This window comes from Haliotis rubra, unplaced genomic scaffold (genome assembly GCF_003918875.1).
Source record: "Haliotis rubra isolate DU_JTF1 unplaced genomic scaffold, ASM391887v1 Scf392, whole genome shotgun sequence".
Classification (NCBI taxonomy): Eukaryota; Metazoa; Mollusca; class Gastropoda; order Lepetellida; family Haliotidae; genus Haliotis; species Haliotis rubra.
In genome coordinates, this window is record NW_025767071.1 from 469,185 (window position 1) to 1,031,829 (window position 562,645).

Genomic DNA, 562,645 nt, shown 5'->3' on the forward strand with positions numbered 1-562,645 from the left:
GTGCTGAAACACCATTACTTCAATGTTTCAATTTGCTCATACAGGGGATGTTCCTCCACGGTTCTGCAAAGGTTGCACAATACTCCTACCCAAGAGAAGAGACATCATTGATCCTAAAACCTTCCGTGCTGTTTGACAAACCTCGTGTCAACGTACTGCTATCACAACGATATAATTATAGAGACAAGATAGGGGCGAGGAAAGGATATTGGGGATGCAAGGATCAACGTTTTGTACCAAAAAATGAAATTGGATGATGCCAAAACCTACCATCATAAGGTCTCTATGTGCTGGAAAAAATGACTACAAACAATCATGTCCTTCATAAATGGATTCTGAAATCCCTTTATTGTATTGCTGGTCGACTCAACTTGAGATCTACTCGCGGGGGATGATGTAGACTTCAAAGCCTATTCCAGTCAGAAGGGGAATATTCCAGGATGACTCATTTCGTCATCGTTTTTTGTTTGTCTCTAAATCTGAGTTTTCTGATCTACCCATCTCCTTTGCAGTTATGATATTGAGCTCCTTGCCAAAGGAGATACCAGTCGGAAAGAACAGGTGCTCCTTGTCGAGTCCTTTTATAATTATATAGGTATATGTGGACTCAATAAATGCAATACTCTTCATTTGTAACGTGGCAAGGTAATGAATAATAATTCGGTTAAAGGAGAATACGAACGAAAACAAAACTTTTGATATATTGTAAAGGATATTCTAAAAGTCACATTCCGTGATTAAAATTGAACAAAAAGTTTATAAAATAGCAATAAAAACACAAAAACGTACTCGTATTTCCGCCTATTACGGAAACACCCGACAGTTAATGAGCAGAGGGGGTATCACATGACATGACATCATAAATGCCTGTTGCTGATGGCTTCCTCTTTGATTTTACCTCACAACTTAACAGTGTCCGTGGATTCTGAAGCAGTAAAAGATGTTCCTGATGTCATTTCTGAAATGGATGTTAGACCGTATCAATACGATCCGATTTTACATCTTGCAAGACAATCTTCCCCTGAAGATGAAGAAGAAGAAGAATCAAGCGAAACGGAGGCACCGCTTGAGGTCAAAATAAATTTTAAAATAGACCATATCATTTAACAGGATTACTATTTGTCAGCAAAAAGTCATACAGTTCCAGCCAGCAAAGTCACCCCTATAAATATATGACCAGTCACTAAGAATTATTTTTAAAAAATGTGATTACAGTTCCTTTTGTGTCAAATGGGTGACTGTAGGGTGTCTGGAATTATTTTGTTGAAAAAAAATTAGGATCCTAGTTCTCATTAATAACGTATCAAGTCTCGATACAAGATCCCAGCCAGGTCGAGCAGAGATAATAATCGCGACGCAGATAAGTTATTCCCCGGAAACTGGTGAATTATAAAATACTAGTCAGGACAACGTATGTTTCCCCATTGTTTGGTTATGGAAATAGTTATGGTACTCGGTCATAGCCTTAGAATGACATCCTGTCAGCCAATGAGAATACAGAACAACTTTCACGGCACACACTACTGACAAATAGCGAGTCTGATGCCGACGTGCGTAATTGGACAAAATGGAAAACAATGAAAGCAACAAGTACTTCATGATTTGCCGTTGTATTCGGCAATGTTTCGAGTTGACTGCATAATTTAGGGCTCCAAACCAAAAAGAACGTTATAGCGAAACATTTTCAAGCTCATGTGAAATCTCTTACTGATTTTGATAATATATATCTCATGTGTACCAGTCGAACTGCCCCAGCTACAAAATGCCCCAGCAAATTTGGTCATTCATTCTAATTTGTTCAAATTTATTTATAATGGTTGAATATATGCCGTAAATGCATAGTTTTTGTCAACGTATTATGATATTATGTTCTTCATATAAAAGTTATTAGGAAGTAATATTTCTGATAAATGTTTCATCAGTAAACTCATAACTATGTATATACTTATATATGAAGAACATAATATCAAAGTTGACAAAACTATGCATTTATGGCCTATATTTATTCATTTTAAATAAACTGGGGCATTTTGACTACCCCACTGGGGCAATTTGACCAAATTTGCTGGGGCATTTTGTAGCGGGGGCAATTCGACTGGCAATCGGACTTGATTTAATTTATGTTAAAAATACCACTGACAGTAAGTTGTTACAAGGAATGATGGAGTATAATTAATGAATCTCGTGGGTACTTTTTCCTTCTTCAGCCTAGCTTGGGGATTTCCATACCCCATGTGTGCATGTCTCTTTCATATGCGTCCGACTCGGAATGATCGGCGCATTTCTCCTGCCGAAATCTGTCATTTCACTTGGAAAACGGAAGAAATGGTGGTTCTTTCCCATGTTCGATGATGCCGTGCATCCCCAGGCAACGCAATACACCAACATACCATTTAAAAAACGACAGAAACAACAAGATTTGTACTACTGTAGCGCTTGGTCTTTGGCAATATGGCGGACTCCAGGCACATTTGACGTCACGAGCGGAAAGGTCACGTGGGTTCCAGCGAAATATGCATAATGGCCGAAGCTGAGATTTACAGAAACTGTTTTCGCGATTAAAACATAATTATACATAATTTTAATTGAAAATTTGGGAATATGTTTCTGATGACTTTATCTTTCACCCATCAAATTATTGCAATTCACTCGTATTCTCCTTTAAGTTTTGGTTCGATTTCTTTTATTCAGGGTACTGAAGAGGCCACAGGCCAATAGTACAATACAAGACAGTGTGTACAGTCACATAATATTTAAAACAGATTTTCTAGTGTTAAATCCATGATATATGTACGTTGATTGTACATTGTAAATTTGTTGCTTTCAACAATAACTTTAATTCAAATTTAAATGACGATGGATAATGAATGCTCCCTTGAAGTAAGGTGTGTGTGTGTGTCACGTACTGTCAATAAATTATGAATAATCCGAATTAAATCTGCGAAAAAGATTTTGCGACAATCCCATGCACAGCGGGACATTTATCCAACGAAAACTGGACGATTCATCTGCCGTCAAGGCAAACTTTCCAATATCTCTTTTGCATCTAGCTGGTGACATTGAATTAAACCCACGCCCAACAAATACAGAGTGTGATGATTTAAAAGGTGCTATAATAAAACAAATAAAAAGGTCGGAAGATAAACTGTCTAAAAGCATCAACTCGCTGAAAGAGTATATTCACTCTATGAAATAAGAGATTTCTGGACTGAGGAAAGAAGTAGATAACACTAGCTATGAATAGCGGGGAATATCATAATAGAGCAAGCTATTATACGAGCAGATATATCAACGCTGGTAGATAGAATGTTAGACACTGAGGGTACCCGACAGTATGTAGAGGAGTTAGAGATGAAGATAGAAAACCAGGAGAGACAAAGTTGAAGAAAAACAATATTTTGAACGGGTATTCCTGAAAGTGCACAGGATTCATATAGAGTGCGTGAGGAGAAAGTGCTTGATGTCATTTATACAGCCAGAGAAGACTCGACACCTCACTTTCTGTTCTATCCCCTGTGGATGTTGAACGGGTACACCGTATAGGAGCAAAACACCACGACAAACCCAGGCTTATGATTGTGAAGCTCCTGCAGTGTGAGGATAAGATGCAAATTATAGGTCCGAGAGACAGTTTGAGACAAGTGGGTAATTGTGCAGCAAATGATCTTACAACTTCCCAACGTAATGAACTGATTAAACTGAGAGGAAATCCCTGATTAACACTTTAATTACAAGGGAAATATAATAATGGAAAGTGTGAGAACGGTAGAAGTGAGACTTCGAAACAGGATATGAATAGACAAAGTGGTGTGAGATCTAATAACGTGAGCCAGGAGGCGAGACCACACGAACCTAGTCCAAACAACAGGAGGGACGGGGAGGTCAGTTCCCCGCTATTCAGTTCAGTGACGAGTGGCAGGGACACTGAAAAGCTACAAGTACTTCCGCTTCTGTCAGTTCTTTCATATTCCTTTAGGGTAGTTGATTGGCAAAAGCAAGACATCCAGAGATATCTGACCAGAAGAATCTTGCCTGACAACCCTCCACCCTCGTTTCTCTCACAATCGTTTATATTTGTCAGTGAATTCGGGAGGTTTGTGTTTGATGGATGTGGAGGCTCTTCATGATAGAATTTCATTGTGTACCTTTGCACATGTCAAGACTCATGGCGAAAGCAAGGAATTCCAAAAGCTATTTTAACTGTTTTTATGGATGTCAACTTCTTTTTTACGAGGAACACAACGTTTCGGAGTATATCCTTTGCATGAGGTCCCGAGTATAGCTTTTGATAGTGGGTTTGAAATCACTGTACGGGATCAGCAGTGGAGATAAGGGCTTGTCAAAAGCTGCTTTTGCTGCAGCATCGGCTTTTGTGTTACCTGCTATGCCGACGTGACCCGCAACCAGCAGAGGATGATGTCACATTGGCCAGTAGAGAGGTCGTTGTAAAGTTCCAAAATGTCCAGAATGATTGGGTGACTTGAAGTAACATTTTGAAGTGCTTGAAGGCAAGATAATGAATCTGTGAAAACGATGAAGTTTTTGGAATGATTCTGCTGTTTAATATAGGTCAAAGCTGAAAAGATAGCTTTGGCCTCGGCAGTGAAAATGGAACTGTTGTCGGGAATCCTAGAGGAGACAGTCTTAGATCCAATGACTGTAGCACTGGCAACTTGGCCCTCATCCTTGGATCCGTCTGTGAAAATGGATCTATGGGTGTCATACTTGGAACGTAACTGGATGTATTCCTGCTGGAACACCAAGGGATTTGTTTCAGACTTTTTGAATTAAGTGAGGGTAATTCGACCTGTGGTTTCACCATCTGCCAGGGTGGTGAAGACAGGAGTCGGTAAGGTGCTATGCTATTGAGATCAATTTTAGCTGCAGATATGTGTGGTTTATTCTGATTCCAAGTGGTGGAACCAGGCTTGGCAGTTTAGGAAACAAGTTTTCATAGAGAGGGTTGAAAACACAATTGTATGCTGGATTGGACTGATTTGAACGTAGTTTAGTGATATACTGCAGTGAATGTTCAAGGGAAGGTTCGTTAGCCTCTGCATATAGACTGTTTACCGGAGAGGTCCTAAAAGCTCCCAGGCAGACCCTCAGGCCTTGGTGGTGGATAGAATCTAATTTTTCTGAATTGCTTTTGCAGGCTCCACCATAAACAATGGAGCCGTAGTCTAGTTTACAGCGAACCAAAGATCTGTACAAGTAAAGGAGGGTAATCTGATCCCCTCCCCACTCTGTATTTGAAACGACTTTTAGTAAGTCCAGAGCCTTCAAGCACTTGGTTTTCAAATATTTTATGGGTGGCAAGAATGTCAGGTGGCGGTCGAATATGAGTCCCAGGAATTTGGCCTCTTCTACTACCTTGATAGGAGTACCATCTAAAGATAGGTCTGGATCCTTGTGTTATCTGTATTTACAACAAAAGTGAATACAATTTGTTTTGGATTTTGAAAACTTAAAGCCATTTTCATTGTCCCATTTTTGGATTTTGTCAAGGCAGAGTTGTAGCTGCCTTTCTATTGCGTGCACGTTCTTACCACGACATGAAATATTGAAATCGTCCACGAACAGGGACCCATCAACACAACTGTTCAGGACGTTAGTGAGGCTGTTAATTTTGATGCTAAAAAGGGTGACAGACAGGATGCTGCCTTGAGGGACGCCCTGATCTTGGTGGAAATAATCAGACCATGTGGAACCTACCCGTACTTGAAATTGTCTGTTGTTTAAAAACTGAGATATGAATTGAGGTAATCTGCCCCTCAATCCAAATTCAAGTAAATCTTTTAAGATACCATGTTTCCACGTTGTATCGTATGCTTTTTCTAAATCGAAGAAGATAGATACAGTATGTTGTTTGTTGACGATGGAATTTTTTATGAAAGATTCCAGACGCACCAGATGGTCAATGGTACTTCGGTTTTTTCGGAAACCACATTGGAGGTCACTAAGGAGGTTATTGGTCTCCAGGTACCAGATTAATCGATTGTTGGCCATGCGCTCCATGGTTTTACAAACACAGCTAGTTAGTGATATAGGACGGTAGTATGAGGGATCGGCATGATCCCAGCCAGGTTTTGGTATAGGGATGATAATGGCGTTGTGCCACGAAGGAGGAAAGTTGCCGGGTGTCAAAATGTCATCAAATATATTGAGTAGAGTTTCCAAACTTGAATCAGGAAGGTGTTTCAGAAGCTGATAATGAATATCATCAGCTCCTGCTGTAGTGTCGTGAGCCTACCCCAGGGCAGTACGTAGTTCATGGAGAGAAAACGTTTCATTGTAATCCTCACCATTATCAGAGTTAAAATTGACAGATTTCTTTTCTTGTTGGATTTGGTATTTCTGGAACTTGGGGTTATAGTTTGACGAGGAGGAGTGGTTTGCCAAAGTTTCGCCAAGTTTGTTTGCTATTTCAACTTTATTGGTTAAAAGGGAGTCGCCATCTTTGAGATGGCGAACATCAGATTTGGATCCTTTGCCCTTAATCTTTTGAATCATGTTCCACACCTTGGACATGGGTGTGCGTGGGTTGATATTGGACACATATTTCCTCCATGACCGGCGTTTAGTTTGTTTAAATGTAGTTCTTGCCCTGGCATTTGTCATTTTAACGGCATTCAGGTTATGCACAGTAGGATGTTGATGGAAGTATTTTTCCGCCTTCTTCCTATTTTTCCTAGCTTGTTTGCAGTTTGTATCAAACCATGGTTTGCGTATGTGCGGGTTTGCAGAGGACTTAGGAATGGTTTCGTCTCCAATAGTATTTAAGATATCAGAAAATAGTTCCATGGGATCAGGAACATTCCTGAAGTTGTCCGGTATAAGCTTTTCAGAGCAGAGAGTTTGGAATAATGGCCAATTCCATCTTGTTAAAGGTGGTTCATCCGCGGGAGTGATAGGAGTAAGAATGGTTGGGAAGTGGTCGCTTCCACAAAGGTCATCGTGGACCGACCATTCAAACTCGTTTAAGAGATTAGAATCCGTAAGTGATAGATCAAGTGCAGAGTATGTTCCAGTGGCAGGATGGAGATAGGTTTTTGATCCATCGTTGAAGATGCATAGATCATTATTGGAGAGAAAATCTTCAAGGACCTTTCCCTTATTATTTGTATCAGTACTCCCCCATAGGGGGTTATCATATGGTGAAAAGCAGGTGAAATCAGGTATAGTGATTACTTCAGGAAGTAACCACTATACCTGATTTCACCTGCTTTTCACCGTATGTAAGGATATACATATACATGACATGCATGCAGTGAAAGAGAATAGCAATCACACTGCCTAGTTGAGGTCGACTGGTCTGAAAAGTGCAACAGAAAGTTTTCATTTCGCTGTCCAGAACCAGTCATTTCCCAGTCCCAGTCGCCAACATGCGATTCTTATGGAGAATGTTAATATGAAATGTTGACTGTGTAATGAATTCGCTAAGATTGTTCAACGCCTTGTCAGTGGATGTCCTTCCATTTCACAAATAGTATTTCTTAAACGACAAGATGACATTGCTGGCTGCAACTGATAACGTCTTCGCCATGCCTGTGGCTTACCATGGCCGGGCGCACTTTGTGGACTTTTAAGACTTACATCTAGGTTAAACGATGCTTCTATGTGACTCCGAATTATCTCACTGGCGATGTCAATTACTTTTTGATAGGATTTGATGTGTAATTTTAACAAAACCCAAACGGTCGAGAAAAAACATTTGAGGTTGGTCAAAGAGTTCAATTGGCCCTCTCGATCCATGTTACATGTCGGCACCATCTTTCACGAAACCTACGTCTGCTCGAAGATTACAATATGCACGAATTTCCGCACTTTTGCACATATTCATATTTATAACCAATAGATGACAACAAACAAGAAGTTAAGATTATGCAAGTTTTATACACACGGACAATGCTTGCTGCTACTGTAGCAGTGCTTTTATTAATATTGCCCTATCTATCGATGGTATTGACTTACTCGCTTCTACGTGTAATGTTCCATTTTCTAATACGAGAGCTTGTCTCGTTAACACTGGCTTGGTCCAGACAGGTAACAATAGAATGCAATGAAAATGACAACGTAATAGCTGAGTGAACATAGACAGAAAGACAGACAGACAGAAATATTTTATTAAAGTGTCACATGATATGTTACAGGTAAAACAATATTTCATATGTCTAGATAACACATATCACCCAGCCATAACATTGGCTTACGAGACACTACTAAAATAAATTAACTAAACAAATGTACAATATACAGTAAACATAGCATGGGGTCAAAGTCATGCACAACAAAGTCGGTAATAGAGGTGATTACATCAGAGCTTGCTATTGCATAATCTACTAGGCTTACACCTTTACAAGTGACTTTACAAACAGTTTTATCTTTACCAATTCTACCATTTACAGTATAGCACTTGTTATTTTTACATATATCAATAAGCTTGTAACCATTAAAATTAATTCCATTTCCACCTTGTATCTATCAACATTTACTGAATGTAATTCTAACTTATGTACATCATCCATGTACTCACATAACTCAGTTATGTTAACACGTCATCGTTCATAACATTGTCATCAATTATGACATCATCCTGTAGCAGTCCAGTGCGTGCATTCATATCACCAATTAATAATACACATGATTTTGTCAGTATTTCCGTGTTAACTTGTGGAAAAGTGTCATCAGAGAAATATCTTGATCCCTCGGGAGGAATATAGGCTACACCAATGTGTACATTGTCAGCTTCTGTTTTCTCAATTGGTATATTGATAGAGTCACGTGTAGTTTGGAACCACATGATGTAATCAGACTGTTATTTCAATAATAAAAACGATGAGCGATGTCGTTTTTAAATGCTATAGATTCCGCCAGATTTCAAATTGTTATTGCTTTGTCTATCACATCTGCAGATACAGAATTCCAGGATATCCACATTATCACATTGGTCCAGTTTCCACAAAACATAGCATATCATAGTCCTTGATAGTATCACAGTATTCAGGTGTTTGCAGTCTAGATATTAGTCCGCACACATTGACGTAAAATATCCTGAACTTGTCTGACATGTGCCCATCAGATCTGGTGTCCGTTGTATCACAACACTGTTGTCTGCCGTTGTTATCCTAAGCAATCTCAGGCAATCGTTGTCCTCGTGTAATCTGGCCATTTTCTTGGACTGTGCATCATCCATCCGTACAGCTCCCGCGTTGGATATCCTCGTGTTGTTGGTTTGTACTACCCTGGTACCCTTCTTCAAACGGGTCGTCACCTGGGTAGCAGCGCTTGCCGTTGATATACAGTTTATCAACTGTCAAATTAGCCTTCAGTCCTCTCCTCTCCTCCTTACGCCTTTACGATTTCTACCGGGTACTGTTTGCTGACACCGTATTTAGTGTAGTTAGTGTTCTTCAGTTTGTTAGTGCTAGATAGTAATTGCCATCTTTCACGCTGCTGGATATTTATATCCACCAGAGATCTAAACTGACTCAGTGAATGGTGTAAACCAAGAGTAGTATTTCAGTAATGAATTGATATGTCAAGAGTATGTGACCAAAGTACGTAAGTAATGTTGGTATATGATGAAATGTTTTATATATTTATACTTGTTATAAGAATAAATAGACTCTGCTATTGAAATGATCTGTCAAAGAGGATGTGGCTAAAGAATTGAAGAAATATTTTATACATGTGACTGAAGTACTGAAGAAATGCTTTATATATTTATACTTGTTATAAGAATTAGTAAACTCTTGCTAAATTATTTTCGTTTCCTGTGGGTCATTCTATTTACCTACAGAGGTACTGAGGGTTCACATGTAAGAGCAATCAACCATGACATGTGTTTATTTAAGACGTATGGCTAATGGAGCGTGTGACTAACGCAACACACAATCCCACCTGTGGTCATGTTGTGCCGAGCTGACCATTTGGACATGTATAATTTGGACATGTCTTTTTTGTGTACCCCACATGGACATTACCAGCCATATTTATTTCATTGTTCATTGTATTGTTATGACTGTTAGCACAAGGCTTTAGCACATATTGATGTTTACAATACCGTTTATAATAGTCATTTATGTTTGTTGTTTTTTCGCCATCGAGCTTCAAATCGGCTGCTAAGTTTCTTTTGGACGTTAGTATAATAACTGTTACTGAAATTGCATGCTTTAAAACTTGTGTCGAATTTATTTTAATATCCCCTGGATTATCATGCTCTAAATGATCAATATATGGCAAATATATACATGTACTCTGACGCTGTACTCTTTAGCGCATAAAATCAACACTACCCAGACGAGGTTTCATTGTTAAAAAATCACCTTTAATTCAACACTTCACTAACAGAAAGTGGAATGTACACCTGTCTAAAGCTTTCATTTAGGAGATAAACATCATGTGTTGGCTAATTTCCGGGTGTTATTGAGTATTTGAAGCACGGGAATTCATTTGGAACCGACGGCGTCAGCCGGAGGTTTCAAATGGAATATTCCCGCCCTTCAAATACTCAATAACACCCGGAAATTGGCCAACACATGATGTTTATCGACATTGTGGCCTACCTTTAGAATACAGCACCACAAACTTTAAAAATACTTCATAATACCCTTTAACGTAATGTAATGTGATTTTGTTCGAAAGCACGTTCTCGAAACAATGCCCTATGACGCCTGCATGGCAACACGGTTGTCTGGCTCAGCGAGTGCGTATAAGCTCCGCTCACTGGTGTTTCATTTCTACGAGCTATGTCATTGCATAAGCCCAACGATGTTGAGAGTTTCCAGTAGTTGCATACCGGCGGATGCGCAATATTTTGCAAACACCAGTTTGAAATATTTTTCTTTTTTCACTAATACGCTCATATTTATTTGTATTACGGGCTGCTGAGGTGTTACGTTTTGTGTATTTTGTATTTTGTATTTTTTTTACTTTACATATATATTTTTGTCATTCAGTAATTTGCACCATTACATAGAAAAGTGTTTTATTAGTATTTTATTTTTCGAAGCGGTAATAATGCATTACACTAGACACGACAGTCGTGTTTGTGCCGGTTCGGTCAATGCATTCTATTTATTAGGATTAATTCAAGGGATTAGGGTTAGGGTTAGGGTTAGGATTAGGGCTAGGGCTAGGGCTAGGGTTAGGCTTAGGGCTTAGGGTTAGGGTTAGGGTTGGGGTCCTAATGCAATATAGTAGGTACATGTCCGGTGGTTCGGTCAATGCATTCTATTTATTAGGATTATTTCAAGGGGTTAGGGTTAGGGTTAGGGCTGAGGGTTTAGGGGTTAGGGTTAGGGTTAGGGACATGTTCGGTGTAATACGTGAGTACCATTTGTTGTTTTTCCTTTTTGCATTTTAATCCTTTTTTTTCACACAAAAACGGGAAACCAAAAACGTCGAAAGTACATTATGAAATGGGTTAATGTAGAAATTTTGGGCTAATGGAAATTGGCCTGGAATTTGCACTCAAGCCTCTTTCACACGCAACAGAAATTTTGTAAAGTAATGATTCGAGGGCTAACTCACCCTCGTGCCGTCACTACACATGCTCATGTCTCCCTCGTTCCTTAGTGCGATCCACATTATCCTTACAGTGTTCCCTACATCACTTTTCTGTCACAAAATCACCGATGTATACGCCTGACGTCAACAACCCTTTTCAGTTTGAGGCATATCGGCTCATTCCACGCCACACGTTAATTTGTAGATTACGGAATGGGACGAGTGTGCCAAATGACATCGGATCCATTCGGCAATTGTCCGTAGAATAAAATCACGAGACACCAAGTCTACCCGTAGCATTCGTAATTGTCCGTGACCTTTTCGACTCTTTCCGTTCATTTCCGTGACGTCACAGGAATGACTCGATAAATTTGCACATTGTGCAACAGTGTGGACGTAGCTCAGTCGGTTAGCTGTCGAGCTAACAAACCGAAGGTCGCTGGTTCGCGTCCGACGGGTTCTCACAAACTGGTTGCTTGTCTTAATGACACGTGACCTACGGCAGAGATCGTCCTCACGAGAAGTTGTGGTGCTGTATTCTAAAGGTGCTCCGACATTGTAAACACAAAAGTAAACCAAAAGGTCCACACACGTTTTTGTGTCTGCACTCTTTGACATAGAGTATGGGTACAGCAGTGCAATGTCATCAGCCGGCCGTTTCGGCTGTCTCCCATGGTAGCATCTGGAACTGCTCATTTGTGACGTCATTCGGACTTTACGTCACAATATGATTAGAATGACGTCATCTCAGCTGACGACGTAACAATACAATGGTGTGAGCGATGTCTGTATGTATTAATACGCAGCGAATTTCCGGGAATCGAATACCATTTGATCACGTTTTTCAACCAATCAGATTAAAGAACACAGTGACTTTTGGTTTACAATCTCAAATACAATATGTTTGTGCATTTTTATGGTGATGTTTTAACATAATGATTATACTGTGTATTTTTATATGTTCTCTTTAATCTAATAATTTGTCTAAATCATTGTATTGATCAGTGTATATTTTTGTATACGGAAAATTTCATCTGACAGTTAAGTGAGAATTAAACCTTCACGTCGCATTTAACATGTTTATTATAATCATGCACATTTTTCAAAAATAACCATTGGAACCCTTGTTCATGTTGATTCCAACACCTAAAGGCAAGTGTATAATCCTGTGGAAAAAGTGTATGCATAGATTTGTATTCAAAATATTTACAAATGATATGTGCAAATATATATAAATTTATTTTTTCTGTATTATTATCCCACTAAGACCCGACATTTTTACAAGCATACCCTCTAAAAACCCTCTATTCGAATGAATCAAATATGTCTTCAATTTGTATTAGAAAACAAATGCATAATAAATGGCTTTTCACATGAAGAAGAATCCAGAGGCCAAATATTAGAAGCAATGACAAACCCTCCCATTAGGATCTAAATGTTTTGCCCATGCTAATTTACTGGGCGTTCCAACAATATTTCCGCTAAACACACCAGATAACGATGTAAAGATACAGGACATAATCGGCAACATTTGCGTCATCAAATTTGCTAAAATAGATTTTCTAACGAAATTTAATTCGTGTCTCGAAACTTCTTAAACAACGTTTTCCTTCTCTGAAAGTAACGAAGGGTGTTATTCTGGTGAAGTATACTAAAGCTGATGTATCGATGCTTAAAAAAATATAAAAAATTCCCCCGTTCTTGGATTTTTCTATAGTAAATATATGGCGTATCGCTCAGTAGTGTCCGAGGTCGTATTTGTGCAGCTCATGCCAGGTTGAGTGAATAGCCAGTGCCGCCAAGCAAAGGAACTTTTAGGTTCCACGAATGTACAACGGTGTCAAAGCGTAGCAGCAGACCCCGGGGACCTAGACTAATGCTTAGTCTCTGAATATATATAATTTTGATAGTAACAAACAGACAAATTTACAAAATAGCAAATTTGAAAAGGAGCCCCAGGGAGACCAGAGATTCAGATGAGGAAATCTAGACTTGCTTTATTTAAGGCTTTAGCACTGCAGAGAGGCCTTGGCAGTAGGGAAAATAATGTGGTTGAGGGACTGTGAGACAGACTACTGGGAGCCAGGCTGGCACTGGGAAGGAGCCATTCGTCACCACTCGCCCCTTTCAGTAACCTGCAAGAAGACTCGTCCCCTTCTCGATGCTTGTTATGTGCGAAAATACGACAAACCAATCAGAACGCGCGTAAATGACTGCGGTGGTTTGGTAAAAATAATCCCGAGTACTTAAATCGTTTATGGCATTATATCATTGTTTAAAAAATCATGAAAAATATATATCGTCATATTGAAAGTACAAAGAACTTAGCTAACAAAATTTTGCTGCCTATTATGGTGTTTTTGATAAGAATCATGCGATTGACGGCAAGAGATTCAAATACACGCACGTGCGTTTGTTGACATAACGGCTCTCATGGGTCCAACTGAGGGTGTTTCTGACGATCTTGCGGGCTTGCTATGGAGATTGTACGTGCGCTTCCAACAATTTTAGGAAATGTAATTATACTGACTGACTGAGTTTGGTTTTACGCCGCTTTTAGCAATATTCCAGCAATATCACGGCGGGGGACACCAGAAATGGGCTTCACTCATTGTACCCATGTGGGGATTCGAACCCGGGTCTTCGGCGTGACGAGCCAACGCTTTGACCACTAGTAATATAAATCGCTACGAGTTTCAAAACAATAATATTATATCTGTATGTAACTAATCAACTGTAATCTTTAACATTGGGCATATATTTCAATTCTCTGAGAAAATTTTAGTCTGACCTTCTTGTGGTCATTAATATACTTTTCAGCGAATTCAGTTACAAGTCCACTTGTGGTATGACAGCAAGGTTACACGTATGTTCAGTTTGAGAAATATTATAAAAGTCATTTTTTGAGTTTCTGCTTTGGGATTTAATGTAGCGGGGTTTTTTTTAGAATTTTTTTGTGCATATTCGATAAAACAAATCCCATTTGTGATTATTAAACCCTTTTTCAGAAATATAATTGGAAATACATGTATAAGGGGAATATCTGGTAATAATTACGTCAGAATATGGGTTTTTTCTTTTAGTTGTACCAAGGAGGTTTAATTCCTTTAAAATAAATAGCAAAAACCAAAAGAGCAATACAATGTATGAGTACTTCGGTGATATTAAGTACCATTGGAATCAAACAGGAATAGAGTTATCGTTCCTGTTTGAAGTAGTTCTGATGTTCCTACGCCAATATGAAATCTCTCCAGAGGGGCACGAGTCGCTATTCGGCTTGTCCCGGAATAACACGAGTTGGTCACGCTATTCGGCTTGTCCCGGAATAACACGAGTTGGTCACGAATGGGAAGGAGCGTGTGACTTCCGGTATTGACTGGGCTCCTGTACAGCGTTAGGCTGGGACCCTTCTCTTATATCACACTTATACGAGCCGGTACAGGCCAAAGATACGATGGCTGTGAAAGCCTTCGAAATATTTGATATACACTATGTTAATATATTGTTTCGCGAGAAGAGCCATAAAATATATGACGGAGATACGTATGCAGGAAAATGATCTGTTAATACATTGGTACAGTTCATGACTGCAACATCTATCTCGCATTGAAAATGTCCCAAACGGCGTCTTTCCTCTCTGACGTCAAAAGGGTATATGTATTATAGTTGGTGGATCCAGGTGTCCCACTTAACATTGGCACAAAATCAGCAATAACTCGTAAAATGATGTTATGTTCTTTTATGGCGATATATAAATACTGAATATTATTAACATAGATGATGATGAAACTTATCCTGTAGAAACTTTGTCCCCAACAAATAATTGCTAATTCAATCCTTTCTCAGAAAAGTCACTGAAAACGATATATTCAGACCTTTTTATGTGGTTTTAAGTGGACTGAATGTATTTGATTTTCAACATTTTTAGCTTTGACCATCTATGTAACAGAATCAACGTTTTCATTGTTCAGAGCGAATATTGTGATGACGGCATAATATTTGCGGCATGGTTTATGTTGCAAACATCAAAGCTGTGGACTGTTTCGCGGACATAACTAGTTTGTGCCGCGTGTATGGCTAACTAAAAACTCAAATGAATGATAGTTCTTCATCGTCAAGCTTATTTATCATAAATGAATTCAGATATTATACACTTGATAATCGAGTTTGATATATCGACAACGCCCGATGTATGTTCAGTGTACTAAATAAATTATAGTTAGTGAAATTATCACAGGTTCTGAAATACAAATTTGAAAATCATTTGTGGCTGCATTTAGGACTCAGTTTGGGGCTTTTTATTTTGGCCCATTTGACTTTTGGCCTCGGCCCATTTGACTTTTTTTCGGCCCTCAAATGGGCCGAGGCCACAAGTCATCTAGGCCAAAATAAAAAGTAAAAGAAAAGCCGAAAAATATCAATTTCATAAATTACATAATAATATAATGTAAATAGTGTTCAGTTGGTTGTTGTTGTTATTTTAAATGGAATTTGAACATGTGACTCATTGTTTAGTGTCTTGACACAGTGTCATGACTAATCTGTACAGGATGTTTGTTGTTGTTGTTGTTGTAAGTTGGAGCGGGAGGTGGAAGATCCTCCATACACGTTGATATCGGACGGATCACAGAAATCATAACCCAAGCCGGTAGAGAGGAACGGATTCATCTACGTAATAAAGATATTGTTACATCTTAATCGTATTATATCAACCATACTATACCTGAATATTTCTATATTTGATTTTATTGTTTTTGACTTTATATTAAAGTTATTCAATTAAGTCTTTCGGGAGGTCACTCAGAATAAGATATACGACAGATGCAGCAAATGTCCCGTTAAGGCAACTGTTGCCGAGACCAAGTCCAAAAACATACCCACAGCCACACAACAGAGGAAGGCAAACTGTCATTAAATGCAAAGACATGTTGTTTTAATGCTATGTATGTCAATAAAAACTTTAAAACTTTTGTAAACTTTTTCTTGTTCGGCCCATAATATATGACTAAGAATAAGGCCATTTTGACATTTTTTCACGGCCTATTTGACTTTCACCACGGCCCATTTGACTTTGCATTTCTCGGTACTGTTGTCCTTCGGCCCATTTGATTAGATTCCCTGTAAAGTAATAACTTTTTCGTTTCGGTGTTCATGTTCTTTTAATCGCACGCGAAAATGACAGTGAAATATTACACTACACCTAGTATCCAGGGCCTAATGGCACAAAGCGACCTCAGCTCTGCGATGATCGTAACTCCCATACTCTTTCAGCACGACACCAGTCCAACTTGACCAATCCTGGCGATGTCAAATACACGTGCACATACAGTGTCCGAGCATCGGCGCAAGTTGATGCGCGTAAAGGCAGCCGGGAACCAGTTTAGAACAGCGCTGACCACAATGCTCTTCGACACACAGAGTTAAACAAGATGGCGGGAATACGTCGTCAGCTGTTTTCTAAAAATTGTAAATATGTTGATCATATCAAACCAAATTTTCTTCTCATTGTCAATCATTTATTAATCTAAATATATTTTTTGAAGTTACCCCTTAATCATCGAGGAAACCCCCACTCTGCGCGCCGATGCCATTCGGCAAACGAGAAAAGCGAAAAGAATTCAACTCGAGGATAGCTCAGCACAGAGAATTTCGTGTAATTCTCAAGGTAAATAACACGGTACATTAACTTCCACGGCATGTCAAACCCGCCAGGTGGGATGGAGTCAACTAGCCTAATGCACAGAGCGATCGGTGCTTGCATGTACCTTGCCTACTGCTCGGTCTGGTGGACAATTCTCTACGTCAATATTGTTAACATACTGTATTAGGGACCGTTCATAATTCATGGGTGCGTGTGTGTGTGTGATGATGATGAATTTTATCGAGAAGCATGTACATTGTGAATGACCCCCTCCTCAAATTTATGTACAAATTAAGTGTTCCCCCTGCATGTCATGTACAAAATCAATGATCCCCCTTCCCATAATTTCTAAGCATGATTTTCAAAGGTAAGAGTTTTTAAGTACCCCCACCTATCTTTTTCAAAAAATACAATGATATGCAAGTAATGAAAAGCACCTTATGAAATAGGCGAGGGGTGTGTAAGGAACTCTTTCATTTTTATATATTTCATGTACAAATTGCTGACCCCCTAGTACATGTGTACAAACTTGATGACACCCCCCTCCTACCTCCCCAGAACAAAATGGGTTCCCCCCATCCCCCTTAAAATCATCATCACCCCAGGGTCCCCTCCTAGCCATAAATTATGAACGGCCCCTTAGGTGCCCAGTGTCAGTTGAGGGATAGTAATTTGTGGTACAGGTTAAGACGTGTACTGCAGACGACATGTACTGCTCTCTCCTATCATACCACATTTTCTTACATGTTATGTAGAAGGTTCATGGTTGGGTTTAACTTCTAACCATATTAACATATGTGTGTACCTTTTGTGAGAAATCTAATTTTGCTGTGACTTCCGTTTTGTCAGTTCTGCTTCACATAATTAATAACCCAGCACTTATTCAGCTCTCGTTTGATTGCATGATTCAGCTCTAATTGCCTTATTGAGCGAGATGGTTGAAGGCTCATCACAGGAATTGACATTTCCCTTGTTTGTCTGAAAGGAAAACACACGTGTACAGGCCCAGTACAAGCCTTTCAGTGTACTTTGCAATGGAAAATGTTTTTGAAAATGCTATAGATTAACTTCTACCACTGTCAGCGTATTTTCTCAATTATACTCCGACCTCGTATCGTGGCATTCATCGTATCGCAGAAAATGGTATTTCCGGTTTTCCGCGTGAGACAAGCCTCCTAGCGGTGATTTGCATATGTAAATCGGCAGCCAGATGTCAGTTGCTTGTTTACATTTTGGAAACCAGCAGGATGTATCGAATCTTCGTAAGTATTATCCAGCAGTAATATTAACATTAAACTCTGGAATCTTTTGGAATCTGTACAACCCCATCCATCAGGTACCTGCTATAATATTTATGTGTCATATATGAACCTTCCACTCCATCTAAACTAGGTCACCTGCATATAATTGTTGCCATATACGATAGCAGAAGTAATGTCATGAGCTATGTTTATCTCCCGGATAATAATGTTTTTGTTATCCGTGATATGATGGAGTTCTCTCCCTTGGTAAGGATTAACTGGCTTCGTTTGACTAATGGCTATCGGTGAAAAACTATCAAAAGATAAAATGATAATTTTTTCACAAATATGTTCATTAAATGTCATGTTCATCAGATGTCCTAATAAAATAGGCCTTATAAGTTCCCAATTGCATTTCAGATTACGGATATACCAAGTACCGCGATAGAGCAAAGTTGCAGGCTAAACATTTCTTGGCATTCAGTTATCTTAATGTGTGGACTCGTCCAAAATGAAACACATGAATGAGCTGAAAGATTTGAGGAGGGTACAGGCAAGTGTGTTTGTTCAAAATTGCCTCTGTTCACCCAGCAGAAATGGGTACTCCGTGGGATAAAGTCATGTGACTATAACCCTCTAATTCCTAACAGGCAGCTTGGGCTATCCGGGGTAATAATAATCAGATTGTTTGGGCACAATGTGCATGATAAGTGGACTATTATTATGTTTTACAGATTAATATGAAAATGCAGCAGAGAGAGAGTTTAGGTGATACTGGCGACCCGTGAAGGTACTGGTTGGAATGAACCTTCAGTAACCCATGCTTGTCGTAAGAGGCGACTAATGGGATTGGGTGGTCAGGCTCGCTGGCTTGGTTGACACATGTCATCTGTTCCCAATTGCGCAGATCAATGCTCATGCTGTTGATCACTGGATTGTCTGGTCCAGACTCATATATTTACAGACTGCCGCCATATAGCTGGAATATGGCTGAGTGCAGCGAACTAAAACTAAACTCTCTCACTAGGTATTCCTGGCACAGTGAGGCTTCAGGGTTTTACATGAGGCATGATTCCTGGGTATTTGACGCAACACTTTTGTAAAGGACTCTCAAATTATTATAATATGAGTCAAGCTTGATGCATGTTTTATCAGTGACCCTGAGAATTCAGTTCAATAAAATTGATTTGATAAGCAAACAATGATAGTTTTCGATGATAGTTTGATTTTGAAAGAGCTGTCAGATTGTTCCAGAGAACTCAGAGGAGACAGTAATCCTGGCTGTTTCAATTGAACTACACTGTAGTTGCATTTAGTGGTGTGACATACACAGTCACATACTGAGAATGATTAAAACAAATATCATGCCAATTAAGTGATTCGTGGGGACTCACCTTTGCAAGTGATAACTTGTCACAAAGTTCACAAATGTTGTCAGTTGTCAGTAAATAGACTTGCTAAAGGTCTTCATCAGATGTTTCTTTCAGTTCATGTTAATAACTGACAATTACAGTGAATAAATCACAAGTGTGATTATTTGTTCAGTATACTGGTGTTTGTTCTGATTTAACTAAACAGTAAAAAAATGTACTATTTATTAACAAACCATATAAATGACAATACAACACAAAACAACAAAATCTTGGCAAAACTCTTACTTTTTGATTTACACAAAGAAATATTACACTAAAATTTTCATGACTCCCAAATATTTAAAATGACTCCCCAAAATGAATACTATGAATCACCATGACTCCCATTTTTCAAAGTCGGTGTAAAACCCTGAGGTATGTAAGGCTCATCATCAACTCAGGGCCCTTGTCATCTGTAGATGCAGCCCAGACAGTGAGTGGGGACTTCTCCCAGGAAACGCTGCCCAGTCAAACCCACCTAGAACTTTCTGGAGAATATGTAGGTACCAACTATGGGAGAGTCTGACTACAGTGTACTTGGGATGCAAGCGAGTCATTTCAAAGGTGATGTCTGCATATTCAGCATGCTTTTCTTGAATCTTACCAATCACACTTCTGTCAAAAGGGACAGAAAATTAAGTGATATAAATAAATTCATTAGCTTTATCAAAAAGGACAAAATCAGGTTTGTTGGCTGGAATTCTTCTGAGGCTGTTTATGGGCCTTATCCAAAGAAGTTTAAAAGCATCATTTTCCCTGATGCCCTGGACATGTTCAGGGTCGTACCATGGATGGACCAAAGAGTCAAAGCCACAGGCATGGCAATAGTAGATAGTAGAGGCAACGAGTCATGCCATCATGTCATTTAAGGTATGCTGTTTGTGCCAAGGAAGGGCATCCACTGACAAGGTGTTGGACAGTCTCTGTAAATGCATTGCGAAGTCAACATTTCATATTGATATGTTCTTTAAAAATCACATTTAGGCGATAGCGAGTAGGGAGTGACTGGTCCTGAGCAGCAAAAAGAAAGCCCTCAGTTTCACATTTAAGACCAGATGACTTCATCCAGGCAAAGGAGTCGGTTGGATTGCTATTCTGTTCCACACACTGCATCTACACACAATGCAATGGTTTCTCAGAAAACGTCTCCACAAATGACCTACTCTGGGCAGACTTGGTGAAGGACTTCACCTGGTTTACTCCCATCGCTGTACCATCCAGCAGTACATTGCCATCAACAAAATTAACCTCAAATTTCAGATTCTGTCCAACAATCTTAGCACGTTTACAATAGCTGTGGAATTCCTTGCTTTCATCATGAGTCTTAACATGCATATGTAAACAATTGAGAGAGGAACAAGGGTGGTGGGCTCTGTTATCAGACATGATCCTTCTGGTCAGGCGGTCAAGGCTCTGGATGCCCTGTTTTGCCCAATCAACTACTCCAAAGGAATAGGAAAGAACTGGCACACCAAAAGTATTGGTGGCTTAGACCTAGTTTCGAGCATTGTGCTCTGAGCTCCAGATTTTCTTTAAGCGGGTTTTATACTCAGCCCGAAGTTTGTCTTGAATTTGGAAATTCTGGAGCTTGTCTCGAACTTCCAAGATTGGTGTAGGCCTGATCTTCCACAAGGCGCTCAATAACTCTCCCCCTTGTGACTTGACCGATCCATCATTTATGAACTTGCCACGTTTCAAATGAAGAGTATTACATTTGTTGGGGCCAAATGTCATGCCTTTTCATTAGAAAAGGACTCGACAAGGAGAACCTGTTCTTTCAAATTGGTATCTCCTTTTATTATTATTATAACAGTGGTACTCAACTGGCTGCAGGGACCTCAAGGGAGAGCAGAGAGATTGGCTTCATTTGACCAGTGAAAGACGTAATAAAGCTGTCAATAAATAGTTTTTAACTCCTCAGTAGTGAAAACACTAGCTTTCTCTCCAGTTTGCATCCCCGGAATAACAGGAATTTTTCGTCCTGAATGAATACCAGTTGTATTGCTTACAGTTGTGTTGTTATGTACATGTTCTGCACAAAATACCTGGACATGCAACAAGGAATATGTTAACAAGAGTACATAATTTTAAGATTTCTTTAATTAGCTTAATTGTAATCAGTGAATATTTATGTATATGTTCAGAAACTATAATTACACAAAAGTATTCAGTAAAGTTTTATTAAATAAAAAATGCTTCAATGCAGGTAACACAACCAACCTAAAGTATTACTCAAGTCAGGAACACAGACATGATGATACTCAGATACTGGTCACTGGAAGTGCTAATACAGAGGAAGGGAACCAGTCAATACAGATGAAAACTAATGTTATGGAAATAAATAGGACTATTTTGTTGTATACTTGTTGCAATATTGTTGCCTATTTGTGGAATGTAATTAAAACAGGAGTCAGAAGTAGGCAGTCGTCTGTTGAAACCTGCATAATGCCACAAATACCGCTAGAACCTGTGTTACGAGAAGATTTGTATATTTGAAGTAGACTACACCAATAACTTTTTATAGGTTTACTCAATGTACGTTTTAAAACTTAATTTGGTCAAGCATTGTTATTTAAGTATGAATTGCTTGTGTTGTTTTAAGATTATTGCTCTTAACAGATCAACTGTAGTAAATGTACTTTCTACTTGGTGTCCTGACACCATGGAAAATCCCCTATATTATGCCATTTTCAGGTGAAAAGAAAACATAGTTTGACAAGTATAGCGTGTTTTTTAAGGAAAAAACAATGCCAAAATCACAAATACATTCGTATATGAAGATTCTTAGAGTACAGAAACATTCATGTCTGTATGCCATTGACTCAAAGCATTGCAAAGACATGTAAATGGCCAATAATATAAGTGATGGTATCTCTTATAGTCTGTCAACTTTCTGGGACTGCATGTTTTGCAAATATCGTTTCGGTTATTTGTTTCAAAGTAAAGTGTTGACATGTATCTTCATGTTTCTCCGTGACTTAACAGGAACCTATTTTTAATGTCACGGCGATTGCCTATTAAGAAAGTTACCTTTGTAATTATTTTTTCATGATTGTTTTGATCAACTCAATCCGGATGTGGGTTCAATTGATGTACTGTCTGACAGGTGACCTAACCATGTGTTTCACATGCATGACCTTGGGTCAGATTTACTCTTGTGCCACCAAACGACCAAGCAATCGATCACATTTCCTCATAATTAACCACAAATTATTATGGAACAACTAGTTTAGTGTTTGAAACACTTGACAATGGAACATATCTTAGAAGTTGTGAGGGCCTAAAAACTCACTTCACTTGCTGAAATGTCATGACTGAATATTTCTTGAATCTGGGAAGTTTATGTTCTTGATATATTAGTCAACTCTTTAAAGTAGAAAGTTTCATCATTTTACATTGGGAGTTTCTAAATAAAACAAAAAAACAGAATCACATGGTTTTTTTATATATTTATCTGCAATAACAACCTGAACAGAAAAATCTGAAAAATGCCGCCAATCAACTTTTTTCGATGATTGCTCATTGGTAATGAAGCAATCATCAGTTGTGAGACTTCAACCAATTCCCAACACTAGAGATGAGTGGTGTGTGTTGTCTTGTGTCAGTGTTGAGAGTTCTGTTTCACAGCATTGATTGGTAACTGTAACTTTTCATGACAGTGATTAGGGGTTTGTGTCACTATGGTAATGTGTTTCCTTGTTCGTCCATCAGTATGAATACATCCGATGCTGCCCATGCAAGATTTCTGGCCTCCTTGCCACCACCTGACCCCATTCTGGCCCAACTTCAAACCCTGTCACAGCAATACACGCCACCTGTCACCATGGCATCACCAGTGGTGCCTGTCGCAGACGATGAGGTTGGGCAGATGACAGAGGATGGACTCCATGAAACTGTCAGGTGAGATAATTAAATTCATAGTGAGAAGACTCTCTGCATTCATCTTGGTATTGTAGCAGTGCAGTACTCAAGAGGTATTTATAAGAATTGATGTAAAGCATAGAATTAATCTGTACTGAGTTTTGCATAAATCACAATCAGTATTAAATTTTTCAGCATATACTGAAGAATGACCTGCATACTAGTACTTACTGCTGGTGATATGCATGTAAAAATAGTGTCTACATCAGAGATGATAGTTGATACCAATGCGGTCTGTTTCATAGTTGTCATAGCTTTAATGTATGAATTAAGTTTGAAAGTAATGAAATATGGATCAACCTTTTTTTGCTGAATCAATATTTTGCAATAATTTTAACTGGTTTGACAGCATGCTCACTGTGCAAAGCCTACTGGGGGATCAAGGAACGAGAAGCTGAATATCATAGCAATAGATACACAGTTAGGAGCTACTGCTTTGGCACACTCCGGCGCAGTGATGACTTAGCATAACATCACTGCCACAGGCTAATTTGCATATCACATGACCGGACTTTTCTCTTGTTTGTAAACAAACGCACATATTCATAGTAAGAAGAGACTGGCCTTACGCAAGCTTTTTGGCGCACTCTTCACAATGTGTTACATTGTTCCATATATATTCTTCCACAACTGCAACAGTAACATTTATGACAGTACATATATAGATATCAAACTGGTTGCATCGTTTGCTCTCCGTCGGCTTTGAAGACAGCACGTGGAGCTGTATAACCTATGTAAACAAAAGATCGCTACGCAAATCGAAATAGTGTTACATGTTTTAGAATATTTTCTCAGTGAAACTAAACCATTCTATCAAAGATGTTTAATTAGATGTGTAGCCTCATAAAAAATAAAAGAGTTAGGAAATATGTAGATTATATTGAATGGACGGTGCAAGATGTGACGAATCGTCACATCATTCTGGCCTGTGGCAGAGGTTCTATGCTGGCTTGCCGCATGGAAATCTGGGTAGGAGAGTGCTGCTTTGGCACACACAGAAAAGTGACATACCCCTCCCTTGCACATTTATGGCTTATGTTTTGGCAGGAATATTCTATCTTCATTTGGATTGGTTGATAGCTGAAAGTATTGAAAATAGGGCTGGATATTGCCCTGATTCTCATATTGCGATATATTGCAATAATTTAAGAGATCACATGTGACCTCCAATAACTATGATCCTTGGCTAGAACGTCATTATACAGTCCTACCAAATTTATAAGACTTAGGCCTTTGTGATAAATTGAGAAAATATCTCCCATTATGAAAAGAAAAAAAAAACCAGGCAGTATATAAATTTATTATATTTTTCCTTATCATGACTCATGCTCTTTTGCTTGTCTTCTTCTTCTTGCGAACACAGTGGAACACTTGTATCTCCCAATTGAAGCTCCCTTCAATGTAAAATCACTAATTAGTACTCACCAAGAGTTATCTCTATCCCACTCCTTTGCGCGGGAACGAGGGTGCCACTTCTGCCTTTATCCAATTCTGCCGTTGATAAATATTTATTATGCGTCTTGAGACGCGCAGCAGATAGGTCACGTAAACAGATTTTAGCCATGGCTAATACACCAGAGTCCTTACCCTGTCAACTGTTGTCGGACGACCCCCTCCCGTCTGGTGTTCCGCTAGAGTTACCCTCGGAGGAGAGGTGTGGGACGCAGTCCGCTACCTCAAGAAGTGACCTGCATCCCCGGACATTCCGTCGTCGCAGCCAAAGACTAGGAGGGCTTCCACGTCGTCACAACGCAGACTCCGCTCCCCCAGGGCTACATCCACGTCGCAGGGGAAATCATCGAAATCCAGCAGTACTTTCTCAGCCGAGATTGTTCCCGTTGCAGAGATGGGCCTGTTTGATGATGATGATCCGATCATCATTCCAGATGTACGGCGGAAGAAGCGGCCAGTGTCGGCAACTATAACATCAGCGCAGATTAGCACGCAGGCTGAGGCACCTACGCTGATGTCAGAGAATCGTCCTGAGGGTCCCGTCGCTACCATCGTAGAGAAGGCAGCAACTACTTCAGCGCAGACCGTCCCAGACGACCTGATGAACAACATCATGAAGATGATGGAAGATCGCTACGGTCTTCGGAGGCCTTTAGAGCCACGGGCGACCCAGCCCACCCCCATACCTCCGTGTAGGGCGACCCAGCCCGTTTGCACGTCTCCGCGTAGGGAGACCCAGCCCGCTAGCGTGTAGGGCGACCCAGCCCGTTTGCACGTCTCCACGAAGGGCGGCCCAGCCCGTCGCTAAGCCTCCGCGAAGGGCGACCCAGCCCGCCTGCACGAAGGACCCCGATCCTAAGCAGTCACGGAAGGCTTCACGGAGGATGTCTGTATCACCTACGTCGGACCTTGATGAGAGAGAACGTTCGCGAAGCAAGATCCTCTCATCCCATGATTCCGACTCAGACTCTCAACCTTCACGAAGGTTAAGTGGCTCCAAGTCATCCTCATCTAGAAGATCATTAAGAGAGTCACCGAGAGCTTCGCCAAGCTACCAGCGTTTGCCAAGGAAGTCTCCGCGAAGGTCACCTTATAGACGCCACTCGTCAGTCCGTTCACCACATCATTCCACTCGCCGATCTCCTTATCGATCGCCTCATCGATCACCTTGTCGATCCACGTACAGATCATCAAGGACTCCACCTCAGTCACTATCGGAGGAGCGTCAACACATTATCTGTGACCCGATGTCTGAAGATGAAGATGGTATCGTATTTTCCGGCCTTAGAAATAAGATATTGGATGGTGAATAGTCTGGAACTTTCCTCCCTGTCTAAGAACGAGAACTCAGCCCACACATATCTTATGAAGGAAGACGATGCTGACACAATCACCTTACCCCCGATTGACCCGATAGCAGCGGTGCCAGCTAATCTGGATACAGCCTTTAGTAAAACCACGAAATCACAGACACCTCATGTGCCGCATTTCAACGCTAACAAGTTTGCAGGTCACAACATGGACTCTTTTTACAAGGCACAAGATATCAATGATAACTATAAGATGATCAGGGATGCCAAGTCCAAGACTTACAGAATAGATGACCGCAAGCTAGCCCAGATGGAAACCATATCAAGGAGGATGTTTTTTGGTCTGAACAGATCAAGAACAGTCGACGAAACTCTCCTCACGAAGTTCAGAGACTCTACATCTGAGGATGATAGAATGATTTACTCGGCCCTCCTCATGCAGAAGAAGGACCAGCAGTTCCTTACGGATCACTTAACAGCACTATCCGCAGCTACTACTATGGCTCGTCGTCAAGGTCTCCTCGCCACCTGTAATTGGGGTGATCACTTCACCGCACCACTCTACACAGCCCCCGTGGTCTTCACCGTCCATCTTCGATGGTAACATAGACAAAGTCTCTAAAGAAGTCTCTAAAGACTCAAGAGAGGTACTCATGATAAAGTCTATGGATACGCTAGCAAGCGTCATCAGACAAACTTCGCAGAGGCCCATACGGCAATTACAGAGGAGCATCGGGAAGAGGCAGGTCATCCAGAGGCTCCCGCAATTATAAACGATGAAGGACAGGTTCGGAACGACTGGAGTCTTCCACCCCCAGCCGTTCCAGTACTACCATCTCAAGTGGGTGGACGCCTTCAACTTCACTGGGAAAACTGGGGATTCCTAGAGGATCCATATGTCTCCAACATCCTACAGCACGGACATCGCATACAACTACAGGCCACGCCGCCCGCTGACAGTCATCCCTCCGAGGTTCGACTTCCAGGCTCTACAACTACCAAAGTTAAGAGAAGCGGTATCAACGCTCCTAACCAAGCAGGCCATAGAAGTACTGGACCAAGTAAACATCGAACCAGGCTTCTACTCCCCAGTTTTCCTAGTGCCCAAGAAAAATTCCAAAGAAAAGTTTCGTCTCATCTACAGTATGAGCACGTTCAACAGAGACTATCTACGCAAACCGCCAGCGTTTCGCATGATACACTTACCACAACTACGGCACTTAATTCGTCCCAGAGACTACATGGCCAGCATAGATCTGCAAGACGCATATCTACACATCCCAATACATCCCGACTCCAGGAAATACCTTCGGTTTACACTAGATGGGCTGCATTACCAATGGAAAGTACTACCTTTCGGAATCTCATCGGCCCCCTGGTTATTCACAAGAGTGACGAAACCTATCGTCTCTTACCTACATCGTCAAGGTCTACGCAGTGCATTCTACCTCGACGGCCGGGATACAAGTGGATCCAGATCCACAGCGTCTCAGACTACAGTTAAACTTCATCATCAAGCTACTAACACAGCTAGGATGGTTAGTAAATCTACTCAAGTCGGACCTAGAACCTACGCAAGATCTGCAATTTCTAGGCATTCGATTTCTCACAGCGCAGAATCGTATCGTCGTAGCGGAGGACCGATGGATCAAGATCCAACAGATAACCCCTCAAGCCTTACTCTCTCCGCTACCACTCGACAATGGCAGAGCCTGTTGGGTCTACTCACGTCAGCTCAAGACATGACAGTCAGAGGCAGACTACAGTTCGTCCGTTACAGGTCCTCATTAACTCTCATCTCGGCGACCCTCAACCATTCAGTCTACGAATCACGTCAAACCTCACCTACTGTGGTGGACCAAGAGATCGAATGTTTGCGATGGAATCTGTTTAATAGAGCGGAATTGAAAACACATCTCTATGTAGACGCGTCGCTCCAAGGTTGGGGAGCACACCTCGCCAACAGGACGGCATCAGGGTTATGGAGCCAACAAGAGAGCAAACTACACATAAACTTGCTAGAAATGCAAGCAGTAGTAAACGCCATACATCATTGGAGCAACTTACTAAAGAATGCCAAATTGATGATTCACACAGACAATTCAACAGTGGCGTTTTATGTGAACAAACAAGGCTCAACCAGGTCCCCGAACCTATTGACTCTATGTTTTCAATTGTTCGATCTAATAGACAATCTCAACATACATGTCAGAGCATGTCACATTCCAGGAGCAAAGAATGTAATAGCAGACGCTCTCTCTCGGCCACACCTACAGAATGGATGCTCCATACAGAGATATTCGCACAAATTATCAAGAAAATAGGAGCTCCACTAATAGACCTATTTGCCACTCGCTTCAACAATCAGCTGACAACATTCGTATCACCAGTCCCAGACCCACTAGCATGGGCAACGGACGCACTAAGCATATCGTGGGAAGGACTCAGCAGCGTGCAGCGTTCCCCCGCCAGCGTTAATCCCACAGGTGTTACAGAGAATCAAGCAAACTTCGGAGCCTCCAAATGATTTTTGGTCAGCCCTACTGGCCAGCGAGCGTGGTTTCCAACTCTTATTCAAGAAATCGGACAACCAATACTACAACTTCCAAAGCGCTTGAATCTACTAATACATCCTCAAACCAAACAAGCACACGGAAAGCCAGAAGCATTCCAACTTCAACGTATGGACTGTATTAAGGCGTGTCTAAACAAGAGAGGTTATTCAGCCAGAGCGGTGAAAGCAGTCACGCTTGCCTTACGTAACTCCACTCGCAGCAATGCGATGACAAGTGGCACAGTTTTGAAAATTATGCTGCGAAGAAAGGATTTACAGCTAGAAATGCTACACATCCACAAGTGGCTGACTACTTATGTTACCTACGTCAGACTAAACGTCTAAAAGGCTCAACAGTATCAACATATCTCGCAGCTTTAAGCTCTGTCATAACTATGAGAACGGGTGTCAAGCTGACGAAGACCCCAGAGTTACTCGCCTTACTACGTGCATTCCGATTGGAGGATCAGAAACAGAGGTTTCGCGCTCCAGCATGGGATCTAAATATAGTGCTCCAACACCTCACAAGTGAGGCATATGAACCACTGGAATCAACATCATTCGAATTTCTGACACAGAAAACTTTGTTCCTGTTATCCCTAGCAACAGCAGCCAGGATGTCAGAGATTCACGCACTAGATTACGAGAGAACACGCTTTGATGACAATCATAACATCATACATATGGGACTACTGTGGGATTTCATCGCCAAGAACCAGTTGCCAGGTCAACCAGACAGATTATTCCACGTCCCAGCTCTCTCATCAATTCTCGGACCTCATGATACACTGGATCTATCATTATGCCCAGTCAGAGCACTGAAAATATATCTACGACGTTCCAATCCGAGGCGACATAAACTCAAACGATTATTCATCCCTCTATCGACAGCTTCACAGACTGAAGTCTCACGTACAACTATCTCGATATGGATCAGGACTGTCATACTACGTGCCTACAAGGCTGCAGGACTCGACCCTCCAAAAGCATCTAATCCACATGAAATTAGAGCGCTAGCTTCAACACTTGCTCTACACGGCAATTGCTCTTTGAATACCATCATGGAGGGCTGCTTCTGGAGATCTGATATGGTGTTTGCCAACCACTATCTGAGAGATATCACCACCGAGGACGTCTCAGGCATTCACCATTTCGGTCCCATGGTCCTCGCTCAGCAGTTGACAGTCCCTCGGAGAAGATAAGTCAATCTTACGAGATTTTTACTGCTTATTTCACAACAGTACTATATAGCTAATAACTCCATGAAGTTTATACTATTATATATTTTAGCTTAAAGGTCACATGCAACGTAAAACACAACTTTGCAGATTCTGATACCTTTCGGTATGGTCTTACCAAAACAAATCGTCAAAAATGCAAATTCAACTCATAAAGTTGAAAAATAACGTGATGAAAAAAAACGCGCAAAATCGGAGTTCAAACGTTTCACTAATTTTCCCTCGACTTTTCTGGGGAAAATGGGTTTCAACAGCTGGGCTGCGCTCATAGCACGTGCGCGGTGAAGTAGGTTCGCGCAGCTTGGAAGCGGGTTGTCCGGTGAATACTTGGTGAAGGCTTTGGTGTGAGCTATTTTTCTAATGTTTTGTTGATATCTCACAGGCACGAGCTTTTAATATGTTATGACAGTAAATAAACTGTTTATATAATTTCATTTGTCTATTTCACCACCACGCGTTCTTCTTACCCGAGTCACTTTCTCAGTTCGATACTTAAAAGCAATGTCATTATTTAGCGTTGACAGAATTTCTAACTGTGATATAGATTTGTCGTTGTCACAGACAAAACTCAATGTCTTGTTTTATTGACACCTGTGTGTCTGCCTGCCTGTCTGCTAATGACAATATTCAATACACAGCTGCGATCACTGACCACATGCAATTTGAACATAACACCAATCAGGCTATACACCATAAACAAAATGCATTGATTTATGGCCCGAGTTCGGTCTCTGTCACATTATGTAATTACACAGACAGGCAGGTGTGATACTTGAACACATGACATGTTATGATGTCTGTTGATTGCAAAATGTTATACACAAAAAATGAGCATGTATTTACAAAACCCAACATCTCTATATATACACACACAATATCCGTGAGGGCATCTGCAAATGTACCAGCCGTTACACTTGAGTGCACACCCACCCGCTCTGACTGGGTTCGGTATCCCGGCTGCTTCGTTTCTTGGGAAGTAAACCGAAGTACACAATTTTGCACTTTTGATTTGCGATTGTACGCTTATAATTTTGTTTATATGTTTTTTCATAACCAACAATGTATATTATATGTCATGAATAAGTGATAATTGTGTTTTAATTATGTTTGATTTTTTGGTTGCATGTGACCTTTAAGTTCAATCACAATCTTAAGCTCAGTACTATGGGGTTTTTTATATCATACTATCATTAGCTAACAACTCTATGAAGTTTATGGTATTTTATTATCAAGCTTAAGTCTATCTTAGTCTTAAGCATAGTATTCATGTTGTAAATACTTTATTTATGTTCATCATAATATATATATATTGTAGTAACCCATATATGGCAGCTGGTAAGTTGAACAGCAGGAATTTATCAATTCAGTGCCTTTATGAAGTTCCCATAGGGGTTATTACAGTTATTACAGTTATCAAATCACTAATTATCTGAATCCAAAGTATTCTGTATTCCCACCTCTGTATCCGTAGGATTCTACAAGCAAAAGAGCATGAGTCAGGATAAGGAAAAATATGTAATTTTCTGAATAAAATTGATATTTTATACTTATCCTGACTCATGAGGTAAGCCCTCCCATCCTCCCCACATAACACTTTGGATTTCCCTGAAAATTCAAGTGTTGGGCTCGATATATAAGGAGAGAGTGAGGCATGTGGCGGGAAGTGTCGCCCTCGTTCCCGCGCGAAGGAGTGGGATAGAGATAACTCTTGGTGAGTACTAATTAGTGATTTTACATTGAAGGGAGCTTCAATTGGGAGATACAAGTGTTCCACTGTGTTCGCAAGAAGAAGAAGACAAGCAAAAGAGCATGAGTCAGGATAAGTATAAAATATCAATTTTATTCAGAAAATTACATTATTATGTTTAACAGATTAAAGATAGTATGACGCAGAGAGGGTTCGGGTGATACAGGCTGGTTAGGCTTATCATCAGTTCAGGGCCCTTGCCTTCTCAACACGCAGCCCAGACAGTGAATGGGACTTCTCCCAGGAAATGCTGCCTAGTCGAACCCACCAAGAACTTTTTTTTTTTTTTCTTCTTCTTATAAAGATACTTCCACTTGTAAAATGTTACATGAAACCAACAGAAATAAAAGTCTCATTTTTAAACTTATCCTATCTCACGGCTTGCACCTCTTTCTCTCACTTTGACTTGTAGTGGAACGACTATAAACCTTTTTCCATAGGCCTCCTTGTACAATCGCCCGTGCACTCCATGCTGCTCTCCTTAATTAGCTTTATAGTCCCTAATGCAGTTTGCAGCATGCTCCACTAATAGCCCACATGACTACCTCTGAATGATCATTCTCTTTCTTGTCGCATGGCAGTGTGGACGTGCTGTAATGTCCCGTGCTGTTTAAGGGACACTATGTCACCCTAACATCATAGGGAAAAGAGATCATCAGTCAAGGAAAAGGAAGTTTTGTGCGCAATGCAAGACAAATTTCTCATCCCTCGATCCTCACTCGTCTTCCAGTGACTGTATCAAGAGTCTGCACTTCATCACCTAATCGCCAATCTAGATCACCATCCCGATCAATATTACCAACTTGATACAGATTACCTGAGCGTTCCAGCTCACTGTCTCCATTCAGATCACCTGATCTCTCCAATTACATTCACTGAACCATTCCAGATCACAATTCCTATCCAGGTCACTGTGCTGATCCAGATCACCAGATGGATCCAGATTACACGGCCTCCACCTACATCACTAGTACGATCCAGTTCACCGAAACGGACAGGATTAATGAACAGATCCAGTTCACAGTCACAATCCAGATCACAACTACAATCCAGATCACCTAAGTGATCCAGATCATCGAAAGGATCCAGATCACAACTTTGAATCAGATCACCGGACCGATCCAGATCACCAAACCAATCCAGATCACGACTTGGAGCTAGTTCATCAGACCGATCCAGATCACTGAACCAATCCAGATCACAACTGCGAACCAGATCACCGGAACGATCCAGATCACCTAACGCTTCTAAATCACAACTGCAAACCAGATCACCAGATCACCTTACCGATCCAGATCACAGTTTCCCGTTAGTGCATTGAACCGATCCAGATCACCTTACAGATCCAGATCAACTTATGACCCAGATCAGCAAACCCATCTTAATCACCTTACAGAGCCATTGACTGACCTGGATCACAGTGCAGATCCACATCTCATGTCTGATCCCATTCAGATGGTCGAACTAGAGTACCAGTCCGAACCAGATCATCAACTAGAACTATATTGACCCGGACTAGTTCTTAATATCATACCGAATCACCTAGCCATGACAGATCGTCTTGGAGATCCAGATCACCGGCTAACCAATCAGCTTTGGTATGTGCTATGTCAAGGTCTCACTACAGTTCTTCTGACCATTCGGGTGATCATTGTTCCGATACTGCTCACAGGCCTTCAGTCTCATATGATGTTCCGCCTACAAGCTCTTCGAATCCTTCAATCCACTCTATTATCATTGCTGAGTCATGGGAACCTGATCACGATCCCACTCCTACACCGACTCCAGATCTAGATATGATAATCAGGGCCATTACCTCAGCCTGGAACCAAATGCAGCCTTCTTCTTCAGCCCATCCGGCTTCCATAGCAGCTGCTTCTTCATCTGGTCCACCTCCCGAGATTGATCCAGTCCAACAAGTCATGCCCGCATCTCCTGTTCACTCTGAGATATCTACCTCTGGGGGTAGTTTTGCAGCAGTAGAACAGCTCAGGTGCTCGTTTGGATTGTTGAGAAGCTCCAACTTCCCTTGAGTACTTCAGCAGATGACCTGGATTACTCATATACACTGGGACTTGCCTACCATCACCTTAGCACTTCGGCTTTGTATTCTAAATTTATCCAGTACACTAAATGATGGTTTCAAGAGCTTGAAATAAATTAACCCATTCAACACCGTAGACCGGAAAACCGGCCAAGACATTACGAGTCCCCAGACACGGTAGGCCGGTAAGCCAGCCAGGCAGTAGTCGCATCAAAAGGATATATAATTTTCGGACCTAACTTACATATGACTATTTTATCAAATCTATCACTTTTCACAATGTCTGAAAACGCTTATCAAATTTCAAATGACCATATATTATCGACAGGATTAGAATTATAAACTATTTTTCGCAATGTTATTATTAACAATTCTCGGACACATGCTTTGGCAACGGGTCCATATCAAAGTTGTCAAAGAGCAAAGTAACAATGTTTCGAGAAAATAATTAAACAAATTGAATAAACTGAAGAATAAAGTCAACAGCAATACTCATTAAGATTGTCAAACGTACATTATAACTTATTCTAAGATGCCTAGCGGTTAGAACAATCGAAAAAAACTACATTATCAGACAATAAAGGTATAGTTTTTTGATGACGTAACAATAGAATGACGTTATCCCTTCACTGCGCCATTCTAGTGTGCCCCCTCGTAATGGAACCATTTTACATTACGTCACAATGTAAGCGAGGTCATGATGCATGTCAGTTGTCATCGCCTCGTACAGCCTCCTTCAGTAAACTACTCCTTGCATCCCGTTTCTTGGTTTGCAGTTGCTTCACGCAGCTAACATCACTGGTGGAAACATTACGTTTATGTTTTACGACGGTTAAAATGTGTCAATTCGACTCACAAGTTTTCAGCGTCACGGTAACGTTCGCAATGTTTACATTCCCACAATGCAATGGTGGAATGTCGCTTGACTACTCAGCTTCATCTGGATGTACTGATCTAAACTTACGTTGGTAGTAGAAATGCGACGTTCATATTGCCCCATATGGTATACGTTCAGAGAAGATATTTAATCCGAACGTAAACCGTCATCAAACTGTTATCATTTGTTTTTTTCTGGTAACGTTCATCTTAATGTAGGCGGGCAGACACATCAATAGAACAGCGCGCCAGTTAGCCCTGTGCGAGGATTCTTAATTTAGGTCACCGACACCGTCGTTTGTTTTCTGCCTTAAATTAATCGTAATTATCCTTAGAAAGTATTAAATTTGGCATCTTAGAAAAGAAATACAGTTCGCTCTACCACCATGTATAATGTAATAAAGCACACTTCCGCCCTGAACTATTATAACATTAAAGCACTTGGACGCAAGCATCCTCGTACTTTAACTATAATAGTTCAGGGCGAAAGTGTGTTTTATTACACTATACATGGTGGTAGAGCAACAGTATTTCTTAACTATTTCCATCTTTTTTGAGCGATCGTGTATTGTAATTCAAGTGACATCTCGGCTTTCGTCACCTCGAACTTCACGCTTGGACACCATGTTTAATGAAAATATATGCATGAAGCATTTTTGGCACAGGCCATAACCTAGCATGATACGTCCACTAAGTTCCATAATATACGTATAGGTGGTGATTTTTTGCGTAACACGTTCAGAACAGCATGATTTTACCCAAAACTTTGACCTAAATCTAAAAGTTTTCGTTTACGAGGGTGGTATCCATTGCTGTAATATGATTGGCTGCCTTGGGTGACGTGCCCGATTTTGACCAATCACTATCCTTATAGCAGACTGTGGCGAAAAAGCATCATTAGAAACCAAACTTTATCCACTAAAATCGCTTCTTACAACTCTGTAAATACTCTCGGCAAGGGTACAGTGGTATAGTTGATGTTCCGAGCTTTCAAATAATGATCCACCATCACACGATTCGCCTCGCATGTTATTCATACGAAGCTTCGAAAACGGAGGTATTTTCCGCTGTTGTGTCATGTTGCCGAACGGAAAACCTCTAGTTTCGGGAAATAGGTGACCATACATATTATTTAAGAAATCTTTTTAGAATAATTTTCTGATTACGTAAAAAATGAAAAAGGCACGGGATATTATGGCATGTCACAAATGGAAAAATATCGCCGTATTTTTTGCTTCTTTCGTGGCTTATCTGGACATTATAAATGTAAGCTTGCTTTTTCATTAAAAATAAATTTATTTATTTATTTCGCGCATCACACAGTCGCTCAGTTATATCTCACGCATCTTCAAATACAAATACATGGTTGGAAATAGTGATCGATGAATCGTCCAGACAAACCACATCACCATCTCACTCAACCAAAAACATGTCAGTACTCCTTCAAAATTCTCAGTACACCTCCACTTGCAATATGATGTGTAAGTACACTCACACCCCCAAGAGTTATCTGGAGCCCTGATGACCCACAGATATGCCATGTGCTAAAAAACAACAATCTTCATCTACATCTGCTCACTTCTACATTTGTTTGAATAACATGATAAAAATAGATTTCATATTTATCAACAGAAGGATTAGACCTTTCAAATGGTGTATGAGATGTAGTAGCAATAATATTTTACAAGCTATGATAAACATAGGCTTCATCTATGACCTCAGAGTCTCTGGGAACTTGGTGTCATGGCAGTAAAAGCCTCTGGTTGACTGGTGTTGAAAGAATTAACGATGGATTCTCTGCTCCCAGATACAATCCTTTTACCAGGGATTTACAGGATGCGAATTCCTGCGTCCTATACGCATAAAAATTGACAATGGACGCAATGAAATTTATTAGAGCATCCACAGGGACGCAGACAAAGTCCAAATACTTTCATAAAAATTCCAATCAAGAAACAATAAGTTGTCACTGAGTTTGCTACTAGCTGAGTTATGGTATCATTTGCAATTTCATTACTCTAACAGTCTGATGATCATGATACACAACACAATAACAGTATTAGTAATAATATTTAAGTGTATGGGATCCCCATTTTGTTGTCCAGGACCCCTGAAAATCATAAGCATGAGTCTCAGGGACCCTCAAATACAGGATTCAAGGTAAATCCCTGCTTTTACCACTCACGTCCACGGCCTAACTAAAATCTCAACAGCCCCAATAGTTGAGGAGAACATTGGAACCCTGTATGGCAAACGAACCCCTTCGCTCTTCCTTATTGAAGATTAAGAACTGGCTCACATGGATTCAGCAGTAAGAAGGACATTGCCATCTATCAGTTGTCAAGTCTGCTCTGGAGCATACCTACACTGATCAAGATGCCTACATTCGGGGATGCATGGCTTTAGTTTATTTTTGGGGGCTACACCCTTGCTGTTTTCCAACATGGACCCCTTAACATCTCATCTTGGGAGGAGCGATATAAGACCAAACTGTTTCTCCAGCCATGGTACACTGACTCCCTGTTCAACAGCAGCATCCAAGAAGTGTCAACTAAGGTTGACAAAGAAACTCATTTCCAAGTCTCAATTGAATTGTTGTATATACAGAGATCACAGCTCCAGGACTCCTTAAAGCAGTTCACCCTACCAACCCGGACTAACACAATCTCTTTCGTGGCTCCTCCACTCAAGGCCGTGCCAGAGGAAAGAAATCTGGTCGTGGTGGTTCCTTGTGTGACGCACAAACACACACACACACACACACACACACCCCACCCCCACCCCACACACACAGAGGACCAACTTAGGCCCAGGGACCAGCGCCTGAAAGCAGTGACGGCTCGAGACCATTGCACGACTGGGACCTTGCGCCCCCAGTCGTTCGATTTAATACACTTCGGTAGGTTGGAGATTACAGATGTTCATCCCGAATTTTACCATCCTCAACGATCCGTATGTCACCAACATGATACTACACGGCTACCAGCTACCTGTTATCGGCAGTCCACCTCTGACTTCGCATCCGGCTCATGGCTCGTACCCTGTGGAACAGTTCCAAACTCCGAAATCTACGATAGGTACGCTATTAGACAAACTTGCAATAGAGCTCCTAGGTAAATCGCCTGTCAATTCAAGCTTCTACTCTCCCATATTTTTGGTTGCAAAGAATTTTTTTTAAAAACTTCGGCTCATCTTCAACATAAAGTTGTTCAATGCCCAATTTCTACTTCCACCGCCTCTCTTCAGGATGGTGTCGATCAACCTACTACTCACCATCCTAAAGAAGGGAGTCTTCCTCATCAGCCTCGATCTTCAAGACACTTACCTTCACGTTCCGATACATCCAGAGCACTGGAAGTACCTTCGCTTCATGTTCAACGGGAACCATTACCAATGGGAGGTCTTACCATTCGGAATTTTCACAACCCCGTGGCTTTTTACCCGAATTACCAAGCCGATCATGAGCGTCCTCCGCTTTCAAGGGATTACTTTAGAAAGCTACATAGACAGTTGCATCCAGGCTCAACAGGATCCGATCGTTCTGCTTCGCCAACTACAGTTCACAACCGACTAATACTGACTCAGAGACTTCATCAGAGCACTGTTCGATACTTGTCGGGATGATGTTCGCCCCTCGCGACATGGCAAATGTACTGCAAGTCCCCATGGTCCCTAGTCTGGTGATCTACCTTCAGTTGTTGGCAATCTATAGCCTGTTTTTACATTGTCTTGTCATTTCTAGCTAACATGTTTTAGATTTCATCACTAGTTTTAACTGGATTTCTGTGATATACTAATAGTTTTACTGTTCTTCGTCAACAGGTGTTAATTTCTAATTTTATTGATATATGATATAATCATTAATTGTTCTTGTCATGATATGGCTGAAATACTGCCGATGTGACGATAAATATTAACTCACTCACTCACTCCTCACGACAGGTGGATAAAGATTCAGCGAAGCATTCCTCCAGCGCTGTCTCAGGGGAGTTATGTCAGTGGCAGTAGCTATTGGGCCTTCTGACGTCAGCTCAAGCCCTAACATACAGAGACCAGTTCCAACTTCGGCTGATACGCCCGTATCTTCAGGCCGACAACCCCAAGGAACTGATTTGCCTTCCAGAACCGCTTCTTCCAGTCCTTCAATGGTGGCTCGACGCACAGAATGTCTCCGTCAGAGTCTCTGTGCTGCCCTTTGCACCAACTCATCACTTATTCGTATATGCATTTCTCACGGGCTGGGAAGCTCACTTCCTCGACCACCATGTGGCCGGGCTGTGGTCATCCAGCGAATGGGTACTCCGCTTAAAGGTCACATGCAACGTAAAACACAACTTTGCAGATTCTGATACCTTTCGGTATGGACTTACCGAAACAAAGCGTCAAAAATGCAAATTCAACTTATAAAGTTGAAAAATAACGCGATGAAAAAACGCGAAATCGGAGTTCAAACGTTTCACTAATTTTCCCCCGACTTTTCTGGGGAAAACGGGTTTCAACAGCTGGGCTGCGCTTATAGCACGTGCGCGGTGAAGTAGGTTCGCGCAGCTTGGAAGCGGTTGTCCGGTGAATACTCGGTGAAGGCTTTGGTGTGAGCTATTTTTCTAATGTTTTGTTGATATCTCACAGGCGCGAGCTTTTTATATGTTATGACAGTAAATTAACTGTTTATATATGTAATAATCTCCATATAAAACAGATAGAGCGTGGTCCATACTTTTAATCCGTCAGCTTGTTCATATTGACAATATGGCGATACCACTAGAGCGAGAACGAAACATTCCCAAAATCATAATTCACTATAAAACGAAACATAACCACTGATAACTTTAAAACGAAATGAGATCATATTACATCCCCCTTCTTTTGAAGAAAAGGAATTTACTAAATAACACATCTTGTACATTCTGGTGTTCAATTATCAAACTATAATGTGACTGAATGGTCTTGAATCAGTTCATATCCACTACAACAATATGACTTTCTAATTTCACCACTGTTTCACAATACTAGTTATTCTGACATAAAAATCACAATAAATAAAGCTTCTGGAATTAAACTGCAAATTCTTGCATTACTCACACACTAACTCTTTCACACTAGCAATACTCCACAACTGAGCTTAACCTTAAACACAATGATTATCACTTCTGCTGAATATCCTGAACTGTTAAAAGATTTAAATCAGTTATCATATTTCAATATTGCTCAATAAATCTATCTGGTTTCTTGACCATTCTACCACCCCTAGTGCAATATTGTCCACTATCAATGTTCCTAGTGGTCAGTACACTGTCTCCAGTGCATCCATCAGCATGTTGATTGTCCTCATCAGACCTGACTGACTGAGAAGTCTCACTGGAGTGTTCATCTAGTGCAAACCTCACTTTTCTGGGTGTTCCCAGCATCTCTCGCAAATGGTGCCTGTTTCTTCTTAAGACATTGCCATTTGGAGTTTCTACCATATACGACCTGGGCTCACTACACTTGGCAGATATCCTACCAGGTACCCAACTCCCAGTATCTTGATCTTGAGTCAAGACTTTCTGACCAACACTCAACGCAGGCAAATCTTTCACCCTTTTCTGTCGTGGTAGTATTTCTGCAACTGCTGTCTATCCTGCAATCTATTCATGATTGCATCCTTCTCATGGGTGATTATTTGCAATCAATACAGGTAAGATACCTTGCAGCTTCCGACCATTTAGAATTTCACCTGGTGATGGAATAGTACTGTCAACAGGGGTTGTTCTGAGGCTGAGCAAAGCTAGATCAGGATCAGTTCTAGACTGCTTTGCTTTGATAAGACACTGTTTTACAGTTTGCACCATTCTCTCCACAAATCCATTACTTTGTGGATACCGCGGACTAGATGTCACATGATCGAAACACCACTGGTCAGCGAAGCGCCTAAATTCCTCACAGTCAAACTGTCTCCCGTTATCGCTGATAACCTTGCTGGGTATCCCCTGTTCACCAAACAGTTGTTTACATTGATCTATGACAGCCCTACTTGTACACTGACCATGTATGCTGCGTACAAAAAATGACTTGGAGTAGTAGTCAGTAATCAACAGATTCTCACATTCATCAAAATGAAACAAATCCATTCCCACTGTATGCCACGGTCTCTGGGGAATATTATGAGGGTGTAATGTTTCATGTGACTGAGACTTTTTATTCTCTTGACAAATCATACAGCTTTCCAACAGTTCCTCAATCTCCTTGTTGATACCTGGCCAGTATATGCATGACTTGGCACGGAGTTGACACTTGGAAACACCTTGATGACCAATGTGCAGTTGTTGTAGCGCTTCACGCCTCATCGCAGGTGGTATCATAATCCTCTCACCTTTCAGCAAGAAGCCATCCTCTATAGACAGCTCATGTCGACAGGACCAAAATGGACGAATAATTTTCCGAACTTGCTTTGCATCTTCTGGCCATCCAGATATAATAATGGTCTTTAATGCACTAAATGTCTCATCATTTTCAGTTTCCTTGCGGATCATCTCAAGCTTATCAGTTGAGAACTGGACCTGGTGAATTGTTTTGTCAATGCTGATAGTTGGACCTGGAGCCGGATTCTGCCTAGACAACATGTCTGAGAGAATCATCTCTTTTCCTGGTTTGTATTTAATCTCATAGTCATATTGTTGAAGTTGGAGCATCATCCTCTGGAGTCGAGGAGGAGTAGTGGCTAGATTCTTGTGCTGAATATTCTCCAGAGGTTTATGATCTGATTCCACAATGAAATGGCTGCCAAACACATATGTGTGAAATCTCTTGCATCCAAAGACCACAGCAAGAAGTTCACACTCGATATTTGCATATCGCTTTTCAGTGTCAGTAAGTGCCTTGCTTGCATAAGCAATTGGATAGCCATCCTGCATTATCACAGCACCAAGACCTTTCATCGATGCGTCCACTTGAACAACCGTTGACTTCTCTGGATCGAAGTACTTTAATGTACCATCAAGACACACCATAGTCTTCAGCTTGTCAAATGTAGCTTGATGCGATTCTGTCCATTGCCATACATTGTCTTTGTGAGTCAACATCCTCAACGATTCTGTGAAGTCAGCCAAGTTGGGTATGAATGACGACATATACTGTATCATACCAAGAAACCGCCGTAGCTCAACAATGTTTGCAGGTGGAGGTAAGTTCTTGAATCTCCTGTACCTTCATTGGATCAGGATGTACACCCTGGGCATCATAGTAGTTTCCGAAAAACTTGATTTTCTCTTTTCTGATCTCACATTTCTCAATGTTGAAAATCAGGCCATATTTTGCTGCAACTTTCATAAGCTGATGAAGATTTTGGTCATGTTCCTCAACAGTCTTTCCATACACTGCTGTATCATCACTGATGCCAATTGTTCCTGGACACTGTTCAAGAATCATATCCATCTTCTCTTGGAAGATGTCCTGAGAAATCCGTAATCCGAAAGGAAGTCGACGAAACCGGTACCTCCCAAACGGTGTATTGAAAGTTGTAAGTACACTAGAGTTGTCATCAAGAGTGACACTCCAATAGCCATGCCTAGCATCTAACTTGCTAAACACAGTTGCTCCACAAAACTTGTGTGTTATTTCTTCCAGGGTCGGTGTCTTGTGATATGTTCTCTTAATAGAGCGGTTTAAGTCACTAGGGTCAAGACACACTCTGAGTTTTCCATCGTCCTTCCTACTGAATGCAAGTGATGAAACCCAGTCTGTAGGCTCAGTTACCTTGGCAATCACACCCAAAGACTCCATTCTGTCCAACTCAGCCTTCAACTCATCTTTCAGTTGAATTGGATACTTTCTTGCTGGATGTATCACTGGTTCAGCATCTTCTTTGAGGGTTATATGACACTTACCAGGGAACTGACCAATGCCTTCAAATCTGTCAGGGTATAAATTCTGCAGGGTTTCCTTGTTAGGGATAGGTACTGATTTATCCACACTGTGCACTGAAGTGGTGGAGCAATTTGGTGTAATTATATTCAGAGCAAGGGTAGAAGGGAGACCAAGTAGAATAGGACCTGGCGCGTCAGCAACAAAGAATTCAGTGTCCAACCAGTTACCGTTAAATCCACATTCTAAAATGACACTACCATACTGCGGTATGTCGGTACCATTATACGCACTCAGTTTGACATGTTGAGCCTTTGTGGTACCATATTTGGGAAAACCTGATGCATCAAGGTACTCTGGAAACATCCTTCTGTATACACGAAGTGGGAGTAGATTTCCTTGTGCGCCTGTGTCTACTTTGACCTTCATGGTGTGATTACCTTGACAGTTATCCAGCTTCACATCCAAGTTTACTTTCAGCTCATCTACATCTTGCTTGGCGACCCCATCAATAAAAGTTACTGTTTCAAAATGGAAGTGTTCGAAATCCTCTCTCACACAGTCTATATCATGCTGTTTTTGTGTCTGTTGATGTGTCTGTTTCCTGTAGCTATATTGTGATATGTCTTCATCACCCCTTTGTGACTGTCGTCCACAATACCTGCAAATACGTTGAATCTCGTCTGTTTGCAAAATCTTGCCATCTAGATTCTTGAACTGTGACATGTGATTAACGCTTGCCTCATGCCGCCTTCCAATATCAATGGCCTCTTGGAGGGTTAACTTTTCATCACGTCCTAATAGTGTTTTCTGCACCTCTGGGTACGGTACACCAGCAATGAGAACCTCAATCATTCTCTCCTCCATTGCATCATTGTCTTTAAACAGACACTTCATAGCTTTCGCCTTACACCTTGTGATAAAGTCATCAATAGTCTCACTTACTTTTTGTTTGTAACGAAGAAATTCCAGTCTGTGAATTCTGAAATTTTCAGATGGCTCAATTTGGAAAGAGAATTTATCCCACAAATTCTTAGGATTTTTTAAGTTTTCTTCAGAGAGATTCCAAGTGTTAAACATCCTAAGACCTTCCTTGCCAGACCATAAGATGATGTAGCTATGCTGATCTTCTGGCTTGGTACCTTTAATTTTGAACCAAAGTTCACTCGTTTGTTTAAAGTCTTTAAATGCCTGACCCCTGTCTGGGTGTGACCAGTCCATGCAAGGTGATGGCACTGACTCCGCCATAGTGATTTTATGTGCGCTTCAATATTACACTGCACAAAGTACGTTGTCAGTCCTCATGGCGCGTAGTCGAAACAGCACGCCGACTGGTACATTGACTCCGTCCGAGACATGTCACACAATCATGAGCGAAATTTAGTGGGTGATGCGTAGGCCTGATCTCACCTCTGCCACCATGTAATAATCTCCATATAAAACAGATAGAGCGTGGTCCATACTTTTAATCCGTCAGCTTGTTCATATTGACAATATGGCGATACCACTAGAGCGAGAACGAAACATTCCCAAAATCATAATTCACTATAAAACGAAACATAACCACTGATAACTTTAAAACTAAATGAGATCATATTACAATATAATTTCATTTGTCTATTTCACCACACGTTCTTCTTACTGAGTCACTTTCTCAGTTCGATACTTAAAAGCAATGCCATTATTTAGCGTTGACAGAATTTCTAACTGTGATATAGATATGTCGTTGTCACAGACTAAACTCTATGTCTTGTTTTATTGACACCTGTGTGTCTGCCTGCCTGTCTGCTAATGACAATATTCAATACACAGCTGCGATCACTGACCACATGCAATTTGAACTTAACACCAATCAGGCTATACACCATAAACAAAATGCATTGATTTATGGCCCGAGTTCGGTCTCTGTCACATTATGTAATTACACAAACAGGCAGGTGTGATACTTGTACACATGACATGTTATGATGTCTGTTGATAGCAAAATGTTATACACAAAAAATGAGCATGTATTTACAAAACCCAACATCTCTATATATACACACACAATGAGCCGTGAGGGCATCTGCAAATGAACCAGCCGTTACACTTGAGTGCACACCCACCCGCTCTGACTGGGTTCGGTATCCCGGCTGCTTCGTTTCTTGGGAAGTAAACCGAAGTACACAATATTGCACTTTTGATTTGCGATTGTACCCTTATAATTTTGTTTATATGTTTTTTCATAACCAGCAATGTATATTATATGTCATGAATAAGTGATAATTGTGTTTTAATTATGTTTGATTTTTTGGTTGCATGTGACCTTTAAACGAGCTGGAATTCAAGGCGGTAATTCAAGCCATCACACATTGGGCAACAGAGCTTCGATCAACCAGTTTGCTGATCCAATCAGACAACTCAACCATGGTTTGGTACATAAACCATCTAGGCTCGCCAGGCTTGGCAAATATGATACAGTGGGCAATCAGGTTCTTCTATCTCATCGACTCACTCAACATCGTAGCCAGAGCCAGACACTTTCCCAGGGTATAAATATGATCGCCGATGCCTTGTCCAATCGACCGTCCTCGACAGAATGGAAGCTACTGCCCAAGATCTTCCAGTCGATGATCTACCCATCATCACAGCCACAAGGTTCAGCAACCAACTTCTAGAGTTCGTATCACCAATCCTAGACCCCTTGGCTTGGCAATAACATAGCTCAATGCTTACACGTTTCCCCCTCCAGCTCTGCTACCAAGAGTAATACATAGACTATTGGTCACCAGCAAGATACTACTGCTTTTGGTCGCGCCCTTCTGGCCAGCGAGAAGTTGGTTCGTCAACCTAAGAAGCCCGCTAGAGACAAACCCAGTACCGCTTCCTGACGGGGATGACCTGCTTCTTCACCCTCACTCAGAACGACGCCACGGGTCCCCTCAGACCCTCAATCAACATGTAGGGCTACTTTCGCCAAGTGGCCACAGCTATCACTTCAGCTCATCATACTTCGACACATTTCTTGTACGACGATAAGTGGAAGAAGTTTGAAGACAATTGCAAGGTTAGGGGAATTGCATCTCCCACATCCGCCTCTGCTCAGGTCATTGCTGAGTTACTACTAAAAAACTCAAGGGTACTATGTTAGCTACCTACTTAGCTGCTATCAACTCGGTTTTGGCTACTGCCACGGGCACAAAGATCTCCACTGTTTCCGAGTTGCAGAGTCTCCTATGCTCCTATGGACTCACTGACCAGTCCAGGAAGTTCAGAGCTCCGGCCTGGGATCTGTCCGTTGTCCTTCGTCATATGATTTCTACAGATTATGAACCTTTAGAAAACAAGGACTTCAAACAAGTGACATTCAAGCTTTCCTCCTGGTAGTTCTGGCTACCGCTGCTTGTATATTTGGACTTCATGTGCTTGATGTCTATCGTGTGCGGTTTGAGCGGAAGAAGCATGTCAAGGTTTTCTTGGGTCTCCGCTGAGACTTCATTGCGAAAAACCAACTGCCAAGGCAACGGGACTGGATGTTTACTATTCCCCTGTTGTCCACCATCCTTGGGCCTGATGATACTGAAGACTTGACACTCTGCCCTGTTAGGGCTCTACACATTTACCTAGCTGCCTCCAAGGATCGTCGACGGCTACAGAAGTGCCTCTTCATACCCTTGTTGACCGTTTCAAGAACTGAGGTTTCCTGGACCACATTGGCCTTCTGGATGTGTGCCACGATCCTGCGACCCTACACCTGTGCAGGGTTGCCACCTCCAGCCGCCTCCAATCCTCATGAGACTTGTGCACTAAAGTAAGGCCAGAAATGCTTGGAAAATGCTTTTTGGCAATTATTTCATAATGGTTGATATTTCAGATTCAAAACTCATATATACTAGGCACATAAAGAAACTGTGCATACAAAAATTTAAAATATAAATTTATCAAACCTGTGTAGACACATAAGGATTTAAACTCAGAGATTAGTGACATGTATCCAACATGCATGCACGTGCCACGTGCTGTGACGTCGGTGGGTTCGTCCTTGAGACGTGCAATACGTTGTTGCACGTGCATTCCGGGAAAGAGAAACAGCAAATGAATGCCACACAATACTGTCACTTTGGAAAGCTCAACCCCTGCCCTTGCAATCGTTCAAAAAATTAAACGGCTATTGAAACGCATAGCATGCCAAGGCTCACGTCTGCACAACGTCATGAGGCCATTGGGATGGTCCGTGGGGGAATGTCTCAACGACAAGTGGCTGCACATTTTCACTGCCACCGGAACACCATTTCTGCACTGGTGAGACGCTACCAGAACACAAATGACGTCATCGATCGGCCACGTTCTGGATGTCCATGTGTAACAACTCCAAGACAGGACATATGGATAAGGGTGACCCATCTTCGCCACAGGTTTCAGACTGCAGTGATGACTGCCAGAACCATCCCAGGACTTCGCCGTATCCACCCCAACACAGTTCGACAACGTTTACGTCATCACGGGATCAGACCACGGTGTCCCGCCATACAGCCTATCCTGACACAACGTCATCGACAAGCTCGCCGAATGTGGTGCCAAAATCATGTCCGCAGACCCTTGTTTTAGTGGAGAAATGTTGTTTTTACAGATGAGTTCAGGTTTAACATTTCCCATAGTGATGACGTCAACGTGGCTATAGACGCGTGGGAGAACGTTATGCACAGGCCTGTGTCTTGGAGAGGAATCGCTTTGGTGGTGGTTCCGTGATGATTTGGGGTGGAATAACAGCACGCCAAAGAAGTCCTTTGGTGATTGTTCAGGGCAACTTAACTGGTGTGGGCTACAGGGATCAGATTCTTCGACCTGTGGCAATTCCTTTTCTGCAACGTCATGGCCCTGGGTTAACATTCCAACAGGACAATGCCCGCCCTCATACGGCAAGGGTTGCTATGGATTCTTGCAACACCACAACGTTGACTTACTGCCTTGGCCTGCAAATTCACCGGATCTCTCCCCGATAGAGCATGTTTGGGACGAGATGGATCGACGTCTACGCCGTCTTCCTCATCTGCCAGATAACGTCCTTGACCTTGCAACAGAACTTGAGAGAATCTGGCGTGACATCCCACAAGCCTTCCTTGCACGTTTGATAGGCTCTATGCGTCGTCGATGCACTGCTGTTCTCAATGCCGATGGTGGACATATCCGTTATTGAGCTTGTGACATGGTCGTTTGACCCCTGTCCCGCTTGTGGACTCGTGACGTCATTGTGATTGACTTTTCAATTGAAATTCTCCCGACTTGTTATGGTCTCATGATCCCTCCATTAAAGTTTATATGTACCTTTGACATTGTTATCGTACTTATCAACTGGGATAATATTTTGGCAATGCACAGTTTCTTTATGTGGCTAGTATATACCGGGCTCCAGATAAGGGCCGTATCGGCGTATGTACGGATATAAAATGTGCACGATACGGTAGGACATAATTTAGAAAACGTAGCAGATACGCACTACAGCAATAGTGTATGGTCTTAGAATCATATTTATCTGAAAAAAGTATTGTTTTATAGTTTATTGACCTGTTTACACAAGAGTACCAATGTTGTGGTGCATATATGAAACAAAACACAAGATTAGTGATATTCCATTAAGTACTCTAAATGTACTCTTAAGGTTTTCCAGTACTCCTGCATTGAAACAGTAAGGAGTACGTACTCCTGATGTTGAAAATTTATCTGGAGCCCTGATATATAATCATTCATACCACCTCGACCTGTAAGGCACGTTACAAGAAGTGAGAAAATCTGCCACTGAGCCTTGTGATTGCTCATGGTAGGTGTGATGGTACCAGGGACACGCAGGTTATGGTAACTGGCGTTATCCAGTCCAAAAATACCTGCCCATTCATTCGCCATGGTAATCACCATCAGATTTCTTGGCCTCAAAAACAGTCACAACCCACAATCAGTCCATTGCTACGGGTACCAGCATGCAAGATGATCAGGCGTCTACCTTTGCCTGATGGTAACACTGGTGCCTTAGAACAATATGAAGGAAGCTACATCTGATCGGTTGAATGATTTATATTACACCAGGTTTCATCAAGGTATATAATTTGAAACCCAAAATTGCGGTATTCTTCAACTGGTCTGAGATAAGCTGATAGCATGGACAGGACTGAGTACTTTTCTCTAAACACAGCTCTGTCATTTCCGCTTTTGGTGTACCTGAACCCCATTTCTGCCAGAGCTACAATAAGTGTTGTTTTCGAGACATTTATTGTATCTTTGATCTCATCTTGTATTTTAGCACACGGTGGGATTTTGCGATCATACAGTTTATAAACTGCACAGCGTATGACACCCTTATCAACGCTATCCAGTTTGTGTTTCCTACCTGGTTTTGATTTTGACACGACCCCTGAGGTAACTGATTTGTTTACAACTTTGTAAACCTGACTATATGTCAAATTAAGGGCTTTATACATTCTACAGTAAACCCTGTCATAGCTGACAAGAGGTTTCCCCCTTTGTTTCTCCAGTATGAAATACTGGTATAAATTTGAAATGAATTGTTCTGCAGAGATATCAAGTCGCATGTTGCCAGTTCAATGCTCATACACGAAGTGAAACTTCTATGGGTGAACAAGATTATCTAAGCGATTTGAATGAAGACTTTTTTTTACGTAATTATTTTAAATATAACTACTACAAGAGTTCCATCTTTTTCACATATAGATGTTAAAAAAAACAAGACATTTTATAATCATTTGTGTAATTTAATTAGTTGAGGCTATATGAATAATTATAGTCTGTATTTCAAAACTACAGTTTGTACTTAGAATATTTACGAATGTTGTTAAAACGTCAAAATTTCCTGTGAAGTCAGCCCTCAAGTGCATTTTTTCATCTGAGCTTTAATATCCAACTAGGTAGAGTCGTACATGTATCATATATGTGCTTTTATCTTGTGTCAAATTCATCATATTGATATTGAAGCCAAAAAGCATTTTCCAAGCATTTCTGGCCTTACTTTAGCCTCGACGATGGCCCTCCATAGCAACTGCTCCTTGACTGCTATCATGGAAGGATGCTTCTGGCATTCTGAAAGTTTTCTATTCACATTACCTGCAAGATCCGTTTGTCACGGATGTCCAGGGACTACACTCTTGTACTGGCTCAGCAGCTTACATCGGCCCAACAACGCAGATGAGGGACGGTTCTGCGTTCGTGTTACTGCTTCGATGTATATACTGAATAAAAGTTGAACTGGATCTCAACCTTTTGTTCTCATTTTATGGGTTTAAGAACTACTTCACTTGGCCTCCATACCAAGGCATCGGGAATACGGCCACCTAGCGTGGCCCTACGGACCTGAGGCACAATCAGTATGACGATGCAGAGGTGTTCGACATTCACGCTTACTGACCTCTACTCCACGGAGCAATTACGTCAGTGAAGTGTGTCACTCCCGAATACCAGTGGATTTCGTTACGTACTGGCCCCTAACGTTGCCGGGCACATCCTTTGATAGACTAAGGCTTAGTCTCTGAATATATATAATTTGGATAGTAACAAACAAGCCCATTTATATTGAAAAGGAGCCCTAGGGAGACCAGAGATTCAGAACCTGAGGAAATCTAGACTTGCTTTATTTAGGGCTTTAGCACTGCAGAGAGGGCTAGGCAGTAGGGAAAATAATGTTGTTCAGGGACTGTGAGACAGACTAATCCTTTGACTAAGCTGATGCGAAGGAGGAAGGGTCAATTTGATGCAGTCCCGGAACTGAAGTTAAAACTTGGATTTGCTGAGTTGTGCTTTGCTTTCACCCACCTCGGTTGGTGTCTGGGGGCCTTCTCGAAGCAGGGGTTGGCCCGATTCTAGTCGCTAGACTTATATTACAGGGGTACCTTGTAAATCGTGGCGAGGCGAGGCCTACTTGCCGAGTGGTGTCCTTTGTCTTGTACAACTTACAAGGTTGTGCCTGAACACCACATCTCCCTGGGAGTCGTTGTGCTTAGTAAGCCAAGGAGTTCTTGAGAACCCATTACAAGCACTGGAGTTGCGTGCATGCATGACAGGCCTCACTTGTACATCTTTATCTATGGCTGTCGTCAGTCCACACAGCTTCTATACCAGCTGTTCGCACTGTTCAGACAGAAGGGTAATCTGCGGCCTGCAGTCCAACCGTGGGATAAGTGCAAGTCATGAGATAGGATAAGTTTTGAAATTTGAAAATTTTAGTATAAATTGTATTTTCATATACTATTGGGATAGTCGTGAAATACTGTACCGGAATATACCGGGAACATTGCACAGCCCTAATTGAAAATCTGAAGAATTTACATTGTGAGAATAACCATTACACAGAAATAATGGCTATGATGTATTATTAGAAATATTTCCAGTGATAACCACTGTTTGATATGGAACGGACACACATAAGGTAATTTCAGGGTCAAGGACATGATTGGCAGCAACGACCCAAATTCTTACAAGGAAGTTAGGCAATCAAGTGTTAGAGGTAGTATTCTAAGAATTATGATTGTTGATAATGTTCAATTCCCATCACTAATCATAGGCAAACTTGTATGACTGCTGTTGAACAAACTTGAACACATCACAGTCATCTCAGTACTACTTTTCCATGTAAAGTTAATGAGCAAGCAGTGCACAGAACTACCAAATCACACTTTTAAAATGTATACAATAATATAAAGGTGAAACATACCCATTCATAAAGAGATAAATGTTTTGTCTTTATATTAGTAGGTGCCAGTTTCAGACTTTGATGTTTATATCCTGCTGGGGGAAAATGTTTTGTCATAATCAGTTAATTTTTAGCTAACAATGCTGACAATGCACAAGTTACTGAAAAATGAGGTTTTTTTTAGTCAATGTTTATGCATGATAATAATGTTCTATAAAGTATGGAGAATATTATGTGGAAACCACACTGTCTTCTTACACCAATTATACAACATTTGTCATTACTTGACAAATATTATGCTCACACTGAATGCACCTGGGAAGTCTTGTGCCTCTTCATTGGGCACCCCATGTACATGATGTAAATGGTTACTGCTTGATGTGAACTTCTTAACACACAACTTTTTACTGAATAAAGTTGATAAGAGGCGTGATCAGATGAGTTCAAAACACAACAGATTCCTAAATTTTGTGTGTGACTGTATCTATTCCAGAAATGATGTAAACACTGTCAATGACTGCTTTTTCTTTTCTGGGATATTAATTTCTTAGCATGAATAAATAAGATAGTTTTTATGCTTACTGTTATTTTGAAATGCATTGAAAATTTGAAAACATGTCATTGTTTATGTGTGCATGTCTGTGACGCCTTACTTGCTTCACCTCAGTGTATAGCCTAGTGGATAAAGTAGTTTCTGGTCACTTATGGGTACATTGTATAGACTCTTGATAATGCAAAATAGTTTTGTTTACACATTTCTTGAAAACTCTCCAGATGTGCACAGATGTTCATAACATCAATTTTTTTTTCAGTGAAGAAGTATTCTCCAACTACCGTCATCGGAAGATAGTTGCAGCTAGCTTACCCCACCCTGGTGATATAGTAGAGGCTGGGCCACTAGCTGTGAGTTACAGTGAGGGAGTGAGTTTGGTTTTACGCCGCTTTTAACATTATTCCAGCAGTATCACGGCGGGAAACAACAGAAATGGGATTCACACATTGTTCCCATGTAGGGAATCGAACCCGGGTCTTCCGCGTGACGAGCGAACGCTTTAACCCCTAGGCTACCCCACCGCCCTCAGTAAGTTACAGAATATCTAACTTCCAAGTCAGATCATTTTATTCATTTGTGACAAATTTTCAGTGTTAGTTCGGCTGTTCATGACAGTTATAGGGTCCATTGTGCCAAAGCATGATACTTTGCATGATGATAGATGTGGGTGTTTGCCTACCCATTACGTCCAGTTGAATATCGCTCATTTGTTTCTGCAAGTTTTTGTTGCATTTCGTGTTCTTTGTTTGTCAAGATGGAGCGAGTGGCATGCTACGTTCTTCTACATGTTTACATGTTCAGTTGATGTTGCTGTGTTTGCTGTATGTTTTGCCTCGCATTACATTTTTACAATTATCGACCTTGTGTTCAGTTCTTCTTGTTTACGTTATGTTGTATTATGTTTATACATACATGCATTATATGCACATACTTTTTGCACACTGCTTACCAGGTTTGGTTGACTTTTTGCAGTTGTTCCAACAGTCGTTCTTGACTTGTCAAATCAATCTAGCCCCACAAATCACACAACTCTTGTCTCGGAGCCTTGATGAAGCAGCACATGATGACGAGGGATGTGATATCTGTCTGGGATTCACACCAAAAGCTTGTAGATCTAGACATGCGGACTTGCTATTCTAATCCAATTTATTGAAGGCAGGTAAGGGTACATCTTCTTCAACAACTACTTCCTAAGCGGGCGAAGGTTTCTGAGGAAGCCCCTACTGTTCCCAGACCTCCACCTCCCCCACAAACAACTACACAAAATGCTGCTGCACCTTGCACTTGATGCCATTTCATCTCTCTCTTGCAGCAGCAGATCAGTGATCTCCAACATGGTGTCTGGGCTCCAAGAGGAGGGAGGGGGGGGGAGGATCCAACCTGAGCTACGGCTCTGGAAAGGGTTCGACCTCCGGGGACGTTTGGAACCAGGGGACACGTTCTGGGTCGGGCTTTGGCCTTGGTATGGTTCTGACTCCAGGAAATGGTAGCTCAGCCTTGGCCAAGGGGCTGTTGAGAGTATCAGGGCTACTGTTACCTTGACATCCTGAGGATCAGCCAAGTGGCAGGTTAACCCAGATTTATCAGGCAATTCCCATGTGTCTTGGGATCGGGGTAAGGTTTTGACTCGTGGACAGACAAGTCTCAGCGTCTTGGCTTTTTGGACCCTCTGAACTTTTCATCAAATTCCTCCATAGTGGACGCGGAGATCGCTCTCGTCAAGGAGAGCTTGTGCGTGAGGAGGAGGCGAAGGAGGAGTCCGATGATGTTGCTTTTATGTTCAGATCGTCCCTGAGGCAAGGATTGCAGCAGTTCTGCCTCAGGTTGCTGTCCATGAGGAGGTCCCCGATCCATCTGAGTTCCAGCAAGGCTTCCGAGACACGTCTCCGCATATTGCCATCTCTGGGTAACGAGGTTGTCGATCCTCTTTTGTCAGGTACCAGGACACGTTTCGATTTGCCAGATGTTTACTATAGGCACCTGATGGGGGAGGACGCTGAAGTCTGCATACCGCTCCTTCGAGGAACAATACCGGAATGCAGCAGAACAGCTAAAGGTCGTGGTCAACTTGGCATATCTCTCTGCTCTACAGAGCTGGTGGACCAAGGCAGGAGCATTGGTAACCCTTCATCGGTGACTCTAGTGTGGCAGTTGATGGAGGTCCACTCTCATCTGGCTGTGGACAGCTTTGCAAGCCAGATGATGTGCACAGTTATGGGCCTGCGATCAGGTGCTCTCAGTACCCCCAGCACAGCAAAAGACACGTTGCCAGCCGCAGGGGTTCACTGCCTTCTGCCACAAATCCCTGTTGGTGGCCGGCTCTCCCTCTTCCTCTCAGAATGGGAGAAAGCTACGTCGAATCCCTGGGTCATGTCCACACTCACGTATGGCCATTTGCCACTATGGAAGCGAGATTCACCCGCGTTTTCCGGTCGTCACACACCAGTGCCTGCTTCCCAGGCAAAGGTGGAAGTACTCCGTGCTGAGGTCCAGTCTCTGCTGGACAAGGCAACCATAGAGGTGGTTCCAAAAGGCCAGGAATATATGGGGTTCTACTCCACTTATTTCCTTGTTACCAAAAAGGACGGAGGGTTCAGACCCATTCTCAATCTCAGAGGGCTGAACAAGTCAATAGAGGTGCTGTCCTTCAAGATGGAGACACTCCGTTCAGTGATCTGATCTATCAAGGCAGGGGATTGGCTGTCGTTAATCAACCTCAACGCTGCATACCTCCATGTCCCAATGCACCCGTATTTCAGGAAGTATCTTCAGTTCTCCTTTGACGGGAAGTGCTACCAGTTTCGTGAGCTCCCCTCCAGTTGATAGGAAACATGGCGGCGACAGTGGACGTAGTGTGGCCTGCATGTTTGAGGTTGAGTCCTGTATTGCAAGCATTGGCACAGCTGTGGTTCCACTCAGAGAGCTACGAGAAATTTCTTGAGATGCCAGAGTGGTTGATTCTTCATCTTCAGTGGTGGACCGATGTCGGGTATCTCCTTGGAGGCCCGATGCTCTCAGTTTAAACAGATGCATCCGTCATGGGTTGGGTGGTCGGGTGAACGGTTGGGTAGAAATTACTGAGCATCTCTGCTAAAGCCACAGCGTCCAATATTTCGAAATTCACATGTTGTTCCTATTCTGCCAGATATTCTTTAAAAAGTTTTGCTGACACATTATTCGCCTTCTTGGTGTTTTCTGGGATCAAATTAGAACGTTTGGCTGATATATCTTCTTCTGAATGCGAGGCGAAGCATTTGGTGGCCAGTTTTTCTATTGGTAACTACAGCAGACGCTTTTTTGTTTACTTCTAAACTCCTAATTCTGTAAACCTATGTTTCCATTAACCGATGCGAACCCTTTAACCCTGTGAGAAGTAATGATACCAGAGTTAGGCAAATACGCTGTTGTCAGGGCAGCAGGGTATATTTTTTCCAGTTATACCTCTCGATACCGGGGTACACAGATTTATGTAAAAACTGCATTGTCCAAACTGCTGTGTTTTACATGTAAGGTAAGATAAATATTGTATGGGTCATGTCCATGCAAGACATACAGGAATTTCACCCCTCAGTGTCTCAACTCACCAATTCCCTCACTGTCTATGCTTATAATTGATTATCTTCTTCTTGTTTCAGGCAATTCATTTACCAACAGAATACTACCCTATCACTGACTCTTACCCTAAAGAGGTTATTGAAGAGGGTAGACTCAGTAGTCTGCAGCTGGAAGGAATAGTACATGCTGTGAGGATTTTATATATTTTTAGCTTATCCTGCATTGCATATGGTATTATCATAAAACTTGTTTCTGGAAATTTCTCCCCAAAGCAGTCTTCCCGTAAACAGCCGGTACCCACATGACTCTTCTGTTTTGAGACAGCAGCATCCACTGAACATATAAGCAGGGAGGCAGCACTTGCCAGGTTACTGCAGGATAAGTATCTAATATATACTGAACCACAAGAGAAACGTCACTTTTCAAAACCAAATGCAAGATTTTTTTCTTAGAAAGTTGTGTTTTTATAATGATTGTATCGTGTTGTTAACATGTTTTAATCCAAATTGAGAGTTATAACCAACATCAGTGTCTTTTCTGATAAAAAAGCATATTGATCAAACGAACCTAAAAAGGCAGACGTAAAAGGTTCCGTATGACATACGTGAACATTAAAATGCACATTCATATCGTGACAATCCTACCAATGAAAGCGAGTCTCAAACTCACCTGAAATCATTTCTGTTTTGACACAATCATCATGGCACGACTTTCAAGAGATCAGAGCAACCAAGTCTTGGGACGATTGCAAGTTGGCCAGACTGCACGGAGCGTAGCCATTCATTTTAATGTTCATGTTAGGACAATCTGCAGACTGCAGGAGTGGTATCAGGTCACTAACAACATCCAAGACCATCCACACAGTGGGCGACCTTCAGTAACATAACATAGTCAATACCGACAGATTGTGCGCAACCATCTGCAGCATCGCGATGGAAACAGCACACCAGTCCATTGGGACTCACAGCAGACCCATCAGTGTCGATACAGTGCGTGGATGTTTGCGCAGAAGAAACCTTTGCTGGCACAGACCACTGCAATGGGCAACTCAACATCGAAATTGGTGTTATCGACAATGAAGAACTGTGCTTTTTTCTCATGAAAGCCGATATTGTGTTTCAACAGTCGATGGCAGAGTAAGAGTATGGTGAAGGCGTGGGGAACTGTTTTTCAATGAATGTATTGTTGAAAGGGACTCATGAGGTGGTCCAAGCATCATGGTGTGGGGTGCAATTGGTCTGAACCAGATAGTCGGCACCCTGGTGTTCCAGAATCTCGGTCCAGAATGAGGAAATGATGTGGCAGCTGATCGCTATATTGACAAAGTCATAAGACCTCACGTTATAACACATTTTGGACATTTCAGAAATCACTTCTTCCAGCAAGACAACGCTCATGCCCACACTGCCAGAGCAACATTGGACTTCCTCAGACAACATGGCATCCAAACCCTACAAAGGCCTGCGCTCAGTCCAGATCTGAGTCCAATAGAACACCTTTAGGACAAGATTCAAAGAAGACTGAATGACCTCCAACAAAGGCCGACAACTGCGTCTGGACTCGATCAGTCATTTCACAGAGTTTAGACCCAAGTGCCTATGGCCTTCATCAAACGGCTAATTCATTCCATGTACAGGCGATGCAATGCTTTCATCAATGTCCATGGAGGCCACACACAATACTGACTTTGGGGTGTTTTAATGGTACCATTTATGGTGATTTTGTTTGTGTGAACTATAAATGTGATTCCCCGAAAATGTGTTAACCATAATTGTCACGTTTGAACTCACTCCTCTGTTTTGATTGTTAATTAGAGTGAATTATAGTGTGTGCTTTACAAAACGGCTATCGCTGCGACATTTCTTTTGTGGTTCAGTATATATATACAGTCATCCCTCGACATAATGCGGGTCTTGGGGTCCATGGATGACCCCCCACGTTATTAGACACCCGCGTTATAGTAATGATAACATAACGGGAACAAAGGCCAAGTGAAATCGTATTTTCCATGGACATAACAAAACTGCTATTTCGTGTATTGTGCCCAGTCAAAACTATATTGTATTGTTGGAGGTGAAAAAACCCAAAATTTTGTAAATGAAAATAGATGTATGTACATGAAACTTGCAATCAAACATCACAATACATGATAATTCAATTGTTGTTCCTGTCATGCTACCTGTTATTCAACTAAGCCGGAAATAGCAATCAGCTGTGCACAGATCGATGTTTTGGTCCAATGTACCGGTGATTCAGTTAAAAACGATCCGAAAATATAACATAAAAGAATTTCTATTCCATTATCAGAATAATTTATATGTCAAGCAGTTATTCTAACAGAGATCTTATATATTGCTATCGTATAAGTATAATGCATGTTTTCTACGAACATATTTAACATAATAATTAGCATTGCTAAGCACTTTGGGTTACCTGGCTGGATACATTTTACGTAGGAGACAGTTTGACAAGCCACTGCTGACTTCCTGCGGTACGTGCCACTTTGATTGTAAAAACAAAATTTTGGCAATTAATTGTCAAATATGACTTCAATCACTCAATAACGCGGGTCTTGGGGTCAGTGGATGATAAGGCTGTAATCTGTTCGTGATTACTGAGAAAAATGTGAAATTGGTGCTATCGTGGTAGGCGCGAAAAACGGACCCTCACGAATGTGGTAAGCGGACGTTGTATGGAATGAGGTAATGCCATTTCACTCACGGTTTCTCCGTTGTTATTGTAAACAGTTTTAATGAATGAAAATGGGATTGAATTTAATCATACATTCTTGGGTGGTGGTGTTTACCCGCGCAATTACGCCGTGTGTTGCATCACAGCAAACGTTGTAAGTACTCGGCTGATTGCATGTCTTTATGATAAAGTTATTACGATGTTTCGCTGTTCATCTATTATTGTGCACATGTGTGTTGTACTTTTAAAAATCACACTGTACCTATTATTTAAACCAATTTAGTAGTACTGAGCAAATATTAGCTTTTCTTACGAGAGATGCTACCTTTAGTGTCAATCAGAGGAAGTATTTAAAGTGTTTTGATAGCAATTGCTAATCATTATCATAGGCTTGTACAGCATTTGGCAAATGAACACATGTTGGCGAGAAAGGGGATTATGATGTTTTTACAGAGGTAAGTGTCTGGTCATCTTCATTGGGAATGGATACTAAAATACTTCGTATGCACATTGATTGAATTAGATGTAATGGTTTAGAGGTTACTGACTTCCTAATAAATAGGAAACAATATACGAAATTTCAAGGACATACAAAGAATTCAAACACAATAGAATGGAGTGAATTTACTTTTTAGGTTGTCATGTTTCATATAATGAAACATAATGTATAAACACAAATAATTTTTATATAATGAAACATAATGTATAAACACAAATAATTATACATCCAAGCTCGAATAGATTAGACATAATTTAACTTACTAATTTGAAGCTTACTGGATTGTACCTAGTTACTTTCCATAATCTAAAGTTGATAATGTTACCTAATCGAATGTAAAGTGATAAGTCGCGCCTTTGCATCAAATATATAAACATGTCAGTGTTATTACGACAATGAAATCTTTTACTACGTTTGTTACAAAACACAGTAAGTTGGTAATTCAAAAACTTCTTAGACAGACAGAAGTAATATCATAAGTTATTACATGTAAACCATACAACGGTATTTCAAGCATTTTTGTTCAAGCTGTTGAAAGTTTCATGTTGATTTGAATTGTCAGTTTTCTATGCAATTTACATGAGCATTGTGTAAAACATTTGTATTTGATCTCTGTAATTATCAAATCCGGTGTAATTATCACGTGTATCAATGAACTCAGTCTCTATTGATCCATTGTTAATAAAAGCTGGATACTATATCAGCTACGGTATCGATAGACATGGGTATAATCATTCAATCAGATTACAGTAATGAGATAATTGAACACCTCTTTCGACCTTGAAATAACAGCCTCCGGTAGAATGCATATGTAGTTACGTCCTTGTTGAAAGGTTTGTCCCGTGACAAGTGTAAAATAAACAGATGCACTGTAATATCATTGGACAACTTGCTTTATGGACTCACGCCCCCTCTCTGTAATGTTTATGCATGCACATCTGTAATCATGTGAACCTCGTTTGCATTCAGTATAAATATAGGCACGCCCACCTTCATAAATATTGGGGGGGGGTCAACTGCAAATTTATACACTACAATAATTCAGTATAGTGTCACTTCGTGAATTCTGCAATACGTGTACTTTATGTTTGGATATTCATTCGTATCAAGGTGAAAATTATGTTTATATGTACAGCAGACCATTATGTTTTATGTACTAGTTGTGTGCGTTAAATGGATTTGAAAATAAATACTATCGCTACTCAGTGGTTGGATTTCAGTCGCTTTGTTTTACTTATCGAAAAACACTAAAATGAGGACAAATAAACTCGCCAAAGTATCTATCTACTCCTATTTGTCTTATGTGTATATTTCATACATCGTTACCAGTGTGTATGTTTACAATACACAAACTGTTACATGATAGCTTGAGATGATAAAGCCGAAACCCAGCATATCGACAGGTCAACGATATAGCCAATAATCAATCTCTATCCAAGCTGTTGAGTGACCAAACGTGCTCTTCAGAAATTTCGCTCACGCCCCATCCCCTGTCCTTTCCTCTGTGACAGGTATCTCATGATACGATTGGTCACAGATAACATATGACCAGCCACTATTTTGAACAGTTGAGATACCGAACGTTCTCTTCGGGAAATTTGATGACACCCTATCACGTGACTCTTTGTTTTATGTCTATGCAAGGAATATGTAGTATACATTATTTATATGTATGTATGTTTGTATGGTCACGTATGTTTTCTGCATTAAATCTAGATGAAACAAAGTGCCAAGCTATGAATGTACTCTATGTTAGTCACAGACTAGCGTAATAGTACTTTCATTAAAATAAGGTGGTGGCTCTCGGGCTTAATGAGTTAACCAAATCTTAGACTTAGATTCTAGATTCTTAGACATCAACAGCAACTGCAAACTACACACATGTGAGACTGGAGTCACACCCACAAGCAAGTCAGATATGCCATTTCATGGCCAGTGGAAATGAAGAGAGGTTAGAATGAACATACTTCCATGTTTGATAGACACACATGAATATGCCTGTGTTCCTCAACACTACTGCAAGAGGGGGAATATTCAGGTCAGATCAATGTCTGACACTAATGGCTTCATCTGGGGTTGGTGATCTGCTTAGTTCCCACCAATAGCCAAAAACTATAGATGCCCTCAATGTCCTCAACTGCTATATCACATATATGTCTTGACTGTCTTTAGCTGTCAAAGAGCCATTGCTAGTACCTCTGGCCCAGTGTGCGAATAGGTTTCCAAATTCAGCTGGGCCAGTGACTGGAGATTTACTGGCGTGACTGGAATTTTGCTAGCCATGGGCTAGCGGGCCAGTGGCTATTTCGCACACTACTCTGGCCTGAGGATGCTCTGAACATGCTTGTAGGATAGCAGAATGAAGCAGGTGTTTCTGTTGACCCGGGCCATGCTGCTCTGCATTGTGGGAACAAAAGGTCACTTGCACACCTTTTGTGTTGATTGTTGGAATTGAACTTTCTGTTTAACAGTTGTTTTGCATTATGACGATATGCATTGATATTGGTGAGGTCAGCTGTTTTGAAAATGTTTCAAAATGAAAATTTGGGGTGGGAATGTTTGGGGGCATCCATAAAAATATGAGAACCTGTCTAGTTAAAGATATGATAGTTATCAATTTAATATTCACTGACAGAAGTTCGTTTTTCAATCTGTAAAGTTTAAATTAGGATGGCCAAAGGTTACATTACAAAAACTAAACCATCCTCAGACAAATTTCAGACAAGCAGAAGTATATTTTTCTAATTGATAATAAGACAACAAATTTTTGGCATAATATGTAGCCCCCAAATCGTCACAGTCTTTATAAATTACAGTGTATTTTCAGTGTCAGAGGCATGCTGTGATATTGCCCAACAAACAGCGAGCAGGATTCTTTATTGGAGATGGAGCAGGTGTGGGGAAAGGCCGCCAGGTAACCAGACATTTCCCCTCTCTCTCTCTCCTTTCCTCTCAGATGGACCCGTGAAGATCCGGGGTAGAATAGGTCTTCAGCAACCCATGCTTGCCACAAAAGGCAACTATGCTTGTCGTAAGAGGCAACTACCGGGATCGGGTGGTCAGGCTCGCTGACTTGGTTGTCTGGTTCAGACTCGATTATTTACAGACCGCCACCATATAGCTGGAATGTTGCTGAGTGCGGAGGAAAACTTAACTCTCTCACTTACTTAATCCTCTCAGATGGGTAATGTTCAATGTTGACGATATTTCTGACTGACATTCGTCAGGAGTACCTGTGCCATTATGCACTTTCTTGCCGGTGCCAACATTAACAATTGTACCATAAATTATAACACGCAGCAATGAAAACATCGGCTGGAACTCTAACGTTGTTGAGCATTGAAAAAAATGGCGGCTGCTAGTATGGACAAAGGTCAAGGTCGAATGTCGTCACTCTCAATAGTGACGTCATCTGTTTGTTCTATGGCGTTTCCATATTGGTAAAAAGTGTGTCAGTGACCTCCGTCGTTTGTTGTTAGCAGTAAATGCTTAAAAAACTGATACCGTTGTTTGTTTTTATTTTTCTAAAAATTCTATCCATTTTAGCTATAATAACGGTAACGATATTTTTCAGGGCCTTATCATTTGCAGAAGCCCTACAAATATGGAAACGTCATAGAACAAACAGATGATGTCACTATTGAGAGTGACGACATTCAACCTTGACCTTTGCCCATACTAGCAGCCGCCATGTTTTTCAATGCTCAACAATGTTAGAGTTCCAGTCGATGTTTTCATTGTAATTTATGGTACAATTGTTAATGTTGGCACCGGCAAGAAAGTGCATAATGGCACAGGTACTAGTGACGAATGTCAGTCAGAAAAATCGTCAATATTGAACCAAAGTTCAAACGTGCCGTAGGTGATTAAACATCAAGAGCTGAGCTCCTTGTGACGTCACCTAACAACAGGCATGATAATGGCCCATCGTCAAGCAATTTGCGGGCATTATCAAGTTACAGTGGCCCGCTCATTTCTGATAACATGCAGGCGTTTTAATGATAATTTTATCCATTTTAGCTATAAAAGAAGTTACAAAATGGATGAGATGTTACCCTGATAGTGTTAGGCATGTGTCGATATCAAGCACTATATGGTTCAGGCTGCCATATTATAGTATGGATAACATAAAGACACCTGGCTGTTATTAAACAACAAACACACCACTTTTAATCAATCAAAATTTTCCAAGGATATTTAGACTCAAAGTATGAAAAACAATCATTGGTAATATTGAATTATATGCTGAGGAATATATATTTACAGTTTCTGTATTTTAGACATTAAACTGACACCATACATTAAAGTGAACTCAAGTTGAATTGAATTCCCTTTCCATGTGAAATGCATGAAAAGGAGGTCCATTTTGTATACTGGACATACACATAGCTGTTATAAGTTCACATTTTATGTTTCACTCTTGTTGCACAGCATAGTATGTCAAAGTAGTCGGGTAATTTTTAAAACTTATCCCATCTCTTGTCATGCACTGTCTCTTGTTCTTATTACCATAGAGTGGAAATGACTTGGAATAAATTTTCAGGGTTTTTAAATACCTTGCCTGAACACACCCCAGCTCCATCAGCTAACACGTCACTCATGCAATACATGCAGACATGCTTTGGTTGATAATGGGACCCCAGCTATCTTGCCCTTTCTTTTCACCTGGGAGTGTAGACGTCCAGTCTTTGAAGAATACTTCTTGACTGAAGTCAAGTGTTCTCCGTATTTTGTGTATTATATAAAATTTACTTTTAGTATGGGAAAGTATAACGCCTCTAACCACAAGATAAAAGTATGCAGTAGATGTAACTTCACCTATTCTTCATTTCACCCCACCTCTTTGTGCATGGATTGTTTTTGACATTTGATCTTGGTATAACTTTGCTCAGCTGTTACTCACTTATATAATGAAGATTTTACTATCTAAAAGAAGGCCAGTTCCAGGCATAGAGAGACAGAGATTGTAAACAACACTTCAAAGAATTTGGACCATCTTCATTTAAGAAGTATAAAAGAAGGCACACCACTGCTCAAGATCACCAACACACGCCCACAATGAATATCTGGAAGCCTCTTCTGATTTGTACCTTTGTGAGAATTTACATCTTTGTATCCCTCAGATCATGATTTCTGATCCTCCGTCAGTCGCATCCCTTCTGGCCAGAGTATTGGTCCTTCATAGATCTAGAGCCATGGTCAAGCAAGTAGGTATTCAGTGAGGTAGTCTGCGTAGTCTCTTATAAGGTGTCCAATAACATTCAGTTTTAGGTTTCCATCAAACTTTTGAAACTCCAAAAGACATGCACGAGACTCTTTGCCATGATCATCCTGCGCAAGATGTACTTCAGGAACCTGACCTCCATGCTCGCTTAGGAGCTCCTCGGGACTTCCTTTTCCAAGAGTGTCCAATTTGACAAGTCCCATCATCTCAGAGAGCCTTGTCCTATAAACTGACTCATCCAAGCAATGGTTCCTCGAACTTTGTGCACAACTAGGACTTTCTGACCCTATTTGACCCGATCTACCCAACACCTGTAGGCCAAAGAATTGGGATCTTTGCTCAGAATTAGACTTTGCTGTAAGACCCTTACATCGTCTGCCAATTGTGGGATCGCTGTCCCTGACCTGTGATCTGGTCCATTGTATGTATCTTCAATCCTTGTTGACATCATCACAGACAACCTTGGGTATGTTATAGCAGATATTAGCAATAGTCTTCAGGTCCCCGCCTAACATTCCCACCTTTTATTCTCCGTTTTTTCTCGTTCCAAAGAAAGACTCTGACTAGTTGTGAATGATCTTCAACATGAAGATTTTCAACATCCATTTCCTACAGCCTCCTCCAAACTTCCACATGGTCTCCATTTGCTCCTCACAATCAAGCCAGGAGGTTGTATGATCAGCGCAGATCTCCCAAGACGCATAGCTTCTTGTGCCGATCTTCCCAAACCATTGCAAGTTATATTCCAGTTTGTACACTACCAGGAGGTCCTACTATTTGGTATTTCTTCAGTTTCATGGCCAATTTCTCTGTTTCTTCATTGGAGGGGGAGTGTCTTTGAAGCTTACATCAATGACTGCTTTCAATCTCATGCAGTTCCTCAGATGCTTCAGAATGGGCTTTTTTCCTCCAACTGATTGCACCATCAGCTGGGATGGTTCGTCAGTCTTCAGAGGTCAGATTTGGTGCCTACCTAGCAACTTCAATTTATTGGGGCCTTAATTGTTCCCCCCAACAAGTTAAAGAAGATATACATCAGGTCTCATGCGAGATCTCTACATCAGTGGCAAGGCGTGCTCAAGCCTTCACGCTTTGGGGATAGCTACAACTATGCCTGATTCAGGTCTGCTTACATCTGTCCTTCAAGGATCGGGTCTACAAGCCTAGCTTTGTTTACCTTCACCCCTCCTTTAACATCTGCTTACTACTGATTTAGGTGAGTACAATGTTAATAACAAGTTCTTAGACTATATTTTTACATTTTTATTTAATATGAAAATTCTTTGGAAAAGTTTATACTAATTTTGGCATCAGTTTTTGGCCAAAATACTAATATACTAATTGGGCTAAATTGGACTTGGCATCTTGGAGTTGTACCAAGGTTCCTTTGATCTTAGTACTTCAGTCCCACCTATGATCATACAGACTGGCTGACAAACTAAAAAGTCTTGTACACCAGTGTGCTCCTTAGTGGTCATCTTGAAACACCTAGCATCAGCTTGATACTGAAGACTTTGTGGTGACTACTGTATCTCTGAGGTCCATGTCCTAGATGTGAACCAGGTGTGCTACAAAGGCAAAAATGATATCATGGTTTTACTTGGTCTCTAACCAGTTTTGTCGGGAAGAACCAGTTGCCATCATTGTCTTCTATCCTCGGACCTGACAATACTGAAGATCTTTCCCTCTGTCCACTCCTTCTGAATGCGCTTGGTTATCCTCAAGGCCCACATGTATGCTGATCTACACCCTCTAGTTGCTTCCAGCCCTAATGAAACAAGGGCAGCTGCCTACACAATGACCCGTCATAGCAACTGTTCCCTCACGTCCTTAATGGATAGATACATATAAAGAAGGTTTGGAATGGATTCATTGATTGCATCTTTGTTTTATTTGATAAATCTATATATGGAACATCTCATCACATTCTGTTCGGATGTGTTTATGTCAGCCCGGTTAACTCCTCAATCAAAAGTGACCCAAGAGCGCTAAAAGGAATTGACTATTTGGAGCAATATTTGTTGTCATGTATATCAGATATAGATGTTTCAGATATTCGTTTCAATTTGATGGGGGATTTTGATTCAAGGACGGGAGACCAAAGAGATTTCATCATTCACGATGACAACCAACATATACCTAGTTTGGAAGATATGGAATCTAATTCTGACAACTTTCACCATCCCAGGAATAATGTCGACAATATCGTAAATTCGCCGTATGGACGAGATCTGATAGATTTGTGCTGCGCTCACAACATACACATGATGAATGGGCAAAGTAGATCTGACCCTTGGGGTGACATGACTTGTTTGTCTCACAATGGCTCCAGTATGGTGGACTATTGTTATCCCCCGCAACGCGTTTTGCGGGGGTTATTAAAATGGACTCCCTCCGTCCGTCCGTGCACATTTGTCTTTTCCGGAGCAGAACTCTAAAACCGTTCAATATTTTTTCACCAAACTTGGCACATACATGGATCTGGTGGTGTACTGGTGCCTTTTGGTAGTTTTGGAATTCTGAATAAAATATTTTTGGCGTTTCCATGGCAACAAGTTCGACTTTGACTGAAATTGGTGGTAGTGGTCTTTTCCGGAGCAGAACTCTAAAACCGTTCACTATTTCATCACCAAACTTGGCACACAGATAGATCTGGTGGTGTACTGGTGCCTTTTGGTAGTTTTGGAATTCTGAATAAAATATTTTTGGCGTTTCCATGGCAACAAGTTCGACTTTGACTGAAATTGGTGGTAGTGGTCTTTTCCGGAGCAGAACTCTAAAACCGTTCACTATTTCATCCCCAAACTTGGCACACAGATAGATCTGGTGGTGTACTGGTGTCTTTTGGTAGTTTTTGAATTCTGAATAAAATATTTTTGGCATTTCCATGGCAACAAGTTTGACTTAGCCTGAAATTGTGGTAGTGCTCTTTTCCAGGGCTGAACTCTAAAACCGTTCACTATTTCTTCACCAAACTTGGCACATAGATAAATCTGGTGGTGTACTTGTGCCTTTTGGTAGTTTTGGAATTCTGAATAAAATATTTTTGGCGTTTCCATGGCAACAAGTTTGACTTAGACTGAAATTGGTGATAGTGCTCCTTTCTGGAGCAGAACTTTCAAAACTTTTCAATACTCTCCTTCCACTTTTCTATATACACACCTAAATATTTGACATAATCATAACTTGTAGACATAATCATGAAGAGTATTTTGCCATTTCGGGGGATATTGATGACTTTGTCTTCTTGTTTGTGTTCAACTGATATATTTGACATGGAGCACGACTTCATTGTAGAAACTTGTTGTGAATCTGACCATATACCCATCGTACTTACCTTGTGCATACCACCTACTGCCCACAGACATGATGGGGACAGTGACAGTGTGCAACCTGTGTTAAGATATAGGTGGAAAGAAGAACAGAAACCTGTCTTTGTTGAACACTTAAATACTGCCCTGGCATCATATGGACTTGAAAACTTTACAAATGATGTCATTGAGGATATATATGATGCGGTACATAGGTTAACAACATGTTTAACATCGTGCACAGATAGATGTAACATGCGATATTTTGGAAACCTTTCACCAAACAAGCCCCACAATGCCATCTGGTATGACGAAGAATGTAGAAAGCAGCTGAAATATACTAACTTAGATCATTTTCGATCAACTGGGGAGCTGCATTTTTGGACAGAATTTCATAGTCTACGAAACTTATATCGACAGCTATGTCGCACCAAAAAGGAAAATTATGAGGAAAATATGATGATTCTGTTATCGTCTAATTCCAAGAACTCAAAGTCGTTTTGGAGCCAAATTAAATGCCTAACAACGGATAAAGCAACTGATATCAACTCTATATCGGCAACACAGTGGGTCAATTACTTCTAAAAAGTCTTGAGAATACGGACCAAGACCATGTGACAGAAGCAGTAGTATATACAATAGCGGTACGGGACCATGTCCTCCCAAAGGGCTCAAATTAAAAAATTGAGCCCTTGGGGAGGACCTGATCTCATACCGCTATTGTATATACTACTGTTGATGTGCATGTCAGATAGGAGATACATGACAATTATTCAGCAGTGGATGATCTGTAAGGGACTGTGTCGTGAGGTACGATCATCAACTCCTCTCTGACGAATGCTAGCGGCGGCCCATCTTTCAAGTAGTACAAGTTCGGTTCGCCGTCTTTGATGTCGACCAGGTCTACGTTGTACATTTTCATGGACCATATCAGATCGGTGGCGCGTTTTCTGCTGTCTCCCTCGTATTCACCCGGCTGGTATAAGTATCTAACGCTGACACAGTCCGGTAATGTTTTCTCCCCTTTATCGCGACGTGCCGCTGACGACGATGATTCGACTGATTTCATTTTGATGGCTTCGACGGGTCTCTTGCCCACGATTCTGGTGACTTCGTTGTTGATGGCATCCACCAGTCGTGGCAAGTGGACGACCCATTCCGTGTTTCTGTTTTCGGGATCCATCAAATCCTGCGAGTACTGATGCCAGAACAGGCGTTCGGCTAGTGTGCGATTGAATCTCTTGACGATGGCTTGGCTGCGATGAGCTCCCACTATACTTCGTCTCACCCGTACTTTGTGTTTGGCCAGCAGCTGCGACACGGCTCCCATGAACTCGCGTCCGGGAATCGACTTGCAATACGGTAAGCCAGGTCAAGCGACTGCGTTTGTAGATGCGTTCCAAGGCTTTGGCGACTTCGTTCAAATCTTTGGTCGTCAATGGTTCGGCTTCCTTGTAGCGACTGGCGACGTCGAGGATTGTTAGGGCGTACTTGTAGGTTTTGCGACAATTTGCTAGCTTTGCTACGATTTGCTGTACATTTTGCTACGATTTGCTGTACATTTTGCTACAATTTGCTAGGATTTGCTGTACATTTTGCTAGATTTGCTAAGATTTGCTGTACAATTTGTTAGCAAAAACAAGCACATTCCTGGCGCGTTGATGTCGATGGGCATGGGTTGGGAGAGGATCCGGGCGTAGGCGGACGAGTTCTGGACGTAGACGAATAGTTTTCCGGCTCGTCGCGTCTGAAGGTCGGGAGCGTGGGATCGTTGACCCTGGCGTGGTTTTTGACCATCCTGGGGACCGGATCCCTCGGGGCTTTGGCCGCAGATTTCCTCATCTCCGGATCGTCCATGGGTTCGGGAAGCATTTCTTCCGGGCAGATGCCGAAGGTGAAATCCAACGCGACCCGTTCGTGTGAGTCGTACCACAGCGGATCGCACTTTCCAAAGTCGTCCGCGCACGTTTCCCTGAACTCTCGAAAGACCTCGACGAGATCTTAGACCCGTCTGATGTGGACGTGCAGGAATTTTTTTGGCGTCTACGTACCTGACTCCCGGGATGCGCGGCAACAATTCCAGATCCTTGCCGTGCACGACGACTGGCACGGTTTTGTCGAGCAGCCTGGCCAAGCACTGAGCGTTGCTTGATGACCCCGCTGAGTGTCTGCAGTCCTCTCTCCTCGCCGTCGAACCACTGTCCGCACAGGCAGCATTTTTTGTCGTCGCCCGTTGTCATCGGCTCCGCCGGCGGTTGTTCGGAAACGAACTCCACGAGTGTTCCCCTGGCCGTGTCCCTCTCCTTCTCCCAGAGCCGAACGAATTCGTGCTCGTTCCTGCACACCTGTCCTATCCTCCTGTCGCACCTCTCAACGATGAAATCGCACACCACCGTGTCTTCCTCCGCGGTTCTCGCGGGATGATCTCCGAACTTGGTCGGGACTTCTCCCGCAATCTTGTCTCGGAGAACGCCCACATCGACGTTCTTCTCGACGTCGATCCTCCACTGTTTGAGAGCCGCCATTTCGGTCTCCTCGACCGTTCGAAAGCAATCGTCTCGTGAAAGTGCTCGCTGTCAAGAGCCAACAGACGCCCGAGCGGATCTATTCATCAACATATCAGGTTGTTTTCGTCGCCCAAACATGAGCAAAAAATAACAAATATGGGACAAAAACAAAACAAAAGCAATCTATTCTGTTGCCGATGTTTGCTATTCGACGACGACGTTGAAAGCTCGAGTGTGTGAATACTTTATCGCAAAGCGTCCCCTTTATCGGTAAAACTCCCGCTCCCACCGTCGGTCGAACTCTCGCTTCTTCCTTCGGTAAAACTCCCGCTCCCTCCTTCGGTCGAACTCCCGCTCCCTCTTTCGGTCGAACTCCCACTCCTTCGTCGGTTGAACTCCCGCTCCTTCGGTAAACACACACACACACACACACACACACACACGTCGGGCCGTTATCCCGGATGCCTATCCCACCATACGCCGCAATCGAGTCGTTCTCTCTCCATCGACGTCGCCTTATTCGTCTTCTAACGCGGGCAAAATCAATACGAAAACAAACAAAAAATATTTTCTGTTGCCCGACGCTCACCGTTCGACAGTGACATCAAAAGCTCGAGAGTGGATACTTTATCGCAAAGAAAGACGGAAAAATCATCATTTCGTGAGCAAGTGCTCGCTGTCAAGAGCCAACAGACGCCCGAGCAGATCTATTCATCAACATATCAGTTTGTTTTCGTCATCCAGACGTGAGCAAAAACCCACAAATATCAGGACAAAAACAATCTGTTCTGTTGCCCGACGCTCACAGTTCGACGACGACATCAAACCTCGAGAGTGGTTTCGCTAGGGCTACCCATTTTTTCAGCAACCACAAACCCCATATTCGACCCGATACCAAGACAGGTATGCAAAAAAACTGGCACCACACAGACTGTTTCCATAGCCGTCTAGTCTTGCCCCAATTGTATAGTTTTCTAGACGGACCTTCCGACAGCTCGCCTAGTATTTTTGCAGATGCACAGTCGCAGGCTTGGGGTTGCAAAGGACGAATGGAGTCGTAGACTTGTCTAGGCCCGTTTTCGTATTCCAACTGCTTTTCGTGGAATCCCCGGGTTTGGCCGTGGAAACTGGTATGGGCGTTTCTGTCTTCTCGTCAACCGGTATGTGGGCCTGCGTGCTAGCCGGTGTGCTGTGTTTCCAGGTCTTGTAGACAACCTTCCAGAGAAACACAGCGGCTAGTGAAAGGTAGGTCCACCTTTGGGCCGATTCTACCATCTGCCGCACCTTCTCGATATCGAGACGGGTCTCTTCTTGTTCTTGCTTTCTATTTCCTCCCGTAGTTCTTCGTCGTCGTCCTTGTCTAGCCTCGACAAGATGTCGGCCAACAAATTCGTGGTTTGCTCCACACGAGCTGACAACATCGTCGAGGTTTGCTCCACACCAGCCGACACCATCGTCGTGTTTTGTTCCACACGAGCCTCGAGCCTCCCCAAGCGGTCGTAGAAGTCCTGGACGGTTGGCGTAGTCGACGGTTCTGCAGCAGGCATTACGGTTGTGCTGGAGGTTGGAGCTATCACGTCGGTGGGCAAGAGGGTCGATGGTTCTGCAGTAGGCAATAAGGTTGTGCTGGAGAGCGAGGTCGCGTTTGCAGCAGGGGAGGAGGAAATGATATTTTATTCCGTACCAAGGGGTCAAATTAAAAATTTGAGCCCTTGGGAGGACCTGGCCCAGTACCGCTATTGTATATACTACTGAAGCCAGTAAATTTCTTGAACATCACGATGAACATAATTGCTCTGCACGCAATAATGATACCATTAATAATACTCTGAACTGTGAAATCAAGCATAATGAAATTGTTGATGCCATTGACAATCTGAAGAACGGTAAAGCTTCTGGTCCTGATGCAGTAACTCCAGAAATGATAAAATGTTGTAAAACTGAACTATTACAATTTCTTCATGTATTGTTTGATAATATTTTGAACAGTGGCAATTTCCCTATAGAATGGGCTAAAGGACTCGTTTTACTGCTTCACAAGAAAGGCGAGAAGACAGAGGTTAATAATTATAGAGGCGTGATGTCATGGGGAAATTATTTACGTTTATATTAAACAAGAGGTGGACAAGTTTTTATCATCAATATGACAAGATTCCTGAGTCTCCGGCTGGATTCCGTGCTGGATATAGCACTTTTGATTATATTTTCAGTTTACAGTGTCTGGTCCAAAAGTATCTCTCGAAAACTAATGGTCGTATTTATTGTTTATTTGTTGATTTCAGAAAAGCATTTGATTCCATTAATCGTAAGTTGTTGTGGTTCTCAGTTTTAAATAAAGGTATTCATGGTAAAATATTTACAGTATTATTGGACATGTACTCTAAAGTTAAATCTGCTGTTAAACTGTCAAATAGTTCCATATCTCATTATTTTGATACTTTAAGTGGCGTAAAACAGGGGTGTACTTTGAGCCCTTTGCTATTCTCTCTTTTTGTTGTTGAGTTGGAAACTATGTTACAGGAATTGAATGTCCGAGGTACATTTGTTGGTCAAGAGTTTCGAGGGGCGGTGGGGTAGCCTAGTGGTTAAAGCGTTGGCTCGTCACGCCGAAGACCCGGGTTCTATTCCCCACATGGGCACAATGTGTTAAGCCCATTTCTGGTGTCCCCCGCCGTGATATTGCTGGAATATTGCTAAAAGCGGCGTAAAACTAAACTCAGTCAGTCAGTCAAGAGTTTCGTGATATTTTATCTTTATTTTATGCTGATGATCTGTGTGTTTTTTTTATGATAGTGTGATTGGTCTAAAGAGAAATATAGATGTATTGGAGCAGTTTAATATCTAATGTGGTGTTTGGATGTCAATTTAGATAAGACTGAAATTTTAGTTTTTAGAAATGGTGGCAAGTTAAGGTTTTCTGAAAAATGGATGTTTGGCAATAAAATTATTAAGACATCGACCTATTATAATTATCTTGGGATAACGTTTTCTAACAGGTTATGTTGGTCAAAGGGTATTTTGATATATCTTGTTATAAAAGCATCAAAAGCCCTAGTTTCCGTTAAACAATTACAATGTAAGTTTCAGAATATTTCTTCTTTAGTTTTATTCAAGATATTTGATGCTCAAATTAACCTAATCTTACTCTATTCTAGTGAAGTGTGGGGTCATTCAAAAATTGAATGCATCGAGCGTTTTCATGTTAAGCTTTGTAAATATGTTATTGGTGTAGTTAGTTATGTCTCTAATTTGGCTGCGCTTGGTGAATTTGTTGATTGTCATAAAAAGTATTCAGTATTGGTTAAAGTTGCTAACAATGCCTAATCATAAATATCCTAAGCAAAGCTATCTTCTTTGTAAATCTTTAGATTACTGTAATCGCTTAACATGGGCTTCAAAGGTTAAAATGTTACTTTTCTCTTATGGTTTTGGATTTGTTTGGATGCCATTTTCTGTTAATATGTAAAGTTTATTCCATTTTAAGACAAACGGGTATTCCTGAAAATGTCTGGAAACATCCTTCTATTTATAAATTTAATAAGTTGTGATAAAGTGAATATCCTAATTAACTTAGCAAAATTTGTAAAAGAAGCTTTAAGGTTAAGAAGTGCTTAAAAGGTGTAGCTAACCATTTTGTCACTATCATTATTATTTTGTGAGTTTTTGTTCTTGGGCCTATGGCCTTTATGCAGAATAAAAGTTTGATACTTTGGGATTTCAAAGGCTTCACTTCTCTTTACCTCAACATCTTTGTACTGTCCATCCTAGAGCAGCAATTGTCCATGGTATGTCAATATAGATAGGAAGCTCGACCTGAAGAGTTGTGGGATCCATGCTTCTTTTACATCCAAGAATAAACCATGTTAATTTTGAATGTACATGTTATGCGTCATACTCATCACAAGGATCATCTTCATTCAGTTTTCTACTGGGGTGTTGAAGTTGGTCACATGCTGGATATCATGGACGTCTCAAGAGGCAAGCTTAGTACAATGATGTAGAGGAGATTCACACATACTTACAAACATCTACTCTCACAAGCAATCTTGTTAGAGGACTATGATTTCAAACCGCCTCCGTGGTTAGAGCGTCCGCCCGGGAGAGCGGAAGGTCGCGGGTTTGATCCCCGACCGTGTCATACCAAAAGATGTTAAAATATGGTACTTGTTGGTTGCTGCCTGGCGCTCGGCATTAATGGGTGCGACAAGGACGAGTCGGCACAGAGTCAGTATAATGTGTCTGAGTGGGGTATTCATGCTTCACTGCGGCATGGTATCTCAGTGGGCTAGCACTATAAAACCAGCTTAGATTGGGCTAGTACAAGCAGCTGCACATGCACATACACATGCATGCACGTCGTCATATGAGCGAAATATTCTTAAGTTCGACGTTAAACCCAAGTTCACCTCGCAGACTATGATTTCAGAATCATACTGCTTAAGATCATGATTCAAAGCTTTCCTCTTCTGTGTTCCTTGCCTTCAATGACCAAGTGCCATCCTTTCTCACATTCTTTGAGTGTTTGGTTGAGTGAACTAACTAACAATGGTCAAGGTCTGTGATGTCAAGGCCTGCTTCTTTGTGAACTATGATAAACCTGGTTGTTGTCTCCCTACAGACTAAGGTAATTTACAGCCCACCATCCGATCAATTGTAAGTGTATAATGTGAGATAGGATAAGTTTTTTAAATTTTCACTATGAGTTATATATAAATACTTACACTTTCTCACAATGGATTCCTGCTGACCAACCCCGCTATGCAAATTACTGAGATGGTTCCACGACCAAGACAGAGAACTGTTTTGGCTTTGGTACTTCACTAAGAAGATGGATAAAAACCTTTTACAACGAAATTCAATCATGTGCAATTGTTGATGGCTTTGGATCCCCCATTTCAAAATATTTAAGGGTTGTAGACAAGGTGATCCCCTATCTCCCTACATCTTTATACTATGTGCTGAAATACTTGCAATAATGGTAACAAACAATAATAGCATAATAGGTATTAAGATTGGTAGTATTGAATATTTACTTTCACACTTTGCAGATGACACAACTTGTTCTCTAGACCCTTCAGAACAATGCCTCTGCCTTTACTACAAGTTCTTAGTTTCTATGCTAGATTTTCTGAGTTAAAAGTACACATAGATAAAACAAGGATACTCTGGATAGGATCGAAAAAACGTTCTAGAATCAAACTATGCCAAGAATGGAACCTGGATTGGAGACAAGATCCATTCGATCTACTTGGAATACAATTCAGTACTTATCTCGACGAAATGATTGACTTGAACTACGACAATACATTTAGAAAATGTGAAACTATTATGTGTACTTGGGTTTCAAGAAAAATGACACTTCTTGGGAGAAACACCATACTTAAATCACTTATTCTTCCCAAATGCAACCATGAATATACCTCGCTCTGGTCCTTACAATGCTTCTGAAATTACTTGTAAAAAACTAAGACTACAAATGATTACTAGGTTGCGAAATACATACTAAAAAAGACCTTATCAAGGCCTGATGGAACTTTATAGATAACATCCATGTTGAGAGCATAAATGATAAGGGCATTTTAGCACAATATATATGGTGTAACGAGAACATAAAGATAGGAAATACCAGCATATTTTATAATGATTGGTTTGTAAATGGGGTACGATTCATCAACGATCTTGTAGATAATAAAGGACAATTCATGTCATTCAAAACCTTCCTATCTGTTTTCAACATGAAAATAACTTTCTAATCTACACAGGTGTTGTTCAAGCTATTAAACAATTCTGTAGAAGCCAACAATTACCAAAGCTAAAGCTTTCCTACAATCTCCCATTTTACCATTTCATATATCCCATCTGAACAATCAAAAAAAAGGTTCACAGTATTACTACAAAATACTTATTAAAAAAATATGCGAGAGAAATAATCACTTCGCTAAATGAGTGTACATCCTTGGACATGATATTAACGAACAAGATAGGAAGAGTATCAATTCTATCCCGTTTAGTTACACTAACGTGACTGAACTACAGTGGTTCCAATATCAAATCTTACATCATATCTTGCCAACCAACTGTCTTCTCACTAAGATGGGTTACGTGGTCAGTACAAAATGCTGTTACTGCTCTAAAGAAATGGAAGATGTCATACATATGTTCTGGGAATGCAACAAAGTGAGTTCCAACTGGAGAGAACTTGAAAGTTGGATATCGCACAAAATGCAAAGCCCGGTAACAATATCCAAAGAAAATGTTCTTTTTTGGCTATCTATCAAAAAAATAACAATCCCTTAAACCTTGTAATTATCCTGTCAAAGCAAATCATTTTCAACTTTAGAAAGAACAACTACCCACCAACATTCCAGTTCATACAGAAGGAGCTCACTGAATTTTATAAGTTAACAAAGTATTCCTCTGTCATTAACTGTAATAGAGACTACTTCAATAAGATTTGGTCAAATTGCCATGCTTTATTCTCCTAAATACCCTGTCATTCAAAACCGTGTAAATGCGTAGAATAAATAAACAAAGACAGAGAATGAAAATAGCTTGAAGTCACATGATCAACCAGAACATGCCTGTATGCGTTGCATGTGTGAGGTGTTTAAAGAGGCTGAAAACTTTATTCCTGGTTGTTTCCACTAGCATAATGTGAGATAGGATAACTATTATAAATATACAATTTATAGTTAAAAATTATCAATTTTCTACTAATATTCATCATGGATATTGAACATATAAATCAAACTGTAAATTGCCGTTGGTGTCAAGTATTGTCAGATTCCCGTAAATTTCATCATTTGTGTTTAAGTGAGAAATATGCTTGATACTTAATATTTTCTGTTTTGCTTTCCACAGATAGCTGGTGTCATCATGGACAACTTTGTGCGCGGCAGAAAAAAACATGTTTGGTTCACAATATCTTCAGATTTGATTGTAGACTCCAGAAGGTGAGGCATTCTGTAAGCTGTATCCAAGACATTAACATCACACCAGTTGTAATTAGATCGCCGATGTAACTTGGAATGCTTTAAGGTTTTGTTAGAATCTAAATACCACAGTTACACACAGTATCTGAAAACTGTGATCCTTTGATATCTGAGGCATATCGCAGCATGCATGAGTCCTGTAAATACCTACCCTCTCCTGCATCACTGCCAATAATCATATAATGTGGCTGTAATCACTCTATAACACATCTTTGGAGGACTTTAATGAAGTCCTCGACACTGTCAGATGTCCATTATCAGTCTTTTGGGTAATACTCTCCTCTTGCCCTGTGCTCTTACTCTTGCACAGACAGAATGTAAGAATAAACATTTGAAAAACACATTGTATTTCTTCCACACTTTCATGATTTGTATTGTTGATTTAGTATTTCCTAATAACACATGGGTTATTACTTTTGATTGAGTAAGGTAGTGAAATGTTGTTGGAAGAATGGCATCATCTTGTTTAGTGTTCACAAGATTGCAGGGGTACAAAGTTGTCCTCTGTGTGACCCATTCTCTGTGATCTTAATTAACAGCATATCTCACACATATCCAAGATATATTTGCTTTGAAAATGGCTCAGAACAGACATCAAATAAAGTAGTTTATTCAGAACAAAAGCCCTTAGAGTTCCAACAAAGTTACAGAAGCCGTCATTTTTCATGTTCATCACATCAAAGGCCTGTGTTACATTTCTGACATGTGTACAATAACTAGTGATAAAACCGCCCCCAAAATTCCTTCAGTGATTTTGTGCAGATAATCCATTCTCATCAGGCAGCCAAGAGGCCTGAATGGGGACAGTCAGAGATGGTTTACTTGTGTTGTCTTACTGTAGAGTGAGACCAGAGATCATCAGTTCCTGGGGAAATGAACACCAGTGGTCAATTGGTATTGCATGGTGGTGTCATAAGATCTCTCACCATCAGTTACCAGTTTTATTGACATCTTGGGTTAGCTGCCTTGCTCAGCGGGCTTCACAGACTCTACCAATTGTATATTTTTACTTATCCTGACTCCTACTATTACTACTCACCCTTTACCCGAGATTCTGTTCCTTGTGGCCATATTCATATGTCGGGCGTAAATTCTAGTCCTGAAGTAAGTAAAATGTGCGCCTGGGTGTAACGTTAAACTGGTTTGCATACCTTAGACGTAGCTAAAGTTATGCCAGGTAGAGCGCTCCATATTAATGCCACCTACCCAGCAGGCGTAAGCCAGGCCGTAGCCCTGTAATGGCGGCAGTCATACACCGATATCGCAAACGATAGTTCTTCAGAAACCGTATATTTAGAGAAAGGTCAAAACCTTTAGAAATATCGACGACCTTGGTCTGTAAGATTCAGGAGAATTGAAAATTTCAAGATAGTTGATACAATCATAAGTGATAATGATTATGTCTCGTACCGCAATTCCACCCTTTCCCCGAAAATGCAAGTACTTGTAGCCTTACGGTTTTATGCTACAGGTTCATTTAAAAAAAATGTAGTTGGGGATACTATCAATGTTCATCAATCTACGGTCAGGCGCATAGCAAGCCATTTTTTTCATGTAACACTGATAGGTTGCAAAGCTTTACATTTAGGTAGTATTGAGGTCTTGCTCAACCTTTTTAGCAACAATCATGTGTAAGCCCGGGCTTTTTTCTATAATAGTAGCCACGCCCCTGATGGTTAGTCGAACAATTCGCAGAGTTTCATTGTCTCTTCAGGGGTGAATGAATAAGTGGACCTACTTTCCCGACCAAAACGAACTGGTAGGACTGAAAGACAGTTTTTACAACATGGCAGGGTTTCCTGTTGTAGTAAGATGTGTTCACGCCTTTTCCCGGTGGTTAAAACGTTCAAAATATAAATATAGAACACTGCGCCTGGACGTCAATCCGTCAAGTTGGGCATAGTAACGCCTTGGCTTAACTGACGTTGTGCATGACGTGTAAGAACAAGGCGCTGCTAAGCCCGACAGAGTGTGTGACGTTAGCTACACCCGACATCTGCATACGGCCACTGGTGTTTATCCTCAGCAGAAGGAATGAGGTATGGGGGCAGGGATGCACCTGGCAACCCGCGCATGCGTGGAACCATATAACAAATAAAAAACATGTTCTATTTATTTTGTACAATATTTTATTAAAACATTGTTACAACTGTCATAGGACATTTTCAGTCACAGAAAATACATATATGTACCCCAAGGAAGACTTTCTTTAAAGATTTGGAAACCCCTACGGGTTTGGCGAAATTGGTCCTTTGGTTGTAGCTCAACAGTTGAAGAATATAATCTTCACCAAGAATCACGAAGACTCATGGAAGTCAGCTTACTGTTCCGTAACTGAGAGTCCATGCCCCCCGTTTTACTACGTAATTCAGAGCATGAAGGTACAATTCAGTTAAAGTTTTATGGCCTATTCTTAACATACGGATCGTCTTAAGACAAGCAAGAATTATGTTCTATGAAAGTCTTTATGATTTCTTTCTTCTGCCCACAATCTATCGATGGATTCAAGCAATTAGTGTGAGTCAGGATAAAGAACCATATGTATTTTCTAAAGTAGGGCTCCAGATAATTTTTCAACATCAGGAGTACATACTCCTTATGTTTTCAATATAGGAGTACTGGAAAAACTTAAGAGTACATTTAGAGTACTGAATGGAATTTAATGTCGTATCAGTAATCTTGTTTTTCGTTTCATATATGCACCACAACATTGCTACTCTTGTGTAAACAGGTCAAGAAACAATTAAAAAATACTGTTTCAGATAAATACGTCTGTAAATGATTCTAAGACCATACGCCATTGCTGTGGTGCGTATCTGCTACATTTTCTGTACTGTATCCTGAATAATGTTTCCTTATCCTGACTCATGATTATTGCTTATCTCCCTTCTCCTTCGACAGTTGAATCCTATTCAAATTCACTGAAGCGCTCATACAATCACTCATCCTGAGTTACCTCCCTTGTTCCCGCCAAAACCGGTCCAGCTCTTATCACTGTCTCCTTCTTTGCCTCGCGATCCTTACGGGTCCTATTTGCGGCAGATATCCTTTCATTTCGGCCTTATATTATAAATTTGTGGCCGCAGATTGTATTTAGATTCATATTAGATGCTTCTATATGTATAATATGTAAATGTAATTGTTTTCACTCCGTTGCAGGTGTGTGTTGTTCAATGGTGGCATGTCAACAATGCGGATTGAGACTATCTGCGTTTGATCCATGTCTTGTTTGCTCCTCTTGTGCATGTTCTTTTGTATTACGACGTCAATATTGTATTAATTTATCACCACAATTGTTTGCTAAATATTTATCAGCCTGCTTACACAGGACAATAGATAAACAGCATCATGTCAACAAGTCAGCGGTAAGGGGTTGCTCTCATATAATGTATAGTAATATGTCACAACACAATATGAAAAATTTCCCAGGAATTTCTCCCGTTTGTGTCACGCTTTCAGAAACAGCTACACAGTCTACCTCCAAGAGAAAGTCACCTCAGATATAGGAGACTGAACTACAACATCTAGTGAGAAAGAAACGATCGTCTAGATTGTCTGCAAAATCTACATCAACAAGATCTATGTCGTCTATATCTACTAGATCATCAGATACGCCTATGACATTTGAGAATGCCATATCTAGACTTGATAGATCACCACCGGTTTTAGAACCGCAGATCATCTTGACTACATCTCAGACTACATCTACTAGTACACCTAGAGAGTTAGCGAGCTCAGGTTCGCAACAACATTCATCAAAATCGTCATCGTCGAGAAAGAAACATTCGTCCCAGCATAGATCAACTACTACCACATCAGGGCTCGTGAACCCTTCCACTACTACATCAGGGTTCGCGAACCCTTCTACAGACAATCAACATAGATTGTCACATACGTCTCATACTTCGACAACATCTACTGATCATTCAACCTCTATAAAGTTTGTGAAAGGCTCTTCAAACTAAGCAACTGTTGCGCTACAGACAGAAAGAGATTTTTCATCTGACGGTGGGTTCGCGAACCCTCAACAACAGAGAGTTTCATTTCATCAACAGAGAGATACAAATCAACCTTTCGCGAACCCGTCAGGCTGAACAAATCTACCAGTAGATCAAGATTTTGTAGCCAGTATTACACGCCAAGTAGTCTTGGCTATGCAACAACGATCATCATCAGATAATCAACAGACAATTATGCATGGTACATCAATGAATGATAACATTCACGAGGAGACACCCACCTCGGAAACGAGTTTTCCAGAACCCAAGGAATCTACAATTTATCCAGATGCGGAGGTATTATCTTGGATAACAGATGGGTTACCAATTGCTTCACCAACGCACAACGAGAATTCAGCAGAGACTTATCTTTTTGTAGATGAGGATCTTGAGACTTTAACTGTACCACCTATTAAACCTGTATCACAGGTTTCATCGAACCTCAAGTTAGCATTCACGAATGCTATGAGACATCAAGGTCAACGCACACCATCATTTAATGCGAGGAAATTTCCACTGCATAGTATGGAACCATTTTTCAGAGGACCAGAGATTGATGATGATTATTATCTCATCAATGAATCCAAATCACACACTTACAAAGTAGAAGACAGGAAGTTGGCCAACTCAGATACGACAACAAGACGTATTTTCTTCGGATTAGCCAGATCTAGAGCCATAAATGAAACTCTAATCAACAACTTCAAGAATCCGAAAACAGAAAGGATGATATTATCAGCCTTGGTTACACAAAAGAAGGATCAGGAATTTATGTCTGATCATTTAGTATCAACATCAGCGGGATTAACCCTACTTCATCGTCAAGGTCTCCTCGCATCTTGCAATTGGCCAGATTTTCATTTTAAGGCACTTCTACGACAACCATGGGCTGCATCCATATTGTTTGATGGAAGTATAAGATCAACATCAAGAGAAGTATGCCAAGACAACAGAGATCAGATGCTTATCAGATCTATGCAGACGATGAATAACATGTACCAACAATTGTCACGTAGAGGACAATTTCGTTCGAAATTCCCAGGCATACAAAAAGCCAAGGATAAGAGAGCAACTGGACCTCGAGGAGGCAAAACAGCTAATTTTCGTCGCCATATGACACCTCAAGAGGAGTTAATGAAGATTAGCTCCGGACCAACTGGGTCGTCCCTCCCCCAGTCGTTCCAGTGAAGCCCACATCAGTAGGGGGACGTCTAGGTTTGTACTGGAAAAATTGGGAAATATTACAAAACGACTATGTGGTACAAGTATTACGAGAAGGCTACAGGATTCAACTCAAGGCGAGACCACCTCTCACTATCACGCCATAAATACATCATTATTAAGACCGACAACGCATCAATCTATCAGAAGCCATCAATTCACTACTGACAAAGAATGCAGTAGAGATTATAGAACAGCACAACCTCACGCCAGGATTTTATTCCCCAATATTTCTAGTACACAAAAAGAACTCCACAGAGAAGTTCAACCTAGACTTTCTACTTAAACCACAGAAGTTCAAGATGCTTCACCTACCTCAACTGAGACATCTAATAAGACCCAACGATTATCTAGCCAGCATAGATTTACAGGATCAAGGAAATATCTACGATTCCTGTATCAAGGGAAACACTATCAGTGGAAAGTACTCCCCTTTGGAATTTCCTCGACCCCGTGGCTATTTGCACGTGTCACAAAACCAATTGTAGCGTTTCTACATCAGAGAGAGGTTCGCAGTGCCTTTTACCTAGACGACGGCATTCAGGCACATCAATCAGCAAATCAACTCAGACATCAGCTAGATTTGACAATTCAATTACTAACTCAACTAGGATGGTTAGTCAACAGGATAAAATCGGAACTATGTCTGTCACAGGAATTACAATTCCTCGGAATCAAGTTTCTCACCAAAGAAAATCGCATTGTAGTTCCACAGGAACTATGGGAGAACATACAGAAATGTCTACACACCGCCTTGAACAAACCTCTACTGATAAGAGACTGGCAGAAAGTGTTGGGCCTCCTAACGTCAGCTCAATCCCTAACTCGCAGAGGAAGGTTACAGCTATGTCCAATTCAGCGTTTCTTGACACAACATCTAGACAGTCTACTCATTCCTCAACATTTGAAGGAATACCTAATGTGGCGGACAAACATGTCGAACGTTTGCAACAGGACTTATTTGCAAAAGCCGGCATACAGACTGCATCTTTACGTAGATGCATCCCTACAAGGATGGGGAGCACACTTCAACAACAAAGTCGCCTCAGGAGTTTGGTCACCAAATGAAAAGAAATTACACATAAGTCAACTAGAACTCAAGGCAGTTATAGAGGCGATTCAGCATTGGGCACATATACTCAAGAATCAAGTTCTCATGATACACACAGACAACTTAACAGTAGCTTTTTATATCAACCTACAAAGATCAACAAAGTCAGCTGCTCCACTAATACTAACATTTCAACTATTCAATGTAGTAGACAACCGCAATGTGGATAAGAGCTTGTCACATCCCGGGAGTGAGAAACGTCTTAGCAGACGCCTTATCCAGACCGATGAGACCATCTCCTACGGAATGGAAACTACATCCGGAAGTGTTTCTACAGATAATAAGAAAACAAGGTTGTCCTCTCATAGACCTATTTGCAACAAGATTCAATCATCAGATTGTAACGTTTGTCTCACCAGTACCAGATCCGCTAGCATGGGTGACAGACGCCCTCGCCATATCATGGGAAGGTCTACATGCGTAAGCATTTCCGCCACCGATACTACTACCACAGGTCCTACACAAGATCGCTCAGACCAAAATCCTACAACTGACTTTGGTCGCGCCTTACTGGCCAGCGAGAACATGGTTTCCAGACCTAATAGGCTTATTTAGAGAACCAATGCTAAAACTTCCAGATTGGCCGAATCTACTGATTCATCCTCACACAAAACAACTTCACAGCAATCCAACAAACCTCAGGCTACACGTATGGAACGTATCACGCACTGCTTGAGGAAAAGAGGTTATTCTACAAGAGCTGCTAAGGCAGTTACACTGGCCTTAAGACGTTCAACTCGTAATCTTTATGATGATAAATGGAGAAGTTTTGATCAATTTGCTACACACAAAGGATTTTCGGCTACGGAAGCAACACATCCTCAAGTAGCAGAATATCTCTGCCATCTGAGATTAACTAAACATCTGAAAGGATCAACACTTTCAAAGTACTCACCAGCAATCAGCTCGGTGATCACCATGAACTCGGGAGTTAAACTCACTAAAGTTCCTGAACTAGTGGTATTATTGAGATCGTTTAAACTAGAGGATCAACAACAGAAGTTTAGAGCTCCAGCATGGGACCTCAATGTTCTACAACATCTCACAAGGGATGATTATGAACCTTTACGAGATGCAACTTTTGAGCTACTCACTCAAAAAACGATGTTTCTCCTTTAGCCACATCAGCTAGAATGTCAGAAATACATGCTCTTGACTTTGCACGAACTAGGTTCGACACAGGAGAGCATGCAGCAGTCCATCTAGGACTGAGATGGGATTTTATAGCAAAAAATCAACTCCCTGGTCAACCAGATCGTCAATTTCATGTACCAGCACTATCATCAATCCTTGGACATCAAGACACAGAGGATTTATCCTTATGTCCAGTAAGAGCATTAAATATTTACTTACAATGGACTACTACGAGAAGGAGAAAGTTTAAACGTCTCTTCATTCCTTTATCACCGCCACATCGATTGAGGTCTCATGAACCACAATATCCTTTTGGATTAGAGCAGTCATATTGAGAGCCTACAGAGCAGCAGGATTACCTCCACCTACAGCATGTAATCCACATGAAATAAAAGCATTTGCATCGACACTCGCATTACATGGAAATTGCTCGTTATCATCTATCATGGAAGGCTGTTTTTTGGAGATCTGACACAGTGTTTGCTAATCACTATCTACGAGATATTGCTACAGAGGATGTATCAGGCATTCACCAGTTTGGACCACTGATAGTGGCTCAACAGCTCACAAATCCAACCAGACATTGAGAACTCACCCTCACTTGTAGATGCTAGGCAACTGTCCCGTTGCCACCAGCAGAGAGTCCATGCCCACCTGTCTTACTTGAGAAGTCAGAACATGAGTGATATAAACCTTGTTAAGTAATAGTCCTTACTGAACTTACGGGTTGCGATTCCAGTTTCGGTAATAGTCCTTACCTTAAAGGTCACATGCAATGTAAAACACAACTTTGCAGATTCTGATACCTTTCGGTATGGACTTACCAAAACAAATCATCAAAAATGCAAATTCAACTCATTAAGTTGAAAAATAACGCAATGAAAAAAAACGACTGAAATCGTAGTTCAAACGATTCACTAATTTTCCCCCAGAGCTTGGGGGAATTCAAGTGGTTTCAACAGCTGGGCTGCGCTCATAGCACGTGCGCAGTGAAATAGGTTCACGCAGCTTGGAAGCGGGTTGTCCGGTTAATACTCGGTGAAGGCTTTGGTGTGAGCTATTTTTCTAATGTTTTGTTGATATTTCACAGGCGCGAGCTTTTTATATGTTATGACAGTAGATTAACTGTTTATATAATTTCATTTGTCTATTTCACCACACGTTTTTCTTACCGAGTCACTTTCTCAGTTCGATACTTAAAAGCAATGTCATTTTTTAGCGTTGACAGAATTTCTAACTGTGATATAGATATGTCGTTGTCACAGACAATACTCAATGTCTGTTTTATTGACACCTATGTGTCTGCCTGCCTGTCTGCTAATGACCATATTCAATACACAGCTGCGATCACTGACCACATGCAATTTGAACTTAACACCAATCAGGCTATACACCATAAACAAAATGCATTGATTTATGGCCCGAGTTCGGTCTCTGTCACATTATGTAATTACACAGACAGGCAGGTGTGATACTTGAACTCATGACATGGTATGATGTCTGTTGATTGCAAAATGTTATACACAAAAAATGAGCATGTATTTACAAAACCCAACATCTCTATATATACACACACACAATGAGCCGTGAGGGCATCTGCAAATGAACCAGCCGTTACACTTGAGTGCACACCCACCCGCTCTGACTGGGTTCGGTATCCTGGCTGCTTCGTTTCTTGGGAAGTTAACCCAAGTACACAATATTGCACTTTTGATTTGCGATTGTACGCTTTTAATTTTGTTTATATGTTTTTTCATAACCAGGAATGTATATTATATGTCATGAATAAGTGATAATTGTGTTTTAATTATGTTTGATTTTTTGGTTGCATGTGACCTTTAACATATTGGTCGTTTTGAAATATCTAGCATACTAGATTATCTAAAACCACAAAATCTATAAGATTTACTTACCTTAATCAGTTAAGAGTAGGTGGTCCCCCTATATGACAAATTGACAATTGAATGCTGCAACAAGAGTGTAAGGTTATAGTCTCAACAAACGATTCTTGTTTCTTGTTACACCGCAGTTTATTTCCATCATAATGCGTTTCATTACTTGAACAGTATAAGTCATTCAGCGGGTTCAAGCTGAAACCATACAGAACCTGATTTACCAAATGTTGCATAAACGTACACCATGAATAATTGTTTAGGCTCAAATACACTGTCGACACATCTGTTTACATTTTAAAGTTACCACAATTCTACAACTAATACAGCAAATTCGACAACAATTCTCCCGAAATGATGACAATGCATGACTCATATGAAGGGTACTTACAAATTTAGTGGCAGAATCAGTTTGGTTTCATTCTAATTGCATCAGTTTTGCTCCAAAGACGATGCTCGTCACCGAAAAACAGGCCATGTGCGTTTTCGCCTTCCTGCCTGCCTCCTTGCTTAACCTCCCCGCAGTTATCTCCCCTAGAAGTCACCAATCCCACAGGAATTATCTCCCTTAATACTTCCAACTGCTCTACACTGTCACCAAGACCTTTAAACTAGGGGAATTGAAATTACAATTTCAGTCAAAGTTAAAACTGACTTATTCAGGCTACAAAGAGTTAACAGGGGGTAAGCGATCAGACTGTATATAGACAGCCACAGTGAATCCCGTGGGTGGCTGACCCACCACCTATTCCGTCGGATTCCATAAGCAATAATCATGAGTCAGGATAAGGGAAAATATGTAATTTTTATGATAAAATTATTATTTTTATACTTATCCTGACTCATGAGGTAAGCCCTCCCGACTGTCCCCAATCTCAGCATTATGGTCTTCACTGTAAGTCACAATGCGGGCATATTTCGGAGAGAGTGATAAGAACTAGTCACAGGTCACGTGGGACCGGTTTTGGAGGGAACAAGGGAGGTAACTTAGGGTGAGTGATTGTTCGAGTGCTTCAGTGAATTTGAATAGGATTCAAGGTTTCCACTCAACCGTTGAAGGAGAAGGGAGATAAGCAATAATCATGAGTCAGGATAAATATAAAAATAATAATTTTATCATAAAAATTACAGTTTTTGATCTGTACATACGCTGATACGGCCCTTATCTGGAGCCCTGTTAAAGTATAAATATCATTTATACTCATATACTAAAGTACCCCACTCAACCATCCCCGCTCTTTAGTATTCGTTGTTTTGTGTACGATTTTGAAATAATGGAAATGGATAGAATGATGAGTCTATGGCCAATGTGCATCTCAAGTGAGATATTTTTTACTCTAAAAATTGCATTTTTGTTTAATTGTTGATAATTTCGTGCTTTCAAGTTTACACAGATTCCCGAACGTTGGTTGGTTGAGAGAGCGGTCATGTGATCTAAATTTCAAGGTTCATTACTCTTGAACCCCTCTAATCGTTCATACTTGTGTAAACACCGTTCATACGTGTGTGAACGTTTTTCGCTTCGGTTTCAAGGACCCCCAATAATTGGTGATACCAATTTCGCGAACGAACCTGTTTCAAGTCACCCCAAGTTTGGCAATGTCACTACCAAACGGATTGCTGAACATTGTTCCTTTTCACAGGAGTTTAATGTCTCGCAGTTTTTGGGTTCATCCGGCGGTTTTCTGCCCCCGAGGTCTGTTTAACAACTGCTCAATAAATTTCACAATAAACAATCACAAATAAATAGAATACAACAAGATCTGTTTCCTATTAAGCCGCCGCACAACCGAAGTCGGTCAGTGTATTATTACGCGGTCAAACAAGGTATTTACAAGTGAAAAGGTACAATGCCAGTTTGTTAAAATGGTATTGTTATTGCTTCTGATATTTGTTTCTGTTTGATACTGTTATTGATTATACTTATTGAAGCAGTTTCAAACCTCATAATGAATTTGTTGTTATATTTTAAAGATCGAATACTTTGAGAACTATTTCTTCAAGGGTTGGGATACATGTGTATAAAGAAATCGCTGTGTATACAAACATCGCTGCAATACAATACGTTCTTGAACCGAATGGCATTACAACATTTTACAGGTATTAAAACACACTAAACAATGATCATCTACAAGTGGGTGGAAAGCGTATGTGTAAACTTCAAAGTCGCGAGAAATTATAAGAATTGAATGTCAGTTTGTGTGTTTGCACTGAAAAATCGAACGATGTCAAAGCGTTGTTCAAACTCTCGCGTGAACTTCATTTCCAGAACTCGTTCGTTCACACGAGTTTTAACACCGCTTTGACATCGTTCATTTTTCAGTGCAAACACACAAACTGACATTCAATTCTTAATTAACATTACTGATAAATAGTTCAAAACTTTTTACGGTATCAGGCAGCTACTGAATAGATGCTTATGTTACTCAGTAATAAAAATCTTTCAATTTTTACTCTTCCCTGGGAGACATTTTCTTAAGTGTAGGATTTGTGTCCAGTGCAAAAAAAGTGATTAGTTTTCTTTAATACCTTCACATTGTGAGAATCGGCTTATATTTGACTATGAGAAGGTTATCTTTCAAGGGTATTGCTTTCAAAACTGTCTATATTGCTTTGTCAAGCTATTGTGAGTATGTACACCAAACAAGTACTGTAAGTGTATTTCTATTCAGTTGACTTTCAGTTTTCACTACTTTAGACATCATGTTTAACCTTCTGAGGAATGAAGTGAAGTCCAATCTAGTATAGTTATGCTTATGCTTGTCTCTGAAAGCATGTCTGAGTCAACGATCCTAGAGTGTGGTGTACCCCAGGGCTCAGTCCTTGGGCCGCTTCTCTTTGTGTTATACACAAACCCTTTGGAGAAGGTCATTGATAAGTTTGATCTGAATCACCACGCATTTGCAGACGACCTCCAATTGATGGATTCCTTCAAACCAGAGGATGTACAAATAGCCAGATCAAGAGTGAGTCAGTGCACGAAGGCAATTAGTTCATGGATGATGACAAATGAGCTGAAGCTCAATGATGATAAGACTGAGGCAATGTTGATTGGCACATCGCAACGTCTGAAAAGGATAAACTCTACGGACATCACAGTAGCCAACTCAGATATCCCACTTTCATCCAGTGTAAAAAACCTAGGTGTTTATCTTGATCCTTGTCTCACCATGGAGCAACATGTCAACCATCTCTGTAGAGTAGGCTACTTCCATCTCCACTCTATTGGTAACATCCGCCATCTTGTAACCACAGATGCTGCTAAAGTTCTCACTCAGTCACTTGTTCTCTCCAGGATTGACTATTGCAATAGCCTACTGTTTGGAATCTCCAATGATCTTCTCTTCAGACTTCAAAAACTTCAGAATGCTGCCGCCAGAGTTGTCACTAAAACATCCAAATGGACTCACATAACCCCAATCCTCCACAGTCTGCATTGGCTGCCGGTTGAAGCAAGAATTCATTTCAAGATCTGCACTCTTGTTTTCCGCTGCAAACACGGCCTAGCTCCTCCATACCTCTCTGAGATGTTGTCAACATATATGCCTGCCCGTTCTCTCCGATCTCAGAATCAACATCTTCTCTCAGTTCCCCAAGTTCGTCTCAAACACTTTGGCCATAGGTCATTCATATTTGCAGCACCAACCCTATGGAACAGTCTTCCTACTCACATAAAAAATGCTTCATCCCTAGAAGCATTCAAATCGGGACTCAAAACCTTCCTCTTCAAAAAAGTCTACAACCTATAACTGCGAAATATTCTCACGGTTATTTTTGGCTAATTGTCATATCTTCCTCTTGAACTCTAGTGACTCTTTTTATATGTAGCGCTTTGAGCATGCTCTGGATGGACTATGGCGCATAAGAAATATCCGTTTATTATTATTATTATTACATCACCCTTAGTTTGTTTGGGGTGGTGAGGTAGCCTAATGGTTAAAGTGTCCATTTGTCATGATGAAGACCTGGGTTTGATTCCCGACATGGATACAATGTGTCAAGAAGCCCTCTTCTGGTGTTCTCCCCACTGATATTGTTGGAATATTGCTAAAGTGGCATAAAACCATACTCACTGACTTAGTTTGTTTTGTTTGCTTTGTGAAACAGTAGAGAATTGGTTTGAAATCAATTGGTTAGAGAGGCAATCTGTTATGTTGTTGTTATTCAGACTTCTTAGTGTACCCTATAACTGTAACAATGGACAGCTGTTTTGTGTGAATGATGTCAGTGAAAAGTAAGAAAGGTTTTAAATAAATTGAATTCAGTAAAGTTCAGTCAGTTTTGGAGTAGATCAATGGTTTATGTTGAAACACACAAAAGCAACTGATTTTTCTTTTGCATTTTGTGCAGCTGGCTATAAATTTCCTTTATGACTGCAAGATAACTGCAGGCTCAAACATTTAATATTGTGTTAACACATTGTATGTTCCAGAGATCTGTCTGACATTGGGTGCTACGTGAAGGTCATTGATGGTTGTCAGGAGCTGGACAGAGAAACCAGGTTAGATCCATGGGGACATTGTTAAAGCAAAAGTGTGTTTCTGTAGCAGTGTTTGAAACAAGCTGATAACTGCAGAGTGCTTTCAGCTCGCATGTCTTTTTCTGCGACAGTTCTGCTTCAGGGACCACATTGTGGGTTCACTTTTACCATGTGACTGGATGTTTTACTTGACTGTAAACAATCACAGTTGTCCTGAAATAAGCAGACAGTGCTTTACAGATTGTTTTGCCTAATTATGTAGACCAACCATTGCGCCATACATACAGCTTTTCTCATCAGATCATGTGACTATTGCCAGCTCTCTGTATGGATTCATCATCAGCTCAGATGATACATATATGCAAATAGAAAGAGATTTTCATGTTTTAGGATATATTATCTCAATGAAAGTTAAACAGTTTTACCATATCCTGACTCATATTTATTGCTTATCTCTTCTCTTACTGGTATTAGAAACTCAAGCCTCTGTGTTCGCAAGAACAAAAAAACATCTCACCCGAATGCAGCCTCAGCCTTGGTCTGTCCACCCGAATGCAGCCTCAGCCTTGGTCTGTCCACCCGAAAGCATGTTACCCGCCTGGACTTGTCACTCTCGCTTTTGTACCATGATAACAGCTGGGGAAATTTCACAGTGCCATCGTAATCCAAGGCATCTTTTAAAAATCAACATTTTTTAATAACATATTTTGCTTGTATTGCTTCATTATCTGCTGCAGATATTGATCAGAGTAAAGCAAAGAACATTATGCGGAAGGAAAGCAGCTCTTCAACATCTTCGAGATTGGCAGCAATGTCTATGGACAGTTGCATGAAGGGATCCATCTTCATGAAGCCCTCAGAAGTCCCATTAGTGAGGCAGCAAATGGTGCTTGCCAGAACGTCTCAGAAATCGACTTCTAAGTCGCAAAAGCCCAACACCTGCGTGAAGCACGAGAGCTTCGTGCACCCCATGACCTTCATGCTGCCTATATCATTCGTGCAGGATTGAAGAATCAACCCTCTTTCCAGCACCAGAACTTCCAGCAGGTGCGGAGCTTTGCGCAGCCCATGAGGTTCTAATGGAGGACGATCCATCAATGAAGAGGCTGTAGGTAACCTGTCTGCTATATGTGTAAGCAGCTCTTGATCATCATAAATAGACGTAGGCCCTTGATGCTTTGAGGTCACCTCAGCTGCAGAAGATTAGTAGATTAAAAGATGTAGTAGGAAAGTGCTGTAAGGGTTTGGAGCCCTTGATGAGTTCGGTGAGATATCTATTTATGATGATCAAGAGTTGCTTACGCAGATAGCAGACAGGTTACCTATAGGCTCTCCATCAATAAATCGTCCTCCGTAAGGTACTTACAGTATCTCAGGTTATAACCTTGAGCCTTTCTCCTTACCAATTCTGGAGCAATGTTACAGGTTGTGAAAAACCTTAACACTTCCTTAAAAAAAATGAAATCACCGTTTGTTCCTAGTTGCAGAGACTCCCACCACCACTCATCAATATACAGAAATTCCCGCTTTTTGGTATGACACTTTTTCTATGGGCACCTGAGCTTAATGATGACTGTATTCTGCAAGCCTTTTTCGATCTAACCATGTTGTGATCTATCAACAAGGCCATGGTCGTGCATCTCATGCAAGAGTAGATTCTCTGGCAAAGGATAAGAGATATTTCGACAAGAAGCAGCCCTTTAGGAAGCTGTACAAGAAAACAAGGGCCAGGGGAATAGGTCTTACCGGTGAAGGGGCACACTTGGGCAGATGGGAACTTCCATGCCCAGTTGTTCAAGTCATGGATTCACCAGTATGGGGAAGACTTCAGAACTAATAGCCAAAATGGGAGCTTCTGAACGACATATTCGTCACAACCACCCTAAGGGGTGGCTGCAACATTCCGATGTTCGTGGCACCACCACTCATACTTCATCCTCCACACTAGCGCTACATGGCAATTGCTCCATCCCACGATTATGGAAGGATTGTTCTGCCCAATCAATATCTCCGTGACTTCGCTACTGAGGATGTGAAGGGTATACATCAATTCGGACCCCTACTGGTCACTCAACAGCTGACAGTACCCAATCAGAGATGAGGGATAAAACCAGACTCACCAATGTCACACAGACTCATAAAAGTCAGGTTACCGATCATAACCACAGACTGAGAGTCCATGTGCCTGTTTTCATAAGAATTAAGAACATAAGTGATGATGGATTGTGTAAGATTACAGATCTGGCTAGCTATTCTCAAAATATTCGTAGCCATACAAACTTCTTAAGCCCATTCTTAACACATTGAATTGGCTACGATCAAAGTTAAGAATTCTTAGGGCTACGAACATTTTGAGAATAAGGGCCCAGTTTCTTAACATGCTAATCACTCGTAAGCAGCTGGAATCTAATTCTAAGCGTGCTTAAAATCCACTGAATCAATAAGATTCACTACTTCTCTCATGAGTTTTGAGACAGTGCCCCTATGGATGAAGGATGCAGATGTCCAAAAGTATGAAGAAGGGCTAATAGAACAGAGGATCCCGCAAATGGTGGATCTTACACCTACTGTGGGATTCACGCAGTTAGTATGAGTCAGGATAAAGTAAAATATGGATTATTTTTTTTATAAAAGTATCATTTATACTTATCCTGACTCATTCGCTTACAGTGCCCACCCATCCGTCCCAGTTATCCAGTTTTGGAATACAGTTGATAAGGATTAAAAACGAGAGTGACAAGTCCAGGCTGGTCAAGTGCTTAAGGGTGGATGGACCGAGGCTAGGGCTGTGTTCAGGTGGCATGTTTTTCTGTTCTTGGGAACAGAGGCACTGGAGTTCCCACTACCATTTGGAAAAGAGAAAAGATAAGCTATCAGTATGAGTCAGGATAAGTACAAAACATATTTTTATCCCCCCAAAATACATTTTCATGACATATGGTAATGAAAAAATGTAGAATCTCCCAAATTTAACAGATAAAAAGTACATGGATGGAGATGTTAAGAAACACAGAATTGTCTATTTACTGAGCTCTCAACTGGCAGTCTTGTTGACATTTTAAATTGTCCACTACATAAGCAGGTGAAACACATGGAGACGTATTAAGTTGTTATCTTTGACTGCAAATTTAAATGCACACTACTTCACCAGGTGAGCAACAGTGCTCTGACACATTTTTGTAGTTTCTAAGGCAACAAGTTTGACTTATATATATGCTGAAAGTGAAGTCTATTATCTTTGAACATAACTCACAGACACTTTTTTCATCTGCATGAAAATTGTTTTTGCAAAAGATGTCTTACGTCATATACAGGATTCCACATACTGTTGGAGCCTTTTACTCAATCTCCTTTTTCTCCTGAGCCCAGGGGGGCGGTGGGGTAGCCTAATGGTTAAAGCGTTGGCTCGTCACGCCGAAGACCCGGGTTCGAATCCCCACATGGGTACAATGTGTGAAGCCCATTTCTGGTGTCCCCCGCCGTGATGTTGCTGGAATATTGCTAAAAGCGGCATAAAACCAAACTCAGTCAGTCAGTCAGTCCTGAGCCCAGAATAAGGTATTTTTTCACCAATCTGTACTGTAGACACAGGGGTTGAAAAATACCATTGCCCGAAGCCAGAGTCGAGTGGAATTCTCCGGTTGGTCAAGTAAATATCCACGTTAAACTCTACTGTGGTACAGTCATGCCAAACTACTCAAATGTTTTGATATATGTATTTTGATGATGAAGTATAAATGCAATGGCTACCAATTGATAATGATTATTTGCAAAAGAAACCAAATTGTTTATTATGGTCAAGTGAAATTTATATTTGGTAGAGTGGATTTTGAAAGTTTACTGGACCTGTGTCCAGTGGAGTTCTGTAAATAAAATTCAACCCCTGAGACAGGGTTTTCTTATAAATAATATCACTTACAATTTCATTTATTCTCACATTATATTGTATACGTGGGGCCCCAAGGTAAGTAACCCGTCTTATGTCTGAATGACACTGAACAAGACAGTATGTCTTTTGTATCAAAGATTGATTGCAGCAGAGTTAATGTGCAGGTGATGCTACATTCAGTCACAGGATGGGACATTCTCATGTCCTGTCAAGTCAGTGGTTATCAACGAAATATACACATGTTATAATAGCTTTTTAAAAGTCTCATACAATGTACTACTATAGTGACATGAAATGTTTTGTCTGCACCAGGCTTAAAGGCACAGAAATTATTTAAAGACAGAAGGAACCGTTGGGTGTACTTGTGGGGCTGAATGATAGTGGTTTTCTTCTTAATAGCCTTGAAATTCACTTACAACTTGGAATAAAATGTCAGGCCTTACCAAACAAATCATGATTATGAAATCGGGTAAAAAATATCATTTTCAACTCCAAAAAAAAAAATATAAACGAAATTATTTTTCACTGGAAAAACCTGACTTGCTCCATTCTATGTTTGTATTTTACAGAGTGTTGGGTCTCCCTTCAGACTTCAAGGAAGGTGTGATATTCAGCACTTATGCTACTCTGGTTTCATCTGTGCAGAGGGGAGGTAGGTTTCAGATATGCAGACCGTGCACACAGGCTTCAAATGAAATTTAGAGACTATCAATATCGGTCTAACATTCATCTAATTTCCAAACAGAGTACGTTTATCTCCTAAATAAGCATGTGGAAGTGCAACAAAAGAGTAATTATCAGTTGAGTCAATCAAAGGATTAATACATAAATACATTAATTAATCACTGTTAGCTTGCACAGTGGATTTGTTGACACAAATTGACACAAAGTTACATGGATAGTTGAGAAACTTTCACAAGTTACACTATCCCAAAATGTTCTATATCTTACAATATCAGATTGTTGAAAGACACAGGACGTGGAAATGTAAGGGTTATTGTTCCTTTATGTGGATATGGATGGATACATTCCTCGAACAAGGTAACTGCCTGGATATTATTCATATCATCATTTTGTAGGTTGTTTTTTACCAGTATTTTCAATTTACATTCATTCATTAGTTGTAGCATTGAGTAGGGCTGTGTATCGTTAATTAAAATATATTGCAATATAGTGCGATTCAGGTACCCTTCTTGCGATATATTGGGAGCCAAAGTGTTTCACACTGATTTCATTTGATTGCACATGTAGATCCTATTTTCTACATGCAAAAACCCTAAAAATCAATGCTATGGTTTTAGTGACTGAAATCTCATAATTATGTTGGATAATCAGAATCTTTTATCTCTTTTGTATACAAATTTTGGGGGGCTATGTCAAGTATGACGTTTTGTCAATTAATTACGAAGGTAAAGATCAGTTGTAACTGAATGTCTGTGTAGATATTAATTGAAACATAGAGATAATCACAAAACCTCTAATAATTTTGTCTCTAATATTCCCGTTTTCTGAAAAAAATATTACAGTACATATAGTTTGAAAAGCTTATTGTGGTATACCAGTACACTGTTAATTTATCTGCTTCATTTGCATTGTTGGGAATTTCTTTTGGATGTGAGACAGACAGCACCAAGCCATTGTTTTCACAAGCCTTTTTGTTGTAAAGTATGATTCACTTAGGCAATTTATAAAGTGAAAAGATAGTACAGACATATCATAAATTCACTTTAAAAAAACCCAGGTAGACTGAAATGTTTTATGAAGTTCCAAAGTGGGTGAAAACAAAATATTAGATTAATTGTTCTAAAATTATAAGCCCAAACAATACATTGACTTACATTGACTTAACTTTTCTGTCAATCTTAACAGGTTTAGTCAGAGGGAGATGAAATTAAACTTCAAAACGCTTGTATTTGTTACCATAATAAAATAGCAGAACATATTTTGCATCCAGTTTCTAAAATAACTGAAATATTAAGGGGTCACAAATGTGACTACATTTCTCAATCAATTCCGAAAGAACAGTGTGTTTAATTGTTGTTGATCAGTGTGAGGATACTCCCTTAGAGTTTCAATTTGCTCTTTATGGATGGTGCAACAGAGGTCGTGAACCACTCAAGAATTCTTGAATATTATCAGGGTACCCATCTGGGAGTTCTCCTGTGGGAGAATATTATTCTGATAAGTGTTAATTGGAAACGTACTAGAATTTGTACTTTCCTAAGAAAGTGTAATCCCAAATATAACATATGTTACATTTGACCACTTTCTAAATGGCATTGTGTAATCATAGCTTTCGGCCATGGGAGCCATGCCAATTAACACTTATCAGAGGGGTACACAAAGCCCGCAGTCTAGACTACCAGTTGTCCGACTTCCATTTTTGTGGAAGTCGTGGTAGCTGAGCGGGTTAAGCGGCCCACTTTGTGTGCTGGTGATTAGGTGCCTGACTCTGAGGGTGTGAGTTCGAATCATGGATGGGGCTCAACTCAAAAAGTACTAGAATTTGTACTTTCCTAAGAAAGTGTAATCCCAAATATAACACATGTAAGCACATGTTAACTGCAGTCTTAAAACTAGATACCCAAATGAATTCACTACATCTCAGGAATCCAAAGAATGCAAGTGTACACATGGTTTCCATCATCAGGTCATTGTATGGTCCAAACACTCCTTTCCTCAATGTCACTACCATGTTCCAGAGAATGTCGTACTAGATGATTACAATTTCTTGTATCCTTTCAGTACAGTTTCCAGTCTACTGGTGGCACCAAGCATAGATCAATCAAACACACCATACACACCCTTGGACATGTACTCTGATACCTGCTTTATAGGTTTTCACTGTGGTGTACTTCAGTTTGAGAGTTTCAAAACAATAAGCCACAAACTGCATGAGCAATTCTTCATTGAGTTGGGGTGGTCCCTTTGCTGCCGGTAAGAATAAGTGAAACATGATGAGGAACTGGATATAAGGCTGAAGTCCTGTTGTATATGTGGCTCTTGTCTGTTGACTCACTGCTACGTTCCACAAAGTATTTGGACTTGCTGTTAGTCCCAGAGGACTTTGTTGATAGGTGGACAGAGCTGTTGTTCCTTGTCTGCATGAGGAGCCAGCTTCCGGAAACTGCCGACCCTGAGAGCCTCGAGCATGTTTGGCCTCCATGTCTTCCACTTTCATCTGTAATTCTCGGCATTCTGCTAGAACGTTGCTGAGGGTCGGTTCCAAGGTGCTTGCTTGTCTTCTCGGACTTTGGACAGGTGGCGGAAATTCTTCTATCTCCTCTTGTTGTCTCTCGTGTTCTGCCCAAGTAATGATTGGCAGGGGAGTGTCAGTTTGCTGATCTTTGGCACTTGTACATCTGAACCAAGGCTTTCTTTGGTAGATTGTCCGGCACGCGAACACCCATGCCCTACAGCTTTCTCTTTAAAATTGACCACTTCTTGGGTCAGTCACTAGCCCACCTATTGTTATCAGCAGCGGTTGAACAATTGGACCGTAAACTTCTCAGGCGAATGCAGGGCCAACTTCGTTCTATTGTGAAAGAACTCCCAAGATGTCAACAAAATATCAAGTTGAAGCCCTTTCTTAGAATGACGAATACACAGAAACACGGAAACCGAATAGCATTGTGGGTAGTCTGGCAAAGTACTTTGGGTAGGATTGTTGATATTACTTTAATACTTATAAATAGAGGGAAGTACTTTGTTATGCAAGTAATGATATATATATATATATATACTGGCCGCATAAAGAAACTGCACACAGAAAATATAAAGATAGGCAGACAGCGTCTTTATACATAAATAAAGGTGTGAACATAGCAAGTATTGGAGACAATCGAACGCTCATGCAGGTGCCAGGCGGCGTGACGTCATTGATGGTGGCCTACGGACTTGCAATGTGTTACTGCATGTGCAGCCTGTGCAGCTGCACACAACATGTGAAACTCAGAAATTGCTGTCACTGTCGAAAGCTTGATCTTTGGTCATTTAAACGTTCACAAATTTGCATGAGAAGTTACATGCACATCATGCCAAGATTAACATCTGCTCAACGTCATGAAGCCATTGGAATGGTTCAAGCAGGCATGAGCCAACAACAGGTGGCAGCACATTTCCAATGCCATCGTAACACGATATCTGCATTGGTCAGGCGTTATGGAAACAGTAAAGACGTCGCCGACCACCCACGTTCTGGGCGTCCCCGAGTAACGACACCAAGACAGGACAGATGGATTCGGGTGACTCATCTCAGACACAGGTTCCAGATGGCAGTGACCAAATGTGCATCCCAAACCATTCCCCAGGCCTTCAATGCTCATTTGGTAGCCTCTATGCTTTGTCGATGCACTGCTGTGCTTCACGCGCATGATGGTCATACCCGTTATTATCCCCTGCATCACGTTTTGGGGAAGGTATTAAAATGGACTCCGTCCGTCCGTCCGTGCACATTTGTCTTTTCCGGAGCAGAACTCTAAAACCGTTCACTATTTCATCACCAAACTTGGCACATAGATAGATCTGGTGGTGTACTGGTGCCTTTTGGTAGTTTTGGAATTCTGAATACAATATTTTTTGGCGTTTCCGTGGCAACAAGTTTGACTTAGCCTGAAATTGGTGGTAGTGCTCTTTTCCGGAGCAGAACTCTAAAACGGTTCAAAATTTCTTTACCAAACTTGGCACATAGATTGGTCTGGTGGTGTACTGGTTCCTTTTTGGTAGTTTTGGAATTCTGAATAAAATATTGTTCGCATTTCCATGGCAACATGTTTGACATAGACTGAAATTGGTGAAAGTGCTCCTTTCTGGAGCAGAACTTCAATAACCTTTCAATACTCTCCTTACACTTTTTATCCCCACGGCATGTAATGCGGGAGGATATAGTCGTCGCCTTGTCCATCTGTCCGTCCATCCGTCCGTAATCATTTTGTTTCCGGAGCATAACTCAAAGACCGTTCGATATTTTTCAACAAGACTTGGTAGATATATCAAACAGAACCTTAAGTGGTGCCTTTTGCTATTTGCAGATTTTTGGCCTTTTTATTTTTCCCGGTTTCCATGGAAACGATTCGGACTTAGTCTCAAAAGGGAGGGTTGGGTTTCGTTTCCGGAGCACAACTCAAGAACTGTTAAATATTTTTCAACAAAACTTGGTAGATATATCAAACAGAACCTTAGGTGGTGCCTTTTGCTATTTCCAGATTTTTGGCATTTTTATTTTTCCTGGTTTCCATGGAAACATCTAACTTAGTCCCAAAAGGGAGGGGTGGGCAGATCTTTAAGTACCTTTCAATACTCTCCCTACACTTTTTATTCCCACGGCATGTAATGCGGGGGGATATAGTCGTCGCCTCGTTCGTCTGTCCGTCCGTCCGTAATCATTTTGTTTCCGGAGCATAACTCAAAGACGGTTCGATATTTTTCAACAAAAATTGGTAGATATGTCAAACATAACCTAAGGTGGTGCCTTTTGCTATTTACAGATTATTGGCATTTTTATTATTCCCAGGTTTCCATGGAAACAAATCGAACTAAGTCCCAAAAGGGAGGTGTGGGCTTCGTTTCCGGAGCACAATTCGAAAACTTCTTAATATCTTTCAGCAAAACTTGGCAGGTATGTGAGGCAGATCCCAAAGTGGTGCCTTTTGCTATTTGCAGACTTTTCTGATTATTATTTTCTTGGTTTCCATGGAAACGATTCGGACTTAGTCTCAAAAGGGAGGGGTGGGCTTCGTTTCCGGAGCATAACTCAAGAACCGAAGCCCACCCCTCCCTTTCAGTAAAACTTGGCAGCTATGTGAAGCAGATCTTGAAGTGGTGCCTTTTGCTATTTGCAGATTTTTGTCATTTATGTTTTTCATCATTTCCATGGAAACGATTTGCACTTAGTGTAAAATCAAGCTTGACTTTAAGTAATTGTCAGATGATTTGTTCTTTCAAAGATGTGGGGGCCGGGGGGATATGTCATCTTCTGATGACTCTTGTCTATATACACACCTAAATATTTGACATAATCATAACTCGTAGACATAATCATGAAGAGTATTTTGCCATTGCGGGGGATATTGATGACTTTGTCTTCTTGTTGACTTTGTGACTTCGACGTGTGACCCCCTACTCAATTTTGAACTTCTTACGTCATGATTGCGGATATTGTTCATGTTCTTTTGACATGTTGTTGTGTCTACATCATTTCATCTTTTCTGCGTTGTATTCCAATTCAGTCAGGAATTTTTTCTGTGCACAGTTTCTATATATATATATATAATAAGGGCAAATCCGACCTTTGGGCGACAGTACTATAAACTGCGACCTTTGGGCGTCATTTCCATATATTACAAACGTACATTGATTTTTTATTCTGCTTCGGTTATAAACATTTGAATTTGATAATTAAACATGCTGGAGGATAAAACCTTGTAAATATATACAAATAGAGAATATATTTTTGGTGTCTCCAATATCGTGTCGCCCAAAGGTAAAGTGTACGGCGTACATGTATATATGCGACCTTTATATATATGTCGCCCAATGGTCGCTTATGTAATATACATATATATATGTCGCCCAATGGTTGCTGTTTAATACTATATACGTGTATACATTTCCATGGCTGCTTATTTGATATATGTCGCCCTTTGGTTGTTTATGTGTTTCAATGTCTTGCGCGCCGAGGAAATTATATTTGACATGTGTGCATGAAACTGACTTTCTTGTTTCCGATGTTTAACATCGCACATACAATCAATCGATAGTTATGATGCAGTCAAACAAACCAGACTAGTTTGAATTAACACTGATATAAAGGTTACTTGTAATATTTCTAAAAATATTATGCTATAACATACATTTATCATTTGGCGTAACTTGTTTCTCACTCAAGCGCCGATGTGTCTTTGCTTAGATTAGTTTGCGTTGTTTACCACTCATGGTTTGCTAAGGATTAAGTTTTGAGGATATGTTAAGATTAACCAACAACTAAATATCAAATATTCCCATACTCAAACAGTGACATCCTCTATAGGAAATCAACACCCTGATGAAGACAGGCAGATATGTAGTCTTCCTTTCAGGGGTTAAGAAAACGACATCGTATCGCTTCCCGTGAACGAACAAGAGAAGACGATTTTGTCAGTAAAGACATCAAATTTTCAATTAAAAATCATTTGACAATTATATTTATCTTTTCAGTTCTAATTTGTTTTTGCTAGGCATTGTATTATATGCAGGGATTAGGATTAGCTTGTGCATTTGCCTCGTATACACCGTCAGAAATGGCAATCAGCTGTGCACACTTTTCCCCACGATCTACCGGTGATTTAGTTAATCGGAATGATCGGAAAAATATAGTATCTGAAATTATTATGTTACCATGAGAAATATATTGTTCCATTTTAATTGCAGGTTTTGCTCTATTGCTGTAAAATATCTATAATCATAACTAAGGTTATGCGACAGCACTTTGGTGTATAGCTGGAAAGTATTTATGCAAAGAACAATTTGACCTGTCACCGATGAGGTTTCGCGCGATCTCGCTCTTTCCAGTGCTAAAACACTTCGTTGACATGTGATTGTCCAGCTACAAGAAATATTACTTTTCGCGAAATGAAATATGTATACGTATCCATTTTCTGCCAAATACACTTCATTTCGGGGTGTGAGTAGATGCAATATGATAGTGATTTTTGTGACTAATGCGGACCGAAGTTATAATATCGGGGAGACACAGGATTTCACTGCAGTTGATATAAACATTCTTTTTTGACTTTTTGAATAAAATTAATCAACTGGATTGCAAAGTCCAGATATGAGAAACATGTTTTATTACGAGATAAAGTAACAACATGATTAACTTGCGTAATTAAATATGGATTTGTTGACACTATTTCTAATGACTGATCATGACGAAAAGATGAGCGAAGGTTGATGGAGTCTGGAGTCTCAATACCATTTAAACACAGCCCACTTTGAGCCAGTCGGAATTATTCCCGTTCTCTTATCATACATTGAGGCATACCAGACGACTCCTGAATAAACTGGGGCTCTGACACTGATAATTGTCTGATGTCAGGTCTGAATACCATCTAAACACAGCCCATTTTCAGCCAGTCTGGATTATTCCCGTTCTCTTATCATACATTGAGGCATACCAGACGACTCCTGAATAAACTGGGGCTCCGACACTGATATTTGTCTGATGTCTGGTCTGAATACCATCTAAACACAGCCCATTTTGAGCCAGTCGGGACTATTCCCGTTCTCTTATCATACACGTGCACTGAGGCACACCAGACGAATCCAGGACAAAATCCACCCGGACAAAATCCACCCCAAAATTGCAATCTAGGACATAATCCACCCCTAATAAATTCCACCCTAAGAAAAAAATTAATAATGACATGTTTAGTCACAGAAATGAATTTTATTCATATCAGTCATTCATAATTTTGCATATATAAATATGACAATTGCACATTTTCACATTTCACATTTAGGAAAACGTAAAAGCTATCAAAACAATGCTTGCAATGCTTGAGAAAAACAACTTGATCAAAGATCAGGACACATTAAAACTTTTAACAATAGCAGTTTGAGAAGGGTGGATTTTGTCCTTTTTTATGTTAAGAAGAGGTGGATTTTGTTCGGGGTGGCAACTTTTTTAGGGTGGATTTTGTCCGGGTGGATTTTGTCCGGTCACCACACCAGACGACTCCTAAATAGACTGGGACTCTGACACTGATATTTGCCTGATGTCTGGTCTGAATACCATCTAAACACAGCCCCATTTTGAGCCAGTTGTGACTATTCACGTTCTCCTATCATACACTGAGGCATACCAGACGACTCCTGAATATACTGGGGCTCTGACACTGATATTTGTCTGATGTCTGGTCTGAATACCATCTAAACACAGCCCATTTTGAGCCAGTCGGGACTCTTCCCATTCTCTTATCATACACTGAGACATACCAGACCACTCCTGAATAAATTTAAACTGGGGGCTCCGACATTGATATGTGCCATATATCTGGTCTGAATACCATCTAAACACAGCCCATTTTAAGCCAGTCGGGACTCTTCCCGTTCTCTTATCATACACTGAGGCATACCAGACGACTCCTGAATAAACTGGGGCTCCGACACTGATATTTGTCTGATGTCTGGTCTGAATACCATCTAAACACAGCCCATTTTGAGCCAGTCGGGACTCTTCCCGTTCTCTTATCATACACTGAGGCATACCAGACGACTCCTGAATAAACTGGGGCTCCGACACTGATATTTGTCTGATGTCTGGTCTGAATACCATCTAAACACAGCCCATTTTGAGCCAGTCGGGACTATTCCGGTTCTCTTATAATACACTGAGGCATACCAGACGACTCCTGAATAAATTTAAACTGGGGCTCCGACACTGATATTTGCCTGATGTCTGGTTGAATACCATCTAAACACAGCCCATTTTGAGCCAGTCGGGACTATTCCGGTTCTCTTATCATACACTGAGGCATACCAGACGACTCCTGAATAAACTGGGGCTCCGACACTGATATTTGCCTGATGTCTGGTCTGAATACCATCTAAACACAGCCCATTTTGAGCCAGTCGGGACTATTCCGGTTCTCCTATCATACACGGAGGCATACCAGACTTCTCCTGAATAAATTTAAACTGGGGCTCCGACACTGATATTTGCCTGATGTCTGGTCTGAATACCATCTAAACACAGCCCATTTTGAGCCAGTCGGGACTCTTCCCGTTCTCTTATCATACACTGAGGCATACCAGACGACTCCTGAATAAACTGGGGCTCCGAGACTGATATTTGTCTGATGTCTGGTCTGAATACCATCTAAACACAGCCCATTTTGAGCCAGTCGGGACTATTCCCGTTCTCTTATCATACACTGAGGCATACCAGACGACTCCTGAATAAACTGGGGCTCCGACACTGATATTTGTCTGATGTCTGGTCTGAATACCATCTAAACACAGCCCATTTTGAGCCAGTCGGGACTATTCCGGTTCTCCTATCCTACACTGAGGCATACCAGACCACTCCTGAATAAATTTAAACTGGGGCGCCGACATTGATATTTGCCTGATGTCTGGTCTGAGTACCAAATCAGCTTCGGAGACTCCACCATTGAAAATGGAGCAATATTCCATCCCAGTGCAAACCAATGATAGGAACAAGAAAAAATTGTAAGTTTAATAATTACTGTTTATTAAACCAAATAGTTTTGACAAGCTTATTTGCATAACTTTGCAAAACTTTGTAATTTTGGCATTTAACACTTCCTCTGAACGAGACCTAGACTAACATTTGTCAGGTTAAATTGCGGACTATGTTGTTCTGTGATAAGGTGTTTCACTCTGAGAGGGTGGGTTCAAATCACACATGGGATAGACTCCACCCCCACCAGCAAAGTACTAGCTATAAAGTATCTGTACTTTACTGGGACAGTGAATTCCCAAATGTAACATCCCTTAGAAATCATCTGAATATTTTTTAAGTTAATCTTATTCTTGAAATGTGTGCCATTTCTTCCTTGTCCTTTGCTGTTGTATTTTCTGCTTGTTCACCATTTTTGTTCTCAGCTGAACATGAGCATTCACGCTTGGAAATCCGTAGAAATGCCTGAATGGTCTCCTTTTCTGAAAAACATGTATAACAAAGTTTTCAAAATCATGTTAGAACATCAAGGTACAATTCTAGTGAGTATCATCACTCAGCTTCTAGTCCTATGTCTTTACCCAACTCCCCAACTTAAGGTTTTATTAGGACAAGTAAACATTTGCCATTTTAAAGATTTAGCTAATTTGTTATCATTATGAGGACTTGTGTCCTAAATATACTATTCACACTTTGCTAAGGATCAAATCATTGATTCAAAAGAAAACTATGATGTGGTATCTAATTTGGTTTAAATATCTAAGCTTATTGTAAGTATGGATCCTAGGTTTCAGTATGTCATTGCATCTTGTGGATCCCATACCTGCTATTGACAGGTGTTGTGTACTTGTAAATGACTTGTTCCATGATGGCGAAATGGTTGATTGTTACCATTAAAACCATTTTTATGGTTACTCATGTATTAAGTGCATAAGGTTAGATTAAACTAGCTGTTTGCCAAAAGAAGGGTTACTATATTATAATTTATCCAGTTTTAAATGGATACAATTTCAAATTATGAATATGTTTAAGTAAAGTTGGGAATTTTTGTGATCCTTAGCAAAGTGTGAGTAGTATATGTTAGTTTCTAATCACTGCAATATACAATATAAAAACATATAGTCCTTAAATTAAGTTTGCTATAAGGTAGAATAGAAATAGTTCTATAAAGATGGAGCCTTGAGTATTGAGGAAACTTTAAATCTCGTAACATGGCTGAAAATCGAATGGGAGTGACTGCCACTGCCTATGAGAGAAATGAGTGTCAACACTAGTAGTGAGTGAGTTTAGTTTTACGCCGTTTTTAGCTATATTCCAGCAATATCAGAGTAGGGGACACCAGAAACGGGCTTCACACATTGAACCCATGTGGGGAATCGAACTCAGGCCTTTGGCGAATGCTTTAACCACTAGGCTACCCACCGCCAGTCAACACTAGTAGTAGTAAGAGCTTCATTAAGCAGATACAGACTGAATACCACTGAGAAAGGGAAACGCAGGAGAAGGATGTCCAGAAAGATACTGGTTAACTTTATTGCGTAGTGTTTATCAAACAAGTGAACTGATGATGAAACAAAACATTGATGCAATTAATATGCAGCAACATGCACATGTTTTGGTATATACTCAGAGAAATTATTACAGCAATGATAAAATAATCAAAGCAACAAGAAAGTAATTGAACAAAAGAGAAATTTTGATTAAAACAAAGGTCTGAACTGAAAATATGTAAAAAAAAAAGAACACATCTGATTCGCTAACTTCTTAACCAAACTTCATAAAATTCTGAATACAATTGGCTCAGTCATTTTTTTCCAAATCTCTTACATGTAATGCACAATGCAATTGCAACCAGTTGATGTCATATGTCGGCAGTATGTCAGCCAAGTTCTAGCAGTGCTGAAGGCTAAGGGTTAGTTATCTAGTTAGAAAAAAAGACATGGTAATGTTTTCAGATTTGAGAGGTTTTTTTGAGTATTTGATAAACAGAAATTACATTTGGAACACACAAGTTTAGCTTGAGGTATAGTCCGTTTGGCTCAAAAGCGGACCAATGAATTGCAATCTAACTCAAAAACTAATAAACATATAATACTCAATGAAACGCTGATCATAATTAAAACGTCAGACCATATCTGTGAGGTTTTTGCAGAATTTATACCCTAAATATAAAAAAGTTGTTTAACAAACTATCATTAAAATTTTGACACAGTTCACTATTTCTTACGAGGGAGGAGTGCAGAGAAAGGGACAGCCAGGTGTGCAAGAAAGGATGGAGACGGCACAGCACAGGTTAATGAATCAATAACTTGGTGGGCACTTGTGCACGTGCTTCTGTAACACCTGGCTGTCCCTTTCTCTGCACTCCTCCCTCATAACAAATAGTTAACTGTGTCAAAATTTTAATGATAGTTTGTTAAACAACTTTTTTAGTTTTAGGACATACATTCTGCAAACAAACCACAGAGTTGGTCTGATGTTTTGATTATGATCAGTGTTTCATTGAGTATTATATGTTTATTAGTTTTCGAGTTAGATTGCAATTCATCGGTCCGCTTTTGAGCCAAACGGACTATATGTATGATTCAATACTACAGCTGAGTGCACAGTGTGACAACCAAACTCCACTTATCCATATGATATAACTAGATTACAAACTGATTAGTTAAATATCCTCTTTAGGGATACAAAGTTTGATTATATTTGACCGTAGACAGGTGAACTACTGAGAGCTTGGTATATACACTAGTAGTATATACAATGATTGTCCGAGACCAAGTCCAAAAAAAGCCTCTGTAAAGCTTTATTTCACAAATAAAGCTTTTGTCAGGCCCTTAGATCTCGCCCCCATTGTATATACTACTTTTGAACCCCCAGTTAACTTCCCGACCCCATGTGACACAATAGTGTCGCTATGACCGCGAACTAGCACTTTCCTGATCATGTGATAGCTCTATGTCGTGTTGGCAGGATACCATTGAGATTACCCGACAAGGTAAGTGTTAAATATTTTGCTTGGGGGGTAACATTGTGCCGTATGGTATGACTAATAATTCCTCTCTAACGAAACCTCTCCCTGGCCCATCTCTCAAGTAGTACAAGTTCGAATCGTCGGCTTTGATGTCCACTTTATGTATGTTGTAAGTTTTGACTGACCATATCGGATCGGTGGCTCGTTTCCGAGTGTCCCCTTCGTGTTGCCCCGGCTGGTAGAGGTACCTCATGGGGGCCCTATCGGGTATCTGTTTCTCCTTCCCACGCAATGGTGCAGCCGACTCAGCCACTATTGATTTTAGTTTGATAGCGTCAGCTGGTTTCTTGCCGGTGAGACGGGTGGTTTCATGGTTGATGGCCGACACCACCTGAGGTAGCCGCGCTACCCATTCAGTCGATCGTTGCCCCGGGTTGGCCATCTCTCTCGCATACTGATGCCCGAATCTCTCGACTATGGCTTGGCTGCGATGAGCCCCGGCCGTGCCACGCCTGACCTTGGCATCGTGTTTGTCTAGCAGGTGTGACACGGCACCCATGAACTCCCGCCCGGGGTCGACTTGCAGCTCTGTTGGCCACGTCAGCGGACTGCGTTTGTACATGCGTTCGAATCCGCGGGCTACCTGGGCCGAGTCTTTCGCGGTCAAGGGTTCGGCTTCCTTGTAGCGACTGGCCACGTCCACGACGGTTAGGGCATACTTGTACCTCTTGTCGTGGGGTAGGAACAGGAGGTCGGCCTGGTGAACGCTATTGGGTGCGGTAATAGCGAACCTTCTTCGAGGCACGTAGCGTGGTGCCGGTAAATAGATCTGCCACAGGGCTTGTTTATCAAGCCACGCTTTGGCCTCGTCCGGGGGTACTCGCGCCATTTTGGCAAGCTTATGTACGGCGCTAACTCCTTTCCAGTACCCACGCGGGCTGTAGTAAATAGCCTCAAACTTTCTCTGGTTCCGTGACATCGTTGTCGCCCCGACAGGGTATCGTATACATATATACACCTATGTTCTTGGTTCAATTTTCTCATGCCCGTACGCGTACGTGTTGATCCCGTCGATGGCTATCCAATGCTTCGTGTCCATCGGCAACAGGGACGTCTTGTTTATCGTCAGTCCTTATATCCTATGCCCATCACTTCTAAGCGTGTTCATTTTATGTCTGAAGGTACGGGTCTTGAACAGGGCTTCCTTGAATCTGGCGTGTTTGATGTGTTGTTTCACCACGTACTTCTTAACACCCTTCGCCTCACCGTTGTCGGCCTTCAGGATAGAGTACATCTTGGGTCTCAAGCCTATGTACTCGGCTATGGGCGTGCCAGCACACTCGTCCTTCATCTTACCGAGGACCTTTTTATTTACCGTGCTGTGTATGGCATGGTCCTTGGTGTAGTCGCTGGTGTCGTACAAATCGAGGCGTTTCTTCATGTCCTTGTACACGTCCTCGGTTCGAATCTCCATCAGCAGGGAATCCGTGTCAGTGTACAGCACTTCACACCTGTCGCCGTACTGTTTCTTCAGTTCGTTGTAGTAAAGTCGTACATCAGGTGTTTGGATAAATCGAGGATGCTCATCCCCACGTAAACAGGCCGGTTGAATTTGATTTGGCTTTTCTTCATGTGTAGGGCAACCAGGTCGTCGGTGAATATCTTGCTCCGGTTGAATGCCGGGCTGGCTATCAGTTTCCTGAGCTTGTCGTCCTCTCTTGACCGAACCAGCTTCACGGTCACGCGTTTCCTCAGGTTCTCCATAGTCTTACCAAACACCGAGTTGTTCATGAGCTTGTAGAGGTTTTTCTCAAAGTCACTGGTGGCCAGCTTTCGCAGGTCCGTGTTCATTCTGATGTATGGCTCCATCCAGGGGCTCTGGTTGAACACGAGCACCCTGTGTATTTTGGTCAGCCTCATACCCAACGAAAGGTACAGCTGGAGGTTGCGATAGTGAACGATGTACTTGGTCTTATTCATTAAGTTGGGCACTAGTTTTTCAACGTCTGCCACCCGCCCACCCAGCAAGTTATGTTGGTACTCGGACATCCAGTCTGGGCTAACCATCATACGTTCGGGGGCCAGGGGGTAGCTGTTGTGCGATGTGTGCAATGCCTTGGGGTATTCCAAGTCCACTTCGAGGATATAGCCTTTGTTCAAATCCGGCGCGATGCTCATAACATCGATCTCGGGTGACGCCCATTTGAATCCCCCTGTGGGTAGATACTGACTCATGGCCCAGCCGTACAAGTTGTTGGCATCGAGGTAGAGAATATGAGTGTTGGGTTGATTCGGGTTATAACCCTTCACGTATTGATTATTGGCTTTTGCGTATCGTTTAGAGGCCATGGAAATCCCACCTCGCAAGCCTTTCTCAATGAATAGGTGTATGTCGTAATCGGTGAGCAATTCCAACTTAACTCCGGTCTTTTTCAACAATGCATCCCACGACAGACCTGGGCTGGTGTAGTACCATGCGGGGTCGAGTTGATACTGCTTAAAACACGTCCTCCTAAACGTCTTGAACACGTCGGCTAGCAGGAGTAGATCTGTCCTCAAGTACAGGTCGTGGTAGTCACCCAGATTCTTACAGCCCAGTTTACTCCATACGTTAATCGCGTGCGAGTAATCGTCTTCGGATATTGTCGAGTCGGTCAGGTTGCTGTAAAATCGGTTGATAGGAGGCAGTCGGGTCTCGGCGAACTTGGCCCAGCCATCCATGTACTCGTAGGGGTACACGCCCTTCCTCATCAGCAGGGATCGAGTCTCGGCGTCGTTATATCGATCAGTGATGGGGAAGGTATCGTTGGCCTTGACCAGACTGTCGAGTGATGACAGGAGGAACTGAACCGAGTCGATGAACCTCGGGCCATTCAAGCTGAAGGAGATGTATCTCTCCATGTTGTTGGGGATGCACGTCAGGTTGCCGTCGACTTTCGCGATGGCCTGCATGATTAAGTGAGAGTTGTACCCTCTCAAGTTGTGGAAGACCACGGGGATGTTTCTTGTCTTGGGGTTGATTCTGAGCTTGAGGTTACACACGCTGTGAGCGGCGCCTCTATACTTACCGGTGACGAGGCAGTGATCTCTCACAGAATTGCCGTTCAGTGGTGAGTCACACACATGACAGTGAGTGCTGCAGCTGTGAGCTTGCCGGTCGGCTTGAGTCATACGCATGGGAGCGACTGTATACAGCGCATTCCTGATAGTTTTCTCTTCCTCCTTCAAACACTTAAGAAACTTTTCAGCCGCGTCGGGACCCCTGTACACTACGGGAGCTTTCATTTCCCCATCACATCGGACGACCACGTATCCAAACCCACAAGCCTCACGCTCCTGTGTTTTTTGTGTGGCCTGCCGGCGGCAGCCTCAACGGGTTTGACCAAGGCTTCGAAGTCGGCGTAGATGACATAAGGCACGGGCATCTGATTCTTGTGGTTGCCGAATTTTAGGATATTGTCGCCTTCCTTGGGCATGTCGACTCATATGGCCATCTGCCCCACACCTTGGCAATCCTCCCGGTGGGATTCCAGCAGGGTGGGTCGGCTGAAACCGTGCAGGCATCGTATGCAAAAGTGTTTTTTCCCAACATGTTTCAACTGGTCGTGCAACAGCCTGCTGAGCTGTTTTATCCACTTGTAGTGATACTTATCACCTCGCTGGATCATGAATATATTGATAACGCGGCGTGGGGGGTTGCCCCCCTCCCCCAACATTGGACTGACCCTGAGCACTATTGTTGTGTTACCTTTGTGCCCTAAGACGTTAATAGCTATATCGTTCTGTTTTTCTATTTTAGTGATATGGGGGTGGGTTCGGCTATACCATCCCAGTTGAGCCCATCGTCTTGGGGATAGCTAGAAAGCCTGTCCGAATGAGTGTCAGCTGGAAACAAGGCTGACCTGATAGCTATCCTCATGCAATCATCTCCTCTATTCTTGATGTTGACTATGGCCTGTTTTGCTTTGTAGTAGGGGGGCAAGTCTAGGTACGACCCCCCTCTGAATGGCACGTAGTTAGCTATGTCTAGATAGACCTTATCGATTTTATCCACGACCCACTCGGAACCAATGTGCGTGTAGTGTTCTAGGTATTCTCGTATCTTCTGAAAACTGATATCGATTGACTCGTCTATAGTCTCGGTATGAGTCACAACTTCTTGTTTACCTCGGAAGTAAGGCTGAACGTACTCAATGACCCCATCCCCCTGCTGTTTATCGAGTGACATTTTCACTGTGATTTGAAACTTTATACTTCCCAAATCGTTTAGTTCCTCATTGACTTTATCAGCGACTAGAGGCTTGATATCGGCGATGTCTATGTTCCTATCAACATGCATGCGCCAGCCTCTAAGATAGTTACCTACAGCGCGCTCAGTGCGCATGAACTCTAGGTCAAAAGCTCTATTCTGCCGTAATAGTTCTACAAGCTGGGACTTCCTCATACGAGAATAACCTACTAACCCCAGCTCGCGGGCTTCCTGTTTGAGTTGTTTCACAGTGGGGAGCTGAACGCGACCGTTCAGCCCTACGGGGTCGTGTAATAATGCGACTAACCCGTCAACCCAAGCTCTTTCGCTCGGAGTTTTAGTTGTTTTACTGTGGGAGGGGCTTGTAGGCCGAGTAATCTCAACAACTCTGGTTTCCTCATTCGAGAGTAACCAACTACACCTTGCTCTCTCGCAATCTGCTTGAGCTCCCGAGTAGTAGACATTGTTATACCAAAGCGTATACAATCTCTAATTGGGCCACCGGCAAGGGAGGTAACTCCTCCAACCCTAAAAAAATAATAAGGCGCCCATAAAATCCTTTAGTAAATATCTAGATAGACCTCATCGATTATACCCTCCCCGGAACATGCGAGGGTGTTTTGTATTATTTCCAACGAGGTGTCAACAAACTCCTTTATATCCCTGCGTTGATACACATCTCCTTTCCCACCATCAAAATAATTCCAAGTCCCTGCTTTCACCATGATTGAAACTGCGAAGCCCTCCTCCTCCAGTGCCTTATAGAGTTCACCAACAATAATAGGCCTGAGGACACTGATATCTATACTTCTACCTATATCCATCTGCCAGCTTCTCAGGCAACGACTTTCCCTGGGCTCAACTTCCACAAACATCATTATACCTAGGTGTACACAGTCTCTAATTGGGTCACAACACCTCCATGCTAAGGAGGCGTCTACATTCGTTTATGTAGTCTTTTTTCTTCTCGTAGATAAGCTGGTGCCTGACTACGTTTGCCCCATGGGCTTTACATAAACGGTAGTGACATTTCACTCCAATACCGCACACTGAACACGTGTAGTTCACAAAACATTTTCTATGAAAACAGCAATACCCCTCCATCCTACATTTCCTACCACAGGTTTCAGTCTTCCCCCTAAGTATGTACTGACATCGGTACGGGGCAGGTCTCATCTTTTGTATACTCATATGAGTACTTAGTCTAATTGTTTTACAACCAACGCAGTCGCTGCTAAACCCAGCGCGATAAAGATCAATTCCCGGTCCTTTTGCCCCCGGGATGGTGTGTAGTACTGAGGGAGTGTGGGCTTAGGAGGGAGTGGTTCGGGCTGTTTGCCGGTTACCAGGAAGTATTCTCTCGATGCGACTTCAACGCTATCGATTGTTTTAGCGGCATGGTTCTCACGCTGGAGTTGTTCGTTAATGTTATCGAGCCACTGTATACGTTTCTTCGCGTACACTCGGCGTGCGCGGTTTTGAATTTCTCACTGGCCAAATCGTGGCGCTTCCGTTCTGCTTCTATCTTGGCCGCGTTCGACACCCGTAGTTTCTAGAAGAGGAAATTACTCCCGGAAAATGCCAGGGCGTTTACTAACGCCCCGCCAACCATCATGGCGATCGTAGCCATCCTATATATACTTACATTTACTTCAAAATATTTTAAGGTAGGATCCCTTGTTTTACGAGGGTGGCCATCGCCATACCCAGGTTCATTATAAGCATACCCATATCCTGCAGGTTGAAATCTAGCTTAATAGTCGGTTGTTTAAGCACCATTTTGGTCAACCGAGCGTACCCTACGGCTAGACTGGCGACCACAGTGGCGTGGTATGCATCGTTGACGAACGTTTTACCCTCAGACATTATGTATATGATATAAAAATATATATTTATAACATGATATGTGGGTTGACCTCTAATTGTGGGGGAGGGAACCGGTTTTCTTCTTCCTGGTGACTGTAAGGGGAGGGAAACCCTCCTGGGGTGGATTCTCCGGTGGGGTTGTCTGAGCACCATCCATCTTGTATACTATTACTATTATTTTTCCCCTCCTTAAATTGACAATGCTTCGCCGTGATGATCGTCGCTGTCACCAGGGCTAAGAACATGCCGTATTTGTGGTACAGCAGGCAGCTGACGGCGCTCAAAGGTGTCCTTCTCGAGGTCCTCCCACAGGTAAAGCCGGTGTTCCAGGGGAATGGGGAGGGCATACGATGCCAAACCCGCGGTAGATTCAAGGCCATTGTCGAAATATTATAGTCTTAGTCATCTCAGCCCCGAGCGGGACTTCATTATCTCGGCATTACAGCTTATCTACCTCATCGGGTGTACAGTTTCTGGATTTTATCAGGGGTATAGTCCCCAAAGTATTGCTTGGCCTTGCCGCCGACAGCCAGCGCCATTAGTTTCTCTCGCTTGTCATCACTCTGATCCTGCGGGGCCAACAGTTCTTTGAGCAGGTCGTCGCACTCCATCCTATAATAAACCAAGCGATTCTTTACTCTAATGATATAATAACCGATGCAGGCGAAACACATCAAGATGAAGGTTAAATTACACACGATTAGCACTTCACAAACCATAATTACTTAGCATTTGCTTAGCATTGCTTAGCATTGCTTAGCATTTACTTAACGTCGCTAAGCTAAAACACCCTATAGGCCACGGGTTGGTCGGTCTTGAGCACAAGCTTAGCATGCTTAGTTTCAGCGAGCTGTTTCTTCACACGTTCCCGTTCTAGTTTGCTCATCACATCGTTCTCTCTCAAACACTCCTCGAACGAATCCCTGTCCTGTGGAATAAGGCCACCCATCGCGTCTGCTCCCTGAGGTCTTTCAACACCGAGTTGAACTTCTGCGTTAGCACCCAGACGCTGTGCCTTTGCGTGCCGTCCGGAGAAGGCCAGGTACGATAGCATGTCTCTCTTTTTTGTTATCTCTCGATTAGCGCTGCAGTCGTCCAGTATGAACTGCGTCGACTCCCCCTTGAATTTGTTGTGATAAGCCTTCAACAAGTCCTGCAGACGTGTCCCCAGGTCGACTTTGTATACATCCAGGTCCGTCATCACCCAAGGTCTTTCCGTGTACGTTCTATTCATGTGCAAAGTAGGGCACATGATAGCGATGTTAGCAAACACATCCCGGTAGTGCGCCTCCAGCATATCCAGCACGAAAATGGTCTTCCCACAACCAGTCTGCCCGCACACTATGGCGCAGTGCGGGTCGCGGGGGTAGATCAATAGATGGTTTACCGCCATCAGTAGATGGCTCGCTGCAATCAGTAGATGGCTTGCACGAATCTCCCATTCTCTATATTAAGTTGCGCGTCCATAATCACGTACAGATATAATTTCAACTTGCCTGCGGGTTGAGCCTTCTTGGTAATCTGGATCGTTATCCCCTCGCTGCCATTGTCGATGCGGCGACCGCTGCCGTGCAATTAATCGTCATCCATGGATCGCATGTCCAACCATAGCGCGTATTTGGTGGTCAGGTATTCACCGATCTGCACGGAGGATAGGTCCAGGTCCTTGATGAAGTGTTGGTGTCAGGTCGGTAGTTTCGTTATCTCGTCCCACTGCTGGTGTGCCCTCATACCGGCGCTGAACAGCTGGCTTGGCACGCCCTCGATGGTCACTTCCACCTTTTCAATCTCAGGTTTGAAAAACTTTTCGCTGTCCCTTCGTAAACGGCTCGTAATCCTCCACGGGGACGATCAGGATACCTTTCATCGATCACGCCGGGACGTTTAGGTTGATGTTCCACAGCGTGTCTCTCTTATCCCAATTGACCGCTCTATGCCTCAGTACCCTATCGTACAGGATGGCCACCTTCACCGAGTACTGGCTTCGAACCTGCCTTGCCAGCTCCGGGCTAGTGACCATGTCGAACTCCAGAGAGATGTTGTCGATGATGTAACTGGCCTCATCACCGTTCGGCGTACACACGACTTTGCTTTAGTCGTTAAACGTGAGCTCGTATTCAAGCCTATCCCCCAGCGCGGCCTGGTAAAACGGGCGCTGCGGTCCCGCGAAGCAACTTCGAAGTCGAGCGCACGCAGAACCTGTTCCCGTACGCTTGGGCGATGGCCTTTTCACCCTCTGAGATTTTGTCTAGCTGGTCTTGCGTGAAGCCGTACCCCACGCGCAACCGAGTCGATTTGCTGATACCTTGGTACACGTCTTCGACGCGTTCTCCCTCGCTTTTCCAGAGGTCCCCATAGCAGTGAAACACATCGCTGTCGTCGATGCTCAGCACCTCGTTACTGCTGATTTTGGTTTTCTTGATGATGGCTCGACTTACGTTCCGCACTAGCTCGCGTTTGTCGTTGGCGGAGGCCAACGTGAGGTTGAACGTCAGTCGAACCGTGCCTGGTACGATGAGGTCATTCTCACCCAGGTTGGGGAATCTAACCAGCAGCGTTTGGTTCTGGTCTATCTGGCTGGGATTGTTGGTGATGGTCACCGACTGGCGCACGGCTCTGACGCCTAGAGGCTCTCTTGATCTTCGGAAAGGATCTAGTTTCCTACCATACATTGTTATATAGATAAAGTATAAAAGTTTAATATAAATAATGACTGACGACATCGAAATGGATGATTTTGACGCTGGTGTGTCCGTTGAGGTGGATTCCGGTGAAGACACCTTGAGCGACGAACTTTTAAAAACAACCGTTAACGATTATTACAAGGGGTTAACACAGGATAAAAATTACGTCAAGCCGTGGGGAATAGAGTTTACCAGAATAGAGTTCCAAGAGTTCCAAGTTTACCATCGATGACAAGGGCACGCTGGGATTGAAAGCTCATCCGGAGATCGATCTCGTGAATAAGAGCACGAGAAAACCACTCGCTTTGTCGACTCTCACCGGTCGCCATGGTACTGACTTTATCCGTGATGAATTAAACATGCGAGATTACGGTGGCGCACGGCCTAAGCTTCCCCGAAGGTCGTCCAAGATCTACAAAACATCAGGGCCGAACTCAGCGGTGAAGGTGATATACCCCAACGTGCTAAAGAAACATCAGACAACATCAAAAAAATATTGACCACGTACCATGATAAACCCTTGCCGGGTTTCAAATTTCCCCTGAGGGAACTGTACGGTCTAGACGAAGCCTTGAAACGTGTATACGGAGAACTCGTGAAGAACATGGTGAAACTTAACGAAGTCGACAAGCACATCGCTCGCGAGAAAATAGAACTCACCGAAACGAAGGACGATGATATGAAACGTCGTATCGAGGAGAGAATAAAAAACTTGGAAGACGAGAGACGGACTTGGTTGGAATCCGCTTCCTCGAACCGGGAAGCCCTCCGATCCCAGATCAGTCGTGTACGGGAAACCATCGATCGAGTCCTAAATGAGGACACCACGCTAGCGGACAGGATCCGAATCCTCTTCCGAGAGCAAGGGATCACCATCGCCAGCATTCTGACGGCATTGGGCTTCATCATATCAACCCTGGTGGTGTCGCTGAGTGGGGGTACACCAACACCCACCCCACCAAGTGGGGGTACACCCACTGGTGACGTCAGAGACTGGATAAAAAAACACCTGAAATCACTCGGTGAAGCCCTAGCTAAACTCGCTGGTAAGGCCGCTGAAGCCCTGCCCGGCATCCTGGGTAGCATCGTCTCGTGGTTACTTAGCACGCCGGCTAAAACTGTCACGTGGCTCAGTCAAAACCTGTGGGCAGCCATCGTCGCCGTGGCGGATCTGGTCTACGTAGCGGCTAAGGAATTTTTAACCAAATAAGCCCCACCCCGACCGCGACCCCGCCAACCACCAGCACTGTTTTACGGTCGATGTGCTGCTGATTGGCCGCCTGCACGTGTGGGGGTTGGGGTTGTGGGGGTGTTGGTTGAACCCTGGGCTCCGGGGGTGGTATGACTATGCCCGTTTCACCAGTCGTGGTACGTGGGGGGCGTTGATGCCTACATTGACACCCAACTTCTGGTCGGCCGTTGCTATGACTATTTCGTTGTTGTAACCCACCACTTTTTTTACTCTCAATTGCATATCGCTCGGAGCCATGTACAATCCCACGTCGAAGACGTAGTCGACTTTCGACCGGGCGTATTCCAACACGTCTTGGTAGCGTCGGATAGCACTCGGGAGATCAACTGGAGCATTGATAGCATCCTCGACGTTGTACACGAACTGTTTCTGCGCGTTGTAAGCAGTCCCCTTACCGATAATACTGGAACGCGTTTGCGCCTCGCGCACCTAACAGCCAGCCACATGCGTTGAATCGAAGTCGTTCAAGCGTTCGGTGCCGCCACGAGTAAACCCTTTCGACGTGTCCAGCATGAACATTTTCCAATCGTCCGCGGGCCCCTGCTCGAACCTCCAGACTCGGTAATCCTTGCTGTTGTCGGAAGCCATGTAACGGTCATCCCACTCGTTTGTTGTTATATGATACGACTTGTAACCCCAATCTTTCACCACCTGTTTGCTGACTTCCGCGATGTGCTTATTGTGAGCGATGGGGATACCCAACCCATGGTTCGAGCCCGGCAAACGCCAATCCGTCTTCGGGTCTAGCTTAAATTCGTTGCAAACGCGTTCTTAGGCCCGTCTATCGTACTGATTGTTTACTGCGTCCCATGCTTTGTCCTGTGGGATCGGAGCGCTGATCTCTTTGAGGATACGCCTGACCTGGTAGTACACATGGTACGTGAACACAGACTGACTCAGCGGTCCCCGCCGAGTGTCGGTTAATGAAAAGCCAGACCCCGTTGTAGCACACCAGACGGAGAAGTTGAGTTGATTCTGCCAGAACTGCATCGGTTGTTGAACCAAGCATGGACTACCTTAACGTTAGTCACCGAAAACCTATACCTGGCAAATACATCAGTAAACTTGGCGTCGAAATACAGCCCATCAGCAACTACGATCTTCATGTGTGGGAAATCTATGTCCAGTTTAGGGTAAAACACTCCCGGCTTGTACATTTTTAAAGTATTATATAATGGGTATATATACTCTAACATGTACATAACACTTCCAGGAATAACGAGCGGTGAGTCCGTTCAGCTGATGCACGCGATCGATAACACGTCGGGCCAACTCGAAGTCGCACTCTGCGATATCACCCACGCGATGGACCAACATCAACGCCAGCAACAACAAGCTGTTCGTCAGTGGCGCCCGCAACCAGATAATCGCCGGCTACTACAGCGTGTGCTCACTAAGCGACGAGGTCTTCGAACCCTTGAGCCGAACTCTAGATAAACGACTCAAACGGCACAGTGGTGTTAACCAACAACAGAATAAACCCCTTGAGGCTCGGCCGACCATTGGCGAGGACACTCGGGATGTCACCTGATGAGACACTCGGGATGTCGCCACAGGCAACGGTTACCCGACCTAGTACCGTACCGAGAGCTGTGCATCCATCTCAGTCAGTTGAGCACAACGGACAACATTCAAGGTGGCCACCCTTCCACGATACTGAGAGCGGTACCGGTGAAAACGGAGAAATACAAAGACGGCCGAACCGAGACATTTTCACCCTGGCAGTACAAGAGGTTAACTCGGGGCACCATCCCTGAGTTGATAATATCAGTGTTAGATATAAAGCATAATCCTGTTAATATAGGATACCTCAGCATAACGCTGCACATAAGATGACTGCCGCACAAGGTCCCGGAAGAGTGAAGAGATGCGTCAATGTAGGGATCTCCGACCTCGGGGACACACGCGGGTTCGACGCCCCAGGAATAGACGGTAAACTGTACGCCTTGCAACTTAAAAATAACATTTACAAACGCGTTGAAGTCCCCGTCGGGGGATCTGACAGTAACTTAAGTGATATCATCAATACCGAAGGAACGAACATCAACACTCGGTTCGCCCTAGTCCGCAGTGATGATGATAGATGGATGTTATACCCAGCGTTCGTCGGCAGCAAACTGTTCGTCCTAGGCGACGTCGAGGCCACGCCCGTTGCTCGAAACAAGCAGTATGCCCTCGTCTTCACCGACGACGATAAGTGGGTGTTGTTACCCTCTCAAGTTGATTGGTTTCTCAACATTAGGCTTGGCTCCCCCTACATGTTCACAGAAAACAAAGACAACTACCTAAACAAAGTCGTTAACAACGGAACCTTGCTCGTGGCTTACGTCCCGACACAGAGGCGTAGCGTAGTCATCAGCCCAGTCTTGAGTGCTACAGCCCACATGCTGGCGAGGGGCGCAAAATGTGACATTGCAGGCGAACTCCACGCTGGTCCTTCACGCTGGTCCTCCAAGTCTACCTAGGTGAACCACAGCGCGAAGTTGAAGTCGAAAAGGGGATCAAACTCCGGTGGGAGAAACAAATGCAGTATCATACTTGCACTATTTACGTGCGGGTGGGTGTCGACGCCTACACCAATCAGGGGAGCTTCGTGACCGTGACCGTGGAAGACACGATATCACTCACCAAAATCTTCTTACCCGACAACATACACTTTATGGGGATGAAGTGCACCCCTGAGAAATTATCAGAAAAACAATTGGAAACTATCTCGTAATAGTATTATAGCAATGTCCAATCGTCATCGGCCCAACGCCACGCTTAACGATCTAGGAGACACGGAGGGGTTCGATCTGCCCGGCGAGGAAGACGCCTTGTACGTCCTGCTATTAAGAGACGGCGTGTACATACGGCAGCCTCTAGCAGACTTTAAGGAGCCGAATGGTTTATCAACATGACCCTCACCGTACCTTATATCTCTCACTTAAAGCGAACATAGACAGGTCACCAGAATTATGAACAACGGCATCTTACTCATGTCTTTCACTCCGAAGTTATGGTGAGGTGTATGTTTCCCAGAGCGCCAAGGGCGTGACAACAGGTTAGTTTCAGTCGTGGAGTCAGAGTTAAAGGCCGATTCCCGCCAATTTGTGGGCCCAGGCTCCACACTCATTATAGAAGTCATGCTTATGGGCGTTATTAAGAATTCAGGCCTGCACCTTTTAACCTGGGGTGATAATACATTGGGACACCGCACTAGCCCCCATACGTTGCCGTATCGTCGTACAATGTGGGGAAAACCCACCAAGATTACTTCCACCCTCAACAGACCAGTCGGGGATTAGTATAGACCAGAAGTTACCTATTGACCTTTCCCGTATCTTCCTATACGCGAATCTAAACCTTATAAGCTTCAAGTACATTGATCGACTACCGTATATGACCATCTATAAGACGACCCCATGGATAAGACGACCCCCAAACTTGACCCTTAAAATCAGTGTCAAAATGGTATGTTTCGTGCATAAGTCGATCCCCCGCGATGGGGTCCTCATCGCGGCAAACACAGATCACAGACAACTGGCAGTTACCAATAATTATAACTTTGGTCCACATTATTCAAAGAATTCACTGTCATATATATTGTGTCTACTCACGGATCGAAACGAAGTGTAGTTGACAGAAAATGCATAATATATTTTGCTTCTCTAAATATCATATTTATTGTAGCAACAAACTGGCTTGCTTATTTTACCCCATTCAACAATCATGAACTGATTACCGCCTCGTTTTCCATTGACTGCTAGTTTACAGTAACCTCGGTAAAGATGTGTGAATTTAAATGGCTTCCGTATTTTACCCCATTCCATGTGCTTACCACGTTCATGAGGGTCCGTATAACCTTAGTGTTGATTATATATATTTTACATAAAAACTGTAAATAAAATTACACAATGCTAGGATATATTTCTTTGGGTTAAGTAATAGTATTCTGTATTATATTTTACTGACGACTGCGTCAGAATTCATCCCGTTATATTATTGTGCATGTTTGAACTTTTTCGCCGGGAACGTGTGCACAGCTGATTGCTATTTCCGGTTCAAATACACACGGTAATCTTAATCTTAATTAATTTATAGAGCAAAAACTGTATCTAAAATTACACAATGCTAGGATATATTTCTTCGGGTTAAATAATGGTATTCTGTATTATATTTTACTGATGACTGCGTCAGAATTCATCCCGTTATATTATTGTGCATGTTTGAACTTGTTCGCCGGGAAACGTGTGCACAGCTGATTGCTATTTCCGGCTCAGATACACACGGTAATCTTAATCCCTGCAAATAATACAATGCACAGCAAAAACAACTTATAACTTAAATGGTAAATAATCTTGTCTAGTGATGTTTAATTGCAAATTTGACGTCTCTACTGACAAAGTCGTCTTCAGTTGTTTGTTCACGCGAAGTGGGTACGAGGTTGTTTTCTTACCCCTGGAAAAAAGTTTGACGAAAGCATAACTCGTGGATAAGACGACCCCCTTCTACAGACTGCTTTTTTTGGTCCTCAAAATTCGGCTTATAGACGGTCATATACGGTATTAAATGAAGTCCAATTAAAAAATATCTCATAAGATATATTGCACACAGGATGGGTCTATACCCAGTCGTAGAGGAAGTCACGAAGACCCTGGAAACCGTAGACGGGTTCCGCTTGAGACAGTTATGTGATGTAAAACGCCAACTAGAACAAGACCGCGACACGCAGAAAGCACTATATAAGAAGTACCATAGAGCTTTCAATATTGTGGACGGGACTGATACTGCCCTTATGGCAACCAGCATGGGACTAGGGGCGGCAGGTGTTGAGTTGTTGGCCACCATCGTGGCCGCACCTATAGTGCTAGGCATTGAAATAACAGCTGGGGTGGTAGGGGTGACAGGGTTGATGTTTAAGTTTGCATCCCGCAGACTGCACCGTAAAGCGTTGAAACACGACGAGATTAGGGTTCTGGCCGAAGCAAAGCTGAACACGGTAAGTGAGCGTATTTCCGCAGCACTCACTGACAGTAAGATCTCAGAGGAGGAATTTCGTTCAATCCTCTCTGAACTCGACAAGTACCGTAAGATGAAACAAGAAATCGATCCAAGTCTCGTAAGTCTGCTATCAGCGAAGATGAGAAAAAAAAGTACATAGAACAGGGGGTACGGAAAGCCCAGCAAGCCTTTATTACGAACACCAAAGAGATCATAGGCGATTCACATTAAACTGTTTCATTGAGGTCAACGCGACATAGTGTCAAATGCTAGTTCGCGGTCATAGCGACACTATTGTGTCACATGGGGTCGGGAAGTTAACTGGGGGTTCAAAAGTAGTATATACAATGGGGGCGATCTAAGGGCCTGACAAAAGCTTTATTTGTTGGACTGGTCTCGGACAATCATTGTATATACTACTTACACTATATATGATGTGTTGCTCACAGGTCTACTGATTGTATATGTGTTTCCCAAAGGTCTACTGGTAATATATGAGATGTGTTGCCCAAAGTTGTACTGATAACATATATGATGTGATGCCCAAAGGTCTACTGGTAATATATGAGATGTGTTGCCCAAAGTTGTACTGATAACATATATGATGTGTTGCCCTAAGGTCTACTGGTAATATATGAGATGTGTTGCCCAAAGTGGTACTGATAACATATATGATGTGTTGCCCAAAGGTCTACTGGTAATATATAAGATGTGTTGCCCAAAGGTCTACTGATTGTATATATGTGTTGCCCAAAGGTCTTCTGATTGTACATATGTGTTGCCCAAAGGTCTACTGATAATATGATGTGTTGCCCCAAGGTCTACTGGTAATGTATGAGATGTGTTACCCAAAGTTGTACTGATAACATATATGATGTGTTGCTCAAAAGTCTACTGGTAATATATAAGATGTGTTGCCCAAAGGTCTACTGATTGTATATATTTGTGGCCCAAAGGTCTACTGATTACTGTAAACGTAGTATATTTCGCGCAGGTTTTATTTTCGCGCTTTTCGCGCAAAACATTTTATCGCGAAAATTTATACACCGCGAATAAACCATAACACATCAAGTTTGAAGACAGAAATCTACGGGAATCTTAAAATGACGACTGATAGTAGCATAAACAATCATACTTAACTGTCGCTGTAATGGATTTCCCAAAACATAATTAAATAATGAGCCAAATCCCATCGCCGAATTAGCGAAAACAGCAATGTGTGTTGTGGCCGCCATGGAAATTGGTCACATGACAGATGGTTTGATACAAAACAGATTACCATGAAACGACTCGGAAAGAAATAATACAGCAGTATTTTATTTATTCATTTAGATACAAACGTATCATCATGAAGCGAATAGTCACTAACACTCAATCATCTCATTCACAACAACCCGACTTGTTTGAAATCACAAAAAGCTTCATATACAGTATAAGTTAATTCGTCAGATCGTCAGAATTCGGAACATAAGACTGATGTGTTATTCATCTCTTCCGGGAGTAAACGGGTTACTGTGTACTAGTATATCGCACAGATAGGGATTTCCTGTGAGTAAGCAATAAACGCCGCCTAACAGGTTAAGCCAGTCTGTTTGTTTTCACTGCTATTAGTGGCGGCCAAAGGGACAGCTGACAGTTCCGGCAATTACTGATTGCGCGAATAATTGACCGCGCGATGTAGTCTAAACTGTCAATTCCGCGAAAATTGCACCACGCAAAAATAAGTACGTTTACAGTATATATGTGTGTTGCCCAAAGGTCTACTGATTATATGATGTGCTGCCCTAAGGTCTACTGGTAATATATGAGATGTGTTGCCCAAAGTTGTACTGATAACATATATGATGTGTTGCTCAAAAGTCTACTGGTAATATATAAGATGTTTTGCCCAAAGGTCTACTGATTATATGATGTAAAGGTCTACTGGTAATATATATGATGTGTTGCCCAAAGGTCTACTGATCATATGATATGTTGCCCAAAGGTCTACTAATTATATGATGTGTTGCCCAAAGGTCTATTGGTTGTATATATGTGTTGTCCAAAGGTCTACTGGTAATATATAAGATATGTTGCCCAAAGGTCTACTGATTATATGATGTGATGCCCAAAGGTCTACTGGTAATATATAAGATATGTTGCCCAAAGGTCCACTGATTATATGATGTGTTGCCCAAAGGTCTACTGGTAATATATAAGATGTGTTTCCCAAAGGTCTACTGATTATATGATGTGTTGCCCAAAGGTCTACTGATTATATGATGTGTTGTCTAAAGGTCTACTGATTGTATGATGTTTTGCCCAAAGGTCGTCTGATTATATGATGTGTTGCCCAAAGGTCAACTGATTGTATATATTTGTGGCCCAAAGGTCTACTGATTACTGTAAACGTAGTATATTTCGCGCAGGTTTTATTTTCTCGCTTTTCGCGCAAAACATTTTAGCGCGAAAATTTATACACCGCGAATAAACCATAACACATCAAGTTTGAAGACAGAAATCTACGGGAATCTTAAAATGACGACTGATAGTAGCATAAACAATCATACTTAACTGTCGCTGTAATGGATTTCCCAAAACATAATTAAATAATGAGCCAAATCCCATCGCCGAATTAGCGAAAACAGCAATGTGTGTTGTGGCCGCCATGGAAATTGGTCACATGACAGATGGTTTGATACAAAACAGATTACCATGAAACGACTCGGAAAGAAATAATACAGCAGTATTTTATTTATTCATTTAGATACAAACGTATCATCATGAAGCGAATAGTCACTAACACTCAATCATCTCATTCACAACAACCCGGCTTGTTTGAAATCACAAAAAGCTTCATATACAGTATAAGTTAATTCGTCAGATCGTCAGAATTCGGAACATAAGACTGATGTGTTATTCATCTCTTCCGGGAGTAAACGGGTTACTGTGTACTAGTATATCGCACAGATAGGGATTTCCTGTGAGTAAGCAATAAACGCCGCCTAACAGGTTAAGCCAGTCTGTTTGTTTTCACTGCTATTAGTGGCGGCCAAAGAGACAGCTGGCAGTTCCAGCAATTACTGATTGCGCGAATAATTGACCGCGCGATGTAGTCTAAACTGTCAATTCCGCGAAAATTGCACCACGCAAAAATAAGTACGTTTACAGTATATATGTGTGTTGCCCAAAGGTCTACTGATTATATGATGTGCTGCCCTAAGGTCTACTGGTAATATATGAGATGTGTTGCCCAAAGTTGTACTGATAACATATATGATGTGTTGCTCAAAAGTCTACTGGTAATATATAAGATGTTTTGCCCAAAGGTCTACTGATTATATGATGTAAAGGTCTACTGGTAATATATATGATGTGTTGCCCAAAGGTCTACTGATCATATGATATGTTGCCCAAAGGTCTACTAATTATATGATGTGTTGCCCAAAGGTCTATTGGTTGTATATATGTGTTGCCCAAAGGTCTACTGGTAATATATAAGATATGTTGCCCAAAGGTCTACTGATTATATGATGTGATGCCCAAAGGTCTACTGGTAATATATAAGATATGTTGCCCAAAGATCCACTGATTATATGATGTGTTGCCCAAAGGTCTACTGGTAATATATAAGATGTGTTTCCCAAAGGTCTACTGATTATATGATGTGTTGCCCAAAGGTCTACTGATTATATGATGTGTTGCCCAAAGGTCTACTGATTATATGATGTGTTGTCTAAAGGTCTACTGATTGTATGATGTTTTGCCCAAAGGTCGTCTGATTATATGATGTGTTGCCCAAAGGTCTACTGATTAAATGATGTTTTGCCCAAAGGTCTACTGATCATATGATATGTTGCCCAAAGGTCTACTGATTGTATATATGTGTTGCCCAAAGGTCTACTGGTAATATATAAGATGTGTTGCCCCAAGGTCTACTGAGTATATGATGTGTTGCCCAAAGGTCTATCGGTGATATATAAGATATGTTGCCCCAAGGTCTACTGATTATATGATGTGTTGCCAAAAGGTCTTCTGGTAATATATAAGATATGTTGCCCAAAGGTCTACTGATTATATGATGTGTTGCCCGACGGTCTACTGGTTGTATATATGTGCTGCCCTAAGGTCTACTGATAATATACATGATGTGTTGCCCAATAGTCTACTGATAATATATATGATGTGTTGCCCAAAGGTCTACTGATAATACATATGATGTGTTGCCCAAAGGTCTACTGATAATACATATGATGTGTTGCCCAAAGTTGTACTGGTGATATATATGCACCAGCCAAATTCCAGTTGCACTGCTTTTATTGCAACATGTAATGAAAGAAATAAGCTATTGAATCATTTAGATGTTTTATTACGAAGTTTACCCACTTGTCATTACTCAGATTCATCACTGCTCCATGCCTGCTCTGTCTGTGTTCTCTTTCTAGCTGCAGCAATCCTCCTGTTCTTCTTCGTGAGCCATAGTGCAATGGCAGCATCTGGGTTGTAATCATGTGTGGCTGGACCATTCACTGATACAGAAAGCAGATCTGTCAGAGTCTCACTCCTCAATGAACCTCTCCAGTCAGATTTCACTCTCTTCATGAGGGAAAACCCTCTTTCACATATTACCGAGTCTACTGGCAGTGAAAGGATTATTCGAACCAGGGCTAAGATGTCCTTGTTTTCACCTTTCAGTTGTCAAAACCCTTTCCCATACCTGTACAAGATTTTCTTCAAATCTGAGCATCCTCACAATCTGTTTCTTCACAGTAAGCCATTCCACTACTGCTGCTTCGGGAACATACCCTTTAGCAGTCAAGGGCATGTCAAAGTGCTGAGCCAACAGCTGGATCTCTGTGTCCCCATAAGAGTTGAGTGCAGCTGGATGCTTGGGCCAGTTGTTGGGGTTGAGCACGTAGGATGCTCCACACACATCATCTGTCACATCATATCTTGATGCCAAATTTGACTTCATTTTCTGTATGATCATTTCTGCCAATTCAATCGCATTTTCTTTTTCAGATTTTTTCACAGGTTGCTTTCCTCTTTTCTTTGGTAGTCCCCTTTCAGGTACACTAAGTGTCATCCCATGAAACCTGTACTCTGGGTTGTCACCTTCAGCCACTTCAATTCCTTTCATCATGACTTCAGTAACTCTCTCTGTCTGTCAGCTTTTCAATATGTCCAACTGCCTTTTCTTACATTCTCATGTACAGAGTGCAAGCCAGATTTGTTGAAAAGATTTGCTCAGTTTTGACATCACTCCCAGAAGACTTGTGAGAAAATTAAGAATCATGACAAACTTCAGAGACTGGAGCAAAAGAAGTATGCATCTTGATTTTTCTTGATTGTCTTTATTGCCAGTTCTTGCTTCATTCTGAAGATGAACAGCCAGTGCTTCATACGACTGAGAGACAGCCTTCACAGCATGCTCGTGATGAGGGAGCCACCTCACACCAAGTATTCTAACTGGCCTGAGAAGGTTTACATTCAGTGCCTCAGCAGCTGCTTTTAGTCCTTGCCACCTCAGTGGCGAATACTTGTAGAACTTGTACAAGTTCATAAGAGTTTCATCAAAGTCTTCCAAATAGGATATTTGCTTTGTGACATCTTTAACTGCAAGTTCCAGTTGGTGGACACAGCAGTGGATTGCAACTACATGAGGGGCTAATGTTTGTATTCTCTTTGCCACACCTGACTTACACCCCATCATCACAGCTGCCCCATCAAAACACAAACCAACTAGACCACTTTTCCATTCATCCTCTGATAAATCAAGTTTCTCATCTAACATTTTCAAGATTGCCTCTTTGATGTGAAGAGCATCACCTCTTTCCACATTTGATGCATACACAAACACAGTTTTGGGTTGTCCAAATTTAATGTATCTCACATACATGATTTCTTGTTCCAAAACACTGCAGTCTGTTGACCCATCACATAATACTGAAAAAAATTCAGCTGTCCGAAGTTCTACAATTTCCTGACGAAAAGATTCACTGAGTAGGCCAATAAATTCTCTTGCTTTCTTATCATTTGGTATGTCTGGCCTGATTTAATTCCAAGTATTTCTAAAAGTTCAAGCATTTTGGAGAAATCTGTCAATGGTTTTTCATTTTTTGCTATCCAGTATGCTACTATGAATAAAATCTTCATGGTGTCAACTTGATTTTCCTGCATTTTAAGAACTGTCTTTTCCAATGGCAAAACTGATTTATTTTTGCACAGTTGTGCTAGTGGGCCTCCGATCGGAGGTGTACCTCACTAGTTTGGTGGATTTCTATCACACTTAGTCTTATTGACCCACTCCTAAAAGAATTACTTCTTCCCCTTTTATCATACTTTTGACATGTGGCACAAGACATGTTATTTTCAATCTCATCATAATGTAACCAGTCCCTGTTTTTTTTCCATTCCCCTTTAAATTTGTAAGTCTTAATTTTTTTTGCATTGCTTGTGGTTGGATTAACGTTTCAATTCATCATCTGTAGTTTTAACACCCGACCCCGAACTGCCACACGCATAGGCAATGTTAATGGAATCACTCATGTTAGTATCGGCACGTTTCTCAGTTTCCAAGTTTTGTTTACCACTTTTGTCAGCATCTTCACTTGATTTCTTCAGGAAAAATGCTTTAATGCTTGTCTGTTTACTTTTGCTATCCGTCATGGTTATATTCATTCACGGTTTGGATAAGTAAGGTTGACAGGAGGCTTAGTGTTTCACACAGCCATGTGCGATAAATCTGTTAACTATCACTTAAAATGATGACGTAGTGTGTTAATACGTCAGAGGCATCAGTGCACATAAACATATTTCTGTGACGAAGTACCCTTGAAACCATAGCAACAATGCCACACAGCTGATTCCTGTTTACAAGAGCTGTCACAGCCGAGCGGTGTCTATAAATAGCAATGTTTCGGTGCCAAAGCTATTCAAAGTTTAGATGAAAAATGAGCTGACATAATTGTGCTCACAATGTTTGATTTATTGTTGATTTATTTCTCTAAAACTGACCTGCACCTGGTGCAAGTTAGACTAATAACTAGGTTGCATTTTGTAATACTGGGATGCACCAGTGCAAGTTGCAAAGAACTAAATCAAGCCCTGATATATGATGTGTTGCCCAATGGTCTGTAAAAATGACAGATAGGATGTGTTGCCCATTGGTCTTTAAAAATAAAAGATTGGATGTGTTGCCCAAATATGTAAAAATAACAGATAGGATGTGTTGCCCAATTGGCTGTGATTTTAGCAGATAGGATGTGCCCGGTTGTCAACACAATACATCCTATTCCTACAGACCTTTAGACAACACATCCTAGTTGTATACAATGGAATTTAGTAGCGAAAGCTTGATTGTTTTACTAATGACCTGCCAGTAATATGATAAAGTGGTCAAGCTAAACACATTCTTGACTTTGTATCATGATATGATATGTTATGGGTGTTCACTTATTTTGATATCTAGAAAGAAACTACTAAAAACTGGTGGTACCTTTTGACCTCAAGTTACATTTTAGTACCTTCTCACAGATACTGCATCTGAATCCTGAAAAAGTAAAGGGAGAAAATGTATCTGCTGACATGGAATACAGGTGTCTTCAGTTCTCATTTGCTGAATTTACTGTGTATGAAGGACACCAAAACATTAATGCAAATGTATTAACAATTACATGAATCATTTGATAACAACCCATTTAAACACCTGATGCAATTATGTAAAACAAATTTAATTGAGAACCCACCCATCCCCTTCCCCAGCCACCCCTGTGATATGAACAGAATGGTGTCAGAGCTTTTATACACCTGATTATCCGATGGAAGATTGAATTATTGACTACAGAAAAACAACAAAATGTAGGCAATATGTTAATTTGTATACTCTGTATTGAGAAAAGCCAGTATTTTCTCTTCATGGGTCTGGTCTGAATTGTGAAACACGACACGCATCAGCTCTCTATGAAACTGTGGTAAGATATGAGTAGATAGTAACCTATAAGTGAAAATGATATCTCTATAAAAGACATGATTATTGCAGGGATAAATTTAGAATTGTAAATGTTTGGACATCATTCAAGTGCAAAGTCAACAGAAAAGCTTAAAAATGTTGAAAATTACCCTATTGATATATGAAAAGAGCAAATTCTGCCAGTTTTAAAAAATTCTACATTTCTGTAAAGTTTTCCATGATCAGAACCACAATACTTGTCTGGAACTGCTTGTGATGAGAGTAAATACAGTTTTTCTTTAAATTTTTCATATATGTCATCAAAGACAGACTATCTGTATATAACACTATTCCATGTCTATCAATTAATCTCTTATTGGCCATTTTGAATTTCTTGTTACATTTATCAATAGTAAAAGATCATGTATTGAGATACGGTAATACCTAAAACATGTATTCAGGCCTACCATACAAACGGTGAACAAATCATCAAAACTGAACTCATATACACCAAAACAGAACAAAAATCACCAAAACTGCAACAATATCCTCTAAAACCGAAACAATGCATCTGTAATGGAAGACTAATCGTTTAAAATGGAAACAAAACTCGCGTATCAGCTACAAGAGCGCACGAGAACGGTCGCCGAGCATACAAAATGGCATTCATAGCATCCCAACATGTCAATCATAGCATCCCGAAACGGCATACAAATCGTCAAAGATGGCGGCGAGGGGAGACGAATAGGCTTTGGTACATAATGTTTTTCGTCCTATGAGTCTTATCTTGAAAATTTGATATTGGGATGTAGTGCATAAACCCCCTATTGTAGTACCGTATATGACCGTCTATAAGCCGAATTTTGAGGACCAAAAAAAGCCGTCTGTAGAAGGGGGTCGTCTTATCCATGAGTTACACTTTTGTCAAACTTTTTTCCAGGGGTAAGAAAACAACATCGTATCACTTCGTGTGAACAAACAACAGAAGACGACTTTGTCAGTAGAGACGTCAAATTTGCAATTAAACATCACTAGACAAGATTAATTACCATTTAAGTTATAAGTTGTTTTTGCTGGGCATTGTTTTATTTGCAGGGATTAAGATTACCGTGCGTATTTGTCTCGTACACAAAGCCGGAAATAGCAATCAGCTGTGCACACGTTTCCCGGCGAACAAGTTCAAACATGCACAATAATATAACGGGATGAATTCTATTGATTGAATACTATTATTTAACCCAAAGAAATATATCCTAGCATTGTGTAATAGTTTTTATGTAAAAATATATAATCAACACTAAGGTTATCACGGACCATCATGAGCGTGGTAAGCCGCGTGACATGGAGCGAAGTGGTAATCAGTTTGTGATTGTTGAATGGGGTAAAATAAGCAAGCCAGTTTGTTGCTACAATAAATATGATATTTAGAGAAGCAAAATATATTATGCATTTTCTGTCAACTACACTTCGTTTCGATCCGTGAGTAGACACAATATATATGACAGTGAATTCTTTGAATAATGTGGATCGACTTACAGTATGAGGAGGACAGTGACACGAATTTGATGGGTTTACGACCCGATGACTTGTGAAAATCTCAGAACTCTCTTGCAGAAATGTCAGTGTTTATTGTTAGTGGACTATTTTTCTTATTGTCATATATATATAGATGAAATATGGACACTTAAATAATATATTTTGAAACAAAAGTTGACTTCAGTTTTTATTTACCGATGGTACTTTTTCTCTCCATACTCACCGATTTCACAAAATGGCGTCTCGTTGTTGATGCAAGCAGTGATCGTCGGGATATAAAAGGAACACAAACACATGTTGCCACAATACACGGTAATCTTTATTATGTAATATTCTCACCAACACTTACGCTGTATATCCACTTTCCAAATGGCGTCTCGTTGTTGATGCAAGCAGTGATCGTTAAAAAAAGGTAAACAAACACCGGTAATCTTTATTATGTAATATTCTCGTAATGGTGTCTCGTCGTTGATGGAACATACTTACCGGGTACTCTGGTCTCTGTTGGCCGCGACCCATCGCGGGGGGGCGGCCTATCCATGAGAGATATGATTTTGACACTGATTTTGAGGGTCAAGTTTGGGGGTCGGCTTATCCATGGGGTCGGCTTATAGACGGTCATATACGGTAAGCTTCAAACCTATGTCCATACTTCTCAGTGTCAGGCTTGCAATTCTACACAATGTGGTCCCTCGTTGGACAGAATAGGATTTCTTGTCAACATGCCGTGCTACAGTTTCTCTTCAGTTATGTAAATAAAGTATTCATTGCATCACATTCAACATTACTATATTTTAGTGATTTAAAAAGTTTACAAAAACTTTGTTCATTCTCCGTGAATTGCATATCTAAGTGATCATTTCTACTTTGACTTCCCAAATTGCCTTTTTTTTAAATTTCTCAAACTTGTAATCACAGATTCCTGAGAGAGACGTGTCAGTCCTCTCGTCATGTGACATATTCTTCTTAGTTTGTATGTTTGTATGCCACCGCTTCACACTGCATGTATGGTCATGTTCTCAGACGAAGATCTTCTAGTTTCATCTTACTTTTATGAAGTCATTCAGTGAATATATTTCTTTCAGATATCTCTGTGATACCGAACCTTCCGAAAATACCAACGTTTGAGTGTATGCCATATAAAGAGAAGTTTAAAAATCGGGTAACATTGCGTTCTCATCAGAGAAGGAAACATGAACTTGCTTATAATTTCAACTGTGAATTGTGTGTCAGGAAGATTTTATCATTCTGCAATTTTATCATTTCCATGTACTTCAAACTATTCCATGCAATCCCAAACATTTTACATCATTTAACAAAAAATATAACTTAACTTGAGGTACAAACATGCATCTGTCTTTGTTATTGTAAGTCTCAAGAAGTCGCCTCCTGTGGACTTCAAACAGAAATCCCTGCCCTAGTCAGTGGATTGAGTTTGCACTCGTACACTTTAAAATTATCACTTAGATATGCAATTCACGGAGAATGAACAAAGTTTTTGTAAACTTTTTAAATCACTAAAATATAGTAATGTTGAATGTGACGCTATGAACACTTTATTTACATAACTGAAGAGAAACTGTAGCACGGCATGTTGACAAGAAATCCTATTCTGTCCAACGAGGGACCACATTGTGTAGAATTGCAAGCCTGACACTGAGAAGTATGGACATAGGTTTGAAGCTTACTACAATAGGGGGGTTTATGCACTACATCCCGATATCAAATTTTCAAGATTAGACTCATAGGACGAAAAACATTATGTACCAAAGCCTATTCGTCTCCCCCTGCCGCCATCTTTGACGATTTGTATGCCATTTCGGGATGCTATGATTGACATGTTGGGATGCTATGAATGCCGTTTTGTACGCTCGTCAACCGTTCTCGTGCGCTCTTGTAGCTGATACGCAAGTTTTGTTTCCATTTTAAACGATTAGTCTTCCATTACAGATGTATTGTTTCGGTTTTAGAGGATATTGTTGCAGTTTTGGTGATTTTTGTTCTGTTTTGGTGTATATGAGTTCAGTTTTGATGATTTGTTCACCGTTTGTATGGTAGGCCTGGTATTGCTGCACACACTACTGATCGCCACACATTCAAGATAACCGTACTAATATTGAGAAGGCTAAAACAATTTGCAAAGATTCATGAGGCATTACTTCATGGGGTATTGCAAGTTTGTGATGCTGAATTCTAAAGTAAGCCAGAACATTGTTAAGGTTAGGGGTGCCATGATATATCAATACTTTTTTGACGGTAAGACGGTACAATTATCAATACATTCAAAACTGTATCAAAATTTAGTTTTGAAAGTATTGGTTAAAATATGTTTTGATATGTATCATTTACATTTTGCAATTGTACCATGTTTTTTGATGTTATGAGAGTTATAAATGATTACTTTTCATGCACAAAGATGGGAAATTAGAACACTTTAATCTCTGAGAATACAAAATGTTGATCTTTTCATGGACAATTATAAAATATGAAATATCAATGTTCAAATATCAATGTAAACTAAATTTACGCAATAATGCAGTGAAAATAGGTATGATACATATCGAATCATGTCATGAGTATCGTGATACGTATCGATTCATGAAACTTATGTATCGTGACATCCCTATTTAAGGTAGAAATATATTTAACAAAGTTGTAAAAATAGTATTTACAATTTAAACTACTAACGTGAAGGTATTGATCTCTTGATCACATAACCTACCCCTTCCTCCCTCCTCCGATTCTGCAATTTGAAGATCACATTTCTCCTTTGCCAAGCTAAACGTCTCTTGATCCCGTTCATAATTGTCTGCATTATGTAACATTAAAATGTTAACAATATTTTTTCGCAAAATGATTATGAACTTAACTTCAAAACTGAGCTTAAGAAATTATATTTTTTTCTTCTGAACTGATAAAGTATTTAAAATACTACTAGATTAGGTTATCATCCTAACAACATACATAAATTTGAAATAAAATTAACTTACCAGGCATAAACTGGATTGGATATGATTTCCACGTCTAACAGGACCATCTGAGACTAGCACTTAGTCTCTGAATATATATAATTGTGATAGAAACAAACAATTCTTTTTAAACTGAAAAGGAGCTTCAGTGAGATGGGAGATTCCTGAACCCAAGTAAATCTAGGTTTGCTTCATTTAGGGCTTTATCATTGCAGAAATGCAATGACGGAAGTAAAAATAATGCAGTTCAGGAACTATGAGACAGGCTAGACCTTTCCTGACTTTTTACAGCATTTGTCAACTTTGGACTTGATTTGAAGGGTGCCCAAAGGAAAAATCTCGTGCCATCAAGTCAATTTGAATGGAATTTAAGAATACCCATAATATCATAGTTTCAATTTACTCATACAATATACAAAGTTATGTCTTTATTCATGGGTTGCTTCTAAATTATGTTCAGGATTTTGTTAGTCATCCATGCAAAAATGTCAAAACTCACCAGTAATACAAAATATGTTGATTTCTTTCAGATTTCTTTTTAATTTTTGTTCAAATTTACTATTCCTAATAATGATCACTGTCTGCCCAGTGCTGTTCAGAGATGTTGATATTAGTCGACAGTGCAAACTATTAGCCGATGATGGGCCAATCATGCATAGCACACTACCTGAATAGATGCATCAAAGAGGCATTTCTGAAACTGTTGTTATGGCTTTGTAAAGGTAACTTACAACAGGAAGAGGCTTTCATTCTTACTGTTTGTATTGAAAGAAATGTTAAACTTCACCTCCATTTGCAAACAAAGAAAAAGTTTGTTTAAGAAACCCCAGCTTTGAACAAAATTACCCTTTTATGCAATTTGACCACTAAGGGAACTTAAAAATCCATAAAAGACTAATAACATATCCCTGCATAGAAACAGTTGGTCTATTGACCTACCAATAAGTTATAACATGTCTTAATGTCTTTAGTGAGATTCTTTATGATTTTCAGTTAATCTTATACTGTCCATTGGTGTTTACCCTCTTTCCTTATGATACACAATGTACAGGATTTAGACTTTGAAATGAGGAAATGTTCCTGCATTAAACATACAAAGATATATCTGCAATGGAATGATGAAAGCTCAAAAAGGGAATTCTGACTGCATTCATGCTGAATATTCAATAAACAGATTCAAGTGCATCAGTACATGTATTTTTTAGCAAATTGAAGTGGAAAATCTCTAGCATTTGAAACTAAGATAAGATAAGATAGATAAGATAATTCTTTATTGTCCCAAGGGAAATTTGTTTTGCATCATACGTTCTCCAGTTTTTCATTCATAAAGCAGCCATACATAACATTACAATTGGTAATCATGAAATAATCAGGATATAAATACATCAATTTAGTACACAAACATAGATATTGAATAGAATTTGGACAATTAAAAGACAATATCAAGTTTGGACCAAGTGCAGCCAAATACAACGTTTATTGTTGTCAGTTGAGTCACACTCTGAGTAGGAGGATGTATTGGTCATAATTATGCTGGCTGAGTGGCAGTGGCATGTAGACAGACAAGATTATAGTCCTGGGCCAAATGCAAGAAAAGTGTTTATCTTTTAGGATCTCTCAGCAGCAGTAAAAGTGTTATCCGGTTATTAGAAATTCTTGTCATAACCAGCAACAAAATGTATCAGGTTACTAAAAACAAACAAGGTTTGACCCAGACAGCCATTACTTGTAGGTAATAAGGTGGTAGCTAAATTGTACCCAGATTAAGGTAATTAGTATTATTAGCATGAAAATGGTGCAAAATATACATTTCATCACTACACACTGATATTTTTACTCTGATAGACCAGTGGAGGAGATATACTGCACATAAACACCCAAAGGGACAGGGTTCAAAGCATGAGTTCAAAAAAGTTATATTTGAAGCTTAGAAACTCTTGATATAAATAATGTCACTGTAACATAATTATTATGGTCAAGAGAGCAGATGCATATTTCCTTTGCGTGAACATTTAGGAAATGTGTAGCTGATATAAATATGTGTAGTTCAGCTATCAGAGGAAACAGCAATGAGCGACAGGCTAGATTTTCTACATCTTTCCTACACTGGTTATGGCATGGACATTGGAATTAAATGTTACAGTAGTGACACAATAACGGTAGTGACATTTTTAATAATAGCCAGTTTTATAAGTTTACTTTAAAAGATTATTTGATGAAATTTGTCAATCAGATATTTAAGAATGTTTGAAGAATATGTAAAAGGCAAAAGATTTACTTATGGATGTCACTGTCAGGTAAAAAACGGGTAAAGACTGCATGTTACGGCAGTGACATTGTGACGGTATATAATGTCACTACCGTAACAGCCCTATCACAGCCATTTTCTTCTTTGTCACAACCATTACACTTCCCTGTCTTTACCGTAACAAAATTTCATACTTATATGCTTATTGATCTTATTCATTTGATACAATTGTTTTATGTTAAATAAGATTCCAAAACATTTGAAATCTTTGAATTGAATATTTAGATACAAACACCATTAAACTTAAGGTTTAAACATCTCATACAGTTTTTTTTTACATTTTACTTAGAGTGCATTTTTAACTAAATGGGGACGAACATTCATTCATAGCACAGCAGTTTTGCAGCTTGTTTTTTACCCAAATCTGTGTTACTTTCAGGCGCATTCAGTACCTCCCGTCAGTCTCGGCTGCAGCAGTTGATAGACTGGTGTGGTGGCATAGACTTCCAGGGATGTCTCATTTTTGATGAATGTCACAAGGCAAAGAACTTCATACCAGTAAGTTCATTTGGTAATTAAAGTGGTTTCCCTTCATTTACAGGATGACTTAATTCAATTAATTAATCATTTAATTCAATGTAGTTTGTTTTTGATATTGTGTAACATTATATCACGTCAAATATGACTATGGTTAAGACATGGAGGGCTAGCCAGAAATATTGATAATCAGGAATTATTATCCATATGGTGAAACATAACCAGTGTCTTATATATATCATATGTGCACATGTGCACATATCACTTTTGCCTAGGAACCATTGTTTCTGTATTTCATCTGTGACGTCATTAAACAATTGAACATGACGTCAATGAATAGGGCAGTCACCCTTGCTTACCGTGTTTTACTGCACAAATGAACATGAATAAAATGGATAATAAAGTAATTATTACACTCGCTAGTGTGTCACTCGATTAATACGAAACTCATGCTGAATTGTGTGTTGCAAAATTTCACACTCGTTTTGTATAAGTCGTATGACACACTTGCTCGTGTAATAATCTCTATATATCATCCTGGGAAGATTCATTAACAATTATCAGTATAAGTAACTATTGTGATGATGTATAGTTAAACAATCACTACGCAAAGTTACATCATGGGCTGCTTTAAATAATGTTAAGAATGCTCTATTTTTAAAACTTATCCTATCTTATGGTTTGTACTCTCTCCCTCTTTCTCTCACTCTCGTGATCAATGAGTGGAAACAAACTGTATACAAATTTTTGGGCCTCTCTTGTACCATTCGCCCAAACACACCCTACTGCTCCAATTCCAGGACAGCCTGTAGCCCCTGTGGAGCGTGCAACATACCCTCAGGTTGATCATGTGACTCCTTAGTCTGATCATTCTCTTTCTTGTCACACTGCTGTGCAGACGTGCTGTGTTTGAAGTGATACAATTCATTGAATCCATCTAACAATTATAAGAAGATAATTCTTCATCTAGTCCAGGAGGAGACTCTCAAAAGAGGCCTAGAAATAGGATTTCGTAGCCTCCCCCAGTACTGATTTTGTTTGACACTATTTTCAGTTAGTATGATGTCTTGGGCTCATGAAAAGCCCTGTAATACTCTCAGATTGTGGTATCAGTTTTTTTTACAGGCCTTTATATGTGGTGGGGATCTGCAAGCCTTTTTCGCCACATTTGGTTTTCTGCCCGACAACACCTCAAACTTAATCATAGATATTTTTACTACTATCAATCTGATCACATTTGTTTTTACTTCTGAGTGTTGCTAAAGGATGTAAAAATTATTTGACATTGTTTTTAAAAAAATATCAAAATGGCTGCCATTTTGGCGGCCATTTTGTTTTGGCGTGTTTTGCCTTCTAAGAGCTTAGATTTACATAGAAATGAACACCGAATGTTTCCATTTATAACCGAAGTTGATACTTTTGATGTCTTTTTGCACTTTTCTCTCCTAGAGTGATGTCTTCGGCACAAAATAAGTCATTTTGTATGGTCATATCGTGGTAATAGTATGATTTACAGCTTATTCTTTGAGACAGGGGTATTTTAGTGTTTTTCCAACTTTTCATGGAAACGAGTGGTGGTGATGTATTTATTGAAAATTAACGTTATATTTATATTAAAACAAGTTGTTTTCGTTTCCCTGTTGCTTCTAGAGTGATGGCATGTTAATAGAAATTTTAATATATTACCCAAAATTCAAAATGGCCGCCAAAATAACCGCCATTGTAGTTTTACTACATATACACAGTGGAGGACTAAATTTGTACTGATATAAGAAACAAACAATTTATTGGGTGTCAAATGTTTAATACAGTATTGGACTAGAACTAAGTTTCCATGGTAAGGTCAATAAAAGCTTCACACTCCTAAAATATTTGATGAAATAACATTATCTAAGAGTGTTTGAAAACTATACTTCTTGGCCGATAGCTGCATCCAAGCACTGGTTGTAGCTATTCATATTGTTCTAGCAGATAACTGTTACTCACTTTTGATACATACAGAAGCTTACAATCAACCCTACTTTTCACTTTCTTTCATATCATAAGTTACTCCATGTCAGAATCGGAGTCATCTCCTGGCAGCAAGTCAAAGGTGTTCTGACAACAATCACCTGCCATACAAAGACATGCCTCTGTGCACACTAGATCATTCTGTTTGCACTGACATAGATCTCTTCGCTGGCATGCTGACTTTTTGCATTTACACGATGTCAGCTCAACCAATCCACTGGGAGCAGGATCTCTCGACATCAGAATAGGGATAAGCTGACCATCACAAATGCTCCAACCATGGTCAACTGGTGAAGGAATGTTCATGATTGGTTGCAGAGACTGTTTCCAAACATGCACCTGGTAGTTTACTCTCTCAATGTGATGTTTTAGACTGTTGGATGTAGATGGGAGGTTTTCATTTCTCTGTTGCTTCTGACAAAACAACCAATATCTTGTCTCATCTACAGACATCACTGGATTATTTGGTACATACATAGCACTCACAAACTGGCCACAAGATGTAATGAGAGATTCTTCAACATCAAGATTGTCACCCAATTTAGTCAATGTTTGTTGGTGATTTTCAGAGGACTTCAGTAAGTCAAATGCCCTTTTCTTACTGATGCCACAAAAGGCGCTAGTTGAGTCACAACCAGTAAAGGCATGAAGTCCCAAAAGAGCAGAGCTAACACTTTGTCCAAGTTTTTCTGCATCGGTATGAAGTGGTACGTGCCAGTAGCGGTCTTTTGTTCCAGTGCGAAAACCATAGTTCTGTACACTTTAAGGATTGAAAAAAGGAAATCCCAAGAACTGCAACATCTGTGTCAGGTGATTGGATGACTACTCTAGGATGATCATTGGAAGCGTGAGAAGCATGCAGCAGAATGCGAGTGTCTGCCTCTTCATGGTCAGTATGCAGAACTTCAAGAGGTTGGCATTTTTCTGATGTTATTGTTACAACACTTAAAGCATCAGTGAACCCACCAGCAAGAACAACAGATTTACCAACAGGTAGCCTGGCTGGACCAACAGAACACCATCGTTCATTCATAAATGCTACAAGATTAGACTTGTTGACAGGATTGCTAATGTATTTGTCACATTGTCTTGGTAGAGGTGTGTTTTCGCCAACAATCTTGACTTCTAGCGCAGTTGATGATCCCCTTTTGATTCGCGCCCGAGCTTTGATTGGCTTTTGTCTGTCATACCTGTCACAAACAACATCAACTCTATTGCAGTCTGTTCGATTCAGGATTGCAGTTAAGTTGTCCCAATGCATATCAGCCAATTCTCCAAATGTGGAAGCAGCTCCCTTTCTGCACATCTGTAATTTTGCCATTCCATCAACTATCTGAACTGTCAACATTCTATGTTGTGCTAATGGAAGCATTGAAGGACCAAAAACTCCTTTTTCAAGCTCACTTAACAAACTGCTTTTGATGTTTTTTCTTAATGTTCCATCTGAATGAGCCATTGCAAAAGGAACACTAGAAAGTTCATATGTCAAGACGTCTTTCAGATCAACTTCTCGTGATTTTGATGCAATGATGAGTCTTCCAGCTCTCTGTCTGCATTTGTTGTGTGAAGTTTCTCATCCCTGGGCTTTACAGCCTGTTTGGGAATCAATGTAGAAATGTTTTCAGGTTCAGTCGATGCAAGGGTGACCAGAAGTTTGTTCTGGAAGAGTTCAGCCGACTACTTATGAAGTTATCCATTTGCTCTGCCCAATCTGTTCAACATGCAAGAGGCTGTGAATCATATCCTTTGGGACAACAACTCCACTTGCAATGTTCACAAGCGGTAGACATGACTCGTCATCTTCATTTGGAAGATTGAATGGATTTGCCATCAATCCTGATGTGAACATGGACATTAGCTGCTGCACATCTGTTTCATCTCTTTTCAATCTGTCAACACCAGTCTCTTTGTGAGTCCCAACTCGCTCACCATCTACTATTCCACACATTTCTTTGGTTGCTATGGTAATAGCTGCTCTTTCATTGCATGTGACAAACCACCTGTCCATCGCTCCAGCTTGCTTTGTGATGCCAATTATGCCTCCACATTTTTTTGAGTCAAGGTTTACAGACTGCTCAAGGGCCATATCAGTCCAGACTTGACTAAAAGGTTTCCCTGAACGACTCACAGCATGATTACCTTTCATGAATTCTTCATACACTCTTGGATGAGTCGTTTTAAGTCGATCCATGTCAGATAGGTATATTGGCAGCCACCTTGAGTAGTTGGTTCTGTCCATGGCAAAGAAGTATGGCATCATCCCAGCAGTAGCAGATAGATGCATGGACCAATTCCCTTCCCTTTCAGCACGAATGAACTGGAGCAGCAATTCCACCATCTCGATGTATGAATCCCAGAAAGCAAACATATCTGACTTCTTACCTACTTCCTGCTATATCTTGCAAACAGCCTCCGTAGTTTTGTCAGATCTGAGCATAAGCCCTTGACGTTTTCAATAAGGTTATCATTTCCTTGAAAACCTTCTCGGCAAAGAGTGATTTTGTCATCAATGATTTTAACTTCTGTTGAATCAAGCATTTCACCTTGGTTTTGTGCCCACTTTGTGAAAGAATGCCACTGAAGACGCAGAAGGGCCTCCAGTACTAGCTTGTGCGCCCTGACTCCCCTGTTGTAAGATGTTCCTCGGAGCAAAGCCAAAGCTGTGCTGCGTCCATAGGTGTCCGACTCTATTAGGAGGTCCTGTAAACCAGAATCCATGAAACGTTTTCCAATTACTGCCAGATAGTTCAAGACAATGTGAAATCCTCCCAAACGTATCACAGTGTCTTCAAAATCATCTTTGAAGCGCCATTGTAACTCTTTTGCCTTAACGTAGATTGCCAAATCAAATGTTATGACTGATTCCTTCTGGCCAAGTGTTCTCATCATAGTCTGAACTTGCTTCAAGACAGTGTAGACAGTGCTGAACTCAGTTGGAGATGCTGGAAGCATTGGACAATATCCAATCTTTGTGATGGGAGCATTTGCTTCTGATACCATTGCAGAGAAACCACTCCACCCAAGAACACGCTGGTCTTGTGGGTTTTGCATGCGGTTAAGATCTACCTTGAACAGCTTTGTAGGGCACATCCGAGTGATGACCCAGGCAAGATCCAGTGTGAAAGATTCATCCCGATGAATATTGTTACACTTGTAGATGTCCTTCTTCACATTATTTCTCAAGTATGTAACTTCTGGTTTTTTTTCCAGATACGCAAAAGTTAATGATTTGCTGAGAAACAGACATCTTCAGGGCTCTTTTCTTGACTGAGTGATCTGCATGTACTGTTTTCCTTAGATTGGGGCCAAACTGACCATTCTGGTACATAACTAAAGTTGTTGAATGAGTAGTGTTCTTACCGTCCAAACTTTCTTCAATTATGTCATTATTATCTGCGGCCATTTGTACAAAGACATTTGGAACAATGTTTGTTGGTATTACAATACCATTGCTTTCCTGTTCAGCTAACAGTTCACATGCAAGTGCTGTATCAATTATTTCAATGTCATCATAAGATGTACAATGCCCCATGCGATTGAGTAAAGTAACGATTTGCTTTGTACCTGTAAGATGCCGTACTGTCATTGCCAAACCAACATGTTTGGGCATTTTCTTTTTAGCCTTTGAAGCACAGTGAACAACGTCCTGACTAAGCATGAGTACATGGCGTTCGTCAGATTTATTTTTGCAGGCTGACTTTGTATTACCAAAACTTTCCACATCACATTCGTTGCTCATGATCCGTCTCAACAGCCAGTAAAGACTCTGAGGAACTAACTCCTTGGCCTTTTTTCATGGTAACGTCTTCAACATCTAAAGGCCTTATATTAATTCCCTCACTCTCTTGTAAGTCTTTTTTCAGAATTTGTGCTGCATGAAAAAGTACACTTTGGGGGCTGTCTTTGACATCTTTACTTGATGGGTTAAAAGACTCTCATGCACACTTTGTGATATTTGGCTTCCATGGCGATGAGGTCAACTTCTTCGATGTGGAGTAAAAGGGTTTTGTCACACTTTTCTTTGGCAGCATCTTTTATTTTGTCACATGCCTGAAATGTTGACAGTGAAAACAATTGTTTTATTTTTTTGTGAGTTTTCTTTTTACAGAACATACAATTTGACCAATCCATTTCGTTAGATTGAGACCTTGACATTCTGGAGGATGAAAGCTGATCTGAAGAGGTAGCTTGTGATGATGGGATAGAAACATCACTAGATCTTCTTTTGGCATATTCCACATTCCTTGCAGCTGTGTATGCTGCATAACAGTTCCTATGCCAAATAATGGAAAGAGAATCAAGGTCTTCAAAGTCTGGTTTAAGTCTCTCATATATATATCATCTTTTCTCTGTTCTAGTATTTCTTTAAATCTTTGTAATCCTGAAGGGGTAGAAATCCTATAGTCTTTGTTGGCTATTTGACATATTACACATTTGTTGAAATCAGTTTTCTACGTACGTTTTGCTGGTATGATGCTAAATGAGTCTTCATTTGTGTTGTCAACGTCATCCATATTTCACATCAACTGAAATAAAAATTCATGCATGAGCTGAAATCAGGATTCAAATAAGAACAATTACTTCTCCCTCTTGAAGACTGTGCAGTTAAGAGTGATCTCCCTTGAAAACAAACAACCTTCCACTTTATCAAGTAAAGTATTAGATTATGTGGCAATATCAGCTTCAATGCTCATAAGATGTTGACACCATTACGAGGCATAAAGTTTAGCATGATTTTTTTCAACAACACAATGTAGAAACAGAGGAATACTTACAAAAGTGTCAATGTTTTCTGTGGCAACCTTGTGAGGTGAAGCAGCCATTTTGAAGGGCCCAGTCATTGAATCAATTTGCCCATTTTAATTATTTTTATTTTCTTTACTTTTATCAAAATTTAGAAAGATATAGTAAATATTTTATTCCTTTAGAACCATTATAGTCCATTTAAGGAACATAATGTACAAACAAGGAGGCTGGCGGTTATTTTGGCGGCCATTTTGAATTTTGGGTAATATATTAAAATTTCTAATAACATGCCATCACTCTAGAAGCAAAAGGGCTACAAAAACAACTTGTTTGAGATACAAAAATAATGATAACTTTCAATAAATACATCACCACAACTCAATTCCATGAAAAGTTGGAAAAACGCTAAAATACCCCTGTCTCAAAGAATAAGCTGTAAATCATACTATTACCACGATATGACCATACAAATGACTTATTTTGTGCCGAAGACATCACTCTAGGAGAGAAAAGTGTAAAAAGACATCAAAAGTATCAACTTCGGTTATAAATGGAAACATTCGGTGTTCATTTCTATGTAAATCTAAGCTCTTAGAAGGCAAAACACGCCAAAACAAAATGATTATGATTCTTTTTAAAAAAAAAAAAAAGTATGTCAAATAATTTTTACATCCTTTAGCAACACTCAGAAGTAAAAATAAATGTGATCAGATTGATAGTAGTAATAATATCTATGATTAACTTTGTGGCGAAAATGCTCACAGACCCCCACCACATATAAAGGCCTGTAAAAAAAACCTGATACCACAATCTGAGAGTATTACAGGCCTTTTCATGAGCCCAAGACATCATGCTAACTGAAAATAGTGTCAAACAAAATCAGTACTGGGGAGGCTACGATTTCAAATTTTTCAGCTGCCTCCTCCTGGACTAATCCAGGAAGAGAAAGATTTGTCAACAATGCAAGAAGGTTTTTTCTACGTTCGACCCCCATTCTTCATGTATTGACTGCATTGGCTTAGATGTATGGCAGTTTTTGTCAGGGACTGGATGACAGCAATTAAGTGATTTATAAGAAGGCGGAGTCCCGATGCCTCGCGGGGACACCCGATATAAACCTGACGAGATGGTCCGTATGCACCCAAAATAATGTTTAAAAGACAGACCTACGAAGAAGGCCTGGAGATCATACTCCTCCCTCACAGAGCACGTGGATTTTTTAGATATCCATCCGATTGCTACTTTAGTGAAAATCTCCACCGACTGTTTCATCCCTCAGAAGATGCTACTGCACCGAAAGTCAGACCTACCGTTGCATCACGGATGGTAGTGGTCCAATGTTTGCTGAGCCGTAGAGAACCTTCAACAAAGCCTCCAGATGCATCGATCCCCGCCTTGCCTTCGCCAGATATTTCCTAGCGTCTCTCAGCTATACGTTCGACGAACCTTCAGGATCAGTCTCCCACTACTTATGTATCCCAATGCTACGAACCTCCTTTCATCGATCATCATTTGGTGGACTTCAGTGTTTCAGCTGCTCCGATATCACTTCTTAACCGACTCTTAGGTTCGGCGAAACTTGCTGGTTCGACAAACCTCACACATTCAGCCAACCTTCCAAACTCGGCAAACTATATTCAGTTCGGAGAATCACCCTAGTTCGGCGAACCATGCCAGTTCAGAGATTTCTATCTATTTCGGCGCTCATCTCTACCCTTTTCGTCACAGGCTACTAGAGTGACGCAGCCGAACCTACCTGTTTCTTGAGATCATTCCAGAGATACAAAATTTCACCTTGACATGGACTTTGACTTGAACCATGATCGAGTCCTTACATAGTCAACGATTTCATCCGTGATTTTTCAACCAATATGGAGCAAAATACTCAGTTCTAAGTTTAGGTCGAACTTCTTAGAACTACAGAAGATGCAAGTACCAGAGTCTGTTCTACGCAGCCACAAGGGCATAGTATATTCCGACAAATCCCGACTTCAAGATTCCTTTCGGAACAGAAACTTTTTTCGACCTAGAACAAGAAAACAACTCCCATCCCACGACAGAGGTGCGCAGAACCTGGACGCAGCTTGTGGAGCTGGATCCGGTAAGCTATGACTGTCCACTCCACGACCTTCCACCCCTAGTCGTCCCAATCGAAGATTCATGGGTTGGTGGAATAATTGGTACATATGCTCGCAACCAGACCCTTTTGGGAGACCCATTCATCGTATCTACACTCTGCTCAGCTACCAACCACCAATCATAGGATCTCCACTGCTAACGAGCTACCCTATTCGGCGAACCTACCCCTCGGTGCAGATACCAGCTCTCCAGATCACTACTAATGGGGGTCCTCCCGTTCGGCATGTCACAAAACACATCTATCAGTCTCTGTATTGCCGAGGCCGAGACAATGTATTGGTGCATCCTCACTTACATTAATTACACTGGTCCCCGCAGATGTTACATCTTCACATCTGGCACATCTCCAGAAATCTTTAGTTGCCAATGGACAAGGTCAATATTAAGAAGTCTATAAATGTGCAAATGGAAATTCCACAACTGGGACAGGATTCTGAAGATGAACACAACCTGTTGCTGAAGATCAAGCTGCGAAAGAACCCTCTCTCTGTGATTCAGACTATGAGTCTGATTTCTCAGATCATGAGGTTGAAGGAAACAGTGATGAGTGTGTTGATGATAGCGCCGATGATTAAATTTTGACTGAAGTTTGTTTCACAGCACTGTGAATGTGATAAATATTTGTAATGTGAGTGTGACAGTTAACTTATGGATGATTTACAGTTACACGTTTAAGAAATACACTTTGCTCTACCACCATGTATAGTGTAATAAAACACACTTTTGCCCTGAACTATTAAAGTTAAAGCACGAGGACGCCTGCATCTGAGTGCTTTAACGTTATAATAGTTCAGGGCGAAAGTGTGTTTTATTACACTATACGAGGGGGCACACTAGAATGGCGCAGTGACGGGATAACGTCATTCAATTGTTACGTCATCAAAAAACTATACCTTTATTGTCTGATAATGTATTTTTTTTTCAATTGTTCTAACCGCTAGGCATCTTAGAAAACACATTCTTGCTACAATGGCATAATATTGATAACTCTAATTTTGAGACTATTGCTTGCCTGTTTCAAAGCACTGTGATGAAACTGTTTCTTTTGTAGGGCATTTCAATAAATATGAAAGCAAAGATACTTAATAGTTTTTTTGTTATTGCTGAGCTGAAATGTGAAATTAAAATTGGTATGGCAACTTTTGGGAATGGCTGGTAAGTTTTCAGAGTTACCAGTCCTGGTGTCTGATAGAGTTTTCTGTTAAGATTACTACACTGATATGGGTCACTTCTCACTTTGTACAGAAAAAACATGATTATAAAAGCTTCTTTAATGATTGACACTCACTTCACAGAACTAAAGACGTATATACGTCTTTGGCAGAACTAAACAGCAGAATGGGTGTATCCATAATGTATTTTAGCTAATTTTATGAGATCATTTGATCTGTTATGTTTATCCAAGAATCAATGTTTTCAGAACAAGGAGCAAGCTAGTACAAAGATAGCTGTAGCAGTCACATCTATACAAAGGTGAGATTTGGTGCTGGACTTGTCACTAACATCTAGCCTAAAATTTGGTTTACTCATAAAGCCTTGACTGATAAACATATGGATTTCCAAAAACTAGTCCTGGTGCATAATTGTAGTACTGGTTATTACAATGTTCTGTGTTTATTTCAGAATGTTACCAAAGGCAAGAGTTGTGTATTGCAGTGCCACGGGTGTGACAGACGTGAAGAACATGGTGAGATAAATCACAAAACATTGTTGTATAAAATTCAATATCATGTTTCATGTGTATACATACATTAACCTCACGCAGTGATTCCCAAGTTGGGTGAAATGTGCAGCTTACGCCAGCAATCAATATATACACAGCTAAATTGTGAAATCAGTAATTTACCTCTCAAGGTCAAGAGCACTTGCTCTGTTCTTTAATTTGGAATGATGATGAATAGATCTTAATAGAAGACTGTGTTTACAGTTTGGTGTCTTATCCTTCCTGGGCAAGTAGATAAAACCCATGTCAGGTTCTTAAAGACCCTCAAACCGCCCTCATCACACTCCATAGATAAATCAATTACAAGAGCTTCAGTAGTATAGGGAATGGGGGTTTTGGACCAGTTCCAACAAAAGCCTCTGCAAAGCCTTATTTCACAAGTAAGGCTTTGGTCGGACCCTTAGCTCTTGCTACCATTACCCCTACTATGAAAAAGTTTGGGACGATAGCGGGATACGAACGCCCAATGTTACACCTCACAGCCGCACCATTTAACCAACTGAGCTACCGGGGACATGGCTGAAGCATGTTGGTTTAACGGGTCTATCCTGGGATTGTATCATCCAATACTGGGCTGCGTCTAACGTGCCGCTATGACACTATTGTGCCGCTATGTCACGTTGACCTCGATGGAACAGTTTAATGTGAATCGCCTATGATCTCTTTGGTGTTCGTAATAAAGGCTTGCCGGGCTTTTTGTACCCCCTGTTCTATGTACTTTTTTTTCTCGTCCTCGCTGATAGCAGACTTACGAGACTTGGATCGAATCTCTTGTTTCATTTTGTTATATTTTGTGAGTTCAGAGAGGATTGAACGAAACTCCTCCTCGGAGATCTTACTGTCAGTGAGTGCCGTGGATATACGCTCACTTACCGTGTTCAGCTTTGCTTCGGCCAGAACCCTGATCTCGTCGTGTTTCAATGCCTTACGATGTAGTCTACGGGATACAAACTTAAGCACCAACCCTAACACCCCTGCCACCCCAGCTGTTATTTCAATGCCTAGCACTACGGGGGCAGCCACGATGGTAGCTAACAACCCAACACCTGTCGCTCCTAGCCCCATGCTGGTTGCCATAAGGGCAGTATCAGCCCCGTCCACGATATTGAAAGCTCTATGGTACTTCTTACACAGTGCTTTACGCGTGTCGCAGTCTTGTTCTAGTTGGCGTTTTACATCACATAACTGTCTCAAACGGAACCCGTCTACGGTTTCCAGGGTCTTCGCTACTTCCTCTACGACTGGGTACAGGCCCATCCTATAATATATATTACAAAAGATATTTTAATTGGGTTTCAGTTAATAGTTGATTAACGTATTTGAAGCTTATAAGTTGTAGGCCATCAGGCAGGGTAATAGGTGATAGGCTAATAGGTATCTCTGCTGTAACATAAACCCCACTGAGGTTTACTAAGGGGTTTATAGGACCTGTTGGGGTATCCCGTCGTATAACAATACGACAATGTTGGTATCTGTGTTCGGCACGCCAATATATTGCTACCCCCGGTAAAAGTGGTACTGGTGAAGCTTTCGGGGATATCCTTGAAAAGGTGACTTCTATGATGAGTGTGGAGCGTAGGGATATTCTATCAATATACTTCGATTGGCCAACAGCATTGCTGACAAACGTTAATTTATTTTTTGCTGGAGAATCTAACGTGTGTATGGGGTCAACACTACCTATCCGGACATATGCAGTAGACTCCAGAATGAAAACCCCAGTCAAGAAACCGTTGTTCCTAATCTCGGAGATAAACCCATCTTTGTTTAATGTGATATAAGGTGAGGTGAGGGTTAAGTTGATCAACCATTTAGGCTCTTTTAAATCTGATAACGACACCCGCCTATACACGTTGTTTTTGAAGTGTAAGACGTACAAGGTGTCTTCCTCACCAGGCTGGTCGAATCCCTCCGTGTCCCCTAAGTCGTTAAGTGTAGTGTTGGGGCGAAGCCAAGACATTGCTATAATACTATTACGATATAATTTCCAACTGGTTTTCTGATAATAGTTCAGGGGTGCACTTAACCCCCATGAAGTGTATGTTGCCGGGTAGGAATATCTTGGTTAATGATATCGTGTCTTCCACGATCACTGTGACACCCTGCAGACTGGTTTTGGAGTTGACACCCACCCGCACGTAAACGTTGCAAACGTGATACTGTTGTTGTTTCCCCCAACGGAGTTTGATCCCCTTCACGATTTCGACATCATCCTGCGAAGGTTCCCCTAGGTAGACTTGGATGACCAGTGTTGAGTTCGCTGGTAGACTCTCCAGGATATTGACCACGCCTTCGAATTCAGACACCAACTGCAATACCACGTTTTGCATGCCCGCTTTACTCGATAGCATGTGGGCTGCCATACTGGCGAGTGGGCTGATGACTACGCTACGTCTCTGAGTCGGGACGTAAGCCACGAGCAGGGTTCCGTTGTTCACGACTTTGTTTAGGTGGTTGTCTTTGTTATCCGTGAACACATAGGGGGAGCCGAGCCTAATATTGAGAAACCAGTCGGCTTTATCGGATAACAACACCCACTTGTCATCATCGGTGAAGACGAGTGTATATGGCTTATTTCGGGCGACGGTAGTGCTATCAACATCGGTTAAGTCGAACAGTTTGCCCCCGAACGATGGGTATATCATCCATTTATCATCACCGGTGCGGACTAGGGTGTACCGAGTGTTGACAACCGCTCTTGAGGTATCTACTATATCACTTAGGTTGCTAGTACCACCATTGGAGGGACTTCAACGCTGCGTTTGTAAATGCTGTTTTCAGTTGCAAAGCATACAATGTACCATCTACTCCGGGGTCGTCGAATGCGCGTGTGTCCCCGAGGTCGGAGATCCCCACATTGATGCAATTTTTCAACTTCATTCCAGGACCTTGTGTGCTGGTCATTTTATGTGCAGCGTTATGCTGAGGTATCCTATATTCACGAGATTATGATTTATATCTAACACCGATATTATCAGCTCAGGGATGTTGCCCTGGGTTAACCTCTTATACTGCCGAGGTGAAAACGACTCAGTTCTACCGTCGTTGTATTTCTCCGTTTTCACCGGTACGGCTCTCAGTATAGTGGAAGGGTGACCCCCTTGAATGTTGTCAGTTGTGCTAACCTGGCTGAGATGAATGCACAGCTCTCGATGCGGTACTAGGCCGGGTAACTTAGTGCCTGTGGTGGTAGTCGTTGGTTTTATCTCGTCAGGCTGCATACCGAGTGTCCTCGCCAATGGTCGGCTGAGTCTCAAGGGGTTTCTTCCGTTGTTGATTAACACCACTGTGCCGTTTGAGTGGTTCATCTTGAGTTCGGCTCCCAGGGGTTTGAAGACCTCATCGCTTAGAGAGCACACGCTGTAGTAGCCGTCAGTTATCTGGTTGCGAGCGCCACCTACGAACAGTTTATTGTTGCTAGCGTTGATGTTAGTCCATCGCGGTAGGTAGGTGATATCGCACAGTGCGACTTCGAGTTGACCCGACGTGTTATCGATCGCGTGCGTCAGCTGAACGGCCTCACCGCTCGTTATTCCTGGAAGTGTTATGTACATGTTAGAGTATATATGCTCATTATATAATAGTTTTAAAATGTATTCCCCTGGAGTGTTTTACTCTAAACTGGAGGTAGATTTCCCCCACATGAAGATCGTGGTCGCTGCCGGGTTGTAATTCGACGCCCAGTTCATAGATGTGTTTGATAAGTATAAGTTTTCGGTGACTAACGCTAAGGTAGTTCACGCTTGGTTCAACAAACCGATGCAGTTCTGGCAGAATCAACTCAACTTCGCCGTGTGGTGCGCTACAACGGGGTGTGGTGTGACATTGACTGACACTTGGCGTGGACCGCTGAGTCAGTCTGTGTTCACGTTTCACGTGTACTACCAGGTCAGGCGTATCCTCAAAGAGATCAGCGCCCCGCTCCCACAGGACAAAGGCGTGGAGCGCGAGTAAACAACCAGTGCGACGATAGGCGGGCCTCTGAGCGTATTTGCAGCGAATTTGAACTAAACCCGAAGACGGATTGGCGTTTGCGGGCCCGAACCGCGGGTTGGGTATCCCCATCGTTCACAACATGCACCTCGTGGATGCCAGCGAGAAGTTGAAAGAATGGGGATACAAAGTCGTATCATCACCTCACAGCGAGCGAGTGGGATGACCGTTACATGGCATTCGGCGACAGCAAGGATTACCGAGTCTGGAGGTTCGAGCAGGGGCAGCGGATGACTGGAAAAAGTTCATGCTGGACGCGTCGAAAGGGTTCACTTTCGTGCGGGGTAATCAGGTTAAGCGACTTCGATTCGAGCGTGCGTGGGCTGTTAGGTGCGCCAGACGCAAAAGCGTTCCAATATCCTAGGTAAAGGGGACTGCTTACGGCGGCTCAGAAACAGTTCGTTGTCAGCGTTGAGGATGCTATCAATGCTCCAGTTGATCTCCGAGTGCCATCAAACGCTACCAAGGCGTGTTGGAATATGCCAGGTCGAAAGTCGACTACGTGTTCGACGTGGGGTTGTACATGGCTCCGAGCGATATGCAACTGAGAATAAAAAAAGTGGTGGGCTACAACAACGAAATAGTCATAGCCACGGGGGACCAAAAGTTGGGTGTCAACCTCGATGTCAACGTCCCCCACGTCCAACCACCCACGACCGGTGAAACGGGTATAGTGGCGCCACCCCCGGAGCCTAGGGTACAACCCACACACCCTGTGGGGTCACCCCCTGTGGGTTCACCCCCACACATCGATCGTAAAACAGCTATGGTGGTTGGTGGGGTAGCTTTGGGACTCATTTGGTTAAAAATTCCTTAGCCGCTACGTACACCAAACCCGCCACGGCGACGATGGCTGCCCATAGGTTTTGACTGAGCCACGTGGCAGTTTTAGCCAGAGCGCCCAGCAGCCACGAGACGATGCTACCCAGGATGCCGGGCAGGGCTTCGGCGGCCTTACCAGCCAGTTTAGCCAGGGCTTCCCCTAGTTTTTTTATCCACTCTTTGACACCACCTGTGGGTGTTGGTGCAGGCGTGGGGGTACCCCCTGTCAATGACACCACCAGGGTTGATATGATGAAGCCCAATGCAGTCACAATGCTGGCGATGGTGATGCCTTGCTCCCGGAACAGGATCCGAATCCTGTCAGCTAGCGTGGTGTCTTCATTTAGGACTCGATCGATGGTTTCCCGTACTCTACTGATCTGTGATCGGAGCGCTTCCCGGTTAGAGGAAGCGGATTCCAACCGAGTCCGTCTCTCGTCTTCCAATTTTTTTATTCTCTCCTCGATACGGCGTTTCATATCACCATCCGCCCGGTGAGTTTTATTTTTCTCATGGCGATGTGCTCATCGATTTCATTAAGTTTCCCCATGTTGTTCACGAGTTCTCGCGTACATGTTTCAAGGCTTCGTCTAGGCCTCGCCAGTTCCCTCAGGGGAAATTCGAGACCCTGCAAGGGTTTGTCATGGTATGCGTGGTCAATATTTTCGATACTGTCCGGCGTTTCTTTAGTACGTTGGGGTATATCACCTTCATCGCCTTTGGGCCTGGCTGCTTGCAGATCTTGGACGGCCTTCGGGGGAAGCTTAGGTCGTGCGCCACCGTAATCTATGAAGCCTAGTTCATCACGGATCAGCTGGCCCCCACCAGGGCGACTGGTGAGTGTTGACAAAGCATACGGCTTCCCGTCTTTTTTTATGATATCGGCCCCGGGTGAGCCTTCAATCGCAGCGTGCCCTTCTTATCGACGGTAAACTTGGCATAGTCCCTTCCCAACGGTTTGATGTTGTCTCTATTTTCAACTGCGTCGTAATAATCGTCGACAGCAGGCTGTACAAGTTCAGTACTTAAGGGGGTAGTGAATGTGGTGTCATCCTTGAATGCCTGGGCACTATCATCCCACATATCATCCATAGGTATGTACTCTGCCATTATTTAGTATTAAAATATATTTCATTTATATAACAATGTACGGTAGAAAACTAGATCCTTTCAGAAGGTCGAGAGTGCCTCTAGGCGTCAGAGCCGTGCGCCAGTCGGTGACCATCACCAACAATCCCAGCAAGATAGACCAGAATCAAACGCTGCTGGTTAGATTCCCAAACCTTGGTGAGAATGACCTCATTGTGCCAGGCACGGTTCGACTGGCGTTCAACCTCACGTTGACCTCCACCAACGACAAACGTGAGCTAGTGCGGAACGTAGGTCGAGCCATCATCAAGAAAACCACCATCAAGATCAGCGGTAACGAGGTGCTGAGCATCGACGACAGCGACGTGTTTCACTGCTACGGGGATCTCTGGAAAAGCGAGGGAGAACGTGGCAATGACGTGTACCAGGGCATCAGCAAATCGACCAGGTCGCCATGGGTATGCCTTCACGGCAGACCAGTTAGACAAGCTATCGGACGGTGAAAAGGCCATCGCTCAAGCGTACGGGAACAGGTTCTGCGTACCGCTCGACTTCTAGTTGCTCACGGAACACGCGCCGTTTTACCAGGCTGCGCTGGGTGATAGGCTTGAATACGAGCTAACGTTTAACGACTACAGCAAAGTAGTGCGTACGCCGAACGGTGATGAGGCCAGTTACGCCATAGACAACATCTCTCTGGAGTTCGACATGGTCACTAGCCCGGAGCTGGCCAGGCAGGTTCGAAGCCAGTACTCGGGGAAGATGGCCATCCTGTACGACCGCATACTGAGGCATAGATCAGTCGTGCGAGATAAGAGCGACACTGTGTGGAATATCAACCTGAACGTGCCGGCACGATCGATGAAAGGTATCCTGGTCGTACCAGTGGAGGATTACGAGCCGTTCCGGAGGGACAGCGAGAAGTTTTTCAACCCCGAGATTGAAAAGGTGGAAGTGACCATAGAGGGCGTGCCCAACCAGCTGTTCAGTCATGGTATGAGGGCGTACCAGCAGTGGGATGAGATAAAAAAGCTACCGGCTATCAAACAACACCCATACATAACCAAAGACCTGGACCTATCCTCTGTGCAAATCGGTGAATACCTAACCACCAAGTACGCGCTATGGTTGGACATGCGATCCACGGATGACGATAAACTGCACGGTAGCGGTCGCCGCATAGACAATGGCAGTGAGGGGATTACTATCCAGATTACCAAGAAGGCTCAACCCGCTGGCAAGTTGAAATTATATCTGTACGTTATTATGGACGCGCAACTTAATATAGAGAATGGGAGATTCGTGCAAGCCATCTACTAGGCCACTGCCTACTGATTTACCCTGCGACCCACACTGCGCCATAGTGTGTGGGCAGACTGGCTGTGGGAAGACCGTTTTCGTGTTGGATATGTTGGAGGGGTACTACAGGGATGTGTTTGATAACATCGTTATCATGTGCCCTACTCTGAGCATGAATAAAACGTACACGGAAAGACCTTGGGTGATGACGGACCCGGACGTACACAGAGTCGATCCGGGACCACGTCTGCAGGACTGGTTGAAAGCTTACCATATGAAATTTAAAGGGGAGTCGACACTGTTCATACTGGATGACTGCAGCGCTAATCGCGAGATAACAAAAAAGAGAGATATGCTATCGTACCTGGCCTTCTCTGGCCGGCATGCAAATCACAGCGTCTGGGTGCTAACGCAGAAGTTCAACTCGGTGTTGAAAGACCTCAGGGAGCAGACGCGATGGGTGGCCTTATTTCACTGCAAGGACAGGGATTCGTTCGAAGAGTGTTTGAGAGAGAACGATGTGATGAGCAAATTAGAACGGGAACGGGTGAAGAAACAGCTCGCTGAAACTAAACACGCTAAGCTCGTTCTCAAGACCGACCAACCCGTGGCCTATAGGGTGTTTTAGCTCAGCAATGCTCAGCAATGCTTAGCAATGCTTAGTAAATGCTTAGCAAAGCTTAGTAAATGCTTAGCAAATGCTTAGCAATGCTTAGTATAAATACTTAGCATTTAGTTATAGCTATGGTATTTGAAGTGTTTGTCGTGTGCAACTTAACCTTCATTTCTCTGTGTTTCGCCTATATCGTATATTATATTGTTAAAACTAAAACTTACTTATCACATTATAAGATGGAGTGTGAGGAATTGCTAGAGCAACTGTTGGTACCCCAATCACCACAGGTGGATGATGATAAGCGAGAGAAACTGGTGGTGTTGGCTGTTGGCGGCAAAGCCAAACATTACTTTGGAGACTACACTCCCGATAAAATTCACCAAATGTCAGCTGAAGAAATCGATAAACTGTACGCTAGATACGAGACCCGGCTCGGAGCAGAGATGACAAGGACAATAGGATCGGCTATGACCCAGATATACACTGGTATTGCGTCATACTTCCTTCCCATTCCCCAGGAGCGCCGACTTTACCTGTGGGAAGACCTTCAGAAAGACCCATTTATCGAACACGCCTTGAGCTCTATTAGCTGCGAGCTGTACCACAAATATGGTATGTTGTTAGCCCCGGTTACGGCGGCGATTATTACGGCAAAGCATTGTCAATTTGAGAGGAAAAATAATAATAATAGTATAGATGGATGCTGCACAGGAGGAGATGGGGGAAACCCCCAAGGAGGAGACCCCACCCCAGACCCCTTCAGAGGGGATCCCACAACTGGGGGAGACCCCAAAGTTGGGGGAACCCCAACCCACAGTAACCAGGCAGAAGAACCCTAAGAGAGTAGCTGCCGGTAAAAAACGGTGGTGTAACCAACATAAAATTATCAGGGTGACTCACCCGACCCGACTGTAGGCGTAACTGCTGCCGTGGTTATCTCGTGGTTATATACACGACACAGGGATCCCGGGGAGGGAACCCCTCACAGGGATTCCGGGGAGCCCCCACAATTAGAGGTCAACCCACATATCATGTTATAATTTAATATTTTTATATCATATACATAATGTCTGAGGGGAAAACGTTCGTCAACGACGCATACCACGCCACAGTGGTCGCCAGTCTAGCCGTAGGATACGCTCGGTTGACTAACATGGTGCTTAAGCAAACCTACTATCAAGCTAGATTTCAACCTGCAGGATATGGGTATGCTTATAATGAACCTTGGTATGGCGATGGCTACAAAAGACATCCTAGTAAAACAAGGGATAATACCTGAAAATATTATGAAATAAATATAGGATGGCTACGATTGCCATGATGGTTGGTGGGGCGTTAGTAAATGCCCTAGCATTTTCCGGGAGTAATTTCCTCTTCTCGAAACTACGAGAGTCACACGCGGCTGAAATACAGGAAGAAAGGAAGCGACATAACCTCGCTATTGAGAAATTACAGGCCGCACAATCCGAGTACGCTAAAAAACGCCTCCAGAGGATCGATTACATTAACGAACAACTCAGGCGTGAAAACCATGCCGTTCAAACATTCCACGATGTCGACGAGGCAGCGAGAGAATACTTCTTATTAACAGGTAAAAGGCTGCAACCGCTCAATAAACCCACACTCGCTCAGCAAATGGACCGTGAACTGGTATTCATAGCGCTGGGTATAGCAGCGACTGCGTTGGTTGCGAAACAATTAGACTAAGTACTCATATAAGTATGCTAAACATGAGACCTGCTCCATACCGATGCGAATACATACTTATGGGGAAGAAAGAACCCTGTGATAAGAGATGTAGGACTAGGGGGTACTGTTGGTTCCACATGGGAAGCCCTAACTACGCGTGTTCTGTGTGTGGTATAGGGGTTAAAGGACACTACTGCTTATGTAAAGCTCACGGGGCTAACGTAGTCAGACATCATCTCATCTACGAGAATAAAAAGGCCTACATAAAAGAACGTAGGCGACTTCTCAAGATAGCAGTGTAAGGCTGGAGGAGTTACCTGCCTTTGACTGTGGTCCAATTAGAGATTATACACACCTACGCATAGCTATGTTTGTGGAAATTGAGCCCAGGGAAGGTTGCCTGAGAAGCTGGCAGATGGATGTGGGGAAAAGTATAGATATCAGTGTCCTCAAACCCATGATTGTTAGTGAACTATATAAGGGGTGCTCGTTTACAATCATGGTAAAAGTAGGGTTTGATGTGCCATGGGCTGGGCACACTTGGAATTACTTTGATGGGGGGCGAGTAGATGTGCATGGGGAGATAGATATACTTGTTGATGACTCGTTGCAAGTAATACAAAACACCCTACTATACTGCGCATGTTCCGGGTGGGCCGAGGGAATAATCGATAAAGTGTATCTACATTTTTACCTTTACGGCGGCCCAATTAGACATTGATCTTCATAGGTGTATGCGCAACTATGACTACTGTTGGTGAACTTAAGCTGGTCGCCAGGCAGAGGGTGTAATTGGGTATTCTCGAATGCCCAAACCAGCATTGTTGAAATTACTAGGTTTAGAAGCCCCTCTCACGGTAAAACAATTAAAAGCTCAAGCAAAACAGCTTGGATTCACGGGTTATTCAAACCTGGGGAGAGCCGGGTTAATCGCATTGTTATCACATGCCCCGTAGCAAAACCTCCCACTGTAAAACAACTGAAAGTTCAGGCACGGGATTTGGGGTTAGGGGATATTCCCGCATGAGAAAACCACAGCTTGTAGAACTATTACGGCAGAATAGAGCTATTGACCTACAGTTAAGATGCGCACTGAGCTGTAGGTAATTATTTAAGAGGCTGGCGCATGCATGTTGATAGGAACATAGATATTATAGATATGAAGCCTCTCATAGTTGATAAAATAAACCAGGAACTAAACAGTCTAGGAAGTATGAAATTTCAAATCACAGTGAAAATGTCGCTCGATAAGCAGGCAGGGAATGGGGTCACTGAGTACGTTCAGCCTTACTTCCGAGGTAAACAAGAGGTTGTCACACATACAGAGACCATTGACGCATCAATCGATACCAGTTTTCAGCAGATACGGGAATACCTAGAACGCTACACACACTTGGGGTCTGGGTGGACTGTAGATAAAATCGATAATGTCTATCTAGACATAGCTAACTACGTGCCATTCAGAGGCGGGTCATACCTAGACTTGCCTCCCTACTATAGGAAAAAACATGCCATGGTCAACGTCAAGAATAGAGGAGACGAATGCCTGAGGGTAGCTATCAGGTCAGCCTTGTTTCCAGCTGACACTCATTCAGACAGGCTTTCTAGCTATCCCCAAGACGATGGGCTCAACTGGGATGGTATAGATGAACCAACCCCCATATCCCAGATAACTAAAATAGAAAAACAGAATAATCTAGCTATAAATGTCTTTGGGCACGAAGGTAACACAACAATAGTGCACAGAGTCAGCCCGTTGGGGGAGCCCCAACTGGGGGACAGGGTGGGAAACAGCGTTATCAATATATTCATGATCCAGAGAGGTGACAAGTACCACTCACGGCTTGGATAAAACACTTTAGCAGGTTGTTGTATGACCAATCGGCACACAGAGAAAAGACCCACTTCTGCGAACGGTGTCTACATGGCTTCACATGAGCTGATTTATTAGAATCCCACCGGGAGGATTGCCAAGGTGTGGGGCAGACGGCTATACGAGTCGACATGCCTAAAGAAGGTGACAATATCCTAAAATTCGGTAACCACAAGAACCAAATGTCTGTGCCTTATATCATATACGCCGACTTTGAAGCCTTGGTTAAACCTGTTGATACTCCCAATGCTCTACCCACAGGTGAGAGCTTCACACTCAAAACACAGGAGCATGAGGCCTGTGGGTTTGGATACGTGGTCGTCCGTTGTGATGGGGAAACGAAAGCTCCGGTAGTGTATAGGGGTCCCAATGCGGCTGAAAGGTTTCTTAAGTGTTTGCGGGAGGAAGAAAAAATTATTAGGAACGCGTTGTATAGAGTCGCTCCCATGCGTATGACCCAAGCCGACAGGCTAGCTCACGCCTGTAGCACTAACTGCCACGTGTGTGACTCACCACTTAATGGTGATTCGGTGAGAGATCACTGCCACATAACCGGTAAGTACAGAGGCGCCGCTCACAGCGCGTGTAACCTCAAGCTTAGAATCATCCCTAAGACAATAAACATCCCCGTTGTCTTTCACAACTTGAGAGGGTACGACTCTCATTTGATCATGCAGGCCATCGCGAAAATCGATGGTAATATAGCGTGCATCCCCAACAACATGGAGAGATACATCTCCTTCAGCTTAAGCGGTCTTAGGTTTATAGATTCAGTACAATTTCTATTGTCTTCACTAGACAGTCTGGTCAAGGCCAATGATACCTTCCTATTACCGATCGATACACAGGCGCGAGACTAGACCCCTGCTTATGAGGAAGGGTGTGTACCCCTATGAGTACATGGATAGTTGGCCCAAGTTAGCGAGACCAGACTACCCCCATCAGAGAATTTTACAGCAATCTGACCGACTTCGGAAATATCCCAAGGCGATTACTCGCACGCGATTAAGCGTATGGAATAAACTGGGTTGTGAGAATCTGGGTGACTATCACGACCTGTACTTGAGGACAGATGTACTGCCGTTAGCCGGCGTGTTTGAGGCGTTTAGGCGGACATGTTTCAAGCAGTATAAACTCGACCCCGCATGGTATTACACCAGCCCAGGTCTGTCGTGGGATGCCTTGTTGAAAAGACTGGAGTTAAGTTGGAATTGCTTACAGATTATGACATGCACCTATTCATTGAGAAAGGCTTGCGGCGGGATCTCCATGGCAACCAAGCGTCGCGAAAGCAAATAATCAATACGTGAAGGGTTACGACCCTAGCAAGCCAACCAATCACATTCTCTACCTCGACGCCAACAACCTGTAATGCGGCTGGGCTATGAGCCAGTATCTACCCACAGGGGATTGAATGGGTGCCACAGGAGGTCGATGTTATGAGCATCGCACCAGATTCGAATAAAGGTTATATCCTCGAAGTTGACTTGGAATACCCCAAGGCATTACACACATCACACAACAGCTACCCCTGGCCCCGAGCGTCATGAGGGTTAACCCAGACTGGATGTCTGAGTACCAACATAACTTATTAGGTGGGCGGGTGGCAGGACGTTGAAAAACTTCGTGCCCTAACTTAATGAATAAGACCAAGTACATCGTTCACTATCGCAACCTACAGCTGTACCTGTCGTTGGGTATGAGGCTGACCAAAATACACAGGGTGCTCATGTTCGACCAGAGCCCATGGATGGAACCCTACATCAGAATGAACACAGACCTCCGAAAGCTTGCCACCAGTGACTTTGAGAAAAACCTCTACAAGCTCATGAACAACTCGGTGTTCGGTAAGACTATGGAGAACCTGAGGAAGCGGCGTGACCGTGAAGCTGGTTCGGTCGAATGAGGAAGACAAGCTCAGGAGACTGATAGCCAGTCCGGCATTCAACCGTAGCAAAATATTCACCCGATGACCTAGTTGCCCTACACATGAAGAAAAGCCACATAAAATTCAACCGGCTTGTTTACACGTGGGGATGAGCATCCTCGATTTATCAAACACCTGATGTCACGACTTTTACTACAACGAGCTTAAGAAACAGTAACGATGACAGGTGTGAAGTTCTGTACACTGACACACGGATTCCCTGCTGATGGAGATTCGAACCGAGGGCGGTAATGCGAGGACATGAAAAAACACCTCGATTTGTATGACACCAGCGACTACCCCAAGGACCATGCCATACACAGCACGGTAAATAAAAAGGTCCTAGGTAAGATGAAGGACGAGTGTGCTGGCACGCACGCCCATAGCCGAAAGTACATAGGTTTGAGACCTAAGATGTACTCCATCCTGAAAGCCGACAATGGTGAGATCCGGAAGGCTAAGGGTGTAAAGAAGTGCAGCGGTGAAACAACACATCAAACACGCCAGATTCAAGGAAGCTCTGTTCAAGACCCGTACTTTTAGACATAAAATGAACACACTTAGAAGTGATGGTCATAAGATATCTGGACTGACGATAAACAAAGGCGTCCCTGTCGGCGATGGACACTAAGCGTTGGATAGCTATTGATGGGATAAACACGCGATGCAGCGTGCGGGCATGAGAAAAATTGAACCAAGAACATAGGTGTATGTAGGCGACATGTCACGGAACCAGAGAAAGTTTGAGGCTATTTACTATAGCCAGCGTGGGTACTGGAAAGGAGCTAAGCTGCTGTAGATAAGCTGGCTAAAATGGCTGAAAGTACCCGAGGAGGAAGCCAAAGCGTGGCTTGAAAAACAAGCCCTGTGGCAGATCTATTTGCCTCCACCACGCTACGTGCCTAGAAGGAAGTTTGGAATTAACATACCTAATAAGCGTTCACCAGGCAGACCTACTGTTCCTACCCCACGATAAGAGGTACAAGTATGCCTTAACCGTGAGTGGGCGTAGCCAGTCGCTACAAAGGAAGCCGAGCCCTTGACCACGCGAAAGATTCTGCCCAGGTAGCCAGAGGATTCAAACGCATATACAAAGCGCCAGTCCGCTGGCGTGGCCAACAGAGCTGCAAGTGACCCGGGCGGGGAGTTCATGGGTGCCGTGTCACAACTGCTAGCCAAACACGATACAAAGGTCAGGAGTGGGCACGGCGGAGCCCATCGCAGCCAAGCCTTAGTTGAGAGATTCAATAGGACTTTGGCTGAGCACTTATTCGGACATCAGTATGCGAGGGAGATGACCACCCCGGGAAAACGATCGACTGAATGGGTATCACGGCTCCCTAAGGTGGTGTCGGCAATCAACCATGAAGTCACCCGGCTCACTGATAAGAAACCGGCAGACGCTATCAAACTAAAATCAATAGTTGCAGAGTCGGCTGCTCCATTGCGTGGAAAAGAGAAACAGATACCAGATAGGGCCCTAGTGAGGTATCTATACCAGCCGGGGGAACACGAGGGTGATAGCCGTAAGCGAGCCACCGATCCTATATGGTCAGTCAAAACTTACAACATAGATAAAGTTGACATGAAAGCCGACGAGCCTAACTTGTACTACTTGAGGGATGGGCCAGGTAGGGGGTTTGTAAGAGCGGAATTATTGATCGTACCGTACAGCACAGTGTTACCTCCAGTCAACACGGCATAGCGGTGCCCCAGGATACCAACACACTCCAGCCATACCCCCGGTGCGGCTAGGAGGTCCCGCTATCGTCCCAAACTTTTTCATAGTAGGGGTAATGGTAGCAAGAGCTAAGGGTCCGACCAAAGCCTTACTTGTGAAATAAGGCTTTGCAGAGGCTTTTGTTGGAACTGGTCCAAAACCCCCATTCCCTATACTACTGCTTCATTCATTTGTTGCCATTCTATATAATATAGGATATTAGACCCCAGGTACATAAAAATACTATTTTTCCTTATCCTGACTCATATGTTATTGCTTATCTTCCTTTTCTTCCAAGGTAGAGTGGAAACCTCTGTCCTATTGTTCCCTAATGAACAGTCTAAAAATAGCTCACCCCAAATGGGCCTCTCCCTTTCCCGTGCCAAGGTCCCACGTGGCCATAGCCTGCCTGTTACTCTCTCCATTTTCGCCCTACCTGACGGTTGGGTGGATGCCTCTTGTCCGTTTTTAAACTACAACTCTTATATTTAGGCCTATATAATTACTGTGTGCACACGTATCTTATATCCTTGGTCCTCATATCCATGGGTTATAATTATTGATCAGTGGCTAATTTTTAAAAAGAATTCTGATTGTTTTCAGACCGATGTTGACGTATGAGTTTGTGTTGAGTATGCAGGTTATCCAAATATCCAATCTCCTTTATAAGCTGGTGAAGATGGAGAAAACATCCCTTAAGAAGGCGGTGAAGACCTCTTTTAAGAAGTTTGTAGCTGTACGAGATGACCATGATGACCTGATAGCCTGTGTGCAGATTTCTCAGCAGTCGACAGACTACGAGGCTGAAGACCCAGCATTCATGCTACCTCCACCGGTCCTGGAGCCAGAAGTCATCGTGAGGCAGACGCCGTCAGTGCAGACGATCCAACAGATCCAACAGACGTTCGCTCAGTTCTGGTCTTCAGCACCCGCAGATGCAGCTACAAACGTTTGCACACATGCAGCCTCCTCTGCAGAATACTCCGTTCACACAGACTCAACCCTTTGCGCAGGCTCATTACTTTCCTCAGCAACCGATGATGCAGACACAGATGCAGGTGGCTTCCATTATGCATTAAGTTCTTATGGCCATGCAGCAGCAGAGGTTACCTGCATCTACTGAGATGGATAGACTGATCAGCCAGTTTATCCTTACACCTTTGCCTGACAGAGATTTGCAGCAGGACAATATCAGCGGATTGCAGCTTATGAAGTAGACGATTTCTCCTTCACGTAGCCGTCTTCGGCTTTCGAGTCTGAAGTACTATGATAGCAGTGGCCGTCAGCACCATGAACACATATGCGGATCTTTCTTCAACCACAGACAGTCGGGCAGACGTTGACCAAGACTCCAGCCTTCGCACAGGGGATCGCCAGTCAGATCTCTTCTGGTCATCTGCAGCGCTGGGTGCAGACGCCGCCATTTGCGCATGTGCAGCCTCCTCCTCAGAATCAATCCTTTTTGCAGCAGCCATGATGCGGACGTAGATAGAAGTTTTTACGGAAACCTTCGTGCAGCAGCCGGACCAAGTGGCATTTAGCACCAAGCAAGTCCTCCTTGCCATGAAGCAACACGACATCCCTGCACCTACGGAGATCGACAGTCCTCTTAGTCAGAGTACCCCTGGCGTCTTCAGTCGACAGGGAATCTCAACAAGAAAATTGCTGACAGAGATTACCGGCAGACTCCCAGTTCGTCACTGTTGAGGGACTCTTCACCCGCCAATACTTACTGTATCCAAGACGATGACATAGATACCCATATCATCCCACCACTATCTCAGGGACATTGCCACAGAAGATGTTCCTGTGTCCATCAGTTCGGCACTCAAGTTGTTGCAATGCAGTTGACAGTCTCAGCCAGGCGATAATTACTCACCCATAATCATGTAGAATCGTAGACATGGAGTCTTAATCCACAGAATCTTATGATTACCCAAAAGAAGGTGGTCCCCCATTGTATAGCGGCAGTGGCAGAAGATTGAAGAGTTCCCAGGGGTGGATCAAACAGTATCAGAATCCAAATAGATGGCTGACCCAGGAAAAATATATAATTTTTATGATAAAATTTATATTTTATGCTTATCCTGACTCATAGTCTAAGGCCCTCCCAACCGTCCCCACTCTCCAGTATTTGGCTTCGGTCATAAAATAGCTTGGGCACTATAATGGAGAAAGTGACAGGTAGCCTATGGTCATGTAGGAAAGGGAGAGGTTCATTTGGGGTGAGCTATTTTTTATTGTTCATTAGGGTAACAAAAGGACTGAAGTTTCCACTCTTCCACTGAAGAAAAGGGAGATAAGCAATAACGTATGAGCCAGGATAAGTATAAAATATCAATTTTATCATGACAGTTACATTTTGAAGTTGAAGTGAACACAAGTTTCTACTCTTTCTTCACTTTTCTTCACAATTGCTATTATTTTCATCTCAAAACACTATGCAACAGGAAAAGCCTTTTAAAAAGGCAACGTTGGATGCACATGAGTAAATTAAAGAACAAATAAACTTCTTCTTTTTTAACTGTTTTAACTATTACATATGAAAGACTTGTGGTTAGTCTTATGCGAAACACCAAATTCATTCTTAAAAAACTTGTGGTTAATTATTACCGAGCGATTACAAGTTGCCAAAAAGTCGCCTGCTTCACTCTCGACCGCCAACGAAACCACAGACAGGTTACGTAACTCTGTCGCCAGAGCACTGCAGTGACGTCATATGAGGAAGGATGTTCAGTTAGTTGTATATAAAGTGTGTAGCAAGCTTTTCATTTTGATGATTTCTCGACATCAACAAAGACATGCCTAATCGTTGCGTTGTCGTCAATTGCTCCTAGGGGTCAGGCAATGGTGTCATCATGCACAGATTTCCACAGGACCCCGCAGTTCGTGCTAAATGGGTTATGTTTGTGAGTGCGAAGTGAGCGTTGTGGAAGCCTGAAACAATATCTTACTTGTGTTCAGATCGCTTCACAGAAGTTAAAGAATCAAAACTACTTACTAGTTGTAGTAAAATATGTATATGATTGATGACCATAAAGACTTTCCATGACATAACTTGTAACATAACGATTTCTTCCTCGGAAGTGAGGTTGTGGTCGAAGTAACAATAATATTGTAAGTAGTATTATATTGACACCCATCTCGTTTCCACGAGAGAAATTGTTATGTTATAAGCTATGTCATGCAAAATCCTATGGGCCCTCAATCAAATACATATTTTACTACCAGTAGAAAGTAGTTTTGATTTTGTAACTCGGTGAAAACAAACCTAAATAGCATTTATCCTCAGACAGGCAGATGTTCGCGACAGGGCCCTGCCATTTTTGAAAATCGTAAAGACACAGGCTAAAGTCTGTTAGAATTAATGAGATTATGGTTTGTTTTCATCAAGTTAGAAAATCGAAACTACTTTTTACTCATAGTTAAATATGTATTTGAATCATGACCAAAAAGATTTTGCATGACACAACTTATAACATAACGATTTCTTCCACGGAAGCGAGGTGGGGGTCGAAGTCACAATACTGCGCGATAAATTTCTTGCTACATTCACATGGTTAACGTCCACTCACCAGTATGTAGATACTAGTCAATGTACGTTTTTATATTTGGTCTTATAATCCTAATTAGTTTATTATCATACTTGTATGCATTTTGAAACTAAATAAAAAGCAGACAATCTGCTGATACTTATAGTGAATTTATAACAGGACTGTAATATCTAGCCATTTTATAGTTTTCCAATGTGAATCATAATTCGCACACACGCCCTAGTGTATGTTATCTGTCTCATTACTCTTCACGGCGAAAACAATGATTCTGTTGAATGCTACGACAAATGAATAAAAACAAAATGCAAATATCAAAATAAAAATAGATTAAAGTTATAGGAACAATGTCAGGCTATTACCTTGTTCGAGGAATGTATCCATCAATATCCACAAAAACGAGTGATATGCCATTCATCTGCAGCTGTCTTTTAACAGTCTAATATACGAAAAAGTGATATATCGTTTTAGGTATTTAACATTGGTGTATAGTCTCATTGGTCACCCAAGATAGCACACCTGGCAACTAATTGCATAATGTCCGCCATTCTTTAAAAGACAGTAATTTAGTTAGCCAATAATGAGCAATCAATCAATGTATTGCCGGTTAATCCTTTGAAAGAAGGACATTGTTTTTACGCAGACACCGACACGACAGAGTGTATTCAGTATAGATTAGTAGATCTACATACATAAACACTACCTTTTGACAAATCCGCTGTGTAAGATAAAAGTAATTAATCAATCAACGTGTTATCGGTTAATCCTTTGATTGAAGTTTATAATGTTGAGTATTTACTCCAGACACAAGAAATGCCAAATGGGAACCTTTGTCGGGTAATCTAAGTGGTGTTACCACTAATTATACCTGTTATAAATTCATTAACTGACCATCAAGTGAATGATGACAAGTAACATGTGTAGGTATATACCACCTAACACGGGTTACAACAAAGGAGTATTAATTGCTGTATTGCATGCAATTTTAATTGCATGTGAAAACTTATGGGCCGACACTGTTTTGAGAATGCGAACAGAACTTCATTGTTGCATAAGAAATACATATAAGCATTTGCTGTGTGCTAAAACTGTATGTACCTATTTACCTAAGTATATTTTTCAGATTCTTCTAGCAATGGCAAAGTAGGGTTGTTTAATTTACAGATTTAAATAAATCAAATGTCAATTTTTAATATCATATGTAATAGACGACATATTTTTACATGACATGATTAAATATCGAGGTTAAAAAAACCCACAGAAATGGGATCAATTTGGATCAGTCATTATACGATCCAGCCATTAGAAAACCTGCAAAAGCCCACACTGCTTTGATACTTTATTACAATCCGACAAGAACTACCGGGGATATTTTCAAATAACTGCATCTGATGGGCATTCACCCTTCTTAATGTTGCACTGTTTAGGTTGAAGAAATTAACCATAACCATGATGAGCGAGGCTGATCATCGTTTTCACTATCACTAGCGTCTGGCTCGGACAAATAAGGCCTAGCGACACCAAGCGATTTTGACAGAATCGTCTATGAAAACAAGTTGTAACTCAGAAACTAGGCAAAGCAGGAGACAAAATTAATGACAGTAGATTGTGAGAACATATAGCTTTCATTTTTCACAACAGTTGTCACGATTTCAGGTTTATACAAACCTGAAATGTACATGAATTCTGCATTGGCCCTCATATATATTCTTCATATATATGACGTCACAGAGACGTGTCGCTCTGATTGGTTGAAATTTCGTTCGCGGGTGAGAATTGTGCACTGTTGTCCAAAAGGTTGATTTAAGTTAAAGATCGAAATGAGTAGTTTTTATGACGGGGTTTAATTTATAACGATGCCAATTAGTGATTTATGTATATGTACCCCCCTAGAGTATATGTGATCTTTAAGAAATTTGTGAGGCGGATGTGAGATGATTTGGGGGGTAAAGCAGATTTAAAGAGCATCACGATGACCATACCTCCGTCTATTAGAGAGTTGCTTCTATTAGAGATCGGTTTTCGCATCCCAAATACAGCACTCTCATCTCCAATATACAGGGGCAGATACAGCTTTTTGAGAAGGAGGATGCACAGTTCATTTTCACTCGGTTCCGCGAGAGTTTCAATGGTCATTTGGATCTGTCTATGCAGTAGATGACATTTCATATCAATGGTCTTTATCATGTCTACCCATGTCTTAGCTAAAATACTTAGCGCTCACACACACAAACGCTATGAAGCTCCTCTATAGGCCGCTATGGAGGAAATCTTTTGTCGCACCTTTGCTCACCCATTACAATTATTGCGCACGAAAACTTATATGAATGACTTCTTTGTACTTATACCTACAAGTGCGCCCTATTTTTGTTTTAAAAATATCCAGGGGTTGATATTTGCAAGCCATCAAAATTCTCAGTCGTAGGAAAACCTAATGTGCGCTCCTAAAATGGAATGGATTTTCCAATTCTGCAATTCAGAATTATGCACTGAACTAGTACAAGTGTGCTCTATTGTGTGTACTATTGTTTTGAATTGAAAGTGTATCAGTTTATTAATGTATTAATGTATCAGTAAAAACACAGAATGTGTTTAAATTGGAGATTTATAGAAATTTGATTTCCGCATTAAAGTGGGACAATTATTTCGGATTACCCACATAGTCACATGGCTCCTAATTTGCTACAGCTATGTTCATTTGTCATTTGAAATTGCCAAAATACAAATAGACTAAGGATCATTGGCTGAAAGTTATTTTGAATATTCCAAGTGTATATAATAGAGACAAATTTCACCTGAGAGAAACTTCAACCTGATTATGAGGTTGGAGGCGTTTGCGCCTCCTACCAATAAAGACACTAGATAGATATACGTTGTAATCAATGTAGACCAGCTCTGTTATGGAAATAGTTGTCAGGAGATACCACAAATGTGAAGTGACTCAGTTTTATGAATATCACGTTCCAATTTCAGGCATTTATGGAGAGGCTTGGATTGTGGGGAGACGGAGCACCGTTCAAGACATTTGAACATTTCATTGAATCTGTGCAGAAAAAGGGTTTAGGTAGGAGTATATATGTGCGTCACATGTTCAGGTGCTTTTTTTTCTCAAATTCTTCTTTTCAAATACCACAGACCAGATGTAAATTCCCCTGAGGCATATCAGGGAACCCAGATGGTCATCAAAGAATGACCCTTACAATCTCATCACACCATCTCAATGATAAAAAAACATCTGTTGATTTTCAATAATGCGTTTTGGCTCAAAGAAGCTGAATTAAACTGGACTTGGGAAAAAAACAATGAAGACTCATCTTTTCAAGGCTCTTCGAGGTAGTCATGACATTGAGAGGGATGTCAAAGTGTGTTATCAGATAACAGAAGGTTCAATGCTTGTCATAAGAAACGACTAAAGGGATTGGGTGGTCAGGCTCGCTGCCTTGGTTGACACCTGTCATTGGTTCCCAATTGCGCAGATCGATGCTCATGCTGTTGATCACTGGATTGTCTGGGCCAGATTCGATTATTTACAGACCGCTGCCATATAGCTGGAATATTGCTGAGTGCGGCATAAAACTAAACTCACTCACTCACAGAAGGTTCAAAGAAACATGTTGGTAGTATGAAGCACAACGCTGAGCCACGTTTATATGTCATTCCTCTAATTGTTTAATAGGCATTCTAGAAGTTGGTGAGTCAACAAATGAAACATACAACTTTATGGATGACAACTTATTTGCGTTGAGCGACGTTTCAGTGTAGATTCTTACACCGTTATCAAGCTAAAAGTGAGTACAACCAAATGGTGAGGAGCATATATACATGATATGTTGTGACAGGCAGCAGATTAAAGGTCACATGCAACGTAAAACACAACTTTGCAGATTCTGATACCTTTTGGTATGGACTTACCGAAACAAATGCAAATTCAACTCATAAAGTTGAAAAATAACGCGATGAAAAAAACCGCGCGAAACCGTAGTTCAAACGATTCACTAATTTTCCCCCAGAGCTTGGGGAAATAGGTTCACGCAGCTTGAAAGCGGGTTGTCCGGTGAATACTCGATGAAGGCTTTGGTGTGAGCTATTTTTCTAATGTTTTGTTGATATTTCACAGGAGCGATCTTTTTATATGTTATGACAGTAGATTACCGATTTAACTGTTTATATAATTTCACTTGTCTATTTTACCACACGTTCTTCTTACCGAGTCACTTTCTCAGTTCGATACTTAAAAGCAATGTCATTATTTAGCGTTGACAGAATTTCTAACTGTGATATAAATATGTCGTTGTCACAGACAAAACTCAATGTCTAATTTATTGACACCTATGTGTCTGTCTGCTAATGACAATATTCAATACACAACTTCGATCACTGACCACATGCAATTTGAACTTAACACCTATCAGGCTATACACCATAAACAAAATGCATTGTTTTATGGCCCGAGTTCGGTCTCTGTCACATTATGTAATTACACAGACAGGCAGGTGTGATACTTGTACACATGACATGTTCTGATGTCTGTTGATTGCAAATTGTTATACACAAAAAAATGAGCATGTATTTACAAAACCCAACATCTCTATATATACACACACAATGAGCCGTGAGGGCATCTGCAGATGAACCAGCCATTACACTTGAGTGCATACCCACCCGCTCTGACTGGGTTCGGTATCCCGGCTGCTTCGTTTCTTGGGAAGTAAACCCAAGTACACAATATTGCACTTTTGATTTGCGATTGTACGCTTATAATTTTTTTCATAATCAGCAATGTATATTATATGTCATGAATAAGTGATAATTGTGTTTTAATTATGTTTGATTTTTTGGTTGCATGTGACCTTTAACATTAACAACAGCATGGAATAGAAATAACAAGTGGTACATAATTGGAAGGGGGATAAACAATAAACAGGGGGATTAAGTAGTGACAACAAATAGACAAGGTGCTATTGATGGTCTATAGCTTGATTAGTTCTCTAGCCTATGAAGAACTACTGAATCCCCCTGTTTATTGGCTTCATCACTAGTGCTATTTGTTGTTTTTAGTTCCCTCCTGGCCTCTTCCAATTATGTACCACTTATTATTTCTGTTACATGCTGTTGTTAATTTTAATCTGCTGCTTGTCACAACATACCATGCATATATGCTCCTCACCATTTGGTTGTACTCACTTTTAGCATGATAAGGATGTTAAAATCTACATCGAAATGTCGCTCAATGCAAATAAACCAGAAGTTGTCATCCATAAAGTTGTATGTTTCATTTGTCATTCCTCTAGACCAAATAAATATCCCAGCATGACAACTGAGCATAATCGTTCAGGCATTGAAAGTAAGAAAATTATTGTAAAAATACTGAGTAACATTACTAACATGCGCCTTGTGTGACCAGGAGTTGCTGAAATGCTGGCTATGGAAATGAAGGCATCGGGGATGTATGTGTCACGCGGCCTGAGCTTCAAACAGGCAGAGGTGAGAGACCCATATATGGCTACACATAAGGATGCACTTCAACCTGTGACACATGTAGGCTGCATACGGAACAGTCTTGGGAAGCAGGTTTATCATATATTTTATTACACAAATATAAGTTACACATGGGACATCGGACAGTCGTGTGACACACATGTACACAGCACATAGGACAGTCGTGTGACACACATGTACACAGCACATTGGACAGTCGTGTGACACACATGTACACAGCACATAGGACAGTCTTGTGACACACATGTACACAGCACATAGGACAGTCGTGTGACACACATGTACACAGCACATAGGACAGTCGTGTGACACACATGTACACAGCACATAGGACAGTCGTGTGACACACGTGTACACAGCACATTGGACAGTCTTGTGACACATATGTACATAGCACGTAGGACAGTCTTGTAACACACATGTACAATGTACATAGGACAGTCTTGTGACACACATGTAGACAGTACATAGGACAGTCTTGAGACACACATGTACACAGTACATAGGACAGTCTTGTGACACACATGTACACAGTACATAGGAGTCTTGTGACACACATGTACACAGCACATAGGACAGTCATGTGACACACATGTACACAGCACATTGGACAGTCGTGTGACACACATGTACACAGCACATAGGACAGTCTTGTGACACACATGTACACAGCACATAGGACAGTCGTGTGACACACATGTACACAGCACATAGGACAGTCGGTGACACACATGTACACAGCACATAGGACAGTCGTGTGACACACGTGTACACAGCACATTGGACAGTCTTGTGACACATATGTACATAGCACGTAGGACAGTCTTGTAACACACATGTACAATGTACATAGGACAGTCTTGTGACACACATGTACACAGTACATAGGACAGTCTTGTGACACACATGTACACAGTACATAGGACAGTCTTGTGACACACATGTACACAGTACATAGGAGTCTTGTGACACACATGTACACAGTACATAGGACAGTCTTGTGACACACATGTACACAGTACATAGGACAGTCTTATGACACACATGTACACAGTACATAGGACAGTCTTGTGACACACATGTACACAGTACATAGGACAGTCTTGTGATACATGTACACTGCACATAGGACAGTCTTTTTTTTTGTCTTTTTTGTGTGTGTGTGTGTGTAAACATATTTTATTCAAAATAAATTGAACTAGGATTGGTAAAGAAGCCGTAATGGCTTATTTGAATACCTCTCCATTTCATTGATACATGAATAAAACAAATATTAAATAATATGCAGCATGATAGGAAAGCAAGCAACCTGCGTGTTAAACATTATTAATCATTTATCAAACCTATGCGATTTTATTATAAAAGTATGGACAGATTGTAGTATGAAAGAATTTACAAGTTCATTTTTGTTTGGATTACCATTTAGGACAGAATTTAAATTATATCCATGTTCGTAAAAATACATGCATGTCTGATGTTAGAATAATTAGGACAAGTAAAGAAGTAATGTTAAGTATCCTCATAGGGGTGACCACAGGAGCAGAATGGATCAACTGAAATGTGCCGTTCAAACGTGCGCTTTCAAATTACTGCACCCAAGTCTGAAGGGTGAGTGGATAATTTGGCAGAAACGTGTACCAAAGTTTTTATCAAATATATTAAAATTGAGTGGATTTGATGATTGGAATGCATTTTTGAATTGGCCTATGGTTTTCAATATCGCATATATTCTCAGGCAAATCATTCCATTGTCGTATTGTACCTGGTAAAACGAGTTGCTATACAAATCACTACTTACATCTTATAGTTTGAATGTTATTACTGTTTCTTAATCTATGGTCACTTAACTGTGATACTTTTTCGGCAGTAGATCAGTTAAATAAACTGGTGTCATATGATGAACCATTTTGTAAAATAATGATAACTTGCTAATTTGTTCACGGTCAACTAGGGCATAGAGTTAGTTTCCTTATATATTAAATCATGACTTGTTCCTCTAACTGCCCTGCAAATCGTCCGCAGTGCGTCTAAATGTAGATTTCGACAAGAATTTTTTCTTGTTCTTTAGTACAGTTATCCCAAAGGTGCGAACAGAAATCGAACGTTGGTAATATATATGACTTGTACATTTGCTCTAATGATTTTCTAGATAATCTATATTTAAAACTATGTAGACAATTTACCAATGGACGAACCTTTTTAACTACCGTAATTCACCAATGTGGGAGTTCCATTTACAGTCTGATTGCAAGGTTACTGCTAAAGTACTGTCGGAAATGCTAGAAAAATGCTTTTTAGCCTTAATATCTTTAGAAAGGTGATACATGTACTATGTTGTCAATATATCAACTCACCTATAGTGTACCTAATTTTTATTTCAATTGATTTAACATTCCCATGCATTTAAAGATCAGTTTACAGAAGAGAATTTGGTACCAAAACAACAACTTAGGATTTTTTCAGAGTTCAACAACAGAAATCTGAAATAGCCTTTACATTTATGCTAATAATACAGGTGGTGTAAAAATATGCATTAACGTTTTACTTAAACAAATAAATGTTGAATGTTTGTGTTACTTTACTTAATTATCGTTTCTTTATTGAAGAAATATTAATATAAATGTTAAGTCTTGATAAAGAAGTTTCCCGTCATGCATGCACATCTTTATCACAGCGTCCACTATGGCCAACTATTTGCAGTTGATTGCTGCAAAGGTTTATAAGTTTTTTGTGCTTGAAAAAGACAGAGGTAAACCTTTCATTAGTTTAGAAAAGGTTTATTACAGAACTTGTAGAGCTGTTGGTATGTCTTACCAACAAGTTTACAATATTGTAAACAAATCAGACAAGACAGAGACCGTCTCAAAGGCGTAACCGGGACATAAAACCATCCTTGACAACTTTGACAAGGGAGTACTTAGACGGGCGGTCTACAAACTATGAAAAGAAGAATATATATATATATTCTAAAGAAGCTACACCAGTGACTTCGTTAAATCTTTGGCCAATGTTCACAACTAGATTAAACTGACAGAATATTACATCCATACTTTTGCAATGAAATATACTGTTGACATGCAAAACATTTATTTAAACGTTGCACATTTCTACAATCAATCGATAAGATAACACAAGTGATAGGATTCTTTCCAATGTACAGTAATTCGTATGTTTATTTCAAAACAAACATACATACACAAATGATCCCTTACATAACCAATACGTATGCTATACGTACACATATTCAACATTTTGAAGAAAATATCTATTGAGATAACCCCTCGCCCGAGCGTGTGCTCAGGTGTCAATTTCACCTGTTGATACCGTGTATGCTGATGACGTAACACAGGCAGTTAATGTTTGTATCAAATAACGTCCCCTTACCCCTTATTTTTCTAAGTTTTTGGTATTTTCATCAGTAAAAACACATTTTAGGGCATGTCTCAAAATGTATTCCCTCGGTCTACATTAGGTAGATGTTTCTTAAAGTGATATTTGGTATTTAAGTAACTGTAATACCTCTGAATTTTAAATAAAAGTCAAAAAGCATTTTTCTAGCATTTCTGACAGTACTTTAGGTGTTATGGTAGCCGACTTCAGTAATGTCTACTCCATGCATTTTAAGCTTAGGAATTGGAAATTGATTACCGGTATTTCTGCGAGTGAATAAAACACCAGTCTTACCAGGATTAAAGCTAACCTGTCATATTTCAGCCCAGTGAGAGATCCTGTTTAGGTCATTATTTAAGGAAGCGGCAGTAACAACATGATTATCAACAATAACATATACCAAAGTATCATCGGCAAAAGACGAATGTTACAACTAATACACTCAATGATATCATTTATGTAAACTAAAAACAGTAATGGCCCAAGGACAGATCCTTGTGGCACCCCAGCAGTGACTTTCTTTAGATCTAAATTGTAATTGTCTATAGCTACTCTCTGTAATCTATTGTCAAGATAACTAAACCAATCAAGTAACTTACCCTTAATACCATAAGCTTCTAATTTCGCTATGATTCCCTATGCCAAACCTTGTCAAAAGCCTTGCTTATGTCACAGAAAACTGCCCTGACTTCTTTGCCATTGTCTAATGCATGTGGTATAAAATCATACAAGTATGTCAGTTGGTATACGGTACCATCCCCAGGCATGAAACCTGACTGCAAATTGGTCAATACGTTATTATCTAAAACAAAGTTAAACACATGTTTAAAAATACATTTCTCAAATACCTTTGATAAACAGCTGGTAAGAGCAACTGGTCTGTAGTTTTTACATTCATTAAAACTACCCTTTTTTATGAATAGGAGTGACAATAGCTTCCTTCCATATTGTTGGGAATTTACAATATTCTAGGGATAAATGGAATAGATTAGTAAGAGGAGTAACCTATTTTGTCTGGTCCACTGGCTTTGGAAATATCAACTGATAATAGGATGTCTCTTACTTCTTGTGTAGTCAATACATTAGACTCAAGTGAAATCACTACTTTACATTCAAGTGTAGGAGTTTCCTTATCAGGATAGTCAACTTGTGCATGGTTAGCAAAATATTCATTAAATATATTTTTATCTTTACTATCATTGATCAGATTATAGTTATGAATAGTCGAAGGAAATTTCTTATAATCTCCATTTTTTGTTGCTACAATAAATATATGATATTTAGAGAAGCAAAATATATTATGCATTTTCTGTCAGCTACACTTCGTTTCGATCCGTGAGTAGACACAATATATATGACAGTGAATTCTTTGAATAATGTGGACCAAAGTTATAATTATTGGTAACTGCCAGTTGTCTGTGGTCTGTGTTAGACCCCATCGCGGGGGATCGACTTATGCACGAAACATACCATTTTGACACTGATTTTAAGGGTCAAGTTTGGGGGTCGTCTTATCCATGGGGTCGTCTTATAGACGGTCATATACGGTACTTGTTCACTAAAGCCCACCAAAATTTAGAATTACTCCCCTGATTGATCTTATCATCTAAATGAGAAATATATTTCAATTTGGCTGCTCTCACGGCTGCTGTTACTTTGTTCCGTAAAAGCCTAAATTTTTTGCCAGTCTTTATCATAATTTCGAGTCTTTGCTTTCTTATGTTGTCTATTTCTTTTCCTGATAAGTATTCTTATAGCACTATTCATCCATGGATTGTCCCGAAGTCTTATAGTTACCACATTGTTTGGGACATAAATATCACATATATTTCTCAAAACATCAACAAATTCATGTGTTAGAATATCAATATCATTACATCATAAGACGGAATCCCAGTCAACGTTGTTAAGGCCTCGATTCATTCCCTCAGTATGAGCTAAATCATAGTAAAACACTTTCCTTTTAAATTTTAAAGCCGTTGAATCAGAGCCCCCAACAGAGACAAAAACTGGACAATGATCACTGCAAAAAGGATCAAGCACACCCGAAGTGCAAATACAATTAGGGTTTGAAACAAAGATTAAATCAATTAACGTACTAGTCGTTTGGGTGATCCTTGTTGGTTCTGTGATAAGTTGCTGTAAATCATATGTATCAAGACGATTGTCAATCATGTTATTAGTCTGGTTATGTATATTGATGTTAAAGTCACCAGCAATAATAGTATCTATGCCCATGTCAATGCCATTACCAATTGATTGGAGGACTAGTTCCCAATAAAGATCACTTTTATCTGCTCTGTAAAAATTTCCAATCAAATAGCTCTTGTTTTTACACATAACGTTAACCCAGATCGCTTCTAAACCTAAGGGAGACAACTGATCAGCATGTGTAACATGCAGGTTCTCTCTCACATAGATAGCAACACCTCCACCTTTTGATGGTCTATCCTTCCTAAAAGGGGTGTGGTAACCAGGGATAAGAATATTATTGTTATCAATTGTGACATTCAACCATGTTTCTGTTAAACATATAACATCATAGTCACTTAATTCTGCCTGGATTAAAGCAACTTTTTCTCCTAAGCTACGGACATTAAGATGAACTATGTTTAAGTCAGGATAAGCAAGTGGGCCTGGATTTGGGTCCACATCACCACAGCATAGAAGAATTAATAATATAATCAGCTGCACTTATGGATTGTATAAACATAACGTCATTATGGCATATGAAGTTTTTTTAAATTTTGCATAGGAATTTAACTGTAAAATCATTTTAAAATACCCAATTGTCTGTCGGTATGTCGAGATATCAACCGGCATCATCAAATATGAATATAAACAGATCAATTTGAGGACAGACGGGGTTATTTGTCAAAGGATGTGAAATACGCTCAGGTTGCTGTTTCCATTTCATCAAGATAACAAGTTTCACCTTTACAAGCTCAATGTGTGTATATTCAAAACACAGGAAACAAATATACAACACAAATTCAACATAAAATAATTTTCCATAAGTCATAATGGAAAATATCAAAATACTGTTTAGGGGCTTGAAATACTGGGGGTTGAAATAGTTAATTTTCATACAGTGGATAAGAAAAGAAAGGAGGGAAGAGAAGTAAAATGCAGTAAATAGGGAAGTGTATACTAGTAAGGCTGACGATGCAATGAACTGTCAAGTAGTAAAACCAGTCTGAGCTGGTTTAGCTTTTAAGTCAAGATTGCAAACTTAAATTCTCAAGGCTTGTACGAGCAAAAATAGAAAAGCATCGTAACTGTTGCCATTACATAATGATGCCTGGCTCATATAACAGAAAGCACGAGATAAGCGGACTTTCCGTGCAAACGCAAAATCCCAGACAGGTCAGTTTTGTGAACATGTAACGACAGGAGCAGGGATTTTTCGGATAATATGTTACATCAATGGTAAGTAAATTCATTATTTACAAAATCATTTTATAACAGGATATGCTGGTAGTTGCCTTACTATTTTTATATGTGTCTATCAGTGAAACATTGACTGTAAACACAGCTGCTCCATGAAACAATACTGGTCAGTCCAATAAAGAGTTGGGCCTACGTTGGCCAATGTTGGCGTAACGAACATTGCTATCAGGGATATATTGTCAGTCCGGCGCTACGTTACATGTTTTAAAGCATTACTACGTTGGTAATGCATGATGATATCTTGCTCAATTTACATGAAGCATGTGATGCCCGAACGAAAAGATACCTTGACGGATCATAGTTTTATACACATGTGTCGGCAAGAGTCGTCAGAATTCCCACTGGATGTGTCTTGAGCAGGGATTATATGTTGCATCAAAGATAAGTAATTTCAATTATTTGCAAAGTCATTTTCCTTTGTAACAGTTATAACACGTATGCTGATGGTTGACTTACCATGTTTATGTGTCCATCAATGAAAACATGAACGTAAAACACAGCTGCTCCATGAAACAATATTGATCTGTCCAATCAAGAATACAGATGTACAAATATCACAAACGGAGTCCGAAGGTTCGATTACAGGATGGAATGTCTTTCCAATGCTCATAATGTTTGTGTGAATTCTCTGATGGAGCTCTTGTCATTTATTAGTGATATATTAGCAGTCCGGCTCAACATTGCATGTTTCAGTTTAAAGTAAACAAAATAAAAATAATACAACACTCAAGAATTTATCTCTCAGTGTGTTTACGAGAAAAGCGATTGTTGAAAGTTTAGATAGATATCTAGTCACTATCACTGTCATCTGCGTCAGTATACTCCAAAGTATCCCTTGGACCCTGGGTGAGTTTGATACGAATCTTAAGCCTCAATGACTCGGTGAGCCTAGTGAATTGGGATCTCTTGGTGATCAGGGCCACAGAACCATCTAGTTTCTTAACGTAGATCACTCCGTCTCGAGCCCAAGTTCCTGCTAGTCTCTTGTGGGCGACTAGTTGGCGCGCTTCAGTGGCAAGACGGGCCCTCTCCTTTGTCAGATCGTCATTCACGAACACCTTCAGGGTTCGATTCTTCAGCTTGGCTAGGTTGCTCATCACCTGGCGTTTGACTCTATAGGACATGAATTTGACAAGAATTGGTCTGTTCTGTGAGATCTGTCGATGTCCTCCACTTTGAGCTTGAGACCCAACTCCGTCGCCAGCTCTAAGATTAGTTTGTCAGTATTTTCGTTTTTACTCTCAGATAGACCGTATACCCTGATGTTGTTCCTTCGACCATACTGGTAAAGCTCATCAATTTGAGAATCCTTAGATGCAAGCCTCTCGTTCATGCCCTCAATCTTTTCTTCTAACACTTTGATTTTAGTAGAGTTTTGTTGAAGAGTTTCCACTAGAGGGACTAATTTCAGATCCAGAGTGGCACTAATTTGAGGCATAAGAGCTGTGGCAAGAGTTTTACTCAGTGATTCCAATACAGATGGTGAGTTTATAGAGTCTCTATAAGCTGTTGAGTAAGTACGGTTGCCATGTTTGTGTCTTCGGTTTCACTGTCACAATGTAAGAACACCAAGCTATCAGAAAACGATCTAGTTCTTTTACTTAGTGTGTCTGTAACGCCCAGTATTGGTGAGTCCGGTGAGCTGCGATGTCGTTTTGAGGTTAAAGGGGAGAATGACATGAAACTTTGGTGCGGTTTGTCCAACTTTGTAATGTGGAGCCTAAACTGATTTATTGTCAAAACGTCAACATTAATGTTTATCAGAGTCTGTCATTGGACCGTTTGGTTGCTTATAGGAGTTGAAAATCACTTGGAAATGATGTTTACTCACTCAATAGCATGTCATCCAATATGTCTCCGATATGAAAAACCATGGTGTCCACACAATCCATTTCAATTAGCACAATATTTTTGTCATCCGTTGGTAGATTACACATACAAGGGTAGTTTTAATGTTTCTATAACAAATCCCCCATGTATTTCAATAATCCTCACAGTATTTTCATTGATTTAGGACATCAATGTGGGAGCTCAGTGAAACCATGTCTTGTCTCATCTCCCATCATGCAACTCAGTCTTGTGACACACATGTACACAGCACAAAGGACAGTTTTGTGACACACATGTACACAGCATGTAAGGACAGTTTTGTGACACACATGTACACTGTACATAGGACAGTCTTGTGACACACATGTACACAACACAAAGGACAGTCGTTTGACACACATGTACACTGTACATAGGACAGTCTTGTGACACACATGTACACAGCACAGGAGTTGCTGAAATGCTGGCTATGGAAATGAAGGCATCGGGGATGTATGTGTCACGCGGCCTGAGCTTCAAACAGGCAGAGGTGAGAGACCCATATATGGCTACACATAAGGATGCACTTCAACCTGTGACACATGTAGGCTGCATACGGAACAGTCTTGGGAAGCAGGTTTATCATATATTTTATTACACAAATATAAGTTACACATGGGACATCGGACAGCCGTGTGACACACATGTACACAGCACATAGGACAGTCGTGTGACACACATGTACACAGCACATTGGACAGTCGTGTGACACACATGTACACAGTACATAGGACAGTCTTGTGACACACATGTACACAGCACATAGGACAGTAGTTTGACACACATGTACACAGCACATAGGACAGTCGTGTGACACACATGTACACAGTACATAGGACAGTCTTGTGACACACATGTACACTGTACATAGGACAGTCTTGTGACACACATGTACACAGTACATAGGACAGTCTTGTGACACACATGTACACTGTATGTAGGACTGTCTTGTGACACATGTACACAACACAAAGGACAGTAGTTTGACACACATGTACACTGTAAATAGGACAGTCGTGTGACACACATGTACACAGTACATAGGACAGTCTTGTGACACACATGTACACTGTACGTAGGACAGTCTGGTGACACACGTACACTGTATGTAGGACAGTCTTGTGACACACATGTACACAGCACAAAGGACAGTCTTGTGACACACATGTACACTGTATGTAGGACAGTCTTGTGACACATGTACACAACACAAAGGACAGTAGTTTGACACACATGTACACTGTACATAGGACAGTCTTGTGACACACATGTACACTGTACATAGGACAGTCTTGTGACACACATGTACACTGTATGTAGGACTGTCTTGTGACACATGTACACAGCACATAGGACAGTAGTTTGACACACATGTACACTGTACATAGGACAGTCTTGTGACACACATGTACACTGTACGTAGGACAGTCTTGTGACACACATGTACACTGTACGTAGGACAGTCTGGTGACACGTACACTGTACGTAGGACAGTCTTGTGACACACATGTACACAGCACAAAGGACAGTCTTGTGACACACATGTACACAGCATGTAAGGACAGTTTTGTGACACACATGTACACTGTACATAGGACAGTCTTGTGACACACATGTACACAACACAAAGGACAGTAGTTTGACACACATGTACATAGGACAGTCTTGTGACACACATGTACACTGTACGTAGGACAGTCTTGTGACACACATACACTGTACGAAGGACAGTCTTGTGACACACATGTACACTGTACATAGGACAGTCTTGTGATACATGTACACTGTACGTAGGACAGTCTTGTGACACATGTACACTGTACATAGGACAGTCTTGTGACACACATGTACACAACACAAAGGACAGTAGTTTGACACACATGTACATAGGACAGTCTTGTGACACACATGTACACTGTCTTGTGACACACATGTACGTAGGACAGTCTTGTGACACACATACACTGTACATAGGACAGTCTTGTGACACACATGTACACTGTATGTAGGACTGTCTTGTGACACACATGTACACTGTACGTAGGACAGTCTTGTGACACACATGTACACTGTACGTAGGACAGTCTTGTGACACATGTACACAACACAAAGGACAGTAGTTTGACACACATGTACACTGTATGTAGGACAGTCTTGTGACACACATATACACTGTACGTAGGACAGTCTTGTGACACACATGTACACTGTACGTAGGACAGTCTTGTGACACATGTACACTGTACATAGGACAGTCTTGTGACACACATGTATGCAGTCTTTATTCACCATGTAATATACACACCAGACATTTTTAAGACACCATGCTAGCATTAAAGCAAACATATGATACATGTAGGCTACCAATCTGTTTAGATACACCATTTGGGCTTCACATCAGACAGTATAAGACACTTCATGTAGGCTGCACATCTCATAGTTTTATGACAACATATAGGCTGCACATCTCAGAGTTTTGTGACGCACATTTTCTTATGTTTCAGTTTGTGTCAGTCCAGTCAGATTTAAGCCAGGAGCAGAAGAAGATGTATGACACAGCCGCACATGTATGGTGGGAACATGTTTTTTGAAGTGGACATTTACAATATTGAGCACAGATAATTGACCCTTACACATGCAAACAGTATGCTCCTTACAGAGTCAACTATGCATAAAGACAAAATAACTCATGTTTGGATGCAAACATCTCTTTGTGATCGTATAAGAGTTCAAATAATAAAACTCCACTAAACTTGGGGCAATACAGATCATCATAGAATCATCACAAGATGACATGGTCAGTGACAACTTGCCCAAAGGTGACTTAAATATCACCTCTGAAGGAAGTAACATGAGAGATTTTCTTCAAGACACTACTACAGAGTCGTGCAAAAAGTATTCAGACACTTGACATAATTTCCATCGACTTACATGTTAATTTAGTGAAGCATAAATAATTTTCATGAATTTAATTTTTGTAGGATCCAAGTCAAATTTTGCACATTTGTGAGGAATCATTTTACCTATAATCACATAATATCTGTTTAATTTTCCGTTGCTTTTTTATCGAATGGCAACAATTTAATCAACATGTGTACAGTGCCGTGAACTCCTCTAACATGGCGGCCTATGGGATTGTGCATTGTTGGAACCATACAAAAGTTGATAAATGTGATGTCAATAGTTAAATAGTGGTCGGAAAATTGAACTGAATTTGTGTGCCCAGAGCAGAGATGATATCAAATTTGCCTGTCAAATTTTTACAAAGATCCATCCTGAACTCACTTAATGAAAATTATTTATGCTACACTGAAATAACATGTAAGTCTATGGAAATCATGTCAAGTGTCCGAATACTTTTTGCACTGGTCTGTACTGTATGTTGCATTGGCCTGACTGGATTGTTGTGGAATTAAATTTCTTTACTACAGCCAATAAGGATTACAGCTTAACTTACCTTCATGTAAAATATGGGGCGGTGGGGTAGCGTAGTGGTTAAAGCGTTCGTTCGTCACACCAAGGACCCGGGTTCGATTCCCCAGATGGGTACAATATGTGAAGCCCGTTTCTGGTGTTCCTGCCGTGATATACCGGTAGGTGGAATATTGCTAAAAGCGGCGTAAAACTAAACTCACTCACTCATGTAAAATACTTTAATTTCATTGATCAATGACAGTTTAACAAGTTTCCGTGTCACCCCTCCCAGGAGGGTGACAACTGGAAAAAATAGTACCCGTTGTCACGGTAACCGCCAAGTTCTCTACTGAGAAACTGAAGCGCTAACAATCGTTTGACGTCATAATATGACGCATGCCATGCCCGGGGTTCGAAAACCATTCGATCAGCAGTTTTTGTGTTCACTTCGTACAGATTTAGTTTACCGACTTTCACTGCTATATTTAAGCTATTTTATACATTGAGTGATTTGCACACTCAGTTTAACGTAGTTAAAAAAATTTGTAGCAGTTTTATTCTTGTCAGAATATGATTCACTGATGTTCAAAATCCAGTCGAGAGGCAGACGTCATTTGTTTGCATGTCATATAGTCGGTAGCGATCTTTAACATAAAATAACATGATATTTTGTACATTTAACATGGCAGTAAGATAAATACGTTGTATGCTTCTCCCTCGGGTAATATGGTCTGATGTACGCCTCTTTGTTACCCTACATTGTAAATCATTAAACTCTTATTGACCTAAATAACTGCAACAGCACAAAACTGTATTTATCTACATAGCATACAGACACAAAGCATTATTATTTATTATATTCAAACATTGTACACTTGGTCCTCTATAAAATGGTACCAATACAAACAAGTATTTCCCTGCATCACAAGCATGTTAAATGGGTAGTACTGGTATGTAAAGCAGGGTTTGTCTTGCGCTATACTAAATCAAAGGATCACTTTGTAATCCTTGTGATTCATGTCCTTTGACCTCAGACAACACAGTACATGTTCATTTAGGTGTATAATCCTGATGAAGTACGGTGTGGTCTGGTCAGAACTAGTGTCTGACTGATGTGTGCATGCGAACTGGTAATCCCTGTGAAGTACAGTGTGGCCTAGTCAGAACTAGTGTCTGACTGATGTGTGCATGCGAACTGGTAATCCCTGTGAAGTACAGTGTGGCCTAGTCAGAACTGATGTGTGCATGCGAACTGGTAATCCCCATGAAGTACATTGTGGCCTAGTCAGAACTAGTGTCTGACTGATGTGTGCATGCGAACTGGTAATCCCTGTGAAGTACAGTGTGGCCTAGTCAGAACTAGTGTCTGACTGATGTGTGCATGCGAACTGGTAATCCCCGTGAAGTACAGTGTGGCCTAGTCAGAACTAGTGTCTGACTGATGTGTGCATGCGGAACAGGTAATCCCCGTGAAGTACAGTGTGGCCTAGTCAGAACAGTGTCTGACTGATGTGTGCATGCGAACTGGTAATCCCCGTGAAGTACAGTGTGGCCTAGTCAGAACTAGTGTCTGACTAATGTGTGCATGGGAACAGGTAATCCCCATGAAGTACAGTGTGGCCTGGTCAGTACTGGGGACTGACTGATGTGTGCATGCTAACAGGTACACACCGTGAAGTACAGTGTGGCCTGGTCAGTACTGGGGACTGACTGATGTGTGCATGCTAACAGGTAATCCCCATGAAGTACAGTGTGGCCTGGTCAGTACTGTGGACGGACTGAGGTGTGCATGCTAACAGGTACTCCCCATGAAGTACAGTGTGGCCTGGTCAGTACTGGGGACTGACTGATGTGTGCATGCTAACAGGTTATCCCCATGAAGTACAGTGTGGCCTGGTCAGTACTGGGGACTGACTGATGTGTGCATGCTAACAGGTACACACCGTGAAGTACAGTGAGGCCTGGTCAGTACTGGGGACTGACTGATGTGTGCATGCTAACAGGTACACACCGTGAAGTACAGTGAGGCCTGGTCAGTACTGGGGACTGACTGATGTGTGCATGCTAACAGGTTATCCCCATGAAGTACAGTGTGGCCTGGTCAGTACTGGGGACTGACTGATGTGTGCATGCTAACAGGTACACACCGTGAAGTACAGTGAGGCCTGGTCAGTACTGGGGACTGACTAATGTGTGCATGCTAACAGGTAATACCCATGAAGTACAGTGAGGCCTGGTCAGAACTAGTGTCTGACTAATGTGTGCATGCTAACAGGTAATCCCCATGAAGTACAGTGTGGCCTGGTCAGAACTGGGGACTGACTAATGTGTGCATGCTAACAGGTAATACCCATGAAGTACAGTGAGGCCTGGTCAGTACTGGGGACTGACTGATGTGTGCATGCTAACAGGTACACACCGTGAAGTACAGTGAGGCCTGGTCAGTACTGGGGACTGACTGATGTGTGCATGCTAACAGGTACACACCGTGAAGTACATTGAGGCCTGGTCAGTACTTGGGACTGACTGATGTGTGCATACTAACAGGTACACACCGTGAAGTACAGTGAGGCCTGGTCAGTACTGGGGACTGACTAATGTGTGCATGCTAACAGGTACACACCGTGAAGTACAGTGAGGCCTGGTCAGAACTGGGGACTGACTGATGTGTGCATGCTAACAGGTACACATCGTGAAGTACAGTGAGGCCTGGTCAGTACTGGGGACTGACTGATGTGTGCATGCTAACAGGTACACACCGTGAAGTACAGTGAGGCCTAGTCAGTACTGGGGACTGACTAATGTGTGCATGCTAACAGGTAATCCCCATGAAGTACAGTGTGGCCTGGTCAGAACTAGTGTCTGACTAATGTGTGCATGCTAACAGGTTATCCCCATGAAGTACAGTGTGGCCTGGTCAGTACTGGGGACTGACTGATGTGTGCATGCTAACAGGTAATCCCCATGAAGTACAGTGTGGCCTGGTCAGAACTAGTGTCTGACTAATGTGTGCATGCTAACAGGTTATCCCCATGAAGTACAGTGTGGCCTGGTCAGTACTGGGGACTGACTGATGTGTGCATGCTAACAGGTACACACCGTGAAGTACAGTGTGGCCTGGTCAGTACTGGGGACTGACTAATGTGTGCATGCTAACAGGTACACACCGTGAAGTACAGTGTGGCCTGGTCAGAACTGGGGACTGACTAATGTGTGCATGCTAACAGGTACACACCGTGAAGTACAGTGTGGCCTGGTCAGTACTGGGGACTGACTGATGTGTGCATGCTAACAGGTACACACCGTGAAGTACAGTGAGGCCTGGTCAGTACTGGGGACTGACTGATGTGTGCATGCTAACAGGTACACACCGCTGAAGTACAGTGAGGCCTAGTCAGTACTGGGGACTGACTGATGTGTGCATGCTAACAGGTACACACCGTGAAGTACAGTGAGTCCTGGTCAGAACTGGGGACTGACTAATGTGTGCATGTTAACAGGTACACACCGTGAAGTACAGTGAGGCCTGGTCAGTACTGGGGACTGACTGATGTGTGCATGCTAACAGGTAATCCCCGTGAAGTACAGTGTGGCCTGGTCAGAACTAGTGTCTGACTAATGTGTGCATGCTAACAGGTACACACCGTGAAGTACAGTGTGGCCTGGTCAGTACTGGGGACTGACTGATGTGTGCATGCTAACAGGTACTCCCCGTGAAGTACAGTGAGGCCTGGTCAGAACTGTGGACGGACTGATGTGTGCATGCTAACAGGTAATCCCAGTGAAGTACAGTGTGGCCTGGTCAGAACTAGTGTCTGACTAATGTGTGCATGCTAACAGGTAATCCCCGTGAAGTACAGTGTGGCCTGGTCAGAACTAGTGACTGACTAATGTGTGCATGCTAACAGGTAATCCCTGTGAAGTACAGTGTGGCCTGGTCAGAACTAGTGTCTGACTAATGTGTGCATGCTAACAGGTAATCCCCGTGAAGTACAGTGTGGCCTGGTCAGAACTGGGGACTGACTGATGTGTGCATGCTAACAGGTACTCCCCATGAAGTACGGAAAGGTCTGGTCAGAACTTGTGAATGATGTGTGCATGCTAACAGGTACACACCGTGAAGTACAGTGTGGCCTGGTCAGAACTAGTGTCTGACTAATGTGTGCATGCTAACAGGTAATCCCCGGCCCCGTGAAGTACAGTGTGGCCTGATCAGAACTGGGGACTGACTAATGTGTGCATGCTAACAGGTACTCCCCATGAAGTACGGAAAGGTCTGGTCAGAACTTGTGAATGATGTGTGCATGCTAACAGGTACTCCCCGTGAACTACAGTGTTTCCTGGTCAGAACTGTGGACTGACTGACTGATATGACCTCTGCTAACATGTTCAAACATCTGAGTTGCAATCTGTTCTTCTCCATTAGATTCAGCTTGAGATGGTATATATCTCCCTTAGTAGTTTCTCAGACATGTCATGGGGTTCACAATTGATTGCCTGTGACGTCCCGGGAGTTCATATGGCCGTGCACTTTGATCCAAGTGACATATCTTTCCTGCATTTATGCATTTATGTCAGCATTCAGACAGGTTGTGAGAGTAGTAATCCAGTTGGTCCCCTGTGTGGTTCAAGGTCAAGTCCAGTCGTTCATGATGCCTACCACCAAAGGCAGACCAACCATATGGCCACATGGACACACTCAATCTGTGTGGTTAGCATGCAGGGAACCATTGGGTGAGCAGGTGGCAAAGTAGCATCTAGCTGCATTTTTGGTCCTGATAAGCTTTGATTGGCAAGGTTCTGGAATCCTGATTCTCCTGCTATGTGGAGGCAGGTGACATCCCCGATTCCGTGACTTCAACGATATCTTCTCAGAGACTCACAGCCAGTGTTCGGTCACAACCACCATGTTGTGCAAAGCCATAGCCAATGGTCAGTCTGGACCATTGAGCCCACTGTGTGCTGCCTGTCAGGTGTCCTTTTCAATATCACTGTAGAAAAAGACACCTGACATCAAATCCAACTGTCCCCATCATTGTTTGGGTGATGCTTCTTGCTCACTTTTAACTCTAATGACCATAGCTTCTGGACAAACATGGCCTGAGTCTCCTTGTCAATGTACATGGTCAGTGTCAATGGAGATGTTTCTGTACCCATTTTTAGCCATGGAACAACACAGCGAAGATCTCCACCAAACTGCAGACATGCATGTGGATAAGGGAGGCAGTGCCATGATGATCCAAAACACACTTGCATAAATATTTTTATCTCTCCGCCTTGTGTTTAGTATTAGGCTCCCTCTGTCCATCCGTATGTACATACAAATTGGAATATCTTAAGAACCGTTGACTAGATTCTTTTCATATTTGGTACCTAGGTTTATCACAGTATGCGAAAGGTCCCAGTCAGGTTTGGTGACCTTGACCTTAATTTCAAGGTCACAGCGGGACTTTTACGTTTTACACTTGTCAGCAAGATATCTCAAGAACTGTTCACTGGATTTTTTCATATTCAACACCAAGTTTCATCTAGGGGAGGCGCAGAGCCCAGTCGATTTTGGTGACCATCATGTAATTTTCAAGGTCACAGCGACACTTTCAAGATTTCAGCATGTTAACCTGCATGTTAAGCTTGTCAGCAAAATACCTCCAGAACCATTAACTGGATTTTCTTCATATTTAACACCAAGCTTCATCTAGGGGAGGTGCAGGGACCAGTGCAGTTTGGTGGCCTTCACATAATTATCAAGGTCATGGCGACACTTTGAATATTTCAGCATGTTAACCTGCCTGTTAAGATTGTCAGCAAGATATCTCAAGAATGGTTCACTGAATTTTCTTCATTGACTTTCAAGACTTCTCTTGAATGTTTTTTTTTATAAGCAATTTCTTTATAACTATTTTTGCATATTTCATACACCATGACATTCATGACAAGGTCAAAGTGAGTCTTAAAAATTTATGTGTGTTTGAACAACAACAGAGCAACATATCAAGAGAGGTCAACTGGTCATGTTTTTGTTGACATCTAACTTAATCTTAAACTACGATCTTCACTTTCATTACTTTTTAATTTTGATTAGATAATTTGCGGCGGGGGATTGTGTTACCTTAGTGCCAATGCTTGTATTCTTTAAATCCATTTTAATGCAGTTACATCAAAGTCATGCATTCACTGAGCAATAAAACACAGAACATAATGATATAAATGTTAAGACTCACATTGAATTTACTTTGAGAATAAAGTCTACATGGCAAAATGAAGTAAATGGTGAAATCTAACAACAAATGTTTTTGAAATTGACTGTAATGGGACATGAAATTAAATATGCAATCTGAAAATGACTCCCCAAAATTTTTTGACATTTGTCATTGTAGTGTAGACTCCTTTCTTGTTGGTGTGAGTGTTAAACTTTAGTACACAAACACCTATAGTGGCTGCTTGGATTGACATCTTAAGGCTTCATTGAGTAAGATTCATAAAATGTTTCAGGAACGAACTACGCAAGGCTCTTGAAAGTGCATTACTCCGCACAAGCACTGTCAACAAGAGACTCTGGTCACAGTTCTGGTCGGCACATCAGCGCTTTTTCAAACAGCTTTGGTGAGTTGTCATTGAGAGCAAGTCATTGGTACTTTAGGTGATTACTTAAGAAATTTCATGCTGATTTTAATTTAACCCATTCCACACAGCAGGCCAAATAATCGGCCAGGACATCATGAATCCACAGATTCTGGAGGTGGTTGACCAGCAAGACAGCAGTCACATCAAAATTTTAATATATTATATAATTACTTTAGAGACCAACCTGATATATGATTCATTTATTAAATCAATCACTTTTCACAATGTCTGAAAAACACATATTACATTTCAGTTGACCTAATATTATTGACATATTTAAAATTAGAATATATTTTTTTATCAGTGTTATTGGAAAAAAATAATTCTTGGACACATGCTTCAGCCACATGCTTCTAAACTCGCAAAGTAACGTTGTTTGAGGAAACTTATGGAGAATAGTAAATGTTTGCAGAACTCATCCCTGTTATTGGGAGGTGATTGCCAAAATGGTTGAAGACTAGGTAGAATGGAAATAAAAAGAAGGGAATGGGATAGGTCCAAAGATGCCAACCTCTACGCCTCTATGATTTTATCGTAGTCGCTACGAATTTTAGCCTCAAACTATGCCAATACGATTGCCCTAGAAATTTCTATGAAATTTGAAGAACATTCAATAATAAAATTCGGAAATATAGACAACATATATTTTCGTCGATTAAATACATTTTCGCCAGAAAGAGACGACAGGAAGAAATGTAATGCTGATAAGTTGGAAATCTGCTTTTGGAGGTATGTGAAATTAAAGCTTCACTCTTGATTAGTGTCTTCTAATTTTATGGTCAAACTACTAATTTTGATCCTTGAAACTACTATTTGCAACACTTTGGGGTTGGCATCTCTGTAGGTCTGTGTTAGGCAAGCAGTCAGTGAAAAAAGCTTTCAAGTCAGCTGTCCTCCAACTCCACAACTGTCACCAACAGTATGATTCGGGGATAACTGGGACTCAGACAAAGTGCTGGTGGTGACACAGTCCCTTATCTCAGACAGGCCCACTCCTTGGGCAAAAGAGAGGGAGGAGTATTGTGTTTGGATTGGTTTTACTTTGGACAAAATGCTCTTCCTGGATTGGACATCTGCCTGAACTGACACACCTTAGGGTGAGTTATCTTATGACCCCAAGGTTGATTGTCATGAACACACTGATGTGTTCTTGCTGAATACCTGAAGTATAACACCTCAAACAGTATACTTACATTATTACTGAGATCAGATCTAATCCATTCAACATTATAATTTCATTATTCTCATCCTACAGACTATAGTAAACCAGAAGTGACATCATTATGATGTCATCGTGACATCATTAATGTTACCGTTGAACGGAAGTCCACTAATTTCATAATATTCAGCAGCAAGAAGAAGTATCAAATGTCAGAACAACCAAATGCAGGTTTATTCTCATCTGTTTACCCTTGGTCACTGTTGTTTGTAGCTTCTTCCTTACTTGTGTTAAGGGTACTCTTAGTCAACCAAGCCTTATCTGAATTCAACAATCAAGTGTTAGAGGCATGTATTATAAAAAAAAACATTTGAATATTATCGAGAATTAACACAATTCTCTGAAAAGTACTTCGAACATTTGTACACATAAGATACCCTTGGAATAATTATGAGCTTTACCCAGGCTAGGTGAGATAACACCAGCGGATAGCATTTGGTTGACCACAAGGAAGAAAGCCAAAACAAAACAAAATACTTTTTATTCAAGTCAACTTTTGGATGAATGATTCCAGCTATGGTTTCTCTATAATTTGAAAATTTGATTTTCACCAAATGCTCATCCATTTCTGGATGTATAAACATGAAATTAAGATATTGAAAACCACATTATTTCGTCAAGCGTAGTAACTCAGTGTTTATATCTCAGTTGTAAAATGGACCATGGTTGTTTGGTACAGTTCATGTGTACTAGCAACAAAGACCAAGGATGAAATGATAATGATGCAGGGATTCTATGGGCACACTGTATAGGATTGAAACGTGACAATCAACGACCACGAACCCTCATTGTCAAATTTGCTGTGTCTGAGGATAAAATTAGCACATTAAAACTCCGTCCAGAACTTCAGAAGTCTGCAATTGGAGTATCAAATGATCTGACGAGACGGAACGTCAACGCGACACAATCAGTGAACATAGAGATAAAAGTCTCATTGCCTACTACAAGAACGGACGTTTGATTACCTGACCGAAAGATCACTCCTCTACGGAACCGAAAACTGGACTACCCAGTCAAGAAACCGTCAGTTTGGACAGAACTTTCACCAAGGCAATGAGACGCCTGAACAACGTCAGCTTTGTTGTTGACAATCGGATGACGTCGACACCCGCACCCACACCTACACCTACACCCACAACAAGAAGCGCTCCTACAATGTCATCACAATAGGAAATCGGCCGGGCCTGTAGCCAGTTACACACACCTGTTGATGACACGGATGACCAACACTCGCCTCGTGATGACACAAATCGTAGTGACTTCTACGATAACATCTCTTTTGTTCTCTTTTCATTCCTTTCATGGAATATCAATGGCCTAAAGGCCAAGTTACAAGACTCAGATTTCTTAGCCTTCCTAGGTCAGTTTGACCTAATATGCCTATACGAGACTTTGTTGATAATCTGATCACTATACCAGAGTTATCTGAATTTCACTTGTATTTTTGTAAAGCTCATAAATTGTCTAATTTTGGAAGGCTTTCAGGGGCTATCTACATGTTTATACGGAACTCATTGTCACAATACTGTTCAGAGATACCTATTACAATATCAAATGTTATCTGTTTACGCTTAAACAAACATATGTTGAATACCGAACGAAATATTTTACTCTTTGCTGTACATGTTCCACCAGAAGGTTCAACATTCTATAAGAAAGTACAAACATGTACCCTGTTTGATCAATTAGAAGAGTGGTTGTTAGACAACCCCCATTATATGACTGATTGTGATATTCATATTATGGGTGACTTTAACGCTCGTGTTGGAGATGGTAATCAACCACCTGACGCTCCAGATGATAGAATTGATCACTATTTTCCTGAAGATGAACCAGTACCTATAGACACCAGGTCAACTCAGGATGATATTGTAAATAGATTTGGGAATCTACTTTTGAACTTTTGCTATGTTTTTAACGAGGTCAGTTCACGTACATTTCTGACCAGGGCTGTAGTGTTATTGATTATATTTCTTCGTCCCCTAATTTATTCAAGTACTTTTTTAGTTTCAAAATATGTGATAGAATTGAAAGCAAACACATGCCACTGGTACTCAGTTTCAAAAGTGTAAAAAGCAATTATAATCAACAACTGGAAAATGATTGCATCCCAAAGTATAAATGGAAATCATGTGATGAACAAATATTCGTATGTAATATATATGATAGAAAGAATGTTCTAGACTCACTCATAGATGAAATTTCAATTGACATTAATAATGCTGTTTCCAAATTTGCAGATTGTATATTAGAAGCGGCAGGTTGTATGAAAATGCCACCTCGATGTAAAACTAGACCTAAGAACTTCTATGGTAGGGATTGCCACAGGGATAAATTAGAGGCAAGAAAGGGTCTTAAGCGCTTTAGCTATGATAGAAATAACCTAAATAGAAAGAAATATTCATACTCAGAAATACTTATAAAAATAAATGTAGGAAGTGGAAAAGAATAAACCAACAGCTAACAGCCAGAAAGTTATATAACTCCAGACACAATCCTAAATCATTTTGGAAGGAACTGAGAGATATATCTAATCCAAGGAAACCACCACCTGATATTTCTGATGAATCATGGTTTAATCACTTCAAATTACTGTATGATAAAACTGATCTTACTGATCAAGATCAAGATACTTTTGTTACATGTGCTGCACATATATGTCCTGAATCAAGCGATTTTGAGAAACAGATTTTGGATTCTGGGGTCGACATTATACTAGCAAAAATGATAAAATCATCGGAAAAGGACGTTATGGCATTTCTTCTCATATTATTTAATACACTATTTGAGAGCGGCAGCTTTCCAGATGCTTGGAAAGTAGTATATACAGTAGCGGTACGAGATCAAGTCCAACAAAAGACTCTGTAAAGCTTCATTTAGGAAATAAAGCTTTTGTCAGGCCCTTATCTCTCTCCGCTATTGTATATACCTGGTTTGAACCCCCAGTTAACTTCCTGGTCACTATGACCGCGAACCAACACTTTCCTGATCACGTGACACTATGATAGCTCTATGTCGTGTTGACCTCGAGGAAACAGTTTAATGTGACAGGATACTATTGGGATCACTCGACAAGGTAAGTGTTAAATATTTTGCTTGGGGGGTAACATTGTGCCGTATGGTATGATCAATAATTCCTCACTGACGAAACCACTCTCTGGCACATCTTTCAAGTAGTACAAGTTCGGCTCGTCGGCTTTGATGTCCACTTTATCTATGTTGTAAGTTTTGACTGACCATGTCGGATCGGTGGCTCGTTTCCGAGTGTCCCCTTCGTTTTCCCCCGGCTGGTAGAGGTACCTCACGAGGGCCCTATCGGGTATCTGTTTCTCCTTCCCACGCGATGGTGCAGCCGGTTCGGCTATCACTGATTTCAGTTTGATAGCGTCGGCCGGTTTCTTGCCGGTGAGACGGGTGGTTTAGTGGTTGATAGCCGACACCACCTGAGGTAGCCGCGCTACCCATTCCGTCGATCGTTTTTCTGGGGTGACCATCTCTCTCGCATACTGGTGTCCGAATAAGCACTCGGCCAAAGTCCGATTGAATCTCTCGACTATGGCTTGGCTGCGATGAGCCCCGGCCGCGCCACGCCTGACTTGGACGTCGTGCTGGGCTAGCAGTTGTGACACGGCACCCATGAACTCCCGCCCGGGGTCGACTTGCAGCTCTGTGGGCCATGTCAGCGGACTGCGTTTGTATATGCGCTCGAATCCGCGGGCTGCTTGGGCCGCATCTTTCGCTGTTAAGGGATCGGCTTCCTTGTAGCGGCTGGCAACGTCAACGACGGTTAGGGCATACTTGTACCTCCTGTCGTGGGGTAGGAACAGGAGGTCGGCCTGGTGGACGCTATTGGGTACGGCAATGCCGAACTTTTTCAAGGCACGTGGCGTGGTGCGGTAAAAGATCTGCCACAGGGCTTGATTTTCAAGCCACGCGCTTTGGCCTCGTCTGGGGGTACTCTCGCCATTTTGGCAAGCTTGTGTATGGCGCTAGCTCCTTTCCAGTACCCACGCGGGCTGTAGTAAATAGCCTCAAACTTTCTTTGGTTCCATGACATCATATATATACACCTATGTTCTTGGTTCAATTTTCTCATGCCCGTACGCGTACGTGTTGATCCCGTCGATGGCTATTCAACGCTTCGTGTCCATCGGTGACGTCTTGTTTATCGTCAGTCCGTATATCTTGTGTCCATCGCTTCTCAGCGTGTTCATCTGATGCCTGAAGGTGCGGGTCTTGAACAGGGCTTCCTTGAATCTGGCGTGTTTGATGTGTTGTTTCACTACGTACTTCTTGACACCCTTCGCCTTTCGGATCTCACCGTGGTCGTCCTTCAGGATAGAGTACATCTTAGGCCTCAAGCCTATGTACTCGGTGATCGGCGATGCCGGCACACTCGTCCTTCATCTTACCGAGGACCTTTTTGTTAACCGTGCTGTGCATGGCATGGTCCTTGGGGTAGTCACTGGTGTCGTATAAATGGATGTGTTTTGCCATGTCCTTGTACACGTCTTCGGTTCGAATCTCCATCAGCAGGGAGTCCGTATCCGTGTACAGCACTTCGCACCTGTCGCCGTACTGCTTCTTGAGCTCGTTGTAGTAAAAGTCGTACATCAGGTGCTTGGAGAGGTCGAGGATGCTCATCCCCACTTAGAGGGGCCGGTTGAATTTGATGTGGCTTTTCCTCATGTGCAGGGCCACCAGGTAGTTGGTGAATATCTTGCTCCAGTTGAATGTCGGGCTGGCTATCAGTTTTCTGAGCTTGTCTTCCTCTTTCGACCGAACAAGCTTCACGGTCACGCGTTGTCGTAAATTCTCCATCGTCTTACCGAACACTGAGTTGTTCTTCTCGAAGTCACTGGTGGCCAGCTTTCACAGGTGTGTGTTCATTCTGATGTAGGGCTCCATCCAGGAGCTTTGGTTGAACTTGAGCACCCTATGAATTTTAGTCAGCCTCATACCCAGCGACAGGTACAGCTGCAGGTTGCAATAGTGAACGATGTACTTGGTTTTGGTCATCAAGTTGGGTACGAGTTTTTCAACGTTGGCCACCCATCCACCCAGCAGGTTCCGTTGGTAGTCAGACATCCAGTCCGGGTCTACCGTCAAACGTTCTGGAGCCAGGGGGTAGCTGTTGTGTGACTTGTGTAATGCTGTTGGATACTCCAAGTCCACTTCGAGTATGTAACCCTTCTCGAATCCGGCGGTATGCTCATGACGTCTACCTCAGGCACCCACTCGAATCCCCCGGTGTGTAGATACTGGCTCATGGCCCAGCCGTACAGGTTGTTGGCGTCGAGGTAGAGGATGTGGGTGATGGGCTTGCTAGAGTCGTAGCCCTTCACGTACACATTGTTGGCTTTCGCGTAGCGTTTGGCAGCCATGGAGATCCCGCCTCGCAATCCTTTCTCGATGAACAGGTGCATGTCGTAATCAGTGAGCAATTCCAGCTTAACTCCGTTTTTCTTCAGCAAGGCATCCCAAGAGAGACCGGGGCTGGTGTAGTACCATGCGGGGTCGAGTTGATACTGCTTGAAACATGTCCTCCTAATGTCTCGAACACGTCAGCCAGCAGGAGCACATCCGTTCTCAAGTACAGGTCGTGGTAATCGCCCAGATTCTTGCAGCCCAGTTTATTCCATACGTTAATCGCGTGTGAGAAATCGTCTTGGGTGATTGTCGAGTTGGTCAGGTTGCTGTAAAACCGGTTGATGGGGGGTAGTCGGGTCTCGGCGAACTTGATCCAGCCATCCATGTACTCGTAGGGGTAAACACTCTTCCTCATCAGCAGGGGCCAAGTCTCTTCGTCGGTGTATCGATCAGTGATGGGGAAGGTATCGTTGGCCTTGACCAAACTGTCAGGAGACGACAGCAGGAACTGAACTGAATCGATGAACCTCAGGCCGTTCAGGGAGAAGGAGATGTATCTCTCATGTTGTTGGGGATGCACGTCAGGTTGCAGTCGACCCCCCCGATGGCCTGCATGATCAAGTGAGAGTCGTACCCTCTCAAGTTGTGGAAGACCACGGGGATGTTGATCGTTTTGGGGTTGATTCTGAGCTTGAGGTTGCACGCGCTGTGAGCGGCGCCTCTATACTCACCGGTGACATGGCAGTGATCTCTCACCGAATCGCCGCTCAGCGGGCCATCGCACGCATGGCAGTGAGTGCTGCAGCCGTGTGCTCGCCGGTCGGCTTTGGTCATACGCATGGGAACGACATTGTACAATTTCTTCCTGATGGCTTTCTCTTCCCATTGCAAGCATTAGAAACTTTTCAGCCGCGTCGGGACCCCTGTACACTACGGGAGCTTTCGTTTCCCCATCACATCAGACGACCACTTATCCGAACCCACAGGCCTCGTGCACCTGCGTTTTGTGCGTGTTGGGGGTCGGCCCGATGTCAATGCTTTTGATCAAGGCTTCGAAGTCGGCGTAGATGACATAAGGCACTGGCATCTGATTCTTGTGGTTGCCGAATTTTAGGACATTGTCGCCTTCCTTGGGCATGTCGATTTGTATGGCCGTCTGCCCCACGCCTAGGCAATCCTCCCGGTGGGATTCTAATAAACCAGCTCGCGTGAAGCCGTGTAGGCATCGTTCACAAAAGTGTTTTTTCCCGTCATATTTCGATTGGTCGTGCAACAGCCTGCTGAAGTGTTTTATCCACGCGCAGTGATACTTATCACCTTGCTGGGTCATGAATATATTGATCACGCGGCGACCCTCCATTGGGCTGATCCTGTGCACGATCGTTTTGTTGCCTTGTGCCCAAAGACGTTGACGGCTATATCATTCTGTTTCTCGATTTTGGTGACCTGGGATATGGGGGTGGGTTCGTCTATACCAGCCCAGTTGAGCCCATCATCCTGGGGATAGCTAGAAGGCCTGTTCGAATTAACGTCGGCTGGAAACAAGGCTGACCTGATCGCTAACCTCATGCAATCGTACCCTCTGTTTTTTATGTTGACCATGTTGACCATGGCCTGAGTGGTATGTAGCTAGCTATGTCTAGATAGACCTTATCGATTTTGTCCACGGCCCACCCAGACCCCCTGTGCGTGTAGCGTTCCAGGTATTCTCATATATGCTGAAAACTGACATCGATGGACTCGTCTTTAGTCTCGGTATGAGTCACGACTTCTTGTTTACCCCGGAAGTAAGGCTGAACGTACTCAATGGCACCATTCTGCTGTTTATCGAGCGACATTTTCACTGTGATTTGAAACTTTAGACTTACCAAATCGTTCAGTTCCTCATTAACTTTGTCAGCGATCAGCGGCTTGACGTCGCCGATGTCTATGTTCTTATCCACATGCATGTGCCAGCCTCTCAGATAGTTACCTACAGCGCGTTCAGTGCGCATGAACTCTAGATCAACGACTCTGTGCTGATGCAACAGTTCGACGAGCTCAGGCTTCCTCATACGGGAATAACCTACAAAACCCCAGCTCTCGGGCTTCCCGTTTGAGTTGTTTCACAGTGTGGGGAGGTTGTATGGGGTCGTGCGACTAGCCCGGCTTTCCTCATACGGATAACTAGTCAACCCCAGCTCTCTGGCTTGGCGTTTGAGTTGTTTCACCGTGGGAGGGGGTTGTATGTCGAGTAATCTAAACAGTTGGGGTCTCCTCATTCGGGAGTAACCCACTACACCTCGTTCTCTCGTAATCTGCTTGAGCTCTCGGACAGTAGGCATTGTTATACCCAGGTGTATACAATCTCTAATTGGGCCGCCAACAAGGGAGGTAACTCCTCCAACCTTAACTCATTAAGGCCGAGAGACGCATTTATGGGGCAAATTAATCAGCTCCTCACAGCGAGTGACGTGTTTATGGGGCAGGTAATTAGCAGTTTCTCACAGCGAGAGCCACATACAGTCGTCAACAGAAAGCACCTCTTATTCAGCAAGAGACGCACATGTGTGTTGTACTTTTAAAAATCGCACTGTACCTATTATTTCAACCAATTTAGCAGTACTGAGCAAATGTTAGCTTTTCTTACGAGAGATCCCACCTTTAGTATCAATCAGAAGAAGTATTTAAAGTGTTTTGATAACAATTGCTAATCATTATCATAGGCTTGTACAGCGTTTAGCAAATGAACGCATGTCGGCGAGAAAGGGGATTATGATGTTTTTACAGAGGTAAGTGCCTGGTACTCTTCCTTGGGAATGGATACTAAAATACTTCGTATGCACCTTGATTGAATTAGATGTAATGGTTTAGAGGTTACTAAAAATTATATTTCCTTCAACTACCTAATAAATAGGAAACAATATACGAAATTTCAAGGACATACAAAGAATTCAAACACAATAGAATAGTTTGAATTTACTTTTTAGGCATCATTGCGTTGTCATGTTTCATATACTGAAAACATATAAACACAAGTAATTATACATCCAAGCTCGAATAGATTAAACATAATTGAACTTACTAATTTGAAGTTTACTGAATTGTAACTAGTTGTTTTCCATAATCTAAAGTTCGTAATGTTACCTAAGCTTAATATAAAGTGATAAGTAAGCCCCTTTGCATCGAATACATATATACATGTCAGTGTTATTACAACAATGAAATCTTTTACTACCTTTGTTACAAAAGACAGTAAGTTGGTAATTCAAAACATTGTCACACATGGACAGAAGTAATATCATAAGTTATTACATGTAAGCCATACAAAGGTATTTCAAGCATTTTTGTTCAAGCTGTTGAAAGTTTCATGTTAATTTGAATTGTCAGTTTTCTATGCAATTTACATGAGCATTCTGTAAAACATTTGTATTTGATCTGTGTAATTATCAAATCCGGTGTAATTATCACGTGTATCAATCAACTCAGTCTCTATTGATCCATCGTCAATAAAAGCTGGATAGTATATCAGTTATGGTATCCATACACATGCGTATAATCATTCAAGCAGATTACAGTAATGAGATAATTGAAAGCCTCTTCGACCTTGAAATAACAGCCTCGGTAGAATGCATATGTAGTTACGTCCTTGTTGAAAGGTTTGTCCCGTGACAAGTGTAAAATAAACAGATCGCTGTTATATCATTGGACATCTTGCTTTATGGAGTCGCCCCGCTCTGTGATGTTTATACATGCATGCACATCTGTAATCTTATGAACCTCGTTTGCATTCAGTAAAGATATAGGCACGCCCACCTTCATTAATATTGGGGGTGGGGGTGTCAACTGCAAGTTTATACACTATAGTAATTCAGTATAGTGTCACCTCTGGAATTCTGTAATGCGTGTACTCTAGTTTGGATAGTCATTCGTATCAAGGTGAAGATTATATTTACATGTACAGCAAACCATTATGTTTTATGTACTAGTTGTTTGCATAAAATGTATATGAAAATAAATACTACCTCTACTCAGTGGTTGGATTTCAATCGCTTTGTTTTACTTATCGAAAAACACTAAAATGAGGACAAATAAACTCGCCAAAGTGACTATCTACTCCTATTTGTCTTATGTGTGTATTTCATACATCGTTACCAGTGTGTATGTTTACAATACACAAACTGTTACATGATAGCTTGAGTTGATAAAGCCGAAACCCAGCATATTGACTGGTCAAGGATATAGCCAATAACCAATCTCTATCCAAGCTGCTGAGTGACCAAACGTGCTCTTCAGAAATTTCGCCCACACCCCATCACCTGTCCTTTCCTCTGTGACAGGTATCTCATGATACGATTGGTCGCAGATAACATATGACCAGCCACTACATTGAACAGTTGAGATACCGAACGTTCTATTCCGGAAATTTGATGACGCCCTATCACGTGACTCTTTGTTTTATGTCTATGCAAGGAATATACATTTTGTATATGTATGTTTGTATGGTCACGTAAGTTTTCTGCATTAAATCTGTATGATATATAGTGCAATGCTATGAATGTGCTTTGTGCTAGTCACAGACTCGCGTTATAGTACTTTCATTAAAATAATTCGTAAACACTAGAAATGTATTGGCAAAACCGCTATTTTCGTCGAAGATTATAAAGTATGAAAGTAAATTCTTCTTTACAGTATGTCATTGTCATAGATGTTTTGTAAATTTAAACCTCACACAATGATATAAGAGAGAATTTGTTAACGTGTGTCTCATCTGTTACATACAAAGAATACATGTGTATGCATATTGTGATAAAATATAAATGTACAAGCCGACAAAAGGTCTACAAGAGAAACTTGCAATAAAATTACATAAAGCTTGCAATACACGACATGTATTCACATCTTTTTTCCTTTTAACATATATCTTTACGGCACAATTAAACAATCAGGACTTGTTTGTACGACTAGACAGTTTCCTGTGATCCCCGAAACCTGCCAGGGAAATCAGGTGTGACTAGCACTAATTTGTCTCGGCACAGAGTCGGCAATCAGCGAGTGCTTCCAGGTGTTGAGTAGTGATGGGGCTCTCGGGCTTAATGAGTTAATGGAACTTTGCTGTGAGCAGTTGGAGGGCTGGCGCCAGTAGGTCCACTTTAGCGTCATAATCAGCTATACGTAGGTAGACCGTTTTGGTCACGTACCCCTGGGGGTAGCGGCCCTGTATACTTCATATTGTGTTGAGGTACTTATCTAGCTCAGGTTGAGTAGCGATTTTTCGCCCACCTGTGATGGGGAAAGTATACCTGACACCATCCTTAGCCCATGTCATTTCCAATGTGAAGCGCCCCAGGCTATTCAGTTCCTCTTTGAGTATACCAGCGATGGCGGTGACGGGTATGCTTTCGGCTTTGTTCATCCGTCAGCTTTTCAGGTAACCTTTCCGGGTTACAGTAGTTCGTATGAACACAGGCATCATTATACCTAGGTGTACACAATTTCTAATTAGGTCTCCATACTAAGGAGGCACCTACATTCATTTATGTAGTCCTTTTTCTTCTTGTAGATAAGCTGGTGCCTGACTACGTTTGCCCCGTGGGCTTTACATAAACAGAGTGACATTTCACTCCAATACCGCATACGGAACACGTGTAGTTCACGAAACACCTCCTATGAAAACAGCAGTACCCCTCAGTCCTACATCTCCTACCGCAGGTCTCGGTCTTCCCCATAAGTATGTACTGGCATCGGTACGGGGCAGGTCTCATCTTTGGTATACTCATATGGTGACCTAGTTTAATTGCTTTACGATCAACGCAGTTGCTGCTAGACCCAGCACGACGAAGGTCAGTTCTCGGTCCTTTTGCCCCGGGGATGGTGTGTAGTACTGAGCAAGTGTGGGCTCATGGAGTGGTTCGAGTTGTTTGCCGGTTAGTAGGTAGTATCCTCTCTCTGCGTCGTCGACGTCATGGAACGTTTTAACGACATGGTTCCTACGCTGGAGTTGTTCGTTAATGTAATCGAGCCTCTGCATAGGTTTCTTCGCGTACTCAGCTTGCCCGGCTTGCAGTTTCTCCACGGCTATGTTGTGCCGTTTTCGTTCCGCTTCTACCACGGCCGCATTCGACTCCCGTAATTTAGAGAACAGGTAATTACTCCCGGAAAATGCAAGCGATCGTAGCCATCCTATATATGTCTATATTTACTTCAAAATATTCCCCGGTATGATCCCTTGCTTCACGAGGATATCCTTGGTGGCCATCGCCATACCCAAATTCATGATGAGCATGCCCATATCCTGCAGGTCAAAGTCGAGCTTGATAGTCGGTTGTTTGAGGACCATCTTGGTCAACTGAGCGTACCCTACGGCTAGGCCGGCGACCACGGTGGCGTGGTATGCTTCGTTAACGAACGTTTTCCCCTCAGACATGATGTATATGATATAGAAATATATATTTAATTACAACATAATATGGGGGGGTTTACCTCTACTCGTGCCTGTGGGGGTGGGGGTTGGTGCTTGTGGCCTATTATAAAGCATGAAAATCGCGGCAACCGCAGCAGTTGCGCCTACAATCCATATATAGTTACTCTTATGTTGCTTGGCTAGACCACCTTTTCTACCGGCGGCAACCCTTTTAGGGTTCTTCTGCTTGGTGACTTGTACTGGGGCCTCCTGTGTCGGGGGTTTCCTCTATCTCCTCTGACAACGGGGTTGTCTGGGCAGCATCCATCTTGTATACTATTATGATTATTATTCCCCTCTTTAAATTGACATTGCTTCGCCGTGATGATCGCCGCTGTCACCGGGGCTAAGACTGACTGACTGACTGAGTTTAGTTTTACGCCGCTTTTAGCAATATTCCAGCAATATCACGGCGGGGGACACCAGAAATGGGCTTAACACATTGTGCCCATGTAGGGAATCAAACCCGGGTCTTCGGTGTGACTAGCCAACGCTTTCCGGGGCTAAGAACATACCGTATTTATGGTACAGCAGGCAGCTGCTGGCGCTCAAAGCGTGTTTGATTAAGGGGTCCTTCTTGAGGTCCTCCCACAGGTAAAGTCGACGTTCCGGGGGAATGGGGAGGACATACGACGCTATGCCAGTGTAGATCTGCGCCATGCTCGATTTTATAGTCTTCGTCATCTCGGCCCCGAGCCGGGACTCATATCTCGCATACAGCTTATCGACCTCATCGGCGGGTAGTTTCTGAATCTTATCGGGGAGTGATATTGTCCCCAAAGTATTGTTTGGCCTTGCCGCCGACCGCCAGCGCCATTAGTTTCTCTCGCTTGTCGTCGCCCACCAGTTCCTCTCGCTTATCACCCTCCACCAACAGTTGTTCAAGCAGGTCATTGCACTCCATCCTATAATATAACAAGCGATTCTTAACTCTAATGATATAATAACCAATACAGGTGAAACACAGCGAGATGAAGGTTAAATTGCACACGATGAGCACTTCACGAGCCATATAGAATAGTAACTTTTAATTGCTAAGTGCTAAGCATTTGCTTAGCATTGCTAAGCTAAAACACCCTATAGTCCACGGGTTGGTCGGTCTTGAGCACGAGCTTAGCATGCTTCGTCTCAGTTAGCTGCCTCTTCACCCGTTCCCGTTCTAATTTGCTCATCACATCGTTCTCTCTCAAGCACTTCTCAAACGAATCCCTGTCCTTGCAGTGGAATAAGGCCACTCATCGCGTCTGCTCCCTGAGGTCTTTCAAAACCGAGTTGAACTTCTGCGTTAGCACCCAGACGCTGTGCTTTGCGTGCCAGCCGGAGAAGGCCAGGTACGATAGCATGTCTCTCTTTTTTGTTATCTCTTTATTAGCGCTTCAGTCGTCCAGGATAAACAGCGTCGACTCCCCTTTAAATTTCCCGTGATAAGCTTTTAACCAATCCTGCAGACGTGTTCCCGGGTCGACTCTGTGTTCGTCCGGGTCCGTCATCACCCAAGGTCTTTCCGTGTACGTTCTATTCATGTGCAAAGTAGGGCACATGATAACGATGTTATCAAACACATCCCGGTAGTACCCCTTCAGCATATCCAGCATGAAAACGTCTTCCCACAGCCCGTCTGCCCGCACACTATGGCACAGTGCGGGTCGCGGGGTAGATCAATAGATGGCTTGCACGAATCTCCCATTGTCTGTATGAAGTTGCGCGTCCATAATCACGTACAGATATAATTTCAACTTGCCCGCTGGTTGAGCCTTCTTGGTAATCTGGATGGTTATCCCCTCGCTGCCGTTGTCGATGCGACGTCCGCTGCCATGTAATTGATCATCATCCCTGGATCGCATGTCCAACCATAGCGCGTACTTGGTGGTCAGGTATTCACCGATCTGCACGGAGCTTAGTTCCAGGTCCTTGATGACGTGTTGGTGTCGGGTTGGTAGCTTCTTATCTCATCCCACTGCTGGTGTGCCCTCATACCGGCGCTGAACAGCTGGTTGGGCACGCCCTCGATGGTCACTTCCACCTTTTCAGTATCGGGGTTGAAAAATTTCTCGCTGTCCCTTTGAAATGGCTCGTAATCCTCCACGGGGGCGATCAGGATGCCTTTCATCGATCACGCCGGCACGTTCAGGTTGATATTCCACAGCGTGTCGCTCTTATCCTGTATGATCGCTCTATGCCGTAGTATGCGGTCGTACAGGATGGCCACCTTCCCCGAGTACGGGTTTCGAACCTGACGGGCCAGCTCCGGGCTAGTGACCATGTCAAACTCCAGAGAGATGTTGTCGATGGCATAACTGGCCTCATCACCGTTCGGTGTACGCACGACTTTGCTGTAGTCGTTGAAAGTGAGCTCGTATTCAAGCCTATCACCCAAAGCGGCCTGGTAAAACGGCGCGTGTCCCGTGAGCAACTCGAAGTCGAGCGGCACGCAGAACCTGTTCATGTAGGCGGCGGCGATGGCCTTTTCACCACCCGAGATCTTGTCTAGCTGGTGTTGCATGAAGCCGTAGCCCACATGCAACCGGGTCGACTTGTTGATGCCTTGGTAGACGTCGTTGACGCGTTCTCCCTCGCTTTTCCAGAGGTCACCGTAGCAGTAAAACATGTCGCTGTCGTCGATGCTCAACACCTCGTTGCCGCTGATCTTGATGGTGTTTTTTTTTATAATAGCCCGACCTACGTTCCGCACGAGCTCGCGTTTGTCGTTGTCGGAGGTCAATGTAATATTAAATGCCAGTCGAACCGTGCCGGGCACGATGAGGTCGTTCTCACCCAGGTTGGGGAATCTAACCAGCAGCGTTTGGTTCTGGTCTATCTTGCTGGGATTGTTGGCGATGGTCACCGACTGGCGCACGGCTCTAACCCCTAGAGGCTCCCTTGATCTCCGGAAAGGGTCTAGCTTCCTACCATACATTGTTATATACATAAAATATAAAAGTTTAATATAATTAATGGCTGAAGGCGGTCATGAGGACATCCAGATGGATGATATGGGTGCTGGTGCGCTCGATGAAGGGGATTACGATGAAGACACCTCATTTATGGGCGACATCGTTAGCAACGAACTTTTAAAGCATGCCGTAGACGCATATTACAACACATTGAGGCGAGATAAAAATAACGTCGAACCATGGGGACTAGACTATTCCAAGTTCAAATTTGGTAACGGAGGGAAACTGCGATTGAAAGCTCGTCCAGAGATCGATCTCATGCACAAACACACGAGAAAACCGCTTGCCTTGTCTACGCTAGCCAAGCTTCATGGTAGGCAACTGATCCGTGATGAACTAGGCTTAGATTACGGCGGGGCACGACCCAAACAACTTCCACCCAAAGTACTTCATGATCTGCAAAACCTCAGGGCCGAACTCAGCGGTGAAGGTGATATGCCAAAACGTGCTAAAGAAACATCAGACAGTATCGAAAAAATATTGGCCACGCACCATCACAAATCCTTGCCTGATTTTGAATTTCCCCTGAAGGAACTGTACTGCCTAGACGAAGCCTTGAAACATGTACGCGGAGAACTCGTGAACAACATGGGGAAACTGAACGAACTCGACGAGCACATCGCTCACGAGAAAATAAAACTCAGTCAGGTCCAAGATGACGAGTGCCTGAAAACCATCATCGAAAAACGGTTGCGTGACTTACAAGATGAGAGGCGGACTCGATTGGAATCCGCTTCCTCGAACCGGGAACAGCTTCGATCTCAGATCAGCCGTGTGCGGGAAACCATCGATCGAGTCCTGAATGAGGACACAACGTTGGCTGACAGGATCCGAATCCTCTTCCGAGAGCAAGGGATCACCATCGCCAGCGTTCTTACAGCACTGGGCTTCATCATATCAACCCTGGTCGTATCGCTGAGTGGGGGTACCCCCACAGCCCCCACTCCAAAACCAAGCCCATCAGGCGACTTCAGAGACTGGGTAAAAAAACATCTGAAATCACTCGGCAAAGCCCTGGCTAAACTTGCTGGTAAGGCCGCCGAAGCCCTGCCCGGCATCCTGGGTAGCATCGTCGCGTGGTTACTGAGCACGCTGTCAAAAACAGTCACGTGGCTCGGTCAAAACCTGTGGGCAGCCATCGTCGCCGTGGCCGGGCTGGTGTACATCGCGGCTAAAGAATATTTAACCAAATGAGACCCAAGCCGACCGCGATCCCCCCAACCACTAGCGCAGTCTTACTATCGAGGTGTTCCTTGTTTTCAGCCACCCGGTGTTGTGGAAGGGGCTGTGGGGGTGCGGGTCGAACCCTGGGCTCCGGGGGTGGTACGACTATGCCCGTTTCACGGGTCGTGGGACGTGACTCACGTTGATACCCGGGTTGATACCCAACTTCTGGTCGGCCGTGGCTATGACGATTTCGTTGTTGTAGCGCACCACTTTATTGACTCTCAGTTGCATGTTGCTCGGAGCCATGTACAGTCCCACGTCGAACACGTAGTCTACTTTAGATCGGGCGAATTCCAATACGTTTTGGTAGCATTGGATGGCACTCGGTAGATCAACTGGAGCATTGATAGCATCCTCAACGTTAGCCCCGAACTGTTTCTGGGCGTTGTAAGCAGTCCCGGCGCCCACGATGCTGGAACGCTTTTGCGTCTGCGCACCCACCAGCGCCCACACGTACGTTTGAATCGAATCGTTCAATCTGGTGACACCGGCACGAGTAAGCCCTTTCAACATGTCCAGCGTGAACATTTTCCAATCGTCTGCGGTGGGCTGCTCCACTTTCTGGACGGTGAAAGCAACACCACCTTTAAAGTTCATGCGGTCATCTCGCCATTCATTACTCGACAAAGCAAAGTCCTGGCGTAGTACATCTCGTTTCAGTAAGTCATGACTGACTTCTTTCACGGGCCGCCCCCAATCATATGGAATACCGATTCCGTGGTTCGGCCCCGGGCAAACGCCAATCCGTCTTCGGGTCTAGTTCGAATTCATTGCAAACGCGTTCGTAGGCCCGTCTATCATACGGGTTGTTTACTGCGTCCCATGCTTTGTCCTGTGGGAGCGGAGCGCTGATTTCTTTGAGGATACGCCTGACCTGGTAGTACACGTGAAACGTGAACACAGACTGACTCAGTGGTCTCCGCCGCGTGTCGGTCAATGTCAAGCCACACCCAGTCGTCGCACATCAGACGGCGAAGTTGAGTTGATTCTGCCAGAACTGCATCGGGTTGTTGAACCAGGCGTGGACTGCCTTGACGTTCGTCACCGAAAGCTTATAAGTGCCGAACACATCGGTAAACTGGGCTCCGAAGTGCAACCCGGCCACGTCAACCACGATCTTCATGTGTGTGAAGTCTATGCCCATCTTAGGGTAAAACACTCCCGGGGAGTACATTTTAAAAGTATTATATAATGGTACATATACTCTAATATGTACGTGACACTTCCAGGGATAATGAGCGATGAGGCCGTTCAGCTGCTACATGCGATCGATAACACGTCGGGTCACCTCGAAGTCGCACTCTGCGATATCACCCACCTGCCGCGGTGGACCAACATCAACGATGGTAACAACAAGCTGTTCGTCAGTGGCTTCCGCAATCACATAACCGACGGCTACTACAGCGTGTGCTCGCTAAGCAATGAAGTCTTCGAGCCCGTGGGAGCTGAACTCAAGATTAAAGTCTCAAACAGCACGGTCGTGTTAATCAACAACGGAGTAAATGCCTTGAGGCTCGGCCGACCATTGGCGAGGGCACTCGGGCTGCCGCCGGACCAGATAAAACCCACAATGACGGTCACGGGTACGAAGTTACCCGACCTAGTCCCCTACCGCGAGCTGTGCATTCATCTCAGCCAGCTGAGCACGACGGACAACATTCAAGGTGGTCACCCTTCCACACTGTTGAGAGCCGTACCGGTGAAGACGGAGAAGTACAATGACGGCAGAACTGAGTCGTTTTCACCGCAGCAGTACAAGAGGTTAACTCGGGGCACCATCCCTGAGTTGGTAATATCAGTGTTAGATATAAAGCATAATCCTGTGAATATAGGCTACCTCAGCATAACGCTGCACATAAGATGACTAGCGCACAAGGACCCGGAAGGGTGAAGAGATGTGTCAATGTAGGGATCTCCGACCTCGGGGACACACGCGGGTTCGACAACCCCGGAGTAGAGGGTAGACTGTACGCCTTACAGCTTAAAAACAGCATTTACAAACGCGTTGAAGTCCCCTCTGGTAGAACCCTAGGTGATATAGTTGATACATCAGGAGCAGCCCTCAACACTCGGCCCGACCTAGTCCGCATCGGTGATGATAGATGGTCGGTATACCCATCGTTCGGCGGCAAACTGTTCGACTTTGAAGACGTCGAGAGCACGACCGTTGCTCGAAATAAGCCATATACGCTCGTCTTCACCGACGACGACAAGTGAGTGTTGTTACCCTCTCGAGTGGATTGGTTTCTCAACATTAGTCTCAGCTCCCCCTACGTGTTCACGGAGAACAAAGACAACTACCTAAACAAAGTCGTGAACAACGGAACCCTGCTCAGGGCTTACATCCCGACGCAGAGGCGTAGCGTAGTCATCAGCCCACTCTCCAGTATGGCAGCCCACATGCTATTGAGTAAGCCCGGGACGCAAAACGTGACATTGCAGGTGGTGTCTGAATTCGAAGGCGTGGCCAACATCCTGGGGAGTCTACCGGCGAACTCCACGCTGGCCATCCAAGTCTACCTAGGTGAACCACAGCGCGAGGTCGAAGTCGTGAAGGGGATCAAACTTCGGTGGATGAAACAACACCAGTATCAGGTTTGCACTGTTTACGTGCGGGTGGGTGTCGACTCCCATACCTGGTCTGCAGGGGGTCACCCTGACCGTGGAAGACACGATATCACTCACCAAGATCTTCTTACGCGACAACATACACCTCATGGGGGTGAAGTGCACCCCTGAGAAGTTATCAGAAAAACAATTGGAAACTATCTCGCGTAATATAACAATGACCAGTCATCGGCCCAACATCGCGCTTAACGACCTAGGGGACACGGAGGGGTTCGATCTGCCTGGCGAGGAAGACGCCTTGTACGTCCTACACTTGAAAGACAACGTGTATAGGCGGGCGGTAATGGCCGATCATCGACCCAACATCACACTCGGGGACCTAGGAGGCATAGAGGGATTCGATCAGCCCGGCGTGGACGGCGACTCGTACGTCCTGCGCTTAAGAGACGGCGTGTACATGCGGGTGCCTCTGGCAGACAACTTTAGAGAGCCCAAATGGTTGATCAACATGACCCTCACCGCACCTTACGTCTCTTTTGACAAGGATGGTTATATTTGGGGCTTTCATTCCGGGGCCTGATATAAGTGCTCAGCTAACACCAGATCACACGGGTAACATGTTAGTTTCAGGTCGGAAGAACGAGTTAAGGTTTGACAGCCCCGATTCCCAATTGGGTCTTATGACTGTGAAACCAGGCTCCACACTCGCCATAGAAGTCCATCTCGGGATAGACCCTTATAGTACAGAAATACAACTTTTACCCGGGGTGATAATACACTGGAGTTTCCTGGCCAGTAACCAACGTTTCCGTATCGTCATACGACCGAACCCCTCAACAGGTTATATAGACCCCTTAGTAAGCCCCAGTTGGGCTCGTGTGGACGCAAAGTTACCTATTAGCCTCTCACCTATTTCCCTGCACAAGGACCTAGCCCTTATAAGCCTCAAATACATTGTACAAGGATTAAATAGCATACAATTAAAAGATATTTCATAGAATATATTATGTACACAGGATGGGGTTGTACCCAGTCGTAGAGGAAGTAGCGAAGACACTGGAAACCGTAGACGGGTTCCGCTTGAGGCAGCTATGCGACATAAAACGCCAACTAGAGCAAGACCGCGACAGACGGGCAGCGTTATGTAAGAAGTACCATAGAGTTTGCAATGCCATGGACGGGGCTGATACTGCCCTTATGACAACCAGCATGGGACTAGGGGCAGTAGGTGTCGGTTTGTTGACCACCATCGTAGCCGCACCCATAGTACTGGGCATTGAAATAACAGCTGGGGTGTCAGGGTTGATGGGGTTGGTGTTTAAGTTTGCATCCCGCAGACTGCATCGTAAAGCGCTGAAGCACGACGAGATCAGGGTCCTGGCCGAAGCGAAGCTGAACACGGTAAGCGACCATATCTCCACGGCACTCACAGACAACAAGATCTCGGAGGAGGAATTTTGTTTGGTCCTCTCTGAACTCACCAAGTACCATGAGATGAAACAAGAGATTCGAACCAAGTCTCGTAAGAATGCTGTCAGCGAAGCCGAGAAAAAAAAGTACATAGAACAAGGCATACAACAAGCCCGGCAAGCCTTCATCACGAAGACCAAAGAGCTCATAGGCGATTCACATTAAACTGTTTCCTCGAGGTCAACACGACATAGGGCGATGACAATAGCATCACGTGATCAGGAAAGTGTTGGTTCGCGGCCATAGTGACCAGGAAGTTAACTGGGGGTTCAAACCTGGTATATACAATAGCGGAGAGAGATAAGGGCCTGACAAAAACTTTATTTCCTAAATGAAGCTTTACAGAGTCTTTTGTTGGACTTGATCTTGTACCGCTACTGTATATACTACTTTGGAATAAAGCAATAATTATTCCATTACATAAGAAGGGGCTATAGGGGCATTTCATTGTTAAGTATTTTAAGGGCAAATTATATACCAGCATATTAAACACTGGTTTAACACAATGGGCAATTTTCATGAATAAGATATCAGAAACTCAAGCGGGTTTTAGAGGAGGTTATTCTACCATAGATCACATTTTCACGTTGAATGAACTTATTGAAAAATGCTTATGTAAAAAGAGCAAAAATTTGTTTGTTGCTTTCATAGATTTTAAAAAGGCTTTTGATTCAATAGACAGATTTAAATTATGGAGCTTGTTATCAAGCTACGGCTTGGGTGGGAAAATGATGCTAGCGTTAAAAGGTATTTACTCTTCCGTTAAATCATGTGTGCGATGTAATTCACATTTAACAGACTACTTTAACTGTCCTTTTGGTCTAAAACAAGGTTGTATGCTGAGTCCAATACTCTTCTCTCTGTTCATAAATGAGCTTTCTATTGAAATTTCACAAAATGGAAAACACAGCATCCAGTTATTTCCTGATATGATAGAAATTTTTATGCTACTTTTCACTGATGATGTTTTTTTAGCTTCAGATACTAAATGTGGTCTTCAAAATCAATTACATATTTTAGCATTGTATTCAGATAAGTGGGGTTTAAACGTTAACCTTGATAAATCTAATATTGTTGTATTCAGGAGGGGAGGTAGACTTAAAAGTACTGATGCATGGTACTTTCAAGGTAATAACTTAAAGATAGTCAATAGCTATAAGTATCTCGGTTTTCTATTCACGTGTAATATAAGCCTGGGCAAATCATTATCCGATCTCTCCTTGCATGGTTAAAAAGCATTAATGGAATTAAATGGCAACCTTAGAAAAATCGGTTTGTTATCACCGGATATCTTTTTCAAAATATTTGATAGTCAAATACAATCTATCCTATTATATGCTTCAGAAATGTGGGAATATAAAAAATATGAATGTATTGAGAAAATACATCTTTCGGCTTGCAAATTATACTTAAACGTTGGACCTCAGACACCTAACGCTATTGTGTATGGTGAATGTGGCCATTTCCCTATTTTTGTAAATGCAGCTGTTCGTTGTCTTAACTACTGGATTAAAATAATAACAATGCACAAAGATCGCATACCAAAGAAAGCTTATGAAATGTTACTAAACTCATTAAGGCCGAGAGACGCATATATGGGGCAAATTAATCAGCTCCTCAGAGCAAGAGCCACATATATCCGTCAACAGAAAGCACCTCTTATTCAGCGAGAGACGCACATGTGTGTTGTACTTTTAAAAATCGCACTGTATCTATTATTTCAACCAATTTAGTAGGGCTGAGCAAATATTAGCTTTTCTTACGAGAGATGCTACCTTTAGTGTGAATCAGAAGAAGTATTTTGAGTGTTTTGATAGCAATTGCTAATCATTATCATAGGCTTATACAGCGTTTGGCAAATGAACACATGTCGGCGAGAAAGGGGATTATGATGTTTTTACAGAGGTAAGTGTCTGGTACTCTTCATTGGGAATGGATAATTAAATACTTCTTATGCACATTGATTGAATTAGATGTAATGGTTTAGAGGTTACTGAAGATTTTATTTTCTTCAACTTCCTAATTAATAGGAAAGAATATACAAAATTTCAAGGACATACAAAGAATTCAAACACAATAGAATAGTTTGAATTTACTTTTTAGGTATTATTACGTTGTCATGTTTCATACAATGAAACAATGTATAAACACAAATAATTATACATCCAAGCTCGAATAGATTAGACATAATTTAACTTACTTATTTAAAGCTTACTGAATTGTAACTAGCTATTTTCCATACTCTAAAGTTGATAATGTTACCAGCGCCTTGAGCAAGCACTAGTTGCCTGGATATGTGCGTTATAGAATATATATCGTATAACATAATTCTTAATCGAATATAAAATGATAAGTCGCGCCTTTGCATCGAATATAATGCATGTCAGTGTTATTACAACAATGAAATCTTTTACTACGTTTGTCACAAAACACAGTAAGTTAGTAATTCAAAAACTTCTTAGACATAGACAGAAGTAATATCCTAAGTTATTACATGTAAACCATACAAAGGTATTTCAAGTACTTTGGTTCAAGCTGTTAAAAGTTTCATGTTGATTTGAATTGTCAGTTTTCTATGCAATTTACATGAGCATTGTGTAAAACATTTGTATTTGATCTGTGTAATTATCAAATCCGGTGTAATTATCACGTGTATCAATCAACTCAGTCTCTATTGATCCATTGTCAATAAAAGCTGGATAGTATATCAGCTACGGTATCGATACACATGCGTATAATCAATCATATTACAGAAATGAGATAATTGAAGACCTCTTTCCATCCTGAAATAACAGCCTCCGGTAGAATGCATGTGTAGTTATGCCCTTGTTGAAAGGTTTGCCCCGTGACAAGTGTACAATAAACAGATGCGATGTTATATCATTGGACAACCTGCTTTATGGAGTCACGCCCCTCTTTGTACTGTTTATACATGCATGCACATCTGTAATCTTATGAACCTCGCTTACATTCAGTATAAATATAGGCACGCCCATCTTCATAAATATTTGGGGGGATTAAACTGCAAGTTTATACATTATAATAATTCAGTATCGTGTCACTTTTGAATTCTATAATACGGGTACTTTAATTTGGATATTCATTCATATCAAGGTGAAGATTATATTTACATGTACAGCAAACCATTATGTTTTATGTACAGGCTGTTTGCGGAAAATGTATATGAAAATAAATACATTCTTTACTCAATGGTTGGATTTCAGTCACTTTGTTTTACTCATCGAAAAACACTAAAATGTGTTTTCAATCTCTGAGATCTATCTACCGTACTCCTATTTGTCTAATGTGTAAATTTTATAGATCATTACGATTGTGTATGTTTACAATACACAAACTGTTACATGATAGCTTGAGTTGTTGAAGCCGAAACCCAGCATATCAACTGGTCAATGGTATAGCCAATAATCAATCTCTATCCAGCTGTTGAGTGACCAAACGTGGTCTTCAGAAATTTCACCCACGCCCCATCACCTGTCCCTTCCTCTGTGACAGGTATCTCATGATACCATTGGTCATAGACAACAAATGATCAGCCACTATATTGAGCGATTGAGATACCGCATGTTCTATTGGGGAAATTTGATGACGCCCTATCACGTGACTCTTTGTTTTATGTCTATACAAGGAATCTGTATTATACAATTTTTATATGTATGTTCGTATGATAACGTATGTTTTTGCATTAACTCTAGATGAAACAAAGTTATGAATGTGCTCTTTGTTAGTAACAGACTAGCGCAATAGTACTTTCCTTGAAATATTCAGTATACAGTAGAAATCTATCGGCAAAAACGCTAATATCGTAGAAGATTATAAAGCATGTATGTAAATTACAGTATGTCATTGTCATAGATATTTTGTAAAATTAAAACTCACACAATGATATAAGAGAAAGAATTTGTTTATGTATGTCTCATCTCTTACATACAAAGAATACTTACATATGTTGATAAAACATAAATGTACAAGCCGCCAAAGGTCTACAAGAGCAACTTGCAATAACATTACATAAAACGTTGCAATACATGATATGTATTCACACCTGCTTTCTTTCAACATGTATCTTTACGACACAATTAAACAATCAGGACTTGTTTGTATGACTAGACAGTTTCCTGTCATCCCCGAAACCTGACAGGGAAATCAGGTGTGAATAGCACTAATTAGCTCGCAACAGCGAGCCGGGCAATCAGCGAGGGGTTCCAGGTGTTGAGTAGTGAAGGGTCTCTCGGGCTTAATGAGTTAAAGGGCCACTGATCCAGAGCGATTAATGTTTCCAGCCAACAGTCTAATTACGAAACCTAGCTGCAAACTGGTCAGCCCTTGCTCCCTCGACCGTGACGGACACAGGGACTGGGCTACTGTCCACCTTGGCAGAATTTCTTCAACCTAATCAGTGGGACATTAGGAAGGGTGGATGCCCATCAGATGCCGTTATTTGGAAAATATCCCAGGTAGTTCTTGTTTGATTGTAATAAAGTATCCCAGCAGTGTAGGCTTTTTCAGATTTTCAAATGTATAGTGACTGATCCAATTTGATTCTATTTCTGTGTTTTTTACCTCGATTTGATACTCTATTTTTTACCTAAAATTTGATGTCTATTATGTATGCTATCAAAAACACACTTTTGATATATTTGAATCCATAAGCTAAACAACCCCACTTTGCCATTGCAAAAAAAATATGAAATTTTACTTAGGTACGTAGGTATATACAGTTTTTAACTAAGTACACAGCAAATGCTTATATATATTTCTTATGTAACAATGAAGTTCCGTTCGTATCCTCAAAACAGTGTCTGCCCATAATTATTTCTTTCAGGCAATCAAACTTGCATGCAATACAGCGATAAGTACTCTCTTGCTGTAACCCTTGTTTGGTGGTAAACCTGCACATGTTATTTGTCACAATTCACTTGATGGTCAGTTAATGAATATATAAAAGGTATAATTAGTGATAACACCACTCAGATTACCTAACAAAGGTTCCCATTTGGCATTTCTAGTGTCTGGAGTAAATACTCATCATTATAAATTGAGGTCTGATGTGGCAAATGTATTACATCTTATGTAATATACGCATGGAAGTGCAGTAAGAGGAATTATCAGCTGAGTTACAAAACAAACATCGATCAAAGGATTAACCGATAACACGCTGATTGATTAATTGCTTTTATCCTGCACAGTGGATTTGTCAAAAGGTAGTGTTTATGTATGTAGATTTACTAATCTATACTGAATACACCCTGTCGTAAAGTCTCTTTGTAAAAACAACGTCCTCCCTTCAAAGGATTAACCGCCAATACATTGATTGATTGCTCATTATTGGCTAACTGAATAACTTTTTAACAGAATGGCGGACATCATGCAATTAGTTGTCAGGTGTGCTATCTTGGGTGACCAATGAGACTATACACCAATGTGAAATCCCCGAAACAATGTATCACTTTTGGCATATTAGACTGTTAAAAGACACATGACATGGAACAGGATACTTTGTCAGCTGCAGATAAATGGCCTATCATTCCTTTATTATCCCCCGCAACGCGTTTTGCGGGGGGTATTAAAATGGACTCCGTGGGTGCGTGCGTGCGTGCGTCCGTGCTTCCGTCCGTGTACATTTGTCTTTTCCGGAGCAGAACTCTAAAACCGTTCAATATTTCTTCACCAAATTTGGCACATAGATAGATCTGGTGGGGTTCTGGTGCCTTTTGGTAGTTTTGGAATTCTGAATAAAATATTTTTGGCATTTCCATGGCAACAAGTTTGACTTAGCCTTAAATTGGTGGTAGTGCTCTTTTCCGGAGCAGAACTCTAAAACCTTTCACTATTTCTTCACCAAACTTGGCACATAGATAGATCTGGTGGTGTACTGGTGCCTTTTGGTAGTTTTGGAATTCTGAATAAAATATTTTTGGCATTTCCATGGCAACAAGTTTGACTTAGCCTGAAATTAGTGGTAGTGCTCTTTTCCGGAGCTGAACTCTAAAACCGTTCTCTATTTCTTCACCAAACTTGGCACATAGATAGATCTGGTGGTGTACTGGTGCCTTTTGGTAGTTTTGGAATTCTGAATAAATTATTTTTGGCGTTTCCATGGCAACAGGTTTGACTTAGACTGAAATTAGTGGTAGTGCTCTTTTCCGGAGCTGAACTCTAAAACCGTTCACTATTTCTTCACCAAACTTGGCACATAAAAAGATCTGGTGGTGTACTTGTGCCTTTTGGTAGTTTTGGAATTCTGAATAAAATATTTTTGGCGTTTCCGTGGCAACAAGTTTGACTTAGTCTGAAATTGGTGGTAGTGCTCTTTTCCGGAGCAGAACTCTAAAACCGTTCACTATTTCTTCACCAAACTTGGCACATAGATAGATCTGGCGGTGTACTGGTGCCTTTTGGTAGTTTTGGAATTCTGAATAAAATATTTTTGGCGTTTCCATGGCAACAAGTTAGACATAGACTGAAATTGGTGATAGTGCTCCTTTCTGGAGCAGAACTTTAAAAACCTTTCAATACTCTCCTTCCTCCTTCCTTCTGTTTTAATTTTAATATTTGCATTTTGTTTTTATTTAATTTTATGGTATTCAACAGGATCATTTTTTTTTGGCCGTGAAGTGTAATGAGACAAACAACATACACTAGGTCGCACTTAGGGCGTCTGTGTGAAATATGATACACGTTGGCAATCTATAAGATATCAAGATATTACAGTCATGTTATAAAATCACTAAATATAAGCAGATCGTTTGCAATTTATTAAGTTTCAAAATGCATACAAATATGACAATAAACTAATTAGGATTATAAGACAAAATATAAAGACGTACATTGACTTCGTTATTTCAGTCCTAACATTTATTATCATTCAATCAATCAATATATACATTTGTATAGCGCTAATATCCATCCTTCGGAAGGTTGCTCAAAAGCGCGCTGTTGGGTGTGGTAGGCTGCCGAGAATAAATGAGTCTTTAATTTTGATTTGAAAGTACTTGGTTGCTCTTCTGATCGTAGAGACAGTGGTAGCTTGTTCCATAAAGATGGTTCCACTGGCAGATGGTTAAACTTAAAATGTTTTCATTTGTTATCAAAATAATGCCAGTTAATACACTATTCAGCTTGACTAGTAGCGAGTTCAAGCTCACTACTCTCCCCAAGACTCCCCATGTACTTAGTTAGCCTTACTTTCAAACAATGCTATTATATCAGGCTTCTCACCAAATTCAAGGTCAAACTATTTCTTAAATCAAATTCTACATTCATTTACGTTAACATTTGTATAAAGTCAACATTACTATGAAATCAAATTTTTACATCAAAATAAGCATTTTTATCAAAGTGAATATTTTTCTATAAGAAAAAAAATTATTCATCAAAGTCTACAAAATTTTACAACAAAATCAACATAAGATTATCGAGAAAAAGATTTCATCTTTGTTTATCAGTCTATACTTGTACTGTCAATTGCGCATGAGGGTGGCGCAGCAGAGGTAACGAACAAGTCATGAATTCTGGGATTTCATCCGGGTACTCACTGGAGAAAAACAATAACAAAAGCAACAACCAGTCCACGGAAATTGCTCTGGATCAGTGTCCCTTTAATCTCGATAACCTTGGCTATGAGACATGGGCTTCAAAAATTCGCTATTTGCTCTTTTCTTATGGATATGGATTTGTTTGGTTATCACAAACTGTTGGAAATCATGTAAGTTTTGTCGGAATCTTCAAAATGGGTTTAGTGGACGTTTTTAAACAAAACTGGAGATCCGATCTTAACAATAGCACACGTTATGTTTTGTATAGAGAATTCAAAAGTTTATTAAACCCTGAAAAATACCTTTTTGAAATTGCAGATTATAAATTGCGTAAATATTTAGTTAGATTAAGAGCAGGATTACTAAGGTTAAAATTTAATGAAGGACGATGGTGTAAAATTAACGCAAATTTGAGAACGTGTCCTATCTGTTACGGAGGTGTATAAGACGAATACCATTTTACTTTTTGCGTCGAAAATATTCACCAAGTGATTTCAAAACGAATATGCATAACTTTAAGAAACTACTTATGACAAATAACGTACATAGTTTGAAAATGCTCAGCCTATATATAATGCATTCTTATGAACGAATGATAATATTAAATACCATATTATACTTTTGTATTATCATGTATCTTTATCTACTTTATCCATATTAACCTGTATTGTATGTTCAGATTACCCGATGGGCGTGTATACATATATGGAAATTGTATTATAATGTATGAAACTGTATGTATATGGGCCCGATGGCCTTTGTACGGAAATAAAGTGTTGATTGATTGAGTAAAGGTATAATGACGATAACTGTCTAAAACTGATGAAGGACATATTGATGTGGTGTGTCCATCGTGTGGGTGAATGCATGCACCACACTTACATTTTGATAACTACCATTTGGTTACCCTGGGTATCTCCTGACATTACATATCAAGGGCTACCCTGACCTTGACAGTTTCGGGCTTGAAAACATCCCACAGATGCCATATTAGGGAAATGTGAGTGAACTAAGCTGGCCAGTCCAATGTCCGAATTCCTTCTTGATGGAGATCATTGGTGAAGATTTGGGCGGGATGTAGTCTCACAGATGCAAATGTATGCCAATAATTTCATCAACATAATATTATGGCTGGAAAGTAACATGTAGTTTTCACTGTCATGGTAATCGTATTTTAGCTTAAATAGGTAGAAGAATGTTTTGGGATTTTTGTTGTTGGTCAATTACCTGTTCACATGGTCTAGTTTTCATTTGCTTCATTAGTATGGTTAAAATGAGCATAAATGAAAGACTCTTGTTACGCCTGAAATCTTACTTTCGGATGCTGTAAATATATTTATCCTTATTGCAGTATGGGTATGAAAGTTCCATGCATTGTGAAGGAGGCCAGGGAAGCACTCGAATCTGGTTGCTGTGTGGTGATTGGTTTGCAGACAACAGGAGAGGTAAGATCTGTTGCAGTATCCTTCCAACACAGTCATGGTTCCAAAGGAAGCTACCATCACAGAGTCATGATTATTATGGCTAATGAATGTGTGGAGATATATCATCATGTTAAGAGAACCATAACTCCAGAAATGATGTGTTACTGAAGTACATGTATCAATACTTAGAGCTGCTTGATGTCAAATTTGGTTTTCAACTTCATACTTAGGACAGAATCCTTATGTCTGACATACGTCCTATATACCCTTGGGAAATTTTTCTGGCATGTGACTGGAGGACATTGCATTCATTATGAATGAAAATTGACAAAAATTAATGCACATGATATCTTGGGTGACATTTCACTGTGAAATGGTTTTGGTCCTTGGTACTATAGGTTAAATGTGTGAATATGGCTCAAATTTCAAGAAAATTTAGTTTTATTCCCAAATAAATGAAAGCATTTTGCTATCAGATAGAGAAGGCAACTGAGGTCTTGAGGATGGCTAGTAGTTAGGACCAGTACTCTCTTTGAGGAATGCTATAAGTGAGCCCCAGTACCTCATCTGAGGAAGGAGGGTAGTATTCCAGAACAAGTAGTTTGTAGAAATGCATTGATTTAAGATGCTGCAAGTATTCCAGAACTTTGAGGTGAGCTGCAGGACTCATTGAAACAATTTGTGAAGAATCTACCACTCAAAGTGACAACAGATGCACATCTGCTTGTTTACATTACTTGATAGTCACATGACTATGAAATTCTGCCTCCAAACCAGAAGAGGTTAAAAATTCTAAATTTATCACAGGGATTCCCATGGTTGTGACCAATGTCTCTTAGCTAAGAGTCTCAGAGCCATTATATCTACACATTTATGAGTAACTCTAAGCAGATAACAGTGTTCTTGAAGTTTTATAAATACAGCCCCAAAACATTGGTGTGAGCTACAAAACCTCTTTGCTTTCAGAAGTTGTGTCTGAATGTGGACACACCTGCTTTTGTATGTATATAATTTGTTGTATTTACTTTGCAGGCATCTCTTGATAGTGAACTTAGCAAGAACAAAGGAAAATTAAAAGGGTTCATCTCCCTCTGTCGTGAAATTATCTCGCGCTTCATTGAACAGAACTTCCCAACCAAAATGGAAAATGCTGTAAGTTGAGAAAAGGTTTTTATAATTTTCTGTTTTTGCTAGAAAGGTGATGTACAATGAATATCCATAGTAATGATATATGTACATGCAAATTCTTGGGAATGTTCTACTTCTTTTACATCGAGGTCTATTTTTGCTACTTGCTTTGTCAGCACACTAAAAATGTGAAGATTTCTTGTTTCCCATGGACATGTGCAGAGGGCAGCAAAGGCAAGTCACCAGTGCTTGCAAAACTACGAAAAGTTTATACTGACTTCTGTTGAAAATCTGAAGATACTTATGTGAGGTGACAAGTCAAATTAGCAAGTGCCATTAATGTAATACAGTATTACCGTATATGACCGTCTATAAGCCGAATTTTGAGGACCAAAAAGCAGTCTGTAGAAGGGGGTCGTCTTATCCATGAGTTACACTTTTCGTCAAACTTTTTCCAGGGGTAAGAAAACAACATCATTATCACTTTGGCGTGAACAAACAACAGAAGACGACTTTGTCAGTAGAGACGTCAAATTTGCAATTAAACATCACTAGACAAGATTAATTACCATTTAAGTTATAAGTTGTTTTTGCTGGGCATTGTTTTATTTGCAGGGATTAAGATTACCGTGCGTATTTGTCTCATACACAAAGCCGGAAATAGCAATCAGCTGTGCACACGTTTCCCCGGCGAACAAGTTCAAACATGCACAATAATATAACGGGACGAATTCTGACGCAGTCATCAGTAAAATATAATACAGAATACCGTTATTTAACCCAAAGAAATATATCCTAGCATTGTGTAATTTTAGTTACAGTTTTTGCTCTATAAATTAATTAAGATTACCGTGCGTATTTGTCTCGTACACAAAGCCGGAAATAGCAATCAGCTGTGCACACGTTTCCCCGCGAACAAGTTCAAACATGCACAATAATATAACGGGATGAATTCTATTGATTGAATACTATTATTTAACCAAAAGAAATATATCCTAGCATTGTGTAATAGTTTTTATGTAAAAAATATATAATCAACACTAAGGTTATACGGACCATCATGAACGTGGTAAGCACGTGACATGGAACGAGGTGGTAATCAGTTTGTGATTGTTGAATGGGGTAAAATAAGCAAGCCAGTTTGTTGCTACAATAAATATGATATTTAGAGAAGCAAAATATATTATGCATTTTCTGTCAACTACACTTCGTTTCGATCCGTGAGTAGACACAATATATATGACAGTGAATTCTTTGAATAATGTGGACCAAAGTTATAATTATTGGTAGATCAGTTGTCTGTGGGATGAGTTTGTCGCGTGTTTATTGTTAGTGGACTATTTTTCTTATTGTCATATATATATAGATGAAATATGGACACTTAAATAATATATTTTGAAACAAAAGTTGACTTCAGTTTTTATTTACCGATGGTACTTTTTCTCTTGGGTTCACATTTCCATACCCACCGATTTCACAAAATGGCGTCTCGTTGTTGATGCAAGCAGTGATCGTCGGGATATAAAAAAGGAACACAAACACATGTTGCCACAATACACCGGTAATCTTTATTATGTAATATTCTCACCAACACTTACGCTGTATATCCACTTTCCAAATGGCGTCTCGTTGTTGATGCAAGCAGTGATCGTTAAAAAAAGGTAAACAAACACCGGTAATCTTTATTATGTAATATTCTCGTAATGGTGTCTCGTCTTTGATGGAACATACTTACCGGGTACTCTGGTCTCTGTTGGCCACGACCCATCGCGGGGGGGCGGCCTATCCATGAGAGATATGATTTTGACACTGATTTTGAGGGTCAAGTTTGGGGGTCGGCTTATCCATGGGGTCGGCTTATAGACGGTCATATACGGTACATCAAGCACATTTTAGAGCGAAGTGACCGAGAAGGTTCTGGTCAAACACAACCTTCCCCATCATTATCCCCCGCAATGCGTTTTGCGGGGGGTATTAAAATGGACTCCGTCCGTCCGTCCGTGCACTTTTGTTTTTTTCCGGAGTTGAACTCTAAAACTGTTCACTATTTCTTCACCAAACTTGGCACATAGATAGATCTGGTGGTGTACTAGTGCCTTTTGGTAGCTTTGGAATTCTGAATAAAATATTTTGGCGTTTCCATGGCAACAATTTCGACTTAGACTGAAATTAGTGGTAGTGCTCTTTTCCGGAGCAGAACTCTAAAACCATTCACTATTTCTTCACCAAACTTGGCACATACATAGATCTGGTGGTGTACTGGTGCCTTTTGGTAGCTTTGGAATTCTGAATAAAATATTTTTGGCGTTTCCATGGCAACAAGTTTGACTTTGACTGAAATTGGTGGTAGTGCTCTTTTCCGGAGCAAAACTCTAAAACCGTTCACTATTTCTTCACCAAACTTGGCACATAGATTGGTCTGGCGGTGTACTGGTGCCTTTTGGTAGTTTTGGAATTCTGAATAAAATATTTTGGCATTTCCATGGCAACAAGTTTCACTTTGACTGAAATTGGTGATAGTGCTATTTTCTGGAGCAGAACTTTAAAAACCTTCCAATGCTCTCCTTCCACTTTTCTATATACACACCTAATATTTGACATAATCCTAACTCGTAGACATAATCATGAAGAGTATTTTGCCATTGCGGGGGATATTGATGACTTTGTCTTCTTGTTATATTTGGGATATTAGTTTTGGCTCCACTAGTGAGCTGGGTTCTCATATTTCAGTGAATGATCAGTGCAGCACACAGAATTAAATGAATGACTAGTAATACAGTGAGTAGTTTTCATTTGGCAACATTGTATACATCTGGTATACATTGAAATGTACTGAGACTCAGAAGTAATGCAAGTAATTGCGACTAATAGTTACTTCTGCTTCCTGCTAGACAATTTCTCTTGACCTGTTTCTCTAAAATCCTTGTAACAGAATCTCACATGAGGGAAATTCATACCCGGGCTGTAACCAAATCTAGTTTGAAAGGGGAAAAGATGCCAAGGTTGATGTCAGTAGGCACAAAATGTCACATTCCTTTTGAGAAGAAGTCCTCCTTGGTTTACATATAAGCATTAAAATGTTGATTTTAAAATCATACGACAGTTGTCACAGTATTTTAATAAAAATATATACAAAACAAAATCCTACGACAGTTGTAACAGTATTTTAATAATTATATTTACAAAACAAAAACTCGTTTTCGTCTTGTTTGACCACCCCAACCGGGCCCCTCAGGGCCCCTACGGCCAAGAGCAGGTAACTCTCGCCGCCTACCTCGCACCTCACTTTTCATGATGTCGTTTCTCAGGAAGGACGTGCATGTGTTCATTCTCAGGATTCTTGCCTGTTCTATGTCAATATGAGTGAGAAAGATTCAAATACTCTATGTATGGTTCCTTTCTTTACTCACAGGCATTAGATGGAATTTATATGTAGGTATTTTCATTCATAATTTGTTGTACCTTTACTGATGGGTTGTCTGTCTTGCAGCCATGTGGCGGGCAAGATGTCAGACCACGCGGTTTTTACTCCCTTCTATCATTGTTGTAGTGCTATGCTTCTTTATGGTCAGTAGTTCTATATAATTCTTTCATATTATATAGTAGGCTTGCCCTAACTTTCTCGCTTTCAGTGAAATTACTTTAAGTCACGGTTGAGTAATTTCGTAAGTGTGTTCGTTTCGGATCACCCTTGTATTACTCATTTTATATGTATGCAGGTTATAGCGGGACATTTTTTTCTGCTTTACATGTTAGCGTGTTTAGTCGATTAAATTGCTTTAGCTATTAGAATTTAATCTCGCCCGTGCGTTGTATTTTTTGCCATTTGCTTGTGTATACGTGTAAACCCCTATCAACAGCTACCTGCTAGTAAAATAGCGTGGTTCTGTTTGTTGCAGTTTAAACCGCCCCAGGACCCCCACCTGATATCTGGGCTCAGGATCCCCCATCCCAAAAGTCTTCTAATGAGAAGAGTTCCACCTCTTCTTCCTCTGCATCCACGGAAGCAGGGGGCAAGCAAGCTAAGGTGGCTGAGAACACCCCTTCCTCTCCTGCACCTCCAATTCTGTCAATATCACAATCACAAGCTGCCGCCTGGAGCCGCCACTCGCCTCAACGTCCTTGGCTCAGCCTATTCTTCCTGCGAAACCTGTCGAAACCAGGCTCTTCCCTAGGGTCTTGGTGCCTTGGCTTGGGTTCGAGTTATCTCTGGAGACAGAGAGTTCACTCCTGGAGGACCGTGTTGAGGAGGCCATGGAAGATTAGGAGTGTAGGGAGGCGCCGGGGGAAGTTAGCTTCTCGCTCGGTTCGTCCCCGAGATAGGTGCGCGATAGGATCGCCACCGTCCTGCTTCAGGTAGTCGCCGCTTCCGACGGTCCCGACCCCATGGAGTTCCGCCTTCTGTAGGGTGGCCAAGACACAGCTCCGCATACTGTCTTCTCTCCTGGCAGAGGTGGTAAACCCCCTTTTCCTAGGTACCCAGACACGATTTGATCTCCCAGAGCTCGATCGCCAGTAGTTGATGGGGGGGAGGAGGGCTGTACAAACCTCCCTTCACCACCAACGGCCAAGCACTGAAGTCGGCTTACCGATTGTTCGAGGAACAGTATGGGAAAGCCATACAGCAGCTCAAGGTTGTCATCCACTCGGCGTAACTCTCTGCCCTTCAGAGGCAGCTTGTGGACCATGCCTTCCAGCTCAATTGACCGCCTCAGTGGTGTAGTGGTTAGAGCGTCCGCCCGGAAAGCGGAAGGTCGCGGGTTCGATCCCCGACCGCGTCATACCAAAAGACGTTAAAATATGGTACTTGTTGGTCCCTGCCTGGCGCTCGGCTTTAATGGGTACAACAAGAACTGTTCGGCTCGGAGTGGGGTATTCATGCTTCACTGCGGCATGGTATCTCAGTGGGCTAGCACTATAAAACCAGCTTCAGTCTGGGCTAGTACAAGCAGCCGCACATACACATACACACGCATGCAGGTCGTCATATGAGCGAAATATTCTCAAGCACGACGTAAAACCCAATTTCACCTCACTTCCAGCTCAATTGGACAGGGTTCTGTAGGCGTTTTTACACCGATACCCATGATTCATAGGGTCCTCTCGCAGCTTGCCACCCAACCAGCTCGGCTACTTGTCCTCCTTGCACCTCTTTGGTCAACGCACCGCTGCTTTCTGGTAATCATCAGGCATCTGGCTCAGCCTATTGTACTATTACCCTTTCGATCCCAGAACGGAGTGCCCAACCCGAATCCCAGGATTCAGTGGGTGACTTGGCCACTGTCGGGAATCGCTCAAGGTGAACGGAAGTCCTGCATCAGTTCCAGACACAATTCTGGCTTCGCGGAGGGATTCGACAAACGTTCAATATGAGGATAGATGGGCCTGTTATGCGCACTGGTGTGTCGGCATAGGGATTCTTGATCCCTTTTCTACAGATCTAGTCACAGTTTTGGAGTTTTTGCAATCTAAATTAGAAGCAGGTCTCGCGCTTCTACTATCAGAGGCTACTCCATGACTATTTTTGCCTGTCACATACTTGCTGATGGTGTACTCTTGGGGCAACACCCTCTGGTGTAGCGCTTTTTACCAGGCGTGGACAGAATCTGACCGACTGTCCGCCGGATTAGTCCCCCATGGGACTTGTCAATCGTTCTTGATTGGATGTCCGGTCCTCTCTTTTTCGATCTGTCGACTCTCTCTCTCCAGCTGTTAAGTTGGAAGGCACTCTTTCTTGTGGCGGTAACATCTGACAGATGGGTCGGCAACATTCACGCAATGTCAGCGGATCTTGAGCTGACTGTCTTCCATAAGGATCGGGTCAGCATTCGGTTGCCAGACTCTTATTGTCCTAAAACTGCAGGCTCCTTTCACGTAACGGCACCTATTGAACTCCCAGCTTTCACTCAGCCACCATCGTCTGGTACCTTTCTTCGACGTGCTCACGCCTTAGATGTCTTTAAGACTCTCAAGGCTTATATCCGTAAGGATAAACAGCTGTTCTGCTGTTATGGCGGTGGTAAGGGTGGCCTTCCGGCGAACAAACAAACGTCTCTGCCATTTGTATGGGCTATTTTAACAAAGGGTTAACTCCCCCTGATGGGTTGAAATCTCATTCGGTTAGGGTAGTGACAGCATCAAAGGCATATGCCACGGCACTACCCATTGAGGAGATCTGCTCAGCATCTATCTAGAGCCGACCGAGTACGTTCATCGCTATCAGCTGGACAGACATTCACGTGAGTGCTCAGTTTGGCCAGACAGTTCTCCACAGTGGGCAGAGTCGTAACTCTCAAGCCGAGTGAGCTTTGGAGATTATATATCATTCTGCACTTCCTGGTGTTGGATTATGTTTTTCCCCCCATTCTATCGGTGATAGTGCTTGGTGGTGGTAATTGCCCGCACTTCTACGGTGTGTACTCGCTTCCCTAGTTATTTCCATCTCACCACTCATCGCTGCCTGGGTGTATATTACTGGGAATATTTTGGCGGGTCCCCCATAGTGTACTCCTCCAAATTATTGGTTGGGGGTTGGGGTTGTTTGACACGCTTCTAATCCAATCAGCATATAAGCTTAGCCCTAAGCCACGGCCAACGCCTGAGTGACATTGGCGGTCAGGTGACTGGGTAAGTGTGTTTTTCTATCTACGCTCAGTCGCAGATTCCACATGAGAATGGGTTAAATCTGTCAGACAGAATGCCGCTCCCAACACACTATCTATGGGAGTCTGTCCTATGCTTATACAGTCAAATCCCGATGAGTCGAATCGCTTGGGACCAAGTAATAAGTTCGACTTATCGATGTATTCGAGACATAGGTATGTCTATGAGGGTGGGAAAAAAAATGATCCAGTCCTTATTCCTCCGCCTAAGCATTTGTTTATCTAATGATTTCCATATCACTAATAGGGGCACCTTATCAGTTCCAGTCTGATTAGCACAGACAGAGATTTCCGTAAAATTGTTAATTGGATCAGTTTGCTACACCAATCAACTTCTCATTGACTGACTTCGGCTTATGTATACAAGATTGCTGTTGTTTGAATCTCATGGGACCAAATTTCCTTCTCGAGTCATCGTGTGTATTTATGAGACGAATTTGTGTAACCGGAAATCAAATGATGACAACTACAACAGGGAATGGTTGGGACAGGTACTTCGAGTTATGCATAATATTCGAGACACCGGCATTCGACTCATCGGGATTTGACTGTATGTACTTTCTTCAAAGAATCAGTAACCTCTACAGGTTACGATTCTTTTTCAGAAGAAATCCTCCTTGAGGTACAGCCACGCGCCTCCACACCCGTCTGATACGTTCAGCATGAAAAGTGAGGTGCGAGGTAGATAGCGAGAATTACCTGTAGGGTCCCTATAGGGTCCCTGTAGGGGTGGTCGAACAACACAAAAACAAGTTTTTTGTTTTGTAAATATTTTTATTAAAATATTGTTACAACTGTCGAAGGATATTTAAATGGACATTTTAATGCTAATATGTACCCAAAGTAGGACTTTCTTCAAAGAATCAGTAACCTCTACAGGTTTGTACGAATATTACCTATGTCATCAGTACTAAGGCATAAGTACTTGAAATCAGGTGAAAGGCAAATGCTGTCTACCCAGTCAGATTGTATGGTGGTGACTATGTCATTTCTTCTGTGTTTGGTAGAAATGCAGAGTGTTCTCAGTGCATGTATACAAACAATACAATTTTTATTTATTTGCTCTCTGTGCTGGCAGTTTATCAAACAAAATCATATAGAAAAATCTGCAAACTTCATTAGTATCAGATAAGTTTAACAAAGATTAATACATATAAAATACATAAATATTTTAAAATACATAAAATTATATTAGATATCATGAAAATAATGTTGTATTACAGGACAACAAAACATGTCATTTACTTACATCAGTAGTCAGTTTCTTCAGGTGTTTTCCCAGTGGCACATGATCTCCCAAACAATATTATTAAATCTGAAATGCTTCTCACTTCGTTATAAGGTTGTATCTATTGATCGATTAATGAGACTTTGTGTATGAAATGTGTACATCATACATGAGGCCTACTGTAACCTGAAGATCAAATTGTTCTCATGGGAAAGAAACTAACAGTTCTTCATTTTTTTAACAATTATGAATTGATTCTTTTGTTTCAGCCCTTTAGATGAGATTATTGACTGTCTTGGAGGTCCTGCGAATGTGGCTGAGATGACAGACGCAAGGGTCGTGTTGTAAAACGAACGAAAGGCGACATGCCACAGTATGAACAAAGAGGCCTTGACTCTGATTCTTTCCTTGAGAGTCTCAATGTGAAAGAGGTATAAACAACATTTTGAATGAAAATAATATAGTCACTCTCAGGTTTATTACTTTCCATCAGAATTGAAAAAAAAGACATATTGACAATTAATCCAAAATCTACTCATCTTACTGACCTAAACCCAACATTGAAAAACCTTGACAATTGACAATTAATCCAAAGTCTACTCATCTTACTGACCTAAACCCAACATTGAAAAACCTGCCATATGTTCATGTCTAGTCTGATGATTGAATGTATAAGCAATTTATATGGGCCAAATTCACCAGAATTTTTCATTCAGTCTGGAATCACGTCCAGTGGAGGCCCAATATTACACATATTGGTTTAAGAGTGTCACTTCGCAAAAGACAAAAACTGGGGGAACAATGCCCTAATTCTTTATTCTTTCTTAAGTAATCTATGATAGTGTTCTACATAAATTATTATATATTCTACGCCAATGGAGAAGGTTCCACCTCCACGATAAACAGCTAGGACTCGTGGAATCAAGTCTAAACACTTTATAAGGGCAATAACTTTAGAGTCATTGTGGCAACTCGCTAAAAAGTAACTGCCAACTGGTGTAACTTCACCTTCTTTCGTCTTAAATTTATAGATGGGATCCACATATGTATTCATATGAAAGGGGCAATACAAATTAAAACGGGCCTATGCGGTAGAATAGGATGACTAAAGTTAATAACAGTAAACAAAATGGTAAATCGTCGTTTAGACTCTTTGGAAAAAATATGTCCTGTAGTGGTGAATTATAACACTGAAAAGGAAATAAGAGACCATCACTGAGTAGACTGCCCTCCAGTCTCTGGGATTAATCTGCCCCATCACATTGTATACAAGCAACTGATATATATAACACAGTATCACCGTAGGATGCTGGTGAGTTGTTCAATTTCTTACATAAACTTGCATGCTATAAGAAGGTTGGAAATGACAATTGTCATCATTATTTCCACAACTTCAGTTATGGCAAATGCACAATGCACAAGTTTCTTCCTACTTCTCGTGGTGGAAGATACCTATGAGCAAATGGTTACATTGAAGAATGGATCTCGATATGCCTCAAGATCAGAGAGTGAGTCAAGTGGCTGACTACGTGACATCCCAGTGGATTGAAAGGGACCTGGAAATAGGTAGCTGGAACCATTTCAACACTGACGGTCCCCGCACGAACAACATCCTCAAGGGTTGGCATGGATGTCTGAAGAAGGCGGTGGGAAAACAGCATCCCAACCTGTTCGAGATGGACAAGTTCTTGGCAGACGAACAGGGTCTGAATGAGGCCAAGATGGTTAATATAATGCCAGCCAAATGCTTGCCACAAAAGGCAACTATGCTTGTCGTAAGAGGCAACTAACGGGATTGGGTGGTCAGGCTCGCTGATTTGGTTGACACATGTCATCCGTTCCCAATTGTGCAGATTGATGCTCATGCTGTTGATCACTGGATTGTCTGGTCCAGACTCGATTACTTTCAGACCACCGCCATATAGCTGGAATATTGCTGAGTGCGGCGTAAAACTAAACTCACTCACTCACATATAAAAATGACATTTTGCAGCATAATCCTTGTTCAGTTATGTTCCGGTGAACATTTTAGCATTAACAGTGTCGTTGTGAAAACATTGACTGCCCATTGTCTAGAACTAGCCGACCTAAACACCATACCCCTCCAAACCCACCAGTTTGTTTTTACACACATCCAAAGGTCGAACTTACGGGACCTAACCGGTGTGGTAAGGGTGTGAATTCACGTCGGCATAATAGGGGTCAGCTCTCTCTGCATGATGACATCTGGTATAGGAGGAGGAGGTAGAGACTCTGGGAATCTGTCATGATCATCTCCCACTGGCAGATATTGTAGATCTGCAGACACAGTGGATGCTTGTTGCAGTGAAGGTTTTGTAACAGAGTAACATACCGACTTTTTCACTCTATAGGAAGTGTTTCGAAGCTGTGATCCGGTGAATTTGCAAACGTTTCACCAGTCATTGTCAACTGCTGTGACGATGTAACAATCACGGGCATGTTACTTGGAACCATCGCTGTGGATGTAGATGATGCTTCCCACATCAATGTCAGGTGTCAGGCCTTGCTTGAGGGTGGGAGTCTTAGACTTCTCTTTTGGTAAATGATTGGAAACACGTTGACCATGTTGACTAAGAATAAGATCCATGTCATGTATAGGCAACTGAGAGTTAGTGTGCTGGTCGCGTTGTGGCCACATTTCCCTGGCGGAGAAACCTTGCAGTGGCAAGAGAAAGGCTGAGGGGCGAGACCTAACTGCACTAAGTGTCTTGACGCATTAACTCAGTTAATGCAACCGGTTCTTATTCTTGTTCTTGACTCAACCGATTTCAATAACTAGACCATTTTGTTTCACAAACCTGTCATTAATAAGGGCTACAAACCGGGAGCTGGGTCAGTTCGAATGACCGCATGCAGTCGATCCATTGGGTCAACTTCACTGCACAAAGCTATCAGTGAGCTGTGGAGTGTGTTGTGACTCTCGTAGTCGAGTAGACAGGACAGTGTAAGAGTTGTGACACATTCCCTGATTACAAGTATGAATTGCCAGTTGCGGCGAACAACGTCTGCTGCAAAACTGATTCCAATTTATTAGGCGGGTCTCCATTGGACTGTTGGATCACTGTATGTGGTAAGCTGCGAAGTGATTGACATCTATGGCAACTGGCAGTGGTGGCTTTGATAGTCTTCTCAAGATCCAAGGCATAGAAGTAGCGCTGTATGACCTGTTTCATCTGGTGATTGGTTGGATGATTGAGTTGAATGTGTAGGGCTGTCAGTAATCTGCTGACAATTTGACGTGGTACAATGATCCGTTCTCTTTTAGACGTGAAGGGCTCCTCCTTGACAACAACAAGTAAGCCGTCCCGCGCAATGGAAGCGACCTGTAGGTAACGCTTAACAACCCTGATGTTAGTCAACTTCTTGGACGGACGTGTACCTTGAGTGAGATGTCCATGTGTGCGTCGAAGATCATCGCACTCTGACTGGATGGATTTCCAGGCAGCTCTGCTTGTGAATGGTACTCTTGACTCCAGTGATAAGGTCCTGAATGGAAGTGCTACGGACAACCGAATCTTCCGTACAAGCCACGAAAGAGCAAATTTGACAAGTGGGTTCATGACAATCTGGTGCATTTCTGCTCGCAAAATCCGAAGGCAGGTTTGCAGCACCTGCAAGGTGACTAATAGATGCTTGATGGTGGCTCACAATGGAGAGGAATATGTACACTCGCAGACTGGCAGAAAATTCTCCCCTGTACAAGTTTTATGTTTTGACTGGATCATGTAAGGGCTGAAGTGTTTGAAGGCTAAAGCGATGGAAAGTGCTTCTGTTTCACATGGTAACCAAATCACTCGGAGCTTGGAGCTGAAGAAACTGGCAAGGAGAGGCTTGTTGTTTCGAGTAACATAGAGGGTAGCACCAACACCCTGTCTCTTAACCGAACCATCGGTGACAACCCATAACTGGTCACCAGTACGTGGAAGAGTGAGTACAATACAAGTTGAGAGAGCCCTCTGAGAATCCCTGAACAGTTGGATGAGATCTTCAGTCCAATGTATTCGATCAGTTGACTCCTTTCCGGCAATAGCATCATCAAGTCCTTTTACTTTCTCAGGAGGAGCACAAGCAGACAATGTAGAGATCCGGTGAGGGCTTGCAGAGATTGCACTGGTTGTGGATGTGGGTGCAATAATGGTCTTCGATACAGAGAGGTTGAGGCTGTTCTAGTGAAGTGTCTCACCTGGCAGAAGTGTGCATGCTTCAATGACAAAGGCTCATCCATCAGGTTCGGGATGCGTATTCGTCCGCAGACACTGGGAACGATGTCAACCTGAGGCCAGTCTCAACCCTTGGTTCATGTGTAGTGAACTCCAGAAGAACTTCCAGCTCGACGTAGTCTCCCGGGCAAACAGTCGTGGGACTGTGCGCATCTAAGAGTGTGTTGATCAAGCTTTGACTCCTTCCCTGAATGGCTGTAATCAACGATGACCCCTTCACCTCGAAAGATTTGTCGCCTTGCGGGTCTGGCATAAACGTCATTCAATTCCATAAAGGGAAAGCTAAAAAGTCGACATCCAAATCTTCAACAACAACACCTCTCGAATGTGAATTCATCCTGGCGCGCCGAAGGAAGACAGCACTAACTTCCCCCACAACTCTGAGGGGTGAAACACCATCTGCTTGCCTCGCTGACTGGGTGCTAATCTTAACATCAAGGTCCAGGTTGTTTGCCACAGATAACTTCACCATGTTTCAGGTAGCACCCCTGTCCAAGATAATGCGTGCTAAGTGATGTTGGTAAAAGGTATTGAGGCAGGGGGACTGAGAGACTTGAACTCTCATCACACCGACTGGTTCCTCATACTCTTTAATGTCACAGTCAGGGGTTTGGTCATGACTATTGTAGGAATCGTCTTCAAGAGCAAGCACGATCTGTCGAGCCTTAGCTAGATAACGTTTATCACTAGCTGGAAGGTAACTGCACTCACTCAGAAAATGGCGGTCAGGTCTGTCAGCCAACTTGCACAGAGGACAAGACTTGTCAGTGTTCTTGTGGGGGAAACTGTTTGAGCGAGAGTGTTGTCGTTTGCCCTGACGGGGGGAATGACGCTGCAGTTCTCATAACTTTAATGTCCTGATAAGTCATAATTTCATCCTGAAGGGCGGACATAGCTTGAGAGATTTCAGGCTTTATGGATGCAAGGGTGGGTGAACGTAGTTCAGTGCCATAGCAATGCTTAGCCAAATAGTCCTTATGTATGAGGCTAAGCCACGTGAGCACAATAAAATTCTCAAAAGATGGGGATAATTCTTCATCCTCGGTGACTTCTTCCCCATGGTGTATGATATTACCCTCAGTCTTCATCAAGTTATCTTCAACAAAGGCAACCAGACGCTGGAAAAGGTCTTCAGGACGCTCATCTGGTAACAAAGAAATGTTGACAAAGTCCAGAAACTGTAAAGTAAACATATTTCTTGCCAAATGTTGCTGACAGTGGTGCTTCTAGCAATAACAGGGCAATAATTTGCGATTTGGCCAAGCATAAGTTCAAGCATTGTCACTTTCTGTTCAGCAGTATGACGAATGGCTATATCAACATCATCGCCATTGTTTACAAAACCACATCAAGGGTTATCACAAGTTTTCTTCAGCCAGGTCACATCGTCCCCTAAAAAGTGTGCAAAATTCTGGTCTAGTGACAGAGTGTAATGGCAATTTTGTTTCCAGTTCTCAAAGGAATTAACTGTCTCAGATTTTGTAAGACGCCATTGTTTTGGGGGTCTATGTGTTTAATTTTTGACAGTTACAACGATCACATGTGCTATCCAACCAATATGCTGACTGACTGACTGACTGACCGTTTACGTTTTTAGTAGTTACTGGGAAGCGTAGATAGTGTAGTTAATCCATATTGCTGCCACCACGCTATTGAAGAAGGTTCCACCTCCATGATAAACAGCCAGGACACGTGGAATCGAGTATAAACACTTTAATGTTGAAGCAATGGCGACACACAGACAACCTGAACAACCGAACATAAAAACTGGGAAAGCGAGTTGATGTACAAGGGCGATAACTCTAGAGTCATTGTGGCAACTCACTAAAAACTAACTGCCAACTGGCGTTATGCTCAAAAATATCCAGGCAAGATAGAATAGAATAGAATAATACTTTAATGCCTTTTCAGGAATTTGTGTTACATCAGCAGAGGTACTGACACATCAGAGAGATACAAAACATTTACATAAATTCATTGATTTAGGTATCTTCACATTTGTTTAAGAGAGATATGGTACTTGGAATAAAGGATGTACAAGCTCTCTTAGTTTTCACAATTGGAACTTTGTGGTGGCGGCCTGAAGGGAGGAGGTTGTATTCCGAATTTAAGTAGTGAGTACGGTCAGATATAATTTTGACAGATGCAACCCAATGATTTCATATTGGTTGTTCTTGATCAGTACTGTGGAAGTGAAGTCAACATTAGATATGTTGTCCCATCATCTTTGCACAGTTATGTCTATACGTTTTCCAGTGTTATTTATAAACATGTAATGTTGGAGTATTATATTATGTGTATTGATTTATACCTGAAACATACAGTAAGAATACTTGCCCAATGGACCTTTTACAGACTTTCAATATAGAAATTTATCATCCAATACTGGTTTCCAGAGAAGATATAAGCAAGCCTCATAGTTTTATCACTTTTATCAACTCATGGTGATATATTTGATATCAAAAGACACTCAGGTGAGATTCTCTGTATGTAGGAATATAAATAAAACTGTCCTTAGTATAATGATTCTATACAGGTGATATAGAAATACTCTCAATATATGTGCCATGATATTTTAGAATAAACTAGCTTCAAATGCAACATGTAAACACTGTCTTCATGCACTGGATAAAGAGTGAATGAAATGGAATTGGAGGCATAAACTTATACTTAATCTTATCTAAAAAGTTATTCTTGGATTAGAGAGCCCTTGAAATAATCTATAGATACAGAGCCAATAGGAAAGAAAGCTCAAAGTCTAGTTTGAAGACACAGTTTACAGTGTTGTTGCCATGCAACCAACATTATATCCTACAACAATTGCAGTTTTGATGACTGAGGAATTTTGTTCTTCAGGAAAACCAATGTTGGCAGACATTGCTAAATAATTTGTACATGTGACAGTTGTATATACTTTACCAAACACCTTATTTACACGTATCATAACAAAATTAAAATTTCTTTATGGCAGTGACATTAATTATTGTGAAAATTATCCTACCTTATGTTATGCACTTTCTCTTAACCAAATTTTCCAGTGTCTCTTAACAGCTCTTAATACTCCAGTGATGATAGTGCAGTCTGGAGTCTTTGTGGTTAGATGTTTGGTTCATCAATCGTTGTGATCATCATTTCTTCTGCAATTGTTGATCCCTTTGTCTTACCAATCTTACCAATTCTTCATCTGCTACACACACAAGTCTTCACCTTCTCCTCCTTCTCGCTCGCTGTCCAAAGAACATGGGTTCAATGCCAACGAACAATGTTTGGCAGTATTGAGAACTTCAATACTTCGTCCATGTGCCTTGGATAGCAGATGAACTTCAGCTCCCCAAGAGTATGTCATCTTCTGACTTAGCGACTTCCTTTGTCATTAATGAGGGATACTCAGATGCCTACATTTCGAAATGCATTTGATGGATTTGAACGAGTTAGAGATAGCATCTCCTCTCCCAGATTCTCCTTAGAGGACACACATATTCAAGGATTTGCATTGATGAAGATATCCAGACTTTGTGTCCTAAATGCATTGATATGCCTTTACTTATGGAGGATCAAAAGCTGATCCACCTGGACACTGCTATTCGGAGGACGTTACCAGCAATAAGTGGATACTCTCTGCTACTGAAGCCATGGCCATGACAGTTACACATGCCTCAACTCAGGATCAGGCCCCAATTTCTCGAAACAAACTTCAGTCGGAGTTTTGACTTAAGTTCGAGTTTTTACTCAAATTTGAGAAAACACAGAAAAATGCATTTCCCAGAATAAACTGAAATCGATATTAAAATCAAACTTAGTAGACAATTTGAGTTTGGAGGATAAATTACTTAGGTTGTTTGGGCTTTTTTATTTTAAAAATGCAGTTGAGTTAAAAACTCAGCTGTTTCAAATTGTCAAACTTAGTTTGAAATTGAGTAAAAACTTAAAGATCACATATACTCTAGGGGGGTACAAATACATAAATCACTAACTGGCATCGCTATAAATGAAACCCCATCATTAAAACTACTCACTTCGGTCTTTAACTTAAATCGACCTTTTTGACAACAGTGCACAATTCTCACCCGCGAACGAAATTTCAACCAATCAGAGCGGGGCGTCTCTGTGACGTCATATGAGGAATAGATATGAGGGCCGATGCAGAATTCATCTACATTTCAGGAGGTAAATTATCTTGTTTACAGGTTTGTATAAACCTGAAATCGTGACAACTGTTGTGGAAAATGAAAGCTATATGTTCTCACAATCTACTGTCATTTAATTTTGTCTCCTGCTTTGCCTAATTTCCGAGTTACAACTTGTTTTCATAGACGATTCTGTCAAAATCGCTTGGTGTCGTTAGGCCTTATTTGTATAATGACTGATCCAAATTGATCCTATTTCTGTGTTTTTTATCCTTGATATTTAATCATGTCATGTAAAAATCTGTTCGTATTCTCAAAACAGTGTCGGCCCATAAGTTTTCACATGCAATACAGCAATTAATACTCCCTTGTTGTAACCTTTGTTAGGTGGTATAAACCTACACATGTTACTTGTCATCATTCACTTGATGGTCAGTTAATGAATTTATAACAGGTATAATTAGTGGTAACACACTTAGATTACCCGACAAAGGTTCCCATTTGGCATTTCTTGTGTCTGGAGTAAATATTCAACATTATAAACATCGATCAAAGGATTAACCGATAACACGCTGATTGATTAATTACTTTTATTTTACACAGCGGATTTGTCAAAAGGTAGTGTTTATGTATGTAGATTTACTAATCTATACTGAATACACTCTGTCGTGTCGGTGTCTGCGTAAAAACAACGTCCTTCTTTCAAAGGATTAACCGGCAATACATTGATTGATTGCCCATTATTGGCTAACTAAATTACTGTTTTTAAAGAAAGGCGGACATTATGCAATTAGTTGCCAGGTGTGTTATCTTGGGTGACCAATGAGACTATACACCAATGTGAAATACCTGAAAAGATTTATCACTTTTTCGTATATTAGACTGTTAAAAGACAGACACATCACTTAGAACAGCTGCAGATGAATGGCATATCACTCGTTTTTGTGGATATTGATGGATACATTCCTTGTACAAGGTAATAGCCTGACATTGTTCTTATAACTTTAATCTGTTTTAATTTTAATATTGCATTTTGTTTTTATTCATTTGTCGTAGCATTCAACAGAATCATTGTTTTCGCCGAAAAGTGTAAAGTGAAGTGTAATGAGACAGACAACATAGACTAGGGTGTGTGTGCGAATTATGATTCACATTGGAAAACTATAAAATGTCTAGATATTACAGTTCTGTTATAAATTCACTATAAGTATCAGCAGATCATCTGCTTTTTATTTAGTTTCAAAATGCATACAAGTATGATAATAAACTAATTAGGATTATAAGACCAAATATAAAGACGCACATTGACTAGTATCTACATACTGGTGAGTGGACGTTAACCACGAGAATGTAGCTAGAAATTTATCGCGCAGTATTGTGACTTCGACCCCCACCTCGCTTCCGTGGAAGAAATCGGTATGTTATAAGTTGTGTCATGCAAAATCCTCTTGGTTATGATTCCAATACATATTTAACTACGAGTAGAAAGTAGTTTTGATTTTCTAACTTGATGAAAACAAACAATAATCTCATTAATTCTAACAGACTTAAGCCCGTCACTTTACGATTTTCAAAATGGCGCTCTGTCTCGAACATCCGCCAGTCTGGGGATAAATGCTATTTAGGTTTGTTTTCACCGAAAGTTACAAAATCAAAACTACTTTCTATTGGTAGTAAAATATGTATTTGATTGATGGCCAATAGGATTTTGCATGACATAGCTTATAACATAACAATTTCTCGTGGCAGCAGGTGGGTGTCAATATAATACTACTTACAGTATTATTGTTACTTCGACTACAACCTCGCCTCGAGGAAGAAATCGCTATGTTACAAGTTGTGTCATGGAAAATCTTTATGGTCATCAATCATATACATATTTTACTACAACTAGAAAGTAGTTTTGATTCTTTTACTCCGTGAAGCGATCTGAACACAAGTAAGATATCGCTTCAGGCTTCCACAACGCTCGCTTCGCACTCACAAACATAACCCATTTAGCACGAACTGCGGGGTCCTGTGGAAATATGTGCATGGTGACACCATCGCCCGACCCCTAGGAGCAATTGACGACAAAGCAACGATTCGGCATGTCGTCGTTGATGTCGAGAAACCATCAAAATGGTGAACGTGCTACACACTTTCTATACAACTAACTGAAAATCGTTCCTCATATGACGTCACTGCAGTGCTCTGGCGACAGAGTTACGTAACCTGTCTGTGGTTTCGTTGGCGGGCGAGAGTGAAGCAGGCGACTTTTTGGCAACTTTTAATCGCTTGATTATGATCAGTGTTTCATTGAGTATGTTATGTTTATTAGTTTTCGAATTAGATTGCAATCGGTCCGCTTTTGAGCCAAACAGACTATAGTTGTTGACACAGACTGTTGAAGCACTGCAACCAGGATGTGGCCAATATATTTTGATTGGGTCATTTGTGTGGTTTCAACTTTCAAATAAGGTGGAATGGGAGACCCAAATCCAAGTGTCATTGGAATTATGGTGAAACATTTGTGCTATTCATTCATTGATACATGTATGTTCATCACAATTCTGTTTCAGTGGCCATGAAAGTATTGCCCCCTTTTCCATGCACATAGGTCTGATTTATGTATCATGGATGCTGATATAACTGTATAAAGGGGACTTCTTTGATGGGCATTTTAGAAGTTGAGTTGATGAAGAATAATGACAATTATTATGGATATACAACTTCTTTTATTCTGTGGAGGCGACGTTTTGACATAGATTCTAATGTCGTTGTCAAGCAAGTGATACATGAGTAACAAATTCAGAGAATATATACATGAGTTGTTATTACAGTAGATAGGGAATGAGTTGTTTTTTACAATAAGTGAGGTTGATGTACAACGCTTGTATATGAGATTGAGTAAGTTGATAGGAAGCCAGTAGGGTGACATACAAGGACTGAATTAGAGCTTATACAACTGATAGGAAGCCAGGTGGATGTTTATACAATGGATGGGGTAGATGTACATGGTTGAATTGAAACAGATTATGAACACAAGAAATATTATTGATTACTTTATCAAGTGATGGTAGGCATTGGGAATGTAGTATCCTTCATCTCTGTTGAGGGCGGGTTCTATCTTCTTGATGTGTACTGCTTCCAAAAGTTTACGCATTTTGTAGTCTGACTGCTTGTATAAAGGGGAGTTATAATATATTATAAGCTTCATTATCTCAATGTCATGTAGGGGATTCATCTTTTATCTGACATCGACACCCACCATGGCCAGAATTCATAGTAACTCAGTGTTTTGTACAAATTTTCTGTTATATTGGAAAGTTTACACATTGCTCAAGGTTTAAACTGGACAGTGGTGCGATGAGCATCGACCTGCGTAATAGGGAACCTATGACATGTGTCAGCCAAGTCAGCGAGCCTGACCACCCGATCCCGTTAGTCGCCTCTTATGACAAGCATGGGTTACTGAAGGTACATTCTAACCCGGACCTTCAGGGGTTGAATATTCTTTAAAGTTCTGTATACTGCAGACAGAGGAATATCATGTCTACCAGCTAACTCTTTTGCATTAGTCACACCCCTTTCAAACATCTAGAACCAGCGTTCTTTTCTCTTTTGCTGTCAAATCTGCCATGTCAACAAAGGAAGCTGTCTGCTACACCAGGGGAGATAACTCTTGATGCAGTAAGGTTCATTCTGAAGCCTATAAGAGTTGCCTCCCATATTAAGTACCTTACTACACAGTGTAACACCTATTTTAAAATTCTATTGTCAGTATTAGGAAACAAAGATCTTCTCAGTAATTTCTGGGAAAACTATGTATTCACTTTTTGCCACTACTTCTGGATCTGTCAATCCAGTTCTTTCATTTGATGGACTCTGGTCATACCAATGTCAAGGCCATACACATAACGGGAGCCCAGAATGTCATCACCTATGCCTAGTCTCACCCAAGACCACTGTTGCCGACCGAGTGGAGACTCCATCCTCTGTCTTTGTCTTTTACCCTTTTTATCCCCCGCAATGCGTTTTGCTGGGGGGTGGGTTGGTATTAAAATGGACTCCTTGCACATTCATCTTTTTCCGGAGCAGAACTTTAAAACCGTTTTCAAAATTTCTTCACCAAACTTGGCACATAGGTAGATCTGGTGGTGTTCTGGTGCCTTTTGATAGTTTTGGATTTCTGAATAAAATATTTTTTGCATTTCCATGGCAACAAGTTTGACTTCAACTGAAATTGGTCGTAGTGTTCTTTTCCAGAGCAGTATTTAACAACCTTTCACTATTTATTCACCAAACTTGGCACATAGATAGGTCTGGTGGTGTTGTGGTGCCTTTTGATAGTTTTGGAATTCTGAATACTAGTAAAATAGTTTTTGTGTTTCCATGGCAACAAGTTTGACTTTGACTGATTTTGGTGGGAGTGTTCTTTTCTGGAGCAGAACTGCAAACCGTACAATATTTCTTCACCAAACTTGGCACATAGATAGGTCTAGTGGTGAACTGATACCTTTTGGTAGTTTTGGAATTCTTAATAAAATACTTTTTTGTATTTCAATGGCAACAAGTTTGACTTCGACTGAAATTGGTCTTGGTGCTATTTTCCAGAGCAGAACTTTAACTTTAAAGCCGTTCAATATTTCTTTACCAAACTTGGTACATAGATAGATCTGGTGGTGTGCTGGTGCCTTTTGGTAGTTTTGGATTTCTGAAAAATATATTGTTTTCTTTTCTATGGCAACAAGTTTGGCTTCGATTGAATTTGGTAGTAGTGCCCCTTTCTGGAGCAGAACTTAAAATCCATAAAAACTTAAAATACTCTCCTTCCACTTTGCTATATACACACCAAAACATTTGACATAATCATAACTAGTAGACATAATCTTGCTATTGCAGGGGATATTGATGACTTTGTCTTCTTGTCTTCATTGATCCTTACTCCAAGGACCATTGCTACATTTTTGTTGATCATACCCCGAAGACCCTTTGTCAGTCCCACTCATGTCAGCTTCGTCTCCATCAGATCTTACCATCAGCTGCAGCAATCCCTTCAGGATTGTTAATCCCCCAGCATTCAAAGAAGCCTCCAGTGTTCCAGCTTTCATCGTCTCAGCTTAGTTCATCCTTGTGTCCGATGTTACATGGGCAGCATTTTACTCCTGCAAATCATCTTACCAGTCAAGGTTCTACAAATACTGCTTCGTTGATACCTCCTTGACATACTTCAGCTGCCTTGTGGGATCATAGATCACAGGATAATCACATAGCCATGCAGCCCTTTGACTTCCAGATGATTGTTCAGGCTGTTGATGAAGCCTTAAGGGACGATAAACCCTCCGTTTCTCCACTATCTCATCGTCTCCCAGGACATAACTATAAGCAGTAACAGATAAATAGTACACCAGTACTGATTGGTCGATAGGTTGGAATCCTCAAGCAAACCCCCTTTTGTTAGCCAATGAATGAAAAGCATACGCTAGAAGCAGAAATAATTGTACCTTTAGTCGAAATCTTCATTACAATTGCTAAACGATCCGTTAACATACTACTCCAGATTTTACTGACATACCGTTGTATAAGCTAATAGGCAAGGTGATGCTGGAGGCTGGAAACCTTTCTCAAGGTGGTTTCTACACCACTGACAAGAGCAATGGAAGCACTCACCATGTGATAGGATAAGTATAATAAATGTACAACATATTGTAACATTTTCAAATTAAGAATATCACAGTTTTATTTAGATAGTGATTATAAGTTGCTGTAATTCACCACCAACAGCAACCAACCTTGGCTATTGTTATCCCCCGCAACGCGTTTTGCGGGGGGTATTAAAATGGACTCCGTCCGTCCGTCCGTCCGATCCCATCTGTCCGTCTCCGTCCGTCTGTCCGTGCACATTTGTCTTTTCCGGAGCAGAACTCTAAAACCATTCAATATTTCTTCACCAAACTTGGCACATACATGGATCTGGTGGTGTACTGGTGCCTTTTGGTAGTTTTGGAACTCTGAATTAAATATTTTTGGCGTTTCCATGGCAACAATTTCGACTTTGACTGAAATTGGTGGTAGTGCTCTTTTCCGGAGCAGAACTCTAAAACCGTTTAATATTTCTTCACCAAACTTGGCACATAGATAGATCTGGTGGTGTACTGGTGCCTTTTGGTTGTTTTGGAATTCTGAATAAAATATTTTTGGCGTTTCCATGGCAACAAGTTCGACTTTGACTGAAATTGGTGGTAGTGCTCTTTTCCGGAGCAGAACTCTAAAACTGTTCACTATTTCTTCATCAAACTTGGCACATAGATACATCTGGTGGTGTACCTGTGCCCTTTGGTAGTTTTGGAATTCTGAATAAAATATTTTTGGCGTTTCCATGGCAACAAGTTTGACTTAGCCTGAAATTGTGGTAGTGCTCTTTTCCGGAGCTGAACTCTAAAACTGTTCACTATTTCTTCACCAAACTTAGCACATAGATTGGTCTGGTGGTGTACTTGTGCCTTTTGGTAGAATAAAATATTTTTGCGAATTCTGAATAAAATCTGCTCTTTCTGAGCAGAACTCTAAAACCATTCACTATTTCTTCACCAAACTTGGCACATAGGTAGATCTGGTGGTGTACTTGTCCATGGCAACAAATTTGACTTAGACTGAAATTAGTGATAGTGCTCCTTTCTGAAGCAGAACTTTCAAAACCTTTCAATACTCTCCTTCCACTTTTCTATATACACACCTAAATATTTGACATAATCATAACTAGTAGACATAATCATGAAGAGTATTTTGCCATTGCGGGGGATATTGATGACTTTGTCTTCTTGTTGATATTGCTAAGTTATATAGATCTCATCTTGAAAATGTGAGGTGATGGTGTAAAAGTTATTTCCATTGAGGTCATACTTTGCTCTGCTCATACAGTCGACATCACTGAGCAGGTTGACAGCCACAAAGATAATGCTACCATTCATCTTTTGTATTGTTTCCTTGGAAAATGATACTGCTGCCATTTGTTTTGTGTAGACACAAATGGGTTTTTAGGGACGGCTTTGCAAGGCTGAACGTCTGTTTAAGTTTACTGCAGGCCACTGAGAATTCATTATTTCAACGTTCACATATTTTACATGTTCCATGTAGATTCCTTTTCCTTTCAGAGAAATACTTTCATGGAAGGCAAAAAGCTAGTGGCTGTAATATCTGATGCAGCCAGTACAGGTATGATTTGATCTAATGTGAAACATTCTTAAATGCAAGAAAGGTTGTCTATAGGCTAACTGTATGAATGATGCTGTTGATCAGTTCCAGAGTAGCTGTGTTTTTGTGCTCAGCACAGTTTGTTTGTATACAGAAGAAATGGTCATTTTTTTCAGTGCGACAGCCTTGTTAATCGTAAACTGTGTTTCAGAATGCAGATAGTTTATGCAGTCAATTCACCTCTCCGCAAAAATTTGATTGACTCTCGGTCTGACCAGTGTTAATAGATCTACTAGCACAAGAATCCATTCTGCTGTTATCATTTCCAAACAGACAGCTGGCTGTTGGTCTTAAAAAGCTGTAAAAGTGGTGTATTTCAAATTTCACTCAGAGCATAAATAGTTTACTTTTATGACACACACATGACTGAAAAAAACAATGAGGCAGACAAGGACATTGTAACAGTGGTGACAGGGGCACAGAAAGACTTCAAGGCGGCATAAAAATTATACCATTTCCAAAACGCAAGATTGATTATGAGAAGTGTCTACGTTGGATTCAACTTTGTGTTTGACCTGATTTTTGCTTTATGATGGGTACACGTATTGCTCATGATGCATGTCTAATATGAATGTGAGGTGTGCCCAAAAGGTCACAAATAATCATATAAACAAACATAATTGTGATATGAATATTAATGGCTATGTGGGGTTAAAATAATACATCGCAATACATTTTTCCATGTTTACATAATAAACCAAAAAGTTTGGAAACATTAAAATATTTGAGATATTGTTTTGCTACGAAGAGCGAGCACACAATAATAATAATAATAATAATTAGTGTATTTTTATAGCGTTAAATACTCCAGACACTAAGTGTCTACTCCAAGCGCCTGCACAGCACATTATTAACCCGGATAACCCAAGTTGCCTGTGAGGCGCCAGAAGGCTATGGTCATATGACTTATCCCACCGGGTACCCATTTTCTGCTGGGTGAACAGAGGCATGTTTGAACAAACTCACTTGCTTGAGTTGAGATCACATGTGTTTCGTTGTGGGGCAGGACTAGAAACTCTCAGGAGTCAAGCTGCCATGCACTGTCACCCATCCGAGGATTCTCTGTGCCCAACGTTGCTTAACTTCAACTGTTTCTGACCAGAGCACTATACACAGGACCACATGCCACCACAATTAAAACATATTCATGATCCCTGACTTCTTTTGTTCAGTATATTAACTACACCATCTTGATCTAAACTGATGTTTTGTTTCAAAGTTTACTATGTGGACACGTCTTTATTCTGTGATATCGTACCAGTTTGCAACATTGCTTGTTATTCTCATACTGACTAGTGCTCTTGCACACGTCACAAAATTAGGGAATGGAAGGCACTTGGTTGTACCAATATGGAGCATGGCAAGTATGACCTTTCATGCAGTTAATGAATTGTTATGTTTATAAAAAAATAAGACACAGATGCAATAAAATATCTTACCCTGTTTGGCATATACAGTGAGCATAGGAAATCAGTGTTGGTTTAATGTCAACATTGATGGAATGAGGTGTCTTGCTTTTCTTCTGACTGCAGTAGCATTTCGTGCTGGTGACAATGGTGTCATCCTCACCACAAAACATTCTTGTAGAATGAAAATACCCATCACTAAAAATCGGAGGGTTCTTTCTGTCACCATGTTGTGTACAAGTTTGTTTAAAGGTCACATGCAACCAAAAAATCAAACATAATTAAAACACAATTATCACTTATTCATGACATATAATATACATTGCTGGTTATGAAAAAACATATAAACAAAATTATAAGCGTACGATCGCAAATCAAAAGTGCAATATTGTGTACTTCGGTTTACTTCCCAAGAAACGAAGCACCCGGGATACCGAACCCAGTCGGAGCGGGTGGGTGTGCACTCAAGTGTAACGGCTGGTTCATTTGCAGATGCCCTCACGGCTCATTGTGTGTGTATATATAGATATGTTGGGTTTTGTAAATACATGCTCATTTTTTGTGTATAACATTTTGCAATCAACAGACATCATAACATGTCATGTGTTCAAGTATCACACCTGCCTGTCTGTGTAATTACATAATGTGACAGAGACCGAACTCGGGCCATAAATCAATGCATTTTGTTTATGGTGTATAGCCTGATTGGTGTTAAGTTCAAATTGCATGTGGTCAGTGATCGAAGCTGACACACAGGTGTCAATAAAACAAGACATTGAGTTTAGTCTGTGACGACGACATATCTATATCACAGTTGGAAATTCTGTCAACGCTAAATAATGGCATTGCTTTTAAGTATCGAACTGAGAAAGTGACATGGTAAGAAGAACGTGTGGTGAAATAGACAAATGAAATTATATAAACAGTTAATTTACTGTCATAACATATAAAAAGCTCGCGCCTGTGAGATATCAACAAAACATTAGAAAAATAGCTCACACCAAAGCCTTCACCGAGTATTCACCGGACAACCACTTCCAAGCTGCGCGAACCTACTTCACCTGCGCACGTGCTATAAGCGCAGCCCAGCTGTTGAAACCCGTTTTCCCCCGAAAAGTCGGGGGAAAATTAGTGAAACGTTTGAACTCCGATTTCGCGCGTTTTTTTTCATCGCGTTTTTTTTCAACTTTATAAGTTGAATTTGCATTTTTGACGCTTTGTTTCGGTAAGTCCATACCGAAAGGTATCAGAATCTGCAAAGTTGTGTTTTACGTTGCATGTGACCTTTAAGGATTTGACTGCTGGGTCATGACCTGTTATCTGCATGGAGAGGTGAATTGTCGTTAAACGTGCTAAAGTCCTTATGATAAATATATGAAACGTGCTCACAATTTACAAACCAGTTTTTTTTTAATAGTGAATTTACCTATTTAGTGCATACACTATTGTAAGAAAAGCTAGACTTCATTGTGATGTTTACTTCATGTCAAACATTGTCATTTATTTTGATAAGAATGTGATGGGAAATGATAAAAGAAATAACTACCCAATGTGTGTGATGAAAAGTGTTTTTTACACTAGGAATATCACTGCATGCTGACGTGAGAGCTGCCAATCAGCGACGTCGAGTTCACCTGACTGTGGAGTTGCCATGGAGTGCAGACAAGGCTGTCCAGCAGTTAGGACGCTCACACCGCTCCAACCAGTCCAGGTGAGTTGATCATTGTAGTAACCGTCCCCATGTGGGGAAAACTGGTCACAATGATTATCTGCTGTTGGTGAGATGAGCCTCCCTGAACCTCACTAGCCATAGGGTCACATTAACTAAAGGGATAATCTTCCAGTCAGGTCTGTTTGTTGAATACCAGATATGATTCAGAAATAGTTGAAATCAAATATCAAAGTGCTCTTCAACTCATAATGGAATACAACATGGTGTTCTCACAGTCACAAGGTGATTAGGCTAGAATTTGTACTCATGCTGTAGTGTTTTTGAAAACGTAATTCTTACAAATATGTCCCTTTAACACTCTGTTACCTTTTTTTCCTGAAACTTCTCTATGAATCCACAGGCTGACTTGAATAGAAAGTATAATTTGGACCTTTTGGTCCACCAAAGCTATCAGCATGCAGATAGTGCTATTATTTCCCCAGGAGGAAGCACTGGGAAATCTCATCATTTTTCCTGTGGCTCACGGGGCGGTGGGGTAGCCTAGTGGTTAAAGCTTTGGCTCGTCACGCCGAAGGCCCGGGTTCGATTCCCCACATGGGCACACTGTGTTACGCCCATTTCTGGTGTCCCCCGCCGTGATATTGCTGGAATATTGCTAAAAGCGGCGCGTAAAACTAAACTCAGTCAGTCAGTCCTGTGGCTCACATGTTCACACACTTGTTCTCTGAAAAATTTTCCACTTTCATCTAAGGTTTGGTTATTTATTTCTGTTATGTTATAGGTAAATCAAAAAGATAAAAATGTATCACTGTTTCAATAAGAATGAAAAATCATCCCCTCAGGATCCACACTCTGACTGCTGGGAGACTGTTGTTACCCAATGTTTATTCATTGTGAGGTGAGAGGCTTGCCAACCCCTTTTACAAAAGCCAACATCAGAGTTTGTTTCAACACCCAAATATGTCATGGAGGAAGTCTTTATCTGCAGCACTAGAGCCTTTTGGAGACCTCATTAAGGGACTAGAATATCGGTGTTTTCACAGGAGGAGGACATGGACTGCCTTGGATTACCACCTCCAAAGTGATAGTGCACTGAGATGAAGTCACAGGGACAGGGTACTGTCAGCAACCATCTCTTCACCAGAAGCATATCTGGGGCAGAACCAATGGACCATAACTTGGAGCGAGAGGATTGCACACCTTCCAGGACTCTTAAGGAGTACACACTATCAAGATATTTGACTAACTAAAAGTACAACATTGATCAAGAGGACCTAGTGATTCTGTCCACCAACTCCTTGCGCAATTGATAGCAGGGCTTGTACAGTGGTTAGAAATCGATCTAGATCTGTCTTGGACCTCATGGACAGCATTGACCGCGAGCTACCCAGGAAAACCACACAGAGGAGTACTGTTGAGGGTATGCTAGCCTAAGCACCGACTGCATGTGCAACACAGCTGTTCGGGACACACAGACCAGGATCCTGTCCATTGTTTCAGCAGCTATTCATAATAATAATAAGTTTTGCCCAATTTTACAAGTAAACATGCTTTTCTGGATATCCCATTGAACGCCCAGTTAGGCCGATGTGGGTTTTTTCGACATATGCTTTTTATCCCACCGGCATGTAATGTGGTGGGATATAGTCGTCGCCTCGTCCGTCTGTCCGTCCGTCCATAATCATTTTGTTTCAGGAGCATTACTCAAAGACCGTTCAATATTTTTCAACAAAAATTGGTAGATATGTCAAACATAACCTAAGGTGGTGCCTTTTGCTATTTACAGATTATTGTCATTTTTATTTTTTTCGGTTTCCATGGAAACGTTTCGGACTTAGTCTTAAAGAAGGGTGGGCTTCGTTTCCGGAGCATAACTCAAGAACCTTTCAATATTTTTCAACAAGACTTGGTAGATATATCAAACAGAACCTTAAGTGGTGCCTTTTGCTATTTGCAGACTTTTGGCCTTTTTAATTTTCCCGGTTTCCATGGAAATGATTCGGACTTGGTCCCAAAAGTGAGGGTTGGGCTTCATTTCCGGAGCATAACTCAAGAACCGTTCTATATTTTTCAACAAGACATGGTAGATATATCAAACAGAACCTTAAGTGGTGCCTTTTGCTATTTGCAGATTTTTGGCCTTTTTATTTTTCATGGTTTCCATGGAAACGATTCATACTTAGTCTCAAAAGGGCGGGGTAGGTTTCGTTTCCGGAGCACAACTCAAAAACTTCTTAATATCTTTCAGTAAAACTTGGCAGATATGTGAGGCAGATCTTGAAGTGGTGCCTTTTGCTATTTGCAGATATTTGTAATTTATGTTTTTCATGATTTCCATGGAAACGATTTGCACTTAGTGTAAAATCAAGCTTGACTTTAAGTAACTGTCAGATGATTTGTTCTTTCAAAGATGTGGGGGGATATGTCATCTTCTGATGACTCTTGTTGCAATTGTGAAAATTTTAGGGATACAGAGTAACAGCCTAAAAACAGTTTTTTTCTATTTCCGGCAGTACTTTAATCCACAGATTCGTCCATGAACCACTTTTCAGAAGATCAGGATTATCTGATGTTGTATGGAATGGATCTCAGTGTGGATGCACCGTACCAGAACTGGGCTAGATATATTCTCCAAGCTCTCTTGGCCAACTTAGCAGGGCAGTTTACTCTGTAGATTGGATCTTTACCTTCACAAGATATAGTCCTCCATCTCATCGGTATCCAGGAATATGTTATACTCACAACCCTTATCTGGTCATTTGTTTAATGGCAGATGTGATGAGGCATTGGATCTACTAAAAGGATGGATGATCGCAAGTTTCAGCCCTTCAATTTAGATTCAGACCTCCTCATCCCTATCATCCGGGGCCCCACAAGAACCAGACTGGGCAGAGCCAACAGAAGTTCTCTAGAATGGACTTCTGTCGTGACAACAGTAGTAGCACCTAGTCTTATTCCAAGAACTATAGGAAAGGACATCCATTGAAAGCTTGGAGAGGAGCTGACTTGACTGTCTTTAGACCTCCACTTTCACATGCTTATAACACGACTCAGGATTTGTCCAAAGATTTTGCGATAAAGAAGCCTAAGTTTCCTACAAAGGTGTTTACATGTCCAGTGGGTGTCTGTCCACTCTGTTACTGTCACAGACATCATTCAGCCTTTTACCAGCATTTCAATTCAGCCAACCCTTGGTTGAGACATGATCGTCTTGACCTTGAGAGAAATTGTGGTTTGTCACAGTTTCCAGATTATATCCTGAACATGTCTGTGAGAAACACCAAGAATGTGATTTAAGTCTTTTCATAACCCGACTTACGTCTTTTTTCTGCTTGTGTGGCAGAATGCCTGTCTAAAAGTATGTTTCATTACAGAAACAGGCCTGTCAAAAGGCACTTTTCACAATCGTCTGAACATTCTCTTGTGCATTGACATATGTTATAGGTCCTGTTATATACTCCTGCTGCCACTTGTCCCATTGCATTTTCATTTTTTATTGTAAACCCAAAATTGTTCAGTATAGTTTGTTGGTTAATTATTGATCTTGAGAGGTCACTAAGTGACATCAAAGTTTAGTTCTATACATACTATTTCCTTTGTTAACCTTTACTTTTGAATTTGGAAATCTCCTCACTACCATTTTCTCTGATAATTTCAAGGTCATAAACAATTTCATAAAAAGGTTCAAGTTGTTTCACTTTCTCAAAAAGTATTAATTAGTTCATCATTAACGTTGATATTTGCCTTCTTTAGAATTTAGGGGAAAAAGGAGTTAAAAATACAGATGAGAAGTAATATTTTTGTCAAACATAGTTAAAGCAGTGTCAGTTTTTTTGGCTTGGTTGTTCCTGCAGGCACAAAATGGTCTAAACCCTTCTTGTATCATATCTCAAGATGTGTTTTATTTCATCTTCTTTCCCTTTTTTATCTGTATCAGTGGTCCATTGTACAAACTCCTAACTACCAATCTTGGAGGCGAGAGGAGATTTGCTGCTGCTGTTGCTCGCAGATTGCAATCACTGGGTAGGTTAATGTCACTGTTCTTTCACTGGCTCATCTGAGTGAAAGTCAAGTCAGCTTATGTTTTACCTGTATGTCAGCTGGTGGAGAGCCAGCATGTAGGTATGTATCACCTGTATGGCAGCTGGTGGACAGCCAGCACGTAGGTATGTATCACCTGTATGGCAGCTGGTGGAGAGCCAAATTATGGAAAGGCCCCACAGTGTATGTGGGTACTGTGGCCTATGTACCAGGAAGTACAAAAGAGGGCGAAATGGACAAGTATTAGAAAATGCAACTAGTTGCTGCACAAACTGAAATATAAATTTTTTAAACTTATCCTATCTCACGACTTGCACCTCTCTCTCTCTTGCTTCGACTTTTAGTGGAACGAATGTAAACTTTTTTCCATAGGCCTCCTTGTCCATTCGCCCGTGCACTCCATGCTGCTCTCCTTAATTAGCTTCCTAGCTGCTAATAAACTTGCACCATGCTCCACTAATTGCCCACGTGACTACCTTGAATGATCATTCTCTTTCTTGTCGCACGACTGTGTGAACGTGCTGTATATTAGGGACATTATTTCACCCTAACATCATGGGGAAAACAGATAATCAGTCAAGGAAAAGGAAAGTTTGTGCTCAATACAAGACGAATTATTCGTCCCTCGACCCTCATTCGTCTTGCAGTGACTGTATTGGACAATGTAACTGGAACAAACGATGTGGCAAGTGTAATTGAGGATTTTAAAGCCTACCTTCGTGTTTGCTCCCGGAGAATCGCCAATAGGGACAGGAAATCAACAGAATCGGATCCCACTCCCGCCAAGCGTATCAAGTTACAGCGACAGAAAATCGTACCTTCACGCAAGACAGTGTGGTTCAAGAGGACGCTTCATCAGATTCTTACTTATCTGAGGACGTTTGGCACCTATTACGTACGCATCAATCACCTCCTTCCATAGCGTCAGATCACTCGCAGGTGGTTGTGATCGATAATTCATCGTTGCCTGTCCCATCTACACTACCAGGGGACCTTAGATCGACACTATCACCATCCAGATCATCGGTACATATCCCCTCGACTGTCTCAGTTTGTTTGGAGCCTGGCCAACTGCGTTCAACCAGCCAAATGTCTCCCCACAGTTCATTGAACCAGACGGAGCTGGCAACAACAGTGTCGCAGGGGGACATTCATCATGAATCAGCACTTCAGGTTTCGTCACCTAATCGCTGATCCAGATCACCACATCATTCTAGATCACCACAACGATCTAACTCACCTTCACAATCCAGATCACCATCACAAACCCGATCTAGATCACCGGATCGATACAGATCACAGTCACGATCCAGAGCACAACTACGATCCACATCACCTTACCGATCCAGATCACCAAACGGGTCCAGATCACAACTTTGAATCAGATCACCACACTGATCCAGATCACCTAGCCGATCCAGATCACCGAACCGATTCAGATCACAACATCGAAGTAGATCATCGGACCGATCCAGATCACCTAATCGATCTAGATCACTGAATGGATCCAGATCACAACTTCGAATCAGATCACCGGACTGATCTAGGTCACCTAACCGATCCAGATCACAACATCGAAGTAGATCGCCAGACCAATCAAGATCACCTTATAGATCCAGATCACGATCACAGTTTCCAGTTAGTGCAACGAATCGATCTAGATCACCTTCACGATCCAGATCACCATCACATACCCGATCTAGATCACTGGATCGATCCAGATCACAGTCACGATCCAGAGCACAACTACGATCCACATCACCTGATCAATCCAGATCACCGGACCGATCCAGATCACCTAGCCGATCCAGATCACCGAACCGATCCAGATCACAACATCGAAGTAGATCATCGGACCGATCCAGATCATCTCATCGATCCAGATCACCGAATGGATCCAGATCACAACTTTGAATCAGATCACCTGACCGATCCAGATCACCGAATGGATCCAGATCACAACATCGAAGTAGATTGCCAGACAGATCCAGATCACAACATCAAAGTAGATCACCTAACCGATGCAGATCACCAAATCAAGCCAGATCGCAACTGCAAACCAGATCACCTGTTCGATCCAGATCACCTTATAGATCCAGATCACGATCACAGTTTCCAGTTAGTGCATCGAATCAATCCAGATCACATTACAATCCAGATCATCTTACCAACCCAGGTCACCTATACGATCTAGATCACCTTACAGAGCCATTGACCAGTTGGGATCATAGTACAGATCCATATCTCATGGCCGATCCTATTCAGATGGTCGAACCAGAGCTCCAATCGGAACCAGATCACCAACTAGAACTACAGCGTCCCGGACTAGTTCTTCATATCCTACCGGATCACCTAGCCATACTAGGGAATCCAGATCACCAGCTTACCAACCTACTCCGGTACTTACCACGTCGAGATCTCGATACAGTTCCTCTGACTGACTTTCTGGTGATCATTGCTCTGATACCACTAATAGGCCTACAGTCTCTTACGATGTTCCGTCTACACGCTCTGAGAATCCTTCGACTACAGCGACTCCGGATCTAAAGATGATGATCAGGGCCATAACCTCAGCCTGGAACCAAATACAGCCTTCTACTCCAGCCCATCTGGCTTCTGTAGCTCCTGGCTCTTCATCTGGTTCACCTCCTGAGATTGATCCAGTCCAAATAGCCATGCCTGCATCTCCCACTCACTCTGTGTTATCTACCCCTGGGGGTAGCTTTGCAGCAGTTGAGACATCTCAGATACTCCTTTGGATTGTTGAGAAGCTCCAACTTCCCTTCAGTACTTCGGCCGATGACCTGGATCACACTTATACTCTTAGGAACCGGGATTGGTCTACCATCACCCTACCACCTTGACCTTGTATTCTGAAATCATCCAGTACACTAAATGATGGTTTCAAGAGCCTGAAACGAATTAAGGACGGATTCTCTGCTCCCAGATATAATCTCTCTCTTCTACCTCTCATGTCCACGGCCTAACAAAAATCTCTACGGCTCCAACAGTTGATGAGGATATTGGAACCCTGTGTGGCAAACGAGCTGCTTCGCCCTACCTTATTGAGGACCGAGAGTTGGCTCACATGGATTCAGCCGTGAGAAAGACGTTGCCATCCATTAGTTGCGTGATTGCAGCAGTCGACGCTGTTAACACTGCTCTGGAGCATACTTATTCTGATCAAGACGCTTACATCTGAGGATGCATGACTTTAGCTCTGGACCAGTTCCAAATTATCCTGGATCAGTTGTCTAATTTTTTGGGCTACACCCTTGCTGTGCTGACATGGACCCCTTAACATCTCTTCATGGGAGGAGCGATTTAAAACAGAACTGTTTCGCCAGCTTTGGTTTTCTGACTCCCTCTTCAATGGTAGCATCCAAGAAGTATCTACTAAAGTTGATAAAGAAACCCACTTTCAAGTCTCGATTGAACTGTTAAAGATACAGAAGTCACAGCTCCAGGACTCATTAAAACAGCGTCGAACTGCACAGTTCACCTACCAATCCAGATTTACTCAATCTGTTTTGTGGCGCATCCAGTCAAGACCGTGGCAGACGAAATAAATCTGGCCATGGTGGTTCCTCCAGTTTTTTTTTTCTCACCCCCCCCCCCCCCTTCCTTCTTCCCTCTCTCCCAAATGTTTTAATTTGTGTGATTTTGACACGACCCCTACCCGCTTAGCATCACCCTCACAATGTTTGTGTTCCAGAACATTTGTCAGTACCCTTGCTGCTACTCCTAAAGCTTTTGCTGCCCGCTCACGGAATTTATTAATGGCATAAAATGGTTTGCCCCTTTCGGCTTCAGCACAGAAAAAATCGTACACTTTAATCATCAACTGTTTCACGTCAGCATTCAACTTCATTTTTCATCAGGCATTTGTATCCCGTGCACGATGAGATAGTGGCCGTTCCGTTTCTGCGGTTTCAGCCCGCCGCGACAGATGACAACTTTTGCGTTTTCAATGATGATAGTTTCTTCAAGAACTTTTGTGGTGGAGTCCGGAAAATTTTCAAATATAAGAAAGCTCTTGGGTATTAGTTAATGATAAACATGTGTACTATTTATATTTATGTGGCAATTTTGTACAATGATAAAATTTGCAATTCATCGGTCCGTTTCTGACTCAAACGGACTGTATTCGTCGATGCATCCCTCATGGGTTGGGGAGCTCACTTCCTCGACCACCAAGTTGCCGGCTGTGGTCATCCGACGAACGGGTACTTCATATAAATGAGCTGGAGTTCAAGGCGGTAATTCAAGCCATCGCACATTGGGCAACAGAGCTTCAATCAACCAGTCTGTTGATCCAATCAGACAATTCGACAGTGGCTTGGTATATAAATCATCTAGGCTAGACAGGCTTGATGAATCTGCTACAATGGGCGATCAGGTTCTTCCAACTCATCGACTCACTCAACATCGTAGCCAGAGCCAGACACATTTCCGGGATAAAAAATGTGATCGCCTATGCCTTATCCCGATCCAACCGCCCGTCCCCGACAGGGTGGAAGTTACTGCCCCAGATCTTTCAGTCGATGATCTACCCGTTATCACGGCCTCAAATAGATCTGTTTGCCACAAGGTTCGTCAACATAAGGAGCCTGGCAGAGCCAAACCCAGTACCGCTTCCCAATCGGGACGACCTACCCTCACTCAGAACGGGTCACCTCAGACCCTCAATCTACACGTTTGGCGCATCTTCAGAGGTCTCTCATAGCTAAGGGCTACATGTAGCCACAGCTATCACTTCAGCACATCGTACTTCGACCCGTTCCTTGTACGACAACAAGTGGAAGAAGTTTGAAGACTATTGCAAGGTTAGGGGAATTGCATCTCCCACTTCCACCTCGGCTCAGGTCGTTGCTGAGTTTCTCCAGCATCTCCGCACTACTAAGAAACCTAAGGGCTACATGTAGCCACAGCTATCACTTCAGCACATCGTACTTCGACCCGTTCCTTGTACGACAACACATGGAAGAAGTTTGAAGACTATTGCAAGGTTAGGGGAATTGCATCTCCCACTTCCACCTCGGCTCAGGTCGTTGCTGAGTTTCTCCAGCATCTCCGCACTACTAAGAAACCCAAGGGTACTACATTAGCTACCTACTTAGCCGTCATCAACTCGGTTTTGGCTATCACCATGGGCATGGCGATTTCCACTGTTCCCGAGTTGCAGAGTCTACTACGCTCCTATAGACTCTCTGACCAGTCCAGGAAGCTCAGACCTCCAGCCTGGGATCTGTCCGTCATCCTTCGTCATATGATTTCTACAGATTATGAACCTTTAGAAGACAAGGACTTCGAACAAGTGACATTCAAGACATTCTTCCTGGTAGCTTTGGCTACCGCTGCTCGTATATCTGAACTCCATGCGCTTGATGTCAATCGGCTGCGGTTCGAGCGAAAGAAGCATGGCAAGGTTTTCCTGGGTCTCCTCTGGGACTTCATTGCGAAAAACCAACTGCCAGGGCAACCGGACCGGATGTTTACTATTCCCCCCGTTGTCCACCATTCCTGGGCCTGATGATAATGAAGATTTGACACTCTGCCCTGTTAGGGCTCTACACGTTTACCTTGCTGCCTCCAAGGATTGTTGACGGCTACGGAAGCGCCTCTTCATACCCTTGTCGACTGCTTCAAGAACTGAGGTTTCCCGGACCACATTGACGTTCTGGATGCGTGCCACGATCCTGCGAGCCTACACCTTTGCAGGGTTGCCTCCTCCAGCCGCTTCCAATCCTCATGAGACTCGTGCACTAGCCTCGACGATGGCCCTCCATAGCAACTGCTCCTTGACTGCTATCATGGAAGGTTGCTTCTGGTGTTCTGATACAGTCTTCTCTTCACATTACCTGCGAGACCTGTCTGTCACGGATGTCCAGGGACTACACCAGTTCAGACCTCTTGTACTGGCTCAGCAGCTTACATCGGCCCAACAACGCAGATGAGGGACTGTTCCGCATTCGCGTTACTGCTTCCTTGTATATACTGAATAAAATTTGAACTGGATCTCAACCTTTTGTTCTCATTATATGGGTTTAAGAACTACTTCACTTGGCCTCCATACCAAGGCATCGGAATACGGCCACCTAGCGTGGCCCTACGGACCTGAGGCACAATCAGTATGACGATGCAGAGGTGTTCGACATTCACGCTTACTGACCTCTACTCCACGGAGCAATTACGTCAGTGAAGTGTGACACTCCCGAATTCCAGTGGAATTCGTTTGACGAAGCTTAGGCAAAGGAGTGAGGGTCAATTTGATGCTGCTCGGAACTGAACTTTAAACCTTGGAGATGCCGAGTTGTGTTTCTCTTTCACCCGCCTTGGTCGGTGTCTGGGGGGCCTTCTTGAAGCAGGGTCTGGCCTGATTCTAGTCTCAAGACTTTAATTACGGGGGTACCTTGTAAATTGTGGCGAGGCGAGGCCTACTTTTCGATTTGCGTCCCTTGTCTTGTACAAGGTTGCGGCCGAACACCACATCGCTCTGGAGCACCCATCTCCCTGGGAGTCGTTGTGCTTAGTAAGCAAAGGGGTTCTGGAGAACCCACTACAAGCATAGGAGTAACAGGCCTCCCTTGTGCATCGCTATCTACGGTTGTCATCAGTCCACACAGCTCCAAGACCAGCTGTTCGCACTGTCAAGACAAAAGGGTAATCTGTGGCCCGCCGTCTAACTGTGGGATAAGTGCAAGTCGTGAGATAGGATAAGTTTTAAAATTTGAAATTATAATATAAATTGTATATTTATATACTTATCCTATCTCATGCGATGGATGCCCACCCGGCCTCCCCACTACTCAGATTACAACGTTGGCTCCAAGATGAGAATGATCATTCAAGGTAGTCACGTGGGCAATTAGTGGAGCATGCTGCAAGCTTTATTAGCAACTAGGAAGCTAATTAAGGAGAGCAGTTTGGAGTGCACGGGCGAATGGACAAGGAGGCCTATGGAAAAAAGTTTACAGTCGTTCCACTAAAAGTTGAAGCAAGAGAGAGAGGTGCAAGTCGTGAGATAGGATAAGTATATAAATATACAATTTATATTAAAATTTCCAATTTGCATGAAGTCACTGTCACTGTGTTCACTGTCAACTGTCAATGAACAGTTGTTCGGTACATGTCATGTTTCCAAACACTTTTGCGCATACCCAGTTACGCTAAATTTACAAATATTACAGTGAAATGCAATGAAATCAGATATACATCCCAAAAAGCAATATTTCAACTTCTACTTATAGGTTCAAATTTATTTCTTTTAAGGGTTACCTATCTGGCATGTTGTATGTGTGTTAAAATATCTCAATGTCTTGAATAAGTTATCAATTTCTTTTGTCAGCACAGGCAACTGAAGTCACTTTATACACGTATCACAAAATGTTCTGAGAACTTTTAAAAAATCCCATTATCACCTCTTGTGTTAGATGGAGAATGAATGTGAGCTACTGTGCCTATTGTACTCCCGGTATCATCAACAAACTAAATGTGTTTTATGTATCAGGTGCCCTGACAAAAGGGGATAGACGGGCAGCAACAGGAGCTGACTTGACAGAGTTTAATTTTGACACACCTTATGGACGAAGTGCATTGAGAAGCATGTACCACTGTATTTGCCAGGTAAGTGGAGTTCCACACTATATGGACGTTGTGTAGGCACAGCCGAGCTTAACTGATTCTGATGAACCACCATTGTGGGTGGAATACAGGTCCCGTAGCGCTGCAAACACAGTTTGTTAGCTTGTTAGTTGTAAATCCTACATTCAGCAATATAACAGCTATTTGACAGCAATGTGTAAGTACATAGCAAGTTTTGGCCAAACAGTTTTCAGCTCATACATATTCCATCAGATTGGGATAACAAATGTTCAATGACTCACTATCCATATACCGGTAGGTTAACTCTTTATAAGATGGTTATGTGTAGTAATGAATGTTAGAGATATTCCGCTTCATTGTATACTTTTAAGGCGCAATGTCATGCTTTATCGACAGTATTTTGGTCTATTATATATATATATATTGAGGCATATGCACTCACTTTAGCTTCCTGTTGATGCAATAAAATCCCTATTATCCTTAACAGATAACACTTGCCAGATATGGAATGTAAATGATTGCCCCGTACATCCAAAACTGTGGCATGCGGTATTGTCGGTGTTTGCCGAACTGGCCTCAATCACAAGTTGCGTAATAGGATATTCATAAAGAGCGTTCCAAGGGACATAACTCAATGGGGTTAGCTTGAAATAAAGTTTGGTCGGAAGCGGGCCCAAGAGTTGAATTAATGCATTAATTCATTAATTCATTCGAACTTTTTAATTTCATATTGTCATCTTAATACATAATTATTTTCGGAATAAATTATATGGTAGCTTCGCTGGGGGCTGATAGTATTAATGAGAATACTGATTTTTAGAGAAGTGTGGCGTGATAGTGTGCCTTTACAGGTGAAAGAATGAAATTTTTAAGGTTGAGAAAAGTGGTATTTACATTGCAGTGACAGAAATTTGATACGTTCACTGCAGAGAAAATATAACCTTGCTGGAACTACTTCATCTCTCAACAAAGGTTTCTGTCCATAGTCTTGTTAGTAATGTTACACAACAATGTCAGTAAGCCTGATCATCGGATGACTTACCTTCAGCCTAGAAAATGCCCATCAATTGTTCATGAACAAAGAGTGAGTGAGTGAGTTTAGTTTTATGCCACGCTCAGCTATATTCCAGCTATATGGCGGCGGTCTGTAAATAATCAGTATGGACCAGACAATCCAGTGATCAACAGCATGAGCATCAGTCTACGCAATTGGGATACGAAGACATGTTCAACCAAGTCAGCGATCCTGATCCCATTAGTCCTCTTATGACAAGCATGGGTTACTGAAGATCAGTTCTAACCCGGATCTTAATGGGTTCCCGAAAAAAGAAATGAACAGTCTTTAGTTTACAGTTGGGAGAATTTGGATTTCATTTATCAAATTTCATCACATTTTCACATCACTCGATGACAGAAATATACTTCCTACACAAGATATATCTGTGTCTTTCTGTTCCAGAAAAAACTTGTTGCAGGTGTGTCTCTGTCTAAAATGACAAATGGAGAGTATGACTTTGATCAGTTGAACACTCTACTGCAGGTGAGTGCTTTCATGATGCAAAACTTTCTATGCCAGGGTTTGGATGACTGAATGTTAAGTTAGCTTATGTCATGGAATGGCCTTTGTCCAAAACATCAGGAATCCCTGAACAAAAGAAGATGCAGTTTCACATAATATTCCTATGATGACACCCATATTTCTTCCAGCAGTCACTTCCAATCTTTCAACAGCAGCAGTGTTGAAAAACCTCTATGGCTATTAATCAGTTATTTTTTGTCACAAAAACAAACGCCTTAATTTTCACTGTTTTCTCACTACTTGAAAATGCAAATTTTGTATACATCAAACCTTTTATGTTATCTTGTCATCTTAGTTTCTTGTTGCCCATGTTGATCTTTTCCAAACAAGACCTGGAAACTTTGAATTTTGTGTTGACATAGTATTCTTTGTGTACCATGATATCATTCCTCTCATTGATTCTATGTTTTAAGTCAAAAACAAAAGCTATAAGAAGTGCTGAATTTTAAGTACCATAATTTCACAGGCATGTATCTGACTGTATCTATTATCTGTCTGTAACTTTAACAAATACTTATTTAAATAAAATATTAATGACATGCAATGAAAGTTCTCAAATCCATGAAGCTAATGTTGTACCTTCAGGAGAGTCTTGTGTTGATGGGCCTGGTGGAGGTAGACGTTCTCCGACTTGGAGCAGCTGTCAAGGACAAGGATGCAGGAGATGTCAGCAAGTTCCTCAATAGAATTCTTGGACTTAGTGTGGAGAAACAGAACTTGGTCAGTCTGAAGTCCCGATGGTGAAATTACTGGTATTTTGCTAAAACTTTGTCAAGGTTACTAATTCATCAAACTACTTTTCTGTTGGCCAAAACACATATATCGCTTCAAGCAAACAAACAAGTGAAATCATATTGTTTTTCAATGAGGATGTGAATTTTACTATTAAAACATCACATGATGATTTACCATTTCAGTTGGACATGTATTTATTTTTTTGCTAGGCTTTGTTTTATTTACAGGGATAAGTATTACCATGTGTATTTGTCTCATAAACAGAACCAAAAAAGCTATCACCTCTGCACACAAATTCTCCCAATCTAATGTAGTGGTGATTAAGCCAAAATATGTAAATCCAGTAATACAAAGGAAATATATTATTTTTCCTTATCCTGACTCATGTATTATTGCTTGTCTCCTTCCTTTCCCGAACGTTAGTGGAACACTTGTATCTCCTTTTTGGAGCTCCCTTTAAAAAAAGCAGACGTAAAATCACCACTCACCACGAGTTGTCTCCCACTGGTTTTGGCGGGAAAACGGCGCCACCCGTCTTCCCATGCTTCACTCTCTCCTTCTTCGCCCTAGTGGACGGTTGGGAGAGCACCTGTGTCTCCAACACGGCACTATATCCTTTGCTAACTTAGTTATTACCCTATAAGTTACCTTTATAAGGTTTCAGGGAGTATCCTTCTACAATATGGTTTGAAATTTATTTGCAAATTTGACTGTTTATTTAAGAATTGAATGTCAGTTTGTGTGTTTGCACTGAAAAATGAACGATGTCAAAGCGGTGTTCAAACTCGTGTGAACGAGCGAGTTCTGGCGAGTTCACGCGAGAGTTTGAACAACGCTTTGACATCGTTCATTTTTCAGTGCAAACACACAAACTGACATTCAATTCTTATAATTCAAGACTTTGAAGTTTACACATACGTTTTCCACCCACTTGTAGATGATCATTGTTTAGTGTGTTTTAATACCTGTAAAATGTTGTAATGCCATTCGGTTCAAGAACGTCACGTATTGCAGCGATGTTTGTATACACAGCGATTTCTTTATACACATGTATCCCAACCCTTCAAGAAATAGTTCTCAAAGTATTCGATCTTTAAAATATAACAACAAATTCGTTATGAGGGTTTGAAACTGCTTCAATAAGTATAATCAATAACAGTATCAAACAGAAACAAATATCAGAAGCAATAACAATACCATTTTAACAAACTGGCATTGTACCTTTTCACTTGTAAATACCTTGTTTGACCGCGTAATAATACACTGACCGACTTGAAGTTGTAGCGCGTGGCGAATAGGAAACAGATGTTGTTGTATTCTATTTATTTGTGATTGTTTATTGTGAAATTTATTGAGCAGTTGTTAAACAGACCTCGGGCAGAAAACCGGCCGGATGAACCCGCAAACTGCGAGACATTAAACTCCTGTGAAAAGGAACAATGTTCAGCAATCCGTTTGGTAGTGACATTGCCAAACTTGGGGTGACTTGAAACAGGTTCGTTCGCGAAATTGGTATCACCAATTATTGGGGGTCCTTGAAACCGCAGCGAAAAACGTTCACACACGTATGAACGGTGTTTACACAAGTATGAACGATTAGAGGGGTTCAAGACTAATGAACCTTGAAATTTAGATCACATGACCGCTCTCTCAACCAACCAACGTTCAGGAATCTGTGTAAACTTGAAAGCACGAAATTATTCACGGTTTCACGTGATTGTTCAGTTTGTTTACATTTCATGAAAACCTGTTTTCGTTGTAGGTTTAGGTTCTCTGCTGCAGACACGCATTTATTGTGCCCCAGTTGCACAACAATATGTACTTCCAGCTCTCGCTGTAAATTATGTCAGCAATTAACAAAAATTGAATTAATAATTATTATTTCTCTGTACTTAGACGTGCTAAGGATAAATCCAGACGACTGTTGCAAGTCATGGCTAAACCGTCTGAGTCCCTAAAGAGCTGTCTATCGTTGTCAGACGAGATACTTCTATCCAGTGACCTGCCGGAGGCGTCTTCAGAAGATGGGCGTGGGATGAGGTCCGCCATTACGTCGAAGAAAAGATCTTCTACGTGCTACAACTCCTCAACCCATACGAAGAAGAAGAGGCCATCTTCGTCGCAGAAGAAGCCTTACACCCCTAAGGCTTCAACGAGATCTACTGGGAGCTCTTCACAGACTACAAGGACCTTCTCTGCCTAGATCGTCCCGATGGTAGAAATAGGCTTATACGTAGAACCTCCTATCCTCATCCCAGAGATACTGCATAAGAAGAAGACGCAGGCCTCAGCAACGGTAACGTCAGCATTATCGACGCAGTCTGAGTTACCTTCTACACTGGCAGCAGGGACCCATGAGGTACAGCGATCCCTGGACCATATCGCTACCCTCTCAGATGCGTCATCTCTACAGTCGTCGCAGACATTCAACCCCGGGACCTTCATGCAGCAATTCTCCCAACAGATGATGGACCTGATGGAGACGCGCTTCGCGCAGGACCTTGCATGATGGTCAGGCAGCCGCCTCTCATGCTCAACCAATGCTGCACGAAGGACCCCGCACCGGTGGTGCATCTGAGATATCTACAAGAGGTTCTAGCTCTAGGACTAAGAGCAGACCTACCCTGCACGACGTCAACGAACCTGCGCGAAGGAAGGGACATTCATCCGACCAAAATAGATCGTCATCTGATGATGAAGCTAATGAAGAGCCTTCGCGCAGGCTACCTACATCACAGAGAGGCTTACACCTCCAAGAAGATACAGAGAGACGTCTCAGGACGCAGACCCTCAACAAAATCTCTCACCTGCATGAAGGTCGTCAGATAGATCATCAAGAATGTCACCATCACCATGCAGGTCGTCACGGGATTCACCACATAGGAATATATTGCCTATATGGACGGTTCGCGCAAGCCTAAAGGACGAAGCTGCGGGATGTATTCGGCATGAAGAAATGTGTGAAGGATCACTCACTTGACAGTCATGCACTGCAGTTTCGACGATTAATATAGACATCCTTGGCCATCCCACTTCACCCTCAGACCCATGATCTTCGTTGTGAGCCTATACGAAGGAACTCTTTAGCATGGACGAAGAAATCTTCGCCTGCGCAAAGACAGAGGGACACGTGTTGAAGTTCAAGAGGGGTACTCTTTTCCGAATTCATCACCTGCGCAGATCTTCAGACTGAATCCAGGACGGGATTCACATCGTTGAGAAATTTTAGATAGATATATCTACATCAGAAGATAATAACGGGACTAACTGCACTCCTTGGTGCTAACAACCTACACCTTCTCAAAGGTTAGAGATGTATCTGAAGAATCCAGGAGGGACTCATGTCCATATAGAGATCTTCACTTGCATACAGATCTTCAGGTATTCACATTGGCGTGGTTCAGCACAGCCTTGCTAAGGCTATGAAGTTACAAAGTCAACATATTCCCAACGTCCAAGCTTGGGAATTCCCGCTACTTTACATGGGACCCTGCATAAAGGCTCCAGAGATTTATGTAAACTACAAAATCATCAACGACTCCCTTTGTAGAACTTACAACAAAAGTTGAGCATCAACTCTACAAGGACCTGTGTGTTTCAACACAAAGAGGGTATTTTACGACGCTTCATTGAGATCGATGAATGCAGTCTACAGGTGGCAGCGCTGAGGAGGTTTGGACTTCAGCTGATCATCTGTATAAAAGGACGACTGCATTATCTTCAGGACTGAAGTAACAGTCACAGCAGCCAGGAAAACAGCCTACCTACATCGGTATTACGCGGCGAAATCTTTCTCGCGTTTACCATTCAACCCTCTATACACGTGGTCACTCGTGTAACTCCGGAAGGCTACGGACAAGGCCGAGTGTTGATAACATATCAACGACTGCACAAGATTCTACAAGGATCTTTTTTCTGCTACACCGGTGACGTCACATCGCGGGAAGCTAAAGGAATCAAAATGCTTCAATTTGATTGGTCCATGAGAGACAACGCCCTGCGCAGAAGTCGGACGTAGTTCACATGTCAGGGAATTGTTTACAAGTGACAACAACCTTTCAACGTGGGAGGAAGGCCTCAATTACAGTCCAGTTAGACGGGAACTACGTGATTCGACTGTCTTCACGGGGTTAGAGACCTTCCCTGTCAGCATTGAAGACGGTTCATCAGGCGAATTGCAGCAACATACGTTTCACGGACTTTTGGTTACGGCAGCCAGTCTACCTTACATAGACTTCACAACGATGGCAGTCACAGAGTCGGACATTGCTTCGTTGCCCTTACAGACATGGCAAGGGTTTCACGATCGTTGGATCTAGATACAAGTCATTGTATCTCAAGCACTACTCTCTCCGTTATTACTACGAAGTTGGCAGAGCCTACTCAGTCCTCAAGTCGGAATGTACCATTAGATAGGACATCTTTTGAGTTCTTGAGGCATAAAACTCTATTCCTGATCGCCTTAGCAACAGCAGCAAGGATGTCAGAAATACATGCTCTAGACTTTGAGAGGACACGATTTGACAAAAATCGAAACATCGTGCATATGGGACTGAGATGGGACTTTATAGCAAAGAATCAACTGCCAGGTCAACCGGACAGACAATTCCACATCCCAGCACTATCATCAGTCCTTGGGCCACAGGATACACAGGACCTATCCTTATGCCCAGTAAGAGCATTGAAAGTCTACCTACAAAGGTCTAGGACCAGGAGATGAAAATTCAAGCGTCTTTTCATCCCTATATCGACAGCGACACAGACGGAGATCTCTCGCACTACAATATCAATATGGATGAGAACTGTCATATTGAGGGCCTACAAAGCAGCAGGACTTGATCCTCCAAGAGCCTCCAATCCACATGAAATTAGAGCTCTGGCATCAACACTCGCTCTACATGGGAATTGCTCTATCACGACGATAATGGAGGGCTGCTTCTGGAAATCGGACATGGTGTTTGCCAACCACTACCTGAGAGACATCGCCACCGAGGACGTCTCTGGCATTCACCATTTCGGCCCACTTGTTGTAGCACAACAATTGACAGTTCCACAGAGGCGCTGAGACGGAGTCTCGCCCTTTTATCACATGACTTGCAAATCCTACACTCAGGAGCGTTACAGCTTTAGAGTCCATATGCACGTCTAAGACAGACTAGCATAAGTGATAAGACCCAGTACTTGTAAGGACGTACTCGTACATAAAAAGGGTCGCTTCTCCACTTGATGCTTGCATCAAGAGATGGAGTTGCAAACTCCACATAAAAATGTTAACAGAAGCAAGGACCAAATGTAACAATTGTGGTCCCCCCATCAGAGAAAGCTGGAAGTAAAGGGTTACAGCAGCAGCAGAGCCTAGCAGTAAATTGAAGTGCTACCAGGAAGTTCCCATAGGGGGCTATGCAAGACGTAAATCACTAATTGGAATCCAGAAGTGGCTTGTCCCACCACCAGATCCGACAGATTCTACAAGCAATAATACATGAGTCAGGATAAGGAAAAATATGTAATTTTCAGAGTAAAATTGATATTTTATACTTATCCTGACTCATGAGGTAAGCCCTCCCAACCTCCCCGCTAGGCACTTTGGATTTCCCTGTAAATCAAAGTGTCGGGCTAGCTATTGAGAGAGAGTGAAGCATGGGAAGACGGGTGGCGCCGTTTTCCCGCCAAAACCAGAGGGAGACAACTCGTGGTGAGTGGTGATTTTACGTCTGCTTTTTTTAAAGGGAGCTTCAAAAAGGAGATACAAGTGTTCCACTAACGTTCGGGAAAGGAAGGAGACAAGCAAAAATTCATGAGTCAGGATAAGTATAAAATTTCAATTTTACTCAGAAAATTACATCTTTCGAAATATGTCCATCTAACACTTAATTGAATTCTCCATGAAACTTGTTTCTAAATCCACAGGTTTAGCTTTAATGAAACCCGAGGATTCATATTTTTTTCTTCCTTGTGGTCCACCATTCACTATCTGCAGGAGTTACATCCCCTGATCAAGCCAAAGACACCACACATTTTTTCCTGTGGTTCATATGATGGAATCTGTTTGCTTGTTCCCTGAAAATTGTTGCTGATTGTTTGGAGTGCTTTGAAACTCCTTTCTCCTTTGTGTTCCAATGTCAGGCCTGTCAGTCATTATTGCCCTTTCATTTGAGATGTATGCTTTAGTCAAGAATGGGCAAGAGAAGATGATGCTCAAAAAACTATGCCTCAGGACCCTCACTAAAGTGCCGTTGGAAACCTATGTTCTCATAGATAATCAGTTGGTCTCAGCAGAGCTAGGGCGTCAATCCCTGTCTTGTCTGATTTGGATATTTGTCACAGAGGAGGCTTTATTAGCCGTTTTAAAACTGTCCAGAGACCAAATTACAGGACTGGTAGATCTATTTTATCCCAGGAGAGGTCCTAAGAAATCTCTAGAGCCTAAGTCATGGTCCAGAGCACCATCGGCTAATATCACATCATCAGAAGTCTATCCAACTTCTCGCACTTAAGATACAAGAGCCACGAGCACGTCAGGACCAAGAGGAAGCTTCTTCAGTCCCCATTTCAGACAAAAAATTATCCCAACGACCATGCTGTGAGGATGCCAGTCTTCCTACACTGGTATTTCAGTGCCCTGTGGGCAGCTGTCTTGTCAGCGTTTGTAGACAGTTGGACGATCATTACGACTGATCAGTGGATCCTCAGAGTTATCACGAAGGGATATCGCCTACAGCCCGACAGGAGGCCCTCCTTGATGACACATCTAGTAGGACTTCATTATCAACTCCAGGATTCCAAGCCATCTACAAGCTCATGGACCGTCATCGACTTAAACTCTTCAGATCTCGGGCCAAGGTTCTACTCTCTGGTATTCCTGGTTCCTAGGATGATCACAGACCTGAAATTACTGAACCAGGAATGCCTGAGACGACGTTCTAAGTTTCAGATAGTGTCTTTTCGGAATCTGCAACAGACCAGACAAAGTGAATACCAAATATGAATTTATCATGTCTGCAAGCATGAGGAGTGATTTGTACTGGTACCATGTCAGGACTCTGGATGTTGGATTCTCCAGTACACATCAACATTTTCAAGATGAGGGCCATTAACTTAGCAATACAGCACTCATCTCTTTATCAAAGTAATTGCTGTGTACTTGTCGCCACGGACAACTCTACAGATGTAGTGTATATCAACAGGAGGGGGGGGACCTTACTGACCTCACGATAGACCTTACAGGGCTCAATTTAGTTCTTTGCAACTTGCACTGCTGCATCCCAGTATTACAAAATGCAACCTAGTTATTAGTCTAACTTGCACCAGGTGCAGGTCAATTTTAGAGAAATAAATCAACAATAAATCAAACATTGTGAGCACAATTATGTCAGCTCATTTTTCATCTAAACTTTGAATAGCTATGGCACCGAAACATTGCTATTTATAGACACTGCTCGGCTGTGACAGCTCTTGTAAACAGGGATCAGCTGTGTGGCGGTGTTGCTATGGTTTCAAGGGTACTTCGTCACAGAAATATGTTTATGTGCACTGATACCTCTGACGTATTAACACACTACGTCATCATTTTAAGTGATAGTTAACAGATTTATCGCACATGGCTGTGTGAAACACTAAGCCTCCTGTCAACTTTACTTATCCATACCGTGAATGAATATAACCATGACGGATAGCAAAAGTAAACAGACAAGCATTAACGCATTTTTCCTGAAGAAATCAAGTGAAGATGCTGACAAAAGTGGTAAACAAAACTTGGAAACTGAGAAACGTGCCGATACTAACATGAGTGATTCCATTAACATTGCCTATGCGTGTGGCAGTTCGGGGTCGGGTGTTAAAACTACAGATGATGAATTGAAACGTAAATCCAACCACAAGCAATGCAAATAAAAATTAAGACTTACAAGTTTAAAGAGGAATGGAAAAAAACAGGGACTGGTTACATTATGATGAGATTGAAAATAGCATGTCTTGTGCCACATGTCAAAAGTATGATAAAAGGGGAAGAAGTAATTCTTTTAGGAGTGGGTCAATAAGACTAAGTGTGATAGAAATCCACCAAACTAGTGAGGTACACCTCCGATCGGAGGCCCATGAACTAGCACAACTGTGCAAAAATAAATCAGTTTTGCCATTGGAAAAGATAGTTCTTAAAATGCAGGAAAATCAAGTTGACACCATGAAGATTTTATTCATAGTAGCATACTGGATAGCAAAAAATGAAAAACCATTGACAGATTTCTCCAAAATGCTTGAACTTTTAGAAATACTTGGAATTAAATCAGGCCAGACATACCAAATGATAAGAAAGCAAGAGAATTTATTGGCCTCCTGAATCTTTTCGTCAGGAAATTGTAGAACTTCGGACAGCTGAATTTTTTTCAGTATTATGTGATGGGTCAACAGACTGCAGTGTTTTGGAACAAGAAATCATGTATGTGAGATACATTAAATTTGGACAACCCAAAACTGTGTTTGTGTATGCATCAAATGTGGAAAGAGGTGATGCTCTTCACATCAAAGAGGCAATCTTGAAAATGTTAGATGAGAAACTTGATTTATCAGAGGATGAATGGAAAAGTGGTCTAGTTGGTTTGTGTTTTGATGGGGCAGCTGTGATGATGGGGTGTAAGTCAGGTGTGGCAAAGAGAATACAAACATTAGCCCCTCATGTAGTTGCAATCCACTGCTGTGTCCACCGACTGGAACTTGCAGTTAAAGATGTCACAAAGCAAATATCCTATTTGGAAGACTTTGATGAAACTCTTATGAACTTGTACAAGTTATACAAGTACTCGCCACTGAGGTGGCAAGGACTAAAAGCAGCTGCTGAGGCACTGAATGTAAACCTTCTCAGGCCAGTTAGAATACTTGGTGTGAGGTGGCTCCCTCATTACGAGCATGCTGTGAAGGCTGTCTCTCAGTCGTATGAAGCACTGGCTGTTCATCTTCAGAGTGAAGCAAGAACTGGCAATAAAGACAATCAAGAAAAATCAAGATGCATACTTCTTTTGCTCCAGTCTCTGAAGTTTGTCATGATTCTTAATTTTCTCACAAGTCTTCTGGGAGTGATGTCAAAACTGAGCAAATCTTTTCAATGTGACAAATCTGGCTTGCACTCTGTACATGAGAATGTAGAAAAGACAGTTGGACATATTGAAAAGCTGACAGACAGAGAGAGACTTACTGAAGTCATGATGAAAGGAATTGAAGTGGCTGAAGGTGACAACCCAGAGTACAGGTTTCATGGGATGACACTTAGTGTACCTGAAAGGGGACTACCAAAGAAAAGAGGAAAGCAACCTGTGAAAAAATCTGAAAAAGAAAATGCGATTGAATCGGCAGAAATGATCATACAGAAAATGAAGTCAAATTTGGCATCAAGATATGATGTGACAGATGATGTATGTGGAGCATCCTACGTGCTCAACCCCAACAACTGGCCCAAGGATCCAGCTGCACTCAACTCTTATGGGGACACAGAGATCCAGCTGTTGGCTCAGCACTTTGACATGCCCTTGACTGCTAAAGGGTATGTTCCCGAAGCAGCAGTAGTGGAATGGCTTACTGTGAAGAAACAGATTGTGAGGATGCTCAGATTTGAAGAAAATCTTGTACAGGTATGGGAAAGGGTTTTGACAACTGAAAGGTGAAAACAAGGACATCTTAGCCCTGGTTCGAAGAATCCTTTCACTGCCAGTAAACTCGGCAATATGTGAAAGAGGGTTTTCCCTCATGAAGAGAGTGAAATCTGACTGGAGAGGTTCATTGAGGAGTGAGACTCTGACAGATCTGCTTTCTGTATCAGTGAATGGTCCAGCCACACATGATTACAACCCAGATGCTGCCATTGCACTATGGCTCACGAAGAAGAACAGGAGGATTGCTGCAGCTGGAAAGAGAACACAGACAGAGCAGGCATGGAGCAGTGATGAATCTGAGTAATGACAAGTGGGTAAACTTTGTAATAAAACATCTAAATGATTCAATAGCTTATTTTTTCATTACATGTTGCAATAAAAGCAGTGCAACTGGAATTTGGCTGGTGCAACTAGGTTTTTATCTTAGGGTGCACCTGGTGCAAGTAGGTTAACATCTCTTAAATCGAGCCCTGCCTTATAATCTCACAGAAGTCTCAGGAGCAACGTTCTGGACAGACATATTCTGGGGGAAATCACGTCATTGCAGATGCAATATCCCATCCGGACAAGATACTATCATATCCAGATGCATTCAGGCAAGTTTAGTGGGAACAGCCTCACATAGATGTGTTCATGATGTCACTCAACAACCAATGACCAACTTATGTCCAATTTTGGATCCACCAGCCGATGCTATGGATGTCATTTCGACTTGGGAATCATTTCCATCTACAGTGTTGATCATGGAAGTTTTGGCCAAGTTGAGGAATCATCAGATGACCCTTTACCTAGTGGCTGAAGCATGGCACACAAAAACATTTTTTCGAATCTTCTGTCTCTACTGGTTGATGAAGCTCTGCAACTGCCTATCTGACCAACTCTACTCAGGCAACCAACATCAGACAGATTTCATCACAACCAGGAGCACCTCCATTTACCTGTCTGGGAGCTATCCAAGTACAGCGTGGGTCAACAGGATTTTCACAGGTTTCCTCAGCTGATAGCAGTCAGAGCGAGCTTCAGCATCTGCCTTCTGTGAATGACAGCAGTGATGTCATCAAATGTACCGGATACCGAAAATGACATAAATCTACCATTATGTAAACTTCAGCAGCAAGAAGGATTCTCAAGTGTAGTCATTGCAACCAAATGCAAGTCTGTTTGTCTTATCAGTTTTCATACTGTCTCTATCTTATGTTTATGATTGTCTTCCTTAATTTTGTTTGGCATTATCTGCGTCCACCAAGTCTCATCTAGGATTTGGCAAATCAAGTGTGAGAAGGACATATTCATGAGAATTTTGAACAATATCAACACTGATAATAATTCTTAGAATACGACCTCTTACACTTGAAGTTATGGCCCACCCATACATTCCCCAGAAATCCCAGAGTACCTGCCCAAGGAACCTCAAGGAAACTAATGAAGTTTCCCTACACTCCTGCCAGGAGAGAATCCCAGCAGATAGCTGTTGTTGAACCACCAGGAAGAAAGACAACCCATACCTTTGCACATTTATTCAAGCTAAACGTGGATTCAGAAACAAGAGCGAGTATTCTACGAATTATTTTCTTTATTGATAATGTTCAATTTTGAAGGTTAAAGGATTTCCAGTGATTTGGTTGGTTTATTTGCTAATCACATGACCCGTTCATTTTTCAACAAACTTCCAAAAGTGATGTCTTCAAAGTATAAACTTCACCTTTTAACCATGCAAGTTAAAACAGCACTAGCTGCCACGATTTTAACTTATACTGTTGAAAGCATTCATATTTCAGAAAACTAACACAAGGAATTTTCATGCAATGATTGGTAAAAAATAGTATATCAAGCCATTGTTTTACCAGGATAGAAAATATGACTTACAACAACTAAATATGTCATTTATGAAATTATGACATAAGAATCCATTCTTTGTAAACTAAGGTCCATTCCAAGGCATCAGTAGTGGTAATGTTATTGTGGTTGCTGTGAATAATGTCATGGTGGGCAAATGGGCATTATGGAATTATGGTAAAAGGAAGTTGTAAGTATCAGAGGGAAACACCATTTCAGCATAATCATAAATATTAACTTTTTTGATAATATGTTGAGTAAAACTGTATAAATAGATTAGAAACAGAAATCCACATACACAGTGAACACATTTTGGGATGACAGAGTGTTTATCCAGGTTTGACATATTTCGGTTTGTGGTCCGGCTTATGTACCATACATACGATGTTGATACAAATTTGAGGATGAAGGTAGAACCTTGGCTCATCTATGAGATCAACACTTCAGAAAACTAAACATGCTGTATTGCTGAAACTCTGTATGATATTAGGTGTATGATTAGACTGCTCAAATAAATCCAGTCCAAATTTGAGCAAGGCTGCTATTACTTCTTCCTTTCTCATATGAGCAACAGAGCTCTGTGGCTCTAGTGTTTGGTCTGTGTATGTGTTTGACAAGTGTATTGTAAAACCTGTCTTTGTTGTAGATGTTCAACTACTTCACAGAGACTTTGGAAGTCATTGTTCAGAATGCCAAGAAAGAAGGAAGGTGAGGATGGTGTTGAGTGTTACATTTGCTTCTTTCTTTCATGACACAGAATAATTGATACAAGGACTTATTTCATTCTGTGACATCAACATGATAAGGCTAAAACTCACCATCAGTATGAGTTGACTGCATGGATTTGTTGCAATTTTTGTTGTCCTGTGGTTAACGCGCACTTCGTCTTTCCACGTCACCTTTTTATCTCCCCGGCATGTAATGCAGGGGGATATAGTCGACGCTTCGTCCGTCTGTAATCATTTTGTTTAAATACACGTTCAATATTTTTCAACAAATATTGGTCAATATATCAAACAGAACCTAAGGTGGTGCCTTTTGCTATTTACAGATTTTTGTCATTTTTAGTCGTCCCCTCGTCCGTCTGTCCATCCGTTCAATCATTTTGTTTCCGGAGCATAACTCAAAGACCGTTCGATATTTTTCAACAAAAATTGGTAGATATATCAAACAGAACCTAAGGTGGTGCCTTTTTACTATTTACAGATTTTTGTCATTTTTATTTTTCTCGCTTTCCATGGAAACGTTTTGGACTTAGTCTTAAAGGGAGGGGTAGGCTTCATTTCCGGAGCATAACTCAGAAACCGTTCAGTATTTTTCTGCAAAACTTGGTAGATATATCAAACAGAACCTAAAGTGGTGCCTTTTGCTATTTACAAATATTTGTGATTTATTTTTTTCTTGGTTTCCATGGAAACGATTCGGACTTAGTCTCAAAAAGGAGGGGTGGGTTTCGTTTCCGGAGCACAACTTGAAAACCATTCAATATCTTTCTACAGAACTTGGTAGATATATCAAACAGAACCTAAAGTGGTGCCTTTTGCTATTTACAAATATTTGTGATTTATTATTTTCTTGGTTTCCATGGAAACGATTCGGACTTAGTCTCAAAAAGGAGGGGTGGGTTTCATTTCCGGATCACAACTCGAAAACCGATCAATATTTTTCTTAAGACTTTTCCCGGTTTCCATGGAAACAATTCAGACTTAGTCTCAAAAAGGAGGGGTGGGTTTCGTTTCCAGAGCACAACTCAAGAACCGTTCAATATTTTTCAACAAAACTTGGTAGATATATCAAACAGAACCTTAAGTGGTGCTTTTGGTATTTGCAGATTTTTGTCATTTTTATTTTTCTTGGTTTCCATGGAAACGATTTGGACTTAGTCTCAAAAGGGAGGGGTGGGTTTCGTTTCAAAAACTTCTTAATATCTTTCAGTAAAACTTTGTATTTATGTGAGGCAGATCTTGAAGTGGTGCCTTTTGCTATTTGCAGATTTTTGTCATTTATGTTTTTCATCATTTCCATGGAAACGATTTGCACTTAGTCTAAAATCAAGCTTGACTTTAAGTAACTGTCAGATGATTTGTTCTTTCAAAGATGTGGGGGCCGGGGGGATATGTCATCTTCTGATGACTCTTGTTTCATCTTTGCCATAAATTCTGTGGTTTGGCTGTCAAAAAACAAAGTATACAAATAATCAGATGTCCTCTTCACTGTCAACTGTGATTGTCATCAGTTGTATAAGTAACGGTATCTTACTGCTAAAAAATTTCTTGCACAAATGCAAGGAAGCAAGTCTCTCTTTGTCCGCTGTGTGCTAGTAGCAATGAGTATTAGGAGGGTATTTAGGGAGATTTGCACTTAGCCTCTGAATAAATATAATTTTGATAGTTACATAATCCATTTAAGTTTAAAAGGAGTGCCAGTGAGATGAGAGACTAATAACATCTGCATTGGGGCTACACATGCTGGGGTCATTACCAATTAAAAGTCACATCACACAACCATCAGATAACTGTACAAGTGACAGGCATATTTATTGGACCTCATGTCAAGCCCTGTCCCATCTCCATGGAGTTTGACCAGAGTGCTGTTGTCATCACCTCATATGGGCCAGTCAAACCTGAAAGAAAACTTCCATGGAAGTGAAAAGACCAGCATCTGACTTATGCTTGAAGATATTCTGTGCATTTCTATTCCAGAGCGTAATACAAACATTGTTTGTATAAACTGCATCAGTGTGGTGACAAGTGAACCAGCTGAGGTCACCCTTCGAAACAACGTCAAGTGTGTTGTACAAAAGGCGTAGAATCACAGTTTCTAAAAGACTATGGCCTTGTACAACACAATAGAGTTTGACACCATAATCCTATACCAGGAATTAAAAGAAATAGTTACAATTATAACCTTAATCACAGTCACAATGGTGCTGCCATGGACCCATGTCAGTTGTTTGATCCGCATTCTAGAGGTGGTTCTTTTAGGTGGATATCAACGGGACAGTAGGTTTCACCTCTGTAAGAATCACCACATTCACAGTTAATTTTTGTGGTGGATGGGTTACGGCCATTGGCTTGAAGGATGGTCCTAAATGTTGGAGAGCCAGAGAAGATGGTGTCGATGAGTGGTGGTCTGATTAATTGAAATAATCAAAGATTGGTCGTAATGACTAAACGACCAATCAATCGATCATGTTTTCTCATAATCGCAAACAAACAATTTTGGAACACTTGTTTGCATTAACAATATTTTTCACAAGGTTGGTTTTGTCTGTTATATGTCATAAGCACTACTAGATCATTCCAAGTCATGATTGCATTATGAAAAAAGTATGCTCCTAACATACTAGTCATCCTTTAAGATGTGAAATTTGTAAATGCATTTTGTGCAATTTGCAAAAACAACGAAAGAACTACATGCATTTTCTATATATTTTTTTGTGCATTAACAAACATAACCAGCAGAATTTGATAAATGACACTCACCAATTATTTTCGATGATTGATCGATTGTAATGAACCAGTCATCAATTGTGAGATTTTAACGAATTTCAAACACTTGTGTCAATGCCTGCTTGGTGCTTTAGAAGTCTGCTGATTTGATGGGAGGTCTTGCCAATTCTGATGGGGACAGCTTCAGACTTGGTCAGTTTGGGTTTGTTCTGGAGCATGGTCGAGATGGTCTTCTTGATATAAGTACATCTAGGAAGGAGAGTTTGTTGTCGTTCTTTGTCTCCATAGTGAACTTGATTGAGGATGTTAGGTGTTGAGGCGCTGGAGTAGTGGGGCGGGATCTTGGTCTTTCATGAGGATGACAAAGGTGTCATCCAGCTGGCTATACTAGCACACAGGTTGGATAGGGGAGGAGGCCAGGCTTGCTTCTTCAAAATGGGTCATGTAGATTTCAGTAAGGATAGGGGATCCCATGGGGAGGCCGTGGATCTGTTTGAAAATGTTGTCTCCGCAGGTGAAGTAGGTGTACGTTATGCATGATTTAGTGAGGCTGATAATGGAGTCTATGGAAAGTTTGGTGTTGACATTTGTGAAGAGGTCAACAACATCGTAGTTAATGATCTGGTCAGGTTCAGTTCTGCTGGTTATCTTTTGGCAGAAGTCTGTGGAGTCTGTGATGTAGGATTTCGTTGTTTTACCAAGAGGGGAGAGTATTTTGGTGAGGTGCTTGGCAGTGTTGTAGAAGAAGGGTCATCCTCGAGGTCTTTCATGGCTTGTTTCTCGGCTCGGATGAAGTTAGGTGTGTAACTAGGGGCTTTTTGAAGCATGTATCTGATCTGATCTGATGGCATAAGTAATCAATCGTGCCTCCTGGGGTAACTTGCTGGAGACCTTTCTCAATGTTACTGACGAGGATTTCAATGTTGCTGTGGTTTGGAGGGTACATAAGTGAGACGTTGATTTTATTTTTGGTGGTAATCTTGCTGCTGATGTTGATGACTGTCTTCTTGATGTACTGGTCCTGGGTGACACTGGGGTCACATATCTTAGAGTTTGATCTTTTATTGTCCTGAAGTTGATGCAGCTTGTTGAAATGGATAGTTTTGGTTTTGGAGTCCAATTTGTTGTTGGCTTGGTTCTGGGCAGTCAATGGTTTTTGCAGTGATGCCTGACCCTTTCAGTGACAAGCTTTTTGGATGCAGTCTGGAGGATGGCTTGAGCAGGTACTGAGTTAACTTGAGAGTGGTTCTCAGACCATTAGGGATGACCTTGAGAATTCTGCATTGCATGAGGAAGGGGAAGTGGTTGCTGGACTGGATGTACTTCTTCTCAAGTCGATTGAGGTTGTTGATGGTGTTGATAACCACTTCACCATGTAGACGTCTTACTAACTGTTTGATCAGCATTGTACCAAGAAAAGGTATCATGTTGACAGACTGTATCCATTACTATCCACACCTAGAAACAATATCCTATACATCTAAACAGGGTTTTACACAGACTTTGAAAAATGGGAGTCATGGTGACTCACAGTATTTATTTTAGGAAGTCATTTTCATTATTTGGGAGTCATTAAAATTTTAGTGTAATATTTCTTTGTGTGAATCAAAAAGCCTGCCCTTCTACATTTTTGACAGATGTGCTGAAATGCTGTTGCATTTCGTGAATTTTAACTGCTTCAATGTGATCTTTAGAAGTTTGATGTCTCATGTCGACTTCTGAATATTTTGACAACCAAATGTAAAGGTGTTCGATTTATTTTTTGCCCGAATGCACATATCTGAGGTCATGACTTTGCATCTGGTTTTAGTGCTCATCATTAGAAACGTCAGGAGATTTGTTTTTCTTGCTTTCATTACCGAAAAAAGAGTCAAGCGACCACTGTTTCTTAGCAGGACAGACAATGCTTAAATGACCAAAACATAGTCTAAACATAGCGAATGACGTATTCAACTGCTATTTACTGTCTGAAAATTGTGAATGACATACTCAAATGCTATTGGCGGGTATTTTACTGCATTCTGGCATGGCTCTATTTTTAGCCATTCGGTGTTCCGTACTTTCTGTTAATATCATGAGTGTTTTCAACACAATTTGCAATATAACGAAAGCTCTCATGGGATTTGCTTATCAAAACGAATTTATTGAACTGAATTCTGAGGGTCACTCATAAAACTTGCGTCAAGCTTGACTCATATGATAATATTTTGAGAGTCTTTTCGAAAATACGCAGGAATCACGCGTCATGTAAAACCCTGTCTTAAGCTGTACAAGCAGACTTGTTCATTGCTGAAATCGACGTACAACTAAACTCACTCACTGTTTCAGCTATTTCACATCAGTGTCATGTCTCATTGGTCAGCTGAGAAAGCACTTGTGACATCTATGTTCATAATATCAATGGTTCTTTAAAAACTCCATTTTAGTTAAACAGCAATAAACAATCAGTCCACGTGTTACTTTCTAATCCTTTGAAAAAGGTGTGTTGTGTTTACACAGGCACCTAGAGATGTAGGGGCGGTGGAGTAGCCTAGTGGTTAAAGCATTCGCTCTTCTTCACACCGAAGGCTCGGGTTCGATTCCCCACATGGGTACAATGTGTGAAGCCCATTTCTGGTGTCCCCTGCCGTAATATTGCTGGAATATTGCTAAAAGCGGCGTTAAACCAAAGTCACTCACTCACTCACCTAGAGATGTATTCCAAATGCCATAATAAACCTACATACATAAACACTCAATCCACTGGGCAAGATAACAATGTGTTGTCCGTTAATCCTTGGATGAAAGTTTTGTGCAATCAACTGGCTGTTCCTTTTTTGCTGTATGAATGTGCATATTACATATATATATCATATAATGCATTCACCACATCAAACCTTTTTATAACCCAGTCTTAGATTGAATAATTACACCAGACATGAGAAATGCCAAATGCATACCACTGATTGTTGAACTTCAATTGTTGCAAAAATTGTACATACATGTTCAGTACAACCAGAAATTATTGAGAATTTAAAGATTTTTTATTATTTTTTAAAACATTTCACTCATTACTCACGTATTAAATGTGAATATTAGCAGAACATAACTCCAGATTCAAAGACAGGTGAACAGTTAGTATTTTGTCAAGTCACCATGGGCAGCAATGCAGGCTTCAATGTGGCAGGGCATACTACTGATCAAAGAAGTTAGAAAGTCGTGGTCCATTCTGTCCACCTCTTCTTTCATTTCAGCAATATTTGTCAGATTTTTCTTATTGACACTTTCATTCACAAGTCCCCAAACATTTTCTATTGGATTTAGGTCAGGGCTATAGCTTGGCCAATCTAATAATGTCATATTTTGGGTCCGAAACCAAGCCTGTGAATGCATTGAACGATGTTTTGGTTCGTTGTCCGGCTGGAAAATCCAAAACTTTCCATAGAACACGTGAGAAGATGGAAGTAAATGTCCCTCGAGAATATCTGTGTACCGCTCACTGTTCATATTCCCTTCAAATACACAGAGGGGTGTTGCCCCTAACACAGATATGCCACCCCACACGTTAAATCTCGGACTGTACATTTGGCGCTGATACAAAGGTTTTTCAGTTTGTTTGGTCCAGAATTTCAGTGTATTAGGAAACAGCCACACAGAACTTTCGTCTGAGAAAATCACATAGTCCCAGTTAAAATTTCTATGCTGTAAGCACCAGTTCAACCTTCGCTCCTTTTGTTCAGGTTTCATGATGGGTGATGGAGAATTCCTCGACTTTTCTGCCAACCCATGCATGCAGCTCAGTTCTAATTGTCTCCTTACAGACAGCCACAGTTCCTCTATCAATCATATCCAGCCTTAAGTTTTCTAAACTCCTTCGTTTGTGTTTAGAAACAAGAATACCAAGCCGACTCCTGTCACCGACAGTCTATTTTCTGGGCCTACCTGCGCCTCCCTCGTGCTCAATGCCATATCCATTTGCAATATTTTTCAAAACACGATAAACAGTGGACAAAGGGATGCCTGTTCTACTTGAAATCACTTTAGCTGATCTGATGTCCTTGTTATAATACTCTAAAATCAACTTCCTCTTCTCTAAATCATCCATACTGAGGATCACTGAAAATGTCGTCTGCTAGCAAGTAAACAAAGGGGGATAACTCTTCATAAACTAATGAAAAAGGATTAACGGAGTTGTCTCTCTTGAATGAAACCAAGCACTTGATAGCTGGTCAAGGTTGTTTATACTAGAAATCCAATTAAACATATTCTTAAAATTCTCAATAATTTCTGGTCATACTATAATTGCTGTATATGAAGTGCCAAATTGTACATATGTATACATGGTCAAATTTTGCAAGATACAAGGTTCTGGTAGACATAAGCTGATCACATTTGAGAATTCAAAGGATTTCCCTGGTTCTCAAGAAGGTACTCCCTTGTTAGTCCAAATCCAAATTTGTTAGGTAGCTGACGCTAATTGGTATCCAGTTATTACACGGTCTAATTAAAATGGCACTGGCTTGAAGGGTTTACTCCCAAAAGTTAGACGTCTCAAAAGTCGGACAAATCAATCAGGCGTGACTGTGATTACAACCTAGTCTTACCCACTGATTTAATTAACCTGGCCAATACAGTAACGAGATGGTTTTCACATTTGTACAGAAATACTTTGATCAGAATGGTAATGTTGACTGGCTTACTCAATAATCACTGGGTTCTCCAAATGTGTTTTCACAATGTTCAAACGGCAAATGTATCACTTGCCAAAGTCAATAATGCTATAGTACTGTCGGAAATAGAAAAAAACTGTTTTTAGGCTGTTACTCTGTATCCCTAAAATTGACACAATTGCAAATAGCATATGTCGAAATATAATAACTGGGCATTCAGTGGGATGCGTAATGCGATATCCAGAAAAGCATGTTTACTCGTAAAATCAGGCAAAACTTAGAAAAAATACGAATAGCTGCTGAAAACAATAGATCAGACTATAGATGGCAATTAGGTCGCTCAGCCAGGTATGACGACGGACCATCGACTCACCTGGCATGAAATGCACGTGCTGCCTACAGGCACAAGGGGTCATCTCAAAGATATTTTGTGCTGTTTCATGTGTGTTGACTGTGTCTCATCTACTGATTAACATCTACATGTCTTTCTTTCATAAAGTTTATGTTGAGATATGTAAGAGTATGATAAAACCATAGAAACGCATCGTAGTATATAGGTGGCATGACCACCCGAAGATCGACAGAACTGGATATTATTTGTAAATTGTTATGACGTGCCATGTACCTCCCCAGTATAATTGCCCTAAAGGATTATTTTATCTTATCCCCCAGCCCGACCCCAGGTTTTGCTTTTGAGGCGACCCCTCCTATCTGTTTCTTTTTATAGTGACAGTGAGACTGCATGGTAGCTACATCCTTAATAGTTTTGGCATAAAAGTTATTATGTTTTACGTCATCTATCGTTTATAATGAATCTACGTCTAATTTCAAATTGGGCATTTAAAAAGTGTCCTTTATAATACAATATCGTCGCACACTAATTTGCATAAAGCCATGGTCTGTTCAAAATAAGTCTTTTTGGACTTAAAAAAAACACGCATTGCTCATTTCTGCACAATTTCCCCTCAGTAAAGTCCTTTTTCTCCGTTTCCTATCGCTCTACCACTGAAACTGTTAAACTTAGTTTAACAGATATTTCACACTTTCACATATCAACTACATAAATTGTAGAGATAAATGAGAAAATACAGTTTTTTTCTATTTCTGACAGTACTATAACTCTTCTTATCTCAAGCACATTCTAACAAACCCCAAATTAATTAAACCACTCACTAAATATGTTATTCATACAAAATTATACCAAACAATCTAGCAACAAAAACAATAATACAATAAGTATTTCCCCTCAGTAAAGTCCTTTTTCTCCGTTTCCTATCGCTCTACCACTGAGACTGTAGTTAGGCCGAACTTAGTTTAACAGATATTTCACACTTTCACATATCAACTACATAAATTGTAGAGATAAATGAGAAAATACAGTTTTTTTCTATTTCCGACAGTACTATAACTCTTCTTATCTCAAGCACATTCTAACAAACCCCAAATTAATTAAACCACTCACTAAATATGTTATTCATACAAAATTATACCAAACAATCTAGCAACAAAACAATAATACAATAAGTCCACTTTTTACCATTTTAAAAATTGTTCTAAATATGTATATGTTCTTTTAACTTTTCAAATGAGTTCTCTCTTTTTATCAACTTCATTTTTTAACCTTTTATATGTTCATCATTATTCACTTAATAAACATGTTTTTAAACATGGGTTGGTTTTTAGAGCAACATATTAACAAAGTACAATCAAATTAAACAGGTTTCTGTCCTCAAACAATAACACTAACCATTTATTACACTACATATATATTAAATTCCAAATCTCTATTACTCTTTACCTATTTCATATTATTTTCGTTTTTTACCTTAGTTGTGCGTGCGACGCTAAATAAAGCAAATAACTAACAAATGGTTGAGAACAAACGATGGTCTTCAGAGAGTAGAATACATGAAGTCACAGAAGGGTACTCCTCAGGTATTCCTTCAAGGCCACACATACACCAAGGACAGGGGAGTCAGGGGAGAGTTTGTTCACTGGCGATGTGGAAGACGAAGAGGGTCTACAGGGAAACGGAGAACAGGCTGATGCGTCTGCAAGAGAGACTGCGTGCAGGAGGGGTGAAAAACATGGAGTTCCTCGATGCAGTTTGGCATTTCCTCAGACTTGGTTGACATTATTGCCTGTATAGTGAATGATGTGAAATCTTAAATCTTGAATGATTTGATTGACCATTTCAATTATCTTGTTAAATTAACTTATTTTTTTTAATGCCAAATAAAGTCATTACAAAGTCATCCATAGATCATTTATGATTATCTTGTTGAAATTACTTATTTGGTTTTATGTCAAATAAAGTCATTGGCATTATCCACAATCTCTTCTCTTTGTGTTTGGATTAGTACATTTGGACTCGTCCATTAATTAGGTCACAGTGTAGTGAACCTCAGCACAACCAACCATAACCTTTGTTGTTTTAACTTTTGGGACGTCTAACTTTTGGGAGGACACCACTTGATGACTAAGATGTTGGAGTTAAGTATTCGATCATCATACCTAATGTTCCGAGTTTCAATCACCTCATGGGTACAATGTTTCAGGCCCTATTTTGATGACCCTCTCCAAACAACAACAACACGCTTCATTGGTTATTGTCCCTGTGTGACTTGATATACAGCTGCAAATGCTTCAAGCAAATACTGCAAGAAGGATTAGGTCAGGGCCTCCCCCAATCCAGAGGTCTTTAAGCAGATAACACGGATTTAGGACACTCGTCATCTGGACTTAATTGCCCATATCTCAGCAACATGCTTTCAGTGTATGTCACCCTGTGCCAGATCCATAAGTGCTGCAAGTATAGTCCAGCGGATAATGGCATGATTTGTATGCAATTGTGCATTTTCATGTTACAAGTGAAATTTTAGTTAAAATACTAAGAAAATAATATTCTAACATGTTTCAGAGAGGGAGGCACTCAAAAATATGTCATATTATTTTTGTATTAAGCTCCAAAACAATATTGTGAAATATCGAGCGACTGTTATTTGTTGTGTGGAAAGTACTAGAAATGAGAGTCATCTCCCCTTAAGCTGGTTCCCGGCTCCCTTTGCTCGCGCTAACGTTCGCCAAAGCTAGGAGCCGGTATAGGCTGCCATTTAAAACGCTCTGCTCGTTTATTTGACGTCACATCCGGATTGGTCAAACTGGATTCCGTCGCGATGAAAGATCTGGGAATCATAAGACTTGAAAAGTGTACGTTGTGCGAGAATTGCTCTTACATGGTCCTGGGTCTGGGTATGGCTATAAAACTACATAGAAATGTAGAATATTAAGTTTCCTATCCGTTGGTATAAATATAAGTGCACCTACCTCGGCGGTTTGAGAAATAGACACTGTTAAATGTTGTCCAAATTTTTGTTATGCGTTAAAAATCAGTAAATATCTCCGCTTTTGATTGTGTATTGATGAAAGCACTGTGCCAGAATTTTTTAATTTGGCATCGTTACGGAAAGTGTGAGCGAAGAAAATACAGCCTGATATCTGAACGACATAAGTATATATGAAATGGGTTTGTGTGCTTATGCATAACGTTATACGCTCAATTAAAAATGACTCGCAATAAATGTCGAAAAAGGATTTTGTTCTATGACGTCAAACGACGACAGAGAGGCCATACACGTATAAAGATAAGGGGTCATAACTCCGACATGCTTAATACTAGGTCAATGTAACTCAGAATACTTGGAGAGAATTTGTTGTGGATACGGACGCTATATTTTCGTTATGGTTTGTTCACCATGAACCAAACTATACTAATACAAAGTTCCACAATGTGAGCGGATATGTTTTGATAGTTGCACAATTCATAAGAAAAGATGACAAAGCACTACATGAGAAAGCACGTAATAGCAATTTGGATGGCCCTAACTGATATATAATTTAGTTCTTAGATTCCCATATTCTCCTGTTAGTGTAGATGTATTTTGACTAATTTTGCATCATTATTAATAGAGTACTAGCCATATCTTCAAATGTAAAGAAATTACTGAAAATAAAACCACTGGATGCGGAAGTATTTTGTGACGCAGTTTCATAGGATCTGAAAGGTGAACGTTGCATTGGATCTAGGGTCCTCCGACTATAACATTATGTTCAGATGTAGAATACATTTAGATCTGCTGACACTTGTCTAAAGGTACGAGATTTTGTATACAACACTAACATTGTCAATTTCCTATTAAAAGTATGTTCAAACCAACTAATTATCAAACGTTCATAAATCTATAAACTACACAGTGTAAGATCTGAATTGTGATGATTTGTTTACATTTTAAACAAGTAGAGTTTGCTCCGCCTTCGTTTTCACACCTTATCTATATTGCTCAATTTCATATAACCACTTTCTAATGATGACAAGACCATATTGCTGAAAAAGCCTACCCATGTTGATTTAATATTTGGTGAAAATTGATGAACATTGATGATTGAGTTTGCCGCGGTGTTGATGCCTCGCCTCAAAAGTTTTCTTGTTGCTGTACTAAAGTGTCTTCAGGACACATTCAGCATTTTCTAAGTGAATAATTCAATACTTATATATCGCCACAAAATATTATAAATTCATTTTTCGACTTACTACTGATTTTGTGCCAGTGTTGGGCCTGTTGGCACACCTACCCACTCTAAAACATGTACACCTTTCTAACGTCATCCGCGAGGAAAGTTTGGAATATTTGCAATACGAGATTTAATTTGTATGCGTGGCTCGACCGATGTCAACATGTATAAGTTACCTGCATATGTGTCTTGTTCATACATCAGATATGATTTTATTCGCTCACAGTTTTCTGACAAGCTTATAATACTAATCTTTGTGGCATAGGGAATTAGGGTATGTATTTGAAAAGCGACGATCCTTTCACGCAAATACAACGAATATTTACGTTTACTATTATTTCTCGTGAATATTGATATCAAATATGTACAATAACAGAAAGTAAGAATTTTGAAAAAGAAGTTTCCAAAAAATAAGAACAATTTATATTTTCAAAGGTCTTTCAAGCGCCTGCATGGCCGATTTTTGAAAATGATACAAAATGTGTTTTGGACGTCTTTCGATGAAGGACTGCGCGGCCGTCTAAAAATAGCAACCAATGGAAAATGACATAACATTGTCAATGTTGGCTTTTCGTAGGCCTTCTCAGCCATCATCTCTTTGGCCTGTACCGGCTCGTATATTGCGATATGCGAGACGGGGCCCAGCTTACATCTCCCCTTTGTTATGACTTTGATATTATATCATCAGTCAAGGTTACAATGATGTAATCAGTCAAATAGACCTATTTAATTGGAAAAATTTATATTGATTTTACACACATGGCAGGAAGAATGTTCATTGCTGCTGAGGAGACATGAATGGTGAGTAAAACTCCTTTTACTGCGTTATTTATGTGCAAGGGGCACCTAGGGGTTTCATCACTAACAAGTTGCAGGGACATTAAATACTTGACAATACAAATAATATATATCTCCTTGATTGGTGTATAGTTTCAGTATTGTCTAAAACAAAAAATTGCCCGATTTACATAGCAATCGTTCAGATTACTTGGTATTTGTAAAAATATTGGTATCACAGGCTATGGAGAATTTACGTATAATAATACTTCCCTTCCACTGATCTTATTTCTTTAGATGGAGGGGGGCTTCTGTTGAAAATGTTTGTTGAATTACAGTTTTGATGGCATTTCACTACCAATTAACTAAAAGCCATATGTGGTTTATTTTCTAAAGACAAAATGGTTTATAAACAAAATAATGTAACTGTTATTTGGAAAATTTTAGCTTCAGATTTCAAAATCATCTAGGTGTACAAGTTCAAATCATGTCCATGATAATAACTAATAAGTGTATTATTTCTCTTATCAATATAAATATAGCAGGTTCACAAGTTATGCAAATTCTCAAAATATCGATCATGAGGATTAGGTTATGACAAGGACAGTTACAAATACAGTAGAACACGGATATAACGAACTCCAAGGGACCACGAAATTTAGTTCGCTATATTCGGTGTTCGTTATTCACATTTGACCGCCATCTTGGATTGTAGAGATGTAGAGACACGTATACGCTGAGGCTACAAATATTTATTCTTGTACATGTACATTGACATAACATTAAAATTCTGAATTTATCATTCACAGACATTAGCTGGAACATGTTTAACAATCACAACAATCTCAACACTGAAGACCTGTATACCAGTCAAGCTTTTAAACACGACATGTTTGTTTTGATAAACACGTTAATGACCATCGAACAATGTTGATTCGCCGCCAACAAGGTTGATGTATACCGCTAAGTGGCTGAGCTGACACTGAGTGAGTTCGCTAATCACGTCGTTAGTTGGGCTTGGGGTAGTAAATCAGTTCGCTATAGCCGTTAATTCGCTACTCACGAGTTGGTGTATAATTTTAATGATATTATAAAGGACTGTTGACGGGACTTTTAAATTTGTTCGCTATATCCGTTTGTACGCTATATCCGTGTTCGTTATATCCGTGTTCTACTGTAGATAGATCATAGTATCATGTCATGAAATTAATATTATTTTGGTCAGTTCTCCAGAAAATAATAGCTTTATTCTTTTCCAGATTCCACAGATAATGACTAGTCAAACACAGTCCACAGATGCTTCCAAGATAGATTGGAGTTTGTGTGTATTTTGCAAGAAATGCACAAAGGATCCTGTTATCTGCCCTGCCAATGCTAAGAACCAATCAGGAAACGGTTACGCCACAATGGCTAGTAACTTACAAGCCTTTTCTGAACTTGGACAGCTGCCAAATTTGAGTTGTTTTGGAGGTGTTCTGAATATTTTCACCACCTTTGAATCTCACAGAGCATGCTGGCATAAGTCATGTAGTCTCAAATTCAACAATAACATGCTGCAGAGGGCAAAGAAAAGACGATTATCAAATGAACTTGAAACTTCAAACAGTGAATGCGGTGACTGCCTTTCCCCATCACAACATAGTGAAAGTAAAGTCATAAGAAGTTCATCTCATGACAGGAACAAAACCATGCAAAGAAGCAACATTCAGATCAGATCATCAAGTCCATTTCTTGTCTCCTTCCACTTTTCACAGAAAATGCGGACTCTGCTGCAATGTTGAAACATGGCATGGATGTAATTGCACAGGCAACATCTTACCTCAATCCCGGACAGACTCCAGTTATAGATGCAGACCAGCCATTGTATGCCACAATGAAGCAGATACAGTGGCAGTATCCAACAACACATGGTGAGGACAAGATGATAATAATGATGGGAGGATTGCATATAGAGATGGCGTTTCTCAATGTGTTGGGAAACTGGCTCATGGACAGTGGATGGACCGATATGATCGTTGCAGCCCAGATTGAATCTTCTGGCAAAACTGATTTGTTCCTTCGAGGATCACATGTCAGAAGGACTAGACGAGCACATGAAGTCACTGCTTGTGCACTTTATCATCTTCTTCTTGAGGCTCATGGAAAATCTTCAGAAACATTTGAATACTGGATCAACACCACATCAAAGATATCCCCAACATTCCACTTCTGGTTGATGGTTCTAAACTTGGAACTGTTGCTCTTGTCATTTGTTGGATGTTTAAGAAGCGGAAGTTTCTGTGAGTATATCAGACTTCTAGAAGCCATGACACCGTGGATGTTTGCCTTTAACCATACAAACTATGCAAGATGGATGCCAGTGCATATTCGAGACCTGAAGAATTTCAGTCATATTCATCTAAACACAACTGAAGAGTTCAAGAAAGGGAATTTTGTTCTTCACAAGACAGAGAATGCTTGTTCTGCAATCCCATTGGATTATGCTCATGAACAGAACAATGCAAGCGTAAAAGGTGACGGAGGTGCCATCGGTCTTACAGAGAATGCATCTGCCTTGAGAAGATGGACAGCTGGCGGTCCAGAAGTGAACAGAATTCTTGAAGAATTTGATGCCTCTTTGAATGTTCAAAGTATTTCTTCTGTTTCACACTATGAACACAGTAAAGGAATGGAAGGATCATTTTATACAGATGTTAGTGCTCTTACAGATGTAATCAGAGAGTTTTCCTTTTCTTGAGCATTGACATGACAAGGGACATTGCTGCATCAACTGTTGTAGATACTTTGAATAAAATTGAACGCCTTGGGAAAGATCAATACGAAGATTTTGTCAAGGAACGGTTCATCAAAGGTATTGCACTTTCAGAACCTATCAAGAAGAACAAACTGTCACTTTTGTCATCACCTCAAACAAAATCACAGTCATCCTCAAAGATGCAAGTTGTCAGCCTAAAGAATGACTGTAGTCTGTTCTCTCGCCAAACTAGAGAAGACAATTTAGATGAGTTTTTCAAGCATGAGAATAAAACTTGTCCACCATTACTCTCTCAGTTTGGTATACTTCGACCATCTGTTAAATCACAGCTTTTCAGAAGATGTTTCCTGTTCCACCGTGAACAGACCAGAAGTTGAGGTAACAATACTAGATGGAGCGGCAGTTTTGAATATGATGAAACCTGGAAAACATAAGACATTTTCATCTTTCAGTGAGGGAGTGTTTACCAAGTATCTGGAAAACCAGCTGGAAAACACAACAAGACTTGATATTGTCTGGGATGTGTACAAGACAGATAGTCTAAAGGCGAGTGCAAGAAGTAGGAGAGGCCATGGACAGAGAAGGCGAGTTGAACCACATTCCTTCATTCCTCACAACTGGAAAGAGTTTCTTAGAAGTGACAACAAAACAGAATTGTTCCAGTTTCTTGGAAAAGAAGCCATGAAAACCAATACTGACAAACTGATCATCAGTACTATGAATGAAACAGCTCTCTCAAATAAGCAATATGATGCTTCAGATCTCTCACCATGCAACCATGAAGAAGCAGATACCAGGATGATAATGTACTTGTCAGAAGCCAACAAGAGAGGATTCCTGCGATTTATGATAAGAACAGTGGGCACAGATGTTGTGGTGTTAGCCATTTCATCAGCAGCAGTTCTTGATATTTCAGAAGTATGGCTTACCTTTGGTACAGGAAAACAATTTCACTACAAACCTCCGCATGGAATAGCCGCTTCATTAGGTCCAAGGAAATTACTGTGTCTCCCTCTCTTCCACAGTTTCACAGGATGTGATACTATATCTTCCTTCAGTGGATGTGGTAAAAAGAAAGCTTGTCAAGTCTGGTTTCCTATTGTATGAAAATTGTGGAATAAACATTGAATCTAAGTCTCTGATGGTGTAATTTTGAGTGGAAAATGGCTGCCATCTAGAAAAATGGTGGCCATCTTGAATTTTCAATGCCTCCCTCTCTGTATATTATCTTCATAGTACAAGCAACATAACTGCCAAATGTCATGCATGTTGTATGAAAATTGTGGAATAAACATTGAATCTAAGTCTCTGACGGTGTAATTTTGAGTGGAAAATGGCAGCCATCTTGAAAAATGGTGGCCATCTTGAATTTTCAATGCCTCCCTCTCTGTATATTATCTTCATAGTACAAGCATCATATCTGCGCTTATTCATGCATCTTGTATGAAAATTGTTGAATGTACATGGAATCTAAGTCTCTGACAGTGTAATTTTGAGTGGAAATTGGTGGCCATCTTGAATTTTCAATGCTTCCCTATCTGTATCTTATTTTTATAGTATAAGCAACATATCTGCCAAATTTTCATGCTTGTAACATGAAAATGCATAATTATACCATTATCCGCTGGACTAGTAGGCACATTATCCATGCACTGAAGAGGGATGTTTCAGCACCTTTCGCTGTGTAATCATACTCATAGCTTCAGTTTGGTCATGGTTTCTCAGATTTAATTTCCTGGAAGACGAGAATTCTTCCATCAGTCTAGGCCCCAATTTCTCGAAACAAACTGAAGTTTTTGCTCAAATTTCAAACTGAGTTTGACCATTTGACCAGCTGAATTTTTAACTCTGCTGCATTTTTTAAATAAAAAAGCCCCAAAACTTTAGTATTCTTTACACCAAACTCACACATATGTTTGATTTTAATATCAATTCAGTTCATTCTGGCAAATGCGTTTTCTCAAATTTGAGTACAAACTCAAAACTCAGACTTACGTTTGTTTCGAGAAATTAGGGACAGATCAGACATAATATACAACAGTATCCAATCTTCAGGCCAGGGATTTGCCAATTCTTTATCAGCAATGTTGCAATCTTGGAGATCTTCATATATGACAACTGATTGAACAAGTTCTGTCAGTGGAAAAGACGATGAGTATTGGAGAATGAATATGCAGCTGTTTCCCTGGTGGCAAACCTTTAGCTCCATCTCCATCATAATAAACGTTTGTGCCTAGGCACAATAGAATCAACTTAGTTCTATAGATTGAAGGTCTAGCCATAGGAATGTAACCCATTCTTAAAGGTCACATGCAACCAAAAAATCAAACATAATTAAAACACAATTATCACTTATTCATGACATATAATATACATTGCTGGTTATGAAAAAACATATAAACAAAATTATAAGCGTATAATCGCAAAAATCCAAAGTTTACTTCCCAAGAAACGAAGCAGCCGGGATACCGAACCCAGTCAGAGCGGGTGGGTGTGCAAGTGTAATGGCTGGTTCATTTGCAGATGCCCTCACGGCTGATTGTGTGTGTATATATAGATATGTTGGGTTTTGTAAATACATGCTCATTTTTTGTGTATAACATTTTGCAATCAACAGACATCATAACATGTCATGTGTTCAAGTATCACACCTGCCTGTCTGTGTAATTACATAATGTGACAGAGACTGAACTCGGGCCATAAATCAATGCGTTTTGTTTATGGTGTATAGCCTGATTGGTGTTCAAATTGCATGTGGTCAGTGATCGCAGTTGTGTATTGATTATTGTCATTAGCAGGCAGGCAGGCAGACACACAGGTGTCAATAAAACAAGACATTGAGTTTTGTCTGTCTTGCTGGTGCACAAATGACAAATGAAATAAGATACTATGCCTTGCATAGCTGGATAAGGACAGTTTCAAGTGGAGAAGACTTCTGTTGAAAAAGATCAAATGACATTTTCATGGCAAGAATACAGGATGATTTGCAGCATGTATGTGCATGTTAGGACATCACTGGAAGCTCATGCAGTTATTCATATAGGACATCCCTGGAAGCTCATGCAGTTGCTCATATAGGACATGACTGGAAGCTCATGCAGTTACTCATATAGGACATCCCTGGAAGCTCATGCAGTTACTCATATAGTACATCCCTGGAAGCTCATGCAGTTACTGATATAGGACATCCCTGGAAGCTCATGCAGTTACTCATATAGGACATCCCTGGAAGCCCATGCAGTTACTCTTATAGGACATCCCTGGAAGCTCATGCAGTTCTTCATATAGGACATCACTGGAAGCTCATGCAGTTACTCATATAGGACATCCCTGGAAGCTCATGCAGTTCTTCATATAGGACATCACTGGAAGCTCATGCAGTTGCTCATATAGGACATCCCTGGAAGCTCATGCAGTTGCTCATATAGGACATCCCTGGAAGCTCATGCAGTTACTCATATAGGACATCCCTGGAAGCTCATGCAGTTACTCATATAGGACATCACTGGAAGCTCATGCAGTTACTCATATAGGACATCCCTGGAAGCTCATGCAGTTCTTCATATAGGACATCACTGGAAGCTCATGCAGTTGCTCATATAGGACATCCCTGGAAGCTCATGCAGTTGCTCATATAGGACATCCCTGGAAGCTCATGCAGTTGCTCATATAGGACATCCCTGGAAGCTCATGCAGTTGCTCATATAGGACATCCCTGGAAGCTCATGCAGTTGCTCATATAGGACATCACTGGAAGCTCATGCAGTTACTCATATAGGACATCCCTGGAAGCTCATGCAGTTCTTCATATAGGACATCACTGGAAGCTCATGCAGTTACTCATATAGGACATCCCTGGAAGCTCATGCAGTTGCTCATACAGGACATCCCTGGAAGCTCATGCAGTTACTCCTATAGGACATCACTGGAAGCTCATGCAGTTACTCATATAGGACATCCCTGGAAGCTCATGCAGTTACTCATATAGGACATCACTGGAAGCTCATGCAGTTACTCATATAGGACATCCCTGGAAGCTCATGCAGTTACTCATATAGGACATCACTGGAAGCTCATGCAGTTACTCATATAGGACATCCCTGGAAGCTCATGCAGTTGCTCATACAGGACATCCCTGGAAGCTCATGCAGTTACTCCTATAGGACATCACTGGAAGCTCATGCAGTTACTCATATAGGACATCCCTGGAAGCTCATGCAGTTACTCATATAGGACATCACTGGAAGCTCATGCAGTTACTCATATAGGACATCCCTGGAAGCTCATGCAGTTATTCATATAGGACATCACTGGAAGCTCATGCAGTTACTCATATAGGACATCACTGGAAGCTCATGCAGTTACTCATATAGGACATCCCTGGAAGCTCATGCAGTTCTTCATATAGGACATCACTGGAAGCTCATGCAGTTGCTCATATAGGACATCCCTGGAAGCTCATGCAGTTACTCATATAGGACATCCCTGGAAGCTCATGCATGCAGTTACTCATATAGGACATCCCTGGAAGCTCATGCAGTTACTCATATAGGACATCCCTGGAAGCTCATGCAGTTACTCATATAGGACATCCCTGGAAGCTCATGCAGTTACTCATATAGGATATCCCTGGAAGCTCATGCAGTTGCTCATATAGGACATCCCTGGAAGCTCATGCAGTTACTCATATAGGACATCACTGGAGGCTCATGCAGTTACTCATATAGGACATCCCTGGAAGCTCATGCAGTTACTCATATAGGACATCACTGGAAGCTCATGCAGTTACTCATATAGGACATCCTGGAAGCTCATGCAGATATTCATATAGGATATCCCTGGAAGCTCATGCAGTTACTCATATAGGACATCCCTGGAAGCTCATGCAGTTACTCATATAGGACATCCCTGGAAGCTCATGCAGTTACTCATATAGGATATCCCTGGAAGCTCATGCAGTTACTCATATAGGACATCACTGGAAGCTCATGCAGTTACTCATATAGGACATCCCTGGAAGCCCATGCAGTTACTCATATAGGACATCCCTGGAAGCTCATGCAGTTACTCTCATATATGGTTGCTCATAGGACTGGAAGCTCATGCAGTTAGTTACTCATATAGGACATCCCTGGAAGCTCATGCAGTTACTCATATAGGACATCCCTGGAAGCTCATGCAGTTACTCATATAGGACATCCCTGGAAGCTCATGCAGTTACTCCTATAGGACATCCCTGGAAGCTCATGCAGTTACTCATATAGGACATCCCTGGAAGCTCATGCAGTTACTCATATAGGACATCACTGGAAGCTCATGCAGTTACTCATATAGGACATCCCTGGAAGCTCATGCAGTTATTCATATAGGACATCCCTGGAAGCTCATGCAGTTATTCATATAGGACATCCCTGGAAGCTCATGCAGTTCTTCATATAGGACATCCCTGGAAGCTCATGCAGTTCTTCATATAGGACATGACTGGAAGCTCATGCAGTTATTCATATAGGACATCCCTGGAAGCTCATGCAGTTGTTCATATAGGACACCCCTGGAAGCTCATGCAGTTCTTCATATAGGACATGACTGGAAGCTCATACAGTTATTCATATAGGACATTCCTGGAAGCTCATGCAGTTATTCATATAGGACATCCCTGGAAGCTCATGCAGTTACTGATATAGGACATCCCTGGAAGCTCATGCAGTTGCTCATATAGGACATCACTGGAAGCTCATGCAGTTATTCATATAGGACATGACTGGAAGCTCATGCAGTTACTCATATAGGACACCCCTGGAAGCTCATGCATTTACTCATATAGGACATGACTGGAAGCTCATGCAGTTGCTCATATAGGACATCCCTGGAAGCTCATGCAGTTACTCATATAGGACATCCCTGGAAGCTCATGCAGTTGCTCATATAGGACATCACTGGAAGCTCATGCAGTTGCTCATATAGGACATCCCTGGAAGCTCATGCAGTTACTCATATAGGACATCACTGGAAGCTTATGCAGTTACTCTTATAGGACATCACTGGAAGCTCATGCAGTTGCTCATATAGGACATCCCTGGAAGCTCATGCAGTTGCTCATATAGGACATCCCTGGATGCTTATGCAGTTACTCATATAGGACATCACTGGAAGCTTATGCAGTTACTCTTATAGGACATCACTGGAAGCTCATGCAGTTACTCATATAGGACATCACTGGAAGCTCATGCAGTTGCTCATATAGGACATCCCTGGAAACTCATGCAGTTGCTCATATAGGACATGACTGGAAGCCCATGCAGTTACTCCTATAGGACATCCCTGGAAGCTCATGCAGTTACTGATATAGGACATCCCTGGAAGCTCATGCAGTTACTCATATAGAACATCACTGGAAGCCCATGCATATAGAACATCACTGGAAGCCCATGCAGTTACTCTTATAGGACATCCTGGAAGCTCATGCAGTTCTTCATATAGGACATCACTGGAAGCTCATGCAGTTACTCATATAGGACATCACTGGAAGCTCATGCAGTTGCTCATATAGGACATCCCTGGAAGCTCATGCAGTTGCTCATATAGGACATCCCTGGAAGCTCATGCAGTTACTGATATAGGACATCCCTGGAAGCTCATGCAGTTATTCATATAGGACATCACTGGAAGCTCATGCAGTTACTCATATAGAATATCCCTGGAAGCTCATGCAGTTACTCATATAGGACATCCCTGGAAGCTCATGCAGTTCTTCATATAGGACATCACTGGAAGTTCATGCAGTTATTCATATAGAAGCTATGCAGTTACCATATAGGACATCCCTGGAAGCTCATGCAGTTATTCATATAGGACATCCCTGGAAGCTCATGCAGTTACTCATATATCATGCAGTTGCTCAGTTATATAGGACATCCCTGGAAGCTCATGCAGCTCATATAGGACATCTGGAAGCTGGAAGCTCATGCAGTTACTCATATAGGACATCACTGGAAGCTCATGCAGTTACTCTTATAGGACATCACTGGAAGCTCATGCATATAGACATCCCTGGAAGCTCATGCAGTTACTCATATAGGACATCCCTGGAAGCTCATGCAGTTACTCTTATAGGACATGACTGGAAGCTCATGCAGTTGCTCATATAGGACATCCCTGGAAGCTCATGCAGTTATTCATGACATCCCTGGAAGCTCATGCAGTTGCTCATATAGGACATCCCTGGAAGCTCATGCAGTTACTCATATAGGACATCACTGGAAGCTTATGCAGTTACTCTTATAGGACATCACTGGAAGCTCATGCAGTTACTCATATAGGACATCCCTGGAAGCTCATGCAGTTACTCATATAGGACATCCCTGGAAGCTCATGCAGTTACTCTTATAGGACATCACTGGAAGCTCATGCAGAGCCTGCAATCTTCCCAGGTTGATCACATTACCATCTGCTGGACTCATTCTCTTTCTTGTCACACTGGAGTGCAGATGTCCTGTATTGAGATCATTATTTTGTAGGTCTGCGCAATATAACCGGTTTACAGGTATTTACCGGTTCAGACATGAAAACGATACGTATTGCGATACGCTGATCGAAAACCGGTATTTTGACATGCATTTGGAAAACTTAGTAACATTCGGAAATCTTCGGATATTTTAGTTTTTCACACTGGAAGTCATGTGTTTGTTGTAAAATGGCGACCCCCAACAAAGAACAATTTATTGTGGTGCCAAATACTAGGGCAAAGCTACAGTATGGCAGCATTTTGGGTTGAAAAAGTTCACGGTAGATGGAACTATTGGTAAGAGGAACGCGGTATGTAAAATATGCAATGGTAAAGTAAATTTTGCTTATATTAAAGCTTAATCAACATAGTGATTTTGTTGTGTTTTTGCTTTATAATTCAGGCATTAACTCGATTATTAGTAGTTTTTTGTTAAAAAAACCTTCTTGCAATATATCACAATATGAAAATTCTCTGCAATACCGACCCTTATTAATTTGGCAGTCTACTAATCTTTCAGGGCACTTAGCGTGATAGTTTATGAACTTCAGAAGAGGATTGTACAGCTGATTTGGGGAAGGATGTATATTCAAGTAGCTTATGGGATTCCGTGAAAGTTTTTTGTTGAAAGCAAATGATATATTCTTTTGTGTTTATATGTTAAAGGAGTTTAAAAAAATGTTTGGTTCCAATCTGAATATTAATGTAAAAGCTATTTTTAGCTCAAAATCCAAGGTGGCCACAACAATATAACCGGGAACTGAAAAAGTTGCAAAAACCCGGAACAAAACAATGGTTTTAATGTCAAATACTAAAGTACCATGCATATTTGGTTAACTCATTAAGGCCGAGAGACGCATTTAAGGGGCAAATTAATCAGCTCCTCACAGCAAGTGACATGTTTATGGGGCAGGTAATTGGCAGTTTCTCACAGCGAGAGCCACATATATTCATAAACAGAAAGCACCTCTTATTCAGCGAGAGACACATGTGTGTCATACTTTTAAGAATCGCACTGTACCTATTATTTCAACCAATTTAGTAGTAATGAGCAAATATTAGCTTTTCTTACGAGAGATGCTACCTTTAGTGTCAATCAGAAGAAGTATTTAAAGTGTTTTGATAGCAATTGCTAAGCATTATCATAGGCTTGTACAGTGTTTGGCAAATTAACACATGTCGGCGAGAAAGGGGATTATTGTCTTCATTGGGAATGGATACTAAAATACTTTGTATGCACATTGATTGAATTAGATGTAATGGTCTAGAAGTTACTGAAGAATATATTTTAAATAGGAAACAATATACAAAATTTCAAGGACATAAAAAGAATTCAAACACAATAGAATAGTTTGAATTTATGAATGGCATGCAGGGTAATCAATACAGTGAGGACGTGTCCATGTGAGCCCTCGCAATGGGAATAGGAATTCAACAATATAGAGCCAAAATAGGATCATTCAGTCAAGCAGATAAGTCAAAAAACATTTGTTCGGCATTCTTGTTGAAAAGAAATGTGTAACTGTCACACTAAGACTATCTTTGCTCCTGTTCACATTACTTGTGGGGAACGGATCGGTCGAGTCAAATCCCGGGCCTGGGGCGACGACACGTGAGCAAGTTATAACCCAAGCAGAATCGGGAGCTATCCGGGGGTGTGCAACAAGAATACACAAATGAAGACTTAATGAAAGCTCCAATGAAAATCCAAGGCCAAAATGACAATTTTACCGGCCTTGATAACAAAGTCACCAAAATGGCGACTGATATAAACAACAAAATGCAAGAGCTACGCAATGAAAACGCAGGTATGAAACAGCAAATACATTCATTAAAGGAACAAATTAATGATATGCAGTCAAGATCTAGACGAAACAACCTTAACTTCCACGGGATAGAGGGTGATCGTCAAGAAAATTGGGATGTGACAGAGGCAAAGGTCCATGAATTCCTAAAAGATCGTCTGAAAATGACTAGCGCAGATGATGTCCTTATAACGAGGGCACACAGATTATCATCAACAAAACTGAACCCGCCGATTATAGCCAACTTTGTCATCACGAAAGACAAAAGTGTGATTCTAAGCAAGGAGAGGGAAATATCCAGGACAGAAGACGGATCTGTCCGTGTAACCGAGGATCTCACACGAGAGGTACGGGAGAATCGACGAGCGCTGTCACAACTATTCACTGAGGCGAAGGAGGCGGGTGAAAACCCTAAAATCCGTCACAACAAGCTTATCATCAGCAGGAAAGTGTATAAACGTAATCGGATGACCAACGAAGTTGTATGTGTTACAGACTCTCACGGAAACTCTTCACAAGCAGCAATATCACGAAGTGAATCCGCTCACAAGGAATATCATCAGCAAGAATCGTACCCTGTGTTTGGACCCGGAAGTTTAAGGGAGACTACTCTGGATCCCGGACGTAACACTAACAAATGAAGTGGCAATGGGCCTCATCAGCTAAATATCCTAACTTGGAATATAGAAGGACTGTACAAATATTCATCATCGGAAAATATAAAGCACTTTCTCTCAAGGTATGACATTATTGGTCTATGTGAAACGTTTGGAAAGAAACTTGATGATTTTCGTGATTTTCTGTTCGGTTTTAGGTCCTTCAATTGTGTACGAGTAAAGGAAAGAACACGGGGTCGTTACAGTGGCGGTGTAACGGTATTTGTTAGAAATTAGCTAATTGACAAGCATATAGTTAAACGTGTTTTCTGCAACTTTGAAAATTGTGTGGCATTATGACAAAAAACTTCACTTTTTGGAATGAGAAATGATACTATTTTAGTTTCTGTTTACATATCTCCAGAGTACTCACCCATATACCAAAATAGTGATCTAGACGGTATAGATGTGCTTTCTAACTATCTTGAGACCATTCTTTGTGAATATACGGATCATGAAATCATTCTCCTAGGAGACTTTAATGCCAGGATGAAAGATTATTTAGACTACATACCAAATGATTCTCTGGACCATATCATGGAGGAATCAGATATTTACCCAACTGATGATTTTAACATGCCAAAATCTACTAGAGATAACAAAACCTATAATAAATATGGAAAATAATTAGCTGATTTGTGCTGCACCTTTGGTATTCACACACTCAATGGGAGGTTATTTAAAGATACTGAAAGAAATTTCACATGTTTTACTCACAATGGAGCTAGTGTGGTGGACTATGTGATAGCTAGCTCACCACTTTTCTCATACATCTCTGATTTTGGTGTGCACCATAAGGATGATTCAAACCATTTCCCTTTATATTGCTCTCTGACATTTGAAAAAGATATGTCTCAAGATGAAGATAACAGTGATATGTTGCATACAAATCAAGAGGAGCTGTGTAGAAATATTATCAACAATAACATACAAAATAATAACAGTGCTACATGGTGAAATTTGTATGGCCTAATTCTAACAGTAGCCAGGAGCTGTTTCTAAGTAAATTTCAGGGTGAATTCAGAGAAATGAGTGATGAAATCTTCAGACTTATTGATGAGAATGTCACACTTGCTGTAAATAAACTCACTGCTTTATATCAGACTGCAGCACAACATTCAAGGAGAAAATATGGGAAATCTGTTTTTGGAAACAATAATCTGTCTCAACAACAACCCCCATGGTGGGATCAGGAACTTGAAATTTTGAAGAACAGGAAATATGCTGCACTCAGATCACACAGAAACTATGGGGATGATTTTAGCCATTTTAGATCGTTGCGTTCACTTTTCAAGAAAACCTTTGCAATAACAAGGTGAGCTTATCAGGACAAACAGAAGGTACGACTTGTTCAAGCCAGAGATAATCCTAAATTATTTTGGCGCATTCTAAAATCATCTGGAGTGACACCACAAATAACTCAACAGATATCAGTGCAACAATGGGCTGAACATTTCAGGAATCTGCTGTCTTCCAACTGTGCAACTAACTATGATGCTATTATCAGTGATGTAGAAGAAGAGATGTGTCTGGCAGATACACCACAGAATATTAATCTTCCCTTTACCAATTATTAAATCTGCAAATATCTTCAAGAGCTAAAGAACAACAAATCTCCAGGACCAAATGGTATTGTAAATGAATTGATCAAGTCTACTAAAAGTTGTATCACACCAGTACTCACCAAACTCTTTAATAACATTTTATTCACATGAGTGTTCCCACAGGAATGGGGGAAAAGTATCATTTGTCCCATTCGTAAGGCAGGAAATTTGAACATCACTGACAATTATAGAGGTATATCTCTTATTGACTCAATATGTTAAATTTTGACAAATCTATTGGATAAAAGACTACAATCTTGGTGTCACAACAACAATATTATCCATGAATGTCAAGCTGGCTTTAGACCTGGATACTCAACCATTGACCACATCTTCACCATACAGGCAATAGCACAACAGTTCCTCTCTAAATCTAAAGGGGGATTATACTGCATCTTCATTGACTTCTCCAAGGCATTTGACAGGGTTGATCGTGAGGTGAGGTGAGGTGAAATTGGGTTTAACATCGTGCTTGAGAATATTTCGCTCATATGACGATGTGCATGCGTGTGTATGTGTATGTGCGGCTGCTTGTACTAGCCCAGACTTAAGCTGGTTTAATAGTGCTAGCCCACTGAGATACCATGCCACAGTGAAGCATGAATACTGACTGACTGACTGAGTTTGGTTTTACGCCGCTTTTAGCAATATTCCAGCAACATCACGGCGGGGAACACCAGAAATGGGTTTCACACATTGTACCCATGTGGGGATTCGAACCCGGGTCTTCGGCGTGACGAGCCAACGCTTTAACCATTAGGCTACCCCACCGGCCCTGAAGCATGAATACCCCACTCAGACACATTATACTGACTCCGAGCCGACCAGTCCTTGTTGTACCCAGTAATGCTGAGCCCCAGGCAGGGACCAACAAGTACCATATTTTAACATCTTTTGGTATGACGCAGTCGGGGATCGAAGCCGCGACCTTCCGTTCTCCAGGTGGACGCTCTAACCACTACACCACGGAGGCGGGCCTAGTTGATTATGAAGTTCTATTGAACAGTTTGAGGAAAGTGGGTCTAAAGGGGATATTATCAAACTCCTGACATCAATGTACTCTAATCTATCAGCATGTGTGAGATCGTCAACCGGCTTATCTGAATATATTTAATGCAGCATCGGAACCTGTCAGGGATGTGTCTTTAGTCCAAAATTGTTCATAATTTACTTAAATGAACTCATATATCAACTTGAACAGAAAGGCGGAGAAGGAATATTTATAACAACAGATTTTCCCAATATTTATGCATAATAATATGCAGATGATGTGTCTTCATTAGCTGACGGTGTATTCCCATACTGCCTACAGTTCCAAACTGCCTACAGGTTAAAACAACATGTGATCAGGAAGTGAATACACTGATCTGACCTGTTCTACCCCCTGCTAAAATGAACTCGGGCTGTTCCATTATTCTACAGGGCAAAAAATCTTTTCCCACGCTGCCTACAATGTTTTAGTTTGCTTGTCTTCTTCTTGCGAACATAGTGGAACACTTGTATCACCTATTGAAGCTCCCTTCAATTGAAACATACGTAAAATCACTAATCACTACTCACCAAGAGTTGCCCCTCTTTGTTTCCACTGGCGGGAAAGACGGCGCCACCGTGGCCCACATGCTTCACTCTCTCCTCCTTCGCCCAGTGAGCAGGATGTGAGAGCACCTGTTTCTCCCTACACACTATATCCTTTCATATTGCTTACTTAGTTACCTCTACAAGTCCCTTATAGAGATTTAGCTAGTATCCTTCAACAATATGATTTGATAATTATTCATATTTTCTGCTGTTTATTCGCGGTGTATGCCGTGATTGTTCAGTAGGCTACGTTCATGAAAATCTGTACTGTTTGCAAGTTACGTTTTTTCTGCTGCTGATCCACATTTAATATGCCCTAGTTGTACTGTACCATGTTCCTTCAGTTCACTTTGCAGTTATTGTAATAATTTATCTAATTCTGCTTTTAACAAATATTTACTTTGCGTCTTGAGACGCGCAGCAGATAGGTCACGTAAGCTACATCCAGGCATGGATAATGCTACCGAATCCCTCTCAAGTCAACTGCTGTCGGACGACCCCCTCCCGTCTGGTGTTCCGCTGGAGTTTCCTTCGAAGGAGAGGCGTGGGACGCAGTCCGCCGTCTCCAAGAAGCGTTCTGCATCACCAGACATCCCGTTGTCGCAGCCTAAGACTAAGAGGGCATCTACTTCTCAACGCAGACTCCGCACCCCCAGGGCAGCGTCTACCACTAAGGGGAAACCAACGCAGACCACACGAACTCTCTCGGCCGAGATCGTTCCCGCTGCAGAACAGGTGAGGTGAGGTGAAATTGGGTTTAACGTCGTACTTAAGAATATTTCGCTCATATGACGATCGCTGCAGAACAGGGCCTGTATGATGAGCAGTCACAAGAAACGTCCGGTTTCAGCTACAGTGACGTCAGCGCAGATCCGCAATCAGCCCGATGTATCAACGCTGATGACTGACGATCTTCCCATGGGTCCCGTCGCTACCAACGCAGATAGGGCAGCGCCTACATCTTCGCAGACCGTCCCGGGCGACCTGGTGCAACAACTAATGAAGTTGATGGAAGACCGCTACGGACTGGAGAAGAAACAACCAGCCCAGGGCCTGAGCCTTCGCGAAGGCTCCAACGTAGACGTCACCCCTGAGGGACCTCCCATCAGCGTAGCTGCTGCTACCAAGTCACAACTGAGGGACCAGCCTGCGCGAAGGAAGTCACAGCCTACCTCTGCGAAGGACCCAGACGATCAGCGTTTCGTGAAAGCCTTAGCGAAGGACCTCTAGATCATCACCTGCCTCAAACTCCGATTGATCAACGTTCGCGAAGGCATTCGCGAAGGAGGATCCTCTCATCCCCGGACTCAGATGAAGCTTAGCGAAGGTCAAGTCATCACTCCCCAGATGCGGACTCAGATGAAGCTACGCGAAGGACACCAGTTACAGTCTCCAAGTCATCTTCGTACCGGAAGTCGAGGGATTCCCCAGGAGCTTTGCGAAGCTATCATCGTCGTTCACCTTCGCGAAGGTCGCTGTACAGACGCAGCTCGTCACGCCGTTCTCCACGACACTCGCCTCACAAGTCTCCGCGCAGGTCTCGAAGAAGGTCTACGGACAGGACTCCACCTCAGTCAGCATCAGAAGAGTACCTTTGCCTCTAATCAGCGATCCTGTTACTGAAGATGATGGAGGCATCATATTCTCTGACGCGGAAATCCGTTACTGGATGGTCAACAACTTGGACTTGGCTTCACCTTCGAAGGACGATAATTCGGCTAACACCTATCTTATGAGGGAGGACAATGCAGACACGATCACCCTACCTCCGATTGATCCGATGGCAACGGTTCCACAGAACCTGGATACAGCCTTCCAAACAGCCACTAAAGCTCAGGCGCCGCACTTATCACAGTTCAACGCCAAGAAGTTCTCTGCCCATAATATGGACCCTTCCTTAAAGCACAAGAAATCGATGATAACTTTAAGGTCATCAACGATGCCAAGGCCAAGGTACAGGATCGAAGACCGCAAGCTGTCTCAAGTCGAGACTATGACCAGAAGAATGTTTTTCGGCCTCAACAGATCCAGGACTATCAACGAAACTCTCATCACTAGGTTTCGAGAATCCACATCAGATGACGACAGAATGATATACTCGGCCCTCCTTATGCAAAAGAAGGACCAACAGTTCATGACGGATCACCTTACATCCATCTCTGCAGTTCTTACACTGGCTCGTTGTCAAGGTCTCCTCGCCAACTGCAGTTGGGGTGAACAGTTCACAACACCGCTCTACACAGCCCCGTGGTCAACTCCATCAATCTTCGCTGGAGGAATCGATAAAGTCTCTAAAGAAGTCACCAAGGATTCAAGAGAAGTCCTCATGATTAAATCGAGTGACACTCTGGCCAGCGTCATCAGACAGACATCACAAAGATATTCTGGAAGATCCAAGTTTACTGGTCTACAAAAAGCACGGGACAGGAAGATAGCCGTCTTCAGAGGTGGAAAGGACTCTTTTCGTCGTCCATTCGGCAACTACAGGGGAGGATCTGGAAGAGGCAGGACACCCAGAGGCTCCCGCAACTATCGTCGATGAAAGACGGGTTCGGAACGACTGGAGTCTGCCACCCCCAGCTGTCCCTATACAACCTTCACAAGTGGGTGGACGTCTTCAACTGCACTGGGAGAACTGGGGAATACTACAAGATCCATATGTCTCCAACATCCTACAACACGGATATCGCATCCAACTACAGGCCACGCCTCCGCTTACAGTCAACCCTCACAAGTTCGACTTCCAGGCACAACTACTGAAGTTACGAGAAGCTGTTTCATCTCTCCTAACCAAGCAGGCCATAGAAATCGTGGATCAAGTAAACATCGAACCAGGTTTCTACTCCCCAGTTTTCCTAGTGCCCAAGAAAAATTCCAAGGAAAAGTTTCGACTCATCTACAACATGAGCACGTTCAACAGGGATTATCTACGCAAACCGCCGAGGTTTCGCATGAAACATCTACCTCAACTACTGCACCTCATTCGTCCGATGGACTACATGGCCAGTATAGATCTACAGGACGCCTACCTGCATATCCCGATACATCCTGACTCGAGGAAGTACCTACGGTTTACACTAGACGGGCTACATTACCAATGGAAGGTCCTACCATTTGGAATATCATCGGCCCCCTGGTTGTTTAAAAGAATAACAAAACCCATCGTCACTTACCTACATCGTCAAGGGTTAGCAGTACGCTCTACCTCGACGACGGGATTCAAGTAGATCAAGATCCAGAGCGTCTCAGACTACAGTTGAATTCCACCATCAAACTACTAACGCAGCTAGGATGGTTAGTGAATCTACTCAAGTCGGATCTAGAACCTACGCAAGACCTGCAATTTCTAGGCATCAGATTTCTCACGCCACAGAACCGTATCGTATTAGAGGACCGATGGCTCAAAATTCAACAGACGATCCCTCAAGCCTTACTCTCTCCGTTACCACTACGCCAGTGGCAGAGTCTGTTGGGTCTCCTCACGTCAGCACAAGACATGACAGCCAGAGGCAGACTACAGTTACGCCCGTTACAGGTCCTCATCAACGCCCATCTCGACGACCTTCAACCCTTCGGTCTACCGAATCACCTCAGACCTCATCTACTTTGGTGGACCCAGAGGTCAAATGTTTGCGAAGGCATCTATTTAACAGAGCCGGAGTTCAAGACCCATCTCTATGTCGACGCATCGCTCGAAGGTTGGGGAGCTCATCTCGCCAACCGGACGGCAGCAGGGGTATGGAACCAAGAAGAGAGCAATCTGCACATCAACATGCTCAGTGAAAGCAGTAATCAAAGCCTTACTTCATTGGAGCACCATTCTGCAGAATGCGCATCTCATGATCCACACCGACAACTCAACAGTGGCGTTTTATATAAACAAGCAAGGCTCAACAAGATCATTGAACCTACTGACTCTATGCTTTCAACTGTTCGACCTGATCGACGATCTCAACATACATGTGAGAGCATGCCACATTCCCGGAGCCGAGAATGTACTAGCAGACGCACTCTCTCGGCCAAATCGACCGTCACCTACAGAATGGAAGCTCCACCCCGAAATCTTCACTCAGATTATCAAGGAAATAGGAGCTCCATTAATAGACCTATTGGCCACTCGCTTCAACAATCAGCTAACAACATTCGTCTCACCAATCCCAGATCCACAAGCGTGGGCAACGGACGCTCTAAGCATATCCTGGGAGGGCCTCAACGCGTATGCGTTTCCGCCGCCAGCGATAATACCAAAGGTATTACAGAAAATCAGACAAACTCAGAGCCTCCAACTGATTTTGGTCGCGCCTTACTGGCCAGCGAGAACGTGGTTTCCCATTCTGATACAAGAAATCGGACAACCAATGCTACAATTACCAAGGAGTTCGAATCTACTCGTACATCCTCACACAAAACAAGCGCACGTCAACCCAGGATCATTCCAACTTCACGTATGGACTGTATTAAAGCGTGTTTAAACAAGAGAGGTTACTCAGCCAGAGCGGCGAAAGCAGTCACGCTTGCTTTACGCAATTCTACATGCAACCTGTATGACGACAAGTGGCACAGTTTTGAGACATATGCTGCTAAAAAGGGATTTACAGCTAGAAATGCTACACATCCTCAAGTAGCGGACTATCTTTTGTCACCTACGACAAACCAAACGTCTAAAAGGCTCTACACTTTCAACGTACCTTGCAGCACTAAGTTCAGTGATAACTGTGAGGACGGGTGCCAAGTTAACTAAGACACCAGAGTTACTGGCCTTGCTACGCTCTTTCCAATTGGAGGATCAGAAACAAAGATTTCGCGCTCCAGCATGGGATCTCAATGTTGTGCTTCAACACCTCACAAGTGAGGCTTACGAACCACTGGAAACAACATCGTTTGAATTCCTGACACAGAAAACACTTTCTGCTATCCCTAGCAACGGCAGCCACGATGTCGGAAATCCACGCTCTAGATTACGAGAGAACACGTTTTGACGACAATCAAAACTCAGTGCATATGCGACTGAGATGGGACTTCATCGCCAAGAATCAACTGCCAGGCCAACCAGACAGACAATTCCACGTCCCTGCACTTTCCTCCGTACTTGGACCTCGTGATACGCTGGACTTATCACTATGCCCAGTGAGAGCTCTCAAAGTTTATTTACAACGATCCAATACGAGGCGACGAAAATTCAAGCGATTATTCATCCCTCTCTCTACAGCGACACAGACCGAAGTCTCTCGCACCACGATATCTATATGGATCAGAACTGTCATACTACGAGCCTACAAGGCTGCAGGACTCGAACCTCCAAGAGCATCTAACCCTCACGAAATTAGAGCACTGGCTTCTACACTCGCTCTACATGGAAATTGCTCGCTGAATACCATTAAGGAGGTCTGCTTCTGGAAATCGGACATGGTGTTTGCTAACCACTACCTGAGAGATATCGCCACCGAGGACGTCTCAGGTATTCACCATTTCGGTCCTTTGGTCCTCGCACAGCAGTTGACAGTTCCTCGTAGACGTTGAGACGTAGTCTCACTATACTATTACAGTAAATATCAAGCTTACAACTCTACGGAGTCTACATGTATATCTTAAGCCTAGTTCAGTCTTAAGCCCAGTTGTTTCTTGTACAGTTGGGTCGCTTATCCACTTTGGAGTTGCTTTATTTCTATTTTTAACTACTATTATAGTCCCCCCATCTATGGCAGCTGGTAGAACTTATGTATGATAGCGGCAGAAATTAATTTATTTACAGTGCCATTATGAAGTTCCCGTATCTTTTTCCCACCTCTGAGTCCGTAGGATTCTACAAGCAAAAGAACATGAGTCAGGATAAGGAGAAATATGTAATTTTCTGAATAAAATTGATATTTTATACTTATCCTGACTCATGAGGTAAGCCCTCCCATCCTCCCCACATGACACTTTGGATTTCCCTGAAAATTCAAGTGTCGTGCTCGTTATCAGGAGAGAGTGAAGCATGTGGGCCACGGTGGCGCCGTCTTTCCCGCCAGTGGAAACAAAGAGGGGCAACTCTTGGTGAGTAGTGATTAGTGATTTTACGTATGTTTCAATTGAAGGGAGCTTCAATAGGTGATACAAGTGTTCCACTATGTTCGCAAGAAGAAGAAGACAAGCAAAAGAGCATGAGTCAGGATAAGTATAAAATATCAATTTTATTCAGAAAATTACATTTATGTAAATTTAAGACTAAAAGAAACAAGATATGGTGACTTACAGCATATGAGAAAAATATTCCTTAACTCGAGAATGGCCCGAGAGCCACCTCAACTACTCGACACCTGGAACCACTCGCTGATTGCCCACTCGCTGTGCCGAGACTAATTAGTGCTAATCACAACTGATTTCCCTGGCAGGTTTCCGGGGATGACAGGAAACTGTCTAGTCGTACAAACAAGTCCTGATTGTTCAATTGTGTCGTAAAGATATATGTTGAAAGAAAGCAGGTGTGAATACATATCGTGTATTGCAAAGTTTTATGTAATTTGACTGCAAGTTTCTCTTGTAGATCTTTGGCGGCTTGTACATTAATATATTATCACAATAAGCATGTATTCTTTGTATGTAAGAGATGAGATGCACATAAACAAATTCTCTCTCTCATATCATTGTGTGAGGATCCCCACAAGGGTACATTGTGTGAAGCCCTTTTCTGGTGTACCCTGCCCTGATGTTGCTGGAATATTGCTAAAAGCGGCGGCGTAAAACCAAACTCAGTCAGTCAGTCATTGTGTGAGGTTTAATTGTACAAAACATCTATGACAATGACATACTGTAAAGAAGAACTTACTTACATACTTTATAATCTTCGACGAAAATAGCATTTTTGCTGATACATTTCTAGTGTATACGACTTATTTTAATGAAAGTACTAAATCGAAATAACGCTAGTCTGTGACTAACATAGAGCACATTCATAGCTTGGCACTTTGTTTCATCTAGATTTAATGCAGAAAACATACGTGACCATACAAGCATACATAAAAAAAAAATGTATACTACATATTCCTTGCATAGACATAAAACAAAGAGTCACGTGATAGGGCGTCATCAAATTTCCTGAATAGAACATTCCGTATCTCAACTGTTCAATATAGTGGCTGGTCATATGTTATCTGTGACCAATCTTATCATGAGATACCTGTCACAGAGGAAAGGACAGGTGATGGGGCGTGGGCGAAATTTCTGAAGAGCATGTTTGGTCACTCAACAGCTTGGATAGAGATTGATTATTCAGGGGATAACTGGACTGTGTTTGACGAATTGGGGATGTCTACCGGTGGTTATATAGCCGCAAATTTACATTTGCCCCCCCCCCCCCCCAATATTTATGAAGGTGGGTGTGCCTATAGTTATACTGAATGCAAACGAGGTTCATAAGATTACAGATGTGCATGCATGCATAAACATTACAGAGAGGCGCATGACTCATCAGACAAATCAACATCTCAATTCTAAGATTGAAGCCAACGAGTCAAGTCCAAAGTTGCTGTTCAAACTTTTGTTCAGTATTTTGGGTAAACACTTTGAATCACCACTTCCGACATCTGATGACAATGAAGCAATAGCACAGACATTTTCGGATAATTTCTACAAAAAGATCCAAGACATGCATGATAAGATTTCGTCTTCTGTGGCTGTGGATGAAGCTGATTTTCCTCCAAAAATGTTTGATGGCACGCCTCTTACTCATATTGATAGTTTCACTGACACTAAAGTTCCTAAACTACTGAAATCTGCAAAAAGAACAACTTGTTCACTTGATCTGATTCCAACTGACCTTCTATATGACTGTCTCGACGTACTCTTACCAACATTAGTGCTGATTATTAACTCTTCTTCTTTATCTGGTTATATCCCAAGTGTACTCAAGTCACCTCTAGTTAGGCCACATCTGAAGAAATCAAGCCTTGATTGTGAGGATCAAAAAAACTACAGGCCTGTTTCAAACTTAGCGTTTATATCCAAGGTCATTGAACGTGCAGTCTCCAGTCTCCACAGAGTCGGTTAGAGTGTCTCTCCATCAGACATCAGACTGTTGCCAGAAGATATTCATGGATTTCATCAAATGCCTTGAAATTAAATTGAGAGAAAACAGAGTCCATTCTTCTAGGAGAGGCTGGAAATGCAAACAGTGTGACTTTACTAGTGTGTGTGTCTGTGGAGCAACCATTCCACTTTCTTCCACTGTCAACGATCTGCGTGTTGTCATCGATCACCAAGATCTAAGTATGACAGAACACGTCAAGTATGTTACTAAAACTAGCTACTTCCATCTCCACAATATCAGCAAGGCCAGACCGTTCTTACCAAAGATGCCTCCAAAATTTTCTGCCTCAGCCAAGTCACATCTCGTATGGACTACTGTAACAGCCTTTTAGCCAGATCTCCATCTTGAGTCGCTGACCAATTCCATCGCATACAGAATTTAACTGCTCGCATTACCTCCCAGATCTCCAGAAAACAGCACATCACACCAACTCTAAAAGACCTTCATTGGCTACCCGTGAAACACAGAATTTCCTTCAAACTCCTCTGTCTCTAATACCAGTGCATGACTAACATGCCTCCAGTCTATCTCTCAGATCTTCTTCAGGCTTATGCAACATCTAGATCTCTGAGATCAGGGAATCAACACCTTCTTGTTATCCCCAAAGTCAAACAAGCTAAATATGGACACTGTGCCTTCTCCTATGCTGCTGATAAAATAAGATTTCTCCCCACATTTATTTGTATATATTTGTTGTCAATGATTATAACCATTGATCCGATCCGATGACTTGAAAATTATTTCAAGGGATTTAATTGAGAGAGTGTGAAGCAGAAAATAGTGTTTTCTCCCCATCATTTCATTATATTCTTATCTATTTTCATAGAACTCTGCTTTTTAGAAGAAAAACTTTAAACTTATTAATAATAAAATCAGGACTGCTCCCTTACTGACAGTCTCACCGATCAGAAATAAACATCTCTTTTTAGTTTCATACATAACTGTTCTTTCACTTTTATTAATAATTTGATTTACATTGGTTTGATAAAATGAAGCAATCATATACTTACAAAATGCACAAAACCTACATCTGGTAAAATTCGTCTGCTAGCTGCCATTTTGAGAGGGGGTGTGTTCATTATTTTATTTAATTTAAAAATATATATTTTGGGGTTTTCTTTTGAGAAAATATTTCATGAAATAGAGAAACACACTTGGATAAAGTTAATAACCTCAAACTTTAAATAATCAACTCTCCCATTATGACCTTCTGACCTTTTAGCGGGGCCGTGGGGTAGCCTAGTGGTTAAAGCGTTCACTCGTCACGCCGAAGACCCAGGTTCGATTCCCCACATGGGTACAATGTGTGAAGCCCATTTCTGGTGTCCCCTGCCGTGATATTGCTGGAATATTGCTAAAAGCGGTGTAAAACCATACTCACTCACTCACTCTGACCTTTTAGCAACCTTTTCCACAACCATTTTGTACAGTGCTCAAAAGTACTATTTGCACCATATTTTAATTTGGAACCAAACTTTTTATTTAACTAGAATGTCTGATGAATAAAAAAAACACAATGTCTTGCTTTCATCACAAAAATTCCACGGGACATTAATGCTGTACCCATCCTACCAGTAATAAGCTTTGCTCCAGCTGCAAGAAGACTTTTTCATCTTTTGATCCACACTTTCATGTGTGAATTGTATTGGGATCTCTAGCTTGTGAACGGTGTCAGCCCGATCTGTCGACAACCTTCCTAACTGTCGACAAAACAAAAAAAACCCGGAGTGTCGACATCGCGTGGTCAGCATACCGTGACAGTGTTAATTAATGAAAGAGAATGTTTGCTTAGTGGTTTGCAAGTGGCTATGGTGGCTACAGCTATGCTCGTATCATGAGTTAATGAATTAAATTGATTAAAGAGAATGTCTTTTTAACAATTTGCAAGAGAATTAAGGTTGCAAAAAACAGACTTTTATTTTACGTTATGCGAGTGGAAGGATTACCATTTTGGAGTTTAACATGCAACAACATCCAGAAAGAAACAGAGAGCTTACAAATTATTTTGTGATATTGGGAGTAGAAGTATTATCGAAATGCTATACAAATATGTTATATTGTGTGACATATGATACATGCATGATACATGCATGTTGTTATATTGAGTGAATAATTATATTATCTACTATATATATCACACTCTGTTTTAATTGGTTTGTTAATTTCGAGAACACTGGGAGTGAAGTCACTCATGTAGAACATTACCTCCCTTTTCCCGGACTGTCGACAAGTAATTTGGACAGATTATTTCTTCTTGTCGACAGTCCGGGCATAAACCTTGTGAACATGTTAATGATGATCAGTTTGCCATGGAAACTAAGACCGGGTGCAGAAGAGTGAAAGATAGAGACTACAAACATGAGTCAGATGAATTTGGTCCTTCAGCAACTTAAAAAAAATCAAAACATTCCACCAAGGTGTGACACTTGTCCAATCCTTAAGCAGAAGACTTTCTCGATGATCCTTATCCTTATGATAGGGCTCTTGAGTTCAAATATTCCTTTCCCATGTTCCTTGACTATCAGGGACTAAGCTTAGGAGGAATAACTGAGCGTCATTTGAATAGGATAGGAGCAAAATGTTAAACAGAGTGCTAACCAAACTGTTCAACCTTTCACCCTTATATGTGAATGTAGGGAACAGTTTTAAGAACTGACTGTCAGGGACTGAAGAACGATAAGTATTATAAATGTCCACTGTCAAGTTATAATTTTCAAGTTTAGTTGTCTAGACACTAGTGTATATACAGACAATGAGCAGGTTATCAGCCAGCAAGACTGTTTTTGTGATTCCAGATACAATGAGGGTATGCTTGATATCACTGCTGCTTCAGTCAAAATGGTGGAGGATCCAAAAGAAGTCTTCACGGATTTTGCCAAAGGAGGAGGATCTACAAAGTAGGTGAACTTTTACAGTAGCAGTTCTGTACACACTGTTTTGTCAGTCAATCCATCAGAAACATGTTTTGACATCTTTAAAACAAAGTATATGAACTACAAAGTTTGCTTGGACTGAAACTAAAGTGAGCTATTTTCTTGGCACATTGTCAATCCTTCCTCCAACATAGTATTTTTTCAGCATTTCCTACTACTGTCAAACACCATTTTGTCCCAGTTGAAGGGATCTTCCTGCTCTTGCAAGAGGGCCATCACATTAATACAGTCAAACACCATTTTGTCTAAGCTGAAGGGACCTGCATTCATACAGTCAAACACCATTTTGTCTAAGCTGAAGGGACCTGCATTAATACAGTCAAACACCATTTTGTCTAAGCTGAAGGGACCTGCATTAATACAGTCAAACACCATTTTGTCCAAGCTGAAGGGACCTGCATTAATACATTCAAACATCATTTTGTCCAAGCTGAAGGGACCTGCATTAATACAGTCAAACGCCATTTTGTCTAAGCTGAAGGGACCTGCATTAATACAGTCAAACACTATGTTGTCTAAGCTGAAGGGACCTGCATTAATACATTCAAACACCATTTTGTCTAAGCTGAAGGGACCTGCATTAATACATTCAAACACCATTTTGTCTAAGCTGAAGGGACCTGCATTAATACATTCAAACATCATTTTGTCCAAGCTGAAGGTACCTGCATTAATACAGTCAAACATCATTTTGTCTAAGCTGAAGGGACCTGCATTAATACATTCAAACACCATTTTGTCTAAGCTGAAGAGACCTGCATTAATACAGTCAAACATCATTTTGTCCAAGCTGAAGGGACCTGCATTAATACAGTCAAACACCATTTTGTCCAAGCTGAAGGGACCTGCATTAATACATTCAAACATCATTTTGTCCAAGCTGGAGGGACCTGCATTAATACATTCAAACATCATTTTGTCCAAGCTGAAGGGACGTGCATTAATACAGTCAAACACCATTTTGTCCAAGCTGAAGGGACCTGCATTTATACAGTCAAACACCATTTTGTCCAAGCTGAAGGGACCTGCATTAATACATTCAAACATCATTTTGTCCAAGCTGAAGTGACCTGCATTAATACAGTCAAACATCATTTTGTCCAAGCTGAAGGGACGTGCATTAATACAGTCAAACACCATTTTGTCTAAGCTGAAGGGACCTGCATTAATACAGTCAAACACCATTTTGTCCAAGCTGAAGGGACCTGCATTAATACATTCAAACATCATTTTGTCCAAGCTGAAGGGACCTGCATTAATACATTCAAACATCATTTTGTCCAAGCTGAAGGGACCTGCATTAATACAGTCAAACACCATTTTGTCTAAGCTGAAGGGACCATTAATGTCAAACATCATTTTGTCATTGAAATACCTGCATTAAAACACCATTTTTGTCCAAGCTGAAGGGACCTGCATTAATACAGTCAAACATCATTTTGTCCAAGCTGAAGGGGCATTAATACATCAAACACATTCAAGCTGAAGGGAACATCAAACATCATTTTGTCCAAGCTGAAGGGACCTGCATTAATACAGTCAAACACCATTTTGTCTAAGCTGAAGGGACCTGCATTAATACATTCAAACATCATTTTGTCCAAGCTGAAGGGACCTGCATTAATACAGTCAAACATCATTTTGTCCAAGCTGAAGGGACCTGCATTAATACGGTCAAACACCATTTTGTCTAAGCTGAAGTGACCTGCATTAATACGGTCAAACACCATTTTGTCCAAGCTGAAGGGACGTGTATTAATACATTCAAACACTATGTTGTCCAAGCTGAAGGGACTGGTGTACCTACACTTTTGGGGGTCAAAAAGTGTAGGGGTAATGGGGGATCTTAAATAAACACTGTAGATTATGTACACCCCTTCATGTAAAATGGACTCTGTCAGTCTTTTGTATGTAAAGCAAACAGTACATTTTTACTTAAAAGTTTATTCCTGGACAAAACAATTTTATAAATAAATCGCATCTGTTTAAAGGTATTTTTTGTCATTTAGACTGTATATATATTTTACTCATTATAGCAATATCTATAAAAATGTATGTAAATATTAAAATGGATTGTTAATATTGCTTAAAATATAAAAATTTCAAAATCATATGAAAACTTATAGCAATAGCTTAGCAATACAAATGCTAATAACATAAAATGTGAAAATGCTAAAATGCCTGAATTACAATATACAAACGCAAATAAGAAATCAAAGTCCCAAGTTTCTTCAGAAATGAGTCAAGCCCATTTGTTAATTGGGTGAGTCCGCTAGTGAGTAGAGTGGAACCAAAGCAAAGTGTAGGGGTACTGAGAAAACATGCATTGATTAAGTGTAGGTGAACTGGGGTGTAGGTGAAATGAGAGCGTGAATCGAAGGGATCTGCATTGTGCATTGACACCATTTTGTCCCAGTTGTAGAGACATACGATAATACAGTCAAACACCATTGTGTCCAAGTTGAAGAGACATACAATAATACTTCAAGTTGTCCAACTCTGAAAAGATGCCCAAATCCTAAAGCAGGGATCATACATGTTTTTAGCAGTGGTTTCTCTGGAACAGTTCACTGAATGAATATTTTTTATTTTATCTTCGAGGTCGTGGTTCATTACACCTCTAGACCTATACACAAATGTGGATGATTGTGGGCTAGTTTACTTCCACCATGATTACACCTCAAGAATTATCAGTACTGTGGACATTATTGTGGCAAATTTGTCAAATGTTATTATGATGTTATATTATATACATTATATATATACTTTATATGTAGTTTTTAAATTTTTCATGTACAGTCTAAAGAGAAATTCAAGGTTACTTACCAACTACGTTTTCATCTTATAAATTATTACGTAAATAATGAATACTAGCAGTGCTGTAAACATGAATTGATTTACATTTCATTATCAGCGAGTACATCCAGTTCACCGACAATCTTGAGAAAGCTCCTTTTGTTTTAAAATTTCATTAGAAGTAAGCTTTTTATGTCAGCATTTAGGTGGCATTCAGCTATCATGGTTGCCTGTTATGTTACATTTGAGAACTGTATTGAATAGTACCAGCAACGAATAAAAACTGTCTTACTAACATCTGTAGATCAGTGAAGCTGATTGTTGACCGAGGCATGAGCTGGAATTCAGCCTTGACTAGGCTTGACAACTACAAAGGACGACAAGATGGCTTCTATGTCTCCAAACGAGATATCTGGGGTAGCAAGCACTACATACTGGCCACTCAGAAGGAGAATTCGACACATCTCTTCAAGATAGCAAGGTAAGTAGACTGACATGCTTAACACAAGGAAGTATTGCTTCCTTTGTTTAATCATTTAGGGTCAATCCTGTGTTACAGTAGGTCCCTGAGCAGTTGTGGAAAACAGTCAGACAATGTATATGTTTGGCATTTTCATAACACTTGAATCGTAAAAGTTTATTTAAAAAACACATTTTACTTACAACGTGAATACCAATTCCAAGAGATAATGAGGATGTGAATCACAAGACAATGTGACGTCAAACCAGCAAGTCAAAAACCAACACAAGCAGGGGGACTGCCACAAATGAGAAATCGACCCTCTGCTGTTCAAGAGATCATATCCCTGATGTTGCTTTAGAAATAATCCTGTTCAGTTTGAACCACTTTTTGACAAAAAATTACAAAAATAGCATCCATATTTTAAGGATCATAATAACATTGTGTATACAGTCGATTGATATTCTTACTGGTGAAGGCGCACATCAAAATGTCAAAATTATCAGCAGCTGCGCGAGAGAACAAGCTGTTGAAATTTCACATATGGGTACTTCGAACAGCCATATTGCCAGATGGTTCGGCCATACGAGACAGACCATCATCACTGAGACGCATCAAACAGACAGAACTGACAGTCCCAGAACTGGAAGACTAGGAGTGACCACCCTGCAAGAGGGCCATCACCTGTGTATTCTCCATCTGCACAACCACTTAATCACTGTGATGTTTTCTGCTGCAGCAGCATTGGATCACTGTATGAGCCAAGAACACGGTGATCAGGACAAGAATGTATAGTGCTAGCTAGCAATGTTACATTTAGGTGCAATATGTGTGGTGTTTTGGCAAAACAATGGGGTGTACACAATGTTTGTGAAGTCACAATAAGAAAAACCTTATGAAAATAAATTATGTTGATTTTGTGAAAAAAATCCCAAGTTGCCAGCTGTGTACTTTCTTTTGTATGTCAGTTTGGTATTGATGATTTAGAACATGATTGTAACAAAATTATTTTGGGTCTGGTAACATCATTTTACCTTGCTTTATTATCCCCCCGGCATGTAATGCGGGGGGGATATAGTCAACGCCTCGTCCGTCCGTCCGTCTGTCAGTAATAATTTTGTTTCCGGAGCATAACTAAAAAACCGTTCAATATTTTTCAACAAAAGTTAGTAGATATATATCAAACAGAACCTAAAGTGGTGCCCTTTGCTATTTACAGATTTTAGTCATTTTTATCCCACCGGCATGTAATGCGGTGGGATATAGTCGTTGCCTCGTCCGTCTGTCCGTCCGTCCGTAATCATTTTGTTTCCGGAGCATAACTCAAAGACCGTTCGATATTTTTCAACAAAAATTGGTAGATATGTCAAACATAACCTAAGGTGGTGCCTTTTGCTATTTACAGATTATTGTCATTTTTATTTTTCTCGGTTTCCATGGAAACGTTTTGGGATTAGTCTCAAAAGTGAGGGGTGGGCTTCGTTTCCGGAGCATAACTCAAAAACTGTTCTATATTTTTCAACAAGACTTGGTAGATATATCAAACAGAACCTTAAGTTGTGCCTTTTGCTATTTGCAGATTTTTGTCATTTTTATTTTTCCCGGTTTCCATGGAAACGATTCGGACTTAGTCTCAAAAGGGAGGGGTGGGCTTCGTTTCCGAGGCAAAACCCAAGAACCGTTCAATATTTTTCAACAAAACTTGGTGGATATATCAAACAGAACCTTAAGTGGTGCCTTTTGCTATTTCCAGATTTTTGTCATTTTTATTTTTCCCAGTTTCAATGGAAACGATTCGGACTTAGTCCCAAAAGTGAGGGGTGGGCTTCGTTTCCGGAGTACAACCCGAAAACTTCTCAATATCTTTCAGTAAAACTTGGCAGATATGTGAGGCAGATCCCAAAGTGGTGCCTTTTGCTATTTGCAGATATTTGTGATTTATTATTTTCTCGGTTTCTATGGAAATGAATCGGACTTAGTCTCAAAAGGAAGGGGTGGGTTTCGTTTCCGGAGTACAACTGGAAAATTTCTTAATATCTTTCAGCAAAACTTGGCAGATATGTGAGGCAGATGCCAAAGTGGTGCCTTTTGCTATTTGGCAGAATTTTGGCATATTTATTTTTCCCCGATTTTCATGGAAACGATTCGGACTTAGTCTAAAATCAAGCTGGACTTTAAGTAACTGTCAGATGATTTGTTCTTTCAAAGATGTGGGGGCCGGGGGGATATGTCATCTTCTGAAGACTCTTGTTATTTTTCTCGGTTTCCATGGAAACGTTTTGGACTTAGTCTTAAAAGGGGGGTGGGGTTTGTTTCCGGAGCATAACTCAAGAACCTTTAAATATTTTTTCAACAAAACTTGGTAGATATATCAAACAGAACCTTAAGTGGTTCCTTTTGCTATTTGCAGATTTTTGGCCTTTTTATTTTTCCCGGTTTCCATGGAAACGATTCGGACTTAGTCCAAAAAGGGAGGGTGGGCTTCGTTTCCGGAGCATAACTCAAGAACCTTTCAATATTTTTCAACAAAACTTGGTAGATATATCCGGAGCACAACTCGAAAACTTCTTAATATCTTTCTGTAAAACTTGGCAGATATGTGAGGCAGATGTTAAAGTGGTGCTTTTTGCTACTTGGCAGAATTTTGGCACATATATTTTTCCCGGTTTGTGGAAACGATTCAGACTTAGTCCCAAAAGGGAGGGTAGGGCTTCGTTTCCAGAGCAGAATTCAAGAACCTTTCAATATTTTTCAAGAAAACTTGGTAGATATATCAAGCAGAACCCAAAGTGGTGCCTTTTGCTATTTGCAGATTTTTGTCATTTTTATTTTTCCCGGTTTCCATGGAAACGATTAGGATTTAGTCCCCAGAGGGATGGGTGGGCTTCATTTCCGGAGCACAACTTGAAAAGCATTCAGTATCTTTCAACAGAACTTGGCAGATATATTAGGCAAACTTTGAAATGGTGCCCTTTTGCTATTATGTTGCTCATGATTTCTATGGAAACAATTTGGACTTAGTCTATAAAAAAAATCAAGCTGGACTTTAAGTAACTGTCAGATGATTTGTTCTTTCAAATTTGGGGGGGGATATGTCATCTTTGATGACTCTTGTTTTATTAATCACGGTCCATGTAGTCATCAGTGTTACTGCTCCAAGGCAGTTTCTCATCTTTGTTTTCCAGCTGAAGTAAGTGTTCTTTGAACAGTAAAATGTTGACATGCACTGGGTGCAAGTTGGTATAAATATGAGGTTGCATATGCATATTACAGTTTTAGGTTGCACCAGTGCAAGCTCCAAAGGCTTATATTGATCCCTATAAGTTATGCATATGCCTGTGATATAGTTGAAATGTACAACAGATTCTGAAGAGAATTCTTACAGTTATGGAAAGGATTGTGTTGCTCACATATATATCTATATATATATTTCATAACTCAAGATTTGTCATAATCCCAGACCTAACACTGGCCTATCTACATTTGATGAGGAGAAAGCTGACCTGCTGCAAAAGTATGTTCCTATACAGACGGAGAAAGCAGGTAAATTGATCAAACTGTGGAATACATATGACGATATATTGTGTAAGATGCAGTAACAGTAAACCAATGACTGTTTCACAGTAGCTTCAGAGATGCCAGAGTATTAATCTACACAGATGATAGTGAGTGATCAGTATAAATCACATCTGTCCTTCATGACTAATCTCAGGTTGTCTATTCTGGTGTCCTGCTGTTCCAAATAGATTTCACATGCGGATGTGTAGTTTTGAATGACATTATGTCCAGACCTGGCCAGTATAACACCTCTCCGGTCCCTGTTACATGCCAGTTAGACTTACATATATTGTTGATAGCATTTCTGAATTTGGAAGTACTACCATCCGGCAGCAGACAACAAATATGTATTTTCACCTTCTCTGTAGGTATGCCAACTCAGAGCATGTCTCAGAAACACATGCTGAGAGAAGGCTCTAGCTGTTAATGGTTCATGGAGCTAGCTCACTGCCACTTTGCTTTTGTCAGTTTTGAGCCCGTCTGAACAATTAATATATCCCACATTAATCATCTCAGACAATTTCAACTTTTATATTTGTATTGGGTGAGATTCATTCCTTCGCTAACACCTATATATCTGGGCCTAGATTTTCGAAGCTCTCTTAGCACTAAGATAGTCGTAAGTGCCATACATTAACATTAACTTCCGACTATCTTAGCGCTAAGAGAGCTTCGAAAATCTAGGCCCTGGAACTGACCTCAGCAACCTATGCTTGTCATGAAAGGCAACAAATAAGATCGAGTACTGAGACTCGCTGATGTGGTTGACACACACCGTAGTATCCCAACTGCGTAGATCAGTGCTCATGATGTCAGTTGCTAGAGTGTCTATAGATTTGCTATTTATGCTGATAGCAACTGTTTTTGGTGGCTTCGCTGACATTTAAGACTGGTGAAGGCAGTGTTTTCCCTTGAACTCTGATATTTTCATGATAATCCAAACTCAGGAGTTCTTGTTTTATCGATATCATCTGTAGATATTGTTATGAGGCAGTGTTATACATTATGCATTGTGCTTGTAAATTCAGTAAGGGGCAGTGGTGTGCTATGTTTAGACCTGTTCTAGAGTGAGGGAGGGAGTTAGTTTTATGCCGCTTTTAGCAATATTCCAGCAATGTTACAGCAGGGACATGAGAAATGGGTTTCTCACATTGTACCCATGTGAGGATCCAACCCAGGTCTTCAGTGTGGCAAGTGAAAACTTTAATTACAATGTTACCCATCCTCCAGACGTGCCCTAGATGTAGACGGAATGATCAGGAATGTGTTTTAAGGAGATGTATATAAGGTGGTGACTCTTGCCTCTTATCTCACATTACATCTGACCCATGAAGATCTGGGTTAGAATTGATGTTCAGTAACCCATGCTTGTCGGAAGAGACGTCTAATGGGATCGGGTGGTCAGACTCGCTGACTTGATTGACACATTTCATCATATCCTAATTGCGTAAATCGATGCTCATGCTGTTGATCACTGGATTGACGTGTTAATTTACAGACCACCACCATATTGCTGAGTGCGGGCGTAAAACTAAACTCACTCACTCACCCAAGTTACCAGAAGACCAGCATATATGACAGTTGAAACATTGTTACACAATGTTTAATAATGCACTTGACAAAATTGAGAATCTATGTATGCACAGGTTGTTAGCTGTTCCTGCTGTTATTGAAACATAGAACTCAATTTTGGGGCCCATTTTTCAATACCTGATATACTGCAGGAACTTGGAAGAACTAGTTCTCCCACAGTTTTTATGTGGTGGCTAAGTACATGTATAACCAAAAGATGGATGCTTGTATGACTTCAGCTACATCTTTCTTGTGAATGAAACAAACTTCAGTTGTCTTGTTTTTAGTTTATTTATCTATTCTCAGTTCTGATTATCATTGAAAAATTGTAGATCTTGTAGATTTCCACAACACATATAGTTGACATCTGTCTACATGTCCTAACACTTGTCACTGAAACTTAATCCACCAAGCTCAAACACAAGTTGTTGGGGATGGTAACAGGTTACTGATGTATGAAAAGTGATGGGCATCACAACACATTCACAAGGTGAGCACAGGCTTTAATCATTATTCACTGGGTGATGTATATGGTATTGTTTATCCTTTGAAATAATTTGAATCACTTTTTGTAAGAAACCCCAATGATCATCATTGAATGTGTCATGTCTGGTTGGGTGCTAGGATATTTATTTGGCCTAAAGGTGATGTGTGTTATGCCCAAGACCTTCCATGTGGCATGCTTGTGTTGGCAGAGTATTACCAGAAGGAGAAACATCAAAACTGTTGAAATGTTACAAACTTAAAGACCATAGAGAATAAATGGTTGCAAAGTATTGGATTTGAAATATAGCAATTACAAAAAATGTGGTGGAATAATGAACATAAAAGTTAGGGCTAAAGATAATATAATCAGTATTGTCAGAAACACATCACACAAATAAACAATTTACCACAAGCAGTGCTTCATGATAGTTGATAAGAAAGAAGGTATTTTTTTAAGAAGCCAAGGATTACATTCAACAACAAGACATATAAGATAGGTTCATAATATTGGCCAAAGAGACATCAAAGAGAATCACACAATTTCGTATAATTTGACTGCAGACTACATAATATAAAGTGGAATATTGTTGATGAAGATATTTGTGTCTATTGCAAATCGACAAAAGTGATACCTGAATAAGCATGATATGTCATGCATGGTACTGGTGTCCTTGTCAACCATTGTATGGCATCTGGCCGGACTTGGTGCTTGTGTCCTTGTTAATCATGGTATAGCATCTGGCCTGATATGGTGCTGGTGTCTATCAACCATGGTATATCATCTGGCCAGACATGGTGCTGGTGTCCTTGTCAACCATGGTATAGCATCTGGCCAGACATGGTGCTGGTGTCTTTATCAACCATGGTATAGCATCTGGCCAGACATGGTGCTGGTGTCCTTGTCAACCATTTTATATCATGTGACCGGACATGGTGCTGGTGTCCTTGTTAATCATGGCATGGCATCTGGCCAGACATGGTGCTTGTGTCCTTGTCAACCATTGTATATCATCTGGCCAGACATGGTGCTTGTGTCTTTGTCAACCATTGTATATCATCTGGCCAGACATGGTGCTTGTGTCCTTGTTAACCATTGTATATCATCTTGCCAGACATGGTGCTTGTGTCTTTGTCAACCATTGTATATCATCTTGCCAGACATGGTGCTTTTGTCCTTGTGAACCACGGTATATCATCTGGCCAGACATGGTGCTTGTGTCTTTGTCAACCACGGTATATCATCTGGCCAGACATGGTGCTGGTGTCCTTGTCAACCATTGTATATCATGTGACCGGACATGGTGCTGGTGTCCTTGTTAATCATGGCATGGCATCTGGCCAGACATGGTGCTTGTGTCCTTGTTAACCACGGTATATCATCTGGCCAGACATGGTGCTTGTGTCTTTGTCAACCACGGTATATCATCTGGCCAGACATGGTGCTGGTGTCCTTGTCAACCATTGTATATCATGTGACCGGACATGGTGCTGGTGTCCTTGTTAATCATGGCATGGCATCTGGCCAGACATGGTGCTTGTGTCCTTGTTAACCACGGTATATCATCTTGCCAGACATGGTGCTGGTGTCCTTGTTAACCATTGTATATCATCTGGCCAGACTTGCTGCTGGTGTTTTGTTAAGACTAGTTACTGACATATATGGCCTATGGGGATAGTGTCCCTATCATATGTGCACTAATTCAAATTATACACATCAGTTTATTGTTTTCATCATTCAGACTATTGTTGACCTCATTCAAATTTTATTGTGACGTAAGATCAGAATGATGTCACTCAAGAAACCGCATAACTAAAGATTGTCAGGTCATTTGACAATTGTTCTTGAAAGGACAGGAGTGCAGTTTTCTGAAGGGGAACCCCGAGAAAAGATTTAGAAATAATGTGTAATAAAGAATTATTACACTCACACGGAATGGGTATAAGAATTCAATTATTACCCATGCTCTCACTCACGAAATACAAGAATTTATGTTTTGTAAAATCAGTATGAGACACAGGCTTTCAATATTTTCTCTAACTATGGTATGTTACATTTCCATATACATAGTGTAATTTAAAAAGTTGAAAAGGTAATACCAGGAATATATTTTAGGATACAACAGTAATAAAAGTATATCTGTTCATGCTATGGTGACACATTCTGGTGAAGGAATCATATCAGGTAGTCTGCAGGAAACAAGAACAGGGTGAATAATAATAAAAGGATTAACAAGTACAAGGTCAATAGTCTCATTCAGCCTGACTAGTAATGAAGTTAAACCATCTGTGCATATGTATAATTGTCAACTTTCTAACTGAAAAGTAACAAACATGGTACATTATTTTGTGCAAACAGATATGAAATATATCAAATGTAAAAATTGTCAGAAATTTATAAAAAGAACCTACAAATGTATCAACTGTATGTCTTCTAAAAAACATCATTGACAAGAACAATGCATATATGTACAATATTTTGTGTCAACAAACAATGAGGGAAACTTGGAGTTACATGCTGAAACATTATCAATTTCAAATGTTTAAACATTCTACATACTAACAACACACATGATTAGTATACCTCTAGATATCTACAGCTAGCCCACTCACTGCAGGACTAATAAGTCAACCTGGCAGTCATGTACAAATTGCTGATTTTTCACAAGAAAAAATCAACATTGTGAAATAACAATCATGTAGTTTGAAACAAAATCCTACAAATTTATTATACAGCCACATTATGAATAGAACAATCCTTTGTACATTTAAGCATTTGTAAATTGTTTGAAGATTAAATATGTTCCATCAATAAAGTTACACACAAATAGCTGCAAAAGCAGCAATTTTTAGTTTCACAACCAGGAGAATAAGTGCACCGTAAAACCAAATAAGGAATAATTTTTGTATATTGTGTATATTCTGTATAAGTATTTTTCTGCTCTGTGGTGTAGGGAGTATCTTTGTTTAGAAATTTAACTGAATGTCATATTCATGGCCCAAATATGAAAACAGCTGTTGAGATGATGCTCTACACTTTTATCTGGAGAAATAGACTTGTGGCTTCAGATACCATACTATGTGGATGGTATGTGTAGCCCCTTCTTCATGCATGTATTTACTGCATACAGTTATATGTATGTGTTTCAACATGTTTTCAACATTTCGCTTATATCACCTTTAAGAAATCTGTTATTCTTTCTAAAGCAATGTTCAACTCTTTCTTAGAAGGAGACTATATTCCAGTTGGGGCCAGGCTCCAATCAGGGTCTTTGTGTTGTAATTTTACAGCTGTGTGTGAAACTGGCACATGGTGTTTTGTGGGGATAATATTGTAAGGTTATGAGGGACAAACATTTTCAAAGATGATGTACAATCTAAGGATTCAGTCAAGAAACTATGTGCAGTTGCTATAGTAGAGTGATCATTATCATGTCCTTGTGGATATCAGGAACAAGCCTGTGGCAAAAGTAATGTACAATAAAACATGTTTATGGTTAAAGAATGACTGATGATAATGCTACAATGGTCTGTAGGTTTCCAGTGACTAATAGATAGAAGTACACTAACAGTAGTCAAACAATTGCTTTGTCCAGTTGATATATAGGTCAGTAATAACAACATTGTATGTCGAAAGTGGATCCATTACATTACAAATTTTATCTGTCCATAGTCACATTAATACACAAGAAAAATTCAAAAGAAATCCCTAAATATATCTTTGTGTCATTGTGTTGAACAGCTAAATAAAGTCATCAGTTTACAAAACCTGGCACTCCCAGACAGTCAGCCTTTCAATGAATGCCTTGATAGACAATGTTCTTGTTTAGAATATGAAAAACATAACCTTCTTTCTGTGTTGATATTGTTAAAGGACGTTCAGTTCTGAAAGTGATCTCTGCATGGATATCACAACAAAGAGTCCAGGTTCTGTAGTGCATCTGCTCAGGCCACACTAATCACAACATATTACAACATTGAGTTTACAGGTATCAAGCTTGTACATGTTTGTATATATGCTGTCATACATTGTAGTACAAGTGAAGCAAGGAGTCCTGAGATATTTCCAATCATGGCATTGTGGTTTTGCCAGTCAACAGAGTAAAGAGGCAGAGTTGTTCTCACAGAAAATATCCAACACTTTCTTGCAAGGTCAAGCCTGGCTGTTGTCATGGTACTCCAACACATCCCTGTTTGATGTTTGTTCAGTAACAGCAGAGCACTTTGTACGTGAGGTTATATTAATACGTTCCCTTGTCAGGTGTCAGCGGTAAGATGTACCAGGTTAGTTTGGCTTTGGGAACATGTCCATCTCATCTCCTGTATCCAGGGATGGACACAAGGATGTACTGTTAAATTCACTCAGAGATGTGCATCAGAAGAAAGTTTCATGCTTTTCATTATTCCAACTCCTGCCTTCTGACACCAAAAATCATTTTCTACTATCTTGTTCAGAAAGGTTTCAGTGTCATCAGCTGTTGTCATATGTTCAATAACTCAACCTTCAGTCTTTTCATGACTTTAAAGCTGTTCTATGCCTTTCCCACAGAGAGACACAGATCCTGTATCACAGTGCCAAGTTGGCCCACTTGAGGCCATGGGAAAACAGCTGAATCTGCACAACTGTTAGGGCACATTGAGACACTGTGCTTTTGTACTTTATTGCTACAATACATATCAGAAAAGTATAAAATGTTTATTTAAGAGAAAAGTGAAGAGGTTAGAAAATGTAGGTGAAAGATATATTTTAAGAATACAAAAGTGTTTCTAGTCTGTTACACATCGTGTTACAGTATTACACTATATCCTGTTGTAGGAATACAAAAGTGTTTCTAGTCCGTTACACATCATGTTACAGTATTACAATATATCCTATTGTAGGAATACAAAAGTGTTTCTAGTCCGTTACACATCGTGTTACAGTATTACACTATATCCTATTGTAGGAATACAAAAGTGTTTCTAGTCCGTTACACATCATGTTACAGTATTACACTATATCCTATTGAAGGAATACAAAAGTGTTTCTAGTCCGTTACACATCATGTTACAGTATTACACTATATCCTATTGTAGGAATACAAAAGTGTTTCTAGTGTGTTACACATCGTGTTACAGTATTACACTATATCCTATTGTAGGAATAATCTGCTGCCATGGACATATTATTCCAGATCTGTATGTTATCCAGGAAGCAGAAAGTTGATGCTGAACATGTGTGTGTGATTCTGGCTGTAGTTTGCCACAGTGTCATCCTCATATTTTCCAGAGGAAGGTTGGAAGAAACGTTATGATGAGAGTCGAGACCTGTGCATCCACGGGCGTAACTGCCGACATCGCCGAGTTTGCAATGGTACAGTTACTGTATGGATCTGAAAATGCAAACATGAAATGTCATTATGATTATTTCACTGATACAACAAAGAAGATAATGTATAGTCAAACTGTTTGGGGTTGGTTCAGTATTCCTACAGTTTGCCAACATTTTCTTTTGTTTTGTCAGTGAAGAAATGTACATTTAGACAGCATAAATAGTAGTGCTGAAAGGGTCTTTGTTGGCATGGGTACTACGGATGTGTACCCCAGGTATGTTTCAGTAAACAGAAATGTACCCTAGAGAAAATCGGAATATAGAAACGTACATTAAAACAAGTCCATACAATGTTGTGCTGTTTTCTTGATTGGAACTGTCATACTGATGTATTAGATGCATTTGATTGTGTTATATTAAGACACGGGCATACACAGTAACGAATATTTTGCAATGCACAATACCACTTGCAATCAGTTGAATGGGAACTACATACAATTTTGGTTAGGGGTTGGACTTGTTTCCGTTTAGGTTACCTAGGTACGCTTCTGTATTTTGACTTTGTTTAGGGTGCATATCTGTAGTACCTGTGCCGACAACGACTCCTTCAGCTATAGTAGTCTCTGCTACATACATTCATTACTACATGTTGTGTTTATGCATTGTTTTTTGAAGCACTTTTGAAGCACTGCTGAACGTTTGGTATGGATATTCTATGTTATAGATTCATGTCCCCAAAATAAGCCTTTATGTTACGTGGGATATCATACATTACATTCCATGTTTTGCATGCGTTTAAACTCACTTGTGCATCACCTACATCACCACTGATGTAGACAATGATGAGCATCATTATCTACATCAGTAATTACATCTGTACCCTCTTCCACGCACATGTACACACACACTCATCAACAGAACACATGTATACCCGCGTCAGCACTGACACTCATACCTGTAACCACACCCACACCCACACCCACACCCACACCCACACCAACACCCACACCCACACACCCATGACACTCACACTCACTCTCACCCTTCTAGCCATGAGGATGTCTTGGAATCTCCCATTATATAATCTATAGAAATGTCATCAGAATTCTCATGTGTATGCTTAGATCCATCCCTACATTCAATTGCTGTAGTCAAACACCACTCGACCAGAGGATCGTAAGGCTGCCATTTATTTCTTACATTGTACCACAGTAGATATTGGTTTTAATGAAGGCAATGATCTGTAAACTACATTCTCATTGATCATTGTACTGTTGTGGTACTTACTAATCTAAACCTCCTGAATGTTTCAGTTGGAAGTAGAACATATCCACTTCACCTTCTTTGTGGGAACATTGTGACACTAATGTCAGTGTTGGAAACTACAATCAACAAGTTTTCCCTGAAACTTGGGTTGAGGTAAGCACCAAGTAGACTATCGGTGATGTGTCTACACAAGAGAAGACTATCGGTGATGTGTTGTGAGTGGACACTAGAGTGGACTATCGGTGATGTGTTGTGTGTGGACACTAGATTAGACTATCGGTTATTTGTTGTGAGTGGACAGAAGGGTAGACTATCGGTGATGTGTTGTGAGTGGACACTAGAGTAGACTATCGGTGATGTGGTGTCAGTGGACAGAAGGGTAGACTACCAGGGATGTGGCTTGAGTGGACACTAGAGTAGACTATCGGTGATGTGGTGTGAGTGGACAGAAGGGTAGACTACCAGGGATGTGGTGTGAGTGGACACTAGAGTAGACTGTCGGTGATGTGTTGTGAGTGGACACTAGGGTAGACTATCGGTGATGTGTTGTGAGTGGACACTAGAGTAGACTATCGGTGATGTGTTGTGAGTGGGCACCAGAGTAGACTATCCGTGATGTGGTGTGAGTGGACAGAAGGGTAGACTACCAGGGATGTGGTGTGAGTGGACACTAGAGTAGACTATCGGTGATGTGTTGTGAGTGGACACTAGAGTGGACTATCGGTGATGTGTTCTGAGTGCACACTAGAGTAGACTTTTGGTGATGTGTTGTGAGTGGACACTAGCGTAGACTATCGGTGATGTGTTGTGAGTGGACAGAAGGGTAGACTACCAGGGATGTGGTGTGAGTGGACACTAGAGTAGACTATCGGTGATGTGTTGTGAGTGGACACTACAGTGGACTATCGCTGATGTGTTCTGAGTGCACACTAGAGTAGACTACGAGGGATGTGTTGTGAGTGGACACTAGAGTGGACTATCGGTGATGTGTTCTCAGTGCACACTAGAGTAGACTTTTGGTGATGTGTTGTGAGTGGACACTAGCGTAGACTATCGGTGATGTGTTGTGAGTGGACACTAGGGTAGACTACCAGGGATCTGGTCTGAGTGGACACTAGAGTAGACTATCGGTGATGTGTTGTGAGTGGACACTACAGTGGACTATCGGTGATGTGTTGTGAGTGCACACTAGAGTAGACTACGAGGGATGTGTTGTGAGTAAACACTAGAGTAGACTATCGGTGATGTGGTGTGAGTGGACAGTAGGGTAGACTACCAGGGATGTGGTGTGAGTGGACACTAGAGTAGACTATCGGTGATGTGTTGTGAGTGGACACTAGAGTAGACTATCGGTGATGTGTTGTGAGTGGACACTAGAGTAGACTATCGGTGATGTGTTGTGAGTGGACACTAGAGTAGACTATCGGTGATGTGTTGTGAGTGGACACCAGAGTAGACTATCGGTGATGTGTTGTGAGTGGACAGAAGGGTAGACTACCAGGGATGTGGTGTGAGTGGACACTAGAGTGGACTATCGGTGATTTGTTCTGAGTGCACACTAGAGTAGACTTTTGGTTATGTGTTGTGAGTGGACACTAGAGTAGACTATCGGTGATGTGTTGTGAGTGGACAGAAGGGTAGACTACCAGGGATGTGTTGTGAGTGGACACTAGAGTAGACTATCGGTGATGTGTTGTGAGTGTACACTAGAGTAGACTATCGGTGATGTGTTGTGAGTGGACACTAGAGTAGACTATCGGTGATGTGTTGTGAGTGGACACTAGGGTAGACTACCAGGGATCTGGTCTGAGTGGACACTAGAGTAGACTATCGGTGATGTGTTGTGAGTGGACACTACAGTGGACTATCGGTGATGTGTTGTGAGTGCACACTAGAGTAGACTACGAGGGATGTGTTGTGAGTGGACACTAGAGTAGACTATCGGTGATGTGGTGTGAGTGGACAGAAGGGTAGACTACCAGGGATGTGGTGTGAGTGGACACTAGAGTAGACTATTGGTGATGTGTTGTGAGTGGACACTAGAGTAGACTATCGGTGATGTGTTGTGAGTGGAAACTAGAGTAGACTATCGGTGATGTGTTGTGAGTGGACAGAAGAGTAGACTACCAGGGATGTGGCTTGAGTGGACACTAGAGTAGACTATCGGTGATGTGGTGTGAGTGGACAGAAGGGTAGACTACCAGGGATGTGGTGTGAGTGGACACTAGAGTAGACTATTGGTGATGTGTTGTGAGTGTACACTAGAGTAGACTATCGGTGATGTGTTGTGAGTGGACACTAGAGTAGACTATCAGTGATGTGGTGTGAGTGGACACTGGAGTAGACTATCGGTGATGTGTTGTGAGTGGACACTAGGGTAGACTACCAGGGATCTGGTCTGAGTGGACACTAGAGTAGACTATCGGTGATGTGTTGTGAGTGGACAGAAGGGTAGACTACCAGGGATGTGTTGTGAGTGGACACTAGAGTAGACTATCGGTGATGTGTTGTGAGTGTACACTAGAGTAGACTATCGGTGATGTGTTGTGAGTTGACACTAGAGTAGACTATCGGTGATGTGTTGTGAGTGGACACTAGGGTAGACTACCAGGGATCTGGTCTGAGTGGACACTAGAGTAGACTATCGGTGATGTGTTGTGAGTGGACACTACAGTGGACTATCGGTGATGTGTTGTGAGTGCACACTAGAGTAGACTACTGAGGGATGTGTTGTGAGTGGACACTAGAGTAGACTGATGTGGTGTGAGTGGACAGAAGGGTGACTACCAGGGATCTGGTCTGAGGACACTAGAGTGGACAGAAGGAGTAGACAGAAGGGTAGACCAGGGATGTGTTGTGAGTGGACACTAGAGTAGACTATCGGTGATGTGTGTGAGTGAGTGGACACTGATGTGTTGTGAGACTAGATCGGTGATGTGTTGTGAGTGGAACCAGGGACTGGTAGGACACTAGTAGACTATCGGTGATGTGTTGTGAGGAGTGGACAGAAGAGTAGACTACCAGAGGACGAGTGATGTGTTGTGAGTGGACACTAGAGTAGACTATCGGTGATGTGGTGTGAGTGGACAGAAGGGTAGACTACCAGGGATGTGGTGTGAGTGGACACTAGAGTAGACTATTGGTGATGTGTTGTGTTGTGAGTGTACACTAGAGTAGACTATCGGTGATGATGTGGACAGAAGAGTGTGAGTGGACACTGGAGTAGAGGGTAGACTATCGGTGATGTGTTGTGAGTGGACACTAGGGTAGACTACCAGGGATCTGGTCTACCAGGGAGTGGACACTAGAGTAGACTATCGGTGATGTGTTCTGAGTGCACACTAGAGTAGACTACGAGGGATGTGTTGTGAGTGGACACTAGAGTAGACTATCGGTGATGTGGTGTGAGTGGACAGAAGGGTAGACTACCAGGGATGTGGTGTGAGTGGACACTAGAGTAGACTATCGGTGATGTGTTGTGAGTGGACAGAAGGGTAGACTACGAGGGATGTGTTGTGAGTGGACACTAGAGTAGACTATCTGTGATGTGTTGTGAGTGGACAGAAGGGTAGACTATCGGTGATGTGTTGTGAGTGCACACTGGAGTAAACTATCGGTGATGTGTTGTGAGTGGACACTAGAGTAGACTATCGGTGATGTGGTGTGAGTGGACGGAAGGGTAGACTACCAGGGATGTGGTGTGAGTGGATACTACAGTGGACTATCGGTGATGTGTTGTGAGTGGACAAAAGGGTAGACTATCGGTGATGTGTTGTGAGTGGACACTAGAATAGACTATCGGTGAAGTGGTGTGAGTGGACACTAGAGTAGACTATCGGTGATGTGTTGTGAGTGGACACAAGAGTAGACTATCGGTGATATGTTGTGAGTGGACACTAGGGTAGACTACCAGGGATCTGGTCTGAGTGGACACTAGAGTAGACTATCGGTGATGTGTTGTGAGTGGACACTACAGTGGACTATCGGTGATGTGTTGTGAGTGCACACTAGAGTAGACTACGAGGGATGTGTTGTGAGTGGACACTAGAGTAGACTATCGGTGATGTGGTGTGAGTGGACAGAAGGGTAGACTACCAGGGATGTGGTGTGAATGGACACTAGAGTAGACTGTTGGTGATGTGTTGTGAGTGGACACTAGAATAGACTATTGGTGATGTGTTGTGAGTGGACACTAGAGTAGACTATTGGTGATGTGGTGTGAGTGGACACTGGAGTAGACTATCGGTGATGTGTTGTGAGTGGACACTAGGGTAGACTACCAGGGATCTGGTCTGAGTGGACACTAGAGTAGACTATCGGTGATGTGTTCTGAGTGCTTACTAGAGTAGACTACGAGGGATGTGTTGTGAGTGGACACTAGAGTAGACTATCGGTGATGTGGTGTGAGTGGACAGAAGGGTAGACTACCAGGGATGTGGTGTGAGTGGACACTAGAGTAGACTATCGGTGATGTGTTGTGAGTGGACAGAAGGGTAGACTACGAGGGATGTGTTGTGAGTGGACACTAGAGTAGACTATCTGTGATGTGTTGTGAGTGGACAGAAGGGTAGACTATCGGTGATGTGTTGTGAGTGCACACTGGAGTAAACTATCGGTGATGTGTTGTGAGTGGACACTAGAGTAGACTATCGGTGATGTGGTGTGAGTGGACGGAAGGGTAGACTACCAGGGATGTGGTGTGAGTGGATACTACAGTGGACGATCGGTGATGTGTTGTGAGTGGACAAAAGGGTAGACTATCGGTGATGTGTTGTGAGTGGACACTAGAATAGACTATCGGTGAAGTCGTGTGAGTGGACACTAGAGTAGACTATCGGTGATGTGTTGTGAGTGGACACAAGAGTAGACTATCGGTGATGTGGTGTGAGTGGACACTAGGGTAGACTACCAGGGATCTGGTCTGAGTGGACACTAGAGTAGACTATCGGTGATGTGTTGTGAGTGGACACTACAGTGGACTATCGGTGATGTGTTGTGAGTGCACACTAGAGTAGACTACGAGGGATGTGTTGTGAGTGGACACTAGAGTAGACTATCGGTGATGTGTTGTGAGTGGACAGAAGGGTAGACTACCAGGGATGTGGTGTGAGTGGACACTAGAGTAGACTATCGGTGATGTGTTGTGAGTGGACACTAGAGTAGACTATCGGTGATGTGTTGTGAGTGGAAACTAGAGTAGACTATCGGTGATGTGTCGTGAGTGGACAGAAGAGTAGACTACCAGGGATGTGGCTTGAGTGGACACTAGAGTAGACTATCGGTGATGTGGTGTGAGTGGACAGAAGGGTAGACTACCAGGGATGTGGTGTGAGTGGACACTAGAGTAGACTGTTGGTGATGTGTTGTGAAAGTACACTAGAGTAGACTATCGGTGATGTGTTGTGAGTGGACACTAGAGTAGACTATCGGTGATGTGGTGTGAGTGGACACTGGAGTAGACTATCGGTGATGTGTTGTGAGTGGACACTAGGGTAGACTACCAGGGATCTGGTCTAAATGGACACTAGAGTAGACTATCGGTGATGTGGTGTGAGTGGACACTGGAGTAGACTATCGGTGATGTGTTGTGAGTGGACACTAGGGTAGACTACCAGGGATCTGGTCTAAATGGACACTAGAGTAGACTATCGGTGATGTGTTCTGAGTGCACACTAGAGTAGACTGCTAGGGATGTGTTGTGAGTGGACACTAGAGTAGACTATCGGTGATGTGGTGTGAGTGGACAGAAGGGTAGACTACCAGGGATGTGTTGTGAGTGGACACTAGAGTAGACTATCGGTGATGTGGTGTGAGTGGACACTAGAGTAGACTATCGGTGATGTGTTGTGAGTGGACACTAGGGTAGACTACCAGGGATCTGGTCTGAGTGGACACTAGAGTAGACTATCGGTGATGTGTTCTGAGTGCACACTAGAGTAGACTACGAGGGATGTGTTGTGAGTGGACACTAGAGTAGACTATCGGTGATGTGTTGTGAGTGGACACTAGAGTAGACTATCGATGATGTGTTGTGAGTGGACAGAAGGGTAGACTACCAGGGATGTGTTGTGAGTGGACACTAGAGTAGACTATCTGTGATGTGTTGTGAGTGGACACTAGAGTAAAGTCTTCGGTATTGTGTTGTAAGTGGACACTAGAGTAAAATTTTCGGTGAGTGGACAGAAGGGTAGACTATCGGTGATGTGTTGTGAGTGCACACTGGAGTAAACTATCAGTGATGTGTTGTGAGTGGACAAAAGGGTAGACTATCGGTGATGTGTTGTGAGTGGACACTAGAATAGACTATCGGTGAAGTGGTGTGTGTGGACACTAGAGTAGACTATCGGTGATGTGTTGTGAGTGGTCACTAGAATAGACTATCGGTGAAGTGGTGTGAGTGGACACTAGAGTAGACTATCGGTGATGTGGTGTGAGTGGAGACTAGAGTTAACTTTCGGTGATGTGTTGTGAGTGGACACTAGAGTAGACGATCGGTGATGTGTTGTGAGTGGACACTAAAGTAGACTATCGGTGATGTGTTGTGAGTGGACACTAGAGTAAAATCTTCGGTATTGTGTTGTAAGTGGACACTAGAGTAAAATTTTCGGTGAGTGGACAGAAGGGTAGACTACCAGGGATGTGTTATGAGTGGACACTAGAGTATACTATCGGTGATGTGTTGTGAGTGGACAGAAGGGTAGACTACCAGGGATGTGTTGTGAGTGGACACTAGAGTAGAGTTTTGGTGATGTGTTGTGAGTGGACACTAGAGTAGACAATCGGTGATGTGTTGTGAGTGGACAGAAGGGTAGACTATCGGTGATGTGGTGTGAGTGGACACTAGAGTAGACTATCGGTGATGTGTTGTGAGTGGACACTAGGTTAGACTACCAGGGATCTGGTCTGAGTGGACACTAGAGTAGACTATCGGTGATGTGTTGTGAGTGGACACTACAGTGGACTATCAGTGATGTGTTGTGAGTGCACACTAGAGTAGACTACGAGGGATGTGTTGTGAGTGGACACTAGAGTAGACTATCAGTGATGTGGTGTGAGTGGACACTAGAGTAGACTATCAGTGATGTGTTGTGAGTGGACACTAGAGTAGACTATCGGTGATGTGTTGTGAGTGGACACTAGGTTAGACTACCAGGGATCTGGTCTGAGTGGACACTAGAGTAGACTATCGGTGATGTGTTGTGAGTGGACACTAGAGTAGGCTATCGGTGATGTGGTGTGAGTGGACACTGGAGTAGACTATCGGTGATGTGTTGTGAGTGGACACTGGAGTAGACTATCGGTGATGTCTTCTGAGTGCACACTAGAGTAGACTACGAGGGATGTGTTGTGAGTTGACACTAGAGTAGACTATCGGTGATGTGGTGTGAGTGGACAGAAGGGTAGACTATCAGGGATGTGGTGTGAGTGGTCACTAGAGTAGACTATCGGTGATGTGTTGTGATTGAACAGAAGGGTAGACTGCCAGTGGATGTGTTGTGAGTGGACAGTAGGTTACATGACTTGCAGCATTCTGATACTTGAAACTTAATTGACTGTTTTTCCAGTAAATATGACACACATCTGCGAGTTGTACGTGTGGAATTGGACAATGGGGAGAGACTAGTTGGAATAAGATACCCCGAAGTCCTTATACCGGAAGTACAGAGGTCACTGACGGAACAACACGTTTTCATGCAGCAAAACGCACAAGGCATGGTATGAAATAGACTATTCTTAAATTTATGAAATCTATTCTTCAGTCAGAAAACTTTGATGTTCAGAAACATTTGATTATAGTAACAATTGGTGGAGAAAATAGACAGTTAGTTTTGCTTTAACATTTTATGTGTTTTTGTGTTTTTGACAAGATATACCTGACTGGTTTCAAGTCATTATGCCTTTAATTATCAATGCCCATGCTTGTTGTAAGAGGCGGGCAACAGGATCAGCTGGTCAGGCTCCCAGACTTTGTTTGACACATGTCATCATATCACAGCTGCGTAGGTTGATGTTAATGCTGTTGATCACTGGATTGTCTGCTCCAGACTTGATTGTTTACAGACTGCTGCCATATAGCTGGAATTTTTATGAGTGTGGCGTTAAACAACCAACTAACAAACCTTTAATTACAACAAGTCATTAAATATGATGGCTGTCTCTACATGACAACACACTATTAAGCCATTGTCACTTGAACTGTTTTGTTATGATTAATTAAATTCTTACAAACAAATGTCTCTCTAACACTTGATTGCCTTTTTTTTAAATATTGTTTGTGAATCAACTGGTTGACCTGAATAAAAAAAACATGAAGATCAAGGATTGTGTTGTCTTTTTTCCTAGTGGTCCACCAAAAGCTATCCATGTGAGGTATCTCCCTAATCGCAAGCACTGGAAAACCTCATAATTTCTGCTGTGGCTCATAATTTTGCATGTGTTCACTTGTTCTCAGAAAGAGATTCCACTTTCTTCTAAGGTTTGACTATTTATCACAGGTTTGAAGGAACTAAATCATAGCTGCTTTCCTGTCAGGCACCAAATACTTTACTGCCTACTATCCACGCATGATCCACATAATGACTGCTGGGAATGCATTTCCTCATCATGTTCATTTGTATCTTGATGTCAAACTTGTCAGACACTTTCACCTGAAGTCCTTCCAAAAATTGTGATGGTCATGAAAAAGAGGTCCTCCCAGTCCAATCTGTTATAAATATATCTGTCAATTCTTTGGAGAAGTGTCATTCAGGGATCTTATTAAAGGACTGACTGACAGGATATCTGTCCTATCTGAGGAGAATGATAACGACCACACTGGATTGCCCCCACCTTAGAAACCACGCTCAGAGGTTAAAGTCAGAGTCCAGGGCACCATCAATAACCATCAGCTAAGGAATAGCTTATGATGTTTTGGATGAGGAGGAATTTACTTCTGAAAAACAGTGACCAGAAGCACCTTTAATTTTATCCGAACTATTAGTAAGCTTTTGCAATTATGCTTTCAGGCCAAGATGATTAAGTAACCCAACCTCCTGGGATGGAATTTACTTCAAGGGAAAAACACTTCTGCTACTGATAATAAAGATTTACCGAAAAAGTCATCTTCTATGACTATGAAACTCCAAGGCTTTGCAGTGAAAATTCCAGAGCATCTATCTATCAAAGAAGGTGTCACATCAGCAATAGTTCAGCCATATCCAAGAAGGTATAGTCCGGAGGAGGATTCTCTCTACAAATGAGGCTCATGTTGCTGAAGGCCCCTCAATTGTCATTATGGAGATTTCTGTTGACACAAGCCAAATGCTACCTGTTTACCTAAATATTATGGTAAAGGCAGTTTACAACTCTTAAGACTCGACCCTTACCTTCACCAACTCAGGTCTTCAATCCCGTCAGAGTATTGGAATATGCCCTTGTCAGATAAACTATTCAACGGCAGATGGAAAATTACGGCCAAAAGGCAAGAAGTCCCTACAGAAATGGCCTGACTGCTCTGGCACTTCTCCACATTCAGCTCCTTGCAAATCGATTCAGGACTTGCCCAAAAGCTTTACCATGCAGATGCCAAAGTTTCCTATGTGTGTGTCTCCAGGTCCAGTGGAAGGTAATCTATCAACGTATACAGAAAATTGGGCCATTATCACGATGAACAGTGGATCCTTTGAGTCATCAGGGAAGGATATTGCGTTCAGTTTGACAAGAGGACCCAGACTACGCTCAGTAGGACATCGATATCTACTCAGTTTCCAAGAAGGAATCATCTGAGCTCAGCATGATCATAGACCTGAAGATACTAAACAGGGAATACATGAGACAACCTCCCAAGTTATGCATGGAGTCTATTACAGATCATCTCCACAAGGGACTCTGTGATCTCCATTGATCTGCAAACTACTTACCTCCATATACAGATTCATCCTTCTTCACAGTGGTCAATGGAATTCAAAATTCCAATTCACAGTTCTCCAGTTTGGAATATTGATAGCTCCCTTCAAAATTTATCACAGCCATGGTCCTGGCGTATCAACATCCACAGCGTATAAGGATTAACTGCCACTTGGACAGCTTCCAGTCTCAAACCTCAGAGGAGCCAGTTTTGAAGACTCTCGATATCTGCTAACTTTCTTCACAAATTTGGGTCTTGTCATACATCCAGAGAAGTCAGAACTCTAAATCAAGGAAGTGCAGAAGTACATATGAGCTATTTCCAACACCCACCTTGGAATAGTGTATCCTCAAGAGGATTGGTATCATGAGGTTTGCTCCCATATTGCAGAGTATCAGCACACACATCATACACGCAGTTAATGGATGTCGCTGCTTGGAGCCCTTACGTGTATGCAGGATCTAACAGCCACAGAGGCCGTCAGCTTCTCAGGTACTTCCAGGATTGGATCAACCAGCATCAGGGGACACAGCTATTGTTGAAGGACCCTCGATGGTGGAGAATACCCAACAATGTTATGTTGGGACTCCAATCCTGATGTCTGAACTAGATTGTCACTTCACTACAGATGTGTCTCTGACAGGATGGTTGCTAATCTGGACAACATGACAACATCAGTGACAGGATTTAATTCATTCAGGCATATAATTCTGATATTCTCATCTAGTGAACTATACTAAACCAGATGTGATCATAGTGACAACATCAGATTTACAGTTAACCAGAAGTGACCAGAAGGTCCACTAATTTTTTAATATTCAGCAGCAAGAACTAGTATCAAGTGTTGACAATACAACCAAACACAGGTCTGTTTATCTTATCTGTTAACACTTAGTCACTATCATTTCTAGCTGTCTTCTTTGCTAGTGTTGTGGGTTCTCTGGGCCTTTTGTGGGATTTGGCAGTCAAGTATTAGAGGGACGTATTCATAAGAATTTTGAACATCTGTGATAATAATTCTTAGCATACTACCTCTGACACTTGACCTTACACCTAAGATACTCTTGGGAAAATTATGAGGTTTTCCTGCATTTCTGCAAGGGGAGATACCTGGATAGCATTTGGTGGACCACAAGGAAGAAAGACAACACAATACTTGGACTTCAACATGTTTTATTCAAGTCAACCTGTGCATTCGCAAAGAAGTTTCAGGCAAAAACGCAATCAAGTGTTAGATACGTAAGAATAAAAAGAATTATGGCAAAATAGTTAAACGGTGTACTGTTATGCAGTCATCATATCGTCTATGCTAATTGAAGGCATTCCGGCATGTTAAGACTTGAAACGAGTTGGCTATATCTTGGCAGAGACAAGTAGTTTTCTAAGAATTCTAATCATTCTTGATAATGTTCAAATTTTATTGTATCTAAATTGGCTGATGTTGAGGCGTTTCAGCAATGCAATACCTCCTTCATGAGTGGCTGAAATGTATGTCTTTATCATAATATATGTTAAGGACACGGTTGATCTAGGAAGCAGAATATGTTTAAGTCATGTCTGTAAGAACCATACCTGTTCTAAAGGCTTCACAAAAGGTGGAAACATGGGAGTTATGTATGACTGTGGAGCTCCTCCAACATTTTGCTGACATGTTGTAATATATCTTACCAAATATTAATGTATTGACTTGTACCAACCACAAACAAATTGCATGATGTGGCAGTAAACAGATCAAGATTGCTGATATGGTGAAAGGCAATATCTTCTATTATTTCAAACAGTGGACACATGGCCTCTATGGTCATCATCTTAGGAACTCAATAGTTTGTACTGCAGTAAAATTTACTTGGAATATCTAAAGAAAATAACAGAGATATTGTGATAAAAGCCGAGGAGAGATAATTTTATTTGCATAATTTAAAAATTCTGAAATTCCCTGGGTTCACAAGTGTCTGGAAAAACTCGAGTGTAAACCTGCCATTCAACAACATTTTTACACAACTGATCTCATCTCTTAAAACAGAAAATAGTATGGCCTCCAGGAGAGGGTACTGTTCAGATTACTTTGGAAGAGGTTAGAGTTTCCAATAAAGGAGGTAATCCTCAATATCTTCGCATTTACTCTTGAAATGATTTTGTATACTTTTTCAATATTAAAAGGTTGGGAGAAAATTAAGTGACACAGTCACTTTTTTATACATAAGCATCCTGCTTGAGATCATACTGGCCGTATGATGGAAATTGCCCACACTGATGACTTGGATGTGTTGTGAAATTGATTAGAATCTGGCATAATTACATTCATCAAGGTCACGAAGACCGCTTTGATAAAAATGACACTTTACTCACAAAAACGTTCATGAGATTTAAAGCATTCTGTTGGAACTTTACATTTGTAACGCACCACCTGTGCTTCACAATGTTCATCAGGATCATAACTTTCTTGATTGGATAGACAAGAGAAATGGGACTTTCTGTGCAAAGTTGTACTGAAACAGATATTCTAAACTGAATGTGAGGTGAGGTGAAATTGGGTTCAATGTCATGCTTGAGAGTATTTCACTCATATGAGGACGTGCATGCGTATGTGTATGTGCGGCTGCTTGTACTAACCCAGGGTTAAGCTGGTTTTATAGTGCTAGCCCACTGAGATACCATGCCGCAGTGAATACCACACTCAGACACATTATACTGACTCAGAGACGACCAGTCCTTGTTGTACCCATTAATGCTGAGCGCCAGGCAGGGACCAACAAGTACCATATTTTAACGTCTTTTCGTATGACGCGGTCGGGCATCAAACCCGCGACCTTCTGCTCTCCGGACAGAAGCTCTAACCACTACACCACGGCGGCGGTCAAACTGAAAGTGATGTCTTTAAACCGTGTCAGTTGGTATTATTTCATTGCTAAATTAGTAAGATTCATGAGAGTTCCAGGTTCAAAGTCATGTGTTTTATTGGACGGGGCCTTTTTGCAAACACTTGTTAACTCCAGACATACATATTTTGATATTTCTAACATTTGTTTTAATTTATTGTTTTTTTAGGCTTTAGTTTTGAATGTATGAGGACCATTGAGAACATAAGCTGCATTGATCTTGGTCTGTTTTCTTATGTCTATGTTAAGTCTCGTCACTCTTTCTACTTGCAGAACCTTTCTGCTAGTCCAAGCCAGTTGACTACACCCAATGCTAAGGAAGATTCAACAAAACAGTTCAAAATCATCAGGGAAGATGTTACTCCAGTTGTGCCCAAATGTTTTGCCAGGGCAACTAACCCACCTGTAACCCTTAAAAACTTCTTCAAACCAGTTTCGAGGTTCTGTAGCGAAGACTGTGCTTCTTCAGTGTCATCACATAACTCTGAAGAGCCAGAAAATGGCTCAACTAACATCAGTGATAAGGCCAATGAAACCAAGGTCAGAAAGACACAGGGCAAATTACAAGAGAAAGTCGAAGTTGGTTTTGAAATAGAAGAAAATAATCTTGGCACTAATCCAAATGGTGTGCAACCCTCTGCCCTCATTTCCAAACCAAGAATCCAAAAAGAATGCAGATCACAGAAACGGTTGTCATGTGGAAGCAGTACACAGCCAGCCAAACGCTCCAAGCAAGTGTCATTGTTTTCATCATTTGCTAAACAGACCAGGTTGAAGGATGACAAGAGTGAAATTACTTGTCCAATTTGTGGCAGGTATTTTCCAACAGAAACTGCAAATGAGACCATAAACCAGCATGTAGATAACTGCCTTATAGACTAAAATATTGTCCTCTAGACAAACCTTTGGACACATATTTCTTCAGTGTTTTTAAGCAGTTACTTTATCTTTACATACATTGTTTGTTATATTAAGTGCTCTGGCCCAAAACATAGACTGTAAAGTATCCTTGTGGGCTTAGTACTGGTCAAGATTCCTTGCAGACTGGTCTAGGAGTGGCCAGGGCTCTTCTTATGGCAAATATTCATGTTTGTCAAATTGCAGGATCTATCAATTTGACTTGTAATGCCTACCACATTTATATAATCATCATACAATAGATTTAGCGAAGAAAATAAATGTCAGAATTTTGCTACAGTTTTGTGTAATTTTAGCTCACCCACCTAAATGATAATTGAGCATTGGGGCTGTGAAAAATATTGTCAACATTAGACAATTTCAGCTGTATGACATGAATCAAAGGGGCAGTCTTAAGTTGCTGGTTGTTGATGTAAAAATCTGAACAAGCGTGTTTCTGAATCTAGTGGAGTAATTTGCCTCATATTTTTTACATTTAAAGAAAATTTACACTCTGAAAGTAAACCATATCATAAAACTGATTGGAGGCAAACAAGGAACCCACTTACACATGTCAAGTCTTACAGAGGTACAGATAAGCTGCGTATGTGCATAAATTACACAAACATTTGTGTCAAAACTCAATTCCTATTAAGTCTATTGCGTACAAGTATGGTTCAAATACTCAATAGATTTGATATTACATGCATACAAACAAAAATAGATAAAATAACTGAGGTATACTGAGAGTTTCTATTTCAGCACCTGGACTCGGCAACTTGCAGTCTTTCTTGTCGTTTCTCATCAAATATATAATAACAAACATGTAAACCAACATTTAAACTATAATATATTTTTATAATTAATGGAAAATGGCAAAATACCCAATTGCGTTTGAGTGAAGTGGGTAGAGTTTATTTGGTTACTCAAAGGAAAATAAGGATGAACACAAGTGAGTACATAACTCAATGACCCAAAAGGTCTTATCACCAAATAATGTGGTTATTTCAGTTTTCTTTATCATTCTGTCAATTATTATTTCTATTCTTACAATAGAACATACAAACAGCTTTGTTCCTAATATGTTCTAATATCCAGCACTACTAAACTTGTCATGGTAAACAAATCTCGTCTCAAATGACACCTCAAATGTGTTGCATCTTGTAACAATGTGTTATGGTACTGTACCTTCTCACTAGTTACTGGGGCAGTGAGGTAGCCTAGTGGTTAAAGCGTTGGCTCGTCACGCTGAAGACAAAGGTTCGATTCTCCACATGGGTACAATGTGTGAAGCCCATTACTGGTGTTCCCCTCCATGATATTGCTAAAAGTGGCATAAGTACTCACTCAATCTCACAAATTATTAATTGATTGAGAGATCCAACAAAGGTATATGCCCTTGTGTATGGTGTTACTGTTGACAGACAAAACAAGGCATCATATCTGCACATGCCACACAGTTCAAACTTGTTGACTATTTCCCAGCATCATGATTCAAGATATTTGACTTTCTTTGAATATGCAGTATGCATATGTGAAAAGTGAAGACATAAAGATTTAGTCTTATCTGTGTGTCTGACTGTGAGTTATCTCATTTTCATTGGCAGTCCTTGTGTGCATGATAATGTTTAAACGACATCCACAAAATCAATAAGGCATTTAATCAGGTTCAAGTGTTATTCATTTTGTAATAATGATAATGTAATTCATTTGTATAGCGCTTATTTCTAATGAAGCACTGAATTATTACCCCCGGACAACCCAAGCTGCCTGTGAGGTACTAGAAGGTTAATGGTCACATGACTTATCCCATCGGGTACCCATTTTCTGCAGGGTGAACAGAGCCAATTTTGAACAAACTCACTTGCCTAAGGTGAGACCACATGTATCACATTTGCTTTGTTGTGCGTCAGGACTGAAGTCCTAGAAACTCACAGGAGTCAAACTGCCAAACACAGTCAGCCATACAAGGACTCCGAGCTCAACATGGCTTAACTTCAACTGATTCGTGACATGAGCTCTATGCAAAGGACCACATACCACCACAAATTGATATATGATATGAAATTACGAAGCATTTGTTTCTCCTCATTATTTTGGCAAAAATGAATTGGGATATCTGTGCATGATGAGTGCAACTCTTGTTAAGTGGCGTATTGTTTTAGACCACATTGAAAATCATGTTTTATACAGATTATTAACATATTCAGTGTGTCATCATTGGTGGGAACAAGCATGTGGCCTTTCAAGAATAGTCCTTGTGTGGAGCTACTCAAAGGGTGTGGTTATGAAAACTAATTTAAAGGATAAGTTGGAGGAGGTGTAGGTGTGGGTTATACAAAGCCCTCAAAGTGTAAGAATAGGAGTACAGATTCCAGAGGTTTGGGTTATGCCCCACCATTAGTAAAGAAATGAATGTACAGATTGTGAAGGTGAGGTTTATACCAGACTGTCATAGCATGAAACACATGTACAAGATGTGGAGGCTGTGGCAACATTCCCTCAAACAAGTGTACTGTGTACTGTGGTTTATCTACTAGCTTTAGAAAGATGCCCATGAATGTTTTGCATCATTAAGGGACACTTACATGGTATGACAAAACAAAGATGGTCAACACCTTGATCCTTGATTGGGCTGTGTAATCCACAGGTCAGTACAAAAGTATGCATTTAAAGTATCAAGACATCTTTCTTTGAAACTATTGCATGATTTTATTATGGTCATCTGTGTATTGGAAATTAGCTCAGCAAAGAGTCTGATGTTACAAGAAGCCAATTACAATTTTTATTTACAAGAATAGAATAACATGGTGTGGCCACATAGAGTCGGTACAACCCTCTTGGCTGAGGGCCAGATCTAACCTGCCTTGGAGAGTCTAAACCCTATTGCCTAAACATTTTCTAACTAAACACAAAAGTACGTAATTAAGCACCCCTATATTTTTGCAAGGATATATTTTCAACATGTACATGAAACTTCTCGCGGTGACTACGATGTTCCTTTGACTCATATAAAAAAAAAAAAGGATTTGAATCCATGTTGGTTTTATGATGATAATTGCTCGTTTTAAAAAAAACACGATGTTCATACAAAGCCATGTCTGTACAAGTATGGCTCTGGAATGTTTAATGTTGAATTTATTGGTGAATGCGAACATTCAAAATGTCATTTTGCATGTCTTACACGATTCAAGGTGAATACCGAGTGTAACCTCCATGTGACTGTATGACAGCCAGCACTCTTCTCCTCAACCCCCCTGTCAGCCTCCTGATCCACTGAAGGGACAGTTTGCGCTATTCCCTGTGTAAAGCAGCTTCCAATTGGGCAATGTTCTGTACAAGAGGATCCCTTTGTTGCACAGGACGACCAGTCACGACCCAGATATGTTCCAAAGTGTTAAGATCGGGGCTCATTCAATTGTGAGATATGTCAGGGGGTGCTTAAGTTCTTTGTGTATATTTATAGTATGACCAGAAATTATTGAGAATTTTAGTATGTTTAATTGGATTTCTAGTATAAACAACCTTGACCAGCTATCAAGTGCTTGGTTTCATTCAAGAGAGACAACTCCGTTAATCCTTTTTCATTAGTTTGTGAAGTTATCCCCCTTTGTTTACTTGCTGGCAGACGACATTTTCAGTGATCTTCAGTATGGATGATTTAGAGAAGAGGAAGTTGATTTTTAGAGTATTATAACAAGGACATCAGATCAGCTAAAGTGATTTCAAGTAGAACAGGCATTCCTTTGTCCACTGTTTATCGCGTTTTGAAATATATTGCAAATGGATATGGCATTGAGCACCAGGGAGGCGCAGATAGGCTCCGAAAATTGACTGTCGGTGACAGGAGGCGGCTTGGTATTCTTGTTTCTAAGAACAAACGAAGGAGTTAAGAAAACTTAAGGCTGGATATGATTGATAGAGGAACTGTGGCTGTCTGTAAGGAGACAATTAGAACTGCGCTGCATGCAATGGGTTGGCAGAAAAGTCGAGGAATTCCATCACCCATCATGAAACCTGAACAAAAGGAGCGAAGGTTGAACTTGTGCTTACAGCATAGCAATTTTAACTGGGACAATGTGATTTTCTCAGATGAAAGTTCTGTGTGGCTGTTTCCTAATACACTGAAATTCTGGACCAAACAAACTGAAAAACCTTTGTATCAGCGCCCAAAGTACAGTCCCAAATTTTACGTGTGGGGTGGCATATCTGTGTTAGGGGCAACACCCCTCTGTGTATTTATAGGGAATATGAACAGTGAGCGGTACGCAGATATTCTCGAGGGACATTTACTTCCATCTGCTCACGTGTTCTATGGAAAGTTTTGGATTTTCCAACAGGACAACGACCCAAAACATCGTTCAAAGCATTCACAAGCCTGGTTTCGGACCCAAAATATGACATTATTAGATTGGCCAAGCTGTAGCCCTGACCTAAATCCAATAGAAAATGTTTGGGGACTTATGAAGGAAAGTGTCAATAAGAAAAATCTGACAAATATTGCTGAAATGAAAGAAGAGGTGGTCCGATATTGGGACAGCATGGACCACGACTTTCTAACTTCTTTGATCAGTAGTGTGCCCCGCCACATTGAAGTCTGCATTGCTGCCCATGGTGACTTGACAAAATACTAACTGTTCACCTGTCTTTGAATCTGGAGTTATGTTCACATTTAATACGTGAGTAATGAGTGAAAAAAAATAAAAAATTACAATCTTTAAATTCTCAATAATTTCTGGTTGTACTGTATTTAGAATTGAAACATTAAAAAGATTACAATTTGTCGAAAATACAAAATGGAGTGTGCCCTATAAAACCCGACAATAAATGAAATAACCAGACAGAGCAGTGTACTTAATCCCGCTAATCCAAATTGAAATGGCACTAATCGTGTACACACATTTACTGGATGCTTGGATAATTATGGTATTACAATGAATGCGCTTACTCTGGCATAACTCTTAATGAGTCTAGACTGAAGTCTTGGCTTATTGTTATTATGACATGGGTACCTTATAGAATAAATCAGGGCAATTTATCAAACAGTGTAGACATCGCTTTTGTTTTGCTGAAAAGTGTATCTAAGAGACGAGTCCTTGTTACCTTAGGCAAGGATTTATCAAGAAACATCTTTTAAACTATGTAGTCGCAACTTCTACCTTCTTGAATAGTAGAATGTCTGTGAGATGTGTTTTTATTACCTTTGACTGGAGTCTTTCTTTAAGCTATTACTGATTATGGCGAAACCATATGTATATGTTCCTAATATCTGAATCCTAATACAGTATATCATTTGTAGTGGTAATAATTAATAATGAATTTTTGTATAAATTATTACTCCATGAAAATTTCCTGAAGAAAATGGAATGGTTCTCTTTAGCAGGTTGTCTGTAAAGGAAAAAATGACTCTCGAAAAAATTCAGAACATAAACCTGAAGTTTTTACAATCTGTTATTTGAGTTAGTTGAATGTGTCTCCATCACACCCAAGCATCCGTAGGTGGGTACATCATAGTGTTGTGAGATAAAGAGAACAGAGACAGGCACATGGATCTGAACTTGTTTTCCGATAGTAATTGACAATATACCCAACTGATAGCTGCATGACCCCAAAGGGACGTTCATCTGTCGTCTTGTAGCAGAAAATGCATTTGTGCCTGCAAAGGCCACCATGGCACATATACATAAAAGAGATCCAAAGGTTCCAAACACCAGTAAACCAGACCCATTATAAAGGACTGACAGCTTCAACTAATGCCAATGTTACTGTCTTACCTTGGAACCTTAGCGTTGTGATTTAATTCCACAGGCATGATGTGAGCCATTGTTAAGGTGATATTCTTGGTGAAGCTACATGATGTTGAAATATGAAACATACGTGTGACAAAGGTTGGAGGATGAAAGAGAGGTCTCGACCCCCATCAACAGCTGAATGACAGTAGTGGTGTCTTTCGGTTCTGACACGAGAGAATCGAAAGCGGATTTCCGGTACCAACCAGGGTTAGAAGACCCCTTCCAAAACACAATGGCAACACAATCAATTAAAACAATTATAAAAATAGTTTTCCAGGGGTTGTGGAACAAACCTAAAGTAAAATTTGAATAGGTACGTTATATTTATTGATCAAGCACCGCCCATTTTTTTAATATAAGTAAGGAAACACAATACGTATTGTCAAACACATTCCGCGTATGTATAGAGGTGGTAACTACTATATCGTACTCTGACTGAAACAAAACGAACTGAAATTTGGTAACATTTATTTGCAATCTGACAGGAAAAAAACATGACTACCCACAAATGTGATTGTCAAACAGTTCTCAAATAATGATTGTTGTGATAGTGTAAATCCACACTGGCGGCCACATCTGTACTTGGTGTTATCACCCGTGCTAGACCCCTCCTCGTACTTGAAATCAAGCGTTGAGTTCTCAACATCGGATCTATGCCATTTCACGTGGAGCGCCTGCATTAATTCCTACAGATTCTGAACAGGAAGACCTGAAGCTCCAATAATGTCTCATGGGGTTCATATCAGGGCTCCTTGTGGGTCATGGTAATGTTTCGCAAGTGGGCAATGTCATGCATAGATATCGAACGACTGGCAATGGGGTAATAATCAGCTGATAACGCCGATCATTGACTGTCCCAAGTACTGTAATGAGATCCAACTTGTAGTCATACGAAACGCAAGCCCACACCATCACTGAGTCGCCACTAAAGGGTTCGGGTGCAAGGAAGATATTTTGGTGATATGGTTCGTTACGCCGTCTCTGTACGTGACTACGGCTACGTGTGTATTCCAATATGCTTGGGCATGATCGCCTGTTTGAAACAAAACTACCAAAATTGCCCATGGATTCGGGTGGTGCTTTTTAATGCTCACATATAAGTATTGCAGTTAGTTGATATTATCTGTAGGTAAACACACCGCCTGCCTCAGATAGTGGCACACAAGCAAGATCAAATACACTGGCAGAACACAAACTGAGGCGATATCAACATTTAAATCCTCAGCTAGATCAATTTTGGGCGGGAAGATTCACCCTCAGCTAGTTCAGTTTTGGGCGGGAATGGTTAGGGATGAAAGCTGAGGAAGAAGTAGAAACAATTCAAAGTGACATATTCGAAAGTATATATTTATTGGTCTGATAGTATGTATATAAGTATATATACACACACGATAACGAGCTTTATGACTCTATATGCCGACTGATGTGCCCTACTAACAAACATACACGCTCAAAACATTTACAATATATGTACACAAACGGAATAGCTGCTTGAAAATGCCTGTTTACAATACCCAATTCAATGCATCAGTATGGTATAAAAAGGACATTCGGCTGTTGAGTAAAACATGCTTTATTCCTGCTGAATGTGACAGGTTGTCCACTGTACAAAGTGAGCTCCGATTGATATGAGGCTTGAATACCGTCGCCCATGCAGCTGGTGCGAATCTTCAGGTTCAGCGTATCTTAGATGATAAAGATTATTTTCTTTCAAAGAGGTTCAGTTCATAGAGATATCTTTCCTGTTAAAGTGCAAATGTATTATCAGGCTCTTCACAGTTACTATTTACAGAAATCGTGACGTAATGATTTAAGAACCAAACTGAATGTTACAAGTGGTCACAGGTAATCAATCACCTGAGTGACAGTCCCGTTCCATTACATAATGGCATTCCATGCAGGTCATCGCTTCCATGTTCACACGCTTGCACCTCGATGATGCTTTTCAAAATGGTATTCTCTTGATTTGACTTCAGCTAAAGCAGTCACGGAAATATAAAGATTATGAACTTCCAGCGCCTTATTCAGTTTTATAGTGAAATACTGGACAATACCATATAATATCAGTTTGTGTCAGTTGACCCTTGTTGACGTACCAACTGGGGTGTAAATAATATACTACTCAAAGTTTGATAAGGATCATATTTTTCAGCACTTGTAAAACTTTCAACAAAGGTGAATGACAACCAACACAGAGTGATTGATGTTCAGAAATGTTTACTTCAAGAAATTGTGACAGAAAAATTTGGCAAACATGACATTTCATCGCGTACTCCTAAGGTAAAGGGAGAGTACCATAAAAAGCATGGTAATTTCATGATCACGAAATTGTTTAAACTCTGCACATTCCATTTCACACTGCACAAACAAGTGTCAATAGCGGGTATGGCCTCCGTTAGCTCCAATGACAGCTTGGCAACGTCGTCTCATGCTTCCAACGAGGTTTTGAATGGACGCAAGATAGAGATTGTTCCATTCTTGGATCAGAACATTTTCAAGTTCCTGGAGGGTGGTTGGTTGTACAGGACGACGTGAAATCGCTACCTGAAGCATATTCCAGACATGCTCGATAGGGTTGAGGTCTGGAGAACGAGCTGGCCAGTCCATACGAACAATTGTCTCACGTTCCAGGTACTCGTCCACCACCCTAGCACGATGTGGACGTGCATTATCGTCCATGAGGATGAAGTCAGGACCAACAGCACCAGCATATGGTCTCACGTACCCATCCAGGACTTCATCCCTGTAGCGCACTCCGGTCATCGTGCCTCGCCTTAGGACATGGAGATCAGTTCGTCCAGCTCGACTGATTCCTCCCCAAATCATCAACGACCCACCACCATATCTGTCGTGTTCAGCAACATTAGCGTCCTGATATCGTTCTCCTGCCCTTCTCCACACTCGTGCACGACGATCTGTGAAGTCAACACAAAACCTCGACTCGTCTGTGAAAAGTACAGGGGCCCAATCAACAACCCTCCAATTCACATGAGCCCTGGCCCAATTCAAACGATCTTGTCTGTGTCGCTGAGTAAGAGGGATGCGAATACAGGCTCTCCGGGAACGAAGACCAGCTTCATGAAGACGATTACGCACAGTTTGCGTGGAAATGTTAACTCCAGTTGCATTCAGAAGATCATTTCTAAGCGCAGTCGCCGTTGCAAACCGATGACGTTGTGCTGAAATCAAGAGAAAACGGTCATCTTGCTGCGTGGTGGACCTTTCTCTGCCGCCTCCATGTCGATGAGAAGCTGAACCATGAGCTTGATACCGGTTCCAAGCTCTGCAAACAACGCTCTGACTGACACCCAATAGCTCTGCAACGTGACGTTGTCTTGCACCATTTTCGAGCATTCCTATGCATCTGGCCAATTCTTCAACAGTCAAACGACGTCTTTGACGTTGTGGAGGCATTTTCATAGAGTAACAGTGACTTAAACGATGTCAGATGTAAAGACAATGCCCAAATTCAAATCAACGACAAGCACTCAGAAATGTGAAAAATGTGGGTACCATGCTTCACGTGCTACTCATGATCATTGCAGCATGCATTTCCCTACCTAACCTGTGTTTTGAGGCTCAAGAGGGGGTCAGTCCAACATTGTGATGAAATTTGCGTGTCATATCAATTATGTTGGGTGGTGCTTACCCGATTTTGTGCAAACTTAACAGGAGTGACGACAAACTCGAAACATGGAGCAGTCTGGTTGTCACAGCCTGGTACCACAAGAGTAGTCATGAGGCGCGTCAAGGTCATCTGTGGTATACTTTAAAGCATTCCTTATCCTCTGCTTGTTGCCAGGAGTTGTACCTCTTTTTCTCAGACGGTGTGAAATGAACATTGCGAGTTGTCAGGTATTCTCGCAATATTGCTTGCAAACTGCTTGTTGGTGCTATATTTCGGGTCAGCAGATGGCATGGTAACAGCGCTATCCATCACCTGGGTGAATCACACAAGCGGTCACAAGTTATCACCTGAGTGACAACCCCGTCCCATTACATAAAAGCCTTCAAGGAATAGTTTCCAATGATTTTGATAATCAACCTTCCATTTCCTGGCCTCAAGGACGAGTTCATGGTCTTTGTTAGACCTTATTTGACGATAACACGCTTGGACGGGTGGCTGGTGTCCACCAAACTGAACCCATACGTTCGTGTAGAGACGTGCTGTTTGATACATATACTTTAATAAAATAAGTAGGGGAACTTCATTTTTAATTTGAGATTGAAACAAATTAGAGATATATTGGAGTCAATCAATGTTGATATGATAATAATGAATGTATTGAGAATGCATCACCACCCGTACTTCCTTATGACCATAGTTGTTTGTACAGTAATCGCTCTTGAAAGATGATTGGTGTATGACGTGAAATTTGCATATGTACAATTTTCATTTTCAACCCCCCCAAAAATCGGATGGAAACAAACACTAACAACTGTGTGATGCAAGATGATTGTCAAAATTAATGGTCTGTAGTGATTTATAGACCTTCTTGAAAACCGTCAATATCAAGAATGACATCCCATTCACGTTTATGGGGCTACTGTGTTGTGCGTTTGTTGACGCTAATACTTCCTATCCAAATTGAAAATTCAGGTACCCTACTTTTCGAGTCGTTCATATTTGGTGTGGGCCGCTCCTGTGTTTTATTCCCCATATTTAAGGTCACAATAATCACTCCCCAGAAAGGGCTATTGATGTTGAACCGCTATCTCTCGAACACAATAATAAATGAATGCGCTCCACTTGGCAAGAAAACAAAGTCTGCTTCTTTTTATTTCCGTGACTACTTCAGTGGGACCTCCTAACTGTCAATATATAACCCAATAACAGGTTCATTTAGCTCATTAAATGAAAATGAAAGTTCATTTCATTTTTGGTTGCAGTTTCTTGTTAATGGAACACGTGATATGCAAAGTGCCGGTAATGAAGGAATAACTCGGGAAAGAAACCGTGTGATACATGTGCATAAAAATGTTCAGAAATAAAGAATGCGAATAAAATGGTAAATTTGTAAAGTTTATACCGTGAATAATGTTCAGTGTATGTACACAGTAATACCCGGAAACATTTGTGATGCATTATATACAAATGAACTAAATGCTATAACAAACTGCGTATAGGTGACACAAGAGAAATACTGGCTCAGGTACTTTAAGCTCAGCAGCTTATAGGAATCTACTCAGTCAGATGTCGCAGTTGAAGTTGAAGGTGAGTACTTCACCTCCCGCCATCTGTGATCGCCATCTGTGATTTCAGTACTATCGATAAAAGCTGATTTAAAGGCAACAACTATCAACAGGAAAATGCAAAACATATGCTGCAAGTACTAATCACCATAAAACTATCCCTATCTTTCAAAATAATGAATTTCCACATCAGATATTTAAATATTGATGAATTATGTTGTTATAAACCTCATTTAGCAACTAATACCATATTGCTTCTATTTTCCTAATTACTGGAATCAACGCTACCTGGAGACATTTAATTCTTATATTATTAAATTATATATTATCGTGAATATTTAACCAACTCCTTGTATGTTCAAATCACGGCATTCCGCATGTCTGAAATCGGCGTTCGTAGTTCTTCAGGAAGCTATCAAACTGATGCTTCCAGTCCACGATGTAGCGAGTTTTCCATTCGTTGTACGACTCCTTCCAGTCCTTCTCCACAGAACTGATATCAGCTGCAACAGAGACATCAGAGTTCAACATAGTTCCTGCTAGGTCGTAGTTCTCGTTAATATTGTGTTGTGATAATACACTGTAATGTGTATCTAAAACAGTAAATGTACAGGACATGGATTTCACACCACAAGTAACTCATAAAACATGTACACAGTTGCACATAGTTTATACAAGGACAACGCATGTAGGCCAGGCTCTCAACTAATGTTTCTTCACCACGTTACTTTACTTGCTCATTACATTACATGGATCTGTACCTTTATGGTTCTTATCTAATGAACCAAACACGACCACCCTTCTTTATAAAGCTTTCCTGTACACCCATTTGTTCAGTTGATTTGTTTGTTTCAAAGGGCCACCGCATAAAGCAATTGTAAAGGAAATTTGCTTTAGAATATTTAGTTTCCATTTTCCCCCGCAACAGAAGGGAGACATTCTAATTATTTCTGCAATGTCTGTAACAATAAAACCATTTCAGAACATGAAACCACTTTCAAGTTCAACAAGTGGCTGACGGAAGTCATCAGCTGGAGGATACATAATTTATAGTACACACTGAGCACAGTTTTAGCACACCATGAGGATGTTTATTTGTATACATGTATATTTCCAAAGAATGTAGTTCATCGGCCCAAATTCACAGCTCTCAATTGGAGCAACATTTAAAATGGGTGCAAAAGACAAAATGAAGATACACTGAAGGTAGCTTGGTTTTATTCAAAGGTTATTGGCCTGATAGAAGTGCAAAACAAGGTATTTAATTACCCTTACATAAGATGAAGACATTAACATTAACGAATAATACTGATAAATAAGAACCTTATCGTGACGTACCGTATCTAGAACAAATCAGAAGGACATGTTAGTCACCCTCCACATTATTAGTACATGCAGTAAAAGACATTCCTTTCATGTCTTGGAATATTATACACCATCCACCATGGCGGTGTTATGTTAATTATCAAGGGCAAACAGTGTCGACAAGCTCGCCTGGTCACATCTAACCTTAAATCATAACCCCCCAAAAGCATTCACATGGTTTATAAGGAGCATTTGATTTTCCCGCTTACAGATCTGTTATCAATTCATAGTGTTTTCTTGTTAATTTCTCTGTGAACACAGATGGAAGTAAATTTCGATAGCGTATGAGGCTCGACACTTACACAGGCCCTTTGGCAGAGGAAGCATACACACACGCAACACGTGGACAACACAAGTACTACAGTGATCATTGTTATAATATGCTAATTACCATGTATGGAAAGGCAGCATTCCTCCATCGATGGGATATCAAACTGCAGCAAGTCTTGTTAGTATTGTCACGTGCGAGACTGATAGAGGTCATGCAGGGCATCTCAGACTGAACTCATCCAGACAAGCACATGTTGTGAAAGTCCAAACATTCAATAGTCAGCTTTCATAAATGTTAAACTAAAACGATGTACTTTGATGCGTGGTTAGTTTTATATTTTTTTCAAATAAAGGTACGAAATATCCCAATTAGTATGATTGTAAAGGTGTATGTATATAGTTGGTATACATGTATAACACTGAGGGGGCGCAAAGAGCACGTGAATCGAAGGAAGGAGGACTAGTGGCGCGGAGGTAACAATCATGTGTGGTCCATGTGGCGCGGAGGTAACAAGCACGTGTGGTCCATGTGGCGCGGAGGTAACAAGCATGTGTGGTCCATGTGGCGCGGAGGTAACAAGCATGTGTGGCCAACGTGTTGCGGAGGTAACAAGCATGTGTGGTCCATGTGTCGCAGAATTTAGAAGCATGTGTGGTCCATGTGTCCCGGAGGTAACAAGCACGTATGGTCCATGTGGCGCGGAGGTAACAAGCATGTGTGGTCCATGTGGCGCGGAGGTAACAAGCATGTGTGGTCCATGTGGCGCGGAGGTAACAAGCATGTGTGGCCAACGTGTTGCGGAGGTAACAAGCATGTGTGGTCCATATGGCGCGGAGGTAACAAGCATGTGTGGTCCATGTGGCGCGGAGGTAACAAGCATGTGTAGTCCATGTGGCGCGGAGGTAACAAGCAAGTGTGGTCCATGCGGCGCAGAGGTAACAAGCATGTGTGGTCCATGTGTTGCGGAGGTAACAAGCATGTGTGGTCCAAGCACGTGTGGTCCATGTGTCGTTGAGGTAACAAGCATGTGTGGTCCATGTGTCACGAAGGTAACAAGCATGTGTGGTCCATGTGATACGGATTTGACTCCCACATGTTGACGGTGTGACACGGAGTTGACTTTCACATGAGGAAGGTGTGACACGGAGTTGACTTCCACATGAGGAAGGTGTGACACGGAGTTGACTCCCACATGTGGACGCTGAGATATGGAGGTGAAACTCGTGTGACATCGCTGTAACATGGAGTTGTCATGCGTGTGTCATTGTTGTAACATGGAGTTGACATGCGTGTGTCATCACAGTAACATGGAGTTGTCATGCGTCTGTCATCACTGTAACATTGGGTTGTCATGCGTGTGTCATCGCTGTAACATGGAGTTGACATGCGTGTGTCATCACTGTGACATGGAGTTGTCATGCATGTGTCATCGCTGTAAGATGGAGTTGACATGCGTGTGTCATCACAGTAACATGGAGTTGTCATGCGTCTGTCATCACTGTAAGATGGAGTTGACATGCGTGTGTCATCACAGTAACATGGGGTTGTCATGTGTCTGTCATCACTGTAACATGGAGTTGACATGCGTGTGTCATCGCTGTAACATGGACTTGACATGCGTGTGTCATCACAGTAACATGGAGTTGACATGCGTGTGTCATCACAGTAACATGGAGTTGACACACACGTGTCATCATTGTAACATGGGGTTGTCATGCGTGTGTCATCGCTGTAACATGGAATTGATATGCGTCTTTCATCACTGTGACATGGAAATTGCTATGTGTTTAATCATCACTGCAACATGGAGCTGACATGCGTGTCATCGCTGTAACGTAGGGTTGATATGTGTGTGTCATCACTGTAACATGGAGTTGTCATGCGTCTGTCATTGCTGTAAGATGGAGTTCACATGCGTGTGTCATCACTGTAACATGGAGTTGTCATGCGTGTGTCATCGCTGTAACATGGAATTGCCATGTGTTTAATCATCACTGCAACATGGAGCTGACATGCGTGTTTCATCGCTGTAACATGGAGTTGTCATGCGTCTGTCATCACTGTAACATGGAATTGCCATGTGTTTAATCATCACTGCAACATGGAGCTGACATGCGTGTGTCATCGTTGTAACATGGAGTTGACATGTGTGTGTCATCACTGTAACACGGAGTTGACATGTGTTTAATCATCACTGCAACATAGAGCTGACATGCGTGTGTCATCGCTGTAACATGGAGTTGACATGCATGTTTCATCGCTGTAACATGGAGTTGACATGCATGTTTCATCACTGTAACACGGAATTGACATGCGTGTTTCATCGCTGTAACATGGAGTTGTCATGTGTGTTTCATCGCTGTAACATGGAGTTGACATGTGTGTGTCATCACTGTAACACGGAGTTGACATGCGTGTTTCATCGCTGTAGCATGGAGTTGACATGTGTGTGTGTCATCATTGTAACATGGAGTTGACATGCAAGTGTGGTCAGTGTGACACTGAGTTGACTAGCGTTTAAGGTCGTTGTGACACGGAAATGACGCGCGTGTATGGTCGCAGAGTTGACAAGAACGTGTGGTCAATGAAACACGCCTTGACAATAGTGTTGTTATCAGGCATGTGTGACCACGAGTTGATAAGCATCTACGATTGTTTGTATCACGGTGTGCTCTGTGTGATTTGTGTGGCAAGAGGGGGCACGCACCCTGTCGTTGATATCACGGGGAGATGACGTTCATCAATGACAGGTGCGGCACAGACAGGACACATGACGCGAAACACAACAGACGCCAATTAAACACAATTTATGTGGCATGGATTATGATATGGACCAAAGTTACGTGCAATGATGTATACTTTGTGCCCACGTTAAAAACGTTTATGTTCTGTTTGTCTGGGTACGTAGCTGTCGGACGTTTAACAGATATGTTGACACTAACCTTAATTTATAGTATGCGAGCTGTCTCCATGTAAAACAGGGGCAAGGATAAATGGCAATGCTCTGTCATACATAATGAGGCAGTTGTTAATGGCAATGCTATGTCATACATAAATAGGCAGTTGTTAATGGAAATGCTATGTCATACATGATGAGGCAGTTAATGGCAATGCTATGTCATACATGATGAGGCAGTTAATGGAAATGCTATGTCATACATAATGAGGCAGTTATTAATGGCAATGCTATTTCATACATAACAAGGCAGTTGTTAATGGCAATGCTATTTCACACATAATGAGGCAGTTGTTAATGGCAATGCTATTTCATACATAATGAGGCAGTTGTTAATGGCAATGCTATTTCATACATAATGAGGCAGTTGTTAATGGCAATGCTATGTCATACATAATGAGGCAGTTGTTAATGGCAATGCTATTTCACACATAATGAGGCAATGGTTGATGGCAATGTTATGTCATATATAAAGAGGCAAGGGTGAATGTCAATGCTATGTCATACATACTAAGGCAGGGGTTAATGACGATACTATGTCATATATGATTATATAGGTTATGTCATACATATTGAAGCAGGGGTTATGCCAATTCTAAGCCATACATAGTAAGCAATGCCATGTCATACATAATGAGACGGGTTAATGACAATACTATGTCATATATAATAAAGCATTGGTTAATGGCAATGGTAGGTCATATATAAAGAGGCAGGGGTTATACGTTATGACAATTCTTAGCCATACATACTAAGCAATACATAATGAGGCACGGATAATGTGTCGCGGAGGTAACAAGCATGTTTCGTCCATGTGTCGCGGAGGTAACAAGCATGACAATGCCATGTCATACATAATGAGTCAAGGGTTAATGACAATGACATGTCATACATAATAAGTCAAGGGTTAATGACAATGCCCTGTCATACATAATGAGTCACGGGTTAATGACAATGCTATGTCATACATAATGAGGCAACAGTTTATGCCAATACTATGTCATACATAATGAGGCACGGGTTAATGACAATGCTATGTCATACATAATGAGGCAAGGGTTAATGACAATACTATGTCATACATAATGAGGCAACAGTTTATGCCAATACTATGTCATACATAATGAGGCACGGGTTAATGACAATGCTATGTCATACATAATGAGGCAAGGGTTAATGACAATGCTATGTCATGCATTATGAGGCAAGGGTTAATGACAATACTATGTCATATGTTATGAGGCACGGGTTAATGGCAGTGCTATGTCATATATGAAGATTCAGGGGTTATGACAATTCGTAGCCATACATACTAAGCAATGTTATATCATACATAATGAGTAAATGGTTAATGACAATGCCATGTCATAGATAATGAGCCCAGGGTTAATGACAGTACTATGTCATACATAATGAGGCAAGGTTAATGACAATAATATGTTATGCATAATGACATAATGGTGAGTGAATGAGTTTAGTTTTACGCCGCTTTTAGCAATATTCCAGCAATATCACGGCATCACACATTGTACACGTGCCCATGTGGGGAATCGAACCCGGGTCTTCCCCGTGGCAAGCTAACGCCTTCACAACTAGGCTACCCCACCGCACCTGTCATGCATAATGAGTCAATGCTTAATGACAATGCTATGTCATCCACATAGGAGATACTAATACCTGGATAACTGTGGTATATAAATGCACAATGCTTTGATTCTGGGACAGGTGATAATGGCAATGCTATGTCATCCACATAGGAGATACTAATACCTGGATAACTGTGGTATATAAATGCACAATGCTTTGATTCTGGGACAGGTGATAATGGCAATGCTATGTCATCCACATAGGAGATACTAATACCTGGATAACTGTGGTATATAAATGCACAATACTTTGATTCTGGGACAGGTGATAATGGCAATGCTATGTCATCCACATAGGAGATACTAATACCTGGATAACTGTGGTATATAAATGCACAATACTTTGATTCTGGGACAGGTGATAATGGCAATGCTATGTCATCCACATAGGAGATACTAATACCTGGATAACTGTGGTATATAAATGCACAATGCTTTGATTCTGGGACAGGTGATAATGGCAATGCTATGTCATCCACATAGGAGATACTAATACCTGGATAACTGTGGTATATAAATGCACAATACTTTGATTCTGGGACAGGTGATAATGGCAATGCTATGTCATCCACATAGGAGATACTAATACCTGGATAACTGTGGTATATAAATGCACAATACTTTGATTCTGGGACAGGTGATAATGGCAATGCTATGTCATCCACATAGGAGATACTAATACCTGGATAACTGTGGTATATAAATGCACAATGCTTTGATTCTGGGACAGGTGATAATGGCAATGCTATGTCATCCACATAGGAGATACTAATACCTGGATAACTGTGGTATATAAATGCACAATACTTTGATTCTGGGACAGGTGATAATGGCAATGCTATGTCATCCACATAGGAGATACTAATACCTGGATAACTGTGGTATATAAATGCACAATGCTTTGATTCTGGGACAGGTGATAATGGCAATGCTATGTCATCCACATAGGAGATACTAATACCTGGATAACTGTGGTATATAAATGCACAATGCTTTGATTCTGGGACAGGTGATAATGGCAATGCTATATGTCAAGTATGAGTTGTGTCAGTACAGGTCCATAAGTATGGCATAGTTATTAAACAGTGTGAGGCTATCACAAAAAGACAGTACTAGGAGAAAGGAAGATGTGGACTGTAATCCAGACTGTCCAGTTTGTGACGTGAGTACGAGATAAAAGGGCTAATTAGAAGGGTGTGTCCCTGCACACCATCCACATCTCTGGTTATTCTTCAAAGGGACTATGTATTGGCATTTGTGGATAAATATGATGTTTTCTAACGAGTGCTGACTAAAGAGACCGCATCAGAAAGCCAATATAGTCTATTAAGCACAATCAGAAATGTTACTTTACTCGCCCCATGTGAGCGATCGGAATAAGACGTGAAAGTTAGCGGAAGAGAAGAAGGGATGCTCTATGTTGCGATTTATGTACAAGGAGGAGGATGGGTACAAGCGAAAGAGCCTGAAGCGATTTTAAGTACATGTGGGATAATCATAATGATTCAGACTTGTCCGTGTTCATATCACAGGATGATTTTGACGAAAGCAGCGTGGTGGGGAGATGAGTTGACCCAATTGTTACCTGTTCCAGCGACAAGACGAGGTAGGTAGTGTTTCCAGAATGCGCATTGTTCGGTCCTTGGTCCAGACCGGACGTTCATCGCTGCATCCAACTTCAGCAGGTTGAGGTTGAGTTCAAGATACCGCTGCTTTTCGGTATATTCTGGCCAGAGCCCCAACGACACCTCACCTGGACCTCGGTTTGGATCCCTGGGAAGGCAATGGTGTATACATTTACAGAAGCCAAGGTTACGAACAGAAACAATCTACACAATTGACATTAAGTAAACAGAAGTTCAGTTCTAGCTCTAAGGACTGTTTAAAACGTAAGTACACCTAAAGCAAGTCGAAATGTTACCAACATTAGTACAGTTAAAGCATGTTGACCTGTACTCAACAGCAGTACAGTTTAAGCATGTACATCTGTACTCAACAGCAGTACAGTTAAAGCATGTACATCTGTACTCAACAGCAGTACAGTTAAATCATGTAGACCTGTACTCAACAACAGTACAGTTAAAGCATTTACATCTGTACTCAACAGCAGTACAGTTAAATCATGTAGACCTGTACTCAACAACAGTACAGTTAAAGCATGTACATCTGTACTCAACAGCAGTACAGTTAAAGCATGTACATCTGTACTCAACAGCAGTACACTTAAAGCATGTGCATCTGTACTCAACAGCAGTACAGTTAAAGCATGTAGACCTTTGCTCAACAACAGTACAGTTAAAGCATGTACATCTGTACTCAACAGCAGTACAGTTAAAGCATGTACATCTGTACTCAACAGCAGTACACTTAAAGCATGTACATCTGTACTCAACAGCAGTACAGTTAAAGCATATAGACCTTTGCTCAACAGCAGTACAGTTAAATCGTGTAGACCTGTGCTCAACAGTAGTACAGTTAAATCGTGTAGACCTGTGCTCAACAGCAATACAGTTAAATCGTGTAGACCTGTGCTCAACAGCAATACAGTTAAGCCGTGTAGACCTGTACTCAACAATACAACAGTTAAAGTGTGTGGACCTGTACTCAACAGCAGTGCAGTCAAAGTGTGTGGTCCTGTGCTCAACAGCAGTGCAGTTAAAGTGTGTGCTCCTGTGCCCAACAGCAGTACGGTTAAAGCATGTAGACCTGTACTCACCGGCAGTACAGTTAAAGCATGTAGACCTGTGCTCAACAGCAGTACAGTTAAAGCATGTAGACCTGTGCTCAACATCAGTACAGTTAAAGCATTGAGACCTGTACTCAACAGCAGTACAGTTAAAGTGTGTGCTCCTGTGCCCAACAGCAGTGCAGTTAAAGCATGTAGACCTATGCTCAACAGCAGTACAGTTAAAGCATGTAGACCTGTGCTCAACAGCAGTACAGTTAAGACATGAGATCCTGTAGTCAACTGTACCATAGTTAAAGCATGTAAACCTGTACTCAACAACCGTACAGTTAAAGCATGTAGACCAATGCTCAACAACAGTACAGTTAAAGCATGTAGACCTATGCTCAACAGTAGAACAGTTAAAGCATGCAGACCTGTGCTCAACAGCGGTACAGTTAAAGTGTGTGCTCCTGTGCCCAACAGCAGTGCAGTTAAAGCATGTAGACCTATGCTCAACAACAGTACAGTTAAAGCATGCAGACCTATGCTGAACAACAATACAGTTAAGTCATTTGGTCCTGTAGTCAACTGTACTATAGTTAAAGCATGTAGACCTGTACTCAACAACAGTACAGTTAAAGCATGTAGACCTATGCTCAACAACAGTACAGTTAAAGCATGTAGATCTGTGCTCAACAGCAGTACAGTTAAGACATTTGGTCCTGTAGTCAACTGTACTATAGTTAAAGCATGTAGACCTGTACTCAACAACCGTACAGTTAAAGCATGTAGACCTGTGCTCAACAACAGTACAGTTAAGACATGTCGTCCTGTAGTCAGCTGTACTATAGTTAAAGCATGTAGACCTGTAGTCAACTGTACTACATTTAAAGCATTTACATCTTTGCTTAACAGCAGTACAGTTAAAGCATTTACATCTTTGCTTAACAGCAGTACAGTTAAATCGAGTAGACCTGTACTCAACAACAGTACAGTTAAAGCATGTAGACCAATGCTCAACAACAGCACAGTTAAAGCATGTAGACCTATGCTCAACAGTAGTACAGTTAAAGCATGCAGACGTGTGCTCAACAGCAGTACAGTTAAGACATGTGGTCCTGTAGTCAACTGTACTATAGTTAAAGCATGTAGACCTGTACTCAACAACAGTACAGTTAAAGCATGTAGACCTATGCTCAACAACAGTACAGTTAAAGCATGTAGATCTGTGCTCAACAGCAGTACAGTTAAGACATGTGGTCCTGTAGTCAACTGTACTATAGTTAAAGCATGTAGACCTGTGCTCAACAGCAATACAGTTAAAGCATGTAGACCTGTGCCCAACAGCAGTACAGTTCAAGCATGTAGACCTGTGCTCAACAGCAGTACAGTTAAGACATGTGGTCCTGTAGTCAACTGTACTATAGTTAAAGCATGTAAACCTGTAGTCAACAGCAGTACAGTTAAAGCATGTAAACCTGTACTCAACAACAGTACAGTTCAAGCATGTAGACCTGTGCTCAACAACAGTACAGTTAAAGCATGTAGACCTATGCTCAACAGTAGTACACTTAAAGCATGCAGACCTGTGCTCAACAGCAGTACAGTTAAGGCATGTAGACCTATGCTCAACAACAGTACAGTTAAGACATGTGGTCCTGTAGTCAACTGTACTATAGTTAAAGCATGTAGACCTGTACTCAACAACCGTACAGTTAAGGCATGTAGACCTATGCTCAACAACAGTACAGTTAAAGCATGTGGATCTGTGCTCAACAGCAGTACCGTTAAGACATGTGGTCCTGTAGTCAACTGTACTATAGTTAAAGCATGTAGACCTGTACTCAACAACAGTACAGTTAAGGCATGTAGACCTATGCTCAACAACAGTACAGTTAAAGCATGTGGATCTGTGCTCAACAGCAGTACAGTTAAGACATGTGGTCCTGTAGTCAACTGTACTATAGTTAAAGCATGTAGACCTGTACTCAACAACAGTACAGTTAAGGCATGTAGACCTATGCTCAACAACAGGACAGTTAAAGCATGTAGATCTGTGCTCAACAGCAGTACAGTTAAGACATTTGGTCCTGTAGTCAACTGTACTATAGTTAAAGCATGTAGACCTGTACTCAACAACCGTACAGTTAAAGCATGTAGACCTGTGCTCAACAGCAGTACAGTTAAGACATGTCGTCCTGTAGTCAACTGTACTATAGTTAAAGCATGTAAACCTGTATTCAACAGCAGTACAGTTAAAGCATGTAAACCTGTACTCAACAACAGTACAGTTCAAGCATGTAGACCTGTGCTCAACAACAGTACAGTTAAAGCATGTAGACCTATGCTCAACAGTAGTACACTTAAAGCATGCAGACCTGTGCTCAACAGCAGTACAGTTAAGACATGTGGTCCTGTAGTCAACTGTACTATAGTTAAAGCATGTAGACCTGTACTCAACAACAGTACAGTTAAGGCATGTAGACCTATGCTCAACAACAGTACAGTTAAGACATGTGGTCCTGTAGTCAACTGTACTATAGTTAAAGCATGTAGACCTGTACTCAACAACCGTACAGTTAAGGCATGTAGACCTATGCTCAACAACAGTACAGTTAAAGCATGTGGATCTGTGCTCAACAGCAGTACAGTTAAGACATGTGGTCCTGTAGTCAACTGTACTATAGTTAAAGCATGTAGACCTGTACTCAACAACAGTACAGTTAAGGCATGTAGACCTATGCTCAACAACAGTACAGTTAAAGCATGTGGACCTGTGCTCAACAGCAGTACAGTTAAGACATGTGGTCCTGTAGTCAACTGTACTATAGTTAAAGCATGTAGACCTGTACTCAACAACAGTACAGTTAAGGCATGTAGACCTATGCTCAACAACAGGACAGTTAAAGCATGTAGATCTGTGCTCAACAGCAGTACAGTTAAGACATTTGGTCCTGTAGTCAACTGTACTATAGTTAAAGCATGTAGACCTGTACTCAACAACCGTACAGTTAAAGCATGTAGACCTGTGCTCAACAGCAGTACAGTTAAGACATGTCGTCCTGTAGTCAACTGTACTATAGTTAAAGCATGTAGACCTGTAGTCAACTGTACTACATTTAAAGCATTTACATCTTTGCTCAACAGCAGTTCAGTGAAAGCATTAACACCTATGCTCAACAACAGTACAGTTAAATCGAGTAGACCTCTACTCAACAGCAGTACAGTTAAAGCATATAGACCTGTAGTCAATAGCAGTACAGTTAAAGTGTGTAGACCTGTAGTCAACAGCAGTACAGTTAAAGCATATAGACCTGTGCTCAACAGCAGTACAGTTAAAGTGTGTAGACCTGTAGTCAACAGCAGTACAGTTAAAGCGTGTAGACCTGAGCTCAACAACAGTACAGTTAAAGTGTATAGACCTGTAGTCAACAGCAGTACAGTTAAAGTGTGTAGACCTGTAGTCAACAGCAGTACAGTTAAAGCATGTAGACCTGTGGTCAACAACAGTACAGGTATTAGATATACCCACACTTTCCGAGGTGTGTCGCTCAATACTCCTACTGTTTGAGTCGTGTGGCCTCTGAGGCGCGAGCCGAGGAGACCACACGACTCAAACAGTAGGGGTATCGAGCGACACACCCGAGGAAGTGTAGGTATATCTGACTTATACCTCACTTCTGGTCGAGATACGAGTTTACTATAACACTTTATATTCTAAGAATGACAAAAAATGTATTTGTTTTCCATCTGTTTCATTTATTTTTAGCCCACTGGTTAAGACCCTTAAATGTCCCGCGTCTATAGTCTGTTTGCAGTGAAAACGTACAGATGAATTTCACTTTTAACAAAAAAGTAATCAAATAAAGTGAAATTAAGATTGCGAATCTCATAATTTGACCTTGCCAAATGAACATTTCAGAATTATATTCAACTAAGAATAAAATTTGTTTAACAAATGATCATAGTTTCAAATCAATATTATTGGTTTGTATTACAATTTTAAGGGGGTAAGCGCAGTAGTTGGAACAGTGAAACAAATGCCCGTGCGGTACGTAATGAGCGTTAACTTCGACCAAACCTACATGTTCTCGGTGTTTCATTTAATGCGCATACCCCCTTATAATACAAACCAATAACAGCGCTTTGAAACTATGATCGTTTGTTAAACAACTTTTATCCTAAGCTGAATATAATTCTGAGATTTAAATGTTCAATAGGCAAGGTAAAATTATGGGGATTTGCAATCTTAGTTTCACTTTATTTGATTTACTTTTTTTAAGTGATATTCATCGGTACGTTTTCACTGCAAACAGACTATAAGCAGTCCATTGCACCTGCATGCACGGGCTTGCACGATTTCACACGATTTTAAAAACCAGTTCGGGCGCGAGAATGATTTCAAGTAGCCCCAAATATGCGCAATATTACTGATAATTGACATTTGTATGGGCAGACCAATGCGCATGCGTTCTCTGACTCGCATGTGGCATAGAAAACATTTGGAAGATCACACGTTCGTCGGCCATGGATGCGGAAGAGTGGACAGAGATTATTTCTCAAATTGACAGTTCGTTAGCGTCACATTTCGACCTGGATGATAAGGAAGATTTTGAAACAATCGAAATCTCAATGTGAGTCCATTGAAATAGAATTATATTTCGCCGTTTGTTGTGTCTTTATTGCTTCGGTATACCCTAGTGAAAAAGTGTAGGTGAATCATTGATACACCTACACTTTTGACAGGTGTACCGGTCAATACACCTACACTTTTAACAAGGAAACCAAGGCAACGAGACCGGAAGTGGGGCATAATTAAAGCATGTAGACCTGTGCTCAACAACAGTACAGTTAAATCATGTAGACCTGTAATCAACAACAGTACAGTGAAAGTGTGTAGACCTGTGCTTAACAAAAGTACAGTTAAAGCATTTACATCTGTACTCAACAGCAGTACAGTTAAAGCATGTACATCTGTACTCAACAGCAGTACAGTTAAATCATGTAGACCTGTAGTCAACAGCAGTACAGTTAAAGCATATAGACCTCCAGAAGTCAACACTAGTACAGTTAAAGTGTGTGGACCTGTAGTCAACAGCAGTACAGTTAAAGCATGTAGACCTGTAGTAAACACTAGTACAGTTTATGTGTGTCGAACTGTAGTTAACAGCAGTACAGTTAAAGCATGTAGACCTGTAGTCAACAGCAGTACAGTTAAAGCATGTAGACCTGTAGTCAACAGCAGTACAGTTAAAGCATGTAGACCTGTAGTCAACAACAGTACAGTTAAGGCATGTAGACCTATGCTCAACAACAGTACAGTTAAAGCATGTGGATCTGTGCTCAACAGCAGTACAATTAAGACATGTGGTCCTGTAGTCAACTGTACTATAGTTAAAGCATGTAGACCTGTGCTCAACAACAGTACAGTTAAGGCATGTAGACCTATGCTCACCAACCGTACAGTTAAAGCATGTAGACCTGTGCTCAACAACAGTACAGTTAAGACATGTCGTCCTGTAGTCAACTGTACTATAGTTAAAGCATGTAGACCTGTAGTCAACTGTACTACATTTAAAGCATTTACATCTTTGCTCAACAGCAGTTCAGTGAAAGCATTAACACCTATGCTCAACAACAGTACAGTTAAATCGAGTAGACCTCTACTCAACAGCAGTACAGTTAAAGCATATAGACCTGTAGTCAATAGCAGTACAGTTAAAGTGTGTAGACCTGTAGTCAACAGCAGTACAGTTAAAGCATATAGACCTGTGCTCAACAACAATACAGTTAAAGTGTGTAGACCTGTGCTCAACAACAGTACAGTTAAAGTGTGTAGACCTGTAGTCAACAGCAGTACAGTTAAAGCGTGTAGACCTGAGCTCAACAACAGTACAGTTAAAGTGTATAGACCTGTAGTCAACAGCAGTACAGTTAAAGTGTGTAGACCTGTAGTCAACAGCAGTACAGTTAAAGCATGTAGACCTGTGGTCAACAACAGTACAGGTATTAGATATACCCACACTTTCCGAGGTGTATCGCTCAATACTCCTACTGTTTGAGTCGTGTGGCCTCTGAGGCGCGAGCCGAGGAGACCACACGACTCAAACAGTAGGGGTATTGAGCGACACACCGAGGAAGTGTGGGTATATCTGACTTATACCTCACTTCTGGTCGAGATACGAGTTTACTATAACACTTTATATTCTAAGAATGACAAAAAATGTATTTGTTTTCCATCTGTTTCATTTATTTTTAGCCCACTGGTTAAGACCCTCAAATGTCCCGCGTCTATAGTCTGTTTGCAGTGAAAACGTACAGATGAATTTCACTTTTAACAAAAAAAGTAATCAAATAAAGTGAAATTAAGATTGCGAATCTCATAATTTGACCTTGCCAAATGAACATTTCAGAATTATATTCAACTAAGAATAAAATTTGTTTAACAAATGATCATAGTTTCAAATCAATATTATTGGTTTGTATTACAATTTTAAGGGGGTAAGCGCAGTAGTTGGAACAGTGAAACAAATGCCCGTGCGGTACGTAATGAGCGTTAACTTCGACCAAACCTACATGTTCTCGGTGTTTCATTTAATGCGCATACCCCCTTATAATACAAACCAATAACAGCGCTTTGAAACTATGATCGTTTGTTAAACAACTTTTATCCTAAGCTGAATATAATTCTGAGATTTAAATGTTCAATAGGCAAGGTAAAATTATGGGGATTTGCAATCTTAGTTTCACTTTATTTGATTTACTTTTTTTAAGTGATATTCATCGGTACGTTTTCACTGCAAACAGACTATAAGCAGTCCATTGCACCTGCATGCACGGGCTTGCACGATTTCACACGATTTTAAAAAACCAGTTCGGGCGCGAGAATGATTTCAAGTAGCCCCAAATATGCGCAATATTACTGATAATTGACATTTGTATGGGCAGACCAATGCGCATGCGTTCTCTGACTCGCATGTGGCATAGAAAACATTTGGAAGATCACACGTTCGTCGGCCATGGATGCGGAAGAGTGGACAGAGGATTTTCTTTCTCAAATTGACAGTTCGTTAGCGTCACATTTCGACCTGGATGATAAGGAAGATTTTGAAACAATCGAAATCTCAATGTGAGTCCATTGAAATAGAATTATATTTCGCCGTTTGTTGTGTCTTTATTGCTTCGGTATACCCTAGTGAAAAAGTGTAGGTGAATCATTGATACACCTACACTTTTGACAGGTGTACCGGTCAATACACCTACACTTTTAACAAAGGAAACCAAGGCAACGAGACCGGAAGTGGGGCATAATTAAAGCATGTAGACCTGTGCTCAACAACAGTACAGTTAAATCATGTAGATCTGTAGTCAACAGCAGTACAGTTAAAGTGTGTAGACCTGTAGTCAACAGCAGTACAGATAAAGCATGTAGACCTGAGCTCAACAACAGTACAGTTAAAGCATGTAGACCTGTGCTCAACAGCAGTACAGTTAAAGCATGTAGACCTGTAATCAATAACAGTACAGTGAAAGTGTGTAGACCTGTGCTCAACAAAAGTACAGTTAAAGCATTTACATCTGTACTCAACAGCAGTACAGTTAAAGCATGCACATCTGTACTCAACAACAGTACAGTTAAATCGAGTAGACCTCTACTCAACAGCAGTACAGTTAAAGCATGTAGACCTCCAGAAGTCAACACTAGTACAGTTAAAGTGTGTGGACCTGTAGTCAACAGCAGTACAGTTAAAGCATGTAGACCTGTAGTCAACAGCAGTACAGTTAAAGCATGTAGACCTGTAGTCAACAGCAGTACAGTTAAAGCATGTAGACCTGTAGTCAACAACCGTACAGTTAAAGCATGTAGACCTATGCTCAACAACAGGACAGTTAAAGCATGTAGATCTGTGCTCAACAGCAGTACAGTTAAGACATGTGGTCCTGTAGTCAACTGTACTATAGTTAAAGCATGTAGACCTGTACTCAACAACCGTACAGTTAAAGCATGTAGACCTGTGCTCAACAACAGTACAGTTAAGACATGTCGTCCTGTAGTCAACTGTACTATAGTTAAAGCATGTAGACCTGTAGTCAACTGTACTACATTTAAAGCATTTACATCTTTGCTCAACAGCAGTTCAGTGAAAGCATTAACACCTATGCTCAACAACAGTACAGTTAAATCGAGTAGACCTCTACTCAACAGCAGTACAGTTAAAGCATATAGACCTGTAGTCAATAGCAGTACAGTTAAAGTGTGTAGACCCGTAGTCAACAGCAGTACAGTTAAAGCATATAGACCTGTGCTCAACAACAGTACAGTTAAAGTGTGTAGACCTGTAGTCAACAACCGTACAGTTAAGGCATGTAGACCTATGCTCAACAACAGTACAGTTAAAGCATGTGGATCTGTGCTCAACAGCAGTACAGTTAAGACATGTGGACCTGTAGTCAACTGTACTATAGTTAAAGCATGTAGACCTGTACTCAACAACAGTACAGTCAAAGGCATGTAGACCTATGCTCAACAACAGTACAGTTAAAGCATGTGGATCTGTGCTCAACAGCAGTACAGTTAAGACATGTGGTCCTGTAGTCAACTGTACTATAGTTAAAGCATGTAAACCTGTACTCAACAGCAGTACAGTTAAAGCATGTAAACCTGTGCTCAACAACAGTACAGTTAAAGCATGTAGACCTGTGCTCAACAACAGGACAGTTAAAGCATGTAGATCTGTGCTCAACAGCAGTACAGTTAAGACATGTGGTCCTGTAGTCAACTGTACTATAGTTAAAGCATGTAGACCTGTACTCAACCACCGTACAGTTAAAGCATGTAGACCTGTGCTCAACAACAGTACAGTTAAGACATGTCGTCCTGTAGTCAACTGTACTATAGTTAAAGCATGTAGACCTGTAGTCAACTGTACTACATTTAAAGCATTTACATCTTTGCTCAACAGCAGTTCAGTGAAAGCATTAACACCTATGCTCAACAACAGTACAGTTAAATCGAGTAGACCTCTACTCAACAGCAGTACAGTTAAAGCATATAGACCTGTAGTCAATAGCAGTACAGTTAAAGTGTGTAGACCTGTAGTCAACAACAGTACAGTTAAAGTGTGTAGACCTGTAGTCAACAGCAGTACAGTTAAAGCGTGTAGACCTGAGCTCAACAACAGTACAGTTAAAGTGTATAGACCTGTAGTCAACAGTACAGTTAAAGCAGTACCTGTAGTCAACAGCAGTACAGTTAAAGCATGTAGACCTGTGGTCAACAACAGTACAGGTATTAGATATACCCACACTTTCCGAGGTGTGTCGCTCAATACTCCTACTGTTTGAGTCGTGTGGCCTCTGAGGCGCGAGCCGAGGAGACCACACGACTCAAACAGTAAGGGTATTGAGCGACACACCGAGGAAGTGTGGTATATCTGACTTATACCTCACTTCTGGTCGAGATACGAGTTTACTATAACACTTTATATTCTAAGAATGACAAAAAATGTATTTGTTTTCCATCTGTTTCATTTATTTTTAGCCCACTGGTTAAGACCCTCAAATGTCCCGCGTCTATAGTCTGTTTGCAGTGAAAACGTACAGATGAATTTCACTTTTAACAAAAAAGTAATCAAATAAAGTGAAATTAAGATTGCGAATCTCATAATTTGACCTTGCCAAATGAACATTTCAGAATTATATTCAACTAAGAATAAAATTTGTTTAACAAATGATCATAGTTTCAAATCAATATTATTGGTTTGTATTACAATTTTAAGGGGGTAAGCGCAGTAGTTGGAACAGTGAAACAAATGCCCGTGCGGTACGTAATGAGCGTTAACTTCGACCAAACCTACATGTTCTCGGTGTTTCATTTGATGCGCATACCCCCTTATAATACAAACCAATAACAGCGCTTTGAAACTATGATCGTTTGTTAAACAACTTTTATCCTAAGCTGAATATAATTCTGAGATTTAAATGTTCAATAGGCAAGGTAAAATTATGGGGATTTGCAATCTTAGTTTCACTTTATTTGATTTACTTTTTTTAAGTGATATTCATCGGTACGTTTTCACTGCAAACAGACTATAAGCAGTCCATTGCACCTGCATGCACGGGCTTGCACGATTTCACACGATTTTAAAAACCAGTTCGGGCGCGAGAATGATTTCAAGTAGCCCCAAATATGCGCAATATTACTGATAATTGACATTTGTATGGGCAGACCAATGCGCATGCGTTCTCTGACTCGCATGTGGCATAGAAAACATTTGGAAGATCACACGTTCGTCGGCCATGGATGCGGAAGAGTGGACAGAGGATTTTCTTTCTCAAATTGACAGTTCGTTAGCGTCACATTTCGACCTGGATGATAAGGAAGATTTTGAAACAATCGAAATCTCAATGTGAGTCCATTGAAATAGAATTATATTTCGCCGTTTGTTGTGTCTTTATTGCTTCGGTATACCCTAGTGAAAAAGTGTAGGTGAATCATTGATACACCTACACTTTTGACAGGTGTACCGGTCAATACACCTACACTTTTAACAAAGGAAACCAAGGCAACGAGACCGGAAGTGGGGCATAATTAAAGCATGTAGACCTGTGCTCAACAACAGTACAGTTAAATCATGTAGATCTGTAGTCAACAGCAGTACAGTTAAAGTGTGTAGACCTGTAGTCAACAGCAGTACAGATAAAGCATGTAGACCTGAGCTCAACAACAGTACAGTTAAAGCATGTAGACCTGTGCTCAACAGCAGTACAGTTAAAGCATGTAGACCTGTAATCAATAACAGTACAGAGAAGGTGTGTAGACCTGTGCTCAACAAAAGTACAGTTAAAGCATTTACATCTGTACTCAACAACAGCAGTTACAGTTAAAGCATGCACATCTGTACTCAACAACAGTACAGTTAAATCGAGTAGACCTCTACTCAACAGCAGTACAGTTAAAGCATGTAGACCTCCAGAAGTCAACACTAGTACAGTTAAAGTGTGTGGACCTGTAGTCAACAGCAGTACAGTTAAAGCATGTAGACCTGTAGTCAACAGCAGTACAGTTAAAGCATGTAGACCTGTAGTCAACAGCAGTACAGTTAAAGCATGTAGACCTGTGCTCAACAACAGTACAGTTAAAGCATGTAGACCTATGCTCAACAACAGGACAGTTAAAGCATGTAGATCTGTGCTCAACAGCAGTACAGTTAAGACATGTGGTCCTGTAGTCAACTGTACTATAGTTAAAGCATGTAGACCTGTACTCAACAACCGTACAGTTAAAGCATGTAGACCTGTGCTCAACAACAGTACAGTTAAGACATGTCGTCCTGTAGTCAACTGTACTATAGTTAAAGCATATAGACCTGTAGTCAACTGTATTACATTTAAAGCATTTACATCTTTGCTCAACAGCAGTTCAGTGAAAGCATTAACACCTATGCTCAACAACAGTACAGTTAAATCGAGTAGACCTCTACTCAACAGCAGTACAGTTAAAGCATATAGACCTGTTGTCAATAGCAGTACAGTTAAAGTGTGTAGACCTGTAGTCAACAGCAGTACAGTTAAAGCATATAGACCTGTGCTCAACAACAGTACAGTTAAAGTGTGTAGACCTGTAGTCAACAGCAGTACAGTTAAAGCGTGTAGACCTGAGCTCAACAACAGTACAGTTAAAGTGTATAGACCTGTAGTCAACAGCAGTACAGTTAAAGTGTGTAGACCTGTAGTCAACAGCAGTACAGGTATTAGATATACCCACACTTTCCGAGGTGTGTCGCTCAATACTCCTACTGTTTGAGTCGTGTGGCCTCTGAGGCGCGAGCCGAGGAGACCACACGACTCAAACAGTTAGGGTATTGAGCGACACACCGAGGAAGTGTGGGTATATCTGACTTATACCTCACTTCTGGTCGAGATACGAGTTTACTATAACACTTTATATTCTAAGAATGACAAAAAATGTATTTGTTTTCCATCTGTTTCATTTATTTTTAGCCCACTGGTTAAGACCCTCAAATGTCCCGCGTCTATAGTCTGTTTGCAGTGAAAACGTACAGATGAATTTCACTTTTAACAAAAAAGTAATCAAATAAAGTGAAATTAAGATTGCGAATCTCATAATTTGACCTTGCCAAATGAACATTTCAGAATTATATTCAACTAAGAATAAAATTTGTTTAACAAATGATCATAGTTTCAAATCAATATTATTGGTTTGTATTACAATTTTAAGGGGTAAGCGCAGTAGTTGGAACAGTGAAACAAATGCCCGTGCGGTACGTAATGAGCGTTAACTTCGACCAAACCTACATGTTCTCGGTGTTTCATTTAATGCGCATACCCCTTATAATACAAACCAATAACAGCGCTTTGAAACTATGATCGTTTGTTAAACAACTTTTATCCTAAGCTGAATATAATTCTGAGATTTAAATGTTCAATAGGCAAGGTAAAATTATGGGGATTTGCAATCTTAGTTTCACTTTATTTGATTTACTTTTTTTAAGTGATATTCATCGGTACGTTTTCACTGCAAACAGACTATAAGCAGTCCATTGCACCTGCATGCACGGGCTTGCACGATTTCACACGATTTTAAAAACCAGTTCGGGCGCGAGAATGATTTCAAGTAGCCCCAAATATGCGCAATATTACTGATAATTGACATTTGTATGGGCAGACCAATGCGCATGCGTTCTCTGACTAGCATGTGGCATAGAAAACATTTGGAAGATCACACGTTCGTCGGCCATGGATGCGGAAGAGTGGACAGAGGATTTTCTTTCTCAAATTGACAGTTCGTTAGCGTCACATTTCGACCTGGATGATAAGGAAGATTTTGAAACAATCGAAATCTCAATGTGAGTCCATTGAAATATAATTATATTTCGCCGTTTGTTGTGTCTTTATTGCTTCGGTATACCCTAGTGAAAAAGTGTAGGTGAATCATTGATACACCTACACTTTTGACAGAATAATACCAGTCAATACACCTACACTTTTAACAAAGGAAACCAAGGCAACGAGACCGGAAGTGGGGCATAATTAAAGCATGTAGACCTGTGCTCAACAACAGTACAGTTAAATCATGTAGATCTGTAGTCAACAGCAGTACAGTTAAAGTGTGTAGACCTGTAGTCAACAGCAGTACAGATAAAGCATGTAGACCTGAGCTCAACAACAGTACAGTTAAAGCATGTAGACCTGTGCTCAACAGCAGTACAGTTAAAGCATGTAGACCTGTAATCAATAACAGTACAGTGAAAGTGTGTAGACCTGTGCTCAACAAAAGTACAGTTAAAGCATTAACATCTGTACTCAACAGCAGTGCAGTTAAAGCATGTACATCTGTACTCAACAACAGTACAGTTAAATCGAGTAGACCTCTACTCAACAGCAGTACAGTTAAAGCATGTAGACCTCCAGAAGTCAACACTAGTACAGTTAAAGTGTGTGGACCGGTAGTCAACAGCAGTACAGTTAAAGCATGTAGACCTGTAGTCAACAGCAGTACAGTTAAAGCATGTAGACCTGTAGTCAACAGCAGTACAGTTAAAGCATGTAGACCTGTAGTCAATAGCAGTACAGTTAAAGCATGTAGACCTGTAGTCAACAGCAGTACAGTTAAAGCATGTAGACCTGTAGTCAACACTAGTACAGTTAAAGTGTGTCGACCTGTAGTCAACAGCAGTACAGTTAAAGCATGTAGACCTGTAGTCAACACTAGTACAGTTAAAGTGTGTGGACCTGTAGTCAACAGCAGTACAGTCAAAGCATGTAGACCTGTAGTCAACACTAGTACAGTCAAAGCATGTAGACCTGTAGTCAACACTAGTACATGTAAATCATGTAGACCTGTAGTCAACAGCAGTACAGTTAAAGTGTGTTGACCTCCCGAAGTCAACTGTAGTACAGTTAAAGTGTGTCGACCTGTAGTCAACAGCAGTAGAGTTAAAGCATGTAGACCCGTAGTCAAAACTAGTACAATTTTAGTGTGTCGACCTGTAGTCAACAGCAGTACAGTTAAAGCATGTAGACCTGTAGTCAACACTAGTACAGTGAAAGTGTGTCGACCTGTAGTCAGCAGCAGTAGAGTTAAAGCATGTAGACCTCCCAAAGTCAACACTAGTACAGTTAAAGTGTCTCGATCTGTAGTCAACAGCAGTACAGTTAAAGCATGTAGTCCTCCCGAAGTCAACACTTGTATAGTTAAAGTGAGTCGACCTGTGCTCAACAACAGTACAGTAAAAGTGTGTAGACCTGTAGTCAACAGCAGTACAGTTAAAGTGTGTCGACCTGTGCTCAACAACATTACAGTTAAAGTGTGTGGACCTGTAGTCAACAGCAGTACAGTTAAAGCATGTAGACCTGTAGTCAACACTAGTACAGTTAAAGTGTGTAGACCTGTAGTCAACAATAGTACAGTTAAAGCATGTAGACCTGTAGTCAACAGCAGTACAGTTAAGACATGTGACCTGTAGTCAACAATAGTACAGTTAAAGCATTCAGACCTTAAAGCACAGCTCAACCTGTACAGTCAACAACAGTCACAGTTAAAGCATGTAGACCTGTGCTCAACAACAGTACAGTTCAAGGCATGTAGACCTGTGCTCAACAACAGTACAGTTAAATCATGTAGATCTGTGCTCAACAGCAGTACAGTTAAGACATGTGGTCCTATAGTCAACTGTACTATAGTTAAAGCATGTAAACCTGTGCTCAACAGCAGTACAGTTAAAGCATGTAGACCTGTGCTCAACACTAGTACCGTTAAAGTGAGTGGACCTGTAGTCAACAGAAGTACAGTTAAAGTATGTAGAGCTGGAGTCAACACTTGTACAGTTAAAGCATGTAGACCTCCAGAAGTCAACAATAGTACAGTTAAAATGTGTCGACCTGTAGTCAACAGCAGTACATTTAAAGCATGTAGACCTGTAGTCAGCACTAGCACAGCGAAAGTGTGTCGACCTGTAGTCAACAGCAGTACAGTTAAAGCATGTAGACCTCCATAAGTCAACAATAGTACAGTTAAAGTGTGTCGACCTGTAGTCAACAGCAGTAGAGTTAAAGCATGTAGACCTGTAGTCAACACTAGTACAATGAAAGTGTGTCGACCTGTAGTCAGCAGCAGTACAGTTAAAGCATGTAGACCTGTAGTCAACAACAGTACAGTTAAAGCATGTAGACCTGTAGTCAACAGCAGTACAGTTAAAGTATGTAGACCTGTAGTCAACAGCAGTACAGTTAAAGCATGTAGACGTGTAGTCGGCAGCAGTACAGTTAAAGCATGTAGACCTCCCAAAGTCAACACTAGTACAGTTAAAGTGTGTCGATCTGTAGTCAACAGCAGTACAGTTAAAGCATGTAGACCTGTAGTCAACAGCAGTACAGTTAAAGCATGTAGACCTGTAGTCAACAGCAGTACAGTTAAAGCATGTAGACCTGTAGTCAACAGCAGTACAGTTAAAGCATGTAGTCCGGTAGTCAACACTAGTACAGTTAAAGTGTGTCGACCTGTAGTCAACAGCAGTACAGTTAAAGCATGTAATCCTCCTGAAGTCAACACTAGAATAGTTAAAGTGTGTCTACCTGTGCTCAACAACAGTACAGTTAATGTGTGTAGACCTGTAGTCAACAGCAGTACAGTTAAAGTGTGTCGACCTGTGCTCAACAACATTACAGTTAAAATGGGTGGACCTGTAGTCAACAGCAGTACAGTTAAAGCATGTAGACCTGTAGTCAACAGCAGTACAGTTAAAGCATGTAGTCCGGTAGTCAACACTAGTACAGTGAAAGTGTGTCGACCTGTAGTCAACAGCAGTACAGTTAAAGCATGTACTCCTCCTGAAGTCAACACTAGTATAGTTAAAGTGTGTCTACCTGTGCTCAACAACAGTACAGTTAATGTGTGTAGACCTGTAGTCAACAGCAGTACAGTTAAAGTGTGTAGACCTGTACTCAACAACATTACAGTTAAAATGGGTGGACCTGTAGTCAACAGCAGTACAGTTAAAGCATGTAGACCTGTAGTCAACAGCAGTACAGTTAAAGCATGTAGACCTCCAGAAGTCAACACTAGTACAGTTAAAGTGTGTGGACCTGTAGTCAACAGAAGTACAGTTAAAGCATGTAGACCTGTAGTCAACACTTGTACAGTTAAAGCATGTAGACCTCCAGAAGTCAACAATAGTACAGTTAAAGTGTGTAGACCTGTAGTCAACAGCAGTACAGTTAAAGCATGTAGACCTGTAGTCAACACTAGTACAGTGAAAGTGTGTAGACCTGTAGTCAACAGCAGTACAGTTAAAGCATGTAGACCTCCAGAAGTCAACACTAGTACAGTTAAAGTGTGTCGACCTGTAGTCAACAGAAGTACAGTTAAAGTATGTAGACCTGTAGTCAACACTTGAACAGTTAAAGCATGTAGACCTCCCGAAGTCAACAATAGTACAGTTAAAGTGTGTAGACCTGTAGTCAACAGCATTAGAGTTAAAGAATCTAGACCTGTAGTCAACACTAGTACAGTTAAAGTATGTCGACCTGTAGTCAACAGCAGTACAGTTAAAGCATGTAGACCTCCCGAAGTCAACACTAGTACAGTTAAAGTGTGTCAGACCTGTAGTCAACAGCAGTACAGTTAAAGCATGTAGACCTGTAGTCAACAGCAGTACAGTTAAAGCATGTAGACCTGTAGTCAACAGCAGTACAGTTAAAGCATGTAGACCTGTAGTCAACAGCAGTACAGTTAAAGCATGTAGACCTGTAGTCAACAGCAGTACAGTTAAAGCATGTAGACCTGTAGTCAACACTAGTACAGTTAAAGTGTGTCGACCTGTAGTCAACAGCAGTACAGTTAAAGCATGTAGACCTGTAGTCAACACTAGTACAGTTAAAGTGTGTGGACCTGTAGTCAACAGCAGTACAGTGAAAGCATGTAGACCTGTAGTCAACACTAGTACAGTCAAAGCATGTAGACCTGTAGTCAACACTAGTACATGTAAATCATGTAGACCTGTAGTCAACAGCAGTACAGTTAAAGTGTGTTGACCTCCCGAAGTCAACTGTAGTACAGTTAAAGTGTGTCGACCTGTAGTCAACAGCAGTAGAGTTAAAGCATGTAGACCCGTAGTCAAAACTAGTACAATTTTAGTCTGTCTACCTGTAGTCAACAGCAGTACAGTTAAAGCATGTAGACCTGTAGTCAACACTAGTACAGTGAAAGTGTGTCGACCTGTAGTCAGCAGCAGTAGAGTTAAAGCATGTAGACCTCCCAAAGTCAACACTAGTACAGTTAAAGTGTCTCGATCTGTAGTCAACAGCAGTACAGTTAAAGCATGTAGTCCTCCCGAAGTCAACACTAGTACAGTTAAAGTGTGTCGACCTGTAGTCAACAGCAGTACAGTTAAAGCATGTAGACCTGTAGTCAACACTAGTACAGTTAAAGTGTGTCGACCTGTAGTCAACAGCAGTTCAGTTAAAGCATGTAGACCTCCCGAAGTCAACATTAGTACAGTTAAAGAGTGTCGACATGTAGTCAACAGCAGTACAGTTAAAGCATGTAGACCTGTAGTCAACTGCTGTACAGTTACAGCATGTACACCTGTCGTCAACACTAGTACAGTTAAAGCATGTAGACCTGTAGTGAACACTAGTACAGTTAAAGTGTGTCGACCTGTCGTCAACAGAAGTACATTTAAAGCATGTAGACCTTCCGAAGTCAACACTAGTACATTTAAAGCATGTAGACCTCCAGAAGTCAACACTAGTACTGTTAAAGTGTGTCGACCTGTAGTCAACAGCAGTACAGTTAAAGTATGTAGACCTGTAGTCAACACTAGTACAGTTAAAGTGTGTGGACTTGTAGTCAACATCAGTATAGTTAAAGCATGTAGACCTGTAGTCAACACTAGTACAGTTAAAGTGTGTGGACCTGTAGTCAACAGCAGTACAGTTAAAGCATGTAGACCTGTAGTCAACACTAGTACAGTTAAAGTGTGGAGACCTGTAGTCAACACTAGAACAGTTAAAGTGTGTAGACCTGTAGTCAACAGCAGTACAGATAAAGCATGTAGACCTCCAGAAGTCAACACTAGTACAGTTAAAAGTGTGTCGACCTGTAGTCAACATACGTGCAGTTAAAGTGTTTCGACCTGTAGTCAACAGCAGTACAGTTAAAGCATGTAGACTTGTAGTCAACACTAGTACAGTTAAAGCATGTAGACCTCCAGAAGTCAACATTAGCACGGTTAAAGTCTGTGGACCTGTACTCAACAGCAGTACAGTTAAAGCATGTAGACCTGTAGTCAACACTAGTACAGTTAAAGCATGTAGACCTGTAGTCAACAGCAGTACAGTTAAAGCATGTAGACGTGTAGTCAACATTAGTACAGTTAAAGTGTGTCGACCTGTAGTCAACACTAGTACAGTTAAAGTGTGTCGACCTGTAGTCAACACTAGTACAGTTAAAGCATGTAGACCTGTAGTCAACACTAGTACAGTTAAAGTGTGTGTACCTGTAGTCAACAGAAGAACATTTAAAGCATGTAGACCTCCCGAAGTCAACACTAGTACAGTTAAAGCATGTAGACCTCCAGAAGTCAACACTAGTACAGTTAAAGTGTGTAGACCTGTAGTCAACAGCATTAGTACAGTTAAAGCATGTAGACCTCAACCAGTTAAAGACCTGTAGTCAACAGCAGTACAGTTAAAGTGTGTCGACCTGTAGTCAACAGCAGTACAGTTAAAGTGTGTCGACCTGTAGTCAACAGCAGTACAGTTAAAGCATGTAGACCTGTAGTCAACACTAGTACAGTTAAAGTATGTCGACCTGTAGTCAACAGCAGTACAGTTAAAGCATGTAGATGTAGTCAACGAAGTCAACACTAGTACATTTAAAGCATGTAGACCTCAACAGAAGTCAACACTAGTAAACAGTTAAAGCATCAGACCTGTAGTCAACACTAGTACAGTTAAAAGTGTGTAGACCTGTAGTCAACAGCAGTACAGTTCAAAAGCATGTGTCCTGAAGTCAACACTAGTACAGTTAAAGTGTGTCGACCTGTAGTCAACACAGCACAGTTAAACATGTTAAAGTCAGTTAAAGTGTGTAGACCTGTAGTCAACAGCAGTACAGTTAAAGCATGTCGACCTGTAGTCAACACTAGTACAGTTAAAGTGTGTCGACCTGTAGTCAACACTAGTACAGTTAAAGCATGTAGACCTGTAGTCAACACTAGTACAGTTAAAGTGTGTCGACCTATAGTCAACAGCAGTACAGTTAAAGCATGTAGATCTCCAGAAGTCAACATTAGTACAGTTAAAGTGTGTCGACCTGTAATCAACACTAGTACAGTTTAGGTGTGTGTACCTGTAGTCAACAGAAGAACATTTAAAGCATGTAGACCTCCCGAAGTCAACACTAGTACAGTTAAAGCATGTAGACCTCCAGAAGTCAACACTAGTACAGTTAAAGTGTGTCGACCTGTAGTCAACATTAGTACAGTTAAAGTATGTAGACCTGTAGTCAACACTAGTACAGTTAAAGTGTGTAGACTTGTAGTCAACAGCAGTACAGTTAAAGCATGTAGACCTCCCGAAGTCAAAACTAGTACAGTTAAAGTGTGTCAACCTGTAGTCAACAGCAGCACAGTTATAGCACTTAAACCTCCCGAAGTCAACACTAGTACAGTTAAAGTGTGTGAAACAGTAGTCAACAGCAGTACAGTTAAAGCATGAAGACCTGTAGTCAACACTAGTACAGTTAAAGTGTGTAGACCTGTAGTCAACAGCCGTACAGTTAAAGCATGTAGACCTCCAGAAGCCAACACTCGTACAGTTAAAGTGTGTCGACCTGTAGTCAACAGCAGTACAGTTAAAGTGTGTCGACCTGTAGTCAACAGCAGTACAGTTAAAGCATATAGACCTGTAGTCAACACTAGTACAGTTAAAGTGTGTAGACTTGCAGTACAGTAAAGCATGTAGACCTGTAGTCAACAGCAGCAGTTAAAGTGTGTCGAGTTAAAGCAGCACAGTTAAAGCACGTAAACCTCCCGAAGTCAACACTAGTACAGTTAAAGTGTGTGGACCTGTAGTCAACAGCAGTACAGTTAAAGCATGTAGACCTGTAGTCAACACTAGTACAGTTAAAGTGTGGGGACCAGTAGTCAACACTAGTACAGTTAAAGTGTGTCGACCTGTAGTCAACAGCAGTACAGTTAAAGGATGTAGACCTGTAGTCAACACCAGTACAGTTAAAGCATGTAGACCTCCAGAAGTCAACATTAGTACAGTTAAAGAGTGTCGACATGTAGTCAACAGCAGTACAGTTAAAGGATGTAGACCTGTAGTCAACTGCTGTACAGTTTCAGCATGTAGACCTGTCGTCAACACTAGTAGAGTTAAAGCATGTAGACCTGTAGTCAACAGCAGTACAGTTAAAGCATGTAGACCTGTAGTGAACACTAGTACAGTTAAAGTGTGTCGACCTGTAGTCAACACTAGTACAGTTAAAGCATGTAGACATGTAGTCAAGACTAGTACAGTTAAAGTGTGTCGACCTGTACTCAACACTAATGCGGTTAAAGTGTGTCGACCTGTCGTCAACAGAAGTACATTTAAAGCATGTAGACTTGTAGTCAACAGCAGTACAGTTAAAGGATGTAGACCTCCAGAAGTCAACACTAGTACAGTTAAAGTGTGTCGACCTGTAGTCAACAGCAGTACAGTTAAAGCATGTAGACCTGTAGTCAACACTAGTACAGCTAAAGTTTATCGACCTGTAATCAACAGCAGTACAGTTAAAGCATGTAGACCTCCCGAAGTCAACACTAGTACATTTAAAGCATGTAGACCTCCAGAAAACAACACTAGTAAAGTTAAAGAAAGTAGACCTGTACTCAACACTAGTAGAGTTAAAGTGTGTAGACCTGTAGTCAACAGCAGTACAGTTAAAGCATGTAGACCTCCCGAAGTCAACACTAGTAGAGTTAAAGTGTGTCGACCTGTAGTCAACAGCAGCACAGTTAAAGCATGTAAACCTCCCGAAGTCAACACTAGTACAGTTAAAGTGTGTGGACGTGTAGTCAACAGCAGTACAGTTAAAGCATGTAGACCTGTAGTCAACATTAGTAGAGTTAAAGTGTGTCGACCTGTAATCAACACTAGAACAGTTAAAGCATGTAGACATGTAGTCAACACTAGTACAGTTAAAGTGTGTCGACCTGTAGTCAACAGCAGTACAGTTAAAGCATGTAGACCTCCAGAAGTCAACACTAGTACAGTTAAAGTGTGTCGACTTTTAGTCAACACTAGTACAGTTAAAGTGTGTGGACCTGTAGTCAACAGAAGTACATTTAAAGCATGTAGACCTCCCGAAGTCAACACTAGTACATTTAAAGCATGTAGACCTCCAGAAGTCAACACTAGTACAGTTAAAGTGTGTCGACCTGTAGTCAACAGCAGTACAGTTAAAGTATGTAGACCTGGAGTCAACACTAGTACAGTTAAAGTGTGTAGACTTGTAGTCAACAGCAGTATAGTTAAAGCATGTAGACCTGTAGTCAACACTAGTACAGTTAAAGTGTGTGGACCTGTAGTCAACAGCAGTACAGTTAAAGCATGTAGACCTGTAGTCAACACTAGTACAGTTAAAGTGTGGAGACCTGTAGTCAACACTAGAACAGTTAAAGTGTGTCGACCTGTAGTCAACAGCAGTAGAGTTAAAGCATGTAGACCTCCCAAAGTCAACACTAGTACAGTTAAAGTGTGTCGACCTGTAGTCAACAGCAGTACAGTTAAAGCATGTGGACCTCCAGAAGTCAACATTAGTACAGTTAAAGTGTGTGGACCTGTACTCAACAGCAGTACAGTTAAAGCATGTCGACCTGTAGTCAACAGCAGTACATTTTAAGCATGTAGACCTGTAGTCAACAGCAGTACAGTTAAAGCATGTAGACCTCCAGAAGTCAACACTAGTAGAGTTAAAGTGTGTCGACCTGTAGTCAACAGCAGTACAGTTAAAGCATGTAGACCTGTAGTCAACATTAGTACAGTTAAAGAGAGTCGACATGTAGTCAACAGCAGTACAGTTAAAGCATGTAGACCTGTAGTCAACTGCTGTACAGTTACAGCATGTACACCTGTCGTCAACACTAGTACAGTTAAAGCATGTAGACCTGTAGTGAACACTAGTACAGTTAAAGTGTGTCGACCTGTAGTCAACACTAGTACAGTTAAAGCATGTAGACATGTAGTTAACACTAGTACAGTTAAAGTGTGTCGACCTGTACTCAACACTAATACGGTTAAAGTGTGTCGACCTGTCGTCAACAGAAGTACATTTAAAGCATGTAGACTTGTAGTCAACAGCAGTACAGTTAAAGCATGTAGACCTCCAGAAGTCAACACTAGTACAGTTAAAGTGTGTAGACCTGTAGTCAACAGCAGTACAGTTAAAGCATGTAGACCTGTAGTCAACAGCAGTACAGTTAAAGTGTGTCGACCTGTAGTCAACAACAGTACAGTTAAAGCATGTAGACCTGTAGTCAACAGCAGTACAGTTAAAGTGTGTCGACCTGTAGTCAACACTAGTACAGTTACAGCATGTAGACATGTAGTCAACACTAGTACAGTTAAAGTGTGTCGACCTGTAGTCAACACTAGTACAGTTAAAGCATGTAGACCTCCAGAAGTCAACACTAGTAAAGTTAAAGTTTGTCGACCTTTAGTCAACACTAGTACAGTTAAAGTGTGTACACTTGTAGTCAACAGCAGTACAGTTAAAGCATGTAGACCTCCCAAAGTCAACACTAGTAGAGTTAAAGTGTGTCGACCTGTACTCAACAGCAGCACAGTTAAAGCACGTAAACCTCCCGAAGTCAACACTAGTACAGTTAAAGTGTGTCGACCTGTAGTCAACAGCAGTACGGTTAAAGCATGTAGACCTGTAGTCAACACTAGTACAGTTAAAGCATGTAGACCTCCAGAAGCCAACACTCGTACAGTTAAAGTGAGTCGACCTGTTGTCAACAGCAGTACAGTTAAAGTGTGTCGACATGTAGTCAACAGCAGTACAGTTAAAGTATGTAGACCTGTAGTCAACACTAGTACAGTTAAAGTGTGTGGACTTGTAGTCAACATCAGTATAGTTAAAGCATGTAGACCTGTAGTCAACACTAGTACAGTTAAAGTGTGTCGACCTGTAGTCAACATTAGTACAGTTAAAGTATGTAGACCTGTAGTCAACACTAGTACAGTTAAAGTGTGTAGACTTGTAGTCAACAGCAGTACAGTTAAAGCATGTAGACATCCCGAAGTCAACACTAGTACAGTTAAAGTGTGTCGACCTGTAGTCAACACTAGTAAAGTTAAAGTATGTCGACCTGTAGTCAACACTAGTACAGTTAAAGCATGTAGACCTCCAGAAGTCAACACTAGTACAGTTAAAGTGTGTCGACCTGTAGTCAACACTAGTAAAGTTAAAGTATGTCGGCCTGTAGTCAACACTAGTACAGTTAAAGCATGTAGACATGTAGTCAACACTAGTACAGTTAAAGTGTGTCGACCTGTAGTCAACACTAGTACGGTTAAAGTGTGTCGACCTGTAGTCAACACTAGTACAGTTAAAGCATGTAGACCTCCAGAAGTCAACACTAGTAAAGTTAAAGTGTGTCGACCTGTAGTCAACAGCAGTACAGTTAAAGTATGTAGACCTGTAGTCAACACTAGTAAAGTTAAAGTGTGTAGACTTGTAGTCAACAGCAGTACAGTTAAAGCATGTAGACCTCCCGAAGTCAACACTAGTAGAGTTAAAGTGTGTGGACCTGTAGTCAACAGCAGTACAGTTAAAGTGTGTCGACCTGTAGTCAACAGCAGTAGAGTTAAGGTGTGTGAACCTGTAGTCAACAGCAGTATAGTAAAAGCATGTAGACATGTAGTCAACACTAGTATAGTTAAAGCATGTAGACCTGTAGTCAACAGCAGTACAGTTAAAGCATGTAGACCTCCAGAAGTCAACACTAGTACAGTTAAAGTGTGTCGACCTGTAGTCAACAGCAGTACAGTTAAAGCATGTAGACCTGTAGTCAATACTAGTACAGTTAAAGTGTGTGGATCTGTAGTCAACTGTACTACAGTTAAAGCATGTAGATCTGTAGTCATCAGCAGTACAGTTAAAGCATGTAGACCTGTAGTCAACACTAGTACAGTTAAAGTGTGTCGACCTGTAGTCAACACTAGTACAGTTAAAGTGTGTCGACCTGTAGTCAACACTAGTACAGTTAAAGCATGTAGACCTGTAGTCAACACTAGTACAGTTAAAGTGTGTCGACCTGTAGTCAACACTAGTACAGTTTAAGTGTGTCGACCTGTAGTCAACAGCGGTATAGTTAAAGCATGTAGACCTGTAGTCAACACTAGCACAGTTAAAGTGTGTCGACCTGTAGTCAACAGCAGTACAGTTAAAGTGTGTAGACCTGTAGTCAACAGCAGTACAGTTAAAGTGTGGGGACCTGTAGTCAACAGCAGTACAGTTAAAGCATGTGGACCTGTAGTCAACAGCAGTACAGTTAAAGCATGTGGACCTGTAGTCAACAGCAGTACAGGTAAAGTTTGTGGCCCTGTTGTCAACAGCAGTACAGTTAAAGCATGTAGACCTGTAGTCAACAGCAGTACAGTTAAAGCATGTAGACCTCCCGAAGTCAACACTAGTACAGTTAAAGTGTGTCGACCTGTAGTCAACAGCAGTACAGTTAAAGCATGTAGACCTGTAGTCAATACTAGTACAGTTAAATCGTGTAGACCTGTAGTCAACAGTACTACAGTTAAGATATAAAGGCTCCGTACTCAACAGCAGTGGAGGTAAAGCATGTGATCCTGTACTCACCAGTACTACAGCTGGGACAACATCGTTAAGAAAGACAGCATATATGGTGAAGAATACTGTGGTATCACCTAAACTTGAACACACGTTCACTACCGACCTATACAGACACAATGTTTAAACATGTGCCATGGGGACCAATTTGGGACAACCCTTTTGTCTGAATAAACTCCACATTCCAAGTGCTCTTTATACTTGAGCCATGACATGTATATGTTTAACATTCCAAGTGCTCTTTATACTTGAGCCATGACATGTATATGTTTAACATTCCAAGTGCTCTTCATACTTGAGCCATGGCATGTATATGTTTAACATTCCAAGTGCTCTTTATACTTGAGCCATGACATGTATATGTTTACAATCACTAAACATGCCATAACCTGCACGATGCTAATCCCAGTCGTAAAACCTATTTTGTTATGGATTGAATGTCAACCATCCTGAGCGAACTTGTGCAACTATATGACTTCTCATTATTACTGTTGTTTACATTCCTTAATCAATGTAAGTTCAATGACCTTGGATATTTACACTTTGGTTCCCCTCTTAGCCAAGCTATGGTTAGGCTAGGTGCACCGGGGCACCAAAACAATAACTACTATGACAATGAGCTGATCTGGCACATAACCATTTTGGTATATGTCTATACTTGTATACTATCAAACGTACTGTACAACCAATGCGTTGTTTCAAGTATTTCACCATAAACCGTTATGCTAGCATTTATTTAAGAGTGTGTAAACAAAATAATCTAGGCACAAGAGTCTGTGTCCCACTTGAATTATGAAGAGATGTTAAAACCCACCATTTGTTATTCTCCATGCAGCTTACTTGCTGTCAGTAATAGGCGAAAGGAAACATCCCAGGCACTTGTACATCACAAACGAAAAAATGTATGGAAGTCAGTTCTTATTAATTATTTAGGAAACCATTCCATCACTGGCTGCTTATGGTCAGAACCTTTGATGATGATAATATTTGACTGTTTGAGACCTTTTTGGTCGGCCATTTTGTTTTTATGACGTCACATAGGTGACATAATCGACTGTTGAACCCTTAAGCCCCACCCTCCTTCGGGAGTCCCCTTCCGGCCCAGGTGTATGTGACCTTCAGGTTGACATCATTTCACAGGGGGGCAATGTAACGAGCTGACCTTGGGACTTTCCCAGAGGTATTTTTAGACTCATGTGTGGCCAATATAAGGCTCCTGAACAGTCCTCATGTCATTCAGTGGCCAGAGAGAACGTCTCTTCTCCGTGAAAAACCATTATATGCTCTTGACTCTACTGGCTGTTGGCTGTTTATAGATAGAAAATGGATATGACTAGTATTAGAGAAAACAGAAAGGATTTTATTCACATCTTAGAGAAAAAACAAAAAGAAGTGGAGCTGCTCTCTGACACTGCCTCGTGTATGCTGTTCATTGTCGATGTCTGGGGTGATGACTACGCTAGTTTGAAGTTAGAAGACCTTTACGATACACCTGACTTGTGCAAGGTACACATTTTAAGAAAATTCATTGGTTTTAAAAATAGACCTTATTTCGTCTTTTCGTTTGAATGTTTTATTTTTTACTCCTCGGGCTAGATATATCTGCTGATAGAAATAGAAATACAAACAGTCTTCTGTTTATGAATGGCATATTTATGTGACATGTGTTTATATTTGTTTTCAATGTTTTCAGGATTTACTGCGGAACAATCGATTTTGCCCCGAAATATGTGATGAAGAAAACGTCCGCGCCCCGGGTCGAGTGAACGTATCGTGTTTTAGCACTAAAGATGGCCGGAATTAAGGTCAATATGCATTTGAATGTGGGCTCAATGAGCAAGATTATGATCAGTCGAAACACAGTACTGCTTACACTATAAAAGGTGAAACAGTACTGACGATTTGGCAAGAACATCCACCTCACAACTGCAAACATTGTTTTTGACATCATTTAGGATTTTATGAGGCCATGGCCTATTGTTTGAGTCTATTTTTAGAAAAGTAACAGGCTCTATTTAGATGATGACTACTTTTAGACTTCCCATAGCCTATATAGTAGACTATAAGTCACGAGTGTAAAGCCATTCTTGGTTTAGACACTGTACTGTGCGGACGTGATCTCCGATCTGGAATATCATGGATGTGTGTGGACATTACCCACTCGACAAGACACTCGATTGCTGTGCAATCAGTACTGAATGGACTTCATTCCAGAAAAGACTCGATTCGTTTAAGGACTGGCCAGTGCAGATGAAACAGAGTCCTAGTCACATGGCCCAGGCAGGATTTGTGTACTTAATCAGAGGGGACACTTGCAAGTGTTTTCAATGTGGTCTCGTTCTCAAGAACTGGGAAGTAGATGACGATCCCTGGGTCGAACATGAAAAATGGTCTCATGGCCCGCTGGGGTAGTCATGTGGATTTGCAACCAAAAGTGTGATGTAAAATTTGTGAATATGAGAAATAAATCAATGTTAAGAGTATATATATGCATTGGTTGTCTATGTATAGTCTTTTGTCGATGTATAAATAGAGGTTTACTCAAATACTAATCTCATTGAGATCCCAACCACGATAAGAGCTTGTTTTTCTAGAATTATGGCTTGGTACGTGTTGAAACATTACAAAGTTTTAAGGTTCATGTTAATGTTTCAAGACATTGAGGAGATTCGACAAGACATCTTAGAAATGAACAGAGAACAGATTCTTGCCATCAATGGTATTATCAATAGTTATTAAAGGGAAGATTACCAGTGACTCGATATGAAAGACGTCGTTTCCTGAGGAAAAATGATAGAAATAACTATCTAGCTGTGTTACGAAGATTAGTTCACCCCCTTTGGACTACAGACAGTATTTGGAAGAGTCTTTTTGCCAGGTACATGCCTATCGTAGCTTTTGTTTTAAAACCACAGTTTGTCAATGCACTTAGAGATGAGGCCATTCAAAATGCCTGGTTGTTTGATAGAGCATTGGCTTAGTTATGCATGGAGGAGAAAAATCTGCCATGATGTCTGTCGATCAATATTTGGAACTGTATGACCCAGAGTGGAAGAAACAAAAAGAACCAGAATCCTCAGAGCAACCTAAGATTAATTTTGTTACCCTTACTCAACAAGTGGTCGAACAGGCCAAGGCTCTTATTCAGATGCAGAAGAAAGGGGGATCTAAAGCTGGAAGTTCCTCCCAGAGTTCCATGAAGAAACGTAAGATGATTTTTTAGATAAAAGCAGCCTGTAGACATGGTTCCCTGCCATTAAGACTCGGACCACCATGCAGTCAACGTGTCCCATGTGCTATCAGACTTTTTCCAGGACAGACAATATGTTGAGACATAGAAGACAGAAACATCAACAACCCTCTCCTCCTCCTCCTCCTCCTCCTCCTCCTCCTCCTCCTCCACCATCACCACCACAAGTACCGTCACCTATGATGCAACCAGTGCAACCACATTCATCAGAAAGTACTACCCGGCCATTGGAAGAATTTAGGCTGCGACATCCATTCACTATGATCGTCTCAGGACCAACCTCCTGTGGGAAAACCTACTTAGTGAAGCAGCTTCTAGAAAGGATGAACATTAAATCTCGAAATCTCGAATCTTTCATGCTGTAGAGAAAGTCGATGTGTGAAGTGCAGCCTGTTTTCTGCCTTCTCAGACTCCTCCAGCAACGCCCTTGCGTTTGTGTAGTAGAAATCTTTTGCGGCATTTTCTTCTGTCTCCATTTGCCATTTGGAGTTGTTGGGATTCCACGTCGGATGCCTTGTAGTTTTGGTTTCTAGATTTTCTCTTGGAGTCGGTCGATTTCATAGATGGACACGAAGACTGCAAAAAGGGGTTTCGTCGTCGTGTGTGTGTGTGTGTGTGTGTGTGTGTGTGTGTGTGTGTGTGTGTGTGTGTGTGTGTGTGTGTGTGTGTGTGTGTGTGTGTGTGTGTGTGTGTGTGTGTGTGTGTGTGTGTGTGTGTGTGTGTGTGTGTGTGTGTGTGTGTGTGTGTGTGTGTGTGTGTGTGTGTGTGTGTGTGTGTGTGTGTGTGTGTGTGTGTGTGTGTGTGTGTGTGTGTGTGTGTGTGTGTGTGTGTGTGTCGTATCCTGTAGCCGTACACCGATGGCGAATCCAGTAGCAGCAACAGTCGGTTCTTCCGTTTGTATTTCGCTACGGCAAACTTTTGGCACGTGTAGATTCCTTCCGGAACGTCTGTGGCTTTTCGGTGTTCGCTGCATGGAGGGGCTGCCACTTCCATATCCTTGGGTCCGCCGTAGTTGGGCAAAGGGGTGGTATGCCGTCCCCGTCCCCGTGGCGGATCTGCTTGTCCCGATAGCTGCCGGAAGATACAAGACTCTTTCTTGCTGCATGGACAATTGGCCGACAACTCGTCGACGAGGTGTTGGTAGAGCAGGCACCACGAGAGGCAGTCGTCGTCATACAGGTTCTCTATGTTCGACAGAAAGTAGTGGATTGGGATTTCTTCCAGAACCTCGAGTGGGAGTCGATCCTCCTGGGGTGGTGTGTAGTCTTCTATCGCTTTGTTTTTCCACAGAACGCATTTCTTGCTGTCGACGTCTTCAACGAATTGGCGAAAGTACAGCAAATACAGTTCCAGAAACTGGCGAGGTATTTGGTAGCGCTCGTAGAAGGTGTATCCAGATTTCTCCAGGATTTGTTTCTCTCGGTCCGAAAGCAATACGTGGGGACACTTCTCCAGCAGGCTCTCGAAGACTTCGGCCATGTTGGGAGTTCTCTCGGAGCTGCCATGGATTCGTGTGTATTGGGCTTGCGATATGTGGTACTTCCTCTTCGCTTCCCGAAGGGACAAACGACCCGATCTTATCTCGGCGTAGGCTTCGCGCGATAGCTTTGTACCGGGCATTTTGTTGTGTTCTATACCTATGTACCTAGGGTATCTCTAATTCGAGTGCACCTAAAAAAACAATGACAACAAAAAGTGTCCCTATATAATCAAATGTTGAGTGGAGGTGCACCTTTTCATCTTTTCTTACTTATTTTATCATTATTTTATCTTTGCTGTCCCGTACCATCATTCACTATACTACTATCTGTATCATGACAGTATGTGGAACAGTCTTTTTGCTAGTTACATGCCTATCGTAGCATTTGTTTTGAAACCACAGTGTTTTCCAAACTGTACCAATATAAATCTTGGGTAGAAGGCTTGATTGATGATGATGATGAAGACATGACATCTGATGTAGAGAGTGAAGGACAGGATGATAAGGAAGGGCAATAAGACAGTTAGCACAACATGTAAAGTAGACATTTGGGAGAGCTCCTATCCCAAAGCCTACTCATTTGAAACGGAGCTAATAAACAATGAAATCTGTATATCTCTCTTGTTTCTTAATGTATTGTACACGTGAAGGTCTGGGTTAGAATGAACCTTCAGTAACCCATGCTTGTCGTAAGAGGCGACTAACGGGATCGGGTGGTGAGGCTCGCTGGCATGGTTGACACATCTCATCATCATATCCCAATTGGGTAGATCGATGCTCATGCTGTTGATCACTGGATTGTCTGGTCCAGACTCGATTATTTACAGACCATATAGCTGGGATATTACTGAGTGCAAGATAAAACTAAACTCACTCACTCACTTAATGCATTGCTGGAGGATTGACATTAGACAACTGTTCGTTGTACAAATCTTTGTTTTACAACTGATAAATAATCACCGCTATGTCACTGAATACATTTAACCTACAATGCAATTCTTGACACCAGGAGGTCCTAACCTCTTCATACCCCACACAATACAGTCACAAGAAGCTTACACAGGTATTCCATTGTACTGTCTGTGGAATAAGAGCGGCTAATGGCATGTGAGTAACCTATGTGTCACATGATGTCAAATAAGTGTCATATATAGTATTCATGGACATAAGATGGGTGTTTTTATGTTTGCAGTTTGAGAGTACAGTTCACCTTTAAAATGTTGAGTAAAAGCACTGGAAAGTTTTATAGGAGAACACATCTAGGTTTGTTTTCTTATTCAGTAATATATATGACAAATGCTAAATCATTTCAGCACTGTACAACCACTTGACACCCTACTTGAGATATTCAGTGACCATCAGTCCTCAACTGCTTACTTTTTCGTGTCTTTAATTCCGGTCAGACACTTCTCTTCCTACATAACGGAAGCTGACCACTTGTCAGCATACATTCATTGTAGGCTGTGCGCCATCATGCTGAAAATTATCAACAACCATTCCATGTACACATGATTACAGTCTGACCTTTACTGGTCAACTTGAACCGGCTAACTTTGCCAGCACAGGAAGCCACACACAGGAAGCTGAACACATCAACCCCCTTAGGTCCGCACCTACTTGAACATATGTGTACACGCATAAGCCTAAGTGATACAAATGACAGCATTAAATACTTAAAATGGTGGTAGGTTTTAATGACTGGATGGAGGTGCTTTTAACAAACACAACACCTTACACTATTTTATCCAATCACAGCTGTCACATGTCTCTTCAGTTACGGCTCAGCGAGCAAGCGATTGTGCTCTTAGTGCATAGACTGCGTCCCCATTTCACGCAATAATCAATAACGGGGCCCACATTTAATTTGCTAACAGCTACAATCGTTTATTTTTCACAGATATGTAAACATTCGGAGTTGTTCCTTGTGTACCAAATGACAGCGTATTTTAAACTGGCTAGTGATACCTTTCATTTAACAAAATGCGCTCTGATATTTTCACAACTTTTGACCTAATAAATAGCATCTAATTTCCCCTCATATGCATAGTGTGATATTAATTCTACGTTGAAAAAAGATTTTGCTGTGTGAACACTCGAGTCGGCAAACTCATACCACTCATAAGATAATGGAATAATAATTACAGCCCACTAAGGTGAACCTGAATGTCACACACACCTGGGCCGGAAAGGGGACTCCAGAAGGAGGGTGGGGCTTAAGGGCTTAACAGTGGATTAGGTCACACAAAGGTCACACCTATGTGACGTCATAAAAAAATATGGCCGACCAAAAAGGTCTCAAACACCACACCACACCACACACCACACACCCCACACCCCTTACAACAGTTAGGCACCCCAGTTAGTTTTACAAAGTCGTAGTTTTTCAAATTACTTCAACGTTTTCATAATCCATATGGCTCAATAGTGACAATACACATCTGTTTTGGCTAATCATGACACCTGTTACAAGTATCGAGCACAGAGAGGATCAGACAATATGGCGTTCGTTTATTTGTAACCTGGGAACGTTGTACAATCAATATCCATTGTACCCTCTACGTGCTTCATGGGTTACTGCCTGTACCCTATGTCTGATACCCCGTCAGTCATCTTTGGAGAGGAAACTGTCGCCATTCTTGGTGCAAAGCTGCTGTAAATATTTACATATGTCTTAATAATTATCTCTCTACATAGGTCTCTACCATTTCAGTACTATATTTCTTTCTATATTACATATATGTTGTTGTATAGTTATCATGTTGTAAATACTCGGGAAATGGTTACCTAAGTTGGATGTCGAATGTATTACTTGGTCCCCACCGATTCGACTCATCGGGATTTGACTGTATGTTTAATCATTTAAATCAAAGCTGCTTCTCATGCAGGTTTTGACAAAGATGGTACGCGTGCTTGTATCCATCGCCCGATAAGTGTACTGCAGGGGTTGCAAGTGTGGACTCATGGCGGACAGCGGAGGGTCAGTCACTGTATTATTCTGAATGAAAGCTGTCAATGTCCCAGTGTGGCCTAGCGTTGTTGTCCATAAATACTTTTCTTGTAGCAAGAGGATGATTATCAAACTTGAAGACAACGCCTGGATCCATCACTTCCTGGATATACTGATTAACCGTCAAATCTTCCCGTCTTGTCAGCAAGTCAAGCCACAATCACGAGAGACACATCCCCACACCACGACGGAAACTACACTAAAGGCAACAGTAGGCTGTATAGTTATTTCTGCAAAAGCTGCATTTCGCTGCCTCCAAACTCTCAACCGACCAATTGCTTAAAGGAGATATCGGAGTTTTGCATAGCAATAATTTGCCATCTCTGGCCATCTGATAATTTTCTTCGTATCATAGTGGTAGAAACATTATGTAACATTGTAACCCATGCAGATTGAATACCGTCATGTGGCACGTGCACAAACTGCACTTGTGAAAATTCATTGGTTTGCTTCTGGACATGCAGCGTAGGTTGTGTTTAGGAGACACTTTCCATAATGTCTTAAAGGAACACTTTTATCATACACAAACTGAACTTAAACATAGTTATGTTAGCGGTCAACATATTTAGGGGTGCTTAACGTTTTTCCAAGTGTAATATATTGCATACTGGCGTGTAAATGATTTCATGTGTTCCACTCTCTTCTGATGCCTAGCATCATTGTGTTCTCGTTTTGGTAATATTTTGGTTTTGCCTTTTCAAACTAACGCGCGGATCTCACTTTAAATTGTGTAATATGCGTCGTGCTTGTATTCCTATTTCGGAAGGTGCCTCTCCACGATGTATCTTCTCTGCATCAGGTGACGTTACTGTATGAGAGCATACGGTTCAACTGAGTCTACACACCACTAAACTGTTGCAAGCGTTTGTAAGGAAGTAAGTCAGTGTGGGATGAAGGATTCATTTTCGGATCATAAGTCATGTGCTGTTTAGCCTAAATAATTTGCACACACTTCAGACAAGTTCTGAACTGTTGATTCGACATGATATTCAGAACAAATGATTGTTCACGTTTCCCGAGGATAAAGACCAGAGTAGTGTTGAGTTCATTTCTGTAGCTCAACTCTTAAGCTGTTCCAGAGTACATGTGAAACATTGACATAAAGTGTTGAACTGCTGCCGCTTGCTATTTAAGAAATACAGTTCGCTCTACCACCATGTATAGTGTAATAAAGCACACTTTCGCCCTGAGCTATTATAGTTAAAGCACGAGGACGCTTGTGTCCGAGTGCTTTAACGTTATAATAGTTCAGGGCGAAATTTCGCTTTATTACATTTTCTAAGATGCCTAGCGGTTAGAACAATCGAAAAAATACAACATCATCAGACAATAAAGGTATAGTTTTTTGATGACGTAACAAGTGAATGACGTTATCCAGCTGTTCCCCGCTGCCCCCCCGTAGTCACGTGTGTCCATGCTAACGTTTGATCTATCTGTTCTGTAAATCAACATGGCGCATCCCTATCGCTTGGCGATGATGTTTCTTTCAACGGAGAACTATGTCGAGTTGTTGCGTTCCATTTACCAGGAAGAAATATGGCGAGGAAGTTCATTATTGAAAACCTGAGAACTGGATGTCGTAGGAGTGTTTATAAACACGAACTTGACTTCGATGACAGTGACGATGATATGTTACTTAGCATTCCTGAAATGACACCTGCGTTTGATGTCCCGGAGCCGAATATACCTGCCGAGGATATAACAACAAGGTTTGCTAGTTACTTTGTCATTCTTCATTGAATGCCTGCACCTATTCCAGCAGGTTCGAAAAGGAGGATATCCAGTTCGAACCTGGCATCCACGATAGTCCCAAAGGTGGTTCATGTCGGACCATGATAATCCATCACTGAGTCGCACCAAAGGGTTCATGGATTTCTCCTCGTGAAATACCTTGTTACAACGATTCTACATGCGACAACGCCCGTCGCAACATTGGACTTTCAGACCAATGAACCCGACGCCATGTCCTAAAGTTGCGGTTTTCTCGGAGCCTGCACCACGCCGGACGTTTCTGCCTGTGCAGTTCGTCGGCATGCACCATGCGACCCATACCTTTTGAGACATTATGTGAAGCAGTTTGGCCCCTAATTACATAAACTTCAGGTGGTGCTTAATTAATGCTCATGTTCATACTAATTTATGAAGCTAAACCTTGGATCGATGCAATTATGTAATCGCCATACAAGTTCTAATTACGTACCAATACAGCAGCGACGTATCGTTGGTCACGTTTTACATCAAGACAATGTACAATTCACTGAGTAAAGAATCAAAACATAGGAGGGCGATTACTACCACTGACAGTAAACTGCTTGACTGTAATGGTTCCTCTTCTCCTTAAGGGTATAATCAAGTTCCCAAACACGGTCTAAAGCTTGACTATACAATTTTTGTAGTATGGTGCCTTCTAAATCCAGGTGCCTGTCTATTTCTCCTCGACGTCACATGTCGCTAAATGGCATCGTTTGGCATTGAAGGTCTTGGCTATGCACATTTCAATGTTTATCAGTACTTGTAATCGAAAATTTGCTCCTTTTAACTATCTGTTCGAACCATTCCAAGCTCTACATATTCTTCCTGCTCGATACTGCAAGAATATATGAAAACATGTCAAAATGTGTCTTCGATGGCTGCCACATCGAATTCTTTTTCTGGGTCGAAGTTATGATATTGTCATAGCGACTAATTCAGGACAGCCATCGTCCAAATATTTCTAGAGATTAAAAAAACAAGCCATGTGGGACTTAACGATAAATATATATATGACGCGACTCTGCATTCTCGATCCTTATCACTACCGCATTGTACATTGACTTTCATTAATTACTGTATATGACATTTATAGCCTTAATTTGTCAACCCCCTTGGCCGTGTCTGCCATCACCTCAACTGCCCCAAGGAAGTGCTATTGTTTCTTTACCTGTCCATTGTTGTCTATGATTATATATATATGTTCATATCTATATTGTAACCAGTCCGGTATTCCGACTGTCTGTGTAGGGACGACCGCGAGCAGGATAATGTCGCTCGTATGAAGCGCCCTGAGGTTCAGCTGGAACTCCACTCACTTCATTCAAGTCTCAGCCGGCAACCCAGCTCATTACTATCTTGTGTACATGTAATTAACTAAAGACGTTTGGACTCAACGTATTCTTTTGTCTTCTTCAACGTACACTTCGTCTTAATTATGAGTTAGTTCCCCTGTCGACATATGTACGCGTTGACAATATGCTTGCAAGGCTTCTCTACGTTTGTCTTTGTATGAAAGGGTATCAGGTAAAACACTTGCGGAAGCTGTTTCGTAAATTACCATTGGCTGCTGAAGATCATCTGTTCTTGCTTACATGTTAAAGTCAAGTGATGTTGAGGCCATATTTGACTCAACATGTTCAAAAGTTGTGGCCACGAAATCTTCTGCAGTGGTTTCCTCTGAGCACAACCTCCGGGCCTACGTCTAGCAAAACGCCCCATCTTGCGTCTGTGTGGCAAGCACGCCTTGTATTGTATGGAGTATACTGTTTCCATTTGACATCTCGGGTGGTCATCCAAGGGTCTGTTGACGTCTAGGACATCGTTTTCGCGACACATGACTCATCGTCGTCAGTTTCGGAACTGAATCGGAATCGTGAGGGTAGACATCACATCTCATAGGAGGACACAACTGATCATTGTTTAAGATAATTTAAATGGCTTACGCTACCGTAACGACATCGTTCGACATCTTTGTTTACCATTTGTGCAAATATGCCACATAGCAGCAGGGCAATGCCCGCCCACATGTTGCATGTGTCACAATATTGTAACAGACTTTATGAGGCAGAATAATATGCTGGACTACTAAAGTCGACTGTTACACCAAACACATCCCAAACGAAATATGTAGGGGGTGAGATGAAACAACACAACGACGCGACCAGAGCCGGTCGTTGCAGCTGGCTAAGTCAGACATATCTTTGGTTGACAATTGGAAAAACATCATCCGACTATATACAGTATTTTCATCCAGTGTTTTCAAAGCGCCTTGTCTGTATCAACGCAAATGGAGGTCATACCATCCTTTTCTTAGGGCGTGTCGCTTTATCCCTGGTGTGTGTTTTGTCTGTGAAAATGTTTATGTAAACGCATTAGACGAATGGCGAAATATCATGTTATTCCATACCATTTTTACACTTCCATGAATCACAGGGTTTTTGGCCGTTGATTATATACGTTTTGGTGCATCACGTTTTTAACATTTTTAATGCATGGAATGACTGGCGCAGTTCCCTTTTACAAAGTTGGGTTTCCTATTCTTGTGATCACGTGCACATAATTCAGGTTTCATGAACTCGATGGTTTTAAAGGACACGTTAAGAATGCAAAATTACCAGAGTTATTGTTATACATGCAGGTCGAAGCCAATAGTTAGGACAAAATTGAAAAACAATAAAGATGTCAATAGGCTTGCATTATTCATGCACAAAAAATAATGTAGACATGGCAGAGTTGTATTCCAAATGGATATTTCAATATGACACCTTAGTCAAGTTTATCATTGATCGGAAGTCTGTGACCAATGATCGGATATGATATTTTTTCGATCATTTAATGAAAACATTCAGCTTCGTTGGCTGTATACGGCAAATATACACACGTAGTACGGCAGACGGAACAAAGCGCGAAGTGAGATAAAGTATAACATGTTCATCGCTTATTCGTTCTTATTAAAACAATGTACTGATTATGCCATGATTCCTGCTAGTGCATATTAAACTAAACTACTTAGGTTGTCAGTGAAGACATAATGAAGTCATTTTGCGACGATGTCGTATTGACCAGAATTGTTTAACTCACGAAAATCTGCTAAAATAGAATGTGTATCACTTGTGAAGAAAGGTTCAACGACAAGTATATTTGACAATGTGAACTTTGTAATTGCAAGGGATTCGCATTATCAAGCAATATTTTTTTCTAAACGGTATTTCAACCCAAGGGAGAGGGCATCACATCGTAAGCAACATAAAAGAAATCTGTTTAAAAATATACATATCTCTAAGACTAAATAATTGCATTTTCGTAAATTTAATGTGATAAACAACTGAGCTTATTGAAGGCTCTGGAGGGTGAAGTACTGCAGAACAGATTGTCACCCGTGTACTTTTTGTCATAATCGACCAGTGTTTAAACCCAACTCATTGTTGAGTATTGTTGAATATTGGCTAACACTACGTACTGCCAGCAGAAGCCACAGTGAAAACATAAACCCTACAACCCTACAACGATGTAGTGCAAGGTACTTCTATGAACCACAGCGAAATGGCCTAGCTTTGACTGCAGGTGGCAAGTGTTTTAAACTTTTATAAATAATATTATAACATGAAATTGTGTATGAAATGGATGAATGTGTGTGTGTGTGTGTGTGTGTGTGTGTGTGTGTGTGTGTGTGTGTGTGTGTGTGTGTGTGTGTGTGTGTGTGTGTGTGTGTGTGTGTGTGTGTGTGTGTGTGTGTGTGTGTGTGTGTGTGTGTGTGTGTGTGTGTGTGTGTGTGTGTGTGTGTGTGTGTGTGTGTGTGTGTGTGTGTGTGTGTGGAATAACTTCCATCCAATATCGTGTCTGCAATTTCAGAAGAAGTGAAACATAGAAAAATATGAGAAACATGAAGAACCACTTACCCTGTTTTGGCGAAGTTAGTCCAGTAACGCATCATCTTTTTGCTGAGTTCTTTCTCGTGTGTTGTATATCCTTTCGTACGATTCAATGGCTCTCCAAACACAAAATTTATTTCGTCTGCATGTAGTACACCCATCCATTTTCCCCAAACATGGTTGCTCATCCGATGAGTGAACCTGTAGTAATAAACATTTTGACCAGCGCTGGTATATGCCTGTGCAAGGTCGTTAACCGAACACACGAAATGGAAATCGCCGACAGCCTGTTCTATGTTGTGTCTGATCATTGTCTGGTTTTCCGGGTCGAGCCAGTTTGTGTACTGAAACAGTATTGCGTCCATTCCAAAGTTGTTCAGTCGATGCGGGTGTCGGGGATAGGTCTTAAACATTTGATCCATTACCATTGTATACTGTACATTGCTGATATTTGCTGCTAAGGATATGTTAAAAAAATCTGTATTAAAATACACCAAGAAGAATGTTCCTTCATTGGCATTGCTGCCCAACAAGAGTGGAATCTTTTTGAACCTTCGTAGTCTGATCGACTCTTCTGGACTTTCAACCAAGAAGCTGCCGTCTATCACTGGGATAAAGGGGAATTGAACTACCCCACCACCTATCACGGTAAATTCGTGCATTTGAAACTCTTTCGCCGGTTTGCTCTTTAAACATTGGATAACTTCAAACTTAGTGGCTTCAGCATCACATCCCAGAAGTTCTGCTAACCTGCGAGCTCTTCGTTCAGCTTCGTGCATTGGTATAGTAGCCCATTTTGTCTGTGGAGCCCCACTCTGTAGGATAGCCCTGTCGAACAGTCCGCGGCTTATTGGCGATAGGAGGTGTAAACCTACGCTCACTGCTCCAGCGCTTTCGCCACAAATTGTCACATTTCGTGAATTGCCACCGAAAGACTCAATATTTCGTTTAACCCATTCCAAGGCCATCCTCTGATCAAACATTCCCATATTACCAGGTGCCTGTGCGTGACCCATTGCAAGGTACCCAAGGGCACCGACACGATATTGCATAGATACAACAATAACATCATTTTCTACTGCTAAATATTTGGCTTCATATATTTCTAAAGTTGAGGATCCACTGTAAAAACCTCCACCGTATATCCAGACAAACACAGCTTTGTTTTTTAAATTGGACCGGCCACTTTTGGGGACCCAAACATTGAGGTATAGACAGTCCTCGGATGGTTCTGTATTTGGGTTCCAAACCGTAGCCCCACTAAAATTACCCAAAAACGTATCATATCCTTGCATACATGTATTTGGTTTCCTGGTGGCATCCAAAACATCATCCCATCTATCAATCTGAACTGGAAGTTTAAAACGCAGATCACCTATTGGCGGTTGAGCATAAGGTATACCATAGTAAACATCAACTGACTTTCTGTTTAGTCTGCCACCGAACTCGTGTGTAATTCCACGGATAGCTCCATTTTGTGTGACGGTTATTGGATTGTTGACGGCATCAACCGCTCTCTGCGCACACAGCAGGAGAAGTCCAAGAAAGCAGACGATACAATCCCCCTCCATTACATTACGTTGCGTCACTTCAAGACCGCCGCACTGGTTCCTGAAAAAAAAGACAATAGTAAGCTTCCTCATTTTTGTACAAAAGTCAAAATACTACACAAAATAATTTCAATGTTTCTGATATACGCTATTGATTTTAAGTTAGTCATTGCGATCATCTGAACGACAAGAAAGATAAATCGTTTATTAAAAGACCATAAAAGAACCTTTTAAGGACATAAGCTGATGATAAATAGGTTGATCATGACGTTGACTTCTCCTTATGTATATGCATCATCTTTCGGTGCTTAACTTGTACTCAACAGAGTGTAAGATACATACAAACGAAACTGGAAGATATAGACAATACCATAGGAAGCAAACTAACTACAATTATAAAACATTCTGTATTAGATGGCACACATAATAAATATTCCATCCATCCCCTCACTGCTTCTTCATAATCAGTGATGCACCTTTCAAACCGTTTGTAAACTCAAGAACTTTATTTGAGACCTACACTCATGTGATCAGAAGCAGGACTTACACAAAGTCAATACAAATAAAGATTAACTGAAGTTTGCATATGAGAAAAATATAGATACCATGAAGTTTGTTTACTATTAAGTCATACAAATTGTTGAAAAAATGTGTTGTGAACACACTGCTTTTGAATGTCAGCGGACACAAATGTAGATGCACATATAAACAGAAACATACTTATATCTATCACAACACGTTAACTTAACTCACCACAAACAGTGTTAGTACGATCTCACGTAGGTATCGGTGTCAACCACTGAGGTGGTCGGCGACACCCTGCACACAGTCTAAAGCATGCGTCAAGACATGGGTATAATGAAGCCGACCAATCACAACAGGTCAGTTGCAACTTTACACGTTTTAGATAAGAAGGCAGTACCGCTACGCAGACCATCCCCAGCGCTTACTCTATATTTGCAGTTGCATGTGCTTAGCTCGTTATCAGCAGTCTCTCGTGGAAACCTACGAAGGAAAATCACGTGCGATGAAATTTAGATGAAAAATCCCTGACCTCACAGCTCCAAGTGCCACTCTGCCTCGGGCAAGTGACACGATCGATTCGTGCTGCTTACACAGACGCTGAAGTAGTTCAGGTTTCTTTGAATTCATAGAAATATATACTCATCGAAACGTAGACGTTAATGATATGCTAACCAATTATGAATGTTTTCAGTTGGAGTATCCCAAAAGCAAAGCACCTTGGTCACAAAATAGTGCCTCACATTCAGAATTTACTCAGCGACATATTTGCAAGAATGACTCTATGAATTTTTTTAGGTAACTACCGTGTGTTGCAAATGATAACTGCTGTTTCTTGTACTTATGTCCAATTTACTGGATACTATGGTACAGAGTTAATGGGGGCAAGATTTTAACTGCTGAGGGACGAATATCCTTACAGTGCAGTCATATTATCTGGTAATAGATGGCGATTGATGTGTTTAGTTTCAATAAATCACCGGGAGGTGGTAGTCCCCAATTTGAACTAATTAACACAGAAATCCAGAACATATTACGGATACACTTGCATCGTAACCTGCTCTGTTTTACACTAATATGACATATAGTTCTGCTCCCACGTACAATTGGTAGTATCACTGGACCAACAGATTCACTCCTACTATACGGAAGAGAACTGAAAACTGTACTGAATATACTAAATTCTGACATTGTTGGTGAATAGCAAGGCGGATTTAGGAAACACTACTCTAAATTAGATTATTATTTATATAACAGTCTATGGTTAAAGACCATACCATTTAGAAGAAAGAAAGCTTTTAATGCGCTTGCATATACAAAAAAGCATTTGGCATGTGAATATGAATAAGTTGTATCATCTTCTTATGGTTGGTTTGTTGTTTAACGCCGCACTCAGCAATATTTCAGCTATACGGCGGCGGCATCTTCTTATGGAGAATGGCATACATGGAAAGACTGAGCCGGGAAGGAACCCATGTCATAACTTTTATTGTTATACAGTTTTCAGACAAGGGTGTAAACTTGGCCTTATCATTTTCTCAACAGTCAATCACTTGTTAGAAAATATTATTTGAAATAATTGTCTGGAAAAGTGTTCCAATACTTGTGTATGGTAGTTAAGTATTAATCCACACTTGTCAAAGACAGCTGTCAATCATCCGGCCCCTATTTGTAGAACCTCTGGTATACCTTTGACCTCCTATATTAGGAAGACAACTGGTATACGTATGACACCCAAGTGTATAATAGACAACTAGCACACATCTGACAATGCATGCCTCAGCGTGTGTGTGTGTATGTGTGTGTGCGTGTGTGCGTGTCAAACATAACAACATGCCCTATTGCAAGTTAGATATATAAGTGGACTTGTAATGAAGTAATTCAATATGTTTTTTTCTGATGAGTCCATTTCTTACTGGATAACCGCCTGTTGCCGAAAATGGGTTATTAGGGACGTCACTTTGGGTTTACACCTAAAGTAAATCACATACGAAAAAGCTGCAGGACGAGAGCTGGTCCCTATCTTGACACTGCAATAAACGATGAACAAAACTGAGAACTGTTTGTTCAGTATTTTTATCAAGTAATTGTGAGTAAAAGCACTACAAATATGCGTATGCTCAGATATACGTGACCACACCAGGATTTGTCTCTTCTCCAATCAAAACATGGACTGATATGGGAGTGTAGTTTGATCCCTATTCAATTAGTGGTAATAGTTTCTGGGTTAATTAAAACAACACCACAGGAGACGAAACTGATATTCTTGGACACATCGTTATCTCAGAACAAGACTGATAGACACAACAATACACGCGTACGCTGTTGACGCCACGTTGTAATTGTAGTCCAGTGTGAGGCAGTTGTAGGCACTTGAATTTATACCAGTGCCAACACTGAAGTTCTGATAAAGGCGATAGGGGGTATGACGTACGTGCCCCAGATGAATTAAGTATTAATACAGTGACATAATTGTCCATGTTTTATAAAAGACAAAAGGTCAGTGAGAGACACAGACTGTCCATTTAGTGTCAGTACATACCACTGGTAAAATACATAACAGATACATCTCGTATCAAGTCACAAAAACTAGCGAAAGACATAAACTGCCCATCTTGTACCATGGGACTAGTTTGGTGAGAGACACAAACTGCCCTTCTTGTACCATGGGACTAATTTAGCGAGAGACACAAACTTTCCATCTTGTACCAATGAACACGACCAATGGGAAACGCACGCTGTCCGGGTTTTGTCAATGCCTTTGGCTGGTACCGGATACTTAGTGTTCATCAAGATCGTGTCACATTACGTGAGTGATGTCAGAGCAGATCTGACTCATGAAATACGATGAACACAGCGAGAGGTGTTTAACCTCAGCGAGATGGGACAAAGGTATGCTGTTGAAAGTCGACCGCAGTAACATCAAACCACAGCATGACTTTCGTGTGACATATTTAGCGTACATACTCACCATTAATACCTACTGTATAAAAGAGATGTGTACTCTTGATAGTACACGAAGTAAATATGCACATGGATTGTTTTACGCATGCTTCCAAGGCAGCCAAATACATCATCTATCCAAAGAAACTTTCTGTTACTTGCAGCACTGTCATATAGGTTGATGTTACATACATTATGATGAATATAACAGCAGAGGATTGCATTCGCCCACATATATCATACTGGTTCTATTCGCCATGCCTATACATTGACGCATAAACTTGGCAACCGTGAGATCTGATTTTACAATAAACCTTCCAAACAAACCCAGATACATCGTCCAGCTGTTATAAACACTGAAATTCCAAAGTATACTGCAGCCATCATGAGGCGCGACGAGACTGGTTCTGTACCAACTCTACGCTTGCCCTACAACGTAGCATGCTGTGTTCTACCGATGGGTTGCCTTTAGTGAATCTCCTTGAAGTTAATTAGTGAGTCTTTTCACTAGAAAAGACATAACACAATTCCCTGTACAACAGTTTGTAAAGCCGACAATATCCTACAAATCATCTTACCATATGAACATACATCAATGTATTCATTATAACATACATACTGCGAAGGTTTGTGGAAATTTAGAACGACATTTAATACTAAGATTGGAAAGGGGGAAAGTGAGGATTAAATCTTTGTGTCGTTTACTGTTTTTGCCGGTAATTTGCCCTTAAGCCAGCGCACTTCAGGCAAACTGTCATTTTGCCAAACGATACTTCCTGCGAAAGTCATAAATGCATATAGTTTGATGCTGCCTGCTGGATGGGAAGGAGAACCTTGTGAGTTCCTTGCTGATTCTAATACAGATCTACTGCCCGTTACTCCGTTCACTGACCAAGTCCCTGGTTCTGATAGACGTATGTATTCTGTTGCAGAGGCACCTGTTGATCACTAAACAGAAGGACATAAGTGTAGCCAACTACTGCTTCACAAGCAGTGCATGGAATTCCACCGATGAAGAAAATCTTCAGTATATCACTGCATGGGATATCCCTGACGCAAAACATGCCTGTATCTCATTTTATGGAATGTCACTGACGTATAACGACCCTGTGTCTATCTGCATGTAATGCGACTAACGTCAAACATTCCTCTATCTCACTGCATGGAATACCATTAACGAATAACATTCCTGTATCTCACTGCATGGAATATTACTGACGCATAACATTCCTGTTATCCCACTGCATGGAATATTACTGACATATAACATCCCTGTATCTCACTGCATAGACTATTACTGACACATAACATTCCTGTATCTAACTGCATAGAATATTACTGACATATAAAATTCCTGTATCTAACTGCATGGAATATTACTGACGCATAACATTCCTGGATCTCACTGCATAGAATATTACTGATGTAAAAACATTCCTATGTCTCACTGCATAGAATATTACTGACAAATAACATTCCTGTATCTCACTGCATAGAATACTCCTGACGTAATAACATTCCTGTATCTCACTGCACAGAATATTACTGACGTAAAACATCCCCGTGCCCCCTGCATAGAATATTAATAGACTACGACATTATTCTATCTCTGTGCATGGAATGCCACTACCTGTATGCCATTGCATGAATCCCACTGACATTCCACTATCTGACGGCACCGAATATCACTTACGTTAAACACTTCAGTATTTCATTTTATGGACTATCTTGGAGAACAAAGTAAACAAAATACAGACTAACTTACACAAATTGATGTTATATGCAGTATTACATCAATTTGGATGTTCACTATTACGTTATTTCTTATGATTCTTTTGCAAGCAGTTTTCTGAGTTATATAACTTGGCGTATACCTGTATATCACTGAATAGAATACAACGGATGGAAGCATTAGCCCATATATTACAACAATGATTACAACTGAAGGATTAACTTCAATATATATTTGCATGGAATACTATTGAATTCCTATACCTCACTGCATGGATTTGCAACTAAAGTAAAAAAATATACCTTTTTTCACTATATGGAATATATTTGAAAACAAATTATATCTGTATCGACTCTTTTAAATAGCTTCTTTTAGAAATCAGATTCCTCCCAACACAATAATGGGATATATGCATTCCTTTACAGAAGTGCCAAGAGCACTACTTTTAGTCTGCCACAGCACTTTCACCACTGAAGCATCAAACATACTCGACTAGTGTCATATGATTAACTATTGATACCAGCATGGCACTGATTTCAATTCAGCGGTATAACACACACAAACACCTGGTGAGAAATCACCGCAAGGTATTATTTTTGTTCCATATTGAACAATTATAGCACAGTAGGAGCCAATTATAGATCATTGGTTACGCTTTACATCACAGCTGGAAACGAGAAGCCAAAATGGAAATGTGCTTTCAGTATTTAAAACAGTTTTGAATGGTACTTTAGGTTGGTCTAAAAACTATTAGAACAGTTCTTGTCTTCAGACATACATTTTGGTCAACCGATTGTGATGTGAATTTCAGGTGTACGTCATGCGTGTTCATGTGTGGGAAAAGTAAACCTGACTTGTAAAAAAGGTTAATGACGATTAAGCTCTGTCCAGTACGGGAAAGTGTACAAGTCCTACTCCGCATTAACCACCATGGTCGTATATTACCAAAACAAAAGATATGTTTCAGTGGCATTTTAGAAGTTGGGACGTGCAATATTGAACAAGCTTTATGGATAACAACTTCTTTATTTCGTGAGTGCGACGTTTCGATACAGATTCTTGTACCGTTGTCAAGCAGGAATGATACACGAAGAGGAGGAAATGTTTAAAACACATACAACTGAATGTTTTACAAACTTTCTTAACAGTATGGAAAAACACATCAGGCCATTGAAATGTAATTATTACGTTCTTTAACGTCCGATACATTCTGTTACAAATGGCACATATCTTATTCAAATTGTCAATATGGAAATCCACCTGCCACTTAATGTCAACGATTTGCACGTGCAAGCCGCTCTATCCATGGAAAGTGGAGGACAATACACATACATGCATTGATGCTTTTTCACTGTCGTTTACTGTTCAGGTACCTGTTTGAAATCACAGCTTAAAATGAGACGGCTTTTTTACACTTGCTGAAAGGGGTCAGCCTTATAGGCCTTTAGGAATCTGGTCAAACCCAGCGGCAGGTTGCTGTCCGCTTTCATGTGAGTCAGAGTGATATTAGTAGACTGTGGCATGTTTTAAAACCAATGGGTCCGCGGAATATGCACGTCGACCAGGTCGCCGCAGGGCCACAACAGTCAAAGCAAAAACTGATTCCTCAACGCAGCATATCTTCACACAGAACACTTCAATGTTAACAGTGTAAGGATATCCAAGAGCACCGTTCGTCGGCGTTTAAGGGCAGCCGTTCATGGTGACCTGCAGTTCGTACACCACTGACACAACGTCACATTCAGGCGCGTTTGAGATGGAGTTGACATCATGGCCGCTGGAATCAATGTTAATGGTCTCGTGTGCTCTTCTCAGATGAAAGCAGACTCAGTTTGTCCTTCTATGATGGTCGGCAGAGGATTTATCGTCGCAATGGAGTGCGAATCACAGATGCAAGTGGGACCACGCATACCCGAGTTGGCGTGGGGTCGATCATGGTTTAGGCAGGGATATGTATTACTGGACGCACTCCACTGCGCGTGGTCGACGGTAATCTTACCGGACAGCGTTATCGGGACGAGATTCTGGCTCCTGTAGCAGTACCATTTCTGCAAGCTATGCGTGACTTTCATGGTCGACCTTCTTCACTGCAAGACGACAACGCTAATCCTGATAGGGCCAGGATTGTCACGGAATTCCTTAGGCAGCAGGGTGAGTGACCAGCATGCTCGCCAGACCTCAACCAAATTGAGCAAGCCTGGGATGAACTCGGTCGACGTGTGTACACACGTCACCCAGCACCAGTGGATCTCCCAGGAGTCCTCAGAGCTTTAGTAGAGGAATGGAACGCGATTCCGCAAGCTTTTTTTATGTACTTGATAAGGAGCATGAGAACAAGGCGCACCTGTGTCTTGGACGCGCGAGGAGGTGTCACCCATTTTGTTTTGGGGCGGTAGACATGTGCTAAGGGGTCAGCAATTTTGTGGTGTGTGTGTTTAGATACCCCGTTTAGTATCCTAATGCAAAATATAATCGCAACACCCATCTCACATTAGCACCGCTGGATGGATGGATGGACGGACGGTAGTCGCTGTTCCGCTATAAAGGCCAAAATAGACTACGACGAGTCGTGGTCATTAGCCATGTCTCTTGTACTTCGTATCTACCAATTCCATGCATCCATTTCAGAGGGCGGGTCTATGAACTTATCTTCACTATGTTCACTGCATGCATGGCCAGTTAACTCAACAATATATCCAAATCAAATACGTTAGGGAACAACTACAGCATAAGTGGCAGGTAAACTGTGTTTTCTTTGTCAGTCACGGTGTCCTTTTCCAATACTAGCATCGATAAAGATCTCAAGACCCTGATAAAGACAATTCTTTCAACACCAATGATGAATTACACATCAAAGTGGAACTTCTGCAATCGGCACGGTGGTTCTTGACAAGTGAATAGGTGATTGACGAGTTCCTTACAGAGGCACTAGTGGGATATACATGGCTCGCATTGGCTGCTGGCAACTGAAACCTGCTTCGACGTCTTTTGGTTTGCAGACAGGTAGGGGGGTTCACATGTACTAGGGGGGGTCAGAAATTTTGTATTGAAGTAAAGCTTCCCGGCAGCCGATCAACGGTTTCCAAAGTTTATAGGGCATTTGTTTTCGAAAACATTGATTTGTAGCAGTGGACGCGTTAACACTTCGCTGTGAAAACTTCAGTAGTCCTATATTGGGATTGAACCCGTTTGCAAACTGAAAACGTCTCAAGCCCACAAAACAATGTAAATACAGTTGGTTGATATTGAATATGCCAGTACAGAGTGTTCTCGGACAAAACGGGTAGGCGACATTGCAAAACATAGGTACTTGGCATTGCACATTAGGGACTTGATGTTTAACATTTCGCAATTTGACACTAAACATGGGGGTACTTGGCACTGGAAATACCTGAAATGGTATATACTGGTATTGGGCATTGAACATTAGCTACTAGACGTTTAACATAGGGTTACTTCATACTGAGCATACGGCTACTTGACGCACCTTCACAGTAGTAATAATGATTAATAATAGGAATAGTTGACAAAACACCAAGTTCTACTCACATTGCATGTAAATGTCCTTTAGTATATGGTAACTGACGTAAAGCATACTCTCCTGCACACGGCGACCTTTATTCCACGACCCGTTCTTTCCAGTATCATCTTGTGAATTTTCACAATACATCTTTCATTAGTATATATTGCATGGCTGCAGCTAATTCCTTGTGTAAACATAGTATAGTATATTGGTGAACACATTTATGTAATGGCAGATGATAGAAGCATGCGCCTAGTCACTTATATTACCTAGTCTAAATATCTTCACACTAAGTTCCACACTTGTTCGATTTATATGTAGCCGTTATTGAAAAGGTTACAACTGATCCTAAAGCTTCAAAATATAGCAACTTCCACACCACTGCTTACATAAAATAGTAAAACGCCCCTAACACCTGATTACTGTTAAAACACAATGCTATGAACTTCAACCAATTTGTAACAGAACAAATGAAGCACAATGACAGCATTGTTCAACGATACACGTACCATTGCCAAACACAATTACAGCATTGTTCAACGATACATGTACCATTGCCATACAACAAAGCAGAAACCGTGTATCAGGAAAATATTGTGCTCATATCATTAAAAATATAATTAAACTTTCGATCAGGGCAATGAGTAGCAAAGGTATATCTATTTTGTGAAAGTCCTGCAAATACTACATCATCAAATAAGTACTAATTACTTCTACTACATGACTTGCGATCTACTCTATATGATCTCACACAATCCTGACATGGAGAAATCAAAACATAATTATCAAAAATATAAACGTCAATGCATAAAACAAATACCACATCTATAACTTAATATCTCATTTGCAAACAGTTTGTATCATAGGATATTAGAAACATACATAGGTTTCGTGTTGAGTTTTTAGGCCATCAGGTATTCATGTCCAACCACTTTATAGACCACAACAGACTTGTGTGTACACACGATGGCTTTATAGACAACAGACTTGTGTGTACACACGATGGCTTTATAGACCACAACAGCCTTGTGTGTACACACACTGGCTTTATAGACCACAATAGACTTGTGTGTACACACGATGGCTTTATAGACCACAATGGACTTGTGTGTACACACAATGGCTTTATAGACCACAACAGACTTGTCTTTACACACGATGGCTTTATAGACCACAATGGACTTGTGTGTACACACGATGGCTTTATAGACCACAACAGCCTTGTGTGTACACACACTGGCTTTATAGACCACAATAGACTTGTGTGTACACACACTGGCTTTATAGACCACAATAGACTTGTGTGTACACACGATGGCTTTATAGACCACAACAGACTTGTGTGTACACACAATGGCTTTATAGACCACAACAGACTTGTGTGTACACACGATGGTTTTATAGACCACAACAGACTTGTGTGTACACACACTGGCTTTATAGACCACAATAGACTTGTGTGTACACACGATGGCTTTATAGACCACAACAGACTTGTCTTTACACACGATGGTTTTATAGACCACAACAGACTTGTGTGTACACACGATGGCTTTATAGACCACAATAGACTTGTGTGTACACACGATGGCTTTATAGACCACAACAGACTTGTGTGTACACACGATGGCTTTATAGACCACAACAGACTTCAGTGTACACACGATGGCTTTATAGACCACAACAGACTTGTGTGTACACACGATGGCTTTGTGTGTACTGGGTAATACTGACCCTTGTTCAGGTGGTAACTGATCCTTGTACTGGGAATTACTGATCTATTACAGGGAAAACTGATCCTGTGCAGGTAGTAACTGATCCTTGTACTGGGAATTACTGATCCTTGTGCAGGTAGTAACTGATCCTTGTGCAGGTAGTAACTGGTCCTTGTGCAGGGATAACTGATCCTTGTACTGGGAACTACTGATCTATTACAGGGATTACTGATCCTTCTGCAGGTAGTAAGTGGTCCTTGTGCAGGGATAACTGATCCTTGTACTGGGAATTACTGATCTATTACAGGGATAACTGATCCTGTGCAGGTAGTAACTGATCCTTGTACTTGGGATTACTGATCCTTGTGCAGGTAGTAACTGGTCCTTGTGCAGGTAGTTAGTGGTCCTTGTGCAGGGATAACTGATCCTTGTACTGGGAATTACTGATCTATTACAGGGATAACTGATCCTGTGCAGGTAGTAACTGATCATTGTACTGGGGATTACTGATCCATGTGCAGGTAGTAACTGATCCTTGTGCAGGGATAACTGATCATTGTACTGGGGATAACTGATCTTTGCGTAGGGAGCAACTGATCACTGTGCAGGGGATCACTTATCCTTGCACGGGGATTACTGGTCAATGTGAATGTATCCTGATAGCTGATAGCTGAGTAGGGGGTAATGTATCCTTGTACATCTTGCAGGGAGTAGATGGTCCATATGCAGGTAGTAGCTGATAGTTGGGTAGGGGTAATGTATCCTTGTACATCTTGCAGGGAGTGGACGATCCATGTGCAGGGAGTAGCTGATAATTGGGTAGGGGTAATGTATCCTTGTACATCTTGCAGGGAGTAGACGATCCATGCGCAGGGAGTAGCTGATAATTGGGTAGGGGTAATGTATCCTTGTACATCTTGCAGGGAGTAGACGATCCATGTGCAGGGAGAAGCTGATAGTTGGGTAGGGGTAATGTATCCTTGTACATCTTGCAGGGAGTAGACGATCCATATGCAGGTAGTAGCTGATAGTTGGGTATGGGTTATGTATCCTTGTACATCTTGCAGGGAGTGGACGATCCATGTGAAGGGTGTAGCTGATAGTTGGGTAGGGAATAATGTATCCTTGTACATCTTGCAGGGAGTAGACGATCCATGTGCAGGAAGTAGCTGATAGCTGGGTAGAGGGTAATGTATCCTTGTACATCTTGCAGGAGTGGACGATCCATGTGCAGGAGTAGCTGATAGCTGGGTAGAGGGTAATGTATCCTTGTACATCTTGCAGGAGTAGACGATCCATATGCAGGGAGTAGCTGATAGCTGGGTAGAGGGTAATGTATCCTTGTACATGTTGCAGGGAGTAGACGATCCATGTGCAGGGAGTAGCTGATAGCTGGGTAGAGGGTAATGTATCCTTGTACATCTTGCATGGAGTGGACGATCCATGTGCAGGGAGTAGCTGATAATTGGGTAGGGTAATGTATCCTTGTACATCTTGCAGGGAGTAGACGATCCATGTGCAGGAGTAGCTGATAGCTGGGTAGAGGGTAATGTATCCTTGTACATGTTGCAGGAGTAGACGATCCATGTGCAGGGAGTAGCTGATAGTTGGGTAGGGGTAATGTACCCTTGTACATGTTGCAGGAGTAGACGATCCATATGCAGGTAGTAGCTGATAGTTGGGTAGGGGTAATGTATCCTTGTACATCTTGCAGGAGTAGACGATCCATGTGCAGGAAGTAGCTGATAGCTGGGTAGAGGGTAATGTATCCTTGTACATGTTGCAGGGAGTAGACGATCCATGTGCAGGGAGTAGCTGATAGCAGGGTAGAGGGTAATGTATCCTTGTACATCTTGCAGGGAGTGGACGATCCATATGCAGGGAGTAGCTGATAGTTGGGTAGGGGTAATGTATCCTTGTACATCTTGCAGGAGTGGACGATCCATGTGCAGGGAGTAGCTGATAATTGGGTAGGGGTAATGTATCCTTGTACATCTTGCAGGGAGTAGACGATCCATGTGCAGGGAGTAGCTGATAGCTGGGTAGAGGGTAATGTATCCTTGTACATCTTGCAGGGAGTAGACGATCCATATGCAGGTATTAGCTGATAGTTGGGTAGGGGTTATGTATCCTTGTACATCTTGCAGGGAGTGGACGATCCATGTGAAGGGTGTAGCTGATAGTTGGGTAGGGAATAATGTATCCTTGTACATCTTGCAGGGAGTAGACGATCCATGTGCAGGAAGTAGCTGATAGCTGGGTAGAGGGTAATGTATCCTTGTACATCTTGCAGGGAGTGGACGATCCATGTGCAGGGAGTAGCTGATAGCTGGGTAGAGGGTAATGTATCCTTGTACATCTTGCAGGGAGTAGACGATCCATATGCAGGGAGTAGCTGATAGCTGGGTAGAGGGTAATGTATCCTTGTACATGTTGCAGGGAGTAGACGATCCATGTGCAGGGAGTAGCTGATAGCTGGGTAGAGGGTAATGTATCCTTGTACATCTTGCATGGAGTGGACGATCCATGTGCAGGGAGTAGCTGATAATTGGGTAGGGGTAATGCATCCTTGTACATCTTGCAGGGAGTAGACGATCCATGTGCAGGGAGTAGCTGATAGCAGGGTAGAGGGTAATGTATCCTTGTACATGTTGCAGGGAGTAGACGATCCATGTGCAGGGAGTAGCTGATAGTTGGGTAGGGGGTAATGTACCCTTGTACATGTTGCAGGGAGAAGACGATCCATATGCAGGTAGTAGCTGATAGTTGGGTAGGGGTAATGTATCCTTTTACATCTTGCAGGGAGTAGACGATCCATGTGCAGGAAGTAGCTGATAGCTGGGTAGTGGGTAATGTATCCTTGTACATGTTGCAGGGAGTAGACGATCCATGTGCAGGGAGTAGCTGATAGCTGGGTAGAGGGTAATGTATCCTTGTACATCTTGCAGGGAGTGGACGATCCATATGCAGGGAGTAGCTGATAGTTGGGTAGGGGGTAATGTATCCTTGTACATCTTGCAGGGAGTGGACGATCCATGTGCAGGGAGTAGCTGATAATTGGGTAGGGGTAATGTATCCTTGTACATCTTGCAGGGAGTAGACGATCCATGTGCAGGGAGTAGCTGATAGCTGGGTAGAGGGTAATGTATCCTTGTACATCTTGCAGGGAGTAGACGATCCATGTGCAGGGAGTAGCTGATAGTTGAGTAGGGGGTAATGTATCCTTGTACATGTTGCAGGGAGTAGACGATCCATATGCAGGTAGTAGCTGATAGTTGGGTAGGGGTAATGTATCCTTGTACATCTTGCAGGGAGTAGACGATCCATGTGCAGGAAGTAGCTGATAGCTGGGTAGAGGGTAATGTATCCTTGTACATCTTGCAGGGAGTGGACGAGCCATGTGCAGGGAGTAGCTGATAGCTGGGTAGAGGGTAATGTATCCTTGTACATGTTGCAGGGAGTAGACGATCCATGTGCAGGGAGTAGCTGATAGCTGGGTAGAGGGTAATGTATCCTTGTACATCTTGCATGGAGTGGACGATCCATGTGCAGGGAGTAGCTGATAATTGGGTAGGGGTAATGTATCCTTGTACATCTTGCAGGGAGTAGACGATCCATGTGCAGGGAGTAGCTGATAGCAGGGTAGAGGGTAATGTATCCTTGTACATGTTGCAGGGAGTAGACGATCCATGTGCAGGGAGTAGCTGATAGTTGGGTAGGGGTAATGTATCCTTGTACATGTTGCAGGGAGTAGACGATCCATATGCAGGTAGTAGCTGATAGTTGGGTAGGGGTAATGTATCCTTGTACATCTTGCAGGAGGAGTAGACGATCCATGTGCAGGGAGTAGCTGATAGCTGCAGGGGGTAGCTGGGTAGAGGGTAATGTATCCTTGTACATCTTGCAGGGAGTGGACGATCCATGTGCAGGGAGTAGCTGATAGCTGGGTAGAGGGTAATGTATCCTTGTACATCTTGCAGGGAGTAGACGATCCATGTGCAGGGAGTAGCTGATAGCTGGGTAGAGGGTAATGTATCCTTGTACATCTTGCAGGGAGTGGACGATCCATGTTCAGGGAGTAGCTGATCCTTGGGTATGGGGTAATCGTTCATAACTTGTATGGGTTTTCTCAAAGTTGGGTATGATTAACACTCGGAAGTAATTGACCTTGGATATCCACGATAATTAAAATGGAGATTATGAGGGTAGTGAGTATTCTTTTCAAATTAAAAGCGGATAGGTTTCTGTTTGTTTGGGTGTTCATTTCATTCATATATTTCTAAATGGAGTTGTAATAAAACACTTCACTATTTCAGATTGGCAATATTCCCTTCACCATGTTCGTCTGAGCCTGCTGGAATGGAGAAAAATGCTGATGAAGTTGGTGCATTGCCTGCAGTCGTGCACCGATGGACCTGTAAACGGACATTACAAATTTCCGAAAGTCAACCTCTAAGCACTACATTCATATGCCGAGAGGGTTCACTCATAAATATCAAAGATCGTAGACTCCGAAACTGATCTACAACATTCCATCTGGTTTTCTAGTTCATGATCACTAACAGAGCTATTGCAAGTAAACAAGGCACATAAAGAAATAAAACTGTGCATACAAAAATTTAAAATCTAAATTTATCAAACCTGTGTGGACACATAAGGATTTAAACTCAGAGATTAGTGACATGTATCCAACATGCATGCACGTGCCACGATCCGTGACGTCAGTGGGTTCGTCCTTGAGACGTGCAATGCGTTGTTCCACGTGCATTCCGGGAAAGAGAAACAGAGCAAATGAATGCCACACAATGCTATCACTTTGGAAAGCTCAACCCCTGCCCTTGCGATCGTTCAAAAAATTAAACGGCTATTGAAACGCATAGCATGCCAAGGCTCACGTCTGCACAACGTCATGAGGCCATTGGGATGGTCCGTGGGGGAATGTTTCAACGACAAGTGGCTGCACATTTCCACTGCCACCGGAACACCATTTCTGCACTGGTGAGACGCTACCAGAACACAAATGACGTCATCGATCGGCCACGTTCTGGACGTCCACGTGTAACAACGCCAAGACAGGACAGATGCATAAGGGTGACCCATCTTCGCCACAGGTTTCAGACTGCAGTGATGACTGCCAGAACCATCCCAGGACTTCGCCGTATCCACCCCAACACAGTTCGACAACGTTTACGTCATCACGGGATCAGACCACGACGTCCCGCCATACGGCCTATCCTGACACAACGTCATCGACAAGCTCGCCGAATGTGGTGCCGAAATCATGTCCGCAGACCCTTGTTTTGGTGGAGAAATGTTGTTTTTACAGATGAGTCCAGGTTTAACATTTCCCATAGTGATGGACGTCAACGTGCCTATAGACGCGTGGGAAAACGTTATGCACAGGCCTGTGTCTTGGAGAGGAATCGCTTTGGTGGTGGTTCCGTGATGATTTGGGTAGGCATAACAGCACGCCAAAGAAGTCCTTTGGTGATTGTTCAGGGCAACTTAACTGGTGTGGGCTACAGGGATCAGATTCTTCGACCTGTGTCAATTCCTTTTCTGCAACGTCATGGCCCTGGGTTAACATTCCAACAGGACAATGCCCGCCCTCATACGGCAAGGGTTGCTATGGATTTCTTGCAACACCACAACGTTGACTTACTGCCTTGGCCTGCAAATTCACCGGATCTCTCCCCGATAGAGCATGTTTGGGACGAGATGGATCGACGTCTACGCCGTCTTCCTCATCCGCCAGATAACGTCCTTGACCTTGCAACAGAACTTGAGAGAATCTGGCGTGACATCCCACAAGCCTTCCTTGCACGCTTGATAGGCTCTATGCGTCGTCGATGCACTGGTGTTCTCAATGCCGATGGTGGACATACCCGTTATTGAGCTTGTGACATGGTCGTTTGACCCCTGTCCCGCTTGTGGACTCGTCATTGTCATTGTGATTGACTTTTCAATTGAAATTCTCCCGACTTGTTATGGTCTCATGATCCCTCCATTAAAGTTTATATGTACCTTTGACATTGTTATCGTACTTATGAACTGAGATCATATTTTGACAATGCACAGTTTCTTTATGTGGCTAGTATATAATTAATATTGCGGAACTGTGCAATCACGAAAGTTACTGAAGTTCAGAAGGCCATCTACTGAACAGATATTACACTACGATGATTATTTTTGGTAACGACACTGATTGTGTTTAAAAATAGGTTTACCGTCATGTCATAAGGTATTTGTTTTTAACGTCATTTATTTTTAAACGCTCACAGTCGACAAAAAATTACAAATAATGATAATTGGAGGAATCGAGAGATAGATCTCGTCGGAGATAACAAACTGTAGTGATGTACGCCGACCACAAAGGTTTGCCAACAAGCAGGTAGCATAGATATGGGCAGAGCTGAACAGTCCAACACCATACATGGACACTGCGGAAATTTGGTGATAGATTATTATGCAAAGATGTCCAAAAGAAAGTACACCATATAGTTTGTTTGTTCATTTCACTGTATAAAAAAGACATAGATTTGAAATCGTGGTGAAACATGTCGCACAAATACAACCAAGGAAATAAAGCCTGAGAGAATTTCCTCGGAGTTGACGTCTACATTCGTACAACGGAATACACGTGCAAAAGTGTTATAAAAGCTGCTGAGAGCACACATAACACAGGAAATGAAAGCACTTATTGAACAGCGCACCACAGAAAGAGTATGGAATAGGAGGGAGCCAGGCATGCCCACATTATCATGCAATACTACTGCGCAGAGGAATCGGGATGAGGTTTTGCAAGCCCTCTACCCAACAACAGCGTGTATACATCTATATACCACACTTCTCCAGATCCTAACATCTGCTCAAATGCGGTTCATTTGACCGGCGGATACGGATCCTTTCCAATTATCATCCTCAACCCGTGTATCAGATACAACCATGCATGCTTTTTACCTGAATCTAATGGTTTTATGGTGACATGGAGACAACATTGCTATATAAAAACGACCAACAATATATATATATGCACGAGATTGACATACTCAACGGTGTGTGTGTGGTTGAAGGGGGATAGCCAGGGACACACACTAAGTTTGTATTACAATGACATTACTGTAGGATCTTAAGTCACACTGAACAGTCATTGAAAACTGTACAAAAATATAAAAGAACACGTTGTAAATTAATAATATCATAGTGAATACTGAATAGAACTTTCCCTAAAACAAACCCGACAGAATGAGAGCAGTCCAAGAAATAGGGGCCTTTGTCAGCTTCCGATTTACATTACCATGATGGAACAGGAATCAACTTTATTTATCTCGTTCATTTAGAGGAATAAATGTATGCATGTGTTGTAGCTTGACGTAGCTATTGCTGTAAACGGAGAAACCGAACAAATGCGTGCAGTGAGTTTGTACACGTTCATTTAACCAGACGGGAGCTCTGTGCCTTCCAACCAAACACTCAAGTGCTATGTCTTTCTCACAACCGTGCCCGATCCCTATGACAGAGACTCCTGATCCACGATTTAAACAACAAATGTTCAGTTAGCTAGATCCTGTCTTCTTACAATTTTCCCGTTACGCACTCTGAGACGAGCTGATTGCCCAACCCTGAATACAGACAGATGGTTTACTCTTCGTGTGCATGTTGGCCGTGTTTGTCAAATTAAAGGAAACTGGATTTGTGCCAGCCGATTATGATGCAGCTTAAAGATAACATCAGCACGAAACACATCCAATCTGCACCTCCAAAGCGAACTTCCCTCCCTGATTAAATCAATATTTCAGCCAATAGCCGTCGTCTAAATGATTGCAAATATACTCTACACACAGAGTCAGCGATATTCGAAAATAATAAAGATGATTACAGAAATACATGTCGGTGTTGCATTTTAAGGTGCACACAGCCGAATATACGACAGAAATTAACGTTTGCGATAATTTGACCACTAAAGGGTTATATTTCCACCATTTTTCAAACATTTAGCTCGTGCAATATTGTAAGATGCACACTACTGAAATAACCTGACAGATTTGTTTAGTGTAATATGAAAATCTGAGATGACTTGATCAATAGTGGGTCATATCTCAACGATGTATGAGTTATTTAGGTCGTCGGTTAAGACACGTGCACACGTAAAGTTATAGTCTTGAAAACAAAACGTCGACCAGAATGGTCCGCAAACGGCAGGACAAAAGGTGCCAGAATGTGCTGTCCAGGACAAAATGCAATGCATATGTATTGATCCCGCTCTGTATAATCAAATACACACCCAAAACCCTGTTATGCTGTCCAATGTTGACTCTCATTCGTTAGGACACCTCACAACGCAAAAACGTGAATAGTTTATTGTTGCCAACCTCTGTACTGTGAGGAACACAAAATTTCGGAGTATATTCATCACAGAAGTTAACATCCACGAACTTTCCTCCTTATGTGTATCGCTTCTAAGTGTCATTCCTATTCTTCGTGACACGTCTGCGTCTGTCCGCAATGTCCAGGATGAAGTGGACACATCCGATAACTTAACACGATTCCGCCAGTTTCCACGCTCTAGACAAGAGTAGAGTCTGGTCTGTATATTTGATAACGGTGTTACAACACGTGATTAACTGCTTAAAGACGGGTTCCAAGCTTCCAGTCTGTAAACAAGTAGTCCGTAAACAAGTAGTCTGTGAACAGCAAAGCAACAATTTGATCGACTAACTGTTTAGGGTCGATTACTTAAACCCTGGACGCCATCTGAGGACCAACCATTAACATATATATCTACAGAAACCTGTTTCTGCGTCTGCAAATCACAGACTGAAACACATGGAACATATTGCATATATATCTCTTTTTTACCAACTTAGGGCACGTCAATAGTCCTTAGGCTTCTGCAAATTGTTTTCTCGGCATTCCTTATATGATCTCAAATAGTGTTTGAGAGATTAGAGAGCTTACGCGGTACTGTGGGCAGTGGAAATCAACACTACTAAAAGCCAAGTGCGATTTAAGTTTCTAAATCAAGAATGACACGATTTTCACGTGCTGGGAGGAATCGCATGGTGTATGTGCAATGCTGCGGGTGTGTAGGAGTTGTTGTCTCTGACCGATCCTAACGTTTACTTTCATGACCCATACTTATTTGAATGAGAATATATCAAGTGTCTGTGTCAGATGTAATAAAACCAAAGTTGCATGTGTGTACCATTTACTTTGTTTGCTATGTATGTGGCAAACAGAATTGAGTGAGTGAAGAATTTACAACATTATTTCAAATACATGTAAACATTATTTCGCCGTATCAACGGGAAACACAAACAAAAAGTCATCATGTCTTGTGATGTTTCATCTCACATTTCACTGAAGGGTACAGGTATGTTTTGACTTCCTATAATATCAATAGAATCCGAGCTATAATGGTATAGTAGAACTAACGTAGGGTAGGTAACTGGCACTAGATACAGATGTCCAGAAATTAGTTCATTCGAAATTGGTCCATTCGAAACCTTCTGCAGTTTTATGCATTACAGCAAATGATCACTGGGATGGTATGTTCGAACAAAGGAGTGAACATCGAGAAATCTTAATACTTGACGAAATTTAGTAACTTTTATTACTGCATTCGCGACAAGGTTTCGCAAAACAGGCAAATAGCACTATTGACGTCAGGCAATAACGGTGATCTAAGCGCACTTCATCTCACTGCGGGATATCCCAATGAGGCCTAAAATAGATACTCAGCTTCTTGCAGAAAATATCATAATGACAAAACCACCATTTTGACATCAACTCAACAGTCAAATTTCTATCAACGCGTATCAATGTCACAATACATGACGTACATGTAGATTCCACTGCGGAATCCTTCTTGAATACAATATAGTTGTATTTTGAGCCCTGTCACTAGAATGTAAGGAGTGTACTTAACGGTGTTTTTTCTCATCTTTAAATATCAATCCTAAACACCCACAAACATAAACTGCATGTTCATTAAATATCCCCCTTATGATATCATATCAGCGGTTTTCCGTAATTAGCTCGAATGGAAACCTGGGTACGAACAGCCTTTATTGAGATAAACATACGAGAGAGGAAAAAAAAAATACAAAAGAAAAAGATGAAGATGGATTTACATACGACAGTTCATATGTCGTTGCTAAACCTTTACTAAAACCAGCCGCCACTTTCAAAAGCGGACACACTTAACAAACTTTCTGACAATGTCTGGGAATAAACATCTCACGGACATATATCAAGTGTCTAGCGTTTTTTAAGAGACGTGGGTTTTTTTGCCCAGAAGTGAACCCACAACTCTCGTGAAGGGTTTTCAGAAGTGTGTATTGTGATTAAACACTAAGTACCGACATAACAGAGTGAAAACAGTTCATACGGAGAACTTAAGGTACTGTACGTAGTCTTTCATGGTAGTTAGTAAATGGTGTACTTCCTGTGACCTCCATAGCAAGCTGCACACCATAAACACAAGGATCTGCACGAGATATCAACAGTAGACTGTACACCATATAAACAGGGAACTGCACGTGACATTAACAGTAGACTGCACACCATAGACACAAGGAACTGCACCTGACATCAACAGTAGACTGCACACCATAAACACAGGGAACTGCACGAGATATCAACAGCAAACTGCACACCATATAAACAGGGACGATGCATCAACAGTAGACTGCACACCATAGACACAGGGAACTGGACGTGACATCAACAGTGGACTGTACACCATAAACACAAGGAACTGGACCTGACATCAACAGTAGACTGCACACCATAGACACAGGGAACTGCACCTGAAATCAACAGTAGACTGCACACCAGAGACACAGGGAACTGCACCTGACATCAACAATAGACTGTACACCATAAACACAGGGAACTGCACGAGATATCAACAGCAAACTGCACACCATAAACACAAGGAACTGCACGTGACATCAACAATAGACTGCACATCATAGACATGGGGAACTGCACGACATATCAACAGTAGACTGCACACCATAAACACAGGTATCTGCACGAGATATCAACAGTAAACTGCACACCATAAACACAAGGAACTGCACATGACATCAACAATAGACTGTACACCATAAAAACAGGGAACTGAACGTGACATCAACAGTAGACTGTACACCATAAACACAAGGAACTGCACCTGACATCAACAGTAGACTGTACACCATAACACAAGGGAACTGCACCATAACACAAGGAACTGCACGTGACATCAACAGTAGACTGTACACCATAGACACAGGGAACTGGACGAGGCATCAACAGTAGACTGCACACCATAGACACAGGGAACTGGACCAGGCATCAACAGTAGACTGCACACCATAGACACAGAGAACTGCACCTGACATCAACAGTAGACTGCACACCATAGACACAGGGAACTTCACCTGACATCAACAATGGACTGTACACCATAAACACAGGGAAGTGCACCTGAAATCAACAGTAGACTGCACACCATGGACACAAGGAACTGCACGTGACATCAACAGTAGACTGCACACCATAGACACAGGGAACTTCACCTGACATCAACAATGGACTGTACACCATAAACACAGGGAACTGCACCTGACATCAACAGTAGACTGCACACCATAGACACAGGGAACTGCACGTGACATCAACAGTAGACTGCACACCATAGACACAGGGAACTGCACCTGACATCAACAGTAGACTCCACACCATAGACACAGGGAACTGTACGTGACATCAACAGTAGACTGCACACCATAGACACAGGGAACTGGACGAGGCATCAACAATAGACTGTACATCATAAAAACAGGGAACTGCACCTGACATCAACAGTAGACTGCACACCATAAACACAGGGAACTGGATGAGGCATCAACAGTAGACTGTACACGATAGACAGAGGGAACTGCACCTGACATCAACAACAGACTGTACACCATAAACACAGGGAACTGCACGAGATATCAACAGCAAACTGCACACCATAAACACAAGGAACTGCACGTGACATCAACAGTAGACTGCACATCATAGACATGGGGAACTGCACGACATATCATCAGTAGACTGCACACCATAGACACACCATACTGCACACCATAAACACAAGGAACTGCACGTGACGTGACATCACACAGGAACTGTAGACTGCACACCATAAACACAGGGAACTGCACCTGAAATCAACAGTAGACTGCACACTACAGACACAGGGAACTGCACCTGACATCAACAGTAGACTGCACACCATAGACACAGGGAACTGTACGTGACATCAACAGTAGACTGCACACCATAGACACAGGGAACTGCACTAGATATCAACAGCAGACTGCACACCATAAACAGAAGGAACTGAACGAGATATCAACAGTAGACTGTACACAATAGACACAGGGGACAGCACCTGATATCAACAGTAGACTACACACCATAGACACAGGGAACTGTACGTGACATCAACAATAGATAGCACACCATAGACACTGGGAACTGCACGAGATATCAACAGTAGACTGTACACCATAACACAAGGAACTGCACCTGACATCAACAGTAGACTGCACACCATAAACACAATGAACTGCACGTGACATCAACAGTAGACTGTACACCATAGACACAGGGAACTGCACGAGATATTAACAGTAGACTGCACACCATAGACACAGGGAACTGCACTAGATATCAACAGTAGAATGCACACTATAAACACAGGGAACTGCACATGACATCAGCAGTAGACTGTACACCATAGACACAGGGAACTGCACGAGATATCCACAGTAGACTGCACACCACAGACACAGGGAACTGCACTAGATATCAACAGCAGACTGCACACCATAGACACAGGGAACTGGACGAGATATCAACAGTAGACTGCACACCATAAACACAAGGAACTGCACATTACATCAACAGTAGACTGCACACCATAAACACAAGGAACTGCACACGACATCAACAGTAGACTGCACACCATAAACACAGGGAACTGCACGTGACATCAACAGTAGACTGCACACCATAAACACAAGGAACTGAACGAGATATAAACAGTAGACTGCACACCATAGACACAGGGAACTGCGCGTGACATCAACAGTAGACTGCACACCATAAACACAAGGAACTGCACCTGACATCAACAGTAGACTGCACACCATTGACACAGGGAACAGCACTAGATATCAACAGTAGACTGCACACCATAACACAAGGAACTGTACCTGACATCAACAGCAGACTGCACACCATAAACACAAGGAACTGCACGAGATATCAACAGTGGACGGCACACCATAGACACGGTGAACTGCACCTGAAATCAACAGTAGACTGCACACCATAAACACTGGGAACTGCACGTGACATGAACAGTAGACTGTACACCATAGACACAGGGAACTGGACGAGGCATCAACAGTAGACTGCACACCATAGACACAGGGAACTGGACGAGGCATCAACAGTAGACTGCACACCATAGACACAGGGAACTGGACGAGGCATCAACAGTAGACTGCACACCATAAACACACTGGGAACTGGCACACCATAGGCATCAACAGTAGACTGCACACCATAAACACTGGGAACTGCACGTGACATCAACTAGACACCAATGACAGGGGATCACGTGAACAGTAGACTGCACACCATAACTGCACGAGATATCAGGGAGACTGTACATCATAACACAAGGAACTGCACGTGACATCAACAGTAGACTGCACACCATAGACACAGGGAACTGCACGAGATATCAACAGCAGACTGCACACCATAAACAACAAGGAACTGAACGAGATATCAACAGTGGACGGCACACCATAGACACGGTGAACTGCACCTGAAATCAACAGTAGACTGCACACCATAAACACTGGGAACTGCACGTGACATCAACAGTAGACTGTACACAATAGACACAGGGAACTGCACGTGACATCAACAGTAGACTGCACACTATAGACACTGGGAACTGCACGAGATATCAACAGTAGACTGCACACCATAAACACAAGGAACTGCACATGACATCAACAGTAGACTGCACACCATAAACACACAGTAGAACATAGACACAGGGAACTGCACGAGATATCAACAGTAGACTGCACCATGACACAGGACATCAACAGCAGACTGCACACCATAGACACAGGGAACTGCACGAGATATCAACAGTAGACTGTACACCATAGACACACAGTAGACTAAACACCATGACACAGGGAACTGCACGAGATATCAACAGTAGACTGCACACCATAAACACAGGAACTGCACATGACATCAACAGTAGACTGACATGACACACCATAGAACACAGTAGACTGGAACTGACACAGGAACTGCACATCAACAGTAGACTGCACACCATAACACATAAACAGCAAGGAACTGCACGAGATATCAACATCAGACTGCACACCATAGACACTGCACCTGACATCCAGCAGACTGCACACCAAACACAGGGAACTGCAGGAACTGCACAGGGAACTGCACATCAACAGTAGACTGCACACACACAGGGAACTGCACTAGATATCAACAGCAGACTGCACACCATAGACACAGGGAACTGGACGAGATATCAACAATAGACTGCACACCATAAACACAGGGAACTGCACCTGACATCAACAGTAGACTGCACACCATAAACACAAGGAACTGCACCTGACATCAACAGTAGACTCCACACCATAGACACAGGGAACTTGACGTGACATCAACAGTAGACTGTACACCACAGACACGGGGAACTGCACGTGACATCAACAGTAGACTGCACACCATAGACACAGAGAACTGCATGTGACATCAACAGTAGACTGTTTAGTGTTATCTTTAGCAACGACATTGCCCAAATATTAATACCTCCACTTGACAGTTTAATGTTAATAATGTGAAAAACCGGAAAACCTTATAACCAATCGTTACCTCTTCATCTTTGATATCCAAAGTCAGTTATCAGCATTCATTCATTCTTGACAATGAGGGAATTGATTTCCACATCCATCTCATAGTAGACAGATTGTGTGGACACCAGATTCCAGAGGTGTATTGTGGCGTCTCAATGGTCTGTAAAGCTTTTGGTTGCAATTTCCCACTTTTTGTCGGTATATACTTGTCATATCTCCTGTTGGCTATTAGTGCATCATATATATACATTTGCAACTTTCCTAAAAATAGCATAGGACTAATATTGTCCAGTTTTAATATCTGTTGTGTACACGCACACTTAGTATTGTATGCATTGTAATCAGCAAGTGTATTAAGCATTTAATAATTTCTATATTGAATAAGTTGAAAGAGTTGATTGTAGTGTTGAGAGGAATCATATCCTGTGTCACTTGTGATGTATAGTTTAACGCATTATCCTGAACAAGAAGAGTTCGAAACATGACGGCAAATATATACGCTGTGTAACAGCACGAGCGTGTGAGTACACCAACACATTTTTTATATAATAAATTCATCGCTTGTGTCAAAAACGTCGGTCGAAATGCTTTTCCAAAAAACTGTTTTCATGTGAGGCACATTGATAGAGAGAGAATTCAGACAGACAAATATACAGTAATGGTGTCAGAATTCGGTGATGCAAGGTGGTACAAAAACGCAGTCACGTACCAACAACCAGAGTACATTATAGAACATCCACAGAATACATTTTATTGTAAATAAACAAGCGTTGATGCTTGTGCTAGTCCGGACATGTCGGTTTGATAGTGCTAACCCATTGTGATACCGCAGTTTAATAGGGTACCAGATACATTGAACCGACTCCGAGGCTACCAGCCTACAGCATTGTAACAGAGGCAAGGTAACAAGTACCAACCTTTGAAAGTGCCTCGGTAACACGCGGCCTCAGCACTCGGAGATACGTTCTGTCCACATGACAGACGTGCCTAAAACCATACTTATAACATACTGCGTATGGCAAACATTTATTAGCACCTGATAGTGGAAAATGTAATTCTTAGCAATTCTTAAAGCATTTTCATAAACCTAATCTATTGCGAAGATACTACAGGTGGAGAAGTTACCACGCATCCATCCTCCAAACTACTTAAGAGCAGATTTTGTGACCCAAGAGGTAGGAAAATATCATTCTTTTCAGAAGAACCTGTTCAGTGACATTACTTTTTGCTCTTTTCGGTATCTTCTTACTGGAAATGCCACTGCAACACTCATGCGATTACTGATTCTCCTTTATGGCATTTCTAAGGATCAACTTCACAGATTGCCAAAATTGCAGGATACAGCTACAAGGCTAGTTACTAAGACCAGGCCCAACCTGTACGCAAAACTTTTCATTGCCACGAAAAGATACAATTTAATGTCTCATGTCCTCCATACCAATCAGTCCACAATATATCCCCTACATGACTTCAAACTCTCTCAATGTATCAAAAAATCCAGAAACCAGAAGAGGTTACTTGTCATATCTTCCTAAAGAACCTCTGTTCTAATACGGCCCTTTCATGGTGCGAGTGTTCAGGATTCGTGATTGGTTGCAATCAGATTTCGTTGTGCAATCAGCGACGCCGTTTTAGAACAGAGGTTCGTAGGGAGATATGACAAGTAACCTCTGTGGGAAGAGAATGATGGATGTAGTGATATAGTGTATACTGCCAGAGACCACATAATCTATTATATGATTTCTGAAGATCCAGGCTAGAATTGATCTTGAGTAACCCATGCTTGTCGTAAGAGGCGACTAACGGGATCGGGTGGTCAGGTTCGCTGACTTGGTTGAAACATGTCTTCGTATCCCAGTTGCGTAAACCGATGCTCATGCTGTTGATCACTGGATTGTCTGGTCCAGACTCGATTACAGACCGCCGCCATAAAGCTGGAATATTGCTGAGCGCGGCGTAAAACTAAACTCACTTAGTCACTTACTCTGATACTACACAACAATTCCTATGACGTGTGGCTATGTCTTACATTACACAACAGTCACTTTGTCGTAATGACATAGGTTTACTACACAACAGTCACTATGTGGTGCTGATATAGTGTATACTACTCAACAGTCACTATGTGGTGTTGATATAGTGTATACTACACAACAGTCACTATGTGGTGCTGATATAGTGTATACTACACAACAGCCACTATGTGGTGTTGATATAGTGTATACTACTCAACAGTCACTATGTGGTGCTGATATAGTGTATACTACACAACAGTCACTATGTGGTGTTGATATAGTGTATAGTACAAAACAGTCACTATGTGGTGTTGATATAGTGTATACTACACAACAGTCACTATGTGGTGTTGATATAGTGTATACTACACAACAGTCACTATGTTGTGTTGATATAGTGTATACTACACAACAGTCACTATGTGGTGTTGATATAGTGTATACTACACAACAGTCACTATGTGGTGCTGATATAGTGTATACTACACAACAGTCAATTTGTGGTGTTGATATAGTGTATACTACACAACAGTCACTATGTCGTGTTGTTATAGTGTATACTACACAACAGTCACTATGTGGTGTTGATATAGTGTATACTACACAGCAGTCACTATGTCGTGTTGTTATAGTGTATACTACACAACAGTCACTATGTGGTGTTGATATAGTGTTGTCATATGTGGTGTGATATAGTGTATACTACACAACAGTCAACAGTCACTATGTCGTGTTGTTATAGTGTATACTACACAACAGTCACTATGTGGTGTTGATATAGTGTATACTACACAACAGTCACTATGTGGTGTTGATATAGTGTATACTACACAACAGCCACTATGTGGTGTTGATATAGTGTATACTACTCAACAGTCACTATGTGGTGTTGATATAGTGTATACTACACAACAGTCACTATGTGGTGTTGGTATTGTGTATACTACTCAACAGTCACTATGTGGTGTTGATATAGTGTATACTACACAACAGTCACTATGTGGTGTTGATATAGTGTATACTACACAACAGTCACTATGTGGTGTTGATATAGTGTATACTACTCTACAGTCACTATGTGGTGTTGATATAGTGTATACTACACAACAGTCACTATGTGGTGTTGATATAGTGTATACTACACAACAGTCACTATGTGGTATAGTGTATACTACACAACAGTCACTATGTGGTGTTGGTATTGTGTATACTACACAACAGTCACTATGTGGTGTTGATATAGTGTATACTACACAACAGTCACTATGTGGTGTTGATATAGTGTATACTACACAACAGTCAGTATGTGGTGTTGATATAGTGTATACTACACAACAGTCACTATGTGGTGTTGATACAGTGTATACTACACAACAGTCACTATGTGGTGTTGATATAGTGTATACTACACAACATTCACTATGTGGTGTTGATATAGTGTATACTACACAACAGTCACTATGTTGTGCTGATATAGTGTATACTACACAACAGTCACTATGTGGTGTTGTTATATTGTATACTACACAACAGTCACTATGTGGTGTTGATATAGTGTATACTACACAACAGTCACTTATGTGGTGTTGTTATAGTGTATACTACACAACAGTCACTATGTGGTGCTGATATAGTGTATACTACTCAACAGTCACTATGTGGTGTTGATACAGTGTATACTACACAACAGTCACTATGTGGTGTTGATATAGTGTATGGAACACTTCAGTCACAGTTTGATACGGGCAGCTATGTTGTTTTAAGGCGTAATCCGAGTTATGTCTACTGACGTTACCTGAGAGGATCGATTGTGTATGTCTTCAAGTGTTGTCATGTGCATTTATGCCCGTTGTAAATCATTTGTGATTTCAGTGTACCTAAATGTAAAATATATGCACACTGAAATTACGCTCTGGCACATGACAATTACTTTAATCTCTTTTACGATTTGGAAAATTTAATGTTCGATGAGACTATCGGTAATTGACTCAATCAATCGTATGGTGGTGGCTCGTCAGCCATCATCTTTCATTCGCAACTGAATCGTAAACTGAAAAATATGTTATACAGTTATATGTGTACAGTTACGAACACAAGACAACCGTGAATGGAGAATACCTCGACTCACCTCAGACATAAGGGCATCCGCTATCCTGCTATTGAGGTATTCGCTGTTTGCTGGACATTGCAAACCTTGTTTCATATCCTTTCTTAAAAGCAACACAGTTACGAATATATGCTAACACGTGAAGCACGACCAATGACACCAAAACTATGTAAAGAGCTAGTTAACTGCCTTGCTTGAAAAATCTGTCTGCCGAGCACACTGTGCATCCGCATCCAAGTCCAACTGAGGCATGCTTTATCTATGTTCTATGTACGTACCTAGAAGTTGTAGGTGACTTTACCACGATACCTCCTCCAGTTTACTGGGACGTGTTGTGAGGGGTTCTGTGTAATCCCATGTTGCACGCGATCCTTGTTTAATCCACGCAAATCCTACACTGAGGTTTATAACCGAACTTCACCCGTAGGCCTCAAGGTCTGTGGTGTGAGGAAGTCGGTGAGGTACACACAATAACAGGGCAATGGGATTAGATTCACCACCGTAGGTGTAATCCACTCTCTGAAACTGTAGCTTCTAAAGCTATTAATAGCTTCACGTTCACGTCTGCGCCTGCCTCTCACGTGCTTACGACTAGAATAGATCTGTAAACCAGATTGACTTCTGTACTCTCTCCCAAGGAAATGTTGACAAACATACATTTGGGAATTTGCCTGCTACTCGAGTATTTCCAGACTGATTGGCTTTTGGTATTCACTACGTAATGACTGATGAATGCAGTGAAGGTTTTATCTTTAGTGGTAGAGGCAATATATATTAAGATCAAATGTTGCTGTTAAAGCATTCACAAGACTAAGTTACAAAGCAATAATGTGTGTGCACTGTAATGTGAAGGAAGCATTCAGGTCGTGTTGTGTGAATCTACTCAACCAAATCTGGCTCACACTTTGTCGTGTTAAGGCCAGACGTAGTGGAGTTACTTCCCTTTGACCTCTTAATTGCTGGACTCCGCTCTGGATTTTATGTAACAAATGCGCATGGCTTCATTTGCAGATACGAACATGTGCTGCTATTATTGCATACACACGCACCCACACACGCACGCACGCACGCACACACACACATTGTTAACGCTGTTTTACGTGTAGATAAATGCATGTGTTGTTATTGGTGTATGCACACACACACATTGTTAACGCTGTTTTACGTGTAGATAAATGCATGTGTTGTTATTGGTGTATGCACACACACACACACACACACACACACACACATTGTTAACGTTGTTTTACGTGTAGAAAAAGGCATGTGTTGTTATTGATGTATGCACACACAACAACACACACATTGTTAACGCTGTTTTACGTGTAGATAAAGGCATGTGTTGTTATTGGTGTATGCACACACACACACACACACATTGTTAACGTTGTTTTACGTGTAGATAAAGGCATGTGTTGTTATTGGTGTATGCACACACACACACACACACACACACACACACACACATTGTTAACGTTGTTTTACGTGTAGATAAAGGCATGTGTTGTTATTGGTGTATGCACACTCACATTGTGTGTAGATAAAGGCATGTGTTGTTATTGGTGTATGCACACACAAACACACACACACATTGTTAACGTTGTTTTACGTGTAGATAAAGGCATGTGTTGTTATTGGTGTATGCACACACACATTGTGTGTAGATAAAGGCATGTGTTGTTATTGGTGTATGCACACACACACACACACACACACACACACACATTGTTAACGTTGTTTTACGTGTAGATAAAGGCATGTGTTGTTATTGATGTATGCACACACACATTGTTAACGCTGTTTTAAGTGTAGATAAAGGCATGTGTTGTTATTGGTGTATGCACACACACACACATTGTTAACGTTGTTTTACGTGTAGATAAAGGCATGTGTTGTTATTGGTGTATGCACACACACATTGGGTGTAGATAAAGGCATGTGTTGTTATTGGTGTATGCACACACAAACACACACACACATTGTTAACGTTGTTTTACGTGTAGATAAAGGCATGAGTTGTTATTGGTGTATGCACACACACATTGTGTGTAGATAAAGGCATGTGTTGTTATTGGTGTATGCACACACACACACACACACATTGTTAACGTTGTTTTACGTGTAGATAAAGGCATGTGTTGTTATTGGTGTATGCACACACACACACACACACACATTGTTAACGTTGTTTTACGTGTAGATAAAGGCATGTGTTGTTATTGGTGTATGCACACACACACACACACACACACACATTGTTAACGCTGTTTTACGTGTAGATAAAGGCATGTGTTGTTATTGGTGTATGCACACACACACATTGTTAACGCTGTTTTACGTGTAGATAAATGCATGTGTTGTTATTGGTGTATGCACACACACACATTGTTAACGCTGTTTTACGTGTAGATAAATGCATGTGTTGTTATTGGTGTATGCACACACACACACACACACACACACACACACACACACACACACACATTGTTAACGTTGTTTTACGTGTAGATAAAGGCATGTGTTGTTATCGGTGCTTGCACACACTGTGGTAGTTCATGTACACATATTGTTAACGTATTGTTTTACGTGTAGATAAAGGCATGTGTTCACGTTGGTACATGCACACACACACGTACACACACATTGTTAACGCTGTTTTAATGTAGATAAAGGCATGTGTTGCTATTGGTGTATGCACACACACATAGTTACATATAGATAAAGGAGGTATGTGTTGCTGTTTGTGCATGCATCAGCTGTCCACATGCGCGCGCGCACACACACATTGTTAACGTTGTTTTACGTGTAGATAAAGGCATGTGTTGCTATTGGTGTATGCACATCAGCTGTCCACATGCACATTGTTAACGCTGTTTTACCTGTAGATAGAGGCATGTGTGTTGCTATCGGTGCCATCAGCTGTGGTAGTTCATGCACACATACTGGTATGTATTGGTTTGTGTGTTGAGTATTGTGACACGTCTCACGTTGATACACACACGCATGTGCCATCAGCTGTTTAACAATGAACGAGACATCTTTGCATAACGAATAACTTTCATAGTTACATATAAATCTTGGAGGTATATCACGCAGTTTGTGCCATCAGCTGTCCACATGCACACAAGTGGGGAGTGTATCATGTAGTTTGTGCCATCAGCTGTCCACATGCACACAGATGGGGTGTGGTATCATGCAGTTTGTGCCATCAGCTGTCCACATGCACACAAGTGGGGAGTGTATCATGTAGTTTGTGCCATCAGCTGTCAACATGCAGACAGATGGGGCGTGTATCCAGCAGTTTGTGCCATCAGCTGTCCACATGTTGGGGAGGTATCATGTAGTTTGTGCCATCAGCTGTCCACATGAGACAGGTGGGGAGGGTATCATATCAGTTGTCCACTTGCAGACAGGTTGGAGGCTGTCCACATTCAACACTGTGTGTGGGAGGGTATCATGTAGTTTGTGCCTCACACATGTGGGAGGGTAGTAGTTTGTGCCTTCAGCTGTCCACATGCACACAGATGGGGGTCTATCATGTAGTTTGTGCCTTCAGATGTCCACATGCAGACAGGTGTCCACATGCTTATAGAGAGGTGGTACATTCATGTAGTTTGCACTGTCGGCTGTCCACACGCAAGCAGGTTTGGGAAATGAAACTGTTTTACATATGTTGTTTCCCACCTGGATGTCTGCCATGCCACTTGAGTAAAATAGCCAACAGTTGTCGTACACAGTTCTATATGGGTTATTCAAATGCCAAAGTTCTTAACAAAGTCAGGGAAGTAGTACCTGTGATTTACTTCCTGTGACAGAAGAGACAAATGCTTACGACAATCGATGGTAATGACGTCATCCTTCAAGGTTACTTCAAAAGCATGTGAACGTGAACAAGAACGCCTTCGCTGAAACCAATCATGTGTCAAAATCGGTGACAGTTATGACAAGATTTGTAACGGCATTTACCATAATTTCGATAATTTTAATTTCATTTGTCAATATTTGCTTAAAGGTGGCTGTTTTCCTGTAAAGGTTAGCACTGAGACAGAAATTATAGTTGCAAGTCACCCTACGATTCTAGAAATCTCACCCACTCCCTAATACATCTGTATTGGAATAGAAACGATCAGACGGCATCCCCAAGGAAAATTGTATTTTATCTGGCTTTAGACAAACAGCCTAAATGATAAACCTGCCCCGTTCAAACAGATTTTATGTAGGAAAAACCAAGATGTGGTCTAATCAAAAGACATTACGTGTGAGTCCCCTCTCCCTCGTGGGAGCTGCGTGTAATCTGCCCAGTGTACTGTGTATCTACAACGGATGGTAGTTTCAAAGGTAAGACGGAAGATAGGGAATTGCTGGCGAGAACAAATCCTTAAAGTTGGACTTGTGGATTGATGTCCTTCATTTTGTAGAAGAATGCCCCGACTGTAGATGAGGTTCTGAAGAACCCTATGGGCTTGTCGGGCATACAGATGCGATATCATCCATCCACTATCTGCCTGTGATATCGTGTATAAAGACCGGAATTGTAATATATTTTATCTAGACACTTCTTCAGAATGGTATGTTAGACAAAGGTATTAACTTCCCTCATGTAAATATTTGTTAATTTTTATGCGCTCACTTATATACTTACAATGATGACTCTCCACTAATGCTTGCCACAGTTTTGGATGACCTTTACCATGACAAATACATTATATTCATGGTTCTCCCCAAAACTCCATAATACAAAAGCACTTTCCTGAAATTAAATCAATCTCAAAACAGCCAGATTTGGTACTCTGTAGTTTCAAATTTACTGTAATATCTGTGAAATGCACGAATGAAAAACCTGGTAAAAGAAAATTTGTAAATCACTTTTCTGGACAGAAACATACACACTTAAAATGGAATTTGCAGTATTCAATCACTCTTTCCCCAAACCAGATTTTCAGCAATATTCCAGCAATATTACTGTGGGGACACAAGAAATTTGCTTTACACATTGTACCAACGTGGGAAATTGAACCCCGATCTTTGGCGCTATGACCGAATGTTTTTACTATTGAACTACCCATACGCCACAAACTATTAAATCATTGGAATGCCTCTGTGTAATGAATATGGACCTAATGGTGTTGATTCAGTGGTTTATAATACCTATTAAAGAGCAACAATGAATTTGATATTAAAACTCTAATAACACAAGGGGACAAGGATATAGTTCTTCATACAATATCATAACAATTATAGAAACATTGATGATCCAAAAGACATGAAATCTAGTATTTGGAAAATAGTCAAATGTGACCTGATACAGATATACAAGGAATAAATGAAAGCACCAAAACAATCACCTCGTGGTAGAAGACAGCTACAGACAGCTTATGATTTTTCATGCATATATGTAATTTAGCCAGGTTATAATTCCCACAGGTCTGTAACCAAATTAACACGTAATGATATTGACAGCCCAAATAGAGGCAAATAGTATTAGAATAACAAACAAAAAATACAAGATACGAAAGGTGCAAAATCCGAATAAACAATCAGTGATTCCTTATTTTTAGAAACATTTTGAATGAGCATAAAGGGGCAAATCAATATCATTTGCTTCGGAATGAAACAGCAAAAAATAGAAACACCTAAGCAAGAAAGAAAAACCGTATGGACTATTTGATAATGAAGATCGGGAAGAGGCACAACTCCATGAAGAGATTGAAACGCCAATGGCAATGGGGAGGAAATGCTTTAAGATGTGACAAGTAGGAGTATTTGCCGCCGATATATCCACTAAATTCACTTTATAAAACACTAAGTACCGGTCTGTAACCAAGATGCATCACACTTATATCAAAATGCTAGAATCCATGGAAACCAGACATGCTTTTCTCCAGATATATTAGTGATGACATTTGACTTCTGTATGATGTCATGTGTGGAACAAATAAACATAACAAACTATCTATGCTATTTCTTATCGAGTCCAAACTATTTGTGATGACAGTAAATGTGCGTTTGGTTGCCACACTAGGCACTGATGGATACGTTATGCTACTTTATGTTAATGCACACTGGTCACTGGTAATCTTTCCTTCATGGAAAATGGCCCATATTTTCATTCTCATAAGTGAAATGCTTGTGATTATGATAAGTCATAATAAGGACATAAAACTAATAAACAAAGATAATAAAAAGAAGAAAATTACGTTTAAGTATTAGAAGAGAGTCTAACAGCCTCAGTTAACACTTCAGCTGTTTTCTCTTACTGTTCAGGGCCAAAGATGATCTTTGACTGGTTCCATTAGGATTCCACTTAGACTGGCATTCAGAAGAGTGTGAACTTTGAAATATTAAGAATAAAATCTGAACACACAACTGAAAACCCCATGGGTGATCATTACAAGAAATATGCTGCAAATGTGAAGCCAATCTTCAATTGTCTCTCGCCTTTATATTTAGTACTAACTGAACTTTTCAGGCTCTAGTTTGCTGGCTTTATCACTCCATCCTCCTCGCTTTATTGGATGTAGATATAGAATTTCTATTTCACCATGACCCTCTCAAATATGTGGTTAGTTGCATCGCCTCCACTAGAGACTGCTCTATTACCTGGTGCCACCACCCATTCTATGAGAAATGACCGGCCCCCTACAAGGACCTGTTCCAGCGGGTAGCTGGATCCACACATGATGACGATGGTGACGAGGAAAACAACTGTTTCTGTAAAGCTATGGCCTGTAAAACACATCATTATATCAGCTTGCGGAATTAGAACTTCTACTGGTGTGCACTGCATGATACAGTCCCGACACAGCTTATGAAAAGGGCATATTTCTGGATGATGTTCCATGCATTCATTCAACCTTTGTAGCCAACATATCGAACAAACTACAGTTGGATGCATTGTTTTAATGTAGATACACATACGCTTATCATACATTCTCTGATATTAATTCTTTGAGGCATCATAAATATCGATGATTTTATATATCGTTACATGAGTGTGAGCAGTGTGTACGTATCTAGAGGAAGGCCAGGATTATAGAGACAGTCCTCTGAGACGCATTTAGCATGGATACACCACTCAGAGATGTAATACTGATTCTGAGTCGGGACGTCGTAGTTTTATTCCCGGGCAGGGCAAAAACAAATACCTTCTCTTGGTACATGGCGACCGGAGGATGGAGTCTACGATCTATTCACTACCGCAAGGGTTTGGTTGGTTCAAGTGTTGCGAGGTACACGATAACCAGAAATAGGTTGCATTCATTAGGGATGTATTTGTAAATATATGACAGAAATTCTGATCGTTTTTCCGACATGTTACGTCCTGTCTGTTGGAATACATGCTGAATATTAATGATCGCATTTGCATATACATTGTGTGCTCTCTGAGTATTTACCAACAAGGCATATACATATTTCCTGTGTCAAACACTCCATAATGCCTTCAAGTTTGGTATTCATGTTGTTTATCTTGCCCTCAAAACATACTATTATTAGGACGGCGTCATCATCCATAAATATCAGTTTTAAAATAAAATTATTCAACGGTGTCAATATTTGTCAGTCCACTATCCATTCAATGGTGTCAATATTTGTCAGTCCACTATCCACTATCCATTCAATGGTGTCAATATTTGTCAGTTCACTATCCATTCAACGGTGTCAGTACTTGTCAGTTCACTTTCCATTCAATGGTGTCAATATTTGTCAGTCCACTATCCATTCAGTGGTATCAGTACTTGTCAGTCCACTATCCATTCAATGGTGTCAATATCTGTCAGTCCACTATCTATTCAACGGTGTCAGTACTTGTCAGTCCACTTTCCATTCAATTGTGTCAATATTTTTCAGTCCACTATTCATTCAGTGGTATCAGTACTTGTCAGACCACTATCCTTTCAACGGTGTCAATATTTGTCAGTCCACTACCCATTCAATGGTGTCAATATTTGTCAGTCCACTATCCATTCAACGGTGTCAATACTTGTCAGTCCTCTATCCATTCAGTGGTATCAGTACTTGTCAGTCCACTATCCATTCAGTGGTATCAGTCAGTCCACTATCCATTCAACGGTGTCAATATTTGTCAGTTCACTATCCATTCAATGGTGTCAGTACTTGTCAGTCCACTTTCCATTCAATGGTGTCAATATTTGTCAGTCCACTATCCATTCAGTGGTATCAGTACTTGTCAGTCCACTATCCATTCAACGGTGTCAATATTTGTCAGTCCATTATCCATTCAATGGTGTCAATATTTGTCAGTCCACTATCCATTCCACGGTGTCAATATTTGTCAGTCCACAATCGATTCAACGGTGTCAATATTTGTCAGTCCACTATCCATTCAATGGTAACAGTATTTGTCTGTCCACGATCCATTTAATGGTGTCAATATTTGTCAGTTCACTATCCATTCAACGGTATCAATACTTGTCAGACCACTGTCCATTCAGTGGTATCAGTACTTGTCAGTCCACTATCCATTCGACGGTGTCAATATTTGTCAGTTCACTATCCAGTCAACGGTGTCAATACTTGTCAGTCCAATATCCATTCAGTGGTATCAGTACTTGTCAATCCACTATCCATTCAACGGTGTCAATATTTGTCAGTTCACTATCCAGTCAACGGTGTCAATACTTGTCAGTCCACTATCCATTCAGTGGTATCAGTACTTGTCAGTCCACTATCCATTCAATGGTGTCAATATTTGTCAGTCCACTATCCATTCAACGGTGTCAATATTTGTCAGTCCACTATCCATTCAATGGTAACAGTATTTGTCTGTCCACGATCCATTTAATGGTGTCAATATTTGTCAGTTCACTATCCATTCAACGGTATCAATACTTGTCAGACCACTGTCCATTCAGTGGTATCAGTACTTGTCAGTCCACTATCCATTCAACGGTGTCAATATTTGTCAGTCCAATATCCATTCAGTGGTATCAGTACTTGTCAATCCACTATCCATTCAACGGTGTCAATATTTGTCAGTTCACTATCCATTCAACATTGTCAATACTTGTCAGTCCACTATCCATTCAGTGGTATCAGTACTTGTCAGTCCACTATCCTTTCAACGGTGTCAATATTTGTCAGTCCACAATCCATTCAACAGTGTCAATATTTTTCAGTCCACTATCCATTCAGTGGTAACAGTATTTGTCTCTCCACGATCGATTTAATGGCGTCAATATTTTCAGTTCACCATCCATTCAACGGTATCAATACTTGTCAGACCACTGTCCATTCAGTGGTATCAGTACTTGTCAGTCCACTATCCATTCAACGGTGTCAATATTTGTCAGTCCACAATCCATTCAACGGTGTCAATATTTGTCAGTCCACTATCCATTCAATGGTGTCAGTATTTGTCTGTCCACGATCCATTCAACGGTGTCAGTATTTGTCTGTCCACGATCCATTTAATGGTTTCAGGGAACAGGATATATACAGAAAGTATTCCACTAATGATGTCGAGAATGTATAAAGGTCGCACTTCTAAAAACATGGCATAAAGCAACACTTCATCCATATAGCTGGTACGACATGAATTTTGGTTGAAACGAATACCATAGTACGAGAGTTTCGTTGATAAAGGTATGGCCTTCAAGAATACGGTAATCATACCGTAGTTATTATATAATACTATAAACGTCTTAACCGGGTTAGAATTGATCTTCAGTAATCCATGCTTGTCGTGAGAGTCGACTAACGGCATCGAGTGGTCAGGCTCGCTGACTTCGTTGACACATGTCATTGTATCCCAACTGCATAGATCGATGCTCATGCTGTTGATCACTCGGTCGTCTGGTCCAGACTCGATTATTTACAGACTGCAGCCATATTGCTGAGTGTGGCGTAAAGTAAACTGACTCACTCCCTATAAACGTCATGAATCAGAAAGGTACAAATCAATGTTAACCCTTGTACATAAGTTCAGAATTTCATTATGTTTTATACAACTGATGCGGTTGAATCTGCCTTAGTTCTGTGAAAACAGTACTGAGAGACAATGTTATCTGTTCAGGATAACATTGCAGCATTACTGAGTGACAATGTTATCTGTTCAGGATAACCTTGCAGCATTACTGAGAGACAATATAATCTGTTCAGGATAACATTGAATCATTACTGAGAGACAATGGTTCAGGATAACATTGCAGCATTACTGAGAGACAATGGTTCAGGATAACATTGCAGCATTACTGAGTGACAATGGTAACTGTTCAGAATAACATTGCAGCATTACTGGGAGACAATGGTTCAGGATAACATTGCAGCATTACTGAGAGACAATGGTTCAGGATAACATTGCAGCATTACTGAGTGACAATGGTATCTGTTCAGGATAACCTTGCAGCCTTACTGAGAGACAATGGTTCAGGATATTATTGCAGCATTACTGAGAGACAATGGTTCAGGATAACATTGCAGCATTACTGAGAGACAATGGTTCAGGATAACATTGCAGCATTACTGAGTGACAATGGTAACTGTTCAGGATAACATTGCAGCATTACTGAGAGATAATGGTTCAGGATAACATTGCAGCATTACTAAGAGACAATGGTTCAGGATAACATTGCAGCATTACTGAGAGACAATGGTGCAGGATAACATTGCAGCATTACTGAGTGACAATGGTTCAGGATAACATTGCAGCCTTACTTAGAGACAATGGTTCAGGATAACATTGCAGCATTACTGAGAGACAATTGTTCAGGATAACATTGCAGCATTACTGAGAGACAATGGTATCTGTTCAGGATAACATTGCAGCATTACTGAAAGAGACAATGGTTCAGGATATTATTGCAGCATTACTGAGAGACAATGGTTCAGGATAACATTGCAGCAATACCGAGAGACAATGGTATCTGTTCAGGATAACATTGCAGCCTTACTGAGAGATAATGGTTCAGGATAACATTGCAGCATTACTGAGAGACAATTGTTCAGGATAACATTGCAGCATTACTGAGTGACAATGGTATCTGTTCAGGATAACATTGCAGCATTACTGAAACAAAACAAACGCCTACAGTGTTGGAAACGCCCATTGCACTAGTTCAGTGTTTATCTTTTAGTTTAGTCGATGCTCATAACAATGCTTCGCACATCCAATATTATCAAGGCCTACTAAATATTACCTTAGAGCACTTATGTTTAGAAAATGAATATCACCCTGCTCAGTACCTGCAGGCGTCTTCCACATGTTGTGGACTTTCACATGTATATAAGTCCAACCAGAAACCGAACCTTGGGAGTCTTTTACATTCAGTTCGTAAATGGTCCTCAGTTCCAATATCTGCAGGTGTGGAATAACATTGTGTGTTTCTGTGGCCACATTTGAACTTAAATAAACATCTCGAATTATTGTTGCATGAGTGGGGGAAATCAGACATTATACGTGGTTCTTAAGAACACATGAATCGAACGTATGTTACCTATAGAAGAAGTATATGAAACACACCTGCTGTGTATTAAAGACATATAAAGCCAATCATCCCTGACTGTGGTTCAGATATGGATACGATTCAGTGCACGCCATCGAGGTGGTGATAAATCTGTTGGATAATCGTTACATCCAACCGAGTATTGGTTTTAGTGGATTTTGCTGTTCCATGTGTGAATAATCTTTAAACGGTCAAATCTCCTTTGCTAATATTACACGATATATTCGCAAAATATGTAATAACTAATAGCTCAAATACTGCGTTAGTCGCCCCAAGTAACAAATCTAACACTTGCAAGAAGTCTTGTGAGATCTATCCACCCATTAAAAGTATTTCTGTGCTACCCATATACGTAATAGATCAACAAATATAGTCACCTAATTGGGGATTTATTTACCACGCAATACCGTCCTTTTGTCATGTGATACAAGCAGCCCAAAAGAAGTTATATACCTAAAGTTATCATCTGTACATGTATTTCATTTTTGTTCCATCTTTCTTTCCACAGAATTATGCATACATAATACATTTCGCAACAATACAAAATTCACAAATCTCCATTCATGCAATAGATACATATCTTTGAATATATTTTGAAAACCTTATCTATGTATATCCAATAGTGATAATTGCGATTAAATAAACTGTACAATACGTTTATCTTCAGCAGATGACCAGAAAGTAAAGAAATCGCTGTTGCTGCATATACAGTAAGCAATATATTTTGTAGTTTTATAATATTTTGATATCTCACTTACTACATGCTTGAAAGTTGGAACTTGTTCTCTTATCTTCAGTGTATATATTACTTGTGTCACTTATGTTTCAATTTAAATTCAATGAAGATGTTTTCTGATTATTTGTATTTCATGTGGTGCACGAAATGTGTTGTTTCAAAAATATTAGAAGAATGTGATCTTGAGACAAATGTTCCCTATAATTGGTGATAGTAGCCAACATAATAAGGCCGTAAGTGTCGAAATTAAAAGAGGTCAAGAGACCTGCTTACCGACACTGGACCAAATGTTAATAGACTGAATCAAAGCTACAGCTGAAAAGGGTCACTTAGGGTTAACAAACCCGACTTCCTACCAACTCTTTGTAAACGTATCATGCAAAAGTAACAACTCTCATTATGGTTGCTTTGCAAAATACCTTAGACACACATGCACCAACTTACATCCTTGTCATGCTTCTGCTATTTTATAACATAATTGATTAAAGATGGTTACCAAAAGCAGGTACCTAAATGTGTTGGGACTATATGTCAGGAGGGCGCATGGTCCTATTACTCATACTTGATGAATTAGAGGCATTGATGCAGTCATCTGTCAATTGGTTCCCCATTATCAATATACGCCAACATCCATCACAGGCAATATCCATCCGACTCTAACAAATACCATATCCAAGTTTCCCCAAATCATTAAGCGAAGTTGCCCAGCGGACCGAATTCATCACAGAAGGTCTGACCAGAAAAGTGTCAGCCTAACTGAAATATGACTGCTTCGTTTACAAATCACAGTACGGTAAATGCCAGCACTCGGGATATGAGTTAGGGAGGTCGTAGCCCCGATATGCGCGAATATTAGGCCTCTTCGATCCGTCCTTTCAGTTAGCCATTCATGACACTGGTTAACGCCTTGTCAATAACTTCATTTCTTCGTTTGGCAAACTATTCAAGATGCATAAGTCCATTAATATTTCATTACAGGCTGGGGAGAACTGCACTAATCTAATTCTGCAATGCCGGCTATAACCATAATTAAATTGACCCCTAAATCAGGCCTTGGAGCTATCGTTCTGGATCCTTTACTTACAGAGGAATGACACCTATTCTCAGGTTGGTCTGGTGTTTGGCACTTCTGAATCGATAATACATAACCGCCGTAGTGTTTGGTGTCAGGGGTTATAGTCGTAGGTACTTGCCGTGGGTACCTGCCGTGGGTATACATAATGGACACGTGTGTATTCGCTACAGAAACAATGATTTGCTGATGACAAGGTGGAATCACAACATGCATGATTAGATGCATCCGGTAGGTTATCGAGTGATGTATTCGGAACCGTGATAGGTATATGACGCACCTGGAAATAGAACACTGGCCAACACAATGAAGATCGCATCAGCATGTGGTATATACAATGATAGTGAACAATTACGAAATATGTTCGTTGCGTATGGGCTATTGATGGCAGACAAAGATGTTAGCATTGTTAACAGTTACCTGCATGGATGATCAAAATTTCGTGCCATGTCTATTTGAGTAATGAAGACAAAGGTAAATTGTCCCGTGTTGGATGAATACCAGATAAAAATGACTGGCCTCCACTTGTGCACTGGTGGGCAGTGGATACGAGTGGGAATTGTTCCGTCCTTCGGCACTTAGAACTCTCATTAAAATCAGATCTTAGTTACCGGCAAGACAACGTTCCCAGGTCATCCTAGAGGTCACTCCAGAACGGCTTTTCTTGCATTTTGACCGACCAGTGAAACGACTAACATGAAATCGACATTAGCCAATCAGAAAGCGGCTTCATCTAGCTTTAGGGTACTTGTTTCAAAATCGCGACTTCCCATTGAAACAACGCTTTCAAAATTGTGAACTAAACATAAAACAAATTCTCAATAGAAAGAAAAGCCAATTGCACAAAAGAAAATTCTAAGAGTCGTTTTATGGCAGTACTTCCCACGGGCAAGGGAAAGACACTTCCGTTTGAATTGTCTTGTCCATTGAAGCGAGTGATGGACGATGAGTTTGATGGAGTCAGCTTCATAGCCCGTAACTGTCGTTCAGAATACCGAACCTTTACGAGGTTGAATGATCAGAACACACATTCCCGACTGTCATATGTCCAACCTTGTAAGGGACGATTTTGACCGGCCGAACAAAAGGTGGTTCTGACGTAACCCGTAATGAGATATCCCCAGATCTTTGCTAAGCCAATACAATTGGTTAGATGAACACAATGTTAAACTGTTCCCCATTTCATGTGAACACAAGATTGAAGTTTTGTCCTCATATGCACTATCTGTGAGAACACAAGAGTGAAGTATCCCTTCTCGTGTACACTGTCTGTGTGAACACAAGAGTGAAGTATCCCTTCTCGTGTACACTTTCTGTGTGAAAACAAGAGTGAAGTATCCCTTCTCGTGTACACTCTCTGGGTGAATACAAGAGTGAAGTTTTGTCCTCATGTTCATTGTCTGTGTGGAACACAATCCCTTCTCGTGTACATTGTCTGTGTGAACACAATAGTGAAGTTTTGTCCTCGTGTGCACTGCCTGTGTGAACACAAGAGTGAAGTTTTGTCCTCGTGTACACTCTCTGGGTCAACACAAGATTGAAGTGTCGTCACCGTGTGCACTGTCCGTATAAACACAAGAACGAAGTTCCTTTCTCGTGTGCACTGTATGAATGAACACAAATTCGTCGTTATTTTCTAGTCATTCATATTGTATTCGCATGAAAAGGGTTGTGCAAAAGTTAACTGAACATAAAACACCCTTTCCTTACATGTATGTTTTTTTGCGAAAGGCTCAGTTGGACTGACTGACTGACTGAGTTTGGTTTTACGCCGCTTTTAGCAATATTCCAGCAACATCACGGCGGGGGACACCAGAAATGGGCTTCACACATTGTGCCCATGTGGGGATTCGAACCCGGGTCTTCGGCGTGAGGCTCAGTTGGAAATTTCTAATGCAAAATTAGACAGAATTGTGGCCCTGGACAACTCTCCACTTCCGTGCGTACGTTCGAAACGAAACAAATGACAGATGAGAATACGTGATAGATAATCACCATTTTAATCTTTATGTCGAAGTTTCAGGTCTCTTTAATAGATAACTAGATCCATACCTACATACACAATGATGATGTCAAGTTTTATATGGAAGGAAGTAGAAAAATGGCTTAGAACTGTTTCAGAGGGTGAAATGAATTTTTCTCTAGAGAAAATTATATTTGGATTTAAAGGCAAACACAATAATCCATTGAATGATGTAATCTTGGTGGTTAAAGAAGCTATCTATAGAAGAAGCAGAAAAAAGCAAACTCTGAATATTAGATATATTAAAGCAGAAGTCATCAAATATTATGAAGCAATAAAAATGATAGCTTTATCAAATTGTAATTATGCGGATTTTTTTAGCTTCTGGTCCTCCTTCCATACATTATATGCCAATAATTAAACTTTTATCAACAGATTTGTGTAACATGTAAAACCTTATATATACATGCTTAGTTTGACCATTTAGATATTTGTGAACAGCATGATATTCGACAATGTGATCAAGGAAACACTACTTGTGTACTATGAGGCTACCTGTACTGTACTGTACTGTACTGTACTGTACTGTACTACCGAGGTAAAATCTGTAAACATGTAACACTCATATACATGCTTAGTTTGACCATTTTACATATTTGGGAATAACATGATATGGGACAATATGATCAAGGAAACACTGTACTTGTGTACTATAAGGCTACCTGTACTGTACTACTGAGGTAAAATCTGTAAACATGTAACAATCATATATGCTTAGTTTGACCATTTTACATATTTGGGAATAGCATGATATGGGACAATATGATCAAGGAAACATTGTACTTGTGTGCTATAAGGCTACCTGTACTGTACTGTACTACTGAGGTAAAATCTGTAAACATGTAACACTTCATATACATGCTTAGTTTGACCATTTTACATATTTATGTACTATGAGGCTACCTGTACTGTACTGTACTGTACTGTACTACTGAGATAAAGCCTGTAAACATGTAATACTTCACGTACATGCTTAGTTTGACCATTTTGAATATTTGTGAACAGCATGATGTTAGAGTGAGTGACAAAGGAAGCACTGTACTTGTGTACAATGAAACTATTTGTACTGTATTGTGTACTACCGAGGTAAAATCTGTAAACATGTAACACTTCATATACATGCTTAGTTTTTGACCGATTTGACATATTTGTGAACAGCATGTTATTTGACAATGAGATCAAAGAAACACTGTACTTGCATACTAAGAAGCTACCTGTACTGTTCTTCTGAGGTAAAGTCTGTAAACATAAGTTTTATTTTTTTCCGCAAAGTGCTTCTTCTGAAGTATATCTTTCCTAATGACAACAAAGATATCATACGTTTATGAGATATTATGAAATGTGACCACAGAATAGCGCGGTCAACATTGAACATCTCCACCTTTTTTTATAATTCATAATTTAGATCTATTTTATAACACCCTCTTGTCCAAATATACCTTGTGGATGATTGTGCCCGTCACTAACCAATGATTCAATGAATGTTGGTCACACTCTCCTAGTGCTCAGTCAAAACGCGTAAAATATGACCATATATATGGTGGCAAATACCAGGAAACAAAGTTCACACGGCTGTAAAATCAAATATATACCCTAAAAGTATCTAAAATACAAGGGCCTGTGAATAGAGCTGAAGATGGGCTGATTAGGATAATGATATCAGTCATTTCAGCGAATGGAATTTCACGACTCGCTTCCCAAGTATTTCGAAGCATGCCATAATTAAAGGATCAATGGCAATTCTTTAAAGAGGTTTTAAATCCAAGCGTCTCTTGGGTTAGATTCAACGTCTGCTAAATCCTCCAAACGTTCAGCATAGTCCCTTTGGTCCACTTACTTTAAATATCAATTTATCAGGAAGTTGTCCCATGTTCGAGAGCGCTAATTTAGAATTTTCCGCTTGTCGTTTTCCTTATCGTCTGCTGCGCTTTTATGCAGACGACAACACAAGAGTTACCCATAGTGCACCTCGAGCTAGCCGACCAATTGCCTGCCAGCATTTCTTTACGTCTGGGACCGGTCATACGAGGACGTGTAATTTTGATATAAAAAACGACCGTTATTCCGAACAAGTTTCCGGAGCCGAGAAAATTAAAGAGGTGATTTTTGTCAGAATCAATATGTCATTTCATGGGGACAGTCCCCCGGTGAGAAATATGTCTGAAGCCTTAGTCTATAAAATATCAGAACAATATTGAATCTGTTTTCATCGCAATTTTATGGTAATTTACTGGATCCCTCCAAGATTTTTTGTCATTCTTCGCCAATATAACATGTTCTTCGAAATTTATTAGTTTCAGACCGAAGTCGATGTTTTAAGCTGAAAATCAACCCCTGCGCGATAAACAACAGTTACTTGAGTTGTGTATGAAGAAATACTTGTTATACACAACCTGATGGCTGTATGGAGCCAACAATAAGACTCCTGTAAGTTATGTTTGTTGAAATGAAGAACGAACATTATCTTGCAAACGCCCTTCCGTGCACGTGAAACTGTCGTTAATTTTCCCCTCAGTGCTAACCACCACCTTCCGGAGAGTTGTACGACTGATAATGACCATAACGCTTTCGGGTTTGTTAAAAACGTCATGATCAACAATGATTTAGGCGGTTGTAAACGATGTTACAAGAACACAAATGTTCCACATTTTCGTCAAGAGCAACTCGAAGAATTGAGCTGACAGCGTTTAGACACCGGTGCGAGGAACGACAGGAATTGATCGCGTTATAGCTGTAATGAAACGAGGTAAAATCGCCCTCACCAACAGGTATGTGAAACAGATTAAATACATTGTAATATGAAATGAAGAGGCATATTATCATACTATGAAGTTGTGTATATGCACGGCATGGTGGCATCAAGAGAAACATCCACATAATAAGACGTTTTATTTAATAACATAATGGCTGTATGGTGCCATCAAGAAGCATATCCACAGACTATGCTGCGTGGTGGAAATAAAGAGGCACATCTACAAACTGTGAGAATGTGTTAATGCCTTGCATGATGCCATCTAGAAGCATATCTACAAAATGTGAGGATGTGTAAATGTCTTGTTCTTCTTTATCACATTATAAATACGCTGAATTTTCCGAGTCTCACTCATTATTAGGTATTGGTACTCCTACTCACAAAATATACATCAAGCGGGGGATCTAGCACATGTGCCTTGAGAGGAAGAGCTAACACATATACATCAAGAGGAAGAGCTAACACATATACATCAAGTGAGTGAGTGAGTATGGTTTTACGCCGCCTTTAGCAAAGTTCCAGCAATATTGCGGCGGGGGACACCAGAAATGGGCTTCACACATTGTACCCATATGGGGAATCGAACCCGGGTCTTTGGCGTGACAAGCCAACGCTTTAACCACTAGGCTACCCCAACGCCCTATACATCAAGAGGCAGAGCTAACGCATGTGCATCATGAGGAAGAGCTAACACATATACATTAAGAGGAAGAACTAACATATATACATCATGAGGAAGAGCTGACTCATATACATCAAGAGGAAGAGCTAACATTTATACATCAAGAGGAAGATCAAACATATATACATCAAGAGGACGAGCTAACGCACGTACATCAAGAGGGAGATCTAACATATATATAGCAAGAGGAAGAGCTAAGGCATGTACATCATGAGGAAGATCTAACACATATACATCAAGAGGAAGATCTAATATATATACATCAAGAGGAAGATTTAACATATATACATCAAGAGGAAGAGTTAACACATATACATCAAGGGGAAGATCTAACATATATACATCAAGAGGAAGATTTAACATATATACAACAAGAGGAATAGTTAACACATAGACATCAAGAGGAAGAGCTAACACATATACGTCAAGGGGAAGATCTAACATATATACATCAAGAGGAAGATTTAACATATATACAACAAGAGGAAGAGGTAACAAATAGACATCAAGAGGAAGAGCTAACACATATACGTCAAGAGGGAGATCTACCTAAACGAGGAACTATCAATCAGCCAAAAACAAGGCCTTATTACATGTTTACCAAAAAAGAAAAAGCCTAAACAATGCATTAAAACTACAGACCCATTTCCTTAATAAATATGCCATACATAATAGCATCAGCAGCGATTTTCGCTCGTATAAAAATATGCTACCAACTATCATTTGTGATGATCAAAAAGTATTCATGAAAGGAAGATATACTGCATCAGACTGGTAGCAGACATAATGGAATACACCGAACAAATTAACATACCAGGCTTACTTATACTAATCGACTTTCAAAAAGCATTTGACTCTGTTGAATAGAAATTTATTGAAAATTGTTTAGATTGTTTTAATTTGGACCCTCTATTACACACTGGATGAAAACATTTTACAATGATACAAAGTCAAGTGTTCTAGTAAATGGTTTTTCCGGTGAATCCTTTAATATTTCGAAAGGGTGTTGACAAGGTGATCCACTTTCACCATACCTTTTCCTTATCTGCACAGACGTTTTGACACATGTTGTGAGGAACAAAATGTTATGGGTATTAAACATTTTGACATGGAATATTTACTAACGCAGTTTGCAGACGACAGAACACTTATTCTTTTTTTTTCTTTCTTTTTTTTACCATTTTTAACGCATTTATAGGTACATGTAAGTATGTATGTATGTATGCTGTCAAGGTAAAACATTCTGTTTTCTGAAATGTAACGGTATATTCAAGTCAGTTAAGAGCCATGACTGGAGTTTTTTCCAGATATCTTGAACAATTTCACAGTCCCAAAAGAGATGGATAATTGATTCAATGTTATATTTACAAAAACAACAAATGGGGGAGTCTATACACTTGATCTTAAACAAAAACTGTTTTGTGGGTAGAATATTATGGATAATTCTGTATTGTAATCATCTTAGACCAGTGCTATAGGTGCACTTCCATGGGATAATATTAAATATTTCCCAGTCCTTTGGTAGGAGATCTAGATTCAAGCTATCCTAGTTTTTTAATATCGCGTTCTGTTTTAAATTTAGAGCATAGGAGTGTTTCATAGAATGCTACCCTTTTCACTAAATTGTAGTTTAGATAAATTTAAAGTGTATGTCGGTTTAATGCTCAGAGTTGTAAAATGTGGAATATATATCTTTAACATATATGTAATAATTGCTTGTTTTACCCCTTCAAAGGTCAGGAAAGTCATCAAAGGATAGAAATTTCCCTTCTGCTGTTAACATGTCAGATACACACACAACTCCCTTGTTATACCAATAATTATACAGAATAGGTTTGTTATCAACCAATATGTCATCATTACACCAGATAGACTGTGACTGGATTTCAAATTCACTTGTAATTGTATCTTTTTGCTTAGATATGAACCAAGCCCACGCAAGTAACACACCCTTCCAAAACTGATTAGTTAAGGTTGGAGTAACAACATTTTTAATACAATTACTATTTGCAGACAATAGGTAAATTTCACGTGTCATCTTTCTATGAAAAAGATAATCCCAGCTATTTGATTTCTGTAATAACTTTCTTACTCATCCAAGCTTTTGGGCAGCAATGGTCTCTTTGACTTTTGGTACCTTTAATCCATCATGTTTAGGGAGAGATGTAATAATGTCCCTTTTAACTTTGGCTGGTTTTCCTTTCCAAATGAATCTAAAACATAGCTTTTGAAGTTTATCTAAACCATGATCTGGAGGATTTGGGAGTGTAGCAAAGACGTGATTTAATTTGGGAAGCAGGAGTGATGTCTTTGTTCCTTCCAAAGGGAGTGAGTGTTCATGTTGACCAGGTGTTTATTTCTTTCGTAATTTGAGACAATTTATCAGAATAATTTTTTTCAACCATATTTTCTTAAATCTATGTAAAAATGATTGTCTAAAAGTGTAAATTCAGTGTGAGACCAGTCAAAATTCCAGTCTTTACATAATCCTATCCAAATTAGCTTTGTTTTTTTAATATCAATGTTTAGGCCAGAGAATCTTGCAAAGAATTGTAATGCATTTAAGGCAGCATAAAGACATCTTTCAGAACCATCCAGTGTCATCATCGTATCATCAGCAAATTGTGACATAATGTATTAAATAGTGTCAATTTTTATTCGTCTTATATGCGTATTATTTTTTATCATTAATGCCAAACTTTTTACACAATCCAAAAAATATATAAGGCGATAGATGATCCCCTTGACGACAGCCCCGGGTTATTTTAAAGAAGAGTGATGCAAAGCCATTAACCAATACACTAGATTCAATATCATGGTAGAAAAGGTTTACACATTGAATCAAATCTGGTCCAAAATGATAGAAAATGAGAACATTAAGAATATATTTCAAGTCAACAGAGTCAAAAGCTTTCTCAAAGTCAATCAATAGGAGTAGTCCAGGGAATTGATATGTTTCGGTATGTTCCACCAGGTCATAAATTAGTCTAGTTACTTCTTTTATGTATCTTCCAACAATAATGCCCTTTTGGTCTTCATTAATGATATTTGGGAGCATAAGTTTAATTACGTTGGCAATGGCTGCAGCAGCAATCTTATATGATATATTTAGAAGCGAGATGGGTCGCCAGTTCTGTAAAAGCCTTTTAGGCTTATTTCCTTTGGAATACATGTTATAAGTCCCTGTTTATTCTTGATGAAACGCAAACATGCGTTCAAGTAACCTTTGGTACACTAAATAAATATGCTGGATTTTCTGTCGTTAAAATAAACATAGAAAAAAACTAAAATAATATGGATTGGTTCGATGCAATACTCAAGCATTCAATACTGCAAGACCTTCAAACTAGATTGGTCCCAAAGACCCTTTACTTTACTTGGTATTCAGTTTCAACACAACCAGGCTGAAATGGTTGAAAGAAACTATAAAGACAAACTAAAACAAATTGATGAGACAATGACACTGTGGTTAAGAAGACCTTAGTCTTATATTACCTTGCCTACACCATCTTTTTACCATGTTGACAAAAAAGCAGTTATACCATTCAAAATCTACAGAAAAATGTTTTAAATTCTGTTGGAAAGAAAAACCTACAAGATCAAGCGAAATTCGATCATTCAATCGTACAAAGATGTGTGTGTGTGTGTGTGTGTGTGTGTGTGTGTGTGTGTGTGTGTGTGTGTGTGTGTGTGTGTGTGTGTGTGTGTGTGTGTGTGTGTGTGTGTGTGTGTGTGTGTGTGTGTGTGTGTGTGTGTGTGTGTGTGTGTGTGTGTGTGTGTGTGTGTGTGTGTGTGTGTGTGTGTGTGTGTGTGTGTGTGCTGGCTTAAGGTACGTTTAATTCTTGAAGCTATACAAGCTCAAAAACGTCCATGGTTGCGCAGAACATTTGTTAAACATTCTAACATATCAAATATTCTAGATTTTGTTATTCCAACAAAAAGTCTTCATCCCACAGAGATGGGAGCAAACTACTTAACTACTTAAAGCAATCTTCACAAGCAAATGATGATATTGATACAGAAACTTCACAACAATACATATGCGCAAACGACAATATCATCGTAGGTAAAAAAAACTTTTATTTATAAACAGTACTTGAAGGGTAATGTTAAATTCATTAATGATCTACTGAAAAAAAGATGGTAATTTTCTTACCTATGATGCATTTACTTCTGTATACAATATTCAGACAAACGTTTTAGAATTTCCCCTATATTCATCATCAACTCCACCAAATCATACCTACATACCTGCTGTGTAAAGCAGAGGAGCCATATATACCTAATAACATACATATTCTTTACGAAGAAATTTACAACTAGTTTGTTCAAAAAGGTAGAAAGTTAAAAACTTTCCACAGTTGTTCTGATATATCTACATTGATATTCTCTTCCCAGTTGGCTATTTAGCTTTCCTTGTATTGTATGTTTCCTTAGCAGGACGGAGTAGAAAATCTTGCACCCGTAAAGGGACATCAAAGTAGATATATCAGAAGAACTCTGGAAGGTTTTTGACTTTGTACCTTTTAGAACAACTTGTAAAACACAACTTGGATGGATACAATATAAAATTGCCCATAGAATCCTTACAACAAACAAGGATTTATTTCACTATAAATTGATACAATCTGTTTCTTGTACATTTTGTGATGTTCAAATTGAATCAATTATCCACATATTCTGTGAGTGTGTACATGTGAAAACGTTGTGGCTACAACAAAAAGCCTGGATTGAACAGGATACAGGCTCACGATTTATTCTCACAGACTGGATGCAAAACATATTATTTTTGGATATAAAGAAAAACGAAATGATGTGTTAAACCTGATTATAATTGCAACGAAATGCTATACATATGCAATCAGATGTTCTAATTCGCATCCACAGTTTGTTGGATTAAATAATTACCTACATACCCTGTATGAAATTGACAAATTTACTGCCTCATTGCACTGTAACTTCGGTAAATTCTTCACCTTTTAGTCATCTTGCCATAACCTCTGCACATTACAATACACTCTGTAAATTACAATAAAATGTGTTCTTTTGGTCTTGTATCATCCTACGGATTATCTACCCCCGGTGTCCATATTTTGTATGCATACATGTACCACAAATTATATAACATTTATGTACCCATTATAAAGAAATAAAGTGATCAAAAAGAAAGAAAAAGAGGAAGATCTAACACATGTACATCAAGAGGAATATCTAACACAAGTACATCAAGAGGATGATCTAACACGAGTACATCAAGAGGAGGATCTAACACAAGTACATCAAGAGGAAGATCTAACACAAGAACATCAAGAGGAAGATCTAACGCAAAAACATCAAGAGGAAGATCTAACGCAAGGACATCAAGAGGAAGATCTAACACAAGTACGCCAAGAGGAAGATCTAGCACAAGTACATCAAGAGGAAGATCTAACGGAAGTACATCAGAAGGATATACGTTCTGAGGGAGTATTCCATGTAGCTATAGAAAAGACACTTTTTGATACATTCGCCGCACTCACTCCGGGCATCAAATAATCAGGCGAGCAAAAGTCATACAATACCTAATAATTTATACCATACCATACCATACCATACCATACCATACCATACCATACCATACCATACCATACCATACCATACCATACCATACCATACCATACCATACCATACCATACCATACCATACCATACCATACCATACCATACCATACCATACTCACTGGAGCAGCGCAACCCTGTCATTTCCATGTCGTTTTCAGTACACAGATCACGTCGCAAGTTATATTACCATGCATTCAGTCAAATAATGTAGCGGTCGCAATCAAATAAAACAGATTCTTATAGGATCCTTTCAAACAACCGTAGTGATGTTTTGGATATTGCTGAAATCACTGATTACAGGGGACCGGAGATGTGACTGTAATAAGAGGTACCGTGGTGGCATTGACGACACGCAGAAGTTGGTAACGGTTGTTTCCATGTACCGAGGAATTGCGTGCAGACAGTAACGCTCTGATCAAAGTTTAATACGTCTTCATGAAACTATTTACATTGATAACACGACACAAAGGTGTCGGTTGATGGGATGCTTTATGGCAGTACAGAACATGGTCGATCGGAGCCATTTGCAAGGTATAGATCCGTTGTTCATTTATTACAAGAACATAGCAGTTTCTTAACAATTAAAGTGACTTTGGGCATAATTGGAACGATTTCAAAAGGACAAAAATATCAGGTAAGCTATTTCCACCCCATCTACCCCACCCCTAAGTTTGGATGTTACAGATACCCTGCGAATAGTAGTCAACAAACATGTCCGTGATTCTCTAAGTACATATGTGTCAGGTCCTACATGTGTAGATGGCATGTTTTACATCTTCTTCCAGCACCTTTTGTGCATCCTCTTTCTTATGTATCCCCATCTTATGTATGTAGATCTCCTCTATATATATAATGTGGTAGATCTCCCTCTACATGATATGTGTCAGATCTCTTTCTACATAATATGTGGTATTATAAGTAATATGAACTAGAACTAGATCACCCTCTGCATAATATGCGGTAGAGTTCCCTCTACATAATATATGCTAGATCTCCCTCTACATAATATGTGCTATATCTTCGTCTACATAATATGTGGTAGACTTCCCTCTACATAATATATGCTAGATCTCCCACTACATATTATGTGCTAGATCTCCCTCTACATAATATGTGCTAGATCTCCCTCTACATAATATATGCTAGATCTCCCTCTACCTAATGTGAGCTGGATTTCCCTCTATATGTAATGTGCTAGACCATTCACTTGACCATGTTATGCGGTAAATCTTCTTCAAACAGCATTTTTCGAAGATATATTTCTATATGTAATGTCTTAGATGCTACTCTTCATGTAATGTCTATGATCTCCCTCTGCATATAATCTCTTAGGTCTTCCTCTGTTTGTGATATACTACATAGTCCCATACATGCAATGTGCTAGATCTTCCTCTACATTTAATTTGCCAGATCTTTACTACATGTTATGTGCTAGATGCATAGCTACATGTTATGTGCTAGATTCGTCTCTACATGTTATGTGCTGGATTCTTCTCTATATGCTATGTACTAGAATCTTCTCTACATGCTATGTGCTAGATCTTCCTCTACATTTAATATGCTAGATTCCTCTCTACATGTTATGTGCTAGATTCTTCTCTACATGTTATGTGCTAGATTCTTCTCTACATGCTATGTGCTAGATTCTTCTCTACATGTTATGTGCTAGATTCTTCTCTCTATGCTATGGGCTAGATTCTTCTCTACATGTTATGTGCTAGATTCTTCTCTCTATGCTATGGGCTAGATTCTTCTCTACATGTTATGTCCTAGATTCTTCCCTACATGTTATGTGCTGGATTCTTCTCTATATGCTATGTGCTGGATTTTCTCTATATGCTATGTGCTAGATTCTTCTCTACATGCTATGTGCTAGATTCTTCTCTACATGTTATGTGCTAGATTCTTCCTAACATGTTATGTGCTAGATTCTTCCCTACATGTTATGAACTAGATTCTTCTCTATATCCTATGTACTAGATTCTTCTCTACATGATATGTGTTAGATCTTCCTCTACATACGATGTGCTAGAATCTTCCCTATATGTTATGTGCTAGATTCTTCTCTACATGTTATGTGCTAAATTCTTCCACTACATGCTATGTCTTAGATCTTCCTCTATATGTTATATGCTAGTTTTCTTCTCTACATGTTATGTGCTAGTTTTCTTCTCTACATGTTATGTGCTAGATTCTTCTCTACATGTTATGTGCTAGATTCTTCTCTACATTTGATGTGCTAGATTTTACACTACATGCTATGTGCTAGATTTTTCCCTAAATGTTATGTGCTCGATTCTTCTCTACATGTTATGTGCTACATTCTTCTCTACATGCTATGTGCTAGATTCTTCTCTACATGTTATGTGCTAGATTCATCCCTACATGCTATGTGCTAGATTCTTCTCTACATGTTATGTGCTGGATCTTCCTCTAAATGCCATGAGCTAGATTCTTCCCTACATGTTATGTGCTAGATTCTTCTCTATATGCTATGTGCTAGATTCTTCTCTATATGCTATGTGCTAGATTCTTCTCTACATGTTATGTGCTAGATTCTTTTCTCTTTATGCTATGTGCTAGATTCTTCTCTACATGGTATGTTCTAGATCTTCCTCTACATGCTATGTGCTAGATTCTTCCCTACATGCTATGTGGTAGATTCTTCTCTACATGTTATGTGCTAGATTCTTCTCTACATGTTATGTGCTAGATTCTTATTTACATGTTATGTGCTGGATTCTTCTCTATATGCTATGTACTAGATTCTTCTCTACATGTTATGTGCTAGATTTTCCTCTACATGTTATGTGCTAGATTCTTCCCTACATGTTATGTGCTAAATTCTCTTCTCTACATGTTATGTGCTAGATCTTCCTCTACATTTAATGTGCTAAATTCTTCTCTACATGCTATGTGCTGGATTCTTCTCTACATGCTATGTGGTAGATTCTTCTCTACATGTTAAGTGCTGGATTCTTGTCTTCATGTTATGTGATAGATTCATCTCTACATGTTATGTGCTAGATCTTCCTCTATATTTAATGTGCTAGATTTTCTCTACATTTTATGTGCTCGATTCTTCTCTACATTTTATGTGCTAGATGCATAGGTATATGTTATGTGCTAGATGCTTAGCTACATGTTATGTGCTAGATTCCTCTCTACATGTTATGTTATGTTATGTTAAGTTCGTCTTCTAGATCTACCAGCATTGCATTATCCACTCCATCTGTACAACTGTGTGCTGAACTGAAGTACTTCATGCATACGGGTGAGATCTTGTAAAACTACACAATATGTTTTGACACTTATTACGTGGAGAGATAGAAGACTGGTTGTGTGTATATGTATTTAGATTCATACGAGTGGATTTACAAATGGAAAGCATAGGTCAACCCACGTACATGTATCGACATGAATTGAATTCAGGTACAATAGCTAGATCACACCAGATCAATGAATAATCAACAACTTTTTCTTAAACGCACGTGCTAGCCCTACAGTCAAACACATCGCAGAAGCAAATCGCCAGTATTTTGACAATGCAGAATATGTAAAACAGTTTTGTATCTGTTCTTAAATCCGTAATGGTGTTTGAAGCTGGTAGGATGTCGCTGTTTTCAGATATGAACGTAAAGTGCAAACGTTTTTCAAGTCGGAAAAGGGTAACGAATTCCATTTATGACTTTGATAATGCTACAGTCATTCTTATATCAAACCCCCTTCCGAAACTTCTATTACCATCAATGCCAGCAGCGTTTGTTTAAAACAAACAGTGGCTGATAACTCCAATAACTTCATGTTAAATCTGGTCATTATTTGTTGCCGTTGCCACCATTACTACCAATAAATTTACAACGGTATCTATTCCTTACATATTATGTGTCCTACGATTACATGTGTAAGACACATTACATTACAACATTGCATGAAAGAATGAATCAATAAATGTTTCGTCTATCCTTGGTTGGTTTCGGAGAGTGGCATATATCAGTTAATCGCTAACGTGACATATTCAGTAAGACGGTGCCAGTCAGCCGAACCAGTCAACATTCTGATGAGAGACGTGGAAGCCCTGTCACCAAAGTACACACCTAGAGATGAATAATAGCACAGTAGCAGTAACCACATAGTCATCCTTTTAAGATAGCTGTTTCATGAGAAATCCAATAATGGATGTGAAAAACGAAAATGAGAGAACAAGCGTATCGAAGATTCTGTCCTAGCAGAACATAGTGTTCTTTGACACCAGAGTGTATCGGAGAATTCCTTTTCTGCTCCTGGAGGACGTTTTAACCATGTCAGTCGCTGGCCACTTCAAAGTATTTCAAATGCTTTGACGAAGAAGAAAAGATGACACAATTCGTATCACATCTGTCGTTTTTGTAACGGCAAGTAAATCAATGAGGGTCGTTCGTGGTTTTATAGTTACTGGTATCAAAGTAGGCGTAACACAACTGTACTGCAGTTGATCTCCGCATTTGTAGAACTAGTATGCACCTAAAATTGTATTTCTATGTAAGTAGAGGTCTAATGATCGTGCAGCTGCGATGCTTCTAGAAATGTGTAGTGGAAGAATAGATAAACAGCACCATACGCTCATTTTTATTTCAAATTACACATGGAACCGATGCATAGATAGTAAAGTCGTTGAGGATGTGTCTATTATTATATATAATGTTTGCTAAGCAGAAAAGATTCAACACTGACATTGACATATTAACACGGAAATCAAACGTATTGGCCGATTTCGGTTACCGTTCCTCCTTCGGGAATAGAACTCCCGCCCCGTGAGTGTTGCTGCGTTGTTCTCAGTTCCAGAAACGGCTGATGACCGATAATATGATGCTTTAGATCCAAACGTGTTTGAAAATATGAACATGCTCATTATCTAAACGTGTTTTTGACACAGCTATCCAGCTTTAGTAGTTACTTTGAAATCCAGAAGTTACCTCCCTAGATGTGACAGGTTTAGTCCCAGTATAGATGCTATATGAAGAGTGACACTTCGATATAACCCGACTTTCCTGTCTGCTTAGAACTATGTTTCCTGCATAAAAGAACGGAACACGTTCAAAACCTGTGACAGTACTGGACAAACCGGAGTGCACTGCCTTCTGTGATACGGTTTGTAATAAAAACTCTACATATTGTAACGGCCTTAAAGTGGTCAAGGGGTTGAACCACCGGCCTTACACTCTCCCACAAAACATTGGTCATTAAACGGAAACAGTATTTTTATTTAATTTCTTTATTAAGAGTTCGTTATATGGACGTCTTCAAAGTTACAGGTAACCGTGGCGCCAGACGACAGGAGTTTAACCGTGCGTCAATCATCACGTGCCACTGTCAATCAAAACTTCTTTTAGGATGTTTCTTGCAAACCTATGAATCAATCATCTCTAATCCTATTCGCCTGTATAATCATTCCTCATTAGCGACCCGACTGTGTATGAAGCTTTGCGGACTGGTCTGTTGCTAGGCAAAATACCAACTAACAATGCGTGACTATGGGGTTTGATTTAAAATTACTACGATACCAGTTATGATTAAGATCTATAGCCAGTTACACTGGTTCCCGCAGGTTTTTTCATTCATTTATACCAGGTACAAAATGACACCACATATATGTGTTTCTCTGAGGCTGGATTATCAGTGAATGGTTCATGCCAGCTTCAGAGGGAAAAGTGGGGTCTATTTCGAGTTCATTAGATTTCGATTGCATACTGCATTTGTTACTTCAATACGTTACCAAGTGATTAACATTAAGTAATTACTGCCGTTGTTCTCTACTGCGGAGAAGACTTCATCGATACATGCCCATTTTGTCTTCTCAGTGCGGTTTCTAACATGCCCCTAAATGCGCTAATAAAGAATTAATTTCTCAGTTCGAAGCGCCGTATCCTACTTGGTGGAATCGTGCTGACATTGTAAGTCCAAACTGGTGAGGAGAGCCTGGCAGCGGACAGGACGAATGTTTTCCCGAAGGAAGCTCTCCAGCCTGTCACATCGACCCAGAAGTCCTGACAAGGTTTCAATCAAACCTCACTTCTCAGTGAGGTCTTCTTCTCACAGCCTTGCGCAGGCTTTAGGTGAACGTACAAATATCTTAAACCAATCTTGCTTTTCGTTTGTACGTGTTGGTTGTCTGTATGTCCGGTCCGTGCGCTGTCACAGTGAGGGCACGACCAGCACACGAGGTAACTGTGATGTGACGAAATGGCGGGAAAAAGAATTTACAAAGAGATGCGCGATCAATTATTCGTCAAGCAACACTTCATGTGCTTAAGCATGAATACACTTTCTGAATCAGTTGTACTGCCACGTGCCAGTAGATACCTTAACCATGTGTGCAGATTAATGTGCACTGTGACATTGTACTATTATTATTATTAATCAATGATACATGGACATTGATGTATCAAATCCAATTATTTTCTTTTGTAACATCTTCTTTGAATATTTATAATGCTTTAAAAAGGTGCGGTGAATTATATCTATAATGTATACTATCAATTTCGCATTTGCTAACGAGATCAGTTTCGTATTGTAGGTAAATAGTACCAAGGAACCGGTTCTTTATTGAGTCTTACTGTTCATCATATGTTTCAAAACTAGACAGGGTGTGAGTTATCTACTGAAGTAAACCCGTTTAAAACAAGCTGCACAATGATATATTGTGATAGTTTCTAAACTGAGCAATCGGATTTCTGCCGATACACGTTAGTTATCCGTACTTTCATATAATTTAGGTATGATGAATGTTATATTTTATGTAAACATTCATTTACTCATTAAATATAGATTTCCCGTTCTTAGATGAATTTACGTTAATTGAACAATATGCACATGATTTTCTCCTAGCACAGTGGTAGTTGACTACATTTATATACAGATCGTGCTGATCCGCGAGGCAATCTCATCATTTTATACATGAATCACGTGATCATTGATTGTGCCTCTAATTGTGCAGTATTTTCGTGATATGGGCCATAGCGTGAAGCAGCCACGACATTAGTGCATTATTATTGGTTTAAATTACCCGTCTTTGTGGTCCATATCGACAGTCGATGGGAAAACAGAATCCCTGCAAACTATTATAAACCCTGAATAACATAAATACTCAAATTAACAACACACAATATGTTTTATTTCCGACATAAACATGACCTTTGCAAGTGGCTGCCATCAGTAGCATTTAGTGTGACGATATAGTTGCAAAGACATATGGGTATATACAAACCAAACAGCCTCAGTTTTGTCATACATGGATCTGAATATATACAGACCAAACAGTGTCAGTTTTGTCATACATGGATCTGAATATATACAGACCAAACAATCTCAGTTTTGTCATACATGGATCTGAATATATACAGACCAAACAGCCTCAGTTTTGTCATACATGGATCTGAATATATACAGACCAAACAATCTCAGTTTTGTCATACATGGATCTGAATATATACAGACCAAACAGCCTCAGTTTTGTCATACATGGATCTAAATATGTACAAATCCAACGTCCCCGGCTAAGTCATCTATGTAGTTGGATAGGATCAAACATCCTCAGTCATGGCATACATGCATCTGGACAGATACAGATGTAACATGCTCAGTCATGGCATACATGCATCTGGATAGATACAGATGTAACATGCTCAGTCATGGCATACATGCATCTGGATAGATACAGATGTAACATGCTCAGTCATGGTATACATGCATCTGGATAGATACAGATGTAACATGCTCAGTCAAGGCATACATGCATCTGGATAGATACAGATGTAACATGCTCAGTCATGGCATACATGCATCTGGATAGATACAGATGTAACATCTCTCAGTCACAGGCATACATACATCTGGATAGATACAGATGTAACATGCTCAGTCATGGCATACATGCATCTGGATAGATACAGATGTAACATGCTCAGTCAAGGCATACATGCATCTGGATAGATACAGATGTAACATGCTCAGTCAAGGCATACATGCATCTGGATAGATACAGATGTAACATGCTCAGTCAAGGCATACATGCATCTGGATAGATACAGATGTAACATGCTCAGTCAAGGCATACATGCTGGATAGATACAGATGTAACAGTCATCATACAGGTAACATACATGCATCTGGATAGATACAGATGTAACATGCTCAGTCATGGCATACATGCATCTGGATAGATACAGATGTAACATGCTCAGTCATGTCATACATGCATCTGGACAGATACAGATGTAACATCCTAAGTCATGGCATACATGCATCTGGATAGATACAGATGTAACATGCTCAGTCATGGCATACATGCATCTGGACAGATACAGATGTAACATCCTCAGTCATGGCATACATGCATCTGGATAGATACAGATGTAACATGCTCAGTCATGTCATACATGCATCTGGACAGATACAGATGTAACATGCTCAGTCATGGCATACATGCATCTGGACAGATACAGATGTAACATCCTCAGTCATGGCATACATGCATCTGGATAGATACAGATGTAACATGCTCAGTCATGGCATACATGCATCTGGATAGATACAGATGTAACATGCTCAGTCATGGCATACATGCATCTGGATAGATACAGATGTAACATGCTCAGTCATGGCATACATGCATCTGGATAGATACAGATGTAACATGCTCAGTCATGGCATACATACATCTGGATAGATACAGATGTAACATGCTCAGTCATGGCATTAATGCATCTGGACAGATACAGATGTAACATCCTCAGTCATGGCATACATGCATCTGGATAGATACAGATGTAACATGCTCAGTCATGGCATACATGCATCTGGATAGATACAGATGTAACATGCTCAGTCATGGCATACATGCATCTGGATAGATACAGATGTAACATGCTCAGTCATGTCATACATGCATCTGGACAGATACAGATGTAACATGCTCAGTCATGGCATACATGCATCTGGACAGATACAGATGTAACATGCTCAGTCATGGCATACATGCATCTGGATAGATACAGATGTAACATCCTCAGTCATGGTATACATGCATGTGGCTATATAATGGTTAAACATACTTAGGTGGACGGTATATGCATTATATGTGGATGATAATATATTCTGTGCTTGTTTTATTGGGATACATGGAGATCTACACAACTGGACGATATGATGACGAGTATGTCATTGCCCACTCCAATGAATAAAGGAATTATACAATTTGTTCTATTAGATATTCCTAAAAACAACATAACAATCACCCTGGATGTTTTGCATATTAATTGTCGGCAGTCTGATCGATTTCTCGAATTACGAACGAAGCTGTTTGACATTCTTTCCAACCAACTAGGTGATCTATTCACAGTGTCAAATCAATGCTATGACTTATTATGCAAGAAATAAACGAAGAAAGCATACACGAAAAATGCTTGCACGAGATAGGTTAGTGAAATTCTAATTGGTTTGATGGCAGTTCCAGCTACTGACAGTGGGTATTTACTAGCGCAGTATTCAGTTCGGAAGAATGACAACAGCAGAGGGTATTTCTTAGTCACGTTACAGACATGTGAACGGTTATCCATGCTAAATGATATGAATGGTTAGTACATAACACTGTGTATGGGTAGTAGGTAGAGTTGTATGGGTAAAACACAACACTGTCTATGGGTAGTAGGTAGAGTTGTATTGGTAGTACATAACACTGTCTATGGGTAGTAGGTAGAGGTGTATGGTTAGTACATAACACTGTCTATGGGTAGTAGGTAGAGTTGTATGGTTAGTACATAACACTGTCTATGGGTAGTAGGTAGAGTTGTATGGTTAGTACATAACACTGTCTATGGGTAGTAGGTAGAGTTGTATGGTTAGTACATAACACTGTCTATGGGTAGTAGGTAGAGTTGTATGGTTAGTACATAACACTGTCTATGGGTAGTAGGTAGAGTTGTATGGTTAGTACATAACACTGTAGGTATGGGTAGTAGGTAGAGGTGTATGGTTGGTACATAACACTGTCTATGGGTAGTAGGTAGAGGTGTATGGTTAGTACATAACACTGTCTATGGGTAGTAGGTAGAGTTGTATGGTTAGTACATAACACTGTCTATGGGTAGTAGGTAGAGTTGTATGGTTAGTACATAACACTGTCTATGGGTAGTAGGTAGAGGTGTATGGTTAGTACATAACACTGTCTATGGGTAGTAGGTAGAGTTGTATGGTTAGTACATAACACTGTCTATGGGTAGTAGGTAGAGTTGTATGGTTAGTACATAACACTGTCTATGGGTAGTAGGTAGAGGTGTATGGTTAGTACATAACACTGTCTATGGGTAGTAGGTAGAGGTGTATGGTTAGTACATAACACTGTCTATGGGTAGTAGGTAGAGTTGTATGGTTAGTACATAACACTGTCTATAGGTAGAGGTAGTTAGGTAACAGGGGTGTAGATGGTTAGTACATAACACTGTCTATGGGTAGTAGGTAGAGGTGTATGGTTAGTACATAACACTGTCTATGGGTAGTAGGTAGAGTTGTATGGTTAGTACATAACACTGTCTATGGGTAGGTAGAGTTGTATGGTTAGTACATAACACTGTCTATGGGTAGTAGGTAGAGTTGTATGGTTAGTACATAACACTGTCTATGGGTAGTAGGTAGAGTTGTATGGTTAGTACATAACACTGTCTATGGGTAGTAGGTAGAGGTGTATGGTTAGTACATAACACCGTCTATGGGTAGTAGGTAGAGGTGTATGGTTATACATAACACTGTCTGGTGGGTAGGTAGAGTTGTATGGTTAGTACACACTGTCTATGGGTAGTAGATAGAGTTGTATGGTTAGTACATAACACCGTCTATGGGTAGTAGGTAGAGGTGTATGGTTAGTACATAACACTGTCTATGGGTAGTAGGTAGAGTTGTATGGTTAGTACATAACACTGTCATGGGTAGTAGGTAGAGTTGTATGGTTAGTACATAACACTGTCTATGGGTAGTAGGTAGAGTTGTATGGTTAGTACATAACACTGTCTAAGGGTAGTAGAGGTATGGAGAGTGTATGGTTAGTACATAACACTGTCTATGGGTAGTAGGTAGAGGTGTATGGTTAGTACATAACACCGTGGTAGGTATGGTTAGTAGGTAGAGTTGTATGGTTATTACATAACACTGTGTATGGGTAGTAGAGGTAAAGTTGTATGGTTAGTGCATAACACTGTCTATGGGTAGTAGGTAGAGGTGTATGGTTAGTACATAACACTGTCTATGGGTAGTAGGTAGAGGTGTATGGTTAGTACATAACACTGTCTATGGGTAGTAGGTAGGAGGTTGTATGGTTAGTACATAACACTGTCTATGGGTAGTAGGTAGAGGTGTATGGTTAGTACATAACACCGTCTATGGGTAGTAGGTAGAGTTGTATGGTATAGTTGAGTACATAACACTGTCTATGGGCAGTAGATAGAGTTGTATGGTTAGTACATAACACTGTCTATGGGTAGTAGGTAGAGTTGTATGGTTAGTACATAACACTGTCTATGGGTAGTAGGTAGAGGTGTATGGTTAGTACATAACACTGTCTATGGTAGTAGGTAGAGTTGTATGGTTAGTACATAACACTGTCTATGGTTAGTAGGTAGAGTTGTATGGTTAGTACATAACACTGTGTATGGGTAGTAGGTAGAGTTGTATGGTTAGTACACAACATAACACTGTCTATGGGTAGTAGGTAGAGTTGTATGGTTAGTACATACACTGTGTATGGGTAGTAGGTAGAGTTGTATGGTTAGTACATAACACTGTCTATGGGTAGTAGGTAGAGTTGTATGGTTAGTACATAACACTGTCTATGGGTAGTAGGTAGAGGTGTATGGTTAGTACATAACACTGTCTATGGGTAGTAGGTAGAGTTGTATGGTTAGTACATAACACTGTCTATGGGTAGTAGGTAGAGTGTATGGAGTACATAACACTGTATGGTTAGTACAGTCTATGGATGGTAGGTAGAGTACATATAACACTGTCTATGGGTAGTAGGTAGAGTTGTATGGTTAGTACATAACACTGTCTATGGGTAGTAGGTAGAGGTGTATGGTTAGTACATAACACTGTCTATGGGTAGTAGGTAGAGGTGTATGGTTAGTACATAACACTGACTATGGGTAGTAGGTAGAGTTGTATGGTTAGTACATAACACTGTCTATGGGTAGTAGGTAGAGTTGTATGGTTAGTACATAACACTGTCTATGGGTAGTAGGTAGAGTTGTATGGTTAGTACATAACACCTGTCTATGGGTAGTAGGTAGAGGTGTATGGTTAGTACATAACACTGTCTATATGGTAGTAGGTAGAGGTGTATGGTTAGTACATAACACTATGTGTATGGGTAGTAGGTAGAGTTGTATGGTTAGTTAGTTGTACATAACACTGTCTATGGGTAGTAGGTAGAGTTGTATGGTTAGTACATAACACTGTGTATGGGTAGTAGGTAGAGTTGTATGGTTAGTACATAACACTGTCTATGGGTAGTAGGTAGAGTTGTATGGTTAGTACATAACACACGTCTATATAGTAGGTAGAGTTGTATGGTTAGTAGGTAGATAGAGTTGTATGGTTAGTACATAACACTCTCTATGTTTGAGTTGTATGGGTACATAACACTGGTATGGGTAGTAGGTAGAGTTGTATGGTTAGTACATAACACTGGCTATGGGTAGTAGGTAGAGATGAGTACATAACACTGTCTATGGGTAGTAGGTAGAGGTGTATGGTTTAGGGTACATAACACTGTCTAGGTGTTGTATGGTTAGGTAGTAGGTAGGGTAGTAGGTAGAGTTGTATGGTTTAGTTTACACATAACACTGTCTATGTCTATGGAGTGTATGGTTAGTACATAGATGGGTAGTATGTAGATGTGTATGGTTAGTACATAACACTGTCTATGGTTAGTAGGTAGAGTTGTATGGTTAGTACATACACTGTGTATGGGTAGTAGGTCGAGTTGTATGGTTAGTACATAACACTGACTATGGGTAGTAGGTAGAGTTGTATGGTTAGTACATAACACTGTCTATGGGTAGTAGGTAGAGGTGTATGGTTAGTACATAACACTGTCTATGGTTAGTAGGTAGAGTTGTATGGTTAGTACATAACACTGACTATGGGTAGTAGGTTGAAGTGTATGGTTAGCACAGAGCACTGTCTATGGGTAGTAGGTAGAGTTGTATGGTTAGTGCATAACACTGTGTATGGGTAGTAGGTAGAGTTGTATGGTTAGTGCATAACACTGTCTATGGGTAGTAGGTAGAGTTGTATGGGTCGTTCATAACACTGTCTATGGATGGTAGGTAGGGGTGTATGGTTAGTACATAACACTGTGTATGGGTAGTATGTAGAGTTGTATGGTTAGTACATGGTTGTATGGGTCGTTCATAACACTGTCTATTGATGGTAGGTAGAAGTGTATGGCTAGTACATAACACTGTCGATGGGTAGTAGGTAGGGTTGTATGGTTAGTACATAACACTGTCTATGGGTAGTATGTAGAGTTGTATGGTTAGTACATAACACTGTCTATGGGTAGTATGTAGATGTGTATGGTTAGTACATAACACAGTCTATGGGAAGTAGGTACAGTTGTATGGTTAGTACATAACACCGTTTATGGATGGTAGTGAGTGAGTGAGTGAGTGAGTTTGGTTTTACGCCACTTTTAGCAATATTCCAGCAATATCACGACGGGGGACACCAGAAATGAGCTTCACACATTGTACACATGTGGGAAATCGAACCCTGGTCTTCGGCGTAACGCGCGAACGCTTTAACCACTAGGCTATCCCACCGCTCCTTATGGGTAGTAGGTAGAGGTGTATGTTTAGTACATAACACTGTCTATGGGTAGTAGGTAGAGGTGTATGGTTAGTACATAACACTGTCTATGGGTAGTAGGTAGAGGTTTATGTTTAGTACAAAACACTGTCTATGGGCAGTAGGTAGAGTTGTATGGGTAATACATAACACTGTCTATGGGTAGTAGATAGAGTTGTATAGTTATTACATAACACTGTCTATGGGTAGTAGGTAGAGGTATATGGTTATTACATAACACTGTCTATGGGTAGTAGGTAGGGGTGTATGGTTAGTACATAACACTGTCTATGGGTAGTAGGTAGAGGTGTATGGTTAGTACATAACACTGTCTATGGGTAGTAGGTAGAATTGTATGGGTCGTTCATAACACTGTGTAGTACATATTCAAACATAAATCACCTTTCTTGCTCACTCCATCCATCATGTCCACTTGACGCCAAGTGCAACTGTTCTCCACATGAACTCCGTCACCCACATATAACGACTCAACTAATAACAAACGGGTTGTGTTTGGTCGAGTCGTTACATGTTCATGACACAATCTATGGATAGTAGGTTGAGTTCTATGGGTAGTTCATTAAACAGTCTATGGGTGGTATGTAGAGTTGTATGGTTAGTAAATAACAGTGGTGGGAGGTATATTTGTATGGGTAGTTGATAACACTGTGAGAAGTAGACAGAGTTGAATGGGTAGTTGATAACACTGTGAGAAGTAGACAGAGTTGAATGGGTAGTTGATAACACTGTGAGAAGTAGACAGAGTTGAATGGGTAGTTGATAACACTGTGAGAAGTAGACAGAGTTGAATGGGTAGTTGATAACACTGTGAGAAGTAGACAGAGTTGTATGGGTAGTTGATAACACTGTGAGAAGTAGACAGAGTTGAATGGGTAGTTGATAACACTGTGAGAAGTAGACAGAGTTGTATGGGTAGTTCATAACACAGTCTGTTGTTGTTAGGAAGGATATCGTATGGAATATCAGTGTCTTTGAGTGCCATATAACAGTTAAGATTATGAACATTCCTCTTTGAGAAACCTATCTGTGAATTTAGTCTGGAAACTGGATTATGTTCAGTTGAAGGAAGGCATTTAAATTGATTGAAATGTCGTCTGTTTGGACGCCAATCTCTCGCGACGCCTAACAATATAGATAGAATCTAGTGAAGAAAGGCAAGCTGGCGAAAAACAATGTGCTTGGGCTAAGAAAATCGATTCGAAATCTGGCTATTGTTTTGCTTTCTCGGAATTACAAACTATCGAATCAAAACTTCTGCTTTGCAAAGCAACACGTACAGCAAATTAGATAAAATGTTTCTGCGAAACACCTTCAGTGTTGGACTAAGAATGAACTGACGTTGATGTTTGATTTTTGGTCTTTTTGACACATTGTATCTTTTCAGCCTCAACGAAAGCAATATTAACGAACAACATACTTGCAAAAAGTACCATTGATAGATTCTTTGCAAAAAAAACCACCTGCTTTGCCCCAATATCAACTGCTTAAATGGTTTTCCGTATAGTTTCCTCGAAGACTTAGAACCCCTACTCGTGACATCAATACTAAGACAGCGAAAGCATAAAGTGTGTATCAAGACCTCGTCCAAAACAATATGCATTCTGCAAAGTCACGTGAGGAGGCAGAGTGACCATTTCCAAAACACTCGTTTCGTTGACGAAAGCTGATAATAAATTTAACACGGAAATTATGTAGCAGTCTATTGCTGGATCTATTCTGACATAACATAGAATCAACGTAAACATATTTGTTTTTGTTGAATTTTTATTCGTAAAGCAGACGATGTTTTGATCTTGTTCGACTGAATATTTGTTTCCATGCTTTCGAAGTACTTTTGTATGTATAAACACCTATTGCTGTGATTTACGCAAGTTGTGAGTCGAGCCCGTCATCGCTAAATCCATCTTTAAAGACATATGTGTAATTTCCGACAGCAAAATCGCCGTAATTTATCGATGCATCGGTAGGTTGTTTGGTGTCCGCCATGTTAGTGGGCAGACAAAAATAGTGCATTACCGTAAACCATGTATGATTGCGCACGGAAATATAACGTGATTATATACCTCTGAATGACTTTAATTAACCAATCACAATCCAGTGTTTACTGAAGTCATGGTAGAATGATGCTTATACTAGGGATGTTAATTCTCCATGTTGTCGTCTATAGATCTACGCGAATATGTAAGGCATTTCATAGATAATCTAATGAATGATTAACATGATCAATTGAACAGTTTTGAAAAAAGTTGAATATATACTGGTCATACATTTGGTATCGCCATATTGTTTAAAGCTGTTTGTTTGCATGTCATCCTTCCCAGCTTGTACTGGGGTTGGTTCACGCTTTAATTTTTGAAGTTACAGTCAGTATCCCTATTAAACTTAAATAATAAAACCACTGCAACATTATATCCACGTTCAAGTAAATACATCCAAAAGCGGTATTTATAAATTTGTTATTCATCTCTGTTGTGTCAGGTAACCAATGCAGGGTATATAGTCTTCATGAACACAGTGAGGGTTTGTGTTTGAGTCAGGGTCTATCACAAAGCGGATGAAAAGCAAGATAATTTTCTTTAAACGAGCTGTCCAACTAATGAATCTATCACTACTTCACAAATGCAGTGAATTTGAATTGTGAAATTGGACCTGTGACGTTGGATATGCATAAAAGAACTTTATGTTGTTTCTTACAATTAAGTAGAATAATAGATATATTTATCTATTGATTCTATAGAATTCTATACACATTTCTAAGGAACAAAATATATTCTAAGGCAAAAGTTAATGTGATCAACATATTTGTTTATATAAATATATAACGCATTTTAATATGCTATATGATAGACTTAATCCATAACCCAAACATGTCCCTGTCGGTAGTTTTTGTTTTGAATGCGTTTTTCGTGCTTTCAAGAAGTCCGTGGGAAAAGGCATAAAACGTGCCCTTTAAAACTTGTAGCTCTAAACCTCGAATCATTGTCACCCAAATCATTGTGTAGAGTAAGTGAGTGAGTGAGTATGGCTTAAGCAATATTCCAGCAACATCACGGCGGGGGACACCAGAAATGGGCTTCACACATTGTACCCATGTGGGGAATCGAACCCGGGCCTTCGGCGTGACGTGCGAACGCTTTAACCACTAGACTATCCCACCGCCCTCATTGTTTAGACGTCGACGAGTCAGAAAAACACAAATTTGGAAGAATCTGCTCGCATTTCTCTGTGCCACAGCCAACTGAAAATGAAAGATGGCGAGCTATTGGAATGCTTGAAACTGGAACGCCCCAGCGCAACGTTGCACATCAGTTTAACATCAATAGGATCACCATATGCCGCTTGTGGAGACGTTATCAACAAAACGCCGTCGTTGCAGACCATCCCCGAAATGGCAATCCACCTGTAACCACGCCACGCAACGATCGTTGGATTTGAACTACCAATAAGATTCCAACCAGCCACACTGACAGCCCGTACCGTTCTTGGTGTCAACAGGATATCGCCAAGGACCATTCGCCGACATCCGGCTGCACACGGGATACGTGCTAGACGTTCTGCCAGACGACAAACCTCGATATTACGTCATCAACGTCAACGACTGCACTGGTGCAGACAACATCTGTGGTGGAGAGCACGTGAGTGGGGACATGTTCTCTTCACTGACGAGTCCAGATTCCTCTTGCACCGCGCTGATGGCCGAACCCGCGTTTACCGGCGACGTGTTGAGCGTTATGTTAGGAACAGTGTCCTTGAGGCCGACCTCGCTGCCAATAGCTGCATCATTGCTGATGCGGCGTTAAGCAATATTCACTCACTCACTTGACGCTGATCGTTTTGGCCGCAGTGGAGTGATTGTTTGGGGTGGGATAACTACTGCTGGACCTACACCTTTGCTTGTCATCAATGGAAATATAATGGGCCTCAGGCCGAGTGGTTAATCCAGTCGTCATACTGTTTCTCCAGCAGAATGGTCCAGGAAAGATCTTCCCTGCCAGACCTCATGTCACAAGGGTGGTTCAGCAGTTCTTGTCGCAGCACAATGTTAACGTCCTTCCCTGGCCCGCTAAATCCCAGATCCATCACCTATTGAACGTCTGAGACGAAATGGAGATGGGATTGAGACGTTGGCCAAATCCCCCAGTCACGCTTGACAGGTGTCAAGCATGCATCAGTTCTCGTGGTGGACATACACATGATTGACTGTGTGAATTATATTTTGACCGTTCTCTCACCGTGACCTCATTAACATGTGTCTACCAGAAAAGTTGAAAATGGGCCATGTGCAATTCTATGTGGGATGATTTTCTTGCAATATTAAAAAAGTCTTATCATAAAAATATCAGTTGTTAATTCACATATCTAACTTCAAGTCAATCACAATAGATTTTGCCTTTGAGTATACTTGAACTTTAAATATGTCTGTACAGTTATCTTTATGACAAGTTCACTCAGTTAATGCAGTTTGAGAATCTTAAAAAATGCAATTCTTTGTTACTATTTGTTCGTTGTGTTTGAAATGATCACATAGCTAGCCTTTATCTTGGGTTTATTCATGGTCACCGACTGCCAGTGAGTTTAGACAGTCGCACACGTTTATTATGCAGATTGAAAGATCCATATTATGACACTATTTGTATTGTTATAATTTTGGCATCATGTGTATATGGGGGCATATATTCTATTTGAATACAGAATATTAACATGTAAAAAAAAGAAAGAAAGTATTCATCACGATATATCTTCAAGCATTTGATATTTCCTTCAAGGTTATTTTTGTACATTCTCTACTTGTGTATCACGTTGTAATGTAATAAAACGTAAACAGTTACTGTTGCAATTACGATTTATTCAAGCATTCATTTTATAACTGGTAATATTGTGCTATGCTACACCTTTGGTTCAATAATAATGACTTATTGTTGTCGGAAAAATATTGGGCGACTACAGATCGTCTCTCGTGGATGGATCAGAAGGATTTTTTCGCTCGCTGAAATCTGCATGTACTGCTGACGGTAGAAAAGTTTCCTCAATATTTAGCAGTGATGGTGCACAATGGCCCCTTGTATGTCATTCTGCAAATGTTTTAAAGATATCTTGAACTGTATTAGAGATATCTTGAATTGAACTGAAAATATGTAGAAGTAGAAGTTATCTCGAACAGAGATGCATACATACAAAAACAGTTTCTTTGTCAATTAAAGGACAAAACTGTTCAGCATAGGTAATGGTACCAAACATGCACGATAAGTACGATATATGTCTACACGAAATTCAAATCATGTATCAGCCTCAACCAACTCGTGATAATGCATCTCCGAGAATGTTGTCTTGGCCTTTTATAATGTATATGTTTGCTGCAAAGACACAAAGAGGGGTTGTTTGGGGTTTGTTTTTTGTTTTGTTTTTTCCAGTTCATGAAGAAATGTCAATGGATTGTGATCAGTGTAAACTTGTGTAGTACCGACATATACTTCAAATTGCTTCATAGCTAAAGATAAAACAAGATTATCTTTTTTCACTGGCTGAATAATGTCTCTAAAATATGTCAAACTGGATGATCAAAGCCTGATACTTATTCCTGCAACAGGACTGCTCCAGCACCAATATCATTATATTCTACCTTAACTTGAAACGGATATACCTGACCTTGGCATACGACATGACCTGCAAATTGTACATATGCCAGTGCAACTTCACACTTTGTTAAATTCACAGTTAGTTTGGCTTCAGTTAGTCTTTTGAAGATCGTATGGATTCCCTTAAGGTGCTCCTACCATTTTATGGAATGACTGGTATCATCGATGTGGGCACAAATTCCCAACAGATTGCCGGTAATCACGTTGATGAGACGCCGAAAGGTGGCCTGCATAACTTGGCATAACTATGTATTCATAAAGTCCTCGTAGAGTAAAAGAAGCTGTAACACGCTTGGCACACTCTGTCAGTGGAATCTGCTAATACCCTTTCATTTAGTCAAACTTTCCAACGCACTTGGTGTGACTGGCTCCATCAATGCAATCGTTGATTCTCGGTATTGGGTAAGAGCCTGTTTTAGAAACAGCGTTCACCCGTTTCATGTTGGTACAGCATCTGTAACTTCAATTAGGCTTCGGCACAAGAGTGGTCCAATAATGTCATTGTCGAGCATGTATTGAACCTCCTTCTTCAAGACTTTAAGTTTGATTGGATTCATCATGAATGCTTTCATCCATATCCTTCTCAGCATCGAAACAGGAAGCCCTTATCATTTTCTTAACAGTCTGGTGGAATGTTTTCAGAGTTAATTGAGAAGATACACACTAGTCTTTACCTGATGCATGGCTTGTTGGAATACACCTTAACAGTCTGGTGGAATGTTTTCAGAGTTAATTGAGAAGATACACACTAGTCTTTACCTGATGCATGGCTTGTTGGAATACACCTGACATGAAATTGGAGTGAAAAACCTCACCAAAAGCCTTGATAATGACCTCAGCTGTAATTTTCGCAAAAGTACCAACACAGTCAATGTTGACCCTGTTGCAAGGCTCTTCAAAAGCTTGAATGTGTTTCAGTGGCGCGGCTGGTGCAGTTAACTATTAAACACACATGCAGGTTTTGCAAAATCCATCATGCCACACATCAGGCCAAAAGAAATGGGACAACATTCTGTTACAACTTTTGCTCACATCCAAATGACCTGCACAAAGGAGTTCCATGTGCAAAACTCAAAACATATTTTCGAAAAGGAATTTGGAAGAACTATCTGATAAATAGTTTCCATTCATTATCAGCAGATCCATATGCCGGTCTCCATTTCCTCATCAAAATGCTATCCTTGAAGTAATAGCAAACTGGAACCGTGTCAGCATCTTCTGAAGAGAGGGCTCTATTGTCAAGAACTGATTTCTGGGGTTTCTCTATTTCTGCAACAAACGGCTCCCTGCCAAGAACTGGTTCCTCAACATCCAAACTTTCCTAATTTCTATAACTCTCCCTCAGTAATTTAGACAAGTCAAAAGAATGATCCACGAAAGGGCTAGATAAATTGTAACTGGAATCATTCTCAGGACATCCTCCCCGGCCAAATCATTCCCAATTAATAGGCCCACACCTGTACTAACAAAAGTTTTTTTCTACAACCACCACCTTAACCAACCCAGACAACAAGTCGGTCTTGGAAATGTCACCTTTAGCTGACATAAATCCTTTACTAGCAAAGATTAAGTACATCTTTCTCACAACAGCATGATGATGACTGGTCTTACAAAGTCTAACTTCTCATAACTCCTCATAAGCCAAACCACAACGAGGAAGAACTACTATTTTGTCAAAGCAAGCTTACTACACTCAGAAATGATATGCCCTTGCAGCAATACCTACAAGTAGGCTCAGATATATCTTTAGAACCAACTGGAGTACACTTTGAACTCAGATCCAGACATTGAAATGTTTGAACAAGGAGAGCTTGAACTATCCCCTCATGGTTTCCTACCCTGTGAACTCCTGCCTGAAAATCCTGACTGCCTAAAGATGACCCTGAGTTTGTAAATAATCGTGCAACCTTCTACTCATCAAGATAAGTCTGAATGTCTCATGAGACACGTTACCAAAAATCTTTAAGCGAAACATACTGCTTCAAACGATCAACATCACCATTGACCTCTTTGGATGCTATCTATCAGAAGGAGTTTCTTTCCTTTGCAAACTCAACAAAAGTAGGACCATCCTTTTTCTTAGCAGACCGCATGCTTGTAGTAAGAGGTGACTAACGGGATCGGGTGGTTAGGCTCGCTGATTTGGTAGACACGTGTCACCGTATCCCAATTGCTTAGATCGATGCTCATGCTGTTGATCACAGGATTGTCTGGTCCAAACTAGATTAGTTACAGGCCGCCACCATATAGCTGGAATATTGCTGAGTGCGGCGTTAAACAACAACCCAACCCAACTCTTAGCAGACCAAAACGTTTGATTGTAAGCTTCAGGAACAATTTCATAAGGCTCCAAATCTGCAACCTTAACAACCGGATAAATCAGAACTCCTATCAATATTAGGCAAGGCTTTTCCTCAAAATACACCCTGCAACAACATGTTCCCTTGACTCCAGGGCTATTTCAGATTGTTGCCCACCTTTAGAAAATGTAAGAAAACTTCCACGTTCACGTTCACGTTCTGAGACATGATTAACAAGTTTAATCTGCCTTAAAATATCAAAGGGTCAACTTCAGGTACTAAGAGAGAGATGACCTTGTAACTTGAAGTGTCTTATTTGAATCCGAAATTCTCCCTCTTCTCTTTCTTTTCCAGCTTCCAATCGTACTCTTTTCTTGTCTTTCTTGACTCAATTTTTCATTTAATTTCCAGTACTGCAAGCCAAATCTCTTTTTATTTTTTTATTTTTTTATGGCCAAAACATCGATCTTCTTCTCAATCAACGCCAAAGCATCATCATTCAAAATGTCTCCTTCAGCCAGGAAAAGGCTCAACCTTTTCTTGACAGTGGTCTTCAGCATAGCACATTTAATGTCAAGTTTGTAATATTTGGCCAATTTGTCAAGTTCAGACTTTTTGAGCACAGAAATGTGTTCGGTAGAAGGATGGCTTACAAGCTTTTCTAGAATCATAGCGAGTGTTGGTTTCACACAATATTCAACAATAAAATTTTAATCCAAATATTTTGACAAATACTTTTGTGATACATTGAATTTTGTTCCCGGACGAGCCCCCTATTTCTGTTACGTGTAGTTGAAGCTAAAACCTGAACCCGAAAGGTGTGAATCAAACAAACAAAATCCAGTGTAAGATCATCACATACAATGCTGGTCTTCGGCTGGCTTGACATGTAATGTGGCATGAGAGGCAAGAGTGAACTCCCCTTATATACCTCTCTAAGAAAGATGATTCTCGAATAAGCTCCTTCCAGCCTGTACCAGATCATTCTATAATATTCAGTCTAAATTTGTCAAAGTCTAAATATCGCACACGACTGCAACTTACAGAATCTACAGGTACAATGTAGAACACCGTATCAGAACAATATCAGAATAGGATCTAAAGATATCAACAAATTCATGTTTTCAATTATATCAGTAATTCAGTTCCTGAAATCCTGCAATTAAATACAGATGTTATGAGTTAATCAATGATATCTTTAAGGGGGTGATTTTATTCCAAAAACCAATTAGAAATGACTTGTCGTTTCGGGTCTGGTTCACGACTTAATACGCGCTTGTGGGCTGTAAATAGGCAAGCTCACCCCTTACCGTTTGCCGCCATTTAGCAGCTGGAAGAATTTACGGATATGTAGCTGAAAGTATTTGAAAATATATTTAAATCATTTCCAGCCATTTGGGGGCCCGGAATAATTCGTTTGTCGTGCCTGTAACTTGTATTAAAGATAGTACAGAATTGATATAGATATCCTCAAAATTATCAATGAAATGTTTAATTGCTTTTAGACATCAGTAACGGTCAAGCTTGAAGATATCTTGAATTTAATTAAAGTTATCTCTATTTGACTTCATGATATCTTAAGCAAATATACTCATGCCAATAATGGTTGTCAACCCCTTCCCAACCCAGCCCCACCCCACCCACCACCCCTCTCCAATAAAAAAATTTGAAGGGGGTGACAACCATTATTGGCATGAGTATATAATGACATCTGTAGTGCGTTTGTGGATATGTACAAATAATGTCAAAATATCTTGAATTTAATAATAGATACCTGGAATGAATTTCCAATTGTTTTATTCATATCTCAGTAACCTTTTAAAATATCAGTAAATTTACTTTCAATACCAGAAACGTCTTTAAGAAATCTTCAATTATACACTGAAATCTTTAAGACATTATTGATATCTGTAAATATAATATGACTATCTTGAAACAATTGAAACGGGCTATCAAACGCAATTGCAATATATGTCTCACCCAGTCATTGTGCTATTTGTAGACCCATATTTCGCAAATGAATGCTGTATGCAGGGAGAACTTCATCGATAACCATGGAGGAAAGATAATTAAACAACTTTTATAAATACCTTAATCAATACACATATCGACCTTATTGCAGCATCGTCCAACAAGAACACACGTCATTAGACAATCGTAATTGTCACAATAAGGGCAGCTGTACAGTGAGCTAGTTCGTATCGAATACGTATGTAGACACCCGCGTAACATGTCAGCATTCCAATCATTATGAAGTAGTCCTGTTTTCTCATTCTACAATGTGTTTGGACCAGTCAAGAAATCGGAATATTTGCTTGTACCAGAAATTGGTTAAAGGAATCCATTGGCCCACTAAATGAAGAAATACTTTGTCCTGAGTCAGTATTAGACAAAACATATATGCTCTCTTCAGTGTGTTATTTTTCTATAACGTGTAGGACCATTGTAGATATTTAATATTTTCGACAAGTTGTTAACTTTTGTTCAATTCAAAGATAATTAATGTTGCAAAGGTAGGGCGTGTTGTCAAAACACTTTTTACCATGTCGTCGTCAAACATATATATTTATAAAGTCAAGGTTTAGAAAATCCTCGATCACAAAGATTCTAAAATTAACAGTTTGTCATTGCACAATCACTCATGTTACTTTTCCACGTCTATCATTTCCCAACTCAAGAAGTATGTTGTATTGTTCATCCAGATCTCAAATAGCACCTAGCAGATGGACAAACCATGTTCCTCCCTATGAAATGCGGCACAGTCAGTTTGTAAACGAGCAGTACCAGTTAAAACAAGTAGACCTCAATTACAGCCCTATTCAGAAGCACCAGGCTACTCAGCTGGGTGTCACCCATGATATCAATCTGGCCTACAGCGTATCGCACAAGTGGCTATTTGCGAGGTCCTAAAAGCCACATCTCCAGCCTCTATAATTACCTGATAGCGTTATGCTTTCAGCACACGTTGAGGTAACATTTCTCCTGAGTTGAGGACATGCCATTCCATTGCGATACATAAAGGCCCATCACAACTGCCTGACTGGTCGTTTCATCACGAAAACGTGAGGCGATATGAGGTTCAACGTCGCGTTCAAGCGTATTGCACTGTCATTACGCGTGCGTGCGTGCGTGCGTGTGTGTGTGTGTGTGTGGCTAGTTATACTAGCCCGAACTAGGTGGTAGCCCACTGAGATACCATGCTGTGATCTAACACGGATACCTCACACTGGGTAGACCACTCCTTGATGTCGCAAGGGATTTATCAGCTTGAATGAAAAGAAATCGGAAAATTTGTCACAGAAAAAAGTGTTGCCAGTGAACCAAAGCCTTTGAATGGATCTGGGTCTTATATAGATAAATATATTTCCTGAAAATAGGGGAATTGGCATTATCGTTTTTCAAAACATGGCAAAGAGGATGGCACTGGTCACTATGAAATGAAATCTTTATCGAATAAATGTGACATTCTCATCGCTGTCATCATTGTCATTGCCTTCACAAATGACGTGATAGTAGAGAGCGTATTCGGGAGTGAACATGGGCATGGATTATTAACTGTAGACCAAGTGTTTATATGTACTGGTCCAGAAAAAAAGTATGTCCTAATGCTAACTGGGCTGTTTCTCAAGGGTAATCTTTTGTGTGAATTCTAAGATTCTGCAACTAAAAGTGATAATTCAGAATAGAAATGTACACAACCTTCTTCATGTTGCAGAAACGTTTTAGTCATTCTTGGAATATGTAGACTCAAGCTTCCGCATGTATGTAGACAGATACACTTTGCTTACCTTGCTTATAATGTTGGGGCCCACCGTGGTTGCAGTTTCACCTACAATTTCTGAATACAGTTCACTAAAGAAGTTGGTACCAGGCTGAATCAACTGTTAAAATAGTATTTTCAAGGCTACCATTTCATTATTCAGCTCGGCTCTGCTGATGACGCATCCATCGCGATTGCAAAAGAACCTTTAGTTAAATCAGAAATTTGGAACAACCGAGACAATGTGAAAAATGGTATTTCAAGCTGATGAAACAGAGGTTTTCAGATAAGAATACTGATTACTCCACACTTTCATACGGCTACAAGATCTGTGTTTCATCGGTGGCCGGGAAACTATCACCTGCATAAACAAGTGTCAACACAAATGTGGTTCTTCAGTTACACTGACATGTATAGCGCTCCTTAAAATAACAACAGGAAAACATTCAACTCATGTGTCCATGATAACATTCTGAATACACCGCTGTGAATACTGCATTTGGCTGAACTGAACAAAACAAGACTGAAGACCGACCATGCGAATATAAACAAAGCCAATAGACAATTCCTCTATCGGGACATTTAGCTCTGGGCTTGTCTGGGACAAATAACTTCTAACTTGATGTTGTCGTCCATATATTCATTGTGGCTGTTCTGTGAAACCGGCTGACAAGTAACCTTTATTTCGATGTCAGTGGGTCAACGTTTCCTGTAGTCTTTATCTACATGCCACTGTACTGATAAGGTACATTTTGCAATATAATATACATCGGTTTTCATTATCCTGGTTAAATTTCGAAATAGTCCAGGTTCCTGTTCCTGTCAAGTATCAGTATATAACGATAAATAACTAGTGCGTCCAAGACAGCGCACGTAAACTCGTCCATTTCCTTGATTTGCACAATGTCTACGCCATGAAAAACACTTGTCAGACTAAATTCAATTTCCTTGACGCTCAATAGTATCTTATATGGTGGTGAAACAGCAAGGGCTGTCTTTCGTGGAAGATAATAGCCCTGTTGATGACGCTTACACAAGGCTCAGATCGAACACGCCCCGTCCTTTATTGATCTGGGCCTCAGGTAGAATACAACCAATACGTTCATCGATCTGCTAGGTAGGTATTACATTATTTCATAGCCATGGTCATCTGTAAAGTAGGGATTCATATAAAGAAGCCAATAAACCCTTAATAAGAGCGTAATTACGCCAATTGTTTAGTGATGGACTTTAATCAATGCTTGGTCGTCATGGTTTTATTGTTAGGCGTAAAGCCATTAATACCTGAGATGTCATTACCATCGCTTATTGCAAGCCACGGATACGAAGGCCTTGTCACGGTGAATAAGTGTAAATTACACAGACGTTGTCTCTGAAAACATTCTCTCAGTACGACAACGCAATGTATTTTCGTGATGGCAACGATGTCCCCGTCATCATTACTGCTGTGATGAACTTTAAAAATAGATAAATACGAAGATCTTTCAGTATGCTAAAATACAACACATAACAACTAGATGACCCTTTCAATGTCAAATTCCCCATCATCTTTTATAATGTTCAGTGAATGTGTTCATGTAAATATGACTATATGCGTGCAAATGCTTTAGCATTACATGTCTTAAAAAGTGTCATTTCGTCATTATAGCATACAAACTAAATGTGATTGATCTATTGTTCTTGTGAAAGTGGGCTTCCGCGAGCATCTGTGGCCACACATCTAGGTTGGGACTAGGAATGATTAATTGCTGATGCGTAACTTACAAAATCACGTCCGGCTGGCGATGCTAACAGAACAGACGAAATAAATAGCCTACCTGTATTTGAATCTGTTTCCGTTTTAGCAGGCTGTGCACGCCATCAAACTCTCAATCTCTTTCAAAGTGCCTCCTCTTCCTCCTCACTGGGAATTAGAAGCTTCACCAGAGTTACCAAGTCACAAGCCACCCAAAATTACATTCCAAGACACTTTTAACAAAACTTCTCCCATTCTTTGCTAAAACCACAAAGTTTGGTTAATTGAGGTGCACGGTCCTCAAGTTGTGACAGTAACAACTCTATCCCAGCGCTTACAACCGCACCAACCAATTCTTACAGAAGGGTAGAGTCGATTCTGCGATGACGAGATTGGCCTGGTACCATGTCTCCCACTTCCTCAGTGATTAATAGCCCGATATTTGGACGCCCTCATCACACAACGCCTTCCACGCCGGCAGAGTCGTACCGCTCCGGCCGAGCATCATCGTCCGTCTCCGTGGCCCCCCCAGCTCAATTAGTGTGGAATTCGGAAGAACGAAAGCGTAATGAGCAGGCCTCGGAACTGGTGGGTCGATCAATAGGCACAAGGCGCTCTTCCCGCCATGTCTGCTGCATCGACCCAATCAGCATCAACATCTTCATTTTCACTACTTCCTTTACATGTCGCCAGTGTCTCAGTCTGGTCACGGGTCAGTAAATCGTCACGTTCACCGTCGCAAAAGAACGCCATGATTACCGTGCTTGCGAGTGCTCTCGGCTAGGTTGAGGACATCCACACTAGATACACGTGTATCTACAACACTTAAACAAGCTGCTCATTAAGAAATATAAACGGATGTCTGGTTAAGGTAGGAAGAGTACCACTATATTAATCCGTTTGGGAAGTTAACCAAAATTATGTATCGCTTAAAGACATAAAACAATGTTTGTATCGGATACATAGGCGGCAAAACAGAACGAGAGATGCAAAAGTGAACGAGGCATAATATACGTCCTTGGATTTCACATCCATGTATGGTCTTAGGATAACGATCTGTCGTGCAATGGTAGATCGGCCCTAACAAGGTGCATTGTTATCTGCAGCAATACCAATTGAAACGGACCACCACCCATTAGGAACATGTGATCGGAAAGACAAACAGCTCTTTATATTGCAGATACAGTTGGCCGTACATTTAAGACTATAAAACAATGTGTAGGCCGTGATATCCCTGTACCAGGAGCACACAGTATAGGCCGTGATATCCCTGTACCAGGAGCACACAGTATAGGCCGTGATGTCCCTGTACCAGGTGCACACAGTGTAGGCCGTGATGTCCCTGTACCAGTTGCACACAGTGTAGGCCGTGAAAGCCCTGTACCAGGAGCACACAGTATAGGCCGTGAAAGCCCTGTGACAGGAGCACACAGTGTAGGCCGTGATGTCCCTGTACCAGGAGCACACAGTGTAGGCCGTGATGTCCCTGTACCAGGAGCACACAGTGTAGGCCGTGATGTCCCTGTACCAGGAGCACACAGTGTAGGCCGTGATGTCCCTGTACCAGGGGCACACAGTGTAGGCCGTGATATCCCTGTACCAGTTGCACACAGTGTAGGCCGTGATATCCCTGTACCAGTTGCACACAGTGTAGGCCGTGATATCCCTGTACCAGTTGCACACAGTGTAGGCCGTGATGTCCCTGTACCAGGAGCACACAGTGTAAGCCGTGGTGTTTCTGAACCAGGAGCACACAGTGTAAGCCGTGATGTCCCTGTACCAGGAGCACACAGTGTAGGCCGTGATGTCCCTGCACCAGGTCACACAGTGTAGGCCGTGATATCCCTGTACAAGGTGCACACAGTCTAGGCCGTGATATCCCTGTACCAGGTTGCCTACAGTATAGGCCGTGATGTCCCTGTACCAGGTCACACAGTGTAGGCCGTGATATCCCTGTACAAAGTGTACACAGTGTAGGCTTGTTATATCTTCAAAAAGGGACGTTAAGCCCACAACACATTTGAAGCTCAGTCCCTAAAGAACCTTGACACTTACTGTCATCCCCGAGTTTCCCGATGCTAGGTGTAGTAAACTAGTTCTCATGCGGGGTTATTCCATTCATAAAGCGTCGTGCATGCATGTTCGTGCAGTCGACCAGACCTTGTTCTCTTCCTGAGCCTGGACAGAGTAACAGCAATCTTTTATCGTCTTTTCGTATGCCGTTGCCTGGGGGATAGACCTAACGACCTTTTTTCCGCTCTTGTTAAGAATTATATACTCATTAGTTATTACCACTAAGAATATGTCTACAAGACATAGATATCTTACATTAAATTTAGTCGGACATTACATTCTCCCAATGTACATGTAAAATGTCTCGAGAACCAAAGTTCAACATTACGTTTTCCAGTAATATGTAGGTATGTTGAGAGTCCTAACCTGTTCGTGAAGATGCCCTGATAACCGACTGAATTGGTCCATGTTGGCTCAGCACATGCTTACAAAGTAACAAGTAACAGCCAGAGTAACAGCGCCACATAAAGGGCAGCACGCTTACAAAGGCCCACACAGCTTCAGAATCAAACACGCTTTTCCCATGACGAAACCCCGGTGATTTATTACACAACAAATGAATCTGTGTAAATAAAACGTCTAGAGCGTGGTTATTGTTTGGTATTGAATCACATTTCATTACCTGAGACAATAAGAGGAAATGACTGCATCACTGACAGCAACACGCCTCTGTAATATGTCTCTCGGTAGCCAATATCTAGAGAAATTGTGGATCTGAGTCTGGTAATAACCTCAATATCACACTCTACCAAATAGATGTGTGAAATAAAGAAAAAACGAGACATATTGATTAAATAAATAAATGCGGACTTGGAAATCTGTGATGGAATCAAAGTTCACACTCTGCACATTCTAATTACTCTTTTAAGACATTACTATTTTACTTTACACAGACGATTCGAAAGACATTTGATTACTTTGAGACATTACAGACATTACACTTTGCATTATTACATTTTACTATGAGACTTTACACAGACATTAATTCTTTGACTAATTATTACCATTATTTTGCATTATATTTACATTACATTAAGATTTTAAGACATTACTACTTTATGACATTACACTTTGAGACATTGACATTACCATTTACACATTGTTATTCATTGTTATGACATTACACTTTACTATACTTTTGACATTACACTTTTATCCACTTATGACATTTACACACTTTACATTCTTTTATTACATTCTTGAGACATTACACATTCTTTGAGATTACTTATTGACTTACATTTACACTTTGCAGACATACATTATTTTATTATTAATTTTACTCTTTAATTTTATTAGACATTACTTTATTTACATTTTATGACATTACATTTTTAAGACATTTTACACTTTTTCATTATACCATTAATTACCATTACAGACATTACACTCTTTTACACTTCATTAGAGCCATTTACCTTGTCATCTCTTTTATTGAGGGTGGAAGCACACTTAAGACATTAATTTTATATTCCATTTACATTGATATTACATTTTACTTTACATTATTATTTACTTTGAGACATTACATTATTATATTTTATTATTACATTATTATTAAGCATTTTACACATTACATTATTATTATTACAGATTGAGACATTACATTTTATGACACTTACATTTTTATTATTACATTTTATTACATTATTCTTTAATTACACTTTTTGTCACACTTCATTACTTAGACACATTTTTTAACATTATTTTATTTACATTTTTTTAGATTTAATAAGACTTTTATTACAGCTTTTTAAGGATGAGACAATTACACTTTGTTATCTTTATTATTTTTACATCTTTTAAGATTACTTTTATGACATTAATATTACTTTAGCATTAATATTTACTCTGAGACATTAATATTAATTTCAAGACATTAAATACTTTATCATTTTAGACACCTTTATTACTTTTAGACATTATATTTACATATTACTTTACACCACACCTTTTGTTACATTTTCATATCATCACATTTCACATCATCACACTTCACATCATCACATTTCTTCACATCATCACATCTCACATCATCACACATCACATCATCACACTTCACACCATCACACTTACATCACATCACATCATCATCACACTTCACATCATCACACTTCACATATCATCACACCTCACATCATCACACTTCATTACAATCACACCTCACACCATAACACCTCACACATCATCACACTTCACATCATCACACATCATCACATCATCACACTTCATATCATCACACCTCACATCATCACACTTCACATCATCACACTTCACATCATCACACCTCACATCGTCACACTTCATATGATCACACCTCACATCATCACACTTCACATCATCACACTTCACATGTCATCACACCTCATATCATCACAACCTACATCATCACATGTCACATGTCATCAACCCACACATCATCACACTCCATATTACCACACCTCGAACATATCCATTCCGCAGTGTTACTGTTGGGAAAATCCATACAAACAGAGACACATTAGATATTGCATGGTCTAGGGGAAATACCGCTAAATCCCTGTCTCAGTTTCAATCTCAGAAAAGAACTTCAGTCAATAAAATATGATTTTTCAAATTTGCGCGCCAGTGTCCCTTGTGATTTACTAAAGGAAAACGTCATTCCTGATCAATGATACAGTTACAAAACTACTATACCAGAAGAGAACGAGATATTTGGTTTGAGGTGAAACTACGGGGACATACACCAATTGCTGGCAATGGAAGCAAGTGATTTATGTGGCAATATCATTTCAGAAGAAATCAAACTCCCAAACACTGTGACAGCCATAAAGCACCTGACTCGGTTCTGACCGGACGCATATTGTTTTCTTGAAACGAGACCCTTAAAACACTACACATTTAATTGTTAAGGACGTAAAAGTATTGGTTATACGACGTTTGCAACGTGCTGAACTTTTACATGCCATAAACATGTTGCAGGTGGGCACAATATTGTGGATCAATAGTATTGTTACTGCATGTTTCACAGTCTGAGTGTGGGCCCGACACCAACAAACACATAACGCCGATGATTAACGCAGCTACAGACGCCGAAGGGCAACAACTGTGGTAGATTAGTCAGAACGATGGTCAGAGCAAATCAGATGCAAACTGCCAGTCAGATAAGGGACCGTTGCAAGGTAACTGGTTGCAAAGTAACAGTACCTGCCCAGACGGTTCGAAATCGCCTGTACAGACTTAATACTTTAAGTAAACTTATCAGACAACACATGGGTCGCTGAGACCTTATAGTTTAAGTAAACTTATCAGACAACACATGGATGGCTGACACTTAATAGTTTAAGTAAACTTATCAGACAACACATGGATGGATGAAACTTAATAGTTTAAGTAAACTTATCAGACAACACATGGATGGATGACACTTAATAGTTTAAGTAAACTTATCAGACAACACAAGGATGGATGACACTTAATAGTTTAAGTAACCTTATCAGACAACACATGGGTGGCTGAGACTTCATAGTTTAAGAAAACTTATCAGACAACACATGGGTGGCTGGGATTTAATAGTTTATGTAAACTTATCAGATAACACATGGGTCGCTGTGACTTAATAGTATAAGTAAACGTATCAGATAACACATGGGTCGCTGAGAATTCATAGTTTAAGAAAACGTATCAGATAACACATGGGTGGCTGAGACTTAATAGTATAAGTAAACTTGTCAGGTAACACATGGGTCGCTGAGACTTCATTGTTTAAGTAAACGTATCAGATAACACATGGGTGGCTGACATTTAATAGTTTAAGTAAACTTATCAGATAACACATGGGTCGCTGAGACTTTATAGTTTGAGTAAACTTATCAGATAACACATTGGTGGCTGAGACTTCATAGTTTAAGTAAACTTATCAGATAACACATGGGTCGCTGAAACATAATAGTTAGAGTAAACTTATCAGACAACACATTGGTGGCTGAGACTTCATAGTTTAAGTAAACCTATCAGATAACACATGGGTGGCTGAGACTGAATAGTTTAAGTAAGCGTATCAGATAACACATGGGTGGCTTAGACTTAATAACTTAAGTAAACTTATCAGACAACATATGGGTGGCTGGGATTTAATAGTTTAAGTAAACTTATCAGATAACACATGGGTCGCTGAAACATAATAGTTTGAGTAAACTTATCAGACAACACATGGGTGGCTGAGACTTAATAGCTTAAGTAAACTTATCAGACAACACATTGGTGGCTGAGACTTCACAGTTTAAGTAAACGTATCAGATAACACATGGGTGGCTGACATTTAATAGTTTAAGTAAACTTATCAGATAACACATGGGTCGCTGAGACTTTATAGTTTGAGTAAACTTATCAGATAACACATGGGTGGCTGAGACTTCATAGTTTAAGTAAACGTATCAGATAACACATGGGTGGCTGAGACTTAATAACTTAAGTAAACGTATCAGACAACACATGGGTGGCTTAGACTTCATAGTTTGAGTAGACTTATCAGACAACACATGGGTGGCTGAGACTTCATAGTTTAAGTAAACTTATCAGACAACACATGGGTGGCTGAGACTTCATAGTTTAAGTAAACGTATCAGATAACACATGGGTGGCTGAGACTTAATAACTTAAGTAAACGTATCAGACAACACATGGGTGGCTGAGACTTCATAGTTTAAGTAAACTTATCAGACAACACATGGGTGGCTGAGACTTCATAGTTTAAGTAAACGTATCAGATAACACATGGGTGGCTGAGACTTAATAACTTAAGTAAACTTATCAGACAACATATGGGTGGCTGGGATTTAATAGTTTAAGTAAACTTATCAGATAACACATGGGTCGCTGAGACTTAATAGTTTAAGCAAAGGCATCAGATAAGACATGAGTGGCTGAGAATTAATAGTATAAGTAAAACACTTATCAGATAACACATGGGTTGCTGAGATTTCATAGTTTAAGTAGACTTATCAGACAACACATGGGTGGCTGAGACTTCATAGTTTAAGTACACGTATCAGACAACACATGGGTGGCTGAGATTTAATAGTTTAAGTAAACTTATCAGATAACACATGGGTCACTGAGACTTTATAGTTTGAGTAAACTTATCAGATAACATATGGGTGGCTTAGACTTAATAGTTTAAGCAAAGGCATCAGATAAGACATGAGTGGCTGAGAATTAATAGTATAAGTAAAACACTTATCAGATAACACATGGGTGGCTGAGATTTCATAGTTTAAGTAGACTTATCAGACAACACATGGGTGGCTGAGACTTCATAGTTTAAGTAAACGTATCAGATAACACATGGGTGGCTGAGATTTCATAGTTTAAGTAGACTTATCAGATAACACATGGGTGGCTTAGACTTAATAGTTTGAGTAAACTTATCAGACAACACATGGGTGGCTGAGACTTCATAGTTTAAGTAAACTTATCAGACAACACATTGGTGGCTGAGACTTCATAGTTTAAGTAAACGTATCAGATAACACATGGGTGGCTGAGATTTAATAGTTTAAGTAAACATATCAGACAACACATGTGTGGCTTAGAATTAATAGTATAAGTAAAACACGTATCAGATAACACATGGGTGACTGAGACTTCATAGTTTAAGTAAACTTATCAGACAACACATGGGTGGCTGGGATTTAATAGTTTATGTAAACTTATCAGATAACACATGGGTCGCTGAGACTTTATAGTTTGAGTAAACTTATCAGATAACACATGGGTCGCTGAGACTTAATAGTTTAAGTAAATGTATCAGATAACACATGGGTGGCTGAGATTTAATAGTTTAAGTAAACATATCAGACAACACATGGATGGTTGAGATTTAATAGCTGAATTAAACTTATCAGACAACACATGGGTGGCTTAGAATTAATAGTATAAGTAAAACACGTATAAGATAACACATGTGTCGCTGAGATTTAATAGTTTAAGTAAACTTATCAGATAACACATGGGTGGCTGACACTTAATAGTTTAAGTAAGCTTATCAGATAACTTATGGGCAGCTGAGACTTAATAGTTTCTTCAGGCGTACCTGGCTTAACATACATCGTGCATAAACAGTCCAATAAACAAGAAAGTATATTTGTTACAGCTACGGTAATCGGTCAGTTTGACATGTTCTTTACTGTCGCCGGTAACAAAACCTTAATTTCCAGTGAAATTTAATCAGTTTGGCGTACAAATACCTGGATATTAGTACATTAGGACATTGATATTTGTCAAAAGTTTCATTGTCTGCAATTGTTAAGCGAATGCATTCGTTTTAGATAAATGAATTTGGTCTAATGCCATGTCGCCAGTTTTGAGGGAATGTCCGTGACTAATTTTCAGCTTGACATGTACATTTGTAGAACAAAGCATAATCTTGCCCATTCACTTTGAATGAATACAACTTATGGTTACCTTAATGGTACTTGTCATTATTTGGGGCTTAGAATACAAACTGTACCACAGCCAAATTAGGGAATTGTGCTCTTTTTCACATGGTTTAAGTTACATTTAGAACACAAAGAATGCCAGATGGGAAAAGAAAAACATATTCAAAGCTTGTGTGTGGTTAACTTACTGCTTGATTTGCCAGAGTATGCAATCTCCGTTACTGAAATGTTCGTTACCAGGGTACTCGAAAGTACATAGCTTGTCAAGTTCTGATACTATTTTTCAAATATCACGTGACTCCTATCCCATCTGGGAAGACAAAGAGGATGTATAAATCTAAAAAACTTAAAATTGTCACCATCACTTACTGTTTTGTTATTAGTCACGTTTCAGAGTTTACAAAGTAATGTGACTCTATTTGATAAAACAATCACAATTGGGCAATAGAAACATTACCATACCACCAATGACAACCACAAGGAACATTTCAACCTCGTAACGGATATTTCGATTGGATTATAATTTAGCCACAGTCCTATTATTACCAGACATTTTGTTGCTACTCTCATGTTAAATAATTACAGTATCATTATTTGAAATGTATACCCCAAACAGATTGAATGATAATAAGTAGATCTGAGAATACTTTACTTTTCTGCCTTTAAACAGTTAAGATTTATGAAGATGATGCCGATTTTTAGTTTGCCAAAAAAATAGCTCCCAAACATGCTTATTAAAATCTTTATATGATTGTTTTTAGTTTTCAACATCTTGAAATCTGCCCAGTTTAAGTTTACAAGACAGTGTTTCTGAAGACATGTCGTTACCTAAAATGTTCGTTACTTATAAAGTGGTTTATATCTAGTGGTTGGAAAACTATTAAACCATGTTTCCTCATTTCCACAAATGCATTATGATTGAATTATCAGATGATTTGCAAGTATTTGTCACTTCATGGCATTTTGTTTTATGTGTATCCTGCGTTCCTAAAGGTTGCTTTCACACAGTTTGCTCATGTTTGCAAGCTCAGTAGGTTCTATCCTGTACTGTACTTGCTGGGGATTAGTTAGTCTACTTAGTTACAATGTTAAGGAAACATGTACTCCTTGGCTTGGTAATAAGGGTCATGGCTGCTTTCAAGGTCCGTGTTTTTATCGGCTCAGGTGGTTATCCTTTTTTATAAGGAACATATCAGTGTTAGGGTTCTCTAAGAGTGTACCTATCTTGTTAGCTTGTTATACTTTCAAATGCTTTCAAAATGTATTGAATTCCCGTTGGTTTTAAGCAGTCCAATATGTTACCTTGGCAAAATAAATGATTTCACTCAAATACAACTTGATTAATTTTTCCATTTTTTTCTGAGCCATTTGCACCCCGTTATTGTGAGAGAGTGAACGTAGTCACAACGTTAGTATTACGTCATTTTATAACATTACGTAATAACAACGTTGCAAATTTACGTTAAGGAAACGTTATGCTTTCGGCTCCTCGATTTATAAGAACCAAACTTATAACTTGGTGTCACAAAGGTTTCTGTAAAACTTTTCACTTTGAGATTCTTTCTCCACTATTCAGCTACAGCTTCAGAAAACACACGGCCAAAAAAAACATGCAAATTGATGAATAAACATTGAAGTGGTTTTGTGCTTTGTTTCTTATGTACTGTTCACTACAGGGAAAACTAATTAACTATTAACGTTAAATAGAACGTTTAAGACAACGTAAAATACGTTAGCATCAAATAACGTTACCTTGTGGCGACGTAAAAATGACATATCACAGCGTCAGGCCACAACCTTGTCAGACAGACAGTTTATTCTCAAAAGAACCCACCAACGGTGGTACATGAGAAAAGTACAATATAAATTCGCATATGATAATATAATCAATGAAGATGACAGCAATATAAGGTAAATACATATATATAGTGAAATTTTCAATGAAATATGACAAAGTAAGTTAGCATGATTCTCATGCAGCTGCAACTAGTCTGAAGATGATGTTGATGAATTTAGACAGGTTTTTCACATTTTTTACTCTGGTGCTAGATACACATTTTTTTAGTTTGAACATATTAAGCCATTCGAAGAGATCTTTACGTATGTGTATAGACCGCGGCTGGAGAAGGGCTTCACACCTGAACAGGTAGTGGAATTCATCACCAACCGCCGGGGAATTAAATAGATGGCACAAACGTTCCACTCTTGGGGTATCAGACCAGCGTCCCGTTTCAACTGGTAAGTTGTGATTTGTTGTTCTAAATTTCAAGATTGGATAACAGACATTTCTAGGTAGATAAAGGTATTTTTCAAAACTTATATTTTCTTTAAACATTTTATAGTACACACCTTTCGGGCTTTCAATAATGGAACTATGCCAGTTCTGCAGGAACTGGTCTTTCAATAGTTCTTCAGCTTTTGAAGCTAACCACCGTGAAGAACACATAAACGGTTTGTCAAATATATCACCTAATCCACAGTTATTTAATATTTTCTTAAAGAACGTTGTCCATAGTAGTTTTTCAGTGTTGTCAGTGAAATTACTGGTGATAAATCTGTAGATAATATTTGTTAGTTTTGGAGTTTCATTATGACTTGCCATTTTGTGCCAGAATAGAATAGCACGTTTATATATTTTGATGTAGAGGGGTTCCCTACCAAGTTCTCCATAAGTCACATAGTTTGGTGTTGAATTTCAAAGACCTGCTGCCAATTTAAGAAATTTTAAATGAGCTTTTTGAATTAGTTTTATGTTTTCAAATGCCCAGATTTCAGAGCAGTACATTAGGATCGGAGCAATCAAAGAGTCAAATGCCGATATTAAACAGTCCAACGGTAGATTAACTCGTCGTGCTTTTTTTAATAATAAGAACATCGCTTTTGTTGCATTTTCTGCTAAGACTTTAATGGCTTCTACAAATCTCCCGTTTCTGTGTAACTTTATTCCAAGGTAGGTATAAGTATCAACAATTTCTATAGTTTGATTGCCGAACGTGAATCTATATTTTAGTTTACTGTTTTTAGCAGGCCCGCTTCCAAAAACTATTATTTTGGTTTTGGACAAGTTTACTTTTAGTTTCCATGGTGAACAATATACATGAAAAGTTTCGAGTGATTGTTGTAAGTCTTCAGGGTCTTCACTGAATACGACAGCATCATCTGCATATAGCAAGACAATAAACTGAAGGCAAAGTATCAATTCGGTTTCGGTTTGGTATTCTAGAATAACACCTTTACTTCCTCGTTTCAGTAGAAAGGGCTCAATATCATTTATAAAAAGTGAAAACAGAAGTGGCGATAGATTTTCCCCTTGTCTTACTCCCGTGTTGCATGGGAAGAATGAGGATATTTGATTATGTAACATGACAGTGGATTTTATATTCTTATACATGTTCTTTACTAAGTTACGAAATTTACCAGATATTCCACGGTTTAGCAGTTTATACCACAGACCAGCCCTCCACACAGTGTCGAACGCTTTTGTGAAATCAACAAAGACGCAATGGAGTTTTCGTTTTGTTTGTTTTAAAATTTCCCTAGTAGCATATAGAGCATATACATTGTCGCTTGTAGAGAAACCTCTTCTGAATCCTGCTTGAGCTGGAGTTAAAATATTATTTACTTCGACAAACTTAGTGAGCCTCGCATTAAGTATACTTGTGAATAGTTTACCGAAACAACTGAGAATTGTTATTGGTCTATATGAGTTTGGATCTAGGTGTTCGCCCTTTTTCTTATATATCGGTCTGATTATACCCTTTAGCCAACAGTCTGGTACAAATCACGTAAATGGGAGTCCACAGAATAACGTTGTAACAACGAAAGCATAACGTGACAACACATGGATCACTGAGACTTACAGTTTCTGCAGACTAAGATATCCTATTTTACTGTAAGCATAAGGTATATGTTAGCTTGGTGCAGCTATGTGATTTGTACTTCTTTCATACAAATATATTCATGTCGTGCCAGGAGAATTTCAATATCTGTCAAAACACTTGAATGATAAATGTTTTGTTAATATATAAACAAGAGTGACACTGATCAGAAAACATGCATGTGTTCTCAAAACTTGAAATCCCACTACATATATTACGGATTACTGTAAGTTATGCATTCATTTTGAAATCGTTTGGAAACCTTAACAGGGTAATTTCGGAATGCATCCGAGAAACTTAAAAAATCTTCAAAGTCCCGAAAGTCATTTGCTGAACAAGACCGCCTTCAAATTGCCTATTCCACACAACTACACACAACAAATTGATTAAATAGGTGCCAATCGGCCATAAACCGGTTACCGCGGTCAAATATCAACACCAACCACAATTGAATTGCGTCTTGCCGTACAGCCGTGATTTAATAGCAGCAAGAATGTTAACACGCTAGCTGTCTTGGCGTGGAAACTGCCGGGGCGCTTGACCCGGCACTGAGTGAACGGTAGCTCAAATGTATGGAAGCCATTGAATGACACCTTGTCCTTGAGACGCATTGAGTTTTGCTGAAATGCGAAACGCGTCCAAGCCACTAGGTCATTACGGTGGAAACAAGTGAGTTACTGAGGCCTAATAAAATGGTTTTCATTTGATCAGAATCAGTTTGTTCTTGTAAGGGATGAGCGGTTGCTCAGATGCAATGTCCTATGGTAGCATGGTAGTGCCATTAGTTCAGATCGTATTGCGTCACACGAACGAAACCATGTTCTACAAATCTGTTAAAACACTTCATATGAGTTGTCTTTTTGACAAAACATGTCTTTACTTTGTAGTACATATCTTCCCTGCCCAAGTTGTTGTGAAGACACTAAACTATTCTATTTGTGTCGTCACGCCATTGGTATAACGGACGTGGAACGGAAGGGCTGTATTCAGGAATAGTAGGTGTAAAATAAAAACAACAAATTGGAATAGTAGCTCCTCTTTTAATTCTGCTCTTCAATAACATAACCGATTAAGAAAACTAAAACATGTGTAATCGTACAAAATTTGCCTCGATTCCCTCACATTTAACTCGCATCTTTCAAAACTATACTTGGTTATCAGAAATGGCTTAGAATCGCTTCCATACATTGTTTAATATTTTATGTGATCTGTCTCAACCCGCCAGATTCCTCATTGATCTCGAAACTCCACGAGTCGGGCACAAAAATTACATGTGGAGACATGTATTGAGGAAAATAGTTTTTCCGGTTCCTTCCGACGGAGGTTTCCGGTGTTTCCCGTCAGATGGCGGCAAAGATCAAAGCCAACACTATGGCTTCGAAATCCGTGGCACTTTTTTTAATCATTCTTTGTATTTTCTTGTAACGAATAGCTTCTCAAATGCTAAGTATGACAATACACGACGAATAAGGATATTGATTTCTACTAGTTTCACCTAATATCGAGTTCCAACTACATGATTTATATAACGCTGAATTACTTTTATAATGAGCACATGAAAATAGCTCACAGCATTTGTCAAGTACGCATCTTATATACAATTTCCATACAAACGCTCACCTCCTACTGGTGGATACAACTAGAATCTTCTACTGGTAGTACCGACCGTATCTGGAATGCAAGTCTGTTCTGCTACTGGCTACCACGATCACCTCTATCATGCAAGTCTCTTCATCTATTGTCAGCCACGATCACCTTTAAGATGCAAGTCTGTTCTATTACTGTCAGTCCTGATCACATGTAACATGCAAGTCTGTTCTATTACTGTCAGCCACGATCACCTGTAACATGCAAGTCTGTTCTACTATTGTCAGCCTCGATCACCTGTAACATGCAAGTCTGTTCTATTACTGTCAGTCCTGATCACATGTAACATGCAAGTCTGTTCTACTACTGTCAGCCTCGATCACCTGTCAGATGCAAGTCTGTTCTACTACTGTCAGCCCTAATCACCTGTAACATGCAAGTCTGTTCTATTACTCTCAGTCCTGATCACATGTAACATGCAAGTCTGTTCTACTATTGTCAGCCTCAATCACCTGTAACATGCAAGTCTGTTCTATTACTGTCAGTCCTGATCACATGTAACATGCAAGTCTGTTCCACTACTGTCAGCCCTAATCACCTGTAACATGCAAGTCTGTTCTATTACTGTCAGTCCTGATCACATGTAACATGCAAGTCTGTTCTATTACTGTCAGCCTCGATCACCTGTAACATGCAAGTCTGTTCTATTACTGTCAGTCCTGATCACATGTAACATGCAAGTCTGTTCTACTATTGTCAGCCTCGATCACCTGTAAGATGCAAGTCTGTTTTGTTACTGTCAGTCCTGATCACATGTAACATGCAAGTCTGTTCTACTATTGTCAGCCACGATCACCTGTAACATGCAAGTCTGTTCTATTACAGTCAGTCCTGATCACCTGTAACATGCAAGTCTGTTCTACTATTGTCAGCCACGATCACCTGTAAGATGCAAGTCTGTTTTGTTACTGTCAGTCCTGATCACATGTAACATGCAAGTCTGTTCTACTATTGTCAGCCACGATCACCTGTAACATGCAAGTCTGTTCTATTACTGTCAGTCCTGATCACCTGTAACATGCAAGTCTGTTCTACTACTGTCAGCCTCGATCACCTGTAAGATGCAAGTCTGTTCTACTACTGTCAGCCCTAATCACCTGTAACATGCAAGTCTGTTCTATTACTGTCAGTCCTAATCACATGTGACATGCAAGTCTGTTTTATTACTGTCAGTCCTGATCACATGTAACATGCAAGTCTGTTCTACTATTGTCAACCACGATCAAATGTAACATGCAAGTCTGTTCTATTACTGTCAGTTCTGATCACATGTAACATGCAAGTCTGTTCTACTATTGTCAGCCACGATCACCTGTAACATGCAAGTCTGTTCTATTACTGTCAGTCCTGATCACATATAACATGCAAGTCTGTTCCACTATTGTCAGCCACGATCACCTGTAACATGCAAGTCTGTTCTATTACCGTCAGTCCTGATCACATGTAACATGCAAGTCTGTTCTACTATTGTCAGCCACGATCACCTGTAAGATGCAAGTCTGTTCTATTACTGTCCGTCCTGATCACCTGTAACATGCAAGTCTGTTCTACTTTTGTCAGCCACGATCACCTGTAAGATGCAAGTCTGTTCTACTACTGTCAGCCCTAATCACCTGTAACATGCAAGTCTGTTCTATTACTGTCAGTCCTGATCACATGTAACATGCAAGTCTGTTCTACTATTGTCAGCCTCGATCACCTGTAACATGCAAGTCTGTTCTATTACTGTCAGTCCTGATCACCTGTAACATGCAAGTCTGTTCTACTATTGTCAGCCCTAATCACCTGTAACATGCAAGTCTGTTCTATTACCGTCAGTCCTGATCACATGTAACATGCAAGTCTGTTCTACTATTGTCAGCCTCGATCACCTGTAACATGCAAGTCTGTTCTATTACTGTCAGTCCTGATCACCTGTAACATGCAAGTCTGTTCTACTATTGTCAGCCACGATCACCTGTAACATGCAAGTCTGTTCTATTACTGTCAGTTCTGATCACATGTAACATGCAAGTCTGTTCTACTACTGTCAGCCCTAATCACCTGTAACATGCAAGTCTGTTCTACTATTGTCAGCCTCGATCACCTGTAACATGCAAGTCTGTTCTACTATTGTGAGCCACGATCACCTGTAACATGCAAGTCTGTTCTATTACTGTCAGTTCTGATCACATGTAACATGCAAGTCTGTTCTACTACTGTCAGCCTCGATCACCTGTCAGATGCAAGTCTGTTCTACTACTGTCAACCCCGATCACCTGTAACATGCAAGTCTGTTCTATTACTGTCAGTCCTGATCACATGTAACATGCAAGTCTGTTCTACTATTGTCAGCCACGATCACCTGTAACATGCAAGTCTGTTCTATTACTGTCAGTTCTGATCACATGTAAGGCGATACATTATTATCGGAGGATGGAGGCAACGTGAAGAGAAGTAACTCTAAGTTTGTTTTCCGATACAAGGAAGTGGGCCCACATTCGAAAATAAAGCAGCTATGTATTATTTAACAAGTATAATCAGGTATTGCTAAGAAAATAAATTCAAAACGTTGTGTATTTCTTGAAATAAACGACTGATGGAAATGTTTAAAGATGAACACACAATCAAAAGTCAGGGTTGAAACCCCGCGAAACTGTCAGATTCGGACCTCATGAATATTAATGAGACAAGCCCCCGTCGTGTCATTGGAGAAGCTGTGAGCCAGGCGACGTTCTATTGGCCCAAATAATCGACCTTCGTGGGTAAGGTCAAAGGTAAGTCTAATTTGCATACTACTGTTCCCATAGATTTTTACTACGAAGTTATCACTCGGTTTGAAGTTCAAAATAATGGGAAATGGACGAATTCCGTGAGTGTTGCGTGACGAAATATTGTGAAAAACGTTTATTACAGTGTCCTAAAGAATTTTGGCTCAAACGAAGTTATCCCATTGTGTGTCAAAAAGAAAGATTTTGCAAAATTTGTGGACTGCCATCTCAAGAAAAAAGTGATTACATTGAAGATTTTCAAGAGGATGAAGCAAATTACAGATTTTATGACACAGGTTTCAGACCACTTTTCCCAGAACATTCAGTTGATGTGCTGTGCTATTTTAAATATACACTGAGACAGAAACGAACCATCAATGGGAAAAGATACAGAAGAAATGTTTTGTATGCTGTCTTTTACATAAATAGTCTGAACTTGAAATTTTTTATACATCAGACATTTACATACCCACCCAGGTCATGCATTGAACTTACAGTCAGATCCTTGCTTGCAAAATATGTCTCTGGATTCCATGAGAACTATGATTACTTAGGTGCCTGCTTCTGTGTGTCATACATAATGTTTTTTTCAAACATATCCTGAATGAATTAAAAGCAGTGTCTAATAACCTACCAGCTAAGGAATGAAGAGTAATTCAGCTTGTACATTGGTGGTCCAAAAAAGAAACAGTCCTATTTAACTCAAATAGGAAGTTTCACAGAAGATAGTATTGATGAAAACCTGTGTGAGAACTGGTCAAGTATTTCTGAGTTGGAATATGACAATTTCACTTTTCATTTCCTTCCTGGAAAAGTTGATGAAATGTTTGGAAGCTGTTATAACAGATACAAGTTTGCAGTAATTAGACATAATGGATTTGACATTCTGGTGATCAGCAGACTTGATGGTCTTACCTTTGTTGGGAGACTTTACTGGTGGGTCAGTTCCATCTTATCTTCAGGAATTTATTCCAAGCAATACACATGCTGGCTGGCCGTTGAGACATTCAAGCATTTCACAGGATATTCACTGATGTAATTGTGTGTTTAAATCAAAATGGAAGTTACAGTTTTAGATATAGCTTCAATTTGCAGTGACTCTGAGAAAACACTTGACTATATGAAAAGGAACAAATTACTGGCTTCCTCACAAATATGTAGCATATGTAATGTGAATATGTTGTGGCAGAAAGACAAACAGAACGCTGATGGCCATAACTGGCGATGTCCTAAATGTAGAAAAACAAAGTCAGTGAGATTAGGTAGTCTTGGTACTTTCCTCATGATATTGTATCTGTTTTGCATTGATGTACCCCTGTCCACTTGGCTCTCAAAATGCTTGATGTTTGTGAGACAACATTGTACAATTGGTACAATGGTACAATTTATACAGAGACTTAATGTCTCGTGCATTATTAGATGAGCCAGTTACTTTAGGGGGTGGGGGTGGGGTGTTTGGCCATACTGTGGAGGTGGATGAAAGCAAATGGGGTAGAAAGAGAAAATACCACATGGGTTCCAGTCAGGGTATTCCTACCTATTGGGTTTTTGGTCTCATAGATAGAGACACTAAAAATGTTCTTTTATTCAGTGTTGAGAACAGAACCACTGAAACATTACTACCCATAGTACTTGCCCATGTTGAAGTTGGCACTCAGATCATAACTGACGAATTCAAATCATATCTTTGCTTAGAGAGAAATGGTTATGAGCACCAAACAGTTTGCCACAAAAACAATTATGTAGATCCTCATACTGGGGCTCACATCAATACCATTGACGGGTTTTGGGGTAATGCCAAATCAAAGTTTAAATCCATGCATGGTGTATCCAAAGGGCAGCTTGGTGCGCATCTTGATGAACTTATGTTCCGTTGGAACAACAAGAATGAGTGCATGTTTTCCCTCATGACAGATCTCATTAGGAAATACCACCCCTTTTACTAGTTTTTTCTGCTTGGTGTTCATAATTTTACAGAAACAGTATATACTTGTTGGTAAATACTTCCAGGTCTCTGATGTAAAATTATTTCCATCACAGTAATGAGTTTTAATTAACTGTTGTTCTTGTTTCTATATATTCATTATAGTTTCATTTCCCTCAGCATGATTTAAGTGATAAGCCTGCATATGGACACACTCAATACAATCAACCTGATGATGTGTCCACACAAACCACGAATCCCACGAATTGCAACGAATTGACAAATTTGAGTATTCGTAGTTAAATCGTTATCAGTTCGTGAAGTTCTTAACTAATTCGTAATATAGTCGTAGTCAGTTCTTGCAGTTCTTGGGTAATCGGGAATTCGTGGCCAAAGTTTTTAACTGTTCCAAATTTTGGCCACGAACTCCCGATTAAAAATAATCGTAGTTAATTCGTAACAGATTCGTAGTGCATTCTTAGGCATCGTAACCAAATCGTGATCAATTCTTAGGTATTCTTAACTCATTCGTGTATTCGTCAGTTCGTGGTTTGACAACGAATCGGCTACGAATCTGTCAGGAATCCCACAAATTCACGCCGAAGCAGTTACGAAGCAAGTAACTACCTACGAATCAGCTACGACAGTAAATTGGGTATATAAGGAGTTTAACATTCACTTCCGGTCATTAGCTGCTGACGATTGTGCAACGTATCCACGTATTAGCAAGATGCCAAGAAAAGCTGCAAGTAAGGGCAAGGCGAGAGGGAAGAGAAGCAAGAGAGCCAGGGAAGAGGGAGAAGAAGGCAGCACCTCACCCCCAACCCCCACAAGAATAGCTCCCCCTCCACTGTAAGATGAAGCAGCTCCAGAAGTTGAAAACAATGTGGCAGATTCAGCAGCTCAGTCAGTGGGTGCTGAGTCATTGGCTGGTGATGTTGGTGATGATGATGAAGTAGCAGCTTCTTCCCAGTATAAGAGTAAGAAAGTCAGGTTCTTGTCCAACCTTACAGAGGACGAACAAGAGGATGTGTCCCTCTTCCTTGAGAGGAATGTCTTCATCTACAACAAGAGGCGGTTAGACCACCTCTGAGTCTCTAAAATAAATAAGGCGTGGGAAGATCTGGCCCAGGAGATGGGGAAGGAGATGAAGGCATTGACTACATTTTTTGTGAGCATCCGTACCCAGATAGGGAAACTCAGGAGGAAGAAGAGTGGTCAGGCATCTTTTGAGATGACAGACCGCCAACAGTGGATATGGACCAGATTCCAGTTCCTGATGCCCCACATCGGACATGTCACCCAACGCATAGTCCAGAGCTTCCGGAGTGGCGCCACCACCAGCCAGTGTGATGAGTTCCAGGAAGAGGAGCTACAGTATCAAGTGACCACCACACCGTCCACCACCACTTCCGGGAGAACGAGTGTGACCGTGTCCAGCACCAGCGGATCCAGAGGCAAAATAATGGGGGCCGAAACCTTAGACCAGGAGCTGCACACCTGCAAGGACCGTCAGGAGAAGCTGTTACAGATCCTGCAAGCGCCTTCTGTGCCTGAGGTCCCCCATCCAGAGAGGTTAAAGTTCGCGGAGTACCTCGGGCATGCTTTCCAGAACCTGTCCCAGTCAATCTACCGTGACGTACAGAAGGCCATGTTTGACCTTCTGTTCAACGCTGAGAAGCAGGCAGATCTGGAAGCAGGAAGAAGCACCGGCACCTTCCTCAACTGTACCAGCAGTGGCAGCGAGACCCCTCGCAGTGGCAGTTCAGACCGGTGGCCCCAGCTGGGTCGGTGTGACACTCACAGGAGCCAACCTGGGTCGACAGGCAGTTCCCAGGATACAGCTAGTCTCCAAGCCAACAGGAACTGCCCCGTCAAAGGTCATCACAGACAGCTACCTAAACCAACCTGGTGCCTCCTGCCCAGAGCCAGCAGCCCCGGTCGTCCTCCAGTGCCTCGGAGCATCAGCAGGAAGCGTCATTCAACCTGTCTGAGATACTGATGGACATCAGCCCCACAGCAGTTGCCACTCGGGTCACACAGACCTCGACGGCAACCGCTCAGCTTGACAGGTCCACACTCTCCACTCCATAGACTGTGTGTTTAGCTGTGTACATCTTACGCTGTGCGCTTTTAGCTGGGTGCTCTTAGTGATATGTTTATGTCTAAAAATTCCTCTCAAAGAGTTTATGTTTTTGTTTGATATGATATGATTATGATATGAATGTACTTAGATAAGCATTTCTATCTTTCAGTTTTATATAATACCAATAAAACTTGAAAAAAGATATAAAAAAGAATAAAGTTTGTTTTTGTTTGCGTGGTCCGAGCAGAGATATTGACAGATGGATTGGGGCAATGTGAACATTGCAAAAACAAAACATTCATGACATAAAGCAGAAATTCTAAGATAGTGAAGGAGGGAGCTGTTGTGCCAGTAGTCAGTAGAGCAATACAAGCCCTCTTGGGTCTCTTGTTTTCATAAACATTTTATTAGCGCTAATAAGCATTAATAAACACTATTAACATAATTTTAGCATGAAATATCAACATTTATCATTTAGTTAACATTCACTCCTGCCTGTCTTTCTTGCTACGGCACTGAACCTGCTTCACTGTTAAAGTAGGCCTTAAGATAGTCTCTCATCACTTTGCCCTCACGATTGTCTCTGTTGGGTGCCTGGAACTGGGGTATCTCCTCCACCTATTGGTCTGCCCTCCAGCACCAGGGATATTGGTGTGGTCCTCATCCTCCCGATTGCATCCTCTGCATTGCCAATAGCAGGGAATCTGATCCTCAGTAAGTTGTGGAGGATGACTCCGCACCACATCAGGTCCAGGGTGCCCAGGAAGCATCTCCATCTGTTGGCCAGTATTCCGAAACCATTCTCCACCACACGTCTGCCCCTGGATAATCTGTAGTTGGCCAGCAGCATGTCATTGTCCAGACCCCTCCTGCCATAGGGTTTCATGAGAAAAGTCCTCAGAGGAAATGCATCATCCCCCAGGATGTAGTAGGGTGTGTCTCTGTCATCATTGGTCATGGTATCGCTGTCCGGGAAGTTTATGGTGTTGTCATCAATGCACTCTTTCAGTTCTGAAGCACCAAACAGCTGTGCGTCGGATTGATGACCTTCTCCACCAGTGTCTATCCAGATGAATTTATAGTCCGCATCCACCAGGGCCAACAGCACCACGGAGAAAAACAATTTGTAGTTGAAGAACACACTGCCTGAGTTGTGTGGTTTCCTGATGGCTATGTGCTTGCAATCCAAGGCCCCCAGGGCATGAGGAACATTCCACCGGTCTTGGAACTGCTGGGGAATGTCTTTACAGTCCTCCTGGGTCCTTGGCAGTGGCATGACTTCATCCTTCAGCTCCTGTGTGATGGCCTGACAGACTTGATGCACAATCCATACCACTGTGCTGTAGCCACACCGGAAGTCATACTGGATGGTGTGATACCGGTCTCCTGTAGCCAGGTGTCTGAGAGTCATGGCTAGCTTCATTCCGGCATCTAGGGCTGGTCTCCCTGTGGATGGTCGCTCCTCTGGATAACTGGGCTAATCCTGTTGAGGAGCTCATCAAACATGTAGGGTGGAATTCTCACATAGTTGGGAAATACATTCTCATTTTCCACTCTCAGCTCTTGCATCAGTCTGTTGCAGTGACTATATTCTAGTCTTCTATCTGATGTCAGCCACGGTCTAACCAACCACCTGGGTGCTCTTCTCCTCCTCCTTCGAAACAGTCTTCTGATAGTGATCAGCAGCTGGTGTTGATACTCCAGTTCCAGGGTCAATACGACAGCTGCTCTACGTTGAACATCCATTTTGGAACTGATACCCAAAAAAGGGTGACGACCCTTTTATACCTATCTCCCACCAATTGTCCAGAGTAGTCACGAATTCATTTATTCGTACCTGATTCGTACGTGCATTCGGCCTATTCTTAACTGATTCATAACTGATTCCTAATATTCGGGCAGTATTCGTAGTAGATTCTTGTAAATCGTAGTGAATTTTTGACAATATTCGTGAGATTCCAGCCGAATCCCACGAATATTCGTACCTGTATCGTACCTGTATCGAAAATGAATCGTAGAGCGTCACGAATGGACGCAGAAAAGTTGTACAATTCCACGAATCAGCACGATTTCTTACGAATCCTCAAATTTATCAATTCGTGGCGATTCGTGGGATTCGTGGTCTGTGTGGAATAGGGGCATAAGGAATTCAACAAGTGCAAATACAATCTTGTTCATTGAGGGGAAATTAAAGTTGTTTTAGTTGAATTTCATGCAGTTTGTGTTATATTATAAAAACCAAAAGGCATTTACAGAATACCATGATAAAAAAAGTTTCTAAATGTGGGCCCACTTATTTTCGGCTCCTATAACAGGCCCTGAAGTGGGCCCACATTTTGGAATGACATTATTGCCACTGTATGCACTTGGTTCAACAATATATATTGATGGAAATAATGATGCTACAAAATAATTCCCGATATATGAACGTTTACAATACATGTATCTCATTACTTCGTTCGGTAATTTCAAACTTACCCTGTGACCGTGTTTGCACAAGTGGAGCCAAAACAGCAAATACGAAACTAAAGCGCTTAACTCCTAATGCGGGAAACATGCTCAGAGTTACTTCCCTTCATCCAGCGATAATAATGTTTCGCCACATGTAACATGCAAGTCCGTTCTACTACTGTCAGCCTAATCACCTGTAACATGCAAGTCTGTTCTATTACTGTCAGTCCTGATCACCTGTAACATGCAAGTCTGTTCTATTACCGTCAGTCCTGATCACATGTAACATGCAAGTCTGTTCTACTATTGTCAGCCTAATCACCTGTAACATGCAAGTCTGTTCTATTACTGTCAGTCCTGATCACCTGTAACAAGCAAGTCTGTTCTACTATTGTCAGCCACGATCACCTGTAACATGCAAGTCTGTTCTATTACCGTCAGTCCTGATCACCTGTAACATGCAAGTCTGTTCTACTATTGTCAGCCCTAATCACCTGTAACATGCAAGTCTGTTCTATTACTGTCAGTTCTGATCAAATGTAACATGCAAGTCTGTTCTACTACTGTCAGCCTCGATCACCTGTAACATGCAAGTCTGTTCTATTACTGTAGGTTCTGATCACATGTAACATGCAAGTCTGTTCTACTATTGTCAGCCTCGATCACATGTAAGATGCAAGTCTGTTCTATTACTGTCAGTTCTGATCACATGTAACATGCAAGTCTGTTCTACTACTGTCAGCCTCGATCACCTGTAAGATGCAAGTCTGTTCTACTACTGTCAGCCCTAATCACCTGTAACGTGCACGCTGTACGCTATATGGCAAAAACATTGATCTGGTGGAAAATACCCAACGATATTTCGCTAAATGTATTCAAGGGTTCAACAGACGTATGCCAACAGATTCTGTATGTGCCAACCTAGGTCTCTGGACAATGGTGAGGTACATTGACAAGTGTAGATTATTATTCCTTGGAAGATTATGTAATAACGCTTGTAATTCATCAACGAAAACACTGTTCTGTGCATTTTTAGCACTCACTGTTCACTTAAATATTAGCTCACGCAGTATTTGCAACACTCTGTTATGTACTGCACGGAAGTATAATCTATTGGACTATGTATTAACTTACGTGCAAACTGATATTTTTCCGTCAAAGACAGTTTGGCACAGAATAGTTATAGGTTGTATCTTCTCTTATGAAGAAGTTCAATGTAAATTGAGACTCTCCATTAGGGAAAATATGTCCAGATATGCTGTAATCCATCAAACACTGAATCTACATAGACTTTACACTCTAATGTATCTGTACCCAGAATATAAAGTCCATATACAACTTGATGTACTAGTCGGTTCTAAAGCCAAATTCTCAAAAGAATGTATGCTTTGTAATAAGTACTGCTATGACCACGATGCCCACATCATTTTGCATTGTGAATCTGTAATGAACCAAAGAAATAATTTTTATATGACGCTACTTGACCTACTGGACGTTGAATTATATGTATTAATTGAAATGCTTGATGATGAAGATGCCCTTGTACTGTTTTGTGGTGCAAAACTTCACATCCCTGGCCTTCATGAAACAGCATGGCAAACCATCATACTACATTTTTCGAACTATATCTATTCTTTAAAGGATTCCTTCATGTATACTTTCTGAACTATCATTGTTGTAAATAACCGTGCTTTGTACATGTCATATGTAGATATATGTAACTGACTGATGTTTGTTTATGTAATCTTCGAACATATTTTTGGAGGGAATAAAGACATTCATTCATTCATTCTTTCACTATTGTCAGCCCTAATCACCTGTAACGTGCAAGTCTCCTCATCTATAGTCAGCCTCAATCATCTGTAACATGCAAGTCTATTCTACTACTGTCAGCTCCAATCATCTGTGACATATAAGTCTCTTCATCTATAGTCAGCCTCAATCATCTGTAACATGCAAGTCTATTCTACTACTGTCACCTCCGTTCATCTGTAACATGTAAGTCTCTATCTATTGTCAGTCCCGATCTCCTGTAACATACATATATATTCTACTACAGCGCGGAACCCACCTGCATCTTAGTTCCCAGTCTGGAAGACCATAATCTCGCTACATGCTAGTTCCCAATCTACTGGCAGACCAGACTTTCCCTGCATGTTAGATCACCACCTTCTGGCAGTCCAGAACCTCGCTACATGTCAGTTAGTTCCCCGACTACTGGCAACCCAGAACCATGCTACATGTTACTTAGTTCCCCGCCTACTGCCAGCCCAGAAGCTCGCTACATGTTAGTTAGTCACCCATCTACTGGCAGCCCAGAATCTCCCTCCATGTTAGTTAGTTCCAAACCTACTGGCAGCCAAGAACCTCCCTCCTTGTTAGTTAGTTCACCACCTACTGGCAGCACAGAACCTCCCTCCATATTAGTTAGTCCCCAACCTACTGGCAGCCCAAAACCTCGCTACATGTTAGTTAGTTCCCCACCTACTGCCAGCCCAGAACCTCTCTACATATTAGTTAGTTCCCCTTCTACTGGCAGCCCAGAATCTCCCTCCATGTTAGATAGTTCCCCACTTAATGGCAGCCCAGAAGCTCCCTACATGTTAGTTAGTTCCTAACCTACTGGCAGCCCAGAACCTCGTTACATGTTAGTCAGTTCCCAACCTACTGGCAGTCCAGAACCTCGTTACACGTTAGTTCTTCATTAAGTGGCAGCCCAGAACCTCCCTCCATGTTAGTTAGTTCCCCAACTACTGGCAGCCCAGAACCTCGCCACATGTTAGTTTGTTCCACACCTACTGGCAGCCCAGAACATCCCTACATGTTAGTTAGTTCCCAACCTACTCGCAGCCCAGAACCTCGCAACATGTTAGTTAGTTACCGGCCTGCTGGCAGCACAGAACCTTGCTACATGTTAGTTAGTTCCCCACTTAATGGCAGCCCAGAACCTCCCTCCGTGTTAGATAGTTCCCCAACTACTGGCAGTCCAGAACCTTGCTACATGTTAATTAGGTCCCCACCTAATGGCATCCCAGAACCTCCCTACATCTTAGCTCCACATCAACTGGCAACCTAGAACATCCCTCCATGTTAGTTAGTTCCCCAACTTCTGGCAACCCAGAACCTCGCAACATGTTAGTTACTTCCCCACCTACTGGCAGCCCAGAAGCTCGCTACATGTTAGTTAGTCACCCATCTACTGGCAGCCCAGAATCTCCCTCCATGTTAGTTAGTTCCAAACCTACTGGCAGCCAAGAACCTCCCTCCATGTTAGTTAGTTCCCCACCTACTGGCAGCACAGAACCTCCCTCCATATTAGTTAGTCCCCAACCTACTGGCAGCCCAAAACCTCGCTACATGTTAGTTAGTTCCCCACCTACTGCCAGCCCAGAACCTCTCTACATATTAGTTAGTTCCCCTTCTACTGGCAGCCCAGAATCTCCCTCCATGTTAGATAGTTCCCCACTTAATGGCAGCCCAGAAGCTCCCTACATGTTAGTTAGTTCCTAACCTACTGGCAGCCCAGAACCTCGTTACATGTTAGTCAGTTCCCAACCTACTGGCAGTCCAGAACCTCGTTACACGTTAGTTCTTCATTAGGTGGCAGCCCAGAACCTCCCTCCATGTTAGTTAGTTCCCCAACTACTGGCAGCCCAGAACCTCGCCACATGTTAGTTTGTTCCACACCTACTGGCAGCCCAGAACATCCCTACATGTTAGTTAGTTCCCAACCTACTCGCAGCCCAGAACCTCGCAACATGTTAGTTAGTTACCGGCCTGCTGGCAGCACAGAACCTTCCTACATGTTAGTTAGTTCCCCACTTAATGGCAGCCCAGAACCTCCCTCCGTGTTAGATAGTTCCCCAACTACTGGCAGTCCAGAACCTTGCTACATGTTAATTAGGTCCCCACCTAATGGCATCCCAGAACCTCCCTACATCTTAGCTCCACATCAACTGGCAACCTAGAACATCCCTCCATGTTAGTTAGTTCCCCAACTTCTGGCAACCCAGAACCTCGCAACATGTTAGTTACTTCCCCACCTACTGGCAGCCCAGAACCTCGCTACATCTTAGTTACTTCCCAATCTATTAGAAGCCCCCATGTTAGTTAGTTCCCACTTACTGGCAGTCCAGAATCTCGCTACGTTTTAGTTAGTTCCGCGCCTACTGGCAGCCCAGAACCTCGCTACAAGTTAGTTAGTTCCCCACCTACTGGCAGCCCAGAACCTCGCTACATTTTTGTTACTTACCAATCTATTCGAAGCCCCCATGTTAGTTAGTTCCCCACTTACTGGCAGCCCAGAATCTCGCTACGTGTTAGTTAGTTCCCCGCCTACTGGCAGCCCACATCCTCGCTACATGTTAGTTAGTTCCCCCCCTACTGGAAGCCCCGAACCTTGCTACATGTGAGTTAGTTCCCCACTTACTGGCATCCCAGAACCTAGCTACGTGTTAGTTACTTCCCCACCTTCTTCCATCCCAGAACCTCCCTTCATCTTATTTAGTTCACCACTTACTGGCAGCCCAGAACCTCGCTACGTGTTAGTTAGTTCATCACCTACTGGCAGCCCAGAACCTAGCTACATGTTAGGTAGTTCCCCACCTACTTACAGCCCAGAATTTCCCTACATGTTACGTATTTCCCGGCCTACTGTCACCCCAGAAGATCGCCACATGTTAGTTTCTTCCCAACCTACTGGCAGCCCAGAAGCTCGATACGTATTAGTTACTTCCCCATCTACTGGAAGCCCCTTGTTAGTTAGTTCCCCACTTACCGGCAGCCCAGAATGTCGCTACATATTAGTTAGCTCCCCACCTTCTGGCAGGCCAGAACCTCGCTACATGATAGTTAGTTGCCCACTTACTGGCAACCCAGAACCTCGCTACATTTTAGTTAGATCCCCACCTACTGGCAGCCCAGAAGCTAGCTACATGTTAGTTAGTTCCCCATCTACTGGAAGCCCCAATGTTAGTTAGTTCCCCACTTACAGGCAGCCCAGAACATCGCTACATGTTAGTTAGTTCCCCACCTACTAGCAGCCCAGAACCTCGTTACATGTTAGTTCTTCATCAAGTGGCAGCCCAGAATCTCCCTCCATATTAGTTAGTTCCCCACTTACTGACAGCCCAGAACCTTGCCACATGTTAGTTTGTTCCCCACTTAATGGCATCCCAGAACCTCCCTCCATGTTAGTTAGTTCCCCACCTACTGGCAGTCCAGAACCTCGCTACATGTCAATTAGTTCCCCACCTACTGGCAACCCAGAACGTCGCTACATGCTAGTTCTTCACCAACTGGCTGCCAGAACCTCCCTCCATGTTACTTAGTTCCCCAACTAATGGCAGCCCAGAACTTCGCTACATGTTACGTAGTTCCCGGCCTACTGGCAGCCCAGAAACTCGTTACATCTTAGTTAGTTCCCCATCTTCTGGAAGCCCCGATGTTAGTTAGTTCCCCACTTACTGGCAGCCCAGAACCTCGCTATATAATAGTTAGATCCCCACCTACTGGCAGCCCAGAACTTCGCTACATGTTAGTTAGTTCCCCATCAACCGGCAGCTCAGGACCTCGCTACGTGTTAGTTAGTTCCCCACCCACTGGCAGCCCAGAACCGCGCAACATCTTAATTACTTCACCACCTAATGGCAGTCCAAAAATCCCTGTATGTTAGGTAGTTCCCAGACTACAGGCAGCCCAGAACCTCACAAAATCTTAGTTAGTTCCCAACCTACTGGCAGCCCAGATCCTTGCTACATGTTAGTTAGTTCCCCACCTTCTGGCAGCGCAGAACTTATTTCCATGTTAGTTAATTCTCCGCCGACTGGCAGCCCAGAACCTCGCTACATGTTAGTTAGTTACCGGCCTGCTGGCAGCACAGGACCTTGCTACATGTTAGTTAGTTCCCCACTTAATGGCAGCCCCAGAACCTCCCTCCGTGTTAGTTAGTTCCCAAACTACTTGCAGTCCAGAACCTCCCTCCATGTTAGTTACTTCCCGACCTACTGGCAGCCCAGAACCTCGCTACATCTTAGTTACTGCTCAATCTATTTGAAGCCCCCATGTTAGTTAGTTCCCCACTTACTGGCAGCCCAGAATCTCGCCAGATGATACGTAGATTTCAAACGTTGTTCATATGGCCGCCGGATGAAACGAGTATTTCCTGAGGTTAGTAAATTTGGCTATACAGACATTTTGTGTGGTGGTTTTAGTAAGTTCATCACCTATTGGCAGCCCAGAACCTAGCTACATGTTAGTTAGTTTCCCACCTACTGGCAGCCCAGAAGCTCGCTACATCTTAGTTACTTCCCAATCTTTTGGAAGCCCCATGTTAGTTATTTCCCCACTTACTTGCACCCCAGAATCTCGCTACGTGTTAGTTAGTTCCCCGCCTACTGACAGCCCAGAACCTCGCTACATGTTAGTTCGTTCCCCACCTACTTGAAGCCCCGAACATGGCTACATGTGAGTTAGTGCCCCACCTACTGGCAGCCCAGAACCTAGCTTCGTGTTAGTTAGTTCCCCACTTCTTGCATCCCAGAACCTCCCTTTATCTTAATTAGTTCACCATTTAGTGGCAGCCCAGAACCTCGCAACGTGTTAGTTACTTCCCCGCCTACTGGCAGCCCAGAACCTTGCTACGTGTTAGTTAGTTCCCCACCTATTGGCAGCCCAGAACCTCTCTACTTGCTAGTTACTTCCCAATCGCTTGGAAGCCCCCATGTTAGTTAGTTCCCCTCTTACTGGCAGCCCAGAACCTAGCTACATGTTAGTTAGTCCCCCACCTACTGGAAACCCCGAACCTTGCTACATGTGAGTTAGTTCCCCACTAACTGGCAGCCCAGAACCTAGCAACGTGTTAGTTACTTCCCCACCTTCTTGCATCCCAGAACCTCCCTTCATCTTATTTAGTTCACCACTTACTGGCAGCCCAGAACCTCGCTACGTGTTAGTTTGTTCATCACCTACTGGCAGCCCAGAACCTAGCTACATGTTAGGTAGTTCCCCACCTACTTACAGCCCAGAACTTCGCTACATGTTACGTAGTTCCCGGCCTACTGTCACCCCAGAAGATCGCCACATGTTAGTTTCTTCCCAACCTACTGGCAGCCCAGAAGCTCGATACGTATTAGTTACTTCCCCATCTACTGGAAGCCCCTTGTTAGTTAGTTCCCCACTTACCGGCAGCCCAGAATGTCGCTACATGTTAGTTAGCTCCCCACCTTCTGGCAGGCCAGAACCTCGCTACATGATAGTTAGTTCCCAACTTACTGGCAGCCCAGAACCTCGCTACATTTCAGTTAGATCCCCACCTACTGGCAGTCCAGAAGCTAGCTACATGTTAGTTAGTTCCCCATCTACTGTAAGCCCCCTAGTTACTTAGTTCCCCACTTACAGGCAGCCCAGAACATCGCTACATGTTAGTTAGTTCCCCACCTACTAGCAGCCCAGAACCTCGTTACATGTTAGTTCTTCATCAAGTGGCAGCCCAGAACCTAACTCCATATTAGTTAGTTCCCCACTTACTGACAGCCCAGAACTTCGCTACATGTTAGTTAGTTCCCGGCCTACTGGCAGCCCAGAACCTTGCCACATGTTAGTTAGTTCCCCACTTAATGGCATCCCAGAACCTCCCTCCATGTTAGTTAGTTCCCCACCTACTGGCAGTCCAGAACCTCGCTACATGTCAATTAGTTCCCCACCTACTGGCAACCCAGAACGTCGCTACATGCTAGTTCTTCATCAACTGGCTGCCAGAACCTCCCTCCATGTTACTTAGTTAGCCCAACTAATGGCAGCCCAGAACTTCGCTACATGTTACGTAGTTCCCGGCCTACTGGCAGCCCAGAAACTCGTTACATCTTAGTTAGTTCCCCATCTCCTGGAAGCCCCGATGTTAGTTAGTTCCCCACTTACTGGCAGCCCAGAACCTCGCTATATAATAGTTAGATCCCCACCTACTGGCAGCCCAGAACTTCGCTACATGTTAGTTAGTTCCCCATCTACTGGAAGCCCCCATGTTACTTAGTTCCCCACTTACTGGCAGTCCAGAACCTCGCTGCATGTTAGTTAGTTCCCCACCTACTGGCAGCCCAGAACATCGCTACATGTGAGTTAGTTGCCCAACTACTGGCAGCCCAGAAACTCGCTATATCTTAGTTACTTCCCCATCTTCTGGAAGCCCCAATGTTAGTTAGTTCCCCACTTACTGGCAGCCCAAAACCTCCCTCCATGTTAGTTAATTCCCCGCCGACTGGCTGCCCAGAACCTCACTACATGTTAGGTAGTTACCGGCCAACTGGCAGCCAAGAACATTGCTACATGTTAGTTAGTTTCCCACTTAATTGCAGCCCAGAACCTCCCTCCATGTTAGTTACTTCCCCACCCATTGACAGTCCAGAACCTCGCTACATGTTAATTAGTTCCCAACCTAATGGCAGCCCAGAACCTAGCTACAAGTTAGTCCCTCATCAACTGGCAGCCTAGAACCTCGCCACATGTTAGTTAGTTCCCCACCTTCTTGCAGTCCAGAACCTCGATACATGTTAGTTAGTACCCCATCAACTGGAAGCCCAGAACCTCGCTATTTCTTAGTTAGTTTCCCACATACTGGCAGCCCAAAACCTCGCTACAGATTACTTACTTCCCCATCTACTGGAAGCCCCAATGTTAGTTAGTTCCCGACTTACTGGCAGCCCAGAATCTCGCTACATGTAAGTTAGCTCCCCACCTACTAGCAGCCCAGAACCTCGCTACATGTTAGTTAGTTCCCCACTTACTGGCAGCCCAGAACCTCGTTACATGTTAGTTACATCCCCAACTACTGGCAGCCCATAACTTCGCTACATGTTAGTTAGTTCCCCATCTACTTGAAGCCGCCATGTTAGTTAGTTCCCCACTTACTGGCAGCCCAGTTACTCCCTCCATGTTAGTTAATTCCCCGCTAACTGGAAGCCCAGAACCTTGCTACATGTCAGTTAGTTCCTCACATACTGGCAGTCCAGAACCTCGGTACATGTTAATTAGTTTCCCACCTAATGGCACCCCAGAACCTCTCTACATGTTAAACGTTTCTCATCAACTTGCTGAAAAAAACCCTCCCTCCATGTTAGTTAATTACCCGCCTACTGGCAGTCCAGAACCTCGCTACATGTTAGTTAGTTCCCCATCAACCGGCAGCTCAGGACTTCGCTACGTGTTAGTTAGTTCCCCACCTACTGGCAGCCCAGAACCGCGCAATTAATTACTTCACCACCTAATGGCAGTCCAAAAATTCCTGTATGTTAGGTAGTTCCCAGACTACAGGCAGCCCAGAACCTCACAAAATCTTAGTTAGTTCCCAACCTACTGGCAGCCCAGATCCTTGCTACATGTTAGTCAGTTCCCCACCTTCTGGCAGCGCAGAACCTATTTCCATGTTAGTTAATTCCCCGCCGACTGGCAGCCCAGAACCTCGCTACATGTTAGTTAGTTACCGGCCTGCTGGCAGCACAGAGCCTTGCTACATGTTAGTTAGTTCCCCACTTAATGGCAGCCCCAGAACCTCCCTCCGTGTTAGTTAGTTCCCAAACTACTTGCAGTCCAGAACCTCCCTCTATGTTAGTTACTTCCCCACCTACTGGCAGCCCAGAACCTCGCTACATCTTAGTTACTGCTCAATCTATTTGAAGCCCCCATGTTAGTTAGTTCCCCACTTACTGGCAGCCCAGAATCTCGCCAGATGATACGTAGATTTCAAACGTGGTTCATATGGCCGCCGGATGAAACGAGTATTTCCTGAAGTTAGTAAATTTGGCTAATACAGTCATTTTGTGTGGTGGTTTTAGTAAGTTCATCACTTATTGGCAGCCAAGAACCTAGATACATGTTAGTTAGTCCCCAAACCTACTGGCAGCCCAGAACCTACGCTACATCTTAGTTACTTCCCAATCTTCTGGAAGCCCCCTTGTTAGTTATTTCCCCACTTACTGGCAGCCCAGAATATCGCTACGTGTTAGTTAGTTCCCCGCCTACTTGCAGTCCAGAACCTCGCTACATGTTAGTTCGTTCCCCACCTACTAGAAGCCTAGAACCATCCTCCATGTCAGTTAGTTCCACACCTACTGGCAGCCCAGAACCTAGCTACATGTTAGTTACTTCCCCACCTTCTTGCAGCCCTGAACCTCCCTTCATCTTATTTAGTTCACCACTTACTGGCAGCCCAGAACCTCGCTACTTGTTTGTTAGTTCATCATCTACTGGAAGCCCAGAACCTCGCCAAATGCTAATTAGTTCCCCAAGTGCTGGCAGCCCTAAACCTCCCTGCATGTTAGTTAGTTCCCCGACTACTGCCAACCAAGAGCCTCCCTGAATTTTAGTTAGTTTGCCACAAACTGGCAGCCCAGAACGTCTCTACATGTTAGTTAGTTCCCCACCTACTGGCAGCCCACAACCACACTGCATGTTAGTTAGTGCCCCGCCAACTGGCAGCTCATAACCTCGCTACATGTTAGTTAGTTCTACACCTCCTTGCAGCCCAGAACCTCCCTGAATGTTATTTAGTTCACCACTTATTGGCATCCCAGAATCTCGCTACATGTTAGTTAGGTCCCCATGTATTGGCAGCCCCGAACCAGGCTACTTTTCACTTAGTTCCCCACCTACTGGCAGCCCAAAACCTCGCTACATGTCAGTTAGAACCCCACTTACTGGCAGCCCTGAACCTCGCTATATGTTAATAAGTTCCCCACTTACTGGCAGCCCTGAACCTCGCTCTATGTTAGTCAGTTCCCAACCTTCTGGCAGAGTAGAACCTCCCTGCATGTCAGTTAGTTCCCCACCTTCTTGCAGCCCAGAACATCTCTGCATCTTAGTTACTTCCCAACCTACTGGCAGCCCAGAACCTAGCTATGTGTTTCTTAGTTCCACATCTACTGGCAGCCCAGAACCTCCCTGCATGTTAGTTAGTTCCTAAGATTTTGGCAATCTAAAACTTCATAGCATTTTAATTAGTTCCCCACTTTCTGGCAGCCAAGAATCTCACTATATGTAAGATAGTTCCCCACTTACTTGCAGCCCAGAACCTTGCTACATGTTAGTTACTTCCCCACCTTCTTGCAGCCCAGAACCTCCCTGCGTCTTAGTTAGTTCACCACTTACTGGCAGCCCAGAATCTCGCAACACGTTAGTTAGTTCACCACTTACTGGCAGCCCAGAATCTCGCAACGTGTTATTTAGTTCCCCAGATACTGGCAGCACAGAACCTCGCTACATGTTAGTTAGTTCCCCACCTTCTTGCAGCCCATAACCTCCCTGCGTCTTAGTTAGTTCACCACTTACTGGCAGCCTAGAACCTCGCTACGTGTTAGTTAGCTCCCCATCTACTGGCAGCTCAGAACCTCGCCACATGTTACTTAGTTCCTCAACTATTGGCAGCCTAGAGCCTCCCTGCATGCTAGTTAGTTCCCCACCGACTGGCAATCCAGAACCCCCCTCCATTTTAGTTAGTTCCCAAACCTTCTGGCAGCCCAGAATCTCACTATATGTAAGTAAGTTCTCCACTAACTGGCAACCCTGAAGCTCGCTATATGTTAATAACTTCCCCACTTACTGGCAGCCCAGAATCTCGCAACGTTTTAGTGTGTTCCCGACCTTCTGGCAGCCCAAAACCTCGTTACGTGTTAGTTAGTTCCCCACCTACTGGCAGCCAAGAACCTCGCTATATCTTAGTTAGTTCCCCGCCTACAGGGAACCCAGATCCTCGCTATATGTCAGTTAGTTCACAAACTCCTGGCAGCCCAGAACCTCGCTACACATTAGTTAGTTCACCACCTACTGGCAGCCCAAAACCTCCCTGAATGTTAGTTAGTTACCCGCTTACTGGCAACCCACAACTTTCCTCCATGTTAGTTACTTCCCCGCCTTCTCGCAGCCTATAACTTCGCTACATGTTCGATAGTTCCCTGCCTTCTGGCAGTCCAGAACCTTGCTACGTCTTTCTTAGTTCCCTACCTTCTTTCAGCCCAGAACCTCGCTGCATCTTAGTTACTTCATCACCTACTAGCAGCCCAGAACCTTCCTACATGTTAGTTAATTCCCCACCTTCTTGTAGTCCAGAACCTCCCTGCATGTTAGTTAGTTCCCCACTTACTGCCAGCCCAGAACCTCGAAACGTGTTTGTTAGTTGCCCATCTACTGGCAGCCCAGAACCTCGCTACATGTTAGTGAGTTCCCCACCTACTGGCAGCCCAGAACCTCGCTATATCTTAGTTAGTTCCCAACCTACTTTCAGCAAAGAATCTCACTACATGTTACTTAGTTCCCCAATTACTGCCAGCCCAGAACCTCGCTACATGTTAGTTAGTTCCCCACCTACTGGCAGCCCAAAACTTTGCTACATGTTAGTTAGTTCCCCACCTTCTGGCAGCCCAAAACCTCCCTCCATTTTAGTTACTACCTCGCCTACTGGCATCCCAGAACCTCGCTACGTGTAAGTTAGTTCCCCACCTACTGGCAGCCCAGAACCAAGCTCTATGTTTGTTAGCTCCCCATCTACTGGCAGCTCGGAACCACGCTACATGTTACTTAGTTCCACAACTAGTGGCAACCCAGAACCTGCCTGCATGTTAGTTTGTTCCCCGCCTACTGGCAATCCAGAACCTCCCTGCATGTTAGTTACTTCCCCGTCTTCTCGCAGCCTATAACTTCGCTACATGTTCGTTAGTTCCCTGCCTTCAGGCAGCCAAGAAACTCCCTCCATGTTAGTTAGTTCCCCTCCTTCTAACAGCCCAGAATCTCACTATGTCTCAGTTAGTTCCCCACCTACAGGGAACCCAGAACCTCGCTATATGTCAGTTAGTTCCCCACATACTGGCAGCCCAGAATCTCGCAACGTGTAGGTTAGTTTCAAACATTCTGACATCCTAGAACCTCGCTACGTGTTAGTTAGTTCCCCACGCACTGGTAGCCCAGAACCTCCCTACATGTTAGTTAGTTCCCCACATTCTACCAGCCCGGAACCTCACTCAATGTTAGTTACTTCCCCACCTTCTGGCAGCCCAGAACCTCCTCTGATCTTAGTTACTTCCCCACCTACTGGCATCCCAGAACCTCGCTACATGTTAATTAGTTCCCACCTACTGGCAGCCCAGAACCTCCATCCATGTTATTTACTTCCCCGACTTCTCGCATCTTAGTACCTCGCTACATGTTAGTTACTTCACCGCCTACTGGCAGCCAAGAAACTCGCTACTTGCTAGTTAGTTCCCCACCTACTTTCAGCCCAGAATCTCTCTACATGTTACTTAGTTCCACACTTACTGACAGCCCAGAACCTCGCTACATGTTAGTTAGTTCCCCACCTACTGGCAGCCAGAACTTCGCTACATGTTAGATAGTTCCCCACCTTCTGGCAGCCCAGAACCTCCCTCCATTTTAGTTACTTCCTGGCCTACTGGCATCCCAGAACCTCGCAACGTGTAAGTTAGTTCCCCACCTACTGGCAGCCCAGAACCTCGCTACATGTTAGTGAGTTCCCCACCTTCTGGCAACCCAGAAACTGCCTCCATGTTAGTTAGTTCCCCACCTACTAGCAGCACAGAACCTCGCTACGTGTTAGTTACTTCCCCTGCTACTAACAGCCCTGAATCTCGCTACGTGTTAGTTAGTTCCCCACCTACTGGCAACACAGAACTTCGCTACATGTTAGTTAGTTCCTCACCTTCTGGCAGCCCAGAACCTCCCTCCATTTTAGTTACTTCCTCGCATACTGGCAGCCCAGAACCTCGCTACGTGTAAATTAGTTCCCCACTTACTGGCAGCCCAGAACCTCCCTCAATGATAGTTACTTCCCCATCTACTGGCAGCCCAGAACCACGCTCTATGTTTGTTAATTCCCCATCTACTGGCAGCTCAGAACCTAGCTACATGTTACTTAGTTCCACAACTACTGGCAGCGCAGAACGTCGCTAAGTGTAAGTTAGTTCCTCGCCTACTGGCAATCCAGAACCTCCCTGCATTTTATTTAGTTCTCCACCTTCTTGCAGCCCAAAATCTCAGTATATGTAAGTTAGTTCCCCACTTACTTGCAGCCCTGAACCTCGATATATATTAGTTAGTTCCCCATTTACTGGCAGCCAAGAATCTCGCAACATCTTTGTCAGTTCCCCACCTACTGGCAGAATAGAACCTCGCTACGTGTTAGTTAGTTCCCCGCCTACTGGCGGCCACGAACATCGCTACGTGTTAGTTAGTTCCCCACCTACTGGCAGCCCAGAACCTCGCTCCGTGTTAGTTAGATCCCCACCTACTGGCAGAATAGAACCTCCATCCATGTTAATTAGTTCCCCGCCTCTCTCATCCCAGAACCTTGCTACGTGTTAGGTAGTTCTCCACCTACTGGCAGCCCAGAACCTCGCTACATGTTAGCTACTTCCCCACCTTCTTGCAGCCCAGAACCTCCATCCATGTTAGTTACTTCCCCGCCTACTGACAGCACAGAATCTCGCTATATGTTAGTTAGTTACCCATCTATTGTCAGTCCAGAATCTAGCTACGTTTAAGTTAGTTCCCCGCCTACTGTCAGCCCAGAACCCCGATACATGGTAATCAGTTCCACAAACCTTTTGCAGCCGAGAAACTCACTGCACGTTAGTTACTTCCCCATTTACTGGCAGCCCAGATCCTCCGGCATGTTAGTTACCTCCCCACATTTTTGCAACCAAGAACCTCGCTACATGTTAGTTACTTCCACACCTTCTGGGAGCCCAGAACCTTCTTTGATGTTAGTTAGTTCCCCACCTACTGGCAGCCCAGAAAATCGCTACATGTTAGTTAGTTCCCCACCTTTTGGCAGCCTAGAATCTCACTACATGTTAATTACTTCCCAACCTACTGTCAGCCCAAAACCCCGATACATGGTAATCAGTTCCACACCTTTTTGCAGCCCAGAGCCTCGCTACATGTTAGTTAGTTCCCCACTAACTAATTAGTTAGTTCCCCACTAGTTCCCCACTAATTATTCATTCGCCTGCTGGAAACCCAGAACCTCCCTGCATGTTAGTTAGTTCCCTATCTACTGTCACAACAGAATCTCGCTACATATTAGTTAGTTCCCCACCTACTGTCAGCCCAGAACCCCGCTGCATGATAGTTACTTCCCCATCCACCCGGCACCACAGAACCCCGCTACATGTTACTTAGTTCCACACCTTCTTGCAGCCCACAACCCCCCTGCATGTTAGTAACTTCCCCATCTACTGGCAGCCGAGAACCTCCCTGCATATTATTTAGTTTCACAAACTCTGGAAACCCAAAACCTCGCAACATGTTAGTTAGTTCCCCACCATCTTGCAGCCCAAAACCTCCCTACATGTTAATTAATTCCCCATCTACTGGCAGCCCAGAACCTTGCTATATGTTAATTAGTACCCCATCTACTGGGAGCCTAGAACATCCCCACATGTTAATTATTTCTGCGCCTGCTGGAAACCCAGAACCTCCCTGCATGGTAGTTATTTCCCAAAATACTGGTAGTCCAGAACCTCGCTACATGTTAGTTACTTCCCCATCTACTATCAGACCAGAACCTCACTACATGTTAGTTAGTTCCCCACCTACTGGCAGCCCAGAGCCTCGCTACATGTTAGTTAGTTCCCCACCTTCTGGTAGCCCAGAACCTCGCTGCATGTTAGTTAGTTCCCCATCTACTGGCAGCACAGAACCTCACTGCATGTTAGTTTGTTCCCCACCTACCCGGCACCCCACAACCTCGCTACATGTTACCTAGATCCACACCTTCTTGCAGCCCAGAACCTCACTGCATGTTAGTTTGTTCCCCATCTACCCGGCACCCCAGAACCTTGCTACATGTTACCTAGATCCACACCATCTAGCAGCCCAAAACCTCCCTACATGTTAATTAGTTCCCCACTTACTGGCAGCCCAGAACCTCGCTACGTGTTTCTTAGTTCCCCACCTTCTGGCAATCCAGAACCTCCCTGCATGTTAGTTAGTTCCCCATCTACTGGCATCCCAGAACCTCCCTTCATATAAGTTTCTTCCACGCCTTATCGCAACTTAGAACCTCGCTACATGTTAGTTAGTTCCCCACTTACTGAAAACCCAGAACCTCGCTACATGTTAGTTAGTTCCCCACCTTTTGGCCGCCCATAACCTCCCTCCATTATAGTTTCTACCCCATCTACTGGCAGCCCAGAACTTCGCTACATGTTAATTAGTTCCCCCCTACTGGAAGGCAAAGAACCTCCGTTCATATTAGTTACTTCGCCGCCATCTCGCAGCCCAGAATCTCGCTATATGTTAGTTAGTTCCCCACTTACTGGCAGCCAAGAATCTCGCTTAATGTTAGTTAGTTCCCCACTTACTGGCAGCCCAGAACCTCGCTATGTGTTAGTTAGTTCCCCGCCTACTGGCAACCCAGAAACTCGCATTATGTTAGTTTATTCACCACCTTCTGGCAGCCCAGAACCTCGCTACATGATAATTAGATCCCCATTTTCGGGCAGGCCAGAACCTCACTACATGTTAGTTAGTTCCCCACCTACAGGCAATCCAGAACCTCGGTACATGTTAATTAGTTCCCCCCTACTGGAAGGCAAAGAACCTCCGGTCATATTAGTTACTTCGCCGCCATCTCGCAGCCCAGAATCTCGCTATATGTTATAGTTCCCCACTTACTGGCAGCCAAGAATCTCGCTTAATGTTAGTTAGTTCCCCACTTACTGGCAGCCCAGAACCTCGCTATGTGTTAGTTAGTTCCCCGCCTACTGGCAACCCAGAAACTCGCATTATGTTAGTTTATTCACCACCTTCTGGCAGCCCAGAACCTCGCTACATGATAATTAGATCCCCATTTTCGGGCAGGCCAGAACCTCACTACATGTTAGTTACTTCCCCACCTACTGGCAGCCCAGAACCTCGCTACATGTTAGTTACTTCCCCACCTTCTGGCAGCCCAGAACCTCCTATGATGTTAGCTACTTCTCCATCTACTGGCAGCCCATAGCCTTGCTACATGTTAGTTAGTTCCCCAACTACTGGCAGCCTAGAACCTCACTACATGTCAGTTAGTTCCCCACCTACTGTCAGCCCAGAACCCCGATACATGTTAATCAGCTCCACACCTTTTTGGAGCCATGAAACTCCATGCATGTTAGTTACTTCCCCATCTACTGGCAGCCCAGAACCTCGCTACATGTTAGTTAGTTCCCCACCTACTGGCAGCCAAAAACCTCGCTACATGATAATTAGTTCCCCACCTTCGGGCGGCCCAGAGCTTCGCTACATGTTAGTTAGTTCCCCATATACTGGCAGCCCAGAACCTCGCTGCATGTTTGTTAGTTCCCCACCTACTGGCAGCCCAGAACCTCGCTACATGTTTGTTAGTTCCCCACCTTCTGGAAGCCTAGAACCTTCCTCCATGTTAGTTTCTTCCACACCTACTGGCATCCCAGAACCTCGCTACATGTTAGTTACTTTCCCACCTTTTGGCAACCCAGAACCTCCTTTGACATTAGTTAGTTCCCCACCTTTTGGCAGCCTAGAACCTCGCTACATGTTGGTTAGTTCCCCACCTACTGTCAGCCCAGAACCCCGATACATGTTAATCAGTTCCACACCTTTTTGGAGCTAAGAACCTCACTGCATGTTAGTTACTTCCCCATCTACTGGCAGCCCAGAACCTCCCTGCATGCTAGGAACTTCCCCACCTACTAGCAGTCAAGAACCACCCTGCATATTATTTAGTTTCACCCATTGTTGAAACCCTGAACCTCGCTATATGTTAGTTAGTTCCCCACTTACTGGCGGCACAGAACCTCGCTTCGTGTTTATTAGTTCACCATCTACTGGCAGCCCAGAACCTCACTATATGTTAGTTAGTTCCCCATCTACTGGCAGCCCAGAACCTCCCTACATGTTAATTAGTTCACCACCTTCTGGCAACCCAGAACCTTTTCTGCAAGTTAGTTAGTTCCCCATCTACTGGCAGGCTAGAACCTCCCTTCATATTAGTTACTTCCCCGCCTTATCGCAACTTAGAACCTCGCTACATGTTAGTTAGTTCCCCACTTACTGACAACCCAGAACCTCGCTAGATGTTAGTTAGTTCAACCAACTTTTGGCCGCCCATAACCTCCCTCCAACTTAGTTAGTTCCCCATCTACTGGCAGCCCAGAACATCGCTACATGTTAGTTAGTTCCCTTCCTACTGGCAGGCCAGAACCTCACTGCATCTTAGTTCCCCACCTACTGGCAGCCCAGAACCTCTCCACATGTTAGTTAGTTCCCTTTCTACTGGCAGCCAAGAACTTCGCTACATCTTAGTTACTTCCCCATCTACTGGCAGCCCACAACCTCGCTACATGTTATTTAGTTCCCTTCCTACTGGAAGCCCAGAACCTCGCTACATGTTAGTTAGTTCCCTTCCTAGCGCCAGCCCAGAACCTTTTCTGCATGTTAGTTAGTTCCCCACCTACTGGCAGCCCAGAACCTCGCAACATCTTAGTTAGTTCTCCATCTACTGGCACCCCAGAACCTCGCTCATTTTAGTTAATTCCCTTCCTACTGGCAGCCAAGAACCTCGATCCATGTTATTTAGTTCCCTTCCTAGCGCCTGCCCAGAAATTCTCTGCATGTTAGTTAGTTCCCCACTTTCTGGTAGCCCACAAGCTCCCTGAATGTTATTTAGTTCCCCACCTTCTTGCAGCCATGAACCTCGCTACTTGTTAGTTACTTGCCCACCTCCTGGCAGCCCAGAACCTCGCTACATCTAAGTTAGTTCCCCACCTACTGGCAGCCCACAATCTCGCTACATGTTAGTTAGTTCCCCGTTTAGTGGAAGCCCAGAACCGCGCTACTTGTTGGTTACTTCCCCACTTACTTGCAGCCCAGAACCTCCCTGCATGTTAGTTAGTTCACCACCTACTGGCAGCCCAGAAGCTCCCTGTATGTTAGTTAGTTCCCCACCTACTGGCAGCCCAGAACCTCGCTACATGTTAGTTAGTTCCCCACCTTCTGGTAGCCCAGAACCTCGCTGCATGTTAGTTAGTTCCCCATCTACTGGCAGCACAGAACCTCACTGCATGTTAGTTTGTTCCCCACCTACCCGGCACCCCACAACCTCGCTACATGTTACCTAGAACCACACCTTCTTGCAGCCCAGAACCTCACTGCATGTTAGTTTGTTCCCCATCTACCCGGCACCCCAGAACCTCGCTACATGTTACCTAGATCCACACCATCTAGCAGCCCAAAACCTCCCTACATGTTAATTAGTTCCCCACTTACTGGCAGCCCAGAACCTCGCTACGTGTTTCTTAGTTCCCCACCTTCTGGCAATCCAGAACCTCCCTGCATGTTAGTTAGTTCCCCATCTACTGGCATCCCAGAACCTCCCTTCATATAAGTTTCTTCCACGCCTTATCGCAACTTAGAACCTCGCTACATGTTAGTTAGTTCCCCACTTACTGAAAACCCAGAACCTCGCTACATGTTAGTTAGTTCCCCACCTTTTGGCCGCCCATAACCTCCCTCCATTATAGTTTCTACCCCATCTACTGGCAGCCCAGAACTTCGCTACATGTTAATTAGTTCCCCTACTGGAAGGCAAAGAACCTCCGTTCATATTAGTTACTTCGCCGCCATCTCGCAGCCCAGAATCTCGCTATATGTTAGTTAGTTCCCCACTTACTGGCAGCCAAGAATCTCGCTTAATGTTAGTTAGTTCCCCACTTACTGGCAGCCCAGAACCTCGCTATGTGTTAGTTAGTTCCCCGCCTACTGGCAACCCAGAAACTCGCATTATGTTAGTTTATTCACCACCTTCTGGCAGCCCAGAACCTCGCTACATGATAATTAGATCCCCATTTTCGGGCAGGCCAGAACCTCACTACATGTTAGTTAGTTCCCCACCTACAGGCAATCCAGAACCTCGGTACATGTTAATTAGTTCCCCCCTACTGGAAGGCAAAGAACCTCCGTTCATATTAGTTACTTCGCCGCCATCTCGCAGCCCAGAATCTCGCTATATGTTAGTTAGTTCCCCACTTACTGGCAGCCAAGAATCTCGCTTAATGTTAGTTAGTTCCCCACTTACTGGCAGCCCAGAACCTCGCTATGTGTTAGTTAGTTCCCCGCCTACTGGCAACCCAGAAACTCGCATTATGTTAGTTTATTCACCACCTTCTGGCAGCCCAGAACCTCGCTACATGATAATTAGATCCCCATTTTCGGGCAGGCCAGAACCTCACTACATGTTAGTTACTTCCCCACCTACTGGCAGCCCAGAACCTCGCTACATGTTAGTTACTTCCCCACCTTCTGGCAGCCCAGAACCTCCTATGATGTTAGCTACTTCTCCATCTACTGGCAGCCCATAGCCTTGCTACATGTTAGTTAGTTCCCCAACTACTGGCAGCCTAGAACCTCACTACATGTCAGTTAGTTCCCCACCTACTGTCAGCCCAGAACCCCGATACATGTTAATCAGCTCCACACCTTTTGGAGCCATGGAACCTCCATGCATGTTAGTTACTTCCCCATCTACTGGCAGCCCAGAACCTCGCTACATGTTAGTTAGTTCCCCACCTACTGGCAGCCAAAACCTCGCTACATGATAATTAGTTCCCCACCTTCGGGCGGCCCAGAGCTTCGCTACATGTTAGTTAGTTCCCCATATACTGGCAGCCCAGAACCTCGCTGCATGTTTGTTAGTTCCCCACCTACTGGCAGCCCAGAACCTCGCTACATGTTTGTTAGTTCCCCACCTTCTGGAAGCCTAGAACCTTCCTCCATGTTAGTTTCTTCCACACCTACTGGCATCCCACCTCGCTACATGTTAGAACCTGGCAACCCAGAACCTCCTTTGACATTAGTTAGTTCCCCACCTTTTGGCAGCCTAGAACCTCGCTACATGTTGGTTAGTTCCCCACCTACTGTCAGCCCAGAACCCCGATACATGTTAATCAGTTCCACACCTTTTTGGAGCTAAGAACCTCACTGCATGTTAGTTACTTCCCCATCTACTGGCAGCCCAGAACCTCCCTGCATGCTAGGAACTTCCCCACCTACTAGCAGTCAAGAACCACCCTGCATATTATTTAGTTTCACCCATTCTTGAAACCCAGAACCTCGCTATATGTTAGTTAGTTCCCCACTTACTGGCGGCACAGAACCTCGCTTCGTGTTTATTAGTTCACCATCTACTGGCAGCCCAGAACCTCACTATATGTTAGTTAGTTCCCCATCTACTGGCAGCCCAGAACCTCCTACATGTTAATTAGTTCACCACCTTCTGGCAGCCCAGAACCTTTTCTGCAAGTTAGTTAGTTCCCCATCTACTGGCGGGCTAGAACCTCCTTCATATTAGTTACTTCCCCGCCTTATCGCAACTTAGAACCTCGCTACATGTTAGTTAGTTCCCCACTTACTGACAACCCAGAACCTCGCTAGATGTTAGTTAGTTCAACCAACTTTTGGCCGCCCATAACCTCCCTCCAACTTAGTTAGTTCCCCATCTACTGGCAGCCCAGAACATCGCTACATGTTAGTTAGTTCCCTTCCTACTGGCAGGCCAGAACCTCACTGCATCTTAGTTCCCCACCTACTGGCAGCCCAGAACCTCTCCACATGTTAGTTAGTTCCCTTTCTACTGGCAGCCAAGAACTTCGCTACATCTTAGTTACTTCCCCATCTACTGGCAGCCCACAACCTCGCTACATGTTATTTAGTTCCTTCCTACTGGAAGCCCAGAACCTCGCTACATGTTAGTTAGTTCCTTCCTAGCGCCAGCCCAGAACCTTTTCTGCATGTTAGTTAGTTCCCCACCTACTGGCAGCCCAGAACCTCGCAACATCTTAGTTAGTTCTCCATCTACTGGCACCCCAGAACCTCGCTCATTTTAGTTAATTCCCTTCCTACTGGCAGCCAAGAACCTCGATCCATGTTATTTAGTTCCCCTTCCTAGCGCCTGCCCAGAAATTCTCTGCATGTTAGTTAGTTCCCCACTTTCTGGTAGCCCACAAGCTCCCTGAATGTTATTTAGTTCCCCACCTTCTTGCAGCCATGAACCTCGCTACTTGTTAGTTACTTGCCCACCTCCTGGCAGCCCAGAACCTCGCTACATCTAAGTTAGTTCCCCACCTACTGGCAGCCCACAATCTCGCTACATGTTAGTTAGTTCCCCGTTTAGTGGAAACCCAGAACCGCGCTACTTGTTGGTTACTTCCCCACTTACTTGCAGCCCAGAACCTCCCTGCATGTTAGTTAGTTCACCACCTACTGGCAGCCCAGAAGCTCCCTGTATGTTAGTTAGTTCCCCACCTACTGGCAGCCCAGAACCTCCCTGTATGTTAGTTAGTTCCCCACCTTCTGGTAGCCCAGAACCTCGCTGCATGTTAGTTAGTTCCCCACCTTCTTGCAGCCCAGAACCTCACTACATGTTAGTTAGTTAACCACCTACTTGCAGCCCAGATCTCGCTACATGTTAGTTAGTTCCCTTCCTACTGGCAGCCAAGAACCTCGTTACGTCTTAGTTATTTCCACATCTACTGGCAGCTCACAACCTCGCTACATGTTATTTAGTTCCCTTCCTACTGGCAGCCAAGAACCTCGCTACATGTTAGTTAGTTCCCTTCCTAGCGCCAGTCCAGAACCTCCCTGCATGTTAGTTAGTTCCCCACCTTCTTGCAGCCGAGAAACTCGTTACATGTTAGTTACTTCCCCATCTTCTGGTAGCCCAGAATCTCCCTGGATGTTATTTAGTTCCACACCTACTGGCAGCCCAGAATCTCGCTACATGTTAGTTACTTCCCCACTTACTGGCAGCCGAGAACCTCGTTACATGTTATTTACTTCCCCACCTTCTGGGAGCCCAGAACCCCCCTGCATGTTATTTAGTTCACCACCTTCTGGCAGCCAAGAACCTCGCTACTTGTTAGTTACTGCCCCACCTCCTGGCAGGCCAGAACCTCCCTGCATGTTAGTTAGGTCACCACCTACTGGCAGCCCAGAACCTCCCTGTATGTTAGTTAGTTCCCCACCTTCTGGCAGTCCAGAACCTCGCTATATGTTAGTTAGTTCCCCACCTTCTTGCACCCCAGAACCTCACTACATGTTAGTCAGTTCACCACCTACTGGCAGCCCAGAACTTCCCTGTATGTTAGTTAGTTCCCCACCTACTGGCAGTCCAGAGCCTCTCCATATGTTAGTTAGTTCCCCACCTTCTTGCAGCCCAGAACCTGGCTACATGTTAGTCAGTTCACCACCTACTGGCAGCCGAGAACCTACCTGTATGTTATTTAGTTCCCCAGCTTCTGGAATTCCAGAACCTTGCTATATGTTAGTTAGTTCCCCACCTTCTTGCAGCCCAGAACCTCGCTACATGTTAGTTAGTTCACCACCTACTGGCAGCCCAGAACCTCCCTGTATGTTAGTTAGTTCCCCTTCTTCTTGCAGCCCAGAAACTCGTTACATGTTAGTTACTTCCCCACCTTCTGGTAGCCCAGAATCTCCCTGGATGTTATTTAGTTACCCACCTTCTGGCAGCCAAGAACCTCGCTACATGTTATTTAGTTCCCTTCCTGGCGCCTGCCCAGAAATTCTCTGCATGTTAGTTAGTTCCCCACTTTCTGGTAGCCCACAAGCTCCCTGAATGTTTTTTAGTTCCCCACCTTCTTGCAGCCATGAACCTCGCTACTTGTTAGTTACTTGCCCACCTCCTGGCAGCCCAGAACCTCGCTACATGTTAGTTAGTTCCCCGTTTAGTGGAAGCCCAGGACCGCGCTACTTGTTGGTTACTTCCCCACTGAATGAATGAATGAATGAATGTCTTTATTTCCTCCAAAAGTATATTCGAAGATTACATAAACAAACATCAGTCAGTTACATATAACCACATATGATATGTACAAAGCACGGATATTTACAACAATGATAGTTCAGAAAGTATACATCAAGGAATTCTTTAAAGAATAGATGTAGTTCGAAAAATGTAGTATGATGGTTTGCCATGCTTTTTCATGAAGGCCAGGGATGTGAAGTTTTGCACCACAAAACAGTACAAGGGCATCTTCATCATCAAGCATTTCAATTAAGACATATAATTCTACGTCCAGTAGGTCAAGTAGCGTCATATAAAAGTTATTTCTTTGGTTCATTACAGATTCACAATGCAAAATGATGTGGGCATCGTGGTTATAGCAGTACTTATTACAAAGCATACATTCTTTTGAGAATTTGGCTTTAGAACCGACTAGTACAACAAGTTGTATATGGTCTTTATATTCTGGGTACAGATACATTAGAGTGTAAAGTCTATGTAGATTCAGTGTTTGATGGATTACAGCATATCTGGACATATTTTCCCTAATGGAGAGTCTCAATTTCCATTGAGCCTCTTCATAAGAGAAGACAGAGCTTATAACTATTTTGCGCCAAACTGTCTTTGACGGAAAAATACCAGTTTGCCCGTAAGTTGATACATAGTCCAGTAGGTTATACTTCCGTGCTGTACGTAACAGAGTGTTGCAAATACTGCGTGAGCTAATATTTAAGTGAACAGTGAGTGCTAAAAATGCACAGAGCAGTGTTTTCGTTGATGAATTACAGGCGTTATTACATAATCTTCCAAGGAATAATAATCTACACTTGTCAATGTACCCAACCATTGTCCAGAGACCTAGGTTGGCACATACAGAATCTGTTGGCATACGTCTGTTGAACCCTTGAATACATTTAGCGAAATATCGTTGGGTATATTCGACCAAATCAATGTTTTTGCCATATAGCGTAGGCATGGTTTCACAACCATAGAAGCTTGTAGGTAAAACCATTCTTTTCCATATATTAACACATGTAACTGGATGTAAGTCAGTACTGTTAAGACCCAATGAGCGCAAGGAATTTATGGTTTGCCTGGCCTTTTGACAGTTAGCGAAAACTCTATCTTTACAAGACAGATCTGATGAGAGTAGGATACCACCATATTTTACTGATGGACTTATATTAATAGAGGTGTCGCAAAAAGGAGAATGTGAGCTCAGGACAAGATTGTTTCCCTTTCCCGAAAAACTACAACAGTGCTTTTCGATGCATTATATGTTAGGCGCCATCTGGACGCATATTCTGAAACAATATGAAGTGAATTCTGCAGCCCAGACGGAGTGGTACTTAACAGTGTCGTATCATCGGCTAACAGGACTGATGGTACATCAATACCATATACACATATACCATTGTTATTAAGTCTTAATTCAGTTAGTAAATCGTTTATGAAGACAAGGAAGAACCATGCAGACAAGACTCTACCTTGCCCTACACCTTGTTTTACTTCAAATGTGTCTGAGCTATTTCCGTTGTACATTACAAAAGAAGAGCTGCAGGTGTAGCTGTGATATAGCAGATTCCACATTTTACCCGTTATACCCAAATTGTGGAGTTTTAAGAATAGACCGCCATGCCAGATGCGATCAAAAGCTTTCTCATTATCGAGAAAAGCTGAGAAAACTTGGGAGCCACGCTCAGCATAATATGTTACGCAATCATTGAGCATGAACGTCGACATAATTGCACCATGTTCTTTTCTAAATCCAAACTGTAGAGGGTCTGGAAAGTGGGGATTAATATGGCTTATATAACATTGTAGACGTGACAGTAATAGTTTTTCAAATAGTGTCCCTATACAGGAGGTTAGGGTGATACCTCTGTAGTTTTTGGGATCACATTTTGCACCTTTTCCTTTATAAAGTGGAACAATCATACCCAGTCTAAAGATTTTGGGAAAGTACACAGCTTTCATAATTGCGTTGTATAAGACGCAGAGCTTATCGACCAGTACGTCACCTCCATAGATAAGATGTTAATTGTTTACGTGATCTGGTCCAAGGGATTTGTTACGCTTTAGATTAACCAGATGGTGTTTTAACTCTGATGGCTGGATATCGGCATATAGTACAGCGTCAGCAGCAGTAGAATAAACAGGTTGTGAAATTATATCTGCCAGTTTGATATCCACAGATGCTTTAAATTCATCATCAAAAGTTTCAGCATGATGTGGTATGGCGAGGTTAGCATAGTAAGCACCCCACAGGTTACATATGGCCTCTGGTGTGTCCGCGTGGGTATTGTTAAACACTAATTGGTCAACTGTTGACCGCGGGCGTCTCAGCTTACGCACAGATTTAAAGAAGGTATTAATATCTGTTTCTGAAGAAATTTCAAGTTCACCAGATAGTTCTTTGCGTTGTTTTCGTTTTGCCTGCCGATGTAAACGACGGAAATCGCGCTTAGCACGTTTGTATTCTCGATATGAAGTCGAATCGTCTCCCCTTGGTTTGTCGTCTGCGAGCCAGGTTCGCCGAGAGACACGCATTTGGTAATGAGTATCATTTAGGCCGCTACTTTTCCAATAAGGCTTTAGATAGGATCTAAATGTTCCAGAGGGAACGCACTCGGAACTAGCACTAGTAAGGGCATTTCTAATCTGTAAATTATAGAGCTCAATGTCTGCAGGTTGTGCTTCATTACATGGCATACATATGTTAGAGAGAAGTCTCTCTGTTTCCTCTGTGTAAGCATTTAATTCAGTGGAGTCAGCTTTGTGCCATTTTGGAATACATGTCTTGGATGTAGGAGTTGCAGATTTATGCTGTACTTTAATATTTACGAAGCAAGGAAGATGGTCAGAGATTGTGTAGTCATATTGATCAAGCACACAACACTGAAGTAAGCTGCTTTTCTGCATGTTAGTTAGTTCCCCACCTACTGGCAGCCCACAACCTCGCAACATCTTAGTTAGTTCTCCATCTACTGGCAACCAAGAACCTCGCTCATTTTAGTTAATTCCCTTCCTACTGGCAGCCAAGAACCTCGCTCCATGTTATTTAGTTCCCTTCCTAGCGCCAGCCCAGAAATTCTCTGCATGTTAGTTAGTTCCCCACTTTCTGGTAGCCCACAAGCTCCCTGAATGTTATTTAGTTCCCCACCTTCTTGCAGCCATGAACCTCGCTACTTGTTAGTTACTTGCCCACCTCCTGGCAGCCCAGAACCTCGCTACATGTTAGTTAGTTCCCCGTTTAGTGGAAGCCCAGAACCGCGCTACTTGTTGGTTACTTCCCCACTTACTTGCAGCCCAGAACCTCCCTGCATGTTAGTTAGTTCACCACCTACTGGCAGCCACGAACCTCCCTGTATGTTAGTTAGTTCCCCACCTACTGGCAGTCCAGAACCTCGCTATATGGTAGTTAGTTCCCTCCTACTGGCAGCCCAGAACCTCTCTACATGTTAGTTAGTTCCCCACTTTCTGGCAGCCCAGAACCTCGGTACGTGTTAGTTAGTTCCCCTGATACTGGCAGCCCAGAACCTCGCTGCATCTTAGTTAGTTCCCCATCTAATGGCAGCCCAGAACATCGCTACATTTCAGTTAGTTCCCTTCCTACTGGCAGCCCAGAACCTCGCTACATGTTAGTTAGTTCCCCACCTTCTGGCAGCCGAGAACCTCGGTACGTGTCAGTTAGTTCCCCTCATACCGGCAGCCCAGAACCTCGCTGCATCTTAGTTACTTCCCAATCTACTGGCAGCCGAGAACATCGCTACATCTTAGTTAGTTCCCCACCTACTGGCAGCCCAGAACCTCTCTACATGTTAGTTAGTTTCCTTCCTACTGGCAGCCAAGAAGCTCGCTACATCTTAGTTACTTCCCCATCTACTGGCAGCCCAGAACCTCTCTACATGTTAGTTAGTTCCCTTCCTACTGGCAGCCCAGAACCTCGCTACATCTTTGTTACTTCCCCACCTGCTGGCAGCCCAGAACCTCCCTACATGTTAGTTAGTTCCCCACCTTCTGGCAGCCCAGAACCTCGCTACATGTTAGTTAGTTCCCCACCTTCTTGCAGCCCAGAAACTCCTACATCTTAGTTAGTTCACCATCTACTGGCAGCCCAGAATCTCCCTGCATGTTATTTAGTTCCCCACCTACTGGCAGCCCAGAGCCTCGCTACTTATTAGTTAGTTCCCTACCTACTGACAGCCCAGAACCTCGCTACATCTTAGTTAGTTCACCACCTACTGGCAGCCCAGAACCTCGCTACATCTTAGTTAGTTCCCCACCTACTGGCAACCCACAACCTCGCAATATGTTAGTTAGTTCACCACCTACTTTCAGCCCAGAACCTCGCTACATCTTAGTTCGTTCACCACCTACTGACAGCCCAGAACCTTGCTACTTGTTAGTTACTTCTGTCAGCCTAGAATCTCGCTATATGTTATACGCTATATAGCCCACCTACTGGCAGCCCAGAACTTACTGGCAGCCCAGAACCTCGCCACATGTTAGTTAGTTCCCCACCTACTGGCAGCCCAGAACCTCGCTACATGTTAGTTAGTTCCCCACCTACTGGCAGCCCAGAACCTCTGCATGTTAGTTAGTTCCCCACCTACTGGCAGCCCAGCCCACAAGCTCCCTCGTTATATGTTAGTTAGTTCCCCACCTTCTGGCAGCCCAGAACCTCGCTACATGTTAGTTAGTTCCCCTTCTACTGGCAGCCCAGAACCTCGCTACATCTTAGTTAGATCACCACCTACAGGGAGCCCAGAGCTTCACTACATGTTAGTTAGGTCTCCACCTATTGGCAGCCCACAACCTCGCTACATGTTAGTTAGTTCCCCACTTTCTGGCAGCCCAGAACCTCGCTACATCTTAGTTAGTTCACCACCTACTGGCAGCCCAGAACCTCTCTGCATCTTAGTTAGTTCCCCACCTACTGGCATCCCAGAACCTCGCTACATCTTAGTTAGTTCCCAACCTACTTTCAGCCCAAAACTTCTCTACGTGTTAGTTAGTTCCCGGCCTACTGGCAACCCACAACCTCGCAATATGTTAGTTAGTTCACCACCTACTTTCAGCCCAGAACCTCGCTACATCTTAGTTCGTTCACCACCTACTGGCAGCCCAGAACCTCGCTACTTGTTAGTTACTTCTGTCAGCCTAGAATCTCGCTATATGTTAGTTACTTCCCCACTTACTGGCAGCCCAGAACCTCGCCACATGTTATTTAGTTCCCCTTCTTCTGGCAGCCCAGAACCTCGCTACATCTTAGTTAGTTACCCACCTACTGGCAGCCCAGAACCTCCCTCCATGTTAGTTACTTCCCCACTTACTGGCAGCCCAGAACCTCGCTACATCTTAGTTAGATCACCACCTACAGGGAGCCCAGAGCTTCACTACATGTTAGTTAGGTCTCCACCTATTGGCAGCCCAGAACCTCGCTACATGTTAGTTAGTTCCCCACCTATTGGCAGCCCAGAACCTCGCTACATGTTAGTTAGTTCCCTTCCTACTGGCAGCCAAGAACCTCGTTACATCTTAGTTAGTTCCCCATCTACTGGCAGCACAGTACCTCGCTACATGTTAGTTAGTTCCCTTCCTCCTGGCAGCCAAGAACCTCGCTACATGTTAGTTAGTTCCCTTCCTAGCGTCAGCCCAGAACCTCCCTGCATGTTAGTTAGTTCCCCACCTTCTTGCAGCCGAGAAGCTCGTTACATGTTAGTTACTTCCCCACCTTCTGGTAGCCCAGAATCTCCCTGGATGTTATTTAGTTCCCCACCTTCTTACAGCCATGAACCTCGCTACATCTTAGTTACTTCCCCACCTCCTGGCAACCCAGAACCTCGCTACATCTAAGTTAGTTCCCCACCTACTGGCAGCCCAGAAACTCGCTACTTATTAGTTAGTTCCCCACCTACTGGCAGCCCAGAACCTCGCTACATCTTAGTTAGTTCACCACCTACTGGCAGCCCAGAACCTCGCTACATGTTAGTTAGTTCCCCACCTACTGGCAGCCCAGAACCTCTCTGCATCTTAGTTAGTTCACCACCTACTGGCAGCCCAGAACCTCGCTACATCTTAGTTAGTTCCCCACCTACTGGCAGCCCACAATCTCGCTACATGTTAGTTAGTTCCCCACTTACTGGCAGCCCAGAACTTCCCTGCATGCTAGTTAGTTCACCACCTACTGGCAGCCCACAACCTCCCTGTATGTTAGTTAGTTCCCCACCTACTGGCAGTACAGAACCTCGCTATATGGTTGTTAGTTCACTCCTACTGGCAGCCCAGAACCTCTCTACATGTTAGTTAGTTCCCCACTTTCTGGCAGCCCAGAATCTCGCTACATCTTAGTTAGTTCACCATCTACTGGCAGCCCAGAATCTCGCTGCATGTTATTTAGTTCCCCACCTACTGGCAGCCCAGAGCCTCGCTACTTATTAGTTAGTTCCCTACCTACTGACAGCCCAGAACCTCGCTACATCTTAGTTAGTTCACCACCTACTGGCAGCCCAGAACCTCGCTACATCTTAGTTAGTTCCCCACCTACTGTCAGCCCAGAACCTCTCTGCATCTTAGTTAGTTCACCACCTACTGGCAGCCCAGAACCTCGCTACATCTTAGTTAGTTCCCAACCTACTTTCAGCCCAAAATTTCTCTACGTGTTAGTTAGTTCCCGGCCTACTGGCAACCCACAACCTCGCAATATGTTAGTTAGTTCACCACCTACTTTCAGCACAGAAAGTTCGTTCTAAAGTTCCCCTTCTTCTGGCAGCCCAGAATCTCGCTGCATCTTAGTTACTTCACCACCTACAGGGAGCCCAGAGCTTCGCTACATCTTACTTACTTGCCCACCTACTGGCAGCCCAGTACCTCGCTACATGTTAGTTAGTTCCCCACCTATTGGTAGTCCAGAACCTCGCTACATGTTAGTTAGTTCCCTTCCTACTGGCAGCCAAGAACCTCGTTACATCTTAGTTAGTTCCCCATCTACTGGCAGCCCACAACCTCGCTACATGTTAGTTAGTTCCCTTCCTCCTGGCAGCCCAGAACCTCGCCATCGCTACATGTTATTTAGTTCCCTTCCTAGCGCCAGCCCAGAACCTCCCTACATGTTAGTTAGTTCCCCACCTTCTTGCAGCCGAGAAGCTCGTTACATGTTAGCTACTTCCACACTTTCTGGTAGCCCAGAATCTCCCTGGATGTTATTTAGTTCCCCATCTTCTTGCAGCCATGAACCTCGCTACTTGTTAGTTACTTCCCCACCTCCTGGCAGCCCAGAACCTCGCTACATCTAAATTAGTTCCACACCTAGTGGCAGCCCAGAATCTCGCTACATGTTATTTACTTCCACACCTTCTGGGACCCCAGAAGCTCCCTGAATGTTATTTAGTTCCCCACCTTCTGGCAGCCAAGAACCTCGCTACTTGTTAGTTACTGCCCCACCTCCTGGCAGGCCAGAACCTCCCTGCATGTTAGTTAGTTCATCACCTACTGGCAGTCCAGAACCTCGCTATATGTTAATTAGTTCACTCCTACTGGCAGCCCAGAATCTCGCTATATGTTAGTTAGTTCCCCACCTTCTTGCAGCCCAGAACCTCGCTACATGTTAGTCAGTTCACAACCTACTGGCAGCCCAAAACCTCCCTGTATATTATTTAGTTCCCCAGCTTCTGGAATTCCAGAACCTCGCTATATGGTAGTTAGTTCCCCACTTTCTGGCAGCACAGAACCTCGCTACATGTTAGTTAGTTCCCTACCTACTGGCATCCAAGAACCTCGCTACATCTTAGTTACTTCCCCACTTACTGGCAGCCCAGAACCTCGCTACGTGTTATTTAGTTCCCCTTCTTCTGGCAGCCCAGAACCTCGCTACATGTTAGTTAGTTAACCACCTACTTGCAGCCCAGAACCTCCCTGCATGTTAGTTAGTTACCCACCTATTGGCAGCCCAGAACCTTTTCTACATGTTAGTTAGTTCCCTTCCTACTGGCAGCCAAGAACCTCGTTACATCTTAGTTAGTTCCCCACCTATTGGCAGCCCAGAACCTCGCTACATGTTAGTTAGTTCCCTTCCTCCTGGCAGCCAAGAACCTCGCTACATGTTAGTTAGTTCCCTTCCTAGCGCCAGCCCAGAACCTCCCTGCATGTTAGTTAGTTCCCCACCTTCTTGCAGCCGAGAAGCTCGTTACATGTTAGTTACTTCCCCACCTTCTGGTAGCCCACAAGCTCCCTGGATGTTATTTAGTTCCCCACCTTCTTGCAGCCATGAACCTCGCTACTTGTTAGTTACTTCCCCACCTCCTGGCAGCCCAGAACCTCGCTACATCTAAGTTAGTTCCCCACCTACTGGCAGCCCACAATCTCGCTACATGTTAGTTAGTTCCCCGTTTAGTGGAAGCCCAGAACCGCGCTACTTGTTGGTTACTTCCCCACTTACTTGCAGCCCAGAACCTCCCTGCATGTTAGTTAGTTCACCACCTACTGGCAGCCACGAACCTCCTTGTATGTTAGTTAGTTCCCCACCTACTGTCAGTCCAGAACCTCGCTATATGTTAGTTAGTTCCCTCCTACTGGCAGCCACGAACCTCTCTACATGTTAGTTAGTTCCCCACTTTCTGGCAGCCCAGAACCTCGCTGCATCTTAGTTAGTTCCCCATCTAATGGCAGCCCAGAACATCGCTACATGTTATTTAGTTCCCTTCCTACTGGCAGCCCAGAACCTCTCTACATGTTAGTTAGTTCCCCACCTTCTGGCAGCCCAGAACCTCGCTGCATCTTAGTTAGTTCCCCATCTACTGGCAGCCCAGAACATCGCTACATGTTAGTTAGTTCCCTTCCTACTGGCAGCCCAGAACCTCGCTACATGTTAGTTAGTTCCCCACCTTCTGGCAGCCAAGAACCTCGGTACGTGTCAGTTAGTTCCCATCATACTGGCAGCCCAGAGCCTCGCTGCATCTTAGTTACTTTCTTATCTACTGGCAGCCGAGAACATCGCTACATGTAATTCAGTTCTCCTCCTACTGGCAGCCCAGAACCTCTCTACATGTTAGTTAGTTCCCTTCCTACTGGCAGCCAAGAAGCTGGCTACATCTTAGTTACTTCCCCATCTACTGGCAGCCCAGAACCTCTCTACATGTTAGTTAGTTCCCTTCCTACTGGTAGCCCAGAACCTCGCTACATCTTAGTTACTTCCCCATCTGCTGGCAGCCCAGAACCTCACTACATGTTAGTTAGGTCTCCACTTTCTGGCAGCACAGAACCTCGCTACATCTTAGTTAGATCACCACCTACTGGCAGCCCAGAACCTCGCTACATGTTAGTTAGTTCCCTTCCTACTGGCAGCCAAGAACCTCGTTACATCTTAGTTAGTTCCCCATCTACTGGCAGCCCACAACCTCGCTACATCTTAGTTAGTTCCCTTCCTCCTGGCAGCCAAGAACCTCGCTACATGTTAGTTAGTTCCCTTCCTAGCGCCAGCCCAGAACCTCCCTGCATGTTAGTTAGTTCCCCACCTTCTTGCAGCCGAGAAGCTCGTTACATGTTAGTTACTTCCCCACCTTCTGGTAGCCCAGAATCTCCCTGGATGTTATTTAGTTCCCCACCTTCTTGCAGCCATGAACCTCGCTACTTGTTAGTTACTGCCCCACCTCCTGGCAGCCCAGAACCTCGCTACATCTAAATTAGCTCCACACCTACTGGCAGCCCAGAATCTCGCTACATGTTATCTACTTCCACACCTTCTGGGACCCCAGAAGCTCCCTGAATATTTTTTAGTTCCCCACCTTCTGGCAGCCAAGAACCTCGCTACTTGTTAGTTACTTCCCCACCTCCTGGCAAGCCAGAACCTCCCTGCATGTTAGTTAGTTCACCACCTACTGGCAGTCCAGAACCTCGCTATATGTTAATTAGTTCACTCCTACTGGCAGCCCAGAATCTCACTATATGTTAGTTAGTTCCCCACCTTCTTGCAGCCCAGAACCTTGCTACATGTTAGTCAGTTCCCCACCTACTGGCAGCCCAGAACCTCCCTGTATGTTATTTAGTTCCCCAGCTTCTGGAATTCCAGAACCTCGCTATATGGTAGTTAGTTCCCTCCTACTGGCAGCCCAGAACCTCTCTACATGTTAGTTAGTTCCCCACTTTCTGGCAGCCCAGAACCTCGGTACGTGTTAGTTAGTTCCCCTCATACTGGCAGCCCAGAACCTCGCTGCATCTTAGTTAGTTCCCCATCTACTGGCAGCCCAGAACATCGCTACATGTTAGTTAGTTCCCAGCCTACTGGCAGCCCAGAAACTGGCAGCCTCGCTACATGTTAGTTAGTTCCCCACCTACTGGCAGCCCAGAACCTCGCTACATGTTAGTTAGTTCCCTTCCTACTGGCAGCCCAGAACCTCGCTACATGTTAGTTAGTTCCCCACCTACTGGCAGCCCAGAACCTCGCTACATGTTAGTTAGTTCCCCACCTACTGGCAGCCCAGAACCTCTCTACATGTTAGTTAGTTCCCCACCTACTGGCAGCCCAGAACCTCGCTACATCTTAGTTAGTTAGTTCCCCACCTACTGGCAGCCCAGAACCTCTCTACATGTTAGTTAGTTCCCCACCTACTGGCAGCCCAGAACCTCTGTTACATCTTAGTTAGTTCTCCACCTACTGGCAGCCCAGAACCTCGCTACATTGTTAGTTAATTCCCTCCTACTGGCAGCCAAGAACCTCGCTACATGTTATTTAGTTCCCTTCCTAGCGCCTGCCCAGAAATTCTCTGCATGTTAGTTAGTTCCCCACTTTCTGGTAGCCCACAAGCTCCCTGAATGTTATTTAGTTCCCCACCTTCTTGCAGCCATGAACCTCGCTGATTGTTAGTTACTTCCCCACCTCCTGGCAGCCCAGAACCTCGCTACATCTAAGTTAGTTCCCCACCTACTGGCAACCCACAATCTCGCTACATGTTAGTTAGTTCCCCGTTTAGTGGAAGCCCAGAACCGCACTACTTGTTGGTTACTTCCCCACTTACTTGCAGCCCAGAACCTCCCTGCATGTTAGTTAGTTCACCATCTACTGACAGCCTACAACCTCGCTACATGTTAGTTAGTTCCCTTCCTCCTGGCAGCCAAGAACCTCGCTACATGTTAGTTAGTTCCCTTCCTAGCGCCAGCCCAGAACCTCCCTGCTTGTTAGTTAGTTCCCCACTTTCTTGCAGCCGAGAAGCTCGTTACATGTTAGTTACTTCCCCACCTTCTGGTAGCCCAGATTCTCCCTGGATGTTATTTAGTTCCCCACCTTCTTGCAGCCATGAACCTCGCTACTTGTTAGTTACTTCCCCACCTCCTGGCAGCCCAGAACCTCGCTACATCTAAGTTAGTTCCCCACCTACTGGCAGCCCACAATCTCGCTACATGTTAGTTAGTTCCCCGTTTAGTGGAAGCCAAGAACCGCTACTTGTTGGTTACTTCCCCACTTACTTGCAGCCCAGAACCTCCCTACATGTTAGTTAGTTCCCCACCTACTGGCAGCCACGAACTTCCCTGTATGTTAGTTAGTTCCCCACCTACTGGCAGTCCAGAACCTCGCTATATGGTAGTTAGATCCCTCCTACTGGCAGCCCAGAACCTCTCTACATGTTAGTTAGTTCCCCACTTTCTGGCAGCCCAGAACCTCGGTACGTTTTAGTTAGTTCCCCTCATACTGGCAGCCCAGAACCTCGCTGCATCTTAGTTAGTTCCCCATCTAATTGCAGCCCAGAACATCGCTACATGTTAGTTAGTTCCCTTCCTACTGGCAGCCAAGAACCTCGCTACATGTTAGTTAGTTCCCCACCTTCTGGCAGCCAGGAACCTCGGTACGTGTCAGTTAGTTCCCCTCATACTGGCAGCCCAGAACCTCGCTGCATCTTAGTTACTTCCTCATCTACTGGCAGCCCAGAACATCGCTACATGTTAGTTAGTTCCCCACCTACTGGCAGCCCAGAACCTCTCTACATGTTAGTTAGTTCCCTTCCTACTGGCAGCCAAGAAGCTGGCTACATCTTAGTTACTTCCCCATCTGCTGGCAGCCCAGAACCTCTCTACATGTTAGTTAGTTCCCTTCCTACTGGCAGCCCAGAACCTCGCTACATCTTAGTTACTTCCCCATCTGCTGGCAGCCCAGATCCTCCCTACATGTTAGTTAGTTCCCTTCCTAGCGCCATCCCAGAACCTTTTCTGCATGTTAGTAAGTTCCCCACCAACTGGCAGCCCACAACCTCGCAACATCTTAGTTAGTTCTCCATCTACTGCCACCCCAGAACCTCGCTACATGTTATTTAGTTCCCTTCCTAGCGCCTGCCCAGAAATTCTCTCTATGTTAGTTAGTTCCCCACTTTCTGGTAGCCCACAAGCTCCCTGTATGTTATTTAGTTCCCCAGCTTCTGGAATTCCAGAACCTCGCTATATGGTAGTTAGTTCACTCCTACTGGCAGCCCAGAACCTCGCTACATGTTAGTTGGTTCCCCACTTTCTGGCAGCCCAGAACTTCGCTACATGTTAGTTAGTTCCCTATCTACTGGCATCCAAGAACCTCGCTACATCTTAGTTACTTCCCCACTTACTGGCAGCCCAGAACCTCGCTACGTGTTATTTAGTTCCCCTTCTTCTGGCAGCCCAGAACCTCGCTACATGTTAGTTAGTTAACCACCTACTTGCAGCCCAGAACCTCCCTGCATGTTAGTTAGTTACCCACCTATTGGCAGCCCAGAACCTCGCTACATGTTAGTTAGTTCCCTTCCTACTGGCAGCCAAGAACCTCGTTACATCTTAGTTAGTTCCCCATCTACTGGCAGCCCACAACCTCGCTACATGTTAGTTAGTTCCCTTCCTCCTGGCAGCCAAGAACCTCGCTACATGTTAGTTAGTTCCCTTCCTAGCGCCAGCCCAGAACCTCCCTGCATGTTAGTTAGTTCCCCACCTTCTTGCAGCCGAGAAGCTCGTTACATGTTAGTTACTTCCCCACCTTCTGGTAGCCCAGAATCTCCCTGGATGTTATTTAGTTCCCCACCTTCTTGCAGCCATGAACCTCGCTACTTGTTAGTTACTTCCCCACCTCCTGGCAGCCCAGAACCTCGCTACATCTAAGTTAGTTCCCCACCTACTGGCAGCCCAGAACCTCGCTACATGTTAGTTAGTTCCCCACCTACTGGCAGCCCAGAACCTCGCTACTTGTTGGTTACTTCCCCACTTACTGGCAGCCCAGAACCTCCCTGCATCTTAGTTAGTTCACCACCTACTGGCAGCCACGAACCTCCCTGTATGTTAGTTCCTTCCCCACCTACTGGCAGTCAAGAACCTCGCTATATGGTAGTTAGTTCCCTCCTAATGGCAGCCCAGAATCTCCCTGGATGTTATTTAGTTCCCCACCTTCTTGCAGCCATGAACCTCGCTACTTGTTAGTTACTTCCCCACCTCCTGGCAGCCCAGAACCTCGCTACATCTAAGTTAGTTCCCCACCTACTGGCAACCCACAATCTCGCTACATGTTAGTTAGTTCCCCGTTTAGTGGAAGCCCAGAACCGCACTACTTGTTGGTTACTTCCCCACTTACTTGCAGCCCAGAACCTCCCTGCATGTTAGTTAGTTCACCACCTACTGGCAGCCACGAACCTCCCTGTATGTTAGTTACTTCCCCACCTACTGGCAGTCCAGAACCTCGCTATATGGTAGTTAGTTCCCTGCTAATGGCAGCCCAGAATCTCCCTGGATGTTATTTAGTTCCCCACCTTCTTGCAGCCATGAACCTCGCTACTTGTTAGTTACTGCCCCACCTCCTGGCAGCCCAGAACCTCGCTACATCTAAATTAGCTCCACACCTACTGGCAGCCCAGAATCTCGCTACATGTTATCTACTTCCACATCATCTGGGACCCCAGAAGCTCCCTGAATCTTATTTAGTTCCCCACCTTCTGGCAGCCAAGAACCTCGCTACTTGTTAGTTACTGCCCCACCTCCTGGCAGGCCAGAACCTCCCTGCATGTTAGTTAGTTCACCACCTACTGGTAGTCCAGAACCTCGCTATATGTTAATTAGTTCACTCCTACTGGCAGCCCACAATCTCGCTACATGTTAGTTAGTTCCCCACTTACTGGCAGCCCAGAACTTCCCTGCATGTTAGTTAGTTCACCACCTACTGGCAGCCCACAACCTCCCTGTATGTTAGTTAGTTCCCCACCTACTGTCAGTCCAGAACCTCGCTATATTGTTGTTAGTTCACTCCTACTGGCAGCCCAGAACCTCTCTACATGTTAGTTAGTTCCCCACTTTCTGGCAGCCCAGAATCTCGTTATATGTTAGTTAGTTCCCCACCTTCTTGCAGCCCAGAAACTCGCTACATCTTAGTTAGTTCACCATCTACTGGCAGCCCAGAATCTCCCTGGATGTTATTTAGTTCCCCACCTACTGGCAGCCCAGAGCCTCGCTACTTATTAGTTAGTTCCCTACCTACTGACAGCCCAGAACCTCGCTACATCTTAGTTAGTTCCCCACCTACTGGCAGCCCAGAACCTCGCTACATCTTAGTTAGTTCCCCACCTACTGGCAGCCAAGAACCTCTCTGCATCTTAGTTAGTTCACCACCTACTGGCAGCCCAGAACCTCGGTACGTGTTTGTTAGTTTCCCTCATATTGGCAGCCCAGACCCTCGCTGCATCTTAGTTAGTTCCCCATCTACTGGCAGCCCAGAACATCGCTACATGTGAGTTAGTTCCCTTCCTACTGGCAGTCAAGAACCTCGCTACATGTTAGTTAGTTCCCCACCTTCTGGCAGCCAAGATCCTCTGTACGTGTTAGTTAGTTCCCCTCATACTGGCAGCCCAGAACCTCGCTGCATCTTAGTTACTTCCCCATCTACTGGCAGCCGAGAACCTCGCTACATGTTAGTTAGTTCCCAACTTACTGACAGCCCAGAACTTCCCTGCATGTTAGTTAGTTCATCACCTACTGGCAGCCCACAACCTCCCTGTATGTTAGTTAGTTCCCCACCTACTGGCAGTCCAGAACCTCGCTATATGGTTCTTAGTTCAGTCCTACTGGCAGCCCAGAACCTCGCTACATGTTAGTTAGTTCCCCACTTTCTGGCAGCCCAAAATCTCGTTATATGTTAGTTAGTTCCCCACTTTCTTGCAGCCCAGAAACTCGCTACATCTTAGTTAGTTCACCATCTACTGGCAGCCCAGAATCTCCCTGCATGTTATTTAGTTCCCCACCTTCTGGCAGCCCAGAACCTCCCTACTTATTAGTTAGTTCCCTACCTTCTGCCAGCCCAGAACCTCGCTACATCTTACTTAGTTCACCACCTACTGGCAGCCCAGAACCTCGCTACATCTTAGTTAGTTCCCCACCTACTGGCAGCCCAGAACCTCACTGCATCTTAGTTAGTTCACCACCTACTGGCAGCCCAGAACCTCGCTACATCTTAGTTAGTTCCCAACCTACTTTCAGCCCAAAACTTCTCTACGTGTTAGTTAGTTCCCGGCGTACTGGCAACCCACAACCTCGCAATATGTTAGTTAGTTCTCCACCTACTTTCAGCCAAGAACCTCGTTACATCTTAGTTCGTTTCCCACCTACTGGCAGCCCAGAACTTCTCTACGTGTTAGTTCATTCCCCACCTACTGGCAGCCCAGAACCTCCCTCCATGTTAGTTACTTCCCCACTTACTGGCAGCCAAGAACCTCGCTACATCTTAGTTAGATCACCACCTACTGGCAGCCCAGAATCTCCCTCCATGTTAGTTACTTCACCACCTACAGGGAGCCCAGAACTTGGCTACATCTTACTTAGTTGCCCACCTACTTGCAGCCCAGTACCTCGCTACATGTTAGTTAGTTCCCTATCTACTGGCATCCAAGAACCTCGCTACATCTTAGTTACTTCCCCACTTACTGGCTACTCAGAACATCGCTATATGTTAGTTAGCTAACCACCTACTGGCAGCCCATAACCTCCCTGCATGTTAGTTAGTTCCCCACCTATTGGCAGCTCACAACCTCGCTACATGTTAGTTAGTTCCCTTCCTACTGCAGCCAAGAACCTCGTTACATCTTAGTTAGTTCCCCATCTACTGGCAGCCCACAACCTCGCTACATGTTAGTTAGTTCCCTTCCTCCTGGCAGCCAAGAACCTCGCTACATGTTAGTTAGTTCCCTTCCTAGCGCCAGCCCAGAACCTCCCTGCATGTTAGTTAGTTCCCCACCTTAATGCAACCGAGAAGCTCGTTACATGTTAGTTACTTCCCCACCTTCTGGAAGCCCAGAATCTCCCTGGATGTTATTTAGTTCCCCACCTTCTTGCAGCCATGAACCTCGCTACTTGTTAGTTACTGCCCCACCTCCTGGCAGCCCAGAACCTCGCTACATCTAAATTAGTTCCACACCTACTGGCAGCCCAGAATCTCGCTACATGTTATTTACTTCCACACCTTCTGGGAGCCCAGAAGCTCCCTGCATGTTATTTAGTTCCCCACCTTCTGGCAGCCCAGAACCTCGCTACTTGTTAGTTACTGCCCCACCTCCTGGCAGGCCAGAACCTCCCTGCATGTTAGTTAGTTCCCCACCTACTGGCAGCCCACAACCTCGCTACATCTTAGTTCGTTCACCACCTACTGGCAGCCCAGAACCTCGCTACTTGTTAGTTACTTCTGTCAGCCTAGAATCTCGCTATATGTTAGTTACTTCCGCACTTATTGGCATCCCAGAACCTCGCCACATGTTATTTAGTTCCCCACCTACTGGCACCCCAGAACTTCTCGACGTGTTAGTTCGTTCCCCACCTACTGGCAGTCCAGAACCTCCCTCCATGTTAGTTACTTCCCCACTTACTGGCAGCCAAGAACCTCGCTACATCTTACTTAGATCACCACCTACTGGCAGCCCAGAACCTCACTACATGTTAGTTAGGTCTCCACTTTCTGGCAGCCCAGAATCTCGCTACAACTTAGTTACTTCACCACCTACAGGGAGCCCAGAACTTCGCTACATCTTACTTAGTTGCCCACCTACTGGCAGCCCAGTACCTCGCTACATGTTAGTTAGTTCCCTATCTACTGGCATCCAAGAACCTCGCTACATCTTAGTTACTTCCCCACTTACTGGCAGCCCAGAACCTCGCTACGTGTTATTTAGTTCCCCTTCTTCTGGCAGCCCAGAACATCGCTATATGTTAGTTAGCTAACCACCTACTGGCAGCCCAGAAGCTCCCTGCATGTTAGTTAGTTCACCACCTACTGGCAGCCCAGAACCTCGCTACATCTTAGTTAGTTCCCAACCTACTTTCAGCCCAAAACTTCTCTACGTGTTAGTTAGTTCCCGGCCTACTGGCAACCCACAACCTCGCAATATGTTAGTTGGTTCACCACCAACTTTCAGCCCAGAACCTCGCTACATCTTAGTTCGTTTCCCACCTACTGGCAGCCCAGAACTTCTCTTCGTGTTAGTTCATTCCCCACCTACTGGCAGCCCAGAACCTCCCTCCATGTTAGTTACTTCCCCACTTACTGGCAGCCAAGAACCTCGCTACATCTTAGTTAGATCACCACCTACTGGCAGCCCAGTACCTCGCTACATGTTAGTTAGTTCCCTATCTACTGGCATCCAAGAACCTCGCTACATCTTAGTTACTTCCCCACTTACTGGCAGCCCAGAACATCGCTATATGTTAGTTAGCTAACCACCTACTGGCAGCCCAGAACCTCCCTGCATGTTAGTTAGTTCCCCACCTATTGGCAGCCCACAACCTCGCTACATGTTAGTTAGTTCCCTTCCTACTGCAGCCAAGAACCTCGTTACATCTTAGTTAGTTCCCCATCTACTGGCAGCCCACAACCTCCCTACATGTTAGTTAGTTCCCTTCCTCCTGGCAGCCAAGAACCTCGCTACATGTTAGTTAGTTCCCTTCCTAGCGCCAGCCCAGAACCTCCCTGCATGTTAGTTAGTTCCCCACCTTATTGCAACCGAGAAGCTCGTTACATGTTAGTTACTTCCCCACCTTCTGGTAGCCCAGAATCTCCCTGGATGTTATTTAGTTCCCCACCTTCTTGCAGCCATGAACCTCGCTACTTGTTAGTTACTGCCCCACCTCCTGGCAGCCCAGAACCTCGCTACATCTAAATTAGTTCCCCACCTTCTGGCAGCCCAGAACCAGGTTACTTCTTAGTTAGTTCACCACCTTCTGGCAGCCCAGAACCTCGGTACGTGTTATTTAGTTTCCCTCATACTGGCAGCCCAGAACCTCGCTGCATCTTAGTTAGTTCCCCATCTACTGGCAGCCCAGAACATCGCTACATCTTAGTTAGTTCCCTTCCTACTGACAGCCAGAACCTCACTGCATCTTAGTTAGTTCCCCACCTACTGGCAGCCCACAACCTCTCTACATCTTAGTTAGTTCCCCACCTACTGGCAGCCATGAACCTCTCTGCATCTTAGTTAGTTCACCACCTACTGGCAGCCAAGAACCTTGCTACATGTTATTTAGTTCCCTTCCTAGCGCCTGCCCAGAAATTCTCTGCATGTTAGTTACTTCCCCACCTTCTGGTAGCCCAGAATCTCCCTGGATGTTATTTAGTTCCCCACCTTCTTGCAGCCATGAACCTCGCTACTTGTTAGTTACTGCCCCACCTCCTGGCAGCCCAGAACCTCGCTACATCTAAATTAGTTCCCCACCTACTGGCAGCCCAGAATCTCGCTACATGTTATTTACTTCCACACCTTCTGGGAGCCCAGAAGCTCCCTGCATGTTATTTAGTTCCCCACCTTCTGGCAGGCCAGAACCTCCCTGCATGTTAGTTAGTTCACCACCTACTGGCAGTCCAGAACCTCGCTATATGTTAATTAGTTCACTCCTACTGGCAGCCCAGAATCTCGCTATATGGTAGTTAGTTCACTCCTACTAGCAGCCCAGAACCTCGCTACAACTTAGTTAGTTCCCCACCTACTGGCAGCCCACAACCTCCTCTGCATCTTAGTTAGTTCACCACCTACTGGCAGCCCAGAACCTCGCTACATCTTAGTTTGTTCCCAACCTACTCTCAGCCCAAAACCTCTCTACGTGTTAGTTAGTTCCCGGCCTACTGGCAACCCACAACCTCGCAATATGTTAGTTAGTTCACCACCTACTTTCAGCCCACAACCTCGCTACATCTTAGTTCGTTCACCACCTACTGGCAGCCCAGAACCTCGCTACTTGTTAGTTACTTCTGTCAGCCTAGAATCTCGCTATATGTTAGTTACTTCTACATGCACTTATTGGCATCCCAGAACCTCGCCACATGTTATTTAGTTCCCCACCTACTGGCAGCCCAGAACTTCTCGACGTGTTAGTTCGTTCCCCACCTACTGGCAGCCCAGAACCTCCCTCCATGTTAGTGACTTCCCCACTTACTGGCAGCCAAGAACCTCGCTACATCTTAGTTAGATCACCTCCTACTGACAGCCCAGAACCTCACTACATGTTAGTTAGGTCTCCACTTTCTGGCAGCCCAGAATCTCGCTACATCTTAGTTACTTCACCACCTACAGGGAGCCCAGAACTTCGCTACATCTTACTTAGTTGCCCACCTACTGGCAGCCCAGTACCTCGCTACATGTTAGTTAGTTCCCTATCTACTGGCATCCAAGAACCTCGTTACATCTTAGTTACTTCCCCACTTACTGGCAGCCCAGAACCTCGCTACGTGTTATTTAGTTCCCCTTCTTCTGGCAGCCCAGAACATCGCTATATGTGAGTTAGCTAACCACCTACTGGCAGCCCACAACCTCGCTACATGTTAGTTAGTTCCCTTCCTCCTGGCAGCCAAGAACCTCGCTACATGTTAGTTAGTTCCCTTCCTAGCGCCAGCCCAGAATCTCCCTGGATGTTATTTAGTTCCCCACCTTCTTGCAGCCATGAACCTCGCTACTTGTTAGTTACTGCCCCACCTCCTGACAGCCCAGAACCTCGCTACATCTAAATTAGTTCCACACCTACAGGCAGCCCAGAATCTCGCTACATGTTATTTTATTCCCCACCTACTTTCAGCCCAGAACCTCGCTACATCTTAGTTCGTTCACCACCTACTGGCAGCCCAGAACCTCGCTACTTGTTAATTACTTCTGTCAGCCTAGAATCTCGCTATATGTTAGTTACTTCCCCACTTACTGGCAGCCCAGAACCTCTCCACATGTTATTTAGTTCCCCTTCTTCAGGCAGCCCAGAACCTCGCTACATCTTAGTTAGTTCCCCACCTACTGGCACCCCAGAACTTCTCGGCGTGTTAGTTCGTTCCCCACCTACTGGCAGCCCAGAACCTCCCTCCATGTTAGTTACTTCCCCACTTCCTGGCAGCCAAGAACCTCGCTACATCTTACTTATATCACCACCTACTGGCAGCCCAGAATCCCGCTACATCTTAGTTACTTCCCCACTTACTGGCTACTCAGAACATTGCTACATGTTAGTTAGCTAACCACCTACTGGCAGCCCAGAACCTCCCTGCATGTTAGTTAGTTCCCCACCTATTGGCAGCCCACAACCTCGCTACATGTTAGTTACTTCCCTTCCTACTGCAGCCAAGAACCTCGTTACATCTTAGTTAGTTCCCCATCTACTGGCAGCCCACAACCTCCCTACATGTTAGTTAGTTCCCTTCCTCCTGGCAGCCAAGAACCTCGCTACATGTTAGTTAGTTCCCTTCCTAGCGCCAGCCCAGAACATCCCTGCATGTTAGTTAGTTCCCCACCTTCTTGCAGCCGAGAAGCTCGTTACATGTTAGTTACTTCCCCACCTTCTGGTAGCCCAGAATCTCCCTGGATGTTATTTAGTTTCCCACCTTCTTGCAGCCATGAACCTCGCTACTTGTTAGTTACTGCCCCACTTCCTGGCAGCCCAGAACCTCGCTACATCTAAATTAGTTCCCCACCTACTGGCAGCCCAGAATCTCGCTACATGTTATTTACTTCCCCACCTTCTGGGAGCCCAGAAGCTCCCTGCATGTTATTTAGTTCCCCACCTTCTGGCAGCCATGAACCTCGCTACTTGTTAGTTACTGCCCCACCTCCTGGCAGGCCAGAACCTCCCTGCATGTTAGTTAGTTCACCACCTACTGGCAGCCCAGAACCTCCCTGTATGTTATTTAGTTCCCCAGCTTCTGGAATTCCAGAACTTCGCTATATGGTAGTTAGTTCACTCCTACTGGCAGCCCAGAACCTCGCTACATGTTAGTTAGTTCCCTATCTACTGGCATCCAAGAACCTCGCTTCATCTTAGTTACTTCCCCACTTACTGGCAGCCCAGAACCTCGCTACATGTTATTTAGTTCCCCTTCTTCTGGCAGCCCAGAACCTCGCTACTTGTTGGTTACTTCCCCACTTACTTGCAGCCCAGAACCTCCCTGCATGTTAGTTAGTTCACCACCTACTTGTAGCCCAGAATCTCACTATATGGTAGTTAGTTCACTCCTACTGGCAGCCCAGAACCTCTCTACATGTTAGTTAGTTCACCACTTTCTGGCAGCCCAGAACAAAGCTATATGTTAGTTAGTTCCCCACCTTCTTGCAGCCCAGAACCAGGTTACATCTTAGTTAGTTCACCACCTTCTGGCAGCCCAGAACCTCGGTACGTGTTATTTAGTTTCCCTCATACTGGCAGCCCAGAACCTCGCTGCATCTTAGTTAGTTCCCCCATCTACTGGCAGCCCAGAACATCGCTACATCTTAGTTAGTTCCCTTCCTACTGACAGCCAGAACCTCACTGCATCTTAGTTAGTTCCCCACCTACTGGCAGCCCACAACCTCTCTACATGTTAGTTAGTTCCCTTCCTACTGGCAGCCAAGAACCTCGCTACATCTTAGTTACTTTCCCATCTGCTGGCAGCCCAGATCCCTCCCTACATGTTAGTTAGCAGCGCCAGAACCTTTTCTGCCTCCTACTGGCAGCCCAGAACCTGCTACATCTTTGTTAGTTCTCTATCTACTGGCACCCCAGAACCTCGCAACATGTTAGTTAACTCCCTTCCTACTGGCAGCCAAGAACCTTGCTACATGTTATTTAGTTCCCTTCCTAGCGCCTGCCCAGAAATTCTCTCTGCATGTTAGTTAGTTCCCCCACTTTCTGGTAGCCCACAAGCCCTGAATGTTATTTAGTTCCCCACCTTCTGCAGCCATGAACCTCGCTACTTGTTAGATTTACTTCCCCACCTTGGCAGCCCAGAACCTCTTCCACATCTAAGTTAGTTCCCACCTACTGGCAGCCCACAATCTCGCCATGTTAGTTAGTTCCCCACCTCCTGGCAGCCCAGAACATCGTTACATCTAAGTTAGTTCCCACCTACTGGCAGCCCACAATCTCGCTACATGTTAGTTAGTTCCCCACTTACTGGCAGCCCAGAACTTCCCTGCAGTTAGTTCACCACCTACTGGCAGCCCACAACCTCCCTGTATGTTAGTTTGTTCCCCACCTACTGTCAGTCCAGAACCTCGCTATATTGTTGTTAGCTCACTCCTACTGGCAGCCCAGAACCTCTCCAAATGTTAGTTAGTTCCCCACTTTCTTGCAGCCCACAATCTCGCTACATGTTATTTAGTTCCCCACTTACTGGCAGCCCAGAATCTCGCTGCATGTTATTTAGTTCCCCACCTACTGGCAGCCCAGAGCCTCGCTGCTTATTAGAGTTCCCTACCTACTACATCTTAGTCAGTTCACCACCTACTGGCAGCCCAGAACCTCGCTACATCTTAGTTAGTTCCCCACCTACTGGCAGCCATGAACCTCTCTGCATCTTAGTTAGTTCACCACCTACTGGCAGCCCAGAACCTCGCTACATCTTAGTTAGTTCCCAAGCTACTTCCAGCCCAAAACTTCTCTACGTGTTAGTTAGTTCCCGGCCTATTGGCAACCCACAACCTCTCAATATGTTAGTTAGTTCACCACCTACTTTCAGCCCAAAACCTCGCTATATGTTAGTTACTTCCCCACTTACTGGCATCCCAGAACCTCGCCACATGTTATTTAGTTCCCCTTCTTCTGGCAGCCAAGAACCTCGCTACATCTTAGTTAGATCACCACCTACTGGCAGCCCAGAACCTCACTACATGTTAGTTCGGTCTCCACTTTCTGGCAGCCCAGAATCTCGCTGCATCTTAGTTACTTCACCACCTACAGGAAGCCCAGAACTTCGCTACATGTTAGTTAGTTCCCTATCTACTGGCATCCTAGAACCCCGCTACATCTTAGTTACTTCCCTATCTACTGGCAGCCCAGAACCTCGCTACGTGTTATTTAGTTCCCCTTCTTCTGGCAGCCCAGAACCTGGCTGCATGTTATTTAGTTCCCCACCTACTGGCAGCCCGGAACCTCGCTACTTATTAGTTAGTTCCCTACCTACTGACAGCCCAGAACCTCGCTACATCTTAGTCAGTTCACCACCTACTGGCAGCCCAGAACCTCGCTACATCTTAGTTAGTTCCCCACCTACTGGCAGCCATGAACCTCTCTGCATCTTAGTTAGTTCACCACCTACTGGCAGCCCAAAACCTCGCTACATCTTAGTTAGTTCCCAAGCTACTTTCAGCCCAAAACCTCTCTACGTGTTAGTTAGTTCCCGGCCTATTGGCAACCCACAACCTCTCAATATGTTAGTTAGTTCACCACCTACTTTCAGCCCAAACCTCGCTATATTTAGTTACTTCCCCACTTACTGGCATCCCAGAACCTCGCCACATGTTATTTAGTTCCCTTCTTCTGGCAGCCAAGAACCTCGCTACATCTTGGTTAGATCACCACCTACTTGGCAGCCCAGAACCTCACTACATGTTAGTTAGGTCTCCACCTCTGGCAGCCCAGAATCTCGCTGCATCACCACCTACAGGAAGCCCAGAACTTCGCTACATCTTACTTAGTTGCCAACCTACTGACAGCCCAGTACCTCGCTACATGTTAGTTAGTTCCCTATCTACTGGCATCCTAGAACCCCGCTACATCTTAGTTACTTCCCTATCTACTGGCAGCCCAGAACCTCGCTACGTGTTATTTAGTTCCCCTTCTTCTGGCAGCCCAGAACATCGCTACAGGTTAGTTAGTTAACCACCTACTGGCAGCCCAGAACCTCCCTGCATGTTAGTTAGTTCCCCACCTTCTTGCTTCCCAGAACTTCCCTGCATGTTAGTTAGTTCACCACCTACTGGCAGCCCACAACCTCCCTGTATGTTAGTTTGTTCCCCACCTACTGTCAGTCCAGAACCTCGCTATATGGTTGTTAGTTCACTCCTGCACACTGGCAGCCCAGAACCTCTCTAAATGTTAGTTAGTTCCCCACTTTCTTGCAGCCCACAATCTCGCTACATGTTATTTAGTTCCCACTTACTGGCAGCCCAGAATCTCGCTACATCTTAGTTAGTTCACCATCTACTGGCAGCCCAGAACCTGGCTGCATGTTATTTAGTTCCCCACCTACTGGCAGCCCGGAACTTCGCTACTTATTAGTTAGTTCCCTACCTACTGACAGCCCAGAACCTCGCTACATCTTAGTCAGTTCACCACCTACTGGCAGCCCAGAACCTCGCTACATCTTAGTTAGTTCCCCACCTACTGGCAGCCATGAACCTCTCTGCATCTTAGTTAGTTCACCACCTACTGGCAGCCAAGAACCTTGCTACATGTTATTTAGTTCCCTTCCTAGCGCCTGCCGAGAAATTCTCTGCATGTTAGTTAGTTCCCCACTTTCTGGTAGCCCACAAGCTCCCTGAATGTTATTTAGTTCCCCACCTTCTTGCAGCCATGAACCTCGCTACTTGTTTGTTACTTCCCCACCTCCTGGCAGCCCAGAACCTCGCTACATCTAAGTTAGTTCCCCACCTACTGGCAGCCCACAATCTCGCTACATGTTAGTTAGTTCCCCACTTACTGGCAGCCCAGAACTTCCCTGCATGTTAGTTAGTTCACCACCTACTGGCAGCCCACAACCTCCTGTATGTTAGTTTGTTCCCACCTACTGTCAGTCCAGAACCTCGCTATATGGTTGTTAGTTCACTCCTACTGGCAGCCCAGAACCCTCTCTAAATGTTAGTTAGTTCCCCACTTTCTTGCAGCCCACAATCTCGCTACATGTTATTTAGTTCCCCACTTACTGGCAGCCCAGAATCTCGCTACATCTTAGCTAGTTCACCATCTACTGGCAGCCCAGAACCTGGCTGCATGTTATTTAGTTCACCACCTACTGGCAGCCCAGAACCTCGCTACATCTTAGTTAGTTCCCCACCTACTGGCAGCCATGAACCTCTCTGCATCTTAGTTAGTTCACCACCTACTGGCAGCCCAGAACCTCGCTACATCTTAGTTAGTTCCCAGCTACTTTCAGCCCAGAACCTCGCTACGTGTTATTTAGTTCCCCTTCTTCTGGCAGCCCAGAACATCGCTACAGGTTAGTTAGTTAACCACCTACTGGCAGCCCAGAACCTCCCTGCATGTTAGTTAGTTCCCCACCTTCTTCCTTCCCAGAACCTGGCTACATGTTAGTCAGTTCACCACCTACTGGCAGCCCAGAACCTCCCTGTATGTTATTTAGTTCCCCAGCTTCTGTAATTCCGGAACCTCGCTATATGGTAGTTAGTTCACTCCTACTGGCAGCCCAGAACTTCGCTACATGTTAGTTAGTTCCCTATCTACTGGCATCCAAGAACCTCGCTTCATCTTAGTTACTTCCCCACTTACTGGCAGCCCAGAACCTCGCTACATGTTATTTAGTTCTTCTTCTTCTGGCAGCCCAGAACCTCGCTACGTGTTACTTAGTTAACCACCTACTGGCAGCCCAGAACCTCCCTGCATGTTAGTTAGTTCCCCACCTATTGGCAGCCCACAACCTCGTTACATCTTAGTTAGTTCCCCATCTACTGGCAGCTCACAACCTCGCTACATGTTAGTTAGTTCCCTTCCTAGCGCCAACCCAGAACCTCCCTGCATGTTAGTTAGTTCCCCACCTTCTTGCAACCGAGAAGCTCGTTACATGTTAGTTACTTCCCCACCTTCTGGTAACCCAGAATCTCCCTGGATGTTATTTAGTTCCCCTCCTTCTTGCAGCCATGAACCTCGCTACTTGTTAGTTACTTCCCCACCTCCTGGCAGCCCAGAACCTCGCTACATCTAAGTTAGTTCCCCACCTACTGGCAGCCCACAATCTCGCTACATGTTAGTTAGTTCCCGTTTAGTGGAAGCCCAGAACCGCGCTACTTGTTGGTTACTTCCCCCGCTTACTTGCAGCCCAGAACCTCCCCTGCATGTTAGTTAGTTCACTCCTACTGGCAGCCCAGAACCTCTCTACATGTTAGTTAGTTCACCACTTTCTGGCAGCCAGAACACAGCTATATGTTAGTTAGTTCCCCACCTTCTGGCAGCCCAGAACCAGGTTACATCTTAGTTAGTTCACCACCTTCTGGCAGCCCAGAACCTCGGTACGTGTTTTGGTTTCCCTCTCATACTGGCAGCCCAGAACCTCGCTGCATCTTAGTTAGTTCCCCATCAACTGGCAGCCCAGAACATCACTACATCTTAGTTAGTTCCCTTCCTACTGACAGCCAGAACCTCACTGCATCTTAGTTAGTTCCCCACCTACTGGCAGCCCACAACCTCTCTACATCTTAGTTGGTTCCCCACCTACTGGCAGCCATGAACCTCTCTGCATCTTAGTTAGTTCACCACCTACTGGCGGCCAAGAACCTTGCTACATGTTATTTAGTTCCCTTCCTAGCGCCTGCCCAGAAATTCTCTGCATGTTAGTTGGTTCCCACTTTCTGGTAGCCCACAAGCTCCCTGAATGTTATTTAGTTCCCCACCTTCTTGCAGCCATGAACCTCGCTACTTGTTTGTTGCTTCCCACCTCCTGGCAGCCCAGAACCTCGCTACATCTAAGTTAGTTCCCCACCTACTGGCGGCCCACAATCTCGCTACATGTTAGTTAGTTCCCCCACTTACTGGCGGCCCAGAACTTCCCTGCATGTTAGTTAGTTCACCACCTACTGTATGGTTTGTTCAGAACCTCTGTCGGTGCCAGAACATGTTAGTTCACTCCTACTGGCAGCCCAGAACCTCTCTAAATGTTAGTTAGTTCCCCACTTTCTTGCAGCCCACAATCTCGCTACATGTTATTTAGTTCCCCACTTACTGGCGGCCCAGAATCTCGCTACATCTTAGTTAGTTCACCATCTACTGGCAGGCCAGAACCTGGCTGCATGTTATTTAGTTCCCCACCTACTGGCGGCCCGGAACCTCGCTACTTATTAGTTAGTTCCTACCTACTGACAGCCCAGAACCTCGCTACATCTTAGTCAGTTCACCACCTACTGGCAGACCAGAACCTCGCTACATCTTAGTTAGTTCCCCACCTACTGGCAGCCATGAACCTCGTTGCATCTTAGTTAGTTCCCCATCTACTGGCGGCACAGTACCTCGCTACATGTTAGTTGGTTCCCTTCCTCCTGGCAGCCAAGAACCTCGCTACATGTTAGTTGGTTCCTTCCTAGCGCCAACCCAGAACCTCCCTGCATGTTAGTTAGTTCCCACCTTCTTGCAACCGAGTAGCTCGTTACATGTTAGTTACTTTCCCCACCTTCTGGTGGCAGAATCTCCCTGGATGTTATTTAGTTCCCCTCCTTCTTGCAGCCCAGAACCTCGCTACTTGTTGGTTACTTCCCCACCTCCTGGCAGCCCAGAACCTCGCTACATCTTAAGTTGGTTCCCCACCTACTGGCGGCCCACAATCTCGCTACATGTTAGTTGGTTCCCGTTTAGTGGAAGCCCAGAACCGCGCTACTTGTTGGTTACTTCCCCACTTACTTGCAGCCCAGAACCTCCCTGCATGTTAGTTAGTTCACTCCTACTGGCAGCCCAGAACCTCTCTACATGTTAGTTAGTTCACCACTTTCTGGCAGCCCAGAACAAAGCTATATGTTAGTTAGTTCCCCACCTTCTGGCAGCCCAGAACCAGGTTACATCTTAGTTAGTTCACCACCTTCTGGCAGCCCAGAACCTCGGTACGTGTTGTTTTAGTTTCCTCATACTGGCGGCCCAGAACCTCGCTGCATCTTAGTTAGTTCCCCATCTACTGGCAGCCCAGAACATCGCTACATCTTAGTTAGTTCCCTTCCTACTGACAGCCAGAACCTCACTGCATCTTAGTTAGTTCCCCACCTACTGGCAGCCCAGAACCTCTCTACATCTTAGTTAGTTCCCCACCTACTGGCAGCCATGAACCTCTCTGCATCTTAGTTAGTTCACCACCTACTGGCAGCCAAGAACCTTGCTACATGTTATTTAGTTCCCTTCCTAGCGCCTGCCCAGAAATTCTCTGCATGTTAGTTAGTTCCCACCTTTCTGGTAGCCCACAAGCTCCCTGAATGTTATTTAGTTCCCCACCTTCTTGCAGCCATGAACCTCGCTACTTGTTTGTTACTTCCCCACCTCCTGGCAGCCCAGAACCTCGCTACATGTTAAGTTAGTTCCCCACCTACTGGCGGCCCACAATCTCGCTACATGTTAGTTAGTTCCCCCACTTACTGGCAGCCCAGAACTTCCCTGCATGTTAGTTAGTTCACCACCTACTGGCGGCCCACAACCTCCCTGTATGTTAGTTTGTTCCCCACCTACTGTCAGTCCAGAACCTCGCTATATGGTTGTTAGTTCCTCCTACTGGCAGCCCAGAACCTCTCTAAATGTTAGTTAGTTCCCCACTTTCTTGCAGCCCACAATCTCGCTACATGTTATTTAGTTCCCCACTTACTGGCAGCCCAGAATCTCGCTACATCTTAGTTAGTTCACCATCTGCTGGCAGCCCAGAACCTGGCTGCATGTTATTTAGTTCCCCACCTACTGGCAGCCCGGAACCTCGCTACTTATTAGTTAGTTCCCTACCTACTGACAGCCCAGAACCTCGCTACATCTTAGTCAGTTCACCACCTACTGGCAGCCCAGAACCTCGCTACATCTTAGTTAGTTCCCCACCTACTGGCAGCCATGAACCTCTCTGCGTCTTAGTTAGTTCACCACCTACTGGCAGCCAAGAACCTTGCTACATGTTATTTAGTTCCCTTCCTAGCGCCTGCCCAGAATTCTCTGCTACATGTTAGTTAGTTCCCCACTTTCTGGTAGCCCACAAGCTCCCTGAATGTTATTTAGTTCCCCACCTTCTTGCAGCCATGAACCTCGCTACTTGTTTTGTTACTTCCCCACCTCCTGGCAGCCCAGAACCTCGCTACATCTAAGTTAGTTCCCCCACCTACTGGCAGCCCACAATCTCGCTACATGTTAGTTAGTTCCCCACTTACTGGCGGCCCAGGAACTTCCCTGCATGTTGGTTAGTTCACCACCTACTGGCAGCCCACAACCTCCCTGTATGTTAGTTTGTTCCCCACCTGCTGTCAGTCCAGAACATCGCTATATGGTTGTTAGTTCACTCCTACTGGCAGCCCAGAACCTCTCTAAATGTTAGTTAGTTCCCCACTTTCTTGCAGCCCACAATCTCGCTACATGTTATTTAGTTCCCCACTTACTGGCAGCCCAGAATCTCGCTACATCTTAGTTAGTTCACCATCTACTGGCAGCCCAGAACCTGGCTGCATGTTATTTAGTTCCCCACCTACTGGCAGCCCGGAACCTCGCTACTTATTAGTTAGTTCCCTACCTACTGACAGCCCAGAACCTCGCTACATCTTAGTCAGTTCACCACCTGCTGGCAGCCCAGAACCTCGCTACATCTTAGTTAGTTCCCCACCTACTGGCAGCCATGAACCTCTCTGCATCTTAGTTAGTTCACCACCTACTGGCAGCCCACAACCTCGCTACATCTTAGTTAGTTCCCAAGCTACTTTCAGCCAAGAACCTCGCTATATGTTAGTTACTTCCCCACTTACTGGCATCCCAGAACCTCGCCACATGTTATTTAGTTCCCCTTCTTCTGGCAGCCAAGAACCTCGCTACATCTTAGTTAGATCACCACCTACTGGCAGCCCAGAACCTCACTACATGTTAGTTAGGTCTCCCACTTTCTGGCAGCCCAGAATCTCGCTGCATCTTAGTTACTTCACCACCTACAGGAAGCCCAGAACTTCGCTACATCTTACTTAGTTGCCCACCTACTGGCGGCCCACAATCTCGCTACATGTTAGTTAGTTCCTATCTACTGGCATCCTAGAACCTCGCTACATCTTAGTTACTTCCCTACCTACTGGCAGCCCAGAACCTCGCTGCATGTTATTTAGTTCCCTTCTTCTGGCAGCCCAGAACATCGCTACTGGGTTAGTTAGTTAACCACCTACTGGCGGCCCAGAAACTCCCTGCATGTTGGTTGGTTCCCCACCTTCTTGCTTCCCAGAACCTGGCTACATGTTAGTCAGTTCACCACCTACTGGCAGCCCAGAACCTCCCTGTATATGTTATTTAGTTCCCAGCTTCTGTAATTCCGGAACCTCGCTATATGGTAGTTAGTTCCTCCTACTGGCAGCCCAGAACCTCGCTACATGTTAGTTAGTTCCCTATCTACTGGCATCCAAGAACCTCG

The 562,645-nt window shown here is 41.7% G+C and overlaps 3 protein-coding genes and 1 long non-coding RNA gene across 7 annotated transcripts; 2 read left to right on the top strand and 2 right to left on the bottom strand.

The window, feature by feature from the left end:
* Nucleotides 1-16,918: 16,918 nt before the first annotated feature.
* Nucleotides 16,919-344,494, top strand: LOC124286827 (protein FORGETTER 1-like). The gene is given in 34 exon segments (XM_046723267.1): nucleotides 16,919-17,176; nucleotides 23,517-23,705; nucleotides 52,276-52,366; nucleotides 55,652-55,759; nucleotides 61,589-61,675; nucleotides 76,665-76,756; nucleotides 90,584-90,652; nucleotides 95,090-95,172; nucleotides 137,828-137,946; nucleotides 148,241-148,293; nucleotides 148,444-148,507; nucleotides 170,096-170,186; nucleotides 172,527-172,606; nucleotides 183,835-183,902; nucleotides 191,237-191,347; nucleotides 221,526-221,619; nucleotides 222,631-222,750; nucleotides 226,626-226,753; nucleotides 230,886-230,941; nucleotides 230,944-231,047; nucleotides 246,121-246,181; nucleotides 249,208-249,337; nucleotides 253,236-253,321; nucleotides 260,850-260,965; nucleotides 262,404-262,484; nucleotides 263,109-263,243; nucleotides 275,385-275,446; nucleotides 314,954-315,055; nucleotides 318,192-318,368; nucleotides 321,808-321,890; nucleotides 329,230-329,313; nucleotides 330,585-330,690; nucleotides 338,103-338,253; nucleotides 343,576-344,494. Coding segments are annotated over 33 exon segments (3,789 nt in total). The 5' UTR covers nucleotides 16,919-17,176; nucleotide 23,517; the 3' UTR covers nucleotides 344,185-344,494.
* A 10,507-nt stretch (nucleotides 344,495-355,001) lies between these two features.
* Nucleotides 355,002-485,550, bottom strand: LOC124286831 (acetylcholinesterase-like). Of its 4 annotated transcripts, none has more exons than XM_046723273.1 (4): nucleotides 485,138-485,550; nucleotides 402,359-403,942; nucleotides 363,008-363,195; nucleotides 355,002-355,687 (listed from the first exon to the last, which is right to left on the bottom strand). In XM_046723273.1, exons 2-4 carry the CDS (start codon nucleotides 403,900-403,902, stop codon nucleotides 355,548-355,550), a joined length of 1,872 nt encoding a protein of 623 aa, XP_046579229.1. In that variant the 5' UTR covers nucleotides 403,903-403,942; nucleotides 485,138-485,550; the 3' UTR covers nucleotides 355,002-355,547. The 4 variants fall into 4 exon arrangements, with proteins under 4 accessions (XP_046579229.1, XP_046579227.1, XP_046579226.1 ...); XM_046723271.1 differs by lacking the exon at nucleotides 485,138-485,550 and adding an exon at nucleotides 433,677-434,094; XM_046723270.1 differs by lacking the exon at nucleotides 485,138-485,550 and adding an exon at nucleotides 433,420-433,591.
* Nucleotides 356,747-357,801, top strand: LOC124286832. Its single transcript, XR_006901126.1, has 3 exons — nucleotides 356,747-357,392; nucleotides 357,426-357,590; nucleotides 357,657-357,801. It is a non-coding gene; the product is annotated as an uncharacterized LOC124286832 (long non-coding RNA).
* A 20,853-nt stretch (nucleotides 485,551-506,403) lies between the features above and the next one.
* Nucleotides 506,404-507,255, bottom strand: LOC124286828 (protein ALP1-like). Its single transcript, XM_046723268.1, has one exon. It carries the CDS (start codon nucleotides 507,253-507,255, stop codon nucleotides 506,404-506,406), a length of 852 nt encoding a protein of 283 aa, XP_046579224.1.
* Nucleotides 507,256-562,645: the final 55,390 nt, after the last annotated feature.

What these genes read in the sequence shown, in the direction of transcription:
- LOC124286831 (XM_046723270.1), bottom strand. An exon ending in ACTAACTTCGCCAAAACAGG is followed by an intron (nt 363,196 to 402,358) that starts GTAAGTGGTTCT and finishes TTGCCTTCCCAG; the next exon opens with GGATCCAAACCGAGGTCCAG. An exon ending in TCGTCTTGTCGCTGGAACAG is followed by an intron (nt 355,688 to 363,007) that starts GTAACAATTGGG and finishes TCTCTGTTGCAG; the next exon opens with CTGATATCAGTTCTGTGGAG.
- LOC124286828 (XM_046723268.1), bottom strand. Translation starts at nt 507,255, where the DNA reads ATGAAGCTAGCCATGACTCTCAGACACCTGGCTACAGGAGACCGGTAT.